General features: G+C 44.6%; 6 protein-coding genes, 4 long non-coding RNA genes, 1 other non-coding gene and 1 pseudogene across 17 annotated transcripts in view; 7 read left to right on the top strand and 5 right to left on the bottom strand.

Annotated features, from left to right (window-relative positions):
• The window catches only part of ZNRF2 (zinc and ring finger 2), a 107,858-nt gene extending 50,086 nt beyond the window's left edge, over positions 1-57,772 (bottom strand). For both annotated transcript variants that reach the window (XR_013553165.2, XM_060632819.3), the window contains exons 1-2: positions 56,336-57,772; positions 4,022-4,117 (exon numbers count right to left, since the gene is read on the bottom strand). Coding sequence is in view for 1 of the 2 variants with exons in the window: in XM_060632819.3 (XP_060488802.1) it covers positions 4,022-4,117; positions 56,336-56,807 (568 nt within the window). In the remaining variant the exon portion in view is untranslated. The remainder of the gene's footprint in view (positions 1-4,021; positions 4,118-56,335) is intronic.
• Positions 24,393-28,504, bottom strand: LOC145715303 (uncharacterized). Its single transcript, XR_014137300.1, has 2 exons — positions 27,247-28,504; positions 24,393-27,210 (listed from the first exon to the last, which is right to left on the bottom strand). It is a non-coding gene; the product is annotated as an uncharacterized LOC145715303 (long non-coding RNA).
• Positions 51,193-51,300, top strand: LOC132679931 (U6 spliceosomal RNA). Its single transcript, XR_009610417.3, has one exon. It is a non-coding gene; the product is annotated as a U6 spliceosomal RNA (small nuclear RNA).
• LOC144614888 (uncharacterized) lies at positions 57,183-58,638 on the top strand. The gene is made up of 2 exons (XR_013553166.2): positions 57,183-57,272; positions 58,014-58,638. It is a non-coding gene; the product is annotated as an uncharacterized LOC144614888 (long non-coding RNA).
• Positions 58,639-69,272: 10,634 nt separating this feature from the next.
• On the top strand, positions 69,273-81,424 carry LOC132679342 (uncharacterized). Its single transcript, XR_009610101.3, has 3 exons — positions 69,273-69,349; positions 69,473-69,499; positions 79,446-81,424. It is a non-coding gene; the product is annotated as an uncharacterized LOC132679342 (long non-coding RNA).
• Positions 75,952-79,184, top strand: LOC132679341 (peptidyl-prolyl cis-trans isomerase A pseudogene; annotated as a pseudogene).
• Positions 81,425-153,656: 72,232 nt separating the features above from the next.
• LOC132679337 (uncharacterized) lies at positions 153,657-155,655 on the top strand. The gene is made up of 3 exons (XR_009610095.3): positions 153,657-154,278; positions 155,212-155,327; positions 155,421-155,655. It is a non-coding gene; the product is annotated as an uncharacterized LOC132679337 (long non-coding RNA).
• A 9,142-nt stretch (positions 155,656-164,797) lies between these two features.
• On the bottom strand, positions 164,798-194,106 carry MTURN (maturin, neural progenitor differentiation regulator homolog). Its single transcript, XM_060632817.3, has 3 exons — positions 193,630-194,106; positions 183,675-183,797; positions 164,798-170,154 (listed from the first exon to the last, which is right to left on the bottom strand). The coding sequence occupies exons 1-3, from the start codon at positions 193,789-193,791 to the stop codon at positions 170,044-170,046; spliced, it is 396 nt and encodes a 131-aa protein (XP_060488800.1). The 5' UTR covers positions 193,792-194,106; the 3' UTR covers positions 164,798-170,043.
• A 5,804-nt stretch (positions 194,107-199,910) lies between these two features.
• Positions 199,911-292,473, bottom strand: PLEKHA8 (pleckstrin homology domain containing A8). Of its 4 annotated transcripts, none has more exons than XM_060632810.3 (14): positions 291,975-292,464; positions 269,722-269,838; positions 268,358-268,513; positions 266,852-266,976; positions 263,138-263,296; positions 262,102-262,142; positions 260,215-260,369; positions 257,930-258,089; positions 257,454-257,539; positions 252,982-253,040; positions 252,026-252,156; positions 251,329-251,399; positions 210,255-210,354; positions 199,911-200,378 (listed from the first exon to the last, which is right to left on the bottom strand). In XM_060632810.3, exons 1-13 carry the CDS (start codon positions 292,012-292,014, stop codon positions 210,293-210,295), a joined length of 1,362 nt encoding a protein of 453 aa, XP_060488793.1. In that variant the 5' UTR covers positions 292,015-292,464; the 3' UTR covers positions 199,911-200,378; positions 210,255-210,292. The 4 variants fall into 4 exon arrangements, 3 of the variants coding, with proteins under 3 accessions (XP_060488793.1, XP_060488794.1, XP_060488792.1); XM_060632809.3 differs by lacking the exons at positions 199,911-200,378; positions 210,255-210,354 and adding exons at positions 230,483-236,366; positions 241,756-241,817 and having other exon boundaries at positions 291,975-292,462; XR_009610094.3 differs by lacking the exons at positions 199,911-200,378; positions 210,255-210,354 and adding exons at positions 236,315-236,366; positions 241,756-241,817 and having other exon boundaries at positions 252,067-252,156; positions 291,975-292,470.
• A 968-nt stretch (positions 292,474-293,441) lies between these two features.
• Positions 293,442-309,355, top strand: FKBP14 (FKBP prolyl isomerase 14). Of its 2 annotated transcripts, none has more exons than XM_060632816.3 (4): positions 293,442-294,549; positions 297,669-297,820; positions 301,417-301,544; positions 308,156-309,355. In XM_060632816.3, exons 1-4 carry the CDS (start codon positions 294,353-294,355, stop codon positions 308,192-308,194), a joined length of 516 nt encoding a protein of 171 aa, XP_060488799.1. In that variant the 5' UTR covers positions 293,442-294,352; the 3' UTR covers positions 308,195-309,355. The 2 variants fall into 2 exon arrangements, with proteins under 2 accessions (XP_060488799.1, XP_060488798.1); XM_060632815.3 differs by lacking the exon at positions 308,156-309,355 and adding an exon at positions 304,177-304,466 and having other exon boundaries at positions 293,450-294,549.
• Positions 309,356-316,194: 6,839 nt separating this feature from the next.
• SCRN1 (secernin 1) lies at positions 316,195-378,462 on the top strand. Of its 2 annotated transcripts, none has more exons than XM_060632814.3 (8): positions 316,195-316,531; positions 339,512-339,671; positions 353,456-353,637; positions 357,805-358,007; positions 361,147-361,341; positions 363,832-363,997; positions 372,887-373,067; positions 375,412-378,462. In XM_060632814.3, exons 2-8 carry the CDS (start codon positions 339,513-339,515, stop codon positions 375,568-375,570), a joined length of 1,245 nt encoding a protein of 414 aa, XP_060488797.1. In that variant the 5' UTR covers positions 316,195-316,531; position 339,512; the 3' UTR covers positions 375,571-378,462. The 2 variants fall into 2 exon arrangements, with proteins under 2 accessions (XP_060488797.1, XP_078297118.1); XM_078440992.2 differs by lacking the exon at positions 316,195-316,531 and adding an exon at positions 338,909-339,048.
• A 4,603-nt stretch (positions 378,463-383,065) lies between these two features.
• Positions 383,066-461,404, bottom strand: WIPF3 (WAS/WASL interacting protein family member 3). The gene is made up of 9 exons (XM_060632808.3): positions 461,078-461,404; positions 443,665-443,815; positions 408,300-408,432; positions 406,100-406,231; positions 400,318-401,073; positions 397,312-397,461; positions 396,200-396,301; positions 387,371-387,447; positions 383,066-385,335 (listed from the first exon to the last, which is right to left on the bottom strand). Exons 2-9 carry the CDS (start codon positions 443,755-443,757, stop codon positions 385,312-385,314), a joined length of 1,467 nt encoding a protein of 488 aa, XP_060488791.2. The 5' UTR covers positions 443,758-443,815; positions 461,078-461,404; the 3' UTR covers positions 383,066-385,311.
• Between the last annotated feature and the right edge of the window lie 233 nt (positions 461,405-461,637).

Genomic DNA, 461,637 nt, shown 5'->3' with positions numbered 1-461,637 from the left:
GTGCGGACCTGCTTTGGATCCTCTGTCTCCCTTTTTCTGCCCCTACCACGCCTACACTTTCTCTCTCTCAAGAATAAACATTAAAAAATTTAAAAAAAGAGAGAGACTCTACTATGCTCATAAAATCTGTATTGGGTTCACAGACTACATAACGAATTACTAGTTCCATAAACTAAACAATGAAGCACACAAATAAAGGGGAAAGTATATGAAATAGGCAGTGATGAGGGACAGAAGCAGAAAAACATTCACCTTTAGCCCAGAAGACGGACCTATGGACTAGATAGTTCTGATAAGGATCAAAGTGCTTACTGGCTGCTACATTCTTAAAGGGTCTCATGACTGCCTGTACAACTCACCAATAGTTAATATCAAGCTGAATTATAAGCACCAGAGAAATCTTGCAAAAGTGGCTTTACAAGTAGAAATTCAAGGAAAACATTTATGATCTAATACTTCCTGCATGTTCCCTCCCCCCTGAAGACTAAGCATAGAACCACATAGAATCAGCTTCATACAGAAGTGCAGCTCTTTCTGCCCACAGGTCCTGTCCCTGTGCTACTTAAACAAACGTACTAAGGTGCACTGTAAAACGTCTCAAGAATTCTTTCTTAACCGGCACAGAACGCTCAATAATCACGCAACAGGCAGTCCTTGACTTAAGGGCAATCTATGTAGATTAATGCTGATTGTGGCATTATGAATTTTTTTTTTCCCATCCTGCCAAAACACCACCTGCAATACATAACCACTCACATCATTCTGAATCATTCTCTGCCAGACTGCCTTGGGCCTCCTACCTGAACCTCTGCTGAGACAGCTGCTTAAACCGAGAGCTCCCACCTAGCCAATGTTCTTCTTCAGTTACCAGGACTTAGGTATTTGGATATAGTATTACAGATTAAAGGAAAAAAAAAAATTAAGAGAATCATTGTGAACTAGTCTGGAAACCAAACCAACATTTAGAATACCATCTCTGGGAGTATAAATCTGGAACTCCAAAACACCAGCTTATATTCAAATCTCAAATCTCTGAAAGTCATCCTAGAGTTTGACTATAAATATATCGAGCCTGAAAAACAAGCCCAACTAATCTCCTCGCTGTGCGTATCTATAGACAGTTAAATTAACATACGTTTAACAAATAAATTTCAAAATTTCAGATGTCACTACTCTAGGAAAGGCTGTAAAAGATATACATTAATAAGCACTATGCTGAATAAAACTCTCACTTGAGTATCAATGCAATTTGCAGGCCCCATCTCTCTGATGCCAGAATCAGTTGTTTAAGAATTCAAATATGAAGTGTTAAGAAGCCCAGGTGACTAAGAGGACCGATTCCCTTTCACGGATTCTCGGACTCATCCTGTTCTAAACTTCAGAGTAATCCTAAATGCCCAGTTTAGGTGTTAAAGAGGCCAATTTTCACAGAGTCATCACCTGTGATAGATGAGATTCAGGAGACTGAAGGGTAACAAAACATGCTAGGATAAAATAAGCCTCTCTGGCATAAGGATTAAGATGACTAAAAAACAACAGACACAGGAGAGACCCTAAACATAGTAAAAGTTATCTTTTTGTAAGGGAAATTTAAATTTATAAAGGAAATCTCCATTTGTAAGGGTGTCTACCTTTTAGCACCAGGAAGAAAAGGTTGACTCCAAATCATAAGGGAATATTACAAGAGAATCTTATCAATGGAGAAGGCACAGGACTTAAATATGCATAACAAACTACTAGTTTACCAGGATTTTCCTGGTAACCTTCCATAACTAGGAAGGAACCCTTCCTAACCCTAACCTTCCATAACTGAAGAGGGTGTTTAAACCCACATTCTAAACCAGGCTCATTTCTCCCAGGGTATCTCCCATACATACCAAGACTTAAGCATGCTACATTTTTGTTTGTTTTTCTCTTGTCTTTTACTAGAGGTCTCAGCCAAGAGCTCAGACAGGTAGAAGGATTATTTTTTCCTTACCTACAGGGCTCTGCCCTCAAAACTGTAGCAGAAGAATTCCCACAGACTGTGATGGGGAGGCATATTATCAATCACCCATCACTCTCTAACCTAAATCAAAACTCCACCTTTTTTCACCACAGCTGGCCACTGTCCGATTTTAAAACTTCAAGAGCTATGTATAATTTTTAGAAGAAGCTGTTTTTGCTTTTTGTTTTGAATGTTTATTGACAGTTAATATGTATTTAACAATTTAAAACGTTTCAGATCTACCTACCGTGAAGCAGGCAGCGATTCTTAAAAGTATTTGCAACTTTATTTGCTTTTCACATTAAGTTACTGACTTCCGAACTGGAATACTGTCAAATATTTGAAACCTAAATCCTTGGTTTACAGTGTTCAATAATAAAAATTTAACTGAGTAAATTTTAAAGATCTAATTGGCTTTATTAATCAATTCATGAATTAGGCAGTATCCTCTCTAGCAAGTAGAGGGGAGCTCCAAAGGGCTGCAGGAAAGGAAACGTTTCTAAGAGGTAAAAAGAGAGGGGGAAAAAAAGAAAATTATTAGAAAATAACCCATTGCCTAGGGGAACTGAAGGAGTGTATCAAATTTCCTAGTGCTGATCAGGAAATTCTCATGGTGACTGGTTAAAGGTTACATTTCTGGGGGGCTGAAATTGCAGTTAGATTAGGTATTAAGTCTTGGTTTATTGACCTGGTGCTTTAACCTAAGTGACACCATTATGTGCCTGTGGGTTCCTTTTTAACAACAGTGTGCCCAAGCAGAAGGTTACATCTTGGTTCTTGAAGACATCTTTAAGACACCAAATACATGATCTAGTAAAAAACTTTAATGACTTGAGCATAGTTAAATCGGGAAATTAAAAACTGCCAAATATCAACATTCATAGACCATACTGTACATACGTTACACAAAAAGTCAATGTACAGAATACTAAGGTTGTGTGCAAATACACACAAAGGAAATACATTTGTGCTTTCAAAATTGAAGGACAGACTCTTGACATTCAAGGGTATTTATTTCTAAGACACTGGTAATAAACATCATAATTTTGGAGGCTAATGATAAGATAATGGAGTACAAACGAGAAACAAGCCCAATCATTTCACCTCAAATTCTGAACCTGAATGAGAATTTTTTATTTTTTAAGTAACTGAATTTCAACTATATTATGCAAAGTAGCCCATTCAATTTCACAATGCAGAAAGGTCTAAATATAATCAACAGGTACATTTACTATTCAAAGGAATTGCTACAATCTCCTTTTACTTATTCATTGGAAAATAAATGGGAAAAAGAGTTCTATTGTCACTACAATAATAGTGTGGCTGAAGCCCTACCTTAGAGAGAGATTCCTAAATCAGTCTGCAAAAAAGCTAGTCAGGGTAACATGTTCATTTCAATTCTAAAGTCTACCCCCCAACCCCCAGCATTTTATAGTCTGACAAGAAACCTCAGATTCTTAACTAAGTGCTGCTGCATTGATTAACCTGTGGTTGATGCTGGGCTGTAGTGACCCACTTCTGTTTTATTCACGGCTGTATCCCAAGTTCCTAACACCACACCTCATACTCCCAAAGGTGCTCAAAAGACATTTGTTGAATGAAGTCAACCTTTCACAGTTCACTGGTATTCTTCCGACTCATTCTATTTCAAACCAAAATTACATTTGAAAAATTCCTGAAAATTTCTTGTAGGCATTTGAAGTTTGTCTACCTATGAAATTTTTTAAAAAGCTCTCACTCGTCCCTTATTTCATTCCATTTACTTAAAATTAGGAATGAACCGTGTGATCATTTTTTAAGTCTGTTTCAAAATGTACCAAGGCTACACTGAAAAATCTTCCCCAGGATTTTGAAGGTCTTGGGATTGTGGTCAGGAAAGAGCAGTAAAGCCAGAGCACCAGACCTATAACTGAAACACTAGTTAGCTCCAGGGCTCATAGACCGTCATTCCTTCGCCTTTTATATTTTATCTGAAACATAAAAATCATAAAATCTAAGGTCATTCTAAAAAGCATTTTAAAGCACTGGACTTACCATTATAGGTTATTCTTGGCTTTGTTAAACACATCACAAGATGCAAATCCATTTCATCTGAAGGTACAAATTTTGAGCATACAGGGCACTTAAATCCTAAAAAGTAAAAGAAACCCATTTTACTTAATTATTCTGAATGTCCAATTCTGTTTTTTAATAAAGCACAGAAGAGTAAAAGCATTTCAAATTTCAGTATTACACGTATAGTAATATACTACTTAACTGCAAGTTCGTTTGGGAAAAGGGTCTGTAACTATAATATCTGACTTAAATCACTTTACAAAGACCATCCCATATCAAATAAAACAAGTACAAATGAAAAGAAGTAGGCTCACTACAAAACTCCCAAATCTTTTTCTAATGTATGGGTCCAATTTTTGTTTCTAATTTTTGTTTCTAATTTTTTTTTGTTTCTAATTTTTTCCTTTAACCTGGACTTATCATTTCGTGGAAATTACCTTTCCCAGCTTGGTAGAGCACAGTTTGAATCCCAAGGTTTTATTGCTAGACGGTACTTTAGAAACTATTCTACTGCATTGATCTTTTAAAAATTATTCTGATGAAGAAAGTCAAAAATCAGCAAAATCAGGTCTAGAACCTAAGACGCCCGTCTTCCAGTATCGTGATCTGTCACACTATGCTACTCAAGTCACAATGCAAACAGAAAAAAGCACCAAACAGGGCAGATTTCCCAGTCAATTTCGACACTTAAATATTAGCTTGTTTCCTACCATATTCAATCTATACTACTAAGTATTTGCTTAAAGTGGTCTATTAAAAATAAACTGGTATACCGAAGAGAGAGTATGTTATGTATTCAGTTCTATCCTGCTCCCTGACTTCCCAGGGGACTGTCCCATCTCTGGTTCCTCGCTGTCCCCCTGCTGCCCTACAGCTCCCTCCTCAACACCCCTACACTGCTTGAGCAGCACTGGACACCTGATTGTAGACAGCCAATTAATACTTCAGGGCTAAGAACAACAAACCAGAAGTGGCACAAAAAGATGGTCTGGGCCAATCTGTTTTTCTTGGAAATATGACAAGACATGGCAAGAGAGTACACACTGGTCAGGTGTAAAGAGCTGAAGCAGAAAGGTCACATGTAGGTAAAAGAGAGCCCAGTGGCTCATGTGTAAGCTGAGCTTACGAGAGAATAGCAACTATCAGCCAGCGAAGTTGACAATGGTTTGCATGGAGATCCCAGAGCAGATGTGTAGAGAGGAGCAGAAGTGCAGTGAGAGACCAAAGCTAATAAGAAGGGGAGTGACAGAAACCAGTCCCTAAGGTAAGGCTGCCTCAGAGTCTGACAGCTCTGTACTTCTGGCACATGTGTGTTCTTAGAGGCACTCTCCTCCCTTCATCGTGACTCAAAACTTACTGTGACCAAATGTGTCAGACTAGACTCATACCTCATGCACAATTTTGTACAAATTAGGAAAAGGTTTTGGCATGGGTACTTAATCCAGGTATTCAACTTCCTAAATGAAATAAATGCTACTGAACACATTTTTCACATTGCATTCAATGTATTTTCAAAGAACATACATTTTTTTCTTTTAGTAAAATGCACTTAATACAATGTGAAAAAAAGTATGTAAATGTATGTTTACTGCCCCTTCTTGAAAACCACCAAAATGAAAAAGAAAGAGGAAAGAAATCCGTCTAAAATGAAACTGCAGGAGCACCTTGATGGCTCAGTCGTTTAAGCATCTGGCTCTTGATTTCGGTTCAGGTCATGATTTCACAGTCAAGAGATCGAGCTCCACATCAGGGGTGGAGTCCGCTTAAGATTCTCTTTCCCTCTGGCCCCGCCCCGCTCCCACTAATAAGTAAATAAGAAATTGCAAAATAGCTATAACCCCCAAATACAGAATATACCAATACAAGGAAACTTAGATCAAATGGGGAGAAGACAGAGACTCTCAAGTAGCATTCATATATTTCCAGGACCAACTATCTTTCACTTGGAACTGTAAAAACTTTCTTCCCTTGAGGTTTTCAACAGGACATACAAGAGGGCAAGAGGCCAGTTTTTTTAACTACTGATCAGAAATCACCTGAGTATTGGCACATAAACTCTGAATTATCAAAGTACAATACTGTGAACTACTGAGAGCCATCCAACTGCCCACAAAGTAGAGCCCAAGGAGAGAAAACTCTATGTACAAAGAACCACCTGGATTTCTAATTAAATACTATAAATTCATATGTTTCTTTCTCTTCCCCTCTAAAATCTGCTAAATAGATTTCAGTAGAACCTATAAGAGAATGAGAATAAGATAAAGACCTTGAAAGGAGACAGCCAATGAGAAAACAGACACACTAAGAGTCTGCAGAAGTCAATTCTCACTATCTAGTTCTCAAAAGACTGCAAAATCGATACCTCCAAATGACTTCCCAAGACAATGGGAAGGCATGAGGATAAAATCTAGACTGGTTCAAAGACTAGGGGAAAAAAAAAAAAATTCCCTAGGTCTCCAAACCATGACATACAGCAGCTGTAAGAAACTACAATTCCCCAACTACAGCAGGACAAAGAAGGCTAACTAACTTCTAGAATAAAAAACCCAAAATAGAATGACTTGAGCAATGGGAAGGAAAGAAAACAGAGGAATAAAGACCTATGTACCGAAAAGGGCCCCTCTGCAATTTCCTTTACTCCATCTTTACCAAGAACTTGGTAGATTCTTCCCTTTTTAAAAAAAAAAAAATTTAATAAAAATTTTTTAACATTTTATTTATTTTTGAGGCAGAGAGACAGAGAGCGAGTGGGGGAGGGACAGAGACAGGGAGACACAGAATCCAAAGCAGGCTCCAGGCTCTGAGCTGTCAGCACAGAGTCTGACACACACCCGAACTCACAAACTGTGAGATCGCAACCTGAGCCGAAGTCAGACGCCTAACCTACTGAGCCACCCGGCTGCCTGCCCTGGTAGATTCTTCTCTTAAATCAAAAGGTCCCGCAGGATGAAACATCAAGACCCTTGTCTGTTGATAAGCCCTAGCCTTATACATAAAGCTTCTAATCAGCTTTTCAGGGCCTCTCTCAAACATAATTCAATGAAAGAAAATATTTAGCATGACTGAAAAACAATACGCAGAAGCAAATTCAAAATTCAAAAATATTTACAACATATATCATAAAAAAAAATACCCTTAATATATAAAGAACTCTTAAAATTTGTGGAAAACCAAGTATCAGTTAGAAAACTGGGCAAAAGTTTTAAACCAGTATTTCACCAAAAAGGTATTTTCAACTGACCTTTCTTTAAACAAATGAAAAACTGGGGCACCTGGGTGGCTCAGTTGATTAAGCGTCTGACTTCAGCTCAGGTCATTGATCTCAAGGTTCGTGGGTTCAAGCCCTGCATGGGGCTCTGTGTGCTGACAGCTCGGATCCTGGAGCCTGCTTTGGATTCGGTGTCTCCCTCTTGCTCTGCCCCTCCCCTGCTCCCACTGTTTCTCTCTCTCTCTCTCTCTCTCAAAAATAAACATTAAAAAATTTTTTTGAATAAATGAAAAACTGCACAGTGTCAGAATAAAAGAAATATCCCCTCCTTTCTTAAGTTTATTTATTTTGAGAGAGAGTGAGTGAGCACAGGCAAAGGAGGGGCAGAGAGACAGGGTAAGAGAGAGAGAATCCCAAGCAGGCTCTGCATTCTCAGCACAGAGCCCAAACCCACACATCAGAGACCATGACCTGAGCCAAAACCAAGAGTGGATGCTTAACTGACTGAGCCACCCAGGCGCCCCAAGAAGCACTTTTCTCTTAAGTTCTTTTTCTTTATTCTCAATTTAGTGGGCTTTAGGAAGGAAAAGTAACACCTGTGTTCAATTCACTTTATTTAACTAAAAATCCAGGTCAGTTGTTTGTATATAACTGTTCTCTCTCCTTAGGCTTTACTTTATCTCTACATTTAAGATATCACTGCTTACCCGAAATTGGCAAAAACTCAAAAGCTTGACAACACACTGTTGGTGAGGCTGTGTGGAAATAAGCACTTTCATACATTGCTAGTAGGAGTGCAAATTTATACAACCTCTACAGAGAGCAATCTGGCAATATGTAAATCAACTACATATGTATTTATCTTCTGGTCCAGCAATCCCATTTCTAAGATCTTACCCTGAAGGTATGTCCCCAAAATACAAAAAAAAATAAGTGCACACATAGAGGATTCTGGGAAGACAGCCGAGTAGGAAGCACTGGCAGAATCGGCCTCCCCACCTAAATGCTTGCATCTGTCTGAGGGAACTATTTTGGAACTCTGGAGACTACTGAAAGCTTGCAACTTCCAGGGGAAAAACCTGGACAGTACATTGTGGTTATTTTCAGCTCTTAGCACAGTAGCAGCCACCCTTCCCAGCCCAGCCCAGCCCAGCCCAGCTACATGGCAGGCAGCAGTGCACTTGTTCTTGGAGCAGCTTACACACACCCTGCAGGAACTCAGGGTGGACATAAAGGACTCTATCCTCCAAAAACTGGAACTCTGCACTCTGATTGCTGCTTCTGATTCAGGAGATACAGACAAAGAGAAGGGTATCATTGTTTTGGACCTTCCCCATTTTAAGCCCCTCCCATTCTGGCTCAAGAAACTTCAAGGGGATTTAAAGGACCTACACCCCTTTCTCCCCCTTTATTTTTCTCTTTTTCGGAGCCAGACATTAAATATTAGGACATTCAAAAACAACTATATACACAGGGGAAATTAGAAAGGGACTGTACATGCCCAGGGCAGGTCTCAGAGAAGACCTTAAGTTTATATCTCAGGCTGATGATGCTCAGAGACAGGCTATAACACTCCCCAAAAAACAATAATACAAAATAGCAGACACTGGGAAGAGGGGGGAAATCTGATTTCCAGAGTTACCACATTATTAGATTCAAATATCCAGTTTTCAACAACAAAAAACCACAAAGCATACCAAAAACAAGAAAACAGAAAAGCATGGCTCCTTTAGAGGAAAAAAAAAAAAATAAAACAAATTGTCCCTGAAAAAGATCTGATGACAGATATACTAGGCAAAGATTTTTAAATGCCTATCTCTTAAAGATGCTCAAAGAACTAAAGGAAGATGTAAAGAAGGTCAAGAAAATATGATCAAAATATGAATAAAAAGGAAATATCAATATGTAGAAAACCTAAATAGAAACTACAAAGAAATTCTGGAGCTGAAAAGTATAATAACTGAAATTAAAAATTCACCAGAGGAATTCAAAGGCAGATTTGAGCAGGAAGAAATAATCAGTGAACCTGAAGATAGGACAACGGAAATTATCATGTCTGAGGAACAGAAAGAAAAAAAGGACTGAAAACAAGTGAACAGAGCTTAAGGGGCCTGTGGGATACCAACAAGCAGACCAACATATGGATTGTGGGAGTCCCAGAAGGAGAAGAGAGTAAGGGGGGGAGAATATTTGAAGAAATAATGGCTGAAAACTTCATAAGTTTGATGGGTGAATGAATATAAACATGGATACAAATATCTAAGAAGCTCAACAATCTCTTTGTAAGATGAACTCAAAGACATCCATACCTGGATACACTATAATCAAACTTTGAAAAGACAAAGAGAATTTTGAACACAGCAAAATAAAGGTGATCATCATATTAAGGGATTCTAAGATTATAAACAGATTTCTCATGGGAAATTTTGGGGTCCGGAGGCAGTGGGCTGATGAAAAAAAAATGTCAACTAAGAATCCTATATCCAGCAAAATTCCTTCAGTAGTAAGGGAGAAATTATAAAATTCCCAGATAAGCAAAAGCTGAGGAAGTTCATTACCACTAGACCTGTCCTAGAAGAAATGGGAGTCCTACAAAGTAACATGAAAGAACACCAGACAGTAACTCAGAGCCATAAGGAGAAATAAAGCTCTCAGTAAAGGTATTTAGGTCAAGGGGAACTGTTTTCGAGGAACTGTACCTGAGAAGTATTATCCATATCTGGACCTGACTCAGATAACAAGATCCTGGACTTCAAATTGATGCTTTAATGGGATAAGACTGTGTGAGTACTGGAAAGAAAGCGAATACATTTTACATACGGAAGAAATGTGAACTGTGATGGCTAGAAGGTGACTCTGGTATTTAGTCTCCAAAGATAGTTGCTTTCAATTTCATGCATCCTAAGATAAAAAACCTAATTCTCCTTTCCTTAAATCTGGGCCAGCCTTAATGAGTTAGTCAATCAAGAGAATCCGGAAGTGATGTTCTGGGATTTCTCAGATAAATCTTGAAAAGCCTCACAGCTCCCATTTGGACCTCTTAAAATGCTCACTTTTGGGATATTCCCTTTCAGAGACCACTTGACATGCTCTAGGAAGTTCCAATCACAGAGAAAGGTCATAGATAGGCATTTCAGCTGACAGCCTGAGCTGAAACCAGCATCAATTTCCAGGTACAGTGAGTGAGCTACCTTTGATGTTAAGTTACTTTGAACTTTCAGATGACTCTAGCCCCAACTTCCATCGCAACTGCCTGAGAGACTCCGAGTGAGAGCCCCACCAACTGATTCCATTCTACTCCTAGAACTTCAAGAGATAATAAACGTATGTTTTAATTAAAACACACACACACACACACACACACACACACACACACACACAGAGTAATTTACTATGACACTCTTTGGAATAGCACAATACTGTAAACATAAGAGACATAATGAAGAAACCATTAGGTATCTACACAATGGAATACTACGCAGTATAAAAAAGAAATGAGAAAAGTCTCTATGAATGGACACAGAGAGATATCAAGGCTATATTAAGTGAAAAAAGCAATGTGAAAAAAGACTGCATGTTATGCAAACTACTGTGTATCAAAAAAGGGTAAATAAGAATACATGTACACATATGTACCTGCAAACAGAAAAACAAGGAACTTCAAACTAAGGTTTACATACATGTTGCCTTTAGGTAGTGAAATGTGGTGGAAAAAAGGGAAAAAGGTACTCCTGAGTATACCTTTTAATAAAGTTCTTGACTTCTGAAAAATGTTAATGATATACATATTCAAAAATAAATGATTAGGGGAAAATCCCTACTAAAATTAAATATAAACGGAAACGAATGTAACTGTACATCAGATACAAAGAAAATATATACATGCATGTGCACATATATACACACACACAAACACACACACACAGAGTTCAGTCCACTAAAAGGATGTAGAAGCAAGGATACCTCTCAAAAAGCAGATTCAGCCTTCAGATTTTACGTTTCTTAATATCACTCCCCATCAAGCCCTGAAGGAGCTTCTCCTGGTCAGATTTGGACAATCTGACAAGCCAAATGGATAATGACTTAATAGATAATATTTTGTATTTAAAAAGAATGCAGAAGTATATATAATTATACATTCTGAAAATATCAACCTAAAATCACTTAATTAACAAAGATAAAAAGATACTTCTAAGATGGAGAAACTACCTGCCATCAGCTTCCATGTTCAAACTTAGGATCAGCAACAAAAGGGCAAACTGACAACTGTGCTCCCTGATATGACTCACCAAAGACACAATACTTCTATATGTTTCCACCAAATATAGTTAGATCTTCATTACGAGGAAACTTTTTAAAAAGTCTCCAACATAGAAGATGTACACCAAATAAACAGAATAGCAGAAGTATGGTAACACTGACACAGGAAAGAGAAGAAAACATTAGCACTGCCAAACCCCAAAAATCTCCTAAGATTTCTATTCTGTTTCTGTAGATTTATTTGATTCCGTTTTCTTTAGTTTTGGTGTCCATCTTATATGTTGGAAGTTTTTTCCAAAATTCCTCAACTTTCCCAATAATTTAAGATGATGTTGCATCCACAAGACAAGAGACTATAAACTAGGAACAGAGAAGCAAACAAAAACTCTTGAAATAAACTTTTGATGAAATTAAGAATTCAAATAGACAGATGGAATATTAACTTGAGGTAATAATGATGTCAAAGGATAATAACAACGAATATTTACTATGTACTAAGAAATTACTAAACACTTTGGCTAAATTAATTCATTTATTCCCACATCCTTGAGTTAGGTACTAATATAAACCCTATTTTACACATGAAAAACAGAAAGGGTAAGTGACTTACATAAGATCACACAGCTAAAAACTGGCAATGCCAGAAATCAAACCAAGCTTCTGGCTTAAAAGCCTAACTTAACCATCACTCTACACATCTTTTTTTAATCTTGCAGGAAGTAGAACCAAAAGTCAAATAGGGGAATAAGTAATAAAACCAGAAGATCAATCCAAGTGGTCTTAACATCCAATCAACTAGAAACAGACTTGAGAAAAGAGGAAGGAACTACCACAGACATAATTTCCCAAACTGAAGTTCATGACTATGCAGACTGAAAGAATGCACCCATGTAACAAATGAAAATAAATAGCCATATCAAAGTACGGTACTGTGAAATAACAGAGCCTTAGGGTTAAAGAACAGAAGTCTAAAAGTTTTCAAAAAAAAAAAAGATCAATGAAAAACATCTAGAACAGTTTCCCAGACTTTTAACTTTTTTTTTTTTTGTCTTTCATGATATTAATAGTTTAAGAGTCTAGTTCAACTGCTTTGTAGAATCAGAATGGCACTGGTCTTCTTAATAGCAACACTTAGAAGAAGATAAGTGAATAACTCCAAAATTCTGAAAATTATTTCACCTAGACTATATACCCAAGCTATTACATATTCACACTGGGCTGATCAATACATTTCATTAAAGCACAGGCAAAGTATCAAAAACATTCCTGCCTATGCACCTGGAGAAGTATCTTGAACACCTGGCACACTAAAACAAAGGAGCAAACAGGGTGTCTGGGTGGCTCAGTCAGTTAAGTGTTCAACTTCAGCTCACGTCATGATCTCATGGTTCGTTGAGTTCCACATCGGGCTGTGTGCTGACAGCTCAGAGCCTGGAGCCTGCTTTGGTTTCTGTGTCTCCCTCTCTCTCTGCCCCTCCCCAGCTTGCACTGTCTCTCTCTCTCCCCCTCAAAAATAAATAAACATTTAAAAAAATTGTTTTAATTAAAACAAAGGAGCAAATAGAAAAGAAAAAAAGAGAGAGAGAGAGAAAGACACTGAGATAGAGGAAATAAGATCTCTCTTAGGAGAGAGGTGTAAGGACATCCTTGGATAATTGTGGTCTAGAAGGTATTTGGTTTAGACCAAAGAGGAAGTAGAGGAACCAAGGAGGAGAGGAAAAGGGTAGAGGGTAGAAAGTGGTAGGGAATGAACAGATAAGGTTTCTTGATGTGTTTTATCAGGTGGAAAACAGTATTAGGTTCTGACAGTTTTACAATTCTTTTGCAAGTTTGGGAAGAAGAGGAACTTAGAAAATGAGGTAAGCAAACAGACAAGGCAATTTTTAACTACGAGACAAATACACAACAAGAAATGCAATCCAGAGTCATAAACAAGGAGTATGAAATTAAGCAGATCATCATTTAGAAAGATGTTCAAAGGTCGACGGATCGGGGCACCTGGATGGACTCTTGATTTCAGCTCAGATCATGATCTCCCGGTTAGTGAATTCAAACCCTGCGTTGGACTCTGCGTTGACAGTGCGGAACCTGCCTGGGATTCTCTACCCGCCTCGCTTGCTCTCTCTCTCTCTCTCTCTCAAAAATAAACAAACATTAAAAAAAAAAAAAAAAAAAAAAAAAAAAAGGTAGATGGAGAGGCACCTGGGTTAATCATCCGACTTTGGCTCAGGTCATGATCTCACGCACAGCTCATGAGTTCAAGCCTTGCATGGGGCTCTGTGCTGACAGCTCAAAGTCTAGAGCCTGCTTCACATTCTGTCTCCGTATCTCTGCCCCTCCCCTACTCGCGATCTCTCTCAAATACAAAAAAAATTTAAAAACTTTTTTTTGCATAGGGGATGAATCAATGGAATCTACTGAAATTATAGCATTATACGCTAACTTGGATGTAAATTAAAAAATAAAGTTTTTTAAAAAGGTATATGGATAAAAATTAACACACATAATATATATAAATCCTAATCTCCCACAATAAGCAGTTAATAGCATCTAAAAAAATTAAATAAGCATATTACTTATAAATATGGAATTAAATGTTATAAGTGACAGCTATAAGTACTGAAAGTTGTCTCAGGAAAATAAAAACTAGTAGTTGGGGCAGAGGCATAAGATTGTTATTAGAAGACTAGAAGTTCTTTTTTCAAAATATATACATATATTATCTTGATTTAATTTTAATTTTTAATTTAATTAAAAACTATTTTGAAGGAAGAAGTGTCTAGAGCATAGGACACATTAGCCTAGTGGGAAAGTATTCTGCAAGAATGTATCTCAGCCAAAGATGCTGCCTTCCCTAAATCACCTTCTCTGCCCTTTCCCCACATTGCTTTTCACTTTTACAGCAGTTCCAACTTGAAGTGACTTCATTCTCTGATGAATAATAATAAAGGATTCAATATGGGACCTAAAGAAGCATTGTAGGAATTCACCATATAAGGAAGACAAAAACCTGAAAAAGGCAGATGAATGAGACAATTTAAAAAATTAACTCAGGAAAACAGCTGTCACGGTTCAGCAAATAAATTAAATATAACAATAAACCTGTAACAGAAATAAAAACCACGGAAGAACCAGAAAGAAACAAATAGCTAGTGACATCACTGACACAGAAAAGGAATTATGGAAAACAGTACAGAAATGATCTGAAAAAAGACAAATTCATGGAAAACAAAGGCTAACTGCTTTTCCCAAAAATAAGAATGGAATCAAAAGAACACATCAAAATTATCAACGACCGTAAAAAAAAAAAAAAAAAAAAAAGAATCCTAATGACCAAACAGAAAATATAAGAGGTCTACGACAGAGGGGTGAGAGTGACAGAATTCTTACTGGTCTCAGAACTATCCACAGAATACACAGATATTATTGTGGACACAGTTTTGTGCATGCCTGGAGGGGGTGTCTTCAGAATACTTACAAGTATTCTGTCTTTTACAGAATACTTAAAAGTGGGACTCAAGACTCAGAACTCAAACAAGAGCTTAATAAAGAATCCAGGAATGGACAAGCTATGGTGTTTTACACACACACTCACACAAAGTACATACACTACATACAATATTTAATTGGAGAAATAAGTGAAAACAACTGTAGGAGCTATTGCTCTGGTACAGTATACAAATACTAGATATATCAACAATGTGAAAATGATACAACCACCAAAAACTGGGATGAGAATGGCACGATCATGTTTGTGTATAAAGAGGACAAGGGAGACTAATAATGGAAGAGAATGGACCGTAGAAATGAGCCTGATAACCCAGGTCTTTTAAAAAGCAAAGTATAGAGGTGCTGAAACACGAATATTATTATTCCCTTTTACCCTACACAACTCTTAGGTTGTCACCAAAGCCCTATTTAGGTATCATCCTTCTCCAGGAATCTTTCTCTAAATGCCCCATTGCAAGCAAAGGCTGATTTAATTTTTCCCTCTCCATTTCTTCTATGTTTTGATGATACTTCCGATACTAAAATGTCGCACACACATGGCACAGTAATTACTTATGTTTCTATATTCCTTATTATCTTAAATGGGCTAGTGAAAATACAGATTTAAAAAAATTTAATATTTTATTCTGAGAGAGCACAAGTGGGGAAGGGGCAGAGAGAGGGGGAGACAGAGGACCCAAAGCGGGCTCTGCACTGACAGCAGCGAGCCCGATGTGGGGCTGGAACTCAAGGACCACGAGATCATGACCTGAGCCAAAGTCAGATGCTCAACTGACTGAACCACCCAGGTGTCCCAAAAATACAGACTTTCAAGTCCAAACGACCTGGGTGCAAATCCAGTTCTACTACATGCAAACTACGTGACCCTGGGAATGGCACTTAAGGCCCTCCCCCAGATGCTGTCAATCTATTATTATCCCCACTGGTTGCCAATGTTCTCTACTCAAAGCTGGTACTCCAAGTTTTCCCAAAATTACAACTACTCCTCTACACTTAATTTAAATGACAAACATAATTTGGAAGAAAATGACCAATAAGCTTAAAACTTAGGTATATGCGCAATGAATATGATAAACAGAACAGATCAATAACAGAGACCTCCATCTGCTACACCGAACTCCCCAGGTAATGCAAAACAGTAGACGCCATTTCCTATCTTCAATAATGGAATTGAAGAAAATTAAGCAAAAGGACTCTCTTGGTTAAAACTGCTCACTTCAAGAGAACAGCAACCTAAAAGTGCAAAAAAATCAAAAGTGACACAATTCAGCTCTTCAGATTCCTAGCTATCAAGGTTTTTACCACTGTACACACACATACCCTGTTTTCTCCCAGACTGGGCTTTTCACATAATCGCTATTTGGTGTAGCCAGTTTAATCTTTCCTCCAACAGAATATACCCATTCACACCTCTGTGCCCTTGCTCTTAAACCAATATGTCTTGCTTTTCTCTCATCTTATTAAAAATCTACTTCTATCTGTTTAAGTGAGCTCAGATCAAGTATCACCATTGCAATGAAGCCTTTTAAGAGAACTCAAAACCATGATGTCCTTCTCTTACTACATTCTTTTTAGTGGTTAAGTCATTATATATAGATAGATACATCTATATATAGATACATCTATATATGGATGTATATAGATATATATCTATAGATGATATAGATATAGATATATAGATGATAAATATATATATATATAGATATAGATATATATATCATCTACAACATTTCTTGTGTTTAGATTTTATCTCCCAAATTGAATTATTATCTGTGGGGACAGAAATTGTATATTCTTCTACATATTCTATTCAACCACCCTACCCCAGCATCCAGGCTAGACCTATAGTTGACTCAATAAATATGGAAAAGCATTCATGAATGAACTGCATAGTTGGTCTTAGTGTTGCAAGAGTTGCGACAATTAAAGGCAGATGAGGGAATTCTAATTATTGGGAATTCTACCTGCGGTTTAAATAAAGTCCCAACCATTCCTTGCAGGAAAGAAAGGCATTTTTTAAAAATTCAGTTTTAAGCTGAAAGGTAAAGGTAAAATTGTTCTAAACATGCCAATAAAAACAAAGGTAAATAAATCAACTTCCATAAGCAAAGTTTTGTAGTATATATAACATGTGCCATAAAACAAAAGGTCTGGAGCGTGAACTGAGGAGGAAGACATTTCATTTGTCAGTAGGACCTGTTCAGAGTTTGGCAAATACAGGATTATATACGTTATGAAAAATTTCCTCAGAGGGCGCCTGGGTGGCTTAGTCAGCTAAGCATTGGACTCTTCCTCTGGGCTCAGGTCATGATCTCACGGTTCCGGGGACGGAGCCCCGTGTCAGGCTCTGGCCTGACAGCGCAGAGCCTGCTTGGGAGTCTCTCCCTGCCCCTGTCCCTCCCCCAAGCACACATGCAGGCTCGCCTCCTCTCTTTAAAAGAAAAAACAAAACTCCTCAGAAAAGGTAAGCCAAGTAACCTAAATAACCAGCAGCAAGATGAACGGCAGGCTACCTGTTTTCTAATTACCATGATTGCCTGGTAAGTGAAACTTCTGCTGTATTTTGATTAAAGATGCTTGAGAAAGCCAAAAGGAAACACTTAAGTAAAACCTGCACTGTTTAATAATGACAGCTACAAAGGATGGGGCCAAAAGGAAGGGGCAAAAATCTAACAAAATAAAAGGGGCAGGATAGCAAATGTTTCCACAACACAATACGGAAGACCAACCTTGCTCAATAAGCCTATTTACCAGATTAAATGTTTAAATATCGAATTCTATGAATCATCAAAAACAAGCCTTGATGAACCTACAAAACATCAGTATACATCAATTTGCAAAATAAACATTCTTGAAAAGCTTCACTTATATCAGGACCGTATTTTAAGTCCATTAGGGAAAGTTGTTATTTTCTACTATCGACCTATTTGTGACAATTCTATCATTTTATTCTTTTTTCATATACTATATTTTTAAAAGAACTATTTCTGCTGAGAATGGAAAGAGAAAATGAATCAAACAATTTTAAGTGAAAATTAAGATCTAATTTCTTTTTTGTATCCCAAATCTATTAGTGTGCCTATTATATGAGACATAGTATTCAAATATCAGAATGAGTGAAAAGCTTATCCAAAGATGTGTAATTTTTTAGTATTAAATCGCACACTGAAATGATTCATAAAATGTTCTACAAGAGTTCTTTATATATGCCTTGAAGATTTCTTTTCGCTCTTTTGGTTCCTGATTAAAAAAAACAAAAACAAAAAACAAACTTATGGGACTGGATATTTTCATATGCTTTACCCTGGGTGCACCTAACAACACCCTCAGTGTTGTTTAAAAACAGCTACTTCTCCATGTTCACTGTCATCACTCCCACACCACTTAGGACCCTAAGTGAACATCTACTCTCATCGTTTAGCGATAAGAAAACCCAGTGAAATGAAATTGTTTGCTGAAAGTCATAAAATGAGTACGGCCAGAAGTAGGCACGCCACTCGTCAACCAGACCTCTCTCATAGGCACTTACAACCAACTAAACTAACAATGTGCAAAATCTTATACATAAAACTGTTAAAACCACGAAACCCTTATAAGGGATCCATTTTGACCTTGTTTTTAAAGAGTGGTGATATTCCTTGTGAACACTGGCAAAATTCTACAACATGAATGGCTAGGATTAAGAACATACACTAGAAACCACAAGCAAATCAAAATCCATACTGGACATCTTGGCAAATGTTACTTCACATGTTCGGGAAACTATTCAGACACCCAAAGAGATGAAGTATTGGAGACTCAGTAATTTTCCTCCATCCAAGTGAAAAAAATTTTTGCATTGTTAAAGTCGTAAAATGCAAGCTTAACATGCATAATTGTTCATGTCCTTGGCATATTCAGAACCTTAAAAAAAAAAAAAAACAGCAAAGATGTCCACCTTTTGGCTTTTGTTTCCCATTTATTTTACTTTTTTCCATTATTTCATTATTCCTTTTATTTTTTTATACCCTAAGTAACTTCCCATCAACTTCTTGTCTCAACTCCACTCCCCAAAATACCCCATTGGCTTCATTTCTCATCCTGTATTTTGGCTTTTTTATTGTCTAGATTATCTTCAATACATACAACCTACAAATATGATCAATTATAAAAGATCTTAATGGTGGGCCACAACTGACAGAGAACACTTCTCTGTCACTGTAATTTCTGTGAGCACTACATTATACATAGAAAATAATTCTGATACTGAAATTCAAAGCTTAATTAGAAAATAAAGATCTTCAGCAACATGGTATTTTCCCTTGGAAAACATTTTTATTTAAATCTGTTTTGCGGCCACTGGGTGGCTCAGTTAATTGAGTATCCAACTCTTGCTCTCGGCTCAGGTCATCTCAGGGTTCTTGGGTTCAAGCCCTGCATCAGGCTCTGCACTGACATCATGGAGTCTGCTTGGGATTCTGTCTCTGCCTCTCTCTCTACCAGTCCCCCGCTCTCTCACAGTCTCTCTCAACATAAATAAATAAACTTTAAAAAACCAAAAAGAAAAAAAAATCTTTTTGAATGAATTAAGAAATTAACCCATCTAAGGGCAACTGGGGGGCTCAGTCATTTGAGCATCCGACTTTGGCTCAGGTCATGATCTCACAGTTCATGGGTTCGATCCCCACATCAGGCTCTGTGCTGACAGCTCGGAGCCTGGAGCCTCCTTTGGATTCTCCCTCTCTCTCTGCCCCTCCCCCAGCTGGTGCTTTGTCTCTCTTTCTCTCACTCTCAAAAATAAACAAACATTAAAAAAAAAAAGAAATTAACCCATCTTACACAAGAATACTAAATAGGATACGATGTGGTTGCTCTTATTAAACAGCTAGAAGGGGAACAGAAGCAGCAAACGATTATTCAGAATGGTTATTCAGAATGGTAGAAAAGTAAACTATGGTAGTATGAGGCAGGTCAGCTCTCATGGAAAACTAAGTAAATTCCACATGGCAACATAAACAAGGTGTCTTTAATTTATAATTAAATTATAAAAAGTACGTCAATAATTGTATAAGGACCTAGGCATCAGTGGCTTAACTAGTACAAATGAGTCCGGCAAAATTCAATATATTGAATATCTTCTGTCATCAATGAACCTCAAAATAACACACACCCTCACTGGGGTTGGAATCTACTGAAGCAGAGTATAGAACGACCAAAACACAAAGGGAGATAAGCAGTTTTTATCACTATTAGAAAAGGAGGAGGAGGCCTCAGTGCCAAGGGTAATTTAGTCTCTGCATTCTTGGGGCAGTTTTAGACACTTGACCACATATGTGTTTCAGTCCATTTCTATAACAAAATATCAGAGACTAGGTAGCTTATAAACAACAGAATTTATTTCTCACAGTTCCGGAGATCAGGGTGCCACACAACCACTGGATGAGGTCTTCCTGGTCACAGAATTCTCACTGTAACCTCACCAGACAAAAGGGGTTAGGGAGCTCTCTGGAGCCTCCTGTATAATGGCACCAATCCCATCCATGAGGGTTCCACCCTCAAGACCTAATCGCTTCCCAAAGACGTCATCTCCTAAGGCCTTGGCCTTGGGCATTAGGTTTCCAACAGAAGACTCTGGGAGGAACACAAACATTAAAACCACAGCAGTATGCAAAGCACTACTGGAACAGAGCTTGACCTTGAACAGTAATCAGAGGCTATTTGCTTATTTTCATAAATAGGACAACGGCCTCTGCTCTGGAATTTTCTCTCAGCGGGAGGTGGGGGTGGGAGGCAGAGGATGGAGTACTGGTATGTGCTCTAGGAATTCACAGATGAAAAAGGCGCCTTGGAGCCACACAGCTTTCTATCCAGGACGCAGTTCATGTGTATAATACCCACTAGCCTACGGGGTCATATGTAACGTACGAGCAATAGGTTAGTTCTGCCATGGCCCTGGACGAACACTGAAGTCAAATGAAGAGAAAAAAATTTAAACTCTAGATTTCAAAATAATTATTACAATGAACTCTAACCACTACAACTAATAACCATTTACACTCCGTAGGCTTATGCACAGCACTAGGATAAATCTATATAGGCCACAGCTAAAATTCTCAAGATAATTTGCTTCTAAACATACATGTTTCCAATCTCCCTGACTTGCAGAAAACACATGATCAAAGTTTGGAAATGAACCCGAGAAACAGTATCAACTTGGGTACAGCCCACACGGCTTACAATTGTTTATCATCAGTTTCATTTCAGGGTCTGTAAGATCTACATAGTGTTCTATCATATTTATACTTGTTGTTTTACCATGTTTTAGATACTCTAGAAACTATCTACTGAAGGTTCAGGTGGATTTTACTGAAGGTCTTAAGTCTCTTTAAAATGTAAATGAAGGGGCGCCTGGGTGGCTCAGTTGGTTACGCAACCTGGCAAGTCTTGGTTTCACCTCAGGTCACGATCTCACAGTTCAGGGGCTCAAGCCCCACATTTGCGCTGACAGAGCAGTACCTGCTTGGGATTCTCTATCTCCCTCTCTCTGTCCCTCCCCCACTTGCTCTCGCTCTCAAAAATAAATAGGTGAAAAAATGTCAATGAAAACGAAATAATTGCTCTTACTGTACAATAACCAGACTTCATTAGACTTAAAATTTATACAAGAACTACAGGCACGGTTATAGTCTTAATGAAACTACTGTCAAATTAAGTTTAGAACTTTCAAATAAAAATATTCAAAATATTCCACTAAAACTGAAAACACTTTAAATCTTCACATTTCACATCAACATATCCATTTACTTCACAGCACCATGCCAAGGTAGAGTAGATACTCATTAATACTTATTGAATGAACAACTATGTCCTCCCACTAATATATCCTCCCTCTTGCCCAAATTTGGGGATAAAGTGTAGAGTTTTTTCTCTTTCCACAATTCTCTAAATCCTCAAATTAACAATGGCAGCTCTGGACAGCTGGCTAAATGACATTTTTAAAGCATGGCTCACTATGTTTCTCTCTCCTCCTCCTCTCCACATCTCCCTCTCCCTCTCCCACACACACATGTAACTTACACACAAACAGGGTGTCAGCTGTCAGAATTAAGCTTAAGTCAAAGATGACAAAATATGTAAAATTTAATTCTCTAAAAAGTAGAAAATGGGGTGGAGACCATAGGGTTGAACAAATTCCAAGATTTGTTATTTTTTAAAAATATAAATCTAGACTATGTATTTGGTGGACAACAGCTGGTGCCTTTCTGCTGCTGTTTCAGGTAAAATGCATTTAAAAAAATTTTTTTTAATGTTTATTTTTGAGAGAGAGAGACACACACACACACAAGAGTGTGAGTGGGGGAAAGGCAGAGAGAGAGAGGGAGACAGAGAATCTGAAGCAGGCTCCAGGTTCCAAGCTGTCAGCACAGAGCCTGACGCGGGGCTCAAACTCATGAACCCGTGAGATCATAACTTGAGCCGAAGTCTGACGCTTAACTGACTGAGCCACCCAGGTGCCCCTCAAGTAAAACATATTTAAATGGTTTAATGTTCCATTCACAGCCACAGGAAAATAAGAGAGAAGCCAACATAATGAGGCACAGATTCTCCTGATAAATAATCACAGTATAAATTCTCCCTAATTGACCATTAAAAAAAATGTTTCTTTGAAAGGAGCAGGGAATGATATGTACATTATATTCTTAGAGGACTTTTTAATAAAATGCTAAAATTTTTGTGTGTACTTCATTTCTAAAGGAGGCAATCTTTTATCACTCATCTTGATCAACTAAATCTTAAAATCTTTACTGATCTCATTCATTCTCATAGAATTAGAGAGTTAAAGAAAAGATGCCCCAAGAATAGCTACTTTGAACACAGAAGCAAAAGGAAAGTTAAGACCCAACTAGGGAGGCTTCAAGAGCGAAAGAAAGTACAAGAGCCCCAATGTACTGGCTAAAGCAGAGCTGTTAGAATATAGGTAGGAAAACAGGAACACAGAGCCAAGAATAAAAAATATATCCTCTTTTTCTGCCATTGCATCTTCCTGCTCAGTGTGCTCTATACTGTCCAAAAGAGGGGGAAAAAAAAATATCTTAATTGAAAATGCAAAACAACGTTGAAAGAAAAAACACTGGACCACAGATAATATACAGGGCTAGTTGGCAAAACATCTACATTTTTAAAGTTCTTAGAATTAGATTTATGGTATATTCATGCCACCCTAGTTGTATCTTACACTTTTGTTAGTAAACCTACTTTTCCCCCACATACTAATGCACTATAATTTGAAATGTGAGACAAACGTAAAAATTAAAACAAAAAATTGTAATTTAAATAGTAGCCAGATATCATTTTGTAAAATATTAAATATTATAGTTTTCCATTAAAAAGGTCTTTGAGGGGTGCCTGGGTGGCTCAGTCGGTTAAGCGGCCGACTTCGGCTCAGGTCATGATCTTGCGGTCCGTGAGTTCGAGCCCCGCGTCGGGCTCTGTGCTGACAGCTCAGAGCCTGGAGCCTGTTTCAGATTCTGTGTCCCCCTCTCTCTGACCCTCCCTCGTTCATGCTCTGTCTCTCTCTGTCTCAAAAATAAATAAACGTTAAAAATTAAAAAAAAAAAAAAAAAAAAAAGGTCTTTGATGCTGTATATCCTTATCATCAGTGTGAATATAGCAATTCTCAAGAACGCGTATTTAACATAAATCACAAATACTACATTCTTTACCAAATAACTGTTTTCATATACCTACTCAAATGTCAAATGCACCTAACAAAATTTGATTGAATTTTTAGAAATGCTCTTTTGGCAACTGGAGCTTTAAAACATTAAATACATTTGGCTAAAAATAGTTTTGTCAATAATCTAATTTTTTTGACCATGTCAATAATCTATTTTTTTTTTTTACGACCACCATGACAAATAAAGAGGTAATTATGAAGGCTAAACTCCCATTAACAGTTTAGTATCCCAATTAAAATCCAATGTTAACTGTAGCAGTTGGGCACATGACCGTAATCAGTATCGCTTTTATGTAGATGAAACTTTGCCCACTCTGTTTGCGCTCAAATAAGCAGGCTCAGTGTTGCCTGAACTTCCTAATACCACACATGCATAATTTAATCCTTATGACCTGTCGTATCAAATTTGATTTAGAATTAAAGGACTGGTTCTATACGGGTTTTCTAGCTTAACAGTTGTGAAATCACTAGAATAGGAGATTCTGAGAAGAGCAAAGACTAAAAGAAATGCCAACTCCCAAGTTCACATTAATTCCCTACACTATAACCCAACTCCACTTTTTAACACATTTGTATTTAGTCTAACAAAAGTTACTTTCTTTCCCATAGGTGCTGACCTCTGGAAACTACTTCTCATTGGTACCTCGTTAATTACCTTCTTAAAGTTACAGTTCTTCAGGGAATTCATTCTGTATTAAATATTTCCCTAGCAATATGGAGTTTGCGGAGTTCCTTGTTTCTATGTGTATTCCTGTCTCTTGGGCCCCCCCCCCACCCCCCGCAACTCACAAATGGAAGGATCGAATGACAGCATTACAGACTTAAGGATTTATAACTCTTTAGTAATGAAAGGAATTCCCATCGTACAGCCTATTTGCTATTTACCTTAAACGTTTCTTGCAAAGAAACTGCACTTGGAGTAATTCTGGCAAACCATTGGGGGGCCCATGGGCTAAACTCAGCTCGACCACCTACTTTTGTACAGCTGTTGCGTCAAGAATGATTTTTAAACGGCTGGGGTAATACTTACTGACACATGAAAATTCCATGAAATTCAAATTTTAGTTCCACTAATAAAACTTTATTGGAACAGTTACATGTATGCATTTATATATTTTACCTATTTTCTATGGCTGGCTTCACACTACAACAATGGTGACAGAAATCAAATGGCCTGCAAAGCCTACAATATTTACTATCTAGCCCTTTACTGAAAGTCTGCTGATCTCTGAAGTCACTAAAAATCGTTCAAAAGGTCTGAATATTTGTTTTCAAAAGGGAAACTAGAAAACTCCTTTGACAAATTTTGGTCATCACAAAAACTCTGTAAACTGCAGGCAAACTTGATTGAGAAGTTTAATCTACAAAAGAGTTGAGGGATAATGATGATGCTCCAGTCAGGCCAGTATTGCCACTGCTTCCCTGAAGCCACACCTCTATATTCTCAATCGGTCACCAACCTGGTAGATTTTACCTCCCAAGTATCTGTCAAATTCTACCACTTCTCCACACATCCATCACCATCCTCTATCTAGCGACTATATTTTTTCCCTGACTACTGCAGTGACCTCACATCTGCCCTGGCCCTTCCATTCCCCAAACTATTTTTATAGGCCCTCTTCAAGACACAAATCTGATCTTGTCAACGCTCCTGCTTAGTGCAGACATGCGCACGTGTGCACGCACGCACGCGCACACACACACACCTTTTTATTCATTACACAAAGCCTTGCATTACCTCTTCGCTCCCAACTCCAGCTTCATTTCTCTTCCAACCGCTGATTTTTAAAAAAATGATATATATTAAATATCACATATCTGTAGTTTCCTATCAGCATGATTTAGTATTTAGTTGAATCACAAGTGCAAAAATCAACAAAAAAATTACTGCACATCTTTTGTGCTGCATAATAAATAACATGCATGTTAGAGTATTTAATTTTCGCATTCCTAACCACCCTGAAAGTCACCTATACTTTTACTTTTATCCAACAATGGCCAACATAGCAGTCCCGCTCAAAAACTACTCACTGCTTGATTTGCTATAAAACCATGAACGTGCTCTCAATTCTACTGGAAGCTTAGACTAGGATGTGCTGATTCAGGGCACCGAACTCAGCACAACTCAAAAGCAAACCAGTGGCAGATGCGAAAGACTGCATGGACTCTGGAAGGGTTGCTTCCAAGAATAGAGTCAGAATAAGGTCTTTTTTAACAGTCTATTCAAGTCCTCAACTAGGACAGACATCATTACATAGGTTGCATTTTATTAGAGAAGTAGTAAATTTCTAAGCACTCAAACATTTTCTTGTCCCTAAAAGTAAAACCTGGGATAATCAATCATTTTAAGAAACCTGAATTTCTGACTCTGCTGGTGAAATATAAAGGATTCAGTATGATTACTTAACTGAATACATTAGAAGAATGTAGAGAATGTTCAAAGACCAGAAGTTCACTTAAAATCTCTCACTCACGATATCCCAAATGGTAAGAGTTTACAAACTGTGCTTTGTCATTATTTCAGAGTTTTTACATGTTTTTAATATGATGTTGCTCTAACTTTTTAAAATAAAAAAGGCCCTCATTAAGAAGGACAGTATCATCACGTAAACAAAATGGGATGTATTTCAAATATGCACAAATACATAGGGGAAAATGATAGGGTATCTGCAATCTGCCTTAAAATATTTCAGAGAAAAGAGACCCATGAAGCAAATACGGCAAAATATAATTAACTGGTAAATGTGGATAACGGGTACGTGAAGTCTACGAGTTCACTTTACTTCTTCTACCGTTCAGTGTATCTGAAAACTTGAAATATTTTTTAGAAAGTCTTCCATAAGTGTAAGAAGTTAATTTTTGCAGTAAATACGAAAAGACAAAATTCAACTGTTGTTAAAGTGAACCCAGAAAATACTAAAATTCTAATTAAAAAAAAAATGCACACTCCGGCGATACTACTTGCTACAGAGGATGCAGGCAAACAATGGACTCTCAACCACCACCAACCTGAGTATAAACTGATACAACTACATCAGAAACCAAACAAAGCTGAAGGTCCGTGTAACCTGTGATTCAGCAATTCCACTTCAAAGTACGTATCCCAGAGCAGTGATTCTCAAACTTTAATGTATAGAAGAGTCATCCAGAGAGCTTGTTTCCTGGTCCCCTGAGACTTCACCAAGGTGAAGGTGGAGCCCAAGAATCCACATTTCTGACAAGCTCCCAGGTGACAACACCAATGCAGCCAGCCGGTCAGAGGACCACACCTTCGAGTGAATAGCGTCCTAAAGACATCTGTGCACACGTGCACCTGGATGCGTGTTAACAGAATACAGCAGCAGTGTTCATAACCGGAAGGGCTAAATAAACGAGGACGTATTCATAGAACGGACTGATGGGTGTGGATGACGGCGGCTACAGAAGAGCAGAAGACACCACTCTGAAGCAGGCCTCTGCGGTATAGCGGTTATTCTCAGCTGAAAGCAGCAAATACAGGGGGAGGCTTACTCCGAACTCCCTCATTTATCTAAAGAAATGATCTCCCATTGCCGAAAATCCCCTCCCTGGGAGTTTCATCAACCAGGGAGGGTTGACCCTATCACAGGAGAGAAGACTAGAAGTTGCCACCACATCCAAACCAACAGTCACACACATACCTCTCACCTACTCTTCTAATAGCCCCTTCAGCTTTCCTAGAAAATCATTTACTCTCCTCTGAGAGGACTACCTCTCCTCGCCCCTTTCCCTCTTAAGATGATATTCAGGCCTGATTTCTAAGCCATCTAAGCCACCATGGGAGAGCTACTCTTTTTTCTCTGGGTTTCTCCCATGTTATTCATAAAGCATACACGTTAATAAACTTGTTTGGTTTTGTCTTATTAACCTTTTAGTACAGGAGTCTCAGCTAAGAACTCAGAAAGGTAGAGGGAAAGTTATTTTTCCTCCCCTATCCTACACACAATGTAAATAAATCTTACAATAATAATACTGGGGGGAAAAGATGACCCAAAACAAGGGTCTGATTCCACTTACATCAAGCTGATAAATTCAAAGATATGCTTTAGAATTACATATAGAAATGACAAAACAAAGAAAAGCAAGGAAATATCATAAAAGATTATGGTTATTTTAAAAGAAAGAAAAGGTTTTATAATCGGGAAAGACACGGGAGGGTTTCTAAGGTATTGGCAATGTTCTATCGACTTCTAGACACTGATGATAGTTGCACTGGTATTCATTTTGTAAAACTATATTCTGTTTACGCATTTTTCTTATGTATAAACAAGAAAAAAATTTCAAGAGATTGTCTTTGATGACAGAATGTTATGAAAGTGACTTTCTAAAGTTTCCTATTTAAATCTTAGTGCACTAAACCTAGCCTCACCCTTTTAATCAATAAAGTTCTATTTCATAAGCTGAGTTCAAAACATTAAATATTAGGCTTGGTGGTAAATGCAAGTTTCATTAAATTAAAATACAAAGTTTTGAGGCAACAGCATGATGAATAGATACTGCTATGATAAATCCTAGAAATCATATTTCAAAAATACCCCAAAGGCTCAAACACCTTGAATTTTCAAACTAGAAATAAAGCAACAGAGTTTGGTAGAAAATTTAGCAGTTAAGAGTCAATGGATGACAAGAGTATCACTTAACAGCCTTGGACTCAATCTACAATTCTGCCCAAAGATAACAGTAATTATACATTTAATGTATACAGAAGAGACATCTTACAAGTATCTAACTGGCAAAATTTGGAAAGATTCCAAATACTGCAGGAGAAATGAAAGTGCAGATGTGTGCTTTTTTTCTTTCCCACCCCAACCCACCCACCAAACAAAAACAAAAACAACCAGCAGAAAGAAGGGAAAAAAGAGTGCAAGCTCCAAGAAAAACATCACTATGAAACACACAAACAATGGATGCCATTTGACACAGCATGCAAGGACAGGAGTACCTCAAAACTAAAGTTCTGTCAGTCTACACACAAACAAGGCAACAATGAAAACCTGGGAAACCACAGAGACCATCTGGAGTCTACAAAGTTTTCACCGAGACAGGTGAGGGTAAAAAATTCCTCACTAGGTCAAAAACTTTGTAAATCTTATTTAAATACTTACCATTAAACTACTGGTTCCAGAAGGAATAGAGGTAGCAGAGTAGAAAAAAGAGGGAAAACCCAATCAATACTAAGAATAAAAAGTGGCAACACAGTATCAACTCTAGGCACCTAGAATAAAATAGCAAATAAATACAAAATACGAGCTTAGACAGCCAACCTTCTAGTAGTATTGAGAGGTGGGTTATCAATGCCCCACGCTTCTGCCTCTTATTCCTGTTTTGCTTATTATTTGGACATAGAACTACTTAACAGCTGGCTATCTTGAAAAGCAGACTTGGGAAGGGAAAGAAGGTAAAGTCTAACTTCTATTATGGCCAACAAGGCAATATGCAACTTAAATGACTAATGGCAGGAAAATCCTATTCTGACTTAAATTCTATTCTATAGCAAGTAGGCTATCCAGTATTTTAGGAAAATCATCTACCTTTATCCAAAATATATTTATAGAACCAAAGTGGGTGATTAGCATCGCAGTGAACAAACACGTGGTCTTATTATCTGCTGGCACGGCTGATATCAAACTATTATCCTGAACAAATGAAAGGTGACAACACTTAATCACCTCACTAATATGCACCTAATAATATGCCACCAAAGACTGAACTTTACTCTTCATGACTTTGTTTCAATAATAGCGTTTGCTATTTTAAGTGTTTCATGCAATCTTTTACTTACTACCAGCTTTCATATCCACCATAAGGAAACTTGTAGATAGGAGAATTTATCATTTTGATAAGGATGCTGCCTCACATTTGCAGAACACTTTACCATGAGCCAAGTTATTTGCTAAATACTACATTATCTCACCCGATCCTCAAAACCACTATATGTGGTAGGGGTGTTATTATCACCACTTTAATACCGAGAAAGTAAGAGGCTGATAGACTTTAAATGATTTGGCCAAAGTCACAAAGGTCCAACTACAGACCCCAAATTTTAAGCTATACTAAATAGATGGTAATAAATAAGCAACTTAGAACAATGTTTCAGAATTTTCTTATTTCTGTAAGTGCTGAAAATATGTATGACAGATAAAAGTGAATCACAAGTCTCATGGAAAGTTTCCTCAATTCACTGATTTTTCTAAAGTACCAGAACATAAAGACACCAAATATACAAGTAGGAAATAATTAAAACACTTTAATCTTACAAAAAATCAAATTCAATCATAAGCAGAAATACTAGAGAAGTAATGTTTCTTAGTGTTAACTGATCAACTCATCTAGAACACCACTGTTAAGAATTAAATCATGTACACACACAGTACACACAAACATGTCCATGTTAGAAAGAACAAAAAAAGAGTATATTCCTTCTTGCTACAAGGAACTCAATGAAACTAATGGCTTTCAAGGCAGACAAATTCTGTATGGTTGTTATAAAGAAAGATTTTTCAAGGATACCTTTAAATAACATTGTTTTAAAAGACTAGGAGAACAAATTTGCAAAAATACAGTCTACATACAAGTAGAAGCTAAGTAGAGGCATATTTTCCTTAGCTCAAGATAATGTTTACAATATTTGAGTAGAACTAGCATAAATAGTTCCTCATTTCCTTAGGAACAATTAGCATTTATTTTTTAAAATGCTTATTTATTTTGAGAGACAGAGTGAGTGCTTATGCACAGAGGAGGGAGAGAGAGAGAGAGAGAGAGAGAGAGTGAGAGAGTGAGAGAGAGTATGAGTGAGTGAGTGAGTGAGTGAGAGAGAGAGAGAATGAATGAATCCCAAGCAGGCTGGGCGCTGTTAACACAGAGCCTGACGGGGCTCAGTCTAACTACGGATGAGAACCTGACCCAAGCTGAAATCAAGAGTTGGTCACTTAACCAACTGAGCCACCCGGGTACTCCCAATTAATGCTTTACGTGGGAGACTGGAAGGCCCAAATGTTCAGAAAATAAGTACATCTACAACGATGAAAGGCAATCAGAATCTCAAACAGCAAAATGTTATTTATACCCAGTGGTAGATGTTTAACAACTACTCTCCAAAAGAGAAAAAATCCTGACTTTTAGTATTTACTGATTTCAATGGTATAATCTATGACCGATTTCAAACTTCCAAACGGTCCTCACTGAACACAGAACCGGGAAGAGGCAGGCAACAGCTGACTGATTCAGTGTTTCCACTATCCAGATACAATGCATGTCAATAACCTCAAAAACACAAAAAAGAGTAAAATGTAATAAAATAACTAGGAAGTGATGAGCTCTGAGAATTTACTACCTATGTTTTAAATTTATTTAATTGTAAGTTTACATAATTTCACTTCAACAGTGGTTGCCAAAATCCTGAGTTTAGCCATCAACTCCAGGAGGAGCTTGTTCCAGAACACCACTGTCATAAAGTTCCCTTTTTGATTCCCCCAGTCCTTTGTTGATTTCTCATTTTCCTATTACACTTTTTTGGGTAGATTAGCAAGAAAGAAAGTTGTAATATTCTAATCAAGTTCTCTCAATTATTTCTTCTAAGCCTATGTGAGTGTCCCCAAAGTCCACCTATTCCTGCTGTTTAGTTGAGCAAGCCCCACCCCGCTGCCCCCAAACGTTGAGAGGCTGGTAACATTCATTCATATTTTTCTCCACTCTTCACCACAGAAAAATGAAAGCAACGGCCAGCTGCATTTGCTGCCACATACTTCCCCCAATCCACTCCTTTGACATGACAATTTTTGCCTGATAAAAGCTGAAGTTTCCTAAAAGACTAGCGCAATTTACATTTCCACGAGTATCATTTACAACCCATATCACCTGTAATGGTATGCTATGACTTTCCTTTCTGCCAATCTGACCAGCATAAAGTGCTATCGCATTACTACTTCAGTTTGTATTTCCCTAGAAAGCAGTCTGGCAAAGTCTATTGAATAATAGAGAATGCTGTTCCAGGAATATAGCGGAACAGTACTGAGATCAACCCTCCTAACAGAAGCAACTCCAAATCCAGGATTAAAAACAAAAAAAGAACATTAACGAGCTGGCGAAGAAAGCTACAAATTCTTAGGCCAGAATTGGTTCATGAGATGGAGCCCGGGGTCGGGCTCCACACTGACAGCACAGAGCCTGCTTGGGATTCTCTCTCTCTGCACCACCCCCCAACTCACGTCCTCTCTCTCACATAAACTTAAAAAAGAAACAAACAAGCAAAGAGGGGGAAAAAAAAAAAGACAAACCAAAAAACAGACTTTTTACTATAGAGAACAAGCTGATGATTATATATATTTATATACACATTCATATATATATATTCATAGTTACCACAGGGGAGGTGGGGGGGGGGCGGTTAAACAGGTAATAGGGATTAGGGAGGGCACTTGTGATGAGCACAGGGTGATGTGCAATATAGTAATTTAACCTAGCCTAAAACTAACGTAACACCATGTTAACTGGAATTAAAAACTTAAAACAATGAGGTATCGCCTCTGACATCTCAGAATAGCTAAAATCAAACACCCAAGAAACAAGTGTTGGCACGGATGGAAAGCTAACTGGTGCAGCCACTGTGGAAAACAGTCGAAGTTCTTCAAAAAGTTAAAAACAGAACTACCCTACGATCCAGTAATTCCACTACTGTTTATACAAAGAATATGAAAACACTAATTTGAAAAGATACATGTGCCCCTGTGTTTATTGCATTATTTACAAGGGCCAAATTATGGAAGAAGCCCGAATGTCCACTGATAGATGAATGGATAAGATGTGATACACACACACCATGGAATATGATTCCGTCATAAAAAAGAATGAGATTTTGCCCTTTGCAACAACGTGGATGGATCTGGAGGGCACAATGCGAAGTGAAATGAGCCAGCAGAGAAAGACAAATACCACATGATTTCACTCATATATGAATTTAAGAAAGAAAAGAACAAAGGAAAAAAGAGACAAACCAAACTCTTAACTATAGAGAACTGATGGTTACCAGAGGGGAGATGTGGGGGGGAAACGAGTGAAACAGGTGAAGGGGATTAAGAGGACACTTATGAAGAGCACTAAGTAGTGTAAGAATTGTTGAATCACTGCATTATACGCCCGAAACTAATATACCACTATGTTAATTACACTAGAATTAAAATTTGAAAAAAATAAAAGTGGTATTTTAAAAGATCAGTATTTTTAATATTTCTGAAATTACATAATTGCAACTATTTCAATGTGATAAATCAGATATCAACTTAAAAATGCGCAAGGAGGTAGACAGCTTAAAAAAATTATTAGGGGAGGGGCGCCTGGGTGGCGCAGTCGGTTAAGCGTCCGACTTCAGCCAGGTCACGATCTCGCGGTCAGTGAGTTCGAGCCCCGCGTCAGGCTCTGGGCTGATGGCTCGGAGCCTGGAGCCTGTTTCCGATTCTGTGTCTCCCTCTCTCTCTGCCCCTCCCCCGTTCATGCTCTGTCTCTCTCTGTCCCAAAAATAAATAAAAAACGTTGAAAAAAAAAATTATTAGGGGGATAAAAAAAACCCAAAAAAGTTTGAAGACCACTGCCCCAGAGTACTTGTGAACATGTGCCCCAGGAGTCACAAATAAAAATGTTCATGGCGGCACTGTTTATAATGATGCAAAACTAAAAACGCCTCCAATTCCATCAACAATAAAAATGGATAAATTGTGGTGTTCATTCAGTGGAACGTGATGGATAAATGAAGTGGAATAAGCTATAGCTCCAGACAATAACATAAGTGATATATACAAATAATGTCATATGTTTAGGATGACTCTATTAATATAATATTCAAAATATTCAAAACCAAGCTTACTGTTGCACATGTGAACTGTGTAGGGATGCCTCAGTGGTAAAGCTATAAAGGAAAACAATGAGAAAATAATAGAAGGGCACATAATAGAAGGGAGATTTTAAGAAACTATGAGTGTTCTACTTCTTAGCATGGGTGGTAATACAGGAAGATTCACTTCATTAGATGCATACGTGTGTTACATACTTTTGTGTATGTAAAATATAATTCATAATAAAAATTATTTCTAAAAATTACCCTTTGATCCAGAAATTTCCACCTGGCAATTTATCCTAGCAATAATGGAATCAAGTATATAAAGAACAAATAAGGATTCTTCTGTATGTAGTAACAAAAACTGGCCAGTAAAAACAGCTGAATAATTTGTCCAATATCATTACCATGGCCTAAAGCAGTTATTAAAAAGAATGTGATACTAATTGAGGAATTTCCACAGTAATTTAAGTGGGAAAAGATGCAGACAAGCACCCATATAATTCCATTTTCGTAAAACAATGACCACAAAATCCCTATAAACGTGTATTTACTGTATCAATGGATAGCACAAAGTTCCAGAAGCTAAACACTGGGTTAGTTTATCTTGCAGAATAAGGTATGGGTGTGGGGGAGAAAAGGGAAAGAAAGCACCCCAAAACTGGGTGTGCACATATACACATGTAGAAAGACATACGCTATTATACGAAAGTGCCAGTGATTTATTTATCTATCATAGGGAGTGGATTTCCAGATTTTTTTGTTTTTGTTTTATGTGTTATTTCAAGTTTTAATAATAGTATACATTATTCTCTTAACAGGCTCCATGCCTGGGGCGGGGCAGGGGCTTGAACTCACGACCCTGAGATTAAGAATCACATGTTCTACCAACTGACCCAGCCAGGCGCCCCAGTATACATTATTTTATGGTCAGGAAACACCAAGGTGGATATTGTCATTTTGGGCAAAGTATTTCTGGGCTCTGGAATAGTTAACATCTATACAAAAAGAGTCCTGGGTAGTCAGTTTATAAAGTAGAGAATAAGTCACATAATGTACCAGGAAAGCTCTTCCCAAGGTGCGTGCTACCATCAGTGTTTCTCAGGCAGTAATGTGCATACAAATCACCTAGGCATTTTCATAATGCAGATTCTGTTTCCATAAGTCTGAGGTGGGGCCTGAAATTGTTTCTAATAGGCTCCCAAGTGAAGGTTAATACCATTGGTCCAGAATATGAACTTCAATTAGCAAGGTGGTAAGCAATTGTAATGCGCCATGCCTTATACTAGGCACTTTTGCAAATATTATATCATTTAATCTTTATTACAACCTTCTAGAGCAGGTTTAATCATTTCCATCTACAAATGACTAAGTTGAAGCTCACAGGGCAGCAGAAAAATACTGACGACAGAGGGAAATAATGCCCCTGGGGTAATTTAGTTAATGAAGCCCCCTTTGGAAGCTCCTTCTATGCTAAACACATTTTTTGCTTTTAAGATACTTTTCTTCCAGCAGGAAAACAACATCATAATCTAGCAGAGTTCTGAGTTTATACATCAAGGCAAGATGGAAGTGCAAATCACATACAAAAGTGAACACAAGATATAGTTCCTGGACCAGGAGCATCAGCAACACCTGGAAACTCGTTAAAAAAGTGCAAATTCTCGTGTCCCGTCCCAAACTTCACTGAATCAAAACTCTGGGGGTAGGAGGGAATCTCAGGCCCACTGAAGTGTGAAAACCACAGAACATCAATAAAGGATTACTGGGGGGGGGGGGGGGGGGGGGGGGAGTGTCAAGTTACTATGAAATAAATTTGGGAAATGAGGAATTAAAATGAGTTATTCATGTATTTCTTTACTGCAGACCTTGAATCGGTTACAAACTTGCCTATCTACATACAGAGCTCTTCCTTCCAGGAGAATCTTATGGGAGAAGTGTTCAATAGGATTAAACTGTCAAGGATGCTATCTGAAGTAGGTATTGCTCCTTGGGACCAGAGTGCACTACCCAGAGCCAAGCCAGACAGACTTGAGTGTGAATCTGAACTCTGGAAGTATGAGTAATGGGAGTACAGGAATAGGAACAGAGTAGTCATGGTGGTGACACCACTACCAATTCTCTTCTGTTTATAAAAATTACAGGTGTATTACTGTTGACACAAAGCAATACATAATAGGAAGCAGTGTTCCTACTTGCCAGAGATAACCAACTTTTAATTTACGGATAACACCTCTAGGCCTTTTTTCTTCATTACACATATACACTCATTTAGTAACAAAATTACCAAAACAAACGAATACCATTTTTATAATCATTTGTTTCCAAGCTATGTCTCCACTAGACTACGTGCTTTTAGGGAACAAAAGTGTCTCTCTCCTTTGCATTCTCAGTACCAGAAAACCTATGTAGCCTACTGCAGCAGGTATTAAATATTTAATGATTGAGGGGTGCCTGGACGGTTCAGCCAGTTAAGCATACGACTCTTAGTTTCGGCTCAGGTCATGACCTCGTGGTTTGGGAGTTCGAGCCCCATATCCGCTGCGCTGATAGTGCTGAGCCTGCTTGGGATTCTCGCACTCCTCTCACTCTGCCCCTCCCCTGCTCACGTGCTCTGTATCTCTCTCGCTCTCTCTCTCAAAATAAACTTTAAAAATATTTAATGACTAAGTAAGCAACAAAGAAAAAATCAGAGATTATGTACGATGGTAAGAGAACAAGTTTCCTCTACTCTCAATTTTAAAGTCAGCTAAAACACAAAATATCTAAGCCCTGTGCTACCTTTGCTTCTGAAGTCCACTATCACGTTTTCCTATATAGCATAAGGAGTATTTTTCTCTAGTCCCTGCTACATATGACACTACTTTTTAAAAATGACTTAAGATGTTCAATATGTGCATACAAAGCAAAAGGATAATGTCAACGGGATGGTAGACAGTTTGGTACCCAACAGACCAACTTTTTGTGGAGTAATAAGCTTGTCAAATTTCTCAAATTCCTTTATAGTGCTGGACTCCCAGGGGAAAACTGCTTTCAGAACACCAAGGAAATGATGCTGAGAGCACAAATTCGCCACCACCTCTGAAAAAAGTGAAACCACCTCCTTCTCTGAACAAGCAACAGCAGGTAACTTTCTACAAGTACCATCAGGATTCCCTTTAGTGCACTAGCCTGCAAAAGGGCAGTGTCTCTGGGCTGCTGACCTAATCATCTGTTTTTATACTGTACATTTAATGGTCTTTGTGGAACCTGTAATAATGAAAATCGCCTGCACTAGTATATTCAAATTTTAAAAAATGGACACGGCTTTTTATTTAAAAGCCTTATTATTCTTTAGTTTACCTTAGAAAGTGAAATCCAAGAAAATGAAAAATGAAGGTCATAAAGCTAGTTTTATTGACTTCTAGGTAGAATTTGTTCTCACCATAACCTGTGACCCTTCCAAAAATAACATATCAAGAGTGAATGCAGCTAACCATACCCCCGACTTTTAGGAATTTTGGTCAAGCCTGTTTACTAGCTTTTTAAAGCACTCTTCCCCAAGGCGGTACATGCATGCGCGCGCGCGCGCGCGCGCGCACACACACACACACACACACACACACACACACACACACAGAGGAATATTACTCAGCCATAAAAAAGAATGAGATCTCGCTACCTGCAACATAGATGGACGTAGAGGGTATAATGCTAAGTGAAATAAGCCAGACAGAAAAAGGCAAATTACCATATGATTTCATTTTTATGTGGAATCTAAAAAAAACCAAAAACCAAAAAAAAAATAAATGGACAAAGAAACAACCAAAAAACCAGACTCTTAAATACAGAGAACTGGTGGCTGACAGGAGGAGGATGAGGGGATGGGTGAAATGGATAAAGGAGATTAAGAGGTACCAACTCCCAATTATAAAACAAAGTCTTGGGGCGCCTGGGTGGCTCAGTCGGTTGAGCGTCCGACTTCAGCTCAGGTCACGATCTCGCGGTCCGTGAGTTCGAGCCCCGCGTCGGGCTCTGGGCTGATGGCTCAGAGCCTGGCGCCTGCTTCCGATTCTGTGTCTCCCTCTCTCTCTGCCCCTCCCCCGTTCATGCTCTGTCTCTCTCTGTCTCAAAAATAAATAAATGTTAAAAAAATAATAAAATAAAATAAAATAAAGTCTTGGTGGGATGCATGGCTAGCTCAGTCAGTATAGCGTGTGACTCTTGATCTCAGTGTCCTAAGTTTGAGCCCCATGTCGGGGGCAGAGTTTACTTAAAAATAAATAAAAATAAAATAAAGTCACAGAGATGAAAAGTACAGCACAGAAAATACAGTCAATATTGTGATGGTGTTGTATGGTGACAGATGGTGACTGTACTTATCGTGACGAGCACCAAATAATGTACAGAACTGCTGGGTCATTATGTTGTACGCGTGAAATCTAACACTATGTTAGTTATACTTTAATAAATAATAAATGACTTAACGAGCCAAACTCGTAGAAACAGAATGGTAGCTGCCAGGGCTGGGTGGTGGAGAAAATGAGATGTTGGTCAAAGGGTGCAAACTTCCAGTTGCAAGATGAGTAAGTACAGCACAGTGGCTGTTGCTAGTAGTCCTACATTAGAGTTGAAATTTGCTAAGACAGTACATCCGAAATGTTCTCTCCACCAAAAAATTGGTAATTATGTGAGGTGATGAAATGTTAACTTTATCTTGATCATCATTTCACACCACTGTACACCTTAAATTTACACAATGTTAGGTCAAATTTTATTTTTTTAATATATAAATAAAAACACTCCTCCTCGTAATTACTAAAGGAATCCCCCGGCTGATGCTCTCCACCCCTGTCCCCTTTCTCCACCCTGAAGGCTAGAACAGATGAGCACATCCTTCTCTTCCCCAGTCTCCTCTTTGGGGAGTACAGGTTCCACATCTGAGAGTGGGGACAGTCCACCTCGCCATCACAATAGCCACAAGAACTCCCTTTGCTGATTCCTCTTGCATAAAGGCTGGAATTTCTCTTTGGCCAAGCTGTTATTTTGGAGTACAGATGAGTTGTACACAAAACTTAATATGATCTCTGACTCATTTATACTTATTGGACTCGAATGAAAACAAAAACAAGTTACAGGCGTAAAGAAAATTATGCCTGGCCGTTGTCTATTGAATTTTTTAAAGTTTACTTATTTATTTTGACAGAGAGAGGAGAGAGCAGGTGGGGGAGGAGCAGAGAGAGAGGGAGAGAAAAAGAATCCCAAGCAGGCTCTGCATGGCCTGAGGCAGGGCTCAAACTCACAAACCCTGAGATCATGACCTGAACCAAAGTCAGATGCTCAGCTGACTAAACCACCCAAGGCGCCCCCTGAATTTTTAAAAAAGTTTTATACTAAACCAAAAACATAGTGAAGTTCCAACTCTCAAATTTTTGTTCAACCACTTCCCTACTTGAAAAATACTGACCCTAAAAATAAAGTTCCCTGAACTTTGTCCTTCTCCTGAGAATTGACAATTTGCAAATAAATCAACCACTATATCCCGCTTTGCTATAGTGAATACCATCTAAAACATTTAATGGCATCCAAAAACTTTGCCAATCAGATAACTGAAAGAATATACCAAGTAGGGATAAATTTAAGCATTAGTTTTTTCAAGTTAAGTTTATCTTGAATTTTAAGATATTTACACAATCATGCTTTCTACTACATATCCATCAAATACTTAGCATATTCTTAGTTTCGGTGTGCACACATTACAGAGTTGTACAGCAAGTAGGGATGGAGTAGCATGAAGGGACAGAGCAGGATAATGGGAGCACTTAGGAAAGAACTGCATGCATCTTTCCAAGGTCTCCCATTTCTAACTTACTTTACAATTGCCCCAAACCCTCAACGTCAAAGAGGACTTGCTGTAGGACTCCATTTATATGTAGTTCAAGAACAGGCAAAACTAATCAATGAACGTAGAAATAGGTAATATTAATCAGCCTCTTGGAAGCAGGGTGAGAATGACTGGGAAGGAGCATAAGAGAACCTTTCAGGGTGAAGAAAATGTTCTCTACTTTGATGGCATATTAATGTATTTGTCAAAACTCTTCAAACCGCACATTTAGAATCTGTGCATTCCAACGTATGCAAATTAACCTTACGTTCTTCAGGAAAAAAAAGTAGTTACTTCCTTTCCACAAAGAGGTCTGTCAAAGAAGTGACAACTCTGCTTTCAATCATTCAAGAGACTAGATCTGATGATCACTGCATTTTTTTGTTACTGGTTTTTTGTAATTCTACCCGTCCACTCATTGTCATTGCTTCATGTATATAGCCTAATCTCTAGAATCATGTTAGGTTACATGGCAAAGTGGAATTAAGGTTGCTAATCACTGATCTTAAAATAGAGAGATAATCCTAGATTATCTGGGTAGGCCCAACTCAATTACAAGGGTCCTTAAAATATGGAAATGAGGCAGAAGAGTCAAAACCAGAGAGAGGTCAGCGTGCGAAAACCTGGCCCAATACTGTTCCCTTTGAAGACAGAGGAAGGGGTCCTAAGCCAAGAAATGCAGGTGGTCTCTGGATGCTAGAAAGAGACAAGGAAACAGGTACTCCCTCAGAACCTCCGGAAGCAGCCTACAAACACCTTGGTTTCAAGCCAGTGAGACCCATTTTGTACCTCTAACCTCCACAGCTGTAATAAATTTGTGTGGTTTTAAGTCATTAGACTGGTGGTAATGTGTTACAACATCCATAGGAAACTAATCCATAGGATGGAATGAAAAAAAAGCAATGACCTGATTCAGAGTCATTATGATTTATACAACTTAAAAGCCAAATTTCTTTACATCTCAGAGCCTCAGTTTTCTCATTTATGAAACAGGGAAACTATGTTCTCTGCATCTTACAAAGATGCCTATATAATTACTTGAAAATATAGAGGGTATCCCTGACCCCCACCCCACGTGCTGCCTATGTCCAGGTTCTCCCTCCTGCCCCTCCAATGAAATGAAGCTTCCTACCCCCCAAAAAACAGAGTATATGTAAATATGTTTTTATCAACTATAAAATGTCTACAGATGTGAGCTAGTAAATATTATTACATAAGATCAATATTAACAAGGTAACCCTCATGCTGGGATATAAAGATATATTCAATATATTGTATATACATATACAATTAAGAGTTCTGTAAACAAGGCTTCGTTGATATTTATTGAACTATGTGTTCCTGAAAGTTTTAAGTCAAAAAAATCATTTAAATTTCTAAGAAATCTCTTCAATGGTAAATAAATAAATGAAGTTAGCTCTGCACCCAACGTGGGGCTTCAACTCATGACCCTAAGATCAAAAGGTGCATGCCCAGGGCTCCTGGGTGGCTCAGTCAGTTGAGCATACAACTTCAGCTCAGGTCAGGATCTCTTGGTTCAAGAATTCAAGTCCCTAGTTGGGTTCTATGCTGACAGCTCAGAACCTGGAGCCTGCTTTGGATTTTGTATCTCCCTCTCTGCCCCTCCCCTGCTCATGCTCTGTTTCTGTCTCTCTCAAAAATAAATAAACATTAGGGGCACCTGGGTGGCTCAGTCGGTTAAGCGTCTGACTTTGGCTCAGGTCATGATCTCACGGTCAGTGAGTTCAAGCCCCGCGTCGGGCTCTCTGCTGACAGCTCAGAGCCTAGAGCCTGGAGCCTGCTTCCGATTCTGTGTCTCCCTCTCTCTCTGACCCTCCCCCATTCATGCTCTGTCTCTCTCTGTCTCAAAAGTAAATAAACGTTAAAAAAAAAAAAAATTTAAAATAAATAAATAAACATTAAAAAAATTTTTTTAAACAGTTGCATGCTCTACTGACTAAGCCAGCCAGGTGCCCCTTCAACGGTAAAATTAAAAAACATTTTTTAAAAGTTTATTCACTCAGGGAGAGAAAGTGCAAGTGGGGGGGGGGGAGAGGGAGGGAGAGAGGGAGGGAGAGAGGGAGAGAGGGGGGAGGGGGGGAGGGGGAGGGGGGAGGGGGGAGGGGGAGGGGGAGGGAGGGGGAGGGAGAGAGGGGGGAGGGGGGGAGGGGGAGGGGGAGGGGGAGGGGGAGGGGGAGGGGGAGGGGGAGGGGGAGGGGGAGGGGGAGGGGGAGGGGGAGGGGGAGGGAATCCCAAGCAGGTACCACACTGTCGTCACAAAGCCCAATGCAGGGCTTGAACTCATGAACCATGACATCATGACCTGAGTGGAAGTCAGAAGCCCAACCCACTGAACCACCCAGGCGCCCCTCAATGGTAAAATTTTAAAAGAACTAACTCTTCTACTACATACTTCTCATTCCATAAAGAACACATCACACAGCAATTTATAAGGACACTATACATATAATAAATTATTAGAATAGAGAATTTAATATTTATAGAATTATGTCACTTAGAGTTATGGTCAATTTTACATCACCTTTAATAAAACAGAAGAGGAATGATCTGGATAAATACCATTCACACAATTTTTAAAAAATTAGTTATTACCTTTGAACTTCTCATCATACTGCCACAATACATATTCTCCCTCTTCTTTCCATTCTTCATTACTTTTAAAGAATTTAAATGTTCCCAAATAATGGGACAGACACAAATGGGGGCCTATATAATTTAAATCCCTATGAAACTAGCTCTAATATATCTAAGATAGCTAAAAATCACTCCCCAAAATCTTGCCATTACTAAAGGCCCTTTCTTCTTCACTTATAGGAAACGAGAGCTTAGCATTTTAATAATTTAAATTCATAACCCTGTGCCATTAGAATTGACACAATAAATCTAATTCATAAAAATTTAATCTTGTAAGTCAATAACCTGAGAGGAAATATTTAAAACATATAAACAACCCAAAACTAATTTGTAGAATATATAATGAACTACAAATCAACATAAATAAAATAGATGACAACATAACAGAAAAATGAACAAAGTCAATGAGTAGGCAATTCAAAAAAGAAATATACGTGGCTAATAATATATGGAAAAATGCTCATTTTCACTAGCAATCAGGAAATGCACATCAAAAGTTTTCATCAAGTGAAATGAAGGAAAAATAGCATCTAATACCAGAAAAGCTATGGAAAATTTAGTATTGTCATATATGGTACAAAGCAGATTACTAATGCCTCTGAGAGGGAGTTTCAATATTTACTAAAAATTAGAGTGTGTATACCATTCAATCAGAAAATTCTACTTCTAGGTGTCTGTCTGGTCTTTGTTCCTAGGTTCCTGGCACAGAGCTTCTGAAACTCTTGGAATTTCCCGAGTGATAAGAATGTCTTCACTATTCACAAGCCCCCTCGGTGACATGTGACTTCATGCTACTGAGACAATTCAGAATGGGGGCTAGTCACCAGAAAGACCAACCCTGTGAGTGAAGGCGTGAGGGGCAATGAGCCAGGCAACCTCTAGGGAGGAAAGAGGGTCAGAGATTAAGCTAATCATATGGCCAATATGTAACCAACCATACCTACGTAATAAAACCCAAATAAAAAGGGACACCTGGTTTGGGGGAGCTTTCTAGTTTGTGAACACACTGTTGTGGTAGGAGGGTAAGGAGAAAGCAGGAAAGCACGGTGTTCACGATCCTCCCAGACCTCACACCGTGTCTCTTCATTTGGCTGCTCCTACTTTATATCCTTTATAATAAAACTATAGTCCCATGTATAGCATTTTCCTGAGTACCATGAGTTATTCTAGTGAATTCCCAAACCTGAACAGTCATGGGACCTTCCCCTGCCACCCCACGTCCTCCAAATTTGTAGTCAGTTGATCAGAAGTACAGCTGGCCTGGGAACCCCAAAATGTAGCTGAATCTGAAGTGAGGGCAGTCTTCGGACAGTGCCCTTAAACCTGGAGTCTGACATTAATTCCAGCGGGTTGATGTCTGAGAAAGATCCATACATGTGCACATATTCATAAAGGTGTTTTTTACAACACTGGTGAAGTGTAAACGTCCTAAATGCTTACCGACAGAAGAAGGGTTAAACTACAGTATATATGCAGATTATGGAATAGTAAGTATGCAGCAGTTACAGAAGAGTTACACTCATATGTCCTCCCACATAAAAAGTTCCTAAACCCATTAAAGAGAAAAAAACAGGTTTTAGAAGATAGTACGCCCCCGCCGGTCTTGTCAATAAGCTCTATCGCAAAATTTCATACAAATGAAACCGTTTTTCTCCAAGTATGTGAATCAATTTACCAAAAAGTTAGGAAGTACACATACAAAACAATCATAATAGTGACATCCAGGGAGTGAATGCGTCACCAGGGGAGTGAAAGTGACTTTCATTTTATCTGAACCGTCAAAATTTCATAAAAATGGATTCATATTTCTTAGGCAATTAAAAAAAAAAAGAGGACTTCCAGTTAAAGACAATTGCCTGAACATATTTATCAGCCTCTGCTCAGTTCAAACATCCTACTAAAATCTTTAAGAATGTATTTTTTCAAGGAAATAAGCCTACAAAAGATAGAGGGGATAAAAGGGTTATCGTTAGACTACAGAAAGAAAAGCAGTGGCAACTTTCATCACAGAACTAGGAAAGCAGAAAAGCAACCAGATTTACAGCAGGCACATGAAGTGGCAGGCGCGAGAAAAGGACTAAAAAGAGAGTTACTCCAAGTCTCTTTCCAGTTGTCCTCCCTGACTTGCAGCAACTAGGCAGCTATCCCACCCCAACCCTGGCATTAGACTGGAGGTTTGTTATTTGGAGGGAGAAAAGTTTCTGGACTTGGGGACAACAGGAATAGTGACAGGCAGAGGTCCCTACTGATAACGAATATGAAAATTAAGTGAAAAGTACCACACTGAGTGTTATCAGTCCCGTCTTTCTTCTCCTCTGCTCCTAGAATAGAGGTATAAAAAAGTGCATCCTCCAGGCCAAAAAGAGAAAGAGAGAGAGAGAGAGAGAGAGAGAGAGAGAGAGAGAGAGAGAAGCCACTCTGGAAAATATGACCAATTCAAGAGAAAAAGACACTAATTCTTAGGAATTTCTTAATTCCTAAGAAAAAGGGCACAGACAGATACCCCTAGGTGTTCAGACAGCTTCCAATCAGCTTTTTAGTGCTTTAAAAATGAGTGAATAACCAACCAACGATCACCAAACATTTGAAGAAAGAACCTAATGAAAGACTGAAGTCAAACAGAAAAAGCAACTGGGAAGAAACTGAGTAATTGGGAGGGTAAAAAAAGCATATGCATACACACAAACACATGTCATTAATAGTCTGAGGAAAAGATCTTGTACCCACAAAACACAAACAAAATGTATGAAAAAATTCACAATAAAAAACTCTCGGAAATTTTAAAAGATTACAGAAACCGACAAAAATCAACTGAAGGGTTAGAAGATAAAAGCTGGGGGGAAAAATCCCCCCTAAAGAACAAAAAGATATAAAAAAGATAAAGCAAAGGATCACTCTATATCCAACACTGAAATAATGAGAAAAGAAAATGGTGGAAGAAATAATCACAGAAATAATTTTTAAAGACTACCCAAAATGAAAGACCAGAGTTAGCAGATTGAAAGGACCTACCAAATATGCAGTGCATGAACACAGAACCATTCCAACACATGTAATATCGTCTTCCCACTTAATGCTATTTTGCATTGTGTTTCTATCATTTGCCACTGAAAAAGTCTTAAGACTCTATGACCACAATGCAACACTTCTAGGGAACACTAGAAATAACAAAAGGGCAGTAAGAACAACAGTAAATTTCCCACCAAAACACGTTAAAGCCACACTTCAACTCCTCGCTAAAAGAAAAAAAAATCTAAATGTAGTGAACAAAGGGCACCTGGGTGGCTCAGTCAGTTAAGCGACCAACTCTTGATTTTGGCTAAGGTCACGATCTCATCGTTCATGAGATTGAATCTGCATCAGGCTCCGCGCTGACAGCACAGAACCTGCTTGGGATTCTCTCTCCCCCTCTCTGTGCCATTATCCCATGCATGCTCCTTCTCAAAATAAATAAACTTAAAAAATAATAAATGTAGTGAACAAAATTATTTCTCAAGGGAGTTCATTTAATGACAGTGAAAATACTAAGTATCTAAAGCTATGGGAAGTGACTACTTATATGGACCAAGGGGGTAATCATCGCCTTAATGTTTTTATCATTAAAAAAAGAACAAATGAAAAATAAAGTGAACTAAGAAACTTGGCTGGCTCTGGTAGAGCACGCAACCCTTGATCTCAAGGTCGTGAATTCTACACTGGGTGTAGAGCTTACTTAAAAAAAAAAATTAGGGGTGGCTGGGTGGCTCAAGTTGGTTAAGCATCCGACTTCAGCTCAGGTCATAATCTCACAGCTTGTGAATTTGAGCACCGCATAGGGCTCTGTGCTGACAGCTCGGAGCCTGGAGCCTATTTCAGATTCTGTGTCTCTCTCTCTGCCCCTCCCCCACTAGTATTCCGTCTCTCAAAAATAATAAAACATTAAACAAATTTTTTCAAAAAATAAAATTTAAGAAAAGCTAGGAGAAAGGGCAAAATTAACTTTACAAAATGAGAAAGAAAATAAAAGAATACTAATGAAATTTAAAAATCAATAATAAAAGTGGTAAAATTTATTCAAATCAAAAGCTGGTTCTTTGAAATGAATTACATGTAATAACTCACTATGCACAGTATATGGTTTATTTTTCTCAGCTCATATGTATACAAATAGAATTGAAACATTATCACAGACTAATCAGAATTCAAACAAAAATTAGGATATACAACATGTCAGAATTCATTAAATTCAAATGATGGAATGTACTTATTCTTTTTTGATACACTAAATTTATTATTAAAAAACAGGCACTGAATACAATAATGACTGACAGCTATTACTCAAAATCCACTTTAAGTATTAAAAAACCTCACTGGAGTTTTCATGGGGAGAAAAAAAAAAAAAATCAGATAGTCCTGAAATTATACCTTGCTCGAAGAAGCGGCCCTTTCCAAAGGGCAATTCAGCAATAAACATCAAATGCCTTGAACAAATGCATACCTTTGGTTCAAACAATGCCACATCTCTGATAAATTTTTAAGAAGTGATTGGAGAAACATAAAACATTTGCGAGTCAGGGTTCTGACAGCAATAGTACACGGTGACAGCGCCCACTGCAAACAAACTGTATAAAACCCCAGCTCCCCTCTCACTCTCCCTCCTCCGCATATCTGGTTGGTAAGAACAGGAAGGACATCAAGAATCTGGCCAGTCCACACCGCCTCCAGCGCTACCACCCTGGCCCAAGCCACTGTTATCTGCTGCCCTGATTTTTTTTTAACTCCTTACCTGAGTCTTGCCCTCCAGCATCCACTCTCACATCGTGGCCGGAGTAATCCTTTAAAGCCCAAGTATGAGGAGGTGGGGGCACTGGGGGACCCAGTCAGTTAGGCTTAGGCATCTGACTTCAGCTCAGGTCATGATCTCATGGTTTGAGTTCAAGCCCTGTGTCACTCTTGCTGCTGTTAGCGCAGAGCCTGCTTCAGATTCTGTCTCCCTCTCTCTTTGCCTCTCCCCTGTGTGTGCGTGTGTCCTCGCTCTCAAAAATAAACATAAAAAAAATTTTTTTTTAAGCCCAAGTCCAGTTATGTCAATCTTCTGCTCAAAAAACTCTCAAATGCCTCCCCATCTCTCCCTAAAACAAAAGTCAAAACACCAGGTCAGTGGTTACAAGGCATTTTAGGATTCTGTCCTACCCAACCCCTCTCTGCTCTCACCTACAACCCTCTGCACTCCAAATATACTGGTTTCACAGCTGTTCCCAGGACACATCAGGTACATTCGTTTCTCAGGGCCTTTCTAGAAATTGTTCCTTCTGCCTGGGTATGCTTTTCCCCTAGAGATCCTTCATGGCTTGCTCCCTCCCCTTGGTTTGAATGTCAACCTTGTCAGCGAGGTGATCTCCAAAACATTATTTAAAACAGGGGCAAGCCTCCACCCCACAATCTCTATCCACCTTCCCACTCCATTTTTCCCCATTGCATTCAACACCCTCTGACACACTATGTGTTTTTACTTGCTTACTGTCTCCCTAGAGTAGAAAATAAGGTACCTGAAAGCAGGGACATGTGTTTTATTTCTTCACTTTTGTATCCCTAGGACAGTGAATGGCAAAATAGGTTCTCATTAAATGTTTATGGATTGAATTTTGGAACCCTGAGCAGTCATTAAAAACCACGTTATAAAAAATTCAAAGTGATGGAAGAAACTGATGAAGTGGAAACAGGGTGTTATCAAAGAATATCAAACCCATATATCAAAGAAGAAATCACAAGAGAAATTAAGCAATATTTTTAACTCCAAGGTAAAACCACTTCACAATTTGCAGGATTCACCTAAAGCAACTCTCAGAGGGAAATGTGTAGCCTTACAATCTTACATTAGAACATGAGAAAAGTTTAAAATGAAAAGTATAGAATGAATGTTCCAAAAACATGTATATGAAAAAGTAGACATCGACATTTTATTCTAGTTATTTCTGGTGGCAAGATTACAAGTGATTTGCTATTTCTTTTGTGTGTTTTTCAGTATTTTCTGATTTTTTCTAATGAATATTTTTATAATAAAAAAATATTTCAATCAACTTCTTTTCCATGGGTTCAATTCTAACAGCTGTTCTCCTACTCTGCTTGTCTCTTAAAATTCTTGTTCCCCAGGCCTCCATGCTTGCTCCTCAATTTATATTCATCCCATAGTAATTTTGTCCATTTTTTGGCTTCACTTACAATCTGCTGATTATTTCTCAAGTTTTTGTAATGTTCTACATTAGTGATGTTCCAAATGCTTAAAGGATACTTCTAAATGGAACTCCTATAGCCACGCAAAATTTAAGCAGGCCTAAAAGAACTAATCATTTCCTAAAATTTCTTCTTTCCTTTTTTAATATTGGTTAATGACATCATTATGCATCCAGGCTCTCAATCCTATCGGTTCTACCTTAGAAATCCTAATCAAATCCAACTTTTCCTCTCCTTCACCAATGCCATAATTTCAATTTAGGCATCTTCCACCAATTATAGTCTAAAAGAGTCCTAGCCTGGGGCACCTGGGTGGCTCAGTTGAGCTTTCGACTCTTGATTTCAGCTCAGGTCATGATCCCAGGTAGTGAGATGGAGTCCTGGGTTGGGCTCCGAGCTGAGTGAGGAGCCTGCTTAAGATTCTCTCTCTCTCCCCCCCCCACCCCACCTTGCCTGTTCATGCGCTCTCTGAAATAAAAAAAATTTAAAGCAAGAGTCCTCCTAGCTTATCTTCCTGCTACCTCTCCCCTCCTAACAACCAACTTAATCATGATTAGCAATGTCATAAAGTGTCACAGACTGCACACTGCAGTACTTGGGAAGGCTGCCATCCATATCAACTATGATAGGAGTGTTGCTACTTTAAAACTTGGTTGGTTAGGTAAAACAAAGGCACAGCACTATAAAATCCTTCAACAAATGGTCCAAACCGAGTTTTCCAGTTTCATGCTCTCATCAGTCCTCCTTACACACTACAATCCAAACTTTTCAGTGTACCCTACCAAAATCCAAGGCTTTTGTGGATTCTTTAGTCTATAGCGTCTCCCCTGCACACAACTTCTAAACCTTTCAAAATACAGTTCAGGTGTTACCTTCCTCTGTGAAGTATTCCTTACCTGAGACAACATACCTTACAAAGCATTTTGTAATAGTCTTATTATGGCACTTGTTACAATATATAATAATCTCAAATTCAACTGGGACCTGAGCAAGCACAAGAGAGGCCAGGTTTGTACCCCTGACAACTACAATGCCAGCCCTTAAAAAGAAAAAAGAAAAAAATTATGTTTACTAAAGCCACATTTACCACATTCATTGTTACAACTTTTCTAAAGTAAATAAAAAATGAATTTAAAAATAAAGTTAGAACAGTTGCATCTTTAACTGGCCAAACGAAGTCTATACCCAAAGGTGGTTACACTTTACCATGGTCACATATGATCTCTGCCTTCTGAAATTTACACCTGTCATTCCCTCCCCTTGAGTCTGAGCAGGGCCTATGACTTCTAACCAGTGGAAGCAGTAAAGCAACGGGCTGTGTGTGATTACACGCACGCATTTACGTAAGAGTATAGCACCAGTTCATCTTGCTAGACTTTCTCCTTTGCTGGCTTTGAAGAAGCAAGCTGCCATGAGCCTAGCAACCATGAGGAAATCAATTTTACCAACCAGAGGGGGCTTGAAAGTAGATGCTATCCCAGTCGAGTCTTGAAAAAACAACCCAGTCCTAGCACACCTTTATTGCAGTCTTACAAAAGAACCACGCTAAATTGAACCCAGATTCCTGACCTACAGAAACCGTGAGATAATAAATATGCATTGTTTTGGTCAGCAAAATTTACAGTAATTTGGGGCATCTGGTTGGCTCAGCCAGTTAAGCACCCAACCCTTGATTTTGGCTCAGGTCATGATCCCAGGATCCAGGGATCAAGCCCTTCTTTGTCAGGCTCTGCATTGAGTGTGGAGCCTGTTTTATCTCCCTCCCTCTGCCCCCTCTCCCCTGCTGGCACTCTAAAATTAAAAAAAAAGGGGGGGTTCCTGGGGGCTCAGTTGGTTGAGTGTCCAACTTCAACTCAGGTCATGATCTCGCGGTTCATGGGTTCGAGCCCCACGTTGGCTCTGTACTGACAGCCTGAGCCTGGAGCCTGCTTCTGATTCTGTGTCTTCCTCTCTCTCTGCCCCTCCCCTGCTTGCACTCTGTCTCTAAAATATAAAAAAATGTAAAAAAAAAAAAAAAAAAAAAAGAAATTATAGTAATTTGTTAATAAGGAGAATGGAAAACATATAATGAGAACCTAAGGTATTTCTGAACCCTTTGTTGTTTACACAAAAGACAGGTTTTCCCCAATTTCTAAACACTTAAACAAGTACAGAACAAATTTAAATCATCAGTTAATACCAGTCAAGTGCATGCATAATTAAAACACTTAATTTTTAAATTAAAATACTTTGCTACATAAAACTTTGCCTGTATTTCTTTTTTTTAACCAACTAATATACCCAATTGTACATATACCCAGTATATGCAATAAGTATAATATTAAGGCAATTCTCCTTATAAACACAGGATAAATAATCAATACTTTAAAAGCTAGTATCTAGGGGAGCCTGGGTGGCTCAGTTAAGCGTACAACTTTAGCTCAGGTCATAAACTCATGGTTCGTGAGTTCAAGTCTTGCATCGGCCTCTGCTGTCAGCACAGAGCCTGTGTGGGATTCTCTATCCCCCTCGCTCTCTGCCCCTCCCCCCTCCCAAAAATAAACATTAAAAAAAGCTGGTATCTAATGACACTGGTAACCAAAAAACAAATAAGAACCCATTTACTAGTTACCAGGCAAAGCAATCAAATTGGAGGGGGCTGGGGACTTGCTGGAGGCACCATCCTTAGTGAAACAACTGTCTTTGCAGCCAGCAAAACATGGGAGGTACTTAGGTCAGACAGCTTTCCTATCAGATGATGCCCGGTGCAACACAAACCACCCCTCCCTGCAGCCCATCTTCTACCCTGCAGTCAAGAGAAGTTTCCAGGGGAAAAAGTAATAAAATAAAGCTGGAGGTAGAAGAGAGGAGGGAAAAAAAGAACTGTCAAAATATTCCCGTGCTCCCTTCGGCAGTCCCTATACTAAAACTGGAATGATACAGACAAGATTAGCATGGCCCCTGCACAAGGATGACACTCAAAATATTCCCAATGCAGAAACTTCTAGGTCAGAGTCCACACTTTAGCAAAGCATACAACGAAAGGTATCTTCTACGGTGTTTAAAGACACATGGGATTACAAGTGAGAGACACTGGGCCACCTGGGTGGCTTAGTAGATTCAGCCTCCAACTCTTGATTTCTTAGGCTCAGGTCATGATCTCACATGGTTTATGAGATCGAGCCCTACAAGTCAGGCTCTGCACGGACAGTGCCCAGCCTGTTTGAGATTCTCTCTCCCTCTCTCTGCCCCTCCCCCACTCATGCTCTCTCGCAAACATTTTAAAAAAGAAATCCTTAAAAAAAAAAAAAATGTGAAAAAATATATTAACCACCAGAGTTCTTGTTCTTTTGAGAAGTGACAGAGGTGGTAGTTTTAAGTGTAATTTTGCTTAGGAAAAAGCACATATTTCTATTCTGCCACACTGCACAAAGATTTTCAATTGAATAAAATTCAGCAATAGGAAGATTAATCACAATATCCCAATTCAAACATTTTTGGCACTAGATAACTGGTAAGAATGAGAACAATTCAGTAACAACTAATGAAGATAATCCACTACCTTAAAAACCTTCACCTATCTTGAAGATTAAGAGAAATAAATCTGCCTGGAAATACAGGTTTTATTTAACATATTCGTGTTAAGAGATAACATACACTCCAACATAAGGAAGCAAGTTTCCTCAGGAACAGGAGGTGCCTGAATTACAGACTACTGAAACACTCAAGGACACAACTCAAGCCAATTAGAAGGCCAAAAGCAATTGAGTACCACCAGTTAATTGTCCAGATTAATTCATTTTACATGGTCACTTCTAGGTGCATGGATAGGTTCTAACAGAACCCACATGATTTCTCCAGAAATAAGCTCCATTCACTGGTATATTTGTATACTCCAATTTTCCTTCCCCATCCTTGCTGGATCATTAAAGACTACTATTCTACCACTCACAATAATTGAGTGGTAGAATTGATATTCTACCACTCACAATCAATTGAATATTTGATAATCAAATAAAAAATAAGTTTATTTATTTTGACCGGAGGGGGGAGAGGGAAAAGGAGGGAGAGGCAGAGAGAGAATCCCAAACAGGCTACGCACTGTCAGCACACAGCCTGACACCGGGCTGGATCCCATGAACCTTGAGATCATGACTTGAGCAGAGATCAAGAGCCAGATGCTTAACCCACTGAACCACCCAGGCGCCCCCATAATAGATTTCATGAACACCAGCAACTTGATAATAAGGAAAATGTAGACAAAAAGCCGAAAAAATCCTAAAATGCCACCAAGGCTTTTAAATTATTGGCCTATATATCAGTGAAGGCCTGTTTTAAAACAAACATAATAGCCAAGAGAAGGCTTTTGTTCATTTTAACAGTATTAAACTCAGCAGTCATAAAACAAAAGAAACATCCTTCAGTTCTAGGGAATTTCTGTAAACTAAAGTATCTGGATTAAGCACCTCTCTTCAGGTTTTCTCCAGAGAGAAATAAGAAAGTATACACAGCTAAAATGCACATTCAAAACATAAAACCAACAGAGAAAACTTCATGCAATTTGGTTATTCATTATGACGAAACTAGTAACAATTCAACCTGTTAGACTAATATTAAAAAAAAAAAAGTGGTACCGTTTAGATTTTCCTTTTCCATAAATCACATGACATCCTAAAAGAGAGTAACAATTTTGAATCTTATTAGCACTGTATTTTCTTATTAGGAAATAATGTAAATATCAATTAAAATAAGTTTTACAAAATTACAGCAAAACTTCACACTAATTCAGAAATATTCCTTTTCTCAATTTTCAGAGGGCCTTACTTTATATACACCCAAACATCTGTACAACCTGTAACTGAATAAACACATTAATACCATAATACAAAGAAATTAAGTCAAAATGAAGTATAATCAAGTCTAATTTTTAAAATAAGGTTCATCATCTGAAAAAAACATAAAAAGAAGGTAAGATTCATCTGGTTTCCTAAATCTCAGGATGAGGAAAATCTTGCTTCTATTAAATCTCCCTGATGAACCTATCCACTGAAATAGAAGCAAAAATCTCATGAAATCAAATGCCACTACAAAGATGTGTTTCTGCATAAGTGTGCTCCATCCACTTGTCTTAACTAGGATTCAAGGTAGTGGCATACTGATTTGTTCCTACCATACAATAGAAGTAATTTCTCTGATCCCCTTCCAGGCTCTCTCAGCTGGGGTTCCTCATCTGAACTACCAAGCACAGATAATTTGACCGTTTTCTCCAATTTCCCAAGAATGATACATAACTAGAATCGTTCTTTTTTTTTTTTTTTTTTTTTAATTTTTTTTCAACGTTTTTTATTTATTTTTGGGACAGAGAGAGACAGAGCATGAACGGGGGAGGGGCAGAGAGAGAGGGAGACACAGAATCGGAAACAGGCTCCAGGCTCCGAGCCATCAGCCCAGAGCCTGACGCGGGGCTCGAACTCACGGACCGCGAGATCGTGACCTGGCTGAAGTCGGACGCTTAACCGACTGCGCCACCCAGGCGCCCCAAGAATCGTTCTAAATGCATAGTAGAAAAAAGTGAATTAGCTGCATACATCAGAGGACTTAGGCCATTAGGATGCCATTCTGTATACAGACCTGGAAGAAATACTGCCACAACAAGTTCCACAGTGTCACTGTGTTATTAGGCTCCAGTCATCCTAACCCCCAAGGTATTTAAAAACAAACAAACAAAAAAACAAAACTAGGTGCACAAAACAAAACTAGGAACTTCAACAAGAAAAGATAAATTTGCTTTACTTCTACTTTTAGGAACCAGGTCTTTTCATTTGCTAATTTACTATGAATTAATAGCAATAGCATGAATGTCAACTATCTTCCCCTGCTCTAAATGGAAGGGTTTTTTTTTGTTGTTGTTGTTTTCTTTTTTGAGAAAATAAACCCATACAGATCTACTGACTCTCTGTTAAAGGAAATTACCAGCTCTTAAAAAAGAGATGGTAATCAGTATATTCAAGAAATGAGATATTAATTTGACAGGCTTTTTCGTATTCCTTTAGCAAGCTTTTAAATACATCTTTTGATGATCGTAACTGCTAAATGCAGTTGCTTTTTCACTTTAAGATATTTTTTTAACCTTTTTTTTTTTTAACGTTTATTTTTGAGACAGAAAGAGACAGAGCATGAGCAGGGAAGGGGCAGAGAGAGGGAGACACAGAATCCGAAACAGGCTACAGGCTCCAGGCTCTGAGCGGTCAGCCCAGAGCCCGACGCCAGGCTTGAACTCACGAACCATGAGATCATGACCTGAGCCGAAGTCAGATGCCCAACCGAATGAGCCACCCAGGCAGCCCTAACTTTTTCATTTTTAAAGTTTATCTATTTAACTTTGAGAGAGAGACAGAGACAAGGAGAAAGAGAATCCCAAGCAGGCTCCACACCATCAGCGCAGGGCCCAACACGGGGCTGGAACCCACAAACTGTGTGAGATCATGACCTGAGCTGAAATCAAGAGGCAGATGCTTAAACACCTGTGCCACCCAGGTGCGCTTTAATCTCCCATTCTCAAGAAACTCTTGTTATTCCCTCAATGTAGTGACTACAGCCGTGTTAATTACGATCAAACTAACCTTCAACTATGTTAATTATGATCAAGCCACAGTAAGGACGGCACTAGTTCTTTTTCTCAAAAAAGGAAAAGCTTTTAATGGCCCAATTTTAGGAAATGTCAGTATTTCTACTTACGTATCAAAATTATAACAATTAAAGGTAGGTAAAGAGTTATTCTATATTGAATGTGCAAAGCAGCATTAAAAACATGGAAAAAACTAAACATGACATTCTCGTTTTCAATTTATGCTACCATGAATAGTGATAGTACAGAACATCAGGGCAGATAAGTAACATTACTGAACATTCCACTTCAACTCACATCTCTCACATTTGGAAACATGAATAAAAGGGCCACAAAAATGGAGGGGATAGTGTTTTCACTGTTCTAGCTGCGCTCACTTGTGAACATAATGCAATGATATGGGGAGGTTTATCTTCTATAGTCAGCATCTCTAATCAGATTAAACTTCAATTTCTTTTCATGAACTGGGAAGGGTTTCTTGATTCATTTACTGTGTTAACCGTTTTGAGGTAAAGTAAATCACCACTGAACACACGAGGCGGCCAAACTCCGTTTCCTCAGATCAAGTGCACCCTTCCTCTGTTTCTACACAAAAGCACATCATTTCGCTATTAAAAATGTCCATTTCTCACAAGTGACTTTTCCTGAACTCTTGTCAACACTGCTTTTCCGAAGCACCTCGGCTCTTACTGCATCTTTTGGGCAGAGTCCTGATACTCAGCCTCTCTTTAAGAAACTGGTTTCAATGTTTAAAATGCCCTCCTCCTCCAAAGTAAGAGGAGCTCGCACTAACCATTATCTAAAGTCGCAGTTCACTGGAGTCAAAAAATGCATTTTTTTCATCACACATTCAACCCATTCAACTGCTCGCAGTAGGTGTGGCTACTGACACAGACTTAAGAATTACAGTTTTATATTAACAGCCAGCCCAAAGGAGAGAACTGCCTCCTTTTTCAAATACTCCCACGTTCCTTGGAGACCCTTTGACTCTTGGCCTTTAGAAAACGCTCACCACTTGGGTCCCTGGTTAGCACTACGTTTGGCAATGGGTCTTCCGCTCACTTCCTGATACTAAAAAGGCCACAAGCACGAGGGCTTCAGGGTCGGTTTGTTTCAAAAACAATCTTTGCTCCCTTCACCCCAAGGGGAAAACGTGTGCCTCCTCTGCTGGGGACCCACTCTGAGGCGGGGGTGCACCCGGTGTCTAAAACCCAAAGCCCAGGGCGCAGCGGGAGCGGCGCCGCCAGGGTTAAGCGGCGCTTTTCCTCCCCAGAGGGGCGAGTGGGCCGCGAGGCAAAGCCGCGGCGCTCAGGCTGAAGGAGAAAAGAAGGGTAAAAACCCAGCGCGGCCGCGGCCCACGTGCCGCCCGAGGGAGGCAGGGAACCGGGGAGCCGGAGAGGGGAGGGAGCCGTACCTCCAAACATGTGCGGCGAGAGGTGAGCTGGTAAGGAGCCGATCACCAGGCGCGGTCCGCCGGGGCCCCCGCTCGCCGGCCGGCCCCTGCTGCCGCCGCCGTCCTCGGGGCTGCTGTGCACCGAGTCCTGCGAGCCGTACGGGCCGCTGCTGCTGTTGGGGATGTTGAAGGAGGACTGCGCCGCGCGGGCCGCCGACGCCACGCTCCCCCCGGCCCCGCCGAGGGAGCGGCTGCGCGGGGCCGCCGAGGCCGCCGCGGCGCCGCCCGAGGCGCTGGGCTGGTGCGCGCCGGACACCTGAGCCGGAAACCTCCCCGGGCCCGCGGCCCGCACCCCTCCGCCGCCACCGCCGCCGCCGCCGCCACCGCCCGCGGTCCCATTGGCCCCTCCGCTGCTGCTGGAAGGTAGATCCGAGCCCGAGTAGGCGCGAGTGCGGCCGTTAGCAGCGGCCGGGCCGCTCTGCTTGGCGCCCATGTCCGCCCAGCCCCGGGCCGGGCCCGCGCGCGGCGCCCGGAGCGCCGGGAGGGCGGGAGCGAGCGCAGGAACGAGCGGGAAGGGCCGAGGCGCCGCGACCCGCGCAAGAAGCAGCCCGCACGTCCAGGACCGCCGCCCCGCGCCCCGAAGGGCGGTAGGCGCCCGGCGCGCTCTTGTGCTCGGGGGCGGCGGGCGAGACCGGTGGCCTGCGGGAGGTCGCAGGAAACGAGGAGAGGCGGAGAGGAAGGAGGTCGGGCTGCGGCGGACGCCGCTCTCTAGCTCCGGCGGGAGGGGCGGCTCAGGTGGCTGTGCGGCTGCCGCTGGTTTCGGTTCTGGTGCTCCGGGACGGGCCGCTGCCGCTCTCTGCCGCCGCCGCCGCGCTCTGCGCCCGGGGCCTCGGTACCGCCTCCTCCCGGGCGGCCGCAACTACCGCCGCCATCCTCCCGCTCACACGGCGGCTCGCGGGTGAGTGGGAGGCGCCCGCCCAGACTCCGCCGGGGCCACCTTCCCTCCTCCCCCAGCCACCCAGCTGTTATTAACGGAGAAAGAGGAAAAACGGGTGGCGCGTGAGGGGAGGACCGAGGAGGGAAGGGAGGGGCGGCGCGCGCTTCCCGGCAACCGTCGCCGCACTCCCCCCCGCGAAAGAGGGGCGGGGGGGGTCTGGGCCACGAAGGTGGGGGTGCCCAGTAGGGGAGGAGGTTCCCCGGCCTTCACACCGGAAGGCCGAGGAGCAGCGCGGCTCCAAAGTGCACCGGGCCGGGTGTTTGGGTCGCGGGCGGTAGCCCCACCCCACCCCCTCGCGCCGCCCGGCGGATTGGCTCCCGCCGGCCCGGCTCCGCCTCCCCCGGCCGCGGCCTTCCCGCCCCGGCCCCGCCTCGCCTAGGTACAGCGGTGTGGTAGGTGCTGCCACCCGTGGACTCGGTGATGGACAGGTCGTTGGCTCCGCCCCCTCCCCCAGGGCGCACCCCCTCCTTCACCGCGGGGCCTAAGCGGATTGGAGGGATGAAGCCCCTCGGGGCGCCAACCAGAAAGCGGCCCCTCCTCTTGCACGTGGCTCCAGGACCCTGCGTTACACCGGCTGTAGGAACTTCACGTTTTCCCAGCTGAGCCTGGGAATGGCTGGGTCTTGGGTCCGGAACCTTCAGTTTGGGTGGGTGTTAAGCTCCTCTTTGGTATTATTCAGAGCATCTCTTTTTAATAAAACAGAAGTTCAGCAATATCGATGATAAGACTATGAACAGCGAAAACAAAAGAAATAACCAAGAAGGCAGAAGCCAGCTCCATCTTAATTAGACCTATCCCGTAAAACTGATGTTGGAGGAAGCGCAGTTGGAAGAAGGCAAGATAATCGAGCCTGACCTTCAGTAGTAAAGCAAAAACTGTGGTGCAGAGAAAGCTACACCCGATTTAGGAGACCAGGGGTCTGGGTCTGGGAGCAGAAATAACTTACATGCAGTAAGCAAATTTTACCTTTTTGGACATTCGTTTCCTGACCTGGGATTAAATCCCTAGGGCACCCGCAGCCTTAAAATCCAATAATTTCTCTAGGGGCCCCTGACTGGCTCGGTCAGCAGACCGTGGGGGGTGTGAGTTTAAGCCCCCAGGTTGGATGTAGAGATGACTTAAATAGATAAATAAACTTAAAAAAAATCCCACTATGTCTCTAAAATGGCATTTAGCAAAATTCTCTTCGGTTCATTACTGTGATGTAGTATCTTGGTGACAGAGCATGGTCTGGAAATTCGTTTTGAAAATGGCTGAAGTGTCCTCTCTGTGAAAATAGCAACCGGTATTTTTGTACAAACTGTAAAAGTAAATCTTTTTTTCCATATTTGTAATGTCATTGGTGTATTTTCATCATTTAAGTATGAGAATCAAGTTTTTAAACAAGTGAAGAATATATGTACAGATATAGGTGTATTGTGTGTGTATGTATGTATATATGAGAACGTATATGTGTATTTATCAATGTATATGTATCAGTGTGTGTATGTACATATGCATATATATCAGTGTATCTGAGAATGGGAAAACAAAACTATTCAATGCAAATCTAAAATTCTGTCATCTTATGTATGAGCTTACTGAAACCATTGTTTACTTGGTAAGCAGAGAAAATTTTGAAACGCTAAAGTGATCACCAGAATAAGTTCTAGTTCAAGAAGGTATTTAGTGATTTGATCTGATTTAACTTTTACTGAATGAGGCCTTCAGTGTAAAACTCTGGTTCAGCAGGAATATAGAAAAGTAACAGACACTATGATTTAAAAAAAGTAAAAGAGTTTTGCAAGTCTCTGAGGAGATAACAACTGATAAGCTAAAGGATATCACATTCATCATTATATATGCATTTTAAAAGTTTAGGTAGTGGTGCCTGGGTGACTCAGTGTTGATCTTGGCTCAGGTCAGGATCTCATGTGATCGGTGAGATCAAGCCCACACTCACGCTCTGCGCTAATAGCCAGAGGCTGTTGGGATTCTCTCTCTGCCTCTCCCTCACTCACACTCTCTTTTTCAAAATAAATAAATAAACTTTTAAAAAAAGTTTATGTAACTATAATATGGAGCAAATGCCATTCAGTAGTTAAAACTATTAAATGAAACGACTTAACAATAAAACTGTATGACTCTTAGTTGTATCCAGATTTATATTTTGCATCATCACATCCAGACATTTTTAAATCATTTTCACTCAGATGATAATTACACCTGAAAGCACTCAATATTTATTCCTAACTAGGAAAAAAAAAAAAAAATCCCCTTATAGTACCAGGTTTCCAACATTCATAGCACGCATAACAGCTGGAATGTTACACATGTTTGAGCAATTGTTTGATTTGTGTCCCTTTCTCACAAGACTAAATTCCATGAGAGCATGGAAAGCGTGTAGTTTTCTTGCTCACCATTGCTCACAGTAGCCTCTAGGTAAGTGTTAGTTAAACAAATGAGTGGCCAGGAGGCCATTTACAGGCTGAATGTTGGATAGAAGAGAACACAAATTGAAATTAATTATTTAGCTCATAAACATGTGTTTTGTGTTACTCAGCACCAGGCAAAGCATGTTAGTCAGGACAGGCTAAGCTACTCAGTGGAATCAAACCCCTAACCTTGAGGGCCATGATGCAAGGAAGGAAAGCACATTTGTGAGCTCACTTGGTCTGCCCTCTCATCTCTCTTCAAACGGTTTCCCACCTGAGTGGCAATCTTGGGTTTCTCTTCAAGTGGTGACTCAGGGACCCACACTCTTATCTAATGGCTACGCAGGCCCTCAGACCCCTAACAGAGCCCTTCTCTAAAACCTGTGTACCTGGCTGGCCAAGGGAAAAGGACTGATATTGAAAGAAGTTTTGGCCAAGCCTGGAAGGGTTTGCATCCCTCCTACCCACCACCCAAGCTGGCAGAAATCAGTCAGTCACATGGTCTAACCTAACTGCAAAGGGGTCAGGAAATGCGGTTTTATGTGTGTGCCCAGAAAGAAAAGGAAACAGTTTTGGCAAGTACAGAGCAAGTATGTCTTTGTCACAAACAAGAACAGTTAGTTGCCTGCCTGTCAAATATCTAAGTATTAAATCTTAGTAAAACATTTTACAATAAAGTTAATTTAAATGAAAATTTTCTAGTGACAGTTACTGTTATTAAGCCATGAAAATATAGTGAAGAAAAACTAATTTTTTGTGTGCATGTGGATCAGCTAAATTCTATCTTTTGTATTTTTTTTAATTGTTTTTAATGTTTATTTATTATTGAGAGACAGAGAGAGAGACAGAGCATGAGCATGGGAGGGGCAGAGAGATAGGGAGACACAGAATCCAAAGCAGGCTCCAGGCTCTGAGCTGTCAGCACAGAGCCCGACGTGGGGCTCCAACTCACAAACCTCGAGATCATGACCTGAGCCGAAGTCGGACACTCAACCGACTGAGCCACCCACGTGCCCCTAAATTCTATCTACTCTAAATTGTGTTTCTAGAAATGCTGTCTAACACAACTCTTTAATTAGCCATGTAGATCAGTGATCCACAAAAAACAGTCTCCAGATTAACAGTATCTGCATTGCCTGGAAACTTGTCAGAAAGGCAGATTTTCAGACCCCCACCCCAGACCTACTGAATGGAAAAGTGCTTGAACAAGTCCTCTAAGTGATTCTGACGCACACTAATGTTTGAGAAAACACTGCTCTAAATAATCATTGATTAGTTTCACAGTAGAATACCATGTTACGATGTGATCACCATTTTGATTAAATGCCCTCTCCATATGGATGTCCCCTGTGGCCCCACTCCCAACCTCGCCATCGCAGGTTGACTTCTGTATTCCCACTAAATGCTGTGTTAATACTTCCTTCACAGCACTGATCATGCTATTGATCTTGCTTGCCTGTCACTAAATAATGCAGTCCACGATAGGCCTCACATGTATTCTATACCCCCAGCACCAAACACAGTGCCTGGCACCTTTGATGGAAAACAAATGATCCGTGAATGAATAAATGAGTGAATGAATATTCCTACTTAAATGATTGTTATTTTTAAAAAATGTTTTAATGTTTATTTATTTTTAAGAGAGACAGCGCAAGCAGGGGAGGGGCAGAGAAAGAGAGGGAGACAGAATCTGAAGCAGGCTCCAGGCTCTGAGCTGTCAGCACAGAGCCTGACCCGGGGCTGGAACCCACGGACCGAGAGTTCATGACCTGAGTCGGACGCTTAACTGACCGAACCACCCAGGCGCCCCAATGACTGTGTCTTGAAGGTCATACATGACCTTATCTTCTATTTACCCTCCTTGACATCTCCTCTGTGGTAGATTTCCTCTCTGGATAGGCCTTTTTGATTCTTTCCCCATGAGGATTCTGGAGTTAGAAAACCTTGGCTTGCTATGTTTTTTCCTTGGCCCTTTTCCTTCCTTCCTCAATCTCTCTCCAAACAGGAATCCACATTAAGCTGTCACTGTGTTTTATCGTCAACCAAACAGTTCTGGCTTCATATAAAATTTGTAGCTTCTTATTATATCCTACCAGTTCTTCAAAAATTAAAAGTGCTGCTTCATCTAAATCGGTACACATGGGTATACATACAGATCTAGAACTGAAACAAATTTTATGAGCTCATACCCATGCAACTTGGGATGCACTCCATTTTCTGTTGTATTCCATTTCACTTTTGTAAAATGCCGGTCACTGCCTACTGAATTGATTTTACAACCCATTAATGGGTTGTAATCTGCAGTTTGACTAAGGATGGTCTGAATCAGTGCTTTGCAAGCTTTAGTGCACCAAAAAGAATCATCTAGAGATCTTGTTAAAGCCGATTGCCAGGCCCCACCCTCCATGATTCCCACTCCCTAGTTCAGGGTTGGGCCTTGAACATTGGCATTCTAACAAGCAGCCCAGGGAAGCTGGTGCCACACCACTTCAGACTGCATTTGGAGAAGCACTGGTCTAAATGATGCTTTCCTGTACACCATCATAATTGTTCTTTTCATGTCTCGGTGACTCTTAAAGAGAACAGAGTCCCAGCTCTTTAAAATTCCTAATCTCTGAAGCTTTTCAGAATCATATGAAAAAATATGTTCTGTTTTTCTTCCTCCTCACATGGTTTAAATGGTGATACTTTGACCCATGGCTTTTGAGGTTCAAAATTACTTTGAATTGTTAAAGCACCACACATTGACAACATTGGTGGCCAGAAACCCACACTGGAGCAGATAAGCTAGTTTTGGGCTTGTCAGTAAAAGTACCTGACTAATGGAGCACCCGGCTGGCTTAGCTGGTAGAGCTTAGTGGTATAGAGATTACTTAAAAAAATAAAAATCTTAAAAAAAAAAACAACAACAAACCCACACCTGACTGCTGGGTTTGCTGTGACCCCGTTTGAATTTCAGTTTAGGTGAGTCTCTTCTCTTTGGCACTTACTCTTTTCTGTGCTTCTCTTCCCTCTCTTGCCCACTCTTTTGTTTATTTATTATTATAAAACTTAAAAGCAGTTTTTAATCCCAGTGCAGTTAACACACAGTGTTATATTCATTTCAGGTGTACAACATAGTGATTCAACATCACCCGGTGCTCACAAGGACAAGTGCACTCCTTAATCTCCACCACCTGTTTCACCCAGCCCTCACCTGCCTCCCCCCTGCTAACCATCAGCATGTTCTCAATAGTTAAGAATCTGTTTCTTGGCTTGGCGCTCTCTCGCTCTCTCTCTCTCTCTCTCTCTCTCTCTGTTTTCTCCTTTCCTCGTTTGTTTTGTTTTTTAAATTCCCACATTCATCTTTCTCAGGCTGACTTATTTCACTTAGCAGTATTTTCTCCAACTCCATCCATGTCCTTGCAAATGTCTCGCCCACTCTTTATTTATTTATTTACTTACTTACTGATTTATATTAAGCAAACTCTACGGTCAACGAGGGGCTCCAACTCTTGACCGCCAGATCAAGAGTCGCCTACGCTACCAACTAAGCCAGCCAGGTGCCCCTGTCTGGCATAGTCTTAAGGCCCTCCTGCAGGCAGCAGGACTTTAGCACTTTTTGCCAAGGTCTCTGCCAGCCCACATTTCCTCTCATTATAGTAGGTAAAAGATGGCCATGGTTTTGCCTGGTTTGTTTGTTTTTTAGTGTTACACACTACAAACTCTCTCTGTCTCTTTTCTTTTACAATACCCAGTCTCTTTACCAAACTATAGGACTGTCCGTATTATTACCTATCTTTAAATAGGTTTCATTTCTTTAAAGACCTAAATGGACCATCTAAAATTTATCTTAATACATCTTAATACAGAAAACACTGCTTAGGATCTTAGTGGTGATTAGAAACTTGTCTCTTACATTGTAAAACTGAAGTTAGTTTAGAGGAATATTTAGGGACCACATCGTTGGGTAATTTTTTACAGAGAACATCCATAATGTATACAATGCCCTTAACACACTTTTACTTTTCTCTGAGTACGCCAAATTCTCTTTTCCCTTTACTCGCATTGATGCTTTAATCAATCATGCCTGTCTTCCAAAGGAAGGAGCCAAGTGCCACAGGAGTACAAGTGCACCCACCATGAAGTGGGCAAGCTCAGGCCAGAGTTAAATCCTGGCTCTGTCTAGCGCTGACTGTGGGATTTAGGGCAAATTACTGAACCTGGCTAAACCTGTTTCCTCTGTAAAACACAGATGATCATAATACCAGTCTCACAGAGGAGTTGCGAGTCTCAAGTGACTCAGTCTCTGTTTGAAAAGACTTTGAAATTTGTCGAGAGGGGGGTGCCTGGGTGGCTCAGTCGGTTAAGTGTCCGACTTCGGCTCAGGTCATGATCTCACGGTCCGTGAGTACGAGCCCCACATCGGGCTCTGTGCTGACAGCTCAGAGCCTGGAGCCTGTTTCAGGTTCTGCGTCTCCCTCTCTCTGACCCTCCCCCGTTCATGCTCCGTGTCTCTCTCTGTCTCAAAAATAAATAAACGTTAAAAAAAAAAATTGTTAATAGATACACAAATTTTTATCTCAGTGTCATTATCTCTAGCAAATTGTACTAATTTGCATATGATCTGTAGCAGGTCGTGATAGTGTCACATATACCAATACTGGTACTGATTTTACTACTTTGTGCAATTTTATTTTTTTAATTTTTAAATGTTTATTTTTTATTTTTATTTTTGAGAGAGAGAGAAGCCAGGGGGCGCGGGGGGGGGGGGGGGGAGGAGTAGGGAGACTGAGAATCTGAAGCAGGTTCCACACTGACAGCAGAGAGCCTGATGAGAGGCTCAAAGTCACGAACCGTGAGATCATGACGTGAACCCAAGTCGGATGCTTAACCAACTGAGCCACCCAGGTGTCCCGTCCACTTTGTGTAATTTGAATGCATCGTTGACACTTAATGCTTTATGGGTGATCATTGTTTAGTAGTGATTTACTAAGAAATATGTACATCATGAATCTTGAGGACACTCTGACATATCATGATGGCCAGCCTATATCTTTCTACCATGGGACGGATGGGTGTGCATGCATATATATCTCAATGAAATTTGAAAAGAAACTATCACTGAGAGACCAGGATTATCTATTTGAAGTCTCTAATATTTAAAACTTTTTGGGGGTGCCTGAGTGGCTCAGTCGGTTAAGTGTCCGACTTCAGCTCAGGTCATGATCTCACGGTTCGTGAGTTCGAGCCCCGCGTCAGGCTCTGGGCTGACAGCTCAGAGCCTGGAGCCCGCTTCAGATTCTGTGTCTCCCTCTGTCTGCCCCTCCGCTGCTTGCACTCTGTCTCTCGCATTGTCTCAAAAATAAATAAACATTTAAAAAAAAATTAAAACTTTTTAAAAAATATCTTTTGATTCTAGAGGGCAGTTAAATTACACTTCCCCTAAGGAGACTTTGGGGTCCTGAATAGGATTAAATGTGCTGTAAAAGCACTTCATGTTAATCAATCGGTGACCAGATCCCTAAGCCATGTTAAACAGATTCTGAATCATTTTCCTTTCTAAATACAGGTCGAGACACAATGTCAGCACCTATCTTTATTATATAAAAATAACTTAATTCTTTCTTATCAAAATGGCATAAAGTAGTAATCAGAGCTTAAATATTTATATTATGCTCTACTTTCAATCCACTTTGGCTTGCGAACGATATTTTTAAAAAATCGTTAAAAGCCCTTATTTTAAAACCCTTAACACAAAACAACCACAACCCATGCTACTGTTCCTCCATTATGAAGAAATTGCTCAGATTCCATACCTAGCGTTTTCAAAGGAATCCCTGATCTTTATTAGGGACCTACTGTTGGAAAGGTATAACGCTCAGTGGAAAGGTGTGACACGGGGTCAGTATCAAGGGAATTTTCCCAGCCTACTGAAGTGAAGAAGAATCTGGGGAAAAAATAGTTCTCTGCTACATAATGCATGTGGCTCCGCCCCCAATGCCTATGCTCTCTCATCCCTGCTTCCTACCACTGGTTTAAATCACTATGGTTAGACATGAATGATTAAAAAGTCTTATAAGACATTTTCCCTTACCACCTCCTCCCCCCCCCCCCCCCGCCAGAGGTAGCCAAAAGCCCCAGTAAAGGCAAGCTCCCTATTTTTGGCCTATAGATTGCACAAGGCTCCCAAGTACGGAAACTCTGTTTCTGTTTTATTTTTAAGTCCCTACAGTGCCTGCTTGTAGAGCTCCCAGACAGTGTGCACACACAGACATTCAGTAACTGCTGGGGATCACGAGGGCTAGCGGTGATAACGCATGTCCTGAATTACTACTGACTTAACAGGCTGTTATTACCACATTACGTTTGTGTGGGCCACATTTGCTGTCTTCTGCACTCTTGGGCCAGGGCGGCCCGTGCCTTAGGTGGTCAATTCCCTTAGAGTTGCTACTGATTGATATATGCTCTCAGGTTGGGCCAGATTGGAAGTGGTAAGCTCATAATTGCGGGACTAACTTTCCTGGGAAACAAGCAAAAAAAAAAAACAAAACAAAACAAAACAAAACAAAAAAAAACACAAAAAACCAAAGCAAAACAAAACAAAACCCAGAGCAATAAAAGCTACTGTTCAGTTCAACCTGCCCCACCCCCCATTTCCCAAAAGCCAGCTGGGCTCTCTGGCTGTACTCTAGAGGCCACAGGCCTAAACTGGGGAGGTTTCAGAACATAGCCCGGAACTGGGTCCGTCCCTGGTGCCTGGAGACATCAGGATACCTTGGGACCGAAACCAGAGATGTCTTCGTTCCTTAAACCAAAAGCGATTGCACGTCAGTAATATGTCAGGCCCTGTGTTTAGCACAGGGGATGCAAAGTTAAGTCAAACAGGGTCCCTGCCTCCAAGAACCTTACAGCTTATCATCAGGGACACAGACATAAATAATGAGATGTATTGAATGCAGTGTGGTAAGTGCACGCCCGGGGCTGAGTGCAGGGATGGGGGTTGGGTGAAGGACAAGGATGCATTCCCAGAAGTGATAGTGAGCTGAGTCTTGAGAGAGAGAGAGCTGGCTTAAGCAACCACAGGCATTCCAGGCCGAAGGAACATGAAGCGAGGGAGAGCTTTGAGCCTCTGAAGCGCTGCGAGCAGCTCATTGTAGCTGGAATGAAGATTAGGAGGCCTTGAGGTGAGCGAACAGCCTGGGAAAGTAGGTTGAGGCAGAGTCTAAGAGGCTTGGTGCGCTGGGCTAAGAGGTTGGAATCATTCCAGAAGGCAAAAGGGAACCACCCTGCAAACAGGGAAGTAGCGTGATTGTGTTTACAGTTTAGAAGGATAACTCAGGAGGCATTTTGGAGGATTTATTGATAGGAGGGGGGAAAAGAGTGAAGCAGAAGAGGCTGATGTAGGGCAGATTCAAACGCTACAGCATGGAGCCTGCTTGGGATTCTCTCTCTCTCTCTCTCTCTCTCTCTGCCCTCTCCTGCTCGCAGGCTCTCTCTCTCTGTCTCTGAAAATAAATAAATAAACTTAAAGAGAGAGAGAGAGAGAGAGAAGCCTCCACAGGTCTTGGAAACCAATTGGATTTTGTGCATGACCGAGAAGGGACGCTCAAGGGTGACAGGTAAGCTTTCTGGTCCCTGGTAGCGCTAGGTGGGAAATATGGGGGAAAGATCAAGTGTGAGACGTAGGGAGACCAAGTCAGGTTTACAAAGCAGAACAAAACCGGCCTTTAGGTTGTGGCAAGGCATGGGGTTAAGTTCTCTTGGCTTTAGACACCCAGCCGATGTGGAATTTTCATGGAGGGGTACGTGGGTTACTTTAGTCAGGTTTCTCCGAGACCCGGATTGCATCTTGCACAACGCTTGTCAGCGCTGGAGCCACGTCTCCTGTTCTCCGTGTGTGTTCGCCCTGTACTAGCTGGGTGCCATCCCTAGGAGAGACCTCCCGAAAATGGGGAGTCACAAGGGGCAGCAGAGTTAGTGCTGTGCAGTCAGATTGGAGGGCGACCAAATATTAATGCTAGGCGTGGCAAATTTATTTTTCTTCATTGTTAACATTCCAGGAACGAAGGAAATCCAGGGCTTGTTATTTTCTAACACGGTCTACGGTACAAACAGCAGGGTCCTATTACACTAAATTAGGCTATTAAAAGGCTCATCACCTCAAACATTGCATCGTTTATTATTTTTAAAATGATGACTACGATAGGCAGAAAAATGCCCACTTAAAGATGTCCATGCGCTCATCCCTGTGAATATGTTACCTTCTGTGGCAAGAAGAACTTTGCAGGTGCAAATAAATGAAGGAACCTGAGACAGGAAGATTGTCCTGGATTGTCTGAGTGGCCCCATGTAAGGACAAGGGTTCTCGAAAGTGAAAGAGGGAGGAGGAGGGACAGAGGAAGTGGAGTGCGGTGCAAGGAAGACCTGATTGGCCGCTGCTGGCTTTGAACACAGAAAGGGACCGAAAGCCAAGGAATGCCAGTGGCTTCTGGAAACGGGAAAAGGCAAGGAAACGGATCCTTCCCGAGAGCCTCCAAGAAGAGCACAGATCTTCCAACATCTTGATTTTAACCCAGTTAGACCCATTTGGGATTTCCAAGCTCTATCTAGAGCCATAAGATGATAGATTTCCGTGGTTTTAAGCAACAAAGTTTGTGGTAACTTGTTACAGCAGCAACGGGAGACTAAGGACTATCGTTTAAGGTTTCAGAACGCTCCCTAGCCCCCGGCTATAAGCTGCCTCAAAACCAGAAAAAAATCTAATAAACATGACCATGAAATCCTTAAATCTTTACGTGGTGGATCATACGTATTTCTTCTTGGTTCCCTGCCCCACTCTTGAGCCATGGTAGCATAGGACACTGTGGTCTCCTGCAGCCGGGCACTACCAGTATCTACGGTGCTTTTAAAAGACCCCACGTGGAGCATAGCCCCAACGACGTCCCATCACCTGCCTCACAACAGCCTCTCAGACCGCCTTCTAAATGCAAGCATTGAGATCAGAAGGCCGTAGCATTAAAAGGAGCAGTCTTGGGGTCTTCGTGTTTTAAAATACGAAAGCGGACGATAGATTTGGTGAAATTGCGGTTCTGAAGATAGGCCTGCATTTGCCAGGACTTGAGGAAGGCCCCTGGGTGAAGTCTGGTACGAGTCCCACAGAGGAAAGAAGGTGGCAGCTGTGAAAGCCCACACTGACATCTAGTGATACAAAACTGCACTGCCAAAGGCTTGAAACCTGAAGCCGGCTGCATGGATGGGCTCCTTGTTTCTAAAGCACAAGTCCCCCCCACCCCCCACCCCTCTCCAGGACTCAAGACTCAGTGCAGACCAGGGGATTCCAGCTCCCCCGCCGGTGGGGCCGGGGGCAAGGCAGGCTCCTTTAACACTTACTTGTGTGAACCTGTCCAAGTTTAACCACCTGAGAGTCCTCGCTCTTAAGTTTTTGAAATGATTATTTGCACACATTGTAAAGCTAAAACATTTTACTTCTAAAAACCTTTTCGTGCTTCCGGTGGCTAGACACTTTAATGCCAAATGAGTTTTTAAGAGCATGTATATTTTCTACGTTCACAGAACAATTGCTTTGGGTGTGATGTCCCGAGCAAGAAATAACCCGCATCAGGGATGGAACGAGGGCGGCAGGTACGTATGCCCTTCTTTGCCCCTAGAACTTGATCCCCATTAGGTTTTCATCAATTCTGAAGCCGAAAGCACAGAAGAAATGGCAAAGAATGCCCCATCCATTTTTTTCCATTTTTTCCCTAGGCACATGGTGAAAATAAGTCAACAGAGGTAAGATTTCTATGTCTTTCCGTAACGGGGGCAAAATTAGAAGCAAGGCTGTATTTTTAACTTTTTTTAAACGTTTTTTACTTTTGAGAGAAAGAGAGAGACAGAGGCATGAGCAGGGGAGGGGCAGAGAGAGGGAAACACAGAATCTGAAGCAGACTCCAGGCTCTGAGCTGTCAGCACAGAGCTCGACATGGGGCTCAAACTCACCAACCGTGAGATCCTGACCTGAGCCAAAGTCAGATGCTTAACTGACTGAGCCACCCAGGCATCCCATAACAAGGCTGGATTTTAAAGGCTAGTGCAGCAACCCAGGTAGAAAATGATTAGCTGTATGATAATGTGAATGTACTCAATGCCACTGAGCTCTATACTTAAAAATGTTTAAAGTGATAAATTTTATGTTGTGTATATCTTACCAGAATAAAAAATTAATGAGAGGCTGACCCACATCAGTAGCAGTGGGCATGAATAGAAGATTCAACAGGTCTAATCAAATGATTGGAGGCAGATACATTTTCCTATCATTCTCATGGGCAAAACGTGCACATTAACTACAGATGAACAAATACTAACCTCTAGCACACTAATGTCCAAAACACTCTTACAACCTTCTCAGTGAAACAAACAGACCTAAACATCATGAAATAATCAGATCTTACGATGTGTTTTTTTCATACCTGTAGAGCATTTTCTTCTGTGACATGTTAATATCAAGCTTCAAGCAATTCATACAAATAGGAAAATAAAATGTGCTGCACTAAAAACACATATTTTGCAGAGACAGGGCAAAATGGGGGGAAAAAACTCCATTAGGCATCTTCTGATTCAGTTTTTACCGTCAAACATATGAGCGGTAAAAGCATTTCCAGAATTCAGTTACTTCCATGAGGCGAGGAAAAAAAAGGAAAGATAAATAGGAAGGAACTTCAGATATGACTTGTGCAAACAACAGACTCATAGGTTTGGAAAAGACAATTTGTTGCTTTTCAGAATTTGTAATACATTGAGATTGTGATTCACTGAACTTCTAGGGAGGAATTAGAGGAGATCTTTAATTTCTTCAGTAAAACATTTCAATTAAATGTTCAAATGTACGTCTATCTGGTTTCTCCAGCACATTTTTTAAACAGATGGCATACTACTAATAAATTTTGTTATCTCTTCATCCCCATCTCCCACCAATGATTGGGTGAAGAAGTGAAAAATACTGCCAAGACCAGTACTTTTTTTTTAATATTTATTTTTGACAGAGATAGAGACAGGATGTGAGTGGGTTAGGGGCAGAGAGAGAGGGAGACACAGAATCTGAAGCAGGCTCCAGGCTCTGAGCTGTCAGCACAGAGCCCGATGTGGGGCTTGAACTCATGAATTGTGAGATCATAACCTGAGCTGATGTCGGACGCTCAACCAGCTGAGCCACCCAGGCGCCCCCTGCCAAGACCAGTAATAATGAGAATGACAGCTACAGTTAGGATTTCATTTTAATACGGTAGGATTTTTGTTCTACTGAATTAAGGTTGTTTGATAATAACTCATGAGTTTCAGTAGGAAAAGAATTTCCTCTGTAGCTCACAAAGAACCTAAAATATACATACCACTCCAAAAAAAAATTTTTTTTCAAAGCCCCACCATGCAGAAAATTTACTTAGCTTGACATACACAGACTTCATGTAAGGGGAAAAACAAGTGTCTGTTACCTTCAATGCCCAATATTAGAATGACTGTGACTTACAGTCAAATTTGAAATGATGATGATGTGATAAATTGAATAATAGGAACTGTCTTGTTTTTCATATTTAGTGTCATCAAGCTAATGGCTTTTGTATACTTTTCCAAACTACTTAATGGATGTTTTATGATTTAAAAGAATTCGCTTTCTTGTCAGACAAAATATAAAGAATCCAGATTTTCTGGTTTCTTGTATTTATTTGTATGTGTTGGAGCAGTCATTCTAGGCATTGATCTATAAACAGATGCCAGTCTGTGATGAAATATTCATAGTGAAATAAAAAAAATTAGGACAATGCAGTAGTTGCTTTTTTTTATCTATATAGAGCTCAATGTCTTCAAATAGTATGACGATTCCTAAAAAAATTAAACATACAATTATTATATGACCCCCAAATCCCACCTCTGGGTTTACACCCAAAAGAACTGAAAGCAGGGACTCAAACAAATATTTGTACACCCATGTGCATAGCACCATTATTCACAACAGTCAAGAAGTAGAAGCGACCTGTGTCCATCCATGGATGAATGTAACATTGTAACACGATGGAATATTATTCAGACCTCAAAACGAAGGAAATTCTGACACGTGCTACAACAGGGATGAACCTTGAGGACGTTACACTACGTGAAATGAGCCAGTCTCAAAAAGACACATACTGTATGATTCCACTTATATGAGTAACTAGAGAGTAACCACATTCATAGGGCAGAAAGTAGGATGATGGTTCCCAGGGGCTGCGGGGAGGAGGATTTCGTGACTTGTTAATGGATACAGAATTTCAGTTTTGCAAGATGAAGAGCTCTGGAGATTGGTCGCACAGCAATTGAATTGAATTCACGCCATAGAACTGTACCCTTAAAAACAGTTAAGACGATACATTTTATCCTATGTATAGTTACCATAATTAAACATTTCTTTAAAATCTGTTAAGGGGAGGGGTGCTTGGGCGGCTCCGTCAGTTAAGCATCCAACCCTTGGTTTTGGCTCCGGTCATGATCTCACAGTGTGTGAGTTGGAGCCCCGCATCCGCCCCTGTGCTGACAGCGCGGAGCCTGCTTGGGATTCTGTCTCCCTCTCTCTCCGCCCTTCCCCCTCTCGCTCCCTCTCTCTCTCTCTCTCTCTCTCTCAAAATAAATGAAAATAAACTCTAAAACATTTTCTTTATTAAAGCTAAATGTATTCAATTTGCAAGACTTTCCTTTAGTTTAAGATCATGTCCCTTCTATCCTCATGATAGTTGTAGATGGCAGTAGTTTGCGGGGGGGGGGGGGGGGGGGGAGATTTGTTTTTTTGTGTATTTGGGTTTTTCTTTTTTACTTCCTTACTTGACACAATAAACGTTTGCACCCTGTTATTGATTCCTAAACTCAGTTTGAGTTTTTATGGGCCTGTGAAACCAAAAAGTTGGCGAACCATTGCTCAAGAGATCAGTGGTGCTCACCTTTGTTTTTCCTGCCTGTCCCAATGCACTGGAGTGAATGACAGACCTCCATCAACCTCAGTAGGGCTTATTGTCAGCTGGAATTTTGGCCTTAAAGGGGCAGTGTGCATATCAGAATGGCTGGGAGTCACGAATACTAGATGGGCCCCAGGGGGGTCTAATAGGGCTGTCTCCACAACCCCCTCCCCCCTGCCTTCCAGGTGACATTGACTCCTCCCCAAACCTAGCTAAACTGAGAATTCTTGCTTAGTAATATTCATCCATCTAGGATATTTTAGTGGGGCTAGAAAGTACTTGGACTCTTCATTTGTTAATTCACCCTTTTGCCTTCTCTACAGGGCTGTCTTAGCCTCCCAGAAAATTGGTGGGACTTCCAAAGAAGGCAAGTCCTTCTGAAATCTCCAACAACTAATCCCCTAGAGAAGGGTTTCTTTATTGCTAACACTAATTCCTTACACTGGGATTTAAATACACTTTTCCTTACTCTTTCAGGCTAGCTTGTCTAAATATTCTTGGTCATTGTTCCCTCAAGGAAAAAATGGAAGAGATTAAGTCAGGTCTTTCAAACTGCAGGTTATGACCTGTTAGTGGAACAGAAGACCAGTTCAGTTAGGCATGCCCAGGATTTTTTTTTCCTTAAAAAAATTTTTTTTAACGCTTATTTTTGAGAGAGAGAGAGAGAGAGAGAGAATGAGTGGGGGAGGGAAGAGAGAGATGGAGACACAGAATCCAAAGCAGACTCCTGGCTCTGAGCTGTCAGCACAGAGCCCGACGCGGGGCTTGAACTCATGAACGGTGAGATCATGACCTGAGCCGAAGTTGGACACTTAACCGACTGAGCCACCCAAGCGCCCCAGGGATTTTTTTTTTCTAATGAAAGAGAAGTGTGTTGAAAGACTAGAAGATATCAAAGTGCATCACATGTAGTGAAGGTTAATACTATTCCATGAAACTCTGTATATATTCTGGGCCAACACATAAAATGTGTCTCCTAAATCGGGCCATAGTCAAAAATGTTAGGAAACCATTGGATTCATTAAGTGATCTGTGTAATCTGTTCTAGCTTAAAATTCTATAAAGCTCATTTTACTAGTAAACACAGAACCTTCCCTTCACCCACACCAGCTCACCACCCCCCTCAGCAGATCCAAGAGCTTTTATCTGTCCTTGAGAGTCCTGTGAGCAATTTGCCTTGATTCCTTCATGCAGACCCGGACATTGGGCCTTCCTTTGAGTCTCTCCTGGCCCTGGAATAATGATTTCATAGTGCTTCTTCTACTCTATTGTAATTGGGTTTTTTTTTTTTGTCCATCTCCCCAGCAAGCTGTGCGTGTCCTTTAGTGAGGTCTGTTGCACATAAAGGAATGAGGGAAGGAAGGAACCAACAGTGTATTTGCTTAAGAGAGTGGTTCTCAGCCCTGGCATCACATCAGAATCCCCTGGGAAGCTTTTTAAAAGCCCAGGACTCACACCACACCCAGACAATGAAACAGAATTGCTGTCCATGGAGCCCCAACATCAGGACACTTTCAAGCTCCCCTGGGGAGTCCAGCATGCAGACAAGGTTGAGACCCAAGGGCTTAGACCAGGACCTCGGGATCTTGTTATGATGCACCCTCTGATTCCCTAGGTCTGCAGTGGGGTTCAAGATTCTTTCTCACGTACTTTCCAGGTGTTGTTGATACCATTTGTCTGCAGACTACACTTTCAGGAACGAGAGTAGAGTGTCTGATGGAGGCTGGCAACATAGAATAAGCCGAGACAGCAAAATCAAACAGACCTGAAAGCCAGCAAAGGTGGTGACCAGGCGTGTGGTTTCTGGAGTAAAGTGCCTGGCACAGTTTCTTACTAGCTATGTGACCTTGGGCCATCTACTTAAGAGTTTTCCCGTCTGATGATGGTAACTCATGGAGTGGTTGTGAGGACCAAGCATCACGCTTCCGAAGGACTCAGACACATACATGTGCATTATCAGTAGCGTGATTACATATCCCAACTCCACTTACTAGCCTCGTGCCCTTGGCAAATGAACTTAACCTCTCTGGGCTTCAGCTTCCTCAAATGTGAAATGGGAACTCGTAACATCCATCTTATGAGATGGGCTTTACATAAAGAGACGGCATGTAAAATTCTTAACACGGTATTTGACCCGTGCACGTGATCAATAGATGGTTATTCCTCACATTAGTTTCATTTGAATGGGGATAAATCATTTTGACCTCCCATAGGTAATTCTCCATTTAGCCATCTGCCAGCACTCAGAAACTTCTCCTGCCCCCACCCTCCACAGGCCCCGGGCTGAGGGCCAGATGACAGGAGATGCAAAGCTCATCTCACTCTTTATTTCAACGTGTTATACTTCAACAGCAGGACCTGTTTTTATTACCCTACTGAGTTCACATGGGTAGCTTTGGGCAGCAGCAATTATTGTCCTTATTAATTTATAGACGAAGAAACAGACGTGGCTCTGACATGTTGGATTTTCTCGAGCAAGTCCCATATGAAGGATAAAAGCTCCTAATTCTAATCAGAGCCAGAGAAAATACTCCTGACTTCATGCTTCTTTAAATCCTCTCTTGCAAAACCCTTTGAAGACTGCAACATTCCAGGTGTTGTACCGGATTCCAAGAACCCACGGCAGAGGTGTGAACAAATTGAACCTCTGCAGGATCACAGGCTAGGGGTCTGGGGGAGGACGGGGAGCAGCAGGCTCTGACAGGTGGGGATGGGGACAGACCGCATATGAGGTGTCACAGAAGAGGTGCTGTTGTGGCAGTGAAGGTTCAGGAGGAGTTGATAAGTGGGAAAGGGGGGAAAGGTGTTCAGGAAGAGAGAACAGCATGGACAGTGGCGATAAGGTAGGAAACTGCTTGGGATGGTCAGGTCAGGATGTTTGGCAAATGGCAGGTGGCCAGAGTGGAAGAAGATAGAGCTAGAAAGTTAGCCTGGGCCAGACTCTAAGGCAGATAAAAGAGCTGGGATTTCATCCTGTTAGCCGTCAGAGGATGACCACGTAATTCATCATCCATCTAGGTCACTTTTGGGAGTAAAAGGGCAGGTAGCCCAGATGGAATAAGAGAACACCCAACACACAACTGCCCTGGTCCAGGCTAACAGGGACGTCCAGTCACCCTAGCTCTGGAAAAACCTGAAGGCCGGACACTGTTCACGTTTGGGTGTATGAGAGCAGATTCTGGTAGCAGTGCAGATTGGGAAGGAGAGGCCGTGCCTACAGTCGGGCAGATAGCTGGGAAGGCAGCGGAGGGTGGAGAGGAGAGATGTCCAGGAATGGTTTTGTCAGAAATGCAGTGGATTGAATATATGGGGACAGAGGGAGGGGGAGGGAGAATATTTCATGACTCAGAATTATCCAGGCTGGGTGATGTGAGGACTAAGCTAAGGAAGACAAGAAGAGGAGCAGGTTTGGGGGAGAGCTGGTACAGTCCGAGGCACATCGAGTTGGAGACACTTGCTCAAAACCGTTGTCAGTGTCAGCATCCCACAGGCGGTTAGGGCTCAAGGCGTGGAGCTCACAGGTGGAGACTGGGGACAGAGACTGAGTCACTATAGATAACGGTGCTAGGAGGAAGTTGCTGAAAATCACCAAGGGAGAGGAGCTAGGGAGGGAGAAAATATGAAATATGAAACCTAGGATGCACTTGCAAGAAACGGGAAGGGGCTGGTGGGAGAAGAGGAGCTGGGGAAGAAAGATGGGGTCAGAGCGGGTAGAAGGGCAAACAGGAGAGAGAGTGCCCCAGAAGGTGATAGAAGGAGCAGGTTTGGGGACTGATGACCGATTCGTTCATTCAGGACCCTCAGCTAGCGTGGGATGAAGACTGACACCATTCTTGACACGAGAGCGTCCATCGTTGTTCAACTTTCTGGAGCGGTGGGAGTGGGACCCTGGCCACACGGCACGTTGAAGGTAGCAGGGGCATGAGTCCTCGAAGCCAACTCTGGACCCTCTTCTCTGGAGGCTCCGATGGATCTGAAGGAGAAGGAGCTTGCAGCGGCTTGAGGGGGAGGCAATTTCCCTGCTTCCTCATGCTGTTTACTTCTGAGTCTGGTGGAAACATGTGGTTAGGAAATTAGAGACAGAGACGCTGAATTTACCCCAGGTCCCCTGGGTCTCACTTTCACAGTCTGGGAGCTGAACTTGAAGCGTTTTTTCCTTGTCCAGAGCGGTAGCGGGTTTAAGCAATTGTGTTGAGAGTGTTTTTCAGCCCCAAATCTTGATGTCTTTGCTTGTATTCAGATGTAACTTGGTAATGGCCCAGTTAGGACATTGCAGTGTCTGATACTTTCGCACACACATCGGTGGTGTAGGCCACTAGCGCTTTGCTATTATAAACAATGAAAAAAATCAATTGAAAGAAGTTTACTTAATGAGTATTCATGACTCTGTGCATAAGACCAAAGATGGATGAATCCTGTGCCCGGAGAGCAATTGGGTTATTTGTCTCATTATTGAGTTGTAAGAGTTCGTTATTTATAGATGCCGGAGAGCAAATCTTACAAGACACATGATCTCCAAATATTTTTCCCTATTCTGTGGGTTGTCTTTCTACTGTAATCGTGTCCTTTGAAGCACATTTTTTATTTTGAGAAGATCCAGTTGATTTATTTGTTGGCATACGAATGTTCATAGAATTCTCCGTAAGATTGGTAGTAATGTCCCAATTTTAGTACTTTTATTCTTCTCTCGGTGTCAGTCCAGCTAAAGCTTTGTAAATTTTATGAGGTTTTCATCAATTGACAAACGGGCAAAGGATTTGAATATACATTTCTCCAAAGAATATTTGCCAATGCCGATAAGCACACAGAGGGATGTTCAACATCATTAGTCTACCCATCATCTACTAGGATGGGTAGAATAAAAAAAGACAGAAATAACATGTGTGGGTAAGGATGCGCAGAAATTGAAACCCCTTGTGATTGCTCACAGAAATGGAAAATGGCATGGCCTCTTTGAAAAACAGTCTAATTGTTCCTCAGAAAGTTAAACAGAGACCTTGGAGACACCCCTACCCCTGAGCTGCCTGCACTGCCTAGCCGTGGTGAACCCCATGGTGTTCTCCAACATTGCCACGGACAACAAACCCTTGGGCCGCGTGTCCTTTGAGCTGTTTGCGGACAAATTTCCAAAGACAGCAGAGAACTTTCGTGCTCTGAGCACTGGGCCGAAAGGATTTGGCTCTAAAGATTCCTGCTTTCATAGGACTATTCTGGGATTTCTGTGCCAGGGCAGTGACTTCCCACACCACAATGGCACTGGCGACAAGTCCATCGATGGGGAGAAATGTGATGATGAGAATTTCATTCTGAAGCACATGGACCCCCGGCATCTTGTCCATGGCCAATGCTGGACCCAACGCAAATGCTTCCCAGTTTTTCATCTACACTGCCGACACTGAGTGGCTGGATGGCAAGCATGTGGTCTTGGCAGGGCGAAAGAGGGTATGTTGTAGAAGCCATGAAACACTTTGGGTCCATGAATGACAAGACCAGCAGGAAGATCACCATTTGACTTGTGTTTTTATCTTAACTGCCAGACCATTCCTTCTGTAGCTCAGAAGAGCCCCCTTCACCCCCATCTGCTCAAATTGTTCGATAATCTTTGTGCTTTCGCTGCAGTTCTATGGGTTCCACATTTTCCTTAGTCTCCTCCAAGTCTAGCTGGATTGCAGAGTTAAGTTTATGATTATGCAATAAGAACTAAACAAACAAAAATAGTTAAACAGAGAGTAATCACGAGACCCGGAAATTCTATTTCTAGGTACACACCTAAGAGAATTAAAAACATGTGTCACGCAAAAGGGTGTAAACAAATGTTCATAGCAGCATTATTTATAATAGCCAAGAGGTGAAAACAACCCAGATGGCCATCAGCTGATTAACAAATACAATGGAATATTATTCTACCCTAAAAAGGAATAATGTTACATGCTACAAAATGGATGAAACTTGAAAACACTATGCTCCGTGAAAGAAACGAGATGGAAAAAGCCCCATATTCTATGATTCCATGTATATAAAGTGTCCAGAGTAGGTGAATCCATAGAGACAGAGAGTGGCTTGGTGTTTTCCAGAAGCAAGCCAGGGGGAGGGAAAAAGGGGGTGACAGGGATCCTTTTGGGGTGATGAAAATGCTCTGGAATTAGATAGGGGTGATGGTTGTACAACTTTGTGAATGTACTAAAAACCATTTTTTAAAGGATACTTTAAAAGGGCAGATCCTATGGTTGTAAATTGTATCTCAATTAAAAATGAAAAAGACTTCATGAACACCATTAGGCTCTTGACCCCACCATTTTCTCCCGATTTGTCTTATCGACTCCTGACCTCACTGCCTTCCCCATACAGATCGGTTGTCTATGCCTTCACCCACAGTATTGCCTTGGTCCCTCTGTCTGGAATGATGTCCTGTTCTCCACCTTGTTTGCAAGACTAACTCCTACTCATCCTGCAAAACCGCAAGCATTGCTTTCCTGCAGAAAGACTTCCTGAACCCTCCAGAGTTCATTTCTTCCTCCTCTGTGTCCCCCCTTGTCCCTCGTATATACTTGCAACATTTATCACACAGGTCTAATTACTTTGTTTAGGAAATGAGCTCTTTGAGAGAGAGAATCCCGTTTTAAAGACTGTTCCCTCCTCGGGGCCTAGAACAAATCGTTGCAATTAAGTAAAGGTTTGTTGAATTGTAGTTAAAGTTAAAACTGTATTTCATGCTGCATACTGCATTAAGTAACAGGGGTTTTTTTGTTTTGTTTCAGAAAGCAAGGAAGAGATGGGCCCTTCATCAGACGGTTTTTGGCTTTATCGGTACAAAACTATTCCAGCTAATTGTTCCCCAAGGTTTTCAAAAGGACTAAAATGCCTTAGCACCAAATCCCAACATTCCTGGCACACAAACATGGCTGTACGAAGGGACGACTCTTTCTGGCTGGGCAGTCTCTGTGCCGGGCGAGCAGGCAGAGGCCTCACAGGTGAAGCTTCTTCATAAACGCAGTGACCAAGGAAAAACCAATTGCTGCTTTCACATTGTGCTCGTGTGATCGAGATGATTCTGCCGAGCTGCTGTTAATACTTCTGCAATTGTCAAATGAGCCAATGAGAAATGCGTCGAAGTTGCTCCACACCAGCGCTCAGACCCATTACTGTAGGTCACAACAGCGATGACTTCTTGCCAGAACATGCGCTTACGGAGAGGTGCCTCCAAGATACAGCAATCTTGTTTGTCCGAGAAGCCCTCGCCGTTTCTAGGGGAACATGGGGCAGATCTGAAAGCCCGGTCTCACTAGTACGTGGCAGGGCTCCTCCTGAGGTCACACATTTGGAATAACAAATGTCACAGATCCCCTATGTTGGCTTGACCCCCCCCCACCCCTTTTTCCCTAGCCATTTTGACCATGAACATATCTGGATGCGGGGCGCCTGCGTGGCTCAGTCGGTTCAGCACCCGACTCTTGGTTTCAGCTCAGGTCACGATCAGGAAGTTTTGTGGGTTTGAGCCCCACATCGGGGCTCTGCGCTGGGAGCATGGAGCCTCCTGCTGGGATTCTCCCTCTCGCTCTCTCTCTCTGCCCCTCCCCCGTTGGCACTGTCTCCGTCTCTCTCAAAATAAGTAAACTTAAAAAAAAAAAAAATACCTGGATGCTTGGAACTTCTCAGCAAACACAAAACTTACAAAGCTCACAGAGGCTTGGAAACATAGCCTATCTGCAGGCAATGAGATAGTAGGTGGGGATTGAGGATAAAGGATAAAAGAGGTTTCAGTGTTGAATGAGGGGAAACCACATTGTACCAAGACACAACAAAAACCCTGATGAACAGATCTGCACAAGGTGACAATAGAGGGTGTGTGTGTGTGTGTGTGTGTGTGCACGCGCGCATGCAATGACGCATGTGAGCGAGGTGAAAGGGGGTGGGAGTGTGTGAGGCAGGGTGAGCAAGAAAAGGAAAAGAGAAGTGGGGGAGGGGGATGAGAGAGAATGCTCCGGTAATCTCTGGGAGCTGAGCTGACTTCCCACCACGTTGAGGGGCCATGCCTGCTGGTGACAGTATGTGTCCTGTCCCCATACAAGACAATGTGAAAGGGACAGAGTCAGTGGGGACAGCTCTAGAGGATCTGTAGAATGGAGAGAGTTCGGCTTGAACTTGCTTCATCGCTATTTTTGGACCAGCTAGCAGTCGTGGGAAAGCAGAAATAACAAAATGGGGACCCTTCAGTGGATTTGAGTTGAAATGGAGTCCTGAGCCCATGAGGACTTTCCTGCGGTGGAGTGTCATTGCTCTTTGTGACAAGCAACAGAGCATTCGAGAAACTGGCAGGCCTGACTGACCAACCTGATGCAGTGGTTGTCTGCAGAGTGGGCTTGATAGTCTGCCCTTTCTGAGGGTCTGCTTGCTCAAGGGCAGGGAAGAATGAGAGAAGCAGACTAGACAAGAGGCCTCTTACAATTTCCTTGAACTCCCACTTGTAGGGTCATCATTACACATGACGATGTCTAGAAAGCCATCTGGCAAATAACCGGCCCCAAGCTGGGATTATTAAAAATGAGGTTTAGGAAGAACGAGGCACAATCAGGGCCATTATGAGAACCAGGTCTAAGGGACCGGACATAACATGATAGAAGGCTCATTTATAAGACAAATCTCCACGCCATGAAGAACCTTATTTCTTTTCTGAGTAAAGCTTTTTAGTTCTTTTTAGCCTTCCTGTGTTTTTTAATTTTTTAATGATTTTTTTTTACTGTTTATTCATTTTTTGAGAGAGAGAGAGAGAGTGTGTGAGCAAGGGAGGGACAGAGAGAGAAGAAGACACAGAATCCGAAGCAGGCTCCAGGCTCTGAGCCGACAGCACAGAGCCTGATGCGGGGCTCAAACTCATGAACCTCGAGATCATGACCTGAGCCAAAGCCAGACGCTTAACCAACTGAGCCACCAAGGCACCCCTCAGTGTTTTAAAAATAATCTTAAATGTATGGAAACCAATTTTATGATAAATTTCATATTAAAAAATAATAATCTCAAAGGGGGTAAATCACCCAAAAAAATCACCCAAAAAAATTTCTCTTTCTTTCTTCCTTTCCTTTGTTAGGAGGCTCCACACTCAGCATGGAGTCCAACATGGGGACTGAACTCAGGACCTTAATAAAGATCAAGAGTCAGACACTTAACCGACCTAGCCACCCAGGCTACCCCTCATTTTTCTTTCAATAACTGAAATCATGATGTGTCTGGATTAGTTGGGCTTTTGTTGCGGTTGATGCAAGGTGGAAGGTTTGCTAAAGTCACCTTAAGTAATCAAGTAATGGAAGTTTACTGTAAGAGCACAGGCCTGATATCATGGGCCCCCAGGACTGAATATCAGGTCTCATGGTGTCTAGAATGTAGCTCTGAGACTTCAGGTCATGCAGGACCCAGCACAGCTTTAGCAAACCAGGTTATTTATTTCCCTCTCACTTCCTTAACCCTATGGACTTGTGGCAGACGGTGTTTTCCAAAGATGGCTGCAACAGTATCTCCTATTCCCCATGCCTCTCCAGACCGTTGCCACTCCTATGGCAAGATGGGGAGCCTATGACCCCTGCCTTTGATACTAGGATGACCTTGGTGACCTCCAACAACGCTCTGACTTCTAAGTCCGGGTCATAAACATGCCATGTGCTAAAAGAAAGGAAAGGAAAGGGAAGAAAAGAAAAGAAAAGAAAAGAAAAGAAAAGGTCATGCTCTTCAACCTTGTCCTTTTGAAACCCAGTCACCATGTTGGGAGGAAGTCCATGAAGAAAACCATGTGGAGGAGAACAGAGGCCCATGGCTCATAGTGAGCCCAAATGTGCCAGCTCTGTGAGTGAGCCATATTGAAACTGGACCCTCTACCCCCAGGTGAACTTCCCTCCCTGACTCTCCCCATGAAACAGAAAATAACTGTCACCACTCAGCTCTGACAAATTATAGACTTGTGAGGGCACCTACAAATAAGTGGCTTAGTCGGTTAAGCCCCCGACTCTTGATCTCGGCTCAGGGTCAAGAGTTTAAGCCCCACATTAGGCGTCACCCTGGACATGAAGCCTACTTAAAAAATGATAATAAATAAAATAAGAAATAGATGTGTTAGCAAGGTAAATTTTTTTTTTTTTACATTTATTTATTTTTGAGAGACAGAGACAGAGCACAAGCGGGAGAGGGGCAGAGAGAGAAGGAGACACAGAATCCAAAGCAGGCTCCAGGCTCTGAGCTGTCAGCACAGAGCCCGATGGGGGGCTCGGACTCACGAACCGTGAGATCATGACCTGAGCCGAAGTCAGACGCCCAACCGACTGAGCCACCCAGGCGCCCCAGCAAGGTAAATTTTTATTGCTGTTTTAAGACACCAAGTTTGGGGATGGTGCGTTATACAACAGTAGATAATGGAGACACTGCTTCATCGCCACCATGTTGGAGACTTGACAACTTTTTAACCTCTCCCCTGTGTCCAATCGCTTTGCTGTCCCTGGGCCTCAACTTCAGGTTCTGCCGAGGAATGTTCTGCATGGTCCAGTTAATCACTATCTTCCCTGATGGCCATTCTGTAGATAAACGGGCTTTTCCTGGGCAGCGTTCCATCCCTGGCCCAGCTGTGGTCAGCTGGAAAGGTCACTGGATAAAAGACCCATATAAGAGAACCATAAGAAATGGCTGGCATTCTAGGACCTGTCCTAGGCAGTTTAGGCCCTGCTTGGCATATAAGTTTAGTATTGATTTTTTTCCTCTTTAACCTTATTATAAGCATTTGCAACGTTATGAACACTTCACGAACACAGTTTTTAAAAACTACTTTATAGATTACTTCATAGATATGATCTACTGAATCATTACCTTTTGTGAACATTTAAGCTGTCTGTAGCAATTTTCTTTTTTCTTTTCTTTTCTTTTCTTTTCTGTTCTTTTACTGTCCTACGTAATAACGCAGTGCACGTTGTTTGATATAAAGTTTGTTTCCCTAAGAAAAATATTTCCCTAAGAATTAAAGTATAATGTCGAAAGGATGAGCATTTTCGAGCCTCTTAAAACATGTTGCCAAATGGTGTCCGGAAAGCTCATATCCAAGTTCATATCCATGAACCTTGTTCATATCCATTTCCCTTCCTGCTAATTTTTTACCACATCCTGACCAGCAGTGAGAATTCACATTGTTACAAAAACATGGCTATTTCAATGGTTTGAAATTTCTTTCATTAATGACGTTGAACATTTTTTTTCAAATGTATAGGTACCTCTTATATTTCCTTTCTAGTGAGTTGTCAATATATACACATGGAGCTTCCTTCTCTGGGGCCTAGAAATGTTAATATAAGAGGAAGTTTCATTTAAATATATTTGCCCTAAGTTTTTGTCTCTTCTCATTCCTCTATGGAGCTCCCATTCTTCTTTTCCTTAATGTTTCATTGTAGTGTTTTTAACTATGATCTTTCTTGTTTTATAGTTTTCCATAGCCTATCTTTAGAGATTCTAAGGAGAAACACTTTGTCCAAACCATTGGAATTTAGATTTCAGTTTAAAACTTTATCGCAAAGCGAAATCTCAGGATCCAAATATGCCTGTCTCTCCTTGGATTACATAATGAAATCCAACACTGTGTCGGTTTTGATTATTTCAGGTTACATGTACATAAGAATCCAAGGTTTTACTTTATTATTTTTTCTTTCCATTTGTGTTAGCCAGCATTCTCTAGACAAACCCAGAATAAGAGGTGTCTTCCTTCCTTCCTTCCTTCCTTCCTTCCTTCCTTCCTTCCTTCCTTCCTTCTTCCCTCCCTCCCTTCCTTCCTTTCTTCCTCCCTGCCCCTTATCTATCTGTCAGTCTATCTATCGAGAGATTTATGATAAGGAATTGGGTCACATGATTATGGAGGCTGTAAAGTCCCAAGATCTGCATTTGGCAAGCTGGAGACTCAGGAGAGTGGATGGTAGTTCCAGTCCAAATCTGAAGTCCTGAGAACCAAGAATGCTAATGTAGTTCCAGCCCAAAAGCCAGTAGGCTTCAAGACTCAGGAAGACCCAGTGTTTCAGTTTGAGTCCAAAGGCAACAGAAGACCAATGTCCCAGCTCAAAGTCAGTTAGGCAGGAGAAGTTCCTTCTTACTCAGGGGAGGGTCTGTCTTATGTTTCTAGTCAGTCCTTCAACTGATTGGATGAGGCTCACATTAGGGAGGGCCATCCGCTTTATTCAGTCTACTGATTTAAATGTTAACCTCATCCAGGAACACCCTCAAAGGCACATGGAGAATGGAGAATAACTTGACCACGTATCTGGGCACCCCGTGACCTAGTCAAGCTGACACATAAAATTAACTATCACACCTTTGGGGCACCTGGGTGGCTCAGTGGGTTAAGTGTCTGACCTTGGTTTCGGCTCAGGTCACGCTCTCACAGTTTCATGAGTTCAAGCCCCACGTCGGGCTCTGCACCGGCAGCACAGAGCCTGCTGGTGATTCTCTCTCTCTTTCTCTCCCCCTCTCTCTGGCCCTTCCCCACTCACACGATCTCTGTCTCTCTCAAAATAAATAAACTTAAGAAAAAACAACTTAAAAATGTATATTAAAAAACACATTGAGATAGCTATTACCAAAAAGGGAGGAGGAGGAAGTGTTGATGAGGATTTGAAGAAACCAGAACTGTGGTATACTGTTGGTGGGAATGTAAAATGGTGCAGCTTTGGTGCTAAACAATATTGTGTTTCCTCGAAAAGTTACCCATAGAATTACCACGTGATCCAGCAATTCTACTTTCAGGGATACACCCAAAAGAACTGAAAGCAGGGACTCAAACAGATACTCATTTACCCATGTTCCTAGCAGCCCTTTTCATGGTAGCTAGAAAATGAAAACAAGGCAAGCGTCTATCAACAGACGAATGAATTTAGTTTATTTCTTAAGTAAACTCTACACCGAGCGTGGGCCTCAAACTCACAACCCCAAGATCACGAGTCGCACACCTTTCCAACCGAGCCAGCCAGGTGCCCCAACAGGTGCATGAATTTTTAAAAAGCCCTGAAAAGGAATGAAACTTTGATACATGCTACAATGTGGGTGAACATTGAAAATGTTACGCTAAGGGAAGTAAGCCAGACACAAACGGGTGAATACTTAATCTCAACTGTGACCCAGTTTCCTCAGTTATAAGTTACGGGTGATAATAACATTAGTACCTTCCTCATAGGGTGGTTGTAGTTGAATACGTGTTAAGGGCCTGGACGTGTGTTTGCTATTGTTGTTGTTACCCTGATTATTAATTTAAGTAAGTCGTTGAGGAAAGGGCTCCTTCTTCCTAATGCTGATAATAAATGATAATAATGATGACTAACACTTAACACACACTTATGGTGTTCCAGACACGGTGCTAGGTTACCTCGCGTATATTCCCTTTGGCTTTTCTCATTGAATCCCATGAAGTAAAAGCTATTACTATCCCTGTTTCAAAAGTGACAAAACTGAGACTTAGATTTAAAAACTAGCCCAAGGCCACACTGCTAATAAGTGGTGGGTTCGGATCTGAAGTCAGGTGTGGCTCCTAACCTTCTACATCACATTGATAACTCAACAAATGGAACTGTCATTTAACATCACTTAACAGAAAACAGTTTCGATGGCCCAAACTATTTTTCCCCATCCTGCTGCTGTTTCTTCTTGGTATTTCGCCACACAATTCCTCAATGGCATTTTTCTACAATTCACATTAGTAATCAAATATCACACTGCTTTTTTTTTTTTTTTAAACTGACAAATACCATTTCTCTAAATGGTATGATTTCTCTAAATCGTAATGAGTTTTAAGAATCTATGCTCTCAAGCCATATGATGGTTGATTTTATGTGTCGACTTGACTGAGCTAAGGGATGCCCAGTTAGCTGGCAAAACATCATTTCTCTGTGTGTCTGTGAGGGTGTTTCTAGAAGAGATTAGTATTTGAATCAGTAGACCGAGTAAAGAAGATTGTCTTTAGCATGTAGGTGGGTATCATCCAGTCCATTGAGGAAGTGGATTGGACAAACAGGTAGAGGAAGGGAGAATTTGCTGTTTTTGCTTGAGCTGGGACATCCATCTTCTTCTGCCCTGGCCCATCAGTGCTCCTGGTTCCCTAGGTTTCTGACTTGGACTGAATTATACCACTGTCTTTCCTGGCTCTCCAGCTTGCAGACAGCAGATTGTGGGACTTCTCGGCCTCCATATTCCCATGAGCCAATTCCTATAATAAGTCCATATATATATATATATATACATAGATGTTTCTCTGGAGAATCCTGACTAACTCAACCCAGTACCATAAGCACACCAACCCCCAAAAAGCCCAAAGCACAAAACTTCCAGATCAAACTGTAAAGCAAACTCTCTGGTGTTAGAAACTTTGGTTACATTATCAAAGACTGGTGCTTTCCAATGAAAACACAAGTTCTAGAAATCTTGTAACAAGATGATTTAATCAAAATGATTTAATATTTAAGGGTATTTAATTTTTGTGGGGCACCTGGGTGGCTCAAGTCGGTTGAGAGTCTGGCTCTTGACTTTGGCTTGGGTTATGATCTCACAGTTTGTGGGTTCAAGCCCTGCATCAGGCTCTATGCTGGCAGTGCGGACCCTCCTTGGGATTCTCTCTTTCTCCCTCTCTCTCTGCTCCCCCGACTTGTGTACTCTGTCTCTTTCTCTCTCTCAAAGTAAACTTAAAAACAATTTTTTAAAAAGGATATTTGATTTTTTAAAGTTTACTTATTTATTTTGAGAGAGAGTGAGCAAGGGAGGGGCAGAGAGAGAGAGAGAGAGAGAGAGAGAGAGAGAGAGAGAATCCCAAGCAAGTTCTATGCTCAGCGTGGAGCCTGACATGGGGCTCGATCCCACATGGTAAGATCATGACCCGAACTGAAATCAAGAGTTGGATGCTTAACTGACTGAGTGGTCCAGGTGCCCCAAGGATATTTGATTTTTATTAAAAAAAAAAAAAAAAAAAGTTCAAAATCCAGGCAGTGGAGTGTGATAAGGAAAGGAGATAAGTGCCCTATTTGGTCCCATTTCCTATCCATTCAGCTGGACACAACTGGGAACATCAGCACGCTCAAGTGGTACAGATGTTTCCAGAGAGCTCAGTTATGGCTGAAAGTGCTGATGAACTCAGTCATATTTCATATTAATCTACCAGGTCTTCTGTGTGAAGCCCGGTGACAGATGTCATAAATCCTACCACAGTCATGATCCACTCCAGGGGATTTGAGGGTGACAGTTGGTTCCAGGGCACGAAAGAACCTGATGCGTTGGACATCTGTTGCAAAGAAAATAAGTGGCTACACAGGGAAAGCTATCTTATAGGGATTTCCCTGTTCATAGTTTTTAGCGACATATGCTGAGTGGCATTTACTGCTCATTAGGCCAGATACCTCTGAGAGAGTCTGCCTAAACTACTATAAATCTCTTATTCGAGCAGCATGTTGATGGCTATTTATATTCATGAGGAGAAAGAAAAAGCTGGTGTGTGTTTCTGAAGGGAGAGATCAGCAAAATGCTGGAGAGTTCAAAATGTAGCTCCACGTCAGTTAGAGCCCAGCTAACAAGCATGCCACACATACACTGCCCTTCTTGAGCCCTTGGCAGACATCAGTAATCAATCACTGCAGATGATCACTGCTGAGACTATGATCTCTGAATCAGGTTCAGCTCAGGCCCCAGGAGCCACGCCCTGCCCTTCAGCCCTGACTCCTCTAAAGAGATTGCCACCCCAGTTAATTGGGGACAGCGAGCTAAGTATTTCTGTATTCCCTGCCCCTCCTCTTCCCACCCTGCCTGAGGTTCCAGCTCTCCTTTCTCAAGGCACCCTTTACACCCTTCACTCTTTGTGAATCTCCATGGCCAACACTTGCCCAAGAGGTATTGGCACAGTCAGGGATGGCATTCAGTATATTTAACGACTGGTTTGGCTCAGGTGCTGATCAACCAAAATGGCTCCCTGCCCATAAACAACCATGAAGACAGCCCTGCACACGGTACGCGTCACCTTGGAGAAACATGGCAGCCAGCCAGAGCGTTGGCATTTTCAGGCAGCTTTTGAAAGATATGCTGACTCGTATACTCGATAAAAAACAGAACTGTCTGGAAATTCCAAAGGACTTTTGAATTAGTGTGACTGCTTAGTCCAGATTTATGGCCTTCATACTGATTGGGCCAAGCACATTCCTTGTCCTCATGAAGGGTATTCGTGAGGGCGTCCTCTCTTGGATCTTTAGCATTCCTTGGTTACCACCCCTCCCCCACCTCAGCTCTCTGGAATTCTCCACAGCTAACCATTTTTTATATTGAAACATGCCCAGAAAATGAGTTGTTTTGTGGAGGTTCACGTAGTTCCCTCTCAGCATTAGGGTAAAGAGGTGCGGTCCTTTATCTCTGTCAGCTGAAAAGAAAAAAAGAAAGGAAAAAACCTCCACCTAGTAAGTGAAGAATTATATCCTCCTTGGATGAGATGTACCTTAGAACTGTTTCCCAGTGTGTGTTCCCTGCAGCTTTTGCTTGTACTTAATCCCCTGGTTTGTTTGTTAAAACGTTGATTCCAGGACCCCACTCCCAACCTACTAAATGGGAACCTTCAGGCAGGCAGGCTAGGACTCTACCTTTTTAACCAAGGCTTGCAAACCTGGGGCTTAGAGATTCTCGGTCTTTCTTCCCAGAGACTTGGCCTTTTCTTGAGCTAATTTCTTCACAATGAAGTCTGTAAAATTCGGAACGTTCAACTTTCTTTGTTATCTTCATAGCAGAATTTGACCACAGATAAAACAAGGTATCAGATATAAACAATGGCCCATGTATCACTGACTAGAAGGGCAATCACTGGTTATGGCCCTGGAGGGCAAATGAATTATTTGTTTTTTGACGTCATGAAATCTAGCCAACACTAGTTATTCTTAAGGAGAATAAAAGACAAAGGGACAATCAAGGATAGGTGGTACCAAAGAGGAGATAATCCAGAATGTTTTACACCTAGTTCTGGAGCATTCTCAGAGACACATTGTGACTTGGGCATTTGGTCTTACTTGGTGCTTGGCCTTGGGACCTCTTCGGATTCTGTCACACACTCTACAGACAGAAAATAGCCTTCAATTGACATCAAAATTGTATCTCTCCCCCCCCCCACCCCATGACAGACTCTTAACTATAGAGAACAAACTGATGGTTACCAGAGGGGAGGTGGGTGGGGGGATGGGTGAAACAGGTGAAGGCAATTAAGAGTACAGTTATCGTGATGTGACGAGCACTGAGTAATGTAAAGAATTGTTGAATCGCTGTATCGTACACCTGAAACTAACATCACACTGACATTAATTATACTGCAACATGAAAGAGGCATATTCCAAGTTAGAATATGTATCTAGTGGTTTCATTTGGGGGATTAAGCCAGTGAGGTGAAAAGGCAATGGACGTTGGTCTCAGACAAACTAGGTTCAGATTCAGATTTTGCTGGTTAGCAACTTGGGACCTTGATCAAGTGACTTGTCTTCCTCGAGCTTCAGAGAGCGTAATACTTCCTCATCACATTACGAAGAAGATTTAATGCAATAATGGGCACGAAATCACCAAAGCAGTTCTGGGCACACAGTTTAGCTCAGTAAATGTTGGCGTCCTTCCACTTAGAAAGCTAGGTGAATTTTCAAACTTTAGCATTATCCCTGCTAGCCAAAGTAAGTTAATCATTGATGGACAAAACCAGGTCATAGAAGATCCAAGAAACAATAACAAGGTTGTCCTTCAGCTCAGGTTTTTTTTTTTTTTTTTTTTTTTTTTTAACATTTATTTATTTTTGAGACAGAGAGAAAGAGAGCATGAACAGGGGAGGGTAGGAGGAAGAGGGAGACATAGAATCTGAAACAGGCTCCAGGCTCTGAGCTGTCAGCACAGAGCCCGACACGGGGCTCGAACCCACAGACCGCGAGATCATGACCTGAGCTGAAGTCGGCCGCTTAACTGAGTGAGCCACCCAGGCGCCCCAGCTCAGGTTTTCTAAGCGGACTTTGGAATCTTATGGATGAGTATATTTTATGGATGTTAAAAACATCAATTTGAGGAAGGAAATTACCTCAGAAGAACAGCCAACAGTAACCTGCACATTCACACACTTGCACACAGACACATATAGCACGCTTATCTGTAATTTGCTTATTGTCTATAGACCAGACCCAATGGGACTTGGTCCTCTGGGAAGGCACTGTTCTAAAAGTAACATCAAATCTGTCTTCTTAGGCCACAGAACTCCACTCCAGAAATCCTCTGTGGCACCCGGTAACAGAAGTGCCACAGATCCCTGACAAGCCTACATCATTGTACTGCCCTGAGGTCAGACCTCTCCACGGAACTGGCATGGCCACGGCCACTAATTCTGACAGTCTTTGCCAAATCCCTTGGGACATAAGTAGAGCCAGGTACTCTTTACATGTGACGTGCGAAAAAACTAACACATAAAGGGGTTGGATGATTTTTCTAATTCGCATTGATTTAATGGTAAAAACAGGATGTGAAACCATATTTTAAAGCTGGAACAAACATTCAAAGATTTGAGGGCAATCCCTCAGTCCTATCTATTCTTCAGGCAGGACAAATTGAACAAGTGGGACAACTGTAAACCTGCCAGCATCAATCTGGGCTGCAAAAATGGCACTAATGCTTTTTTGTATTCCCAGAAATACGTGTACTCTATCAGCCAATTGTTTAAGGAAAAGTTCACGCGTGAGTGATTTAAAAAAAAAAATTTTTTTTAAATGTTTATTTATTCCTGAGACAGAGAGAGACAGAGCATGAACAGGGGAGGGGCAGAGAGAGAGGGAGACACAGAATCTGAAACAGGCTCCAGGCTCTGAGTGGTCAGCACAGAGCCCGACGCGGGGCTTGAACTCACAGACCTCCAGATCATGACCTGAGCCGAAGTCAGACGCTTAACCGACCGAGCCACCCAGGCGCCCCGTGAGTGATTTTTTTAAGATATAAACATGAATATTTAGAGAATATAACAATTTTTAAAGAGCTGACAAAGTCACAAACATCACAACACTTAAAAATTATTTTATGTGTAGTACTTAAATACCTGACATTCGTCTATACTTTTTTTTTTTTTTTTAAATACAAGGGAGGGATTTGGGCATTACCGATTTCAGAAGAGTTGCATTAAATCATGGTGTTCCAGTGTCCATTGAGGAATGACATGGGGGAAGGGAGGAAATGCATCTATAGAGGAAGAAAACTGAGGCCCAGAGAGGCAGTGACTTGGTGGGCAAAAGTTAGCTTCGGGTCCTCGTTCCACTAAAGGTTCGCCATGAGATGGGAGCAAGTCGCAACTTTTCTATCTCGATCTGCTGTTCCTACCATCGTGCTCTATATTCTAAGAGCTGTCGTCACCAATACATTCGCCCCTTTGTAAAATGCTTTGGATTTCTGTAAAGAAATGTTTCACAGTGAGTCAGAGCCTTCCTGTTGACAAATAGTTGTAGGGTAAGCCAGTACCTTTGGAAGTAATGAGGTTTTCTGCTGCTGATGTCTGTCCTTTAAGAGCCAGGTGAGCACTGCAAATATAGGCGAGAGGCAAGTCTGACCTGTTCAAAAATGTCTCTCCCCCGTCAGCGTGGGTTGGGGCCTGAGATTGCCAACATTTGTCTCCTCTTTGGGACAAGAGCTGTCATTCGTTTGCTCGTCCGTGCACTAAATCTCGGGTGGGCCAGGCACTGTGTATATGATGACACAATGCTCTTGTGGCGTTTAATCATCTACCGGGGGAGATGGACAGTCAAGGATTACAAAATTGTCCTTGGTGGTAAGATTCAAGAAGGAGAAGAGGAGAGCAATGGCTCAATTGGGGAGGGACTTTGAGTGAGCCTGAGGGTGGGAAGGAGTTAACCGAGGGCTGAGCGCAGGAAGAGCCCTTCTGGGCAGCCGCAGCGGCACTGGCCATAGGCCAAGGCCCGGGGCAGTTGGGAGCTTGGTGAGTTCCAGGAATTGTCCTTGAGGCTAAAGCAAAGCATGTGAGAGGGCAAGTTGTAGGAACTGAATTGGAGACTTTAGCAGGGTCTGGATCTTCAAAAAGTAACTTCATAATGAAAGAATAGGACCTTGAATGTAGCTAATGAAGCCACTGGGTAGGTTGGCGTGAAGGAATGTAGCAGGTTGAGGAATTCAGTGGGGGAGTGACAAAGGACAGTCAGGTTTGGTGAAAGCAGAGGAGGGTATGGTCTTGGAGGGACACTCGGGAAGGAGCGCCATCCCACTGTGTAGGCCAACGCATTGGGTAGATATGGGTACAACAAGGGACAGGAAGACTGATAGGGTGTCAGACCTCACCCAGTGGCACAGCTGAGTCACTCCCTAGCCTGTGGGCCTTGCTAAGGCTGCCTAATCAACCACATACCTCCATCAGGCCGGGCTCTGAAACTGAATTACAGGAATGGCATCACGGAGCTAAAAGGACCAGGGCGAGAGTCTAATTCAAGTCGTTCATTTTATAGGTTACCATCCTACAGCCCAGTTCAGTTGAAGTGAAAGCCCAGAGCCGGTGGTGAAATCCAGGACGGGTCTCCTGACACACACACACCGTGCTGCCCGGCCAGCTTGAAAGTTGTCCCTGAGATTCTCCACATCGTCAGAATCAGCTCTCAAGGGAACTGGGTCATTTACGGTCAGAGAGTAGGTGCCCAAGAAAGACCTGCTGAAATAAATGACTCCTCTGCATCAGAGATTCCTTTAGTTTCTTTTCAAGTTTATATAGATTGAAAATGAAACCAGACAACATCAGTCCCACACTCAAACTTGTGACTCATCACCACTCCTCTGAAGAATCGCTGTGTTGCCAGTTAAAAATATTTTGGACAAAGAATAGTTAAGGGAATGAAGTACCTAAAATGCATCATTTACCCATCAGAGAGGTTGAGTAAAATATGGACTAGGTTTCTTTCTTTTTTCTAATGTTTTCTTTATTTTGTGAAAGAGTGAGCAGGGGAGGGATGGAGAGAGGGAGAGAGAGAATCCCAAGCAGGCTCCAGCTGTCAGAGTGAAGCCGGACTTGGGGCTCAGTCTCATGAAAGGTGAGATCATGACCTGAGCTGAGATCAAGAGTTGGATGCTTAACCCACTGAGCCACCCGGGCACCCCTAGGTTTCTTTTTTCTTTTCTTTTTTAAAATTTTTTAGTGTTTATTTATTTTTGAGAGAGAGAGAGAGAGAGAGAGAGAGACAGAACATGAACGGGGGAGGGCAGAGAGAGAGGGAGACACAAAATCTGAAGCAGACTCCAGGCTCTGAGCTGTCAGCACAGAGCCCGACATGGGGCTCAAAGCCACGAACTAGGAGATCATGACCTGAGCAGAAGTCAGATGCTTAACTGACTGAGCCACCCAGGTACCCCTCTTTTTTTTTATGTTTATTTATTTTTGAGAGAGAGTCAGAGCACAAGTGGGGAAGAGGCAGAGAGAGAGGGAAACACAGAATCCAAAGGAGCCTCCAGGCTCTGAGCTATCAGCACAGAGCCTGACGTGGGGCTCAAACTCATGAACCAGGAGATCATGACCTGAGCCAAAGTCGGACACCTATCCGACTGAATCACCCAGGTGCCCCTAGGTTTCTTTTTTAATTAATAAACTAGACGTATTGAGATCTACAGTATGTTCATTTAAGAAGTGGAAGAAAAGTTGGAGGTAGATGAAGGGGCAAATAATAGATTATTTCACCTCCAGGAGAGACTATGTTGAAGAAAAACCTAACATCAGAATTTTTTTTTTGATTTTTTTTAACCTTTATTTATTTTTGAGAGAGAGAGAGAGCATGAATGGGGGAGGGTTAGAGAGAGAGAGAGAGAGAGAGAGAGAGAGAGAGAGAGACAGAATCTGAAACAGGCTCCAGGCTCCGAGCTGTCAGCACAGAGCCCGACGCGGGGCTCGAACTCACAGACTGCGAGATCACCACCTGAGCCGAAGTCGGACGCTTAACCGACTGAGCCACCTGGGCGCCCCCTAACATCAGAATTTTTAATGAAAAGCTAAGGGGATAATAACAAATGGGTGGCAATAATTAGTAAAATTATAATTTCTGGCTCTGGATGTATCTTTGAAAATTCTAGAGAACACCAGAAGGAGAAGGCATAAAAGGCATCTCCCTGAGAACATATGAATATACAGCGCGTGTATGTGCACATACACTGCCGATACACGAGCACCGTGCCGTTTCCATGGCAACGAGGGGAAAAGTATGCCTTGCCATGAAACAGCCTTCTTAGATTCAGACACACTTAGAAAGATCCATGTACTGAAAGCCATGGAGAAGATATTTTGAAACCAAAAGAAAAATTATTCTAATATTCTTTGAGGTCGCCTCCCCAGAGGTCAAGTGACCATCCCTGTCTCCCCCAGCCATTCTCATGGGCTGGACCTGTCTGCCACATCCAAGCAGAATTTTGGATCCATTTTTAAACACCTGGCACTCCATTCTCCCAAATCCAGCCTAACTGCAACCTCAGTCATTGCTACCACCTACTGCATCACTTTTGGGTTTCTCAAACCTGCCTGTGGGATAGGACAACAATCTTACGGTCATTGTTCCTGAAAACAGACATGTAGGCTCTTGTCTTATTAAAGGTTTATCACTAATCCCTGTGTGAGTGTGTGTGTGTACGTGTGTGTTTAGTGATAGGGACAGGCATACAAAGGATCATCATGCATCATGGAGTTTTAAAAAATGTGAGAAATTTGGCTGCATACCCGAAGTTCTCGTAGCCATAGTCCTTGGTCTGGAATGTCTGACTTCCTTTTTAGATGGTTAAAGAATAAGGAAGCCTTCATTTTCAGCCCTCTGTTTTCTTCTTGGACATAGGGTTCACAAACTTTTCTCTTTCTTCTGATCTTACATCGAGTGTGGACAAAGTTCAATATAAGAATAAACGTCCTGTCTACCATAAGTCAGCAAGTTGATGTCTGAGGCTCTGCTGAGCCAGGGCTGGTCTCTTAGCTTTCCCTCAAAGCGGATTTCTAGCAGTGGCTTCTTTCTGAGCTTTTTTTTTTTTTTTTTTCCTCCCCTCCCTGATTAAGTCTCACAAAGAATAATCACGCTGTTTACTTATTTCTTTTTCTTGTCTGTTGGTGGCTAGAATTTCCAGAAATAGTGATCCTGATTAGTAAGAATGCTTTGAGTATTTAAGCGTATTTGGCAGAGAAGAACCTGAGACATTTATCCATAGTAGTCTCCTCAGGGGAAAGTTGGGTCATACTTTCTTACCCCACAGTCTGATATGGGCTGTACGATTTGCTCCCCGACCCAACCCTGGCAAGCAGGACCATATGGATCTTCCAGACTAGTTCCCGATTCTAAAAGCCCACTTTTAGGAGGGACCTCCATTAAGAATAATGTCCCCTTGGGGCGCCTGGGTGGCACAGTCGGTTAAGCGTCCGACTTCGGCTCAGGTCATGATCTCACGGTCCGTGAGTTCGAGCCCCGCGTCGGGCTCTGTGCTGACGGCTCAGAGCCTGGAGCCTGTTTCAGATTCTGTGTCTCCCTCTCTCTCTGACCCTTCCCCGTTCATGCTCTGTCTCTCTCTGTCTCAAAAATAAATAAACATTAAAATAAAAGCCCACTTTTAGGAGGGACCTCCATTAAGAATAATGTCCCCTTAATAGAAGAGCATTGAGGATATAGTTGAGCAGAAAGCAAGATCTTCATTCAACTGTGACTATTACAGATGGTGTGCACCTTAATAAGGAACAACATCGGGCTGATTTAAAAGACCAGACGCTGGGTAAGCAAAGGTGAAGGAGACAGCAGAGGGCTGGCACACAGGAGTCAATCAGAAAACGTTGCTGGTGCTCATTGCCCGCCCACACGGACTTGTGATACAAGACCAAGTGATGATCCAATCTGTGTTCCCAGCAAAACACTTCCTTTGCTACATTCAGAGAGGATGAAAACACCACGCCAGGGATGATTGCCTTCCACACTGTGTACAACTCACCTTCCTCTCATGAGATAGGGATGGGAAGTCCATCTGGCCGCTTTTGTTTTCCAAATCAGTATCTGAGAGATGGAATCTATAAGACAAGAAAGACCCAATCTCCTCTGAATCCTCAAAATCACAAGATGTCATCGTCCTGGGGATCAGGAACAGTTCCATAATACAGGCATTCTTTTCCTTCCTATTCTCCTTTTATTTGCATTTCCCAGTGGATTAAAATAGTTACGAGTTCAGCTTGGAAGACAAAGAAGCAATGGTTCCTAAAATACCGTCACTCTTTCTCTGGACGGCACTCACAGCACAATCACGAGGATAAAGTTATAAATGACGTGGCTTTGCTCGCCAGGCTCGCTAATTTGCATGAATACATTGAATTTAATGATATAAAGAATAAAAACAAAGACTCTATTATGTTTTCTGGTTTTACAGTTTGGTGCTTTCTGTTGGGTCATTATAAGTATAGTTCATTCCTTAGCTGGCACTGTTTCTCAGTTGTTGTTGTTGTTGTTGTTTTTTAATCACCACTCACGAGTTCCTAGGTTCTACTCTCCTCTTTGACGAAAACAACTTTCTTTTCACCGGGTTTTAGCAGGTCCAATGACCTGGTAGCCCTGCGGTGGGGATCTATGGTCAAAAAACATGCAGAATCCGACCTCTGTTCACCATCGCAGGCCGAATCGCCTCTTATCTGGATCACTGCAGCAGCCTCCTGGCTGGCCTCCCTGCCCCCACCCTTGCCCCCTTGGAGGCCATTTTCAAAATAGCAACCAGTGTGGTCCAGAGGTCAGAAGAGGCTGTTCTGCTGCTCAGGGCCTGGCAGGGTTTTCCATTTCACTCAGAGGGAAAGTCAAGAGCTCACGAGGCCCGCCATGGCCTGGTCCCCCATTACACATCTTCCATTGCCCTCCGCTCTCCTCGCCGTTCTGGCCACACCACACATTTCCTGTTCCTTCTGCCTGAAGTGCTCTTCGCCATGCGAGGGCATGATTACTTCCCCCGCTTCTGTCAATGTTTATACTTGAATGTCACCTTCTCAATGAGACCTCCCTGACCATCTTATTTACAATCATATCCCGTCTCTTTTACCCCGAACTCTAGCGCTCCTGGTCCCCTTTCCTGTGCCCTGAAGTTTCTTTTTTTCCATAGAGCTTATCACTTTATAATATACCACGCTGTTTCCTTAACCATATCATGTTTACATCGGCCCGCCCCAAGAGAATGTAAGCTCCTGGAAGGAAGAGAGCTTTGCTCCTTGATGTACTCCAAGCACAAAACAGTGCCTGGCACACAGTGGGCACTCAGGAAATATGTGTTGAATGGCGTCTAGAGCTATTTTTGACACCCAGTAGGCTCTTTTTAAATGTGTATTAATTTTGAGAGAGAGAGAGTCAGGGGGAGGGGCAGAGGGAGAGAGGGAGAGAGAATCCTAAGCAGGCTCTGTGCTGACAGCAAGGAGCCCGACACAGGGCTCAAACCCACGAACCGCGAGATCATGACGTGAGCTGAAACCAAGAGTCAGATGCTGAACTGACTGAGACACCCAGGCACCCCACGCAGTAGGTTCTTAATGATTGTTGAAGCTCTCTCCCTGGAGGGAAGAACAGGACCCAATGTCCAAACGGGGAGGCGGCCCGTCCAGGCAGCACAGCTGGCTGGCTGAGAGCTTCACTCTGCCATGGCCCAGCGGTAGGACCTGCGTATTCACTTCTCTGAGCCTCTGTCTTCTCATCTGCAAGTTGGAGATGACGGTGCTTGTGGAAACTCAATGTGAAAATTCAGAAGGTAATTCCGGCAAATGCTCAATACATCTGAGTTATTAGTATTATGAAGTCTGACTGCTTTACTCCTCTTCCCTGGGAAATAACTTCCAAATCCCTTCTTACGCCTTAGGATTCTTGGGAGGCAAAAAGCTACAACTCCTTAAGTGCAAACCACTTTGTAAGCCATCCAGCGCTCTACAGACGCTAGGGATTACGGTGAGGTCTTCTGACTCCCCCAGAGGACCTCGCACCGAGCTGGACACACTAGAGGTGGTCAGTGACCACTACGACCAGGCTCTGTGAGCTTTGTCAGCAACCGGAGATCAGTCTTAAGTCTGGGGGAGAAATTACGCTGGCTCTCATCAATAGCTAGGATCCCCCCTGCGGTAGAGCCCCTTCCCTGTGGCACTAGAATCGCTAGAAGTGCAATTTGCAGTGTGCCCTACCAGGTGGTTTCTGCACATGGGCTGCTACTATTCTCCAAGCATTAAAACTGTCTGCAAGTGGATTATTTACAGAGCTTCGCCCTTCCCAGAGCTGCTGCTGTGCGGCAACTCTGAACCTCCTCGCCCTAATGCACACGTTCTCTCACACGTCCCACCGAGCCCCTTTGTCTGCCGACAGCCGCTGGCTCTACGGGGTTCTTACCTCACCTAGCACAATCCCCTCCAAGCCCTAGAAGAAACAGCCCTCCCTGACACACCAGGGATGAAAGATGATTTCTGCTCCGAGCTAGCAGCCTTTCTCTGAGGTGGCATCGTACCAAGGCAGAAAAATAAATTGTGCCGTTTCTTTTTCTAAGTGGCTTTGTCTGATGAGAAGTCAGTCTTTCAGACAGACTTTGGACACATGGAGGGTCAGGTATGCTTGCCATAGAGTATTCCTCGCAGAGAAAGCGCCTCCTAATTGGACAAAAGAGAGCAAGGAGCCAGCTGCTGCTTTCATGATTATTTAAATACTACCCACAGTCAAAAACGTCTCTTTGTTTCATTACCATTGAAATTTGATTGCCACTACATTTTCTACTGGCCTCCCCTCCGCGCAAACTGGGGAGAAGAAAGAAATTCATAAGGCACCCATTTGGTTTCTGAATGTATTGTTTGCATATAGACATCAGCAGCCTGGAAATACCCCAGCCAGGAATGTCAAACTGACAACACTGTCTGTTTTTCTCCCTGAAAATATCATTTTTAACACATCCGTAAAGGCAAGCCAGATTGCGTGGGACCCGTGTTTTAGTAAGAGACAGGAGGCTTGGTGGTTCAGCTGTGGGCATCGGACATTAACAAAAAACCATTTCTGGGAGGGTTCAGTTTCTAGAAGATTAAAAGAATTCGTCAACTTGAACAGAATTCTGTCCTAACCCTCTCTGCTGACAGTTGATGTTTGTGCTGGAGGCTGGGTATTAGATAACGATTCGTGCAGCACTTTTTAGTTTGCAAACATTTCTGCCCCCTGGTATGTTGTAGGACACTCCCCAGGACCGAGCGAGGGAGGCGAGGGCAGTTGTCTTATCCTCGTTCTACAGATGAAAAAAAGTGGGTTTCCCAATGAAGGAAATTCACAAATGGTCACAGAACGAGCCCCGCCCCGGACACTCGCTGCTCAGTGCCTATTTCTACCTCGCTTTGTTGGCAGATTGCTTCTTATCTCTTGAAGCCTGAATAAAACACCTCACCTTCTCTGTAGCTTTTCTGTTCCCCTCTGCCTGCGCCTCCCTCCAGCCCCCCGCACCTAAACCACTAAGTGATTTAACCAGTATCAGTGAGCAACCGTCAATGGTGTCCTAGCCAGAGATGCTACTCTGTGAACACGCCCCTGGGTCCTGTGGCAAGGAGCTTGCGGTCCGTCTAGTGACATGTTATGCCTAACTCCTGGGGTCCCCCAGGGGCGCAGGAAATAACATTGCTCTCTCTTGACCAAATTCCAAACTTACTGAGAAATAAGTCAAAGAATATCTGCAGGTGATGCCCAACATATATCATCTTTTCTTTTTTTTTAATTTATTTTGAGAGAAAAAGAGTAGGGGAGGGGCAGAGAGACAGGGAGAGAGAGAGAATCCCGAGCAGGCTCCGCACTGCCAGCGCAGAGCCTGATGTGGGGCTTGAACTCACGAACCGTGAGATCGTGACCCGAGCCAAAGTCAGATGCTTAACCGCGCCCCCGCGTATCATCTTTTCTTGCTGATCAAAGTGAAGCAGGAGAATTGTGGCTCAGTGGGTCTGTGAGCTGAACCCCCAAATGGGCCAACCCTTCACCCATTCACAGGCAGAGCTGGCCCCTGAGGGTCTCCCCACAGGTCCCCAGGATGGGCAGGGGCCGGCCCTGGAACTCAGCACAGGGGGCCGGCTTCCTGCGAGAGGAGGCTCCCAAGGGACCACATGGGGGAGCAGCCAAGCAAAGAATCCAGCACCCAGTTGTTCTCCCAGATTTACCACTCAGATCAGATCGGGTCGGGAGGTGGAGGGGGGGTAACGGGTACACTTAGGGCAAAATCTCTCCTCAAGGGAGGCAGAGAAGGGGAAGGCGTCCCTCTCTAACGTGAGTCTAACTCATGCTCACTCCGCGGGCTCCAACTCAGAACTATAGACGGAGAGGCTCATTTACTCCCACCAGAGCTGGCTGGGGCTCCTCTGTGAGGGACTGCGACTTCTGGATGTGCGCCTACTATGCGCCGTCAGTGTCTCTGTCTCTTCCATAACGTGAGAGATTCCAGGTCAGAGACCCCTTTCTCAACCAGCACCCAGCGCAAGGCCTGGCACCAGACAAAGCCCCATTATTGCTTGTTGAATGTGCATCAACATGGTGACACAGGCCGGGTCACCAGAGAACGTGGCGGGAGCCACAACCCTGACTCCTGGCCTAGTGCTCTCCTTGTCCTATGCTACGTCCATGGTAGCTGCACGATGACACACACCACGACCTCTATCTCCCCCCTCCCCCACCCCCACCCCCCCCCCAGCCAAAAAGGTAAGTATTGGCTCACGACCCTCTCAGGATCCTCCTTGGTGTAATCTAAAATTGGCCCCGTACACGGAGGGCAAGGAGGGACCAAAGAAAGAGGCAGGATGCTCCAGGTTGTAGGTGGCAATGTTAATAAGCAAAGGGAACTTACATAGGAGGCTTGTCTTGGTCAGGAGCGGGACGAATAGATGGCCACGCCTGCGCCCGCCAGATCTTAGAAGTTTATGTAGAGGCTTTAACTAGGCGCACATATACCGTGCAGGTGTTGTTAAACCGCATCATTATCTCCCATCTGCGTTCTTGAGCAGCCTCTGGGAGCGGGAAAGGCAAGCGGAACCCACCTTCCCAGGACAGGGGTGGGGGTGAGGAGCCTCTAATTGGCCGGGTCCAACTCACGGGTCAGTTGGCCGTCAGGTGTTTCTGATGACCTTCCCCATTAGTAGGCGAGGGTTAATAACACTAATAATAGCTAATGCTTACGAGGGCCTGCTGCGTCGCAGGCCCCCTGGCGTTTGCACACGCGTCCCTCGAGCTGGCTACTCACATGCCCTGATTCCACGGGTGAGAAACTCATGCTCAGAGAGGTTGAGGCACCAGCCCAAGGCCACACAGCTAGTCGTGATTCTCATTCAAAGCTGTGCTCCTAACCCTCACAGACTACTCCCGGGGAACGAAATGAAAACAAAACAACGCAGAGACTGAAGCTTTTGCTTACGGAGATATCCAGGGATGTTCTCTGTCATCGGTCTGTTACAGACTTTGTACGATGGTGGGACGGAGCTACTCAGGGCCGGTCTGAGAACCGGTACCAGCCATGACAAAGAGCGGAATTGAGAGAAAACGTTGAAACCTCCGTGGCGACTTGGCGTGGCAGCTAGTCCACGTGATTGGCACTTGCCTCGCCGAGCATACTTGTTTCACTGAGCAGGGTGAGGCCGGGTGGATATGAACTTGCACGATGAGTCACAAAAGAGGCCTGCACTGTGTGCTAGGGTTGGACTGTAAGTTTCTAAACACTTGCTTCTTTATCACCGTTTACAAAGCACCAACACTGTGGTGCTACTTTACTTAGCTTGGGAGCGGATGAAGGAGAAGGTGGTCCGGCAATAGCCAGGAGACTTTTGTCTAGTTGTCTTCGCTGACCATCAGGGTGACCTCGGACAATTCTCTTTGGGGCGGCTGTAAAATGAGGGGCTGGGGCTAGGTTCTCTCTGAGACCCCTCCTACGCGGCCACGTTTGCAACCAGAGTAGCTCCTTTTTTTTTTTTTTTTTTTTTTTTAGAATTTAAAAATTTTGTATTTATGGAGAGAGCATCCTTGTACCTACACATTTATCATCTATCCCTCTTGTGCATTCATACATCAAAAGAAGAAAGACGGGCGCCTGGGTGGCTCACTCAGGGAAGCGCCAGGTCGTGATCTCACGGTCCGTGAGTTCGAGCCCCACGTCGGGCTCTGTGCTGACAGCCCAGAGCCTGGATCCTGCTTCGGATTCTGTGTCTCCCTCTTTCTCTCTGCCCCTCCCCTGCTCCCACTTGCACTCTCCCTCTCTCTCTCTCAAAAATAAACATCAAAAACAAATTTTTTTAAAAAACGTAGAACTCTTTTAAGCCATGCCCAGTTCGGTGTCCCTCTGTTCCACCTGCCCCATATTGCTGTTCCTTGGTCCAGCAAGGCAGTGGTTCCTGCAGCATTGCTTGAAGAGTGACTCGTTATTATCCCTGGGGTTTTCTTCCACACGGACGCTGGTGTTGATGCACGGGCTCTGGCAGTGACGATACGTCACGACTACCACCCATCTAGGGGCAACTGTGACACACATTGTGATTTCAGATAGGTTGAAAGGTGAATAAAAACGTACAGGTGTTTGCTCGCCTTCCTCCACCTTCTCCCATCTTTGCGGATCGCAGCACCCGGGCGGCAACGTTAATCTAATCAGGGCGAATCATGCCTCACATCTTCCTCTCTGATACAAAATTGTTTTCAGGAATGATCGTGAAGCAATCAGCAATGAGCACCAGCTCCTTGATTTGCTCTTTAATTTTAAAAACAAAGACATAATTTCAAAGGAGTTTACTTTAAAAGTTCACTCAACTGGGGTACGATATACCATGTATGAAATAAAATTTGCATCTGCCAAACGAAAATATCACACCTTGCAGTTCACCGTCTGTTAGCTGTTTTAACTTTCAATACACATCAAATTCCCCGAAGCCACACAGAATTGAAGTGACTTGAGTTTCCTCTGTCTCTAGGGGCCCTGCGTTCTCATGGTCCATCCAGAGGCTGTGGTTTACATGCAGGAGAGTGAAGGACTAGGGAATTGCAGACAATCTGAAGGGGGCTCTTGTGATTCCAAACAGTTAGGGCCAGACTCTGCGGGTGTCAGAGGCTGACTGTAGAACTTGGAATTCTCCAGTAGAATGCGATATTTATTAAAGGCTAATAAAAATGTGCTAATGCGAAGCTTGCCTGTCTATCATTAAAACTCAACAGTAATGTAGCAATCCTTTAGAACTTGGGCAAATGTGATGGGGTTTGGGGAGTCTATTTGATCACTTACATTGTTTAGAAATCTTGGCACATGGTGGTAATGAAAAGCAAATAAATTTTTTTATCTTACTTGGGGGTTTTAAAGTAGTTATTGGGGCACCTGGGTGGCTCAGTCAGTTAAGCATCGGATTTCAGCTCAGGTCACGAGCTCATGGCCGTGAGATCAAGCCCTGTGTCAAAAAAAATTATTATTAAAAGAGTTCTCTGCAGACAATGTACCTTCTTATTGCCTGAATCCAGGGCAGACCACCCCACCCCACCTGCTCCAACACTCCCTGACTCTGGTCCGAATAGTTTGTGCTGCTGCTTCTGGTTCGAATAGTTTGTGTATTTTAGGGCATTGAAGACTACTTGGTTTTAAAAGTTTCAACAGCAAGGTACTTGCTCTTCTGGTTCAATAGGTTTTAGTTCTGGGCCAAGGGAGAAAAAAATGCAATTAATATATATATATTTTAATCTTTTTTTAACATTTATTCATTTTTGAGAGACAGAGCATGAGTGGGGGAGGGGCAGAGAGAGAGGGAGATGCAGAATCCAAAGCAGGCTCCGGGTTCTGAGCCGTCAGCACAGAGCCCGACGCAGGGCTCGAACTCATGAGCCGTGAGATCATGAGCTGAGCCGAAGTCTCAAGCTGAGCTCGACCGACTGAGCCGTCCAGGCACCCCGGCAATTAATAATAATAGCCAACATTTACCGCATGTGTGCTTTGTGGCCCAGGCCCAGTGCTTTAAAAGGGACATGATCTCTTCTTTTCTTCCAAGTGTACCCCTATGAGCTATGTTCTATTACCTCTAGTCTCCAAGAGGGGAACTGAAGCTCAGAGAGACTGCAAACTTCTCCGAGGTCACACAGCTAGTAAGTGGTGGAGAATGAGACTGGACCCAACCGCCTGACTTTGGGGCCTGTGCTCTTGACCGTCAAGGTCTACTACCTTCTACCATGTGTCCACCCACCGTGTGCCCATCAAACAGAAGACAACAGACCATGGTAGAACAGTAGTCATTTGGGGGTATCTCTTCCTGGCCGAGGATTGTGAACACACTATCTTATTTAATTCTCACAACAGCCCTGCAAGGAAGTATTTGGTACCCCTTTTTCTTTAGCTTGAGGATGACTTTCAGCAAGTTCATTGCTTTGGATTACAGAGTAAATCATGGAGCTGGTGTTTAAACCTATCCTATTTTCTGTGGTTTTTTTTGTTACTTCATACTTCCTTCTTAAGGCGCCCAGTGCTGTATGGTGCCTTGAACACACAACGCGAGAAAATCCCTATGCGTAAGAAACAAGGTGCTATCAATCTCACTAGAGAGCGAGGCACTCGATTTCCCAGCCTGCCTACAACGAGGGCGCCACAGCCCAGGCCAGAGACATGTTAAGGGAAAGTGGACTGGTGAAGGTGGGTGGGTTCTAGGAAGGCTTTAGCTCTCCTGATGAAAGGGACCAACTCAGCTGGTAAGAACCTTCTCTCATTCTTTTTTTTTTTTTAATGTTTATTTTTAAGAGTGCGTGTGAGTGGGGGAGGGGCAGAGAGAGAGAGGGGGACACAGAATCTGAAGCAGACTCCAGGCTCTGAGCTGTCAGCACAGAGCCCGATGCGGGGCTCGAACCCACAAGCTGTGAGATCATGACCTGAGCCGAAGTCAGACGCTTAACTGACTGAGCCACCCAGGTGCCCCGAACCTTCCTTCGTTCTTGAACACAGACCTGCAGCAGCAATTTTGTAACCAGGAGGTACAAGCCAAAGGAATCTCAGAGATGGTTGTCCTAATATCATAGAGTGGCTGAACCAATACCAATAACCGCCTATCTCTACTTCTAGTGGGAGAAGAGTCCATAGTTATTTAAGCTGCTCTGAACTGGGTATTCTGTCACTTTATCTGAGAGGTAAGCCTTTGATTTCCATGCCTATTCGAACTGACTTTTCCCCCTGCCTTCACAAAGAGAGTATCCTGAATGTAGCTTAAGATATCTTAGGGGCACCTGGCTGGCTCGGTCGGTAGAGCATGAGACTCTCTGTCTTGGGGGTTGTGAGTCTGATCCTCACATTGTGGGTAGTAGAAATTACTTAAAAAAAATTATATATATCTTAGTGTTGTGGGCACGACGCTCCAAGTATCTGCTATGCTCACTGCCCCTTCTGAGAGCAAGAATCTGTAGCTCTTTATAAATGAGTCCCGTGCTTTGTGCCATGGACCATGTTTCTCTGGCCAAAGTTGACTCCGACTCTTGGAACTTCACCGAAAGCACCCATCTGTAGGTTCGTGAGTAGCCTACGAGGCCATCTGGCAAAAGAGCTCTCCAGCAAAGGCACTGGGGAGATGTTGACTGGCTCACCTATGAAACGGAAGTTGGGTCACGCAAGGAGAGGCAGAAGCCACGAGGCAAGACAAGTCACGAATAAGCAGTTGCTAAGAAGCGATGTTAAGTCAGGGACAAGTAGAAGCCAAGAGGCAGAGAGAGGGAAAGTCGAAGAGTGACGGGGTAACAGCAGGAGGATTGTAACTATGGCCGAGCCTTTAAGGCAGGAAGCCACCAATGACTGCTGCTGAGGGAACAGTAAGATTCCAGGCCTCTCCCCCGTTGACCTTCTAAAGTTCTGTGGGGGGCCTGGGGGGCTCAGTCGGTTAAGCGTCCTACTCTTGACCCTGGCTCAGGTCATGATCTCATGGTTCATGAGATCGAGCCCCTGCGATGGGCTCTGTGCTGACAACGTGGAGCCTGCTTGGCATTCTCGTTCTCCCTCTCTCTCTCTCTCTGCCCCTCCCTCCCCCCTTCTCAAAATAAATAAATATTAAAATAATAATAATAATAAAGTTCTGTGCAGCCACGGGAGCTGCTAGGATCCCTGACTGCTCACTGAGCATACACTGTGGCTGGTGAAGCCGTGTCATCCAGCTGAGCCCCCTCCAGATCCAGGGAAGATAACCGCATCGGACCACATCCGTACTGGCAGTTTGAGAGAGCTTCACCAACATGTTGGCAACTCAGGGGCACCCCTGCCATCGTCAGTCCTTGTAGTGTGTTGCACACGCACCTGCGGAGCCCAGAGACAATAGGCAGGTGTCTGTGGGGCACATTTGGGCCAAATCCATGTTTGTTTCGTCGGCACGCTATCTTAAGACGATGCGCATTCGGATGCTTTTTGATGGCGTGTGTGCTCTTCCATTCGTCATGGTCCCTACCCCTCTCTGTTCCTGATACCTGCCCCACCTTGCACACGCGCATTCCCTGCTTGGTCCCTGGGGGCACTTGAGTGGTAGCCTCTGGCAGGCGATGCAGAGGGGTCACACACACACTGCCAGGGGTTTCACGCGGCTGGCCACCCCCACCCCTCCACCCGCGGCAGCAGAACCATGCCTTCTAGGCAGGACAGGAAGCTGCTGCGTTCCCAGAATCTTCCTCGTTTCCAAGGGCTGTTGCACAGAGAGAGAGAGAGCACACGAGTGAGCGTGGGCCTGTTGCCACCCCCGCAGACCCCAGAGCTGGCGTCTTCTGTCGCCTCGTCATCAACTTGCTTCTCCACCGCGGTCCACAGCGCCTGTTGCCACTTCTAATCACACCCAGCCCCACTCACCACAGCTGCTTTCTTCTCTCCCGGCTTGTGTGGCTTTCATCGTGCCTGTCTTACCGGATGCTCGTGGGGTTGACCTTTGTGGTCTGAACCAATTAGTGGGTGCTTCTCCTTCAGCCCAGCAAGCCACGGATCTCAGCACCGTGCGGTCCCTGGACAGGGGCTCTGCCTCTCAGTGCTGGTGAGCTGGCCCTCAGCCGCGGTGCTCTCCTGTCCATCGGTTCTATTTTGTTTTCTCGAAGGCTTTTTGAGTCCGGGGGGATTCCAGAAGCCTGAGGGATCAGGAAAATGGGGGTAAGTGCAGAGGTGTGGCTTGTCGCTGAAAATCACAGCCTGTGGAGGTGGTCGAAGGAGAGATTACGGTAGACTGGTGCCGGAGGTGGTAAACGCCCTCCCGGGGTGCGTTCCGACGGACAAAGCCAGGATTACAGAGACCATCCAAAAGTGTGCAGGAGGAGGCAGCCCGAGGGAAAGGTGGATGATGGTGGAAGGCGTGTACACCCACGGGAGTGTGGATGTGTCTATGTGCATGTCTGTGTAGACGGATTAGCATTGAGAGCCGTGGAAAATAAAATCAGGCAGGAGAAAATCATGCAGGGTCTTGAAAGGTAGACAAACAAACTTAGGATCATTGCAGTAGGTAGTTTAGAGCCATGGAAGGGAAGGGGAATTTAGGCCCAGGTATCCAACTATGTAACGACCCAAAGGCAAAGCAGGAATGGAAAGAAATCATCCTAGGAGAGTTTGAAGGCGCACTTGAGAAGCCTGGATGGCTGGCTCCATTTGAAGGGCCGAACGGAGGAAACTGTCAATGTTGATGCCAAAATTTTGAGCTCAGGGGCATATTGGCACCACTCGTAGGACGGAAAGTTTGAGAGAGCTGAAAAGAGAGAATGAGTTCTGTTTTAGAAGTGACATTTCATCCTTCAGAAAGAGACCTTCCTCCCTCATTTACTTGACTGCTTATGTGGTTGCCAGAGCAGATTTGTGTCTGGAGTGCAACAGAGAAGACTGGGCAATGAGGACAGACCTCGTTACGTACCCACATCCTTGGGTTTCTTAGTCAACAGGACGGCAGGACCGGAAGTTTCCACTAGACATCAAGTGACTGCCGGTCTCTCAGTGAGGGCTCTGGCCAGAATGAGACACACATGAACCAGTTAGTTCAAACGAGGAGCTCAGAGGCCCATTCCTTGATGTGCCTTCAGGGGAATGTTCACATCCTTTTGCTGACAAGGAGGCACAGACTGAATTTGGCCCCATCAGCACACTGGCAGGCAGCCATGTTGTTAAGTGGAAACTGACCCACCATAGGAAAAAAGTGAAGGGCAAATGATCATTGCACTCCACGTTCCTGGCCAGAGACCCCATCCCGGCCCTCTGTATTCAGAAAACTTTAAAATTTGATCTAGTGAGACCTCATGCGAGACAACTGTCCTGAGGCTGTGTCTGCTGTGACTTCAGGAACATTTCTGCATCCCAAGGGCCTAAATGAGGCTCCCACGGCAGGCAGTGCCTGATGTTTCACAGCATGACTGTGCCCTTGAGTTTCACGCTGGCTGTGGATTTTAGGCCACAGACCCACAACTGTCTATTGGGCCTGCATAATCCCAGATGTTAGGTAAACCTCACCGTAACAAGACCACTCAGTTCATTCGGGAGCATTTTGCTCTGTTTCCAGGCATTGTGGAAGTCCTAGATGGGTCCCCACGGTCTCTAGCACAGCGAGCAGCTGTTCAGTGCACAGGTTTTGTGCGGGCAGAGCTAATCTGGAGTGCCAGCTTGGCCTCACCAGCTGCTCTGACTGGGGAAAACAAACTAACCTTTCTAGGCCTTGGTCTCCTATCAGTAAAATGGGGGTCATAATGCCTAGTTCAGAGTGTTGTGGTGATAAATACATTATATATAAAGGATGTGTTAGTTATCTACTGCCACATGACAAATTACCCCCCAACATAGGGGCTTAAAGCAACAGTAAGTCTTTTTATTATCTCATGGTTTTTGAGGGTCAGGAATTTAGGAGTGGCTCAGCTGGATGGTTCTGGATGGAATTTCTTTTTTAAAAAAATCATCTGTTTTTAAGTTTATTCACTTGAGAGAGACAAACAGACAGAGGATGGGTGGGGGAGCGGGTAGAGAGAGACACACACACACACACACACACACACACACACACAGTATCTGAAACAGGCTCCAGGCTCCAGGCTCCAAGCTGTCAGCACAGAGCCCGACACGGGGCTTGAACCCACGAACCATGAGATCATGACCTGAGCCGAAGGTGGATGCTTAACCGACTGAGCCACCCAGACGCCCCTGGATGGAACTTCTCATCCAGTTCAGCTCAATGGCAGCCTGGGCTGCAGTTCATCTGATGGATAGACAGGAGCTGGAGGAACCACATCTAGTGTTGGTCACTATGTTAGGTCGAGAAGTTGGTGCTTAGCAGGATGTCTTGGTTCCTCTCCACACAGGCCTGTCTACAGGACTTGTAGAGTGTCTTTAGTGCATGGTGACTGGCTTCCCCGAGTGCAATGCATCCAAGGACCAAGGCGGAAGTTGCAATACCTTTTACCACTTAGCCCCAGGAGTCGCACGTCACCACCTCTACTGTATTCTGTTGGTCGTACAGGTCAGTGCTGATTCAACACAGAAGGGGACCGTGTAAGCACATGCACGCTGGGAAGTGAGGATCGTGAAGGGCTGCCTTGGATGTTGGCAACCAAAGGGCTTGCCCAACACCTAACTAAATGGCAGCTGCTAAGAGGATTATGATTCTCTGCTTCGCATCATTTCCACAAAGAAAGAACGCTTCCTTGTCTTTTGCTCTAAGGGCCAACCATTTCTTCTCTCCTCTCACGTCTAGTGGCCCGCCAGACCCATGGTGACGTCAGGAAGGGCAGCACCCCGTGGCCTCACTCCAATACCTTAAAGATAAACTCTGAGACCTTTAGCCTCTTCTGTTTCTTTCCTCATTTATGCAGTGAGACTCCCTCACAGCACTTCTGGATTTCTCTGATGATTTGAATGCTGTAGCCAGTCATGACCGGCAGGACATAAGCAATTGCTGCAGCAGGAAAGATGCTGACTTCTGGTTTATGGTCCAGTTCTGCTAGGAAGAAAGCAGTGACCCCGATCACCCCCGTGGCAGTGGCAGAGATTGTGCTAGAAATGGAAATGTGTCGTTAAAAGGCAACTAAAGAGCAGTGTTTGTCAGCAGCAGCCCCAAGTACCTGGTGACTTTCCTTTGCAGGTGCTATGCATTCGATGAGACTCTGGTTGGCTAGTGATAGGATGGTCAATGACACCTCGGTGACAGAAGCTGCCAGTTGTTTTCCAATATCAGTTTTTCTTTTCTTCCACAGTTAGAGAACCGCCAATCATGAACTGGGAACAAGATCTCCCAGAATAAAAATTACATTCATCAGGCTCCCTTGACAAAGCTCTGGTCAATGGGATATAGTGGAGGTCATGTATGCAACTTCTGGAGAGGGAGCAGGTATCTCTTCTCTTATTCTTTTCTTCTTGCTGGAATTCTGATGAAATGATTGGAACTCCAGGAGCCATTACGGACCATGAGTTGACTTTGGGAATGGAAGCCATTGTGGCAGAGCAAAAAAGAGAATAAAGCTGGGTCCCTAACACCACAGAACTCTCTTCTAACTCTGGGCTGCCAGCCTCTAGATCTCTTAAACATTAGAAAGAAATGAACTTTTCATTTAAAAAAAATCATTCTTTGTTTTTTTTTTTTTCTGTTACTTTACAACAAACCTAACCCCAACTGCCACAGCTTCCTGTTGCCATGGCCATTATTACAGTTCTTACACTTGACCTGCCACCAGGCATGCGTTTACATGTTACTGGAAAGTCTGCAGAGATGATGCCAGGAGGAAAAAGATAAACCATTGTTCATATTTTCATGCAACATTTATTGAGCACCCCCTACTATATGCAAGGCACTGTGAGGGGTTCCAAGATGAACTAAGCCGGGGTGGCTTAGTCGGTTAAGCACCCAACTCTTGATTTCAGCTCAGGTCATGACCTCATGGTCCTGAGATCAAGCCCCATGTTGGGCTCTGAGCTGAGTGTGGAGTCTGCTTGGGATTCTCTTTCTCCTTCTCTCTCTGCTCTTCCCCCATTCACCCGTGAACTCTCTCTAAATAAATAAATAAATAAATAAGCATTTCAAAAAAAGATGAATGGGTCTCATCCTACAGAGCTCACCTACCAAATTACACGGAGGAGGTCAAGCAGCTGTATGTTGAGTTTGTTTTGAGTTTCTCTTCTCTCTGGGCCCCCTGTTGCCATCACTTTGTTTTTTCATACATTTCATTCATTCATTCGACAAATATATATGAAGAACTTTACCATGTCAGGCATCGTGACAGGTGCTGACATCATAATGACGGACTAAAGCAGGGGTGGTACATGTCCTTGTGAAGTTAGCGGCCTAGGGTGATGCAGAGCAGTGTGGTTATACTTTGGGTTCCTTTGCCTTAAAAAAATAAAATTATAATAACATTACTTATTTATTCCCAAAATGATATATATTCAATAAGTGAACAAAAGAAAATCATCTCATACAGTTCAGAAACAAATATTGCTAACAGTTTGCTATGTTTCAAAAGCCTTAGTATAAATATCCTTTTTTCACTTTGGGAATACTTTGTTTTGGGCCTGGCTTTTTTTACTTAATATCATATCGTGAACGTTTCACCATGACAATAAATATACTCCTACAACAGCACTTTGAGAGGGGCCTATGTTTTACACTGAACAGAGCTATGTAATTTATGCAATCCCCTATCGGACGTGTAGTCAGGACTTAATTTTCACAATTATAAAGGGGTACTATAATGAATATTCCTATAGCTGCACATTTTGTATACTTATGATTATTTCCTTGGGGTAAATTCTTAAAAGTAGAATTGCTAGATAAAAATGTATGTATAGTTCTGGGACTCCTGGGTGGCTCAGTTGGGTAAACATCCAACGTCGGCTCAGGTCATGATCTCGCGGTTCACGGGTTCGAGCCCCGCGTTGGGTCCTGTGCTGACAGCTCGGAGCCTGGAGCCTGCTTCGGATTCCGTGTCTCCCTCTCTCTTTGCCCCTCCCCCACTCACACTCTGTCTCTCTCAAAAATGAATAAACATTAAAAAAGGATTTTTAAAACTGTATAATTCTAAGAGTTTGGTACAAATCTAAATTAACTTTAAGTGGTTAGACAAATATAGTCTCTCCCTCAGAGGCCAAGAGTTCCACTGAATTCTTTTTTTTTTTTAATTTTATTTATTTATTTTGAGGGAGAGAGAGAGAACCCTAGCAGGGAAGGGCCGAGAGAGAGAGAGAGAGAGAGAGAGAGAATCCTAAGCAGGCTCTGCACTCACAGGGTGGGGCTCGAACCCACTAACCCTGAGATCATGACCAGCGCTGAAACGGAGTCAGACGCTTAACCGACTGAGCCACCCAGGTGCCCCTCTTTTTTTTGTTTTTTAATTAATATAATGACTTAGAGAGGACTCCCAAAACTTGACGAATCCCTTATATCTTCACACGATTCCTTTTTCAGACTGCTTTCCTTCCCAGAGGAAAGAGCAGAGCTTCTGGAGAAGTCAGGAATCTGGCCAAGGGCACAGAGACATGGGCCAGGCCTGGTAACAGCAGCCCTGGCAAAAGTCCTCCTCTACAATCAGACCTGTGTGACTCCTACCGAATGTTCTTTGAGCTGATGAAATGCTCATTCATGAGGCAGAACGCTCTGATTCAAGCTCTCAACCCCCCTGGCAGTTTAGCAAGGGTGGTGCCACATCCCCTTCACTGAATTCATCTTCTCTCCCTTTTCCTCCTCACCCCCATTCTTTGCCACCCGATTATTATTTTCCAAAACAAACAAACAAAAGCTTTCCTGGATTTCCTATCTTGAAAACGATATGAAGACACGCAGAAAAAAAATAAAATAAAAATCACCTCCAAATATTGCTCCTTAGTGATACGACCTCTGTCTGTACATAGGTGAACAGCTTTCCAGATGTCTCTCTGCATTATATGATAGCTCCCAATTAGTGTTTAATCTTATAACAAATTCATGAGATGGGCCACATTGCCTTCCTTTTATAATTACGAGAACCGAAGTGTTAGAGATGTCCAGTTACTTGCTCGAGGTTATGTGGGGAGCTGGGATTTGATCTCACTCTTACTCCAAAGCCTGTAGGTCTCACCCATTGGGTGATTTCTCCAACTCTCCTGCTTTCCTGTTTCTGTATATGGACTTGTGTAAATGGAGTCCCTTTATTACTTTAATCATTTCATCCAAAAAGGTGCTGTGAGAGGCACCTGGGTGGCTCAGTTGGTCGAGCATCCGACTCTTGATTTCAGCGCAGGTCATCAACCCAGGGTTGTGGATCTGGTTCCTCACTGAGCATGGAGGCTGCTTAAGATTCTCTCTCTCTTGGGGCGCCTGGGTGGCTCGGTCGGTTAAGCGGCCGACTTCGGCTCGGGTCATGATCTCGCGGTCCGTGAGTTCAAGCCCCGCGTCGGGCACTGTGCTGACAGCTCAGAGCCTGGAGCCTGTTTCGGATTCTGTGTCTCCCTCTCCCTCTCTCTGACCCTCCCCCGTTCATGCTCTGTCTCTCTCTGTCTCAAAAATAAAATAAACGTTAGGGGGCGCCTGGGTGGCGCAGTCGGCTAAGCGTCCGACTTCAGCCAGGTCACGATCTCGCGGTCCGTGAGTTCGAGCCCCGCGTCAGGCTCTGGGCTGATGGCTCAGAGCCTGGAGCCTGTTTCCGATTCTGTGTCTCCCTCTCTCTCTGCCCCTCCCCCGTTCATGCTCTGTCTCTCTCTGTGCCAAAAATAAATAAAAAACGTTGAAAAAAAAATTAAAAAATAAAAAAATAAAATAAACGTTAAAAAAAAATTTTAAGATTCTCTCTCTCTTCTTCTGCCCCTCTCCCCGGCTTGTGCTCTCTCTCTCTCTCTCTCTCAGTCTCGAAAATTAAAAAAAAAAAAAAAAAGTGCTATGGGCAAAGATGTTTCAACAGTGGGCTGTAAAGTTTAAATCTTAACTGACTGCTTCCTGAGTCTGTGATTTGGTCCTACTTAACCTCAGGCCATTTTCCTCATCGGTAAAATGAGGATTATCATACCTTAAACTTGGTTATGAGCACTTGGTGGTGATGAGCATTGAGTGACACCATATATGTAAAACACCTGCCACATGCTCAACACTCATTAAATAGCACTTCTCATTATCTTTCCAGGCAAGAAATATGGATCACCATTTGAATGGCAGTTCATTGTGATATGTGGGGGTATAGCATGATACATTTACCACACATTAAATAATGTCTTGCCTTGACAGACGTTACGTTGTCTTTAATTGTCTCGCTTGTCACTAATGTGCATCCCAACGTATTCATCTTTGCACATTTGTTCCATTGCCTCTCAAGGATAATTTCTGCAACAAGAATGGGATCCAAATGGATGGATAAGACAAATATACCCTGCAGATGGGTTGTACCAACTCACTTTAAGAGGAAGTTTCTTCGTGCAGGAAATGGGAGCAGGAAAGTCTCCCCTCCGGTTTCTCGTTTTTCCTTCTCTGCTACCTGTGAGAGGCAAGGTGCTTTCGAGAGGCCTCTACCGCCCAACTAATTCTGCTAAAACTCCTCCTTTCTTCCTTCCTTCCTTTCTCAGATTAAAAAAAAAAAAAAGGGGTGCCTGGGTGGCTCAGTCGGTTAAGCGTCCGACTTCAGCTCAGGTCACCATCTCACAGTCCATGAGTTCGAGCCCCACGTTGGGCTCTGGGCTGACGGCTCAGAGCCTGGAGCCTGCTTCCAATTCTGTGTCTCCCTCTCTCTCTGCCCCTCCCCGTTCATGCTCTGTCTCTCTCTGTCTCAAAAATAAAATAAACGTTAAAAAAATTTTTTTTTTAAATAAATAAATAAAATTTAAAAAAAAACTTGTTTGGTGGGGTGCCTGGGTGGTTCAGTTGGTTAAGCATCAGACTCTTGGTTTCAGCTCAGATCATGATCTCATGGTTCATGGGATCACGCCCTGCGTGGGGCTCGGCGCTGACAGTGTGGAGCCTGCTTGGGATTCACTCTCTCCCTCTCTCTCTCTCTGCCCCTCCTCCCCACCAATAAATAAATAAACTTAAGGGAAGAAAACACTGTTCAGTGTCATAGCCAGGAGCCCCAGACCTTCTGTTACAAAAGGGTAAAATTAAAGGTGCCATCATCAGTGGATAACAAAACAAAACAAAAATTGCTGGAACTCAGTTCTGTGAGTTCTGGTGTGTGTGTGTGTGTGTGTGTGTGTGTGTGTATGTGTTGGATCTATATGGTATGTTTGCACACAGGCAAATACAGATTTGGATGATTTATCTGGAAGAGGGTGTGTGTCTAAGGGATTCATACACACATGCAAATATGTGCGTGTCTACATAGGTGTGTGTGTATGTGTATATGTATCTATGTATGTGTGTGTATATTATATATATATAGACACACACATATACATATATATATATATATATATATATAATATATATAATATACGTAGCCAAAATTTAAAGCAGAAAAATCTAACCCCTTCTTCCCAAGTCCCAGAGTGGTATTTCCTATAGAAGAATTAAAAAGGTCTTTGTTTTTTTCATGTTTACAAATACTATGGAATATTAAGTGTTTATTTTTCTGATTTTCACAGACATTGCTGATCTCCATGTGACGTTTTTGTAACAAGCCTGTACCTTAAAACGAGACTAGGTGAGGGCTGCAGTCGGAGGTGGCGGGCAGCCAGAAAGGCATTTGCAATTGACTCGAAGGTGAATACTTGCAGCCAGCCCATTTCCAGGATGCCACGTTAGGTCTACACCCCACCTGTCACTTCCCTGGAAAAACCCTCTGAACACAGAAACTCAGCTCCACCCTTCTTTGACTTCAGATCCATAGGAGAGATATAGAGTGGTTTTCATTATTTTTTAAAATTCAGTTTTATTCTCGATTTCTTTTTTTTTTTTTTTTAACATTTATTTATTTTTGAGACAGAGAGAGACAGAGCATGAACGGGGGAGGGTCAGAGAGAGCGGGAGACACAGAATCAGAAGCAGGCTCCAGGCTCTGAGCCATCAGCCCAGAGCCCGATGCGGGGCTCGAACTCACGGACCGCGAGATAGTGACCTGAGCCGAAGTCGGCCGCCTAACCGACTGAGCCACCGGGGCGCCCCTACTCTCGATTTCTTAAGGAAAGCAGCCATGCAGGACTGAGTCGGGCCGATGAAGCCGTAACCAAATCATCTGGTTTATCTGCCTGGAGCGAGACTGGGCTCTTTGCAGCAATGCTGTTCCCCAGAGTTTTCTGGTTTGGCGTCAAGCCCCTGGGACAAAGCCTCACAGGGAAGCAGACCATGCAATTGGGCAGAGGACAGCAACCCCCCCGCCCCACCTTGTTTTTTTCAATGTAGTGGCATCTGTGGTTCGTGTCAATTCTGATAACGCTCAAGCCATCCCACCCTCCAGCCAAACATTAACAAGGAGATAAGGTGAGAAGTCCATATTATTTTCATTTTTAAACACATTGAAAATTTTCAGAAATGCCACGTAAGCTATAGCGGAATCCCCACCATCCCTAATACTTCACCGGATTCAGTGTTCAACCTTCAGTGGAAAAGAGCAACGCATCCGGAGCCCAGTGGTAGTCCCGGCCCTGGTGCTAACCAGCTGTGCGAGGGGGAGCAGCTCCCCACACTCTGCCGTCCCCTCCTCATGACCATAATGCAAATGTTTTCCAGCTAACTCGTGGAGCAGCCACTGTAAGAACCAACGGAAAACATGAAAGCATTTTAGAAATCTACAATGCAAGGTATTTATCACAGCCGGCCTGGTTTATGTGAATTGCCTGAGAAGACCTAGAAGGGAGGGGAGAGACGGATTTTATTCAGCTAGCTGCCCTCATCGTCCTCCTGAGCAGACATAAGGCTAATTCTTCTCTGTCCACGCAAGCCGATCGGCACTTACGTACCGCCTGGCTCTTGCTCCAGCTCCTAAGTACCTCCAGGGAAGAAGATTCTATCCCACCTAGGTAATTCATTCCCCAGTTCAGAAATCCTCATTATCTGGGAGTTCTTTCAATGTCTACCCAGAGCCCCTTGCACAGCCAAGTGAATTAATTGCCTCTTATTTTGATCTCGGAGGAGATAAGGATTATCTCCTTCACCCTGGCCTGACCTTGCAGGCTGTTTAGATTCTTGCTCTGCTGCTGTGTTTCCTTCTTCCTCTCCCCAGTGAAGGAAAGCCAAGAATTTATTTGAGATGCTGTTAAGCGGAATATTAAGAATTTATCTTACGTGCAGCTCAAAAGATAATCCTGCAAGAAAGGAAGCGTCAGAAGGAGGCTGAGGATAGGCTTCTAGATAAGGGGAATATTTGCATGTTGCTAACAAAGCTGCCTATGGCGAGGGCTTCTCCTGATGTTGATCACTGAATTCCCATCTAATGCCCAGGAAAGAACCGCCTGGAAGGCAGACAAAAGAAAACAATGTTTCACAGCAAGGACTGGAGCCCTGAAAAGTCTCTTGCCACCGGCTCAGCAAGGGTAGGGGTCCACAGTGCTCTGTTTTCCAGAATCTTCCTTTGTAAGACTTGAGAAGGCTCTAATGGCACTCAGCACAAAAGATTCAGGGGTACATATAACCACCTTCTATATGTTACAGCAAGAAAAATGCAAAGATATTCTCGTTCTTCCCTTTTGCACCTACAAGAATGAACTCTCTATCAAAGCTCAGGGTGTTTTGTGTTGTTTTGTTTTGTTTTTCCTCTGGTAGTACTAAACTATTGAAATACATTCCAGCACTGTGATTTCGACAGTGAGGCTCTTATTTTTATTTATTTATTTATTTATTTATTTATTTATTTATTTATTTATTTTTTGCTTTCTAGAACAAAAGGGCTGCTGTCCATAAGGGGGGCCATTTTGAATTTGAGGAGAAAATGGGAAGGGGCAGGCATGGAAACTGCCACCATCAGAGTCCACGTTGGCTTATATACCAAGGCAGAAACAGGACTTCTGAAGGTCACCGCTGGCCTCTAATCACTGCCGTAGTAAGGCTTTCCTTGTGGCTGTTGTATGTGAGGGTGAGTCTCCAGGCCCAGAGTCACCTGCAAAGTCTTGGAAGCCAACCATCTTCAGCTATGTCAGCCCCTCAGCCTGTAGATCTGGGCACTAGGCCTGCTCTTGACATTAGTGGGGTCCAGAGCAGCAGCACGACTGGAAGCCCCCATCACCCAGCCTGCCCTACCTCTCTTTGCAACCCTGGTTCCATCTTGCAGTGAAGCTCTATCCATGCCTCCTGCCCCCTGCAAAAGGCTGACCTCGGCCACAACCCAGATCCGTCAGGAACAATCCATCCTTAGGAGGATGGATCCAGGGAAGAGATCCACATAGGCCTTGCAAATTACCTTCTAACTCTGTGGGCAGGGAATTCCGAGATTCTGGGTAACCAGAGCATGTTCTAGAATAGGGATGGGAGTATGAGTTCCAGGAGGCACATCCTCTTGGCCCCCTGGTCTGTTTGCTCTGTGGAGGAAGGACGTACTTAGGTAGACAGGGTCTACAGCAGGGGCTTCTAAAACTCACTACACTTGCTGAGTGTAGGCAAGTTGCTTATTCTATCTCTGACTCAAAGTCCCCAATCTGTTAAGTGGAAATTATAGTAACACTTATCTCACCGGCTGTTGTGAGTGAATTCCTACAAAGCACTTAGAACAGTGAGAGCTCTCAGTGAGCACCCAGTGAGTGACAGTCTGTGTTCCAAGCAGGAAACCAGCCACCCACAACTGCGTTCACATCCAGTCCCCTTTAAATACTCTCACCACCGCGCAGTTGCTGTGAACAGTATTCTAGACCAACACTGTCCAAAAGAAATATGATGCAATTAGTAAGTAATTTTAAATTTCCTAGTGGTTACATTAAAATTTTTTTTTAATGTTTATTTATTTTTGAGAGAGAGACAGACAGAGTGCAAGCGGGGAGGGACAGAGAGAGAGGGAGGCACAGAATCCGAAGCAGGCTCCAGGCTCTGAGGTGTCAGCACAGAGCCCAATGCAGGGCTTGAACCCATGAACCGTGATATCATCACCTCAGCCCAAGTCAGATGCCTAACTGACTGAGCCACCTAGGCACCCGGACCTAGTAGTTACATTTTTTTTTAAAGTAAGAAGAAAGGTGCCTGGGTGGCTCTGTGGGTTAAACATCCGACTTCGGCTCAGGTCATGATCTCACAGCTTGTGGGTTCAAGCCCCGCATTGGGCTCTCTGCTGACAGCTTGGAACCTGGAGCCTGCTTCAGATGCTGTGCCTCCCTCTCTCTCTGTCCCTCCCCTGCTCTCTCTCTCTCTCTCTCAAAAATGAATAAACATTAAAATAAATTTAAAAATGAGAAGAAACAGGTAAAATTAATCTCATAATACATTTAATTTAACCCACTATATTAAGGTATTGTCATTTCAACATGTAATCACTACAAAAGTTACTACTGACATATTTTACATTCTTTTTTTGTAATAAAGCTTCAAACTTGTGTTTATTTTGTACTTAGAGCACATTGCAACTTGGACTGGCCACGTTTCACCTGCCCAGTAGCCACAGGTGGCTCATGGTCAGCTTACTGGACTTTGCAACTCTGGATCCTTGCTATTCCAAGGGTGGCCTGCCACCCAGCCACCCCTGTACCGTCTGGTGGTTCACTAGAAATGCGGAATCTCAGGCCCTGAATCAGAATCTGCATTTCAGCCAGACCCCCAGGTGGTCTACGTACGTATTAAAGTTTGAGCAGCACTATTAGCTGAAGGCAAACTGGGAGCTTGCAGAAAGCAGAAAGGAATGCTCTCCTCTTACCTTTCCTTCTTTGTGCGTCTTCCTCCCTCTGGCTTTCCAGAAGGTGCCAGCCCTGGCTCCATTTGAGACCCCTCTAGAGAGCCTGAAAAATATGATACCTGGACTCAGCTCCAGAGATCTTGATTTAATCGGTCCTGGGAGGAGCCCGGGCAACAGGTGTTGTTCAAGAAGTTCCACAGGTGACAGTAACGTACACCTGGGCAGAGAGTCACAGGCTAGCCCAACACCCAACGCTGTAGCCTCATTCGGTCCTGCCGTGCGACGGGGTGAATACACCTGAACTCACATCCTAGAGGGCTTTGGAGTAAGACAGGTCGAGCAAAGCAGCTCACGTAAGCAGTCACAGCTCTGTAAAATTGCACAAATCCTCCTAATTGTCCCACAGACTCCTAGTAATCGATGCCATACGTGAAAATAGTATCCCTCGGAGCAGCTAAGGCATTCTTAATTTGGCGGCTGCTGTGCATTCCTAGCTCAGCTGATTCCCCTGGTGTGATGAAATATGGAGGGAATATACAACGCATACATTTATTAAATAACTAATTGTCCTAATAAAAGTACCCCTGTTCAACATATGGATATTGTTGGTCCTTTTCAGGAAACAGTTGTCTATTAATAAATAAACAGTTACTGACTCCCTCCTGCACCAGACCTAGTGGAACTGTAAAAATGTTTCCACATGACACAGTCTACCTTCAAGGACGTCCTCACCTCCTGGGGACTGACAAGGGTCTGCAGTTCAGGACAGTCAAGTCGTATCTGTCCTTCGAGTGCCTCGATCCGCCAAAAGTGGAGATCAAATCTAAAATCTTCGTTACCAGTACTTAGGATGTCCGAGGGATTTCCAACACCATCCCTTTCTTATATTATAGTTAGCATTTTTTTTTTAGTTTTATTTTTTAAAATTTACATCCAAATTAGTTAGCATATAGCGCCACAATGATTTCAGGAGTAGATTCCCTAGTGCCCCTTACCCATTTAGCCCATCCCCCCTCCCACAACCCCTCCAGCAACCCTGAGTTTGTTCTCCATATTTGTGAGTCTCTTCTGTTTTGTCCCCCTCCCTGTTTTTAGATTATTTTTGTTTCCCTTCCCTTACGTTCATCTGTTTTGTCTCTTAAAGTCCTCATATGAGTGAAGCCATATGATTTTTGTCTTTCTCTGACTAATTTCACCTAGCATCATACCCTCCGGTTCCATCCATGTAGTTGCAAATGGCAAGATTTCATTCATTTTGATTGCCAAGTAATACTCCATTATATATATATATGCCACATATATATATATATATAAGAAAATGTGGTGTATATATATATATATATATATCCATTCATCATCCATCAATGGACATTTGGGCTCTTTCCATGTTTTGGCTATTGTCAATAGTGCTGCTATAAACATGGGGGTGCATGTGTCCCTGCGAAACAGCACCCCTGTATCCCGTGGATAAACGCCTAGTAGTGCAATTGCTGGGTCGTGGGGTGGTTCTATTTTTAGTTTTTTGAGGAACCTCCATACTGTTTTCCAGAGTGGCTGCACCAGCTTGCATTTCCACCAACAACGCAAAAGAGATCCTCTGTCTCTGCATCCTCGACAACATCTGTCATTGCCTGAGTTGTTCATGTTAGCCATTCTGACGGATGTGAGGTTGGTATCTCCTTGTGGTTTTGAATAAATGTAATTTTAAATCATTGAGGGTCCAACTTGATAACTCTTCCCCGCTGTTTTGGAATACTGTCTATTTACCATAATAATGAAATGGGCACAGACAGGAAGCATTTTTCATTATGTAAATCACAAACACTGGGAAGGAAGACTTCTTGGTACTGTACTGCCTTCCAGAATGTGGAGGAGGGGAAAGGAGATGCGCACCTGTTCCTATGCTTGCATTCTCTTGCCCAGTAGGGGATCCGGGAAAGGCAGAAGAGGAGAGAGAAAGGGTGAAGGATCCCAGCTGCAACAGAGCACATCATCATACATTGCTTGACGTCTCTCCCACTCAGATGGCACCTGGCATTCTTACTGTGACTATAGCTTGCAAAATGTATTTTTAAAAAAATTTTTTTTTAACATTTATTTATTTTTGAGACAGAGACAGAGCATGAACAGGGGAGGGTCAGAGAAAGAGGGAGACACAGAATCTGAAACAGGCTCCAGGCTCTGAGCGGTCAGCACAGAGCCCGACGTGGGGCTCGAACCCACGGACCGTGAGATCATGACCTGAGCCGAAGTCGGACGCTTAACCGACTGAGCCACCCAGGCGCCCCCAAAATGTATTTCTGCCAAAAGTTTTGTGCAGATGTAAAACAGAGTGTCAAAAAGAGAGTGAGGAAGGCTAAGGGTAAGGGAGGAAATGTAAGAGAGAAGACGGCTCTGAAAGACTGCTTTGGAGTAGACACAAGAATCAGTGGGCCCAAAATGAGAGCTGTTGGAGGCCACATAGATGCCCCACGCGCTGCCGAGCACCTACATTTTTTTCCAGCACTGCCTAGGCTGCCCTCACTGGAAACTGGCCTTCTTCCCAAAGCAAAAAGTCTCATTTGAAGAACCAATCAATTGGACAGCATACTGGTCATTCTGCTGTGTTGCATTGAGCCTTAGCGTGGCCACCTTGGGGAACAGTGTAACAGACATCAGGTTGGCTGCTTACAGCCAAAGGGCCTGCCCGGCAGAACCCACGGCTGGAGCTGCACCTGTACCCTTGGCACGCTGGCTGTCCGCCCCACCCCTCTGGCTCCTGCATGCAGCCAGGTGACGGGGACTTGGCAGGCGCCTCTCTGGCTCTGACTTGCAAGCCTTTATCAGGGACCTGCTGCCCGCACTTGACTCTGGGAATGCAGACAGCATGGCCCACGAGACTGTAAATGTCAGGCTGCCATCGGCTGTCTTTCTGAGTGTCTCATCGGGAGGGGCAGGGCTGACCTTAAGCAGACAGCGAGCACCATCATGGCAAGCAAAATGGGGACTTGGAGCCAATGGGGTATGATGAAAAGGCCTAACTCCCTTCTGTCCCCATTTTGGGGCACTGGCCTGCTGAGCCCATCTCCCTGGAAAATTGCCTTTGTAATTGCGTGACACCTGAGAAAGCATAATAGCATGTTTCCCCAAGTAGCCTCTCTGTGAAAAGAGACTAAGTCAGGAGTGAGGGAGAGAGAGGGAGGGGCAGGCGGGACACTTCGCCGCTGACACAGGTAGTAGCTGTTTCTCCATTCTTCAGATGCTGCCAAGGTATGTGAAGCCTTGTCTCGTTTGCTAAACGAAGGGCGAGCAGCTGGGGCGGGCAGACGGGGAGCGGGAGGCCTGGCGGTGATTCAGGCACGCGGGGCTGGCTGAACCAGTGTGTTTTCGAAGGTGGCAGAAAGGGGAAGTGGGAAGAGAATGACTAATAAGGAAGCGATTATGAAATAGAACCTGTCTGCGCCTGGAAGCCCGTGTGACAGCCCCAGGCAGGAGAGGGAGCAAGCCTGTTATTAGGGCTGACGAACACACAAGCGCTGCGTCACTCCAGGCCGCGCCACTGCCCCCATCTAAAGCCCCGTGCAAGTGTCCCTGCTGCCTCGGGAGTGGGCGACACAGGACCAAAATACTGTAGACAGACACAGGACCTGCTCTGTCAGAGCACGCGCGGAAGAGGCCTGACACGGACAGAACCGAAGGGACGCAAAACGAAAGGATCAGGAGCCTAATTAGAAAGAAAATACAGCAACATAGCAGAAAACACCAATTAAAGGGGGGAAAATCCATGCTGTTCTACCTCCCCAACGAAGGTATTTTCCTCTTGCAGAAGCTCTTCTAGCCTTGCCCGCACACACACATTTCTGCAAAATTTTCAGCGTGCTCAGAACTTCGTGCTGCCTTTTCCATTCGTCCCCATTTATAAACAGTTCCCAGTGTTACTTCATACTCTTCTTATCGCTGGGAATTGCTATAAAAGAGTCCACCTACTGGATATACCACAATTTGCTGAAATAGTCCTCTATTCTGTAGTAGGTTGCTTTCTTTGTAACAACAGCTTTACTGAGATGTACCACGGTTGAAGGGTACGGTAGTTTGGAGTAACTTGTTACACAATCATCGGTAAGTAAAACAGGCTGGGAACATTCGCAATTACGGTTAGGAGAGGTTCCTGTTCTCTGAGAACGCCATGGAAGAGTGCAAGGGAGGAGAGGCAGGATTTTTCTCCAACCCCGTGTCGCTCTCCAGTTATTACCTAGTTATTGCCTCCTTTATGGCGAAACTTGGCAGCGTGCTTACATTCACTGTCCATCCTTCCTCACTTGGAGTTCACTCTTAGGACTGAGCTTCTGATCTTATCCCCCCTTGAAAACGCTCTCCCCGGGGTCACCAGCTCTTCGGCCCCCACCTTATTTGACCTATCAGCTGCATTTCTCTCTTAACCACTCCCTTCTTTAACCCATCTTCTCCCTACATGCATTGAGTAGGATAGATATTGATTCGCCACACTTAAGAGACCTAAAGAAAAATCGTTGCTTAAAAAGCGTAGGATTTCACTTCCCTTCCATGCAAACACTGGAGTCGGTAATTTGGCTCTGCTCTGGGACATGGTCAGAGGCCCCGGTTTTTTATATCTTCTCACTCCAACATTCCTGGCTCTTTCCCCTGTGTGCATGGTCCACGATGGCTCTTCACCGCTGCTTCATTCCGCCATTGGAAAAGGTGGAAAGACAGGGGAGAACGTGCCCCTTCCCTTTTCAGAGAAATCACCTGTAGTCGCGAACACTTCTGTTCAGATCCCATTAGCTTGAACATAGTCACATGTAGCTGCCACAGAGGCTGGGAAATGTAGCCTTCAGCTGGATGAACATGAACCCTGTCAAACATTCTACCACCATGGAAGAGAGAACAGATGTTGGATCCACCCATGTGGATGTCATACCCACCCATGTGACTACTACCACCCAGACTTCTTCTATGTATTTAGGGACATAATGATATTTTTTAAAGATGGGATCATACCATATATGTGTGTTGGTAAACAGACTCCCCCTTCCCCTCGTTAGTGTATTGTAAAAGTCTGTGTCAATAAATACAATAAAATAACATGACTTTTCATGTTAGATAATGGAATAGCATATGTGTATGCCATAATGCCCTTTATTAACCGTTAGGTCATTTCAGTTTGTCCTTTATGAGTAATATGAGGATGGAAATTCTTGTGATTTCCTTAAAATCAATTTCCTGATGTGGAAACGCTGGACCAAAAAATCATTTTGATAGCTTTTAATACATATTCTCCTCCAGATCCGGCTTTTCTTTAGTCTTAATGCTCAATTTTTCAACAAACCTGATTCAAGTGAAAGCCCTTTGTTAATTTAAGTGATTAGATTTTTTCTACTGGATTGAGATGTAATTACATATGATGAACTACACCCTTTTAAAGTGTGCGCTTTGATGACTTTTAATAGGAATACACATGTGTGAAATCAATTCCACGATTAAGACATAGAACATTTCCATTGCCCCCCAAAGTCTCCTTATGCCCCATGTGGTAATTTCCTCCTCCACCCCTGGGATCCACATTGCTGATCTGTCTTGTCACCACACAGATTAATTTACATTTTCTAGAATTTTGTATAAATGGCATTATATAATATGTACCCTTTTGCTTCTGGCTTCTTTGACTCAGTGTAATGACGGATATCAGCAGCGTGTTCCTTTTCATTGCTAGCAGTGTTCTGGTCCATAGATATGCCCTATTTATCCACTCACCCACTGATGGACATTTGTGTTGTTTCCAGTTTTTAGCTCATATGAATAGGACTGCTCTGAACATTTGTGTACTGGTCCTTGTGTGGGCATTCGTTGCCTACCCCTTATCAACATCCCTCACCAGGGTGGTATATTTGTTGCAATCGACGAGCCTACATTGACGCATCATTACCAACCAAAGTCCATGGTTCACATTAGGGCTCACTCTCGGTGTTGTACATTCTATGGATTTTGACAAATGTATAATCACACGTATCTACCATTATAGTGTCATACAGAATAATTTCACTGCCCTAAAAATCCTCTGTGCTCCTACTATTCATCCCTCCTTTCCCACTGGCCCCTGATGATCACTGATCTTTTCACCACCTCCATGGTTTTGCCTTTTCCAGAATTTCATAGAGTTGGAATCGTACCGTATATAGCCTACTCATATTGGCTTCTTTCACTTAATCTGTCACGAAGTCTTCATAGCTTGATGGCTCCATTCTTTTCAGCACTGAATACTATTCCATTGTCTGGATGTACCGCAGTTTATACATCCATTTACCTACTAAAAGACCTTGATTGCTTCCGAGTTTGGGCTATTACGAGTAACGATGCCATAAAGATCTGTGTGCAGGTGTCTATATGGACCACTTTTCAGCTCATTTGACTTACAACCAAAGAACACAATTTCTGGATCATATGTTAAGAGTATGTTTAGTTTTATAGGAAACTTCCAAGTGATCTCCCACGTAGCTCTACCATTTGGCGTCATCAACAGCAGAGAATGAGAATTCTGTCTCTCCACATCCTCCCAAACATTTGGTGTTGTTGGTGTTCTAGGTTTTGGCCATTCTCATAGGTGTGAGGTGGTATCTTATTTTAAGTTGCATCTCCCTAATGAAGTAAGATGTGGAGTATCTTTTCATATGTTTCTTTGCCATCTGTATGTATTCTCTCTCTTTTTTAAAAAAAAATTATTTATTTTGAGAGAGAAAGAGAGAGTGGGGGAGGGGCAGAGAGAGAGAGAGAGAGAGAGAGAGAGAGAGAGGGAGAGGGAGAGAATCCCAAGCAGGCTCTACGCCGTCAGTGCTCAACTGACTGACCACCCACAGGCACCCCGTATTTGTATGTATTCTTTGGTGAGGTGTCTTTTCAGGTTTTTCTGCTGAGATTTTAATCAGGTTGTTGGTTTTCTTATTTTTGAGCTTTAAGAGTTCTTTGCATATTTTGCATAATAGTCCCTTATCAGATATATTTTTGCAAATATTTTCTCCCAGTTCTGTGGCTTTTCTCTCATTCTCCCAACACTGTCTTTCGCATAGCATGCGTTTTTAATTTCCATAAAGTCCAGCTTACCAATGACTTCTTTCATGTACCTTTGGTGTCGTATTTAAGAAATCGTCATACCCGAGGTCATCTAGATTTTCTCCTGTATTATCTCCTAGGAGTTTCATAGGTTTGCATCCTACATTCAGGTCTCTGATCCATTTTGAATTAATTTTGGTGAAGAATATAAGGCCTGTGTCTAGATTTGTCTTTTTGCATGTGGATGTCCAGTCATTCCAGGACCATTTGTTGAAAAGACAATCTTTTGCATATTGCATTTGCTTTCATTCCTTTGTCAAATATAGTTCATTGTATTTATGAGTCTGCTTCGGAGCTCTCGGTTCTGTTCTATTGATCTATTTGTCTGTTCTTTCAGCAATACCACACTTACTGTAGCTTTATTAAAAAACTAGGGGCGCCTGGGTGGCTCAGTCGGTTGAGCGTCCGACTTCGGCTCAGGTCATGATCTCACAGCTCATGAGTTTGAGCCCCGTGTCAGGCTCTGTGCTGATGGCTCAGAGCCTGAAGCCTGCTTCGGATTCTGTGTCTCCCTCTCTCTATGCCCCTAACCCACTCGCATTCTGTCTCTGTCTCTCTCAACAATAAATAAACATCAAAAAACCCTTTTTTAAATACATAACTAAAAGTCTTGAAGCTGGGGAGTGTCAGTTCCCCGACTTTGTTCTTCTCCTTTATTGGCTATTCCCTATTGGCTATTCTGTTTTCTTTGGCCTTTCTGCATAAACTTTAGAATCAGTTTATTGATATCTACAAAATTAACTTGCTAGCAAATGTATTTAATGCCACTGAACCATATCTTTAAAAACGGTTAAAATGGTAACTTTTATGTTACATATATCTTACCATCACAAAATAAATAAAGGAAAGAAGAAATAGAGCGTATAGGAGATGAAAACATTTTCCTTGCCCTTCTTAGGGTCCCTGGAATTAAAGTAACAAGGACAGGTTAACAGAAGAAATGCACATAAATTTATTTAAGTTTTACGTGACATGGGAGCCTTCATAAGGAAACGAAGATCCAGAGGAACAATTAGACCCGAGTATTTTTATGCTAGGTTTGATGACGAGTGGACAATCGCGGAGGAATATGATAGGTTAATATGTTGAGGTAAGGATAGTAAACTGGGGAAAAATTAACAAGACCTGTTTGGGGGGATTCTTTTTATAAGGTTGTTCCTTTCCTCCAGGTGTAGGGAGGGTACCTCTCACATGAGAGTTTTATGACCAGTTTCAAGGAAGAAGGGTGGCGGAGGGGAGGGGAGTCAGAGTGACCTTCCTGCTTTTGCCAGTTTCTCAAACTCTTTCAGCTTAAAATATATTCAAAATGCCAATATTTTGGCATTCTATATTTTGGGATAGCATGTCCTGATCCTCAGCAAGGGCAAGAGAGAGAAAGGGGAAGGAAGAGAATAAGGAAAGCAGGCAGGCACACATCTGGGAACGGTCCTATGTTCCAACACAGCAGCAGAACGTGGTGTCACAAAAATCTATGAAAAACCAAAGCAGCCCGTCTTCAGCCCCAAAACTGCGAATTCTCAACCCAAGAGGAAGTGTTTCATTTCGTTTCATTTGCATATTAATGCAATGCAAATAGCAGGAGGGTAGGACGGGAATGGGGGAGAAAGCGCCACCAGCCAGTAAACACTTGGTTGCAAAGTTGAGCACAGCACGTCAGTGTGAAGGGCGTGAAGGTAACAGACGAGGAGCCATAAGGTCTGGTAGAATACAGTCAGCTTATTCCAAAGATCTGAGGACAGACAGAAATGTTACAACAGACAGACAGCAGCAGGCTCAGTGGGTGTCAGGACGAGACAGGTCAGAGTTCAACTGAGGTGCTGTCCGTGACCGTGGCAGGCAGCGACATGCGAGGGGGGAACACTGGCTGGGAAAGCCCCCACGCGCTGCCCGGAAAGGAGCGCTGGCGTGAACACAAGGTTTCACATCTGCCCTGGAAGAGGGTGCAGAAAATTGGAACATACCCTTAAAAACTCACACTGCATGAACTGGTGGTTTGTTTCTGCACCCAGCTCTGTTGAAGACTGGAGTGCTATTTAGGTGTCTTTTTGCCTGAAAAGAAAAAAAACAGTTTTGTTTTGTATTGGCGAGGCCAGAACAAAGACTTCTCTCTGAGATACTTCCGGCATTGTCTTCAGATGCTGTCTCTCGGGGTCTGCCTGGTTCCAATTGTGGACAGAATGTGTATTAGATGCTGTGCGCTTCCTGGCTGCGTTGGCCTTCCTCCCAGCAGCCATCTCTTACCCCCACCCCCGAGCTGGACCCTGCTTCTCATCCGTCTCTCCCTGCCATGCACCTGTTCTGGTGTTCTGTTCTACCCAGCCCTCACTACAAACGTAGAGAGAGAAGACTGGAGATTAAGGAGGTGCAAGGCAGTGGAAAGTATACCTTGAAGAAGCCGCAGACAGAAGAGGGCAGGGGTCTGATGATGGTGGCGGCATGGGGGAGAATGGTCCATAATCCACCCGCGTGTCCGCCAGAGGCAAGGGATGGGGAACCACCTACTGCATTTTTGGACTGGTACTATTCCCTCTCTTCAGTTTCTTTCCCTTCAATGATAGTAACGTCTGGTTCATTCTCTCCTGGGGTCCGATTCTATGCAAGGTGACTATCTTAGCTCCCTAAGGCTGCCCTAACAAACTACTCCAGACTGGGTGGCTTAAAACAACCGAAATGTATGCTCTCAAGGTGCTGGAGGCTGGAAGTCTGAAATCAAGGTGTCGGCAGCATTGGTTCCTCCTACAGACTCTGAGAGGAAATCGGCGCTCAAACTGGGGGTTCGGGGATCCTGGAGGAACGAAGGATAGCTTAGGAGGATTTCAACATTTTGTCTTTGCGCTTCAATAAAAACCTTCAAGCACATGTAGGCAAACAAACTCGTCCGGGTCATCTGGATGGACACGGGAGAACTGAATGCTGCTCACAATTTCAGCAGAAGTTTTTTTGCTCTTGCATTTCTTACCTTTTGGGGGTGTCTTGAAATGCTGTTTGGCCATCACGGGCTGCTGAGGAACAGGTGTAAGTCACAGAGGAAGAGGTCCCAGAGCAAATCCCACAGAGGCTGGCAGCTTACGCACATGAGAAGAGCCAGGAGAGTGGAGTTGGGAAGCCCAGCTCAGGTGACAGGGGACTGCCATTCACCCCCCGACCCTGCGGTCCTGCGGCACTGGCTCTTCCAGCCTTTCAAGAGGAGCGGGAACAGTGCATTTTAGGTGTAATGTCTTCATTCTTTTATAACAGCAGCTAATTGGAAAAAATGAATCCTATGAGGGTCAGGTGAAACACGTCCATCCACGGGCCACACGTAGCCTACAGCCCTCCAGGTTACAATGTCCAGACCCGAGAAAGGTTGTCGGCAAGTTGAACCATCGCACGGCACATGATGGGTTCGGGATGCCCGGCTCAAAAGAACCCCGTCCTAGAAACTGGTGTTTCAAGAAGCCGAATTAATTTCAGCAAAATAACAGCATTAATCACAGGAGCCAACTTTAGTTTTGTTGTTTTTTCTCGACTTGTACTCTTGCCTTTGGTCGTATAGTTGTAAAGAGTGTATTTATCGATATTTAAGAAAGGTCCTCATTTCAGTAATTTAAATCAATGGTGGGAATCTGTGGGATATTGTCATTTTCGAGTCCAAGAAATCACGTCCTATCTTCTCTAACCTTCACAGAAATCCTTAGGAATATGCATTATGATTCCCACTTTATAGGCGAGAAAATAGACTCAGAGGTTAAGCGAGCGTCCCAGACTCACATAACTAATTCCAGGCAGCGCTGGGATTTGAACCCAGGCAGGGCTGTCTCCAAAGCCCACGGTTTCAATACTGACTCTCTAATTAGCAGTGCTGGACTTGTGAATGACGCTGTGACTCTCCCACCTGAGTCGTCCTACCCTCTGAAAATTTAGGGTAGACAAGGGGAGTGGTCAAGACTCGGACATCCGGGATTCAGGTCTCCGAGGGACGATTTCAGAAGGGCTTAAGAGGAATCTGTGATCAGAACAGTCATCAACGATCTCTCGGTTCCACCGCTGGTCATCTTGAGCTTTACGGCCTGCAAATCCAACCACCATTTATAATTTTGTTTTTATGGATAAATATCACACCAGTTCCAACAAACATTTGGAACCAGCTGAATGTAATCTAAACTGCTTATGGTCCGATCAGGTCTGTGGCTGATCAGGAATCTGCTGAGAAGATGGTATTTGTCCCTTATGGGTGGATTAGTGTTCTCTCTGACTCATGTCCCACACTGTCCCCCCCAGCTTTGTCTGCTACTGCATGAAGGGCCTGGAATCAGAAAAGTTTAGTATAGGCTCATCAGCGCACCTGGGCAGCGGGACCTGAAAGACGTATGTACCTGGCCAAAGACACTAACCCATGCACGGGGGAGAAACTGGGCAGGAAGTGCAGTAAAATTTTAGCAGTGGTTGTCTCTGGGCTGGTAGCATTATGGGAGATTTAAATTTTCTTCTTTATGCTTTTCTACGATATCAAAACAATGTATTGCTTTTGATATGAAGAAAAATTATTTTTTGGATGAAAGAGAAAGGCATCGATGAAAAAAAAAAAAACAACTCACTCCTGGCAGTGGGGAAGGAACACTATTGCCACACACAGCCATCTGTTACGTCTTTCTAAGTGTCCCCCAGTGGAAGAAGACAATAGGAGTCACAGATTGGATTTGGAGTAAAATTTGGACAATTGTGACGGCTGGATGCGTTCCAAGGCACTTGTTAAAGACGTAGGCAGCGACACACGTCTTTGTTTCTTCCCCATCGACTCCTATCCAGCTGAGCACTTACTCCTCCCTCCTTCCCCCCACCCAAGCCTGGGCTCTTTCCCCTCCTTCAAGGGACTGGCACTTGAAAGGGAAGTGTGTGTGGTCCCCCAAAATAAAGGTGGTGCCTGCTCCTTAATCCACTGTGGTTGTCCTGGGCGGAAGGCCCCTTCTGCCACCTGCTGCTGCCACCGGCATTGGTTCTGTACCCTTGGTGGGCACCTCTCCACACCGTAGGCGGCCGTCGTGTGAGCGTATGGGCACCTCCTCACTGACACGGGCCCTGCCTTGAACCCTTCTGCAGCCATCAGTGGCTCCTTCTCTCAGGTACTAACAACATAGCTTCCCGCTAGGGACCCACGCCCCCCACAACCACATCCTCCTTTTAGTATTGAGTCTGCAACCCCTCCCAGCCCTTCAAAGCCCCCCCCCCCCCATCTCAAATTCCCAGTCTCCACCTCCCTGCTCCAACCCTTCCCCATTTCGGGTAGCTCCCAGCCCTCCTTAGAAGGGCCCCCAATGACCAAATTGACCAAATAGAGACCTGCGTGGGGGTTGCCTTTTCAGCAGCCTTTAAACCGCAGAAAAGCCAGGCATTCTCCACGGGAGAAGTGGGCCCAGAACTGAAGAACACAACATCCTGGCTCTTGGCCGTGAAGGAGGAAAAGGAGGAAATTGCTTTACTCTTTTGCTCAGGAGTCAAAAGCAGCAAAATGAATCACTAACTGGGTGCTTACGGGCAAACAAAATCTGTAACTACAGAAATGACTCCAATTGCCCAGGTTATCTGGGCGTAGGGGAGGCGCAAGGGGACCGTCTCCTCCTCCCAACATATTCTCCAATGTCGCTTCCCTTCCACATGTTATGCGGTAGAATGCACGGAACGTCAAATTTACTGTCTTCACCGTGTTAAAACGTACAGTTCAGTGGTATTAAGTACGTCCACACTGTTGTGCAACCATCCCCACCGTTTATCACCAAAGCTTTTTCATCTTCCCAAACTGAAACTCTTGACCCATTAGACACCAACTCCCTCCCCGCTGCCTCCCCACAGCCCGCGGCAACCACCCTTCTCCTTTCTGTCTCTAGAAATTCAACTACTCTAAGTACTTCATATACAAGGAATTGAACAGTATTTGTTTTTTTGGTGACTGGCTTATTTCATTTAGCACATTGTTCTCAAGGTTCATCCATGTGGCAACATGGGTCAGAATTGCCTCCCTTTTTTTTTTTTTAACGTTTATTTTATTTATTTTTGAGAGAGAGAGAGAGAGACGGAGACAGAGAGTGAGCGGGGGAGGGGCAGAGAGAGAGGGAGACACGGAATCCGAAGCAGGCTCCAGGCTCTGAGCTGTCAGCACAGAGCCCGACACAGAGCTCAAACCCACAACCCATGAGATGACGACCTGAGCCGACGTCAGATGCTTAACCGACTGAGCCACCCAGGCGCCCCAGAATTTCCTCCTTTTTAAAGGGGTGGGTAGTTCCACTGTCTGTGTGTATATCACATTTTGTTCATCCATGGAGCCAACAATGGGCATGGACGCTTCCTACCTTTCGGTCTTGTGAATGACGCTGTTACGAATATTGAAATATAAATATCGCGTCAAGTTCCTGTTTTCCGTTCTTTTTGTTTCAGCAGCTTTTTTCACGGTCCTGTATTGACAAAATGGTGGTTAAGTCTATGTCGAAGACCATAGGATAAAATTAAGTCCATGACGTAGGGAGAAGCCGGTCCAACCAAGACTCTTCTGGTGCTCCTACCTCTGCTGCTGGCAGTGAATTTCTCAGTGATTTCCCCCACATAAATCACTGAAGATAAGCAAATAAGAACACTGAGAAAAGACAAAGAGATTTGGGGGGTTTTCAGTGTGCCCAGGAGTGGACTCAGGTGACTTCCCCTGATCTAAGGTAATCCTGATGGATTCCTTTTTGAAAATCAAGTGTTGACTAGGTGACGCTCCAGGACCCAGGCTACATTTCTGGCTTGTCATCATCTGGGCCGTGTGACCCCAATCAGAGCAGGAGGAAAACCCACTGAGGCAGGAGCAAAAACATTAGCTGTCTGTACATCTGGCCTATCCCACCTCAGAGAGGGACATGGCCTCAGGAAACGTCTCCAGTCTTCTTTTACGTCTTTTACTTTTTTTTTTAACGTTTATTTATTTTTGAGACAGAGAGAGACAGAGCATGAACGGGGGAGGGTCAGAGAGAGGGAGACACAGAATCTGAAACAGGCTCCGGGCTCCGAGCTGTCAGCACAGAGCCCGACGCGGGGCTCGAACTCACGGACCGTGAGATCGTGACCTGAGCCGAAGTCGGCCGCTTAACCGACTGAGCCACCCAGGCGCCCCTACTTTTTTTTTTTTTTATTCAGCTCTGTCTTTTTTGTGAAGCCAAGTGGTGAAAACATTTTGAACAGCCTCAGCATTAACACCAAATGAGACCAAATTTGCTTTCATTTTTGTTTTTAAAGAATTAAGTCAGGCATCTGAAATCTGAAGGGTGTTAACTCACTGAAACCCTGCAAGGGGTTTCCTGACATAGCTTTGCTTTTCACCAACAACCAGGGCAGAGAGGTCGGGGGCAGGTGGGGGGGGGGGGGTAGAGGCAACGGAAGGGATCTTTGGAGACAAACTGTAACAGGGCTGCTACTTGGGATGCTAGGTTAAAAGTCAATTCAACTTGAGGGCTAAATCTCAGCAAATATTATTTTTACATGAAGATAAACATGAATATATTCTAGAAAGGAAGACAAATTTTCCATTCAGAAGACTAAGAGGCAACGGAAACTTAAAGCAAACCAGCTGGGTCATGAGCCCCAGGACCCGGGGATATGCATGTACTCTTATCTGCGCATCTGGAAACGTCACTGAAAAACACTTGAGAAGGTACTAGTAAGTAGCCTTGGCCCCTCTCTCCACGTCATGACTTTTCACCATCAGTTCAGTATTAGCCAGTGTGCTAGTCACTATAACAGGCGAGCTCCAAATCTCAGTGGTTTAACACACACACAAAAAAGTTTAAATTTTCACTCACTTCATAGTCCAGGAAAGAGGGGGGTGTGGTGTGGTATGAGAGACTGCTCCATGCCATCATTCAGTGCCCCAGGCTCCTTCCATCCTGTGGCCCTGTTATCACCTAGGGTTCTAGAATCCTCTACTGGGTCCTCTACATTCAGCCAGCAGCTCAGTGAAGAGAGAGGGGGTCGAGGATCTCACAGAAAGATTGAAGAAGCCAGTGATTTCCTCAGAGTGGCTTCCATCCCTCCACTAGTCTCTGGCCAGGACTAGTTACACGGTCCATACAGTGTAAGGTGGCGGGGAGATGCCCGGTGCCCACGGGAGGAGCAGCGCACACAGGTATGGGTGGGCACCGGCAGCTTCTAGCTCAAGGGAGCTGGCTTATTCTTTTTAACGTTTTAGTTTACTCTCCCTGGGTAGCAGAGAATGGCCCACTCATAAATCCACACCAGGTTCTCGGCCAGCCTCTGGTCGTTTATCACAGCCTCCTGTTCTCGAAGCTGCCAGGTCTCATGGGGCCAGACGGGGGCTGAATTTTCTGCAGCAGTGGGGAAAGTGGCCCTTTCCCGGTTCTGCAACATATCATCACCTGGTACAGTGGCGAGACAGCTTAGCAGCTTTGTTTGGGCACCCGCCTTCCCCCTCCGCCTTACAATCTCACCCCAATATCATAGATCACTGTACAAGAACAGCTTCTCCAGCTTTTGTTGTGAACCCTTCTCTCTTAGAAGGGCCTCCAAACTGTCCACAGAACCACAGAGAGGCACAGCCACCTACACCCTGTCCCCTGGCCAGGAACCGTCCAACACTAGGCACCACCTCTCCCTTGTAGCCAACTGCAAGGATTCCAAGCCGCTGAAATAAACCAAAGAGTTGGATCCCATCTGCCTCCGCAGGGCACCAAACAAACCAGGACAAGTCTGAAGTGCCTGGTTGAGGCTCAATTAGCCATCTAACCAATTATCTGTTATTTCCTCAGTTACAGATGGAGGGAAAAAAAATGAACGACGGGGTGCATGTGGGAGAATCAGATAAGGTGGATTATAACTCAGAGGCAGCATACGCAGCAGCCGGACTGAGCTTCACGGCCACGCAATGATGGTGACAGCGTTGGGAGAACAAGATGGGCTCTGGCACAGAGGACGAGCGGGAAAGGGCTGATCTTAGGGACATTCCTTAGGAAACGGCAGCCAGCCTGCTGACGGATGGAATGTGTCAGAGTCCTTGGCAAAAGGACTTCTATTGAATCTGAAGCTGTGCGGGCATCTTTGAAAATACTGGTGTTAATCCAAGCCTATTATTGCCACTGCATTTTTATTTCCTTTTGTCTCTTCTGTTTATTATTTCTTATTGCCCACACTAGTCCTGAATGGGTTACCCGCCATTTTACATTCAAGCAACGCAAATATTTTTTAAAATTATTTCCCCATGTTTATTTATTCTTGAAAGACAGAGAGAGGCAGAGCGTGAGTGGGGGAGGGGCAGAGAGAGAGAGGGAGACACAGAATCTGAAGCAGGCTCCAGGCTCTGAGCCGTCAGCACGGAGCCCAGTGCGGGGCTCGAAACCACGAACCGTGAGATCATCCCCTGAGCCGAAGTCAGGCGTTTAACCAACCGAGCCACCCAGGCGTCCCACAACATAAATATTTTTAACCACAGTGAGGTCACATCCTAACACTATTAATTGGCCTTTTGTTTATTTTGGGGGAGAGGAGAAATTATCCAGGTCTTCATGTAGATCTTAATTGGGCTTGAATAGAAAAATCATTTTATTTTCTCCTTTAAGATTTGTTAAGCACCATACCATGCTAACATTTCCCTGGGGGGCTCAAATGATGCTTGAGGGAGTAGTGGATGGAGGGAACATTCCCCCCTCCTCCCCAATTTCCCATTTACGGTCCTCCTTCCACACCACTTCCTCCAAAAGTAAGTCATCTCGTGGGTCAGTCAAAGTTCACAATTTCTGAAACACCGCATGGGGTCTGCCCTCTTGCTCCACGGCAAATCTGTCATCCAGCAGCTGGTCCCTTTTCCTCACCTGTATAATGAAGCGTACGATCTATTACAACCTTGGTCCAAGGCCGAATTTCTGTTCACAAGACCCTGTCGTCTTTGGATGAACCGTGCTGTTTAGGAGCCAAGATTATAATGAAACACCGGCTTGGCAGTTCACAATGGTGGGAATTAGGAAACACAGAAAAACTTTCTTCGACAGTGAACAAAGACATTTAGAATACCCAGCGTTATCGCTTCTGAGCTGTCAGTGGAGGTGGCCTCCTTTCGTTCACAATACTGACTTTCCAAGCCTGGATCCTCATACATTTATTGAACGACTCGTCTTGAGATCAGTCCAATGCTCTTCTTTCAGATCTGTCAAAACACCACCTCTTCCAAGAAGTTCACTAAAATTAAGTGGAAGTGAAGTAATGATCTTCCTTCCTTATTCTGCTGCCTTGGAACAGCCTCTCATCTCACAGCACCAAAACTGGAACCAGCTATTTACTTCATCTCCAGATGGGTTCCTTTATCTATAAATGCATTACTGTAACATTTTTCTAGAACATAAGAGGCTGGCACAGGAGATATTTAAGAATAGAGGCTTTACCTTAGTCAACCTTGCACGTTCTGTAGGGCCTAATACACAGGAGGTGCTAACCAGTACTTGGATGAATGAATTTCATAAGAAACAGGCCACGGACTCATCACCCGAAAAGACTCTTGAGATGCTTTGTGTGATCCTTGCTGTGTTTCAGGGTCATTCGACACCGTGCTTGTGTCTCAGAAAAGAAAGTATAAATAAGAGAAACAACTTGGACCTTGGACACGTAGAAACAAAGCCAGACAAGCCCGGCCCTGGAATGGGCAGTGGCAATGATCCAGCCATTGATTTCTTAGTATCTGGACATTTACAGGAATGATGAGATGCTGCCTCGATAGTAACTCCAAATTGCTGCTTCTTAGTCACTTAGCGTCTACAAAATAATATTTTCTTCTAACCCCAAGCCACAATGGTCAGGACCACAGGGCAATATCCTGTAACAAGAGACGTGTGCGCTGTCACAGCAGTTCTCAAAGTGTGTCCCGCCCAGCCACGGTCCCAGGAGCTATCTGTGTCAGAAAGTCCACAAGGGCCACGTGAATGGGTCAATATCACACATTGCACCACCATCTTTCAGCTTCAACGGACTCTTCAGCTTCAACGGAAGCTGACGTGCTAAATAGATCTGATCATACAATCCCATTTTCCTATAGTGTCTGACACGTTGCACAGAACACACTTTAAGAGAGACACCTCTGGGGCCCCTGGATGGCTCCGTCCGTTGGGCATCCGACTCCGGCCGGCTCGGGTCGTGATCTCATGGTTTGTGAGTCCGAGCCCCGCATCGGGCTCTGTGCTGACAGCGCGGAGCCTGGAGCCTGCTTCGGATTCTGTGTCTCCGTCTCTCTCTGCCCGTCTCCCACTTACACTCTGTCTCTCTCTCAAAAATAAATGAACATTAAAAGAAAAAAAGAAAAAGGAAAGACATCTCTGTCTGTAGCCCATTGACGGCATTTTTTCGCAGGTAGAGCAGGGATTCGCAACCTGCAATGTGTTTGTGCCAGAGATGGCATGCAGGTCCTTGGCTGCCATTTTCCCTTATTTGACTGAAAGGTGACCTGACCATCTGCCACAGGAGTTGCATTTAGCTTCATACCCTGCAAGTGAGGCTTGGCGGGTAGACCAGAAAGACCTGGAAGCGGGAAACTTGGTTCATAGCCTTGCAAAGGCTGGCGCCGTGGGGTAGAGCTGGCAATCACCAGCTTGGGTCTCATTCCTAGAGACACAACAATGGTTTTTTTTTGTTTTGTTTTTTGGTTTTTGGTCAGGGATAGACTCTTGGCTGGTCACAGGGACGGGTGGCTGCCATGGAAACATATTTGACTCGTACATCAGTGGCAGATCACAGCCTGGCATATTTCCGATGAATATTGGATTTGCGGGCATAGTCACGGTATTTGCTGTTACTCTGAAATTGGGCCACAACCTAGCAGCCTCGTTAGGGAAATATGCATGATTTTCGTCGCAAAATTAAAATATTCTCAGGGGTTATTCGGGCTTCCGGGACAAAAAAAGGTACCAGACGCAAGTGTGCGAGCCAGGTTTCCAAATCTTGGTAGCAGGAAGCTATGGTGTCCTATTCAGGCACAGCCTTGTGGTTTTCCTGGTGCTCAGGTGCTAGACTGATGTGTTCTCTGATGTGTTTCCCCTCCCTCTGTCCTTCTACACTGTGTCCTTTCCCCATCAGTCAGCCTGACACCCAAGTTGCCTCAGAGATGAGGAGACGGTGCTAAAGGCTGAGAAATACGTTAAGAAGTCAGTTCTTTGCCTTTGATTTCAACAGCTTAAGTCTCAGGGACAGCAAGGAAAACCCAGAGCATGAAAAAATACATTTGGAAGAAAAACCTGATGAAGGGACATAGCTATCCTGATCCCCATTCTCTCACCCAAACTGGAGTTTTCCCAGTGGGAGGAGGAGAGCAGATCGAAGAAGCAGGAGGCCACTGACGGGTCCTGAAGGCATGCCCCGCCCTGCTCTCCACTCCACACTGAGATTTAGAGGAGGCAGGGGATGATGGAAGGACCTGGAAGGTGGGAGGGATTGGAGTGTGTCGATTTATGGAAGTGGCAAGACGGCAGCCAAGATGCCTTCCGCCTTTCCCGAGTTCTCTGCGAGAGCCACCAGGTCACCAGGTGCCTACGGGTGGCACTAAAAAGTGGTCATAGGAGGGACCAAGGGGTCACTCGGCAGTGAATCAACAAGCAAAACAACAGACACGTGGACAGAGGCACAGCTGGGACCCCTTAGGACCAGATCAGCACCCTAGGAATGAGGAGAAGAAAATATGGAAGGAGCTTGAAGCCCTGACAACTTCACCGGACCAGGCTGCTATTCCGTGAAGAAGAAATCAACTCTCTCATTTAAGATATTGTTACTCAGTCTGTCCCGTGCTGGGGCCAAGCACATTCCTCCAGGCAGACAGACACGCTCGGGTACTGAGGAGGAAGCTGATGACGGTATGGAAAGGGCCCCCGAAGCCACAGGAGATGTCCACGCTAGGCCAAGGAGATAGGCAAGGCACCAACAGCATCTGCCGCACAGCCACTCACCCATGCATCCCTTCTTCTGTCTATTATAATGGCATTCGTCACGTCGCCGTGAAGTAGATTTTCTGCCCGTCTGCTCTATGAACCAAGGCTCGTGTTTGTAAGTGAAGAAAACCCCAATTTGAATGAACTTAAACAAAAAAGGGAGCCTGTTGGTTTGTGGGACTGCAGAGTGAGATATCCAGCCATTTCAGATGACATCCAGGGGCTCAAGTCCTATAATCACACCCTTGCTCTGACTCTCTCGCACCCATCTCAAGAGTTTGTGTGGAGTTCACTCTCCAGCAACCCGTCCTCCCACCCCACGATGGCGGACGGGGCTTCCAAACTTTGGGTCTTTTCTGAGGCGACCGAGCGACCCCGCCCACCCTATGTCACCTCCCTGGCATAAACTCAAGGGTGACGGAAAGGAGCTCATCACGAAAAACAACAGACAGTCCCCTGACGAAGTTCCAGGGGTTTTGGAAGCTCGGCACTAGGAACCAGAGACAAAGGCCAGATATATTTCTTACTATACCGCAAGAAGACCACGTTCACAGTGTGCCTCAGGCCCACCACAGCGGCTGGCACAGTGGGCAAGCAGTCAACATTTGCTCAGTGAGTGAGTGAGCTAATGCATGAACGAATACGTATTTCCTCCGGAGTGTGGGAGAAGCTCCCCCAAGTGCCGGGGTGCCAGAGTTGAGCGCTGGCCTTGCAGCCACTTGGATACTCAACAAGGGCTTGTGCCAGTTTTCCAGGAGAGCCGTGGGTGGATTTGGAAGTGTCTCTCCCCACCACAGGAGAAGTAGGCTTTTGGTTGGCTCCCTGAGTGGCTGGCTGGTCCCGAGGCACCCCTGGAGAAGCGGCCGTCTATGGGACAAAAGGGGCTAAGGCCACCTCGTTTCTAGTTTCCAGGCCAGCCCAGCAGCCCCTTCCTGCTCCTCCTGGGCAAGACAACCACAGATGGGGCTTCAAGGAACTTGGTGCTGGCAGCTGCAGGAACCTCTGAGAAGCAGCCTCCTAGTAATTAGTCACTGGAGAAAGAGACCCGAACCCTCCAGAAAGCAGTCACATGGGATTGTGTACCCCTAATCCTGAAGAGAACTTTTCTCCTCCCCTAAGAAATAGATTCCCAGAAATATTGAGGTAACAGGTAATGCATGTAACTGAGAATTCCTTTCAGGCGGTTGGGGTATGGGGAAAAATAACCATATTAATGATTCCATTCACCCGCTTTCCCATCTGTTGTCTTAAAAAAAAAAATCAAAGATAGGCATATCATTTCTGCTATTGCCAAAACCAAAGAAGAGTGACTACCATCATAAATAAGAAACCCAGATCTTATTTCATTGACATTAATGCTCAAAGGACTATAAAAATAAGTCAAAAGAGCATTCAGAGTATATGAAATCTGCATATATTTTCATCACATAATGCAAATTAAAATAAAGGTGAAGAAATTAACCATTTTCAATGTTCATGTTCCCAAAGATGTCTTCCAAAAATTAGAAATTTGTCCTTGAAATTGAAAGGCAAAACACGACATACAGTATGCGAATGCCAAAAGTTTAAATCAAAATTATTTAGGGGCACTTGGGTGGCTCAGTCGGTTGAGAGTCTGACCTCGGCTCAGGTCACGATCTCACAGCTCGTGAGTTCGAGCCCCGCGTCGGGCTCTGTGCTGACAGCTCAGAGCCTGGAGCCTGCTTCAGCTTCTGCGTCTCCCTCTCTCTCTCTGCCCCTAACCCACTCGCATTCTGTCTCTGTCTCTCTCAAAAATAAATAAACATTAAAAAAAATTTTAAATGATTTAGATAAAATCATCTTCGAAAAATAAAACCATTCGTGGTTCTCGTGTTCAACATCCGTCAAGCTGCCAGTTGAAGAATCTTGAGATCCACATAAAAAAATTTTTAAATGTAATATGCGCCAATACTGCAAACCGTTCCCCAGTTACCATGTGCATCTGTTGTAAATACCACGCCAATCTCTGAGCACCCCTAGAACCAGAACCAGGAATCGAAACTCAAAGAGAAGCAAGGATGCCTGACTCCATTGGGAACCGATACTTGGTTATGCAATAATCCAGTCCCATTATGCTGGCCGAGGGGAAGCGTTTGGCAAATTAATCGATGTGTCATTTCTGATCCAAGTAACATAAGTCTAAGTGCACCTCAAATCCTCCTCATACCCCAAAGCCATCTGTACCCACCAGAGTCAGGAACAGTGGAAGCCCTAAACCCTATCGGCATCCAGAGGTGGTCTCTTTCATGGACACGATGCGGACGTGGAGGTCTGGGTAACGACAGTGGCTGTTTGGGGGCATGGGTCACACTCTGCCAAGTGCTGATCAGATCCCCAGGGAGAGAATGCCCGTGTGCTCTTCGATACACTTATTTGTGTGTGGTTGGCGATACTGGGGCCCTTGAACCCAGGAGAGGGTACACTTCATGGGTCCTGGGCCAGAGAGTAAATAGTTTTGGCTTTGGTCACTACTGCCATTGCTCAACTCTGCCACTATAATACAAAAGCAGCCGCAGACAATTCATAAATGAATGAGCACAACTGTGTTCTAATAAAACGTTATTTACCCAAACAGGCTGGATCTGGTCCAGTTTGCAGGCCCTTCTAACTAACACATGGGGCCCTCTTGTCTGGATCCAAAGGCAGTCTGGCTGTTCCAGTCCCACAACCCCATGAGTTTAAGCATTTCTTAAAGCAAAGGATTCAAAAGAAATAGGAACCTTCTGTGTCCATCGGCTAACACCCGCCCAGTGTTTCGTAGCGCCATCACAGTGCTGGCAGCCCATGACCTTGGGCAAGTCATGGAACTCCGCCCTCTCAGCTTCGTCCCTTCATCTGTAAAACGGTCAGCTGTGCTGTTCCCTCTCTCGGACCATTACTGAGAAAGTCAAAACAACAGTGGCAATGATAACACTTCCCGTTTGCAAAGCGCATTACAGTTTTCCCAATTGTTTTCTACTTGACCCTTGTAAGAATCTTATGAGGCAGTCAATCCCAACCCCATTTTTACACGTGTGGAAACTGTGGGGCACAGAATATGTAAATAACTGGCTGAAGGGCCCCCAACTGGTAACCAGCGGAAACCAGGTCTCATCCATACATGGTATCCATGAAGGTACCGTGTCTCTTCATTCCCAAGGTAAAGCCACTTTTACCCCAACTATGCAGGATCTCTGTGTAAATATGCCTTGCTATGTAAATAAAACCAGTGCTGTTTGAGCCTTTTTTTTTCATCTTAGACCCCTGACCCTCTGGATTGTACTTCTTTTTAATATTGAAACTTATTATAGACCCTAGACACTCTGTCACAATATCAGTGACACATTTGAGTTATTACTGAACAAACACCATTTATACCTGTATCTTGGGTTGTGCCAGTAGGAACAGAAAACATGCCAACTTTATTTTCTCCCCATATGGGCTTTTTCATTAGGCTGCCAAAGAGCGAGCTCGTTGCCAATTCAGCAGTGATCACGTAAACACTGCTTCCTCTATTATCTTTCCCCCAAAATGATTCTCACCTGTACAAGTTCAATGTGCACCGTGAGAAGGGCATTCAGGAAACTCCTCTCTGCCTGATGGGATTCACGATTAGGTCTGATGCTGCCTCATTTATTCATCAGGGCTGTTGACCAAGTGGTGCACATTTTGCGACTCTAAATTCCAAGTCAAAGTTCAATCTCTTGCATTTCAGTGGAATTAGAATTTGTCAAACAGCTCTTGAAAGTGGACTGTTTGACTTCTAATGTTTACAGATGTTTCATATTTTACTGGTGTTTGTGCTAAGGGGCTGTCATCAGAATCATGTCCGTCACTCATTAAACATTTGATTCTTTCTGATGTTTTCAATCCTCTGAGCTCTACGCTTCCTTCCACTCACATTTAACTTTTCCCTCACAGTGTCTGCCCTTTCTCGTGCAGATTTGACAACTTTAATCTTAGGAAGTTCTGCTGACCAACGTGGTAGTCACAGATCACATATGGCTACTTACGTTTAAGTTAGTTAAATTTGAAAATCGACTTTCTCTAGTCAGATTTCACGTGCTCAGTAGCTCACGTGCCAATGGCTAAACTATACTGGGCAGCCCAGATATAGGGCTTTTTAATTTTTGTAGAATGTTCTTTAGAAGGCACTGTATAATGGATTTAGAGACTAATTTGGACCAACTTCATAGCTGGTACAAATTCATCTGAGAACTGCTCTTGACCCACCGACTTTATTCTTTTAAACCACCCATACAAATACTAAGACCAAGACTCCAGTAATCACAGGGATCATTTGCTGATTATATATCATGCGCCATGCAATGCACTAAACCCTGAGTGTATACTATCTCACTGAATCTCTGTAATGAGTCAACGTTATTATCAAGACTTATCAGGAACCTGAGGCCCGGGGCCACATAGTAAGAAGCAGATTTGAGATCGGAACCTATGTTTCTCTGGCTCTAGAGCCTGAGCTCTTAAACACTCAGTGCTACCCAACTCCTCACCCTCGTCTTCCCCTGTCCCCTATTCTGCTGTGGCCCTGGCTAGACAAGGATAGGGCCTAGGCTGAATGTCATGCTGGAGGGGCACTCTGCCCAAATCAAGGGCAGAGTAGGCAGCATGAGGGTATCTAGGTGGGCGCAAGAGCCCAGGCTGATGTTGTGTCAAAATGAAAATAGTGTCCTTCGTAATACAACTACTGAAACTTTTTACCGACTGGATACGTTTCCACTGAAAACGCCCCAGTAAGAATAATCACGAGCGGGTCTGCTGGGATTGGTTAGTAAAATCTGACATTAACCCAAAGTTAATGTCAATGTTAACGTACGTTCATGAACGTTAATGTGTGGGCTGCTGCTTCTTTGTATTGTTTTCCATTGTTTCCTTTTTTGGAAGCACTGATTTCATTCCACAGGTCCCACGTGCCAGCTATCATTATAGTCTGGGTTTCAAACTCTTTCTCTGGGACAACTCTCGGAGATGACTGGTCACTGCCACTTGTTCACAACAAACAGTCCCTCTGTCTGCCCGGAATGCTGACTCCTTACTTTGAAGCTTAAGTTGAGCTTTGTTTTTAATGCAAACCCATCTACAGATTAGAGAGCCAGAAATTGGGTCTCTGGAAGGCAGCCTGGAGGGTTCCTTGAGCTCATAGTAAAAAACTCCGTATTTCACATCAGTCACAGATCTCTCACTAGCCTTTCTTTCCTAGCCTTCCTTTCTTCCCTTTTAATTTTCTTTCTTTCACAGGATTCTTTGAAACTTGGCGTGCTAGCTGTCAAGACTACTAAATTAATACTTTTTTTTTTTTATAGGTCATAACCTTGCTGGAGTGAGCAAATCCAAATCGGAACAAGTAACACAGAGTGTTCATCCACATAAGTTTTCACACATAGCAGGTGAGGCCCAGGATGCAGGGGACATTTCCTGGCAATCGAACAGTGCTATACGATCTCTAGAATCTGACGTGGCCGCCTCAAACCCACTCTAACAGGAAAGGTGCTAGGTGACAGAATGAAGAACCACATGAACCTGCCTCCCAGGACCATGATATCTTGGATCTGAATATGGTGTTCCAGCTCCAGTCATTAGACCAGTCATTAGGCATCCACCTGGCATATCCAACACACTGGGTAATTAGCAGTAATGAGTAAGAACACAAGAACAGACCAATTAAACACCATCTACCTATTAGTCATATTTGAAAGCTACCAGTTACCAAAGACCAGCCAAATCCTGTCCGTAATCAAGAATTTGAAAAAGATCTATTGAGAAGACAGACTTTTGAGATGATGATGTCAGACGGGGTTGAACTGCATGAGTCAGAATGGAAATTCACTAGGTCAACAGACAGCGCGGATACTATAAGATAATACGATTTGGAAGAGCCAGAACCAACCGGCTGGGGCACAAAAGAATCCTGTGGCCAAAGCTGAATTTCAAGATATCAAGACTTGGGCAAAATTGTTACTAGACTTAATAATGTTGAGTGTAGGGGCGCCTGGGTGGCGCAGTCGGTTAAGCGTCCGACTTCAGCCAGGTCACGATCTCACGGTCCGTGAGTTCGAGCCCCGCGTCAGGCTCTGGGCTGATGGCTCGGAGCCTGGAGCCTGTTTCCGATTCTGTGTCTCCCTCTCTCTCTGTCCCTCCCCCGTTCATGCTCTGTCTCTCTCTGTCCCAAAAATAAATAAAAAAAAACGTTGAAAAAAAAATTAAAAAAAAAAAAATAATAATGTTGAGTGTACTGTAGGGTCTGAGAATCATGGACCATGCCTATTTTTACTTCCCATTGTATCCCCAGCACCAAACAGCACCCAGCATATTCGGTAGGTTCGTTCAGTAAGTTTTTGCAAATGAATGAAGTAATAAATGAATTAAGTGCCATTTTGTTTTCTATCCTTTGTCACAAGGACCGCCCCTTCTTGGCCAAATGTCTCCAGGGTATCCTGAGAAGTCGTGTGGCTTCCCAGGTGTTCCAAATGGGCACACCTCGGTAAGCACAGTTCTTCAAGCATTGCTGTTGTGTCTGGTTTTCCTGCTCTCCGTTAAACCTCAACCGGGCTGGAACCCTCTCTCTCAGAGCCAGTTCATTTCATTAACTTGTTTGCCCTGGGTCAGTGAATGAAAGTAAGTATAGGGCAATAAGTGTGCCCATCCCCTCCTTCCAAAACGTTTTCATTTGAACGTTATGGTGCAGCATGGGGACTGGACTGGAATCTTCCACTCAGTAGCTGTAAGACCTTGAGCAAGTTATCTGACTCTCTCAGCCTTCATTTCCTCATCTGTAAATAAGGGTTATAAATAGCACAATCCCTCCCTCAAAGCGCACTTGTGAGCATGAAATAAAACGACCCAGGTGAAGAGTCCAGCACAGTGCCCGTCACACGGAAAGCACACGTGAAATCGGCAGCTGTCACAGGGCTCCCAGACGCCAGCGGCGGCAGCCCTACGAATTAGTTAGAAGTGCAAATTCTCGGGGCGCCTGGATGGCTCAGTCGGGTAAGCGTCCGACTTCGGCTCAGGTCATGATCTCACGGTCCGTGACTTCGAGCCCCGCATCGGGCTCTGTGCTGACCGCTCAGAGCCCGGAGCCTGTTTCAGATTCTGTGTCTCCCTCTCTCTGACCCTCCCCCATTCATGCTCTGTCTCTGTCTCAAAAATAAATAAACGTTAAAAAAAAATTAAAAAAAAAAAAGAAGTGCAAATTCTCTCTCAGTCCCTCCCCAAAACAATGGAATCAGAAACTCTGGGTGTGGGGCCCAATAACCTGTGTTTTAACAAGATGTCCAGGTGATTCTGACGCAGGCTCAAGTCTGAGAACCGGTGCTGTAAATGTCAGCAATAAATAATAATAATGCGTTATAATAACGTGTTGATACGACTCTTACTCTGACAGCGGCCATGTAAAATACTTTAGTTGGGTCGTTTTCAAACCAAGTTCCGGGAAGCCCTGGGGCCCAGGGGGATACGTGGGAGGCCACCTCAGAAGGTCGAGGGGCAGGTCACAGGTCCCCGGCTCTGCTCTGATGAGTGCAGACTCCACTGGCTTCATACACTTCGGTTCCAATCCCATGTCAAGTTTTGGATGGAACTTAGACAAAACGATACAAACGAGTTCTGTTCTGAAATCAATCTTGAAAATCACCACCTGGCCCCGTGTGCCAGAGGGAATCAGGCCAGCTACGAGGGAGATTCAGGGGACCAGGAGATTTCCTGGGCCTGTCACCACAGGGGATGATGAATGCCAGCCCTGCATTTGGATCCCATTCCACAAGCTTGCTCTAGCAACTGTGCTGGGTACCTTCTGTCACGCATCGTATCATTAAATCCTTACCAGGTGCTACTTTCCCTCCCTTTCAGAGGAGAAAATGAAAATACAGGGACATTAAGTGAACGTGTCCAAGGTCACCCAGCTAGTGCAGCTGGACTAGAAGCCAGATCACCTGACACTGAGATTTGTTCTTGATCTCCAAGAATGGCCGCTGGTCACGCTTGAGCGCATAGCCTCGCCATGCAGGAAAATGACCCACGGGGGTACCGGATGAAGTCTGCAGAGACCTTTGGATCACACTCTTGGACCAACAAGAACAAGGCAGCTGGCTTTCCCTCTGCCACTTGCTCAGCACCACGCCTGGGATAACTGAATGGTTTCTTTCAAAATGAGTCATGGTCACCACAAATTAGAAAGTCCCTATCGGAGGGGCTTTTCCCTATTTGCCACATCAGTCGGGCTGGGAAGATGATGTCAGCATACTGGGTATGCTGGACGCAGTGAGCTGAGAGTCTGAATCCTGAGTCCCAGCCTACGCCATTAGACCTTGGTCAACTGTTTAACTAGGTGGCCGAACTTGCCACTTACCAGCCAAGGTGGACTTTAAATTAGATGATATTCAGAGACCTCCGCGCTCCCTGGAAAGCGGAACTAGGTAAATATTTTGTCTCTCACGGCAGTATTATTTATTTATTTATTTATAAGCCCTTTCCACAAAGGTCTAGGGAGCCCTTACCGTGTGTCAGGCGTTGTGCCAGGTACTGAGGCCGCAGCTGCAAAGGCGAGAGATGTGGTCCCAGCCTCCATGGAGCCTACGGTCTGGTGGGGACGGGAAACTGCTGCTAAGGGTCTGTCCTGTGCTGATCACTGTTAAGTACTGTTAAGTGCTTCGTGTATGGTAGGCATAGTCCTAAGTGCTGCACACGAATGATTTCACTTAATTCTCACAACAGTCTTACAAGGTAGGACTACTGATCTCCACGTTACAGAAGAGGAAACTGGGGCTCAGAAAGTTTAAGGAACTTGCCAAGTAGAGTCGACTGCCACTAAACAGCAGGATCTATCTGACTTCTTTTTTTTAGAGCTTTTATTTAAAAAAAAAAAATTTTTTTTTTACATTTATTTGTTTTTGAGAGACAGAGCATGAATAGGGGAAGGGCAGACAGAGAGGGAGACACAGAATCCGAAGCAGGCTCCAGGCTCCGAGCTGTCAGCACAGAGCCCAACACGGGGCTTGAACCCGCGAACCGTGAGATCATGACCTGAGCCAAAGTCGGACGCTTAACCGACTGAGCCACCCAGGCGCCCCTTTAAAGATTTTATTTAAAAAAAATATATTTTATTTTTAAGTAATCTCTATACCCAGTGTGGGGCTCGAAATCATAACCCCGAGATTAAGAGTCACGTGCTTTACCGACTGAGCCAGCCAGGAGCTGCAGGATTTATCTGACTTCTAAGCTATGCCCTTAACCTCTATGTCATAGGTATCTGTGTATGTATGTCCACATACAAGGAATATCTCTTTTTCAGTGCCTGGAAGAACATCTACCTATAATGAATTGTTTTTCCTCCCTCTTTCTTTTCCTTCCTTCCTTCCTTCCTTCCTTCCTTCCTTCTCTTTCTTTCTTTCTTTCTTTCTTTCTTTCTAATCTCTACACCCAATGTGGGGCTTGAACTCACAACTCTGAGATCAAGAGTTACATGCTGTACTGACTAAGCCAGCCAGATGTCCCTATGGTGAGTTCTTAATAAATAGTTACTAATTAAATATACCCATCGGGGTCAAGCTAGAGACAGAAGGTCCCAGATGATGAGATGAATGGGAGTCGTGGAAACCGAGTGACCATTCTGGTGAGTGGGGGCAGTAAGGGGAGAGCCCAACCCAGCAGTGGTCTGAAAAACAGACGTGGGAGCAGAGAGATGTCAGATTGTCATACAGGTTGCCAAGAAGCCACCGTGCTGGAAACTGTCCCTGTCAGAAGTTTTCAGGGGGAGTTCTGGTGGGGGACATGGGCCGAGAGGGCAGACACTAACCATCTCTCCCAGCTGTCAGCACAGAAGGACATTCTGTCAGTCAGGGGTTGGTTCATCACCCAGACTGAAATCTGTGTCCACCCGAGTGGCCTGGAGGAAGACGGCTCACAGAGAAGGCTGAGGTGATAATGTCATGCCTGGTTTTCTTTCTCCTGCTCCGCTGACCCACCTCTCTCTCCGGAGTGGCGGCATTTAATAAAAGGCCAATTTGCTGGGTTGGGCATACGGAGATTCTTTACCAGTGGTCTGCGGGTTCAAGACTGGTTTGGAAAGGGCCAACAGTTGTATCAGCTGCCTTTATAACACGGTACCATGTGCTGTCCTCTGCATCACTTAAGCTACTCAGCTTTAAATAATCCTTTGTTGGGGCGCCTGGGTGGCTCAGTCGGTTGAGCGTCCAACTTCAGCTCTCGCTGTTTGTGAGTTCGAGCCCCGCGTCGGGCTCTGTGCTGACGGTTCAGAGCCTGGAGCCTGCTTCAGATTCTGTGTCTCCTTCTCTCTCCAGTCATACTCTGTCTCTCCTCCCCAGTCATACTCTGTCTCTCTTTCTCTCTCAAAAATAAATAAACATTAAAAACATTAAAATAAATAACACTTTGTTTTGGATTTTGAAACTCCCATTTCTTGCTTATTAAAATCAGGCTACTCAATATCACTGGCTAAGAGTTTTCAATTGGTGGAGTCACATAGGGAAAGTGATGTTACTGTTATCTTTCTGTTCAGACTGTAGCAGGGAACAACCAGGAGGATCCAGGCGTGCAGAGAAAGAAGATCTCAAAGACTGGAGGCTCACATAACTGAGTTAACACCTCAGCTGTTACTTCCTGTGGCAGCCTGACTCCGATGTCCCCCAGTGATCCCCCTCCTAGTACGGTCCCTCCCCTCGAGCGTGGGCTGGCCTGACAACTTCCTTCTAGCCAACAGAATATAGCAAAGGCGACAGGACGGCACTTCTGAGATCAGGCTAGAAGAGATTATGGGCTCTGCCTTGCCAGCAGACTCCATTGCTCTCTCAGCTCACACACGGATGAAGCAAGCGGCCGTCTCTCCCAGCTGTCACCACAGAAGGACATTCTGTCAGTCAGGGGTTGGTTCATCACCCAGACTGAAATCTGGGCCCCCACAGCAAGCTGCAGAGAGTGGCCTCCGGTTCAACAGGTGGCAAGGATTTGAGGCCCTCAGACCAACAGCTCAAAGGAACTGAATTCTGTCAACAACCACTGAGAACCTTGGAAGCGGATCCTTGCCCCGTTGAGCTTTCGGATGAAACCCCAGCCCTGGCTGACACTCTGCCGGCAGCCCGTGACAGACTCAGGAGCAGAGCGCCCGGCTAAGCTACCCTCAGGCTCCTGAAGCACGGGGGCTGTGAAACAATCCATGTGCGCTGTTTTAAGGTGCTGAGTTTGTAGCAATTTGTCACGCGGCAATAGAATGTTAAGACACTTCCCATCTGGGTGGGTTTGGCAGGTTATTCCCCGCCTGCCCTTGAAACCTCCATTTTCTCATCTGTCAACGTGGCCTGGATAATAATAGAAATGATGATATTAATGGCTGTCTTTGGGGATTTACATGAGAAACTGCAAAAAAACACACACACACAAAAGCGTGCAATTGTTGACATCTGAGTGAGCAAGCGGTCTGGGCTCTGCCTAGGCTGGGTCTTGAAGACAGCGGGGGAGAGCAGTGGGCAGAGGTACTCAGCGGGAAGAGCAGGAAGGGCTTCCCCGAAGCTACGAAGCTTGGAGTTTGGGGAGCTAAAGATGGGATGTCAAGTGAAGGCAAAGCTGGGAACTCCAGAAACCACCAAAAGAGTTCAGCCAGACAGGGCTGTAGGTTCAAAGGACAAGCAGGAAGCAGTGCTAACCATAAGATGGAGGGAGACTTTTATAAGGTGCCAATGATGCCAATAGGTGGGAAGGATTGATTAAGACACTACGAGTGTTTAAATGCATAGCGGAAGTCAATTCGTGCCAAAGGCACTGGAATCCAGGGCTTGGGTGCCCACTATGGTTGGCTCTGGGTACCCACCCTCTCTTTTTGATGGAACTTCCCTCCATACCACCCATAAACCCTAGGGGACTCCTCATCAAATGCGATTCCCAACCCCCACACCAGACTCCTCTAACTTCGCCACTGGGATGTCTAAGGGGCATCTGAGATTTCAGGTGCCCAGATCCGAACTTCTGATTTCACACTCTCCCTCTAAGCTCTGCTGCAGCTGCAGCCTTCACATCTCAGTGTTGCCCTGACAGCTCGATATGGAACAGGGATGACCTTACAGGGCATACTGTTGAAGATGAGAAACGATAGTTCTTTGGAGAGGAGTTAAGATGGCGGAGCAGCATGGAGACCCTGAGTTTGTCTCATCCCTGAAACGCAGCTAGATCAGCCCCAAACCATTTCTGAACACCTAGGAAATCGTCCTGGGGATTACCACAACAATCTGCATAACTTGAGCCACGGAACTCGGCAGGTATGCGGTGCAGAGAGGTGAACTGGGACAGAAAAGATGCAAAAGCATAGATTTAAGTAAGAAGAGTAAAGCGTGAACATCTTCCTTCCTCCCTCCTGCTGTCGTCACCCCTCTCCCGCCACATTATGTTCCAATTGCTGGTATCCGAAGCTATAGGGCCACCTGCAGTCACCCGCCTGGGACTTACTACCTCTCTGCTGAGAAACAGATCATCTCCATTCCTTTTGAAAAAAAAGAATACTCCAAGCAATACCATAATGAACACCCATATCCATATGCACAATTACTTCTTCAGGATAGGTTCCTAGCAGCGGGACTATGAAGTCCAAGGACTTGCACAGAAAACATACGGTAAGAGACTGACAAATGATCCTTTAAGGTGGTTGAACCAATTCACTTTCCCACCAACAGGGGCGTGACCTCCGTGCCAATGCTGGACATTATCAATCTTTCTAAGAATTTCCAAGAATGAGGTCCCGTCTTAATTTACAGCTTCCCGACAACCAGGGCTTGAATATATTTTCATGTATTTATTGGCCATTTGCATTTGGTCCTCGGTGGGTCGCCTCTCTGATTTCTTGGTTTGTTTTTCTATCGGGTTATCTATCCCAAATTACCAATGGAAAACCTGAGGACTGGGGAAATTAAGTTAACTGGCTTCAAGTCCCAGCACGAGTTAAGTGGCCGGGCTGGACTGGAGCGTGGTTGTATTTCTCAAAAGCGCCCATTCTCAACCACAAGGCCGGTTACTCTGCATCCCAGGTACGGTCCAGGTGAACCGATGAATGAAAACGTGAAGGCTGCATAAGCACACGGATAGCGCTCACTTGCAGAGGTGTGGCCCTTTCTGCTTTTACCTGAAACAGCCCGGCTGTCTACCGCAGTTCCCTCCAGGACGGCCACCCGGCTGACCACCGTGACTCTTGCCCTGCGCCGGCCCTGGCTGCCCGTTCGACCGCATTTAGCAATTACATTGCCCCTGAAGACACCGGCAGCCAGAACTAAATAACAACCTATGGCTTATGGCCATTTCCTTAGTTAAGCCAACTGGAGCTAGACCATCCCTGGCTTTCGGTGTGATCCATTCTCCAAAATCCAAATCCAAGACTGCTCTGGATCTGGCAGGGCTCAGCTGTCAACGCAGAGAGGGAACGCATAACCAGCTGCCATCAACTCATCTGACATCGTGCCAGGGCCACCCTACCATTGTTTGTGGCAGAACAACGCCTTTCTGCGGCAGAGGAGGTTTGCAGCCTTGCCCTTTGGTAAGGGCAGCCGACTTCTCAGCAGGCCGGAGAGCGCCTGAGCGCCAGAGGAATGCCTTCTCTAAAAATAGAAGTCCTTTGCAGGGCTTCCTGACTAGCAGTCTTAGCGGCATCCACACCACGTCTATGCGTTCTGCGCAGGACCAGCTGCAGGCGCGGTGGGAAAGATAATCTGGGCAGAGGAGCCGCTGCTGGGCAGAGAACCCCGTAGCCTGGGGCCGTCACCAACCAGCACTGGGGCGGACCCCTCCTGAAGGCGGCTGCGGTTAGTGTTACGGGGAAACCAGGCAGCTCGGAGGTTTTGTTTGACTGGCAGGTAAATGAGCCCGACTCTCGAATCACTCCAGACTCATCGATCCTCTTGAACAGTGATTCCAGTCGTGTCTTTTGTGAACACATTAATTAGCACGACTTGGTGCTTCCTGAGGTCAACACAGACACGACTGGAAGATACTGCAGGGGGACCCGGTCCCAATCAGAACTCAGTTCTACCCCCTAGTGGCCCGGCTTCAAGAAGGTGTCAGAGCCCTCATGCAGCTCTCTCAAGTCAAAAATCCCAGTTCCTATCTTTGGAAATAGCAGGGAAACGCCACTCGGTCTTCTGTGGGGTCCGAAGCAGAAGGGTCAAGGCTATCGTTTGGTTACCACACCTGGGAGTCAAAGCCTGCTTGAAGGTCACCAGGGAGAAAGGTGGGCCCGTAATGGGAAATATGCGAGTGCAGTAATGAGAAGGGAGGTGGAAGAGGGGTAGGAAAGGAACAACCAGTTGGAATTAAGTGACCGGAAAAGAAAAGAGGAAGCAAGACAAAAACAGGGTTCTGAGGACAGTGAGTCTCAAAGGCCAGTTGTGCCAACAGCTTTCACAGAATCGGTGGCCCAGCACTGGTGGACCGGGCCTGTGAGGCCTTCAGGGACCCACCCCACTTCCTTCCTTGGTGATCATGAAATTCTGGGGCCTGACGGGGGGTGGGGGGGTGGTGAGTATTTCGGAAGATTTTTTTTAAAGAGAGAATTGGGAAAAAGAAGCCCGAGAGGTCCTGTGACTGAGCACAGGTGATAGGGGGCGCCCATGGACATTATTCTAGATGCAGAAACCTAGGTGACTTTATGCTATAAACTGAATGTGTTCCCCCGAGACTCATACGTAGAAACCTAATCTCCAACGTGATGGTATTTGGAGGTAAGACTTTTGGAAGGTGATGAGGTCACAGGAGCAGTGCCCTCGTGAATGGGATCCGTGCCCTTACAGAAGGGGCTCCAGAAAGCTCCCTCAACCCTCCTGCCATGTGAGGACACATGAACCAAGAAGAAGATCCTCATTAGACACTGAATCTGCTGGTGCCTTGATCTTGGACGTCCAGAACTGTAAGAAATAAATTGCTGTTTTTTATAAGCCACTCAGTCTGTGGTGTTCTATTATAGCAGCCCAAGCTGATTAAGACATTATGTTCTTTCCAGATTTTTTCTTCTGATTGATTTGGAGTTTCATGCCATTGCGGCTGGAAAAGAGGCACCAAAAGATTCCATCTTCTTGAAGGTAACGATTAAGACAGTTTGATAGAGCAAATGTCATACTGATTTGTCGCCATGCCTAGAAGGCACCTCGGGCATTTTTCTGCTCCTGGGCTGTCCTGCTGGGATGGGGCAGTTTCTGAGTCTTCTCCGAGATGGTGTAGACGCAGGCAGCCTTGGAGAGCACCAGAAAGTGGGTGTCTTATGTCTCGGGCAGCCTCTATCCTAGGTTCGCTATCGCGCAGAAAACAGGAAGGGCCACGGCACATGTTCTTGCTTTCCCACCAGGGAAAGGATGTGTCCCAGGACGCATCTAGGGCTGCATCTGGCTTTATGACTTTCCTATCTACTGGCACGTCCTTGACGGTCACTCAGGGATCACGAGGTCGCGGGCACAGAGACCTGGGACATCCACCCGCTGCTGTTCCCATTCCCCGGTAAAACGCAAAAGTCTTGGAGACTTACCAACAACATTACCAACTCTTGGACACAGTTTCTCTGAGATGTAGGGATAAAGGCAGGTCCCTGAAGGTTGTGTCTCGGGGTCTGTGTGCTTCCATGCATGAGTGAGCGACAGCAGGTCAATCTCAGAGCAAAGCAGTCTCTCCACATTCCTGAGAGAAAGAGGAACATTTCTTTCTTCTCCCCATACCTCATTCATTCATTCATTCACTCATTCATTCCACAAAGGTTTCATGACCGCCTACCCCATGCCAGGACTGTGCTAAGCACAGGGGGTACAGTGGAGAGCGGAAGAGACAGCACCTCTACCCGCATGTAGCTTATTATCTGGCGGGAAATATCATCTTCAGTTGGCCCGCTGGATGGTACATTTATATTGTGGAGAGTGTAGTGAATTTCAGGGGGTCCTCGGTTCTTTAGCCTTCCAGTCTCTTTACGATCTTCTCATTTCTTTGCCATGTACTGAGGGTGGTGTAATAGTTTTTAGCTGTAAAAAAGCACCGCCGACAAATACAACTTGGCCTCTGCCCATTATTGTTCCCCAAATGCCACAAGAGCAGCGTGACGTCTTGTGACAAGAGACTAAGGCTTTGCAATTAGACAAAACTGGCTTTTATTCCCGGTTCTGCCACCACGTGAGCTTAGAGGAGTGGCTTTTTTTTTTTTTTTTTTTTTTTCCTCCAAGTCATGAGATTTTAATGGAGACAAAACTGTGGCATCTCTATAAGGGTTTTCTCTTTGTGGAAAAAGATGCGTTAGGACCATGAAGGCATTTTGCCCAGCGCCTGGCACACAGGGACTGCCTGGTGAGTCTTTGGCTCCCTCCCAACACAGTGAATGATTCCTAGCCTGGAGGCCGGCTCAACCGCAGGGTTTCTCCGAGTGTGGACCACCTGAGGCAGCACCGCCTGGAATATCTGTAAGCACACAGCTGCCCGTGTTCATCAGGCCCTGGGGGCACCAGTCCAAGAACCTACCCGTTTCACAGGCTCCCCACTTAAAAGCCCTATTGGTGGCCTAGGCTTTTGTTAGTCTGAGGATCTAGAAATCACATTTTTTTTTAAATGTGTATTTCTTATTTTGAGAGAGAGAGAGAGAGAGAGAGAGAGAGCATGAGCAGGGGAGGGGGAGAGAGAGAGGGAGACACAGAATCTGAAGCAGGCTCCAGGCTCTGAGCTGTCAGCACACAGCCCAACGAGGGGGCTTGAACTCATGGACGAGGAGATCATGACCTGAGCAGAAGTCAGACACTTAACTGACTGAGCCACCCAGGCGCCCCAAGAAATCACTTTTTAATGGTCAACTCTGTGCATAATAGCTTTTACAGTGTGGAGTCACCTGACTCATGTCTTTACTAAAGTACTTCCTGTATGGCACAGGATACTTCAAATCACGGGACCTTGAGCCTGCCAGTCCCGGCTAAACCCTGCCCCCCCACTCAGCATGGTGGGGGTCACCCGAGGCACCTACCCACCCTAATACAGGAGGATGGCGAGTTCCAGCTTCTGCCATTTCTGGACAGATTGACCAGGTCTAGGACAGGTAGACCTTTCAAGAGCCTGTTCCAGGAGGGGCTGATGAGCCTCCGTGGGCAGAACTCACAAGAAACATGCCAGGCTCACTAACGTTGGAGGGTGACCTTGGGAAAGGCTGGATAAAAGCTTTTTCTGAGCCCGTCATGCAGAAGCACATTGAACTTTCGGGACTCAGACTCCTCTGGTGAGTGGCTAGATTAAGAGATAAATACAAACAGAGCAGGCTCTCACCAGGGCAGCACCTGCATGGTTGCCAGCATCCTGGACCACACGGCCAGGGCCTCAACGCCTTGGACCGGTGGGCGCGGGGCCCACACTGGCAGGCAGTGGCACAAGGAGGGTACCTTTGGTGGACAGTGACTGAGCCTGTCCCAGCCCAGCTATGCTTTGGAGCTGTGCGGCATTAGCAGAAACGGCCGTGAGTTAAAGCCAGAAAGGAGAACACTGGGTACCAGTGAAGGCGAGCCTGTGAAACATACAAGAGACATCTCAAGGAACAGCCCGGGCCATTTGGGAGGAACAGGAGAGAGAAGGGCTGGGAATCCCCAGAGTAAGTTTCAGAGCCACAGACATGAGAATCTGCCTTTCGTTGTGATTCTCTCCTCCCCACGAGGCCGCTGTGGTTTGGGGGAAATGGGTGACATCAGTAAATGTGCGGAGATCGGGAAACAGTGTCAGTCACCCTGCCCAGGAGGATGAATCCCCTAGTCTCTGCCTTCTTGTGACATCACTGCTCCAGAATGTAGCACGCTGTGGTGCCAGATGAAAAGTTCTATTTCTAGAGGATGGACAAAAGTGCCATTGTCTTGATAACAGACCAAGAGACCGAGGTCATTGTGTTTCCCAGCAGCCGCTGCGCCCCGCTCCACATCTGTAGCCCTCTCCCTCAGCAGCAGGCAGGGCCGTCCCTGGGGTGGTGGACTCCAAGCACCAAGTAGCATACCCGATCCCGCGTCCGTTGGGTCAAAATCCCATCCAGACTCACCAACACGAGCTTCCAAATGAGATTTTCCAGAGCGTGTGGCCAATTCTGTCGGCACTCTTCCAGAGCTGAACAGTTGCGGGGTCAGAGCAAGGTTTGAAGTGCACTTTGGGGAATACTCTCTCACGCATGACGCAGAGGGCTGGCCCCAGTTCTGAAGAGAACACACCATGTGGGTGGGTTTGATGAGTTCATGAGCACAGAGTTAGATGACATTTTTGGCCTGCTTCCGGATGAGAGATCTTTTCCAAAAGCTCGCGAGCTACATGGGGAGACGCTTCCCACCCACCTCTCTCATGAGGAGGGCACCAGATTATGTTTCCAGCCCGGCAAGAGCTTCACCCCAGGGGTGCTTGGGTGGCTCAGTTGGCTAAGTGTCTGACTCTCAGTTTCCGCTCAGGTCCTGATCTCACTTTTCGTGAGTTCGAGCCCTGTATCAGGCTCTGTGCTGATGGTGCGGAGCCTGCTTGAGATTGACTCTCTCTGTCTCTCTCTCTGCCCCTCCCCTACTCATGTTGGCTCAGTCTCTCTCAAAATAAATAAATAAACTTAAAAAAATTAAAAAAAAAAAAGAGTTTCACCCCAAATCAGTCCTATCATCCCACTTAGCCCTTCTTGTAACCAGTTATAGGAGCCATTTGGGAGCTGGCAAGAGTCAGAAATAGTCTTCTCAGAAGGAAGGGGGAATCAAAAGAGATCAGGACAGTCCAGCTCTATCACGAAGTATGACCCAACTCCTCCGCCAAAGCACGGGTTTTAGTGACACCGTGCAAGCCAGCTCACAAGTGGCCTGGGTTACCCAACAGTTGTTTTGCTTACTGGGACTTTCCTCTGAGTACACTTTGGAAGCTAAGGCCACTCGCAAATAAAGCACCTGCTTCTGAAGACATAGCGTTGTCTAGTAAAGGACGTAATTATATCCCGTTTTAAACGCAGATGAACTGTAATGTACAGAGTGCTCGATGTCAGGCAAGGTTGGGGAGGAGAGAACGGAGGGGTGCGGTCGGGGGAGAGGCAGACCCTGACATAGCCCTCAAGGGTGCATGTGACTTGAAATCCTATCGCAGAGTGAGATTTGGGGTGAGACTGTAGCTGAAGTCCTCTCGAGCTACGAGATTTCTATTTCTGATGACAGGGAATATTGCAGTCAGAAACTGTTAAACCCCGACACTCCCCAGACCCATGTTAAAGTTGATCCTCCGCGACGGTTTGTATTTTTACTGTCCCTTGCAGCCTAAGGCTCCAAGTGGCCCTTCACACATCTAAGCAGAAGAAACTACAGATTTAAAAGACCAAGGCCCTATGGGAAGGAGGAGCCGGATCCAGAAAACCAACTTTGTCTTCGTTACCATGTAACACTGTGCCCTTCTCTTTCCAAACCTGCGCAGCCTCGTGATCCCTGGAGAACTGCCGTTTTCAAAGGAGTGTTTTTGACTCACCTTTTCTGCTTTTCTTCCCTTCAGCTGCGCATCATTTGGAAAACGGGAAAGCGCTGCTCCCGGGGTGCCGCACACTCTCCCTGCAGCCATGAGCCCACGAGCCCACGCCGGCGTGCCAAGACCACAAGGTCCCAATCACGGGGGATCTGCGTGAGGCCACCTGAGATCTCAGAACCCAGGAAGGCCGGGTTGGGACGCCAACATTTCTTACAGGCTATGACCTGGCCGGCTCTTTTGTCCCCTGCATTTGCAGAGGAAACAACGGTGGAGGTCATCCAAACAAGAACACGAGCTCCAAATCAAACTTGACTTTGGCTTTGCAACGCGTCCTTCGATTTCCAGGCAGTCTGCACAAAGCCGTGCTAAGACAAGCAGCATTGCTGGGGGCATTGACGGGGTGCACGCTGCTGTCTTGGCACAGAGGCGGAAGGCAAGGGCTGGAGGGCAGGGGGGCTGGAAGCGTGTTGGGACGACCCAGGGAGATACACGGAGACAGAAGTCTCCAGTGTGTGGTGATGACTGGTATGAGGGATAAGCGGACAAGGAGAGCTTTCTCCCTGCTCTCAGGTCCTGGCCTGACCACAGAGCGAATTACGCGCCTGGCTACTTCAGGGCAAGCTTGGGTAAAAGCTGCTTCATGACCAGGTGTCTGTAATAGCCTCTTCTGTTATTAGAAGAGTCTGTAACGGCCCCGGAAAGGGCCGTTCAGGGGGCGAGACCTAGAAAGAAGGGAACAGAAAGGACAGCGTACTGGTTGTCCCCACAGCCGCACACCTGCCTAGAGATCCTCTTGTCTTACCAATTTACTAAATTATTTCAACAAGCCTGTTGTTCCAATTCTTCCAATCACTTTTAAATCTTTGCCAGTACATGGATACTAGAAAAAAAAAAAATGTCTCAGCACCCTAATCCACTGGGCATGGCCAACCTGGTCCTGGGCAAGGCAAAGACTTAAAGTAACGTTCCCTTTAGTCCATCCTGTGCACAGCAACCAAGCAGACTAATAGTGTTTAGCGTTCTCTGCGTGAAGCTTACGGGCAGGGCCTCCGCAGTGCTGAGCAAAGAGCCAGAGGTTTCATTAAATGTTAAGACCAACCCGGATGACCCTATTCAGAGCAGAGCAGTTAAAAGGGCTCTGAAGGCACGCTGCCTTGGTTCGAATCCCAGCTCCAGAACTTACTAGCTGTGTGATTTTGTGAAATTTGCTTAACTTCTGTGTGCCTCAGTTTCCTTATCTGTCAAAGGGGGCTACCAAATGACATCTACCTTATGCTGGAAGGATACGAGGAGTTAAAAGGAGCTTTGTGCTTGCTACTTAAACTGATACTCAGAAGGAGCTTTATAAAAGTTTGTTAAAATAGAGTTTTGTATGTAATGCCATACACAGCTTGGATTTATTCACTCAGCACTGCCGGCTTCACGACAAGACGCCGGAAGAGTCAGTTGCACGGCATACAACCAACACTGGGGAGCAGGGAACCTTGGGCCTTGTCCGCACTCACCAGGATGATTCTGAAACCTAATGGTAGCAGTGAGACTGCCGTTAAGTCGCTGACCGGTAAGACGTTTTTCCGGGGAGTCTGGGCTTCTGTTGTGCGTGCGGCATGTTAGTTGTCCTTTCCACCAATATCCCTTTTCCGTCAGTGGGTCCCAGGCCCAGTGAAATCACCCAGCAAAGGACAGCTGTCAACACCATTTGTGGGCTAGGCTAGGCCTAACTCAGTAGACAGGAACACGAAAAACCCTGAACAGGAGAGAGAGAGAAGAGATAAAGGGCTTTTCTGTTCCTTCTTGGGCTAAAAAGAAACTCCGAGGCACCACTGGGAGCTACAGGGAGCTCCCAACGCTGCCTCCGGGTTTGGATTTGGCCTGCGGCGGGCTGTGAAGCCTGAGCCACCAGCCCGAGCATATTCCAACTGCATCTTGTGCCCTGGAGTCTCCCCTCCCCGCCCCAGGAGTGTCAACCCGTTTTGGGGGACTCCCAACCACTTCTGTTCTGGTCGGATCTAAGGGTCCTAAAACCCTTCCCCACCCACTCCTGATCTGGGAGCATCAGGGAGCCTGATGGGGTTCCAAGTGGAAACCTGTGGTCCCAGCACTGCCCATGGCACCCTGAAGATTGACTGCAAGTTGCAGGGCTGAGCAAAGCCTGCCGCCTAATAACGAGAAAGGCTCCGGGCCGCCGGGGCCCAGAGGGGCTCCTCCCCTCGCTCAAAGCAAAGTGCACTGTGCCGTCCATCTCCTCTTTGGCGTCTCCCCAGCCCTTCTCCGAATGAGCTAAATGCCACGCTTCATCGATCGGTCAATAAGTCGTGTTTATTGAGCTGACAGTGTGTGCCCACAGGGTGTGGGAGCTGTAGGGAAAGATGGATGAGAAGGGGGGGTGGGGGAGGAGAAAAACAACCCAGGACAAATGTTAGGGCTTTGTATAAGGGAAAGGACCCTATGCCTTGCTCTCCCACACACAGCCCGGCTCTTCACCTCTCTCCTCGTGCCGGGGGTCTGCTGGCCCTTCTCTCCCAAACGCTCCACCAAGACACGGGCGCCGGCTTGACCCAGAACTAGAAAGCCCTTTTTTATGCAGTGCTGACCTCTAGAGGCTTCCAATTAAAAAGCATCCCAAAGGACCAGCTTCGTTCTACAGCCAGTTTCTCCATCTGTGGTGTTGCCGTATTTTCCTAGAAAATAAGGAGGAGGAAATGTCTCTGCTCCTTTCAACGTTACCTAATAGGAAATGCCTACCTCATTCTGAGGCTGCCTAACTACGGCTGGCCCAGATTTTCATAAATGTCAATGTTTTCTGCTCCAGAAGGGAAAAAGGCAGGTCAGAGATAGAGCGTTTCAGAGTTACTTTTCTACTACGGATCTAAGAGGAAAAGTACAGTGCCAGCTTATCTCAGGATGCGTTTCTGGGGTTTCCAAAGTAACAGATGGCCAGGCCTGCCAAAGGGAAAGAACGTTCGCTCACCCCGATTCAGCAGGGCACCAGGCAAAACGCTGTGCCACACCCCCCTGCATACAGGCGTCAGGCCCGTACGTGGTCCAAACCCCGGCACAGGGTCCAGATACTGGGTGGTGGGTTTAGTTCGATTTACCTTGTTTGACTTCAACCCACTCATGTCCACAATGAACACTGGAGGAAAAAAAAAAAAAAAAAAAGCATCCCGCCCGACCTGACTTTCCTATGGAAGCGAGATTCGTTTCTAAAGGAAATGAGAGACTGCGAGCTACAGTCCAAAGCAAAATACCCCAAATCTTCCTATTTTGTTGTGGCTCTTTATTCCACAGTATTGATTGCAAAGAGAAGTGTAGGAAGGCAGGAGAAAGTACCCTGAGACATGAGCATCTGGGCTAACGTGCACCCACGATTTTGGCCCCTAGAAGGGATTCTAGGAAGATGGGCTCAAAATCAGAGAAACACAGTTCTGCCAATGTCACCACCCAGTCCTGGTTTCATGAGACACAGTTTCATTATAAACGTTGCCTCCCACCCTCCCTAGCCCCACTGGCCAAGACGAGACACATCCCCACAATGCTAGTGCCTGGAGGGAACTTGGAAATGAGTCCACAGTCTTATTTTTACAGATGAGGAGACAAAGATGGGGGACGGGGAGAGGTGACACGGCCACATCGCTGGTCAGGGGGGAGCCCGGGGAGAACCTTTACCCCCAGCCAATGGATTTCAGAACGATTCGCCACAAAGGGGGAAATGTGGGTCTTTCTAACACCAGTCTCTGCAATTAGATAAAGAGTCGAGCTACATTTTAACAAGTTTACCTGTGGGGGCACCCGGGTGGCTCCCTCGGTTAAGCGTCCAACTTCAGCTCAGATCATGATCTCACGGTTCATGAGTTCAAGCCCCGCATCGGGTGGGCTTTCTGCTCTCAGGGCAGAGCCTGCTTCAGACCCTCTGTCTCCCTCTCTCTCTCTGCCCCTCCCCCGCACTCTCTCTCTTTCTCAAAAAGAATGAACATTTAAAAAAAAAAAAGTTTATCTATGAAAAGTGATCAAATAACAGTCACAAAGAAATTCCCCCAGAAGAAAGGCTTTGGCTGGGGAAGATCATGCCAGCACCGTGCTGAGGTCAGCATCGTTGACTCGGGGAGCCTGGGTGGTTCAGTCCGTTAAGTGTCTGATTCTTGGTTTCGGCTCAGGTCATGATCTCGCAGTTCCACGAGTTCAAGTCCTACATCGGGCGTCATGAAAGAATCGTTGACTGAGTGAGGCTGGGAATGCCTGCACACAGCCCACTACTCACGTCCAATCTCTGATAACAGCCGTGCCAAACACAAAGAACTGCAAATGAAGTTATTTCAGACACACACACCAACCTCTACGCTGTTGTCTACTGAGGTAATCTCAAATCTCATTTAACAATCTATGGAGACCTATTCATTTGGGGAAAGAAACCTGCTCTTCATCAAAGAATGGGACTTTACCACGAACTTCGGACGGATCCTTTAAATGTCACTGCTTACGAAATAGTCATAACTGGGAAGGGAGTAGTGGGGAAACAGGGTCATTCATCACAGAGTGACCACAGGTTTCCAGCCAGTGCCACAAAGGATTCCTCGCTATGATGGGAGAAAATAGGGTTGTCATACCCGTCGTATACACACCTAAAGTACTAGGTCTGAAGGAAGACTGGGAAAGCACTAAACACCAGCCACGACATCAGCACAGATATATTAATGTCACAAAATTCCACAGCATTTGAATCATGTCAGTGGTTCACGTAACTGCCTTCTCCCTCTCCTCCCCCCCGGCCATCTCCCACCCAGCCCCGACACTGGCAACCACAAGCTAGCTGACGGTCCTCATTCTTTGTCCCTTTGTTTGTGTCACATGAGGTGTCCTCTCAGACCAAACATTGTGGAGGGAGTAAAAAAGAGGCAAACACCACCATAGTTTGGAAGGCTCTTTAATAGCAAGCGTATGGTAATTACATGGGTGGATGAGATCCTCTCTCGCAGGGGAGAGAGGCAGGTGCAGATGCAGACAGGGATCGGTTTAGGATTTACACTGCCGGAGGCATCTAAAACAAAGGGCAACAATTTTTTGGCAACCCATTTCACAGTTTTGTAATGTACAAGAGATTCTGCGGAAAGGAAATATAAAGGCAAAGAAAGCATACACACCTTGCATGAAACCTTTCTGCGTAAGGAAAAAGAAACCCAAAACTGTTCCTTGATTTTGCTTCTCAAGTAGATGACTCAACCCTGCTCTCAGACACCAGTTAAGACTGGCCCACAGATAGTGTCGGATTTTCCCCAGGGTGGACGATTTGCCTTCTCCTCTAAAAAGCCGACAGGGGTGCACGGTACTGCTCTGTGTCTTTATCCATCTGGCTATCAACAGGTACTTAAAGAATGACTCTTCAGCAACAAAAACGAAAGAAAAGAAAAAACCAGGGAAAGGCAGTTTTACAAAGAACAGACTATCCGCCTTCTCTGCAGTACCGAAGAATTTGAATCCAGTTCTCAGTAAATTAAATGTTTATGTTCATGTGGCCCGGGGCACGCTCTCAACGGCTTGTGCCCATTCAGCCATACAGCGCTTTACATGAGGCTTCTAACATGTGACGCTCACGGGCCCTCTATTTTTATAATACGCATTTAAATAAAAATATCGACGACAACATATTATTTAACAATTTGTCCGGGGAACACGAGCTATAGATATTTTGCCATGGACACGACGTTGCCATGGACACCAGAGGCTCCCGGCATTCTGGCAAGTTTTAGATATGCTGTATAGAATCTAAGCAACTTCAGCCTTTCGTGTCATACCTGGTGTCACAAAACCAAGATAACTAATTGGGTCTTTGTGGAAGAGGATGAGTTTTTAATTAAAAACACAAAACAAAACAAAAAACTCTCAGGCTGCTCTGGTCATCTGAAGCAATAGGCAGGGGCACCTCTTCGGGGTTAACACTCATTATAGGGAAGAGGTATCTGTGAGCCCCTTGAGATTTCATTGTGCTCTTTCTACCACCCTCAAGCACCTTGGAGTCAGTGGGCGGGCTCTGCCCTCCAGCCCCTGGCCGCCTCCACACTGAGGGCAAGATCCAGTCTGGTTCACGTTCCGCCTGCCAGGTGATGAGAGCCCTCAGATCTGTTGGCACTTTGGGAAGACAGGCTTCTCTGGCTGACGGCTGGCTTATTGAGGAAAACTCCACCATATTTGCAGGACGCGCCCGCGGTCTCCTTGGCTGGGGGGGCATCTGTAAAGCCACAAAGCCACCCCCGACACAGGCCTCGCCTCTCAACATTCAGGCCATCCCTTTGAGGAAAGCGGGCTCCTAGCGTGAATGCCATGAAGACAGTTTTCCTATACCTTACGCGATAACTGCCTTCGGGCTTTTTCTTTTCTTTTAAGAATCGGACTCCCTAACTCTCCCATTCTCCCTCTCTCATCTCCTCCCGCCCCAGATTAAGTCCCGCCTGTTCCCATGTGCCTCTCGAACCGTGGGAAATCAGATGTGTTCATACCGGTTTCCCAACCTGTGAATTTTCACGTGTAAGGTAGATTTCTAAAATATGAATTCCGACGATGCTCTGCAAGCACAGCCCCCCTAGGTCCATCCACTTTGTGCTCTTAGGAGACAGACACAACAGTTAGAGATGTAGTTGTGCTGGAGGAAAGGTTTCCGTTTGTAGGTGAAAAATGACAGTAGCTACGAGAGGAGAGAGATTTTTCACTGAAGGACACGAAACCTAGTTCTGGCAACCAGGACACAAGGAGAATTCCTAACTCAAAGACTTTTCATGTTCTAGTCACATAAAAAAAAAAAAAAGTCCTACGTGCTGCTATGAGCCTGGGAGACTTGAGGGGACGTCTCCGTGTACTTGAATCCGGGGTGCTGGCAGGCATTGCGTGGGGTCCCACCTCCCTCCCTGGCTCCCTAACTCATTCTCCGGTTCCCCGAAGTGCGCTCAGTAGGACCATCAGGCAGAGACAGGGACCAGTTGCCATACGGAAAATGTCTCTCAAACCCAGGATCAAGGTTTTTTCATGTCGCCAGAGGCCTGACTTCATTCACAGCTGGCCCACAATGACCAACAAGCCACCGATCGCCACCCCCCCACACGTGTGCCACCACCATTCGCACATCTACACGCACTCACACACATTCTCTCTCGCGCTTTTCTTTCTACTGGATGACACGGCAAAAAAGCAAAAGTATTCCTCTTCCACTCTCTTCCAGCTACTCTTCAGGGAACTTATTCCACTTCCGAAGCCACTGTCTATCAGGGCACAAGGAAAAGCTATGCCTTCCAATGACGAAGCCTGCCTATCCGGGACAAGTGTGTTTCTAGATCTTCAGAAGCCTTGCTTTACCCTCTTGTCTAAGGGACAGGAAGTCATCAGCCCCTCGGGATCACGCTTGAGGGGGTTTCAACACTCACAGACCAACAGAAACATACTCCAAGGTGGTCCTGTGGCCAGGATCCTCAGGTTAGCATCTTGGCGTGATTCAAAATGTGTTTCTTTCTCATTTCCCTAAAGCTTTCCTTGACTGTTGCTCTCCACACACACACACGTCATAAGGCAGCTATGGGGCGACCGTGGTGGAAGCAGGAAGGGAAAACACCCCTTGTTTCAGGCAAGTTAGGTGATTTGCCCAAGGTCACATGGTCACCGGCAGAGCCAGGATTAGAACCCAGGTCTCTGTCCTAACTCCTGGGCCGGCGCTCCTTCCGCTGCACCACACTGCCTCTTCGTAAGTGTTCTATGTTCGGGAAAGTCAGGAATGTGTCTAACTGTGGAACCTCTTCCGTGACAACCACCGCAGGCAGCCTGCCTCGCTGACCCATCCGGGTGGAGCTCTGCACCAGGCGAGCTCTGACGTCGCACGCGACCCGCACACACAACGCACAGCCAGGTGGGCGTGAGCGTGTGCCCGGGCGCGGGTGTGCACAATCAGAGGAAAGGAAGTTGGAGAGGAAACAGTCCGATGTGTTGACGCCGTCAGTGGTCTGGCCTTGGAAATAAGTAACATACAGCAATGGCATCCTCAACCCCGGGGGCAGAACAAAGACGAGATTTCTCCTCAGCCCAGTGACCGGCTGAGCTGACCTCGGGGCGGTTTTTATAAACAGAGACATTAACATAATAATACCAGAGCGCATTTGGTCAAAGCCTAAACGCTTTCTCATAAAATACATTTTTCTATTAACGTCCACGTTCGAACATATGGAAACTCAGATTTTGAGCCTCTCCGTGTAAAATTCCAGTGTCCCTCCTCAAGCTACTTCATTTCAGTGGCAGAAGTCATTCTTACTCTTTCAGCCCGTGGAGTCAACACGGTGTCAACACAGAGGTCACCAAACTTGAGTGGCATCTACAGAACACAATCACCTGCGCTCGGGTACGACGCCGGTCGGAACACGGGGAGCAAAGCACGGGATACGCTCACCCCGCTGGATGAAACACCAAGGTGTGTCGTGTGAACAGGCGACTCTGAGGGACATCATTCCCCTGGAAGCTAACCTTCGATATGGTTTTTCCAAGCAAGGAAAAACACGCGGGTACCGAAGCACGGATGGAAACCACCGCATTGTTTTACCCGATGACTTAAAACCGCAGCGCGCGGTTCTGCCACAAGCAGCCGTGCTCGTCACGGCACCAATCAATTAAACAGAAAATGTTAGCTAAGCAGGTTGACACTGACATGCCTGGAAGATACACAAGACTCCCATAAGCTCTGTGCTCTCCGCTGCTGCTGCTTTTATTGTTAATCCCAAACTATGACCACCTCGCAGGCATGTGTGTGCATGTTAAAATTCCCACCCCAGATGCTACGTTTAGTTAAGGGTTGTGGAAGAGGCATTCTGCGTCCTAAGTTATCGGCACGAGAGAGGCAGAGAGGTCCAAGAAAATGAATTACTTTAAATAACTCCACCTTAGCGTTCCAAAGGATTTCCCTTGGAAACGTATTTGTTGGCTGAATACTGACAGCAGTGTTTCCAATTATTAAGCAGTTGTTTCTGTGAGTTGTCTTAGTAGTTTGATCATTAGAACTTCCCCCCCTTTGAACCAAGCTAACCCACGACTGAAAGATTCTCATGTTCCTATCGCTTTAAAAAGTCACGGCAGTTAGGTTCCTCGAAGCACCTGATGACATTTGTTTTTTTTTTAAGAAATTATACAGTGGGATCCTTTTCTTGACTTTTCTTTTTTAAAGAATAAAAGACAAATTAAGAAAGTAAAGAAGGATTCCATCACATTAAAAAAAAAAATTTATCCTGGTTTATTTCCCCGTTAAATCTATCTATGGCTTCAAAGTTTAAGTGGCACTTGGATTCTGAATGTTTTCATGATTTAACAAGTTGCCATCTGGTTATAAAGAGAGAACGTAAATGTTTCATTTCATATGTGGGACGGTTTATAAACATTTTAAAGAAATCAATAATTTATGTCACCCCATCTATATTTTCCTCTATTCGATTTTAAAAGTGGCTTTGGAATTAGCATGTTTTGAAATAACTGAACATGCAAGGCATGTTTGCACCTAACCATGAACCAGCTGCAATCTATCCAGGTAACTTAGTGATGGCGGAACACTTAAGCAAAGGCTTCTTTGCCTCCCTTACCCTCTTCATCCAAAGCTAAGTGATTATCCTTTTCTGCCCTTGTATTTGCACTTGTGCAGTTTAATGACTAGGTATTAAAACTCATGCCTTATAAGCAAATTCCTTCACTCATGGACACTTAAAAAGTACGTAAAAAGTGCAGACTGCATTTCTTCTCTGCCATGCTTTTCCCCTCAATAATGTCACCTGTGAGGACTCAAAACATAATCCTTAATACATTCCGAGTTCTCTACGTTCGAGTCAGTGAAAGTGAGTTCTTCAACACAAACTCAGGAGAGAACGGTCAGCCACAAAATGGACTCTAACTTCAAAATGGCAAAGGCTACCGAGACAACTCCATAGAAACCCACGGAAACGGAAGTAAACTTCAGGTCACTTCTGAGCAAAGCTCATTCCAGAAATTTTGTGGTCAATAAAAAGGTACTTGGTTTGAATTTGGATGCTGGGAGCCAGACGTCCTGTTTTGAAGTGCTAACGCAAACTGCTAACCCAGGAGCACGCAACCCCACCTCAGGTACCGGGGGTTTACTCTCCTCGGTGGGAGCCCTCGGAAGTTTACTGCTGACTGACCCCCATTTGGGGGTGGTCCGCCTCTGGCTCCTCCTCTTCCACGTCTGCACTGTACTCTTCAAACGCATCATCGTCTGCATCCGGAAGCCCCAGTAACTACAGGAGAGAGAAGAGAACCAGCCGTGAGTACCAAGTGGCCCGCGGGCAGGAAGGTAATCAAAGACGTCTGATCCCAATTCAACAGCACCTGACAGGACTTAGCACAGCACCGATGGATTCCCCACTGGTGTGAACTGTGCCCACGATTATTTTTATAACCGTATTGGGTGGAAATGTCAAAGCTTTAATGGGCTGGTGCCCAAAAGGCTAAGTTTTCTTGGGGAGCCTGGAGATTTCTCTACTTTTAAGTAGCAAAGCATGGCACCACACCCCCATGTACAATAATAGAGTGTCTATGCACACACACACATCTGGGATGTCAGATGTCAGCAGAAGTACAATGGACAGTGCTGACTGTTCCATCAAGACGACCAAAATCTATCCCCCTCTATTTTCCGACCTAAAAACATGTGCTGCCAGCATTTGTAACACACAGAAAAATGTGAAAACCACTAAAAGATGTAACAAAATAACAAAATCTATTTAACAAAATATTTAACAAATCACAGTGGATCTGCAAGATGGGATCTCATATACCCACTTAAAAGAGTATTCTGGGTAACTTAACGATACAAGAATATGCTCCTAAATGTAAAAAGACATGATAAAAATTGCATTTTCAGTGCAATACAGATTTTCTTCAAATTTATACACAAATGCCTAGAAAAAAAGACTTTGACAAAATACAACTTAACTTAACGATACAAGAATATGCTCCTAAATGTAAAAAGACATGATAAAAATTGCATTTTCAGTGCAATACAGATTTTCTTCAAATTTATACACAAATGCCTAGAAAAAAAGACTTTGACAAAATACATCCACATTTCAGAAGTGTTGTTTTTAGACAATGAGGTAATGGGTACGTTTTTATTTCCTTTTTATCTTTTTGTATTTTCCAGAGGCTCTGTAATTATCATCAGGGAAATTCACAATAAATACACAGTAAACGTTTTCTTAAAGCACCAACTGGTCTTCGGTTAGAAGCCTGAGTGCCATTTGCTGGGTCTGATCAGTATGAACGAAAAACTCTGGTGCCGGCAGGAAGCCACGGCCTTGGGTCCTCCTGGGCCCCGACCGTGATCACGGTGCTTCCAATCCCACAGCTTCTCGGTGAGACTTACGGTCACTGCATGTGACTGCCCTGACTTTCTCACGTGGTGGCCCTCTTGGCTGATCACTTTCAGGCAACTTCACTGAATGGCCCTATGAGCCAAACTAACTGCCTTAAGCCCCTCGAATAAGTTAGATCATTCTGTTCACTTTGCATGACCCCCCGGTGCCCTGCAACCCGTGCTCCCTTCCCCTGTCTTCCCAGCCTCTCCCCCAAATGCTTAAATGAGTCAAGGACAAAGCAGAATCCCAACCAAAAGGATGCCTTTACCCTGAAGTTCTCCAACTGTAACCCTCGCCGGTCTCACAGAGCCCTATGAACACACTCAGGACCAGATCATCTGCCAGGCCCTGGGTCATGTTATACATGTGGCCTGGTGAGGCAGGCATGGCCAGCTGCAGCCACACGCTTTCCCTTCAGAGCCCAGAGTGCTGCGGATGTCTCAAAGAGCCACTGTTGGCTTGGAGGGGTGAGGCAGGAGGAGTGCATCCCTGCTAGCCTGGACAGTGTGGAGCGATCTCGCCTACGCTTGGGGGAAGCAAGAAGCCCCTTTCTCCCACTGCTGTCTCCCTCTCACATCTTAGGAGAGTGAGCAAAGGATCATCTTTTCCCCTAAAGAGAGAGAAAAGATGGCCACAATGGACACAGATGACGAGTATTTTGATGTTCAATTTTTATTTGAAGAGATGCTTGGTGACACGGCAAAACGTGAAAGCATCAAATGAGTGGTAAAACAGAAGTATTGTTGCCCCTACGGAGAACCCCAGCATCACCAAAATGCCAACTGCAGATGCGTTAATTCGGCAATAAATGTGACTCCTCACTGCCCCGAAGGGATACCCCCTTAAAAGAGGAGTGGCCAAGGAGTTCTCTCTCACTTAAAGAATCTGACTGGTAGTGGCTGCCTGGAGCCCTGGGTTGAGGATCCCAAGGGGCTCAGTGGGAAAGACGGTGGTCCATTAGCAATGGCGGCCATGGGTAAAGAGGGTGTGGTGGAGGTATGCATCCACACGTTTGCCATCTTGTCCTAAAGACACGTGCCCACCATTATTCTTTCTCACAACACGCGTAGGTAATTCACACGGACCCAAACCATAGGTAGCCCTCAACACCCTTCTTCTCCTCAGCTTAGGGTGGTTTGTAGAAGAGGTCCCAGCGAGCCATGAAACCATTACCACAACTCTTCCCCTCTCTCCTCTTCCTAGCTCCCTATCTTACCTTTACGTGAATCCAAAGGACATAGATTTAGGTCTAGAGCATCAGCCACACGTGAGGCCCTTCCCTTCCGTGGGAAATACGTGCATGCTACATCTAGAACTGCTCACCCCCTGCCCTGAGAGGAGGGAGAAAGAACAGAAGCAGTTCTGTTCCGGGAAGCGGAACTTCCCAACTTCCCAGGCAACTTTAGTGCAGCGTCTGCAGATTCACGAGAGGCTGTGTGAAAAAGGCACTGGACCTGGCATCCAGAAGGTACGGCTCTAGCTGGGGACCTCTGCCACGCCACTACCTTGGTTGAGCCTCGGCGTCCTTCTCTGGAAAGTGGGAACCGTGACACCTGCTCTGCGTCCAGAGAAACTCTGGAGACTAAACGAGAAAGTGAGTGTGGCCATGGTCAGCAAACCGTAGAGCCCCGTGTGAATTATTCAGTGGCTTCTCGTTGTGAGGCACAGCAGTGCAGGTGGCCTGGGTGGCCCAGTCGGCTAAGCATCTGACCCTTGATTTCGGCTCCGGTCATGATCTCACGGTTCGTGAGATGGAGCCCCGCGTGGGGCTCTGCGCTGACAGCACGGAGCCTGCTTGGGAGTCTCCGTCTCCCTCTTTCTCTCTCCCCCTCCCCTGCTCACACGCACGCAGCATGCATGTGCTTTCTCTAAACAAACACACACACAAACGCACTTTAAAAAAATAATAGGGGCGCCTGGGTGGCTCAGTCAGTTAAGCGTCCGACTTCAGCTCAGGTCACGATCTCGCGGTCAGTGAGTTCGAGCCCCGCGTTGGGCTCTGGGCTGATGGCTCAGAGCCTGGAGCCTGCTTCCTATTCTGTGTCTCCCTCTCTCTCTGCCCCTCCCCCGTTCATGCTCTGTCTCTCTCTGTCTCAAAAATAAATAAACGTTAAAAAAAAATTATAAAAAAAAAATAATAATAATAAAGCACAGCAGTTCAGTTATTCAAGGGGGAGTGCCGGCTGCATCTGGACGGCCTCCAGCCCCCGCTCCTCCCTTGCCCCTCGGCTGTGCTCCCTTCTGGGTCACCTCACTGGTAATCAGTACTCTAAGAAGTGTAAAGAGAAGGAAGGAAGAAACTCAATTCTGTTAGCCTCTTCGTCTGATTCTCAGACTTACAGTCACAGCCTTCCATCCAACCCACCAATTTGATCATACTTCAGATGTAATAATAATAATAGTCAATACTGGTCATGTTACTATCTTCTAGGCATGGGAGTTAAGCAGCTTTACATATATTAATTCCATTGGTTCCTCGGAATAGCCCCAAGCCCTATAATTATCACCCTATTACAGATAAGACCTAGAGAGGTTGAGTCACTCGCATGCACGCAGTTACCCAGTTAGTGTCAGAGCCAGAATTCAAACCCACGCCATCAGACTGCAGACTACAACCTGACCACCAGCTACCCAGGAGGTTCCCTTCCAGCTGGCGATGCTGTTCCTTCAGCTGGAGGCCTCAATGTTTTCTACTGAGTAATACACCTTTTAAAACATTCAATGGGCAATGGTAATGTCTACACTTATGAGTATGTACAATTGGGAAACACACAGAGCAGAGGAGAAAAAGCACCAGAACTATAATTTGCCTGGGACTGCAAAGAATACCATACAGACATGCAATAATCTAGCATTCCCACCTCTGCCTCTACTCCCATCTACGGCAGGTACATCTACATTTAACTTCTGGATCCAAATTTTTAACAGTCAGGAAGACATGTCAGAGACAGGAATACAGGCAGACTGGTAAGAATCCTGGGCTCCTTGCTTATACTGTATCCGCTTGTTCTTCTAAAGAAAAGGAGACAGGGGCGCCTGGGTGGTTCAGTCGGTTAAGCGTCCGACTTCGGCTCAGGTCACAATCTTGCGGTCCGCGGGTTCGAGCCCCGCGTCGGGCTCTGGGCTGATGGCTCAGAGCCTGGAGCCTGCTTCCGATTCTGTGTTTCCCTCTCTCTCTGCCCCTCCCCCATTCATGCTGTGTCTCTCTCTGTCTCAAAAATAAATAAACGTTAAAAAAAAAAAAAATTTATAAAAAAAAAAAAAAAAGAAAAGGAGACAGACCCAGAAATCCTATCTGGTATGTTTCAACTACTTCTGATAGTTATAATCATTAAGTCTGTTGACCGGAATTTTTTCAACTGACTGGGAAAAAAATCTTTATGCTCACTCTGGACAGTGGTGTTGGCATTTCTAGAGTTTTGCTGTGCACAAAGCTTCCTTTGGGCAACATACGATCTTACATAAAAACCTCTGGGGCCCAGGGGCGCCTGGGTGGCTCAGTCGGTTAAGCATCTGACTTCGGCTCAGGTCATGATCTCACGGTTGGTGGGTTCGAGCCCCATGTCGGGCTCTGTGCTGGCGGCTCAGAGCCGGGAGCCTGCTTTGGATTCTGGGTCTCCCTCACTCTCGGCCCCTCCCCCACTCACTCTCCATCTCAAAAACAAATGAACATTAAAAAAAATTTAAAAAAAAAAACAAACAAAAACTTTGGGGCCCACCCACCCACAGGGTTGTACTTGAAAGGTAGAAATGCCAACCCTTAAGAATTCAAGTTCTTTAGACCCAGAAGAGGATCAATTATCTGTAGGACTAACTCCAGGTCTTATAGAAAGTTACGTAAATTAGTTGAGGACACATTTAGTTGGCACTTAGCATCTGCTGTCTCCAAAGGTGGCCCTCACTTAGCACAGTGGCCTACAGTGTCTTTACGGAAGAAACGGAGAAGGATGTCTATGCCTTGGAGAGCACAGCCAATTAGCGAGGCAGCTTTCAGTGAGTGTCTTGTGGCTTCAGAGGTCCCTGTGAGCTCCTTCCAGAGGACGCCTTGAAGCACTTTACTGTGTATACGATTCACCCAGAGATGCCCTTAGAATGTAGATTCTGACTCAGCTGGTCTCAGGCGAAACCTGGGATTCTGTATTTCTAACAAGCTCCCAGGTGATAGGGATATGACTGGTCCGAAAACCACACTCTGAGCATTAAGCATTACTCTAAAGCTTTGGGGAGTTTGTCACTATTTATCTCAATGATCAACGATGCCACTGTTACCAAGAAACCTACAATGAGATCCTGGTCAGTCTGTGTTCTTGATACTAGGAGAAAAAAAGGGGCAGGTGACAAGGTGGACAGAAGACCCAAATGGGCAAGAGACTGGTAGGTACTTTCTCACTTTCAGGGGCCATCATATTTCCTAAAAAAATACACGGGTTTGAAAGCTCATACCTGAGCAAAAAACAAAAGCTATGATAAACGTAAATTATCAACATTCAATGTCTTTTAGTAAAACCCACAGGAGTGCATAGTCTTCTCTTACCGGACTTTCTGACCTACTGGGGGGGTGGATTCTTTCTCTTCTCCCTGGCTCTTAACCAGACTATAGGAGTAGAAGCAAGGATTGGACTTTTTCTGGGTCACGAAAGGTCTTCCCGTGGGGTTTAGTTCCCGGCTCCTCAGCTATTAGTGGCAAACTGAAAATATTAATCTTTCTTGGGCCAGCAAGCTAGAACGAGGGGGATTTTTCTGCTAGAAGCGTCTGCTTCTTGAAAGAAAAAAACATGGAGTCAGAACAGTAACCCCAGAGCGGGGGACCAGGGTCAAAGACAGCAAGAAAACATGGGGAACCACAGGTTGTAACTCTAGGTAGGGCTATCAAAGCAACATCAGCCAAACAGCACACAAAGTTGTCATAACAACAGATGCCTCATGACCCTAATGTCCACAGTGCTAGAAGAGAAGGAGGAGTAATGGTCCAGGATAAAATAAAATAAAATAAAGCTTTGGGCGAAATTGAAAGGGCAAAGATAAGGTTTGATTTTGCAGCTAAATTGGAAACCATAAGCTCTTCTCTTGTGAACTGTTTTTTAACCAGGGGAAGCCTGTCGGCTGGCACTAAATAAAAGCTATGAAAACACCGAGGAAAAAAATAAATGGCGCGATCACCGTTATTTGGATCTATAACCGCTATTTTATTATCTAGCTCAATCAGGTGATGACCAGCAACCGTCAACCGAGGGCCACTTAAACAAGAAACATGTAAGACTCCGACGATTCTCCAGTTCACATTTATCAAGGCTATTGATGGGTGTCTCCGAAGCCGTGACGGGTTGCACGACAGGGATAAACCCGCCTGCTCCCCAGACGGCAATGACGGCCCGCTCGGCACGGTCATCTGCACATACGTACCATTTGGATGTGTCGTTCAGCCAGGAAGGGAAAAAACACTGGGTCCAAGCTAGGAGGCCCCTGGAGTAGAGCCGAACGCGTGTCCCTCTGGGAGGGACGCTGCCCTTGCATCCAGTCCTGGATCTACCCAACTAACCAGAAACTGAGACGGACCTCAACAGTGTGGAAGGGCTTTGATGGTCCTCTGTGCTCTTAGTCTGATTTTGAAGCTCCCCGTGGATCCACAAGACCTCAAAACATGTACGACGTCCATTTTAAAGAGGGGGACACTGAGGTCCAGTGACCTGCTGGAGGCCATGACAGCATGGGAGCCAGACAGGGAGCCAAGGCAGGGCTGAGCCGAGCCACCTTCCCCCACCCACGGGGCATCTCTGAGACTCTGAGCCGAGAGGCCACAATGGGCCCTCCTTCTCGGCCAGCTCTCCCTCGCTCCGAGCCCATCTGGATCCCGCCATGTTTTCAGGTCTCAACTTCCAAGGAAGTCACCGCCTGGCACTTGATTCCTCAGTGAGCCCACTCATACCTGGAATTCGCAGCCCTCCTCACACACTACAGACAATACACGTTTGAAAAAAAACATACAACATCGTCGCTCGTTATGTTTTTTTGTGGTAAACTCATTATGTTTATGTGGGTAAACTTCTGACTACAACACCCCAACAGCACCTCTTAAAAAAATCCCTTACCTTAGCTGGATGCTTCTGTTAAGCAATGTGTTGAAATCACTTAGCACCTGTTTTCTCTCTCCACCCAAAATCTAAGAGTCCCACAGAAGGTCTCACGGAGTCCTACTCACTTCTCAACAGTATTTCGCCTCGTGTGCTCAGCTGGGCCGTATCACCGCCAGCATTTATTCCGTGCTTATCACGCGTGATGTGTCGGACCAAGTTCCCAGTGAGAACTGCATCATTTAATCTTTACAGATGCCTAAGGTAGCTATCGTCAGTTGTTTCCTAATTTTACAAATGGAGACACTGAGAGGTCAAGTAACTTGGCTAATGTCACACAGCCACGAAGTGCCAGAGCTGGGATGTGAATACAGGCAGCCTGCCCACAAAGCCTGGGTTCCTCAACATGTAGTATCCCGAGTCCACATAACTGGGTAAAGAGACCACAAACAGCCTAACTAATGTCCTCTCAGGAAATACTTCCCCAGAGAACAGCAAAGCGATGTAAGGACAGCAGGGAATGGAACTCCTCTGCTCATTCTATACGGTATCTGGGAGGGTATCCGGACCAAAATAAATGTTCTGCCTTGTAACATGGATTTCTCTGCACGTTTCCGTGGCTGCCTCTCCCATCAGAAAGCTCCTTGAGGGCAGGAACCGGGCACCATGTCCCGCCCCTCGCTCTCAAAAGCAGTGCTTTGGCAAACAGCAAACAATCAATACGCTTTGTTGAAAATGTGGTGAAGAAATGTGGGAAAAGAGAGGACGAGTGAGATAGAGGGAAACACTTTTTTGCTTTTCAAGTCCGACAACAGGTTTTTTTCTCCCCCCCCCCCCATTTTAAGTTTATTTATTCACTCTGAGAGAGACAGTGCAAGTAGGGGAGGGACAGCGAACCCCAAGCAGGCTCCCTATTGTCAGCGCAAAGCCCGATGTGGGAATCGAACTCACAAACTGTAAGATCATGACTTGAGCTGAAGTCGGACACCGAACCGACTGAGCCAGCCAGGCACCCCTTCTCTCACTGTTTTAAAATTTAAATTCTAGTTAGTAGCATACAGTGCAATATTGGTTTCAGGAGTAGAATTCAGCGATTCATCACATACAACACCCAGAGCTCGTCACAAGTGCCCTCCTTAGCACCCACCACCCATCTAGCCCATCTCCCACCCACCTCCCTCCATCAGCCCATTTGTTCTCTATCATTAAGAGTCTCTTGTGGTTTAGGGGCGCCTGGGTGGCTCAGTTGGTTGAGCGTCCGACTTCGGCTCAGGTCTCGATCTCGCGGTCCGTGAGTTCGAGCCCCGCGTCGGGCTCTGTGCTGACCGCTCAGAGCCTGGAGCCTGCTTCGGATTCTGTGTCTCCCTCTCTCTCTCTGCCCCTCCCCTGCTCGTGCTCTGTTTCTCTCTCTCTCTCTCTCTCTCAAAAATAAAACATTGAAAAAAAAGTCTCTTGTGGTTTGTTTCCCTCTCTTCTTTTTCTTCCCCCTTCCTGTAAGTCCATCTGTTTCTTAAATTCCACATATGAGTGAAATCTTACAGTATTTGTCTTTCTCTTTTTCACTTAGCATAAAAACATTCCAGTTCCATCCATGTGGCTGCAAATGGCGAGACTTCATTCTCGTTGATGGCTGAGTAATAGTCCAATGTGTGTGTGTGTGTGTGTGTGTGTGTACATACATATAAACCACATCTTCTTTATCCATTCATTAGTTGACGGACATTTGGGCTCTCTCCATAGTTTGGCTATCGACAACAGGTTTCTTCGCTGTGGGGGTGAGGGAAACTTTCATTATGATATTGCCTCCTTCAGTGTGGGGGGCGGGGGAGGCAAAAAAGAGAGGGGGACGGGGACAAGCAGAGTCTACAAAGTTGTTAGGCAGGAAGGTACCGGGTGCCAAGTGGCACGTTTAGCCTTTTGGGCAGGACGGCTGAGGAAGGACCAGATGACCCCGCTCCTTTGGACCGTGCGTTCAGGGGTGTCCACGGACAGTCAAACGGACTGTGCTCAAGTAAAGCCCCAAAGGGCGGCAGAAGGCTGCTCATCTTTTGGTGCTCGTCTTTCAGGAGAGACGACACAGGGCAGGGGCTGGTGATAGGTTGGCCAAGGGGAAACGACTCAAAGCCACGGATGAGGCTGTTCTAAGATGAAGGTGGAAAGACTCCCCCGTGGTTTTCCCGACTACAAACAGAAAGCAGCCGCAGGAGTTGATCAGATTACCACCTGTTTTCAGGGAGATGACGTGGAAGTTTACCTACTTGACGACCCTGTGGCCTCTGGGTACGTGTTACTTCGACCAGTACTTCCATGAGCAACGAGGCCTTTTCCTGTGTCTTACTTCTAAACGCAAAGGTCCCTTACGTAAAGCTGACAGATATATAGCAGCAGTGGGAGGAACCACACTCTTGAGTGGAGGAGGAGAGGGTGGAACTTTCCCACTGAAGTCCGCAGTCCTTCCTTGTGGTCTGGAACAGTCCTGGACTCATCGAACTTGGGGCACGTCGGGGCTGAGGGAAAGGCAACCGCGTGCACTTCACCTTCACTAACCCTGACAAGGTGCCTCCCACCCGCCTCTCCCCGGGGTCAAAGAGACCCACACAGAAACCTTGCCACCAGCCGGTGCCCTACCAGTCCAGGCCTCCTCTCCTTGGGAGCACATCCCTGCCGGAGATGTAGGCTGTGCTCTAGAAAGGAACCCTGCAGATCCAACGGCGACGGCTGATCAAGTCTGCGTGTCTCTGTGACAAGCAGCAGCTAACTCTGAAAGAAAATGTTCAAACAATCCAGTTGTCTTCAGCTATGCATCTGGATTTTTCTGGACTGCGATCCCCCCCACCGCCCCCCACCCCGTTTACATGTGGCTGCCTGGTTGCCAAAATCCAGCCCTGGCTTCTTGGTAGAGAAAAACAGCAAAACAAGTCCTGGCGGGAGAGACCACCTTCTCGAACAGTTAAGCCAATTCTGCCCGTATTGTGCTCGCCATCAAAGAGAACACGCACAGAAAGAAAAGCAGGTGGAAGGCTAATGAATGGAACCCCTGGGAGGAAACTAGCCGCAAAGTGAGTATCATTTGCTAATAGATGTTGTTGTTGTTGTTGTTTTCTGGTTAAGACTTGGGGCGAGGGGGGGGGGGGGGTTCAAGTTTTACAAAAATCTTGCCTACTTTGATACCTCTGCTTAGATGCCGAACAGGCATGTTCAAATACTGCTACGCCCCAAATTGAGCTCCTGGTCGCATGGCCCCCCAGCCTTCCCTTCTGCATCCTCCCCAATCTCAGTAAATGACAGCGCCACTCCCTTCCCTGCGCGGGCAAGGACCTGTGGGTCACCCTTGCCCTCTCTTTTTCCCACACCCACTTCTGTTCCGCCAGCAAGTCCCATCGGGTCTACTTTCAAGTTCACCTCTAGAGTCTGGGCCCTTCATTCCGCCTTTGCCGTGATCACCCCGGTCCAACCCCTTATCCTGCCACCGCATGACAGCAATGGCCTCCTTGCCCGTGCCCCCTGTTCCCACCTGCCCCTTGCAGCCTATTCTCAGCTGGTCAGAGGGGCAGAGAGGGCTTTTCAAAATGCAAAGTCGGGTCCCTCTTGCGCTCAAACTCCTCCAATGGCTCCCCACGACACTGGAGTAAAACCCGAACCCTCTGTGACCTGCAAACCCCAGAAATTCCTCAGGCTCCTCTCCGACTCCTCCCCACCCTTCCCACGTGGGCCACACCACCTCCCCCACTCCTTGTCCCCCGAACACTGATATTCACCCCATCCACCACGGCCTCCCGGCCTTCGTGCTTGCTGTTCTGTCTACCTGGAAAGCTTTCCTCTGGATTTTCTCCTGTTCACACTTCAAGTTTTACTCAAATGTGAACATCTTTGCAAAGCCTCCCCTGCTCCCCTGATTTAAAAAAAAAAAAAAAAAAAATCCGAGTACCTCTGACGCTTCTTACCTCCTTTCCCTGACTTACCTACTTTTTCTCCTTGGCACTTATCACTAATACATTATGTGCTGGACTTCTTTATCTTTCCCCCCACCGCTGCTAGAATATAAGGATAAGATTTTCATCTGTTTGAGTCGAGTGTTAGGACCAGAGCAGTCAGGTACTCAGTAAATATATACTGCACGGTTGAGGGCTACATCAGTACTTTTCAGTCACGCGTCTATCCTGAGTGAGCCAAACAGGCTTAGAAAATGAAGAACCAAAAAATGGACTGCCTGGGCAAATGGTACACATCAGACACAGTGACCGAAGCCACTGAAATTCTAGTTCTTGTAATGGTGGATGAGTGGTTGGGGCCCAACTCTTCCTCAGAGAAAAAAGCTGGAATAAAGACGAAAAATGCCTTCTTAAATACACGGAAGAATTAGAACCTAGAGAGATAAACATAAAAGCTGCTTTTGTCCCGAGGGCATCTGTGGACCTGTAAGAAACGGCTAGCAACTTTTCTGCATTCCTGGCCTGCTATAACAGCTAGGGAGGCCGAAGTCAAACCCTGGGTCTTCCAAAGGAGCAGGCTATGACGAACCATCCCCACTTTGAGCTGAGGTCTCAAAGACCTGTTATGGTCAGAATGCCTGTGTCCCTGCAAAGGTCAGGTGTTGAAATCCTAACCCTTGAGGTGACAGATTAGGAGGTGGGGACTTTGGGAGGTGATGAGGTCACGAATACGGAGCCCTCATGAATGGGATCGGTGCCCTGATAAATAGGCCCTAGAGAGATCTCCCTCTCCTTCCACCATGTGAGGTTACAGCCAAAAGCAGCTGTCTGTCTAGGAAGTGGGCCCTTACCAGACACCAAGTCTGCTGGCACCTTGACCTTGGACTTCCCGGCCTCCACACCTGTGAGAAATACATGTCTGTTGTCTACAAGGCACCCAGGTTCCGGTATTTTGTTACCGCGGTCTACATGGACTACAACAGCCCTCGAACTAGAAACAACCAGAGTTGCTGGCCTTTCATCACCTGGAGAGTTCCAAGAACTACAAATCTCGCATTGCTTGAAGGTGGTCTCACGTGATAGGACCCCCAAGCCCTGGCAGAAACAGATCAAAATCCTCTCTGGAGGAAGGTGCCATCACCTCAGGCCTCAATGTATTCCTTTTTTTTTTTTTCCCCCTAACATTTATTTATTGTTCAGAGACAGAGACAGAGCATGAGCAGGGGAAGGGCAGAGAGAGAGGGAGACACAGAATCCGAAGCAGGCTCCAGGCTCCGAGCGGTCCGCACAGAGCCCGACGCGGGGCTCGAACCCACGGACCGCGAGATCACGACCTGAGCCGAAGTTGGACGCTCAACCGACTGAGCCACCCAGGCGCCCTGGGCCTCAATGTATTCCTATATACAAGTTTTCAAATACGATAACCAGCACACAGAGAGAATCCAACACACTAGGAAACCAGATACCAAGAGGGACAGCCAGTTGACCAAAGATGGACAAACTGACTCACAAGCCTTGAGATGCTGGAATGTCAGACGTGGTCTATGACCCAGCCATGCGATCGGGCCTGCTACGCTCAGGGAACTGAAAGGCAAGCTTGAAAACTGCAGCCGAGGAGTAGACACTATTTTAAAAGAATTGGAAAAAAAAAAAAAAATCCAGAGCAAATACCATGGAAGGTGTAGCATATTCACAGTGGGCTGAGATGCGGAACTCAGAGGACTTGTCATCACAACAGTAATCTGACTTTATCCTCCAATAAAGATAAAGGGAAATAGGTAATCTTCAAAACAGGGGTGAGAATTCACTTCACATGTTTTCAGCGGGAACAAAACCAAACTGTCAGCTAGCAGGAATAGACAGATTCCTAAATCCTGTGTTGGAGCTCGGGGGAGGAAGCAAGCTCTCTACAAGAGAGTTTATCAGAAGAGAAAAGACCAGAGCCAGTATCCAATGTCCTCCTTCTCCAACCCTACAGATATGGAGGCACATCCTGTATACAGCCTTCTGGCAGCCCCCCAAATCTAGACCCCCCACCATGGACGAGAACCTCCATAGCTTCCACAGATTGTGACCTTAAGTCTACTGGACAAGAGCAGGAATACTCAGAAGTCTCATAGAGGCTCTGTCTGCTTCCCACCCTATCAGAGACTCTTCACTCAAGTGATGCTAGAAATAACCATCATTCCTGCAACGAACAGCTGTGTCACATCCCGTTCCCCCCTCCCTCTCCGCCCTCACCCTCCCTCCCCGAGCTGCTATCTTTAAGCCACAAAGCAGACAAGAGAAAAACAATTAGTCACCCCCAGGCCTTGCCCACTTTCCCCACCACCCGTGTTATTCCCAGCACAATCACTGCAGAAAAGAAGCCGGCTCTGGAAGCCAAGCAGGCACCTACAGGTCTGAAAGACTTGAAGACTTTTTCCAAGACTTCGTGGAGCGTCTTCTTGCCGCAGGAGGAGATGTAGTCCTGTGCTAGCTGCAAGAAGGGCAGGCAGTCCTCGCTCTCACTCCACACGTGCTGCGCGCCCACAGGCGAGGGAGAGGAGAGAACAAAGACACACAGTCATTATTACACTCGGTGTGAAATACAGACAGCCAAAAAGGTTTTTTTTTTTTTTTTTTTTTTTTTTGCATTCCATAAATTGGAAGGCCTCTGTTCCAGGGTAAAATTCCCACGTTCGTTCTCGATTTGCTCGCATTGAAGGGGACGAGAAAATGCCTACCCTACGGGAAACCCCCATGCTTTCGGTCCATAGTCTCACCTGCTCAATTCGCCATCAGATCCGCTGGGGCGTAGCAAAAAAAAGCAGTGGGATCCATATCCACTCCCCCACCCCTGCCCCACCCAACCATTTCCATAGCCCTTCTAGGGCTGGGGAAGGAGGGTTTTAAAGCAGCAGGGAGGAGAAACCAAGGGTTTGCATGATCCTTGGCTCTGCCTTCAGCTGTGGCTGAAGGATTAATTAAGCATAATCTGTAACCATTGACTTGCAATGAAACATTCTTTACCCAGAGCAGCCTGCAGAGTGGGGGTGATGGTAAATTTACTTCCAAATGAAATGAATTTAAAATCAACAACAACAAAACAGAATGAAACAAAATGACTTTAAAAGAACACACAGAGGGGCGCCTGGGTGGCTCAGTCAGTTGAGCGTCCGGCTCCGGCTCAGGGCATGATCTCACGGTTCGTGAGTTCGAGCCCCATGTCAGGCTCTGTGCTGACAGCTCGGAGCCTGGAGCCTGCTTCGAATTCTGTGTCTCCCTCTCTCTCTGCCCCTCCCCTGCTCACGCTCTGTCTCTGTCTCTCTCAAAAACAAACAAACATTAAAAAAAAAAAAATTAAAAGAACACGCAGAAAAGCCACCACTCCATCACTGGGAAGCAAAGGCTTTCGGAAAGCTCACCTTCTCTTAGGATGCATTAAGGTGGCATTGCTTCACAATGTCAACATGCACCAAGGACCTGGTTTTAGGTTTTACTTTTTCTTATGGCTAGACACGGTATATTGGTTTTGTTTGTTTGTTTGTTTTCCCACGTGAGGACATTTGTTTTAGCACCTCTTTAAGACGAGATAAGTCTCTCCCATAAATGTTCAAGGATCTGGAATGGGCCCAAGAAACAGGCTGAGAGATCTGGGGGGCAGAAGCCCCCCTGCTCTGCACATCTGAGCTGGGGAGAGGCACTGGGCCACTAGGGTAACATCAGGGTGTCTAACCAAGAGTCACTGTTTAGAGGGGCCCGATCAATGACAGTGCAGAGGCATGGGAGAGAGGAAGACACCCGGAAGTTAAAGCAAGAAGCAGAAACGAGGCAGCAGGAGACAAGATCTATTTGGAGAAATGGTCCACGTCTAGCACACACTGGCTCCCTTCCATTAATATAATGATTAGGGCATCACCCCAGAGAGTTCCATGTCAATCACTCAAGAAACATTTTACCTCCTTCCTTCTCATTGGAGCATTTCTAAGGACTGGACCTATAGACTTAACTGCTCAGATCCAAGAGACTAACTAGACGCTAATGTGCCCTTTCCACTGCAATTATCTGTGTTTCACAGATGGAAAGGTCCATTTCTGACACATGCTGCTTGAATTCCAGCAGACTTCTAGAGGAGCTTCTGGCTCAACCTAGCGAAGACAACTTCTGGCTTCTCTAACTTTAGAGCACAGCTCAAACATGAGTCCCTATGAATTAGAGACCCTTAAGAGTTGCTGAGCAGCTGAAATGCCATTTATGTAATGGTAGTTTCTTACATTGTATGAAAGGACGAGTACAAAGTGCTTTTATAGCCATTATCACACTTGGTTCTTAATCAGTAGGGATTCAGCAAGAACAATAAAGTCCTACTTTAATGTAAGTTCTGCTCAGCACCCATTTTCATACTCAAATTTTTAAAAGTTCCAGGATATTTAAAATTCTTATCCAAGTTAAAGATGGGATTAGCATCTAGGTGAAGATTAGAAAAAAAAGTAAGAAGTTTCTCAAGTCCCTGGCTGGCACGCAGTGGGCGTTCAATAAATGGTGGCTGGGAGTGTCCTCTTTCCCCTTCTGTGTCGGCAGGAGAATGGGGAGGAAGGGGTAGGGCTGGGCTTTCCATGCGCCACAAGTCTAAGGGCCCCCACTGAGCAAATGAGACACCCAGTGTGACCTCACTGAGAACACTCCCCAAAGCAACCTGGGTTATTGTTAATTCAGAAATAGTGTATCTATGAAAACCTTGTATACCTATTTTCTAAAATACATTTGGACCTTAAATTACAAAGTAAACTAAGGAAAGTGTGATCACTCAAGCAACAGAATTGCACCGTATCCACTACTGCTTGGAAATCAGACAGATTCTTTAAGTGTTTCTAGGGCATTTTTTAACATATAACGTTTATTTATTTTTGAGAGAGAGAGCTTATGTGCTTACGAGTGGGGGAGGGGCAGAGAGAGATGGGGACAGAGGATCTGAAGCTGTCTGGGCTACTAGCACAGAGCCCCATGCGAGGCTCGAACTCATGAACTGTGAGATCATGACCTGAGCTGAAGTCGGACGCTTAACTGACTGAGCCACCCAGGCGCCCCTGAGTGTTTCTAGGGCATTTCTAACCTCGTGAGGAGAGTGTTCGTGCCACAATTTTCATGACTCCGCTTTTGGAGCTATTGACTTATGAGTATATTTTGGGGAAGGAAGACCTAACACCTGCCGGAAGAGCCTTCTGTCCAGGCGGCCTAAATTTACTTCATTTGGCTGTCTAATTCACCCTGGATTCTCAGTCATGTTGGTTTTGGGGGCTTAAACAAGTTTTAACCGAATCTCCGCCCATACGATAACGTGAGGCTGCACGGGGTTTGAAATCGGATAGACCCACGTGTACATGGGTGCTCAGAGGACATCGTTTATTAAATGCTAATTGGTTCAGACCCATGGTATCTCATAACAAAAAGTATTGCTGTATTTATTGCAACTGTTTCCTTCCACATTTAAGGCAGTTCTCAAAGATCCATAAAAAACAAGGTAAGATGAACTAAAAAATGAGTCCGTAGTTAGGAAAACGACGGGAGGAAAAGTATATAAAACCAAGTGAGATTAGGACAAACAGGGCCAGGTCAACGGACCTGGCCACCTGTTGCGGATGGGACACAGTTGTCGCTGTAGCTTACTACAGGCCTGTGCAATCAGTGTCCCACGGCAGTGTCCCCAGATAAAATAGATGTGCTCTTCAGAGCTATTAGGCAACGATGGTAATCTCTGAGGAAGAAGAGAAGGGCCCGTTCTAAAACCAGGAGACAGCAGAGAGACTGGTGGCTGGGCAGACGCTCCTGAAAACAGATTCTGGGGTCTAGTCTTAAACAAAGACAAGTGGATGACTGGAGACCCGGAATCCCGCACCCCAGGGCGTGACCAACAATGACTTCAACTTGGATATTGAACCAAACGGCCACTTTGGCCATGAAAAAAACCATAGCAGGGGTCAGAGAACCTGTGGCTTTGAACAATATAACTCCCTGGCAGATAATGAATCTGGATACAGAATGTACTGACTTTCTAACTGTGTAGTGAGAGCCAGGGTGCCTGTTAGAATAGGAGGAATGCCAAGAGAAGGCTTCCAAAAGAGAGGCCAGCAGTGGTCCTGTGGCTTCAGCCAAGTATCACGACACCCCCCTGCCCGCACCCCCTGACTTATTAAAACACAAGTGTGGGGGCGGGGGGGGGGGGTGGCACCAAGAACCTGCAGTTCCAGCAAGTTCCCAGGTGAAGCTCATACTGCTGGTTCTGAGAACACACTTTGAGAACCAGAACTTTGACTCATCACATTTGGGGAAAGAGGGGCAAAGGTGGAAATCCCTGGTGAGAACTTTGATTTTAAAACAAGCCATCCGTGGCCCTTCTTTCTGTCATTAAGTTGGACCAGAGGTTATCATCAAAGCTTGTCCAGCGTAAGACAATACAACCAGGCCGTCTGCACAAAGGGGAACGAGCACCTTCTGTGTTCTATAGTGTAGATGAGAATATCCAGCTCATCCAAAAATGGTATCCGATCACTTCGGCAATTCAATCTGACAGGTATCTTTTGGGGCACAGCCTGTGCTCCTATTGTTCTAACACCTGGGGAGATGGCATGTGGCTTCCTGGGGCTGCGGCACAGTGGGGGATCCCGGGGGGGGGGGGGGGGGCGGGCAAAGAACGCACCTGTTTCTCCTCCCTGGACTCAGTTATCTGAGTCAAAGGGCCATTCAAGGGCCGAAGGGCCTCACTCTTGCTGCGTGGGTTTTCCGCCATCATTAGGACCAGGGAGTCCATTCTGAGTTGGGGCGTCCTAACCCAAAACTCCACGCTGTCCATCGAAGAGATGGTGGGAGAGAGGAGGTACAAGCTGTCTCATGCCCCCGATAGGATTCTGCCCAGGGTAAGAAGAGTGCATGGCCAGGCCTACGACCTGCTCCGTGTGCCAAGCACTGAGATGTGCTGCTGGGGAGGAAATTGAGGCTCAGAGAGGTTAAGCAACGCGTCTGTGGTCACATGGGGAGCAAGGGGCAAAGCCAAGACGTCAACGGCGGTGTGCACGCCTTCAACCTGAGCCTCAGCTCCCTCCTTTGTAAGTCACAGAAAATACCACTCCTCACAGGGTAGTCATAAAGATGACAGGAGATCACCCGTAGACTGCCTCTCATTTAGCAGGAGCCCACAGTGCTTATTCCCAACTGTTTAAACTCATGGGAGCGTGACTTTACCCTCCTCAGGATTACCGCTCCGTGAATATACTAAGGACATGCATACTTTTTCCCTGAAAAAAAAAATCCCTCTATGTGAATGATGCACAGCCACTGTGGAAGGCTTTACAGTTGGTTACCACTCTTCCTCATTGGCTCCTCACAATAATGTCATAGGCATAGGATTATCCCCATTTGACACAGGAGGAAACGGAGGGTAGAGTCTAAATTAGACATGAAGGTGCTTTTTTCCCCCCATATGAAATGATGCAATCTCATGTAGAAAAGTTATATTGTTTTGCTCCAAAGTGAAAAGGTTGTTCTTTGGTCACACAGGTAAGAAGAGGGACAGGCCCAGGACAAAAATCGGGGAGGAATATATATAAATAACAAGCATAGACATACGTATAAAATTAAATCTCGTGGTCCTTCTATAAATAAAGCTTTTCTTCTTTAATAGAATGACAACCGCTGTCTTGGTTTTTATACTGAGGAGAGATTAAACTATACAAAATTTTAAATCCAAACATGTTTTTGATGGGTTGGCAGAAAAAAAAAAACAGGACAATAAGGCAGCTCATCCCTTCTCCAGGCACCGGGGAGGGGCAGGGCTGTGCTCTTTGTTTAGAGTTCTTGCTCCTGGCCTAGGACAAGGGGGGAGAGCCGCTGGGGCTGCCAGGGCCAGGAGAGGGTGCACACACGTCCCTCAGTCCGGCTGCTATGTGAGCGGGTGCCAACACCCCACTCCTCGAACCTGAAGAAGCCCTCAGGTCCTTCTGGGTTGGCAGAAGGTAGCACACCACGCTCTCGGCCCCCTCCCTGTCACACCTGTAGAGCCAGGCAGGGTTGGCTCTGTCCCTGAAGGCCCAACACAGAGGGCAAAGGCAGCTGCATTTTATCCCAGGATCTGACCTTGTGTGCTGTCCACAGAGAGAAGCCTGAATCAGGGCAGCAGTTTGGAAAGGGACAGTGTGAACAGAATGGCCTGTGAGCTGAGAAGAGGGAACAGTGCACAAGGGACCCAGGAGCTGCCAAAGTGGAGGGAAAACAAAAGGAAGTCCTTGTTCCCAAGGCCTCTGGAGATCCTGGCTTGATCCTGCCTGCGGGACATGCCTCATGGTGCAAATGACAAGCCTCTGGACTTGAGCTTCAGTCCTGCCTGTCGCTTCTTAGTGCTATAGTCCTGGACAGATTCCTTAAACGGAGCCTCGGTTTCCCAGCCTACAAAATGGGGATAATACCTAAGTCATAGACTTTTTGTGAGGCCCAGTAGGAAGCTGCCCTTCAACCCACAGTCTGAATGTCACCCCTGGGATGCTGTGTCTTCAGGACAGGGCCGTGGATTCAAGTTGCTCTACCATTTATTAGTTATTATTCAGAGGAAAAGTTAGTACACCTTGCTGGGTATCAGTTTCTCCATCTGTAAGATGGGGAAAATTACAGAGAGGGCCTTGTGAAATTACCAAGATTAACTAAGTACATATACACAAAGTACACAGAACTGTGTCTGCTATATAGTAAATTACACAAGTGGCAGTTACTGTTCTTTGAAGCTGTCATTCTTGAAGTTTAACATCTGTCTTCTTCAATATCATTCACTCATTCATTCTTACAAACGTGGACGGAGCACCTACCACATAACCGACGCTGCTCCAAGTTCTGGGATACAGTGCTAAAGACAGAAAATGCCACTGCGCTTCTGAAGCTTATTTTCTCCCTCCTCATGGGGGGCGGGCAGAAAATACACAATGTCAAGTACTAATGAATGCTATGATTTGAATAAAAGAGGGTGAGGTGAAGGAACGTGTGGCCAGGAAGTCGTCTCTCAGGCCTGAACAGCATAAAGGAGCTACCCATGTAAAGAGGTGGGGGCAGAATGTTCTAGGCAGAGGGGACAGCAAATGCAAAGGCCCTGAGGCAGAAATGAGCTTGGCATGTCTGAGGACCAGAAAAGCCATTGTGGCAGGAACACAGTAATCAAGGAGGAAGAATGGTCCAAGATGAGGTCAGAGGGGTGGCAGGAGACACATCACGTAGGTGCTTGAAGCCAGGGCAAGGCTCAAGTTTTACCGTGAAAGTTATAGGAAGTCAGTTTAGGTGAGGTGGGGAGTCATAGATCATGACCTGGATTATATTTGAAATCCAGAGTGACTGCTGTGTGGAGACTGCCAGAGAGGTATTAATATCACCACCCCTATTTTAGGCACTGGGAAGGTACTAATGTTATCATCCCTCATTTCCAGATGTGGAAATCATGGCATAGAGGGATTAAATAACTTTCCCCAATGCACACAGTTAGACATTGTGGGCTGGGGTGCGAACCCAAATAGCCTGACCCGAGACCTTTGCACCCCTGACCACTATGCTACACTGCTTCTCAGATGGGTACAATGGCCCCAGGAAAGTGAGGGCAGACATCCTATTCTAGGAGGCCCTGGCCTGGTGAGCAAAGTGAGCCCTCAATAAATGTTTGATGAATGAATGAATGAATAAATCATGTGAAAACACTTGTAAATTGAGAAATGCTATGTAAATATTCTTAATGTTAATCTTTTGAATTAGAGTTCCATTTATCTCAAATTTCTTCTAATGCTTATCAGATTTTCCTGGGAAAAGGAAAAGGACAGAGGTAGGACATTTACTTCATGCCTCAGTCCCTTTAACTAGGGGCAAACAGCAGCTTGACCAACCTGGTCTGGGGCAAACGTGAGGAGAGATCTGGGCTAAGAAAAATCTGGTGGTTGGCACCCTGTCTGTTATGGCCTCCAGAAACTTTAAGAATGTTCCAGTATTGAGGTGCCTGGGTGGCCCAGTCAGTCAAGCATCCAATTCTTTTCTGCTCAGGTCATGATCTCACAGTCACGAGATTGAGCCCGGAGTCAGGCTCGGTGCTGGGCACGGAGCTGGTTTGAGGTTCTCTCTCTCCTTCGTCCTCTGCCCCTCCCCCACTTGCACACCACGCATTCTCTGTCTCCTCCACCCCGCAAAAAAGAAAACAAAAAGAATGTTCCAGTCTACCCAAGGTATTACTTTTCCCTCCTATCTTCTTTCTTATCTATTTCATTTACTTATGAAGAAGCAAATGAAGACGTTCAAGCATTTTACTCATACAGGTGAGGAAACATTTAAAATATGTTATGAGTGGCCTTGAGAAAGGTGTGATATGCATAATGTTTTGCGATGATGGTTCTCTTTGGAGTAATTTCTTTGGGTAGGTCTACTGCAGTTCCAGCAGGAAGGCCATGTGGAACTCTGCCCTATAAAATCCAGAACCTTGAGTGATTCTTGCTCTGTCTCACACAGTAAGGGGGGGGTTAGACCACTGGCAGACTAGGCTTAGAAGGAACTCCTAACCAAACCCTAACATGGTAGCTAGGTGGACCCTGGTGCCCTTTCCAGCGTATCCCTGGGGCTTTCTCACACGTTCGCAACGGAGTAAATCCCTTTCGAATGATCTCCCATTTTTCTCAATAACAAGTAACACTTTTTTTAACTACAGTTAACCGTGTTCTTGCCTATATTTATAGCTTAGCTGTTCTTCACAAGTAACGGTGATGCAGGTGTTCCGATGAACCTCATGTTACAGGAGAGGAAACCGAGGCTTTAAAAAAAAGAGGCAAGCTCTGAACTCCGGGGAAGCCCAGATCTTAGGAAATGGTTACGTGTTTCATCTGTGGGATCATCACCCGGGTGCTGGTATCATGCCCATTGTTTTGATGTGTACACTGGGCTGGGGGGAAGGCATCTGACCGGTCACACAGGCAGGGAACTCAAATCTGGCTGTCACCCAAGGCCATCTCTCTTCTAGTGTCGCACTTTTGGGGCCCAGGTGGCTTCTTCTCGTCCCGCGGGGTTGGGTGCCAGTGGTGGGAAGGGCGTGTCTTACTGTCATGTCGTACACAAGCCCTCACCTCTCTGGGGGCCGAGGAAGGCGGTCTCGCTGTCTCTCTAACTCCTTCGCGAACTTCCCGTGGGTGGCAGGGGCGCGCGGCCGCCGGGGCCTGGGCCCCGCTTTGTCTCACCCCACCTGAGGAGCCGGCGCCAGGCCGCGCCTCGGCGCCGCCCCACCTCGGTCCGCAGGGGCGGCAGCAGCGCCAGCTCTAGGCTCCAGCCGGCGACCACACGGTAACCCGAGCCCACGGCCGCCTCCATCTTACATTTGGGGACCATTATTTTTTTCCCCGTCCTTACAAACCGTTAAAGGAGCGCCATCCTCGCCCGTTCCCCGCACCTCCCACCCCAACTCCTCTGCCCGCCGCATCCCCTTCCTAAACTGCCAGCGCCAAGATCCCAAGCGGGCGCAGGATACAAAGTCGAAGATCTGGACATCACAGTTCCAGGTCCCGGTCCCTGCTAGCACAGGACCCGATGGGGTGGGGGAGGGGGCATTCCTCCCGTCTGGCAAAACCGGGGGCCTTCGCCGGAGCCGCAGCCGCCGCCTCCGCCGGACGGAACCAGCTCGGGCCCCGCACACCTCGCTGGAAGCTCACAGAGGAGCAATGGACGCACAGGAGAAGAGGGGGATAGGCGTGCCCGCGAGCGTGTGTGTGTGTGCGTGTGTGTGTGTGTGTGTGTGTGTCCGCGCGCGCGCACGCGCGTGTGCGTTTTCTAAGATCCGAGGTGTAATTCCGCAAAGAAGGTCCTGGAGATGGGGCATCGCTAGTGTGGACAGAGGCTTTGTGTCCAAACCCGCGGCGCAGGGGATAGCACGGGGGCGGGGGAATCTCCCGGGCGGGGACGACTGGAGGAGTTGCGTCTGCGCATCGGGAGGGGGACGGGATTCCTCGCCCCGACGGGACGCCCGGCTGTAGGAAGCTCGGGACTCCGGGCCCTGCGGGACGGTCCGCGCTCCCCGGGCCGGGCGGGCGAGCGGCGGGGACCCTCGCCAGAAGCTCCCAGCCGAGCACAGCGCGCGGGCCGCAGGGTCGCGTCCTCGAAACAGCCCGCCCCAGCCCGGCTTCCCGGTCCTAAGGGCGCCCCTGCCCGCCGCTCCCCGCCCCCCCGCCCCCACCAACGCGGACACGGCCGAGCCGGGCGGGTTACGCCCCCACCCCGCGCCCACAGCCTCCCGGGCGTGCGGGAGCTCGGGCGCAGGGAGGCGGCCGCGCGTCCACTCCCGCGCGCTGCAGCCGTCCCTCCCCCCCGGCACTCACAAAATTGTCCCCGCAGCCGTTGTCCGGACACAGCACGTAGAAGGAGACGCCGGGGTCGGCGTAGAAATCCATCCTGCGCTCGGTCTCTTCGGTGGCGATGAGCTCGAAGGGCGTGTTGGAGCACCATTTCTCCGCAACGTCAGCCAGCTGCTGGAAATCCATCCTGGCCCGCCGCGCCCGCCGCTCGCTCAGCCTCCTCGCGCGCCGCCCGCCTCCCGCTCCCTCCGCCGCCCGCCCGCCCTCCTCTCTCCTCGGGCGCCCTCCTCCCGGGCGGGCAGCGCGCGGCTCCGCGGGCTCTCGGGCAGGCGGCGGGGCCGGGCGGCGCGGCTCCCTCCGGTCCCGGGGCTCCTCCCGGCGGGGACTGTTTACATGCTGTGTGTACGGGGTGGGCGGCGGCCTGGACGGCGCGCCGCCGCGCCCGGCTCCGCCCCGCCCCGCCTCCCCGCCCGCCCCTCTCGGCCGGCGCGGCTTGCCGCGGGCGGGGCGGGGCGGGGCGGGGCGGGGCGGACTCCTCGGTACGCCCCCACCACTTTTTTTTCTTTTTTCTTTTTTTACAAGCCAACGCGGAGCATCCCGGAGTCCTCCGGAGCCCGGCACCGCCCCCTACCCGTGACGTCATGCGCCCCAGCCAACCAGCGGAGTCTGACGCCAGCCCGGTGACGTCACAGCGCGGGCCCGAAATCCGCGGCTCGGCCGTGTACAGTGAAGTGGGGAGGGCTTGTAGTCCCCGCCTGCGTTTATCCGGAGTTGGAAGGCCTTGTCGGGAAAAGTATTTTTCCGAAAGCGGTTTAAGCGCAGAGGACGCCCACAGAATTGCAGATAACTTGTACCTTGTCTGAGGCTAGCGATGGAGGAGCTGAGAGAATCCAAGGGAAACGGAGCTTTTCTTGTTCAGAAATCCAAGCTCTGTCCCCTTATTGATGTAAGGAGAAAAAAAAAAATGTTTGTCCTAAATACATTTACCAGACACTGCTATGAGTATCCATTTGATAGGAAGAGGACAGGTTTTGGGTGGGGTTTTTTTTGTTTTTTGGTTTTTTTGGGGTTTTTTTTTTTTTTGCGTTCACATAAAGCTGAGTATTTCTTAGAAATAAGCCTCATAAGACTAGCTTGAATATTATTCAGCCTCAATTCATATTGCATAACATAAAATGACCAACTACTAGTTTGGAGTGGAGAAAGGACGTTTTAAAACAAGCGTACGCAGCCCAACAATTAATTGCACCTGTTGAATGCTCCCTGACTGCCAGGAATGGGGCAGGCATTGCTGGATTGCAAAAAATGCGTCAGAAGGGCCCCCGCCCAGAGGAATTGAATGACGACTAGCAGAGACACGTTGAATAGCATTCATTCTACAAATGTTCAATCAGCTTTTGTCTTTAAAGTTGGTCCTCTGAACCAGACACAGTGCTAGCCCTAGGGATATAAATAAGAATAATGTGTTGTTCCACCCTCAAAGGGCTGGCAGACCAGCTAAGGGAAGCTCATGACACCATCATCCCTCTGAATACACCCTTACCCAACAGAATAAGTGTGATTCTGGAAAATTGTTCTCTGGCATAGTTCTGGGATAGGGATTCTTTTTCCCTTGACTTCCCTTACTGAATCAGAGCTGTATTCCCATACAGAAAGTAGAAACTCCACTTAATCTTTCGGTAAGGGAAGAGGTCAGGATGGTGATCGGCCCAAAGGCATCCCGGGCACTGATCTTTTTCCTGATGGGAGTTGTCTTAACCTTGAAGTTAATGCTCCTGTGTAACAACCTCCTGACTTCAGAATTTCCCAATTCCTTTAAAACATTTTGGTTTAGTGACCTTTGATGGAGCATCTATTGGGTACCAGACACACAAGGCCCAGTTTTTGCCCTCAAGGAATTTGCAGACTGTAAACTAGGCAGGCGATTCCCAAGCTCCATGCCTACTTCGTATACTCACACCTTCTCCCAGTGATTCAAACATTAATGTAGGTATTGCTGTGAGGGATTTTACAGATGTAATTAAGATTTCCAATCAATTGACCTTAAGATAGGGAGATTGCCCTTGCTGGGCCTGGTTTAATCAGGTGACACTTTAAAAAGGACTAGGCTTTTCCCAGAGAGAGAGTCAAAGCATGAGATAGATTCACCATCAGGGAGATTCTCCACTAAATGACCTTGGAGATGGAAGGGGCCATCTGGCAAGGACCACACAGCGGAGTCTAGGAGCTGAGAGCACCCCCCGGCCAGCAGACAGAAAGGAAATGAGACTTCAGTCTGAACTGAATTCTGCCCATGTCCTCCATGAGTTTGAAAGCGGGTTTTCTGCAGAGCCTCCGGGCGAGAAGTCAGCCCTGACCGACGCCATGATGTCAGCCTTGAGAGACCCTGAACAGAGAACTCAGTTAAGTAGTGGCTGTGCAGGAACTTCTCATTTATAGAACTGGGAGCTAATAAATGGGTGTTTTCTTAAGTTGCTAAGTTTGTCCTAGTCTGCTGTGTAGCAGTAGAAAACTAATATACAAGACAATGGAGGAGACACGCATATGAATAAAAACATTCAGTATGCTCTTGTAAATGTTACAAAATGTTGCTTTCTTTCTTTCTTTCTTTCTTTTTAATATGGGAAGCTCAAGATAGAGCAAACTTCTGGTTCTACCATTTAAAACATTATATGCATTAGTGTGGAAGTTCCAAAAATGAAAAGCTTCCTTAAATTTGAGACTAAACTATATAAAATACATAGCTTTTCTTGGAAAGCAGGGAGTTTAGAAAATACATGTGTTTTTAAATCCATCTATGGAGTTGGCTCTAAGTGACGGATGACCACAGTTACAAACATATTTATGTAACAAATACTTTTTGTCAGAAGATGAAAAATTCTCACTATGAAAAGTAGAATTCCGGGTATAAAACAATTGCTTAATGAATTGAATACTGTTGGTTTTCTTAGAAAGACATTGAGTTGGGGTGCCTGGCTGTCTTAGTCAGTAGAGCATGTGACTCTCTATCTTGGGGTCGTGAGTTTGAGCCCCACATTAAGTGTAGAGATTATTTTAAAAAGGAAAGGAGGAAGGAAGGAAGGAAGGAATGAAGGAAGGAAGGAGGGAAGGAAGGCATTGAGTTAAAAAGCAGAAACTTTGGAATTCTGGGTTGATTCCCACCTCTGGGATTTTAAGTTTTATGGACATTTGCAACTTACTTAATTGCCTGGAGCCTCAATGTTCTCTCCTGAAAAATAGGGACAATAGTGAGACGAATTACGTAGAGTCCTTGTCCCAGAACTTGGTACACAGTATATGCCATGATCACTCTTTTTTTTTTTTTTTAATTTTTTTTTTTAACGTTTTATTTAACAGACAGAGAGAGACAGAGCATGAACGGGGGAGGGGCAGAGAGAGAGGGAGACACAGAATCGGAAGCAGGCTCCAGGCTCTGAGCCGTCAGCCCAGAGCCCGACGCGGGGCTGGAACCCACGGACCGCGAGATCGTGACCTGAGCTGAAGTTGGACGCCTAACCGACTGAGCCACCCAGGCGCCCCTTCCATGATCACTCTTAATCTGCTTCTGGGAGATTATTTGTAGGAAGATAAGCAGATGAATTTTAAAAGTAAAATTCAGGAGTGACATGAGGGTGGGAGGCTGGTTAGTACTGGTCACAGATGAAGGAAAACCTCATTTTTCCCAAGCACTTAGAGCAGAGTTTCTCAATAGCAGTACTATTGATATTGGGATCTGGGTAATTCTCTCTTGTGGGGAGTTGGCCGTGAGTGTCGTAGGGTCTTTAGCAACATCACTGGCCTCTACCCCACTAGATGCCAGCAGCCTCCCCCACCCCGCCCCCCCGCCCGAGTCCCCTTAGCCTGTGACAAACAAAATTGTCTCCAGATGTCACCAAATGTTCCCTGGAGAGCAAGCCTGCCCCTTTTTGAGAACTACAGATCTAGAGAGAAAAATCTTCCACAAGTTCTGCTTCGGCCATTCTTATTAACTAATGGAAGGGGTATGCCAATAATGCAATGGGAATTAATTCTGGAAAGTACGTCTACACAACTCGCTCGAACCTTGGCCTTCCTAATGCAACTGGGAAGGTCAGTTGCTTAGACAGAAAGATAATACATCACTCTGCCTCTCTCCCATTTAGACAGAGTCCGGTGAGGCATCCTGTGTAGGGCTGTGTTCAGGCTCCACATACAGGACAGTGGTCTTTCCAGAACTGCAGCCAGGTCTTTTGTGGAGCCTGAGGGTGAAGAAACATTAGGGCCTCCTGAAGCCCCTTTCTTGTTCTGCCCCTGGAAGCAGAAGGAAAATGAAAACATCTCCATTGGTGGGCAGAGAGTTGTGTAGTCTTTGTTGTGTGTAGAGAAATGTCTCTCTCTCTCTTTAAAAAAAAATTTTTTTATGTTTATTTTTTAGAGAGAGAGAGAGAGAGCAGAGGAAGTGCAGAGAGAGAGGGAGACACAGAATCCGGAGCAGGCTCCAGGCTCTGAGCTGTCAGCACAGAGCTGGATGTGGGGCTCGAACCCACGAAACAATGAGATCATGACCTGAGCCGAAGTCGGATGCCGAGCCGACTGAGCCACTCAGGCACCCCTGTTTCTCTTTCTTATACGAATCTAGACTTGGATCTCTCTGAACCACTGTTTGTCTTTGGGAGACGTGCGTTGGTGACAAGAGAAGGCGTATTCAAACCCCATGGTGGCTGGGACGTCTCAGGAGCCCAATTTGGAATTCTCCCGCTCAAACCGACTCTTCCACCCCCCCCCCCAGCCCCCGCCCCCCCCCCCCCCCCCCCCCCCGTTCTAAGTCCTCTGTGGCTTTTAGGAGTAAGACTGACACTAACACGTAATTTTACCTTTTAGTTACTCCCCCATTGTAAGTCCATTCAAGGAGCCCTCCCTCCCCTCTGGCAAATCTGCTTCAGATTCCATGGTTATGTGGTAGGAGTCGGGCAGAAAGGGGAGCGAGTGGGGCTGGTTCCACATTCACCCTTTGAGCCCATGGCAGTCACATGCTATCTCGAGGCACAGTAGACCCCGAGGTCCAGGAGGTGGTGGCTGATAGAGATGTGTGTGATATGTCACAGCGGTGATGGCAGAGGTAAACAGAGCCCGGGATCTGGAGAAGCAACACCCAAGAGGGCGACATGGGAGGGATGAGCGCTACCCCCTCTCCTTCCTAAGACACTTAAGAAAGGGGACACCTTGGGGTGCCTGGGTGGCTCAGTCGGTTAAGTGTCTGACTTCGGCTCAGGTCATGATCTCGCGGTCCGTGAGTTCGAGCCCCGCGTCGACAGCTCAGAGCCTGGAGCCCGCTTCGGATTCTGTGTCTCCCTCTCTCTCCATCCCTCCCCCATCATGCTCTGTCTCTCTCTCTCTATGTGTCAAAAATAAATAAACATTTAAAAAAATTAAAAAATAAATTAATTAAAATAAAGTTTGAGGAAGCTCTGGGTTACAGAGTTTGGGTGCATTTGTCTTCCAAACATGTCTATCTGATCCAACGCACCTGAAATATTTTCCTTTTATATACATCAAAGAAACCGAAATAGTTTGAGGTTATTTTAAGTTCTTTATTCAAACACTTCAAAATTCTATATAGTTCAATCATTCCCCTCCTTGCCCTGACTTTCATCTAAAATAGTTTCTCATAGGGGCACCTGGGTGGCTCAGTTGGTTAGGCGTCTGACTTAAGCTCGGGTCATGATTTCATGATCCGTGAGTTCGAGCCCCACATCGGGCTTTGTGCCGACAGCTCAGAACCTGGAGCCTGCTTCGGATTCTGTGTCTCCCTCTCTCTCTGCCCCTCTCACACTCATGCTCTGTCTCTTTCTCTCAAAAATAAATAAACATTAAAAAAAAATTAAAAAAAATAAAATAGTTTCTCATACTTTCTATTTCTTCTTTTTTTCCATGGAAAACATTTTTTAATGTTTCTATTTATTTTTAAGAGAGAGAGAGAGACGGGGCGCCTGGGTGGCTCTGTCGGTTAAGCATCCAACTTCGGCTCAGGTCATGATCTCACAGTTCGTGAGTTCGAGCCCCGCGTCGGGCTCTGTGCTGATAGCTCGGAGCCTGGAGCCTGCTTCGGATTCTGTGTCTCCCTCTCTCTCTGCCCCTCCCCTGCTCATGCTCTGTCTCTCTCTGTCTCAAAAATAAATAAACATTAAAAAAATTAAAATGAGAGAGAGAGGGAGAGACGGAGCACGAGTGGGGGAGGGCTCGTGCATGAGCAGAAGCCACCCAGGCACACCTCATACTCCCTATTTCTAAGTAAAACACATACAACTTCCTTTCAGCAACATCTCACTGGTGCTGTCGAGAGAGAAACACACAGACTTTAAGGTGGCAAAATGGCATTTTCCTCTTTTCCATTTCTGATAAAGATTATAGTTCTGCCTCTATTTTATTTGTCTGTTGAGGCTTGTTAGGACCCCATTGAAGTGGCTCATCCTCTAGAGAGGGGTCCTGAGAGCATTACTCCAGAACTCCTACAAGGGTGTGGATTCCCTCTGGGAAAAGGCGTGTATCCAGGTAATTTGCTAAACCAGAAGCCGCTGTCATGCTAGCAGCAGACGGATCTCTTATGAGATACAACGATCCATGACCCATGATCGGGATGACATCACAGAGTGTGCTGTGTCCCAGCCTTGCCTGGGAGAGCGTGCACGTCCTCAGTTACAATGCCAGGAAAGTAGCTGTTAGATCACAGCCAAGATTCGTGATGCGGTGGAAAGGTTTGGGCGATTTCACTTCCTCAGACACCGCTATTTCATCTGTAAAATGAATGTGGAATAGATGAGTCCACCTCCGAATATCTATAACCGTGTTTCATTAATTCAGAAAGAGTCAAGGTCTGTTCTTTTGTTTGGGGGCTCAAAACCAGGTGGAGAAGTGGGTTTTAGCAGTCTTAGTCAACGGTCTGCTGTTCATCAATAACAGAAGCTCATTCACGCTAGCTTAGGCAAAAGAATAAAATGGCAGGAGAATGTCTGTAAAAATCCCGAGTATCTCGCAGAACCCAAGGGCAAGAGCAGAGCTCCTGATAACCAGGAACTGGAAAACTACCAGGAACTATTAATTTCTCTCTCCCTCCTTCCCTCCTCCCTCCTCCTCCCTCCTTCTCCTTCGGTCTGCCTTCTCCCTTCCCTCCTCCTCCCTCCCTCTCCCTCTTCCCTTCCCCCTCCCTGCCTCCACCTCATTCTCTCTCTCTGGCCAGATGGGTTTCCCCCTCTGACTTTGCACATCTGTTCCCTTCTCTTTAAATGTCCACTTTCTCTCTAGTTAGATGTGGATGAGAATGGCTTTCCATGATGGCAGCCTCTGCCCATCGTTTTCCATAACCCCCATTTCACCTGAAAGGGAGTCATTCATTCATCTCTGAATGCCAACTCCAGTCTGATTGCTTCACCTCAGGTCAGGTGTCCATTCACGGCACAGGGTCATCAATTACAAGCATAGCTGGCACATGAAGATGGAGACACCCTCAATGAAAGGTGGTTATTGAGCTGGCAAGATACCCCCCAAATGATCTATTTCAACGGTCAGGGTAATTTTTCTATACAGACAAGTGCGAGGAACAACCGCTATAAGAAAGAACTTGACAAGAATAACAAGCATCGGCAAAGACGTGGAGAAAAGGGGCGGGGACTTTTGGTGGGAATGTAAATTGGTGCCGCCACCGTGGAAAGCAGTACGGAGGTTCCTTAAAAAATGAAAGATGGAACCACCGTATGATCCAGCAATTCCACTTCGGGATATTTATTGGAAAGGAAAAAGCCCCACTAACTTGAAAAGCTTCTGCACCTCCACGTTCTTCGCAACATTATTTATAATAGCCAAGACATGAAAGGAACCTACGTGTCCCCTGACGGATGAATAGACAAAGAAGCCACGGTATATTATTCAGCCACAAAAAAGAAGAAAATCTTGCCATTCGTGACGACATGCATGGGCCTTGAGAGCATTACGCTAAGTGAAATAAGTCAGACAGAAAACGACAAATTCCAGTATGATCTTGGTTATGTGTGGGATCAACCTCCTTCCCCAAAACTGAACTCGTAGACAGAGAGTACAGATTGGTAGCTGCCAGAGGCAGGGGGTAGAGGAATGAACAAAATGGGTGAAGGCGATCAGAAGTACAAACTTTCTGTCTTAAGATAAGTAAGTCCTGGAGATGTAATGTAGAGCATGGTGACTGCAGTTAATAATATTATACTGTACATTTGAAAGCTGTTAAGAGACTAGATTTTTTTTAAGTTTCTTCATTTATTTTGAGAAAGAGAGAGAGAAAAAGCATGAGTGGGGTAGGGGCAGAGAGCGAGGGGAGAGAGAGAGAGAGAGAGAGAGAGAGGGAATCCCAAGCAGGCTCTGTACTGTCAGCACAGAGCACGACCGGGGCTTGAACTTACAAACTATGAGATCATGACCTGAGCTGAAGTGGGATGCTCACCCCACTGAGCCACCCAGGAGCCGCACGAGAGTAGATCTTAAAAGTTCTCATCACACACACACACACAAAGGTAACTGTGTGTGGTGATTGATGTTAACTAGACTTACTGTGGTGATCATTTTGCCATGTATCCAAATATTAAATCATTATGTTTTACACCTGAAACGAACATCATGTGATACATCAATTATACTTCAATAATAAAAAAAGGAAAAAAGAACTTCCCGATTATAAGGCTCTTAGATAAATGAACATGATTCAAAAGTCTTCTTGGAAGGGGGTGGATTCATAGAGTACAGGAGATGGACCGTGAGTCATAATAACACTATTTTAAAAAAGACAATGGAAGTGTAGCCCAAAGTATAACACATAAATAGTTCTAGGGTCTTGTGTATACATTTGGCAATGAAGTTACTGATATATCAATACGTGGATCTGGTGGTATTTCTTTTCTGAACTCAATTAGAATAAGCAGATGGACCGATTTCCAACAGCAGCTCCAAGGCTAATGTGTCCTGATTCTCCCTCTTAGAAGAAAGGCCATCTGATGGAATACCCATGCAGAATGACAACGTGTGTGACATTGACATTCTCATGTCTGGTCATAGCTTTTACAGTCTTTAAGCTTATATTATATATATAAAGAAATCGATCTGGACATTGCATGGAAACGGAATCATATAATATGTGGCCTTTTGCATATGGCTTTTTTCAGTTAGCACAGCATTATTGTCCACGTTGGAGCCTGTATGAGTATTACATTACTTTTTATGGCTGAATAATATTCCATAGTATAGATATACCACATTTTTAAAAGTTTGCTTATTTGTTTTGAGAGAGAGGAAGAGAGGGACAGAGAGAGAGAGAGAGAGAGAGAGGGAGGGAGGGAGAGTCCCAAGCAGGCTCCGTGTTGTCAGCACAGAGCCCGATGCGGGGCTCGATCTTATGAACTGTGAGATCATGACCGGAGGCGAAATCAAGAGTCTGAGGCCCACCGACTGAGCCACCTAGATATACCACATTTTGTTTATCCATTCACAGCTGCTGAACATTTGGGTGGTTTCCACCTCTTGGCTGCAGGGAAGAGGGCTGTTGTGAATATTCGTGTGAGCTCTTGTTTGAACACCTGTTTTCAATTCTTTGGGGTGTATACCTGGGTAGGAGTAGACTTGTTGGGTCACTTGGTAATTCTGTGTTCAACTTATTAAGGAACTGCCAAATTGTTTTCCACAGTGACTGCCCCGTTCTACATTCTCACCAGCAATGTATAAGGGTTCCAATTCCTCCACATCCTTGACAACCCTTAATTCCACACCTCCTCCCTTTTTTTTTTCAGTATCGTTATCCCAGTGAGTATGAAGAGGTATTTCACTGTGGCTTTGATTTGCATTGCCCTACTAATTGGTTTCTTAGGTTTTTGATTGCGCAGAAAAGATTGTTTGCTCTCAGAGGCATGCATTGTTTTCTTAGGGTTTAACATTCTCAGGGCTGAGAATACAGTAGGTGATTAATCATTACCCGTTGACAAACCTTTCATTCAGCAAACATTTACGCGGAGACTCTGAGCTCTGTGCATGGGCTCAGCACCAATCAAAAAGAGTTATATTTAGCTTCAGAAGGTCAGCAGATCAGAGCACATGGATACATTCTAAAGACTCTGTGAAAACAGGCCCAGAAGCTGGAAAATTCACACCTCAACAAGAAGCAGCGATGGCAGCTTTAGAAGCTCTTTAATCCATTGCACTGTGGCACCAAAAGGTGGCTGAACATCAATGACAGTCAAAACAGGTATCTGCTGCTGTTTTCATCTCTTTTCATTTTTAATCCAATGTGTCTTGGCAGAAGACCCTTAAGGCAGATAGGAGCCCACTTCCCAGAAGTGTTCGGTAGGTAAGTGTATAAGCTGAACACGCCAGGGTGATACGACTTCTGCTGTAATTGAAGGGTCAGGTGCTCTCATTCATGAGACTTCTAATTCTGAGCGGTTACTACGTGTAAGGTACTGTCCCATGCAATTGATCAATAGCCGGGAATGTAATGCACAGCTTCCAGGTGTCATCTCAGTCTTACAAAGAGCTCTTTCCCCCGCCTCCGCACTGGCTGCGCCTCGGTTTGCATCTGAGCTCTGCAAGTGACCAGCTATGAGATTTAGCCTCTGTGAGTATCAATTTCCTTCCCTATAAAGATGTGGGGGGGCGGGAAATGCCCGCCTCTTAGAGTTGTTTCCAGGAGCAGCTAAGATAACCTGGCTAACTTACTACAGTGGCTGGTACATGAAGAGAAGCCAGTACGTGTTAGTTCCCTCTGCCTTCACTACAAGCAGGGGATATTATAGGTAGGATTCCTCTTAGTTTGTAGATGGGGAAAGTGAGGCATGAGCCTCACAGTGAGTGAGAAGTCGTCATCTTTTGGAGCATCTTCCCAGCCCACCACCATCTCCAACTGCCTGAGGACTGAGCTCTGAACCGAGGTGATGGATCTCCCGTCAGGTTTGTGCCACTGGCCACTGCCCCTCCAGTCACTGTTGATTGAATTGAGGGAGACAGACAATGGAGCTAAAGGAGGCCATTTAGATTCTTGTGCAAGAATTCGGAATTGAGACCAAGAGACCGAAAGTTGGAATCTGTGTGTGGCTACACCTGTCGCATAACTTGGGCTCTAGATGCCGCCATATTCTGGCATATGGATGGGGAAGTGGAGAAAGCTGATCCTCGAAGAGAGAAGAGGGAAGTAGATATGCAGAGAGAAGTAGAATGGTTGCTGAGAAGGGGCCCTGATGAATTTCCAGTTTCCATCTCTAGTCCTTTCTGAGCCCAGCTCACATTTCCCCCCTTGGATTCCACGAGACACCCACCTGCAGGCTTATAATGAACTCCCTCATGTTGCTCCTTAAAGTTTGGTGGGCAAGTTCTGCGTAGGCCACGAACTCAAATGCACAAGCGATTGAACTTTATTTCCCTGTAGCACAATTAAATTTTGAGCCCTCGTTCTGCCTGATGGCAGAAAAGCAATCCAGTAAGCTCCAGATAAACTCGGGCATTTCGGCATTGTCCGGGATTTTAGGTTTCACTCAATTCAGGATATCCTCATACACTTCTGTCTCTCCATACTGTCACCTTCAGACATCTTGGGCACTCTGGCTTCAGGGGAGGCATTCAGTCAGTCCCATCCCCCTAGAGAGAGGTGTAACTGAGGCGTGATGAATTCCATTGATCCCTTCTCACCATGTCCTGCCAGGCCACCCTCCACCCACCGTCTTCTGCATGACTGCTCTTTGGCTGCTGACAGACATTATTGTGCCCCTTTTAGGAACTCACCAGGATCTGACTCTTTTTATATCTTTTTATTTTATTTATTTATTTAAAAAAATTTTAGTGTTTATTTTTGAGACAGAGAGAGACAGAGCATGAGCAGGGAAGGGGCAGAGAGAGAGGGAGACACAGAATCTGAAGCAGGCTTCAGGCCCTGAGCTGTCAGCACAGAGCCCGATGCGGGGCTGGAACTCCCGGACCATGAGATCATGACCTGAGCTGAAGTCGGACGCTTAACCGACTGAGCCACCCAGGCGCCCCTCAACTATTACATTAAAAAAATTTTTTTTAAATGTTTTTATTTATTTTTGAGACAGAGAGAGAGAGAGAGCATGAGCAGGGGAGGGGCAGAGAATGAGGGAGACACAGAATCTGAAGCAGGCTCCAGGCTCTGAGCTGTCAGTACAGAGCCTGACGCGGGGCTCGAACTCACGGACTGTGAGATCATGACCTGAGCCAAAGTCGGACGCTCAACTGACTCAGCCACCCAGGCGTCCCAATATATCTTTTTATCTTAATAAAATGATTTTGACTAAAGTCTGGATGATCTTTAATCTGCGGGAAATAGAGCCATCCAATTATTCTTCTAATTTCTTTCTAATATCCTGTTGACTGCACAGACTTTTTGTTCTGGTCTTTTTAGGGGACAGCCTTTTGAAACTTGAAATACTTTTTTTTTTCCTCTCATAAATCCTGGCTGTTAAAAATCAAAAGTGTTGGATTTCAAGACTATTGTTTCTACTGGAAATACCAAAGAATCTAACTTGGAACTAATTTGAGTTTCAAGAACCCAATCTGGAACTGAAATCCCTTTGGCTGAGACATAGCATAGCTCTCACTTGACTGGGAAAGGCCCAGGAAATGCACATTTCTTCATGCTGCATAGAGTGTGAGTCGATTTCTTGTCGGTTGTGGGGTGAAAACCATGGTTTCCCAAGAATGTTTTCTCTCCTTCCACCCTACCTGCCCCTTACAGTTTCCAGGATTATCTCCTCTGTAATGGGCAGCCTGCCTTCCACAATCATGTCAACCGGGGCATGGATGCTGGGAAGGCAGATGGAAAGGCTATGCCACAGTTAGACCTCTATTCATAAGACCAAGTGGAACACAATGCCCGTCCCCCTGAAGCTGAACTATTTTGGAAGGAGAGGAGGGGAATATGGCATTCTATCAAGCATACTTTGCCATATTCCCAACTTGGGTTTCAGACCGTCTTTATACCCTGCCCATGGAGAGTCTTGCTAGTAAGTTCCATCCTCTCATAGAGAGCAACTGGGTTGAGGTGGGGGGGGGGGGGGGTCCACTAAAGACATTCCAACCTTCACTAAGAGAACAATTTCAACAAGAAACCTAGAGGGGGGAGCGTCTGAGATTTGACTGCAGCAAATTGGAGACCAGACAAAATATTCAGAATATAACTAGTTATCCAGAATAGTCAATGAAAATCAGTTCCGGGAGGGAGATACATTAACTAGCTTTAAATGCAAAGCATTTGTCGGTGGCATAAAGTGATTAGGATCATAGGGTTTTTAAAGGAGGTGTTCCATTATTTTATTTCTAGAGCAAAGGGTACAGAAAAGGAAGTTTAATGAATTTTAGTGATTCAACAGAAATGTAACACAGTATCAGGTGAAAAAGTAACAGACATATGTACACGTATGTATCCAGCTATGTAACAAAAACAGACATACATGTCCATATGTGTGAAGGTGTATCTAGACATATATAAGAAGGAAACACATAAATACTGGTCTCTTCCATTCATGTATGTATGTATTTATATTTTAGAGTGAGTGTGAGCAGGGAAGGGAGAGAGGGAGAGAGAGGGGGAGAGAGAGACAGAGGGACAGAGAGACAGAGAGACAGAGAGAGAATCTTAAGCAGGCTCCATGCTCAGCACAGAGACTGATCTGGGGTTCGATCCCATGACCTGGGATCATGACCTGAGCTGAAATCAAGAGTTGGACGTCGACCGACTGAGCCACCCAGGCACCCGAATAGTGGTCACTTCTACGTAATGGTATCACGAGGAGCTTATGTTTTCTTCCTAATACTTTTATACACATCTTCAATTTTTGATTATTCTTATAAAGAGAAAATGATTACATCATACTTTTGAAAGGCTAGAACAAGGCTTCCAAATCTCATAAGATAAGATGAGAGGAAAAAAAACCTAAAAGCTCTCCTGCCACATTGTCTAGAAATGCTTGCTACAATACAGCAAAATTGTTTTAAATACGTGAATGCACTGGCAAGAGAGACAGGAAGGCCCGAGCACGTCAGCAACAAAGAGGAAAGTGAGTGATGGGGTATGCTGGTGGGGTTAGGCCTGGGATCCCTGAATAAAGAAGTTTTTAAAGGGCTGTGTTTTACCGAAAGAGTAGATTCGAAAAAACATGGATCTAAAAAACAAGCACAGAGAGACAGACAGGTATTTGTGTGCTTTGGCTCGAGTGGGAAAAATGTCCCCACTTTTCTTTCTGAGAAAGCAAATCTCTACATTTGTTTCCACCCCAAACTTGGAGGTTCAAATTTGCAGGTGATCCAGGATCCACGATGATAAATGCCCAAAAAGGTAATACAGGTATGGTGATCTCTCTGCAAAACAGCTCTTGAAGGATACACCCAAAACCCAGGCCACAGGGGCTTCTCATGAAAAAACAGTCTCCTGTGAAGATGAGCTCACAAACGATGAAAGGGAACATCCTCCATGAGTCAGCAGAAACACTAAATAATATATTACATATATTTTCTAAATAAATAACATATATATATATATATATATATATCTCCTAGATCCATTAATTTAAAAATAGGCTCTCAGAGGGGCGCCTGGGTGGCTCAGTTGGTTAAGGAGCCGACTTTGGCTCAGGTCATGATCTCACGGTCCATGGGTCCAAGCCCCATGTTAGGCTCTGTGCTGACAGCTCAGAGCCTGGAGCCTGCTTCAGATTCTGTGTCTCCCTCTCTCTCTGCCCCTTCCCCGCTCATGCTCTCTCTCTCTCAAAAAATAAATAAACATTAAAAATTTTTAATTTAAAATGGATCATACATAAAAATATAAAACTCTTAGAAGAAAACACAGGAGTAAATCTTCACGATCTTAGACAATGGCTTCTTAGATACAGTAACAAAAGCACAAGCCATAAAAGAACAGTTTGATGTATTGGACTTCATCAAAATTAAAAAAAAAATTGTGCCTCAAATGATATCATCAAAAAGTAAAATGACAACGCATTTAAAAGTGAGAAATATTTAAAAGTCATATATCTGAAAAGAGACTTGTATCCAGAATATATAAAGAACTCTTACAACTCAATAATATGAAAATAAATGACTGAAAAGTTGGGCAAAGAATACGAACAGAGGTTTCCCTTTCGAAGATGTACAAATGGCCAATAAGCACTTGATAAGGTACTCAACACCATCAGTCATTAGGGAAATGCACATCAAAGCCACAAGTTACCGCTTCACACCCACTACATTGTCTATAATAATTTTTTATTTTAAAAAAAAAAAATTTTTTTTTGACGTTTATTTAGTTTTGAGACAGAGAGACAGAGCATGAATGGGGGAGGGGCAGAGAGAGAGAGGGAGACACAGAATCCGAAACAGGCTCCAGGCTCTGAGCTGTCAGCACAGAGCCCGTCGCGGGGCTCGAACTCACAAACCGCGAGATCATGACCTGAGCCGAAGTCGGACGCCCAACCGACTGAGCCACCCAGGCGCCCCTATAATAATTTTTTAAAAAGCCAGACAATAACAAGTGCTGGTGAGGAGGCGGAGAAATCGGAAGCCTCATACACTGGTGGATTAAAAAACCAAAACGGTGTGACCAGTTTAGGAAACAGCTTGGCAGCTCCTTGAAATGTTAAACACGGAGTTACCATAGGACCAAACAGTTCTGCTCCCGGGTACATTTCCAAGGGAAACGAAAACGTATGTGCCTCACGAAGACTGCTACATGAATACTCGTAGCAGCATTATTCACAACAGCCACAGAGTGGAAACAATTCAAATGCTCACCAACTGCTGAGTGGGTAAATAAAATCTATATCCATACACCAGAGTACTTGTCAGCAATAAAGCAGAACGAAATACCGATATACACTACAATATGGATGGACCTCAAAAACATGCTCAGTGAAAGAAGCCAGTCATAAAAGACCACAAAGTGTATGATCCCATTTATATGAAAGGTCCAAAATAGGAAAATGCAGGGAGACAGAAAACAGATTACTGGCTGCCCAGGGTTGAAGGAGGGTGGAATGGGGAGTGACTGCTTACTGGGTACAGCGTTTCTTTTTGGGATGATGCAAATGTTCTAACGTTAGACTACGGTGGGGACTGCCCAGCTTTGTCAATATAGTAAAAACCACTGACTTGTACACTTTAAACGGGCAAACTTTATGGTGCGTAAGTTTTATCCAATGCAATTGCGTTTTGAAAAATTAAATCAGACGACATCAAATGCAGTGTGGTATTCTGGATCGGATCGAGGAGCAGAAAAGAGGCATTAGCGGGAAAAAAAACTGGTCAAAATCTGAATAATGTTTGTACTGTAGTTAATGTGTTGTACTAAGGCAATTGTACTAATGTTAGTTTCTTCACAAATGCTCATGGTTTGGTGCGATGCTAACATTAGGGAGGACGAGTGAAGGTAATACAGGAACTCTGGATTATCGTTGCATCTTTTCCGTAAATCTGAAATGACTCCAAAATCAAAGTAAGAAACCACCATGGCAAACCTTTAGTGCACCTGACGCAGCGAGTCAGAGAAAAAGGGAGGAAGAGAGAGAGGGGGCACAAATAAATAACTACAACTGACACACGGGTATAAACTACAAAATGGCGGAGATGTAACCATGATACTAAGAACAATTACGTACCAGTGCTGTGCAAGGTAGGTTCCTTCCTGGTCACCCTATCAGGTCTCGGGGCTCAGGATGAATTTCATAATACGACACAGATCGAGATCAGGAACAGGCTCTGTTGGAGGGGCAGAAGAGGAGACAAGATAGGGTCAGAAAGAAGGGTCAGCCAGAAGAGACAAGATGGTGGTCTTGACAAGATGGTGGTCTTGACAAGAAGATGGTGGACAAGATACCTGGTTCACTGTCCTCCTATCGCTGTAGGGAGTCGTGTCAGGACCTGGGTGATGAGCTTGTCGATGGGAGGCAAACAGACTGCTTGGCAGACTGATGTTTATAGCAGTTGCTGAGGAAACCAGTTGCCAGCACCTGGAGACCAGGGCGGCAGGTGCTGTGGGGACCCAAGGGAAGGGAGCTCCTGGTCCTGTGGGAAGCTGAATATGGGTGCTACCCCTTCCTCTAGGAGACGGTGGGGCCAGTGCTGGCCAGCTTCTTGTCCACGCTACCCAGAGTCAGCTCTCAGGGTCACCTGTGCACACCTCTACTTGACATTCGGAACCAGTTAATCCACAACATACACGAAATGCGGTTTTATAAATATGTATATAACTTAATAAAACTACTCAAGAAGAAATATAAGTTTGGTTACATTTACACCTTGAATCAAGAGTTTTATTTTATTTTATTTTTTTTTAATTTTTTTTTTTAACGTTTATTTTTCAGACAGAGAGAGACACAGCATGAACGGGAGAGGGGCAGAGAGAGAGGGAAACACAGAATCAGAAGCAGGCTCCAGGCTCTGAGTCATCAGCCCAGAGCCTGACGCGGGGCTCGAACCCACGGACTGCGAGATCGTGACCTGAGCCGAAGTCGGACGCTTAACCGACTGAGCCACCCAGGCGCCCCAAATCAGGAGTTTTAAAATCCACCCTCCTCCCTCAAAAATAAAATAAAGTAAAACAAGCCATTAAGCTCAGAAGATTTTACCAGTCAGACCCAAACTTCAAAGAACATGTATCATTATCTTAAACAAACTGTTCCAAAAAATATTAAAATGAGGGAACACTGCCCACTTCATTCTATGAAGTAAAAATAATTCTGATGGCAAAATTAGATAAGGGCAGGATGAGAAACTAATTGTTAAAGGCTAATCTTACTTTGAAACGGAGATGCAAAAATCCTAAATAAAACATTAGTCAACTGAATCCAGAAATGTCTATCAAAAATATATCATTACGGGGGCACCAGGGTGGCTCAGTCGGTTAAGCATCCAACTCTTGATTTCTGCTCAGGTCATGATCTCACAGTCCGTGGGTTCGAGCCCTGCATCGGCCTCTGAGCTAACAGTGCAGAGCCTGCTTGGGATTCTCTCTCCCCCTCTCTCTGCCCCTCCCCTGCTCTCTCTCTCTCTCTCTCTCTGTCTCTCAAAAATAAATAAATAAATATTTTTTACAAAATACATCGTTACCAAGTTGGATTTATCCTAGGAATGCACAGAGGGTTCAAATTAGAAAGCCTATTAGTGAGACGTACATATTAACTGGTTAAGGGAGAAAACCATATGATTATCTCAATAAATGTAGAAAACACTTTAATAATATGCAACATTGTTTCATTATTAATACTCATAGCAAACTACAAAAAAAGCACAACTTCCTTACTCTGGTAAATGGTAGCTACCAAAATCATAGCGATTTTCAAAATTATACAGCAAAAATCTTGTATAATTGTGAAATGTTAAAAGTACTCCCTTTGTGATCAGGAACCAGTTCTACTGCCCCTTCTATTCAACACAGTACTGGAGTGTTTCACTAGCATGATAAGACAAGAAAAAGAAATAAAAGTTATAAAGAATGGAAAGGAAAAAAACTAAAAAGTAAAAAGAAGATACAAACTACTAGAAATAAGGGTTTATTGAGGTTGCAGAATGTAAAAAATATGTAAAATCAGCAACATTACTATTCACCAGCAACAAAAGTTATAAAATGTGATTTTTAAGAGACGTATTTTTCAATGGCAGCAATAAAATATAAGGTCCTAGGAATAAATATAATAAGAGATGTACAAGGCTTTTATAAATAAAAATACAAAACTTTATTGAAGGACATAGTAGAATAGCTAAATAGATGAAAATATAAACCATATTTATTGATGGGAAGATACAATTTTATAATAACAGTAACAATTTTTTTTAATGTTTATTTTTGAGACAGAGAGAGATAGAGCATGAATGGGGGAGGGTCAGAGAGAGAGAGAGACAGAGAATCTGAAGCAGGCTCCAGGCTGTGAGCTGTCAGCAGAGATCCCGACGCGGGGCTCAAACTCACGGACCGTGAGGTCATGACCTGAGCTGAAGTCGGACGCCCAACCAACTGAGCCACCCAGGCACCCCAACAGTAACAATTTTGTAAGCCCCAAATCAGTCTAATGAATTTAGTATCATTACAATATATTTTAACAAGGTTATGTTTCAGAACTTGACAAGATGATCTGTAAATTCATACAGAAGATTAAAAGGGGAAGAATAGTCAAAACTCATTTTAAGAGGAAACACAAGAGGTATGTGAGCAGAATGGAGGAAACTGATTCCAAACAGATATCAAGATCCTCTTTAAGTAATAGCATGGGGCCCCTGGGTGCCTCAGTTGGTTAAGCATCTGACTCTTGATTTCTGCTCGGGTCATGATCCCAGGATCTTGGGATCGAGTTCTACATGGGGCTCTCTGCTTACTGCCTGGAGCCTGCTTGGGATTCTTTCTCTCTTCCTCCCTCTCTCTCTCTGCCCCTCTGCCACACGCATGCACTCCCTGTCTCTCTCTCAAAGTAAATTAAAAAAAAAAAAATTAAAAAAATAGTGTGGTATCAGCCCAGAGATAATTAGGCAAATGGAATAGAAGAGTCTAGAATTAAACTCATTTACATATGATAGTAGTGGCACTTATTATTATTTTTTAAAGTCCATCTATTTATTTTTTTTTTAATTTTTTTTTTTTTAACATTTATTTATTTTTGAGACAGAGACAGAGCATGAACAGGGGAGGGGCAGAGAGAGAGGGAGACACAGAATCTGAAACAGGCTCCAGGCTCTGAGCGGTCAGCACAGAGCCCGATGCGGGGCTCGAACTCACGGACCGTGAGATCATGACCTGAGCCGAAGTCGGACACTTAACCGACCGAGCCACCCAGGCGTCCCAGCCATCTATTTATTTTTGTGAGAGAGAGAGGTAGGGCAGGGGGAGGAAGGGACACAGAGATAATCCCGAGCAGGCTCCGAGCTGCCAGCACAGAGTCCGACACGGGGCTTGAACCCACGAACCATGAGATCGTGACTTGAGCCCAAATCAAGAGTCTGACACGTAATATAGACTGAGTCACCCAGATACCCCCGTGGCATTTAAATTACAGGAAAAGGATTGCTCCAGTTGTCCTGAGTCAAGTGTCTCTCCACAAAGAGAAGATAAAATTAATCCAAACCACATTCTACACACAGACAATATCTAGATGGTTTAAAGATCTAAAAGGTGAAAAATTATACAATTATTGGGAAGAATATCACATGATGTTTTAGTGATATTTGCATATGGAATTATCTTCTAAAACAACCCAACAAGCCCAAATCATAAAGGAAAAACAGATACATTTGATTATATTAAAATTAAAAACCTGTCTGATAACAAAAGGCATGAGATATAAAGTGAAGAGACAAGCCACCATCCAAGAAAAGATATTTGCTATTCATGTAACCAGTAGAATTAGAATTAAAAAGGAAAGACAACAACCCAAGAGAAAAATGATGAACATTAACAATACCAGGAATATCCAGAGGAAGAACTGTGAATAGCCAATAAACATTAAGAAAGCATGCTTAGCACTCTCTTAAAATCCAATTTGTATTTTCTCAATGGTGAGTTATCCAGCCATAGCCTTTGTAACTTCCGCTGTTGTGTTTTGTGTATTTCCTAACTGATGTGTTTTGAACTTGCTGTTTTGATCTGGTTAGTCAACCTTTTAATGTTGGCTGTGCTGTTTCAACCTTGCTGCTCCTGAGAACATGCTTTTAACTTAAATTTTTAAATTTAAGTATGATTTACATGCATTTATAGTTAGTGCTTTTGCATCCTAAGAAATCTTGTGTGCCCCAAATTCACAAAGATACTGTCCTGTTTCCTTGTAGAACCTTTACTTTTCACTTTTACATTTAGTTAAATGATCTATTCTGAGTTTTGTTTTTTTGTTTTTTTTGTTTTTTTTGGTATGGTGTGATATGGGTCGACGTTCGTTTTTTTTTCCTATATAGATAGATATTTGTTCCTTTCAGCGTTTTGTTGAAAAGATCTTCCTTTTACCATTGAATTACTTTGGTACTTTGGCCAAAAATGAATTGACTGTGTAAGTGTGGGTTTATTTCTGAGTTCTCTCTTGTTCCACGGATATTTACACCATACTATCTTGATGACTACACCTTTATAAAAGTCCTGTAATTAGCTCATGTAAGTCCTCCAACTTGTTAAGTTCCAAGATGGTTCTGTTATTCTAGGTCCTTTACATTTCCACTAAATGTTAGGATTCGTTTGTCAATTTCTACACTGGTGTGGTTTTTTTTTTTTTTTTTCCTAGCAGTTTTATTGAGATCTAATTCACTTACCATACAATTCACCCATTTAAAGTGTAAAAGTGTAAACTTCAAGTATACAATTCAAATGATACAACTCACAAGTGATTTTTGGCATATTACCTTATTAATTTTTTTTAATTTTTATTTATTTTTTTTCGAGAGAGAGAGGTAGGAGGAGCCTGGGTGGCTCAGTCGGTTAAACGTCCTACTTCAGTTCAGGCCATGATCTTATAGTTTGTGAGTTCTACCCCCCGTCAGGCTCTGTGCTGACAGCTCAGAGCCTAGAGCCTGCTTCAGATCCTGTGTCTCCCTCCCCCGATTGCTCTGTCTCTCTCTCTCTTTCAAAAATAAATAAAAACATTAAAGAAAATTAAAAAAAAAGAGAGAGAGACAGAGCACCAGCAGGGGGAGGGGCAGAGAGAGAGACAGAGACAGAGACAGAGACAGAGAGAGAGAGAGAGAGAGAGGGAGGGAGAATCCAAAACAGGCTCCAGGTTCTGAGCTGTCAGCACAGAGCCTGATGCAAGGCTTGAACTCACTAACCGTGAGATCATCACCCGAGCCAAAGTTGGATGCTTAACCGTCTGAGCCACCTAGGTGCTCCTACCTTATTAATTTTTAAAGATTGTGGTAAAATATATGTAACGTAAATTTGCAATTTTAATAATTTTTAAGTAAACAATTCATCGACACTAAGTACATTCACAATGTAGCACGAACATCACCAATACCTAGTTCTGGAGCGTTTTCAGCATCCCAAACAGAAACTCTGTTACCAGTAGGCAGTAACTCCCCAGCTCATGGTAGTTTCTAACCCACTTTCTGTCTCTATGAATTCGCTTATTCTAGATATTTCCTATAAGTGTCATCATACGTCTTTTGCATCTGGTTTATTTTATTTGGTGTATGTTTTCAAGATTCACCCACGTTATAGGATGTATCAGAACATCATTCTTTTTTATGGCTGAATAATTCATTCTTTTTATAGACACACATTTTGTTTACTGACGTATCTGTTGATAGACGCTTGGGTTATTTCTACCTTTTGGCTATTGTGAATAACCTTTAATAACTATTGGCATACAAATGCCTCTTCAAGCCCCTGCTTTGAACTCTTTGGGTCTGTGCCTTCGGATAGAATCGCTGGGTCTTATGGTAATTCCATGGACAGCTTTTGAGAAACTCAAACTGTTTCCATAGTAGCTACACCAGTTTACATTCCCACCAGCAATGCACAGCTTCCAATTTCTCCCTATTCTCACCACGACTTGTTATTTTCTGTTTTTTTGTTTGTTTGTTTTGGTTTTTCATTTTAGCCGTTTTAGTGGGTCTGAAGTGATGTCTCATTGTTGCTTTCATTTGCATATCTCTAATGACCAATGAAGTTGGGCCTCTTGTCATGTGCTCAGTTGGGCCATTTACATGTCTTCTCCGGAGAAATGTCTACTTCTGTTTTGCCCAGTTTTTAATTGGGCCGTTAGTCTTTTTGTTGTTGAGTTATAAGTATTTAAGTTTGTATATTCTCAATGCGAGTCATTTGCCATTTATGATATGGCAAAGATAGGATAAAAGAGAGGGAAAGGTTAGGACGTGAGTTCCCTGGGTGGGGAAACACACATAATTTGGAACAATGCTGGGAGCATTTGATCACAGCAAACCCCCTCGGGCGTAAGGTTCCTCTTAAGAATGTCACAGACACCACCTACTCCCCCTCAGGTTCCCTTCAGGAATTTGATAATCAAAATACCTTACTAAAATAAGTAAACCATAAAGCTTATGTTGTACGAGGGACAGGATGACCCTCACACAATGGAATCCAGCCGATCGGGAATGGACAACCCAGCACCTAGAGCGATCAAGCCAACAAAGGTTAAGACCTGAGGAGGAACGAGAGGGAAGGGAAGGGGCCAACCCAAACCCTATGAAATAAAGACCCTTCCCTATAATCGGGGGTATTCACCTTTGAATGTGCCCTCTCTGCAAAGAGAGCTTTCAGACTACTCTTACTTCTAATCTTATAGTCTAATAAACTTTTGCTTACTGCTCATTGTATTCTGTGTCCACCTCTTGACTCTTCAAAGCAGCGAGACAATGAATCCTGGGTATGGAGGTAAAAAATCCTGCAACACCTAATCAGACCTATGATTTACAAATATTTTCTCCCATTCTATAGTTTATCTTTTCACTTTCTCAACAATGTCTTCGATGCACAAAAGTTTTCAATTTTGATGAAGTCCAATCAACCTATTTTCTCTTGTGTTGCTCGTGCCTTTCGTGTCATATCTACATGGTGGTATTTTTACTGGGATTGTACTGAATCTTTAGATGAATTAGTATCACATTGTGACACTACAATTTATGATACACCTGTATTTGGTTTTCTGTTTCTGGTACAGAGGTAATAGAGCCCATGGAATTTCCTAAATTATAAGAGTGATCAAGAAGGCATTTTATTAAAAAGATGTTTTTGAGGTTTATTTATTTTGAGAAAGAGAGAGAGCAGGGGAGGGGCAGGGAGAGGAGAGAGAGGGCCAAACAGGCTCTGTGGTGTCAGCACCGAAATCGAGAGTTGGATGCCTAACCTTTGAGCCACCCAGGTGCCCCGAGGCATTTTGATATTCACAACAAACCCCTTTCAACCACACCTGAGTCTCTGTTAATAAGATGACGTTTGGAAAGCACTTAAGGACAGGGGCTGGTTCCCAGGGGGACCAATCACGTGATTAGAGGGTTAGAACTTTCCGTCCCTGCCCTTGACCTCCAGAGAGGCAAGCCGGCTAGAGATTGAGTTCAATCATCAACAGCCAGTGATTTAATCAATCGGGTCTATGTAATAAAGCCTCCATAAAAAACCCAAAAGGATGGGATTCGGAGAGCTTCTGCACTGAACACATGGAAGTGAAAGGAGAGGGTGAACTTGGAGAGGACATGGAAGCTCCTGGCACCTGTCTGCACACCTTGCCCTATGCATCACTTCCATCTAGCTGCGCCGGAGTTACAGCCTTTTATCAGCTGTTCAATGGAGGTAGATGTTTCTCTGAGCTGAGAACCACTCTAGCAAAGTAATCAATCTGAAAGGGGGTTGTCAGAACCTCTGAGCTACAGGTGGCCAGGCAACAACCTGGACTTGTGGCTGGCATCTCAAGGAGGGGTGGCAATCCTGTTAAGGACTAAGGAGTCCTTAACCTGTGGAACCCGACGCTTTCCGTGGGTAGACAATAGCCGAACTGAATTCAGTTGAATTGTAGGAGACCAGCTGGTGTTGGAGAATTGCTTGGTGGAGTGAAAAAGGAAACCAAAAACCTGACACGTCGGAGACATTCTATCGTTATCAGATGTTCCAACCTATGAACATGGTATACCTTTAAAAATTTATTTTAGGGCTTAGGTATGTTTGATAGTTTTCAGTGTAGAGGTTTGGTATGTACTTTACTAAATTCATTCCTGATTATTTTCTAAAACTGTTTATTTATTTATTTTTTGGGAGGGGGAAGGGGCAGACAGAGAAGGAGAGAGAATCCCCAGCAGGCTCCGCACTGTCAGTGCAGAGCTCCATGTGGCACTTGACCTCACGAACTAGGAGATCATGACCCGAGCCGAAATCAAGAGTTGGACGCTTAACCGACTGAGCCACTGCTATTCCTGATTATATTATAGATTTTACAATATTTTAAATTTTTTTTTTAACGTTTATTTATTTTTGAGACAGAGAGAGACAGAGCATGTGAGGAACAGAGAGAGAGGGAGACACAGGCTCCAGGCTCTAAGCTGTCAGCACAGAGCCCGACGCGGGGCTCGAACTCACAGACCGTGAGATCATGACCTGAGCTGACGTCGGACGCTTAACCGACCAAGCCACCCAGGCGCCCCAAATTTTACAATATTTTAAGTGGCACTATGTTTAAAATTGCATTTTCTGGTTTTTTGCTGGAAAAACCGTGTAGAAACACAACTTACGCTTCTATATTGATTTTGTGTCCTACGAACATCGTAAACCGGGCTATTAATTCCAATAGCCTTTGTACAGTCCTTCAGGTTTTCTACATATAGCACTTGCAGATAAAAGGTTTTCTTTCTTCCTTTTCAATCTGTATACATTTTCTTTTCTTGCCTTGCTGCGTTGCTGGGAGCTCAACTTCAACAGTGAATAGAAGTCGTATGTTGAGCGCACACATGCTTACCTTCTTCCTGATTGTGGCAGGAAAGCATTCATTACCATCTTCTTAGGTATAATGCCACCTAGTGTTACAGGTTGAATTGTGTCCCTCCAAGAGATCCAGTTCAATTCTAAAATCCTAATTCCACATATCTGTGAATGTCATCTTATTTGGAAATAGAGTCTTTGCAGATATATAAGCCAGTTAAGATGAGGTCATACGGGATTAGGATGGGCGCTAAGTCCAATGATTGGTATTCTTGTAAGGAGAGAAATTTGGAGACGTAGGGAAAAGACAGCCGTGTGAAGATATGGGCAGTCGCTGGCGTTAACACTGGTGCCTGCCAAGGCACACCAGGGATTGCTAACAACCACCAGCGAGAGGTAAAGAACGATTCTCCCCTAGAGCCTTTGAGAGCGAGCGTGGCCCTGCTAACACCCAGAATGGAGACAGTCAGTGCTGTGTTCAGCCGCCATGTTTGTGGTAACTCGCTATTGCCCTAGGGGACGAATACACCTAGTTTTGTGGTAAAAGCTGTTCCGTGAACTTTCGGTTTTGCCGTCTAGTTGTTCTGTTCTTGTGTGGGAATTCAGAGACTGAATATGACACTGCCGCCACTCCTGTCTTCCCAGGATCTCTCTTCACATCAGTGGTTTTAAATTGTTGACAGTCCAGCATACGGCTTCACGTGGTGAATGTTCCATGTGTATTCTGCAAACGGACGTTCTACAAACGTCAGGGAGGTGAGGCGGTGGATAGTGTCTGTCAGGTCTCCAGTCACTTGCCACCAAGAGAATGCCAACTGCCACACCATTCTTTACGCCCCAGCTTCTCTGTGGGCCCCTAGGAAACCTGCGTCCTATGCTCTCATCCTCTAAAACGATGTGCTCCCTGCTCTGGGCTCCTAAAGCATTTTTTTTTTTAATGTTTTTTTTGTTTTTTGTTTTTTTTTGGTTTTTTTTTTTAACGTAGGCTCTATGCCCAACTTGGGGCTTGATTTCACAACCCCTAGATCAAGAGTTGCACTCTCTACCGACAGAGCCAGCCAGGTGCCCCTGTTTACACTTCTTGTGGAGCTTGTGTTACATTCTGTTTTATAGCACAGTTATTTCAAGAACGCGCCTTATCTCCATTCCTAGACCGCAAATTCCTGGAGAGCAGGAAGTGGATGGGACTCACTCCTGTGTTCACAAGGCACCCATCGCAACGCTTGCATCCCACAGCTATTCATTTGTTTGCAGCGTTTTTGTTTCTTGCCCAGTTGTGGAGACATGTCGTTGACCCACCACCTCAGTCTGACAGATGAGGCAACAAAGACGCTAGGGGTTAAAGGACTCGCTCAAGGTGACCCGGACTGCAAACCGCAAAGGCAGGACCAGAATCCAGATCTGTCCATGCCAAGGCCCGTCCGGAGCTTCCCCCTCACAGCCAGGAGGATGAGAAGGGTCCAGAAGGGCCCGCACAAAGGGTGAGCACCCACTCCGTGTTCAGGAGCCTTGTGGACCCTGAAGGTGCCACCGCGCGCGTGCCTGTCCGGGTGAGTGAGGCAGCGTGCCCAGCGATTTTCACACGCGGCCTCCTTCACTCCTTGCAAGGATCTTATGAACGGGGGGGGGGATGCAACCGCCTCCTCTTGGTTTCCGGCGGAGAAAGGGAAGCCCAGAGAAGGTAAGGAGCACGCTTAAGAGCCCCACGGCTGGGGTGCGGCGGGCTGGGAAGCGAGCCCAGGTCTGGCGGGTCCCAGAGTCTCTGCTCTCCCGTCCCAAGTGCGGCGGGAAGATGTGGGCCCGGGTGTCAGCCTGCGTGGGCTCACGTCTCGGTCCCGCCTGGCACGCACGTGCTCCCTGGGCCGACAGAGCCACACTGCCAAGTCTCAGTCCCCTCCCCGCCCCCGTGTTAATGGTGCCAATAACATATACTGCATGCTTGTGCTGAGGGGTGGACGAGGTGAGCTATTTGAAGTTGTTCACACGGTTCTGGGTAGTCCATACATATTCACCATTATTGCTGTTATTTAGGAAGGAGGTCGAGGCCAGCGGAACCCGGAGCGTCGGCCCCAGTGTCCTGATGCTGTCGCGGTACCAAATAGTCCTGACTTCATCGGACCCCCAGGCGGCTCCAGTTTTCGCCTGCTGCTCAGTTTCCTTCTATGAACCACAAAAGAGTACGCCCATATACTCTGTGGAGGCAGGAAGCATCGAGAGAGAAATAGGGCAATCTGGCCAAGGGCACATGTCTCTGGACTTATTTAAACCGTCCTCAAGCTTCTTTCAGTTACAAGCGACAGAGACTTCATTCCAATTAGATCTCAATAAAGGGGGAGGTACCGATTTGTGCCGCTGGGAAGGACAGGCGTGGAGCTGGCCCCAGGCATGGTCTGATCCAGCCCTCCGTATTCTCTCTTGCTCTGGCTCTCCACCCCTGGGTGCCGCCATTTCTCAGCTCTCTCTGTTGCCCTCATTTCCTCCCAAAGCGGACCTCCCGGCAGCCAAGGGAGGGCAGGCTGCGGATGAGTCATTCTCGTGCCATCTCGGTTTGTAACCCGAGAGGAGAGGGATTGTCTTCATCAGCTCGGGCTGCTAGAACCAAATGCCACAGGCTGGCTGGCTTCCACAAGGGATGTGTATTTCTCCCAGCGCTGGAGGCGGGAGGTCCGAGGCCAGGATGCCAGCATGGCACCTCTCTTGGCATGGCTCAGCTCTACTGCCCAGCGATTTCACTTGGGTGGGGACAGGGTTGACATTTTCTTTCCAGACTCACAGAGGCACGAAGATAGAAACCTCTCAGCTCCTCCGATGGACTGCAGCCAATGCATGTGCAACATTCCTACGGTGCTGAGTCTTTCTGGCTTCCTTCTTGTAAGATTTACTGTCAGTCACTCCAAACAGTCTCTCTTTCCGTTTCTTCATTTGTTTCAGATGTACCGGGCAGGTCGCTAGGTATCATACTGGCGTTCAATTTTTCCGGTTAGACCAAAAGAATGCAGCACTTCTCAGTTGCATAAAATGGGAGTTTTAGATGAGTAGTATCTTTGTGTGCCTAAAGAGATAGTGGCTCATGAGTGAAAAATAGCCAGTGCCAAAACAGGAAGTGTGGTGGGATTAAGTTAAAAGCTTACAGTATCGTGCTAGGAGTTACAAAGCAATGTCATTACAAGGAACAGCATAAAACAGGCACCCACCTACACTACACAATGCTTTTTAACCTTGTTTTAAAAATACCCCCTCCCCTTCTATTTTAAAATAAAAATATAGCATGGTTCTCAAATAAAAATCAAGCAATATAATAAGGCACAAAAAAGAAGAGACTAAAACAAAATCAATACCCACCTAACAATAACCACCAATAACAATAACTTTTCGTTGGGTATCATTTCTGACTTTTTCCTTCTTACACAGATAGCAACGAAAGGATAGTGGTGTTTATAGTCATAGATTTACGTTCATTTTCATTCATCATATTTATTCCTAATCACATTTATTTTATTTTATTTTATTATTTTTTTTTTAAATTTTTTTTTTAACGTTTATTTATTTTTGAGACAGAGACAGAGCATGAATGGGGGAGGGCCAGAGAGAGGGAGACACAGAATCGGAAACAGGCTCCAGGCTCTGAGCTGTCAGCACAGAGCCCGACGCGGGGCTCGAACTCACGGTCCGCGAGATCATGACCTGAGCCGAAGTCGGCGGCTTAACCGACTGAGCCACCCAGGCGCCCCAAATCACATTTATTTTAAAAAATAACACTCGGCTCCTTTGCTTGCATTTAAGACAGAAACCAAAGTAAATTGAAACAACTACTAAACTTAATTTTTTTTCCCAACAGGTATTTAAAACTCTATTCAAGCTTATTTTTTAAAAAGTTACCAACAGACTCAAGAGGCTGGTCATATGTTTGTTTCTTTAGACGACATCAACTCTGTTATGAAGAGACTGACACGCTTATATTTCCCTTTCCCACCCCCAATTTACTAGTTATATTATTTAGGCTTATATCACGTGCAGTCTGAATCTACAATGCAATTCCCAGTTTGGCCTTCGTTCTTTATGTAAATTCAATGCACATCACCTGCCGTTTTGTTACAATCTCCTCCATTATTGAGCTATTTGATTCGCCTTTTCTACCAAGCGGTTTCCTTAAGAAGGGCTTGTGGGTGTTGTTTTCCCTGAGTTTTGCACTCTTGACATTATATTTGACAACGTGGCTGGCAATCACCTACTTAGTCACTCTTTTTCCTACGTAGAACTTTGGAGATATTTCTCCATTACCTCCTGGCATTGAATCTTGTGGCAAAGAAGTTTAAGACCCTTGGCTGGCTGTCTTCCTACAATTGTCGTCTCAAGAATTACTCTGGCTTTTGCAGCCGTCTCAACCTCAAGCCTTTTCTTCCATGGTATCTAGTTTTCAACCATGTTTCTTGCTATTTCTAATTCACTTATTTATTCTAGAAGAGTGTTATTTTGGCTAAGCCGTTTTCTTCGCTCTTCAGCCTGCCTTTTTTGGGGGGACGCCTGGGTGGCTCAGTCGGTTTGTCTGCCTTCAGCTCAGGTCGTGATCTCGTGGTTTGCGAGTTCGAGCCCCGTGTCAGTCTCTGTGCCGACAGCTCAGAGCCTGGAGCCTGCTTTGGATTCCGCGTCTCCCTCTGCTCTCTGGCCCTCCCCCGCGCACGCTCTGTCTCTCTCAAAACTAAATAAAACATTAAAAATTTCTGACAGAGAGACAGAGCGCGCGCAGGGATGGGCAGAACAAGGGAGACACAGAATCCAAGGCAGGCTCCAGGCTCTGAGCTGTCAGCACACAGCCCGACGCGGGACTCAAACTCATGAACCGCAAGATGGTGACCTGAGCAGAAGTCAGACGCTCAACCCACTGAGCCACTTGGGTGCTGCAGTGTAGTCTGCCTTCATCCTGTTGTTTAATCAGCTCATATAGGAGCTTGCTTCTTATTGGATTCATGCTCTTTTGAGTTCTTGTGAGAACACAGTATACCTGTGGGAACTTTTGCTTCTTTAGGTGAGCTTCTCTTCCCAACTGATTTCATCTGTTCCCCCACCCATTCTGGTGGCTGTGTGTTTACGTGGTCGCTGGGTCATTTTATTTAGATTTGCTCATGTGGAAGGTGGCTCTGTACAGACCATTTATCTGCTTTGATATACTGTTGGCACGTATGCTCTCTTATTTGACGACTTCTCTTCTCCTGGGCTTCCGTTCTATGATGATTTCTAAGTACTTAATAACCAGCACAACACAGACACTGAACAAACAGAAGAGAGGGTGGCCACAGCTCTGGGGTAGGAGCCCGAAGACGCCATGTTGGGCCACACGTTACTTCTTTCGTTGCCGGTTGGTGGTCTGGAGTTGGGGGGTTTCTTGTGAGAGGGGCTAGGGTGGCCAGAGCAGTGTGAGCTGCTTCCGTCAGCGATCATTTACTTCCCGGTATGGAAGTATTTTGATATTTTAATGACCAGCACAGCCATAGCAGTGTGTATCAGCCAAACCAACCTGCTTGTCTGTGTCTGTGTCTGCACGTGGGAGGAAGGAGGAGCTGGGCGTACACATTTTTGGTTGGAAGGATTAGACTCTGCTCTGTTCTTCTGATACTTCCTTGCATCAACTCCTGCACCAGGGTAACTTCTGAATGGAGAGGAGACGAATCTGCTACAGGAGGAGACCTTTGGGATGTGGTTTTGTCTCTTAATTCCGGGACAGGCTGGTTTTTCCTGTTTCTTGTTCTCGTGTTTCACCCATCTCTCTCCAAGAACTCCCCCGTGCTTCCCCAACACACACACACATGCCAGCCCTACTCAGAGGAAGGAAGAGATGTCTACTCATCTTGCCCCAACTCTCCAATCAGTTTCCTTCCAAAACCTGAGGTTTTAATGAGCATTCTGGAGTTTGCAAATGCCCTCAATAGGGTGGCAGGATTAGGAACTCTTTTCATTCTTGCCAGAAAATCTGGTCTTTTCCTTTGGTGATCACCTTTTGGAGTTTGGGGCTTAATGGCAAGGTTGGGCTCCTTCCCTTGCTTTGCTGCTGGTGAATATATATATATATATATATATATATATATATATATATATATATAATTATTTATTTATTTTTTTTACTGGTTTTCACCTTTAAAATTTTTACTTATTTTGGTAGTTCATTTTGTTAGGATTTAGGGGATGAAGGTTTTGTGATCTGGTCTTACTTATCCTAAACACACACACACACACCCCAGAAGACAAAAAAACCCAAAGCACAATTTTATTTAAAAAAAAAAGTGTTTTTTTTTTTTGTTTTTTTTTTTTTTAATTTTTTTTTTTTTTCAACGTTTTTTATTTATTTTTGGGACAGAGAGAGACAGAGCATGAACGGGGGAGGGGCAGAGAGAGAGGGAGACACAGAATCGGAAACAGGCTCCAGGCTCCGAGCCATCAGCCCAGAGCCTGATGCGGGGCTCGAACTCACAGACCGCGAGATCGTGACCTGGCTGAAGTTGGACGCTTAACCGACTACGCCACCCAGGCGCCCCTTTTTTTTTTTAATTTTTAAATTTTAACTAGGCTCCATGCCCAATGTGGGGCTTGAACTCATGACCCTGAGATTACGAATCATATGCTCTACTGACTGAGTCAGCAGGGCACCCCCCAAAAGCACAATATGAAATGTCAAAACCAGCAACTCTGGGTTCTCAATCGGGCTGCATATTATAATCACGGGGGAGATTTTACCAATACAAGTGTCAGGCTGCTTTCCAGAGACTGAGTTAAGTGATCAGGAGGGGCTTAAACATCAGTGTTTTTATTTGCTTGTTTTTTTAAGTCCTTCTAGTGATTTACTTAAACGTATAGAGCTGAAAACTATGAACTGGACTTTGTCTTCTAATTGTTCCTAATTTGATACACATAAGCACCATTTAAAAAACATTTTATACCTGCATTAATTAAGGTAATATGTGGGAAATCAAAGAGCTATGTCCTGGGTTAGGAGAACATAGGGAACACACTGCAAAGAAGAACACTGCTTTCTGGCCTTGCTGAAAACAGCAGGCCAGTGTCTAATTAACGTGTATATAGGGGGTGGGTCCTGCCTGTGCTCATGAATTCCTTAGACCATGTTATCTATGGAATATTTTATCTTCTTCTCCACCCTGCTTTCTGCATCTGCTCTTTTACAGTCTTGGGAACTGCCTTGTTTTTCTGCATGCTTTCTGTATGCAGCCCACTGACGTATCACACAATGTTTCCCTGGATGTATGCTCAATAAATGTGGGAGCTTGAAAGCAGCTCAGGGAGACTTCCCTTAGCCTCTCTCTCACCTCTCTTGACTTGCATGGAGTCTTGAGTAATCCTTTCTGCTGACCTCAGCTGTGCCGGACAAAGCCGAAGACCGAACCCACAGCACAATATAAAAAACACAAATTATTTATACTGAGTGGTCAGGCACTCAGAGTATTTGAGTAGCAGAGGAAGCAGGAAAGGAGAGATGCACAGGGTTTTGCTTCAGAATATTCTTATCTAGTTGGATAATGGAACCAACACACCTAAAGAACCAGGGGAGCACCGTGTGAGGTAATGCCCAACTTCTAAGACGGTTTTAGAATCCTTCCATGGGCAAGGAAGGCAGTGTCGGGTGCTAGATGCCCTGACTTGAATAAGGTGAAGTTCACGATTTAGTGAGGAAGGTGCTACAACCAATAAACAAAAGACTCATCCAAAGAATGTCTAGTTCTCTTGGGAGTCATGCTTCCTATCTGTAAGTTCTAATTTATGCGGTATTGTTTAGAAGCGCAGGTGTTTAGAGGTGAACTTAATGGCTGGGATTATTGTGTGGGGCAGTTTTTGAGGTGAGGTTCAATCTGGGCTTTGAGGAAGGGGAAGGGAAAAGGGCATTCCAAGTTTGTGAAAGAATCTGAACCACGGCACGGAGTCATAAAGTGTTTTCAGATTTGGAAGGCAGTGGCGGACAGGTTGCAAGAGCACCGAATTCAGAGGTCAAGGCTGCGGCCACTGGAGTGAGGCGGCTGAGGCAGGCCTTCATAGCCAACTGGGTAGAGAGAGTGGAAGTGAGGCAGGAGCTCAGGGTGTCGGAATTTCCTGCCTGAGTGACTGGAATAATAGTGACACCACCTACGTAAATGGCAAAGCTTAAGAGGTGACCGAGTGTGGACTGAGGGTTTCAGATGAAGGTAGGACATCTAAGAAGATCAGAAGGCAAGTGGGTCTGGTTGGAGCTCAAGACCACAATCCAGGTGAGCGGCTTGTACTTGAAGGTAACTTAAGGGCTGTCCACATGGGACTCTGCTATCGCAGAAGCATCTGAGGCTGCTATCTGGACACGAATGAATTTAACAAGTTTGCAGAGAAGGGGGGTAGAGAGCCAGGTCTAAATCAGGAGGAGCCAGGCAGAAAGTCTGAGCCCCATCTGCCCTAGTGACTCACAAAACCTGGGGGAAGGTTTGGTCAGTGACACGTAACGGTCAGTGGAAAGGTAAAGGTCAGGGGGAATGTCGAAGGTGATCTCATGCAGAACTCTGAATCAAGATCTGACTTTTAAAACATCTAAAAACTTTTCAACAACTTGGACTGTCAAGCCAAAGCAGCAAGCCCTAAAATTGGCCGCACACCCAGTGTTAGCAAAGATGTGACAATTCTGTTCTCTAAAAAAAGGAGATGTGATTACACAGCAAACCACCTAAGTGTGATTTGTGTCTCCAGTCCAATGCTGATGTCAGACCATTAACACTCATCGATTCTTTCAGCCTGAACCATTCCTGCTACAAAGGCAGTATCTCCATTTTGTGCCTCTGGAAAGAATGATGGTGATGAGGACAGTGTCAGGGTGTGTGTGTGTGTGTGTGTGTGTGTGTGTGTGTGTGTGTGCGTGTGTATGAATGTATGAAGGGTGTGATCTGTGCTCGTATAAAGGGTCTCAGACATCTAATTGACACATGTGAACATAAGAAAAAATACAAATACCAACTCTAGGACGGTTCCATTCCTACCTAATTGTTCTTTTGGTTTCTGCATCACAGCCACTAAGCACAGATTTTCCAAGTGAACCTGTGTTTACTGCAGAAAAATAGAAGAGACAGAAAATGTACTCGTATTCACAGACTCTGGAAGAATAACACGCAGCAGACACAGCCTCTCGTCAGCTGGTCCCTCATGATCAGGAGGCTACTCTATCCCCTACCCATTGGAACTCAGGACAGATATTGAAACATGTTCTCTTTCTGAACACACCTTGGTTCATCCTCCAGGAAGCTTATCTTTCCATGGCTCCCAAGTACCACAGAGGGTGGTGCTAAGGGACAAAAGCCGACTCTTCACACACCTTCTGATAGCACTGCTCTTGGTAGGTATGGAGAAGGCAGGAGATAGCTGGTCCTCACACAGCCATCCCTGGCAGTATTGAAGTTTAAGGTTTGTGAGAACAAAACCATTGCAAAAAAGCTCCTAGGGTTCTGTGGAGAAAGTGCCCATAACTTAGAACAAGCAGAGAGCTCATACAGACTGACTTCAGGTATGGACAGGCACTTCCGTTGGGGGACAAGGGTGGTGGTTCTTCAATGTAGGCCACTTTGTTTTTTCTTTAAGATTTGCCCGGGGGTGCCTGGGTGGCTCAGTCGGTTAAGCGTCCTACTTCGGCTCAGGTCACGATCTCGCAGTTTGTGAGTTTGAGCCCCGCGTCAGGCACTGTGCTGACAGCTCAGAGCTTGGAGCCTGCTTCGGATTCTGTCTCCCTATCTCTCTGCTCCTCCCCTGCTCGTGCTGTCTCCCTCAAAAATACATAAACATTTAAAAAAAATTAAAAAAAAAAAAAAAAAAAAAAAAGATTTTTCCGGGGGGGGGGGTGCCTGGGTGGCTCAGTCGGTTAAGCATCTGGCTTTGGCTCAGGTCATGATCTCACGGTTTGTGAGTTCGAGCCCCATGTTAGGCTCTGTGCTGACAGTTCAGAGCCTGGAGCCTGCTTCGGATTCTGTGTCTCTCCCTCCCTCTACTCCTCCCCTGCTCGTGCTCTCTCTCAAAAATAAATAAACATTAACAAAAGTAAAAAAAAAAAAAAAAAAAAAAAAGATGTGCCCATATTCATTGGGGAACAGAGACACATATGCTCATCATAGTGATTGTTTCAAGGGACAGACGCCCACCAGAGGAGGTGTAAGGAGAGTTGGGGCTGTATTGTAAAGGTCCACCTTTCTCCAGGGGAGGACTCCCAGGGCAGGAAAGCAGGCCTCCTGAGCACTGGAAGTAGGAAAGAGAAAGTCAGCCTGCCGAGAAAGTTTGTAGGTGCCCTGGCAGCTACACGGTTCCTCAGTGGGCCCACACCATCTGTCTTCTGTCTCTACCAGCTGTCTCTTCTCTCTCTTGCACGTGGCCCAACACGGCCACTCCAGCAGAGTCCACGTGAACCTTGCGCTCAAGGACCTACCACAACTTCGCTTGCTTCTCTTCCTTCAATCCTGCTTCCCTGGCTTCTAATTGGCTCAGATCATGTATTTAAAGAGGTGGCTGGTTGGGGCGCCTGGGCGGCTCAGTCGGTTGAGCGTCCGAATTCAGCTCAGGTCACGATCTCGTGGTTTTTGAGTTTGAGCTCCACATTGGGCTCTGGGCAGACAGCTCGGAGCCTGGAGCCTGCTTCGGATTCTGTGTCTCCCTTTCTCTCTGCCCCTCCCTTGCTCCTGCTCTCTCTTTCCTTCAAAAATAAATAAACATTAAAAAAGTAAAAATAAAGAGGTGGCTGGAGAGGAGGCCTCATGAGGGCAATTGACAGGAAGCTTCTCTGTGGACAGTGTGGTTTCACACACCAGCCATGCAGACCCATCTACCTACAGGTATTTAATATCCACCAACAAGCATACAAGAGAGAAAACCCAACAGGTGCAACACTACTTTGGCATCAAATGATTTCGAAAAAAGTATTGCCTGTTGAACGTGAACTTTTTAATCACACAGCCACTCACATATTAGGCATAGCAAACTCATCTATCTGTTCTGCGTTTGTGGTTTTTCTGAAAACAGAATGAAAACTGGGCCAAAGAACAGAGCCACTGTGAAAGGAGCTAATGGTTCTAGAATGCTAGGCACACCCAGTGCAATGCCATTAAAGAGGTCTTCTGATGCTTCAAAATTAATTTCTGTTTAGGTTTTAACCAGTTTTATAAAGATTTCGGAGCTAGGCTGCTTGAGTTTGTAGCCTGGCTCTACTCCCTAACAGCTGTGGGATCTTAGGCAAGGGGCTTCCTCAGTCTGCACCCATTTCTCATCTGTAATCTGAGGATAACAACAGTACTGGCCTTACAGAGAGAGTAGGAGGATTAAATGTGTTACTGTTGGTAAAGGGCTTAAAATGATGCCTGGCAAACAGTATGTGTTCCACAAATGAGACTTATTACTGGCATATTCAATTCAGAAGTGCACAGAAAAATCTTTAGAAGATGTACTTGATAAAAAATACTTTAAAAATAAGAGAAGCACTTGATAAAATACTTTAAAAATAAGTTTATTATAACTAACGAATATAAAATCTGACAGATGTTTTCAAACATTTTTGCAAAAAAAGTAAAACCCTCCCCACAAGATATAGAGTAAGAAGTTGGACAGTTTTTACATGAACACCAAACATGAAATTCTCATTCACTGGTTGGTCCCCAAAGGCTCCAACACATTGTATTCTAAGTAAAGGCCCATTAAAATGAACAAATCAACAAACTACTTGACACTTGCTTTCTATTGTCATTATGCTGCTCATTCAAAATGCTTTAGGACAAGAACAGTTAACACAAGACTGCATGTGACAGGTATTCAAAGTGCGTGGATCTATGAGACCGTAAACACTCAAGATAAGAATACTGGGGCTGGAATTCAACACCGACTTAAAAAATTAATCCAAGGAAATCTATGTACATTGTAGCCTTTGGCATCTGGTCTCATGTTTTTTTCCTTAGAGAGACATCATTTTGTCCAATCTACTAACCAGATTAAATCAACCTTAAATACATGTCTCATCTGACACAGATTGTCCACAGCCAATTTCACATGAGGTAGTTGGGCTGTTTACTGACATTCTAGTGAAACTGTCATGACACTGGGGACTCAGACATCAAACATGCCATGACACTGGCTCATCAGCCTTCTGGGAAGCAACAGAATACTTCTAGGTCACCCGTCTTGTCATCACTGACTCCACACGCACCTATGAAGAGACATGTACACAGGAGTCTGTGATCTCATTAGTTCTGCAAGGGGTGCCAACCGTCCCAGGGTGGTTGCTGTTTATAAAGTACAGGGAAGAAATACTGACCACATGACCACACTTTAAAATATATGTAATAGAAAGAACGGTGCTTAAAACAAGCAGGATCTCTTCCTTGTGTTCTCACATAGCTTAGCTGAAAACATCTGTTCGCTCTGAAAGAGAAGTGATTAAAAAGGGCAACCAAAAAATCTTGCAAACTTTTGCATTACAGAGCAGTGGTATGTTTTTTCCCGTTGAATGAAAGGCTATAGAAGAACAGCGGAGGAGAAGGATCAATGCATGCGTACCGCCAATGATCACTTAATCATGCCCTGGAGTGCCTTAGAGCAGCAGTGCGACGAGAGAAGTCATGCAAGTGGCCTCCATACACAGGACTACTGGCTGCAACAGGGTGGGAACCGGGAACGTTTACGGAGAAGGTCCAGCGAACAGTTTGTTCATGAAGTGCTGAATGGATCCCTAACAACCTTGTAACTGGTAAGCGGTCTTAAAATACGATTAGACAGCTACTGAGTAGTTTGTATGTCATTATTATGAAAGCCCTGAGTCAGCAACTGCAGGTTACAAAGGGACATCCAGAAGCAGAACGTATTTCTAAAGAAAGCCCTGCATATACACTTCACAGGGACACAAGACTTACTGTACACGCTGAGGTTGGGGCACAGACTGTACCAGATCACAAAGGGCATCTGAAGTCAGGCCCTCTAAGACCAAGCACATTAGCTCAGCTAACAGAACGATCGCTTAAAACATATTTTACTTACAAATTCTAAACCTAAAATGTAAAAAAGGTTGACGGTTTACCGTAAAAAAACCACCCATAAAACATCAGAATAGGGAAGCTGAAGAGTTGTAAAACCTAGGACTAAAACCTGAAGTAACTGATTTTAATCAATGATTCAGAAACGCACCATTAAGTAACCAACTTCTTGTGGGATGTACTAGTTTAAATAGAAAAGAAACATAAAAAGCTTTCAGCAAATTGCCTCACATCATCTCATATTGCTCACGACCCCCTGACTCTCTCTACTGTCTTAAACGATATTTCTTCATCTATGTGATTTTCCTAATCAGATCAGGTCCCATTAATAAGAGACCTCTTACTCTAGCTCTTTTATTTCCTTCAAATTTAATAAAGAAAAGTGACTTTATTTACTGGCTCCTTCCACCTATTGTTCATTAAAAACACTGTTCCAAAAATATAAAGTTGAAAGCATGGACTTTTTGGGTATATACACAGATGCAATTAATAATCAAAAAGAGATGCCCGCAAACGTTCCCGGCGGCACTCATCTGATGACAGGTCACTTTCCGCACATGGCGGTCACCTGCTTCACAGCTACAAATGGGACCGGGGGTTCTTTAAGAAGCTCCTGAATGAAGTCCAAGAGAACAGAATCCCCGGCGACTGGGCACCTGACCGTGGGCTAGGTCCGCAGCAGGGGCTCCACGTAGGTAGGAGTTAGAGGAAGCTGCTAAGGAATGGGGCAGAACAGCTAGAGTGGGGGGTGGCTCCGGTGCTCTGAGGGGGCACTGCTGGCTATCCCCAGTAACAGAAAGCGGCCAGGCTGAGTTCTGGAGTCCAGATATCCCTTATTGTGCACACTGACATTTGAGGAAACTCTCTGTTCAGAAATGACATGCAAACAGTGATAACAAGGTGCCTCAAGCCACGACTTACACATCCTAATGAACACTGCCTTTCAAAGTCAGTTCTCTGGGGACTCAGATGCTCGGCCTCCGGAGAGCCCTGCTTCCAGAACTCCCTGCAGAGCTGGATCAAGAGCTGACAAGAAAATCATCTCCGCCTCATAGTTGTAAGTTGGTTTGGTCCCCAAAAGGTATCCCTCCAACTTAACATTTTTCACCAGGATTAGCTATAATGAAGCAAATCTGCTTTCAAAGGGCAAAATAATAATAATGATAATTGCCAGCATCGCAAGGAGTTTGTTCAGTTGGACAAATGTGTATTAATCCCCCTGAAGTGTAAAGCCTGGCTTCTCCTGCGGGGGGGATGGGGAGAGGTGCGCACGTGACGAAATTATGTGCACCAAGCACTTTGTTATGTTACTTATCAGCTTCTACTAACCCCTAGAAGACAAATTACCTTCTTCTTCAGGATCTCTCTAAAGGTTACTCCAAAAAAGGAACCCTAAAAATGTTTTGAGCAATGACGGCAAGGTGACTCCTCTGTCGACAAGCACACTAATGTTTTCTCATCTCTCACTGGGTGAAAGAAAGCTTAAAAGTCCCAGAAATCTTGGAGGATCATGCAGAAAAGGTCTGAACTATCTTTTCTTTGTTCCCATCTCAGACGGTACCTGCAGATTAGAACTTCAACTAGAAGCAAATGCTGTGTGTCCAGGAGGAAGCTCTGACTGTGCCAAACTGCACGTCAAGTTGCATTTATCACGTAGTACGAGGTTCAATTTCCAGTTCCTTTTATTCAGGACCCTGCGAGCTTTATGCATCTTGGGCACATTTAACATGCTCCAGTGAGGAAAATACCTGTCAAAAACACTACGCCTGTCTACGGGGGTGGGAAAAGGGGGAGTACAAAATGTAACTTATTCAAGACTCAAGCTATTCTGATCTGGGTTCCCAGTGATCCCAGATAATATTAAATTCTTCTTCCCCGGAAAACCAAGTTATGGAAACCAAGGCCGTACCTATAGAAATGTGAAATGGCCACGCCGAGCAGCTGTCTTCTGTCTGTGTGTATCCAGAGCTAGGGTGGCGAGTCCGAGGCACGCGCCGTGTACCCGCACCCTCTCCAAGAGACCACATGAGCTCACTGGGGGTGACAGGGCGGCAGCAGCTGCTCCGAAGGGATACTTACAGTCTCCCGGTGGCACCCCCTTGCAACAGCACAATGCCTAAAGTGCCTTCGTTCAGGGTTCGAGCACAGACTGGCTGTTGTTTTCTTTTTCCCTCTCGGGAGGCTACGGGGAGGGCAGGAAGTCCGAAGTAGCCTCCGGCTCCTCCATCACAGTCGCACTGACCAGAGGAGATCCACACTAGCTGCTTGTGGGGGCAGGGGAAACGACACACAGGCCTTGGCAGCTGCCAGTAACAAGCGCTAAAATACAGAAGAAGCGATACCATTTTAGCACCGTTTCCCCAGCCTTTAAACATTTGTTTTTCTTTAAGCATTTTCCAGAAGTCCTTGTGTAAGTTGCATACCTGCTTCATTAATCCGAGCTAAATAAATGCCAATTCGTTTAAAAACAGATAAAAGACAAAATCAAAACCCCTCCCTACACGAACCTCCGCCTAAGGAGAGGGTTCTCTTTGTCCTGGAAGAGAATCACCTGGGGCTGCTCAGGTAGCATGCACCTGTGCCCTTTAAAGGCCCTCACCTTCTACCCTGGGGCACAACCTTCCGCTGGACCTTCTCTTCCAGCTGCTAGAAGGAAGCAGCCTCTGGGGGGGAAGCCTCCAGGACTTTCCTCCCACGCCCACTCTTGGCAGTTTGGCCTACTGGAGACCCCTGGCGTCACACGCTTGCCAGGAGAACGCCTACCCAGGGTTGTATTATGCAAGATTAAATCCTACCTTTAAACTCTGATACAGTCTTAAAGCTGTAAAGACAGCTTGCTTTGCACTATTGGTGATGATACCAAGATTGATCAGAGAGCACATTCAGAACCGTGGTCCCTGATGTGATGCCGAAGCCTCATGGCTGGGCGCCGATGCTGGTTCAGTTAAGAAAATGGTGAGTACACTTGCTCTACGTCTCACTCTCCCTTTAACTATTTTATTTCAATGAAAGTCTCTTCCTCTTTGGAAAAGAAAGGACACACCATTTAGTTCATGCAGAAGAGTTCAGCAAACTAGAATTTAAACTAGAATTTAATCTTGTAGTTCTTCAACCCTGGGTGCACAGGAATCAACTGGAAAGTTTATTCAAATGTAGGTTCCTGAGTCCCACCCCCCACTACTCTGATTCTTTAGTAGGTCAGGTTAAGGCCTGGGAATTTGCTGTTTGAAGAAGCAGTCCAGGTGATTTTGATGCAGAGGTGGTCCAGATCACACTTTGCAATCATCAGCTTCCTCTAAGTAGAAGCTATATGCCTGTGAGTAAACTCCTCAACCTCTACACCTTACTTCTGAAATGGGTAATAAGCCCTAAAGTCTGAATGTCACAGTTTCACTGTACTGATTCAGATGGTGCAGGGGAAAGCATGCCGGCGAAGTATGGGCACTAGATAGGGGTCATCTCAGGTGACCTCTCACATCTCTGCCAGACTGTCCCCCTGCTTGGGGTCAGGCCACACCACTTACCCCTTCGGAGCCACAGTCTCCCCCCCACGGACAGGGATGGCACTCCGTGTTTGTGTCTTTCTCCTCGACACCGACATGCCCACACCAATGCCCCAAACACCTGAACTACACAGGCACTTCCTGTCCACAGAGCCGTGGGAGAGAGGATTCTCTGAATGTCTAGGAATACCAACTCCACATTTCAATAGCTTCAACAAAGGGGCTTAGCCTTCCCCCCAATTTTTAGTCTAAGTTGATCGAAACACTGGCTATGTGTTACAGTCCTTGCTACAGAACTTGCTCATTTTCAGCTGGGGCGTGAAAGGTAAAAACAAAACACAATACTGACAAACTCATTTGTCAAATCTGCTCTTATAACTTGCTGTTCAATTCTAATATAACAGCTATGATTTGGTTTCCAGGAGGCCCTTTGAACTGAAATATATAGCACCTTGATTTTTAAACACACAGAACACATACGCATTAAAAAAAAATTATGTATAAAAGCACTAGGCTTTGCCTCCTTCTCTCCATCCCACCAAGTAAGGGGCTGGAGAGGGTCGAAGCTGCTGCTGGGAATGAAGCAGGGCAACAGAACACGTTAGCAGACTTTATTCCCTGAAGGTAGGAGGCAGCGCGGTCCTGCAGACGTCATACCACCTCGTCAGACTCCAGTCCGTGGACCTCGTACAAAGTGTCCAGTATCGCCAGCTGCTTTTCCATGGCAGGGAGGTAAAGGCTGAGGTCCCTCTGCATCCCAACACTGAATGCTGCTTTCTGGTGGTCGCCTTCCTTGATGGTTAACGCGGCCACAAAATCTTCATAGGACGGAGCCGCCCTCAGAGCTAACTGCAAAAGAACTGCCCGTGAGAATCTGCACCATGTCTCTTGCTCTTGCACGCTTTACGCTTATGCACGAGTGCAAACGTGCACGCACACTCACACACATACACGGAGATGAGGGGGGTGATACTACGCCCTTCCAAGCCACGGGCTCTAAGAAAACAAGTATGTACTTGGGCCATCTTGCGGATGAACGATGCCAACAAATCAGGGAGTGCTGAGGGAGAAGTTCTGAGAAAAGCTTCCTTCTCATTCACAGCATGATCCAGACCGTTCCTTCTGAATGCTCAGAATCCACCTGCGTGCATGCTGCTCCCCCAGGCTTGGTTCCCACGTGGCCAGCCTTCCAGGGCACCTCACTCTCTTATTTGTGTCCCATCTGTATGTTTCTCTGCCTATCCCTCTTTCCCCCGACATGGAAAATATTTCCTCTGCACCCGTGACGATTTTCTCAGAGGGAAGGGAGCTAAGCTACCCTTGTTGTCTGCTTGTACACTGATGCTGTAACGTATCTTATCCCACTTAATCTGTGTAAGAACCCTGTACTGTTTATAGCCCTAGTTTACAGATGAACATTATATTGCTAACGAGGGCCAGGGCCAGGATCTGAACTCAGGATCGACTGTGTTTTTTCAACCATGCTGCCACACCACACCCCTTCCCTGATGGAACAGTTCCTAGGCTCTGGATGGCTCTCTTCCTCTCGTAGGCCAGTTGTTCCCTAAGGTTGCCAAAATCTGCTGGCTGGATCCACTGGATTGGTTCTGCTGAGATCTCTGGAGACTTTGGAATCTTCAGTTAATTACGCTACACTTGCTTTCCTGAGCCTTCTTATTCTTGACAAGTCTTTGAGAATAAGCCCCACTCCCTTTCTGCAATTGGAGGCTGACTGGCATTATCATGCAGTGGTTAAAGCACAGGCTTGGGTGAAGGAGACACGGATTCAAATCCCAAATCTTCCCACATATTAGCTCGAGAAATTTGAGCAAGGTGCTTAACCTCCTAGAGCCTGCGTTTCCTCTGTAGAAGAGGGCTGGTACCACTTTCCTTATTTGAAGAGATTAATGTAATATGTACAACATGCTGAGCTCACTTTCTGGTACACACCAAATACTCAAATAATGGCAGAAGTACAAGGGAGAGAGCAGAGAATGAAGGGAAGGCAATTATCTCAAGGTAATGTGAGAAAATCTCCTGGAGCTGAAGGACAGGAGCCTTCACATTTAAAGACCTACCCAGCACTCAGCATAATGAATGAAAAAGACAAAAGGAGAAGGTCATGCAATTTTAGAATGTGAGGATAAAGATCCTGGAAGCACCCTGAGGGGTGAGGAACAGTCTATGTAAATGGAACAGGAACTCATTAGACTCTACAGTAGTAACAGTGGAAGCTGGAGGACAACAGAGGAAGCCTTCAAAATTCTGAGAGAAAATGACTATTAACCTAGAATTCTATACAAGCCAGAGCATCACTCTAGTAAAAAAGGGCAGAATAGGGGCGCCTGGGTGGCTCAGTCGGTTAAGCATCCGACTTTGGCCCAGGTCACGATCTCATGGTTCGTGAGTTTGAGCCCCACGTCATGTCGGGCTCGTGCTGACAGCTCAAGAGCCTGGAGCCTGCTTCTGCTTCTGTGTCTCCTTCTCTCTCTGCCCTTCCCCCACTCACGCACACACTCACTCTCTCTCTCAAAAATATTAAAATGTTAAAAAAAAATATATATATATAAAAAGAAGGGCAGAATAAAGACATTTTCAGGCAGGCAGGAATTCAGATGTTTCGCTCCCTTGTACCATTTTTCAGAAGCCACTAGGGGACAACACTAAAACAAGGGATTAGATCAAGAAATAGGAGGTAACAGAACTTAGGAAGTTAGTGTGAGATGCGGATTCTGTACAGAAAAACTTGTAAGGAAGAGTCCTAGGGCACACAGCAGTTCAACAGGCCTGAACAACGAATTAAGATTGGCACAGAGTTTAGAAAGTTCTGGAAGGGAAGTCTCACGGAAAAAAACTCAAGACATATAGAAAGATAGTATGATATATCTGTGGGTTCAGAATGGTGGTGATTTGAGAGATTTGATGATGCAAGGAAAATATAAAAACAAAATTAAAAAACCCCATTCAATTTTGGCTCATCTTTCTCATGTTAACTTGTAATATAATTATATTGGCAAGGTGGAGGGAGGGGAAGTGAGGTAGTGACAGCAAGGTCTAAAGACAGCTAAATCCTAATCTATAACAGAAAGTCAACATTAATGGCTAAAACTGATAAGGCCAAAAAGAAAAGTAAACATTTTTAGGATTACAGAGGTACTGGAAGAAACAGTCAGTAGTTGAAGGTGGCAGCCTCTTTGGAGTAAGTCTGGGAAGGAGGGAACAGAAGGCAGGGGCCGCTATTTTTTGTTATAACTTTTGGACTTTTGATAAAAAAAAAAAAAAAAAATTAAGCCCTATGCATGTGTATTTAGGTACAATAAAATTTTTGAAATGTTTCTCCAGAGTGGGGCCCCAGACTATGTATCTCTCCAAAGGTTCCTACGGGACTATGATGCAGTCAAGTCGACTTAGGAACCAGTGATAGAACTCAACTGAAGAGGAAACCAAAAAGGTCAAATGAACAATGATTAAGAATCACGCTGGAGGCAGAGCCCGGACTGGGCTTCAGTGCCATAAATTACAACAGCGTGAAGATAAAAGTTCACTGTTTGGCTGGTAAATGAATCAAATTCCCGGAGTGTAGAAGCTGTTTCACTGAGGAACTAAGACAGTTAAATGAATTTGCCTCTGCTAATTACTTAGCACCTTCAGAAACAATACACTTTCTAAAGCAGGGGTGACTTGGAGAGTAAAAGTAAGAGGCTCCAAGGGCTGAGTTAGCTCTTCTGTTGACGAGGCTGTTGCCAAATACTCAACATAATCTATTTTCTTAAAAACCAGCAACTTTAAAAATTATTGGCAATACTATCAAGAACCTTCAAAATGTTCTTCCTCTATAATTTCGGGTGTATTACTTCACCTCTGTGTCTCAGGCTTCTTTGTCTATAACAGGGAAAGTAAGAGAACATACTTAGGAATTAGGAGATTAATAATTTTATGTATGTAAAGCACTTAAGACAACATCTGGTACACAGTAAGTGCTCAAAATTCTGAGTTCTAATAGTTCTTGGTATTAGACATAACAATTCCACTTCTAGGAACCTATTTTTTAGGAGATGAAAGTTTTACTCAAAAATGCATATAAACAAGTGCTGTTGACAACAGCCTCAGAAGCAGCTTAAATGTCTAACACAGAGGATTGGGCAAATAAATCATATTATCTCCATACTAGGGAAGTATTATGCAGTCATTAAAAATAATGATTTTCAAAAACTCTTACGGCATTTAAAAATGGCCATGATTGACTCTGTTAAGTGGGGGGGAGGGGGGAGGATAATACAAAATCACACAAGCTAAATATAAAAAAATTTACGTGCATATACAGAGTATGCAAAATAATTTTACACATATAACAAACATGTACATATAAAAATATAAATACCTACAAGTAGATATATATTTAGATAAACATATAAAATTAAATAGAATAATCTTAAAAGAATATATAAATATACATACAAATAAAAGGTAAGAAGGTAAAACACGAAAATGTTAAAAATGGTTATTTTGTATGGAGTGGTGAGAAGATGGACAATTTAAATTTTTTCCCTTTCTATTCTGCCATGATTTCTACTTTTCTTTTTTTTTTTTAATGAGTCTAAAGTCCTATATGCTGGGGAAAATGCTATAAATTAAAAATTGTTTTTAAAGAGCCTTGCTTATGTTAAATTTTCTGCTACGTTTGCATTTTTGTTGGCAATGTCTCTTGGATCATTAATATTTCAGGATTAAACTCTGACTCTTATACCGTAACAACAACTACAACACACAGATGTTTTTTGTAAATAGGGCAACTCAGCGTTCCTGTGCTTTGTCATCTAACCAGGGGAACGCGGGTTTCCGTCCCCTGCAAGCAGTCAGTGTTTACTCCGGGATCAATGAATGTAGCTGCATCCACTGCTCAGCGGCAGCCTGTCGGACGCGACTTCCCTGCAGACGGTGGTGACGCGGCCTCGGAGACAGCGGAGGGGGGTTTAGACCTGGGCTCTGCCACAGCTGCACTTTGGGACTCTGGGACTCGAACGGACAGTTCTGAACTTGTAGAATGGTGAGAGTAAATCCTGAGATTACTTAAGATAATGAACGTGGAAGTACCTAGCACTGTCCGTGGTTCACAAAGGTGTCCGACGGCCAAACGGCAGCTATTACTGTGATTACAAAACATATACTGAAGGTGAGCGTGAGCACTCTGTAGCTGCGGCCGGCCTAGCTCCTACGGCGGTGAGCGGTGGGGTACGGGCCTAGCCACCTCCAGGCCTTCCAAAACCAGTTCAGTCCATTTTATTTCTTCCACTGTGTTCTTCCTGCTTTCTTTACCTGCCCCCTGATAAGTCATGACCTAAAGAGTTCTCACCACAGGCAAATAATGTCTCCTATCCTTTAATTACTAAGACACATGCAAGGCTATTTTTGCCCCACGACCTTCCGCAGAATACTCGCAGCTAACGTGTCTGCTCGTGAACCACCACACTGCACTCTGCCTTTTCACAGCTGTCCCTGACTAAGGCTGACCTCTCCTCAGATGGCAGAATCACAGAGCATTACTGAGGACATAAAGGGGCCATCCATCTACTCCTGCTATTTTACAAAAGCAGGCTAAGTGATTTGTCCAGGGGACTACGATTTCCAGGCGTGTGTTCTTCGGTCAACATGCTGGCAAGGAAGGAGTGGCGGAGTAACAGGAGCCCAAACACACAAGGACAAACGTCTCCAACAATGAAAAGAATGGTCTGAGAAGCCCTAGCTGCTGGCACACCCAATTAGACAATTAGTCAAAGACGAAATCCAACTAAATGCAAGAAAAATCCATTAAAATCTTAGAATTAACAGGATGGAATACAATGGGCAGCAGAGGGAGCTATGAGCTTGAAGGCCCCACTCATCTCCCATCGTTGGTGAGTATTTGGCAGCTTCCTGCCTACCCCTGCACGGATACCCTTTACTACCTTATCAGAAAGGCAACCACTTCTGTGGCAAATTCCCACAATGTCATTGGAGGTGGACAGGGGAAAGCATGGTAACAGTCTTCTTTATTCCAGACGCTTTTTTTTTCCCCAACATCTACACACAAAAAAAGATCTACGTAGACTTAAATAGGCAACATTATGTTCCTATTCTTGAGAACAAAGCAAATAGAAATGCTACACGCGCATGCACACACACACACACACACACACACACACACACACACACACCACCCTGCTGTGACCGTCATAACATAGAAGGCAGGATCACTTACCGCAAAAACCCCTCGAACTACCCAGCCGTGGTGCTGCCGTAATGTTTTACCATATGCGTTATCTTGAAAAGAAGAAAAACGCCATGAACCACAATTTCACCAGAATTTGATGTGCTGTTTGTATCACGTCCTTTCTAATGTACACGGTAGCATGATACTGTTAGTATTACAAGCTGATGAAAAAAGTCTAATTACAAGATTGTGTATCCCAAGAGTCTTGAGTAGGAAAAAAGCCTTACACAATTTTTTTTTTTCCCTAAGAAACACAGATAGTTCCACTCTTCCCTTGGGCAAATGTATCTGAACTTCATTTTATTTTCATGGTGGGAAAAGTCCCATACATATCAGGAAATAAACGTGCGGAGAGGATACTGGAAAAGCTACACTAAATACAAATAGAAATACACTGTAAGAATACAAAAATGCAGGGGCACCTGGGTGGCTCCGTTAGTTAAGTGTCCAACTTCGGGTCAGGTCGTGATCTCACGGTTCGCGGGTTTGAGCCCCGCGTCAGGCTCTGTGCTGACAGCTCAGGGCCTGGAGCCTGCTTGGGATTCTGTGTCTCCCTGTCTCTCTGCTCTCCCCTCCCTGCCCTGCTCATGTTCTGTCTCTGTCTCTCAAATATAAGTAATAAATGTTAAAAAAAAAAAAAAAGAATATAAAAATGCAGTTCTCTGAATGTTGTGTGACCCTGAGCCAGTCCCTTAGCTGTCCTCTCTGTTTCCCTCTTTGTAACCTCTGAGTTTCTTTTCAATTCTAGCATTCTATTCTGGGATGTCAAATGTTTGTTCTAGATGTCCCTATGACCTTGGATATGCAGTATCAAGCCTAGAAACCTTTAAAGCTACTGTGGAAAGAATGGCTTGAAGTTACTAAGCTAGTTATAAAGTACTTGGTGAGACCTATTAGTAAAAGTCATTCACATTTAAGACTTTAAAGATAGAAACCTATGAATTTTGTCCCAATGTGTTTGAAAATGGGGTTTAAAAACTTGCATATAATTTTAATTACAAAAAAATCTGAAGAACAAAATGACTGCATGTTGTTCAAGGGATGTGTTCCTGAAGGCTTTGAATAATATACGCAAAATTCAAAACAGATCCTTCCACAGGAATAAGTGCATTCTCGGGAGGCACAGGTCTACGTCATCACAGTGCACTTACATTAACGCTCTGTTTCATTTCTGAGCAGCGTCTCCAGTGCTCACAGTACTTACTCATTCCTAAATGACAGCACAGGGGGTCATGGGGGTTGTCTGACCTTATTCCGCATGTTTTATCATACCTAAGCTTTATCCCACACTTATTTATTTCCATGAGCTAGTTTCCGGACTGATACAAGTACTACCGCCATTTAATCAATGTTTAGGTGACATTACAATAGGATGTAAAAATGTTTCAAATTATAGTAAGAGCAGATGTTAAAATAATGCAAAAACAGACACCAAGGCCACAACCACCATTTCATGTGGTCAACAGCAGTGTGGTTCACAGAATCCTGCCAAAGGATATCAGATATCTGCATTTTACTGGCCAAAACAGTGCTGCCATGTGGCTGTAGCTTAAATGCATCTTACAATTTACTCAAGCCCTCTAGCCTTGAAATTACGTAATTCGTGTCAACTTTTATTTTTAAAACTTGCATGAGCCTTTCTTAATACTTGTAGCATATATTACTATCAATTTTATATAATTCAAGTTTGCATAAAGTACAATTTATATTTGACATAAAAGACTGTACATTTGAAATCTGATAGATTTCTCTGGTTATCTGAAGTTTTAGGAACAGGTGGAAATGCCAGCACCCCGGCTGGTAAAGCTAAAGCAGAAATGATAAAGAATTACTGAATTCAGGTATGAAGAAGACTCTTGTGAGCAGTCTACAGGAGAACAGAAGATTAATTTTGGTTTTTTTCGGGGAACAGTCTGAATAGACTTAGGGCATTTTCACAGATACAAGTCTTCAATCTCAGCCACTCTTAAAATCTGATTCCCTAAGGGGACAGATGGTATCAGGGACATTGCAGATGGTCTATGAGGCTTTAGTGAAGGAAGGGTTGCTGGCCTGCTAAATGTACAGTGCAGATGGGCAAAAAATACCAGGCACAGCCTCTGAGGTATATCAGGAAGATAACAACTTTCCAGCCGTCCTTTCCAAGGAGCCATTCGGCCTGGCAAGTCAGCGGACAGGTCCGCGGGTGCTCCATCCTGAGGTGAGTCACAGGGGTAGGATACTGGGAACACTTCAGTTCTTGTGATCTTAATCCAGGTGAAGAATTAAATGCCATTATGAATAAACAGACGGAATTCAACGATGTTCAACTCTGCCAGTGGATGTCCACGATGGGATGAGGGTCTACCAATGCCCACTGGGCAAGGCAGGGGAAATCCTTAGGTGATTTAAAATCAGTCAGTCTACGGCCCTCAGGAAGTTACCGGACTTATGAGAGTCAGCCATTTGACAGAGTTATTATGTAAACTTCCAACTGCTATAGTAAAGATCTGTGTTCAGTTCTTTCTGTAGGAACACAGAGAAGAGAGAGAAACGAACCCAGCCTGTGGGCATGTAGACAAGGAATTCTCCAAAGGAGTCCCAAAAGCTGGCGAGGGCAGAGGGAAGGGTGGCGGCTGGGGCCGCAGGGAGCACCAAGGAACTGTGAGGGACGGTGGCATACTGTGCACAGGGGAGCAGTTCGCTGGGGCTGAAGATCACTGGGGCCGAAGGGTGAGGGCCTTTACATGCCGTGCCAAGGATTCTGGATTTCCCATTGGAGGCACAGTGGCACTTCTAAAAAAATATAACACTTAACTGCTTGTTTCTAATTTCACAAGTAACTCATGCTCATTGTTGAAAAGAAGGAAAACACCCAAAGGAGGGAACTAAAGAAACCTATAATCATGCCTCCCAGAGATAACCACAGTGGGCATTCTGGGGGGGTTCACTCTCTTAGTCTTTTTTTCTATACAGACTGTGTTATTTTCTCCTAACAGTCGTGACCATTCTGATTTGGAATTGTGGTCAGGGAAGTAACAAGGTGACATTTACACTTCGTTATGCTAGGCCACAAACACAGCCGTCTTGGTCCTCAGTCTTGGGCTCCAAAGCACTCCTGGCTGGACAAACTGCCTGTTTACAAAGGCTTGGGATCCAGTGCTATGCCAACCTCACGGGCTTACACCTTTCCTATGCTTTGCTACTTGAGTCAACCATTTAAAAAAGCCCAGAAACTCGACTTCGTGCCACCTTCCTTCGGACAGCAGGAAAACACGGGTGCCATGAGTCCCAATAACGTGGGCGGTCTGGGCTCAGGACGGGGGAGTGTTCGTGCACAGCAGCATGATCTGTGTCCTCCCGCCCAGCCCTTCTGGAAGCAGTTGCCTCGCTGTGCCCACACCTTGCCAGAGTAGAGCTCTGTCGCTGGGTAAAATGTGGGCCGGCTAGTCTAACAGGAGAAGAAGGAACCAGAGAATCTGGGCTGGGTCCCTTCCCAGGTCCGGGAAGAACACTATTGCAATTTAAAACCAACAAATGAAAGAAAATTCGTTAAAAAAAAAAAAAAAAAAAAAGTCTTGCCAAAGTCCTTAGCTGACTTCTAGGGCTGCAAATATCCCTGCCACGTGAGGCTACATTAAAATAAAATGAAGTCTAAGCCTGACCTATTTTGGTTACCTAGAGAGGATTAGATAATGAAACACATTAATCTTCACTGTAATATCCATTCATTATCATAATGCATGTTCTATAACCTGGAAGTATTTTTGGCCTCTGAGAGACATAAATGATCCCCTTCTCCCAGATCTTTGAGATGTGTCAGTTCCTCAGAGACTGAGTCAAAATTTCTGAGTAGGAAGCCATGACAATCACCTTGCCCAATTCTTTTCCTTTTACAAAAGAAGAAACAGAAGACCCGGAGAGATGGTGATTTGTCCAAGATCACAACGCTAAAAGCAATGAGAACTGGGGCATTCTTCTTGTCACATTAAACCATTCTGCTAAAAAACTAATGTGTACTCCTTGTGAAACAAAATAATGAAAATAAAAAATGTCCTTTTTCCAGCAAGAATCAGAACCTTATTCTGTTTATGGAAATAAAATAAATCCGATTTCTTTACTGGTAACTCAGAAACTTGCCGAGGCGTTTACTTATTTTTATTTTTCTAAAAGATTTTATTTTTGGGGTGCCTGGGTGGCTCAGTCGGTTAAGAGCTCGACCTCGACTCAGGTAAGGTTGTGAGTTCAAGCCCTGTATCGGGCTCTGTGCTGACAGCTCAGAGCCTGGAGCCTGCTTCGGATTCTGTGTCTCCCTCTCATTCTCTGCCCCTCCCCTGCTTGTGCTCTCTCTCTCAAAGTAAATATTTTAAAAAATAATAAAAGATTTTATTTTTAAGTAATCTCTACACCCAGTGTGGGGTTCAAACCTAGAACTCTGAGATCAAGAGTCGCATGCTCCACTGACTGAGCCAGCCAGGTGCTCCAGAAATTTGCTGAGGTATTTAGTGATTGATTTTGCCTAAACCTGTTATAGCATGCGAGAGAGAACAACTTTTCCCTTACTGTTGGTACACGCTGTTCTGTCCAGGAACTGAGTATGACAGTTTCTCTACTGTCAATCTGTAACTGGTTAAGAATTTGTCAAGTTACTTTGGGTTGTAAAGAAGACAAAGGAGAAATGCAAATCTAAGTTTTAAGAGAGATCGCAAAAAGTATATAAGCAAAGCTGGGAAAGGTGGAATCAATCATTCACTGAGTTTAAGAGATGACAATCATCTTAGCTCTGCAAATGGACCATGCTAGCCAGTGCTTGGCAAGAATCAGGAACCAAGAGAGGTTGGAAAGTGAATAAATCTGAAAAATAATACTGAATGAATTTGTATACAATGTACAGTATGAGTTTAACACTTGCAGTACAATCCTTGATACTATTTATAGACACATAAATGTACAGAAAAATTATAAAAACGCATGACCATAAATAGCAAATTCAGGGTGAAGATCTTCTCTGGAGAATATAAGGACTAGTGGGGTCAACGGATACATGGGTACACTATTGAACTATTTTATATATTTGGTCAAATGGTAGATATTTGTGAAATGTCTGAAATATTTATGATAAAACAAAAAATAAACAACAAAAAACTGAGCTACTAGGAGAGTACTGAATTCTTTATAGTGACCAAGCCTCAGACAAAATGAATGTATGAAGGAAAGTCAAATGGACAGAAGTGAAACAAGTCCCCAGAGTTACCCCTTGTTAACTCTAGGCATTATGAAGACAAAAACATGCATTGTAAGCCAAGCCTGCCATTCAAGAAAGGCACAGGCTGTGAGTAGTTTGGGAGAGGGCAGGATTTGATTCCTATTTCACGGTATTTTCAGAATAACTAGTCAAGTTATGATTTGGTGCTAAATATCAGATCATGAGTTCCGACTTTAGCTCTCTCACACAGCTCTTCTTGCCTGTAAAAGCCTTTCACATTAAACACACAACTGAGCACCCTATTAAAGTTTTTATTCTGGGTCAATGTCTACCTGACATGGATGGAATCATCCCAGGGTGAGGGATGTGGCAATATGCTATCCCGTTTAGGGGACAGTGCAGAGCATATAACATTTAGTATAATGGTGCAGGAATGCCAGAGCAACTTTTCTGCCTTCTACTTACAAGAAGGCTTTCCAAAAGCTCATTTTGATGTGGCATCTGCGAATGGAGGGGTTCAGCTATAGGGTGGACCATTCAACACATCTGCCTAGTGGACCTAACTCTTCCCTTAGAATGAACTCTAGAGAATGCCATAGGACATCTATGGGTTCAAGAACAGCCCTTGACACGAGACCATCCACTCTGATCATTATGACAGGAAATCCAAGTAATGGTTCAAATGCAAAAGGAGGCAGTATAAAGCCTAAGGCCTCCAGATGCTGGATACTCAGTCTAGGTCACAGAACTTCAGCAATATAATGACTATACTTACATTCTCCAGAGAGTTAATACATGTCAAGGCTTCCATTGCGTCATTTAGGATTTTATGTATATCACCCCCACCCCCATTTTCTTTTTTTTTTTTTTTTAATTTTTTTTAATGTTTATTTTCGAGAGAGAGAGAGACAGACAGAGCACAAGTTGGGGGGGGGGGGGGCACAGAGAGAGAAGGAGACAGAATCTGAAGCAGGCTCCAGGCTCTGAGCTGTCAGCACAGAGCCTGACACGGGGCTCAAACTCACAAGCTGTGAGATCATGACCTGAGCTTAAGTTGGATGCCCAACTGACTGAGCCACCCAGACGCCCCTGTATCACCCCCCATTTTTAAGACCACTGAGATCATATAAGTTTTATGAACATTTACCTCAAAACCTGTCTTAAGCAGTGTTTTCAAATTTGGGAGTACTAGTCAAGATTTATCCGTAATTTATCCCTATTATCTTGCTGTTTCTAGATTAGGAAAACTTTCCTGTCATTGGACAACTAGCTAACTATCACAAAAAGGAGGCAAAATTAACTGATTAGTGCTATGGCACTAATTTCAGCACTTTTATTTCAGTTTATTTGTTAATCATTCAGATGCAATCAAAATTCTCAAATAATCAAAATGTAGCCTAGTGACAGGTACCTTCAACGTCCTAGCTCTAGATGAGTGGGTCCCAAACTTTATCATGGATTAGAATCACCCGAAGGACTTGCTAAGTGCCCCATGTCCCTGGAGTTGCTGTCAGCAGGTGTGGGTGGGGCCTGGTAGTCTGCATTTCTACTAAGTTTGCAGGTGATGAAGATGCTCTCCTGGGACCACTTTGAGAACCACTGATCTAGACTGGAGACCTTAGGGAAGGTACTTTTCCTCTCTAGACCTCAGTTTACTCACTGTACAAAAGGAGTACTGGAAGATTAAATGAAATGTTTATCAAGAACCTGGTGCCATTCCTACACTGTGTGCTCTGTAAATAGCAGCTGTTACTACAATGATTCACATTCAATTTTAGAACTTAAAACATGGAAGCTAATTTGCTTATACAAATATAGGCATATACCCTCTCTTTTACCTATATTCCTAAATTTCAGACAAGATATCAGTTCTACTTATAAAGGTAATGCTTTCAAAATGAGAAGAGACGCGGTTAGCCCAGAAGAAATTCGCATCAAGGAGCCTGTTGGCTCAAAGTAGCTAGTGTGTGAACCCTTGTTATAAAACTATTTGTTTGCTCAGAGCTTGCTGCGTCTGCATCTAGAGGGGAGAGTGGGCTGCTTAGAGGAACTTTCTCTTCATACTGAACAGCAGCAGGAAACTAGGGAATTCCTACAAGCAAAAATAGGATTTAAATCATGAAGACTTCTGAACCCATCTTGAACATCAGAAGGAAAGTCTCAAATTTACAGCCCTCTTTTCCTTCCCATTGAAAACCGTGCTGAAGGGGAAGAGAGGGAAGGAAAAACTTACTTTGGTTTTGAAGCAGCATTTCCCTTTCTAGGTTGCCCTCTCTTTGGGACGGCCCAGATTCCAAATCAAGTAAAAAGTAGGGGAGAAAAAGGGCGGATTCAGGGGTGGAGGTCGGGCAGAAAGGGGGATATCCTCGACTTCCTCCCTACCTCCAGGGGGCCAAGCTTCTCTGTTTTCACTTGTGTGTCCTGTAAGCAGTTCTCTTCCGCCTCCAGGAGGGGGCTGAAGGAGGCTAGCACTCCCCCCCCCCCCCCAAGACAGCCACAACACAGCAACAGCATCATGTGACAGGTGGAGCCCACCAGGCACACTGCTGAATCCCACAGCTTCTGTATTTCCTGCAGTGGAGGAACCTACAAGTGTGAAATTTCCACGCTAGGAAGCGAGAGAGAAATTTCTGGTTTGGCACCAGAGCTTTGTAAAGTTTTCATTTCTGATTTGGGACAAATAAGCCCCATTTTCTGGCAGATTATCAACTTCATACGTCATGATGATGAAAATATAAACAAGAGAAGCTATTTTCTATTAAGTGTTTATTATGTGCCACTTTTCTAATCTTTTTATATGCATGAACCTGTTTAATCATTATGACAACGTTTTTAGGGACATGGTATCATCATCCCCATTTTATCGATGAGGAAACCGAGAAACAGGTTAATAAATTGCCAAAGTGGTGCTATCAAGTGGTGGGATCCAGAGAGCCCAAGATCTTAATTTTTCCAAAAGTCGTAAAGTTTGAGGATACTGATTCGGGAGCACTAATTGCTATGGTGAATATACTTTTACTACTGAAATCAGGACACATAGGGGAGAATATCGCAGACTGTCCTAGAATTCAGGGATATAGGAGAAGCCCAGAAAATGCAGGTAGCCCAGGGTTGGTGGAGAAGACCTTTTGTGGGAGAAATGAAGACTTTTGAGGCAGGGGGCCCAAAGTGATTCTGCTTCCAGATCTTTTGTGGCCTTAGCATGTATTTTAATTTCTCAGAATTTGGGGTACCTGTAAAATGGATTGATATGAGGATTAAGTTGTCTAAATTCTTCATAAAGTGTTACAAAAAACCCAGCTTTTTTTGTTTCATGGCACATTAGCAAGTTTCTAGATAGGAAGGCCTCAGAAAATCACATGGAGGGCAGAATCCCTCAGGACTCATGGCCCAGAGGGAAGATGAACAGAAGGAAGAGCTCACGCCTGACACTGACAAAACGTTGCAGGGAATACTGGCTCCCTTTCCCAAACAGAAGCATCTAATACACTCATTTCATTATTTATAATCATGGCTACTTAGAGCTTGACCACATACTCCTCTACATCAAAATAATATAGCGCTTCAAAGTAAGATGGAATTTCAATCCCCACTCCCCACCCCTCATGACTCAAGGCTGACGCTGGGAGAACTTCCTTTAGGCTGAGAGTGAGAGTTCAGTCACTCTCTCAGGAACACTATAAGGATGCTTCCGAGTCGTTAGTGTTTTCCAAAACTAATCTGATAGATCCACCACTTATCTACCCACCCACCCAATGTTTACTAGGCGCCTACAATATTCAGCCACTGCATTAAGATGCTAGAGACACAGGATGGCCTCCTTTGACCAAGGCCTTCATCTTAGTCTCAGGTCTATCACTACGAACACGAGGCATTTGAGGACTATAAGAAGAAGAAGAAGAAGAAGAAGAAGAAGATGATGATGATGACGACGACGACGACGACAACTACCCATCTTTCATTTCACTCCAGAGCAAATTCCCCAAGCCCTCTCTGTTATGGTCTCCAAAACTAGCTTCTCTGGGGATATTGATTTTATAGAACTACACTGTATTTGAAGATTAGGAGGAAATCACTTCTTGAAAATATTACGCTTTCCTATTAAGAGATGGCTCTGCATTGATTCAGCTCTTCTTTAAGATATACTGATTTTTAATAAGCCAGATCTAGATTACCAGGTCACAATCTCATGGGTTCTTTTTTTTTTTTTTTTGTAACAGAGCATATAAGAAACAGACAATAATAACAATGAAATAGAAAAGAAACCAAATGAAATCTGGAAAAGCAGAAATTTCCCCTATTCCCAGTCTCCTCCTCTAGGGGTCTCCATTCCATATCCTATTCAGTGGATCAATCAAAATGTAAAGGACACTTACTCAAGGCTGTCTGGATATCCTTTTCTCCATTTTTCACTTCTGTCAAAAATCCTTTCAAAAATTTGAGACCCCTAAAACAAAAGAGAGGAAGAAATATTATTTTCAACGTCCACTATGTTGAATGAGTATAAAGAAATGGCAGATACCAGCTTCTTCAAAATCTTGGACACAGCAACAGAGGTCAAGTTACATGGCAGTCCTTTCTTCCCTGTCATTTCCCTTTAGTTTGTTCTAGACCCTTCTCATCTGATATACGTAAACAGTGGTTTCCAAAATGTAGTCCCAGGACCAGTGGCTTCAGTACCGCCTAGGAACTTGTTGCAAATGCTAGTTCTGGGCCCCCATTTCTAGGCTTAATGAGTCAGAAAGTCTGAGTTTGGACTGGAGCAATCCACATTTTGAAGAAAGCCCTCCAGGTGACTTGGATGCTGCCAAAGTTTGTGACCCACTGACTTAAAGAGAACCAGTCAAGTCTATCACCCTTTAAGATTCCTATCTTACATATACTGTTAATATTAACAATGTTTATCATCATCAGAAGGACAAAAAAGAGCTGGTGCTCTCTTCATCAGGCCTTCTAGAGAAGGCTACTGGGTTAGATCCCCCACTCAGAAGCAGTCTTTGCAGGGCACTTTTTTTGCTGGTAGCATCTCAACTGAGCTGGATTTCAACTGCTGCCCCATCCCAGCTGCCTCACCTCTTCAGCCACAACAGGGCTTCTGTAGCTGAGTTCCTAACCTGGGCTACGTCTGCCTCCACTTCATGCAGCACTATCTTCTGGAGGGTGGTGAACTCTTCCTTGTTGGTTATATACTTCTGATTTACTTTCTGCAGGAAAAGCAGGGAAACAATCTAAGTTAAAAATGCTAAAGTTATCAAGTAAATCAGTATAACATGGAGATGCATAAACTTGTCAAGCAGGCCTCTAAGAAATCAAAACAAATTAAGCCTCTATTACCTTTTTCCTTATGTTCTCAAGGTACTATGTTTTAGTTGAGAATTCTGTTTCTTTTATTTAAATTTTTTTTTTTTTTATTTGAGAGAGAGAAAAAGTGAGAGCAGGGGAGAGGGGTAGAGGGAGAGAGAGAAAGAATTTTTTTAAAAAAATATTTATTTTGAGAGAGAGAGAGACAGACAACAAACAGGAGACGGGCAGAGAGAGAGGGAGACAGAGAACCTCGAGCAGGTTCCACTGTCAGTGCAGAGTCTAATGTGGGGCTCGAACCCACGAACCATGAGATCATGACCTGAGCCAAAACCAAGAGTAGGACGCTTAACCGACTGAGCACCCAGGCACCCTGAGAGAGAGAGTAAAATTAAGCAGGCTCCATGCCCAGTGCAGAGCCTGATGCGGGGCTTGATCCCATGACCTGAATTGAAATCAAGAGTCGTATGCTCAACCCACTGAGCCACCCAGGCACTCCTTTGTTTGAGAATTCTCATGAGGCTTAAGCTAGAATTAAATAGTCTCAAGGTTCTAAAAATACTGTTTCTAAAGTATTTTTTTTCTGCCTCAGAACCTTTCTCATAGCTGGCCTGTACTTTTCATCTTGAGTATAAAGTCAACAATCATGTGTTTCTGAATGAGATTTCTTGCACTACTCCCTCCAAATATATGATATGGTCTCTGTAGAGACAAGCTTGTACACTCACCTTAATATTTCCAACAAGATCCATTTTAACAGGAGCAAACACCGTAGGGCCAAGTTTGTCTAGAAGAAAAGATTGAAAACATCTTTAAAAAAGCAACGATTTCAAGTGGAAAGTATTTTTTTACAGTGACAAAATTTAGCATGTTTTTTTCCCCCCAATTTTTTTTTTTTTTTTTGCTTTTAAATCATTTTCCAAACATAAGTTTCAAAGGCTTCTAGGATACTATCATCACTTTTTTCTATTACACACCATTCCGGGGTAACTATAATAAGGTCCTAAGTAAGTGTCAAGTGAGGATAATCTTATACGTTCACAGTGCATATTGTAATCTTTACGGCTGCATTGTCCAATGTGGCAGCCACTAAATATGTGGCCACCTATCACTTGCAATGTAGCTATTCCAACTTGAAATGTACTAGAAGTATAAAATACTAGATTTCAAAGACTCAGTATCAAAAAAAGAAGGCAAAATATCTCATTAGCCATTTCTTTATATTGATTACAAGTTAAGATAATATTTTGGATACACTAAATTATATAAAATATATTAAAATTAGTTTAAAAAATCAGTTCATTTGTTTTGTTTTACTATTTTAATGTGTCTGCCAGAAAATTTAAAATCATGTATGTGGTTCGAATATTTCTGTGGGACAGGAGCAGCTAAAAAAATAACGAAGGGTAGAGGTAAAAAGCCAGAAGAGAAAAAAATAATGGAATTCTAAAAAGCATCTGATTGATCCAAGAAAAAAAAAAAGAAAGAAAGGAAGAAAGAAAAAGGGAAGAGGCAGGGACAAAGATAGGTAGCTAAAAAGCTAAAATAGGAAATAAAACAGAATAATAAAAAATTAATTGATTGCCTAGAATTTAAGAAGGGAATAAAAAGAAACAAGGAACAGATAGAACAAATAGAAAATAAACAGCAAGATGATAGAAATAGCAAGACAGTAGACTTAAATTCATCCAAACAATGTAATTCACTATTATTAACAAAAGTACAGGAGAAAAAGATACAACGTCAATAAACACTGAAGATGCATTCTATAAAATTAACTCACTCATGATTATAAAATATTATAAAATACACAAAAGTCAACTGTATCTGTATGCTGTCAATCAACAACTGGAAGATGAAATACTTTTTACAATGGCATCAAAAATCATAAAATTCTAAAATTTATTCTTAACAAAATGTATAAGGCATCTACACTAAAAACTATACAAAACATTGTGAAAATAAAGACTTAAGTAAATGGAGAGAAATAGCATGCTTCCAGATTAGAAGACTCAAAGTTGTTTAAGAAGTAAATTTCCTCCTAATTGGTTTACAGATTCAATATGATCTTAATCAAAATCCTTTCCAATCGGGGCGCCTGGGTGGTGCAGTCGGTTAAGCATCCGACTTCAGCCAGGTCATGATCTCGCGGTCCGTGAGTTCGAGCCCCGCGTCAGGCTCTGGGCTGATGGCTCGGAGCCTGGAGCCTGTTTCCGATTCTGTGTCTCCCTCTCTCTCTGACCCTCCCCCGTTCATGCTCTGTCTCTCTCTGTCCCAAAATAAATAAAAAACGTTGAAAAAAAAAATTAAAAAAAAAAAAAATCCTTTCCAATAGAAATTGAAAAGTTAAAATTTATATGGACATGCAAAGGACCTAGAATTGCCAAAACAATCTTGAAAAAGAATAATAAAATTGGAAAAATTTACATTATCTGATTTCAAGCTTTAATATAAAGGCACAGTAATTAAGACAATATAAGTATTAGCATAAGAAAAAATAAACAGATCACTGGAACAGAAGACAGTACAGAAACAGACCCACACCTAAAAGGTTCACTGATTTTCAACAAAGTGGCCAAAATAATATAAAAGAGAAAATAATGTTTTTTCAAGAAATGGTTTTTGAACAGCCAGATATCACAAAGGGAAAAAAAAAGACTCTCAACCCTTACCTCATACCATACAAAAACTAAGTCCAAGATGTATAAATGTAAATATAAAATCAAAACTAAAAGGTATAAAAAAACTCAAGAGAATATCTTCATGACCTTGGATGTGAACAAAGATTTTTCTTTTTTTAAAAAAAATTTTAATGTTTATTTATCTTTGAGAGAGAAAGAGAGAGAGAGCACGAGCAGGGAAGGAGCAGACAGAGGGAGACACAAAATCCGAAGCAGGCTCCAGGCTCTGAGCTGTCAGCACAGAGCCCAATGTGGGACTCAAACTCACAAACCGTGAGATCATGACCTGAACCAAAGTCAGACACTTTATCGACTGAGCCACCTAGGTGCCCCATAAACAAAGATTTCTTAAGACACCAAAAGCACTATAAAAAGAAAACAGATACATTGGATTTCATGAATGTTAGAAGCTGCTCTTTAAAGACATTAAGAAATAGGCAAGCCACAATCTGGGGGGAAATACTCATAATACATATGTCTACAATGACATGTTTTTGAGAATATATAACGAATCCTTACAATTCAGTAGTAAGAACATTAGCCAACTTAAATTTTTTTTTTTTAACGTTTACTTATTTTTGAGACAGAAAGAGACAGAGCGTGAGCAGGGGAGGGGCAGAGAGAAAGGGAGACACAGAATCCAAAGCAGGCTCCAGGCTCTGAGCTTTCAGCACACAACCTGATGTGAGGCTGTAACTCACAGACCGTGAGTTCATAACCTGAGCCGAAGTCTGACACTTAACCAACTGAGCCACCCAGGAGCCCTGAACATTAACCAACTATTAAAAATGGATTAAAGATTGGAAAAGACTTTACAACGAAGGAGATAGCAAAGGCCAATAAATTATATTAGAAAATGTTTAACATCATTAGTCATCAGGGAAGTGTAGGGGTCAAGGGCAGGCCACACCAAGATGGACCACTTGGAACATGAAGATTATTTTGAGTGAAAAGCAATCAAAACCCAGCAGATCAGGAAAAATTCTTTACCTTCCCCTTGACTGCCTAAATTTACATGGGAAAGGAAAAGCCTGTTCCAGGAAGAGAGCAATTAGCAGATTCCTCTTTACTTAAGAAACTTATCTGCATAACAGCGCAGCCTTGGTTTTCCAACCATCTCCTTTCACCTTCCTACTAATGATCTTCCTCTGTTTTGTATCCTGTCCCCAGACCCCTGCCCCTTTCCTTAGGTCAGGATGTCATATAAGTCTCATGTTGTCTGTCTTTGAAATTTCATGTCTGTGTGGATTTTCTGTATGTATGGCATTACATTTGATTTTCTCCTGTTATTCTGTCTCATGTCAATCTGATTCTTGGGCCAGCTAGAAGAACGTTAAAGGCATAAACTTCTTCCTCCCCAACACAAATTAAAGCCACAAGGATACCTAAACACTCACAGGAATAGCCAGAACCAAAAACTCCAATACCACCAAGTGTTTGTGAAGATGTGAAGCAACCAGAATACTCCCACATTGCTGCTTGAAGTGTATAATTGTGCATTCACTTTTTATAAAGTTAACCAGATGAACCCAATGAATCAGCAATTCTACTCCTGGGTACTTACTCAAGATATGAAAAAATATGTTCACAGACACAATATTCAGAGTGATATAATTTATAATAGCTGCAAACAAGAAACTACGCAAATGTGCATCAATAGAAGAATAAATAAACAAATTGTGGCATGTTCATTTAATAGAATACAATTCAGCAATAAAAAGGAATGAACTACTGATACATGTAACAATAAGGATGAAGACATTGTACTGAGAGAAAAAAACAGATCCACAAGAGTAGATAATGATTCCCCTTACATGAGATTTTAGGAAAGATTAGCAAAACTAATCTATGGTGACAGAAATCAATAAAATGGTCGCCGTCGGGTGCTGAAGACATTCTAGTCTTGATGGGGATACGGATTACGTAGGGGTAGGTGTGTTGGTCAAAAATCACTGAATCATAACACTTAAGTTCTATGTGGGTTATATCTCAACTTCAAAAAAGATACACAAAATTTAAAAATGTGAATTAAAAAGATGCACAGCTAAATAGGTCATGAAGCAAATTTCAACATGCTAGTGATTCCTGGTTCTACTGACTCTATATAAAAAGTAAATGTAATTTGGAGTTAAATTTATACATACAATTTTTAAGCCTTTGAACAAAATGTTTTAACTGGTAAAATGTTTTTCATTATACCAATGGATTTGAAGGTCTGTTCCTCTACTACTTCCACTCTTGCTTGCTTTTGAGTATGATTTCTGGAATACAAAATTCCTATTTTTCCTTATACTACTTTGTGGTCAGCGTTTAATCACAAGCAGGAATAAAACGGAAATGTGGAATAATGCTTAAGGTCACACAGTTTTAATGTACGTTAAACGTACTGCCGGTGACATGCAGAAAGAGCTAAGAAGGGTCACTTCATTGTACATACGGTTCAGGATACTTCTGCAAAACAACAGCAGTGAGACAGATTCCAGAGACTAATGAATTCAAGACAAACGCAGTAACCTTACCTAATACTGGAACCACAGCATAACATGACGCCAAGAATGCTTCTGTGGGAATGCCACTGTCTTCCAGAAGTTCAATGTCACTAAAGCTAATGATATAGAGTGATACAGAGGAGGAAAGATTGAAAATACAACATTAGCACTCTCTGCAATTCAGAAGTAGCCATGAAAACAGCTGCCCCTCTGTAGGGCAAGTCATTTGGCTTGATTTCAGTGATTGCTTTTCTATTATAAAATGGTGCAATAAAATCATTTTCCAAAGACAGTCTAAGAAAGCAAGCTAAAATTTGTTCAGAGTATAGTCTCAATTCAATTCCTTCTCATCCGCTGCTTCAGACAGGTAAACAGAAAAGCACACACGTGGTATAGCATCTCCTCTATTCTGGATAGTATGCCATCATCTGAAAGGAGCACCAGGATTGACTTCCAGAAGGGAAGCTGGTGTCCAACTGTCAGTGACTTTAGAAAGTACACGATACCTGGTATTCATGGTACTAAAGAAAGTCGGGATAACTTCTTGGCCTTCTTCCCAGTGGGATTCTGGAGAGCTACTTGAGGAGTCTGATCCAGGCTGTGCCAAGCTGCTGTCATGATTTCCCAGGTTGTCCTCTCCTTCTTCCTTCATGATCTCACCTTGGACTGTGAACAGGAGATACTTATTATTTATTATAAAATTTAACACACATTCAGTGGTGAATATTTCTAAAACACGGAGCAATATACAGAAATAAAAATCAGTGAAATACTACACAGACACACACACACACACACACACACAACACACATGCACGAATTTGGGTTTAAATACATGTAGATTTGTAAACTGCTTTCACTCAACAGTTTATCATGAATATTTTCATTATCATTCAATACTTTTTAAAATACCATTTTAATGACCATATTGCATCAAGCTCACGTGGAGGGCACTTACGTGGTTTTTAAAATTTCAGTGTTTATAAATACTGTCGATCCTCACTATTAGTGTATTCTGTATTTGCAAATTTGTATTCTTGATAAAGTTTATCTGTGATCCTAAAACCAATGCTTGTGGCACTTTTGCAGTCATTTGTAGACATGTGTACAGTGGTGAAACATTTGAGTTGCCTGATATACACGTTCCCAGCTGAGGTCAACCAAGGTGACAAACTGCCTTCTTGCTTCAGTTCTCACACCATACGCATGTGTTTATACAGGGTCACGCTTTGTGCGTTCTGTTACTGATTTTGCTGTTTGCAAGTGCCCCCACATGCAGTGCTGTCTCATGCTCTGAAGTGTAAGAAGGCTGTGACGGGCCTTATGGAGAAAATACATGTGTCAGGTGAGCTCCATTCAGGCACGAATGAAGCACTGCCATTATAGTACTGCTGACCATGGGTTCAATGTTAATGAATTAACAATACATATTCAGTAAGATGTCTTTAACCAGAAACACACAGAAAACAAGGTTATACACACTGATCAGTCGACGACCAAAATGTGAATAGGGGTTTGCAGGAACCTAACTTTGTATTTCCCCTAAGAGCAATGGTTCAGTATTTACTAACTCAGTGTCTGCAGTGACTTTATAACTACCATGAATAATGAAAATCACTGTAATGTCATAAAGAACATCCCCGTCCACAGACATTTGTCCTTAAACTTGACTATCCTTGAAGACAAATTCCTAGAAGTAAAATTATTGGGTCAAATAAATTACAGTACTGTTTCCACAGAAATTCCCCTGTCTTTATTATTTACTCAAGGGATAAGACATCAGCACTGTGTGGATTGCTTGCCTCAGATTATTAGCTATGAAAACCCTCCTTCTTTGTCCCCAGCTCATCTGGAAAAAAACAGGGTCTTTGTTATTTCAGGGGAGATGAGCAAGAAACTTATTTAAAATTTTATTTTCAAAATAATTATTAAACACTTACAACACAATTAAAAGCTCTAATACAGTTGTCTGGGACTGATCTGAAGTTGGTTTTAGTGGTTAGAGCCAAGGGAATTAGCAAATTTGAAAGGGTGGCATCTGGGGCGCCTGGGTGGCGCAGTCGGTTAAGCATCCGACTTCAGCCAGGTCACGATCTCGTGGTCCGTGAGTTCGAGCCCCGCGTCAGGCTCTGGGCTGATGGCTCGGAGCCTGGAGCCTGTTTCCGATTCTGTGTCTCCCTCTCTCTCTGCCCCTCCCCCGTTCATGCTCTGTCTCTCTCTGTCCCAAAAATAAATAAAAAACGTTGAAAAAAAAATTAAAAAAAAAAAAAGAAAGGGTGGCATCACTACAAGCTCTGACCTGAAGCATAGGACTCTGGCTCGAGGGACACAGAGAAGGCTGGGTGAAAACCTGCTGGTGGCTGGTGAATGGTGATATCCGCAGGCCTTACCAGAAACCAGGAGGACAGCAACCTGAACTGCCATAACTTTATACTCTGTTAAGTCTGACATCATAGTTTAAGTTCAAAGGATCTTGAGACTTAGAGTAGAGGGCCAGTGAAATCCTCATATTCTCTAAAAAGTCAGCACAGACAGCTGCTGCCCACTGCAGCCCACGAACATCACAGAACAGTGAATAGGTAAATTCTCTTCATTCTGCCTTCTCAACACTGGGTCAGATGGGCTGGCACAACGCTGGAGTGACCTATGTTATCCAGCTAATGTCTGCCTTAGGCACTCCTAGCACATGGTCTTGAGGCCAATGCCTCAAGTGTCACATCATGGATAAAGAATCAAACTCCCAAGACCCTACTGTTCAATGGTTTGCTTCAGACTTTACTTTCATTTTTACCTGTTATATTATCGTCTGTATTTTCTTCACTTGATATGCTGCAATCTATCTCTGCAGGTTTCAAATATAAGCTCTTATTTTTCATTAGGATTTCTTCATCATCATTGATTTCCATATGTAAAGATCCATTTTCACAATTGTTTAACTCCATTTGCCTGAAATTTTTTATAAGGAAAAAAAGGCAAAAAGTCCAATTATTTGGTCTTAAATAGACTGCACAGGTAGATCTTGAAAGAGAGGAAGGGTTCACAAGCACCAACTACTTTTAACAGTGATTAGAAACCACTATTGTTGGGGCGCCCGGGTGGCTCAGTCGGTTAAGCATCCGACTTCGGCTCAGGTCATGATCTTGAGGTCCGTGAGTTCGAGCCCCGCGTCAGGCTTTGTGCTGACAGCTCAGAGCCTGGAGCCTGTTTCAGACTCTGTGTCTCCCTCTCTCTCTGCCCTCCCCCGTTCATGCTGTCTCTCCCTGTCTCAAAAATAAAATAAACGTTAAAAAAAAAAAAAAAGAAAGAAACCACTGTTGTTAAATCGGCCAAACGTCTCAGCCTCCTGCCTCCAAGGCAGGTATGTGCCTGTGACGGAAGCAGGCCTGTCTGCCAACTGGAGGTCTGAAATCAAAGAGCCATTCCTGGCTTTTCATGGACCCTCAGTGGATTCAAACTTCCTGCTCCCCACCAGCAACAGGAAACAGTCATTGACAGCTCTTTGGTTTTCAATCAGTTTTCTACATGGACACATTTAACAGTTTTCTAGCTTTTCTCAGCTTCTTCCTGGGAAGTTGTTTCTCTCTCTTCAGCTCTCAGAATCACTGGCCACTCCTACCTGTTTGCCTACCAGCTAACTGTCCAGAAGCTACATGCTGTGGTCAGGGGAGAATACTCCCTAAAAAGTTACGTGTGACAGAAAAGAAGCAGGAGAACACAGGATACATCCTGAGAATAGGCTGTTCTTTGGGGTGACAGGAAAAGTGTTTAACAGGCAAGTAGAAGAGCTGTTTTGTTAAAGGGACAACCGTGATGCCTTATCGTAAGTGATTATATCTAGCCAAATAAGAACAAAAATATTTCCTTCTAATAAAAACAAAGACAAAGGGGCTAAGCTATTTGGTGACTCCAGGAAAAGTATTTATGTTTTAAAGAAATGCCATATTTCAACTTAGCAATTAAAAATGTAGGAGTATATTAAGGAAATGTCAGACACAAAAAATCTACAAAGATGTTCCCAGTAGAAATATCTAGAACAAGAAAAAAATGGTAACCAAATTGGAACAATCCTTGTACTAAAGCAAACAATAGTATACAAAGAGATGAAATGTTAAGTAATAATTTGAAAGGACAAATATAGGGAGTAAGTCAAAATACAGGAATGTTTATATAAAATAATAACTGAATAAAGACCCCAAATAATAAGAACACAACTATGAAAATGTGTACTTTTTTTCTAAAATCAAAGGATCATTTAGAGGAATAGTTTAGATTTTGATATTAAGTTTTTTATTCAACTTGTAAAGCTACCTAAGCTTTTTATTTTTAAATAACATAAAATCGTACTGTCTTTTCTGGATAAAAGCATACTGAAGTCAATGCCTGGCTCCTCCACGAGAGGCGGTTCCAACCCTCGGCACACTAGAGTGATGAAAAGTTACTACATGTGGAGGGCAGATTCATCCACAGATGAGGGAGAATGCAGACATCTCCCTGGGCAGTCAGAGCTGAGTGTAAGATCTGCATGGCTTCAAGCTCACCCCAAAGTGGAAGATGAGATACTGTTTCTTTCTGGCACCACCTCAAATCATGATCAGCATATTTTTATTTCTTTTAAACCAACAATAAAAAATTACTTTTTTATTTTTAGAAAGAAGAAAAAACAAAAGAGTTACTGTACCTTTCCAATGAATTATGAATCGGTATAATAGGATGTTTCATCTTTAAAAGAAGCAAAAAAATGAAAGCTTCGTGTTAAATTTCCAACAGAGCATATTCAGAGTCTTATCACATATAAAAGTGGTAAATATGACCATAACATAACTGCTCCACTCAAAGGAACAATTTTAGATTGTTCCCCAAAGGGAGTCATTGATCTCAACCAGTCCTCTGTATTTTTTCAAACAAGTGTACCCAAATTTCTAAGGAAAAGGAAGATGGGTCTTTTGAAGGATCTAATTACCATAGCCAAACTTTTGGTGGTTGGATTTCTTGTAATTAAGATTCTGATGCAGCACCGTTTCAAATACTAGAAGTATAAACAGTATGGAGGCTCCTATCCTTAAGGTAATTTCAATACAGAGTAACGCTAAAATAGGGGCATGCATAGAGGAGAAGCTCCTAGACCAACTTACGGATTCAGGAAAGGAGAGATTCAATCTTGAAGGATGAGGAAGTGCTAACCAGGGAAAGGTAAGTGAGAAAGAACAGCATTCTTGGCACTGGGAAATGGTGCAAAGATGTCACGGGGGGGGGGATATATGTTGTTAGTATGTTCAGCTAGGTAATGACAAAGAGGCTGGTGGTGTGAGAAGGGGTTAAGAAGTTCTGACTTTAACCTTTGGCGATGAGGAAGGCATGGCGTGGCTTAGGGTAAAGTGGTCCAGTTTATACTGCATGAATGGAAATACCATCGGCTGCCTGGAAGGTCAGGGTGAAAGCAACTAGTTAGAAGGCAACCACAAATCTTGGCAAGATTCACTGGATAAGGAGGCTGATAAGAGGCTAGCTACATCAGAGACAGGTTTAGGTGGTAAAATTGCCAAAACAAATGGACATGGGGGACTGAGGACCGAAATATGTGAATGGACATAAAGGAAAGTCTACTAAAAAAATGTCTTTCTCAGTCACTAAAGGGGGATGGATAACATTGTTCACTATATCATTTTTTAACTTTTCCTCATGCCCTCCTGCGGCCAACCTGAGCTGGCCTTTACCTTGTTGGACTTCAGCATGGCCAGCTGCGGTGAACCTGGGGGAGTGCGATAGAGCAGTTCAGAGGTGAAGGCTGCATTTGCGATCTGCATGCATTCTTCCAAAGTCTTCAGAAAAGTATTGCAGGTTGATTTCAGCAAAGTTCCCACATCAATTCCCTCCTATGAAACAACGAGAGTGGAAGACTCCTTTACCTTGCCAAAAAAGAAAGAGCCCAATTGTGGAATGTCCTTAGAGGTTTTTATCCACAGTGCAGTAATAATGTACCCACCTATTTTGCTGGACGAATATGTACATCAATTACAAAAGAAAAATAACGAGTGTGTCCACTTTATCTACTAACCATAGACAAGCCTTACCCTCAATCTGACCCTTCAACACTCACACCCCCTACTCCAGATGAAGGCAACAAATTTCTTCAGTTCAACAGTATTAGATGCTGGAACTGTGCCAGGTGCTGGGCACAGAGCCCTCAGGTCTTATGTAAGGGGGTGGCAGGCATGAAACGGAATCACACAGACTAAAGAACTGTGGAATCAATGGAGAAATGTCTCCCATTGAGTAAAAATGAGGTTCTAGAAGAGAAGCATTAGAAACCATAAATTCATTGTTTACTTTCAAATGAGGTTTTGGTTTTTGTTTTTTCAATATATGAAATTTATTGTCAAATTGGTTTCCATACAACACTCAGTGCTCATCCCAAAAGGTGCCCTCCTCAATACCCATCACCCACCCTCCCCTCCCTCCCACCCCCCATCAACCTTCAGTTTGTTCTCAGTTTTTTTCCAATATATAAAGTTTATTGTCAAATTGGTTTCCATACAACACCCAGTGCTCATCCCAAAAGGTGCCCTCTTCAATACCCACCCCCCCTCCCTCCCTCCCCCCATCAACCCTCAGTCAAATGAGGTTTTTGGATTTCAGTACAGATGAGTTTGAGAGGTTTTAGCAACTGTAATTCTTTTGAACATCATTTTTCTTCCAGTTATTTTACTTGCTCAGGGTGTTTTTCCTCTGAATATTGGTATTAGTCAGTTGTTCAGGAAATTGAGGTCATACCCCAACTAGAGAGTACAGTAGACACATCTTAGTGGTATAAAAGAAACTAGATTGGGCCCAAGATGGAGTCGCTCATGCTAAGCCTCACATTAGCGACTCAAAATCTCCAAGTTTCTATGCTTGGTTATCCTAGACAAGGCAGGCCTAGGGTCAAGCGATCAGCACAAGGTACCTGACCCAGCTCCAAGATTTCCCTTTGCTCTACATAAGGAAAGTAACCCTGCTTTAACTAATCAGCAAATGCCCAGTAGAACTTCCTTGTTCCTGCTCACTTTGGTCTATAAAAATCTCTAGCCCTGTACAGCTTTTCAGAGCTCCTTTCTATCTGCTAGATGGGATGCTGCCCAATTCATGAGCTGCTAAATAAAGTCAGTAAGATTTTTAAAATTTACTCAGTTGAATTTTTCTCTTTTAAGAGTAGCCTCTGTATTTTCTTCAATTTTGTATTTCTAACAAGCTAGCAGGTGATTTTACTGGTTGTGGACCACTATGGTTCTGACACTGATTATGAATGCATGGGTTTTCTCATACCACCAAGCAAACCTCTGACAGCAGCTGGGTGTCTACAATTCAACTAAATAGTGACACTATCTACCTGAAGATAAGTGTCAGATTTCACAGGGTAAGGGCTCAGTCCGGCAGGGCTGCTCTACAACCCTCACTTCAGACACCGATGTCAAGTCCAGCTTGTCCCCTGTGCTTCTGACTGACCTGCTACAGACTGGAAGTTCCACCCCCCTCCTTTCAGTTGATTAATTTGCTAGAGCTGCTTACAGATCTCAGAGAAACATTTTACTCACTAGATTGCTAGTTTATTAGAAAAGGATACAACGCAGAAACAGATGCATAGGGCAAGGCACCTGGGAACAGGCTCAGAACTTCCATGCTCTCTGATCACTTTCACTGAACCTTCATGTGTTCACCAACTCAGGGGCTGTCTGGACCCTGTTCTTGGGGTTATGGAAACTTCATTTCATAGAATATTGATGAAATCATTAGCCACTTGGGATTAAACTCAATCTTCAGCCCCTCCTCCTTCCCAGGAGATGAGGGTGGGGGTGGGTGAGTGGGTCTGAATGTTCTCACCCTCTAATCACATGGTTGGGTCCTAGGTCAACCAGGCCTCTGGCTTAGGCACTTTAAGAGAAGTCTCCTCAACACAACAAAAGGCAACTTAATCATTCTCATCACAGGAAATTTCAAGGGTTTTAGGATCTCTGCCAAATACATACTTCTTATGAAGACCAAATATATATTTTGTATTATAAATCACAATATCACAACCATAGTTTCATGAGCAAGTTCCCAAGGCACCCTTGAATTAAAAATTGTTATGTTCACATTTTCCCTTCCCATTAGATCAGGAGGGCTTCCCCACCTTGGTGCGACTGACGTGAGGGGCTGGCTCATTTTTGTAGTGGGGGGAGAAGGGGGAGAGCTCTCCTGCTCACGGCAGGATGTTAAGCAGCACCCTAGCCTCTATACGGTGGATGCCAATGGCACTCCTTCAGCTGTGACAACCAGAAATGTCTCCCGCGGGGCAAAATTGCTCTGGGCTGAGAATCACTGCTCTGACCTATAAACACCCCAAGAGCAGGACTGAAATGTTCTTTTGGTATCCCTCTCCTCTCCTCCCCCAGCACAGCGTCTGGTACACAACAGGCAGTTGCTGAATGGATAGGAGAACCCAAAAGGAAGTGAATGAAAATGAGTTAAATCACCCTTCTTTAGAAACACTGAAAGCACACATACCACTAGTAACATAATATTCTTCTACTAAAACCATTAATTAGAATCCGCAGGTTCTTCATTTTGTAGGCACTGCTGTTTAGATTATAATTACTCTGAGAGTAGAACAGAGACCCTCTGGGGGTAGTGTGAGCCATTCAATACCCAACACCAGACAGGTCTTTTAATATATTTTTTAGGATGAATGAATGAATGACAGCTTTATTAATAAACATTAAAAATCACAATCCTTACTGACAATGGATGGAAAAGAAAGCTGTGTCTCCATCTCTGAAAGCACTCGTCTACACTAAAGCAACAATTGCTATTTCACCAATAAAATCCTGTTACAGGGGTACCTGGCTGGCTTAGTCAGTAGAGCATGCAACTCTTGATCTCCCGGTCGTGAGTTCAAGCCCCATGTTGTGTATAGAGCTTATGTAAAATAAAATAATAACATAAAATAAAATAAAATAATAAAATAAAATAAAAATAAAATAAATACAATAAAATAAAATCTTGTTAGTCTTATCAAAGGTGACAGATACACATTACTGAAAAACATGATGCTGGCATGTTAGCAGCCACACCTACAGAAGTAGCTGTGCTAGACAGGGAAGGCTGTATTTTAAAAAGTGATGCAAATGGGGAGAAGCATATTTTAGTACACCAGCAGCAACGTTAAAGGTTCCAAAGGGTACCAATTAATCCTGAATTCATTCTGTGAAGGAAAACTATATGCCTCCATATGCTGAAATGCATTTTTTGGTATCCCAAAAATGCACCTTTCTTCTCTCTTGAATTTTGTTACTTTTTCCTCCAGAAAAAAAGTAAATTCCAAAACGGTCAGGGATTGTGTGAGAGTAAGCATTACCTGTAAGCAACATCTGGCACTATTTTTCACGTGGCTAAGACAAGTAATATTTTACCTCAGAATTGGACACACCGATTGCGGTCACTTCTTTTGTTTTATCTACTTGCTGAACGAGGAGGTCACAGTAGAGTCTCAGTTCCGACATTTTGGTTTTCAAGTTTTCAGTGTTTTCAGCAAACTCTAAATAATAAAATGATAATGATGTAATTATCAGGATAAATAAACAATTTACTAGTTAGCATACCATGGAGTGGAATATATAACCTGTATCTAAAGTCAGATGTTTATGGTATGGGTTATAGATAGGATGTGAGTGAAGATATGAGGGCAAGAAAAACAGAATAAAGAGATTTCTGGTCTTTTGTAATCTATATTATTTTTGGGGCCAAGGTACTGAATGATCACCAGTACAGGAAGAAGGACACAGCATACTTTTTATCCCTTAATGTCAGAACTGGGAGCAAAGAGTCAGTGGTTCAGAATTTTGGTATTTGCTACAGTTTTCCCTATCTGTAAAATGGGGTCATAGCTATCTACCTGCTAACAGTGCTCAAAACTGGGAAACTGTTCTGTAACGTGCAATTACCACTAATAAGATGGCTTGTTAATTCACAGAACTGGTTCAGCATGGCACCTGTCAAAGCTAATGACACCCTCTGTGCACCTGCTGAGACCTCATTAGCACAGTGCTCCAGCTGCTCCCTCACTGAGGGCTCAGCTAGTCATTATCACTTCTGTTTTTTGTCCCATGAAAAAGCTGCATGTTACAACCTGATCTGAGTCAAAGCTGACAGTGTCTAGAATTTGCTCCTGAGTTAGCATTAAAAAACAACCAAGGAAGAGGCCATTTTACTGTGTCTACTTGAAGAGTCAAGTACATCTGCCACATCTGTCATGAGAAAGAGGCCTCATCTCCCGCCTCTCTCTCTAGGTGCATATATATGGGTGGGGGGCTGGGAAGGTGGTGGTTAGGGCTCAGGCACTCTTCCCATAGTCCACATAGAAAGCTGTGCCATGGTTCTCAGGAGACAACGATGTCAAGTTAATGAGCATTAAGCAGCAGCAACCCGGCAATGAGTATCCATCCCACCCCAGGGAAAGGGAGGGGAAAGTGGGGTCCTACTGCAGAAAGTGCCCTGATCCAAGGCTCAGCTATTCTTTACCAAAGGTCAACTCTGTGCCAGACTGGGTCCTAGACAGTTTAGTATAATGATGAATCCTACGGCAATCCTTCTAATGTACACTTTTACATCTTTTTAAAATAAGAGGAAGCCGAGAGTCAGAGAGATTAAGTGACCTATGCCAAGGCCGAAGGCCAGTACCTACAAAGCCATGATTTGAATCCAGCTGTATCTGGCTCCAACACCTGTACTCTTTCTACTATGAGATGCCAAGAGAGAGGAGTTAGATACAGACTGTGGTTTAAATTCCAGATGTATATGGCATTTGCAGGATATAAAAAGCTGGCTAGGTGGTCAGAGGCAAGATACAAATATGGGAACCCAGAGATGCCAGTGGGTGATTCCCAAGCTTCCCAGACCACAGAACAATCGATACTTGCCTTTTTCCTTCTGGGTCCTACTGTCTGTTAGGCAAGCCTTGGCTGACCCCAGGGCTACCAGCCACCGCTGTCTCTCAGCCACGCTTCTGGCCTTCAGGTAGAAATACTGCTCCCCAGGGATTATCAGGTCCATGCGCGTGTTATCTACAGAATGAACTGACAGCAGGCAGAGGGAGGTCAGAAGCTTAGAAGAGCTAGGGTGCCTGCGTGGCTCAGTCCGTTAGGCGTCCGACTTTGGCTCAGGTCATGATCTGACCCCACGTCGGGCTCTGTGCTGACAGCTCAGAGTCTACAGTCTGCTTCGGATTCTGTGTTCCTCTCTTGCTCTGTCCCTACCCCGCTTGTGCTCTGCCTCTCTCTCTCTCAAGAATAAACAAACATGAAAAACAAACTGAAGATAAAAGAAACTTAGAAGAGCTCTATCTGGTGCCCTACCCTACCCAAATTCAAGAGCTCAACTGGTGCCAGTCATTAAAGGCTTCTTCCAAGGGGGGATGCCAGCCCTTACCACCTCCCCTGTTTATTTATCTCTTTCTAGGTGCCTCTGCTGATGAAAAGGAAAAACCTTGGCTGGCTCCAAGGTATCACCAAGACTAAAAAAGTAGTACTCAATTCTCCTTATCAGAATAGAGATAGAATCTTTCTTTTGGCTTGTGTGTGTAAAGTATGCTGCTCTGAGGCCAAAAAGGCTTGCACGCCCGTAAGTAAGGGTGTGCCTCTGTACCTTCTTGGGTTTATTGGAAAGCAATCAAGAACACACTATTCTTCCTTTTCTACTGTCCTTCACAAGTTAGAGCAAAAGTGCGAGAATTGCCTCGGAGACCTTCAGGAGAAGAAATAAGCAAACCACACTCTCCTTCACCCCCTACCTCACCCCAAAATATCCTTCTAATCTGTTTTGAAGCTTCATCTTCTCAGCATGTCTCAAGATGTCTCCAAACCAAGAAGTAAAGGCTATTTGCAGGTCTTTATGCGTTTGCTTGTTTTAAGTAATGTGGTGGTGGTGAGAAGGTGTGTGTGTGTGTCCTGATTTATACACAGAAGTGTTTGATGCTACAGTAAAAAGACTTACATAAACTTTGCAAAGAGTCCCTGGCTTCAGGTGAGCAAGTGAATCAAGAATGAGCACTAGATGTGTGGTGAAGCACGTTGCTCTCATTTATTTTGATACCTTTTAAACAACCTCCCTGTAAAAATTGTCTGCAGTTTTAGGTCTTATTTGTAAGGCTTTCTTTTGGGACATAACACTATGTATCTCTGTACTACAGGAATAGCAGAGAAAGGCACGCAGAGGCCAGTCCTTTTTTTATTTTGTGGGGGAGACAGAAAGAAAAAGAAAACTTAGAAATGCCTTGGTTTCTCACCTTGAATTTCACAGACCGCCATCTGGATGCTCCCTTTGCAACCTTTCCAGGCATCTTCAGGAGAATCATAATAGGATAATATCCCCCCACAGAGAAGGAACCATCGAGGCTGCCAACCTGAAAACAGAAGCAAGAGCAGGTCTCAATTATGGCCTCCATGTGAGGTGCCTCTCAGGACACAGGAGCGGGACCTGATAAAGGAAGCTGGGTCCCAGCTCCGAGGAGCTTAAATTCCAGGGGAAATTCTAAGGGAAAGAAGTAGGTTAGAAAATACCAGTATGCGTGATCTCATTTTTAAAATTAGAAACAAACACCCATAGGGGCATATATTTTTAGTCACATAATGTATAGAAGTCTGCAAGGGCCAGGAATATAGTGATGATTCTGATGATAGTTAATAGGATTACCGATGATTTTTATTCCTTTTTCCATTAATATAGTACTAGTAATCTTTGATTTTTAATTTTCTTTTAATATTTATTTTTGAAAGAGAGAGAGAGAGAGAGAGTGGGAGTGGGGGAGGGCAGAGAGAGAGGGAGACACAGAATCCGAAGCAGGCTCCAGGCTCTGAGGTGTCAGCACAGAGCCTGATATGGGGCTCAAACCCACAAACTGTGAGATCATGACCTGAGCCGAAGTCAAAGTCAGACACTCAACCGACTGAACCAACCAGGTGCCCCTGATTTTTAATTTTTTTAAGGTAAAAGATTATTGTTTCCTGAACATTATCGTTTTCTTTTTGTTTGTTTGTTTTAGTGTTTATTTTTGAGAGAGATATAGGCAGAGCACAAGCAGGCTTCAGGCTCTGAGCTGTTAGCACACAGCCCAATGCGGGGGCTTGAATCCATGGGCCACGAGATCATGACCTGAGCCGAAGTCGGATGCCTAACCCACTGAACACCCAGGCGCCCCATGAACGTTATCGTTTTCATATACTTGCTCTTCTCTCCTTTGGTTAAGAACAATTATCCCGAACTTAGAAATAAGGCAAAAGATTACATGGCTCTGAAAGACGACTTCAACCACCTCCATTTTGAGCTCAGTCTGTACTTTCTGATTAAGTTCTTGCCAGCTTATCTCTCTTAACTCAGGCAAAAGACCCCACAGGCAAAGCCTCCAGTGATGGGAACTGAAACTACTCCCTCAAGCAATTAACTACTGCCCTGACTCCAGCAAGACCCTGCACGATTGACCCCAAGATAGTGACTGACCTGACCTTTACTGCCCAGCACTGGTACCCACTGACCCTTCCCCCACATTTTCCTTACATAATAAACCCACAAGTATTTTCAGCACTATGGAAACAGTCTTTGAGATACCAGTCCACTGTCTTCCCGGTGTGGGCCTCACTGAAATAAATTCCTTTCTTGTGTCACCACTACTCATCTCTCTGTCTTTGGATTTTGTCAGCAGGGAATGGCAGATCCTGGTCTGTTTGGGCCCCCAGGGCCAGGTGCTCTTATACCTGTGTCCTGCAGCCCTTTCAACATCATCGAGAGTTACAGAGTGCAAACAAGCCTGTGTGGGGGCATATGAGCCCTAGGAGAAGGTAACTTTGACTTATTACTTAGCATTGATCCACTGTAATGAAATAATCTTAAAACATTCAAGGGCTTAACAACTTTTACTTTGGAGAATTTCAGGGGACAAACCATATTTGGTTGAAATATACATCTTATCTAGTCCTCTTACAAATTTATATTCTAGGCAACCAAAATTATTTGCTATCTTCCTGCTTCTGGGCTTTTGCCTGAGTTGGATCTTTTTTCTAAAATGTCATCTCTGACTATTTCTGCATAAGCCTTGTCAGTCTCCTCAGTCAGATATACACATATTATTTTCTCTGAAATGTTATAGCCCTTTAGGGATACATTTTTCTCATGACACTCTTCTGGGGCTGAGGCAGACAGAGAGAAGACCAGGAAAAGCTTTGAGCAGAGCCCTAGGGGCTGCTTAGGTACAGATGTCCGATGACTGATTCACACAAACCAAGAGGCCTGAGACCCAAGAAGAGCTGTGGTTCCATCCAGGTCAGAAAGCAGGAAAAGACCAATGTTGCAGCTCAGGCAGGAGGAATTCCCTCTTTCTTGGCCTTTTTATTCTATTTAGGTCATTGATTGATTAGATGAGACCCACTCATATTGGGGAAGGCAATATACTCAGTCCACCAATTCAAACGTCAATCTCATCTAGAAACATGCTCACAGACACACCCAGAAAGATGTTTGGCCACATGGCCAGGCACCTCATGGCCCAGGCACACTGACACATAAAATGAGTCATCACATCATATGTTAACTTGGATTTAAATCAAAAAAATAATAATAACAAAAAAAATTAATCATCACACACCATTAATTTTAAGACATACCATTATTTTGTTTAACACAAGAAAAAAAAATACCTGGCCATTAATCAATGACACGGCGCTGCTTCTGCTTCCTGATTTCAGCTACTAAAATGTGGAATAATGTCTACAAATTGAAAAACTGTGGCACTAAACTAGGTTTAGCTTATAGTAATCTGAAAAAAGTTAAAGAGCTCCTCCTCTCCCTCAACACACACAGACACACACACAGACACACACACACACACACACACACACGGCACAGCTGCAGTTAGGTTTTGAAAGTTGCTGGTGAACTGTAATAGCAACTGAAACAGCACCTTCCCTGTAACATGTTCTATATTTACCTAGAAGTTATAATTGTACTAGGGGAAGTTCTATATATCGTTATTTTATCCTGTAGTCTGTAACTATAAAAACCGTGACCAAAAAAACCTTTTCTTTAAATCATAAAGTTACTGGAATCTCAGAAGGCACATTAAGAGACCACAGAAGTCTCAGTCCCATTATATGAAATTTACCGGCAGAGCGATGGACAGTCCAGAGAAGGACTGGGATGCACTGCTCTTTCACGATGTCCCTTTCCCAGAAAGCTCAGTTACAGCTCAGAAATAACTGTTGAGAAAAGCGGCAAGAATGAAGAGGCCATTAATCCACTTCCTGTTTTAAATTAATCTGCAGTTACTTTGATTGATGTTTCAGCTTGATAGTCTAAGGGATGCCCAGATAGCTGGTAAAACACTATTTCTAAGTTTGTCTGTGAGGGTGTCTCTGGCAGAGATTAGCATTTGAGTCAGTAGACTGAGTAAAGACTCCCCTCACCAATGCAGGTGAGTATCATCCAATCCACTGAGGGCCTGAGTAGAACAACAAGGCAGAGGAATGGAGAATTTGCTCTCTCTTCTTGATGAGACATCCACCTTCTCCTGCCCTGGGACACTGGTGCCCTGGGGACTGTGGACTCAGATCAGGACTTAATACCATCCATCTCCCTAACTCTCAGGCCCTTGAACTCAGATCGAATTGCATCACCAGCTTTCTTGGTTCTCCAGCCTACTGACAGCAGATCATGGGACCGATCTCCATAACTGCATGAGCCAATTCTTACAATAAATCCCTTCATATATTATAAGTACATACATATATGTATATAATACATATACAATTGTATATACTATTGGACCTGTTTTTCTAAAGAACCCTTGTTAATACACTTGGAAATGATCAAATATTCAAGGTAACAAAACAGCAGATGAAAACTGTGGGTGTAACCAGTCCCCGCTCCCTTAGATTACCATTGGATTAATCTTCCGGTCCAACCCCACTTTCCCATCCCCCCCTTTTTTTGGCCATTCTCTGTTGGAGATGGAATGTGGTGTCAGCCAAACTCTCTGCTTGCAGGGATTAGACAAGAGATTTCAATGAGCAAAGAAAAGTTTTAGCTTATATAAGTTACCTCTGCCAGGGATGAGGTCGGGAAATAGAAGTATTTAAATGCCAATTTCACATACTTTGCATTATCCTGGATTATTTTACTATAAAAGGTATGGTGGACATTTATTTTTGGCAACCTGGCATCCACCCTCAACACCTCTGTTACTGAAATTCTCCTCCTCCACACCCTATCCATGTAGTTTGGGTGGGGCTGACTGGCTCTATGTGGGGCATGTGATTCAGGCTTAAATGGACCTTCACGTTCCCTGTCCTCAATGATACACTCCGCAACAGGCAAGTGACCCAACCAGAGATAAATAAATCTGGGACTTCTGCTGGGTCTGGAGACAGATGGAAAGAAATGGAGACTGCCTCTTTTTGCTCTGGTCTTGAAGATGTTTGCCTGGAGCTGTCAGCAGTCATTCTGCCACCACACGGGACCTACACGTGATTCACCCACTAAGCGAACGGGGGTGGGAGGACTTGAGGGAGGCAGGGAAAGGAAGCAAATCCAGACGACAGTTTTGAACACCGCAATAAGACCATATTATACCCATAGATAAGAACTTTTTCAGAGTCAAAAAGTGAGCCAATATTCATGGTTTTTTTAACTTCAAGCTTAAATTGGATTTATTCCTAAATAAAAGATTTACAAATTATCACATGATCAACTTCACTAAATGTAGAAAAAGCAAAAGCATTTGACAAAATGTAATAACATCCTTTCACAATAAAAATTCTCAACAAACTCGGAATAGAAGGGAACTTCTTCACCCTGATAAAGCATGTAAAAAACAACAACAACAACAACAACCCACAATTAACATACTTAATGACAAAAGACTGGAGGTTTTTCCCCTGAGACAACATAAGGATGCTTCCTCTTGCTGTTTCTATTCAATATTTTATTGGAGGTTCTAGCAAGGGCAATTAGGGTAAAAAAATGAAATAAAAGGTATCCAGATTGGAAAAGAAGAAGCAAATCTACCTTCATCTGCAGACATGCTCTTACATATTTCAAAACAAATCAAAGCAAAAACCTAAGGAGTTCAATTAAAATTAGAATAAATAACTTCAGTAACGTTGCAGGATAGAAGGCCATATGCAGATATCAATTGTATTTCTATACATTTGCAATGAACTGAAAGTGAAATTAAGGAAACAGTTCCTTTTACAGTAAGATCGAAAAGAATGATAGTTAGGAATACACTCAATAGAAGAATAAATTTATACTCAAAAACAATATAACATTACTCAAAGAAATTAAAGACTGGAAGATCATTATTCCAAAACTGTTACCAGCCTGTTGTTTTCTCATATAGTGCAATGTCTTTCTATACTTCATCTATACTTAATTGACAGCAACTGTTTGCAAAATTCAATTTTTTCAGCTCAACTAATGTCAAGCAATATGGATTTTTTCCAATGAGCATAGTTTTCTTGAAAAAATGTACATATATTTGGATCTAAAACAGCATAGCTCATGTTAACTTTATACTATAGTTTCTTCCTTTTTAATTTCACAACAACCACTTTAAAATCAAAGTTTCTAGACATGTTCTTATACCTTAAAGATCCAAACCAAAAAGTGACTACTTGTGAGTCACACCTATGTCTAAAAAACACTGTAACTTCCCATACTCAGCAGCCTTGGGACATGTAACTCACCCAAACATATCACTAAAAATAACTGCACTCCATTAAAAAAAAACATAAATTCTTTTTTTCTTTTCAAAGATCTTATTTTTAAGTAATCTCTACCCCCAACATGGAGCATGAACTCACGAGCCCGAGATCAAGAGGCACATGCTCTGCTGACTCGACACTTAAATTCTTAACAATATTTTAAAATTTACATGTAGTGAAATTCCTTTGGTTACCAGTTCTGAGTTTTGATAAATGCATAATCCTCTAACAACCACCATAACAAATACAGAAAAATTCCATTATCCTCCCCTCAAAATTCCCTTGTTCTCCCTCTCTGTAGTCAAACCCTCTCCCCACACTGTACCCCTGGCCAACCACTGTTGTGTTTTCATTTTAGTTGAAAATATTTTGCAATTTTTTTGAAGACTTCCTCTTTGACCCATGGATTACTCAGAAACATATTGTTTAATTTCCTAATATTTGGGGATTTCTCACATCTTTCTGTCATTGATTTTAGTTTACTTCTGTTAAAGACAGGAGCATTCTTTTCAATTGGGCAGGGTTTCTACGATAGCCCAGAATATGGTCGATCTTAGTGAATGTTCCAGGTGCATTTGAAAAACATACAGTATTCAGCTGGTGTTCGAGGGATCACTCTGTAAACATCAATTGGGTCCAGTTAGTTGATAGTATTCAGATCTTCTGTTATCTTTGGATGATTTACTGTCTACTTGTTCGATGGAGTACTGACAGGAAGAATGTTGAAGTTTCCAAGGATAATTGTGAATTTCTCCTTTCAGTTCTATCAGTTTTTGCTTCATAGATTTTGACGTTCTGTTTCTAGATATATATACATTTAGGATTCCTATATCTTTTTGATGAATTAACCCTTTTATAATTACACAGTGTCTTCATTCTCCCTTGAGATTTTCTATTCTGAAATCTACCTAATCTAATATTCATACAGCCAATTCAGCTTTTGATTAGTGTTTGCATGGTACCTTTTCCTATCTTTTTTTTTTTTAATGTTTTAAAAGACTTTAATTTTTTAGAGCAGTTTTAGGTTTAAAACAAAACTGAGAGGAAGATACAGGGATTACCTATATGCCCCTCACTCATACTTGCATAACCTTTCCCCTTATCAACATCACTTACCAGAATAGCTCATTTTTTTAATCATTTATATTGACACATTATAATCATCCAAAGTCCAGTTTATCTCAATGTTCACTCTTCCTGCTGTACACTTTATGGATTCAGACAAACGTATGATATGTATCCATCATTATTCATCTCCCACTACAACCCCTGCCCCTGCAGCACCACTCATCTTTTTATTGTCTCCATAGTTTTGTCTTTTCCAGAATGTCACATAATTGTAATCATTCAGTATGTAGCCTTTTCAAATTGGGTTCTTTCACTTAGTAATATGCATTTAGGATTCTTCCATGTCTTTTCATGGCTTGACAACTCACTTCTTTTAAGCACTGAACAAGATTCCCTTGTCTGGATGTACCAGTTTATCCATTCACCTACTGAAAGGCATCCTGTTGCTTCCAAATTTTGCTATTGCGAATAAAGCTGCTATAAAGATCCTTGTGCAGGTTTTTGTGCGGACATGAGGTTTTGACTGCTTTGGGTAAAATTTAGCGACGGCTGAATCATATGGTAGGAGCAGGTTTAGTTTTGTAAGAAACCATCAAACTGTCTTCTAGAGTCGCTGGCTGTACCATTTTGTATTTTTTTGTTTTTGTTTTTTTTCTTTTTGTACCATTTTGTATTCTAAAGCAATTTATGAGAGCTCCTGCTATTTCACGTCCTTGCTAGCATTTGGTGGTGTCAGTGTTCTAGATTTAGATTTTGGCCACTCTAATAGATGTGTAGTGGTACCCCATTGGTGCTTTAATTTGCCATTTCCATGATGACATATGACATGAAGCTACTTTTCACAAGCTCGTTTGCCATCCATATCTCTTCTTTGGTAGGGTGTCTGTAAGGTCTTTGGCTCATTTTTATGTTGGTTTTCTTAGTGCTGAGTCTTAAGAGTTTTTGTATATTTTGGATAATAGTCCATTTATCAGATGTCTTTCACAGGTATTTTCTCTCAGTCTGTGATGTTTCTTCTAAATTTTTTTTTCAATGTTTATTTTTGAGAGGCAGAGAGAGACAGTGTGAGTAGGGAAGGGGCAGAGAGAGAGAGGGAGACACAGAATTCAAAGCAGGCTCCAGGCTCTGAGCTGTCAGCACAGAGCCTGACGCGGGGCTCAAACCCACGAACCGTGAGATCATGACCTGCGCTGAAGTCGGACGCCCAACCGACTGAGCCACCCAGGCGCCCCGTGTGATGTTTCTTCTAGTTTTCTTGATACTGTCTTTCACAGAGCAAAAGTTTTTAATTTTATGAAGTCTTATTAAATTATTTTTTATTAATTATTTTTTATTATTTCTTTCATGGATTGTATTTTGGGGATTATATCTAAAAAGGCATAAAAATGCCAAGGTCATCGAGGTTTTCTCCTATGTTATCTTCCAGGAGTTTCACAGTTTTGTGTTCTACATTTAGGTCTATGATCCATTTTGAGTTAATTTTGGTGAAGGCTGTAAGGTCTGTATCTAGATTAACTTTTTCTGCACGTGGATGTCCAGTTGGTCCAGCACAATTTGTTGAAGAGATTATCTCTGCTTCATTATATTGTCTCTCTTTCTTGGTCAAAAATCAGCTGATTGTATTTATGTGGGTCTGCTTCTGGGCCTTTTCCCCCCAATGATCTGTCTTTTCTTTCACCAATACCACACATTGTTGATTATAGCTTTACAGTAAGTCTTGAAGTCAGGTAGCATCAGTCCTTCAACTTTGTTCTTCTGCTTCAAGATAGTGTTGGCTATTCTGGGTCTTTTGCTTCTCCAAATGACTTTTGGAATCAATTTGCTGACATCCATAAAATAACTTCTTGGGATTTTAGACTGGGATTGCATTGAATTTATAGATCAAGTTGGGAAAAACTCACAACTTGACAATATTGAGTTTTCCTACCCATGAACATGGACTATCTCTTCATTTATTTAGTTTTTCTTAGATTTCATTCACCAGTTTTGTAGTTTTCCTTATACAGGTGTTATACATATTTTGTTAGGTTTATACCTAAGTATTTCATTTTGGGGGGGTATAAATGTAAATGGTACTGTGTTTGAAATTTCAAGTTCCACTTGTTTATTGTTGGTATATAGGAAGGCAATGAATATGGGCTTTTGCGCATGAACTTTGTATCCTGCAACCTTGCTAATATTTGTTATTAGCACTTTATAACCACTTTTTTGGTTAGTTGTTTCAGATTGTCTACATAAGTGATGTTACCTGTGAACAAAGACAGTTTTATGTCTTCCTTCCAAATCTGTATGCTTCTAATTTCTTTTTCTTGCCTTACAGGATAAGCAAGGGCTTCCAGTATGATGTTAAAAAGGAGTGGTAAGAGGAGACATCCTTGCTTTATACCTGATTCTAGTGGGAAAGTTTCTAGCTTCTCACAATAAAGTATGATGTTAGCTGTTGGTTTTTGTTTTTGTTTTAATATTTATTTTTTTGGGGGACAGCTCAAGAAGGGGAGGGCTAGAGAGAGAGGGAGACAGAAGATCAATCAGAAGCAGACTCTGCACTGGCAGGCTGACAGCAGTGAGACTGTTGTGGGGTTCGAACTCACGAACCGCAAGATCATGACTTGAGCCAAGTCGGACACTCAACTGAGTCACCCAGGTGCCCCTTAGCTGTGGATTTTTTAAAAATACTCTTTAAAACTTCTCTTCCATTCCTAGTTTACTGAGTTTTTATCGTGAATGGTGATTTGCTTAATGGCTTTTCTGTCTACTGATATGACCATGCGATTTTTCTTTTTTAGTCCGTTGATAGAATGGATTACATTGATGAATTTTCAAATGTTGAACCAGCCTTGCACATTTGGGATAAATTCTAATTGGTCATGGTATACAATTCTTTTTATACACTTTAGGATTCAATTTGCTGATATTTTTTTGAGGATTTTTTGCATCTATGTTTGTATATCCTTTCATTTTTAATCTGTATCTTTATATTTAAAGATCTCAAAGGCAGCATATAGTTGGGTCTTGTTTTTCATTCTATCTGACAATCTGTGTCTTTTATCTGTTTAGATCACTTACAGTTAATAGATTATCAATATAGTTGGAACTAGGGACACTGCTTTATTAATTTTCTGTTTCCTGTTTTGTTTTTGGTTACTTTGTTCCTCCCTTTCCTGACCTTTGGATTATACGACTCCGTTTTATCCACATCTTCTGCTGTATCTCTTAGTATTTGTTCATTAGTTGCTCTAGGGCTTAACAAATAGACATCTAACTTTTCAGCCTACTTAGAAATAATATTTTGCTATTTCAAGTAAAATATGCAAACCTAAACCCAAAGAAGTCCTTTTAGCCCTTCTCCTTTTCTATTATAGTTACCATATGTATTACATCTACATATAACAACCATCCCCCCATGAGGTTATAATTTTTGCTTCCAACAGTCATACACATATTAAAGAACTTAAAGACAAGAAAGAGTCTATTATGTTTATCTGGATATTTACCATTTTTGTTGCTTTTTTTTAATCCTGATGCTCTAAGTTTCCTGTGGTATCATTTCCCTTCAGCTTCAAGAACCGTTTTTGACATTTTAATTTTCCTTCATCTAAGGGTGTTTTTATTTTGCCTTAACTCTTAAACTCTGCCTTCTAGCCTCCACATTTGCTGGTAAGAAACCCCAGATACTGAAACTGTTTCCCTATCGTACTGTGTCTTTCTATTCTTGCTGCTTTTGAGGTTTTTTTGTTTTGTTTTGTTTTTTTGTCTGTTTTAGTTTTCAGCAGTTTCATCATATGTATGGTATATCTTTGAGCTGACACGGCTTGGAGTTTGGTGAGTATCTTGAATTTGTAAATTAGTAGCTTTTGCCCAATTTGAGAAGTTTTCAGTTATTATTTTTTCAAGACTGTTTTCTTCACCAATGTCTTACTCCTTACCCTTCTCCTTTCTCCAAAGTCTAAATGTTAGACCTTTTGTTCTTGTCTCCGAGGTCCCTGACTCTATGTGCTTTTTTTTTTTTTTTTGAGGTACAATTGACATTTAACATCAACAACAGGATTTATGTATATATCACAAAATGATCACCACAATAAGTTAACATCTATTGCCACGTTGAGTTACAAATTTTTTCTCTTCTAATGAGAACTCTTAAGATTTACTCTCTTAGCAACTTTCAAATATACAACATAGTATTATTAACCATAGTCACTGTGCTGTATGTTATATCCCCAGGACTTATTTGTAAGTAGAAGTTTGTATCCCTAAGGTTTTATTCATTTATTTCCCTTCATTTTTTTCCTTTGTTCTTTAGACTGGATAATTTCTATTGACTGATGTTCAAGTTCACTGATTCTTTCCTGTGTCATCTATATTTTACTGAGCCCATCTACTGAGTGATTTTTTTTTTAATATTGATATCATACTTTTTTAGTTCTAAAATCTCCATTTAGTCCTTTTTAGTAGTTTCTATTTCTCTGCTAAGAATCTATATCTTTCCATTTGTTTCAAGAGTGTTCATCTTTACCATGGTGGTTGTTAACGTTTTGTCTTCTCTCCCCAGTCGGCTTGCTGTAATTTACTTTTCAGAGTTCTCAGGCACTTGAGTAGTTTGTTCAGGTTTTAGTCTCTGTGGGAGAGAGACTACAGTGAACTTACTCCATCTTGGCCCAATAACAATACTCTTAAATAGAACTAGTAAGACACCCACTAAGTGAAATGTTAACCTCATGCTAGGGTACATGACTCTGCCTATAAACCCATCGTAGTTTCTTCAGAACTTTTGCCAATTAAATATTATGGGAAACCAGAAGTTTACAATCTTATTGTTTAACAGAAAATAAAAACAAGATTAAAAAAAACCCACATTAACACACTGTAAATTTTTAAAAATCCATAATGAAATACTGCTGTTTAGAAATGCAGAAAAACACAAGAAGGGGCTATTTAAATCTCTTATAGAAAATTAAGCCAAAAGTAAAGAAAAAAATGAAGAAAAGGTGCTTCTTCATCAAACATAAGAGGAAAAACTAGTGACCATAATCAAGTGGGAACAGAGAGAAGAAGCAAAAGGGCTGAATTCGTCTCTAACTTCTTTTGACTTTCATTTCCTTTTCTACAGAATTATAGCATGAGTTTAATAGTCTCTTCCAGTTTTCAAAACCTGTAAACCTCTATCTTGATTCAAAGTAACAGGAAACTTAATTCTTTTGCAGCATCTATTTCAAGAGAAATTAACTAGTGTCAAGAAAGATTAAATTTCTTCACAGAATTAACAACCTTTCTGAAGTGGTGAGTCAAGACTTAATTTGTTCACCATAAATTAATGGTTGCTGTGTTCATAACTCATATATATTACATGATGGTCATAATATATCATGTTATAGATATTTTACAGATACATTAATGGTGTGAAAATCTACCATTTCTAAATTGAAGCAAAGCAGTTACTCAGTCCTGACCGCCACAGTCTTGGTGTTTTCCATGTCCAGCTATGGGTGCTCAGCCATATTCTACCTCACCAAAACCCTTGCCCATAGCTCAGCCTCCCCAGAGGAACTCCAGACAGGACAGTGGATAACAAGGCTGTGGTTCTTCTGCCAGGTCAGTCATAAGACTTTTGCTGCAGCCGGGAAGGAGGAAGGAGGAGACATCCCTAATAGTAACAGATAATAACCAAGCACTAGCTAAATTACAGGCTTCTTAATTTACCATTAATTAATTCACAAAGCATTTTTTGAGCAGTTATAATTTGCCAGGCTTGGAGATTAAGAGAAAAGATGATCCCAGGCTTCAAAGAGTGACAGCCTACTGGGGAGTAAGGCATGCAGATGGTGAGGAGACTATAATTACAATATATTAAATCAAATTCTCTTTAGAACCTTCTGTTGGAGCCTGCTGTAAGTTACCTCTGTCTGTGCTTTGGGCTATCAAACTGGACATTTGTTACATTTATTTGTTCTGGGCAATGCTTCTCATATGTTCCACCATCACCTTCCTCAAGAAAATAGGAAATGTTGGTTGTTCAAGTTCAGACTCATAACATCTAGATGTGTCATCCTGAGCATGTCACTTAATTCCTCTGGGCATTACTTTCCAATTTACAAACAGACAGACGGATGAAACTGAGTATCTAAGGTTTAACACATCCTCTTCCTTCTGATTATAATGTCACTCTTAACAAACCCAGCAACCTCTCACTACCCCAGCTCCAAACCTGAGGGTCACTTTCTGCCCCATCCCTCCAGGTCAGTCACTAAGTCTTGCCCAATCACACTCTTCTCCACTCTTGCCTTCAGTGTTACACCATGCCCATGTTGAGGCGTATGGTGTAAAATCATGGGAAGCACAAAAGCCAGGCAGACCTGGCTCAAGGTTTATTTGTTGTGTGATTCGAAGTCAATTATTTATCTTACGAGCCTTGGTTTATTCATCTGTGAAATGGAGGATACTGCCTCCCTCCTCCCCTTCCATCATCATTGTGTTCCTGTTATTTCAGTGTTTTCTCCTCCCTTATCATGTTTTAGCCAGCTGAATCTTCCTTATGTACTGTTTTTACCTGTTCTTTCTTCCTATTCAGAAATCCCAAGTGACTCCTCACCAATTCAAAACTCTCAGGCTTGGCTTGGTAATCTAATCCTATCCCATGGGGCGTCTGGGTGGCTCACTCAGTTAAGCATCCGACTTTGGCTCAGGTCATGATCTCACAGTTTGTGAGTTTGAGCCCCACATCAGGCTTGGTGCTGACGGCTCAGAGCCTGGAGCCTGCTTCATATTCTGTGTCTCCCTCTCTCTGCCCCTCCCCTGCTCACACTGTGTTTCTCGCTCTCTCTCTCAAAAAAACAAATAAACATTAAAAAAAGCAAAAAGATATTTGTGATGTCAACCTGGATGACCAAAGACTTTAACATTCCAGCCTGTCAGGGATGCCCCAAATTTGCCTTTAAAATTCCAAGACTCCAGAGGATGATAGGTAAGAGCTAACCCCCTACACCTAGGGACCAGCTACATGCAGTGTAGCTCTTCTGAGCTTTGTCAAGCCATAGCCTTGAAGCAACCATGTAAAGGCTTAAGGGACAAAATCATGAATTTAGCCGAATTTAGCAAGGCACTTTTCATAGTTAAGAAGGACAGCCACAAGCCTATTATCTCCTTGAGAACAGGGATCATGTCTTACTCAAAACAGTATCCCTAATATCCACACAGGGTATAGTAAGAGTTGATGCTAGTGTTCCATCCATTCTCAGTGAATGAATGACTGACGGGGAGCTATTAGACTGTGTTAAAAGTAGAATGTTGAAACCTTTCCTCTGGTATTTAAAAATCAAGACAGAGCCATCCTTGTCTTGGACTATACAGGAACAATTCTACCTAAAGGAGTAGATTCTCAAGCAAATGATATTTTGCTTCCTTTGATGTAACACGAATACTGAGAAAGGTCAGCCCTCTCTCTGGCTAACTCTAAGTTACTCACTTTTCCATCTCTTCTGCTACTGTCACACCCTCCACCAGCCAACTTGAAAATGGATCCAGGGAGAGAAATGCCCAAGCATCACAGTATTTTTTGGACCTCCCTGTTGTCTATTCATTTGTTTTCTGTCCAGCAAAGCTCCGTTGCCTACTTTCTTACCTGTTCCAAATCTATTCCTAATGGAGTTTAACTGGGCTTTTGCTCAATTCTAAACAATATGAAAGTAATAGTAACAGGAAATGGTAAAGATTGAACACTGAGAGCACAGTCTGAGAACAATGGTCCTCAGGCCTCCTGTCCACAGACCACATCAATGACCTGAGACCATGGTCACTCCTAACATCTCCAACCACATCACACATCAGAATTAATGGAAAGACTGGTGCTGCTTTTGAGGGAGTGCCAATAAGGCAATGGTCTAATATCTCTTATGTTCCTTAACAAATTATTAATTTTTGCTAGAGGCAACATAACAGTGGTACACAGAATTATGTGATCTGTAATCAGCATTCATTCAAAACAATGACTGTCATAGGACTACAGAGTCAATTCCAAGATTCTGATGGCTCATTGGAGTATTTTCCTTTATAGATTATATCACTCCAACTTCCAAAAGGAGGATTTAAAAAATTCAGGTTAGGGGCACCTAGGTGGCTCAGTTGGTTAAGCGTCTGACTCTTGATAGCCACTCAGGTCATGATCTCACTCACGGTTTGTGGGTTCGAGCACAGGCCTATCAGCACAGAGCCTGCTTGGGATTCTCTCTCCCCTTCTCTCTCTGCTCCTCCCCCGCTCATGCTTATTCTCACTCTCAAAATAAATAAACAAAAAAAAAAAAAAAGAATTCAGGATACATACACTTTCAGAACCAATGAGGAGACTCAATTTGCATACAGACAAAACCAACAACTGAATTTTTCTGGCATCATTAATCAAAACAGTTGTCCAATTAATCTAACAGTAAGTGAACTATGTACTAGACAGGTTCATATATGTTATCCATTTCATCTTTGTAAAAAACCTAGTATGGCTATTATTCTTGCTGTCATCTTAAAACTGAGGCTCAGGGAGATTAAGTAACTTGCTCAAGGTGTCAGCATTAGTAAGTAGCAGAGCAGAACTTTCAACTCAGGGCTTACAGACTTCAACCATTTTCATTTACAGCATTTGAATATACTGGCCCATGGCCCTGTCACTGAAATCATGAATAAAGAGTTGAACATTGGATATGGCAAAGAATGTAAACAATGAAGGTGACCCTTAACTCACATCATACACAAAAATTAGTTTATTTATTATTATGTTTTATTTTATATTTGAGAGACAGAGAGAGAGAGAGAGAGAGAGAGAGAGAGAGAGAGAGAGAAAGAAAGAGCACGAGCAGGGGAAGGGCACAGAGAGGGAGACACAGAATCTGAAGCAGGCTCCAGGCTCCGAGCTGTCAGCACAGAGCCCGATGCAGGGATCGAACTCACGAGCAGTGAGATCATGACCTGAGCTGAAGTCAGACGTTTAACTGACTGAGCCACCCAGGCGCCCCACAAAAATTAGTTTAAAATGGACCACAGACCTAAATGTAGGAGCTCAAACTAAAAACTCAGGAAAAAAACAGGAGTAAATCTTTATGACCTTGTGTTAAGTTAGACAATAGTTTCCTAAGAATGAAACTAAAAGCACAAGCGATAAAAGAAAAAAAAAAATCAATAAACTGGACACCAAAATTAAAAACTTCTGTGCTACAAATGAGACCATCAAAAAAGTAAAAGGTAATCTACAGAACAGGAACAATATCTGCAAATCATGTATTAGATAAGGAACCTGTATGCAGAATAAAGAATTATAATTCCATAATGAAAAAAGAGCTCAAACAACAAGTGGGCAAAGGCTGTAAATGGACATTTCTCCTAAGATACACGAATGGTTCATAAGCACATGAAAAGATGACCAATATCATTAGTCATTAGAGAAATATAAATCAAAACCACAAGGAGATAACACTTCACACTCACTGGAATGGATATAAGAAAAAAGACAGATAATAATGAGTGTTGGTGAGAATGTGAAGAAATTCTTTCATTACTGATAAGATTGTAACATGGTGCAGCCAGTTTGGAAAAGTTTGGTTGTGTGGTGTTTTTGTTGTTGTCGTCGTTGTTTAAGTTTATTTAAGTAATCTCTACACCCAACATGGGGCTTGAACTCACAACCCTGAGGTCAAGATCTGAGCTGAGATCAAGAGCCGGATACTTAACTGACCAAGCCACCCAGGTGCCCCAATTCCCCCCAAACTGTTAAACAAAAAGAGTTACCATACAACCCAATAATTCCCCTCCTAGGTTTATATTCAAGAGAAATGAAAACATGTCCACACAAAAACCCAACACAAATATTCACAGCACCATTACTCATAATAACCAAAAAAATGGAGCAACTCAAATTTCCAATTGATGAATGGATACACAAAATATGGTATATCCATACAACGGAGTATTATTTGCAATAAAAATAAATGAAGTACTGATAGATGCTATACATTCACGAACCCCCAAAAATATTATGCTAGGTAAAAGAAGCCAGTCACAAAAGAACACATAATGTATGATCCCTTTTATATGAAATGTCTAGAATAGGCAAGTTTACACAGACAGAAGATTAGTGGTTGTCAAGGGTAAGAGTGGGGTGGGGTGGGAGTGAATGCTAACTGGGTTTCGTTTGGGGATAATGCAAATATTTTTAAATTGTGGCGATGACTGCACACTAAAAACTACTAACCAGTATACTTTAAATGGTGAAATTTATGATGGGTGAATTATTATCTCAATAAAGATGTTAAAACAACAACAAAAAATGCTGATCAGTGGTTATGAGACCATGAGAATCTTGCTCTGGATCACTCACATTCCAGATGTCCTTTTTACACAGCACAAACGTATACGGGCAAGAGTCACCTTCCTAAACCTGCGTTGGGGGGCAGTAAGCAAAATTATCGCACCTTCCCAGACAACCATCTGGTCAGCATGATGCAAGCTTTTGTTATTTCTGGAATGCAGTACTGCAATGTGTTGTGCCCTAACCTGCTGGCCAGGCCCACGAAGCCTGCAGCTGGATAGAGCTCAGGGCAGCAGCCCTCCCGCTTGCTGAACGGGCAGGAAAGGGACCTAAAATGGCAAAGTAGAAAGCTCACAGCACAGTTCAGAAAACTTCCTTATGACAAAACATAGGCACAACACTGAGCAAAGTCTTCCTCACTCCTGAACTCCTCCCTTCCTCCTACCCCCAAATGGAGTCTGCTATTCTAGGTCAACATATTTTAAATATAGGTGCATTATGAATCAGCTAGAATTATATAATGATCAAGCAGGAAGGACCTTTCAAGGTATTATGTAATGGAGCAATGACTCCGGAGCCACTTACTAACTGTGTGACCTTGGGCCAGTTCCTTGACCTTTCTGTGTCTCAATATCTTCATCTGGAAAATGGATGTGAAGATTAAATGAGTTAATACTCGTAAAATGTTTAGAATAGTGCCTAGAACGTCGCAAAATCTTTTACTATTTTTATAATTATTGACTGGTAAATCTCATCATTTTTATGGAGGAAGACGTTAAGCTCAGAATGGTAAAGTGAGTCTGAAGCTTGCAGCGGCAGAGCTGGTATCAGATTTTAGGTCTCTTTAATGCCTCAACTATGGTTCTACTATTAATTTACAACCGAGCAGGTATAATATTCCTTGACCAACTTTTAGGGCTTGAAAGATATGAATAACAAACATACAATGCCTAGCTCTACATTTCACACAATATAGGGATTTGTGAAATGTTTGATCCATATTTCCTTTTCATTCCAGGTTTAATCCTCTAATGTCTAAAGAGAAGGTGTGACGCTAAATTCCAGAATGTCTAGTGTTCTGATGTTTAAAAAGTGGGATGGCTCAGGGCTGTTAAAGAAAATACACGTAAGTTTTCTCTCTCTCTTTTTTCATTTTCCTTTTAAGGAGCACAGGGTACCTGCCTATGCCTAGTGTGTCAGGAAAAGAGACTGTTTCTATTTCTCTATTTTAGTACTATACTCATGCAAGCAATTTAAATGCTATTCTCTGGGTTTGATGATGTTTCCAACTTTCAGTAAATGATACCTACCGGTTGATTAAAGAGGCAAGAGAAACTCACAAAATAACTACAGTATTTGGCAAAGTACAATAAATGCCAACAAAGTAAGTGTTTAAACACTCTCATCATTTCTCTCTCTTTCGTATACTCCTACCACCCCATGGTGTTTACACCAGCATAAGAGATAGGCAGGGGCCTTTCAAGCTTCTTATCCACCCCTGCAGCCTTGTTGGAGCCTCACACTAAGCTCTGCAGCCTTTCAGGTCTTCTTTCCTTTCCTCACTCACTCACCTCTGTCCTGCTTTACGGCCTTCATACCTCATACCGACATTCCCCGTAGCTAAAAAGTTCTTCCTCACAGGCTCCAAATGCACCTCTGCCTTGGCCTCGCCAACTAGCTAGCTTCTATTTATCCTTCAGGTTCTGCTTAAATCTTTTCTTCAGAGAAGCCTCCCCCAGTGACCCAAACTAGCTTCTCTTCTTCCCTTCTCCCCAACTCACACACACTTGGAACACGCTTCTAAGTACTTCCAATAAACGTCTTTCTCCCCCATCAGACTGTAAGCTCAAGAAAGGCAGGGACTGTGTCTGTCTTGTTCAGTGTTGCTTGCCCTGTGCCTAACATAATAGTGCCCAGCACACAGTAGATGGCAAATGAAATTAACAATATCCTCCAAGCATTAAAAGGATCAGCTAACAAACTGATCTCCTAACTTCTCTACTCAGATTTGACAAAAGACTTCCCATATCAAGCTGTGGGCATGACAAAATTACACAAACAGATACGACCATTTAGAGAAAAATTCACAACGAAGAAAAACTGTGGCTGGGATATCTATTTTAATGTTTATCTATTTTTGAGAGAGAGAGAGAGAGAGAGACAGCGTGCGAGCGAGGGAGGGGCAAAGAGAGAGGGGGACACAGAATCTGAAGCAGGCTCCAGGCTCTGGGCTGTCAGCACAGAGCCTGACGGGGGCTCGAACTCACGACCGTGAGATCGTGACCTGAGCCAAAGTCGGAGGCTCAACCGACTGACCATCCAGGTGCCCCTGGGATATCTATTTTAAAATTACTGTGTGCAAAACCCTAAGGAAAAACATTACTTTTTTTAAAAAGTTTATTTATTTTGAGAGAGAAAGAGAGAAAGAGCATGGGGGAGGGGCAGAGAGGGAGGAGAGAATCCCAAGCAGGCTCCATGTTGTTAGTGAGAGCCTGATGTGGGGCTTGAACCCACAAATGTGAGATCATAACCTGTTGTGAAAGCAAGAGTCGGATGTTGGGGTGCCTGAGTGGCTCAGTTGGTTGAGCATCCAACTTTAGCTCAGGTCATGATCTCAGGTTCGTGGGTTCAAGCCCCATATCGGGCCCTCTGCTGACCGCTTAGAGCCTGGAGCCTGCTTTGGATTCTGTGTCTTCCTCTCTCTCTGCCCCTCTCCTGCCTGTCCTCTGTCTCTCAAAAAACAAAATGTTAAAAAAAATAAATAAAAGAGTTGGACGCTTAACCGACTGAGCCACCCAGGCAACCCGAAAACATGTTACTTTTAGGGGCGCTTGGTGGCTCAGTCGGTTAAGCGTCTGATTTCAGTTCAGGTCACAATCTCACGGTACGTGAGTTCAAGCCCCACGTTGGGCTCTGTGCTGACAGCTCACAGCCTGGAGCCTGCTTCGGATTCTGTATCTCTCTCTCTCTCTGCCCCTCCCTTGCTTATGCTCTGTTTCTGTCTCTCAAAAATAAACATAAAAAAAAATTTTTTTTAATGTAACTTTTAAAAACAAGCATCAGAAGAAGAAAAAGTAGTAATGTCTTCATCAAAGCTTGTCATTAACAGTCACACTATGTTCTTTTGGGAGACTATCTCACATAGGAGGGTGGAAGAAATGAGAATGCATTTGTTCCTCCTAGGCTATACCATTTCGTTCCAAAGTAAATTTATCTCCTGATGAAAGACAGTGTGCTAAAAAATAATTCTAAGTATATCCAGTAAAAGTACCCGGTGGTGTGATGGGCTTCTATGAACACTATGCCCACAATGAGGTGGCATGTGGGTCAAGGGAACAAGCAGCATGATATGAGGACAGCTGCCTCTGGCAATGGCTCCAGGCTCCCGTTTTTAGGGCTTTCACCCTGGCACCAATCGCAGAATTAACTTCTCTTACTTGGGGCAGAAAAAAGGAGACTCTTTTCCAACTAGACAGATGGTACAGGCATCACATGATAAAGATTCCAAAAGATCCTTCTAGAGAAATTTTGCTGTATTGAAGAATACATAACAACAGTCAGGGGGAAAAAAACCAACCAGGAAGCAGGTACTATACACACAGACTAAACTTTCTATATAAAGGAGGATGAGAGTAAGAAAAGTGAGGAGGAAAAAAAAAAAAAAGGCAGGGGAGGGGGATGGAAAAAAAGAAGGAAGAGTGTTCAGGATGAAAGAAAAAAGTTAAAAAGCATGTGTAATGGAAAGGGGTGAAAGACCAGGCACTAAATTTTACTCAAGGGGTTAGGATCCATATATCTCAGAACTTGGAGATACCTGAAAGACAAATTACCTGATCAAGCATGCTCCCTTTAGATTAGTAGAGTGTTAATGAGCCTTGGACATTCACCAAAGCCCAGCCACGAGTTACCCACATCTAATTGAACCATTTGACATCAAAGAAAGTCCTCAAAAGCCAAGGCCAGGTCTTCTAGTATATGTGTTGCCGAAGCGAGCACTAGGCCAGGTCTTCTAAAACACCTTTCTTCACTCAGTCTTTACTAATGAATATCAGAAAAATAAACAACTCACCTCTAACCACAGTCTGCAAAAGGAAGAGATTCTGGGTACAGCCAACAGGTGCACTTTTGGCTGTGCTGTGTAACCTCATCAAAGTCAATATGCCAACTGATCCTCACAGACACATGAGTCCTTAAACTACCCTAGAGCATCACCACACTAAAACATTTAAAAAACTGTCCAGTCCTGGGGCGCCTGGGTGGCTCAGTCAGTTGAGCGGCCAACTTCGGTTCAGGTCATGATCTCACAGTTCATTAGCTGGAGACTGCATCCGGCTCTGTGCTGACAGCTCTTAGCCTAGAGCCTGTTTCGGATTCTGTGTCTCCCTCTCTCTCTCTGCCCCTCCCCTGCTTGAGCTCTCTCTCTCTCTCTCAAAAATAAATAAACATTAATGAAAATTTTTTTAAGTGTCCTGTTCTATCAAAGGATGGGAAAATATATCTCTCCCACTATAAGAGATACTGGGAATACCTCTGGTTTCAAATACACTGCTATTAAAAGTGCCCAGCTCTTTTTCCATAATAAAGTTTAATTCCAAAATGGTGCCTAACACAGTTGCTAGCATGCAGAAGGCTTTTACTAAATACTGGTTGCAAAAACGAAAATATGCTTGTTCTGAATCATATTCACAGTTGGAGAATAGTTACGACCTTACAAGATATGAAGGAAGGTACTTCCACACATTGGAAAGGGGGCAGAGTATATTTTTAAGCCATTCTGCTCAGCAGGGCAACAAAACAGTTGCTACCGTTTCATTTTGTGGGAATTTCTGGGTCTGTAAAACAAAAAGAACGCTCAAGTGAGAAAAGCAAAAACCGTGTACATACTTTGGAGCTTTGAACTATTGAGATGGAATTCTGATATCTTGGTCCGCACGCAGATGACTCCGAAAGTGACAAAGGGAAAGTGTTTGCACTGGGGACTTTGTTTGAAAAAGGACCTTTCACCTCTGGAATTCCAAGTCACCTCTAGCATTCATAGGAAACCTTCCAACCTCTCTGCTGGGCGGGCGAGACCAGCTCCTTCGCCAGAATTCGATAGGCTCCTAGAAGACCCCCACTGCGGGAGTCAGCGCCTCCTTCCCGCTGACGCCGAGGGCATCGAGCCTTTCCAGTCACCCCAAACCTCTGTATTTTGTAGCTTTCCTTGAAGCGAAAGGGCAGTTATGGGCCTCACCCAGCCCCAGCAGAGGACTGTGTCCTTACAGCATGGGTGACACGGCCCCGTGAGAACGGCTTTGGGCAAGTATCCCCGACCCGTTCAGGCCTCTCCGGTTTCACTAGGGGCTGTGACCCCGACCCCCGGGGACGCGCGTCCGACGCCGCCCTCCCGCCGCTCAAACAAAGGACCCGGCGCCTGGCGCGCCCCCCACTCACCGCTCAGATAGTTGGTCCACTTGTACAGCACCCCCTCCATGTCGCCCGCGGCCCCTTGGCCCCCGCCGCGCCGGGGCCGTTTCCCTTCGCCCGCCGGCCCCCTCACTGCCCCAGGCCCCAGGAGGCGAGGAGCACCGACAGCAGGGCCATCGCCCAGAGCTGCCGAGCCGCCGACTCCCGGCGCCCGGGCCCGGTGCGGGGACACCCGGCCAGCCTCACATCCTCGGCCCGGGGGCGGGGTCACTGCGGCGGCCTGGGCACGTGAGGACGCGGCCGGCCAGGGCCCCCGTGCGGTGGAGCGGCGCGCTGTTCACAGGGAGGCGAAGGCACTGGGTGGGCCCGAGTGGTGGCTGCAGCCTCCAAGGGGCCACTGTCGCGAGGGAACCGGTGGCTGGCGGTACCACAGCGCGCTACCTGAATCCTCGACGCGCCGGGCCCGGGGCCCGCTCGCGCATGCCTAGTGCGCCGCTCGCGCGCACGTTCCCAAGGTCCACTCCGGGGTTTGGCTGCGACTGCGGCGGCGGCGGGGTGACGTAGCGGCAATTGCAGGCAGGGAAATTGAGTCCTGGGAAGTGGGCTTGAGAGTAGGTGTTGCGTCAGAGTGGAGAAGGGCGACCTATGAGACGATGCGGGACACAGTCCAGACTATTAATGGTACCGTAGGTGGGGCCGGACCCACCTCTGGATGTTTGAGGGTTAGTGTGGCCCCTTAGGGTGCCTCCTGTGTTATAGCCCCCAGGGTCCAAATCTTGTTTCAAGGCTAATTGATGCCAGAAAATCGAGGCAGCTAGCAATAGAGCGTACGGAGTTGACGGGAATTTCACGATAGAATACAGTGTGGCTGGTAAACATGTTTAAACTCTAAGGCCTAGCTATTGGAAGTGCGGTCCACGGACAGCAGAATTAGCATCACCTAGGAGCTAGTCAAAATTGCAGGAACTCACGGCGAGCCCAGGCCTCCTGAGTTGAAATCTGCATTTTAACAGATACTCTAGAGGATTCCTAAGCATATTAAAATGTGAGAAAGTACTGTGCCAAGGATGTTTGACCAGGGAAAATGTTAGCGATAGATTAAGTGGAAAGAGCATGTTATGAAAGAAAGTGTACAATCTGATCTAATTTCTTTTAAGCCTATTTCACCGAAGCATGAACCAAAATGTTAAGATGATTATTTGTAGATGGTGGCGCTATAGGCGATCTCTTTTTCTCTTTTTCTTTGGCATAAGATTGCCAGATTTAGCAAAAATACAGAACAACGGATTCGTTGTTTATCTGAAATTCATGTTTAATTCGGCTCTTTTATTTTAACTGGAAAACCTACTTTTGTGCTTTCCAGTTTCTTCCAAATCGACTGTAATGAACATGTGTTGCTTTTGAAATTAGGCGAAAAATGTAAAGCTAATAATTTTAAGCTAAGATGAGCCAGTGTAACTCGTAACTGTGATTACTGTTTCTTCTATAAAGTGGAGGTCTGCACGTCCGTCTCCTCGATAGAAGCTATTATTTACCTTCTACATTAAAGTCACTAAGAGATAAACTGTTAGCAGCCATAACATTATGCGGTGTTGTAGAATGAATCAGAAGACCGGGTTTGAAGGCGGAGCTCAAATGCTTTGGGGCTGAACAATTTTAAGCAGGACCCTTAACCTCTCCTTGCCCAGATACATTTATCATTTAAATGGGATTAAAGAACCTGCCTTACTGGCAGTGTAGTGAGGTTTACGCAACGGGAATGCGCTTTGCGAACCCTACAGAAATATTTAAGCCTTTATCGTTTATACTGTAAGTTAAGTAACAATACAGGATTGTGGACTCCTAGGGGCGGGGAGTAACCTCTCAGCGTGCGCAAGAGTAAACAGGACTTGCCGGATACCGCTACCTTTTCACTTAGCCTGGGGGCTCAGCACGCTCAGCGGGGGAACATCACAGCTGTAAATCTGCCGGAGGAGTTTCCGGCTAGCTGCGTTCCCCAGGGATCTCCCAAAGTCCAAGGTTGTGGAATTCTTTCATCCGCCTTTCTCTAGGACCCCTCCCTGTGCTTCGCGGCCTGACCAAGTCCTGGCTCCGCCCAGCTGTAATTATTGCAGCATCATTGGCTTGAGAGGCTCCGGCGGACTGCACTGCTAGCCAATGGGGAGCCATCGTTCCCAAGAGCCAACCTGTGAGAGCCAGTCAGGCCCGGGTTTGGGGTTTAACGCTTTAGAGGTGGGTTCGCATTACGTGGGAAAGTTGTCGTAGTAAGTGTGCCACGTCTGCTGGGAAGCGGTAGTCATGAACTTGCCAAAGGCCGTTGTCTTGAAGCCTTCAAATACTTTCTTAGTTCTATGAGGTCGGGGGCCCTTTCTCTGTTTTTGTAGGAACTTTCCTGCGCCAGCAGCATGAGGCTTTTTTTGTGGAACGCGGTGCTGACGTTGTTGGTCACTTCTTTGAGTGGGGCTCTGATCCCTGAACCAGAAGTGAAGATTGAGGTGCTCCAGAAGCCGTTCATCTGCCATCGCAAGACCAAAGGGGGAGATTTGATGTTGGTCCACTATGAAGGCTACTTAGAAAAGGATGGCTCCTTATTTCACTCCACGTAAGTAATTACACCTCGCAGGTAAAATAGTGAAGAACCCGTCGACCTATGCGAGCTCTCTGGCAGGAAAGGTAGCCTGTATCAGGTTTTACTTCTCTTTTGAAAAATTGAAATCTGTTATTTCCTTCTTTGGGAAAGGAAATTGTTTAAAGACAATCAAGACAAACAATTTGGTTAAAAACAATAAAGACAATAACGGTGCCTTTGAAGTTCCTTGGAACTTGGAAACGTGTGGTAAGGATAAAGGTTAATTTTTACTATAAAAATTAGAACTAGAATCTTTGACATATTGCACAAGTATCTAGGTGTGTAATTAGGCAATAAGTAGAAAAAAACTGTAAAGGAATTTCATTTCTCAAACTCCATTCCCAAGGGAAAATGACTCAATTCCATTATGAATTTGGTGTAGGTGAAATTTACTTAAAACTTTTCGCAGGGACTTCATGAGCAGAATACACAATCATTTATTTGCTTGTTGTAGGATATGCTAATGCTAGCCTATTGATCTGTTTAATTTTTGTTCGTACAAATGACATTTTGGTCAAGGTATAGTCCCATGATTTGTTTCATTATTTTTTTCTTTCTAGAAAATTCAAAGATTTCATTGATGGGTATGGTTATGGCCATGAAAGATTAATCCAATAACTATAGTGAATGATTTTCAGGTGGTTACACTATCATTATTTCTGTTCTATACGAACAAAGAAATTGCAACATGGATGTTTTACAAGTGTAATGATTTCTAATTAGGCATTGATTCTCTTCATTCCATTCCAAGATTATTTATTGAGCATTTCTTTTATGTTAGGCCCTGTGTTTGAGACTAGGGAGATTAAAACTTTTGGCTTCTCCATCCTTGTCCATTCATTTATCTGTCCATCTAACAAACCCTTATTGAGTGATCACAAGTCAGGCCTTGAGGATGCAAAGGTGACTTTTAAGAGTGGGCTCCTGTCCTCCAGCAGTACATCATCTACAGGAAGGAGGACGACAAGTAAATAGCTCATGCTATGTAGTACAGAGTGTTCAAAGTGTTTGCAAAGCATAATGGAGTCTGGCATTAATGATGCTCTGGGGGGGTGGGGTAAGAGAAAGACTTCCTAGAGATCATAATTGAGTTGGGTCTTGAAAGATGGGTGGAGGGTTCCTTCCAGGTGGAGAATGGGGGCAAGGAGGACATTCCAGGTAGAGAAAATGGCATGAACTAAAGTAGTGAAGCTTTGTGGCCCATCCTAGACCTCATTTTCAGATGAACTGCCTTTATTGAGCATTCAGACCTGGTCTGTCAGGTTTTGGAGAAATGAATGGCGTTCTTCTCTGAACTCTGTTAGCCTTTGCAAACATTTCTGAAACAGTGGCTTGCCATAGAATTCTCAACAGCTCCATCTTCTTAGCAGCAAGGCCAGTGCCACAGTAGATGTTAAACAAGATTAAGGTTTGCATTTAAAATTTTCAACTGCATCTTTATTTTTAGTCTGATCTCTTTTAGATACAGCCTGATGTCTTTCAGGTCTCAGAATGAAAAACCTATTGGCCTTTGGTGGTAGCCATACAACATTATTTAGCAGTTTGCTACTAAAGTTCTAGTACCCATTAAAAAAAAGCAGGGGGGCGCCTGGGTGGCTCAGTCGGTTAAACGTCTGACTTCGGCTCAGGTCATGATCTTGCGGGTTTGTGGGTTTTGGCCCCACGTTGGATTCTGTGCGGACAGCTCAAAGCCTGGAGCCTGCTTCGGATTCTGTCTCCCTCTGCTCTCTGCCCCTCCCCCCACTCATACTCTGTCTCTCCCTCTCTCTCTCAAAAGAAATAAACATTAAAAAGATAAATAAATAAAGTTCTGGTACCTGATGAGGGGACGGTTGTCATGCGGCCTCAGTGTAAATGGTCAGGAACTGCTTACCCTGAGTTTTATGAAGCAGGACCATCAAGTGATCTGTGGTAAAGCATGTTTGCCATGTCTAGAATAATAGCCTGTGTGGTAAATAGCTTAAATCCTTTAGCTGTGACAAGAAATGTACCAAAACTGTAGTCAGCACTGGGTGGCAGATTGTTTTCTTCCTTCTTTATTCTTTTCCAGCCTTCCCAAGTGTTCTACAGTTGGCAATTTGTTTCTTTAGTCATAGGGGGAAATTAAGAAAAGAGGAAGTAATGGCTTTTACCTAGATTTAGTAATTAACCATGGTGTCCATGAAACCTAGTAGAGTGATTTCTCATTCTCACCTATACAATATCCTTGAGAATACTTTCCGTATGTACCAAAAAGGAGCGAACTGGGGCTCAGGTGCTATTCAGCCCTCAGGCCCCCCAGTAGCTTGGCAGGCTGGGTTTCTTAGGCTGGCCTCTCTCCAGGTCCTAAGCCAGGATATTTTGATCATTTCCTTCTTCCTCAGTCCTTGAGGGACAACTCCCCCAGGTTTCCCTGCACAGCCCCACAGAAAATGCCTGCAGGCAGCATCTAGGTGGGGTTTGGGTTGAAGAGCAGCCGTTTCCACCTGTCAGAGCCATCACGAGACTGTACATCAGCAGGGTTTATAGGCAGACTAGAAGATTCTGTGCTCCTGACTCTCCAGTGTCCATGTGGGTGTGGACCCACTTGTCTTGGCAGTAACTTCTCCTTAACTTCTCTTTCTTCCCAAATTCACCCATTTTCCATGATTTTCTTCCTCTTCTGCCCGGGATGACGTTCCTGGGACAGCATCGCTGTGGTTAAGACCTTGAAGTTTGGAGTTAGATCAAATACCAGCACATTTAACCTCAGTTTCCTCCTCTGTACAATGGGGAAATGATGGTACTTACCTCATATGATCATTCTCACAGAGTTAAAAGAGGCAAAGAATTTGGGGTAATACCTGGTACACAGTAAATCTCAAATAATTATTAACTGTTTTTATTATTATTCCCTCTGCCCTTCTCTACTTGATTCAATTGTATGAAATTTGCATCAAGAAATAGGGGCAGTGGATTAAATTATTACAAAATTAACCTGGTTTTGTGTGTATGTGTATAGCTGTTTTTGTTAATTCCCAAATTGAATCACTTATTGGTAGAATAAAATGCTCCCACATCAATAAAAAAATAAAGTTACTGAAGAGTTCTAATATGTTTTCTTTCTATTGTAGTCACAAACATAACAATGGTCAGCCCATTTGGTTTACCTTGGGCATCCTGGAGGCTCTCAAAGGTTGGGACCAGGGCTTGAAGGGAATGTGTGTAGGAGAGAAGAGAAAGCTCACCATTCCTCCTGCCCTGGGCTATGGAAAAGAAGGAAAAGGTAATAACAATTTCACATTTTTACTACAGCATTGGGGTTCTTCTCTGGATTAGGAGACAGAAGTCAGCATAACTAGTATGTATTTTTCCCCCAGAAGTAGAAGATGTGTATTATTTTTTTTTTTAAGTATGATTGCATCTTGATTATCATTTGAGATGGCCAAATTAAAGCCATTCTGTCTTAATGGTCAACTGAACTACTGATACAAAGTTCTGGAACCTTTAACTCTATCATTAACAATTTACCACCATATTAACCAAAAGAATGGTTTTTAAATTTTTTTTTTTTTTAACGTTTATTTATTTTTGAGACAGAGAGAGACAGAGCATGAACGGGGGAGGGTCAGAGAGAGAGGGAGACACAGAATCTGAAACAGGCTCCAGGCTCTGAGCAGTCAGCACAGAGCCCGACGTGGGGCTCGAACTCACATACCGTGAGATCATGACCTGAGCCGAAGTCGGACGCTTAACCGACTGAGCCACCCAGGCGCCCCAAGAATGGTTTTTAAAAAATTATGGCACAATACTTACAAAATAATGGTTCCTATTTTAACCACTTTTAACTGTACGATTCAATGGCATTATGAACATTCACACTGTTGTACAAGCATCACCACTATCCAGTTTCAGAACGTTTTCATCCTCCCCAGCTGAAACTCATCAATTTATTTTAACACCAAAAAGAAAGATTATTCCACATAAGTGTTTCGATGAGTTGAACATGTGAAATGTAGATTATTCAGGTATTAAATGGGGTTTAGATGTGGGCTGCAGGGGGCTCACAACTGAAGTTTTCTTTAACAAAGCTTTTTTTGGGGGGTTGTTTTCATTCTTGTGTTAAAGTTGTTTTATAACTGTTGTTATAATTCACTTATAAAACCTGATGGAGTGACATGAAATGAGTGTTATAAAATAGAAGCAAATAGGCTAGCTGATTCCGGGAGACTTTGTGCTAGTTTGTTCCAGGATGCACACCTGCTGTGTGAGTGGGGAGCCACGCAGCTTTCCAAAGGGCTATTTACAAGAGGCCAGGTGATATTTCCTGCACAAGATATATTTCCTTTCTAATTTAACCTAAGGGAATAATCAGGTATCAGGAGAAATATTTGTGGACAGGCATGTCCATTGCTACATTGTTTTAAAATGTTTATTTTTGAGAGAGAGAGAGAGAGAGAGCGTACAAGCAGGGGAGGGGCAGAGAGAGAGGGACAGAGGATCTGAAGTTGGTGAAGTTGGCTCTGTGCGGACAGCAGCGAGCCCCATGCGGGGTTCAAACTCATGGGGCAAGTTCATGACCTGAGCCAGAGTCTGAAGCTTAACGGACTGAGCTACTCAGGTGCCCCACTACATTGTTTCTAACAGCAAAAATATTGAAATCAACTTCAATGTGTAATGAGAAGGGTTAACTAAAATATGGCCCAGTTATTAAAAAATGGCATTTCAAGGATTAAAAAAATTATATCCAAATGGGTAAGATATAATGTTATATACAAAAGTGGAAAATAAAGCTATACTATATCCAAGAGTAAGTATTAGAAAAAAGTATATACATACTCAGAGTGAATCACAAGGAAATAATTAAGAATGATAACAATGGATGGGTCGGAATTATTTTTATTTCTGGTTCTGTCTCTTCCAAATTCTCTACAATGGGCATGTATTACATAATGAAGAAAAAAATTTATTAAGTAGTCACCAGAACCAGACAGGGAACCACTCTGATACTGTAGCAATAACAGACTTCACAGTATCCTTAGGTCTAAACTTAACCAGTTACAAAGTGAGAATCCTAACCCCAGTTTCTGGAGAAGAAAGTAAATGCCATATGTGTAACATTATATTCTTTTTTTTTTTAATGTTTATTTATTTTTGAGAGACAGAGACAGTATGAGCGGGGGAGGGGCAGAGAGAGAGAGGGAGACGTAGAACAGGAAGCAGGCTCTAGGCTCTGAGCTGTCAGCTCAGAGCCCAGGGAAGGGCTCGAACTCATGAGCCGTGAGATCCTGACCTGAGCTGAAGTCAGATGCTTAACCAACTGAGCCACCCAGGTGCCTTTGTAACATTATATTCTAAAATGGAACTTGCTATATAGATCTTATGCATAGAATGGAATTTACTAACCAAATTCAATTATTATGATAATCATCTCTTTAGAGAAGAAAATCAGGTATCTAGAACATGTTTCTCTGATGTTCAAATGTATTCTTTCACCTTCCTGCTGTATCTTTATTGCCTCACCTTTAATGTATATGTAGAATTAATCCATTACTCTTACTCCATACTGTATTTAACTCAATTTTACTGTAGGACAAGCAGAGTTCTAAATTTGAGTCATTTCGTCCAAACTGAGAGCCATGAAACTAATTCTGCTAATGTGTATTTAACACTAATTTTGTAGTCATTTGGTACCACGTGTTTGCATGTCTCCTTTGGAAAGACACCAGTTTTATCAACGACCTAGTGCATGCCCCTTCTCTGTCTAGATCTGGAATGGTAAGCTTGGGCACAGAGTGTAAGTTTTGTTCTCTTTAATACTTAACAAATGCTCCTTGACAGAAATATGTGGGATTTGGATGGGGGGGGGGGGGGGACTAAGAAATATTTGCAATGTTTACCCAGACCTTTATGTTAAATACAGTTATAAGGAAACAAATTAAAAAAAGAAAAATTGTTCATACTGCCCAGAAAGTATTTTTTTGAAAAGGCCCCTGGGACTTTTAATAGAGCTCTTTTCATGTTTTAAAAGATTTTTATCTCCCTTCTCAGAAATTTGTTTTAATTTCTTCTCTCTCATGAAATGTCTTCAGAATATGTATATAATTATATATATGTTCTATATCAGAGGAGGTGTTTCCCAAGTCTGAAATTGTTGAAACTTTCTGTATTGTTTTTAAAGCTTATAAGAGAATTATGTTTTAGTAATACATTGAGAGCTTACTATTTATGAAGCAGAATGCTAAATATTTTGCATAGCTTTATTTTCCTCCATCTTCCCAACAGATTCTGCATTTTATAAATGCATTCTATAAATGAGGAAATAGGCTTAAAGAGGGGCAGGTTTAAGCTTTAATACCGGCTCCTGGGACACCAGATCTCTCTCAGTTAGATACTGCCTCCTAGTGGTAGAAATGCTACTACTCTATGTATATCTAGGTCAGGACTTTTGTGACACCGCCCCCCCCCCCTCCCCCGCCAAAGTTAGTTAAATCACTTGTACTATAATTAACTCTGAATTATCTACAGCCCTTTAAGTCATTCTTGACATGTAATATATAATATCTTAATCATATTTGAAATTTAATACCAGGCCATTAGGCACATCTGTATGTATGTGTGTGTTTGTGTGCACGAAACAGTTTGTAATTGCAAAGCCAAACACAGACTGCTTTTGATCTACCAGTTTGGATTATTCCTTTGCTATTCTATTTGTTTGAGTAACATATAGTTACAAGTAATTCACATCATATGTGATAGCCTTAGGAAGACTCTTCATTTAATTCAATCAAAAGAATATTTTGTTCAGTGTCATAAGTTTCCTGTCATCAAAACTTTGGGATTGTTTAAGTAAAAGTTAACCTCCGTCTCTCTTCATGTCAGGTAAAATTCCCCCAGAGAGTACACTGATATTCAACATTGATCTCTTGGAGATTCGAAATGGACCAAGATCCCATGAGTCATTCCAAGAAATGGATCTTAATGATGACTGGAAACTCTCTAAAGATGAGGTGATCTTTCCTTCTTCTTACTCCTTTGTTTGCTTGTTTCTTCTCACTTATTAAAAAATATACTTCTAAAGAAAATTTATCTTTGTTTGGATAAAATATTGTTTATAAGTTTTCTTATAATACTGATGCTTTGAATATTGGCTTTTTTAAAAATAGGAAATCATTGTTTTGGAGAGAAATATATTGAGACTCAACACCATCCATTCTTTTGCTTCCCTCTCCCCCCACCCCTACCCCACCATGTTTAAGGTTTACTGTATCCTTCCCTCTTTCTGAGTTTTTGAAAGGTCCATTTTGCTAAGACAATTCCCATTTTGAAGTTGCTATATAAGAAATGTGGATGTCTGGAGAAATATCTCCTGTTGACAGTTTCTGTTTAAAACTCAACTGGCTGTTAAATGCCCTTTGTTGTAATTTCCTGGCATTTAGCAGCAAACGGCCCACCTGCCGGGTTCTTTTGTTCTGGGTAGCACCTTGAGAAAGGAGACTCTGGTCTGGATTTTCTAGAGCAGAAGACCTTTCCCAGCCCCCTCTTAGTTCTGGTGTTTGCGTAAGGATAAAGGAAGAAGTCTTCTCCCTGTAATTCATTTTTACACATACCTGTCTTAGTCTGGCTGTTGTGAGGAAAGGATTGGAGGTAGAGAGCTACTCAGTTTTTTTTGTCTGCCCATATTCTCCATTGTGGCCTGGCTGGTCAGAAATCAAGTCCCTTTTTATGTTTTGATCAATTTCATTCTAATGGCCAGGAAATGATTAAGTCTTAAATAAGCGAAGTTATTATGAACTCATAGGGTCATGATCTACAGCTACTAAATTTATAACACCTTGTACTATTGCCAGTCATAGGACTTTTTTCTATCCAAGGTAAATTTCAGTAACCTTTCATTTAAAAAACCTTAAATATACAGCACATTAAAAAAAAAAATCAATCCAGGGACGCCTGGGTGGCTCAGTCGGTTAAGCGTCCGACTTCGGCTCAGGTCACGATCTCACGGTCTGTGAGTTCGAGCCCCGCGTCGGGCTCTGGGCCGATGGCTCAGAGCCTGGAGTCTGCTTCCAATTCTGTGTTTCCCTCTCTCTCTGCCCCTCCCCCGTTCATGCTGTGTCTCTCTCTGTCTCAAAAATAAATTAAAAAAAAAAAAATTAAAAATAAATAAACGTTAAAAAAAAATCAATCCAATTAAAAAAGGTGTTTATTAAAAAGTTTTCCTCCCACCCACATCCTCTTCTATGTGATCTGTCCCTTTCCGCATCCAGTTTTATTGGCTTCTAATGTATCTTTCCAGTGTTTCTTTATGCAAATACAAGCAAACATGAATACATATTCCTGTTTCCTCTTTTCTTACATAAAAAATAGCATGATATACGTAATATTTGACATCTTGCTTTATTCTCACAGTATATCCTTGGGATATATTCTACATTAATCCATCTGGCCTTATCATCTTTTTTTTTTTTAACAACTTCATTCAATCTCCTTAATCTTAAAAATAAATATGTCATATGTTTGTATATTGGCGATAGGGGCAGGAAGGAGGACTTGAAATTACTGATCTAACAGAAGGAGTAATAGAGCTCTGATTAAAAATGAAAATACAGGTTAAACTGCATTATGGTCAATCTAGTGGGTAATTGGGAACAGGATTTTGTTTATGTCTTTAAATATCTGAATGAGAGTGAAAATTTTTAGTGTAAGCACTCATCAGGCTGGATTTTGCTTTAATTTCTGAGATTGGGAGGTCATGAGGCATGGTCATAGCCAGATCCACAGCATGGACTATTACCAGACACTTACTTAAATTAAAAAATGCCATTAGGAGAGGGGAGGCAGGTGGGAGCAATGGGTGAAATAGGTGAAGGGGATTAAGAGCACACTTATCATTATGAGCACTGAGTAATGTATAGACTTGTTGAATCACTCACTATATTGTACATCTGAAATTAGTATAACACTGTAAATTATACTGGAATTTAAAAAATTGAAAAATTTTTAAATAAATTTTTTAAATGCCATTCTTTAATCTGATTTTAAGAGAGAAGTACCTGGAATTCTGACCCTAGTTAGAGATCTGGATAATTCAATGGAATGAAAGACTACAGTTTTTCAAATGCTTGGCTTTATTTAGACTCAGATTAAGAGCAGGTAGTATCCTTTCACTGGGTGCTTTTCTTTTTCTTTTTCTTTTTTTTTTAAGTTTATTTATTTATTTTGAAAGAGAGAGTGTGAGTGGGGGAGGGGCAGAGAGCGAGGGAGAGAAAGAATCCCAAGCGGTCTCCGGTCTCCGAGCTGTCAGTATAGAGCCCGACTCTGGGCTCAATCCCATGACCTGAGCCAAAATAAGACTGGGCCGTGTAACCAAGTGAGCCACCCAGGTGCCCTACTGGATGATATAAACCTTATCTTTGCCTCTGAGCAATATTCTGTGTCTATATTGGAGCAGTATAGCAACAGTTTTTAAGGAGAAAAAAAAATTTACTGTCATTGGAAATATATCCAATGATATATTGTAAAGCAGTTGGTTAGTCATTGTTGTATATAATCCAGTAACTACCAGTCCACTCTGTGATATTAACAGGCTTGGTGTGGGTGTCTTATGAATTAGAATTATTAATGAGACCCATTATTTTGTAGGTTAAAGTGTATTTAAAGAAGGAGTTTGAAAAGCATGGTGCAGTGGTGAATGAAAGTCATCATGATGTTTTGGTGGAGGATATTTTTGATAAAGAAGATGAAGACAAAGATGGATTTATATCTGCCAGAGAATTTACATATAAGCATGATGAGTTATAAAGATACATCTGCCCATTTTATATGGCATCCATCCTTAAAGACAGGGCAACCATTTTAAAAGAAGGTCTTATTTTTAAATAATGTGCTGTTCCTGTTCTGGTTTCATATATATATATATATATATATATATATATATATACACACACATATATATATATATATGTATGTGTGTATATATATATATGTGTGTGTGTATATATATATACACATACATACATATATATATATACACACACACATATATATATATATATTTTTTTTTTTTCCTGAATATTATTTGAAAAACCCCTTAAGATCCCTAAGTGCCCATTTCTTTCTGGTGAGTTATTGGGAAGAAAAAAAATTAATTTGTCTTTGAACGGAAGACTGCTGAACTATTTTCCACTTTCACATATGAAGCCTTATGTTTTACTTGCTTGCTTGTAATTTTAAAATATTGCAGCCAGAAGCATGCCCAACAAATCGGCACCCTCTATTTCTCCTTCCCTCTATTTTCTCCAAGTTAGATACTGACATTTGAGAAACCTTTTGCAATAGCCCAAGGCTTACTATTTTCATGTTATAATGAAACAGTGGGTCTGTAACTGCCTTTGAGTCTCTGCTTAAGGAAAAGAGGAAACTGGTTGTTGATTTGGGCTTGTAACAGTTACTGCTCTACTGAGATGTGTAAGGCTGAAGTGAGTAACAAAGTTAATAACTTATAAATATGTATACATTGAAACATTCTGCCCAGGACTTAAAAGTTTTATAAAGTTTGGTTCCTAGTGACTAATAATCTATAATGAGAAATAGGACAAATTATTTATGTGTCTGGCTCTTTGTAATAACGGGTCAAAACATTGTTGCTGAGGTAGAGAGTTGTATCTAGTCAATGTTTAAGTCTAGCAGATTACCCTTCCTGGTTCATTAATGAATAAAATCTATTACTAATGTATTATACTACAATAACACTGTATCATGAGAGAAATTAGTAAGCCAATCGACAATTTCCCATTTCTGCTCATCAAAAAATGACATGCATCCACAGCTGCTACTGTTGCATAGAAATCTGTCCTGCGTCAAAAAAATGGATGATTTTATAATTTTACCTGAAATTGGCTTTTGTCCTTTTCCTTTAAAAAAGCTCCCAAATCTCCATTTACTAAGAATAGTTCTTTATCATTTACAAAGTGATCTCAAGTGCATCATCGTCTTTGATTTTCATTGCTCTGAGCCCTGTGGGGGGGGAAAAAAAAAACAACTGGTGGATCTTAATGTAACTGTTTTATAGATGAGGACACTATCCTTCAAAGAGATTGATTGTTTTGTCCGAGGTCAACACCTAACTTGTGCAAACAGATCACAGTCCCCAAGTTCAGTATGTTTGTTTTGCCCTCTACTAGTGAAAAGGCAAAACTTCCCTTTGAACTCACTGGACCTAATTCTCTCTTCACTTTGCTCTCAAAGCAGTCAGCTCTGTTTTTTTTTTTTTAATCTTTGGCTCCTTATCCTTTGAAGATGGTGAACTGGCTGTTGTAGGTACTTTTGAATTCTTCCCCTGATCTAGGAAAGGCTCTGGTTTCATTGAATAGTCTTGGGGTTAGCACTGAATTGCCTCAAAAACCCTGTCCTGTGAGAAGATCCAGGCATGTTTCTTAGTCCTTTCATGCTTGTTTACCTCTAGGTTTTTTAATTTTGTTTTGTTTTGTTTTGTTTTAGAGAATCATGAACAATTATTGCATCATATACAGGCTACTTTTGCCACTTATCTGTTGACATTTTCCTCACCAGAACATAAAGTTCTTGAGAAGAACATATATAACACCTTTTTTCTGATGAAATCAGCTATATGTCAAAAACCCTTAAATTGTCACTGCTATTTTCCTCAACCCGGAGGAGTTATGAACCGCAATACAGAAAGCCTTATGCTGTGTTCGTCGGGAAGGAGAGAGCTTGTCGCGTGGTAGCACCTTGTATAGACGTTATTGGCGATGCTATCTCCGGTAAAGCAGGCAAAGCAAAAAGAATTGTGATTATTTGGGCAGCATATTTCTTTATATGTGAGTTTACATAAATTCTCATCTAAATCTTTAGACACAAACATGAAATGAAAGCATATAAATGGGTTATGGTCGTTTTTAAGCATCTGCCTTTGGTTTAGCTACACCTCTACCCCTTTCCATTCGTGGGAATAATCAGACATGAACTGTGACCTCACTTGTAATATAATTTGACTCATTAATATTGCTAGATATGTCCTACTTAAGTTTATATGACCATGTTTTATTCTTTTCAAAATAAACTTTATTTGGGGAATGATTGGTTTTGTGAAACATTCTTCAAGTACCAGTTTCCTTAGCAGCTTTATTGATTTTCTTACCTGTTATTCTAGGTTTTATGTTGAAACTGGATAGGGAAGATGGATAGGCCATGGTAGGAGAGGGGTGTAGTGACGCATGGAACGTGATTATCTGCTCTGTTTATTTTATTTATCTGTTTTTTGACATTTTTTTTTTTCAATTTTTAGAGAGAGTGTGTGAGTGCGGGAGAGGGGCAGAGGGAGAGGGAGAGAATCCCAGGCAGGCTCCATGTTCAGTGGGGAGCCTGACGTGGGGCTCCGTCCGTCGCACGATCCTGGGATCATGACCTGAGTCCATATCAAGAGTCAGACGCTCGACTGACTGAGCCACCCAGGCGCCCTTGTCTGCTCTGTTTAGAGATATGTGTAAGAAAAACTGTGCTTTGGTTTCAATTGTTTTGAAATAAGCATTAAACATTGAGAATCGCGGGCAACAGCTGCTAGTGAATTTTGGTACCAGAGAAAATGTATGTGTTGGGTTTTATTCAGTGTGGTTTGGGTGGTAGTTCTCACTATTGTTTTCGTTTGGGATTTTATTTTGTCACAGGTAGACATTATGATGATTAATGCCTAGTGAGTGAGTGAGCACTGTAAAATGTAATTAAATGAAATGCTGGGTTGTCATAAAAATAACAAGAAACAATGATTTCTGATTCAGAAGGGGAATCAGCCATTTGAATCTTTGCTTGTGGAAATGAATTTGTACCCCTTCATGATATATAGGAAATTCTTTTTTTTTTTTTTTTTTTAATTTTATTTGTTTTTGAGATAGAGAGAGACAGAGCATGAACAGGGGAGGGTCAGAGAGAGAGGGAGACACAGAATCCGAAGCAGGCTACAGGCTCTGAGCTGTCAGCACAGAGCCCGACGCGGGGCTCGAACTCACGGACTGTGAGATCATGACCTGGGCCGAAGTCGGACGCTTAACCGACTGAGCCACCCAGGTGCCCCAATATATAGGAAATTCTTTACATCTACAGCGCTGTTAGATATGAGCATGCTGTCTGTCCCTACCGAATTGAGTGTATGGATGATTTCTCAGCGTTGTTTGGAAACTGCAAGAGGAGAAAAAGGGACTTGCTGGAATGTTATGGAAAAAAATACATCTCTCACCCTTTTATTAAAAAAGGGACTTATCATCATAATAATAACCCTGGGAAAAAAATAACAAGCAACTTATTTTCCAGAGTTACAGAGCACTTGGTCATAAGGGTGTTTTGATTTATTTTATTTTTGTTGCTTACCCACTTCTGTTTGAAATGAAACCTAAAATGTCAAGCATGGTTATACATTCCTATGCCCATTTGGAAACATGAAAATTATAGTACTTTTCTCTCTTAATATCTGTAGCATTCTATTTAGGAAGATTTGCATATTCTCTTCAGTACGATGAAATCCATACATTCTTACATAAGGGTTTAGAGTCTATTTGAAGGTAAATTCTTTTCTGTGTTTAAAACATTGCTTTGCCTTTGCTTTCAGCCTTGCCTCTGCTGCCTTCAGCTCCTTGCTCCAGGCTGACAGAAGACAAAGACCTTATAAACACTGGTTTCCTAGTGCCATCCTCAAATACAATGAGAGGCTTGCTTTGCTTCCTAAATGTTGCAGAAATGTAGCAGTGACTCAAAATTAGCATACACCAGAAATGCATGGTATATGTGTGAAATATGCAGATTCCTGACCCCTTTCCCCAGCAATGGTGATTCATTCTTGGGTTGGGCCCATGGTTCTGCATTTTAGCCCACTTGCTAGATGACACTGATGCAGGTGGTCTAAGATTCTTATTTGAGAGATGATTAACGTCACCAATTCCCTGCCCTTGAATATATGATCTTCTATATTTTTCTTTGAATATTCTTTCTTGTTTTCTGTAAAGCATTGGTCATTGGGGAAATTAATTGTGCCTAAAACTGAATGTACAGTCAAAAGGGTAAGTTGTGTGGAGATACTATTTTCCCCAGGGTTAGGAATTTTTTAGGACTCTAAATTCTTACAGCAAAAAGTTAGATCATCAGTAAGTATGTTTTTGTGAACATCTTCCCTACCAGAAGAGAGAAAAGAGACCCAAACTTTCCCAAAATTATTGTTCTTTATTATTTTTTCAGAATTATCTATAGCCCACATGTTTAGAAGAATATGCAGTCAAGAGATTGCCTTTAAAAAATAAATATATATGTGTATGTGTTGTATATAGTGTATAAACTATGTGCCACGTATAATATATACATATATTATGAATAGATTATACATACATATGAATATGTATATATATAGTTTCGTATCAAAGATAGTTATTGAAATGTTCTCTCTAGTACATGATTTCCCTTCTCTGAAAACTTGTCTATACCATGCAGTTAAATTTCCTTTTGGTTGATTTGGAATCTGTCTTTCTGTACTTTGCCTATATTTCTATGTTTCACTTATAATTTAGGTAAAATTTCCTAGTAGTTCTCCATGTAAAACCAACAATAACCTTTTTTTCATTCCTTCAGCTTTGGTTTACCCAAGGGATTAAGTGGCTCATTTTGATATACATAGGTTATTGTTAAGGAAAAGAAAAGCATACAAACAGTTGGGAGATTCTGGAGATCTGAAAACACCTAGCACACTAATCAAGGATTCTTTCATTTACCATTTCTTTGTGTTCCTGTACTGCTGAAAAAGCCTCTGGCATAAAATGGATGACTGTAGTGAGTATGAGTCAGCCAATAATTTACAAAGCCAATCTAAGTGCCTAGGACCTAGACTAACATTAATTTTATTTTATGATCTAAAAACAAATTACATGAGATGTTTGCTGAGGTTTTTTACTCTAAAAATCTAGGGTAAAGTGAATACTGTCCCCTTGGTCTTTAGTAACAGCTAAATTATATCTCACTTGGGGATTTCTGGGAATTTACAAGTCATTTCTTTAATTTAAAATTCCGCACTGCTGTAGGGATAGAGGTAATTTCCTTTCTGGTGAACAGTTGCAGTAAAAACATTCCACACGCAATGTGAATTGAGGTATTGGGGGACAGTTCTCGTTATTATAAAGAATGAAGTAAAGGTAGGGAGACCCTTTGGACTTTAATTCCAGTTTCTCGGAACATTTTCTCATTCGTTGGCCTTGTTCTGCTGGAATGTATTTTATGTTAATATAACTGATAATAATTTTGCCTCTGGGCAGGAGACTAGGATATTATAACATTCAACCATATACAGGTGGTTTTTTTTTCTTTTCCCATTATAATCGTATCTTGTATTGTTGTGTAGCTATTTTGTGCAGAAAACATATTGAAACAGTCTGTTTATTTTATATATTTTTTAAAGTTTATGTATTTATTTTGAGAGAGAGCGAGCAGGGGAGGGGAAGAGAGAGAATCCTAAGCAGACTCTGTACTGTCAGCACAGAGTCCAATGCGGGGCTCAAACTCACAAACCGTGAGATCAAGACCCGAGCTGAAATCTAGAGTCAGTTGCTTTACCAACTGAGCTACCCAGGCACTCCTAGATTTTTTTTTAAAGTAGCTCTTAAGTTAGAAGCTAAATTAAATTAAATTGAATGGGTAAGGTACTTGTGTAGAATAACCAAGAAGAGGACTGATATTAATACAGGAGATTTGCCTTAAAGTAAGAAACATTTTTAAGAAAATTAAGCAGCCTACTAAAGTTAATTGATTCTTGCTTACATTAAGACTGAACGGTAAACCAACTCTGCTCCTTGAATTCTTTTTTCCTAACATTTTCCTACTATGGCAATAATTCTTCAAAACTATTCACTCTTTATCATTGACCTATATTTCCTCTGAGCTGGGCAATGTTCAATGGTTGTCTTTTTTTTTTTTTTTTTTTTGAGGTAGGGTATTTTTAAAAAATAAAACCATGTAATACAGTGATTTTTTTTTTTTTTTTACAATTCAATAAATTGTAGCATACAGAGTTGTGCAGCCATCACCACAATCCATTTTAGAATGTTTTTCTTATCCAAAAGAAACTCCCACACCCAAGTAGTCAATCCCCTCTTTTCCCCAACTCCCTAAGCAACCACCAATCTGCTTTCTTTGCCTGTCCTAGAAATTCACTGATAATTCTTAAAGCTCAGTCCTTTCTTTATATTCACAGTCAAGAAAGATTGACTATCTGAGAAATTCATATGACAGTAAAACAATTCCTGCTCAATTTTTGTTTCAAAAAAATATGATAAGATGCTTTTTGAAAATCAAAATGAACCAGACACAGATTCCAACTCCAAGGAATAAATCACTCTTTCTACACAAAAAGTTAAATCCTTTGCACGTGTAAGAGTTGGTATAAGGGATGTAATAGTAAAAACCTAGGGCCTGGATTTTGACTGAAAAGTAGAAAGTCAATGGAAAGGAGAGTGAAGAATAATTAGGAATTTAAACACCCAAGTCTCTCCATATCTTAGATTATTTCCAATTATCTGAGAGCCAGGTAATTAGTCCAATAGGAAACAAAATGATACCAATCTTCTGCTCTTTCATGAAAGTTAGATGCATGTCCAAAACAACATACTCTTCCTCTGGAGTCAGAAATTTTATACATTCTCTCAATAGGTAGGATGATTGCTTAATCACTGATAGCATGAAATAAATCTTCCTTTAACTGAACCCCAAATTCCTACAGCAATTTAGACAAGACTTTGTTTAGTTCTTGGGAAGATTGGAAAATAATAATAACTTTTTTTTTTTAAGCTTATTTATTTATTTTGAGAAAGAGAGGGAGAGGGCGCACTAAAGCAGGGGAGGGGCAGAGGGAGACAGAATCCCAAGCAGGCTCTATGCTGTCAGCGCGAGTCCAGTTTGGAGCCGGACCCCACAAACCGCAAGATCGTGACCTGAGCCGAAACCAAGAGTCGGTCGCTTAGCCAACTGAGCCACCCAGGCGCCCCACTAATAATAGCTTCTGTTGAAAGTCCTCTATTATCTTGAGGGAGCAGTGGTGTTAACATTGCAGATCTAAGAAGCTCAACGTCTACAATTCTGGATAAGCTTTCATCCATTAAAAGGTGGCCTCAGGTATCACCAGGATATTAAAAACAAGTTCTGTTTTAAAACTGTGGGTAGCATGGGGTGGACCTTTTCCACACACGTAAACTAGGAAAACATCAGGAGGACAGGATTAGGTTGAAGCTCCCAGTCTGGTCATAGAATCTTTTAGTCTGTTCTTTGATGATGACAAGACAAGGTCTTAGCGATTCTCCTTTAAATCATCTGTACAGTGGCTAAACCCATGAATGACTCCTAGAGGCACAGAGCATGTGAAGCATACATAATTTGTTTTTAAAACCAGATCCAGAACATTTAGGAGCTGTTATTTCAAATTAAATAGAAGACATTCACTGAAATGACACACTTGAGTAATTGAATTTATAAGCCCATCACCTAGTTACAATAAATACAATTGTATACCTTTTGCCAAAAGATAATTTATGGCCGTCCAAATTACATATTCAAAGGGCTCGATGGATCATTTAAATTCTAAAGATAATTTAAAAATAGATTTCAGTACTTAAAATCTCTCAGTGTTGCTTATACTCGATATGGGCAGTAATTCTGTAAATTGATTTAAGGGCATTCTAAAGGTTTGTTTCTATGGTAACCAAATTCAGAAAACTAACCTCCTAAACATGGTTGTCATAGAATTAAGACAGGTGGCTGACTAATCTTCACTAGCTTTCTTTCTCATTTTCTGATGGCTTTGCTCTCAGCACCTCTTTTGATTCTCATAAGATTACATACAAAGCAATTACACGGGCTTTCTTACCCTTATGTGAGTGTCTCGTTCATGTAATACTGTCTGTTGTTCATCCCCATGAGATCTGCCCAGTGACAGATCTTTTTCTTCCTGCTACAATTATACACCAGAAAAAGCACTAAGTGGAAAACACCTCTGTAAGTAATGTGTTAAAGGCATTTCTCAATTACACACGTACTTCAGCTCCTTGAAATCATTGTACCGGGGTTCTTCAGACAGTAACACTGCTTAGAAGAAAAGGCAACGTTGTCATCGATAATTTTTTTAGATGGTCTGTGTTCGGATAACCCTCATTTATGATCATCTTTCATACTTGTTTACATTTCCCAATATGCTAGATCCACATATTTATCTGTGCCTAATTCTTATGTTACCCTGATGGGAACGTGGAATATATGCATATATTACCTTTCTACTTAATTTCTATTTAATTTCCTTGCCTGCCTCTGACTTCCTGGGAGGAGGGGCTACGATGCCTTTTACACCTTTGTAGCAGAAGTACAATTCCTGCTACAAGCGTTCCATAAATGTTTCTTGTTAAACTAGACGTGTTGAAGAACTTCTAGAAGTATAAATAAACTATGCATTTATAGTTCATTAAATAATGGGCCTAGCTGATTCTGTATCAGTCCATTTGGTTCCTCAGAGGTATGAAGATTAGTGTTCCTGGCCTTCCACATCTTCCTAGGAAGGAAAATGTGCTATGGCACTTGCTATCCGGTTGTAAGCAACTAGAAAACTGGGCAAAATAGACGAGACAACGTGGGTCAGACATTGGTCAGCAGGCAGAGCGGGATTGTGATTCTCCAGAGAAAGGAAACAAATGAGAAGAGACCTACAATCGCCTTAGCCTTCTGTGTGGAGGCAATTCCTGAACCATACATGGCAAAGACAAGGGGAAACAAAAACAGAGCCCAGTTGTTTTGCGCGGGTGAGGTAAGAGTGATCAGAGTTGAGGAAGGCCAAAGCAGTTGGAATATGTGGGGCAGAGTTCTGCAGAAAACTAAATGGAAAGGAAATTTAGAAATTTGCATTTTAGTCATCGAATGAATACCAGTTTATGCATGCAAATGATGAATCTCCACAAGGCTGAGGAAGAAACAACTACTGGGAGCTGTGCACCAAAAACTTTGCAGAGCTCACACAAAACTGGGAATTGTTCACGTTTCTACCAGCCAGGATCACCTTATTGATTGCGTGGAACATTTATTAGAGACCCTATGTGAGTCATACCTTAGTAGAAGGGCTAAAGTAGCCATAGAGTTAGCCTGGGTGGTTCAGTCGGTTGAGCGTCCGACTTCGGCTCAGGTCATGATCTCACGGTTTGTGAGTTCGAGCCCCACTTCAGTCTCCGTGCTGACAGCTCAGAGCCTGCACCCTGCTTCAGGTTCTGTCTCTCTCTCTTTCTCTCTCTCTCTCTCTCTCTCTCTTTCTGCCCCTCCCTCTCCCCCACTCTCTCTCTCTCTCTCTTTCTCTTGCTCTCTCTCAAAAATAAACATCAAAAAAATTGAAAAAAAAAGTAAAACACACAGTATGATTAGGAAACCAATAATGGATTTAAAATGGAATACTAAAAACAATCTCAGTTCTTCAAAAGAAGGCAAGTAAAAAGCACCTGGCTGGCTCAGTTGAGTGATTGAGTCCTGGTTTCAGCCCATGAGCTCATGGTTTCATGAGTTTAAGCCCTGCATCGGGCTCTGCGCTGGCAGCATGGAGCTTGCTTGGGATTCTCTCTCTCTCCCTCTCTCTCTGCCCCTCCCCTACTCACACTGTCTCTGTCTCTCTCAGGTAAATAAATAAACTTAAACAAACAAACAAAAAATAGATGGGACAAATGGAAGTATCTCAAGATGTTACATTTATAACTCACCATACTGATAATTACATTAAATATAGATGCCCTGAATCAGTTTCTCAACCTCAGTACTATTGACATTTAGGGCCAGATAATTCTTAGTTTTGGGAGATCGTGCTCTGCATCCTAGGGTGTTTAATAGCATCCTTGACCTCCATGCACTAGATACCAGTAGAGACCTCCTCCACCTCTGCCATTTTGACAACCAAAAATATCTCCAGACATTGCCAAATGTTAACAGCCACTGATGGAAACACTCCAATTCAAAGGCAAAGGGTGTCTGAATGAAAAACAAGATCCAACTATATTATGTCTTTGAAAAAAAACAAAACCAAAAACACCTACTCTAAAGACAGAAATAGGTTAACAGTAAAAGGACAGTTTCCTTGGTTGGCCTAAATGTGCAATAAGGTCCTTTTGTACTCCAAGAGCATATGACCACTGGTCTATCCTGCAGTGCCTCCACGGATTCCCTCAGCCTTCTCCTACACTCCATTCACTCTTGGGGCAAACCACAAGCATAGGAATAACATTCAAAAGACATGAAAAAAAAATCTCCCTCCCTTCCCTGCATTCTGTCACTCAGTTCTCTTTCCTGATGGCATCTATTATTACAGTTTATGATTTCTTCCAAAGATATTCCATGCAAATTTCAAATATGAGTACAAGCATATTTCTTCCCCACAGATAATAACACATGATATTCTGCACATGGTCCTGACCCCCCACCTCCCTTGGTATGGGTTGCAAATCTTTCATATCAGTACATAGAGATAGACCTTCCCCACTAAAAAAAGAAAAAAATATTTGGGGGGGGGGATGAGCAAGCAGGGGAGAGGGGCAGAAGGAGAGAGAGTGAGAGAGAGAGAATCTCAAGCAGGCTCCATGCTAGGCGTGGAGCCCTATTCGGGGGCTGGATCTCATGACCCTGGGATCATAACCTGAGCCGAAATCAAGAGTCTGTTGCTCGACTGACTGAGTCACCCAGGCGTCCCAGATCCTCCCCATTTAAAAAATTTTTATAGCTGGTTTGCATTCCATTTACTGATGTGCTGTAATATATTTAACAGTCGTTTATTGATGGACATTTGCTTCCAGTCTTTGCTAGCACAAATAATGTAGCAATGGATAACCTTGTACTCCTATCATTTCACACCTGTATCAGTGTATCTATAGGATAAATTACAGAAGTGGAATCCTTAAAGACTATATATATATTTTTTTATTTGAGAAGATATTGCAAAATTGTCCCCCGTTGAGGTTATAAAACTTTATTTTTTCGAATCTGATGGATGGAAAATTCTGCCTTGTGTATTTGATTTGCAGCTAAGTGAACTTGAATATCTTTTCATGTGCTGAGTGTGCGTTTGTTTTCTTCTCGTGAATTCTCTCTTCGTAGCCTTTGAGTTGGGCTTTTCTTGTCAATTTATAGAAGGTAGAGTCTCTATTCTGGTAACAGACGATGGTCAGGTCCTGACCATCAACACACCTGTCACCTGTCTGTGGATCCATTAACCCTGGGATGGAATCTGGGCTTTACTACTGCCTTGTGACCTTGGGCGAGTTCCTTAACCTCTTTGGGTTTCCATGTCCAAGGACCCAGGGTAGAGTCTCGTTTATCAACATGACGCTGGACGGCACCTTTAAAACCGGGGAGTCGGCTAGGACATGTTTGTCAACAAAGTACAGGGTACGTTTTTCCGCGGGGAAATTTTGCTTAGGTACCGAGGCCCTCACGTAGCAACCCAACCGCCGAGTCCGGGAGTGCGCTGCGAGGGGGGGTGGGGGGACTGGCTCCGTAAAGCCCGAGTTCCCCCTTTCGAGAGAGCCGCAACCCCGGACGTGACCGAGAAATAAAAATCGAGCAAAGAAGGAGCCACTTTCTGCGGCGACAGTCGCCCTCTCGGCCGCTCCCCTGCTCCCAGGCGCCCTCCCCTATCGGGCCGAGCGCGGCGCTGCAGCCCCGGCGGCCCAGACGCAGCGGGTGCGGCGCGGCCCCGGGGCCCGGGTGGGGGAGGCGGGGGTGGGCCCCGCGGTCACGTGAGCCGGGCCAGCTGTTAGCGGGGGGCGGAGGGCCCAGGCGCCGGGAGTCTGGGGAGGGGGAAGCGCCCGACGGCCGCCTCCGCCACTGCAGCTGCAGCCCCCGATGTCGCCGCAGTAATCGCGGCCGCGGCAGCACGCGTACCCTCGGCGGCCGCAGCATCCGCGCCGCAGAGCAGAGCCCGGAGCCCGCCGCCCCGCAGGTAAGCCGCGGCGGGCACGGCTGCGAGCGCAGGGCGTCCGCAGCCCCTTCTCCCCGAGCGTTTCGGCCGCGTCCGCCATCGCCGTCCCCTGTGCCTCGTCGCCAGCCCCGGCCCCTCCGGACCTGCGGGAAGCGCTACTCCGGGCGGCATTCCGGCGGGTGGTGGCAAGGGCCGGCTGGAGGCTCGGGGGTGGGGGACGGAATCAGGGGAGAGATGGCCTCTGCCCGGGTGGTGGATGACTCGGGCTAGTAGGTTGAGGGGGCGCCGGAGAGGGACGCCCCACCCCGGGGCGCGGACAGTGCCGCTTAGTTTGAGTCCGTCCCCCCGCTCTACACCCCAACCCCATCCTTTGCCCCGACCTCCGGGCGCTTTTCCTGTTTCCATTTCCTGAGAGCCAAGTTGCTGCCCCGCTGGGGTCTGTGCCCGCACCCCCCCCCCCCCCCACCACACACACACACCCCTGTCACCCCTCGGGTTGCTCCCGGGGTTCGCAGCTCGCTCGGTGGTGGAATGGGCCTGGCACCTTCCCGGGAGGTAAGGCACCTGCTACCCGGGTAGCGCGAACATGGCTGCCTGGTGGGGCCCGCTGTCCTTGACCTGGCTCTGCGCCCACATCTACCCGGTTTGTGATCACGAATCAGGTCCAGGGCACTGCCCCCCCATTAAGGGCAAACGCGCAGGCTGTTGCTGTGTGTGCGGGCTGCAGGACTTGCCACAACTCCCCTCCCCCTCCCCAAGCCACCTCGGGGAGGTTCTTGGGGGTGGGGGGTGTCAGGGTAGGTACGCCGCGGCGCCGGGACACTTATTGGTAGAAGGCATCCTTGTATTTCTGCTACGGTTATACACTTCAGCCCTCGCTTCGCTTGTCCGTCCTGGAGCCGTTTACTTGGCGACATCGCTGGTGAGGTCTGAGACGAGGGTGGTTTGTAGAGCAGGAGGGACGCTTGAACTTTAGAGAATTGATGAGAACTCGGATTGAGGGGTTTAAAATGTCCATCAAACCCAAGTGCATCTAGGGAAGCTGTCATTTGCTGTGACTCAAAACCGACTTGGTAAGGGTTCTTTCTGGATTTGCTGTTTAATTCTGACTTGCAGTTGTCTTGAATTACACTTGTGTCCAGCCTCCCGGTGGCCTCCTGTGTTCCCAGCCTGACCAGAAGATGTCATGGGTTGCCGAAGAGACCTATGTTAATTTAAAATGGCAGCATGAAAAATCAGGCCAGGCAGAAGCAGTACAGACAGACCACAGCTAACATCAGCTACCCCTGACTTATGCCTTGGTGGGGAAATGTGCAGCAGGGAAGGCTCTCCGGGGTGTCGCTGTGGCTGGTCCTAAGGGGTAGGGACTGATTCTTGCAGCAGGCTAAATTTTAGCGGGCGGTGGGGTCCTGGGGAGGTGAAGTGGCAAGTTTAGGGAGCTGTAAGTATCTTCTCTAACGTACCAAATGTGGTGCAAAGACCCAATTAAAACTCCGTGATTTTGATCTGATTTTCTCCAGGCTCCACTAAGGACGATTTATGTGGCTGCTTATGTCTGTTTGATGCCTAACTTCTGTGTGTTTTGTACCTACAAGTGGCTCTTAAACGAGATGAGTGTCTAGTGTAAACATCACCCAAGAACAGTACATAACAAATGCCAGGTTCTTCAGAGCAAATTTCATTGGAAGTACTGATACAGCTCCATGAGCGAGCACCCAGGCACCAGAGAATGAAACATTCTTGAAAGGTGACTCATTTTAAGATTTTTTTTTTTTTTTTTTTTTTTAAACAGCGTTTCTTTCCGGTTTCACTGCTGTGCCGTCAGCCATCTTCTCATTTAGGAAGGAGGGGATGCCTGAGGAGGCAAGTGTTTTCAGGGGTAACGGAATAGACGAAGATTAGTGCTCAGGTCAGGAATGGCAAGCTGGAAGCAACCTAAGAGAGCACTCTCCTGTCACCCCCCCACCCCCTTTTTACAGCCTGGGAGGCTGATTCCAGCAGGGTGATTGGGCTGTGCCCAAGGTCAGATGGCTGGTTGGCAACTGGCAGTGAGGATCGAACTCCAGGTCTCATAACTGCCCAGGTCGTATTTAAGCACCAAAAAACATAAGTTAGGCATATTTTTTAAGGGGAGAAATGCGTTCTCGGATGAAAAAAATGAGTGGCTTTGTTTGTGGAGAACGATTAGGTGAATTTCTTTTTAAAAGAAACCAAAGTGGGATATGTGATAGCTTTTGAATACATCTCATTTTAAGTAAAAGGGAAATAACGACCCTGTTTTAAAAGAATGTTGAAACGGCACTGGGTACAGAGGGTTTTCTAGAATCTGAATTTGAATTCTCTTGGTCATATACCAGTAACCACATTGGGAAGTGTGCATGGGTAAGTATTTGCGCAGAGGTGGTGAGGATATGAAAAATACTTCTGGGCATTCCGTAACGTTAACCCAAAGATCTGCAGAAGGAGACGGTGTGTGTGTTGGGAACAGGGAGAATAGTTTGGGATGGTGAAGTGGATAGGAGCTAGGTATGGATAGATATGTGGAAGTGAAGACTGATGACGATGCCATGCATGCTGTTTAAAAACAAATAACTTGCATTAGAGCATGGTTGTCAAGATTCATTCACTTAAATTCCCCTGGTGTGTCAAAGATATTTAAAGTCAAGCGTTTCAGAAATACGTAAACATGTGCAGTTTGTGTTTGTTGGAGAACAGTAAGCCAAAGTTATTTTATTTTTTTAAGTTTACGTATTTATTCTGAGGGGGGGAGGGTCAGAGAGAGAGGCAGAGAGAGCATCTCAAGGAGGGTCTGCCCCAACAGTGGGGAGCCAGATGCGGGGCTCGAACCCATAAACTGTGAGATGGTGACCAGAGCCGAAACCAAGAGTCGGACGCTTAACCTACTAAGCCACACAGGTACCCCTGCCGAAGTTATTTTTTAAAAAGTCACTCATGATCTCTTTATCCAGCAATAATCAGTCCTTAGGAATGTTTGGGGCCATTTTCACTGGAATGAGAGCCTAGGTCTGAGCTGTCCAATTCAATAACCACTAACCACTAGCTACTACCCACATGTGGCTGTTGAGCGCTTGAAATGTGGCTAGTCCAAACTGAGATGTGTGAACTACGCACCAGATTTCAAACTTTATTTGAAAAAAAGAATTTAAAATACCTCATTAATAATTTGTATATTGATTATATATTAATTTTTTTTAAAGTTTATTCTTGAGAGATAGAGATAGAGCGCAAGCAGGGGAGGGGGAGAGGGTGGGGGAGACGCAGAATCCGAAGCAGGCTCCAGGCTCGGAGCTGTCAGCACAGAGCTGGACACGGGGCTCGAACTCGTGAACTGAGAGATCATGACCTGAGCTGAAGCTGGACGCTTAACCAGCTGAGCCACCCAGGCGCCCCTTGATTATACATTAAAATAATATTTTAGGTATATTCCAGAGGGACTCTGGAAACATTTTGCCAAATTTTTAAAAAGTTCAACTGAACTTGGGAAACAAATGGATGGAAGAGCCAAGAAATGTAAAAGAGTTATTGGGAATGAGATAGGATCTGTACTTGCTTTACCTCTGAGGTAGATTGGCCACAACCCTGTAGCACTTTGCACCTGTCCTGTGCCAAGGATAGACACGTCCTTTTCCATCATTCTGTGTGTCTCTTCTACCCTCACTGTCATCCTTACCCCCAGTTGGGGCCTTACATGGAACTCTCTTCTCTGCAACTCTTAGGGATGGTTACAAAGCTCTTGTCAGTGGAAGGGATGGCTAAGATCAAGTGATCCCATTCCCTTTGTGACAGGGAAGCGACCTGGCATCCAAGACGGCAAGAGGGATGTAGCCATCAGTCACACCCTCCCATAGAAACTCCCCACGTCACCAACCCAGTCTGGGATGGCGGTGCGCCACACTGGATGGAATGTCACATCACTCAGTCAGGGTGGCTGGAAGGGGAGGGAGGTGAGAGCCTCCCGGCTCGAGCCTTACCTAGAGAGAGGGAGCTTGAGAAGGTCAATGTTCCCTTCTTCTGTGCCTTTTTTTTTTTTTCTTAAATTTTTTTTTTTTTTTAGTGTTTATTTATTTTTGAGACAGAGACAGAGCATGAACAGGGAAGGGTCAGAGAGAGAGGGACACACAGAATCGGAAGCAGGCTCCAGGCTCTGAGCCATCAGCCCAGAGCCCGACGCGGGGCTCGAACTCATGGACCATGAGATCGTGACCTGAGCTGAAGTCGGAGGCTTAACCGACTGAGCCACCCAGGCGCCCCAGCCCTTCTTCTGTTCTTAATACTTATATGTTTAGCCTAAGTCTATCAGTGCTTGATATCCTCCGCTAAAGTGAACTACACCTGCTTGAAAACTCCCATAAGCATCTGCAGTCATTATTTTAATTTGGGTTGCTGCCCTTCTCTCTCGGTTGTGTTTATGAGCCCCTCTTCTAGGTGATAAAGATCTTGAAAACATCGTTTTAGTTCCATTTTCCCTTGGGTTGAGTTAGTGCTCGTAGGTGGTTAGGGGCTCAAGATGCCTATTGGTAATTCATCCGACTTCTTAAAAATTCTAATTAAAATAATGTAGCGACCGAGGCTCTTCTGAATATTTTTGTCCTCTCAAAGTAAAATCTTAGTGTATTTTTAAATTGCGCTCAGAAGTGCCCTAGTGACCTGAAAGAATTAAATGAAATGTCTTTGTTAAGCACTAAAGGAATCAGATTTTTTAAATAATGAAAAACCCAATAAAGTAATATGAGCTTGCTATAAATTTAAAATGACATAACTAGATAAAGTAAAATTTAAAGCTTCTTACTCTGTATCCCATCTTTATTTTCACTGCCAATTCTTAGGTTAAAAAAATTTTTTTTTAGAGAGAGCAGGAGAGAGGCAGAGGGAGAGAGAGAGTCTTAAGCAGGCTGCATGCTGCGCATAGAGCCTGATGCAGGGCTTGATCCCACGACCCTGGGACCATGACCCGAGTTGAAATCAAGAGTCAGATGCTAAACTGACTGAGCCACCCAGGAGCCCCTGTTAGTGACATATTAATCCATTAATCCTGGTCCTTTCCTTCATTCTTTCTTCCCTCCCTCCCTTCCTTCCTCTCTCCCTCTTTTGTATATGCTTATATTTATATAAATGTATATGTATACATATACATGTATATACACACCCATGCATATATTCACATATATGAATATAAGTTTCTTTTGATAATAAAATGGGATACATTCCCTAATGGTAAAACACAGCAAATGGCTCTAGCATTAATGGGTATTTACAAAGTAGTTTTAATTTTTTTTAATGTTTATTTTATTTTTGAGAAAGAGAGAGCATGAGCAGGGGAGAGGCAAAGAGAGAGGGAGACAGAAAATCCCAAGCAATCTCCGTGCTGTCAGCGCAGAGCCCGGTGTGGGGCTCGAACTCATGAACCATGAGATCATGACTTGAGCCGAAAGCAAGAGTTGGACTCTTAACCAACTGAGCCATCCAGGCGCCCCTACAAAGTAGTTTTTAAATCAAATTTTGCTAGACCTAAAAAAAAAGTAATCTCTGGTTACTAGCAAGATTTAACTCTTATTACTTTATGCCTTCTGTAGAAAAGGAATAGTTAGCTAATTTGTTTTACAGGGACAGAGTGTAAATCACCATTTTAAGAATGACTGAGAAGAGTTTTTAAATCCCAGTTTGCAGAGTTAACAGGTACATATCAAATTACATTAATGGGAAAAGATCAGAAGAGACAATGCATTATTTAGATGGGAGAAGAAAACAGATGGTGGGAATAGGAAGGTCATAATTCAAAGCAACCTTGCCAAATTAGTGGACACAATGGCAGCAATGTTAGAAATGAGAACAGAAGCAAATGAAAGGATCCTAGATGCGGCTTGCTTAGCAGCTTCTAGGTTTTTCCCACGGAGAGTGCTTTTGGCAGCTCACCGGATACCTGCCTATCTCGCACCCATTTTTCTTCCTTCATCTCCCTTATCATTATGTTTCAAGAACACTGTTCTTTAAGAACAAGTTAAAGGACCAAACCTTGAGTGTTTCTCTCTTCTAGATAGGCTGTGTATATTATCTCATTTAATCTCATACCAGCTCATCTACATTTAATCTCTTACCAGCTTCATCTACATTTTATAGATGAAGACTTTTATAGACAAGAACTCCACTTTTAAATGGAAGAACTGTACCTGGAATTGGGGGTCTGTCTGATTCTTTCTTAAAAAGCTATAACGTAACCTCTTAGAGAGTTTATCCTAACTGCACCGTCTCGCCTGTATTGTTCATGCGATGCAAGCCATTTTCTTTCTTTATGTTACTATGAAAGATGGAAAACTTTTTCCAACCTATCATGTATTGGAAAACATCTTCTTTACCATGAACTCGATCTGACTATCTTTTTTCTAACTTGGCTAGCTTGAGCGGAAAATTAATCTCTCTTGTGCCGCTTATCTACTCTTTCTTGCAATTAAAAAAAAAATTGTTGTATCCATGAGAAATAGATGCCATTCAACTAATCTCTCCTCTTTCCTTCCCTCTAAAATCCCTAAACGGGTTCTTCTTTTTTCTAGCTCAGATTTTCACTTAGTATCCAAGGTAGAGGAGTCATGATAGCCGCCAATCTTGCAGCCTGAGTTTTCTTTTAAGTGGCACCATATTTTAAATGCACCAGAGTGATGGACAGACCACTGGGTGTGGTGCAGTTTTTGACATGGTCCTTGAATTCACGTGTGTCCCAACCTTGAAGGTACACAGACTAAATAATGAGCCATATATATCTGCACCACTGTTTTTCAAACATGTAAGGATTCTGTTGCCATTTAGCACATACAAATCCACTGGAAGTGTTACTGAATTCATAACATATATTCATTATGTCTTTCCCAGCCAACTGCAATGACTGTTAGGTGAGAGTTTCCATGAACATTTCTTGACATTGAAAAGTTGGAAAACATCATATTAGAATATTTTCTATTATAGAAAAATTCTGGAAGGATTTGAAGAATAATTTTGTAAAGTGACCATTTTACCACCTAACTTACCTTATGGATAAATGCAGGTTTTGATGTACAACGTTCTAATTGACTATGGATAGAAAGCTCTGCATTTCCTTCGTTATCAGTCTGTCACGTGAATCATTACGTTAGACATTTTGCTTTATTCATATTTCTCATTGTGACCATATATCGCAAATGAAGCAGAATCAGATGTGGCCCAAAGTTAAAATGAGTGTATTGGCCATGACTGAGCTATAGAGTTCTCCCTAATTCCCAAGCCTCGGCCCTATTGTAATATCATATTTATTAGCTGCAATGAGCTAGGATAATAGATTATTCTGATTGCCACTCTTCCTTTTCTTTTTTTTTTAAAAAAAATATTTTCATTACAAATTCTATACTTTTACATGGGAAATTTGAAAATGCCTGAATATATAGAGGTTAAGAAACTGTGATTCTTGGGGCACCCGGGCGGCTCAGTCAGTTAAGCATCTGACTTCTGCTCAGCTCATGATCTCACAGTTTGTGAGTTCGAGTCCCGCATCGGGCTCACTGCTGTCAGCAAGGGGCCTGTTTTGGATCATGTGTCCCCCTTTCTGTCTATCCCTCCCCAGCTCGCACTCTGTCTCTCCCAAAAATATACAAATAAGCATTAAAAGAAAATGAATTGTGATTCTACAACCCAGAGATACTGCTACTCTTAAAATTTTTGTTACATTTCCTTATGATTTTCTTGCAACATCTGTCTAGATAATATACGTAACTTGAATGATACCATATGTAATTTGTGTGACCTCTTCTCTTTCACCAGCTTGATTCTGTGTACTTATATGTTTTCCAGCTTTCTATGATATGTATAGATAGCCATTTACATGTCCTGAATCTGTTTTGTTTTGTTTTTTGATTCTTACGGTCATCTAAGTGGTTGTATTTTGGGGGAGGGGAATGCAGCAGGGGCGGTCCATTAAATTATTAGGGGTTAGGATGAAGTCGAAAATTCATTAATTACCTGAACATTTGGTTTTACAGGTTTTAAAAAATTTTTTTAATACATTTATTTATTTTTGAGAGACAGAGCACAAGTGGAGGAGGGGCAGAGAGAGAGAGGGAGACACAGAATCCGAAGCAGGCTCCAGGCTCCCAGCTGTCAGCACAGATCCCGACATGGGGCTCGAACTCACTAACCTTGAGATCATGACCTGAGCTGAAGTCAGACGCTTAACTGACTGAGCCACCCAGGCGCCCCAGGTTTTACAGTTTTTAAATAGACACTCTTCATTTTTTCTAGCTAGTCGCCTTTATTGCAGTATTTTTGGAACGGATAACAAGTAAGTGTGTTTGGAAAAAATCATCCAGGAGATATTTCTTAGCCATCTTACCGACTTAGAAATATTCCGTTTCTTGAAATGACATTTAATTCTTCTTTTTTTTCTGGCTCAGATTCTCACTTTCTGTCCAAGGCAGAGGAGTCCTGATAGTCTCCAATCTTGCATCTATGTTAAATGAAGAACACTTTTTTTTTTTAAAGGCATTTTCATTTTTTAAATTAAAACATTTTTTTAAGTATTTTATTTTGAGAGGGAAGGTGGAGAGGAGCAGAGAGAGAGGGAGAGAGAGAATCCTCAGCAGGTTCCCCACTGACAGGCTCCACTACCCCCGGGATCATGACCTGAGTGCAAATCAAGAGTCGGACGCCTAACCGGCTGAGCCACTCAGGCGCCCCTAACGGCCTTTTTAAAGAATTGGATGAAACTTTACTTCTTGAAAGTAGTAAAAATTGCAGGGGTGCCCGGGTGGCTCAGTTAGTTGAGTGTCCAACATGGGCTCAGGTCATGATCTCACAGTTGGTGAGTTCGAGCCCCACGTCCAGCTCTGTGCTGACAGCTCCGAGCCTGGAGCCTGCTTCGGATTCTGTGTCTCCCTCTCGCTCTCTGTCCCTTTCCCACTCGTGCTCTGTCTCTCTCAAAAATAAAAAAAATAAGAATGTTAAAAAAATTAAAGTGGTAAAAATTGCAAAACAGAACAGTTAACCATCCAGGTCTTCCTGATGATCATGTATTCTGATTTCTCCATTTTATTATTTATTTACTTTTTATTTTTTAACGTTTTTTTTTAATTTTTATTTTTGAGAGACAGAGAGACAAAGCACGAGTGGGAGAGGGGCGGAGAGGGAGACACAGAATCTGAAAGCAGGCTCCAGGCTCTGAGCTGGCAGCACAGAGCCCGACACGGGGCTCAAACCCATGAACCGAGAGATCATGACCCGAGGTGAAGTTGGACGCTTAACTGACCGAGCCACCCAGGCGCCCCTGATTTCTCCGTTTTAAAGCTAGAGACCAAGAAACATAGCCTCCCACACCTCTGTTTGTCATACTAGGGAAGAGGAAATCCTGCTCTCGCAAGTTAACCAGGGGTCGGTTTCACCCGCCTTCTGCCCGAAGGCAGAGCGTATGGCCGCCATTGCTGTGGCTGCATTCAGCAACATGCGATTAAAATTAAGTGGTTTCCTTAAGACTAAAATTGAGAAGCAAGAAGGCAGCAGGCTGATGGCCTTTGAGGCTGGTGGATGCCTTCAGGGGCTTTGCTGCACTGTTCTGTGTGTGCTGAAACACATGGTCAAAGAACCAGGCACAGGAAACGAAGACTCCTTTTGAGGAGCACAGAGGTGAAATAACCTGTACCAGTGTATTGCACACCCGTTCTGGACTGGCTGCACCAGAATCACCGGGGCATTGGTTAGAAATACGCTTCCTGCGATCTCATACAGATGCACTGAACAGAATCTACAAGGAGGGGGGTGTCTAGGAATCTGCCATTTTAACAAACTCCCCAGACAATTTGGATGCGTGGTTAAATATGGATACCATGGATTGAACCACAGCATGGGAGCACCTTGGCCAAATTACGTTTTCCTGCCCTTTTTCTCTCACTGAAGATTAAAATACAGTTATGTCCCTTCCCCTTCGTTCATTCAACAGACATTTATTGAGGTCTTATTAGGTGCCAAAGTGCCAGGGAAATGAGGGCTTATGTAAGAGTCCTTGCCTCATGGGTCTTACAGTCTGGCAGGTATTTTGAAACTTGAGGGAGAGAAATAAAGCAAGGTAGTGGGATCCAGGGGCTCACTCCCCCCACTAATATACCTTGCACGAATTAATATACCATGGCAAACTAAGCTCCCTGCCCAACCCCCTGCTCCAGTAATCCTTCCTCAAAGAGGTATTTGAGCCTCAAACAAGTTACGAGTAATAACTCCAAGAAAATATTCCCTGTCTTTGATCAGTCCAGTGCTATTTCTAACCTTAACGGAATTTTAAACATCTTATCATGTGCTTTACTTTAAAAAGTTATTTATTATATGGGGCGCCTGAGTGGCTCAATTAAGCGTCTGACTCTTTTTAAAAATAAAAAATTTTTTTTTAACGTTTATTTATTTTTGAGACAGAGAGAGACAGAGAATGAACAGGGGAAGGTCAGAGAGAGGGAGACACAGAATCTGAAACAGGCTCCAGGCTCTGAGCTGTCAGCACAGAGCCCGACACGGGGCTCGAACTCACGGACCGCGAAATCATGACCTGAGCCGAAGTCGGCCGCTTAACCGACTGAGCCACCCAGGCGCCCCTAAAAAAATTTTTTTAATGTTTATTCATTTTTGAAAGACAGAGAGAGACAGAGCACAAGCAGGGGTGGGGTGGAGAGAGAGGGGGACACAGAATCTGAAGCGGGCTCCAGGCTCTGAGCTGTCAGCACAGAGCTCAACACAGGGCTCAAACTCACGAACCGTGAGATCACGACCTGAGGTAAAGTCAGACGCTCAACTGACTGAGCCACCCAGGCACCCCGTGTCTGATTCTTGATTTCAGCTCAGGTCATGATCTCATGGTTCGTGAGTTTGAGCCCCAAGTTGGGCTCTGCGCTGACAGTGTGGAACCGGCTTGGAATTCTCTGTCTCCCTCCCTGTCAGCCCCTCCCCCACTCATACGTGTGTGTGTGTGTGTGTGTGTGTGTGTGTGTGTGTGTGTGTGTGTGTGCGCGCGCGCGCACCCGCGCACTCTCTCTCAAGATAAATAAACATTTAAAAAGTTACTTATTATACAAAGTTACAAACATATACAAAAGTAAAGAGAACAGTATAGTAAATCACTGTGTACCCATCACCCCATTTCAGCCATTTTTGTTATATAGCCAAACTTGTGACATCTGAATGTTCACCCTTCCTTCCCACCTTGGATTACTTTCATCCTATCATTTCACAGGGAAATACCCCAGATTGTATCTCTAAAAGATATGGGCTCTTTTTTCAGACATAACCAGTGTTATACTGTCTAAAACAAGAATTCCTTAATGACATCAAATATCCAGTCAATGTTCACATTTCCCCAATTGTCTTATAAAGTTTTTGTGTCATTTATTTAAATCAGGATCCAAATAAATTCCAGTCAGTGCAGTTGGCTGATACATCTCTTAAGTAACTTTGTCTCTTAATCTTTTTTTTTTCCCTTGCAGTTTTTGTTGTTGTTATAGAAGAAGTCAGATTTGTCCTGTAATTTCTCATAGTCTAGACTTTCCTGATTGCATCCCTAAGATGTTATCTGCATTCTCTGTAAACTGATGGTTAGATCTGGAGGCTCTATCATCCTAATTTGATTTTTTTTTTATAAGCTTATTTACTTAGAGAAAGAGAGAGAGAATGAGCTGGGGAGGGGCAGAGGGAAAGAGAGAGAATCCCAAGCAGGTTCCACACTGCCAGCATTGAGCCTGATGCGGGGCTTGAACTCATGAACCGTGAGATAGTGATCTGAGCTGAAAGCTAGAGTCGGCTGCCTGTCCGACTGAGCCCCCCAGCCCCCCCGGCCTGATTTGTTAAGCACATTTTAGTCACACCATGGAACATGTATCTGATGTGCCAGGGTGCAAACCACTGAGGGATTGGCGTAATGGTGGCAGACCATCACCAGTGAGTAAGAGCGAGGAAAGTAAACGTTTATTTGTAAATAAAAGTAAGCTCCGGTGCCTTCTGTATGCTTGCACATAAATTGGAGTGCTGTGTTGTATGTGGGGTATTAGTCCCATTTTCACATGTGGAAACTCTGTTTCAGAGAGCTCATGACCTGCTTGTCTCTTACAGGTAGTGGGTGGATTCAGGATATAAACAAGGGCCTATTTATCTTAAAGTGTATCATTCTCTTGCCTGTGTACACATGGGGCTGCAGGGCCAAGCAGGCATTGTAAAGGAGGACAACTGACCTGACAATGAAAAAAGAAAGAACAAAAAAAGCAATATCCCATGGGGTGATGCTAAGTGGCATTTTCATTGGCCTCCGCGTCAGGGAGTGGAGGGGACAGTGGAGAGGACCCCCTCCTCAGCTCCAGTCTTGATGTCACACGGGAATGTGTGCCCAGTGTTGGCAGATCTTTTCTGAGATTTCAGAAGTCAAGTATCTGAATTTCTATGAAAAATCTCTAGAATTGAAAATGTTCTATTTTTTAGTTTTTTTTTTTTTTTTGAGAGAGAGAGAGGGCACGAGTGAGTGAGGAGAAGAGACAGAGGGAGAGAGAGAGAGAGAGAGAGAGAGAGAGAGAGAGAGAGAGAGACTTCCACGCAGGCTCCTGACTGTGAGCATAGAGCCCGACGTGGGGCTCAAGCTCACAAACCGCGAGATCATGACCTAAGCCAAAGTCGGATGCTTAGCCGATTGAGCCACCCAGGCGCCCTTAGAATTAAAAATGTTAGCTGCTAATTCAGATTAAACAAACAAACAAAACAAAACACTATCTAGGACAACACCCTGGGCCAAACCAGACAAATGTGCCGCCTGCCGCCCCTGTCCCTCCTCATGCTGCCCTAAGTATGTCGGTTGAAGATTGGTTCTGCAGACCGCAGCAGGCAAGTGTCGCAGGGACGAGTTGCCCCTGAAATTAAAGAAAGGGGATATTAAGTAGCTCTTAAAAGGCATACACTGGCAACGAGGCAAATCTTCAAAAGATGAAAGAGCATTTAATACTTCAAGGAAAAAGCCAGTTTCTGAAGTCTGAACAGATCAGACATTAACAAAGGAACAGCCCTCCTCATCCGTGTACCTTTGCTCATCCTCGTGAGGCTCGAGCCCTTACGATGACCCACATGGTGTTCTGAGCACTTGGTAAGTATTTGCAAGTCTCTGCTCATTTCAGCCCTCACCATAACCCTGTCGTTACCCCGTCAGAGAAAGGTGACACTGGCCTGAGATTCACACCAAGGTTGGCCCGGAAGCCTGCTTACTTAACACCCTATATGGTCTTTCTTCTCTCATTCAAAGCACAGAGTATTAGAAGCTGGGATTTCCTGGCTGTGGACTCCCAAAGCATATGCCTCACTATCTTGAGCTTTCAACAAAACACTTAGTAGGGTATTTCTTTCAGGCAGAGCTCGATGAGCCTTTCATCAGCTTCTGTTAGCATTTACATCCGATGTCTAGCTAGAGAATTCCTTTCCCGAACACCTTATCTATTCTTTACCATTCCCACAGTAGATACCCGACAGAAAAACCAATTTGTAAGCGATTATTAGCATTTGTCCTGTTTTCAGTTCAGCCAGAATGTCGATCATTTAAAAAATGAATTTATCAGGAAATAAAATAACATCATAAAATAAGGTCTTCTTGGCTTTTCTGGAAGCCGGTAATTCACAGACACCGGATTTAAGCCTACCTGGTCCGTTCAGGAAAGCTGGGAGCTTGGGGAGTAAGGAAGCCTGGCGGGACATTTGGGTTTTGTTTCTATGTGCAAGTAAAGGCACTTTGTTACAGTTACTTGTGAGACAGTTAATAAGCTCCTAGCTTGTAGAGGTAGTCATTTTCTTCCTCTCAGGCAGTTTAAGCCTCTCTTATTACTGGGTAAGGTGACTGATGAGGGACACTCAGGAGCTTCATTGGGACAAAAGGGCAGGGCAGTCTGGCAGTCAGGCGAAGAAAACCCCTACCCGGGCTCAGAGCATTCATGCCCTTCAGTAACAACTCCCTGAACTTGAGGACAAAGACCTCTTCTCGCTTGCGGCTTCCTCCCTCCTTGTCTAGACATTCTGCAAGTGGTCTCCTAGTTACAGGGGTGCGGTGCGCCAGCCCTGCACGCCTGTACCCAGCCTGTGGGCACCAGCCAGAGGGCGAAGGTGCAGATTCCGCCCCCCCCGCCCCCACCCCCTTCCTGTGCAGTGAACTCCAAGGAAGCTCAAATATCTTGTTCCCACGAGGAAGTCAGGACTCAGTAGAAAAGTTTGATAAGGAGGACAATGGTGGTTAGAAATTGAGCTCTGGGGGACCTCACCACAGCTGACAGCAGCAATCTCTAAAGCTGTGCACCTGCAGTACTGTGGCCTCTAGCCACATACGACCGTTTAATTAAATTTTTTAAATTGTGGTAAGATACACAGAGCATGAAGTTATCATCTTAACCATGCTGTTTAAGCGCACAGTTCAGTCGTGTTAAGGATATTCGCATTGTCGTGCAACCAATCTCCAGAATTTTTTGTCTTGCGGGGCTGAAACCCTGAAACCCTATACCCATTCCCCCTCCCCCCACCCCTGGTAACCACCTTCCTCCATGAATGTGACTACTCTAGGGCCTCATATAAGTGAGATTATATAGTGTGTGTGTGTGTGTGTGTGTGTGTGTGTGTGTGTGAGAGAGAGAGAGAGAGAGAGAGAGAGAGAGAGAGACGGGCTTATTTCACTTAGGGTAATATGGGCTATCTTAATTTTAAGTTAATTAAAAATTCAGCTCCTGACTTGCACTGGCCATATTTCAAGTACTCAGTAGCCCCATCTGGCTAGTGGCCACTGTATTGGACAGCACAAATACAGAACATTTCCATTATCGCAGAAATTTTTTACTGGACAGGCTCGTCTGAAGGAAGACAAGTGGCTTATACAGAGAAGTGGCTGGAGGCGGGGGCTGGGAGAAGGAAAAGTACCAGCTATTTTTTTTTCTTACCATTCCAGCTGGTGAATAATCCGACTCCTTTTCTCCCCCACAGAAACAATAGCAGCTACCTTCTGTTTTAATAGTTGCAATTTGTATCCTTAGCCCAGCCTCCAGTCTTCCTGTAGCATAGGACATGAAGAATAATCCAGTTTGAGAAAATACACAATACAGACTACAGATAAATGTACTTTAAAACATTCTTAGCAAGTACGTTTTAGGAAGCACCTGTCAGTTTAACTATCCATGGGAGTTAAATTGCAGTGTTTCATTAATCGGAACTATTAGTTTATCGCTTACTTGGCAAGAATCCTAATTGGTATTTACCACAAAGAAGCCTTATTCAGTAGACCTACCCTTTAAGCCTGTTGCTTTTAAAGATTTTTGCTTGAGACCCGCAGTAAGAAAGAGAAATATTGTATCTCCTCCCAGTTTATGCACACACTTACATGTTTACATGTATATACCTGAACTTAAAAGTTTCTTGTAACAACACTTACCCTTATTAAGTGTGATGCATATATTGTTTTATTAAAAAATGTTTGTCTATTAAAAAAAAAACAACAAAAAACCACTGATCCTATCCACTGAGTCGATTTCGTAACCCTCAAAAGGGCCACAACATGCCGTTTGGAAAACACAGCTTTAGGTACAGCTAGGTTCCATTTCAGGCCTGGGGTGAATGCTGCTCCCCATCTCTCATGGGATGACTCAGAAAGTGGCTAAGAATTGCATCTCAAGGGGCGCCTGGGTGGCTCAGCCTGTTGAGTATCCGGCTTCAGCTCAGGTCATGATCTCATGATCTCACAGCTCGTGAGTTCGAGCCCCGCGTCGGGCTCACTGCAGTCAGCACAGAGCCCACTTAGGATCCTCTGTCCACCCCCCCCCCCGCCCCTCCCCACTCCTCCCCGCTCATGCTCTCTCTCCCAAAAGTGAAAAAACATTTATAATAATAATAATAATAATAAAAAGAATTGCATCTCAAAACAAGCAAGATTTTTTTTAAAGCCATCAATCAGGCTTTATTTCTGAGGAACCTCTGTCCACTCATTTTAATGCCGGTTTAAGTAGAGAGTAGTTATGATAAAAAAAAAAACAAAACCCATTTTCAAATGGTTATACTGTTTTCTAAAGCCAAACATAAACAAATGAACACTTTTTCATGCAGTAAATTTCTATATTAGCATGTGCGATTGGGAGTTCATTGAATTTTAGTTTACTTTTCTTTGTGGAGGGGAATATCACATCATAATACTATATAAGGTTATTGAGGGAAAAGGCAAAAAAAAAAAAAACCCTTAGTTTCTGGTGTCATGCATGAAAAATTGAATAGTTTATAAAAAATCTTGTAAACACAGATGTCAAAACGCATGTTTTATACGGTATGTAGATGAGTTAACTTGTCCGATTTTTTTTCTTTCGTCGTGTAACTCTCTGGTATGTTGACTAGTGTTTTTGACAGATGATAGGGACAAAATGGAGTTTCCTTGAATCACGTCCAGAAGCATTTCATCTCAAGGTCGGCAGAGAATTGGCTTCCTGAAGAGCCCGTTTTTCTTTTCGCCTCAACAGAGGGGCAACGCCGCGAGAGGCCTCCCCACTATTTATGTGAATAATAGTAATGAAAATTTGTGTGCTCCTTGAGGAATTCTGAATTAGGCAGGCTGTAGAAAAAAGTAAAAGAAAGTATCAGAGAATAATTATGATAATGCCGAATAAAAGGTATCATTCTTAGGGAATGAGGGATGGGCAAAATGGGTGAAGGGGGTCAAAAGCATGAACTTCCAGTTATAAAATAGATAACTCCTGGGAATATAAGATACGTCATAGCAACTATAGTTAACAATATATATTATACAGTATTGCATATTTGAAACTTGCTAAGAGAGTAGATCTTAAAAGTCCTCATCACAAGCAAAAAAAAATCTATGTATGGTGACAGATGTCACCGAGATTTATTGTGGTGATCGTTTTATAATGTGTCCACATACTGAATCATTGTCGTATACCTGAAGCTAATATAATGAACGTCAATTGCACCTCAATAAAAAAATGTCGTCCTGGGGTGCTTGGGTGGCTTAGTCGGTTGACCATTCGACTTTGGCTCAGGTCATGATCTCATGGTTTGTGAGTTCGAGCCCCACACTGGACTGACTGCTGTCAGCCCAGAGCCTGCTTCAGATCCTCTGTCCTCCTCTCTCACTTCCCCTCCCCTGCTTGTGCTCTCTATCTCTCAAAAATAAATAATAAACATTTCTTAAAAATGTCATCCTGATAAGAATGTCATAACTGATAAGAATTTGCCGGTTTTGAAATTTTAGATGTGTCAGGACACAGAAGTAGAGACAAAGTGTTTTCTTTAAAATAAAATTCTAAAATCGGTACTGTCCCTTGGATTATTTTTTAAAAACTCATTTTTGTGTGTGTGTATAAGTGTAAATACTTGTAAGAAAATTAGAAATTAAGGGAAAATATGAAAAAATTAGAAAGAATTCAGTGGTCAGGCTCCTACTATTAATATTTTGGGCACATTTCCTTGTAGTCTTTCCTATGCATAGTTTTACATAATTAAAATAATTTATTTTGGATCTCCCTCCCCAGCCATTTCTCCATGCAGTTAAAAATTCTTCGGGGCGCCTGGGTGGCTCAGTCGGTTAAGTGTCCTACTTTGGCTCAGGTCATGATCCCGCCGTCTGTGAGTTTAAGCCCCATGTCAAGCTCTGTGCTGACAGCTCGAAGCCTGGAGCCTGCTTTGGATTCTGTGTCTCCCTCGCTCTCTGCCCTGCTTGTACTCTCTCTGTCTCTCTCTCTCTTAAAAATCAATGAACATTGAAAAACTTCACAAACATTTGTAATGGCATTGATGTAGCATGAGTTTTCAGCTACTGTGATGCTGGACACTTAAGTTTCAGTTTTACACCTGTATAAGTACTGCTGTGTTGAACATTTTTGTGCATAAACCTTGTCCGTGTTCCTGATCATTCCTTAGGGTGAATATATGGAAATAGAATTACTTGTCAACCCCTTCATTTACATCTAAGGAGCTCTTTCTGTCACAGCCAACTTCTTTGAAAAATTGCCAGTGTGCACTGGCTCCACCTTCTACCTAAAACTCGGCTTAAAAGCCTCCAGTGGGAAAAGAGGTTAGAGTGGGAGAGAGCCAAAGCATAAGAGACTGTTAAAAACTGAGAACAAACTGAGGGTTGATGGGGGGTGGGAGGGAGGGGAGGGTGGGTGATGGGTATTGAGGAGGGCACCTTTTGGGATGAGCCCTGGGTGTTGTATGGAAACCAATTTGACAATAAATTTCATATATTAAAAAAAAAAAAAAAAAAGCCTCCAGTGGGTTAGACATCCGTGTCTATCATGGGATAGACACTGAAATCCTTGCCGTGGTCTTCACGGCTTAACATGGACTGGCCTGTCTCCCTGCTTCTCCAGCCTCTTCCCCATTCTCTCTGGCCTCAGCTCTGGCTTTTTGACTTATTAGCTCCTTGCCCTTTCTCCAGCCACAGGACCTTAAAAGCTGCTTATCCTATATCTGACACCGTCTTCCTCCCCCCAGCCATCTCTTCTTTGTGGAGGAGGAGGTGAGATGTCTGCTCAGAGGAGGTAGTTGGAGGTTTGAAAAGAAGTGAAAGTCTCAAAAGTTCATTTAGGAGATAAAAAATGGAATTGTTCATTTAGTTCATTTGGCGGATAAAAAGTGGAATTGACCAGAGAAGTATCCAAAAGATTTCTAGGCAGTAATGGGAACACACACATGGTGTTTTCAGGGTTAGGAATATGAGACTCACATCAAGGGAAATGAATTGGTACCCAGGGCTTTGATCACCTTCAGCTTCTTGAGAACAAGTTTGCTTAAACTCAGTCCACCAGGTGAGTTCGGTAGCTACATCCTAACGTTTGTTTTCTGGGGTCTTCTCGAAGCGTGCTATCTCCTCTTTGGTAATTCAGTTTATATGGATGAGAGCATATTTTGCCATTAGAATATGTGGAGCGCTTCCCAAGGAAGCACTTAAGGGATTATTGGAAGGCTTAATGTGAAAATCTTCATTTCTGGGTTTATTGCGAGGTTATGGTGACGCTCTGTCCAATAGCATTCCTATTACTTGGTAATGAGATGTGTGGCTAATTACATTTAAACTAATTAAGGTTGTTAATAAAAATTCATTTCCTTAATCACACTAACTGTGAGGCTAATGGCCACCATATTGGACACTGGAGGTAGAACATTTCCATCAATGTAGAACGTTCTTCCGGACAGCATTGATCTAGAGAGTGGAAAAGGATCCAGCGAAGTCATCTCTGGGGCTAGTAAGTGTCTAGAATGGTGATCCAGGAAAAATAAATGGACAATTACCCTTGGCTGGTTTGCTACTGGATGTGTTACACAGTTTGCTGGTTCATTTAGCATTAAAAAAAAAATAGGCATTGCAGTTCTGCTCCCTTCTGGCATTCCCAGGCTTTCACAAGATTCAGTGGAAAAGCCAGCCTCTCTGGGCCCACATACCCCTGGGGTTGTGTTGCCTACATCCAGGTCATGGTCACGTGACCCATACATCTCGCTGACCAAGCAGACGTCCTGACAGAAGAATAGAATAGGTGCTTGTCAAAGCCCTGTTTTATTTATTTTCTACAGATACAGCTTCATAAATGCAAGACCAGTGCATTGCTACCATTTTTAAGGACCCCTGCTCATAGGGGAGACACCAGCACTTTTGAAATGACCCAATGATAGGGGAGGAAGGGGAGTCGTGTCACATAGGAGAGGCATTACAAACGCAGGTAAATGCACCCCTTCTCCATCTTATCTTCTGGATTTGTTTCACTTTATCTGGCTCAGCCAGCAATTCTTCCCACCCTCAAATTCTAGCAACTCGCTATTAAAGCATTTTGTCTTCTAATTATTCTAGGTCTTTCTTACACATACGGAGTTTTGGTTAACTTCTCCCTGCTTCTCAAGTCTGAAGATAATGCAGTTCTTGTGAAAATAGAAAAGGATAATTGGAGAAGGAACTGGAATTTTTTTTTTTTAATCTCCCTGCCGGTTCTTTCTCACAGTGTGAGTGGGGTAGTGTTCTGAGCTCGGAGGGGATTATTTTAGAGCTCTGGGCTCCTCCACTTGTCGGTGCCCTCAGGTGCCCAGTGCAGGGAAGGACTTTGGACAGCCCAGGGTGTGCACGTACAGACGAATCTGAAGCAGCCTGGATGCAGACATAGCAATATGGTCCCTCACAGAGATGTTGCCGACTCTGCGACTGGGTAACTGCCCCAGTTATGAGTGAGGTGGATTTGACTGGCTTGACTTGTAGAAATTTTGAGATGCCGCTCTGTTTGAACAGTCAAAACCCAAAGAAAATAGCTTATGCTCGGGGCGCCTGGGTGGCTCAGTTGGTTAAGTGGCTAACTTCGGCTCAGGTCATGATCTCATGGTCCATGAGTTCAAGCCCCACATCAGGCTCAGAGCCTGGAGCCTGCTTCAGATTCTGTGTCTCCCTTTCTCTCTACCCCTTTCCTGTTCACACTGTCTCTCTCAAAAATAAATAAACAACAACAAAAAAAAAAAATTTAAAAAGAAAAAAAAAAAAAAGAAAATAGCTTATGCTCGCCTAGCTTTCACAGCTTGTGAAGTATGTTCTCAAGCATCACGTCATTTGATACTCACGATAACCTTATGGCCTGGGGCAAAACAGTTGCCGAAGGGAAAACCTAGGCCCAGAGAGGGAAAGTGACTTGCTCAAGCTCACACAGTAGTAGGTGGTGCGGTTGAGTTTTGAATCCCAGTGGCTTTGCTGGGATCATTGCTTAACTTCTCACTTGCATTTGGAATCATTAAATAAAACACATTGACGACACACATATGACAGTTGGCTTAATAGATAATGTTTGTTGAGGGCCTATAGTAGGGGTTTGGGAAAGGGGCTGCTGTGGTTGGGTGGCCTGCGTCCTGCCCTCAGGCATCTTTATTTGAAACATTTGAAGCAGTACATTTACAGACAAATGCACATCATCTTAGAACAGACTGGAGGCCTTATGGATGCTGAGAAAATGAGAGTCCTTTGTGGAAGGCATCCTGAAAGGAAGGGATTTTGAATCAGATCCTGAAGGAAAGGCGCAGACCCGGGCAGGGAATTCCAGCCAGGTGCAGAGGCATGGTGGTGAGAAAGAGCTGTAGAGAGTTGGCTTCGGTTTTAAGAAAGACGAAAAGAGCACTCGTTTCTTATTTTTTGAAAACCTACCCTGCAGAAGACATTGCGCACAGCTGGGTTTACGGCGCTGCAAGAGAGACGTGGTTTCCCTGCCTTCATATTGCTTAGCCTTTGGGTGGAAAGACCAAGTGTTGATTGTTGGTAGTAAAATCATTACATAAAGATTTCAGGTGGAGATTTGCTATAAAGGAAAAGGAGGGGATTCTGGGAGAGCATACAATACAGCGATGTAAATTCGACTGATGTTTGGTGCGTGAAGGAGTAGGAGTTCACTAGGCAAATGGTTTTGGTATAAGGAACAGAGAGAGGAGTGCTCAGGAACAGGGGTGAAGCATGTGCAAAGGCCGTGGGAGGATCGGAGGGGCTGGAAAAAGGTCTGTGTGCTGGAGTTGAGAGAACAGAGTGGCGAGTGGCATGAGACGGGGCTGGGGAGGAGGCATGAGCTTGATCAGATTTTGATTCTTTATTCTAAGAACCATGGGAAATCACTGAAGGATTTTAAGCAGGGTGACACAACTGACATGATCAAATCTTCCTTTTAAAAAACCACTTTGGGAGCGCCCGGGTGGCTCAGTCGGCTAAGCGTCCGACTTCGGCTCAGGTCATGATCTCGCGGTCCGTGAGTTCGAGCCCCGTGTCGGGCTCTGTGCTGACAGCTCGGAGCCTGGAGCCTGTTTCAGATTCTGTGTCTCCCTCCCTCTCTGACCCTCCCCCACTCCCACTCTGTCTCTCTCTCTCTCTCTCTCTCAAAAATAAACATTAAAAAAAATAATAAAAAGATCACTTTGGCTGGCATGTGCCAGTGTTTTGGAGGGGGAATAATGGTGGCTATGCAATAACTTCTTACTACTGGTGGGGATCCAGGCTAGTATTGGAGGCTTGGTGCAGAGTGGTGGTAGTGGAGATGGGGAGAAGTGGATACTTTCCAAAGAGATTTACAAGATTGAATCTACAGGTGGAATTTAGTGGTTATGTTAGATAACAGAGAAGCAGATGATAAGGATAGTTCTTGAGCTCCAGATGTTCCAGTGACATGGATAGTTCATTGGATGGCCAATGAGATAGAGATCTGTGGGAAGGGACCCAGTTTAGGGAAGAAGAGGATGAAGTCAGCTTTGGGTATCAGGGAGGCATTGGGCCTATGGGTCAAGAGCTCAAGGAGAGAACTTGGCTGGAATCAGATGTGCAGGTCATGGGCACCTAAGTGACCAATGGTCATGGATGAGTTTTTCCAGGAAGAAAAGAGCATTAAATGAGGAAGGAAGAATCAAGCAGTGAGGACGCTCAGTGGCCAGGTAGAAGCGCACAAGCCAGCCCAGAAACACTGGAGAGGTTGGAGGAAAACCAAGAGATCCTGGAGTGTTATGTCATGGAGGTAGAGTAAAAATATATAAAATAGGGGGAATATCTTTCACTTTATCTCTAGACCCATTTCCCCATCACCACCCCAAAATCCGTTACATCCCGAGAAGCCACACATCTCGAGCTCCAAGACAGTTGGGGAGGACACTGTTACGAGTACATTTAATGATTTTTCTATTACTGGGACAGATTGCCATGTGTGTTTTCTGCCGGGAACAATAGCCTCCTTTCCGTTCTCTTACATCATTGCCCTTTGGCTGCCACTGCAGATTGTTGCAAAACTGAGCTAGTTTAATCCCACGGAGCACTAACCACTATCTGGTCTCCGCAGTTCTGCTCCAGGCGCCCTACCTTCCTGTGCCAGCTGGGATCTCTTAATGAACTAGCCGCACACAGTTCGACACTAAAACCGCTTTCACTGGTGAAACTGTTGGAATGTTCCACCTTAGGGCTGTTTCCATTCTCTCTCTTTGCAGGATGGCTGTCGCTCCTCCAAGTTACTGTTTTGTGGCCTTCCCACCACGTGCTAAGGACGGTCTGGTGGTATTTGGGAAAAATTCAGCTCGGCCCAGGGATGAAGTACAGGAGGTTGTGTATTTCTCGGCTGCTGATCATGAACCCGAGAGCAAGGTTGAGGTAAGTCCTGTGCTGCAGTCTCTCGTTACCACTCACTCTTGCCTCTGGCTTTGCCCAGCACACTTTCCTTAAGCCTGCTCACCGGTCAGGACTGTCCTGTTAGTTCTGTTGATTCCTGTTCCCACGTGGCTTTGTCCATAGCCTTAGAAACAGGATCGCGTGGAGAATACCACGTTCATTGCTGTGACCCTTGTTCAGTAAAATATTTACATGGCTCCAAAGTCGAATGTACAAAATAAGGTATATTCGTAGAAGTCTAGTATCTATCTTTGTCTCATTTACTCTACTTCCTTTTTCTCCTATAGATGTTCCACGTTTTGAAAAATATTTTAGTTGTCTGCGCACCTAAAAAACTACATATGGGGGCACCTTGGTGGCTCAGTCAAGTCCCACTCTTTGATTTCTGCTCAGGTCATGATCTCCTGGTTTGTGGGGTGGAGCCCATGTCGGGCTCTGCGTTGACCGCACAGAGCCTGCTTGGGATTCTCTCCCTCTCCTTCCTCTCTCCCCCTCCCTCACTTGTGCATGCTCTCTCTCTTGAAATAAGTAAATAAATTTTTAAAAATTTAAAAGAAATTATCTATGTACACAATTGTGCACGCGTGCGTGCGCCTGCGCGCGCGCACACACACACACACACACACACACACACAGACACACAATTATCCCAGTTCCTCTCCTTTCTTGAATGGGTAGCATGCCCTGTACACTTTTCCCCACTTTGCTTTTTTTAACTTCAATCATATCTTGGAGATCACTCCATACGGTAACTAGGGGTAGTATTCATTACTCACTTAGAGCTGTGGAGTGTTGGAGTCTATGGATGTATCATAGTTTAATCAGTCCCATGTTGCCGGACACTTGGGTTGCTTTCCAGCCTTTTGTTATTGCAAATATTTTCTTGTATTTTGAAGTGAATAATAGCCCGGTGTATCTGTCACAGTATCTGGTCTTGGTTTGTGTATGTGTATCATTGTTAAAAAATGATCTATCCGTTCCTGTCTTGAGTGCTGAAAAATCAGTTTTTGTCAGTCCTTCTTTGGGATATGTGCCTAGAGATGGGACTGTTGGATCACATAGCAGATAAGTCTGTAATTGTTTGGTTATTATGACGTTGCCTTCCCTAGGTGGAGTACTTGCATTTCTACTAGGAGGGTGACAGTGCCCTTCTCCATATGCTCAATGTGCATCGTCAAACTTTCGTGATGGCTATTTTAGTCTGCTGTTTCACTACATTCTTTCACTGGTTGTCTCAGCTTTTATCGTGCATTCTCTTGGGTGTTCCAGGTTGATTGTTATCAGCACCTGCGAATAGAGTCTGAGTGTTCTTACATCTCCGCTTTCTTGTCTGATGGATTGGCTGAGCTTGGATCCAACGTTAATATTTAGTGGAGATAGTGGGTATCTTTGTCTTTGTTCGTGACCTGAGTGAGGCAGCCTTCAGCGTCTCTCCAGTCACTAAGGGGCTGGCTTTAGGACAGAGATTTACACAGTTTTATTTTAAGTATTTTAGAAAGTATACATCAGTTTCTGTTTTTAGTGGTTAAAAAGAACCCCTCAGGAGCAGGTGTTGAATTTTGTTAAAGTTTTTTTGTTTTTTTCCAGTAACATGGATTTTTTTCTTTCAACTTATATGCCAAATGGAACCATCTTGTGTTCATGGAATAAACTTCTTGGTTATGGTATGTTTATTTGCGTGTGTGTGTGTGTGTGTGTGTTTTAATGCTAGGTTTTTTTTAAATTTTTTTTTGAGAGAGAGAGGGAGAGAGAGAGAGAGAGAGAGAGAGAGAGAAAATCTTAATCAGGCTCCATGCTTAGCATGGAGCCCAATGCAGGGCTGTATCTCACAACTCGAGAGATCGTGACTTGAGCCGAAATCACGAGTCAGAGGCTTAACCGACTGAGCCACCCAGGTCCCCCAAGGATGAAGAATTTAGAGAAAAAACTTTGGGCGAGTAAATTAATAAGCTGTTTCCACTGACACAACTTCTGCTCTTTGATGTTCTGTGTCTTGGAAAATAAGCTGATTTTTCTGCTAACTGTGCTGGGTTTTAAACAGGCATCCGTCAATGCGTATTTTATTTTCTTACCTGAATCTTTGTCTGTTTCAGTCCTTTATTTTTTTTTTTAATTTTTTTTTTAACGTTTATTTATTTTTGAGACAGAGAGAGACAGAGCATGAACGGGGGAGGGGCAGAGAGAGAGGGAGACACAGAATCAGAAGCAGGCTCCAGGCTCTGAGCCATTAGCCCAGAGCCCGATGCGGGGCTTGAACTCATGGACCACAAGATCGTGACCTGAGCTGAAGTCAGACGCTTAACCGACTGCGCCACCCAGGCGCCCCTGTTTCAGTCCTTTAAAAACAGCTAAGCAGCACCGGAGAGCAACAGAACTTTACAAGGAGCTGCTTATGTTGGGTGAATGGAAGAGGGGCGAGGAAGCGGCCGGGCAGCATGGGGCATGACTTGGCATGGGTTGTGTGCCGTGGGGGAGGTGCAGACTGTGTTCCCAGGACATTCACCAGAACCACTCGCCTCTCCTCTCATGCCACTAACTGGGTCCAAGCATCTAAGCTTCAGTAGGACATTTCTTTTATATAGGCGGAGAAAAACACTGGGTTCTCTGGCCACCATGCTAGGTTTCGATTCCTGAATGTTTGACTGTCCGTGTCATTTGGATTTGAATGTTTCTCTCTTCCTGGAACAGAGTGGACTCTGCGTGGATGAAGTTTGCAGGTTTGAGTTGTGACAGGTTTGACTTATCAGTGACCCTCCCTGCCTGTCTTCCCTAAATGTTTCTTTTTTTCCGAAGAGTCATACAGACTGAAACAATGCTTGGATTTTCACGTGGGCAGATTTAATTTCCCAGAGATAGCTGCACCAAATCCCATCCTACATGCACTTCTTACGGTGTCATGAACACTCCTCCGTGGAGAGGTGAGGCTGATGCCCCCCTCCCCTGCCATGAGTCTGGGTGAGGGCTTGTGTTTGCTCTGACCTGTGTGGCGTGCTGGAAGTGAGTCTTTGTGACCTCCAGGGCTGGGTCACGAAAGGATTTGGTGCCTACACGTGTCTCTGTCTCTTGGGATCTGGCCCTGAGAATCCAGGCACCAGACTGGAAGGAACCCAAAACCAGCCCACACACAGAGAGCACAGGGAGGGGCCCACATGGAGAGGAACCGGAGTCCTTCAGCCAGCGACCAGCGTCAGCTGCCAGATGTGCGAGTGAATGGCCCTTCAGACGGGTCCAGCCTCAGACAGTGTGGAGTGGAGAGTGTCGTCTCTGTCATGCCCTGTCCGATCTCCTGACCCATCGAGTTCGTGAGCATAATAAATGCTTGTTTTACACCACTGCATTTGGGGATCACTTGTCAGTAGCCATAGTAACCACAGCATCACACAAAAGCCACTTATAAATATGTCTGAAATAGAGGTTTTAGAAAAATTTGTTTTCTTTTGGGAGGGATAGGCTAAATAACGCGATATTTTCCTTTCACGGGCACCATCAAGTTTAGAAAACGGACTAGATTTCTTTCCCTTGTTGACTCAGAGTGTATTGTCCCTCCCATGTGCTGGAGGTTACGTGATGTGGTTCGACACACATCAGAATCAGTTTCGAAGGCAGCCTGACCTCTTTTCTGTGCTGCCTACCTGTGTCTGGAGCTGCCTCTGTGCGTTTCCACATCCGTATCCTGTGAGAAATAAAATAACGTCACGGTCAAAAACCAAGCTCATCTTCCCCATCTCCTCTGTTCTTCTTCCTCTGTCAGCACCACCATTGTCTGCCCCATAGTTTAATGTAGAAACCAGAGGGAAACGTTGACCCTCATTTTCCCACACACGTCTGGATGCATGGGGACGGCTGTCGCCAAGTCCTGTGGCTTCCTCTGCTGTGTCCCCATCCCCTCCCCACGGCCCCTAGCTCATTCGGACCCACCCCCACCTCCCTGCTGCTATAATCTGCTTCTTCGTCCCTGGCTCTCTTTTTTCCTAGATTCTTCAGCCTGCAGGGTCACCAGAATTTTCTTTTCAGAGCAAAACTCTGTCACTGCCTTGTTTCAAAAACGGTTGTGTTTACAGGATGAGAGTCCAGGCTGATTTGTATGCATTTCAGAACTCTCCCTGACTGGCACCCGGCTCACTTTCCCTTTGTGTTCTTTTCTTTTAAATTGGTAGACTTAATTTTTTTTTTTTTTTTTTTTTTTTTTTTACTGCAGTTCACAGAAAAATGAACAGAAAGGACAGAGAGTTCCCATATAACCCTTCACCCTTTCACCTCCCAGTTTTCCTTATTATTAACATGTTGCATCAGTGTGGTCCAGTGTTATAATCCATGAGCCAAGACTGATACATTATTACTAACCAACGTCTATCATTTGCCTTAGGGTTGGCTTTTCGTGTTGTGTATTTCCATGGGTTTTGACAGATGTAGACAATGACATGTATCCACCATTATAGCCAGCGTAAGGTATAGAAAATATTGTCTACAGAATACTTTCTCAGCCCCAAACATCCTCTGCGCTCCCCCGATTCATTCCTCTCTTCCTGACCCCTGGCAACCACTGATGTATTCACTGTCTCCAGAGTCTTTGCCCTTCCTGGAATGTCATATATTTGGAATCCTACAGTCTGTGGCCTTGCAGATTCTTTCGCTTAGTCATACACATTTAAGGTTCATCCATACCGTTTCCAGGCTTGATAGTGCAAGTTTAGTTCTGAAAAGTATCCCCCTGTCTGGATGCACAAAAGCTTAGCCTTCCGCTCATCTGGTGAAGGACATTTTGCTGCTTCCAAGACTGGGCAGTTATGAACAAAGGTGCTATAAACATTTATGTGCACGTTGTGCTTTGTTTTGCCTTTTAGCCCTGCTCCCCTCCTATGTGCGGGTTTTTATACGGACATAAGGCTTTTAACTCCTTTGGGATACTTTTAACAAGTAAAGATGCTTTTTAATGTAATTTTACATTTTGAATAGGTAATGTATCCGTGTGGTATTAAAAAGGTTTACCCTCCCGTATTGCTACTCAGTCTGATTCCCATCCCGCATCACCCTTTTTAGTAATTACTTGCACATCCTTCCACTGTTTCATGCAAATGCAAACAAGTGTGAATACTTAGCCTTATTTTCTTACTTTTTGCCACAAAAGTAGCCTATTATATATACTATTCTGAAACTTGATTTAAAAAAAATTTTTGTAATGTTTATTTATTTTTGAGAGAGAGAGAGTGTGAGTGGGGGCAGAGCAGAGAGGCAGACACAGAATCCGAAGCAGGCTCCGGGCTCCGAGCTGTCGGCACAGAGCCCGATGCGGGGCTTGAACTCACAAACTGTGAGATCATGACCTGAACCGAAGTCGGATGCTTAACCGACTGAGCCACCCAGGCGCCCCTGAAACTTGATTTTTAAATAGAAAATTTCAAATGCACAAAAAAGGTCTACATTTTTTAAAATTTAGTAACATTTTCTAAAGATTCTTCTACATTTGTACACAGAGATCATCTTATTATTATTTGTTAAGGATGCATAGTGTCCATTGTGGAGATATTCCGTAATTTTTCAATCTGTCCTCTATTGGTGGGCACTGGGCCTGTTTTCTAGTCCAGAAGTCAGTCATGAAGAACCTTGTATGTAAGTCATTCTGTACATGTGCGGGTATAGTCTCTAGATATGCCTGGCAGATGTAGGATCGCTGGGCCGTGGGGTAAAGTTTTTGTACTAATTGCCCTCCAGAAGGGTTGTACAATTTCCTGCTTGCTTTTCTGCCCTCCTTCTTAGTCTTCCTCTCCCAGCTTGCACCATAGGCTCCAGCTACATTGAGCTGCTCGTCATTTCTTGAACAAGTAACACATTTGCATTTCTTTGTGCTTTTGTTAAGAATGCCCTTCCTGTCCTCTCCTCTCCTTGGTAGATGCATCCTTCAGCGCCCACATACCAATATCCTCACCTCCCTCTGGCCTGCCCTCCTTCTGTGAACATGTACTTTGTGCCTGTTCTGCCGTTATAAATCAATGGAAATTTACAATTGCCTGAAACCGGTGGGATGAGTCTGGCTTCAGGTACAAGGGTCTTGGCTTCCAGTCTTGTCTTCCCCATTTCCTGCATCTTGGGTCTTTGAGTCTCTTTGAGACTCAGTTTACTCATTTGCCAGATGGAGATCATAACACCCACTGTGTCTGCCTTACAGATTTTTTGGTGAAACACATGGGAGCTGATATTTGAAAGTACTTTATAAAGTCTAAGGAGAACATTGTAAAAAGAGATTTTTTTTTTTTTTAAAGAATTGACTAGTGTTGAGAGCTTCTGTGACCCCAGGTCTCAGTTCCCAGACTATCTTTAGCATTTGGTTCTGAATCTGCTTTTCAATTTGACTCTTGCCTTCTCTCTGCCCCCTTTTTAAAGTAAGCTCTACGCCCAACATGGAGCCCAACATGGGGCTTGAACCCAAGACCCTGAGATCGAGACCTAAGCTGAGATCAAGAGTCGATCGCCTAACCAACTGAGCCACCAAGGTGCCCCTACTCTTACCCCTTTAATTCCTTCTGTTACTTTCCCAAGTACAGAATGGTGGGCTCTTTTCCATAGGTGAGCCCACCAACTATCATGTAACTTTCATAAAAGCTCTCATTAGCATACAGAAATTATTTCTCTAAACTGTGAAGAGTGAGAAATTCCTATAAACTCCCATCTATTTCTTAGCCATTTCACAACATTTTAAACGTATATATTCTGCAGTTTCCCTAGAAACCTCATACTTGAGTTTTGAGGTTCCAGGAATTCATTTTCTGAGAATAACCGTGCACTAAAAGTCATCCTGATTACTCATCCACTGACCCGCCTACCCTTCCAGCTGGCCCGTCCTTCCAGGCGGTCCTCCCGTCCAAGTTGTCCACTCACGCACCCGTCCTCCTTCCTTCTGTCTGTCCATCAGTCTACTCAGCCACCATCTACTCTCTGTCACATTCTCTTTGCTTGAGACAACGGATAAAAGAATACAGAACAGGATCCTTTAACAGAGTTCCTCCATTTCTAAAATTACACTGCATGTTTTGTTTAGCTCCACAGTTGGAAGATTGGAGCATTTTTTAAATGTTCTTTAGTTTCTCTCTCTCTCTCTCTCTCTTTTTTTTTTTTTAACAATTTCACTTTGGATGCAGAGTGGCATGGATCCGTGTATATCCATTTGTGCTCTCTGAGGATGCTATACCACTACGCATCACAGAGCACATCTCGACTTTTCCTCAAGCCCTGCTCCTTTCTGTAGATAGGAGTGTTGAGGAAGCAAATGAGTAATTTCCTGGATCATGATGTTCTGTGTGTGTGTGTGTGTGTGTGTGTGTGCGCGTGCCTTGTAGGTGGGTACGTATGCCTATTTTCATATGGTTGGATTTTCTATTTAGGAAAAAATGGATCCAACATTAGAATACTGCTCCCAAAACCAATGCATTTCTTTGTTTTAAAAAATGTTTATTTTATTTTTCAGAGAGAGAGAGAGAGACAGCGCCAGCATAAGTGGGGGAGGGTCAGAGAGAGAGGTGGACAGAAGCTCTGAAGCAGTCTCTGTGCTGACAGCAGAGAGCCTGATGCAGGGCTCCAGTTTGCGAACCGCGAGATCATGACCTGAGCCTAAGTTGGATGCTTCAGTGACTGAGCCACCTGGGTGCCCCATACAAAAACCAGTGAATTTCTTTTTTTTTTTTTTTTTTTTTAATTTTTTTTAACGTTTATTTATTTTTCAGACAGAGAGAGACACAGCATGAACGGGGGAGGGGCAGAGAGAGAGGGAAACACAGAATCGGAAGCAGGCTCCAGGCTCCGAGCCATCAGCTCAGAGCCCGACGCGGGGCTCGAACCCGCGGACTGCGAGATCATGACCTGAGCCGAAGTCGGACGCTTAACCGACTGAGCCACCCAGGCGCCCCAAAACCAGTGAATTTCAATTAAGGTTGACCTGATTTATATTTGGTGCCCAGAGAATAATTATGTCACCATTTGTGGAGACAGAATTCTTGATAGCCAAGTCAGATTTGACACATCATGCTTTTTAAAAGAGTCTCTTATTATTATTATAATAATATAATAACCCTCTTCTCCATTTTCCCCCTTCCTTTAAAGTTTAAAGTCTTCATTGTTTCTTCCTCTCTTTTTTTAAGTTAGGTTTAATTTATTTATATTTTCCTCTATATAAAGTTCTGTTTGGGTTCAGGACCCCCAGTGAGATTATACAACTTCCACAGTTTGGGGCAGGTTTTTGGTAGATCACTTCCTTTTTTTCTTGCCCAATGAAAATACTTTCAAGAAGAATAGAAAATTACCCATTAATGATAGCTGGTGACATTGTTAGTAACATTGTCCAGATGGCAGCTATATTTGTGGTTCGTGGGATGTGTGTGTGTTTTGCGGGGGAGAGCGTCTGAATTTCATTTCCGAAGATTCCCTCTTACGGTGGGAAAGCACGAGTTATTCTGGAATCAAAGAGAGCTGAACAAAGCTCTATGTGGCCACCGGGGGGACTGGGTGCCGGTCTTCCTATCTGCTCTTTGTCCCCAGAGCAGGAGCCTCCAGCCTCGTGTAGAGCAGGCGCGTCCCTCTCACCTCAGGGGAGCGTGGCTTAGCAGGGAACTTCCTTCCACCAGTCCCCTGTCCCAAGCCTGTTTCCGACCCCAGGCCTTTGCATTTGCCCATTCTCAAAGATCTTAAGTCCTCAAGGGAGTCTAAGGCCCTGCTTCTAAAATGTGGCTGACACTCTTTTTTTGGTCATTATTTAGAGTCATATGAACCTTAAGGGCACATTTTCAAAAACCGGTCAAGTAGCCGGCAAGACACTGGGCTAAAGAAGATAAAAACAAACCCCAAGAACCTCAGTCATCATGAGCAGTGCTGCTTTAGAGTTGCAAATTTTCTAAACCTAAAAATATTCCTCCAAAGCATCCCATTTTCCCTGTTCCCCGCCCCCCCCCCCGCCCCCCCAACCCTGGGAAGTCTGGCTGAGTCATCAGCTCATTTCAGAGTGCTTTTTCACTGGTGGTGCCAGGGCTGTGTTCACCATCTGAGTACAGTAGGAAAGCACAATGGTTGCATTTCATTAATTGAAACGTCTATTGTGTGAGTGTCTCTGTTCCCCTTTCACTGGGTGATATCCAGGAAGGGTGTGCACCGGAATGTGCAAGGGGTAGGCACCAGCGTGAAGCTGATTTTGCTTTTTCGTTTTTGACACAATCACAGAAAATAATAAAGGGCTTGCCCTGCAGGGGAATTGTCTTTTGTCGCCGTCCCCAGGGCTTTGTCAGGCAAGGCTCATCTTTTCTATCCTCCAACCTGGCACGTGTCCCCTGGAGCCACCTGAAAGAGTGACAGGCTCAGTGCAGGCAGTACCTTTAAAACCTCAGTGATCAGCAGCAGACAGTGCCGACATTTACAAGCCTGCCTCACCGTGCTCCCCGCTCCAGGCAGCCTTATACGGTTATGTGGCCTTGGCACCCAGAAGTCACACAGCTGACAGATTTGTTTTATGAGAGGCTGGTTGGGAGTGGCCGTGGGCAGCAAGACAATTTGCTCATCTCTGCCTCTCTCTCTGCAAACCTCTTAAGCGGCTTAATCACCGAAGCTGAGACCAGAACCATCCCTGTAAAGATTGAGCTTTTGCGTGGTGAACGTGTTCTTTCCCCTTTTTGTTTTGGGTAGGAATTCTGGCCAGGAATTTTGACTTGAGGAGCGAAACTGCTTCTGTCACGCTGAAAGAACATGTCAGGTGCATTTTGGATTTGCTTTTTTTTTTTTTTTTTTGGTGAGACCTTCCCTGCTGCCTGAGATCCCACTCCCACTTACCGTCTGCCTCCTCAATAGTGATGTGGCCGTTGTGAAGATGAGTGAATTTTATTAAAAAAAAAAGAAAAACGGTGACGGGGGCATCTGGGTGGCTCAGTCGGTTAAGCGTCTGAGTCTTGGTTTTGGCTCAGACCATGAACTTGCAGTTTGTGAGTTCAAGCCCTGCGTCAGGCTCTATGCGGACAGTGCAGAGCCTGCTTGGAATTCTCTCTCTCCCTCTCTTTCTGCCCCTCCCTGCTCTCTCTCTCTCTCAAAATAAATAAACTTAAAAATAAAAAAGAAATGACTGCCTGCAGAGTTCATGTTCTAGATGGCTGACTTTACACAGTTTAGCTAATTACATCTTGTGTTAACGTTTCCTATTTACGAGGTTTGCTCCCAGACGAGGATTTTAGATAAGCAGTCGTGACCATCCTCTTTGATCTGGGTGTGATTCGTCAGATTTCAAACACAATGGAGTGTGTGTGAATTGTAGCCACAGAAGGGTCCTTGTTAGGCTCAGGCTGCTGCAGTCCGTGACAGAGATGCCCTAAGGGTGTGTGTGTTACAGGCTCCGAAGGGCTTGGGTGCACCGCCCCCCCCCCCCCCCCCAATCTCCATAACCTCTTTGCTCTGTAGCATATGAGGGGGATCTGTCTGGTGCATTGGCTTTCCGCCTGGTGTTTAGGAGGGGCCGATGTGGCCCATCTGGCTACTTGGGCATCTCTTTTCTTCCTCCTCCTTCCGAGTTTGGCTAAAAAGTGTCAAGTTGGCTGCAAATATTTTGAACTCCCACGAAGACCATATGGTCTTTTGGATTCAGTTTTCAACATTTTTATCAGTCAATGCTTACTGAGCTCTTGCAGTGCTGTTACTCAATGCCTTCGCAATAGCTTCTGTGAGTGGCACAGAGGGGGGAATGTTCCTGGCCCCGTCTCTGTCTCTCTCTTCTCTGGCTCTTACCTCTCTGTCAGGAGCGCCTCGATGTCTGGCCCGTTTTTTCAAGATCAACTCAAATGTCACTCACTTGATAAACCCTCTGGCCACTTAGATAATTTCCCTCTTTCTGTTGAACCTGTATTATGTCCCTCTGTTCTTTGTTGTTCACTTATTCCTTCCTTCCTTCCTTCCTTCCTTCCTTCCTTCCTTCCTTCCCTCCCTTGAAAAAAGATCTGTTGATGCCTAGTGTGTACCAGATTTGGGATATATCACTGAACTAAACCACAAATATATCTCCTTGCCCCTATGGAGCTTACCTTGTGGCTGGGGGAGATAACATACATAAACGGTATATGCAGTACATAAGCCAATTATACAGTATTTGGAAGGGGATAAATGGAATGGAATGTGGAAGAAAAAAGCAGGAATGGATTGCTCAGATGTACAAGATTGAGGAGGGGGAAAGGTGGATTACACATTAACTTGACAGGCCTCGGTGATACCTGCTGAGGTTGGCCTGGTGGTCATGGTAATTTGCATGTGTGCTTTCTCCTTGTTTCCCAACTGAAAGAACAGGGATTAGGCATCCTTCCTGATTTATCTGCAAACAGTGCTTAGCGCAAAATGCCTTCTGTGTGGTTGGTGCTCTGTAAATAATTGGCAAAATGGAAACGAATGTGTAAAAACGAATTTGAGAACAGATAAATAAACCCATTCTTCTTTTTGCTTCCTTCTTGCCCATAAAAATAACTTTATGATACGTCTGCGCTTAAGAATCTTAAATTCCTGGGGCGCGTGGGTGGCTCAGTCGGTTAAGCAACTGACTTCGGCTCAGGTCATGATCTCGCAGTCCGTGGATTCAAGCCCCACGTCGGGTTCTGTGCTGACAGCACAGAGCCTGGAGCCTGCTTCGGATTCTGCATCTTCCTCTCTCTGTTCCTCCCCTGCTCGTTCTCTGTCTCTCAAAAATAAACGTTAAAAAAAATTTTTTTTTTTAAAGAATCTTAAATTCCTTCCATATTTACTCATTCTTTTCAAGACAGAATTTATCACTGGAACTGACTCAGTGTACACAGAGGGGTTTGGAAAACGTTGGTCGATGCCTGAACTGCTTTTTACATGAAGAATACAATTTTAAGATATAAACTGCTATCACATTTAGAAGAGCACAGAGGACCGTAGTTTGTTCATGGCTCTGGCTAGGTTTTTGCTGTAAAAGAAGCGTTTTTCAAAGTAAACAACGTTCAGGAACTAGGGAAAACATTTCAAGAGTGCATTTCATTATCAATTTGCCGTGAAAAACTCAAGAGCCTCTTGACAGCCTCTGGATTTAATTAGCTTTCAGTCTTACCAGTATTTATCCAGTGAAATAACATCATCCCAGTGCAGAGCAGCACCTTCCATGGATTATGAAGATACATATGTCACCTGACCAATGAGTGTGCATGCCGCCCGCGTTTTAGCTCTTACCCGAGGCTTAGACGTTATGGAAGATCAATGCAGAATAACGTCCCGGGCTGTGTTCAGTCGACACAACTGGGTCGCGAGTCAGAAAAAGATCCGAGGCCACAGTTGAGCCGATGCTTTCAGTGCCCAATTTAAAATGTAAATGGTTGCCGCAGGTGACGAATTTCTCCCTTGAGAGCCAAATAGCGCTGTGCAGCTTAGAGCCCTGGATTCCATGCCAGAGTCAGCAGGCGCCTTATGGGCCACCCAGGTTAATGTTTTTCTCATTTCTCCAAGGGAGCTGTCCGTGCCGTGGGCCCATCGTGGGGAGGGAAAGGGTAGAACCAACAGGCCGGGCTTTGAGTTAGCTGGTCCCCCCACCCAACTTCCATTTGCCTCAACGCACCATGACCGCTTTTACTGTCTTCATGCTTCTACGTAAGAGTTTGTGCGAAGGCAGGGTTCTAAGGCTAAAAATATTTCGAAAAACAAAATCTCTTGTTCTCGATTAGCTCACTCATTTTCCAGGTAAAGACACAGCAGCCTGGAGAAGGTAAGACATACAACACCACGTGGTGTGGGTCTTGCTGTCCTGATCATAGAAACATGCCCTTCTGGGACTCTCTTCCCCTGTGTCCGCTGCATAGGCTTAGTGTGAGAATCAGATGGGACAGACGGGGAAGCACAGTGTATAAGAGAGCATTTAATGCATTAGTTAAATGTAAAGCTTTATCATCACGTTCCCGTTTCTACCACTAGAGCAAACGTGAAGGTTATGAAACTAGGTTCCAGGGAGCCCTAGGGATCATTGCCAGGAGCATAGGGACCCCCCCGGCCCCACCCCCATCTTCGTCAGGCAACACATTTTCCTTTAATCTGCTTTCTATGTTAGGCCTCCGAGTAAAGTTTCTTCTGTAGTAAGGTTCAATAACTTTAAAGAAGTTTGAAAGCCACTGATCTGGAAGGAATTTTGGAGATGGGAATAAATGGTTATGTTTGTTTAAAATGCTTGTGCCCTGAAGTATCTGTGCCTGCTGAAATGACCAGACAGCGTATTCAGGGCACAAATGAGCTGCATACCTGGTTCAAGAAGCTGATTGCTGGGGCGCCTGGGTGGCACGGTCAGTTAAGCGTCCGACTTCGGCTCAGGTCATGATCTCACGGTCCGTGAGTTCGAGCTCCGCGTTGGGCTCTGTGCTGACAGCTCAGAGCCTGGAGCCTGTTTCAGATTCTGTGTCTCCCTCTCTCTCTGCTCCTCCCCTGTTCATGCTCTGTCTCTCTCTCTCTCAAAAATAAATAAACGTTAAAAAAAAATTAAAAAAAAAAAAGAAGCTGATTGCTATAAATGCGAGAGCACTGTGAATAAACTGGGCTTGAACCGGAGACTGAAACCTGATTGGCACAACTGCACCTCACTCTAGAGACCTCTGAGCTTGCGTTGAGACCTGGGGTATCTTTTAAGTCTTGTGTTCCCAAGGCCTTTCATTTTCTGGCTCTGTTTGCAACTGATGTAGTGGTTCCGGTTAAGTACCAAGATGGAAACTGAGTGGTTCCTGACGGGTGATGGTCCTTTCTTTCCTGTCTTTGTTTTCTAGTGCACGTACATTTCAATCGACCAAGTTCCCAGGACCCATGCTATTGTGCTAAGCAGACCTGCCTGGCTTTGGGGGGCAGAAATGGGAGCCAATGAGCATGGAGTGTGCATAGCCAATGAAGCCATCAATGCCAGAGAACCAGCAGCTGAGACCGAAGCCTTATTGGGGATGGATCTGGTCAGGTACCACACAGTCATTCTTTGAAACAACTGCTCAGAACAGGTGGGGGAAATGGGAACGGGATTTATTTCCCTCCAAACCTCATATTTTTGTAACACAGTCCTCCCAAAGGAGACATGTGTCTTTTGATAAGTTTGAGGTGATAGGAAAAAACAAAAAAGGTGGATTACGGTGGAATATTATTGAGCAATAAAAAATAACCGAGTGCTTACACATGCTTCAACATGGTGGGTTTTGAAAACATCGTGCTAGGGGCGTCTGGGTGGCTCAGTCGGTTGAGCGACCGACTTCGGCTCAGGTCATGATCTCACGGTTTGTGAGTTTGAGCCCCGCGTCGGGCTCTGTGCTGACAGCTCAGAGCCTGGAGCCTGCTTCAGATTCTGTGTCTCCCTCTCTCTCTGCCCCTCCCCCACTCATGCTCTGTCTCTCTCTGTCTCAGAAATAAAGAAATATTAAAAAGAAAGAAAGAAAGAAAGAAAGAAAGAAAGAAAGAAAGAAAGAAAACATCGTGCTAAGTAACAAAGCCAGACACCGGAGGTCGCATGTTGTATGATTGCATTTACATGAAATGTCCAGAACAGGCAAATCCATAGTAGCAGAAAATAGATTAGTGATTGCCTGTGGCAGGGGTGGGAAAATGGGGAGTGATTTCTTATGGACATGGGGCTTCTTTTTGGGGTGTTGAAAATGTCCCAGTTAGGTTGTGGTGGTAGATGTGTGAATGTACTAAAAATCACTGAACGGTGTATTTTAAGTGGGTGGTTCAAGGTTTGAAATGTAGCTAAAATGTACAAAAGAGGGAAGGCTGCATATAAAATACGTAACATATCAAGGAAGAAAGAAGAGATATATGCCCCTCCTATCCTTCTTCATCTCACTTGTCCTTTTCCCTTTTCCTTCTCTACCGGCCACTACATAACAGGAGGCAGCAGACGCGTCGTGGGCTCGGTGGGATGGGGGCCTCTCCTTGGTCACCACCGTGCCGTGAGCACCGGGACTTGTGTGCCTGGCCTGCGGTGGCTGATCAATGACCGAGTTTGGAGTGAACCACCAAAGGCGAGGGTGGGTGGGACCGAAACGACACTCTGAACTGGCTTTCTTTTTTTCGGAGATGGTGAAATGCAACAGACTCATGGCCTCGTTGAAAGAATATTGGGCTGGGAGCCAGGGGCCTTGGTTTTCCGTGTGAGTACACCCAAGTTACAGCACCCCTCGGGACCACAGTCTCCGCATTTATTCGAGGGGAGGCCTTAGATCGGATGACCTCTAAAGAACCTCCCAGAGCCAACATCTTACACCAAGCATTCGCGGTTTTGACACTTTGTAGGACTTCCAGGGAGAAAGTGTGCATTTATACAGAGACCTCTGTGGTCCATAGCTTCCGCCAACCGATGGATAGGTCTATTGACCTTCCAGGAATGGGCACACTGGGCTTGACATACCTGTGTGAGAGTCATGGACTACAAGTAGGGATCCTTACAAGTAGTTTTCATAAAACAAGAATTTGAACTTGGGTGCATCTAACTCCAAGATCCAGAAAAACGTGGACCGAGCTCATATGTTCAAAGGATCTGAACTGCACTGAAGGTAGATGTCAGAGTGAGACTCTAACCTTGGCCCAGCGAATTCCATCCCTTTTCCTGCCCCGGTCATGCCCATAGTGAGGTGACATAGCCAAAGGGAAAGTAGGCATGGGACCAGAAAGATGGTGTTCTCATTTTGAGTCACGTGAATTTGCCCCATCTATGGGGCCAGAGCACTGTGAAAGGCTTTGGAACGGGTCTCTTGATATCGGGTAACTTGTGGCCCTAGACTACTGTAGCCCGGGTGCACCTGTCCCCTCAGTCTTGCTGTTGTTTGCATCCTGATACAGTGGAGCAGGCTGTCCTGTCCTTGGCCCATAGCACAGAGGCTAAGTGGGAGTGGCCAGGTGTATCGTTTTCCTTGGTCCTGGCACAGAGGGTAGGAGGGTCTGATCAGAGTGGTGTCTGTGGATGAGTGCTGAGGTCCCGCTGCCGATGCCATATGCAGAGGGCACTAAGGAAACTCCCGGAGCCAAGGTTCTTGCCTTGTGGGAGGGCAAGTGCGCGTACTGGCGCCTCAGTGTGGAATGCAGCGGGCAGAACGACAGGAGAATGAGCTAGAAGCTGCAAAAGAGAAGTCACGGCTTCCAAAGGTGGTGTGCCCCTGGCTAGGTATTCCCACGCTCCTAGCACATGTTTGCCTGGGCAGATTGGAGCCCTGTGAAGGCCTCGGGACAAGGCTTCTGCCTGGAATGCATGCATGAGGCAATGTGACCAGAGGCTGCTAGGCATCTGTGAAAGGAAGAAGGGGGCCCTCCTCGGGGCACAGCTCGGGCAGATCAGAGAGGTGCTCATATAGCATGCTTGTTTCCTCTGGATCCTCAAGAGCAGATGAGCTTGCTTCTGTCGGTCCTCTTTGGAGAAGATGACACCCACCAACAGAAAAGTCTGCTTAAGCCAACCGTCTCCTAAGTTTATTTTGTATCACTCTGCTAAGGTCTTAGGGTTCAGCTTTGCAAATCAGTGCCTTTTCACCAAGTCTTCCTAAATAAGCTAAAATTGAGAAATGCCCAATAAATGGATATATAATTATCTGACTACGAAGATAAGCCTGTCACGAGAGCAAGTCTGTCGGGGCGCCTGGGTGGCTCACTCAGTGAAGCGACCGACTCTTGATTTTGGCTCAGGTCAGGATGTCAGGGTTTCGCGAGTTCAAGCCCCACGTTGGGCTCCCCTCTCTCTCTGCCCCTCCCCTGTTTGCATTCTCCCTGCCTCTCCCAAAATAAATACATAAACTTAAAAAAAAAAAAGAGAGAGAGAGAAATAAGTCTGTAGCATTATCTTTTCCTCTTCCTGGCAGGACAGTGGAGGTTCCTTCAGCAAGAATCAGGCTGGGTGAGTTTTAGAGACGATTGCTCGCATGATGAAAATTCCCACAGAGCTGGCTTATGCTGCCATTTTAGCGGGCACCGTCGTCTCTGTTCTGAAGTCCTTGTGTTCCTGCCGCCAGAATTATGATTGGAAGCAAGAGATGAGTCAGTGGACACTTACTGAGTACATTTCAAGTGCCATCCTCTTTCACATCAGCCCGAGAGGGGCGTAGTCCCGTTTTGACATTACAAATGAGAAAATCACGTTCCCGAAAGGTTATGTTACTTAAGGTCACACTGCCAGTGGGTGGCACACATAGAATTGGGAGCCAGGTCCCCGTATCTCTGAGCCATTGTTTTTCGGCCACAGCGTGCTGCCTCTCAGACCTACTGACCCCCTTGGTCCTGGGCAGTTGTGTTTGTGTTTTCACAGTCAGTATCTCGTACACCTGTCTTCATAGAGCCCAGTAATTAGGTACCTGTTTTATAGGTGACATAACGCGGAGTTCAGACATATTATGGGACTTGCCCGAGGTCACGCAGAGGGCTGTTTCTGTGCCCTCTGTAGGGGGCCGATTACTTGGGAGGGCTGGGAGCAGACTGCTGTTTCATTTCAGAAGAAATAGGTACTTTTTGATAAGTGACGCTCTAAGCCACACCAGGAGAGGCAGGCTGATAGGTAGGAGGAGAGATACGCAGAAAAGGATGGATCACGTCCCACCAGGCACCCATTCCCTGTGAGATGACGGAGTAAAACATATGTACCGAGGACAAGGGCTGGCAATGGAACCCTTTGTTACCAACCAAAATGCCTGGTGTAGAGTAACAGAGATCAAGGCTGCCCTGCGCACAGGTGTCCTTTTGCCCGGAGGCAGGAGGGAGAATAAGCCACAGAAAGGGGGTCTTGACACGGCTAGAGCTGAGCTGGCCGGCATCATGGGAGTCAGAATCAGAAAAGAAACAGAGCGTTGGCTGAGCTGCCTTTCACGAGGGAGAAGCCACTGGGTTCCTGAGTCTTCTGTTTGTGTGTGTGTGTCGGGGGGGGGGGGATGGGGGGTGCCCAAAGACAGAAAACACCCCCACGATTTGGAACCGAATGCGTGAGAGACGCATCCTGAGCTCAAGTGCCATGAATCTGTGTATCGGCCTGAATATTTCATACATTTACATGTGACGGCGTGCTTCATAACTCATCTGCACCCCAGGCTTTGGTTACTGTGGTGAGAACCATAGCGTATGAAGGGACTGAGGGAGACTTCCGGTCTTCTTACTTCAGGCTTGGTTTGGAAAGAGGGACAACAGCCAAAGAAGCCTTGGATGTCATCGTCGCCTTGTTGGAGGAACACGGACAGGGTGGCAATTATTACGAAGATGCACACGCCTGCCACAGCTTCCAAAGCGCGTATCTGATTGTGGATCGCGAGGAAGCCTGGGTGCTGGAGACCGTGGGGAAGTACTGGGCTGCTGAGCAGATCACAGGTGAGCGGTGTGGACGGGCGGGGGTGGGGGGGAGCTTCGAGGGCAAGAGAGGCTCGGGCGGATGCTGCCTGGACGCGTAGGAGTCACCCTGGTGCGGCAGACCCCCTCTGTGCCGTATCCTCACTTCTGGGCTCTGCTTCTAGGAAGAACCTGGGCTGCAGAGGTGTCAACACTTGGGAGACACGCTCGTGACATTTCTTATTTTCCGCTTGGTTTCTGGGCAGGACCCGGCTGTGGCTACCAGCCGTTTCGTGACCCAAATGGTTACTCTGTGACTTGGCCAAAGGAATGGTGATTATCCCATTCCATTCAGTGAGTGAACCCCTACAACAGGGAGCTGCCCCTCATCACCCGTAGCCCTGTGGCTCCTCGCACTTGGAATGTTCCTCTAAAAGAGGCGTTCGGATCTGTGTGAGGACCGTGGACTGCCTCTGGGACAAGCTCATTTCTCTGTGAGACAGTGTTTCTAGAAGCGCAGAGGCCTAGGGGATCCATTCGGAAGGATCTTGTGCCCACACAGTTGTGGCTCTGTGCTCCCTGCAGCACTTTGTTCTGAGACAGTTCCGAGGAAGGAGATGTTAGAGGGGGTTGTGGTTGTCCTGTCTCATCACTTAGCAGCCTCATATTGGAGACAGGATGAGGTCCCAGCATGGGTTAAAGGGTTTCCGAGAGGACGAAGGAATTCTAGGAGAGAATCGGCCAGTGAAGCCCCCCTGACGCTCCTCAGGACTGGATGACAAGTACCTAGACGGTGTGCCACCATTTCTCCCCTCCTGTGCTCACGGCACACGCGGCTAGTGGCTCGCCACCCTCTTCTCGTGTTGAACCTAAACTTGGGCTTCAGTTTCTCAACTGAATTTGTCAGGAAGTCTCTTCCAGTTCCTCAGAATTGATGATAGGGATGAAACCTGTTTTCCAGACCTACCCAAGGGGTGATTGGAACCAAAGCTGACCTGAGTTAGAAGCAGAAGATCTACTGCGATAGTTGAGAGTCAAGGTTTTCTGTGGCCTGAGTCAGTGCAGTGATGAGGGTTTCTGCGGACGAGGGGTGTGTTGGATGCTCTACGTGGCTGGCTTGCGGCGCTTGCCTGGAGGAGGGTGGCTTCTTCGCATTCTCACAAGGGCACCGAATGGGCTGGTGGCACCCTTGCAACAGTCCCAGAGAGTTTCTTCACCCCCACGTGCCCAGCATATACCTCCTGGTGCCTGTGCCCCATCCCTATGGCACTTACAGGACTGAGACAGCCGGTGTGGCCGCTGGATCACTGAGCCTGCTGCAGTGCAAGAACTTTAAACTGTTTTATCAAAAAAGTTCTAAGCTGAAGCCTTACTCTCCAACGTTTCCGGCAGGAGGGCTAGTGGTCCATGCTGAAAAAGCAGTCATATATTGCTTTTAAATAGAACTTAAAACTTTTTGATCTATACCTGCATTTCAGAAGCTTAGTTTCTCTTCAAGATGCAGCTTAAAAAACCCATCTCCTCAAAATGCGCGCTTTCACGAAACATTGAAGTAAAAGCTCAGCCATTCATTCCTTGGACTCATTGATCTCATGTCCTCTGATCCCAGCAGCGGTGTGAGTGCAACAGGACTTGATGAAACTAGGCCCTGAATGCTAACATTCTTGGGAGCAAACATATATTATTTTTAATGTTTTTTCCGTACTTTTGAGAGAGAGACAGCGAGTTGCGGGGGTGGGGGGGTGGGGAGTGGAGAGAGGGAGAGAGAGAATCCCAAGCGGGGTCTGCACAGTCAGCACAGCCTGACTCAGAGCTTGATCATGAAGCGTGAGATCATGACCTGAGCCGAAATCAAGAGTTGGACGCTTAACCTACTGAGCCACCTGGGCGCCCCGAAAGCAAACATACATTATAAATCAGCCCTTTAGGAAAATAATATCTGTGGCGTTGCTCACAGGATTTTTTTGGATAGCTTAGCATGAAGAATGCCAAAAGCCCCTTTTTAGGCCAAAGCTCCTTTTTATTTTTAATTTTTTTAAGTAGTTTTATTTTTGTGTTGTCCTCTGAAAAGATGAGCGGCAGAAGGCCAATGCCCATCAGCTAGGAATACTTATTTTGGAAGAACAAATCAGTGGAGCAGAACATACTGGAAGAACCCTGTCCAGCACTGACCTTGTCTCTAGAAACTGGTTTTTAGGCAGTAACGGCTTGCGGCTTGTGGTTTGATCTCTCTCTCTACTTCATTCTCCCAAGAATTTAAAAGATCAGCACGCTCTCTGGAAGCAGCAAGTACGGATGGCCTCTTATGAGCTACAACTCATAACTTCTTAGTGTTCTAGACAGCATCTTGAAGAATGAAGTCATCCTCAGTGGATTTGCAGCTGAGGCTTTGGAAGAAGCCACAGGAAGCCTGCCAGCCGATAGGGGAGTTTCATCAAGCTGGAGTGCACTCAGCATTCATGCGCTCCCGACTCTAGACTCTTTTAGCTGCACTTATATTTTTATGAGAAAAAAATTCCCATAGAATTTCTGCACTCATATACACGTACACGCATGCACACACACACACACACACGCTTATACTGATATCCTCAGAGACGTATATTCGCAGGTACATTCCGTTCTTTTAAAACAATTCATTATCAGTGCCACTGTGTTTTTCTAAATGTTGGGACCTGAAAAAAAAAAAAAGTTGAATGAAGAGGTGCCATCTTTGTATTTTCCAGAAGTGATGTTACTTGGGCAGAGGGTGGAGGTATAAAGTGTTCCTTCAAGTGGAGGAAGCCTAAATTGGGGAAGAAGCAGGGCTATAGTTGTGATGTTCATAAGTCTTGTAAGTCGCGTCATGTCTCTTTCAAGAAACCTTTCATTCCCATCGTTAATAGATGCCTGGGGTTTATTTAGCCCTAATGAGAGCTTCACAGGTTTCCTTCTGAGTGTGAATTTTAGATCTAGCAACCATTGCTCCTTTAAAATGTGGTAGTGCCCGGTCAGGACTGGTCAAACCTTCTGGGAGGTCTTCTTACAAGAGGACCAAGGATTGTGTTTCTCTCTTCAAAAATAGAATCATTTCCTCTCTCTAAAGTCGAATCGCAGAGAAGGGGTTCGGTGTAAATTTCCATTTCTTGATTAAGTCCTTCTAAGTATCCTTCCAGCTAACCGGACTTTGCACTCTCTACAGAGGGAGTGAAGTGTATTTGCAATCAGCTTTCGCTCACCACTAAGATAGACGCGCAGCATCCTGAGCTCAGGAGTTATGCTCAGAGTCAAGGCTGGTGGACGGGAGAGGACGAGTTCAATTTTTCCGAAGTTTTTTCTCCGGCTGATGACCACCTAGACTGCTGTGCAGGCAAAGACAGCTTAGAAAAGAAAGAAGGTGAGTTAGTATATCCCTTGCGATTCTCCCTCTCATGCCTGTTGTCTTGCAGCTGTGTTTCAGAGAACTTGTCTGAACTTCGGGGGGTGAGCAAGGAGGTGGAAATGAGAACGGACCTTGTACATAGAGACGAACTTGTGTTGATGTCCCTGATGTGCAGGCAGGATGACGTATATCTATTGTTACAGGATGCTTCCTCATCCACGAGGGTTTTTCCTCCTTCTGATTCAAGTCATTGTGCTTGTCTTCGTGATAACTTACTGTAGCCTTCCTTCTACCTCAGCGTTTCACTCATTGCCTTGTCTTCCTGTATTTTCCTTTCTCAGTGGCCTGCTGAGCCTGGAGGGCAGGGCACTGTCTTTCACTCATACTGGGATCCCCTCGTGGTGTCCATTATAGTCTTTTGCTCCATGAACATTTGTTGAGTTGGAACTGTTGTTCTGCATTCTCTTCCCGAACCCTCTATCTCGCACCTAGCTATTGACTTAATCAGAATCCATGTTGAGGCAAACGTGGTGACTGGATAGCTTATTACTTCTGTGCCCGAGCGGAAACCCTTCCAAGTACACCACTGAGGCCGCATTTTATAGTTGCCAGTGATACATGCGTTTTGTAAGTTAGACCTGTGATCATTTAGAACAGGGGTCAACAGACTGGGACCTGTTGGCAATCCCCTATTTTGCAAATAAAATTTTACTGGAATACAGCCGTGCACATTTATCTAGGTGCTGGTTATGACTGCTTCCATGCCATATTGGCATAGTTGCAGAGTCGCGACAGGTAAGTTACAGCAAGGTGGTGGGGCCCATAAGCCTGAAATATTTACTGTCTGGTTCTTTAAGAAAAAGCTTGCCGATGCTTAACGTAGAAGAACATGTCACGACTTTGGCTGTAGAACTTAATGTATTAAGGGTAGGAAGGTAGGACAGTGATCCATTTTAAAATGGGAACTTCATGGGGCGCCTGGGTGGCTCAGTCGGTTAAGCGTCCGACTTCAGCTCAGGTCACGATCTCGTGGTCCGTGAGTTCGATCCCCGCGTCGGGCTCTGGGCTGATGGCTCAGAGCCTGGAGCCTGCTTCTGATTCTGTGTCTCCCTCTCTCTCTGCCCCTCCCCCATTCATGCTCTGTCTCTCTCTCTCTGTCTCAAAAATAAATAAACGTTAAAAAAAAATTAAAAAATAAATAAAAAATAAAATGGGAACTTCAAAAAAAAAAACTCCAAAAGTTAACAAAAAAACAAACCCAGCTTGAGAAAAGTATATAATACCATGTATGAAGCAGTCTTGCCAGAACATCAAATCTAAATCTGATGAAGCCTCTGGACCTAGCTACGGGTTTACAGGAAATGCAGAGGATGGGAGGACATACTAAGTAACACCAGGGGCTGCTGTCTGCAAAGTGCAGACTGTGGGAAACTCTATAGGAGAAATGGCCCCACAAATAAAATGCAAGGGGATAAAGTGAGAAGCAGAGGTCAAAAGAGATTTCAGCTGTTATCAACCGACTGGGTCCTGATTTAAATCAATAAACTCATTCGTAAGACAATGAAAAATGTTTAACACCGGATAGTTGAAGAAATCAAGGCTTTATTAATCCTTTTAGGTATGGCATATTACAATTGGAAATGTACAAAGAGGACGTGAGTTGTGTTAGTGAAGTTTAAGGCACCTCTTCTTTATGTGACGCTTTGATTCCATCTATGTGAACATAGACGGAAAGAATAGTGTTTTAACGAATCATGATCAGAGGGAGAAAACGTAAAACCGGGGTCCTTTGTAGCCAAGGAGTTGTTTACGCATTTATCTGAAGTCAGAGCCAGTACTCAAAATGGCTGTGAATGTTCTGAATATTTCTCTGTGTGTCTCTTTCCCACTGCAGACAGGTCATTCTCCAAATACAGTGCTGACTGTAACCAGCAAGTGTGTATGAGAGAACTTGCTTAGTGGATTGTGCATAGACTGCAAATACTTTCCTATGGATATCGTTCTATTGCATACTGTACTGGTTGAGAAATTGCTAAGTGCTACTTAGCGCAAGGAGACTCCAAAATAATATGGCTTCGAGAAAATGGAAGCTTATTTTTCTCCCGTGTTATGGTCTAGATGTATACGGCCAGTCCAGGGCTGGTGGGTTACCCGGCACCAGAGGACAGCCGTACGCGACGTTTGACTTCCGCCCGTGGTCCGACTTGCGGGCATGTCCTGGGCAGCAGAAAGAGGGGCAAACAAAGTGAAGGGCGAACCGTCCTTTGTATGGAGGTGACGAGGAAGTTGCACGTAGCATTTCTTCTCCCACTGGTCGGGATTTATCATGTGACCCCGCCCGAGCCGCAAGGGAAGCTGGGAAACATAGTCTGTAGCTGGGCAGTTATAGTCCAGGGTTCTGTAACTAAGAAGAAAAGGAACAAATGGATTTTGGTTAACAACTTGCCGCTATTAAAGCTTCTCTCTCTCTCTCTTTCTCTTTTTTTTTTTTTTTTTTCTTTACAGAAAGCATCACTGTGCAGACTATGATTGACATCTTACGGGACAAAGCCAGTGGAGTCTGTATAGATTCCGAGTCCTTCCTTACCACAGCCAGTGTAGTGTCTGTTCTGCCTCAGAATAGAAGCTCGCCGTGCATTCACTACTTCACTGGGACCCCAGATCCTTCCAGGTTTGTTTGAGACACAGTCGTGCTGGCAGGAAGTATGTGCTCCTCGAAAGCTCATCCAATGCGCACGCGCTGCGTCCCTGTACCTCTCTTTCTATAGCCGAGTCACATTTTTCAGTCGGCCCCAACGTGGCCAATGCAGCACAAAGAGCTTTGACAAAGGGGAGTTCTTGGCTGGAGTCATATCATTTTTATGACATCCGTGGAATCAAATTGGTTTAAATTCAACCGATATTTATTGAGTTGATATCATGGGCCAGGCGTTGTGCAAACATGCATGAGGGATGCAAACATACATAACACACAGTGAGACAGATGCAGGAATGCCCAAGATTGATCAAAACAATCAGTTCCTGTAAGTTAGAGGACCAAATAGCCCGGAGGCAATGCAGATTGAGGCAACGTCAAGGGCACTGACCACTTCTTTTTTTTTTTTTTTTAATTTTTTTTTAATGTTTTATTTCTTTTCGAGACAGAGAGAGACAGAGCGTGAGCAGGGGAGGGGCAGAGAGAGAGGGAGACACAGAATCCGAAGCAGGCTCCTGGCTCCGAGCTGTCAGCACAGAGCCCAACGCGGGGCTCGAACTCATGAACCACGAGGTCATGACCTGAGCCAAAGTCGGACGCTTAACCGACTGAGCCACCAGGCGCCTCCGGGCACTGACCACTTTGTAAGACATTGTGTTTTAGGGAGTTGCTTTCTGCCTACGTTCAGCAAAGGCATTGTACTGCCCAGTGTTTAAGAACACAGCCTCTAGAATCACCTGTCAGGATTTTGAGTTCCATCTCTCTCACTGAGTGGCTGGTAAGTTACTTAACCTCTGTAAGCTTCAGTGTGCTGTACAGACCGGGGGTCCTGGGGATAATGTCAGCTCCTACTTCGTATGCTTGTGGGGAGGATTAAATGAGATAATCCAAGTAAATAGACAGTAGGCTTAACTTTTCTTTTATTAAGACTATCTCTGATTTGCCAGGCAGACAGCAGCCCCACTCCCTGGTAACGTTCGGTCACATACGCTGCAAGTCATGGCATCAGTGGCTTAGACACAGCTTTCCAGCGGTTTCTAATTCAGTTCATTATCAGAAGCACTTGGAGTTTTTGAAAAATACAGGTGCCTTGACCCAAACCTGTTGTATCAGAATCTTTAAGGTGGGCTTACGAATGTGTCAGGTCAAGACTGACCCTCAGCCTGGAAAACCATGAAAATGTCCTATTCTGATAGTTTCAGTGGTATTTTTTAGGGGTTCTCTTGGCTGAAAACACTCATCATTGTTTGTATATCGGGTGTCAGATCTTTGACTGCTGTCAGGAAATCTGCAGCTGTTCAATTTCATTCCCTTTTCAGCTAAACATATTTATTCTCCTCTTACTGTTTCAGGAATAGAAGACAATGATGGTGTCTAGCTAGGGATGGTTTCTTAGATGACTCAGGGGAAAAGCCGAGTACCTCTCTTGACCTGTCGGACTTACTTGTAAATTACTGCCAATATCAGTAGATCCTTCTAGCAGGACCTGACTATTAAATTCAGTATAAGCTATTCCTAGTTTTTCGTCCACTCATTTATTCATTCAACAAGCATGTATGAAGCACCTACTGTGTACCAGATATCATGCTGATTGGGTATTAGGGATGAAGTGTATGCAAGGTAACAGGTGGCTTGGAGGAGATGATGAAGGAGCACGCTTCACTGAGGAAGGATCTCTTGCGCGCCGGGCATTGTGGGAGGAGGAAGAGTTTGTTAGGAATGAAAAGCAGGAATGACTTTTTGGGTAGAGAGACAGCATGGACGCATGCAGAGAGCCATGAAACGGTACCCTGTTGTAGATTATGTTTCCATCTCTCCTCTGCCCGCCAGCCCCCACCCCCCACTCTTCCAGTAAACAAGCCTGGCCACCCTCTCATGGCCTCCCACGGTGAACCTCCTCTCCATGGTATTCCAGTCGGCCTCCCACGGTGCACTCCTGGTTGACCCGGCTGCTTCCTTTTGACCTTATCTCAAAGCTCTGGATGCTTGCTCTCATGGATGGCCCTGCTCCCGCCCTCTTGTCCGTCCACCAGCTCTGGGGCTCGTCCTTCCTCTCCCTGTTGTCTGGACCTCCCTTCATGGACTCCGACTTAGCTTGCCCCGAACGCTGGTGGCTCAGCTGCCTCTTGGGAGCGCTCTGTGCCGCACCACAGGGGTACACGTGGGCACTTAGAGCCCTTCTGTAGAGTGACTAGAATGCCCTGCCGTGTTCTTTAGTGGGCAGGAGCCTTTGAAGGAGTGGGTTGAGCTGAGGAAGGCCTGAAGTACCCGCCTTGCTCCTGATGTCTCAGGCACCGGCCCCAGCTGTGCTTAGAAGACGGGGCTGTGTGAGGCCAGAACACTAACAGAAAGGAATGCCATTTCCTAGACTGAAGTACATGGCCCAGTACGGTTCTAAAAATGGGCTGGGAAATAGCCTGCTTATATTTAATCTGGAAGATTTCAAGTAATTTTAAAAGAAAGTTATTCATGGTTAAATTAATTGAAAAGACCTTAAAGAAGATTAAGGCATTCATTTTTTCTTTCAGGGCTAAGGGAGCTGCGTTTCCTACTGTGACTGTTAGAACTGTCACAGAGTCTTTTCTCCTATTCACCATTTCAGTGTTTCTCTGTAATTGGGCATGTTTAACATTTTCTATTTTGTCAGCAGGAAGCATAATTACCTCCTCTTGGGTTTTTAGGTAGTAAATGGGGGAAATTTTAGCTGGCTTCTGCTGACGCTGGAAACAGTAGAGAGATGTTTTCAGGAAATCATTTCAAAGCAGGGGGCTCGCGAAAGATTATGATTTAAGAGCGGGACTGTGTTCTTTATCCCTCCCAATTAATGTTCGGAACCAAAGGACACCATCTGACTGTTGCTCTGTCTGCTTCGACACGTCTCTGCCCTTTGCTCGGTGGACTCATTACAGATCCTTCTCTGGAAATAACTTGTTCTCGCGCTCTTTTCCTCTTTCTCCGCCCCTTCCAGGATGGACCAGGTTCTGTGCAAGTTTGAGGGCTGGATGGAGGTGCAAAAGTCAGAGTTTGAGAGCTAAAGAGGGAGATGCAAAAGACCTTTAATTAATTTTATTGAGGAGGCAGATTCTGTCCTATTAATATTCCGTTGAGTCAGCTGGTGCCTCAGTTATCCACATGGTGACAGCGACTGACTTCAGTGCTCTGGTTCTGACCTTTGGAAGCCGTTTCCTTCGTGGAAGCTGGCACTTGCCAAAGCCTCACTGATGTGAAGAATTGGAGAGGGAAAGGGGAGAGAGGTACCTTAGCACATTGAGACTGTGAAATTCGGGGTCCTGGAGCCCGTGAGAGCCGAGCAGGTGCGTCTCTTCCCAACCCTGTGTTCAGTGACGTCACACTGGTAACGTGACACGGGTCACAGTGGGCATGTTCACACCACAGAAGCCGGCAGACGCCATGGATCGGGGCTTATTTTTTTCAGATACGGTTGCCAAACCGGCACATCGCCAAGAGGCCTCCACATCTGAGAAAGCCCACAGAAAGTCCACTCGGTGTACAGGATGGAGAAACCAAGAGGGGGAGAAAATTAAAAAATTTTTCCATTTTAAATATCAGAAGGCTGTGTCCCAACCCATTTCTCTCATCGTATGAGGCTGTGGACTTCGGCCCAGGAAACAGAAAATAGGGAAGAAATTCTAGGAAAATGGGATGTTGGGCCTAATTTAACTAGCGGCAAATAGCTGGGGAGTTGCAGGGGACCTGGTGTGTGTGTGTGTGTGTGTGTGTGTGTGTGTGTTTCCTTCTCTTCTCCCAGTGTGCTAAATTTGAGAGGTGAAGCTGAGTCAACTGAGACTGTCTCATCTGGTTAATTCAAATGTAGTGACGAGCGGCCTGTCTGTTGGTGGAGATAACACTTAACAAACCTTAGACGCGGCCGCGTAGGTAAATACGATCCCTGGTACTGTTCAGGGAACAGCCAGCAGAGACGTACCCAGAGGTGAGGGCCCCGTGTGAAATAGCACCCCCGTCAATTTCACTCTGAATGCGTACAGCACCAGATTCCTCCTCTCTCTGCCCTTTGACCTCACAACCTTCCAGAGCATCTGGATCCAGCCCGAAGCTCATCCTATGCCCCAAATGTACGAGTTCTCTTTCCCTTTAAAATAGAAAGGCCCTTCACTGATAGGTCCTGCCCTCAGCCAGATGCGGCTGAGATCGTGTGATTAAAGTGACCGACAGTGAAGCTGGAGCGACCCATTCAAGAGACACCTGCAATTGAGAGAAAACTGGTTATTTTGGGTTATTTTGAGCTTGGTTGAACGTTTAGGAGATTCACCCACGCAGGAGCCTTGTGCTGCCCCGCTCTGTGCCAGACTCCCCTCAGTGGATCTGGGGGACTCCAGGGCACGGGATAAGCCTGGCTGAGTGGCTTGGGGAGTTTCTGCACCTTCCTAAGGATAGAGCCATATTTGAGGTCAGAAGTGCCGGCTGGCCACTGATGATAAAATCCCAAAGCACCAAAAGGGTTTTATTTTTCTGCACAGTGTGTATGAAGAACAAACAGAAGGTTAATATAATGGTGTGAGGTCGTGGGCGGAAAACTGACCTCAGTTTAGAAGACCTGAATTTAGTTCTCCGTCTGCCACTTACTAGGAATATGCCTTTGGACCCAACACTTAGCTGCTGTGAGCCTCAGTCTTCTCATCTGTAAAATGGGATGGAAATGTTTTCCCTGCCTTGTTCGTTGCTGTGTCCCTCGTACCTAGAATGGTGACGGGTGCTCAATCATTACTCAACACGTATTTGTGTGTTGTATGGATAGAATAGAAAAGTGAGCGAATAGAAAAATAGGGGTACTAGGAGAACTGAATGCAAGCACTTTGAAAGTTATGACACGCTATAAAACGTCAGGGGTTTCCACGGTAATTATGCTCTCTTGCCAAATGAGAAAACAAATGACAGGGAAACATTTTTTACACTGGCTCGGCGCGTGTGTCACAAGATTCTGGAAGACAAAAGGGACAGATGAGGCCAGGACGCCTCCCAGGGAGCAGGTCTCTGGGCTCGAAGGCTAAGATTCTGCAGACTTCTGAGACAGAGCGTGGGAGAGCACGCTCTGGTCCCTGTCATCAGACCGTGCCTTAGATTTGTCTCAGGGAGAGCTGAGGGTCGTGGTCATACGGTTTCGCTCATGGCTTCCTTCGTTTAATTGTCCCTCCTGACGGTGGATTGTCCCTGTAGAGTCGCTCAGCCGGCCTTAAACCTCCTCACTAACCAGCTGATGGGAGACTCTTTGCCGCTGGAAGCACTTTCCCCTTTTGGGCCCATTATCCTGTGTTCGTGTCACGGCACGCAATGCAGGGGCCGGGTGACCTGGGGTGAATTCCGGGTTAGGTGGCTTCTTTGAACCAGCTTTCTGGAGCCCTCTCAGGTGTGCCTCACGTCAGGGCCATCCCTGGGACACTCTGGGAGGGTTCCACAAGTGTGACAAAGTGTGCCCTGCCCTGTCCCGGTGGCCTGGGAGGGGTGTGCCTTGTGACTCAGATGACAGTTTCAGCTTTGCCGCTGGCTGGATATGTGACCTTGGTCAAGTCATTTAATGTCCGGGTCGTTACTTAGCATACATTTGATGAAGTGGCATTTAAGAAGCTACCATCTGGGCTTTAAAAAAAAAAGTTTATTTTTGAGAGAGAGAGAGAGAGAGAGAGAGAGTAAGTGGAGAAGGGGAAGAGAGAGACAGACGGAGAGAGAGAGAATCTCAAGCAAGCGCCGAACCACCAGTACAGAGCCCGATGCAGGGCTCAAACTCACGAACTGTAAAACATGACCTGAAACGAAGTTGGACGCTTAACCGCCTGAGCCACCCAGGCACCCCCCTCGATCTGAACTTCAAGTGTGGGAAAATGTCAGAAATTCTCCTCACCTATTTGTATCGTTCGTGTGATTTTTTTATAAGGCTTGGCAAGAAATCAGAAGGTTTGGGAACCACTGAGTTACGCACATTCTGCTGTTTTTGGATACATAGGCACAAATAAACCCCGAATTATAATTCCCACATTCAGGTTTAAATAATTATTAGTGTTATTGCAATTTGTTATCAGCAGTAGTTTTTTATTTATTCAGTCTCAAAAACTCTCCCTTTAACCACTCGACAAATCTGTGCTTCATGTTTATAGCAGTTGAGGGTGCTGACTTCCTTACAGACTTTGGGGGAAAAATCCTTGGAGAGCTTTGGCTGCATTAGAGTATTATGGGAATCCCATCGTATTTGTTATTTATTTTGAGAAAGAAAACTGATAGATGGGATAACTAGTAAACATATGGTACTTTCTTGCTTTAGAAAAGCCACTGGGCACCTTTATTGAGGTGGAGTGGGTTGGCAGTTCCATCAACTGGAATGTTCTGATTTTTACTACACTGTTATCCTATGTATTGGATGCAAAAGACCATGACTGTGCTTAGCATGAACTTCTTGTTTTTAATGTTTATTTTTGAGAGAGAGAGAGAGCGCACGCAGGGGAGGGCCAGAGAGGGAGAGAGGTGGACAGAGGATCCGAGAGAGAGAGAGAGAGAGAGAGAGAGAGAGAGCGCGCAGGGGAGGGGCAGAGAGAGAGAGAGAAGTGGACAAGGGATCTGAAGCAGGCTCTGTGTTGACAGCAACGAGCCCAATGCGGGGCTCGAACTCACGAACCGTAAGATCGTGACCTGAGCCAAAGTCAGATGCTCAACCGACTGAGCCACCCAAGCGCCCCAGCATGAACGTCTTGAAGTCAGAGTCACAAGTTCATGAACTGCATGACATACAAATAGAAATTTATAGGTTTGGAAGCTGGAAGGGAACTTCGAGATCATTTTAGTCCCAATCAGAGACAGGGAGCACGAGTGCCCCCACAGCTGGTCAGAGTAGAGAGGAGTCGCGTACCCTCATTCTGAGGCCCAGCCCAGTGCCCCGCCGCTGCTGTCATGAGTCAGGCAGATCTGGGATCCGTGCTCAGCCCGACGAGTGATACCAGACTGTGCCCCTCCTGGCCCCCCAGAACCGTGGCTCTCGCCCACAGGGCCACCGTGTCAGAATGGTCCTGAGATGTAAAGTAACGCCCTCCCAGTGACTGAGCCTGGCCACCTCATTGCCCAGCGTAAGCCTGTGGAGGTCACGACTCTGACCCTTTCTGGCCACGGCACAGACCCTGCGGCCCAGAAGACGTGAACTGTGTGGGCTTGGGGCTGCACAGCAGGAGCCTCAGAGCCAGGGTCCCACAGAAGGGTCTCTGCGCCGGGCCAGGAGGCTGCAGATTAACGTCTGCTGGCAGGCGGCACGATGGGCGCCGACTTTTCAGGAACCCCTTGTGCTATCGGGTCCTGAAGGATGGGATGCTTGCCTCCTGTGAGGCCGCTGTGTTGTAAGAGACCAGAAGGCCCCAGAAGCCATGTCTGTGCCGGACTCTTTGCTCCCCCCCGTTTTCCTCCCGCTTCCCCACCCTTCCCCGTCTGTTACCCTTTTCTTGGGACCCCTCACCCTGCAGCCCTTTTGCAGAATCAACTGAATGACTAATTGGATAATGCAGCATTGTATTGAGCATTCAGTAGAAGGGCCAACGACCCGTGGATGTTCAAGAGGCTGTAGGAGGTGGCACTTCGTGGTCCCTCTATGAAAGGCAGCCCCCCCATGTCCTGGGGAGGGAGGGTCCATGAACAGGGTACCTGGTGCCCATCCTTAACCAGGCCCACCCCACTTCCCCAGCTTGGAGTATGAAGGTCTCGCTGCTTGTAATAATCAAATCAACTTAGCCTGAGCCCGGTCTTGCAGAGTGAGTTCTGTGTCTTGACTCTCTTGAGCCCTCTTTCCCGTGACCTCCTCAGGGAACTAACCTAAGAGGTTACTTCTCATGACAGATCTCCCCCGCTATCCGCAAGTTCTTTTTCTGCCACGTCCCTTTTACGAAAGACGTGCATTAGTACAGTACCTGTTTTCACTAACCGAAAGAAATCCCAAGAGGCTTCTCGCTCTTATGAAATGGTAACTGCTTCTTTGCTCTGTACCATTTTGGCTTACGAGAAGTTTCACAGAACATTCTACCTCCAGATAGCGGGCGTGGGGCGGTTGGAGGGGGGGGCGCTTCAGATGGGGGAAGAGCCCGTCCTGTTGTCCCTGTAGCCCTGCTCCTCAGACTTGGTCTATCGCCAATCCCCTGGGGACCTTGTTGACACGCACATCCTGATTCAGCAGGATGGGGGCGGGGCCTGAGGGTGATGCCGAAGCCCCGGGTCCAAGGACACAATTCGGGGAGCCAGGGTCCCCGGTTCCCAGTTCTTTTCAGACTGTGGCACACCTGAACGTGTTTGTGTGGCACACTGGCAGGGCTTCCCGGGCCGCCTCGAGCCCCGCCACCTCAGGGCTGAAGGAGTCAATATCCCAGCTCACTGCTAACCCACTCGAAGCATGGTGGCCAGGGCACCATTGTAGAGGAGAGAAAATAACCCGGATCCGACCCGTACACCTGGGGGCGTGTTTGTAGCCCTCTCTCTCCTATTGTTATTGCAGGTGCTGCCCCAGGGTAGAGAAAGGCAGACGCCTTTCAGCCTAGATGGATGGCCCGTTGCACCCTTTTCTCCAAACGCCACGCGTCCGTTCGCCTTACTTTGTACAGCCGAAAGGGGCCTCCCAAACGTTCTTCCAGGAACAAAGCAAGTCTGTTTTGATGTCTCCTTGCTGCTCATAGAAGAACTTGCAGCTGGCAAATGACAGCTTTACTAAAATATTTACTAAAATATGCAGTTGTGTCTGTCTCGGCCCCCACCCGCCAGCCGCCAGGAGCTGGCTCAGGAAGCGATGGCCTAATGAAAGGACAGCCTCTGATGTCCTCACGCCTCAAGTTCAATTGGGCTGAAGCACCTCTCCTTTCCCTCCAGGTCCATATTCAAGCCCTTCATCTTTGTGGATGATGTGAAACTTGTCCCCAAAGCACAATCTCCCTGTTTTGGGGACGAAGACCCTGCCAAAAAGGAGCCTCGGTTCCAGGAGAAGCCAGATCGCCGGCACGAGCTCTACAAGGCCCACCAGTGGGCACGCGCTGTCATCGAAAGTGACCAGGTGAGCCTAGGGGTGGGCTGGCGGAGGGGGGTGCGGTCTGCGCTCGAGGAGGCAGGCAGGCGTTAATCCCGCACATCGTTTCCCTCCTCGCCTGTACGCCTCCTTCCAGAAACCCGGGGACCTGAGGCCTTCCTAGAAGGCTGCTGTTCACTTTTCTGGCCAGTCCCCTGAAACCTAACGAAATGAAGCCTCCACGTCTAATGTTGTCCTAGCACTCAGTGGGCTGGGAATATCCCTCTTTCATTTACTGTTTCCCTGGGGATGTTCCCTGGGAATAATAGATGTGTGCAGTTCTGGTGGGGGTAACTGCTTTCCTGCTGTCTAAAATTCTTTGTGTACTTTTGGGGGTAAAACGTTGGTATGAGATGGCAATACCTTAAAGACGCAATCATGTGTTGTTTAAAAAAAAAAGTAATCCTTCAAAAAAGTTCTGTAGACAGACGGGGGGGGGGGAGGGGCGTGCACAGTAGTGCAAATGTCCTTATGCCACTGACCTTGTACACCTAAAAATGGCTGCAATGGCAAACGTTGTGTTATGCGTATGTTACTATAATTTTAAAAGAGTTTTTCAAAAAAGATTCTCAAAGTCCTAGTTTTTTAAATTGAATTCAATTTTTATCTGAGAGAGTGTGTACACGAGCAGGGGAGAGGGAGAAAGAGAGAGAGAACCTCAAGCAGGCTCCACACTCAGCTTGGAGCCCTCCACAGGACTTGATCCCACGACCCTGGGATCATGAGCCAAAATCAAGAGTCGGATGCTCAACCGACTGAGCCACCCAGATGCCCCAGATTCCTAGCTTTTAAAAAAAGTTATTCTCCAAGGTGCAGCTCACCCGCCCCTCCCCGCAAAGCTTTGGCAAATAAAGTTACAAGACATCAATTCAAACGAGATCTACACCCAGTATATGCCCACAGCAGCCACTAGTGATGGGTTGCGTATAAAATCCAAGACTCTGTTTTGCTGAAGGGAAGGGGAAGGAACGTGGCAGTTAGACGCCCATCTGCTTCCCAAGCATGTATTTGCCAACTTGCAACGAGTCTAGTTTGTCCTGAAGAAAGGGACACCTTGTAGGGAAATTGGCGTTTGCATTTGCGTGGACCGGGTGAGCTTTTTTTCTTGTGCTTGGCATGGTGGACTATATAAAAAGCATAGAAAGAAGGGTGCCATCAGCAGTAAACCCAAGGGATTTCAGAAAGCATCTCAGAGAAGGGCAGTCTCACCATCCATAGGCTTTGCACTTCCGTGCCACAGAAATGTCCATTTTGACATGTCAGAGTCACCTGGTGTTTTCACCTCCGTCTTCCCTGCCGGATGTTTCCGTGGAACCGTGAGTGCTTCCGCTCCACCACACTGACTTTTGTCCGGGGCTGTCTATTGCGGTTCCCAGCAGTGCCTGTCTTCCAGGTGGATGACAGTAAGCCCGGAGTGAAAATGCCACTCGGTGCATCGTTTTGGGGCTCTCTGGCAACTAGAAGGCGGAGGGAGAGAGGGGCGTGTGTTTGAGCCCTTCTGCACAAAATGCCACGGACATGAGACGGACGAGGGTGGGTGGGCTCTGACATTGAGACATGATCGTTGCTTTGAGTCAAGGCCGTGTTAGGAAGTGGGGGACGGCTGCTGACGGCGGCTTCTCCATTCTGGGACTAACTGGGCAAATGGAAGCTTTTCACTGTCACACACTCTAAGCGAGTGGAAGAAGCAATCTCAGCAGCTCAGAAGAAAGTACGTCGGGCGACGGACACGGCACATGTTTATTCACTGATCGTTTGTCCATTCAGCAAACATTTACTGGGGGTGCCTCTTGTGTCCCAGGCGTTGAAGCCTGGTGATGAGCCCAGTTCTCACTCCCGGGAGATCATGGTCTAATGGGGGACACGGGCAAATAGACAGACCCTTACAGGACAGGAAGAGAACAACCACAGCAGAAGTAAAGGCACGGACAGGGAACCCAGAGGAAAGGTTCAAAGAGGCCCGGAGATGGGTGCCTGTTGACCAAGTGCCGAGGAAGGGCAAGGTGGAGTATCATGGGTTGGAAGAATGCAATTAATTCAGTTTGGCTAAAGAGAAAGGGAGACTCTGGGGGGCCTGGCGGGAGGTGAGGCAAGCAAGAGCCTCGTACTCAGGTTACAAAAGGCCTTTCCTGAATATCACTCAAGAGTCTGGATTTTATCCTAAAGGCAGTGAGGAGGTAGGTATGCCAAGCAGAGCAGTACCATAACCGCACTGGCATTCTAGAATGATCCCTGCGGCAGCCCTGGGGAAACAGATCGAATGGGGTGGGTAGGCCCCTGAGAGGCTTTCTTGTCCATCGTAGTGACTCTCGCTGTTCCCACCCTTCCTCAGGAGCAAGGTCGCAAGCTGAGGAAGACCATGCTGGAACTAGAGAAGCAAGGCCTGGAAGCCATGGAAGAAATTCTGACCAGCTCTGACCCTCTGGACCCCACTGAAGTGGGGGATCTTTTCTATGACTGTGTTGACACTGAGATTAAGTTCTTTAAGTGAAGTAAGCATTCCCTCTCCCCTTCTTATTTAAACGTTCCCACCTTACTAAATTACCAGCAAAACAAACCACTCTCCTGTTTGAGTAAAACGAGAAAGTTCAGACGTGTGAAAGTCACACTCTTGTGTTCTGCCCTCAATCCCAGCAACGTCCCCTTCTTCTACAACGTAGCTCCCCCTTTGCAGTGTAACGTGTATCCATTTGCCTGTCTTTCGATTGTGTGACTACTTGTGGATGTTCAGCTGCTATCGTTGTATTTCAGTGACCGTGGACACACTAGCCTTCTCACGGAGGACGAGCGTTTGTCAGGCCTTCACGGGGGCTCCACAGTGCTGGGTGTGCAAGAAAAGCAAAATCTATTGAAGTCTTAGTCTTTCTTTCAGTAATGGTTCCTTTCAGGTTACCAAAAGGCCCGGGGCTTTTGTGTGTGAACTTGAGGGGGAAGCTTCCCGGCCTCCCCTTCACACGAGTGCAAGCCCGTCGTGCAGAACGTCTGCAGATGTGTCTGCTGAAGGACACAACCAATGGGAAGGAACAAAGGGGGCTCCTCTCTAGTCGCAGCTCATCCTGATTCTCGTGGTTCTAAGGGGCCTGTCCTCTGTCTGCTGCGCTTGTGCGCAGTGGACCCACAGACGGCTCCTGAGCACGGGAGAGCTGGTTAGCGGAGTTAGCTAGAACTGCCCGTGTTGGAGATTCCGAGGCAGCCATGCGCGTGGCCTCCCCACATCCCCACGTGGCTCTCCCCAAAGGCCCGAGGCTCTCGCTGCACAGCAGCACGCCCACCCCTTGGCCTTGCCTAGAAACGATTTCGGGCCTGGTTATGGCCATCTACTCCGGGATTAATTAAATGGCCCTGTGGCATGGTTCTCCCCCCCCCCCTCCCCAACAAAGCTGCGTATCTCTCCAGCTAATGAGGGAGAGAAAAGGAGAGACCGTTGGCTGTTCAGATGCTAGCTAAAGTAGCTGGAATCCGAGCAGCGACTACATTATCTCAGCGGAGACTTTAATTAAACTGATTTGTTTCCAGTGTCGCGTTCACACGAAGTATTTGACTTACCACCAGAGCACAGAAGAGCATGTGAGGAAGACCAGATGGGCCGGGCATCGGGGAGACAGAGGGCAAGGAGGTGGCAGATGGAGGCAGAAGCAGGTCGCCGCAGGGTAGCGATCCAACCCCCAGCCTTCCTGCCCGGCTTGTTATATCCCACAAGGCTGTGTACGATGCACCTGGCTCTCCCTGGCCCTCCCTTTCTTTGTTCCTCGTGCCCCGTGACCTGGTAGCTGCCCTCACGGCGAAGGCAGCCGCGGGGGCAAGGGTAGGGGGGCTCCCCTCCAGCTAGCGAAACTCTCACCCACTCCGGAGATGGACAGGGGGCAGAGATGACGAAGGGACGTATATGCGGGTCAGCAGCTCCTGGAAGAAGGGCAGCCCCACTATTCCAGCCTCACCCCCGCCGCTGGGGCCCCGTCGTGCTCCGTCACTGGTAGGAATTTGCAAGTGGAAATACTGGGAGTGTCAGTAATCTTCGAAGTGACCTTGGGTTCGGGACTCTGCACCGACAGCAGTGCACGACAGGCAATAAGGGCCGGAGGGGACGTGGGTCTCACACACAGATGCGGACACGGAGGGTCACGGGTTTTATCGGGACACAGCTGGTTTCTCTACCAGCTCCCCTCCAAGGGTGTAGGTATAAAGGCACCACGAGCTTTTGGTCCGGCAGTTTTGTGAGTTCTGTACGTAAAATCACAGACGACAAGCGGTGGGAGATGGGAGGGACGTTTGAGAGCTGACAGGGTCAACACGGCCATTCGTGGCGGCTCGTAGCTGCCGTGACCCAATCAGGGCTTTCACGGGTGACGAACTCAGGGTCTTCTGGTAGATGGAGCAGCCATTCTCAGAGCATCTGTCTACAGGTGCTAAGTTGGGGGAGGGGGAGGTTTGGAGGTGACGTTTTCGGTGCCTCACCCCGCCCAAGTCCACCTGCTAGGTGGTTATTTAAAACAAGGGGATGTGTTAAGCCACCCCAAGATTTCACCAGGTGGTTTCACCTCTACCTATTATAGAAACATCTCATCGGACCTGACGTGCCTGAGATACCCAAGGTGATTTGGGGTTTACCAAAAGAAGTCTGGTGAGAATAAATTACACGGGGGTCTGCTTTCATTATTATGGGCCAAACATTATTGTGGGCCAGCCAGTCTATGTGATTTCCTAACCACCATGAAGTGGGAAATACAATGGCTACTTCTCTTAGGGGACACTGACCTTTGTCCAGCGTCTCAAAGAAGGGCCAACCCTAAATGAGAATTGTCTGGGCTAATGGTGTGCATCACAATTGTGGTGCCCCAGTCTTGGGCCACCATGGGCCATGGCAGCCCTCCATGGCTAGGCCGGGCAAGAAGTTCAACGGAGGCTGGGACACTTCTGTCAGGCACAGAGGGGGTCTATGTACAGTCAAACCCCCAATAATAGCATGGGTGAATTCTTTGCGCATTTGGGCGGTGTGGAGAAAGACGAGAAGAGAGTAGAGAATCTGTTGATGTGGCTGGACCCCCTTCTAGTGACTTCTTTCTACTTACGTCCACTGCTTGAAATTCGTTCTTGGATTTTGAACAGGCTGTTGGGGGAAGGTATGTGTCTTTTTAAATTCTCCAAACAGACCCCGCTTTTGAAAAATGCTTATCATTACATGGATGAATTCTTGACCAGGGATTGCTTTTCTAAAGGCAATATGGAGAAAATGAATATTCAAGAGGAACTAAGAAAACAATGGTTAAAGGTCAGTGTGTAAATAGCTTCCTGAAAGAACCATTTGTGTGTCCCTTAAGACTTGGACAGGGGAGGTGTGCGTGCTTTGTGCAGCAAGAAGACATGGCTGTAAAGGATGGAATTTCTCCCCCAATCCCATGCCCCGTAACCAACCATAAGCCGCTTAGTCTTGTCTAGTAGATGGCATTGCCGTAGATGAAGACAGCCCTCATCCTCTAAGGGAGCAGAGGCTCCAGTAAAAGTAAATTAGCAAAGCAGAGGTAGTACTCTTCCTTCTTGGAGGTGGTTTGGAACTTTCAGTAGAATAAGCATATACTTGAAATTCTGGTGATTCTTTAGTGCCCAATAACATAAGACACAGTGTTCTTATTAGACGGTCTTCCTTACAAGCTAACAGAGCAGGTGTGTGCCTAGTAGATACTAGCAGTGAAGTTCCTTCACTATTGGGTGAATTGCTAGGTATAAAAAAAAAAATTGCCAACCAGGCAAACTACTTTGCTCCCTAACTTATGTCATCCCGCACTGGTACAGGTGTCACACAGCTCTGGCCGGCCCCAGCAGGGAAGCCGGGTGGGACCAATGTGTTTGCAATGAAACCACTCACTGCATCCTTGACTAAAGAACAGTCAAGTCATTTGTCGGGGAGGTCTTCAGCTGAGCTCGCAGGTTTAGGAAGGAAGCACACGGAGGAAGGAGGGAGGGAGGGAGCCCCCCTGGCTGGCCGTTCCCGTACGGAGGGGGTGGGGTGGCAGGTCACATGCATCTGCTGTCCCAGGACCACCCTGTGCCTCCCTGTGGCTGTGGCGTTTCATTCTGCACGGTCCCAAGCCCCAGCTCTCCTCCTGCGGTTTGTGCCAAACGTGCCGTATCTGACCGACTCCCAACATTCCGAGATGTCACCTGCAGATTTCTCATGGGAATGCATTACGTATGTGTTTGCAATCGTGCTGTGAGAAGTTCCACGTGTGAGCTGGAAAATGCTATTGGCAGGGAATACTAACAAAGAAAATCTTTCTGTTTCCTGCAGTGGGAACCGACCGTGTAGTCTTAACAGCCTTTTGTACAAATATCAACAAACCAGATAACTTCCCTATCCAGTGCTTGCCCTTGGAATTGTCTCTAAATACATCAAGCATACAATAAAAAAAAAAATACTGAAATTAATGTCCTTGTGTTTCATGAATAAATGTGGGCATCGGTCACAAAAGAGAAAAATGTATGAAGGGGGATGTGTTTTTCTGACCGGACTTGTCATCAAACCCAGTCAGCTCAGTGTTTCCAACATGGTATACCGTTTGGTGAGTAACTTCACTCTTTGCAAATAAACACAAAAGCACAACCCATCGGGTTGGCTACCATCAAAAAGCAGAAAATAAGTGTCAGTGAGGATGCTCAGACATCGGAACCCTGTATGGTACTGGTGGCCGTAAAAAATGGTGCAACCGCTGTGGAAAGCAGTATGGCAGTTCCTCAAAGAATCGGAAAAATGGGATTAGCATATAACCAAGCAATTCTGCTTCTGGGCATAGGCCCCAAAGAACTGAAATCCGGGTCTGAGGTACTCTTACTCCCGTGTTCACAGCAGCAACATTACGCCCAGTAGCCACGGTGTGGAAGCAATGCGAGTATCCACTGAGATTATTCTGAGTAAAACAAGCCAGTGTCAAAAAGGCAAACATTGGGGCGCCTGGGTGGCTCAGTCGGTTGAGCGGCTGACTTCGGCTCAGGTCGTGATCTCGCGGTCCGTGAGTTCGAGCCCTGCGTCGGGCTCTGTGCTGACAGCTCAGAGCCTGGAGCCTGTTTCAGATTCTGTGTCTCCCTCTCTCTGCCCCTCCCCCGTTCATGCTCTGTCTCTCTCTGTCTCAAAAATAAATAAACGTTAAAAAAAAAAAAAAAAAGAAGGCAAATATCGTATGATTCCACTTACGTGAGGTCCCAAGAGCAGTTAACTCACAGAGCCAGGAAGTAGAATGGCGGCTGCCAGGGGCTGGGGGGGCTGGGGAATGAGGATTGTTGTCTGAGAGGTAGAGTGTTTTAGTGTAATTTAGTTTAGTTTTTTTTTTTAAGGTTATTTATTTATTTTGAGAGACAATATGAACAGGGGAGGGGCAGAGAGAGAGGGAGAGAGAGAATCCCAAGCTCTCTCAGTGCCGAGCCCGCTGCAGGGCACGGTCTCACGAACCGTGAGAGCATGACCTGAGCTGAGATCAAAAGCTGGACGCTTAACCGACTGAGCCCCCCCCAGGGCGTCCCTGAGCTGTGCACTTAAACGTGGTTATGGCGGTAAGTTTCCCTGACGCATATTTTACCACAATTCAACAAAACCACACTAGAAACGGAAGTCGAGCTCGTTAGAACGGCTGCCGCCTTCTGTGCCGAGCATCTTCAAGGCTAAAGCCAGAGCAGCCCCGAAAGAGGAAACGATGCCATGTAAGAGGAAGGCCAGCTCTCTCCACTCTTGCGACCTAGAAATGCCAGGTTGCTTCCATGATTTGGTCTCCGCCGTGACAGGCAAAAAGCAAGTGAGTGTCTTGTTTGTGAAAATAGGACTTAGTCACGGTCACAAGGTGACCTGTGTCAAGGTCAGAGCAGATGACTGCCTCGTTGATACAAGGGACTGCTGGCTCTTTAACCTGTATCTCCAACTCTCGTCTTCCCCACAAACGCGACATTGTCCTGCGAAGCTCCAAGGTGACAGAGCACGTATTAGTTTGCTACGGCTGCTGTAACAAAGCCACCACGAACCGGGTCGCTTAAACAACGGAAGTTTATTGTCCCACAGTTCTGGAGGTGAGAGACCCAAAACCCGGGTGTCGGTGAGGGTGGGGTTCCCTCGGAGGGCTGTGAGGGGGAATCTGTCCTGTGCCTCCGCCCTGGCTTCTGGGGGTTTGCTGGGGGTCATTTGGCATTTCTTGGCCTGCAGCATCGCCCCAGTCTCCGTCTTCGTCTTCACACAGCGTTCTCCCAGTGTATGTGTCTGTGTCCACGTTGCTGTTATTACAGGGACACCGGTCATACTGGATTAGGACCCGCCCTGCTTCGGTACCCCCTTATCTTCAGTAGCTACATCTGCTACCTGATTCCCCCATCAATACCAGAGATGAGGGAGCGAGGACTCCTCCATATGGATTTCTGGAAGACATCATTCAACCTATAACAGAACAGGTTGATGAAGGACGCCCAAAACTCTGGGACGCGGTGTTAAGAATTCAGATCTTGCTTCTGGAGTCCACAGCCCTTCCTATGAAGCTGCTTCCCTCACCCTTCTAGGTACCACCTTTCCCACCCTTAAGTCTATCAGAGGTGCCTAAAACGACAGCTTCTTCACCTCTGCAGCCCATGGCTTTGAAGTTCATCATCCCCTTTGTCAAGTCTCTTCGGCCACTGCTTTCCTTCTCTACTCACCCTGGCCCTTTGGGTCATTAAAGGGCTTATCTCTACCTCTGCTAATAAGAGGGCAGATAAAACAAGTCGGGTCCTTTACTAATTCGGATGCAAAGTGTGTGTAGCCGCTAGCTTTGAAATTCGCTTCCAGATGAGATTTATTCCGGGAACGTCTATGAATTCTAACGACTGCGCTCTCCTTGTTATCCAACGGCAGAGCCAGTGGAGCGTGGTCTTTGAGCTTCTTTGCTACCATCTAAGCCGAAGGGCTGGGGTGTGGGTAGCCAGTGACGGCTCTGTTTGTGACTCGGCATGTAACGAGCCCACTGCTACCCTAGAGCTGGGCTGTGCCGGTACCTGGGTCTCTTGGGACCCAGGGGTTAAGGGCTTGTCTAGGTCTAACTTCACTTCACCACTGTATGCTTAGGTACCTATTTGTGCCCCCATTTTACAGGTGAGGAAACTAAGGGGCAGACGGGTCACATAACTTACATTCTCCAACTCGTAACAGGCAAAATAGAGACTCAGATCTCTGTTTGGCCCCAGGCCAGCTTACCTAGCAGGTGAACCGCATCTCCTCTGTGCCACAGGCCCCCTGAAAACACCACAGGGCACATCAAGGTGACACTGCCTCGTAAAGATTCTGCGAGGGGTTTGTGAAGTTGGGGGCAGGCACGAAGTGCACTTAAGAGCAAAAGTGGTTTCGTTTTGACACGAATCAGAGGAATTCCATAAGCAACGGTCTCTGCCCATTTTACATTAATAAAACAATACAGCGTTACCGATTTTTTAGGGCAATGTATTTGAAGGGCACCTCGTGGCTCAGTCAATTAAGCGTCCGACTCTTGATTTCGGCTCAGGTCACCATCTCACGGTTCGTGAGATCGATCGAGCCCTGCGTTGGGCTCTGTGCTGTCAGCTCAGAGCCTGCTTGTTATTCTCTCTCTCTCTCTCTCTCTCTCTCTCTCTCTGCCGCTCCCCTGCTCATGCTTGCTCTCTCCACTTCAAAATAAATAAGCAGTGTTTTGTTTTTTTTTTTTTTAAAAAGGGAAAATACATTTGAGAAAGATTTTCCCTTGGTTGCTTTTCCCAAATACCCATCCGTTCCATTGAGCCACAAAAGCTAGGAAAACACCATGTCGTAGGTTAGTGAAAAGCGTCAGCTCAGAACAGAAACGCCCCATTTCGGATACAACATGTTGCAGCAGGTGTTGGTTCCCGTGTGAGTATCTCCCGTTCCCTGCCATTCTTAGAATAGAAGCCCTTCTAACCCTTAAAAATGGTTGGCCTAGATTGGTACTGGTGTCCCTCAACGGGTTTTAACAAGGACACGAGCAGAAGCATTTCCACTTATTAAAGTTTATTAGGTACAAAGAAAGGAGTCTGCGGAGGGCACATCAATAAATACAAAATACATATGAAACACGGGGTGGGGGTGGGGCACAGGCGACAGTGTTAGCAAGACGCTTGAGAGCAGTGAGGGTGCTGTGATTCGTCGTCGCCTCTGCAAAAGTTTACGGTCAAGGGGCTTAACCTGTCCTGCCAGAGGCAGGCACCACATGAGTTCGAAGGGTGTGAAATTCAGTGATAGGTCTTGAGGAGAGGTGTGATGCCAGATTCCTGAGATTTCTCCCTAATTGCAATTTTTGGTTTCTGCTCATCCCTTCCCTCTGTCCTTGATGGCTTTATTTTTCATTTCTGTCCCAGTGGCGTGGAACATGAGTGTATAAACACCTCATCAGGGCAGTCAGTCTACTCTGAAGGTGGAATTGTCTTTGTCTTTGGCCTTCTTAATCGTGATCATTAAAACCCTTGTAATTATTTTACGCAACCGGGAGGGAGACGGAGGGGATGCCGTTATAATAAAGAAATTCTGACCTTTTGGAAAGCTTCCGGAGCCAGTAAAACAAATCGGCTATGCCCAGAGCCAATGACCTGCAAAAGCTGCTTTTCCATTGATTTAGCAGTTACAGTTTGGCATGATTGATTCCCCAGAGAAGGGCACTTGACCTTGCTCACTTGTAGGACGCCATCTTACTCTTTACTCTGGACAACAGCTGAGCGTATGCACTCACGTCTGCCAAAACCTTCCTCACCGGAAACCTCTTTTGGATGGCTTGGTCTGGGCACGCTGTCCTTCAGGTGTGAGCACCTGAGAGGGTTGTTCTAAAGGACATTAATTTTTCCACTGCTCTGCCCGCCTCTCCCTCTCGATTTCCTTTCATCTCCACCTGTTTTGAGCACGGACCCTGGGGTCAGTCTGTTTCCTTCTATGTTCTGTCCTTCTTCTGGTATAGCTTCCCCTCCAAGGACAGGGGGCATTTGGGGGTCAGGTGCAAGCAAAAATACACTTCTGTTCTCTTCCCAGCTCAAGAAAAAGGGTGCGAGAACAGCAGTCAGAGCCCGTCCAGACCAGTTCCATATTCGGGGGCCGCTGTACTTCCACCCTTCTCCCCCACAGAGAAGTGCCTGCGGCAGGGAAGGGGGGATTTGCTCTCAGACCAGTCAGGTCCTCTTGAGCTCAGAAGGGAGCTGAAGAAGGGAAGGGAAGCCTGGCGGGTGCTTCCAGGGTCCCTAAGGGTGGGGGTGAGGCACCAGGTATGTGAGGCAGATATTTGCTAATATGCTTCGGTCTGTACTTTCTCGTGTCATATTTTCCGTGGAAATCCTGCTCCCGGGGCGAAAGATAAAAAAACAAAAACATCTCTGAGATAGACTTTGTAACTGACTATAATAAGGAGTCACGTATGTTTCCAACTTGCAGAAAAAAATACCAAAATCTCATAAATCTCGCCTTACCCTGGCTGCCAGGACTGGGGCTAGGGGCTTCGTGGGACAGGGGGAATGGGAACGTGGGTGGGGAGGGGCACTGTAAACGGTAAAGAGCACTGGCTACTTGTAGGGTCATTCAGTTACAAAAGGGCCCTGTGGTTGGCATTGGAGGGGCCACGCCCACTCTTGCCTTAATTTTGCGTTTTATTTACATTAGGCAGAAAAAAAAAAAAATCCCTGTACTGCAAAACGAAGCGAGACATGGCATCTCGTTCACTGGAGGCTGTGTGGCATTGTCTGGGTGTGGGGATACACTACTCTCTCTGAGCTGCATCATTTATAAGGCATTATTTGGTTTGATTTTGCGGTTTGTACGATGAGAATAAAGAATCATGCCAATAAGAAGCTGTCATGGATACTGCGACTTTGGGACTACTTGCAAACTAAGGAATCTTCTAGAAACGGTTCAGAATCTAGGAAGGGCCAGCCTGCACGCATATGTACAGTCATGGAATGGACACCACGGGGTGGGGACAGGGCTCTGTCTGTACCGACAGATGGAGGACAAGATGCGTCTTAAAAAGACTGGAGAAACATAATGTGTGTGTGTGTTTAAATTACTCAAAAGTCGACTACCATACTGACTTAAAGCCTGTGCAAACTACGTATTTACAATAAATAAATGCTCCACTCTGAGCTTGTGTGTCAACTGAATTACAACTCGAGTGTGGTGAGGACAGACACGTTCTCCTGGGGATGCCCATCTGGCAGTATGGAACCCCAGGTGGCTCACAGGACATGGGCTTCATCTGCCTTCTCACCGGAGGGTCTTTAGAGATAACTGCGGAAAGACAAGAACATTACCAGGTGGACCGAAAAGACGCCTCACACACAAACAACCCACCCTGGGACTGGGCACCAAAGCCTTTCTGCATCCACGTAAGGCTGCCAGGGCCTGATGTGTCATATGCAAGGGGCTGATTTTTACCAAGGGGGTTGTGGGTGGATGCGGGATGAAATGGGACATGTAATTGATGGCAAATGAAGGCTTAATGCCATCTTACATTTATGGGACCAAACACCAGTACCTGGCAGAAACTCAAGAAAAGCAAAGAACTTCTGGGAGATCCCAACACAAGGCAATGGGAAAGAGAGAGGGCCCCAGGCCTTCAGGTTTCCAGCCCAGGTCTCCCACCCTTGCATGGATCACTCAGGCCTCCTAGCCGGAAAAGAAGAGTGCCCCCTGGGACAGTTTGCTTTGTCTCCAACCCTGTGATCCCTCCGGGTGATAGCTTTTTGTCTCACTGAAGTGAAAAGGAATTCACACGGTGTCCAGCTAGACGTAAAAGAAGATCATCTTGACTACGGGATGCCCAAGAGAGACTTCACAATCCATCCTGGACTAGACTTTCATGGGCTCTGGTGAGTTAAGTGTGTGCCTGCCATGAGGCCAGAGACGGGACGCTGCACCATGGTTAATCATTCTGGCTGTGCCTGAGGGTGAGGATAACTCCTATCCTGGTGATTTGAACACACCAGGAAAAGCAGAGAGGTATTGTGGGAGGAGCACCGCACAAGGAGTCAGAAGTCTGGGCATGTGACCTCGGGAAAGTTCCTTAGCCCCTTGGGGCTCAGTTTCCTTGCCTGAAAAAAAAATGTCATTAAAGGCATCTCTCCAGCTTACATCAGAAGGTACCTAAAAGGATCAAAGGAGATCACATATGCAAGTGATCTGAAAAAATGTAAAGAACTGTATAATGTGGGGGCTTTTATTTTGATTATTACTATATTTTTTCTGACCACAAGAGTAATGTATTCTCTGCAGAAACTTCAGAAATTCCAGAAATGCGCTAGGAAGAAAGTAAAAAATCAACTCTCATCTCCCAGAGTGGCCTGCCTGTTAATTCTGTGTCTATTCCCTCTGTCTTTTGTCTTTTGTCTTTGCATATATGCTTCTCCCTTAACTGCAACCATACACCCAGTTTTGAGCCTGTGATCATTTGAGTGGTTATCACAATTCTTAGACGAGCCGTGGTTGGTTAGAAAAGGGGGTGTTCGTCCTCCTGCAAGGAAATCATCCTGGCATCCAGGACCTTGTTCCCCTTCTCACGTCCCTTGCCATGCTGTCCCATGTGGCTGCAGAAGGGGCCAGTTTAACAGGAGGCCACCCTCTTTGCCACACAGAACTGTGAAACAGGAGGAGGCCAAGGCAGGACTAAATGCTTGTTTGCAAAGTGATAAAGGGCCTTTAATGATGAGACCCTGTTGTGGGCAGTGCGAGATGTCACTTCCGCCCAGGGGCAGGAGATAGTCTGTCTAAGCTGCCTTGCGTGAGAAGGAGGGCATTTTGTCAAAGACTCTTATCCCACAAGAACCTGTCTGGTTCTCTTCCCAGCTTTCCTCTAGCCACCAGGACTTGAACTGTGACTAAATTTGGCCAAAAGAAGCTATTTTGTCAATGGGAGAAAAACCCCGATGGGTGCGCTAAGATACCCTGCGTTCTGTGGACAATACAGAATCTGAATTCAATTGGATACATGTCACAGGGTTTTGTCTCCAGGCTTCTCAAGCCATTGGAACCAGGGAAGAATGAACTGGGGGGGGGGGGGGGTGGTGAATGGGGGCACTGTTGCAGAATGACTCGCAGGGGGTTCTGGGTTGTCAACCTTGCTTCTGGATGTGATGGGGATTCCCCCTTTCGCTCTTCAGAGCTTGAAACTGTAAGCGTTTCATTCTAGCTGCAAAGGTGCATCAAATGGTCTTCCCCGAGGAAAAAAGAGTCTGTGCAAAGATGTCAAGTTTCAAGGAGAAAGCACACGCTCAGCATTTCTGGGGGCTCCCGGTTTTTACATTCAGAGACCCGAGGGACGCGTTACCTGAGAATTTCTGCCTTTGATGTCATCCGAGCTCTGCCCTGCCGCCTCGGCATGGAGCCAGGGACCAGGTGTCCGGCCTGAAAGAAGAACGATCTCACCGTCTCTTGGCCCGGGGACCGCCATGCGCTACACGGAGGAAACGCAGACTACACGGGCGCTTAGAGCAACAGCAAAGGAATCAAGGGTAACATGAGCCCGTCAACCTGAAACCTTCGGGCTCCTGGCCCTAGACTGCGTTTCCACCCACTGCTTCCATGTCACAGACCGGATGCCCAGGCATCTCGACCAGTCTGCTGGAAGGAGAAGCGGTTATTAAGGCCTGTCGTCTAAATGCACGTGAGCGCTTCTTAGCTCCAAACGAGCCACCCCCTCCAGACTCGCTCATTTGTCCGGTAGCCCAAATGTGCCAAGCACCGTGCTGGGGTTGGTTAAAAAAAAAATAAATGAATAAATCAGGCTCCATTCCGTAAGGATCCAACTCGTTCTCTAAAATACACTTTGTTTAAATATTACACGAGTTACACATAAATATATTCTCATTAAAGGTTCAAAGAATATAGGGAAATAGGAAATAAAAATGCAAAACAACCTCAAGTGCGTCTTTGCCTGCCCTCCTTCTCATCCCATTTTCTATCCTGAAGTCACCACAATTTAACGCTTGGTGTTTATCCCGCTAGATTTTTTTTTGGCATTGACTTACATATATGTGTGTATGTGCATACATATGGGTTGGTTTTAAATCCACATTCCCAGGCCTTCCGGGACTTTTCCTGTGAGTCACGTGTTCCAAATGGTGTCCCTGATGCCTCTTTGCTGCATGAAGTACGAGGCTTTTCTGTCCTGCCTCTGTCACAGACTCCGAATTAAACAGGCATTGTCCCTACAAACAATCCAGGCTGCTGTGCTACTTACAAAGCAACTGAAAAGCAGAACTACTCATCACAGATCATTTATGGTAGTGAAATACTGATAACACCCTGTGTTCAACGAAACTATTTAGGAAATCCAGGGTTCACAATTTCGGACAGGGTATGAAGTAGCCATTTGAATGTTTACAAAGGCCCAAGTAATTTGGGGTGATGTTTGAAACTTAGGAGAAAAAAAGCAGGCTAGAAATTGTTTAAATAGGATGACCGGAACTATTTTAAAAATGGAAATAATATATTGATTCTTCCTGGATGTACTATTTTGTTTGAATCTCTTGAAAATACTTTAAAGTTTTCTACAATGAACATGTAAGTCATTTTAAGAATCTGTTAAGATACAGGTTTTTTGGGGGGCGCCTGGGTGGTTCAGTCGGTTAAGTGTCCAACTCTTGGTTTCGGCTCAGGTCATGATCTCAACGGTTCGTAAGTTTGAGCCCCACGTCGGGCTCCTGTGCTGACAGTACAGGGCCTGCTTGGGGTTCTCTCTCCCTCTCTCTCTGCCCCACCCCTGCTCATGCTCTGTCTGTCTCAAAAATAAACAAACATTAAAAAGATTTTTTAAAAAATTAAAAAAAAAAAAAAGAACTAGTTTATATCCCTCCCCGATCCCATGCGTCTAGGGCCCGAGAGCAGCCTGAGTGACCACTGCTGAGGCCTCCTAGCAAAGAGATGGCCCCCAAGTTACTGACAAAGCGTTGTTTATTTCATAAACCAAGCCAGCCTGTGCCTTTTTGCAGGCATAGAGATACTTTCTTTGTCTTTTTTTGGGGGGGGATGGTGGTTCCTGGTTTATTGTATACTAAAGGATAAAGATGAACAGTGAAATGAAGAGGTATGTATATAGGATGAGGTCAGGAAGGGCCCAGGGAGCAAGAGTTTCTGTCTTCATGGAGTTGGGTGCACCATGGATGCACCATTTTCCAAACACACGGATGTGTTCACCAACCTAGAGGCTCTCCGAACCCCCTACGTTTGGGATTTTTATTGCTGGCTTCACCTTGTAGGTAGACGTGATCGTTCATTAACACAACCTCCAGTCCCTCTCCCCTTCCAGGAAGAAGGGGGTTGGGGCTCAAAGTTCCAAGCTTCTAATGATGGCTTCATCTTTCTGACGACCCACCCCCACCCAGGATCCCACCAGGCATTGCCTCATTAGAACAAAACATGTTCCTATCACCCAGGATATTCCAAGGGATTCAGAAGCTCTGTGTCAGGAACCGGGGTCAAAGACCAAATATTTGAACAAAAGGTGCTGGTAGTACTCTTATCCCTTAGGAAATGACAAGGGTTCTAGGAGCTTTGTGCCGGAAACTGAGGGCACAGGTGAAATATACATTTTCTATTATTTCACAAAATACAATTCAATCCATCACATTCTCCTTTCGAGAGCGGGCTCCCGGAGCTGTATTTATGCCAGTATAGCTCGGGAGGCCCAGGAAAGTCACATTTTTCAGGAAGGATGCCTTCGGCACAGAAATACTTTCACGCCAGAGGGGGGAAAAAAGTCATTCTGTAGCCAACGGGAGGCTGGACTCTGCAAGACCTGGAGAAGGGCCAGGGAGGATTTACAGACGGGGCTGGCCGTTCAAGCTGGGTCTCTCTGAGAGCCTTCCAGAACTCCGGCCAGCCTTGCAGCGACTCAGCATGCTGAGGGGGGTGGGTTAGCACAAGGGTGGACTCCTAGGAGAAGCACAACTAACTGGCAGCCTGGGGCCAGGATGGGCTCTCCAAGCTGAGGTCCACGTGGCACCAGGGGGAGAGGTAGGAAGGTGTGCAGAACACCGGACACGGAGCAGAGACCTTGGTGCGAGCCCCAGCTGTGACCAGGGGCAGGGCACTCGATTTTTGCCCGGGTTTCTTCAGCTGTACGTGAAGGAGTTGGTCTGAATGACCTCAAAGGGCCCTTTCGTTCCGATGCTGGAGGCCTCTCACAGTCTCCAACCAAAGCAAATGACAGGTTTCGCTGGAAATGACAATTCTAGTATTTGCCAGATTTAAACCTTAGAAAGTGCATATCTGGCCTTTCCTCTCCTTCCCCACCATGACGTCATGGTTGAGGTTGGTGTGAACCCCGCCACTCCTTCCTGGACCACATCCGCTTGTACAGAACTTAGTGGGGTCACCCTGTGTACCGTGGGGCCACACTTCCCCTCCACAAGTGCTCAGGCCAGGGACCGGCCAATCAGATTCTCTCCCCCAATAACCTGGAGTTCTTTTTTAAGTTTATTTATTTATTTATTTATTTATTAAAAAATTTTTTTAATGTTTTTATTTCTTTTTCAGACAGAGACAAAGCGTGAGCAGGGGAGGAGCAGAGAGGGGGGAGACACAGAATCGGAAGCGGGCTCCAGGCTCCGAGCCGTCAGCACAGAGCCCGACGCGGGGCTCGAACTCACGGACTGTGAGATCGTGACCTGAGCTGAAGTCGGACGCCCAACCGACTGAGCCACCCAGGAACCCCTATTTATTTTGAAAGAAAGAGAGAGTGCACGAGTGCAGGAGGGGCAGAGAGAGAGAGAGGGAGAGAGAGAATCCCAAGCAGGCTCTGCGTTGACAGTGCAGATCCCGTGGGGCTCCAACTCAAGAACTGTGAGATCAGGACCAGAGCGAAACTAAGAGTCAGACACTCAACCGACTGAGCCACCCAAGCGTCCCTCCCAATAAACTGGAATTTTAAAATTAGCATTAATGATCAAAAAGTAATAAGTATTTGTTACAGGAAACTTGGACAAAACAGTGAGGCATAAGGACAATAACCACCACCCAGCATTCTACCTCTGAGTGCTAACCACTCTCAACACTTAGTGTATATGCTTCTGGCCTCTTCTCTCTTCTGTTGATTTGGTCAACAACTTATTCTCCCTCTCCATATAGATTCACAAAATGATTTCTATTTAAAAAAAATTTTTTTTAATGTTTATTCATTTTTTTTTGAGAGACAGAGAGAGTGAGCAGGGGAGGGCAGAGAGAGAGACACACACACACACAGAATCTGAAGCAGGCTCCAGGCTCTGAGCTGTCAGCACAGAGCCCAATGTGGGGCTGGAACCCACGAACGTGAGATCATGACCTGAGCCAAAGTTGGACGCTTAACCGACTGAGCCACCCAGGCGCCCCCACAAAATCATTTCTTAATTGAAGAAGATGATAAGGCAGAAGGAACAAAAGTGATGGGGCAGGGAGGGCTATCAAATAAAGAGTGGTCAGGGAAGAAGCATCTGATAAAGCGCCATTAGATCAAAGACCCAAAGGAGGCAGGGAGGAAGTCTCATGGATATCAGGGGACAGCGTCCCGCAGAAAGAACAGCAAGTGCAAAGAACCCAGAGCCCAGAGGTGGGAGTGCGCTTGGAGTTTTCTACAAGCTCCAAGTTGTCTGTGCTGTTGGAGCAAAAGGAGGTTCTGTGGGGAGTGCGGCTGGTTGTGTGGGCACTTCACGTAGGTCTGATGAGCCAGGTGGGAATTTCTAATGGATACAGAACGAGACAGGAATTCAGTGGAGGATTTGAAGCAGACGGTGGCCTGACTAGACTTGGGCTCTAGACAAATCATGGGGCCTGCAGTACAGGGCAGGGAAGCCTGTTGGTAGGTCGCCTGCAGTCTCCAGATGAGAAATGACAGTGGTTTCGGCCGGGCTGAGGCGGAAGACGAGGCGACAGAGATCAGATCGAAGATATACTTCAGAGGAGGAGCCCCAAGATTTTTCTGGTAAGTTGGATGTGGAGCAGGAGAGAAAGAAAGAAGCCAGAGAGGACTCCAAAGTATTTGGTGTGCCAAAAAATGGGGAGGCAGCAAGCACAAAGTGGAAGGAGGGAAGAAAGCGAGGGATGCCAGAAAATCTAAGTGAAGATGTGCTTCAGAAGGAGGGTGTGACGGACTGCGGCTAATACATCTGACCACTGGCTTTGGTGACATGGAGGTCCCCTGGAGGCCTTGCTAAGGTCTCTTTCCATGGGGTAGGGGTGGGGGAAAATGCCTGAAAGGGCAGAAGGGGAGGAAGAAGGCATGGCACTGTCTGTGAGCGGAGACATAGCCCAATGACCAGAGTAGGCCAAGGGAGACGCTTTATAGGCACGGTAACACCTTTGCCGGTTCAGAGGAATAAAAGAATAATCTAGAAGGACAGGAGTAGTGGTAACAGAGTGGGATGTTGGAAGATAGCTTATGAACGAGTGAGGTCAACAGTGATGATCAGGCACGGCTAAGATTAAGCCCAGGGCAGACTCCTCACTGCCCTGCGGCCCTCCGCAAAGGCAGTAATAGATGCTCAGCTTCTGGCAGAGTCTACGGATTCTCTCAGTCTTGGGACATCTAATCCTTTGATTTCATGACACGAACCACCCAGTACTGTTAGGGCAGCACTTGGTGGAGAAGTTCCTTTGCTAATGGAAATCGTGGTGGCTAGTTTTGCCATAAATGTAAAGTAACTCTTTTATGTATTATTCTTTAAAATTTTTTAATGTTTATTTTTAAGAGAGAGAGAGAGACATCGTGAGCAGGGGAGGGGGAGAGAGAGAGGGAGACACAGAATCCAAAGCGGGCTCCAGTCTCTGAGCTGTCAGCACAGAGCCCAACGTGGGTTCAAACTCACGAACTGTGTAATCATGACCCGAGCCAAAGTTGGACACTCAACCGACTGAGCCACCCGGGCACCCCAGTAACTCTTTTAAAATAGGAACTGGATCATAACAAGGTACCACTTCATGACTGTTAGGATGGCTACTATAAAAAAAAAATGAATAAATAAGTAGAACAAAACAAAACCCAGAAACTAACAAGCGTTAGCGAGGATGTGCTGGAGCCCTTGTGTGCTGTTGATGGGAATGTAAGATGGAAATCAATATGGTGGTTCCTCAGAAAATTAAAAAATAGAGTTACCATATGATCCAGCAATTCTGGGCATATACACAAAAGAATTGAAAGCAGGGACACAAAGAGGTATTTGTACATCCATGTTGACAGCAGCGTTATTCACAATAGCCAAAGGTGGAATCCACCCAAGTGTCCGTGGATGGATGAATGGGTGAACACATGCCATACGTACATACAATGGGATATTATTCAACCTTAGAAAGGCAGGGAATTCCGACAGATGGTACAAAGTGACTAACCTTGAGGACATGGTGCTAAATGAAAGAAGCCAGTCTCAAAAAGTCAAATATTAGAGGATGCCACTTATATGAGGAGCCGAGTAGTAGTCCAACTCTTGGAGCCGGAAAGCAGAATGGAGGTTGCGATTTTAATGGGTTTACTGGGTACGAAGCTTCGGTTTTGTAGGATGAAAGGATGAAAGGGGAGGGGCAGAGAGAGAGAGACAGAGTCCCAAGCAGGCTCCACCCTAACAGCGTGGAGCCCAGTGTGGGGCTCGAACTCACAAACCACGAGATCATGACCTGAGCCGCAACCAAGAGTCAGACGCTTAACTGACTGAACCACCCAGGGGTCCACTAATGCATTTTGAGAACATTAAAAAATTAGGTAAAATCACCCTGTCAAAGGAAGAAAACAGCTAACACCTGCAGGGCGGAGACAGTGAAGAGAACAGGTAGAAAAGCTAAGCATTAGGGGATCTGTGGGCTGTGTGTGTGTGTCAGGAGCAGAGAGAGAAAGCAAGCAAGCGGGAGGAGACAAAGCCAGAATTGCTACAAAAGAGTGTGAAACAGAACCAACACCGTCCCCCAGACATGAAGAACGCGAATCTCGGGGAACCAGGTCAATGGGGAGAAGGAAGAAAGCTGTAAGGAGAGATGTAACCAGACAGGCATGAACTGTATCAGACTCACACTGATAGAATTAACAAGGTTCTACCCTAACCGCTCACAGGGATGGCAGGAACATGCTAATTTAATTGTGCTAGGAAGCCACGGGAGTATTTTATGCCCGTCAATGCCTCATCAACCTAAAACCATATTTTATTTTTGAAATTGCAAATACCCTTTCCGGTCTGTGGGATGTCATTTCACTTTCTTTCTCGTTTCCTCTTTTTTTTTTTTTTTCTTTTTTAACTGCATCTTCCTGAGCCTCAGATTATCTTTTTTGTGCGTGGGCACTGATTTGACCCTCTCTCTGAGATGAGAGGAACACAGTGCAGACTGCTAGCTGTGTCCTCCTGTGGTGGCTTCTCTTCCGTTCTCAGGGAGGAGACTGGGCACCCAGGGCTCAAAGTACGGCTAACTTTAGAACTTGCTGAGTCTGAAGGTCGAAGGACTGCACTGCACGCTACTGAGAAAGGCCGCATAAAAGAAGGAGATTGCGAAGAATCCGCTTTTCTGGAACAATTTAGTGCAGCGATCAGCAAAGTATGGCCGGCAGACCAAATCCAGCCAGCACCTGTTTTTGTTAATAAAGTTTTATTGGGAGACGGCCGTGCCCATCCATTTATGTGTGGTCCGTGGCTCTTTTCAGGTCAAAATAGCAGAATCGAGTCGTTGTGACCACGAATGTGTGGCCTGCAGAGCCTCAAATATGTCGTTTCTGGCCCTTTAGAGAAAATGTTTGCTGACCTCTGGTCTAGGGTAGGGGCCACGTGTCACATTCACGTGTTACAGTCCGGGTATAACAAAGAACGGTGGGATTTGGGGCATGAAGGTGGCCGGTGAGCAAACCCTTGCTTAGGGAAAGGAAATGAGCCTTGTACTGACTTCGTCTTTGGCCCTCCATTCTGTCTTGCTCTTCTCTTCCTCCTCTTTCTCTTTAAGTTCACAGCAGTAGTCTTTACATATTATTTAAAAAGCACACAAGGCCACTTCTGTCTAAATGTGCAATCCCACAGGCCAGCAGAAAAAGACCTGCCCAGGCTGATTCCAAGGGCACCTGTGACCTGAGCAGGGCACAGGCTCGAGCTCCCTGGTCTGCCTGCAGGAAGATGAACGCTGGAGAAGAGCCCTTGCCAAAAGTTCCTCTGAAGGAAGAGGTCAAAGAGCCCAGTTCATGGTCTTGGGCTAACCCAGGACACTGACGGTTTTCCGTGCTAGTCTACAGATGTCTGGGATTGGGGGCCTCACCCATGCTGTGGGGTGGGAAACATATGACCCTTATCCCATGTTGCCGTCTCTGTCCCCTCTTACCAGCTCATGCCCAATCGGATTGGCTCAGCACTGGACCAGGACTGGCTCATATTAACTGACAGGCAGCATCACTGTGTGGTTCACAACCCATCTTGCTTTTCTTGGCTTCCTGTTTTCCTAAAGTACTTGCCTCCCTGCCCTTTTGGCCCTGAGGGGCAGGCCAGACTCTTTCTCTTCCACCCTTCGGGCTAAACAGGTAAGCAGAGTGCAGGCTTCTCCTTGGAGGCTGTCCACACGATGAAATTGGGAGAAGGCAGTTTCTCCCCAGGCTGAGATTTTTCAGCCTTGGCTGGACATTGGAATCACCTGGCAACTTTCAAAAATATGGACACCTGGATCCCACCCTGCATATTTTGATTTAGTTGGTGTGGGTGCAGTCTGGCCGTTGGGATTTTTAAAAGCTCTCTGGGTTGTTCTAATGTGTATTCAAGGCTGAGAATCATTGACCTAAGGACATTCCCCATTTCACAGTCTGCTAGAGTTCTGAATTGGGGTTTTTAAGAATCTTCTCTAGTTATTAATACAAAGCTCCTGTGTCCCATTTTGCTGTCGTCTCGGGGTGTTCAGCTCCCTTGTCAAAAGCCCTAAGGCGGGGAGGGACAAATGGTGAATCTAGGCACTCAAATCCGAAGCCAAACAATCAATGCTGGAATAAAAAGCTTCTAAATGAATCCTTGGGGGGGCAGGAAATGTTCTGACACTTCCAGAAGCACGGATAGCACTGTACCCTTGAGTAGTGAAATCATGACGTCATCCTTTAGGCAGCCTGTAGCCCATCAGTCACACTAAGCACTTAATTCTGGGTGTAAACCAAGAGGCCTCCCAAGGTGGTACTTACTTCTGGGGATCTTGCTGGGGTAAATCTTCTGGCATGGTTTATACTCATCTGGAGGAGGAAAGTCTTCCACAGTATGAAACGTGAATTTCGACTCAAAGTCATCTGCCCACGTGGAAAACAGCAAAATTACTCTAGTTATTGTGATGACCCAAGTTTTGAAAGTTTCCAGGAGCACACAGGTTTGCCTGCCCAGTGCAAGGGTTTTAATGGCTGGGCGATTGCCCCCTAAGACACCCATCTACTTCTCCGTGTTTGCTCTTTAGCTCGGACAAGGGGAATCAGGAAAAGCGAAGTCAACAGACTCTCTCTGATCACCCACTCCGGTTTGCTTTGACCAACATCTTAAGGAAGCTTCTAAAGGCAGAAGTGCCACAGGGCTATCGAGGGTCCAGAGTCAGAGGTGGGGAACGTGACAGCAACACGGCACCAGCAGAGTCCCTGTGGCCTGAAGCTACCCCTGAGCCCCTGGGGAGGCCTTTGTTTGGGAGGGGTGAGAAGAGCAGGAGTCCGCAGCCCGGCTGGTGGGAAGGAGCACGGCCTGTGTCTAGTCGGGGACGCGGGCTCCCCAGGCGGGGACGCGGGCTCCCCAAAGCGAACAGGATTTTCCCTGAGCTCCTGACTGCAAGAGGACAGGTGGCGTTCGGCCCTTTCATGAGCTGAGTCCCTGCTTTGTGATCTAGGCTTTGTATCTGAGCCCAGAGAACCTTCCTTCCTATGTCCAAATTTTTGCCCTACCTCTCCCTCTGTCTAGTGGGCCTTCTATTCGTTCTTTCGCCGTTTCCAGATCACTCTATTCTTTTTTAATCCAACATGCCTGGATTTCACCGTGGAGACAGACACATACACGCAGACATGCGCAGTTTAAATGTCGGTATTCTTCCCTCTTTCTCATCTCAGATAGATGGTTAGAGGAATGGGTTCTGGAACCTCCCAGAAAGCCTCGCGAGAAACCCTATTTCACACAACTTGTGGGCTGTTTTGTGCTAGAGTGAGCTCCTGCTTGCACCCTGAAACATGCACCCTGAAGTGGTGGGCTGGCAAACTCCCTCCAGGGGCCAGGGAAGCCCCTTCCTCGCTGGCAGCCAGCACGGGCCGAGGGCGGGCCCACTTACCGATGATATGCAGGCTTCCGTTCCGCAGCTGACCTCCCGGCTGCTGTGTCGGGGTCCAGGCTAGGGCCTGCTGGCTTCTGCTGGAAAGCTCCGTGGTGGGTGACCTCGCAGGCGGTGCTGGGGGTGGATTTAGCTTTCCCCCACTGGTCCCTTATAGAAAAGATGCCAGAGTATTCAGAGACAGGAATGGCAGAGGCTATAACTTTCGGTGAGAGGTGCCAAACTGCTCGGGACCGAATTCCAGTTCTCTTGCAGGGATAATGACACAGCATCCTTGCGCCTCAGTTTCCTCAACCGTGAAATGGGGATAACAGTACACCCACCTTATAGGGTTGATGTGAGGGTTGAATGAGTGAAGTCAACTGGCGTGTAGTAAGGGCTCAATAAATGTTAGCTGCTGTGGCAATGTTAATGGTGACAACAACCTTCAGTATCAGACAGCACCGTTCAAAGAAGGGGAAACCATTGCCCAGTCCAAAGAAAGGGACGGACTGTCTGTGGGTGAGGTGCAGAGGGAGGTGGGACGAACAAGCTGTCGGGGCTTGCTCCTATCCCCGGGGTTCTGCTCACGGGGGTTCCCCTGCACGGCAGACACTCTTTCTCCTTCTAGTCAATACCTAAATCCACCCCACCCACCAGGGCCCAACTCAAGTCCCACCTCCGTCACCAGGCCCTGATGATGCCTGTGGGAGGCTCGCTCTCCCTTGTCAGTACTCTGTTGAATGACTCATTGGCAATTAAGGAGCACGTCAGTGTGGGTGTTCTACTCTTCACCTATTGAAATGATGACCACCACACCGCTATTACCTGTGACAAAATGCCCATGATTACAATCTCCTTCTCTGCCCCCCAGTTGGCCTGAGGCAGAAATTGCCCTCATGTTGTTCGTGGAAAACTAAGTTCCACATCCAAAGACACAAGGAGATGGGCCAGAACAGCATCTGCTCCTGGCCTTGAGCTTACCACCCCGGTCTTCCCTTTCTCAGAATCAGGACCCACTAGGATTTACTGGCTCCCATAAGCAGACTAAAGGGGTGAAGGGGCTACGGTGGCTGCTGACTCCTCTTCTGGAGGAAAAACTGTCCCTTCCTATGGTAAGGAGGTGACACAGTGAGCCCCTGCTCTACACAATGCACTTCAGGCACATTCTCTCACTGAATATTCGTAACGATCCTCCATGAAAGATGTTATCTCCATTTGCCACCCCCCCCAACCCCCCCACATAAAAGCAAGGTTCCAAACATTTAAAAACTGGCAAGAGGTTACACAGGAGTGGATGGGGAGGCCAGGTTGAATTCAGATGTCTCTGAATCTAAGGCATTGTTGTTTTCACCATCCCATGAATGAATCATGGGTGGCTGTCTCACTACTAGGAATGCTGGCCTTATGGTGACCACTCAGTTGAAAACAGAATGCCTCAAACCTTCTCTCTCATGACCAAGAGCCTTACACATACACTTGCCCTGGGGCGCCTGGGTGGCTCAGTGGGTTAAGCGTCCAACTCTTGGTTTCGCCTCAGGTCATGATCTCATGGTTCCAAGAAGTCGAGCTTAGGCTCCTCAGCCCTTCCCTTCCCCTCAGAATATATAAATAAACTTAAAAAAAAAAAACATATTCTTGCCCTTTGTATCAGGAATTCCTTATTAGGAACCTGTCTTTTCAAAATATACAAAATATACAAAATACTACAAAAGTATTTCCTGCAATATTATTTACGATAACAAAAAATAGAATCAACTTCATACTAGAAATCTGGTATATACTGCTGATCATATCAATATGCTTCTGAATAAACTTCACTGGTTTGACAAGACTGCTTTCGATGGAACATTAAACAGAAAGAGAATAGAAATATTTGAATCATATATTCAAAATAGTATTAACTTTGTAAATATGTAGACATACTCAGAAAAAAAAAATGATGGGAAGTACACTGAAATGGGACAGCTTTTATTTCTGGGTGATGTTATTTTGGTGATTTCAGTTGCTTTCTACTTGCTCCACAATGAGCTTGTCTTATTTCTAATTGGAGGAAACATATTTCGGAAAGCTTCTGCATCAAAAGATTTTCTTAAAGACCGAGGAATATGTATGTGTGAGTGTGGATGTGTGCTGGCGTGTGTGTGTGGATGGTGTTTATGAGCATGTGTGCATGTGTGTGTATGTGTGGGTATGTGCGTATGCTTTCCATTCAGAAGGACACCAGAGGTGAATGAAGCCTCCCCAGTATCTGGACATCAGTTAAGGGTATGCATACTCAATCCAACATCCTCTCTGCTAGATATGTGAAGGGATTAGTTTTACTATTTGGCTTGAAATGCAGACCTTTAGTTTTCTTGAGTCAGCACGAGAACCTGCCAGAAAGAAGGCAGAATGCTAATACAGTCTGTGGAGGGCCAGTGCGGGTTGTGGCTGGGGGCCAGCGTGTAATAACTCAGGCAGAAATTACACCAGAGACCTGGTTCTGGAAACAAACTGCATCCACAGCCCCCTCCACTGCAGAGAGGAGATTTGGGTAAATGAGCGATGAGAGTAAGAATAAAAAAACCCTTCTCTAGAGCTCAATGTTGCCAGGCCCTGGTCCAACAATCACACAAGGTGGGAACTATTGCTATCCCCATTTAACAGATGAGGAGAAGAAAGCACAGAGAGGCTAAGGAATTGTTCAGGGTCACACAGCTAGTAATTGCAAGGTGATTAAGGCCAGAATGCCTGGCGAGGGGTTTGCACGACCTTGGACAAATCTTTCAACCCCTCTCCCCCTTGGTTTCCTGTCTCTAACATGAATACAACATAAAGTCCCATACAGCAAGTTTCATCGTGCTCCGCGAGGGGCATTGATAGCTCGGTTCTAAAACAAAATCCTAAGAGTTAAGACATCTCAGGGTGTCCCCAAGTGGCTCCTAGAAGCAGGCCTCTGGCTGTGTCCCTAGCACCTCCATAATTACTGGCAGGGCTGGGTGATCCTCTGATATGGCCACCCTGGACCGGGACAGTGGTGCTTACCTGGGCCTCGTCCGGGCCTCTTCTTCTGCACGAACGTCTGGGATCCCGGAGGGGCTGGAGGTGTAGGCAAGGCTTGAACGCTGGACTTGGGTGGCTGGGCCTGGAAGCTGGGAGACTTGGGGGGCAGCGGGGGTGGGGCTTCACTGCTGCTGTTAGCTCCTGGCAAAGGAGGCGCAGGCACAGAGGACCTCGGGGTACAGGAGGCATAAAGAGGGGGTGGGGGTGGTGGGGGCGGTGGGGCGGGAGGCTCCCGCGCATCTTGGGCGGGGCTGGTAGCATCTGCACTGAGCCCTGGATACCCACAAGGTGGGAGGAGAGGGAGTGGGGGTGGGATGGGTGGTAGGTGCAAGGGGGTGAGTTGAGGCTTCACTGCCTTGTCACTGAGAACGGAGGCCAGGGGAAGGGGGGGTGGAGTTGGGGGAGGGGGGGGAGGGGGAGGGGGAGGTACGGAGGGGAGAGGGGGTACAGCCACTGGGGGGTTCCCTTTGGTGGGTGGGCCAGGTGGGGACACCAGCGGAGTTTTGGTGGGGGAGGAAGGGGGCAGCGGTGGGGGCAGGGGCGGAGGAGGTGGGGGTGGGGTAGGAGGCGGTGGGGCGGGCATGCTGGGGCGAGGAGGGACTGTCCTGGCAGCGCCGTGCACCTCAGAGGCATTGCCTAGCCTGGGAGATGCAGGGGGGTTAAGCGGGCCACTGATAGTTTTGATAGGAAGCCGGGGAGAAGGCGCCCGGGAGCCAGGGGCCTGCCCTGTCTTGCCACCTGGAAGTAAACAAGCTCTGAGTTAGGTCAGCCACAGAGGACGGAGGAACCCGAGTATGTGGGTGGCTGTGACAGATGCCGTCCAGCGTGATGTCAGCCAAATGCATGGTGGACGCTCTCTTCCTGCACGCTCACGGGGAGACCTCAGGTGCGGCAGCTGTCCCACGAGAGGGTTGGCTGGACCGACCCCAAGGTCCTTGCAAATGCCAGCCTTCCTGTTCCAGCCCATCTCTGCCCGCACCTGCCAAGGGCCCATGAGTCTCCCAGCCCAGGGCACAGGGCTGCTCTGACCCTCTCTGCCTTCCCTTACCTCAAGGCCACCCTCACACTCATTCACCGTTACTGACTGGGTCAATCCAGCCGGGTACCCAGCCTTTACATCCTAGTTTGGATCCTCAGCCGTACCAACTAGAAGCTCCTTGCTAGGGAGGTTTTCCTCATTTCCAGCATTTTGTGAACAAGGACTTCGGTTGTGCATCAAGACCAGAAGATCCATCATCCCTCCAATATATAAGTAACTCAGAAGTCAGTGGGAAGACACACAGCCTTGGGGATCCAGGTCTGACGACCTTGAACCTCCCAGTCCCACGGCTCTGGAATTTCAAAGCCTCTTTTTCCGAAGACATGTCCATTTCCAGTGGGCTCTCGGTCTCCTGATCTCCTGGCTTCCTCACCGCACAGATCCACGAACCCCAACTTGAAACCCAATGCCTCTTTGGAAGTCAACAAATCTGGAGTAGCATGCTGCTCCCAGTGACATGTCTTTGGCATACTTCATGGAAGACTGGGGTGGAGGCGCTCCCTAGGAGGGGCCTTGTCGCTCTCTGTGCGCCCTTTTGCTGTGTTTCTTACCCTTTTGTCCCTCCCCGAGGACAAAAATGTTCCTCTCCTTGTTTAGTGCATGGAAATTCTGCAGCCACTGCTCTAATGTGTCTTTGGAGCATCACTGTCCCCTCAGGAGGCTTGTTAAAATACTCCTTCTAAGTAAATATAGTGCTCTCCCTAATGGAATTCCAGGGAAGCTATATTTTCCTATTCTTGCACCCCTGTAATTTACAACCCCCTTGAAAACACGTGGCGAACACCTGAAAAGATGGTTGCTTCTCAGACAGCTTCCTGGGTGTTGCAGAATAGGAAACACAGCTGCCGACTCAGATTATAAACCCCAGCATCTGGCAGCGGTTCGGAGCTTTCCTGCTGGTGCATCCCCGGGTGTGTTCACCCAACCAGGTGCAAGATGGTACCCCAACGCACTTGACCCCAAAAGCCAGGCCATTCAAAGCAAGGTGTGGTGGCGGCGACGCTGGGGCTGAAACTCGGTAGGCAGGATGACAGTATCGGGCTTTCCAAAAGGATGGTGACCCTCCTCTGGCTATGATGTGACAGTTACCTGGGCAGCACTGCTTTTTACAAGTCTCAGCTACAGGATGGCTGCTCTGAAGGCAGGGTGGTGGTGACATTATTCCTCTGCTGAGGATTTCCTTTGGGGGTGGTTCTGGAAGAGACAATGTCTTCGCACGGAGGCATCCACCCTGGCTGACTGGATCCCCTCGGGGCCTGAGGCAGGCACCGCCATGACACCCGGCTGACCGTGGACAGGAGTGAAGGCCTCCGCCTGGCCTTTCCAAGGACGGGACCTACCGCCCCCCTGTGATTCTAACATTAGACATTTCATGTGAGGTCTAGGGCAGGTGTCAGGCTCAGGGATTCCTGCCTTCAAGGTCTTAAGCCTGTTCCCATAGCACACAGAGATGAAGACAGAGGACCAAGGCAGGTCCCTAACCAGGCCGAGGCCTCCCTATAGGTCTGCTTGCTCCCTGAACTTTAAAGGAATAACAAGTTTGAGGAGGAGCAGATTCAGCCACTGGGTAACCAATCCTGACTTTCTAAGTGACTAAGGACACCATGTCTCCGAGATTCAAAAACGCTCAGAATGAGTCATTTAAAAGCACAGGAACCTCTGCTGACTAAGTGGCCAGGCGAATGAGACGTGGGCAAACCTATTTTTATTGTGACATGAACAGCAGAGGCAAGGAAGGCACAAATCCTCATTCGGCTTATGCTCATGCCCACTCCAGGATGAAGCAGACAGCTGGCAGCACATGTGTAAGGTGAGGCCCCCAGGAGAGAGGAATTAGCCTGCGTGCAGGCCAGGAAGCCAGGTAGCAGGGGGCCCGTGGAGAGAGCCAAGGGGAGTAAGTGCCAAGGGAAGGAAGAAGGAGGTTTTCCTTCATAACATAGACGTTAACCCTGGAAATCCAAACAGAAACACAAAAGGAGGCCACAAAGCAGGTGGGGAAAGGCCAGCTTGAGTGCATCTAGAGCCTGGGGGGGTTATCAAAAGATGAAATATGTTTTGGGGCACCCGGGCGGCTCAGTCGGTTGAGCTTCCGACTTCGGCTCAGGTCATGATCTCACGGTCTGTGAGTTCGAGCCCCGCGTCGGGCTCTGTGCTGACCGCTCGGAGCCTGGAACCTGCTTCAGATTCTGTGTCTCCCTCTCTCTCTGTCCCTTGCCTGCTCATCCTCTGTCTCTCTCTGTCTCAAAAATAAATAAACATTAAAAAGCATAAATTTTAAACAGATGAAATACGTTTTCCTTCTTCAATCTGTGGGTGTTTCCAGAAGATCTCGGACTGCGTGGAAGTCTCATTACACATTCCATAGTACCCAGTTTACTCATCCTATCTTATTTTAATGGCCACTCCTTCAGAGCGCTAAGCCAAGGCCACATTATGACTTTGGAAGACATTTTAGGGACGTGTTGCTATAAAGACAAATAGAATCTTTGACCCTGAAAGTGATTTTAAAAGAAATCCAAACATTTTCACGGACTCCCAAAAGTACTGTGAGCACTAGACTCTGTGCTTTCTGGGCCTCATGGCTCTCTGCAACCATGCTACCTACTTATACGTTCCACTCAACAAATATTTACTGAACACCTACCATACATCAGGCATTTTTAAGGCAGTGAAAAGAAACACAGTTCCTGCCTTCACAGAGTTTATATTTAGAGGGAGACGACAGAAATAAACTAACGAGTAAATATATATCAGATGGTGAAAACTAATACAAGAAAATTAAATCAGTGTAGAGGGGATATGGAGTCAGGGGGTGGGACTGATATTTTTTGTGGGCTGGATGCATAAAGCCTCACTGATAGGTTGATCAGGTGCCACATGAGCAGAGACCTGAAGGATGGGAGCAAATGAGCCATGTGGACACCTGAGGAAGAGTGTTTCCGGTCAAGAGAGCAGTCAGTGCAAGGGCCCTGTGGCAACAGCATGCCTGGTGTGTGCAAGAAAGCAAGGAGGACAATGTGGCTGAAATGGAGGGCGTGTGCTAGCAAGAGCAGGAGGCAAGAACATGGAGAGGTAGCAAAGACTAGAGCCCTTCTCTCTGAATGGCCAGGAAGCTGATGGAAGTGTTTTGAGAGAGGAGAGCCATGGTCGGTCTTACTCTGACATGGCACCCAGCCCATGCATCTGTTTATTGTCTCTGTCTTTGAGATTCCATCCTGTAGCATGCATCATCGGTCACTTCATTATGGATTTCCATCTCCTCTACAGAAATCAATGCTTGTCTTCACAGAGTGGCTCAAACACCACACACTTGTGTCCTACAGGAGACAGGTAGGAATGGAGACGACCTGGCTTCCTTTGGCCGGTCCCTGTTAAACCTGACTGGGTATTTCTCCTATCTTTTCTTCTGTGAAGAGAAACTAATGGACATTTTTTACCCTACAGGATGTTTATTTGCTACCACTCAGGAATTTGGGAAAAGAAAGCGGCCTTGAGAAATGTCAACTCTCTTTGCCAAGCCCTTAGCAGAAAAGAGGAAATGAAATGGCTTCTGAGAGGGTTTCAATTGGACCTCAAAGCACCCTAGTGCCCTTATCTTTGCTGGACTTTATCAGTAGGTGACAGCAGCAAATGCACCTCCTTATGTCAAACAGCCACGGAGCCCCCCCCCTCCCCGCCCTCCACCACCAGCCAAAGGTTATTAGCAAAGCCACATGGTAGAAGATTCTATACCAGCAATGCTTGGGGCTTGATATTCCCTGATTAATGAAATTCTTGGAGTTTATTTCAGCTTGCTGGCTAAAGAGAACAATAATAGGAAAAATATTCCCATTACCCACAATAAGTATATATTTGCCCAATTTTAATGCAATGCTTTCAAAACATCTGATATCCACTAACACACAAATGGCTGCAGTAGACTGGTTGCAGAAATGGCCTTGCTTGTCCACTCCCTCCTGATTCTGTAACTTTGAAATGTGATTTTACAGATCCTGTCATCAAGAGGCGAAGTGTCTTTCTCCACCCTTGTTTCCGGGCCGGCCCTGTGGCTTGCTTTGGGTAAGAGGATGCGGTAGGAAGAGATATTGTGCCAATTCTCAGACTAAGTCTTAAGAGACTTTATACACTTCCGTCCTCTTTGTTGGAACCCTGCCACCGACACGCACAAGATCCCAAATAGTCTGCTAGATACTGAGAGACTGTATGGATCAGTCAGGTCTGTCATTTCAGCTGAGGCACCAAAGATACAAGAACTGTAAGATTAGCCAAAGCCAATTACCCAAGCTGAGATGACCCTAAATGGCCAACCACAGAACTAACTATAAGTGAAATAAGTGGCTATTTAAAGCCCGTAAGTGTTAGGCTATTTTGTTATACAGCAATGCCTAACTGATACAATGACTCACAGTGATGTCACTATGATTTTCCAACGCGATTTATACCCTTCATCTGTACTTTGCCGTCTGAGCCCCAATCACAGCTTTGCGAAACACTACACACAATGGCAAATCATTCTTCAGTAATTACAAAGGGATGACTTCCAAGACCCCTTGAGCATGATGCTTTGGATACTTTCAGTACGTGCTCCCCAATCCATGATCTACTGCTAGACAACTTTTCACTAAAAACACGTCACCACCCTCCTGGCACGTGAGGATCGCCCCGTTGGTTCCACACGTTAAGGAGGGAAAGACCACGAGGCAGCCAGTCTGAATTGTCCCTTACCTGCTGCATCCCTCTGGCCTGCTGGACGCAACACTGGAAAGCCACCGGCAAACAGATCTCCCAGGGCTGGGGGTGTGCTTCCGCCTCGAGAGTTTGCAGAACCTCCTCCTTCTTTGTTGCCTCCCTTAGAACCTTGGCAGAGAAGAGGCAGGTGGGTGAGGACTTGTGAGCAGAGCTGAGCCGCCAGTTCTCATCCCGGGACCGTGATCCAGCACCGCCTGGGGCAGCCTTTCCGTTCGTTCCCCCACCTCCAGCCTTCCCCTTCTAGTGGGCATCATTCCCAAACGCCCTCTGCCCGGATGCCCCGCAGACTCCTGCAGCTCGTGCTGTCTGCTGTTCCCTCTGGACCTAACCACGCAACTGACCATCAGCAGCCGAGTACCCTGAAGAGTGGCCGAAACGAAGGGGCCTAAACGCTGCCATTCCGTAGGTGGCGGCAGGGGAACCGGCAGCACCTTTCGAATGAGAACGCTCACACACTGCAGGTGTGGCGCCGGCCCTATTTTCAACTCGACGGTTGTTGTGGGAGGACCAGACAGAGAAAACCCAGAGATTCAGTTCAGCCGGTAATTTTAACTTCTTGTCCACAGAGTCTGGCCCAGAATGGCAAGCAGGAAGTGAAAGTCTGCAATGATTTGTGCTTTGGCATTTTCCTTCTCTGTCTCCCTGGCTCTCACTCCCTGAGCCCCCTACCCTTCCCTGAATCTTTTCTTCTACAGGAGAGAAAGCTCGTGAAACCCTGGGGGACAAGGGTCACTAATTCCAGCCTTCCAGACGTGTGTGATGACCAACTGTGTACGATGAGAAGACGTTCGGCTTAGGGAAGAGTTCCTAGCAAGAAATGTTCAGAGCCTGCAGCTAACTTGCACAGAGAAATCAGGGCACAGTGCCCACTGGTGGATGAATGGGTTTAGATTATTCTGAGTATTAATATACATTTACCTATTCACTGGCATGATTAGGAAACGAGTGTTCCGATCAAATGGGTTTGTCTGGTAACTGGGCTTAACCAATTAGATAGCGGGTCCAACTGGAAACTAATTTTTATTGCAACTGCTGAAAATACTCTAAAATAATTTGTCTATCCTTGTGTATTAACATATATAGTTACAGATACTAGATACAATTATACTTTTAGGACTATCCTTGGGAATTACCATCACGTGCATCATTGAAAACTACATGAAGACATAATAAGAGACGACATTGGTGAATAGTTCCGCATGTATTATTTCTACCTTCAGCAATCTTGATGAAAAAAAGCAAAAAAGCAGGTATGATCATCTTCCCCCATCTTGTAGATAAGCAGACTGAACCTCAGAGAAATCCCCAGATTTGCCGGGTAGCAGAATCAGGCCTCAGCCTGGATCATCTCTACTCTATACATAGAAAGCTGCAGTCATCTGACCCTATGAGAGAATTCTGAGCACATCTTTTTCCTCGTGAAAACAAAAACGTGGCATATTTTAATGATGACACTTTAATTTTTCTCTCACTGAGTTTGAGGGCTATGAGGATGCAGGGTAGGTGATCTTTAGAGGTTATCTCACGGTCAATAAACGCAAAGTGAAATCGCCAGACAGTGGAATATTAGTCAACAGTAAAGCATTGGCACGTGCTATATATGGATGAACTTTGAAGACAGTGTGCTAAGTGAAGGAGACAGTCACAAAAGGCCACAGGGTGTATGATTCCATTTATATGAATAGCCCAAAGAGGCAAATCCATAGAGACCGAAAGTGGATTTAGTAGCTGCCAGGGATGGGGGAGAGGCAGAATGGAAAGTGACTGCTAACGGGTGTGGGGTTTCCTTGTGGAGTGATGAAAACGTTCCGAAAGGAGACAGGGGTGATGGCTGCAACCACATTGTGAATGGGTAAATGCCACGGAATTGGATGCTTTGGTGCTTAAAACGGTGAATTTTATATTATATGGATTTTGTCACGGTTCAAAAGAAGCTATCCCACCACGTTTTTGTTTGTTTAGCGTTTGAACAGGGGTAGAAGATACACCGTGGATCATCTGCCGACCTGAAAAGGAAGCTCCGATTCTCTCACCCACGTGGCCTGTGCATTGAGCAAGTCTGCTATGGCCCAAAGTTGGCGCTGGGTAACTTCCCTGAGCAGGCCAGCGGTGCCTGGCTGAGCCTCCCGTGGCCTGCCCTTGCCTCACAGCAGGCCTAGCCCCGCCGCTCACTTACTCTCAATTTGTGGGGCACTGCGGTCATTGATCTGTGTGACTTTCCGTAGGCGAGTTCCCTGCTGGATATCAGCCAACAGAGCGCTCCGACCTTTGGGGTCTGCCTTTCTCAAGCTGGAAGCGTCTGTACCCACCTGTAAGGGAATAAGAGGGATCTGATTAGAACCACATGTAATAACACAATCCGCTGTTTGCTAGTATAACTTCCTGAGTCGGCTCCTTTCTGCCTGTAAACGTCTTTCGATTTGCACAGCTTCTTGGGGCTCTCTTCTCTCTGCTGGATGGGATGCAGCCCAATTCATGGATTGCTGGATAAAATAAGATCTTTAACATTTACTCTGTTGAATCTCGTTGTTGTTTTTTTTTTTTTTTTTTTTTTAAACACTTCCATTTTCGCGTGAGCTGACATGGTAGGGGTCTCCATGGACTTGTAGAACCAGGGAGCACCAGAAAGAACATATGTAGGCTGGTGGCAAATAAGAGGAGGGGTTGGGTTGTGCTGGAAGATAGAGTCCGGAGGAAACACAGTTAGAAGGTTTATACCATGTGAACCGAGACCTAGTTAAACATTTCTCAAAGCCAGAAATACTTCTTAGCTCTTGCTATTTGGGGGAGACCATGTGTCTTCGGTGTTTGGCTTAAATAGCACCACTTCAGAGGCCTTTTCTGACCCCCCCCCCCCAATCTAAGCAAGGCCACCCGGTGTTCTCTCTAAGGGTACCCTATTCCTTTTTCCTCTGCTAACTTCTATCGCCTGACGTAAACTTGTATCTGTCTCTCCTTGCGGAAAATTTCCATCTGTGGTTACGAGTTGAGGGTTCACCACCCCCAGAGGACTCTGTCAGGAAAAAGACCTTGTTCGTTTTGTTCACAAATTATTTCCAGAGGGTATAACAGGACCTGGCCACAGGTAGGCGCAGCGACTACCAGACAAATGAATGAGCGCGTGAACTAGACCCAGGACGTAGAGTACATTGACCTTGCTTTCAAGGGCATTGTGGGCGTGCCAAGGAGACAGGGCGCACATGCATGGAATTAAGCCATGACATCGTAAACATATGATGCAAGTCCCACAGAGAGGAAGGTCACCGAGAGTTCAGAAGTGGCCATATTTGCCAGGCTGCAAAGGAAGATAAGAGACCTTGAGATGGTCCTCGAAGTAGAGACAGGATTTACAAATCCTTGCAGTAGCCATTTTCCGTTCAGAAAAGGACAATCCAGCTTTGTTGGCTATTTAGTCAGAGACTCTCCAGTGTCACAGACTAGAAACAAAGGCAATTGTGGTTTTAGCTAAAATGTGCTGAGGGTGTGTTTTCACTGGCTGCCTCTACTGCCCTGGTGATGTATCTTCCATGGGCTTTGAAGGACATAAGCTTCAAAGCTGGGTTCTTGCTGCCCGGAAACAAGCTTTTTGAACCCTTGAAGGGCGGGGGCCCATGGACAATAGTCAGTAACAGAGCTGAGCAAGGGGCCCCAGCCCTGATGATACACGTTTTTAGAAAGCATTATTAATGCACACGTACAGCAGGGCATTTCTCACACAACATGCTTTTAAAGTCTATCAATAGAAACCATTAATATCCATAAATCCTTTTAAAATGCCAAGTTTTGAAATCTTTTAAAGTTTCCTCTCATTTTATTTACAAGTAGTTCATGGCAGGAATAAAAGGCCAAGGGAAATATCATGACCCAGTCAAGAGGGTATGAAAACTTTTGCAAAAATCTAGCATCACAATCTCAGACATGTATTATTTTCAGAGGTTAGGGAGAGAAAGTGCTTTGGAGCTTTCTTCCTAGTTACAAGATAAATAACACAGTGCATTATAATGATAATCATGGCTCAACTCAGGTGACAGCCTTGGGGACGGCAAGGGTTAGAACGGTGTGTTCTTCTGTTCAAAGAAGTAGCTGGACCCAGGAACAAACCTTGTCGCTAATAATCCCACCGCGGGCAAGTGGGTCATCTTATATAATTTTTTTTCAAATATTTATCTTTGGGAGAGCTCAAGCTGGGGAGGGGCAGAGCGAGGGGGACAGAGGATCTGAAGTGGGCTCTGCCCTGACAAGCTGACAGCAGCTAGCCCGATGTGGGGCTCGAACTCATGAACCACGAGATCGTGACCTGAGCCGAAGTGGGACGCTCAACCAACTGAGCCACCCAGGTGCCCCCGATCATCTCATCTAATTTAAACTTGATTTTTTAATTTATCACCAAAATGTATCCCCTACCCCCTGATCTTGCCCATCCCAAACTTTTTAGGTGAGGGCTATGAAGAACATTAAGAGCCCTTGGGATAATGACTTTGAGTACCTACTTAGCACAGGCCTCAATATATTCTTGATGATTCCACATGCCAAGATTTTTTGATAAACATTTTCCAAGTCAGCAGGAGGACATGGCGAGTCACATCATGTTTACATGCTGCAGTTCAACTTGCGGGACTAAATGGAACATTCCTTCTTTGACTTCTTGGCTTTCTTTCCTGCTGTACTGTCTATCCTGATGATTTTCCACTAGAGGGCTCTCCCTCCCCTGATATGGATATGGCATCAGTCTGTCCTCTCTGGTGAGGTCCAGAATGAATAACTTCAGGGCTAAGGGGACCACGTAGATTTAGTCTTAATGGGTTTTGCACAAAAGGACATCTAAGGACATATTCATTTGCACACTGAAAACTGTGTTACTCAGTGGCAGTCGTTTCTACGCCATCTGCAATATTTATTAGCAATTCAATCATAATTTGCTTCTTAAAAAACCCTATGAAGTCTTGTTACTGTGGTTACAGGGCACAGAAACAGAAGAGGGAAGATTTCCAAATATTCACTGGTTCTTTTATTCTATGCAAATCCTGGTTATTAGCAACTCACTAAAAATATAATCAACAGAGAGAAAGCCACTCCTGGACACTTGTCCTGTGACAAATATAGCCACCAAACATGTCCCCCTCGCCCCACGTGCATGTGCAAGGGTGCATGTGTGTGTACACACACACACACACACACACACACACACACACACATACACACACACCCGAAACCAAAACATTCCTTTGATGTTTGCTCTTGTTCTTTCTTAACCTTGTTATTGAGTGTGGCAATTTGTTGAGTTCCACATAAACCTTTTGTGGACTCAGTTCCCCAGTAGTGAGCTCCAAATGCAATAGCGTGAACCCCAAAAAGATGCCACGTAGCAGAACAGCAATGCAAATTAGCCCATCCCGAGCCGTGCAAAGGCTGAAGGACCCAAGTGAGCCAGTAAGATCACAAAGACAAAAACAAAGACAGTTCTGACCAGGCCAAGGTGGTGAAGTGTCTGTCCTCCCATCCTGATAAATTAGAAAAGCTTTTGCATGTCCCTTTGTCATCTCAGCAAATGAGTCCATCAGGTTCCAGTGGGGTTTGGACGGGGGTGGAGGGATGGGGTGGGGGATGGCAGTCCAGCCCAGATCAAAACCTTGAGCTGCATGTCCTGCTGTCTGTCGCTTTGCTGCCATATGCCATTACTGCATCTGTCTGATTCATGCCGATTTCTGTGAGAAACACCAATTAAAAAAACCCCAGCCAGTTAATCCAAATCTGGCAGGCTGTCTATCTCAAGGATGCTCTAAACCCTATCGTAGTCGCACAATGTCAGCCTCGCAGTTTCCTAAAGGTACATTCTCCAATGTGGCTGCTAAACCTAAAATTAGTTCTCAGGTGTCCAGGCACACAGCCTGCCCATTACCTCGGCCCTCAGCCCACTCCCGCCTTCTCCAAACTTGGGGGCAGCCAGCGTCCTGGGATCCCGTTACCAAACCTGAACCCCCAGGACAGCCCGCACTGCCTCCCGCCTGCCATTACCGTCTTTATGTGGGAGAACACAGAGAGCCTGGGATCCCAAAGAGAGACACAAAATATTTTCACAGAACATTAACTGACACAATGTTCCTGACACCCCAAATGTGCATAAGTCAGGCTGTTCCGGAAGGAGGTGTACTGGGATCCAACAGCGGTAGGTCTCATTTTCAGAAATCCAAATAGGCAATTAAAATCCACAAGCAAGAAGAATGGACCCTCTAACCTCCTTTACTAAAGCCTGGTTTCCTGAACCACTGCATGCAGACCGTGACTGGTCCCTAGAGGACAGAGCTACCTCGCGCAGGGCTACCTCCTTTAAAGGGAGGGCTAAAACAGCACAACAGGTCCCAAACGGAGCCACTTGTCCCCAAGAGAGCAGACCAAGACAAAACTGCAGTCTCAGCCCTTCCCGGGAATGTGAACTTTCCCCAGTCGGATCTGGAATTATCCTACCAGCACCCATAAGGTAATTTGTGTGATTGATCCCTGCCCTTCCCTTCGCCCTTTGCTTGCTTGAAACATTCCTTTCCTTTGTTTATGACTTCCCTGTCCCACCCTCTTTCTGCCTTTACCACTTGGTATAGCTCTGCCGATCTCCTTTCTATTTGCTCTAAGGGATGCTCCTTGATTCCTGAATCACTGAATAAAGCGTATTAGATCTTTATGTTTACTCAGTTGAGTTTTGTGTTTTAACAGGCGGGAAAGCAGAATTAAAGGCCCTTTTGTTGGGGCTCTAGGCGTATCTGTTCCTATTCTCAACGCCCTCAGTGAAGGACATCCCCTACAGTCATCTCCTCCCCAGGATGACTGGCTGCTGTAGGCTGGCCCAGGGGCCTGGGCCCAGGGGCCTGGAGGCCATCTCAGACCCTTCCCTTCTCCTCATTCCCAACAGCTACTCAAGTCCCAAGCTCCTACGGATTCTTCCTGAGTGATCTCTCTGGAACCTGGTTCCTTTTCTGCATCCCTGCAATGCTGACTTAATGCAGGTGATGGCATTCCTCCCAGGCTGCTCCAAAATATACCACTTTGGCATATTGATTATTTTGAATTAAAGGGATATAGGAAATCGCCAATGCAAGGACACTGACCGTCCTTTGTTCCCCTGTTAGCAGGAGATAAATTTCCCATGTGAATAGTATCCTCCTTGTACCAGGAGGAAAAGAGGCATCCTTATCGTCATCGATAGGGAATTCAAGGCTGAGAGGGCTGTGTAAACAAACCTTGTTACTTCTTTTCCAATTAACTACCCCAAGCCTAAACTTCCTTGTCTTGTTGATTCTTTACAAACGTACTGTTTCTTCGTCTAAAAGGCTACAAGCTGCCTACCTACCTTATGACCCAGCAATAGCACTGCTAGGAATTTACCCAAGGGATACAGGAGTACTGATGCATAGGGGCACTTGTACCCCAATGTTTACAGCAGCACTCTCAACAATAGCCAAATTATGGAAAGAGCCTAAATGTCCATCAACTGATGAATGGATAAAGAAATGGTGGTTTATATACACAATGGAGTAGTACGTGGCAATGACAAAGAATGAAATATGGCCCTTTGTAGCAATGTGGATGGAACTGGAGAGTGTTACGCTAAGTGAAATAAGCCATACAGAGAAAGACAGATACCATATGTTTTCACTCTTATGTGGATTCTGAGAAACTTAACAGAAACCCATGGGGGAGGGGAAGAAAAAAAAAAAAAAAGAGGTTAGAGTGGGAGAGAGCCAAAGCATAAGAGACTCTTAAAAACTGAGAACAAACTGAGGGTTGATGGGAGGTGGGAGGGAGGGTAGGGTGGGTGAGGGGTATTGAGGAGGGCACCTTTTGGGATGAGCACTGGGTGTTGTATGGAAACCAGTTTGACAATAAATTTCATGTGTTGAAAAAAAATAAAATAAAAGGTCTACAAGCTGCCTGCTTTGGCCACTTTCTTGAATTTCCTATTTCTATGAGCTTCTGTACATTCAAAATAAGCTCGTTTCTCTCCCGTTAGTCTGTCTCACGTCAACTTAATTAGTACACCAGCCAAAGAACCTAGAGGGGGGGAAAAAAGGAAAACCTTCTCACCCCTACACAGGCCACCATCACCTTGGGATTCCATCATCTGGTCTTCATGTCTCCTGTTTTCTTGCTTTCCTCCACTCAGCTCTCCGAATGAACTGTATAAGGGACATGTCACTTGTCATGGCCTTCCCCACCACAAAACTTTCTGCTGGCTCCCCACGGCCCTCAGGATCAAGTTCAAATACCTTCACACTGTGCGAGGCCCTCCACTTCTCCAGCATTCCCTGCTGGAGCTCACCCCTGGGCCTTTGCTTGAGCTAATCTCTCTGCTCTTTTTACACTTGTCTCTTGGCTATATTCCAGGAGGACTTCTGATCCTGGAAGGCCAGGTGAAGAGTCCTTTTTTGTTCCTAGAGCAACATGCTCACCCTTAGAGCACCTGCCACCCGGATTATGTCACTCTGCTCAAAACTTGCAGTGTTTTTCCATCTCACTTGGGACAAAAAATTCAAAGCCTCCATTAATATGCTCTGCTGGGCTTAACTGCATTTCTGTAAGCTGAGTTTACCTATAAATGCCAGCATTTTCCTACCCACACCAGCTAAGCAGTTCCACTATATGGCAGTCCCTCCCTAATTATAAGCTTTACCTCTGGTGCTTGTTTTGGCAACACTGATAAGTTTGATTGTAATATGAATTCCAAGTTCCTTCAGTAGGGAATAATCGGAAGAAAACAGAAGAATACAGTTTGGGAAAGGAAAGAGTAGCAATAAAGAAATATGGAGAAAGAGGGATCTGAGGCATGTATCAGCAGGGCCCGTGGGATGGGTTTCAGAGGCAGGGAGTAGATATTGAACTACACGGGAGCCATACATTTAAAAAGGCAGCCGACAGACGGATTGTGGATTGGACGTTGGGCAAAAACACAGCTTTAAATTATAAAATAAAATAAAAAGCTATTTTATCCACATCACAGCAAAATGAATCTGTGAGTAGTTTACAGAAGTTGCTGGAGAGAGGGACCCTGAAAAGAGGGCAAACAGAAATAATAGAGCAAACCTGTTGGTTATTAATGTGACTCAATAATATTTAAGATCTGAGTGCCGACTCTGTGCCATTAGATTAGGAGTTGGGGACGCAGTATGGGTGAGACCGCCAGGATCCTGTTGTCAGGGAGTGTGTCTATGTGTGTGTGTTTACGTGTGTGTGTATATATATGGTTGTATACGTATGTACACACGTATTGCATACACACATGTACACATACACATACAGGTATCTCCACTGTTTGAAAGTCCCCACTACATCACTTTTACAAAAGACCTACATTAGCGCCTACTTTGACTAAATGAAAGAAATCGGAAAAGGATTTTTGCTTCCACGAAGCAAGGTGAAAAGCGAAAACAGCGCGCGGTGTTGGTTTTGCAACAAGCCTTACAGAGGCGGCGCGCACCCCGAGCGGCGAGAACCGCCCCGCCAAGCTCCGTCCTGAGAAGCACACTCAGCATCTCAGCAGCCAGCCGCCACAGCTTTGAACTGTGCCTGTGAGCACCTGTGCTTTGTCTTGATTTATTTTGTGTGCCCGTTAGTCAGACGTGTCCTAAGTTATCAGAAAAGCCTAAGAGAGGTTGTATTTGGGGTCTGGGAATGCTCAAAAGTGGCCCTATTTACGTGAATGGTAATTGGTGCCTCAGTTTACAACATTTTGGCTTACAAAATGTTTCGAAGGAACTCCACCTTCGGATAGCGGGGTAAAACTGCATTCCTTGTTATTTATTTTCTGGATGTGATCCTCTGGTCTCCACAACTCAGATCCCAGTCTATTCAAGGCCGCCCTCAGATAATTGCATTTAAGGCACCCGTTGTCTGACTCTCCTCAAAATGCTTCAGTGACTCTCCATTCTGCCCCAAATCAAGGAATCCAGCCACATTCCTCCAAGGAATCTTTCAACCTTCTTTTGTATTTCTCGAGGAATTAAAACGGCTCCAGATTTCTCCCGCGTTCCTTTTCTACTTCCAAGGCTCTGCTCACGTTTCTGCCTCTTCTGGGCATGCACCCCTGGCCCCAGCCCTGCCCTACCTCCCAACCTTGTGTTTCTCTTTTAAACTCTATATCAAAACCACATTTACTTTACAAAATCTTTTTTCTTGTAAGCTTCTCCAAATCAATCTTTTCCTTATATGATCCACACATCCTCTCCAAAGCATACTGTAATTCTCTATGGCACTACTCAGGTCTTTCACATATTAAAGGTTTAAACAATTTTTTTTTAAGTTTTATCTTTTATTTTGAGAGAGAGAGAGAGAGAGAGAGAGAGAGAGAGAGAACATGAACAGGGGAAGGGCAGAGAGAGGGAGAGAGAGAACACCAAGTGGCCTCCATGTTGTCAGCATGCGGCCCGATGTGGGGCTCAAACCCACGAACTGGGAGATCATGACCTGAGCCCAAATCAAGAGTTAGACGCTTAACCTGAGTTACCCAGGTGCCCCTCAAATATTAAAGTTTTTGTATACTGTTCTTTCCCCTCATTTATTTATTTACCTTTACTCTGGGATTCCATTCATATGACGTTCTAGAAAAGGCAAAACTAGAGACAAGGTCAAGGTAAACATATCAGGCATTCTTTGGAGCAGGGAGGCCCAATCGGTGACACATTTCCCAGATACTTTGATGACAGACAACTGCCTTTACGCATCTGTCAAAACCCACAAACTCTTATGGCATAAACAGTATACCATATGGACACAAATTAAAAAATAGTCATTTAAGAAGTTGGGATATCCCAGGAAAGAATGCAGAATGTGACAAAATTATCCAAGAGTATTACAAATGAATGAAATAATCTCACCGTGGATCGTACGAAAAAAAAAAAAGACAGTGATACAAGTAAATGTGTAAATGAATCAAAACTTTTAAGAATTAAGGTCAATGAATTGTATAGAAATCCCGGACTCTATATGATAGTGTTATTTCCCACAGAAGGAGTGGCTAGCCATTTTGAAACTGCTATCCATGCATACTGGTGTCCTGGAATTGGACAGTTTGTCGGTGACAAATGGTGGCTGTAGGCCAACTGGTCGTTGGAGTAGGAGGTTAAGGATAAGCGAGAAGAAAATGTCTGAAGGTCCAGATGAACACCCAGCAATGAGGAGGTGCAGGACGTAGTTCACTTTGGACTGAGCATTGCCAGAATTTGCACGGAGGGTCTGGCAGAAGCTTGGGTCTCCGAATTCCCAGGAACAGTGCTGATGGCGGTGCTTGCCCAGCTGTTGTTTCTTTTCTCCAACAAGGTCAGCGGTACCCAAATTCAAACAATAAAAATATCCGGCGCCAGAGTTCCCGTCACATCCTACTAAACTCTTCAGGTCCCAGGTACAGTTCTTGGAAATCTGTGTATCTGGAAACCCATGTCGTGGCTACACTGATAAGATATCTGTCCCAGCTGCTGTAGAACATGGTCATAAAACTCATCCAACCTCCTAATCTGGACATCTCACGTTTTGTCATAGAACTTTGCGTTTTGAGTTCCAGGTGCTCGGCTCCCCACCCTTTCCCCTGAGGAAAGCATCTTACCACCACAGTCTTAAGGTTTGTTTAAGGTGCATCTGGATTTAATTACAGAAGAGCTAAAAGACCAACTGTCACTTCTCTGGAAATGAGATCATTTGTTTCTGCATTTCCCCTTATTTTTGAGTGGAAACTCTTTGCGTGCAAAAACCAAGCCATTCCCCTTTTAGTACGGGCACATCCAGCTTTTTTTTTTTTTAGTTTAAATTTTATTTTTAAAAATTTACTCATTTATTATTTCTGAGAAAGAGAGAGAGAGAGAAAGAGAGGAGTGTGAGTGAGCGCACCGTGGGGGAGAGGCAAAGGAAGAGGGGGAGACACAGAATCCGAAGCAGGCTCCAGGCTCTGAACTGTCAGCACAAAGCCTGATGCAGGGCTCGAACTCACAAACTGCGAGGTCATGACCAGAGCCGAAGTGGAATGCTCAACCGACTGAGCCACCCAGGCGCCCCACCAGCTCTTTTATTTTTTTTTTAAACCGTGTGAGTAATCTATCAGTACTTTATTCAAATGAACTTTGTATAAACCTTAGCCCCTTGCTCTCTGACATCTGTCTGCTCATGCAGGGGCAGGAAGGGAAGCTGCTGCCTTTATGCTGAAGCCCCTATTCCTCAAGCTGTCTTCACCCCTTTTAACCTTTGGTTACTCTGTCCTGAGAGATGGGAATTGAATTCAGCACCCATCTCCCTTTTTCAATGATGCCCATATTCCCAGGCTTTTAAGACTAAAATTTAAATGATGAGAAAACGTGATTTTAAAACCATGGCCGGACCCAGAAACAACAACCTTGAAACTAAAAAAAAAAAAAAAAAAAAGAAAAAGAAAAAGAAAAAAACAAAGAGGCCAGCATTAGGAGTCCAGGGCTTGGCACCAGGAATTGCTAATAAATAAATCATAGTTTGAGCAGTGTCTCAAAAACAGGTTGAGGTTTCATACCTTCCTTTTTTTTTTTTCCAGACAAAAAGAACCACCAAAAAGAAACATGCTCTCGTCCCACCAGATTATCTGCAAACTAATAAATTAACACCACTGTCAAAGGGAGCACATCACTCCGGCATCCCTGTTTCCGTTAAAGGCTTTCTCTCATTCACCCCAGCTGAAACCTAGGATTCCTTCCTCTCTTCCTTTTGAAGCAGACAACTTTCGCTGAGACCTGGTTCCTTCTTTTTACTCCGCTATGCACACGGGTCACTCTGGAGTCTGGGTACAGAGGCCGTAGCATGCATAGGGTGACAATAATGACAACGGCAATGAGGAAAAGAAACGGGAAGGCATTTGCACGCGCCAGGCATCGTTCCGAGGGCTTGACATGTATTAACTCATGTAAAAGGCACTTGACCCGCCCACCCCATGATGTAAGTACTTGTTAAGGGTATTATGTTCACTTTACAGATGAGGTGCACTGTTTACTGCTAGCGAGGGCAGAGCGGAAAGGTGAGGCCAGGCCAAGTCAGGGTCCCTTGGCCACCAGGCCCTACAGTCTCTTAGTAATGACACCACCCGGGCAAATAGCGAAGGTGAAAACCCAGGAACACATGGTTAAGCCTGCAGCTGGGTGGGGGAGTGGTCCGATTATCCTCTGGCCTGTGACCGCGGTAGATGTTGCTTCACAAGGAGTGTGACAGCCAGCGCAGGAAGAAGGGGGCAGGGAGGGGGTATCGGAAGGAAAAGGAAGGGCAGGTGTTGCTGCGTAGAAGGCTGGGGCCCGAAGAGCTAAGTGCTGGGCCTTTGCCAGGGCTGAGTGATGGACTCAGAGCAGTCTGATTGGTGCCTCAAACGTGAGCCAGTGGCAGTCTTGGCAGGAGTACGACGGAGGGCACTTAAAATGGAAACTGCACAGGGTAACCCTAGCTCCGAGGCTGATACCCGCAACCGTAAACAGCCTGTACCTGAAACTCCCTCGTCAGGTAACATGGAACCTCCTGTGGGTGGACCATACTGGCCCACCTCTTTCTTTCTAAGAGTCAGCCCCCTACTCTCCTTTTCCATGCCCCTGCTGGCTACAGGGCGAAAGGCAGGGGTTTTCAGCTTCTGGCCTCCCTCTGCTGACTCTGAAATGGACAAAGATTTTGAACACTGCTCAAATATGAAAGGGCACGAATAACAACCAAGGGGGGGAGGGGAAATTCTGAAATTTCTGGAAAGCTCAAGATGTTCTCAAAGCTTTGTACCTGTCATAGATGATAATGTAAATGGATCTAGACCAACACCGAGAGGGTCTTACGTCAGGATCTGGTGATATTCTCATCCATTCCAGAAGCTGCTTCCCCACCTCTCTGGTTGGCCCCTAGGACACCAGACCGGAGCTGCTCTGGGTATGTGCTTCTATAGCTCTGTCATCACCCTAGGACCGCACTCTACTTCTGAGCCCTGTCGATGAAGAGGGGCAACCAAGGAATCCTTCTTTGTCCAATAGGTGATTCTCTACACCCTGCCTGCTAGCTCTGTGGTCCATGCTGCTCACATCCTTTGTTTCCCTTGGGCCACTTCTTTTAACGCTGTTGGGCCGCTAAGAGCATCGTCACCGGCATGTTGGCAAGAAGGTAGTATGGCATAGTGGAAAAGGCTGGGCTCGATGGCAGGTTCTACAAGCTACTGTTCTCTTCTGGCCAAGTTAACACTTCAGGAAGCATCTGAGTTCAGTTTGCCAGTGGCTAAGTGATCTTGGTAGAGTGAGTCATCCAAGGAGGAAGCCATCAGACTTGCATCAGCGGGAGCCAGCCTTTCCTTACAGTTAAAAATAAGGATTCCAGAGGATTCCCTCCATTCAACTCAACACATCCCAACAGATTTATCATCTCTCCTACTTCCCCCACCAAAAAGTGAGCACTAAACTCGGGACTCATGCTGCCGCTCTTCTGTTATCATTGCCTTTCTGCACTGGTTCCTTTCTAAACCACGGGCATGTATTAATTTGATGTGCCCACTGGGGTCCTCACCAAGTTCTGATTTCTGTTCATCTGCAGAACAGAGATAACATATCCTGAGGGCAACAAGTGACCAGGTCCTTCTCAGCCCTAGTGGCCACGCTTGTCTACCCCCCGAGGGACTCTCTGACCCTTTATCACTTCATGGCCCTAGAGCGACTCTTTTACAATACGAGTAAATTTGAACACCCAGAAACAAACAACCATGTCTCATGTTCCTCCTAAGAAGAAAGGCTGACATCCCCCCCCCGCCCCCCACCCTCACCGCCTCATCTTGAACTTAAGTTTAGTTCTGAACCGTCTAGCTTGGATGTGTGTGACACCTTCACGGAATCAGGTGAGTAGGCCAGGAGGTACTGCGTGCAAAGCAGCCAACAGGAACACGTCCTGGGAAGAATAAAGCACTCCGAATGACAACCCCCAGGGGGCCTGTGGAAACCACGGAGTGCCAGAATAACATCCCCTCCCATTTGGGCAACCATGCCAGGCTCTCCTCACTACTGCATGGCTGAATCCCTACAAAACACTCTGGGTATTCCCTGTCCCATCCCACCACCCCCTACCCTACAACCAGAAAATCTTTCCCAGACGCCATTTTCACCAGTCCCTCCTCTGGGTGAGAATGTTCAGTGGCTCCGCTGGTTTCAATACACCTTCTCCATGAAGTACTTTCTGAAAACCCCAGTGGGTCTTTCTCTCACCTGCCTGCTCTGTGCCTAATGTAGTCCTAAAATTACGAATATTTACAGTGTACTGGTCTGTCTATACCTATTCTGACATGTGTGCCTTCCCAGCAACCCTGAGGGGTAAGTGTGAATGCCTTCATTTTTCACCACTTCAACCCAGTGGCTGCTGCATGCCAGGAATTCAATTTGTATTTGTTTGACTTTTGGTCTAAAATTTTCGACAAACACAGCCTCAGGGGGCGCCTGGGTGGCTCAGTTGGTTGAGCGTCTGATTCTTGGTTTTGGCTCAGATTATGATCTCACAGTCATGGGGATGAAGCCCTGTGTCGGACTCTGCACTGAGCGTGGAGCCTGCTTGGGATTCTCTCTTTCTCCCTTTCCCTCTCCCCCACTTGTGCTCTCTCTCTCTCTCTCTCTAAAAAAAGAAAATAAAAAAAAAAAGAAAAAACAGACAGTTTCAGGTTGCTGCTCTTTAGGGGGACAATATCCAGAATGAATAAATGATAAACAAACAATATCTAAAATAAATGACAATCAGAAAGTGGCATAAAATATTATGCTAACAGGTCAAAACAAAGGAAAAAAGGAAATAAGCAGGATGGCAGAATTAAGACTCTATATATTTCGTATATATTTAAATTTTTTTTTAACGTTTTATTTTTTAAGAGACAGAGAGGGACAGAACATGAGCAGGGGAGGCGCAGAGAGAGAGGGAGATCCAGAATCCGAAGCAGGTCCAGGCTCTGAGCTGTCAGCACAGAGCCCTATCTGGGGCTCGAACCCACAAACCATGAGATCATGACCTGAGCCAAAGGTGGATGCTCAACTGACTGAGCTACCCAGGTGCCCCTATATTTTTTAAACCTCTTTTGTAAAGTTATATTTCTTTCATCAGGAAAACATTTGACACATTTATATGTATACGGACAAAGAGCCAAATAGAAGTAAATATAGGAAGTTATCTCCGTGCCATAATCCACAAGAAAAATATAAACTCTTGTTCTCACTCTTCTAGCTTTGTCAACATGAGGCTTAGTACTCTCACTCATTCAACAACACACAGTCCCTGAGCATCTCTTATGGGCAGGAACAGAGCAGCAGCAGTGGGAAAGCCAGATACTTCCACATATTACTGGCTGGATAAGACTCAGAAAGGTGCCAGCAGAGCAGAAACACCTGGAATCTACTCGAGCCACCTTGCTGGCATTTATGCAACATAGACAGGTCACTTCAGAATGTGCTGAGTGTGTAGCTCCAGGCATATGCTTCCAGCTGGCTGCTGAACATCTCCACGCAAGGGCTCCATTGACATCTTAAATCAACACATCCCCCCAAAACTCATTCTGTCCCATCCACCCCCCAAAGACGTGTGTGCATGTGTAGACACACACACACACACACACACACCTGCCCTCCTTACACCTCTTGTGATACGGATCTCAGCACTCTCCTTGGAGTCCCATAGGCTCAAAGCCAAGACTCCCTATTTCACACTCTTGACATTCTATAGCTGGTCAGTTTCACTTACTGTCAACTTCTCTTGCAAAACATATCTAATTCCTACCACCCTTTCTAGTTCCACCACCACATTTTGAGCTTACTCTTCATTTCTCACCCACACCACTTAAACCACGGCGATGGGAGGACGTCATTCTTAGCGATGGGAGGACGTCAACCTTCAGGTGTGTAGGAGGAGGTGGGAAGTCTGAGAGTCATGAATTTATTTATTATTTCAGTGATATGCATTTTTAAAGTTTATTTATTTATTTTGAAAGAGAGAGAGACAGAGACAGAGAATGAACAGGGGAGGGTAAAGAAAAAGAGAGAGAGAGAGAGATAGAATCCCAAGCAGGCCCCAAGCTTGACGCGGGGCTCTAACTCACAAACTGTTGAGATCATGACCTGAGCTGAAACCAAGAGTTGGACGCTTAACCAACTGAGCCACCCGGGTGCCCCGAGAGTCATGAATTTAAATGGTCTCCTAATGGGCCTCTTGCTTTCAGAATCTTCATTCTTTAGTTAAACTTTCACATTGATTGTCCAATTTTCTTTCGATCTAGATGAGACACCCACAGGATGAGGATAAAACTCATTAGGCCTGGTGTTCAAGGCTGTCCAGAATCTGACCACATTCCATGTTTTCACCTCCCCCACCCCCAACACTTTATATGCTGCCCACTGCCCGTGCCTGCCTTGTTCCCCATTCCCTATATGGGTCTTGCACTTGGTATCTCATTGTTAATACTCATGCATTCTCTTTGCAGGACATACTCTTCTCCTCCTATTCTGCCAACTAAAATCAGACTATCTTCCAAGGGCTAGCTATGAAGCCTCTCACAGAGAAGCCTAAGTTACTCCAAGAGTCAGAGTTGACTGTATTTCAACTCTCATCCACTTACCATATAATAGCCACGCATTTTAGAAGTTTAACCTAGATAAGCAGATATCAACTGGGGGTTCCTGAGCCCTGGAGATCTACAGGAGACTGGCTCATAGCCCTTCTTGATGCCCTCGGGAAGCCCAAAGCCTCCCAAAGATTTCCGCAGTTTCAGGGGAATTTATGTCTTGTGGGCACATTTGCTTCCAGGTTCCTTCTTTCACACATCATGTCTCTGCTCTACTCCTTATGGTCTCAGAAACACAGGTCAAAGTCTTCTATGAGCCTTCCCCTTCTTCTTCCACCCCACCCCCCTGCACCCCCTCAGGGAAACCCCTAAACACGCACATCATTCAAGAACCTAGCAGACTTATTTGAAATGTGGGTGGAGAACAGGAGGGTTTTTCAATCCAAGAATCAACAACCCCACATTGAGCCCTGGGCATCCCTGGCCCTCAAATGGCCTTTGCTCATCACAACACAGAAGGGTTTCATCTGGCCCAGCATCTCCGTAGCCACCTACCTCAAGTCAGTGTTCTGGCCCCTTCCCCCCATCCCCCTTCTTAACTATCTTTTCCTTCTGCCCAACTACTTATGAATGAAGCACATTCTTCCTCTGGCTTTGTGTGGTGCGGTATAGCCATTCTTATTTATTTATTTTTTGCCTCATTCCTGCTTTCAAGTTCCACCCACCCCCACAACCCGTCCAGGGTTTATCAAGATGTGTTCCCAACACAGGTCCTTCCTTAAGAAGAATTCTGACTCCAGTTGCTGAGATCACATATTTCACATCTTGACATACCTCTGTCTTCCCCAAGTTCCCCAAGTTCCTTGAGGCAGAAGTTATGTCTTCATCAACGCTTCCAGTGCTCAGCACAATGTCTTCCATACAATAAACACTCCGAATATTCACTAAAATAAAATTAGGTTCTTTAACATGAAAATACAGCGTCCACTTTTTTTTGCAAAAAGTATTTTTGTCATGAGAATCACAGAAGGGGCCCACCTGAGCCTCACACAACGTACTCTTATTAATGACGCTCCCTGCGTATTTTTAATAAAATGGGGCCACCTCAAATGCTCCCTTAAAAATACAGTAGCATCTGTTGAACAGAATGCCAGCAATTCCAGAGGACGGCAGAAATAAATTGAAGGTCATGACAGCTGCACTGAATCAAAACGAGATGGAGGTTTGCGTTGTGCTTAATAACTGTCAAAAGTCTTCATGCAATTATGACAGGGGGAAGAATTTTGCATAAACTGAACAGACTTATCAGCTGAGGGAGTGAATTGTAGCCGAATAAAGGGGGGGGCTATTTTTAGTTCACTCCTCTCAACTGTATTTTCGTCTTACACCTCCTAAAATTAGGCCTACTGATGAGGCTCTATGTAACCAGAGTGAGGTAGGCTGTTGCAACAATTCCTTCTGCAAATTTAGATACATCCCAGCCACCGTCCTTCCTTTGCACTGATGGAGCTCTGCCCCCCTTGGCAACTCGGTGAAGTCACCTTTGCACCCTAAGGAAGGGGCTGCACTCCAGCTCCAGGAAAACCCATTTAAAGACCACCAACCTACTGGCTCCCAGGCCAAAGACTGTTCAGATGGCAAAGCATCTGGAAGTCACAAGCTTTGTCAAGGAATAGAATGTCAATACAGTCAACAAACGTCAACCGCCTTCGATGTGCCAGCTACCACTTGATCTCCGGTACATTTAATCCCATTTTAGGAACCAATAATTCTTCTACAGGCAGAAAGTATGTAAGACACTGTAAAACATTAATACGCAAACATTTTTTTAAACAAGCACTTAAAAACTACTAATCTTTGGTTATTCTCTTCGTTTTGGGTAACCATGCCCTCAAAGAGATAGTTTCAAAGATGCTGAATCTTTAACAAAACACGGAATAGAAGTCTTGATGAAAAATCTGATGTTGATAGCGGGGGGGGGGGGGTGGAGGGGGGCTGGGCTGTACATGTGCAGGGGCAGGAGGTATAAGGAAATTCTCCATTCTTTCCACTCAATTTTGTTACGAACCTAAAATTGCTTTGAATAATACGGTCAGTTAAAAATAAACCACATACACGCACAAAAACATTTCAGATTCTCGTATTTAAATGGAAACACTTTAAAGAAAATCATAATATCAAAGCACTCTAGTCATCAAAGTCATGGGGTAGGGGTGAGGTCAAGGAAGGGTTGGAAGCCCCAGATACCATCGGTGGCCAACAGCTGGTCCGCAAGAGTTGGAAATCTAGAAAGTGTGTTTTATGATACCATTGGAGGACGCCCGCACAGAGTTTTTTGAATTTTTTTTGTTACCAAACAAGTGATTTAGACAACTGATAAGCCAGAAAAGGAAAACAAACAAACAGACCACAGAAGCCAACCACTGTGAAAGGGGCTGAGGAAAAGTTTGTGGAATTTTAAACAACGGCTGTGTCAACTTTTTGTGGAATGAAGTGGAGCATGATGAAACAAAAATCAAGAAAAAGAAATCCACTTATTTATGTTTTGCTCAAATTGGAAAAAATGGTGCCATGATTGCTTCTGAAAGAGAAACAGTTTGGTTTCCCTTCTGAAATGCTGGGTTATGAGGGAGCAAAGTTGAATTGCGCTAGGTCGCAGAGCCAGGACAAGGGTGAGATAAGGGAGGTGCTGAGGGTGCAAACTGAGAGAAGGTGGAAGTGCCCAGGGTGAGTGCCCTCATCACCCCTTCTCTGTCTTCCACGCTGGCGAGCCCGGCAGCCATTTTAACCTAATCCCTTAATGATGAAGGTCTGTGGCCACTCAGTTCTGGCTCTCCGTACACTCTTTATTCTTTGCTGCAATGAATACATATTACTTTGGATTCTGATCTTTCCATGTGTCTTATCCAAGGGGGAAGACCGAAGGACTTCACTGATTTAGCGATCCCACAGCCTAGCATAATGATTTGTAAGAAAACAGACATTAGAGGGATTTATGCCTATTGACTGATAGGTTTTAAGATTTACTAATGAAAGGTAACAAAAGTAAAAAAAAAAAAAATCCCTCACACTTCTTATGCCGCCCATGAGGTTCTTACATGACTGTATCCTATGCCGTCACCCTTCCGGACAAGGGTATGATCCCATTTTCATGTTTAGGTCCAGTGATCCAGCAAGGCAAAACAAATATAAATAAATCAGAAGAAAAAAAAAGCAAATTAGAATATCAAGGCTGATAATGACCTTATTTTACCAATATTTAAAGAGAGAGCTATCAAGGATTCTACTTCTCAATATTTAAAAAAACTTTTTTTTAATGTTTATTTATCTTTGAGACAGAGAGAGACAGAGCACAAACGGGGTTGGGTCAGAGACAGAGGGAGACACAGAATCTGAAGCAGGTTCCAGGCTCTGAGCTGTCAGCACAGAGCCCGACGCGGGGCTCGAACCCACGGACTGCGAGATCATGACCTGAGCCGAAGTCATACGCCCAAATGACTGAGCCACCCAGGCGCCCCATCTACTTCTCAATATTTTAAAGTTGGAAGGAAACAAAGTTATTTATTAAGTGTGACCAAGATTTAGGGAAAGGAAAACTATAGTTTTTAAGGATAGATAAGGGAGATATGTAACAGGGGAAAGGATGTAGAAGAATGAAGAAAGGTGGAAGGAGAAATATGGATATAACCACTGCTGTGCATATAAATGAAGGTGGGGGGTATGCCTGTAGGGTTTTCAGGGGAAAAAGACAGAAAAGGAAAGCCTGTGAGGGAGATATCTCTCTCCAGCTACATCTCTATGTACATACATACCTATATATAAGAGAAACACACAAAAGAACACATATTCCGAGACAAAGACAGAGTTGCCAGATAAAAACGGGGTACTCAGTTAAGCCTGAACTTCAGATAAACAAGAAAAATGTCAAGTTTAAGTATGTCCGTATCTGTTCCCTACTTACACTAAAACAATGATTTGTTTTAGTTGTAGTACAGCTGTTTAACTGAAATTCACGTTTAACTAAGCGTCTTGTATTTTTATCTGCTAACTCTGGCAACAGAGAGAAAGTAATAGAGGGAAGGTGGCCTGAAAAAAAGTGAAGGAGACCAAGAAAAGAGAGAGTGAGATGATTGGAAAAAAAAGAAAAAAAGAGGACTGACGTTCACTTTTTGTGGTTTCTCTGGTGCCATTAAAGACCCAAACCCACTCTGTACTTTCGCCAGGCTAGGTCTACACCAGGACCTGCGAAGGCTCACCCTGGGTCCACCCATGCACTCCAGCCATAACTGAACCCCACCACTGCAGCAGGAAATCAGCTAGTAACAGCAAGGTCCTGGGAAGGGAGCCAGCAAAGGCTATGCAGTGAGCAAGCAGAGTGCTTTTCTTCGTGATGGCTGGAAGACCGTCCCATAATGGATGCTAAAATGATTTAAGGTTGCACGGAATCGACACAACTCTTGATCCGAGCTTCCAGAAATAGAAGTTATCTGTCCATTGATTCTGAAATGCATGACTCCTGCAGCAACCTCAGCAGTTTATGTCATTCGTAGCAAAGGCTTTGGAGGCCTTTAAACGAGGTCTTAGGGGCAGAAGGCCCCTTCGAATCAGAGATTCTGCGTGTTTCTAAACAGTAGACAAAAGAAGACAAAACAGAGAAAGCAAGAACAGAGCGATCGATAAAAGCACAAGAAGTTGGGGGGAAGGACGTGCATACGCAGCAGGGGAGTGAAGAAACAAGCTGCAGATTCTGTCTGGGGGTGGCTGGCTCTGGGACCAGATTTGCCCCAAGTGACCTGTCCTCAAGGTGCGGTGGGGTAGCTGAGGGGGGCGTCACCGAGATGGTGGAGGTGCTGGGGTTTCTGCACTGGCCGACGAATGAAGGCATCGTGTATGTGTTTGCCAGGGCGGCCGTAACCAAGTCCTGCAGCCTGGGAATTTATTAAACAACAGGAGCTTACTTCCCCACAGTACTGAGCCTAGAAGTCTGAGATCCAGGTGTCTGCAGGGTTGGTTTCCTGTGAGGCCTCTCTCCTTGGCTTGCAGGTGGCCGTCTCCTGCCTGTCTGCATCCCTATCTCCTCTCTTACAAAGACACTGGGTCTATGGGATTAGGGCCCAGCATAATGACCTCATTTAACCTTACTTTTCTCTGCATTCACCCTAGCAGTCACATTCTAAGGTCCTGGCGGTTAGGACTTCAACAAACGAACTGGAAGGGGACAGCCCATACCGTGCTGAATCTGTGACTCGGTGTCTAGGTCGTGTAGCTATAACCAACCTCCCACCACTGGGCACCTCCAACCTTTACCAGCAAGAACTTGGTAATTGTGAACAAACACCCTGGCTTAGGTCAGTTCTGCCTTAGGGCCCTCTGCGTGCCGCGGTGGGTCTGAGGTCCTCATATGTAAAACAGGACACCCAATTTGACCCTGACCCATTTGAACAGTGTGTCAAGGTCAAGCGGATGTTAAAATTAGTCCACCTGTTGCCACACAGTGTTATCTGTAATGAAACAACAATACCCATAATTGCTGGTGGATGTTAATACTGCACACCAGAACGCCCCACTCCGTATCTTCGCTTCCAATTTAATCTCACGGAGGATTAAAGAACAGAGCCACAGCTGAAAATTCTTTTGAGGGCCTCAGAATAGTGTTCTATAAATATAGAGAAAATTCTGGGAGGAGTACATCTCTGGTTCAACCTTTCAAATTCTTTTTATGCTGATGTCACCACCAGCAGGTGGCTTGCCTGTGTAACATGAGCTTTGTGTCACCAGCGAACTCCTGGGAGGGTGCGCTCTCATTCACAGAACACCAATTTCCGGAGAAGCTCCCAAGGCCAGGACCCACCCTTGGCGTTGCTCATGCTGTGAAGGGTAAGGCCGCATGACCTCCCTCCTTAGGGAGTTGATCAAAGTAGGGTGAAGACAGGCGATACACAAATTGTCTGAAGTGCAATGGCGTTTAAACTTGGCAAGACGCTACCAAGATGTGAATGCGGGATGAATTGTGAGCTTTCGTTTCATAATGAGTTCGCATGAATTCTAAAGCCAGTGAAAGGAAAAAGACCGTCTGTATGCACCATAACAACACCATCTAACACTTTTATGGCTGTTATTCCCTGCTAAGCACTTTACATGTATTAATTCATTCAGTCTTTGCATCAGCCATTATGAAGCAGGTAGTACTTAAATAGAGAACAAAACTAAGGCACAGAAAGTTTAAATAGTTTGCCCAAGGCCACTCAATTTCCAGGATAGAAACACAGGAAGGCTGGCTCGGAAATCTCCATCACTTTGCTGTGTTACCTCTAAAGAAGGAGCTACACTAGTCGGGCAAAGATCCCTGTGGAAATGCAAATGGGGGAAGCACATCAGAGAAAATATTCTGCTAGTCCTGCTCTCCGGCCTCCTAACACTGGCTGTCTTGGGCTTGGAGGGCATGTCCCAGCCATCTCTGCCATAACTGCAGCCCTGGAGGCCAGCCGGTACAAGGGACAGCATGCAGGTGACGAAGTGCAAAGACTCCACCCTTTGTGCGACTCTGAGCAAGTACTTAATCTCTCTGGACCGCCGTTCGTCCGCCATGAATTGGCGATGATTCCAGTAGATGCTGCTGGGTCTCATCACCTGCCTGCTCTGCCTCGCCTGGAAGCTGACACCAGACAGCGCCCCGACATGCTAACTGCTTGTGGGTCTCTGTCAGAGGGATTCCCCGGAGGGGCGTGCACTCCACGGTGACAAGGGTGACGAGGGTCGGTGGATAAAGCCCTAGCCCCTCGCCCGTCAGTAGCACAATCCAGGCAGATTCTAGAGTCTCTCAGGGGTCCCCTGCAGGATGACACCCCACTTTCCCACACACCATTCACCTGCTTTCCTCTCTCCTCTATTTTGCTTCCTCGTTCCCTTGCCAGGGCTTCTAGGCATCACCTCTCAAATACACTACCTAGAGACCCTTTCCTCCAAGTCTACTTTGAGGGGAACCCACATTAGATAAAGCTCTTTTCTTTCTCACAGAGGATAAGGAAAGATCCAATGAGGCTCTATGGGAAGTTGTGAAATTGTCAAGCTGTTTACAGTAATATATTAGAGGATTGCTATTTTCAATAATAATCCAAAGGTACTATTATAATTGCCATGGAAAAATGTCCATGGCAGATGATTTTGGATGCACACCCGTTTTTTCCCAAACTTGTCCTCAAAACCTGTAACTCAGCCATCACTGTGGGTCTGTGGCAAAAGCTCCAAGTTCGGGGCAGGAGGCAACAATATCTGGTAGCAAACAGACACAGAGGTTTGGCAAAATACACTGATTCCTCCAATGAAGAGGGCAAGGGGGTCTGCCACCAGGGAGGGGACGACATACAAGAAGTTACAGCAGGTCAGAGGGGTCCTGCAGGTTAGTAGTGCTCTGGATGTCAACGCAGAAGAATTAAGGAACTGGGTGCTTGGGTGATTCTTGCTGGTCTTGGTTCTCCCGGGGTCAAGGCCTTAAAGTAACATTCCTGGGGTGCCTGGGTGGCTCAGTCGGTTAAGCATCTGACTTCAGCTCAGGTCATGATTTCACAGTTCGTGAGTTTGAGCCCCGCGTCGGGCTCTGTGCTGACCACTCAGAGCCTGGAGCCTACTTCGGATTCTGTGTCTTCCTCTCTCTGCCCCTCCCCTACCCCACGTTCTCTCTCTCTCTCTCTCTCTCTCTCTCTCAAAAATAAACATTAAAAAAAAATTTAGAGTAACATTCCAGAATAGTGTATCCTAATACAGCTGTTCATTTCACCTAAAAGCTAAACCAAGGGAAAGTGTGCTTTTTGTGTGAGTTTAGAGTTCTCAAATAAAATCTCATTGGTTCCTCAAATCCTCCCTAGGATACTTTTCTCTCCTTGCTCACCCTCTTCCCATTTTGCACTTGAGAATCCAGTCTTTGAAGACAAGTTTAAACATCTATCTATCTATCTATCTATCTATCTATCTATCTATCTATCTATCGTACAAGCTGGGGAGGAGTAGAGTGAGAGACAAAAACCCAAGCAGACCCTGCACTGTCAGCACAGAGCCCTATGTGGGACTCGAACTCACTAACCACAAGATCATGACCTGAGCGGAAATCAAGAGTCGGCTGCTTACCCCACTGAGCCACCCAGGCGCCCCTACAAATGTTTCAAGATTTAGAATAGCTTTACTCTTTAGGCATTACCTAGCAACAATTAAAACAAAATGAAGCAAGTCCTTGACAAAGCCAAATGACATAAAATCAACAGCCACCCCCTGCCTCTCCCCTAGAGGACGGTCCCCATTGTGCGGCCTGAGAGGGTGAAGGGCAGGGACTCCCCAGGTCACACAGAGGACACGGGTGAGGCAGATGAGCGGGAAGCTGGGCTCCTGAAACTCCTGCTCGGGGCCAGCCCAACCGGCACGGACACGTGGCTGGTCTCACCAACCCACTTCTCTGTGCCAAAGCGCAGCAGGAAGGAACACCATTGAATTTCAGAAAGTTCGCCAAGCCTTCCATGTCAGTCACTTGACCACTACTCTTATCCAAGCCAAACAGGCCAAGTCTGGCGCTGTTACTAATGGAATATTTATGCGCCTCGAACACAAAATCATATTGTTCACGTTCACGTAAAATCAATGGAGGGAGGAGGTGGTTTTGTATGGCCCTGGTGAGGAGAAGCAGTCATGGTTTTGCCCAGGTGAGGGTCAGGATTCCATGAAGTATTTGGTCAAAATAAGGAAGGGGAGGTTGAGCTAAAGTGACATCTCCAAAGAGGGAAAGAGGAACTGATGTGTGAGTTTGCATGCTGCTTAGAAATTACTGGAATGGAAACGGGAAAACCAGTGTGCCAAAGAGAAAATCTTGGACACAAGGAAATGACCCTCACATCTTGCTCTGTCGGGCCCCGGGGGGAAAGGAAGATTATCAATCTCTGTCTCCTGACCCCCACTCTCAGGATCCTCCTGAGGGCAGCCTTTCCTGGCACAGAGACAGAAGGCCCCTGGACCCAAAGCCCCTAAAGTGAGTGCAACTGACAACAGGGCCTGGCAATAGCCGAACCGATGCAGGAGGGTTTACTGTACTCACGGAGAGACGAGTGTGCAAGCCGGTGAGGCCGTGCTCTAAGCCAGGCTGTCGGGAGTGGTGGTAACCTGTGTGCAGCAGGCACAGTGCTCTCTGCCCCCTGGGAACAACCATTACCATTGGTGGTGAGTCTCTGCTTGTACCCATACTGACCCTAGCTTTCTGCAGTTGCTCGAAACGGGGGAAGGAAGGGTGCATGCTCCCCTCGGTGGGTGCAAATCTCCATGGTGGCCTTTGAGGAAGTGAGCAAGGACACGTCACATTTCCAGTGAGGCTTTTTCCCTTAGCTTTCCCTTAGGTTTTAAAAATCCTTCCTTTGGATACGATAAGGGCTTTTGGTGCATATTTTTAAGCAATAGTTATGGATTAATGGCCAAAAAAAAAAAAAAAAAAAAGTAACTCACCTACCAGTCCTGGTCTGTGTTTGCACGAAGGCCCCCTGAGCCAAAGGAATGGGTTTTACTGGGCCATTTTTGTCCTGTGTGACAAAGCCTCGAGGGGCAGCTGGGCTCTCTATTCCTGTCGCAGATCTGACCCCCAGCATGATTGTACTTTTTCTTCCTCCAGTGGAACCAATGGTAGTTTCTAAAAAATTTGAGTCTGCATGGCCAAAAGGGCAGACGTCTATATTTCACAGTTGTGGGTTTTACTTTTTTATTTTTATTTTTTAAAGTTTATTTATTTTCCTTGAGAGACAGAGAGGGAGAGAGCATGAGCACAGGTAGGGGAGGGGCAGAGAGAGAAGGAGAGAGAAGATCCACAGCAGGCTCTGTGCTGTCAGTGCAGCATGGGCTCCTGCCCAATAAACGGTTAGATCACGACCTGAGCCAAATCAAGAGTCAAAATCAAGAGCCGAAATCACAACCAGTGACTGGGGCACAACCAGGCGTCCCAGTTGTGAGATTTAAAGAAGTCCCTGGATGCCTGCGATCTGACTTCTTGAGATGCGCTGTTCACCTGCTCCCGAACCCACAAGGTTTTGTTTTGTTTTGTTTATGCTATAACATATTTCCTAAGCTACCTCGAGGGCCAAAGTTTTTGCCTCAGAGTTGGTTTTAAAGTACCTCTTCCCTCACCCGCCTCCGGAATCCTTCCGCAACACAATCACAAGAGGCATGCAGTCAGAGAGGAGACAATGTCGAAGGTGAAAATTCTTCCATATCTGGGTGGGGTGACCTTGGTGCTGAGAAGGGTTGCCGGCTGGGAAAGTTCTGCCTTAGTAATTCCCACAATGTCCTCCGTGCTCGGAGCAGAAAACACCAGCTAGTGCTAGGCGTCCTTGTCCCTGGGCACAGGACGGTAAAGGCAACAGTTTTACAAACCACTGTTTGTTATCTGGCGTCCGCACTAGGCCTCAAGGCTTATTTAAATAAAAAGTAGCAAGGGATATCGTGATGGCCAGCCTCACAGCTTCTCCGACATTCCCCTTCAGAGTCACTGGAATCAGGGATCAGCCTTAGGAGGGAAAAAACAAGCCATTCTGTGACCCAATGAATAGAGACAGCAGATCTGCTGTAGGGAGGTGGCACTAAAACTGTGACATTAACCCCAGAAAAACAGGAGCCAGATTACATGGTGGGGAGGAGGCAACACAGAGAATTTTAAGCAGACGTTCTATGCTTCCATGGCATAGAATTTCTTTATATCAACCAGTATCCCATCAGTGTTCAAATTCGCCCTGGCTGGTAGAGTTTTAAATGAAAGTCTGGGCCAGGCAGAGAGAGACCACACCATAACGTCTGAATCACAGCCTCCCGGAGCTGTCACAAGGCCCAGAGAACATCTTTCTTTAGATAGGGGTCCAGAGCCAGCCAGCTGTGCTGGAATTCTTTTTTTTTTTTTATTTTTTTATTTAAAAAAAAAATTTTTTTTTTTAACGTTTATTTATTTTTGAGACAGAGAGAGACAGAGCATGAACGGGGGAGGGGCAGAGAGAGAGGGAGACACAGAACCGGAAGCAGGCTCCAGGCTCTGAGCCATCAGCCCAGAGCCTGACGCGGGGCTCGAACTCACGGACCGCGAGATCGTGACCTGAGCCGAAGTCGGACGCTTAACCAGCCACCCAGGCGCCCCAGCTGCGCTGGAATTCTTGCACGAGCATCACCGTGAAACCTTCCAGGGAAATGTGTGCCTTCCCCCAGGCAGCCTCTTGGTCTGCTACTGCCCAGCTGCTTGTAAACCGACAAACCAAACAGCAGCTGAGAAAACAAAGCCTCCTCTACACGTTGGAAATATCTGGACCCGGCTTCCATTCCATGGGATCGTCCTAAAGAACGAGCCACATCTCCACTTATTCCTCCTCCCCGGTTGCATGGCTGAGGGCTCTGTTGCCGACTTCAGGTATTTCCTGCTACACCCCTGGTCGCAGGCCACTCAGCTCCGTGGGAGGCACGAGAGAGGAGAGGAGGCCAACCATTCACTTCCTTGGAATCGTGCTACACGAGCAGATACCGGCACAGGGGAGTTGGAGCCCCTGAGAACCCGGACGTGGTAAACTCTGCCCTGTGTTTTTGGACTATTTTCCAACCACTGGCCTAACTCCCCACTTTAAAGAATAACTCAGGCTTCCAACCTTGATCCTGACTTCTGGGGTGTGACTGCCTGCTCCACACTGGCCACAGGGACCCTTGCCCTCAACTTCCCAGTCCCAGATCTGGTTACGTGCCCAGCTGTTTCCTGGTCCCTGAAATAATAGCAGCTACCATTGACTAAGCAAGCACTGGATAAGCAACAGCTTCTATCAGTATTTTACTTGGATCCTCATAATAGCCCCATGATTTGTGCATTCTACATATATTTACCACTCTACGGGCAGTGTGCCTTACGAAGTCGTATTATTATTCCCATTTACAGAGAGAAAGGTGAGGCTCAGAGTTACTAAGGAATTTGCTCGACATCATATAGCTAGCAAGTGGCACAGCAGGGGTTCAGTTTCCAATCTGCACAATTCTAAAGCCCACATGTTTTCATTTTATTTATTGAATTAATTCATTTATTTTTAACACACCACACGGCATCACTGCATGATCCCTGCTGACCCTGATGGCTCGGCCCAGCGAGGGCTGAACGGACGATGGAGAGCACAAACATGTTTTTACACCTTTATGTTTTAAGTACTGTACACGGAGCAGGTGCAATCCTGCCTTCGCCAGCCTGAAAACGCATTCCAACTCCTCTATTGTGAACAGACCTTATTAAAATGGAAATCTACGGCTCCCATGTCCAAAACTGGTACATCGTGTCGCCTTCCTGGAGTTTTGAAATGTGTTTATGTAAAGGAAAGGAGCAAGGTCTATTCTCTTTGAAAAGAGTAACAAACTGGAACGGGTAGAGCTTTTATGGCTTTTAAAATAATAACTGGGTGTTAACTTTTGCTATCCCTAAATGTGTTACTTCTGCTAGAACTGCATTCGCCTTATAAAACATTCTTACTGAAATTTGAATGTGTTGAGGCTGTTCTGACACAACAGAGAACGTGTTCTGGCTTTCGAGACTTATGCAGGTATAAGACGTAAAGTGCTGGCTGGTTAGCTCCCAGCGGGTTTGCCTTGCAAGTTGTATTTTCGCAAAACTCACTAGTTCAGGAAGTAAGGCTAGGTATTAAGTGCCTACTATGTGCCTAGGTCAGTACTAGGCACGGTCTCAGGGCCACTCACTAACTGCTCACCGGCCCCGTGATCCTTTCAGTTCTGAACTTGTCTGTTCTAGAGAGATCTCAAAACACTAGCAGGACACGTTCAGTGCCTGATGCTCAGAGAAGCAAGCTCTGCTTGCTTAGGATGAAAGGTGACTAATTTAGAGGACACGGGGCTCTTTAAAGATGAGATGTCAGGGGCTTAGGATGAAAGGTGACTAATTTAGAGGACACGGGGCTCTTTAAAGATGAGATCTCAGGGAACAATTGGTCCCTGCTCTGGGAACAACCAATTGCACACAAAGTACTACCATGACGGAGCAGTGATCAATGACAAGACCGGACTTCTCCGGATTCAGGCTCTAGGCTCCTCAGAGGCAGAGAGTGGGTAAGTCTGTGCAGCGAAAGCTCCACAAATTGGCATAATGGCTTGGTCAAGGTTAAGGGCCCAGTCTGCGGTCACAGAGCTCAGTCCCCACTGTGTGCCCAGTGTTGCGAGCAGCAGAGACCTCGAGCCATGAGACCATGAGTGAGCATCTACCTACACAGTTTTGTCTTGTTTTGTATAGTTGGGACCACACTACCTATAGGTAGCCTGTTTTTTTCATGCCATGCTACCTGTCTTTTCATTAAACGTTCCAGAAAATGTGACCTTCCTGCCTTATCCCTCAGCTCAGGTGCTGCAGGAGAGTGACTTACGCTCCTGGGCTCCTATGAAATTTGATAAAAGCCTTTCACGAGAGCTTGCAGGCTCTCTGGCCAAGTCCCAGGCATTATTAGTGCATAATCCTGGCCTCCAGCACACCCCTGCAAGCCTTTTCCTTTTTGTTCCTGCCACCCCTCCCACCTCACAGCTGCAGAAACAAGAAACACATTTAAATACCGCCCAGAATGGCCCTTTGGAAGGATAACTGGCAGGTCCTGCCACACCTCTCTCGCTCACACACCAAGTAGATCTGTTGCAAAGACAGGCTCTCCGCTTTCACTGGAGCAGTGCTACTCCTTGTGGGTGCAAATGGGCACGAGAGGGAGAATCAAGTTTTTAAAATTACTTGAAGACAAAGGTGTAGTTTTGCAACGTGTGAAGCAGAGTCCACACGTCAATTTAATACTCTCCTAATAGCTTGGCCTAATGCAAACGCCTTCTCCTTGTCCCAGCGGTCACTGTGAATTCCGGGTTAAGTGTTCTCAATCCCTTATTAGCAACACTAATCAAAGTGTCAGAGCGTCATGAGAATCGGAGTGACAGTGTTTAAGAATTTTTTTTTAACCTCTCATTATTCCAAATACACCAGCAGACATGCAAATGACCTTTTCCAGAATATAGGGTAATATGCAATTCTACTAAGCCCCCCTTCCGCCTAGCACCCCTCAACTCTGCATTGTTTTTAGCCACAGCAAACACAAAACTCTGAAAAAGGCTTTCACGGGACTTCAGATACCACTCCATTTTCCACGTTTTCTTTTTTAGATTGACATGTTTTTCTATACCACGTGAGCTCCTGCATCCTAGAGATGGTGGGAAAAACCTCCCAATGTAAGCCACAGCTGATATTTCCTGACGCTGGAAAGTCCCCCTTGCCTGTGAATCATGCAATCCTTAGACTGCAAGGAGAAAAAAATAACGCAGGGTTTCCCGAATGCCAACAAAGACTCTGCAAATGGTAAGGAGGGACAGAAAAGCGCGGGGCCACAAGATGCTTCTCACTGTAATTTCCCTGAAGCATTTTAGTAAGTGCTATCTCCAGAACGGACAGGCAGAAATATATGGCACCATGATGTTTTCTTACTTAGAGTTTTGCTTTTCGTTGTAAATAAATGATTATCAAGCCAGTTTCCCCTTTGTTTTGAAATAATAAGATACAAGTTCTCCTTGGGGAATTGTTTTTTTCCTTAAGATGTTTAACCTTGAGGGGCGCCTGGATGGCTCAGTCGGTTAAGCATCCGACTTTGGCTCAGGTCATGATCTCGGGCTCCGTGAGTTCGAGCCCTGCGTCGGGCTCCGTGCTGACAGCTCAGAGCCTGGAGCCTGCTTCAGATTCTGTGTCTCCCTCTCTCTCTGGCCCTCCCCCCGTTCATGCTCTGTCTCTCTCTGTGTCAAAAATAAATAAACGTTAAAAAAAATTAAAAAAAAAGATGTTTAAGCTTGAAGAGCAACATTAAAAAATAATGCTGCAAGAATTTACAAACCTGCTTCTTAAATAAACACATGCTGTGGCCATGACCCTACCATCAGGCTTTCCCTTGGCCAACCCAACTCCAAACAGTTTATCAGTTGGTCAGAGACATATATATTTCCTTCCTCTTGAGTAGACAGTGTAATGTGATTATGGCAAGAAAACAAAAAAACCATAGGCCCTCAAGGAGTTTATTCTCTCATATTGGACACTACAAAAGGGTCGTAGTAGATTTGAAAACAAAAGTTCAGTAAAAGTCTACTGCATTTTCAAAAATCAAATCCATTATATTTTCTTTAGATTTTTAAAGTTACATCCTGTAACCAAAGAAACAATAATAATTTCATTGTAAGTGGACCAATACACCAGGCAGGCAATTTTGATATTGTTACTGGATTTTAAAGGGATAAGATGAAAGACAGGATTATGGGGCAAGAAAAGAAGGGAAACAAGATGGTGAAGACTGTCTGGCTTTTAATTAAAGCTTGCTCCAAAACTTTAGCAAGTCCCATCTGCCCTCTTCCTGGTTCCACGCTCATGTTTTTGGAAAAAGAAAAGCTGCACATCACCCAAGAAGAGGAGACAAGGATGGAGGGACAGGAAGGGAAGAGGTGAGAGGTGGGAGGAAGAAACCAAAAAGTTTTTGGCCCTGGTTTGATCCCCAGATCTTCCAGAGCTAAGCTGAAGCTTGACAGGACGCTTTCCATGACAGGGGATCCCACAAAACACACAAAATGCCCTCGGTCCTTGCAAAGGTTACATCTAGAACAACCTGCCACGTTTCTCCATGAGCATGTATGTTTAAAGTCCTGACCACCGGTTAGGAAGACATTTACCTCCCTTTCTCAACCCTTCCATGCAGATATTAATTCATGCATACATATATATTCACTCATTCATTCAATGAGCAGAGTGCCTGTTTATGAGCCAGGCACACAGAACTAAAGGACCACACAAAACATACAATGTGGCCCCCAGTCAAATAGAAACAAAATTAAAAACTGATAACTGCTATGAAGGAGGGGTTCAAAGTAGGTTACAAATGCCACCGTGGGTGTGAGGAAATGGTGCTCCATGGAAGTGACATCTGAGCTGAGATGCACAGAAAGATCTTTCCAGGCAAAAGGAAGAGCAACGCTGAGATCCTAAAGTAGGAGACATGGCAGGAGGGGCACAGCAGAGGTCTGAGAGATGGGATGGGCAACAGTTAAGAGAGGGACGGGAAGTCCTTGCAAAGTGGCACAGGGGAGGGACAAGATCCAGTGCAAGTGTATCAAGATCATTGGCTGCAGGTGACCAAAAGAAGGCTGAATGAAGCCAGCTGGCTTGTAGGACAGGTGTTGGCAAGCTTTTTCTGTAAAGGGCCAGAGAGTAAATATTTTAGGCATTGTGGGCCAAGAGGCAAAATCATCGGTGTTACGTAAGTACAATACAACCAAAAAAAGAGAACAAAATTTCCACAACATTTTTACTGACGAAGTTCAAAATGTAATAATAATAATAATAATAATAATAATAATGGAGTGTAATTTCAAAACTACAGTCTGATGAATGAGAAAATAAAATCATTCCGGGGGGAATAACAAGTTATTTCATTGGTGTTTTGCCACTGTAGCATGAAAGCAGCCACAGACAACATAAACAAAAGAGCATGCCTGCAGTCCAATAAACCTTTATGAGCTGAAATGTGAATTTCACATAATTTTCATGTGTCATGAAATATTTTTCTTTGGGTTTTTTGCAACCATCTGAAGAAGTGAAAGCTATTCTTACTTAGCTCACGGGCTGTACAAAAACCGGACCGTAGGTTCCGTTCTTGTTTGCCAACCTCTACTGGAGAAGATCCCACATCCGGATGTGTGTAATTGCTTGCTCAGAGTACATTTCTGGCAGGTGATTTTTACAGGGCGATGCTATGCATTTCTTGTCGCATGACTGCAAAAGGCTAGTGACATAAGGTCATTCCATTGTAGGCGACGCTAAGTTTACCATTTTAAAAGTACATTTCCCCCTTTGCAATTAGAAGTAATCTGGGTGATCCTTGGGATCCTATGCACGTTGTATTCCCCCAAAACGTTTCACGAGGTGTTTTTAGCTTTCATGGATGATCCTTGCCTGAGTCAATCATTACACTGGAAGTTACAAAATAATTTTGATATGACTTTAAATGGCCGCCTAGTATTTTGTGGATTGCATAATCAGGTTTTAATGAAATTGCCTGGTATTAAAATTTTAGATTGTTTCTTTTCTTTCTTTTTTGGTTGCTATTACAAGTCATGCTTTCATTTATATCCTATAGCTAAATATTTCGTACATCTATGATTCGTTTCTGAAGGAGAATTACTTGAAGTGAAACTGTATCATAGAATATAGCCATTTTGTAAAGGGTTTTGATCTATATTAACAAATTGTGTTTTAAGGAATTATACCAATTTTTGTTCCCATTAAAAATTATAAGTGCTTGGTTCCTGATATTTGAGCCAACATTTAAAATTTTTTTTTTTAACATTTATTTATTTTTGAGACAGAGAGAGACAAAGCATGAACGGGGGAGGGTCAGAGAGAGAGAGAGACACAGAATCGGAAGCAGGCTCCAAGCTCTGAGCCGTCAGCCCAGAGCCCAACACGGGGCTCGAACTCACAGACCGTGAGATCGTGACCTGAGCTGAAGTCAGACGCTCAACTGACTGAGCCACCCAGGTGCCCCTGAGCCAACATTTAAAAAGTATCATCACTAGGGCACCTGGGTGGCTCAGTTGATTGTCTGACTTTGGCTCAGGTCATGATCTCGTGGTTTGTGGGTTTAAGCCTCGTGTTGGGGCTTATTTTAAATTGTTTAAATAAGTTTCTCCTTATTTTAAATTGCGTTTATTCAATTATAGTGAGGTTAGAATATTTGTATTTCTTCCACCTGGTCATATCTTGTGTCCATTTTTCTACTTATCCTTTCCATATTGATTTGTAAGAGATCTTTATATACTAAGGATGCTAATTCTTTCCCTTTAATATTCATTGGGTATATTTTTTCCAAATTGTAGAAAGATGTGATTATAAAAAAATTATTAAAATTTACATGGTTATTTTCCTCCTCAAAAAAATTAGGAATGGAGGAGGGAATGGAAAAAATTAACCAAATGTAGCATTATTTTTATTATGAACTTACGCATCTTTAAAGAAAAAGAACTGCCTAGTGAAATTTAAAATTATCAGCATTCAAAATTCTCTTCTGATCTTGGTTACTTATACATATTATTTAGCTGATTTCATTACACACAAAATGTGCATTGTTTCTAATCCATCATTCCATAACTACTTGCCATAATAAGCACAGTTATAAATGTAATTTTTAATTAACTCTATGACAAAATGCAATTTTTAATTAACAGCATGACTTAAATCTCATTTAGTTCTTATAAACCATTTAAGGTCTAATTTTTCACTAGAATACACAGCATTACTGTGCACATCCTTGTATTAATTCTTTATGGTTCCTTTAGGGTTAAACTCTTAAGTCATTCTCAAAAACAAAACTACTCGATAACCAGAGGAGAGTATGATACGTTTAGGTTTTTATGGTTTTCCGCCAGAGAATGTTCCAGAAAGACTCATTCAACGTTTATTGAGTCCCAAGTATTGGAGTGTCACCAGCAGTGTTTAAAAGGGCTTATTTCCCCAATCTCCAATGATATGGGTCTTGATAAGTTTATTTATTCTGGCTAAGTTTACACTGTTGTGTATTGTGGTATCTGAACTTGTTAAAAGTGGCACTTCCTCAGTGCTGGCTAGTCCACACAAGAGCCACGTGACGGTCCCATGTATGTTTCCTTCACTTATAAACTTCATCTCCTTTATCCCTTGTGGGATCAAATTCAGCAGGGGAACTGCAACACTTACTTCTATTCTTCCTATACTGGTTGGAGAGCTTTTAGATATAATTCACGTTATGTGTTTTCTTTCCACTCCCTTCAAGGGCAAGAGCCACGTTTCAGGATGCGTCCCTGGCATGTTAGATATGGTCAGCACGGAAAGCAAACGTCCCTGGGGTGGCACCAGGCATGCCCTCACTCTCACCGGGGAGGGGGATGGCAGGCGAGGGTCTATTCCTGGCTTCTGCGGACTTGGTTCATATCATCCCTAGGCAGCCCTGTCTCTGCGTGCACATCACCATGGCATCGTATCTTTCATTTCCCACTGCAAACAGGAGGCGTGGTCAGTGCTAGACCTGGCTTTCTGCAGTGGCCCGTGGAGTGGAGGCTCAGTGGGGAGAAGTGCTCCAGGTTTTCCTCCCAAAAAAGGTTCACTGTCAGCATTAAGCACTGATATTCTTCTAAGATGAGAGGGGGCATGATCGCACCCCCAGGGAACATACGGCAAAGTCTGGAGACACGTTTGATTGGCACGACTGGGGGTGCTCCTGGCCTCTAGTGGGTAGAGGCCAGGGATATTCCTAAATATCCTACAAGGCACAGGACAGCCTTCCGCGACAAAAATTATCTGGCCCCAAATGTCAGTGGTGCCAAGGTTGAGAAGTCCTTTCTCTAAAACGAAGTAACTGTCCTCTATGCCTCTTTTTCTAAACCCAAACTATTACACCGAAAAAGAGTGTCCAGTAACACAAACGGGAATGGACTGAATTCAGTCTTGTGTAGATAGGGAAGTTTCCTTTAGAGATTTATGTTTCATTGTGGCATTTCGCACGACACTTCTCTTCTTTGCACCCAGAACTAGGCAACTGAAGCCCAAGCAATGTGATCACCACCCAAAGGGCACACTGGAAGCCGACTCAGCAGCACCCCACATCGGCTGGTGCACTTCGCCTCAGTTAGGGGGTCTTGGGAAGCTGTATTGCGCAGCAGGACTCAGAAGAGAAATTACACAGATGTTTGTATACAGCGCAGAGACAGAAGTGGGAGAGTTCCGGAGGAGTGGGGAGAGAAGTACCTGGCCGGGCTGGCTTGGAATCGGACCCCAGAGCCCCCAGAGGCAGCCCCGAAAATGCCACCTGCCACAGGGGAGGTGGTTCTGAACACTGAAAACCTTCTGCTCAAGTGCATTCAAAGCAGCTTATACTCAACAGTGAACCAGACTGACAAACTGCAAAACAGCAGGTCTTACCGGGGGCGCTGGTGTCGGGGGAGGGGGAGGAGCCCCCAAAGGTGGGGGAGGTGGAGGCAGAGGAGGAGGTGGTGGTGGTGGTGGCACTGGCATATGTCACAGCGTCGGTGTCTCTTGCTTATGAATGGTCCCCAGGAGAATGGTTTCTGCCCTGAAAGGGAGAAAGAGATAGTTTCGAATCCGGATGTCTTTATCCATGTACAGGTTAGTATGTGACACGCAGACACTTGCATGTAATGGATGGCTTCTTTCTTTCACTTGTGCACTCATTCATTCTTTCACTCATTCATGCTTTCTATGAATATTAAATGCCCACCGTGAGGCGGGCATTGTGTCAAGTGCTAGACACAAAAGAAGTAGCTAGATTTTAGACAGAATTATGTGATAAAACTGGTAGAATTTAGCTATTTATGTCTCAATGTCAGTAGAATATATGTCAACGGCAATACCTCACTCCATCATGATTTTTCCAAACAACTGCGTTCGATCTCCTTAGCATCACACTTTTAATCATTTCTGATGCAATTTAAAAATATTCTGTACGTGCTCCAGTTTTCCTAAGCAGAACAAATGGAATGAAATGTCACCTTTCTGAATGTCACGGGCTCAACGTTGCTCATGATGCCAGCCTTGAACCAGGCTTACCACGTGCATTAATCATTCTCCTGCTTCCTTCTCTACTGTCAGCTCTTACTTTTCTTTCTGTTGTTGTGTTGTTGTTTCTATACAGTCTGGTATGTGCCACATAGAGGGCTTTGGAGCACAGATCTGCAAATACGGTTGTTTCAAACAGCTAACGTTATAGGATGTCTGATCTGCAAGTAAGTGTATTTCTCTGCAGAGCAGGGCCGTGCGTGCGTGCGTGTGTGTGTCTGTGTGTGTCTCAGAATCCGCATCAAGACACGCCAAAAAAGCCTATACTAGATAAACTATACTTAAAGCCTATACTAGATAAAATTCCCACCATGTAGAAGAATGAGGGAAACCTATGTCAGAACCTAACAACAGTTTAAGTGGAAATAGAAATAAACATCTGACTTAGGCAGGGGTACTTCTGTGTTCCTTCTGTCTCTGAGGTTACTGGAAGGCCAGAACAAGGCCTGTGCCTGTTTCTTTAGCTCTAAACTCCTGCGGCATTTGTACTATTCAATGTTAATATTCTTATCTCTTAGAGGCAAGAAGCAATTCTGTAACCTGGTACTTTGTTCTTAATCTAGTCCACAGGATTTTGCTTACTTAATACGCATTCTCTTTACCTCTGTGGCTGCTATGCGACCAGCTAATCACATGAATTTCCACAACAAGCCTCTGAGGTGAGTAGTGTAGTCCCAGTTTTATCGGTAAGAAAAATGACATTGAAAGCTATCAAATAGCCTGCCCGAAGTCCCACATAGCTATCAACTGGCAGACCTGGGATTGGAACCCAGGCTTCCCAGGCTCTAAATCCAGCCTCTTCTCAGTGTGATTTTTTTTGTCTATTGTGGTAAAAGGCATACAGTGTAAAATTGGTCATTTTTGTAATTTTAAAGTATACAGTTCAGTGGCATCACGTGCATTCACAATGTTGTGAAATCAACACCACTATCATTCCCAGAATTTTTCATCGTCCCAAACAGTACACCCTAAGTAATAACTCCCCCTAGTCCCTGGTAGCTTCTATCCTACTGCATATTACTGTGCATTTGGTTGTTCTAGGTACTTCAAATACAATATTTGTCCTTTTGTATCTGGCTTATTTCATTTAACGTCTTCAAGCTTCATTCGTGTTGAAGCACGTGTCAGAATGTCTTTCCTTAATTGTATGTGTACGCATTTTGTCTACTCATTCATCTGTTGATAGATACTGGGGTTGTTTACACCTTACGGGTGCTGTGAATACTGCTGTGAACACTGGTGTGCAAATATCTCCTCGAGACTCTGCTTTCAATTCTTTTGGGCATATACTTAGGAGTGGAATTGCTGGATCATATGGTACTACCCTGTTTTCAGCAGGATTAAGAATCTCCTAAAGGGCATTTGGGTGGCTCAGTCAGTTGGGCACCTGACTCGTGATTTTGGCTCAGATCACAATTTCACGGTTCACGGGTTTGGTTCTGAGTCGGGCTCTGTGCGGACAGTGTGGAGCCTGCCTGAGATTCTCTTTCTCTCCCTCTGTCTCTGTCCCTCCCCTGCTTGTGCTCTCTTTCTCTTTCTCTCGAAATAAATAAACTTAAAAAAAAAAAAGAATCCCTTAAAACTGTGCAAAATTTAACATGGTGTAGGCTATACATGTAAGTTCAATTTTCATGTGGCAAGAACCCTTGATAGTTTTTGTAAGAGTTCCAAAGAGATGCGTGAGCTGGTCACCGTAGGAGACCGCAATTGTCTTATAAAGTATTCCCCTGGAAGTTACTCACGCCTGGTAATTTATGTGTCACCGTTTCTTCCCTTGACAGTAAAACAAGAACAGAAAGACTGAAAAAAAAAAAATACTCATCCAAGTCCAGAGAGTAAAACTATACTAAAATTGGGCAGAGACCCCAGGTGGTCATTGGTACTCCTTCCTGGTAGTGGCCATGTCATTTTATTACACAATAAAATGTCAATTGTCACTAGACAATAATGGAGAGTCAGATGAAGCTGGCATTTTACTGGCTGAATGCTAAAGCGAGTTGGATGTGAGCCCACAGTTTAGCTGGAGCAAATATGAATGATCAGTGATTTGTATTTTAACAATTTCTTTCATAAAAGGCCCTGGGTATACGTTTTTATTATGATCCTTAATTCAGTGGCAAAATAATTTCATTCCGAAATTGACAGTAGGGATTAAAGACTTGGCTGAACTATTTTAGAGCAAGAGAAAATCTAGAGGTCTCATTATGTGAGGCTTACATCTCTTAAGCAGAACAGATGAGAGGAGAAAGACCTGCTTCCTTTGGTGAAGAACTGAAAAGGGATTAGAAAAGCAACTTCAGAAACTTAAGTGTCGGGGCGCCTGGGTGGCTCAGTTGGCTAAGCGTCCAACTCTTGGTTTCGGCTCAGGTCATGATCTCACAGCGTGTGGGTTCGAGCCCTGTGGTGTGCTCTGTGCTGACAGTGTGGCTCCTCTCTTTCTCTCTCTGCCCCTCCCCTGTTCACTCTCTATGTCTCTCTCCCTCTAAACAAACAAACAAACATTTAAAAAAAGGAGCTTCAATGTCACTTACATAAAGGTTTTGTCGTTTATCTAAGGAAAAATGACCATAGGAAATAATTAAGGAGAACTGTGGCAAAACTATTCATGTAACCGATCGGCACGAAGCTAGATTATATTTTCCAGCCTCCTCTGAAGTTAGATGTCACCATGTGACTGAGCTGTGGCCAAGAGAACGAAGGCAGATGTGATGGGCTCCACTTGTAGCTGGCTCATAAAGACCTTCTACCCACGGCTTTCCTCTCTTCCTCCATCCACTGGCTGCAAGCAAAAGTCCTATGTGTGGGCACAGCCACAAGATATAAGGAATCTGGGTTCCTGACTCCCCTCTTTAAGGCCATGTGCCAAACATTTGACTGGATTTTACATAAATGATAAATGGACTTCTACTGTGTTAAGCCATGGAGGGTTTGGAGTTAATCTATTATAGCCACTAATTTTTAAGCTACCTAATAATGGAACCTAATAGAATATAGCCAATTCCCATTATTTGTGGTAGTTATATTCTTGAAGTTGCCATAAGCACTGAATTAGCAAATACTGAACCTCTGCTCTTAGCAGAAACATAGGATTGGACCCCTCTGGACATCCAGTCACAAGATTTTTGTCAATTCATTAATATGTAATCTTGTTTTATGAGTGTTTCTGCTTAAAGACACATAATTTAATATATATTGTTGGTACATTAACTTGCACTCATGCCAACAGCATTATAACTCGTGCCTGAATGAAGGTTATCTAACACACATTTTCCCCATAAGGTACATCACAGCCTTTTTGTGCTCAAGGACACTAGACAGCACTTCAGCATTATATGCCAGAGGGGACATTTAAAACAGCAGACCAGGGGCACCCGGACACTCAGTTGGTTAAGCGTCCAACTTCAGCTCAGGTCATGATCTCACAGCTTGTGAGTTCGAGCCCCACATCAGGCTCTGTGCTGACAACTCGGAGCCTGGAGCCTGCTTTGGATTCCGTGTCTCCCTCTCTCTCTCTGCCCCTTCCCCATCTCTCTCTCTCTCTCTCTCAAAAATAAACATTAAAAAATTTTAAAAAAAAGACAGACTCACCAGCAATAAGCACAAAAATTTGAAAAACATGGGACTACACAGAATGTAGAAAGAACGCCTGTTTACAGTAGGACAGCTGGAACAAGAATACAGAGGGCTGCCTCGTTCAACCTCAGCTGGGAACAGACATCCGTGCACGGGGCGACTCAAGATTTTCCCCTACTCTGTGCGTGTCCTTGAACAACCACGGAAGTGCCTGTGAATACTGACTTTGGGGTTGGTTAGCAAACTATGGAATCTGTGAGTAATAAGGATTGGCTGTAACTTTTTGAGCCCCCTGTATGTGCTCAGCACCATAGTAGGTACTTATAATACACCGTTCTGTTTAATGCCCTCAACGACTCTGTGGGGGACGCTGGCATTTCCTATGGTGGAGAACTGGATTTTGACTCAGACACATTACTTCGTTTCTGGTGAATTTCAGAGATGAGTTAACGCTCTGGCCTCTGGGATCCAAGACCTCATTTCTTTGTTTCAGTAACTTGGCATAATTCAGGTCATAGGACTTCTCTGTTTCCAGTTAGCAAAGGTTTTTAAATATTTCTGAGACCCTCAAGTGGAAAGGACCAGATACAGGGAAGTATAATTCTCCCACTTGCTCTCCCTGAACCTGAACACCGCTTGCCGTCCATTAGCTTTATCCTGAGAGATCTGAGCGTAAGTAGGTGCCACAGGGCTTCCGGCTCGCTGAAATCGCCGGCGTGATTTTTTTCAAACTTGAGGATTAAAGGGTATTTTTACATGCGGTACTTGATGGCTGTGAAGGCTTTTTCCTGACAGATAAAATAATTAAGTAATTATCTAGAAAAGTAGTTGTTAAAATCTGACAGTGAAGAATGCAGAGCTCCAGGAAGTCACAGGCTGTTCCCATGAGCTCTTTGAAGCTTTGTGCTCTCCCGACACATTTAAAACTGTTATTTTGCTCTGTAATGTATTAAAAAAGCGTCTAGGGTAAAAAAAAAAAAAAAAAAGCCGGATTCTCAAAGGCCTTGATATTTCCTCCCAACTCACAAAATAACTCTAGAAAATAGCGTTGGGATGCGGGTTAGATGTTCAAGCAGCGAGCGTTAGAGGGTGTCCAGGCAACGACTGATGCCACGTCCACATGAGACCCCTGAGCACAGGGGACCGTGCTGCTCTGAGAGTCGGACAGACCGGGCCCTACTCATGCCTCTGCTTTTCCCAGCTGTGTGGCCCCTGGCCAAGTCACTTAGCCTCGGTGGCGGAGGGGGGGGAGGGTCTCATTTTTTTGATCTGTGAAACAATTCTAATGCTTGACTCTTAGTTCGTTATCGGGACTAAAAGACGGTACCTGAAGAACATCAGGGAGGCTGTGACACACAGCAGACGCGTAACTGGAAACTGTACTTCTCGTCATCACACTATTACCACCTCCTTCACCACCAAGAACTACAATAAAAGGTGGAGTAGGGTACGTGAGGGCTGGGGAGTGCCAAGGAATGTCACCTTTAATTCAGAGCCGGGGGTGGGGGCGGCAATAGGTACACGTTTGGTAGAAGCTATTGCTTCTACACATCTGCAGGTCCCACAGGATCCACAGACCGCCACAGTACAATCCCTTTACCAGGAGCTAGCGGGAGTCGGGGGGGGGGGGGGTAGGTGGTAAACCCTCCCTCCTACCCCTCTGTTCCCCTTCCTGCCCCACCGGATTCGGAAAGAGATGTGGACTGGGCTTGCCTATGTCATTAATATAAAAAGTTACATATATATGTACACCAACTGAGCTTTTTCAGGGAGAAATCACTTACAGTAAGGGATTTTACATGCTAGCTGCTTTTGTCAAAACGATACACTCACTTTTCTCCCCCCAAGGGTAGTTTACAGTTGCTCACAAACAGAATGTGTGCCTATTTTAAAAACATAAGGAAGAAGGATTATTGCCACTATTTGACAAAAGCTTCTTTCGCTGGTTCTTAAAATACATTTCAATAGGAATCTGAAAATAAGGTTCTCTGTGTACTCATAACTTTTTATGTTTTGTCACTGTTCCACTGAGTCTCTTTGTTTCTTTGCCTATGAATTGGGGGTTCAGAAGAACAGAGATTTCTTACCTCTGAACTAATAAAGGCGAATGAGCCCCATGGGACAAGCCATTGCTTGCATTATGGTCTCAGCCGGGTCCCGCCACCCTACAGATCAGTCATTTATTTATCAAAGGTGCCCTGCGGCCAGGAAATCATAACCCACAAGCCCATGAGCACATAAGGCACAAATAAGACATTTTCTCGAAAAGCATGTGGCAAAGCTGCCAAAGCTGTAAGGAAAAGGATAAAGAAAAAAAAAAAACACCCCTTTCTCCAGGTGATGGTGAAAATCATCTATGAGTGCTCACTTTCTGCTGTCACTTCCTCATTGTTGGATGAGTAAATGGGCATAGCCCTCTCCTGGGACTTCCCACCTGTCCCATACGCCACCTCTCCCACTTAACACTGTCCTCTTCTGGCCGAATGAAAGTTGATATCCTCACTCTCCTTAATGGTATACAAGTCCTGGAGGTATTTAGCCTTTTGGGAGGAGTTGGGGCATGTTGGCCTAAGTAAGCAGGGAAGCGGGGGACGTGGGGGGGGGGAATATAAACCACATAGAAAAATCCTTGAACATTTGAGTTCTAGGTAATAGTAAAACAAGTTAGCTCTGACGTAGCATAACCCTTACTATGTATCTGATCCTGTTCTTAGGGCTTTTGGTATATTTGAATATTTGTATATTTAAGCACCATAACAGCCCAGTCAGATAGATAACTACTATTACCCTCATTCTTCGGAGGAGGAAACGGAGGCACAGAAAGGTTAAGAAAACTATCCAAAGTCACACAGGAAATTAGTGGGGAAGCTGGCATTCAAACTTGGGGTGCCTGGCTCCAAAGTCCATGCTCTTAAGCACCATGCTAACTTAAGTCACTTGAAAATACAGGGCACCTGGGTAGCCCAGTTGGTTAAGTGTCCAACTTCGGCTCAGGTTATGATCTCACAGTTCATGAGGTTCGAGCCCCCGCATCGGATCTTGGATCTTGTAAAAATGTAGATTCTGATTCAGTCATCTGGGTGGGGCCTGATATTCTGTAATTCTAACTAGCTCCCCGGTGAGACCAACCCTGCTGGCCTGGGCACCACAGTTTGAGCGGCTCTAGAATGTAGAAAACATGTAAGAAAGGCACAGTGTCCGCCCCAGACCTACTGAATTAGAATCCTTGGGAATATCTTATCAACAAGTGATTTTTGTGCCCGCGAAAGTTTGAAAAGCTCTGTCGCAGAATATCTAGCATGATGAAACTCTCTGTCCCACACCATTGGAAGAGCCTTTACTGAAAGGCTTTCTATAGACTCATTTAATTTCCACAGTCTGGATCCATGAAAATGGCATACCGGACTTGGAATTGACGCACAAAAGTGAGAGGGAAACTAAGCTGAATGCCCACTCACCTCTCACATCTGTGATCTGGAGGACTTTTAACACCTGAGAAACACCAGCGCTGATGACAATAGCTCCTGGGGCTGAATCTGCTCGGCCCTCATCGGAGATTGTAGTTAATTATCTGCTGAAATGCTTAAAGGATTAATGCAGACTTGTCTATGTGAGTTCCACAATGAAGACATACTTTAACCACAATCTAATATGAAACCTAGTAAGTCACACCTACAATGAGCTCACAAATTGGTTTCCTTTTAGAAGACTCTTAGGGAAACGCAAATTTGTTCCCAGATCATTCACTGAATTCATTATAATATCTGAACAGTATTTGGCGAAGGGAAAAATGGAGATATTGATAATATTTATTATTGACTCAGGTATTTAAGTTATAGCTAAATGCCATAAAAATCGTTGTGTGTGAGGTTCCTAAGGGTGAAAGCAGAAAATATTGATTTTCTGTCTTTTTTTTTTTGCTGCCTTTGAATGAGCTAAAAGAAGAACAAAGCTTATTAAAAATACATGATATTAATCACACATTTATAAGTAAGTCTCATTTTATACAACAGTTATCCTTCTGAAAAACGACATCTCTAATTTTGGAAAATCGAGGTATGCTTTAAGTATACAAAAGGAGTTTGTTATTCAATGGAAGCCCGTAATCAGTGTTATAAAATAATGAGTCATTTTGCAAAATAAATTACCACCTCTTTAATTAACATATTTGATGATGTTAGATTTTATAAGGAGGGTGCTTTTTACTTTCTAAGGCTAAGGTGGTAACTTTTCACTTAGGATGGTGAGTCCTCCTAAACTTTTGAGAGACAAATCCTTTCTTTTTAAGGGTCACTTTTGAGACTTTAAGTATTTTCACCTTATTCCTACTGTTCCAGCTTGGGCCAGAGAAGGGCCCAGCAGATTCCAGCACCTCTAGTCTCACGTCCTGCCTGAAGCTCTGCTAGAACGTCAAACAGTCTGCTTCCAGGAGCCACCTCATCTCTCGCCAGGGAGATCCCTTCCCGTGGCAGCAAGCACAGTTCAGTGACAGCCAAGTGATTAGAGGCCACGCCTCTCAGACCACAGGGCATCACTCCCCGATTTAACACACCACCTTTCACAGCTCCTTAATACGGAGGCAAGTTCTAGATCTCATCCTCCACTCTTTTCTACGCATCCTATACTTCACCCACACCACACCCGGGACGTTTTCTTATGTACCTTTTCTTTATACCTCTGTGTCTTTGCCCATGCTAGTCAGGCTGCATATGACAGCCTCTGCCACCTGGAAAATGACTACTGATTCTCTAAAACATGCTCGGGTGCCAGGTTCTCTGCAGAGACTTCCTCCTACCGTAGGCAGAGCTAACTGTATGTTGCTGGGGCGGGGAATGTAAAATGGCACAGAAAAGTTTGAAAGTTTCTTGTGATGTCCAACAGTTATCATAAGACCCACCAACTCTACTCCCAGGCTATCTACCCAAGAGAAATGAACACTTATGCCCACACAAAGACCTATACGTGAATATTTCTAGTGATGTCGTTCATCAGAACCAAAATGTAAAAACAATGCGAATGTCCATCGCCCCACGAGTGGATAAACAAAATGGCCAGGGGATGAAATCTTATTCGGCAATAAAAATGAATGAAAGACTGATCCATGCGTTGGCTTGGATGAGCCCAGAAATCATTACACGGAGTGAAAGAAGCCAGTCGCAAAAGGGCACAAACCGTACGGTCCCGCTTGTTTGAAGTATCCAGAATAGGTAAATCCATAGAAGTAAAAAGTAGATGGGTGTTGTCAGGGCTGAGGAGATGGAATATGAGGAGTGACTGCTAATGGGTCTCTTTTTGGGGTGATGAAGATGTTCTGAGATTAGATGACAGTGATGGTTGTGTGACTCTGAATACTCCAAAAACCACTGAATTGCACATCTGAGAAGCGTGAATTTTATGGTATGTGGATTACAATCCAATAAGGCTGTTATTGAAAAAACTGGTGCAGCATGATTAATATCAGGGAAAACAGAATCCAGGGTAAAAAAATATTAAAAAAAAATTTTTTTAACGTTTATTTATCCTTGAGACAGAGCATGAACGGGGGAGGGTCAGAGAGAGAGGGAGACACAGAATCTGAAACAGGCTGCAGACTCTGAGCGGTCAGCCCAGAGCCCGACGCGGGGCTCGAACTCACGGACCGCGAGATCATGACCCGAGCTGAAGTCGGCCGCTCAACCGACTGAGCCACCCAGGCGCCCCCAGGGTAAAAAAAAATATTAATAGAAATATAAAGTGCTTTGAATTAACTGCTCCCCTGGGTAACGACAAGTAAAAAGCATAAGAAAACCCTGAGGCAGGGCTTGTGTGGTGGAAGGGAGTGAGAAGGGTACGAGCAAAGCTTTGCCACGCGCACACGTATGGAGTGTGTGGAAACCAGTCACAGCCAGCATAGCGCTCACAGAGCCAGGTTGTCAAGGAATTTGAACTTCATTTTGTAGGCTTTTAAAGACAGGAAAGATGTTAAAATACTTGTGTTTCAAAGACAGCACCCTGGGACCACGTGAGGAACATGAATTATAGGGAGAAGCAGCAAACAGGTGGAACAATTTGGGGATCCATACGAGCGAGGATGGACATTATCTGAATTAGCATCATGGTAATGGGATCCAGGCAAGGAGGATATTAGCTTGCATATTCAGATGGGGGAGAAGAATCAGCCCAGGATAACCCCAGTACTCCTTGCCAAGACAATCTAGGGTTAAATAAGGAAGATGGGAGAAAGTGTGTGGATGGGGGCACCAGGGGTAGATGGGCAGGGAGAAGTGGGTTTACTTTGAAGCATATGAAGTGCTTTCAGCACATGGAAATTTAGATCCAAAACTTAGAAAAGAATCGGGATGGGTGAGAGCAATTCAGGAATCTTTACATAAGGCAGTTGGGTATGCTTCATTCTCGCGTGCTAATTGTATGAAGATCTACAAACGTGTAACACTTTAAACTACTGAGTTGTCTTCTGTAATTTCTAATTAAGTCAAGGGCATGGCTAATAAAGGCAGCAAGTCAGGTGGCTGTACTGCTGTCTACTCAATAACCATTCCCTCTTCTTCCTCATAGCGAAACCCCTAATTTGTGTGTGGGGGGTGGGGGTAGGGGTTGCAATTTACTCAGCTAAAAATATTTGATTTCTCAGACTTCCCTATATTTTGAGCAACCTTGTGACATCATCCTGGTCAACGAGATGTAGGTGGGAGCAGCTGGGGAGGGCATCACTTTCTGAATAAAGAGGTAACACCTTCGCACTAGAAGGGCTCTCACTCTTTGGATATTTACGCCTTCCTCTTCTTCCTGACTGTACTACAGACGTAAGCCCAGAGACACAGCAGCCATCTTGTGACCATGAAGCAGCCAGATGTAAGATGAGGTCCTATAGGCTAAGGAGGGTGAAGCAGGAAGATGGAAAGAGACAGACTCTCTGAAAGCATTGTCTGAGCTCTTTCATCAGCTCTGGACTGCCTTTCCTGGGAGTCTATTTCCACAAGACAAATAAACATATCTGTTTAAGTCAGATTCTTATGCGTGTGTTGTTTTTGTTTTGTTTGGTTGGCTTGGCGACTGAATGCAATCCTAATGGATACAAGTCATATTTGGACTAATATATATATTGACTGTTAGGCATATTAGATTATATTAGCATATAACGTATAGTCAGACTAAAAAGACATGACCATTATTTCGATTACTAAAAAAACTTAAAACCAAAGTATTTATTCTTACTACCAAGAAGTACTGATAGCGTTAAGGGGTTTAAGAGGTAGTACAAAGCACTGGATGTTTCTTTTTCCAAACACTGTGATAAAATGTGCAGCTAAACAGAGATTATGGGACTATCCGCGTTAAGAAAATTCATGAATACATACTCTATTAATGAGCATATGTGCATGAAACACCCTTCTGGATGAAGTCAACTGATCTGGCATATTTAAATGGCTTCAGTCAAAATGAATGTTCTTAAAGATGGGGTTGTTCACCTGACTCTCCCAAGAATTACAATCTTTGGAAGAAAGAATCTTTCTACTCTCCTGGGCCCTCAATAAACATAGCTTAGAAAATAGCACGTCCCCAAACCACAGCTTGCTGGTCCTTCACAGAAGAGCTTTTACTGGGCTGTGCTCCGGGATTAGGTCTCCAGAACTATAGTCGATAACATTCTAGGAAACACTTATTATTGCCCTTCTACCACAAAACTTCCATTGTGTTCACAGTAGGGACTATGTTGAACACTTAGATCCCTACAGCAGCAATGACTGCTTTGAAGACCCACCAGGAGAAAGTTATCCCAGGTTTCGGGACCAGGAAAAGCTGTGCAACTGATCTGTTTTTAATCTCATGGTCACTGGGGATCAAGTAACTATTTGTGTTTTCTTTCCTCTGTGTTCTGGCCACTGGGAAGCTCTGACAAATTTGTAACCTTCTCTCCAGAAACCATACTAGACTTCATAGTAGACTCATCTCTAGAAACTACCTGCATCTTATGAAACAGGCTTATTCTCTAAGTTACCTCTGATTTTATCTTGCTTTCCAATCTGTGTTTTCTTTACCCTGGTTTCATGCTCTATTAATTTTCTGTTTATTATCTATTTTTGTAAGCTCCTCAAATGTTTATGGAATGGGGAACATTTAAGGCAGACAACTTTTTTTTTTTAATTTTTTTTTTTTTAACGTTTATTTATTTTTGAGACAGAGAGAGACAGAGCATGAACGGGGGAGGGGCAGAGAGAGAGGGAGACACAGAATCCGAAACAGGCTCCAGGCTCTGAGCGGTCAGCACAGAGCCCGATGCGGGGCTCGAACTCACGGACCGTGAGATCATGACCTGAGCTGAAGTCGGACGCTTAACCGACTGAGCCACCCAGGCGCCCCAAGGCAGACAACTTTCAAAAGCATCAGATGATAATAACAATAGCTAATTTATTGACCACTGCTATGAATGAGGTACCATTCTAAGCGCTGAACCTATATTATGTACTCTAAATATGAAATAACTACTATTATCAGGCCCATTTGACAGATGAGGAAACCGAGGCATGGCAAAGTTATTTGTCCAAGATCATATAACAAACAAGTGATGAACACAAGATTCAGACCCAGGTATTCTGAATTATACAATTTCTACAAAAAAGAAATAATAATATTGAATTTCTAAAAGAAGCAGAGGCCTTCTGATTTTGTAGGCTGAGTTTCCCATCCTTCAGCTTTTTAAAAAATAACTTTTACTTATTTTTGAGAGGAAGAGAGACAAAGCATGAGCAGGAGAGGGTCAGAGAGAGAGACAGAGAGAGAGAGAGAGACATAGAATCTGAAGCAAGATCCAGGCTCTGAGCTGTCAGCACAGAGCCCAACTTGGGGCTCGAACCCGTGAACTGCGAGATCAGGACCTGAGCCGAAGTCGGACACTTAACCGACTGAGCCACCCAGGGACCCCTACCATCCTACAGCTTTACAGGAGCTATCTATTATACATCTTGTCCATAAAGTCATGCCTGACGATCCATATCAACTGAGGAGAATGAGACAGTAAAAGTCAAAAGGACAGATAATCCAAAAATAATTGGCTTATGATCTTAGAACATAAGGGTTTTCATCCATTCACTTTCTTGTTCATGCAGTACTCATCATACGCCATGATGGTGCAGGTGCTGGGAACAGAGACGAAGCAGACAAGTACCTGCCCTTCAGGAGCTCAGTTGCAAAAAGGGAGAGTCAGGGAGGTAGAGGGTGTCTTGGGGTTATGAATGGGCTGATAGCCGACTGCTGAGAGCAGGGTGTGACATGATTATTCTAAGAGCAGATTAGCCCTTGGTCTCTCTGTCACAACTGATAATGAAAGTAAGAAGAACCAGCTCCTTTATAGGGCTATTGTGATGATTTCATACATAGAAAGGTCTTAGTCTAGCCTGGCACATAGTAAGTGTGGAGCACCTGTTAGCTTTTAGCTCCCAAGGCACAGTGGACAGCACCCCAGGAATCCTGCTTTGTCACACACACACACACACACACACACACACACACACACACACTCTTATGGACACATGTCCTCATAAGCTCAAGAACTGAGGCTGGCTGCCACTTCCTCGTAGCTACTCCCTAGGAGCTTACATTCCGTAAGCACTCTTTCCTGGATGTCACCATCTCAGATTCAGTGTCTCATTGGGATACATCACCCATACACGATCAACGTCCCTTCCAGGTGCACTTGAAAATCGTCCACACAGTACTTGCTCCACATATCGTCCGCCTGGCATTTTTCCCATGTTTGCTCTGCTTCACTTTATCTCGTTGGCACTTAACCACAGCAGTTAACTACACGATTCCCTTGCTGCACACTGGGTCAGGTTCCCACTTGAACAGGTCTAAGGAAAGACCCAACTAGAATTGCAAAAGAGGGGGTGGGGCGCCTGGGTGGCTCAGTCGGTTGGGTGTCCGACTTCGGCTCAGGTCATGATCCCACAGTTCGTGAGTTCGAACCCTGCATTGGGCTCTGTGCTGACAGCTTAGAGCCTGGAGCCTGCTTCGAATTCTGTGTCTCCCTCCCTCTCTGCTCCTCCCCCGCTCATGCTCTGTCTCTCTCTCCTTCAAAAATAAAGAAAAACATTAAAAAAAATTTTAAGAATTGCAAAAGGGGAGTTTCAAGTGTGTTATTGGCTGAAGCCGGTAAGAAAACATACGTGCTGTACCTGCTGGGCATCAGCAGGGAACAGTACGTCTCTTCAGTTCTGTCACAGTGACTACATGAGAAGTCACCAATCATTCTCTCACCGATCCTAACTCATATTTAATAGTTCCCTCTCAAAGTTTGTTTTGTCATACTATCAGCAAAGTCAGTCAAACATTACGATTCCTTTCTAAATATTCCAGCAGCCAGATGGCAGGAACACTACTGTGACAAGGCAAAACTCTCCTAAAGATAACTTTGTGATGCATAATCATGCTTGATGGCACTCGGCTAAGCAGATTCACCTAGAGATACCTCGTTGGTCGCTCCACATAACCCATGTGCTCTAACCCAAAACTTTGTACTTCCAAGAATAAGACCAACCTCCCAACTCTTCAGTATGAAACTGGCTGGTAAAACAAACACGTTTCTACTTCTTTAAGTTCTGAATTTTAGGTAGAAATATCAAATCGCTAGAAGACCACACATGAGGATAAGATTTCTCTCTGGACATGATGTTACTGTACCTTCAGGTTTCAAATATTTCTGCACCAAATTTGACGTCTATTTATAACACATTGGCTAGAAAACAACTCTTCTTCATCTGCCGAGTTATTCTTGTAGAGTGTGTGGTTTTTCTGTTTTTGTTTTTACTCAAGGGGTAACAAACATATCTTTATAAATTCTAGGATGTGGGAAAGTTGACTGTTCCTCCCTGGTGAAAACTCTATGTGTTCTCTAGAGTTCACTACATTTTGGTTTCTCGTAACTTTTCTAGATTATATTATTTAGTGTGTGTGTGTGTGTGTGTGTGTGTGTGCGTGTGCGTGTGTGCGTGTGTGCGTGTGTGCGTGTGTGTGTGTGTGTGTGTGTGTGTGTTTGAGTAACTGCAAAATCGCAACCTGTTCTTTATGGTTTCTGAACAATACATCCCCTAAAAGAGCGTTGGCAGGCTAGGCCAGCTGGCTTTCTCCTGTTTCTAAAACTGTATGTTCTTAGACACACACGCTTCTTCCATCCCTTCTGCTGCTGGCTAACTTCAGCCTGTGACACAATCTCACACGCACAATTATATGAAAACAACAGAGACTCCTGGAAAGGAACAAAAAGGGGGCAGGGCAGGAAGCCAGCCTTCCAGTCTCTTTTTCCTGCTTCAGGTGGCCAAAAGTTGCCTGTTTCTCATCATACGTACAGAATTTGAAGTCTGTGTACCCAGGGTCTTAACCCTGGCTCCCCCGAGTAAGGCATTTAAGGCGTTTTAAATGTGTGTGACTTTATTTGCTCATCTGTAAAATTGGCAGAATAATAATCTCTCCCCCGCTTAAAGAACTGACTCATACGGGGTGATGTGGTGAAGGTCTCTGCGGCGTATAATTCATTTCCCGTTTTTTCTACACTTTCGTTCGTTCCCCTGTCCTTTTTTTTTTTTTTTTTTTTTTTTTCTTTTCTGATTCGGTTTTTGTGGTTTTGAAATGTGTCTCTAAAATGCACTGGCTGGAAAACTGCACTAATCTGTGTGCTACCACAGTGAGTGGATTTTTAGCATTAAATTTTTATTTACTTTTTTTTTTATCAAGGTAACACATACACAAGCCAAGTGCACAAATCTCAAGGGAATGACTTTATAAACATCTATATGTCTACACCGTGGAATCGGTACTAAGGCAAGGTAGAGAGCATTTCCAACACCCAAGAAGCCCCCCTCATGTGCTGTCCAGGTCATTGCAAGGCCCAAAGGCAACCCTGCTCCTAATACGGGCGATGCTCCTGCACTGCCATGATTAGCTTTGCCTGAAGTTACCAAAAAAACCACAAACAAACCCAAACAACCCAACCCAGGGTAGGCCGGGGTCCCAGTGATATCCTGTGGCTGACCATAAGAATAGACTTCCAATCCTTCTCCTGAAGAGATAAAAGATTTTGGAAATAAGGGATGGGGAATGAACTTTCTCAATCGCTCAGTCCATGCAGAACAAGGCCCTCATTTTGCAGCCAATGACCCCAGGCTCTCTCGGGGAGGCAAAGTGACAGTCCAACTTCCTGCTACAGAGTAACTTTGCTTCCAAATACTGCCTTCACAAAACACAACAACATCCTGAATGTCAGGGATGCTATCTGGGCAGCCCCGCCAGCCGGGAACAGCTCCCCCGGGCCTCTCCCAGCAGAACTTCTTTCCAGGGAGCAGCGTGCACTCGGTCCCCACGCGGCTCGGGCTCCTGCCACAGGCACACCCACGCGGCTGGCACGCGGCGCTCGGAAGGCACTGTTCCTGCGAGCCTGTGCCCGCCTGCCCACGGGGGCAGGGCTCGTTCCTCACACCCCCTTCCCAAGTGCCCTCTCCTGCAGCCCTGCGCCTCTTGGGGATGGGGGGTGGGAGGGACAGGCTCTACCACCTTCTCTGACTCCTTCAAAGGACTCCAAAGCCCATGTGTGGCCAGATCTAAATCGCCAGAGCACAGACTACCGACCTCAGGAGCCTGGAGATGAGCGCTGGGAGGGGAGTCCCCAGACTCGCTTGTCTGGCCCCAGCCGGGTCACTAAGCACCAGCTGTGTGACCCTGGACAAGTCATTTCACATCTCCGGACTGGCTTCCTCGTTGGGGGCTGCTTCTGTACTCCCAAAGCCACCTCCAGCCCTGCAATGTCCTAGCTCTTTACTACGCGCCAGCTCTTCCTGCGACTGACCCCTCCTCAGCGAGACCCCAGCCTTTTGTTCTGGGGGGGGAAGCGGGGAAGAGAGCAAGGGAGAGCTGGGCGAGGACCAGGCCAGGCGGCCTGGGCGCCAGGGGCCGCTCACCGGACAGTCGGGTCGGGGGGAAGTCACCAGGCAACCCCGCGGTGACCTCGTTCCCTCCGCGGTCCCTTTACGGCCCGGCCCCGGAGGCGCGGCGCGACGGGCAGAGTGGGGGGCGGGGATCCCCGGACACCGGCGAGCGCGCGGCACCCCTGTCCGCGCCGCGGGCCACTCCGCGCCGGGACCGGCCCGAGCGGCCGCGGCGACAGCGCGTCCCCCCTCTCCCTCCAGGCACGGACCTGCACACGCGCGCGGACCGCCACCTGCCGCTAGCCGTGCCGGGGGCCGGACAGGAGTCGAGCCCCGGGCGACGTCCCCGCCGCCGCCGCCGCCTCCTGGCTCGGGGCTCAGTCCAGCAGAGGCCGTGCTCCAGGCGCCGCCCCCGCGACCACGCTGCGTTCGGTGCTGCGCTCGGTGCGCCCGGCTTCCTCGCCGCCGCCGGCTCTGGTGCTGCCGGGACGCGGAGGCGGGGCCGTCGCCCCACCTGCTCCGCGGGCTGCTGCCCCAGCCGCCTCCGCCCAGCTCGCGGGGACGCGGCCGGGCGGGCGGGGCGGCTCCGGAGCCCGGGGGCGGGTCCCAGCGACACGGGTGCGCCACTCCCGGTCCGCGTCCGGAGTCAGAGCTGCGGAGAGAGGGGGCCTAAGGCACCGCCACTCTGGGAACACGCCACTGCTTCATCAGTGTACCGCAAGATAGTTGGAACCCTTCTTATGCTCCGGGAGGCGGCATAAGCTGTGGTGACAAAAGGGAGAACAAAATCGCCTTTTGCCCTCTCGGAGTTCACGGTCCACAAAGAAAG

This window comes from Panthera onca, chromosome A2, assembly GCF_046562875.1.
Source record: "Panthera onca isolate mPanOnc1 chromosome A2, mPanOnc1 haplotype 2, whole genome shotgun sequence".
NCBI classification, from domain to species: domain Eukaryota; kingdom Metazoa; phylum Chordata; class Mammalia; order Carnivora; family Felidae; genus Panthera; species Panthera onca.
The sequence above is the reverse complement of the archived record's forward strand: the minus strand, read 5'-3'. Positions and strand labels throughout refer to the sequence as shown.

What these genes read in the sequence shown, in the direction of transcription:
- FKBP14 (XM_060632815.3), top strand. Translation starts at nt 294,353, where the DNA reads ATGAGGCTTTTTTTGTGGAACGCGGTGCTGACGTTGTTGGTCACTTCT. An exon ending in CTATGGAAAAGAAGGAAAAG is followed by an intron (nt 297,821 to 301,416) that starts GTAATAACAATT and finishes TCTTCATGTCAG; the next exon opens with GTAAAATTCCCCCAGAGAGT. An exon ending in GGAAACTCTCTAAAGATGAG is followed by an intron (nt 301,545 to 304,176) that starts GTGATCTTTCCT and finishes ATTATTTTGTAG; the next exon opens with GTTAAAGTGTATTTAAAGAA.
- SCRN1 (XM_078440992.2), top strand. An exon ending in AACCCGAGAGCAAGGTTGAG is followed by an intron (nt 339,672 to 353,455) that starts GTAAGTCCTGTG and finishes TTTGTTTTCTAG; the next exon opens with TGCACGTACATTTCAATCGA. An exon ending in GGCTGCTGAGCAGATCACAG is followed by an intron (nt 358,008 to 361,146) that starts GTGAGCGGTGTG and finishes CACTCTCTACAG; the next exon opens with AGGGAGTGAAGTGTATTTGC.
- PLEKHA8 (XM_060632809.3), bottom strand. Translation starts at nt 292,014, where the DNA reads ATGGAGGGGGTGCTGTACAAGTGGACCAACTATCTGAGCG. An exon ending in TGCTGTGGTTCCAGTATTAG is followed by an intron (nt 253,041 to 257,453) that starts GTAAGGTTACTG and finishes CTTTTCTTCTAG; the next exon opens with ACAAACTTGGCCCTACGGTG. An exon ending in TAGTTCGAGGGGTTTTTGCG is followed by an intron (nt 236,367 to 241,755) that starts GTAAGTGATCCT and finishes GTTCTTTTGCAG; the next exon opens with TTAGCTCTGAGGGCGGCTCC.
- MTURN (XM_060632817.3), bottom strand. Translation starts at nt 193,791, where the DNA reads ATGGATTTCCAGCAGCTGGCTGACGTTGCGGAGAAATGGTGCTCCAAC. An exon ending in ACGGCTGCGGGGACAATTTT is followed by an intron (nt 183,798 to 193,629) that starts GTGAGTGCCGGG and finishes GTGGGCGCGCAG; the next exon opens with CACGTGTGGAGTGAGAGCGA. An exon ending in TCTTCAAGTCTTTCAGACCT is followed by an intron (nt 170,155 to 183,674) that starts GTAGGTGCCTGC and finishes TCTCTCCTGTAG; the next exon opens with TTACTGGGGCTTCCGGATGC.
- WIPF3 (XM_060632808.3), bottom strand. Translation starts at nt 443,757, where the DNA reads ATGCCAGTGCCACCACCACCACCACCTCCTCCTCTGCCTCCACCTCCC. An exon ending in GAGGCCCGGACGAGGCCCAG is followed by an intron (nt 397,462 to 400,317) that starts GTAAGCACCACT and finishes CTTTTCTATAAG; the next exon opens with GGACCAGTGGGGGAAAGCTA. An exon ending in CGGAAGCCTGCATATCATCG is followed by an intron (nt 396,302 to 397,311) that starts GTAAGTGGGCCC and finishes CCACGTGGGCAG; the next exon opens with ATGACTTTGAGTCGAAATTC.